At 41.3% G+C, this 576716-nt stretch overlaps 3 protein-coding genes, 1 long non-coding RNA gene and 1 pseudogene across 10 annotated transcripts; 2 read left to right on the forward strand and 3 right to left on the reverse strand.

Annotated features, from left to right (window-relative positions):
- Positions 1-1433: 1433 nt before the first annotated feature.
- LOC126323250 (ubiquitin-protein ligase E3B) lies at positions 1434-282112 on the reverse strand. Its single transcript, XM_049994667.1, has 17 exons — positions 281494-282112; positions 281187-281324; positions 237543-237870; positions 219183-219371; positions 208724-208915; positions 200269-200686; positions 173307-173478; positions 144762-144880; positions 135623-135795; positions 135395-135540; positions 120874-121010; positions 102094-102257; positions 82338-82600; positions 70285-70414; positions 48550-48714; positions 25797-25908; positions 1434-9867 (listed from the first exon to the last, which is right to left on the reverse strand). Exons 1-17 carry the CDS (start codon positions 281652-281654, stop codon positions 9695-9697), a joined length of 3180 nt encoding a protein of 1059 aa, XP_049850624.1. The 5' UTR covers positions 281655-282112; the 3' UTR covers positions 1434-9694.
- A 103237-nt stretch (positions 282113-385349) lies between these two features.
- On the reverse strand, positions 385350-415128 carry LOC126323807 (40S ribosomal protein S24). 4 transcript variants are annotated; one of them, XM_049994855.1, is made up of 6 exons: positions 414819-414908; positions 414491-414559; positions 414087-414296; positions 391416-391532; positions 385575-385649; positions 385350-385460 (listed from the first exon to the last, which is right to left on the reverse strand). In XM_049994855.1, the coding sequence occupies exons 1-5, from the start codon at positions 414819-414821 to the stop codon at positions 385638-385640; spliced, it is 411 nt and encodes a 136-aa protein (XP_049850812.1). In that variant the 5' UTR covers positions 414822-414908; the 3' UTR covers positions 385350-385460; positions 385575-385637. The 4 variants fall into 4 exon arrangements, with proteins under 4 accessions (XP_049850812.1, XP_049850755.1, XP_049850838.1 ...); XM_049994798.1 differs by having other exon boundaries at positions 414665-414855; XM_049994881.1 differs by lacking the exon at positions 385575-385649 and having other exon boundaries at positions 414665-415128.
- LOC126323387 (NAD-dependent protein deacetylase sirtuin-1) lies at positions 414905-475035 on the forward strand. 4 transcript variants are annotated; one of them, XM_049994682.1, is made up of 11 exons: positions 414905-415059; positions 421286-421448; positions 429583-429743; positions 433962-434206; positions 437539-437732; positions 437897-438003; positions 438104-438262; positions 438383-438541; positions 449399-449516; positions 451763-452685; positions 471083-475035. In XM_049994682.1, the coding sequence occupies exons 1-11, from the start codon at positions 414912-414914 to the stop codon at positions 471313-471315; spliced, it is 2610 nt and encodes an 869-aa protein (XP_049850639.1). In that variant the 5' UTR covers positions 414905-414911; the 3' UTR covers positions 471316-475035. The 4 variants fall into 4 exon arrangements, with proteins under 4 accessions (XP_049850639.1, XP_049850647.1, XP_049850657.1 ...); XM_049994690.1 differs by having other exon boundaries at positions 414908-415059; positions 421289-421448; XM_049994700.1 differs by lacking the exon at positions 414905-415059 and adding an exon at positions 415524-415933.
- A 13237-nt stretch (positions 475036-488272) lies between these two features.
- On the forward strand, positions 488273-493646 carry LOC126324212 (uncharacterized). The gene is made up of 3 exons (XR_007559842.1): positions 488273-490012; positions 490110-490794; positions 490894-493646. It is a non-coding gene; the product is annotated as an uncharacterized LOC126324212 (long non-coding RNA).
- Positions 493647-541452: 47806 nt separating this feature from the next.
- On the reverse strand, positions 541453-544831 carry LOC126284859 (RNA-binding protein Pasilla-like; annotated as a pseudogene).
- Positions 544832-576716: the final 31885 nt, after the last annotated feature.

The following is a 576716-nucleotide window of genomic DNA, read 5'->3' on the forward strand; positions in this document are numbered from 1 at the left end:
CTCCAGTACACGTTATTTGCTGAGAATGTTGTTTGTACATGACACTTTTGAGCAGCACCACCAAATCTGATGTTAAGGGCAAGACTGGAGGCTTAAAATCAGTAGAAGAAAAATAGGGTATTTATGCCCGTGGAAAAAGAGGAAGATGAATGCAGTCATAATGAATGCAGAGAGCCAAAAGAGAGTAGATCACTTCAAATACCTCGAATCAACTACGGCAAGTACTGGAAATCTGGATTCTGAGAATGCGAGGTGAATGGAAGTAGGAACTGGAAAAGGATACCTGAAGTCCTTTGTGACAAAAATAAAAATGTCAGAGTCATGAGAGGTATACGGAAGTCTGTTGTGTAGTGGAGATGAACGAAGAGCATAAAACTTGTATACTTTACACTGCAATTATTTTACAATTACTTGATCAAAACACAGGTAACAGTTTGAAAATGAATGGAATCATTCAAAATGTGTGAGGGGATATGTATGAACCTAAATAATCAGCAAATCATAGTTCCTGGTCCTTCACGATGGGATTATGCAAATCAGCAAGTACACGTTTAATGAATAATAAGTTCAAAGGTCGGATGTTCGACTCCTTGTGAGTCTTGAGATATTTTTCTCTGGCTCTTGTCATTTCTTTCATGTTTAGCAATGGGTGTTAACATTTGCACCATGCTTCAGAGCATAAGTGAGTACCACATATAACTGGCTGGGTAAGTCTGGTTAAAGAAACAAACACACGAGCATGCGCCCCCCCCCCCCCCCCCCCACCCACATAAAGTAAAGTTTTTCGTCTGGTCTTAACAGACCTACTATTCAGTGAGGTGTTATCTTTATTAACTTTTTTTTCATTTACTTTTTACTCTATATGCAGCTGACTGTTTCAATGTCAGTAACGAGAAAAGCAATGAGTTCACCAAATTTTCTGCAGGAGGGGGAGGGAGGGAGTGAGAGGGGAAGGAGGGGGAAGGAGGGGGAAGGGAGGGAGGGGGGAGGGAGAATAAATACGTAGCTTCATGCTTTACCTAATTTAACTTGAAGACAGACAACCTTAGCTAGTTGTAATTGCAATAAATTAGTTTAAAAGATGCTTCCTATTTTTGCTCACAGGTATTTGAACATTTACAGTAGTACCTTCTACTTTTGTTTTACTATTATATGGTTTTATAAATCTGGATTCTTGCTTACTTTCAGACCATACGTAATTAAATGCACTTCCAGTGTTGTTAATGTTTATGATTGTCAGTGAACTTTATATTTTCTTCCACATGACTAGCTACAGTACCTGATGTTATGCATATTGTATATGACTTGGAAAACGTGTTAAATAACCTCCCTCCACCACACACACACACACACACACACACACACACACACACACACACACACAGGTCCACTACCTCTGAAGGAGTACGTTGATAAAAAAAGCAGAAACAACATACATGCATCAATTGCATAATTATTCCAAAATACAATCAACATACAACCTACAAAAGTCTTTGGAACAATTATCCATTTGTAATTATATACAATCATTATGGTAACAACACATTTAGGAAAATAATTTTGAAAGTCTGCACAGACATTATTTTGCGCATTTAGGGTATTTCAAACTTTCCCTCGAACTTAAACTAGGCACATTGCATGATGGTGAAAAGGGCATTTTGTCCATTGTCTCAATTGCTTCACACATTTCTGTGTACATTGCTACCAAACCTTGGAACAGTTGGGACAACAAAACAACCTGATATATCTTTCAAAGATTATATCAGCTGCATATTTTGTGGTATCAATGTAATAAATTCCATTCCACATTTTAAAATACCTGTCCCTGTCTATCAGGAATACATATAAAAACAAACTCAAAATTTACTGAAAAACATGTCAGAGTGACATGTAAAATTCCAAAGCAGTCTTACATATCATGTACAAAGGTTTTTTCTTACACATTGTCCTCTCTTGACAAAACTACATTTTATTTTAGAATCTAGTTTAAAATACCATATCACAGCTAGTTTCACATTTTATAGAACATTTCAAAATATATCTTTTACATTGCAGAAAAAAAGATCACTGATAAAACATTTTTTTATCACAATTCGAAGATAAGTTTACAGTAATATTTGATAGTTACAATATGCAGCAGTCATATCTAACAACTAAATTAATTTGAAAACACTTAAATGATAAGACTGATCGTTACAAAATGCCTGTCTTATAAAATATGCTAAAAATGTGTGTTTTGAAAATATTGATTTGTAAGCGATAAAATTTATTTTTCCTCTGAATTGATAACAGTTCACAGCAAAGTAAATTATTTTGAAGATTTCATGTTTATATTTCCTAAAATTGATGTCTACACACAAGGTCCTCTGTGGCTTCTGCAAGCTTAAGAACTGCTCATTTACAAAATTCTTCCATGTATAGTTTCAGGACTTCATTGCAAAACAACACAACAAGTAAAATGAATTACACACTAGAGAAACAATGTTTTGGTCCTCAAATATTTCATGTCAAATACCTTTTAAAATCTAAAAATACGAGTAAAAAACCAAAGATAAAAATTCAAGCAACTTTTAATGTGGTTATTTGTTAAATGATTAACTTATGTTATGCAAATACTGATACAAATTATCAGTCATATAGCTGTGGATGTGACTAACTGCTTCAGGTAGGAAACAGTGAGACCTCTCAAAACTACAAAATATGCTTATGTGACTAAAACTTTTAACCTGCAGTGCCTCATTCCATCATCTTTCAAATCGTATTCTGCACTACATAATAGACTTAAGCAATGGAAAATCCAAGAAGGAATGTAACAGTATAATGAAAAGGACAGTTGCTACTCACCATAAAGCAGGGATGCTGAGTCACAGAAAGGCACAACAAAAAGACTGTCGGAAAGTTAGCTTTTGGCTACGAGGCCTTTGTCAAAAATAGACAGCTGGAGCCAGATACCAGAGACTGTGGTCACATGTGTGAGAGTTGCATTTGCACAAGTGTGTGTGTGTGTGTGTGTGTGTGTGTGTGTGTGTGTGTGTGTGTGTGTTGTCTATTTCTGACAAAGGCCTCGTTGGCCGAATGTTAACATTCCAACAGTCTTTTTGTTGTGCCTTTCTGCAATTTGGCATTTCCACTTTATGGAGAATAGCAACTACCCTTTCCATTATATTATTATATAATAGACTTACGATTTTGTAATTACTCTTCATGACTTGGAGAATAGAAGATTTTTTCCCCTGTAGAGAAAGAATAGTGTAAACAGAAAGTACAACTAGTAAGGGTAAAGACTTCTCTGGATTTTCACCCTGTTTCAAATAAGTTCACAACACAAAACAATTCTGCAGCTATTCATAAACACTGTGCATCACAATAAATGAGTAATAGACCTGTTGAAAATGATCTTGTGAGAAAGGTACAGGGGAGAAAAACTCCAAGAGAAATTCTTAACAGACAAGGCTGCCAAATGCATCCAAGATCTATGAATTTCAGACCAAGAATCTAACTAGAAGAAAGTGCATATATTTTCTGGAGTTCTGAATGAATATCATCAAGAAACAAAGGTCCAACCTTTAGTTATATATCAGAGGTACAATTGTGTGAGTCAAGCTAGTGGCCAGTAGTTCCAGCAGTTGAGAACAGAACGGCTGGGTAAGTTATATACTGAATGACATGACTACTCTTAAGCCTGTAGTGAACATCTGAACAGACTGTCTTCACAATCACCATCAATAAAAATTTCTGCACAAAAAGCAGTCAAGCTGCACAAAACAATACATATTACCGGGTATTCTCCATTTCATCCCATTCTGCCACACTATAGGTCACCAGAAGATACTTCAGCAGTCGCTGCATACTCCGAAGATACAAATGGAAAAAAAAAGAGGTTTTAGTTTTGTCGTTAAGAGCTGTTAATAAAAAAAATTCTGTATTATGACTGGTTTCAACCCTCAGTTCATCATCAGGTATCACAAAGGGATTTACAACAGCTTACAAGGGAATATTAAGCCTACAATATCAAACAGCATAAAGTGCATTGTAAGTCATAGCTGTCAAGTAGTAAAATACATTTTGTTGTCAATAATAAAGTTTTTTTCAGGAAAAAATATGTCATATAGCAAACAAATCCAGAATCTAAAAATTATTCTGCAAATGAGATGAGAAACAAAGATACAACAGTTACATTTGATAGGTTTTAAGAAAGCATATAGTTTCATTGACAGAAAATCACTCGTCAATATTATGAAAGAGTTTGGTTTAGATCTAAGAACAACAAAAATTATCTGAGGCATATTAACAAATACTTCATTGTAAGTGAGGTTCTGTGGAGAATTCTCCAAAAACTTTGTGATAAAAACAGTCAGGCAGGGTAATGGACTGTCATTTTTGCTTTTCAACTGCACCCCCGAGAAGATATTTGGAGTGTGGAGAAAATCCAAATTGGGAAACTAAAGTCTTTTTACACTGCCTGGCATTCACAGATGATATTGCCTTGATAACAGACAGACCAAAAAATGCCAAAATCCAGGCAGAAAATCTAATTATGCAAGTAGAAAATTACAAATTCTCTTCCAAAGACAGAAAGGCAACACAAACACAAACGTTAAAAATTTTCCACAGAAATTACTCATAAATCAAAACAAAACCAGCTCATACAAATGTTTAGTTGAGTAGCTACGCATAAACAATGATTAGGACAATCTAGAGATAAGAGCAAATACGACGAACATTAAATTTAAGAACACAAGAAACATATAAAAGAAGAAAGCTTCATTATGAGACTCCAAAATAACACAGTACATTACAGTAGTGAGACTTAATGCTCCATATTGTGGTAAAACACTAAAACTAGGGTGGGAAGGTGGCATAAACAAAATTACGAAGATAGAAAGAAGACTGGTCAGAAGCATACTTGGCCCAAGGACAACAAAAATAGACTACAAAAGGTCACAACTGAACAAAAAGTATTTGAACACGTAAAGGGAATAGTACACATAATGCGCAAATCACGGATATTGTTCTTTGGACATTTGGCTAGAATGGGCAATGATGGACTGATAAAGCAAATCTTTAGGAAAATAATGAAGCTGCAAGGACAACCAGCATGGTTCACATAGTCACTAAATGACCTCAAATGAGCAATCATCAACATACTGGACATATGTAATTTATTTAGGAACAAAATTCGAAGAGTCGTCTTCAGGGATGAACAACAAAGAAAATGAAGACAGCCTCATAACACACAACAGCTCTATAAACAGGGATAAGAACATATGAAACAAATTTGGGCAATGAGGTAGAAGAATGAATACAGCAAAAACTGAAATATTGATTAAAAGATCTGAGTAAAAAATAATAGTGTTATTTACTAGTTGACAGTAGTAACTTATGAAGGATTTTATGTTTGTAGATAATAATTATCAAACTTAATAAGTCAACAGCGATCTCCTCTGAAAAAGTAATGCTTTCCAGCATCAAATCTGTGACAACTCAATGTGCCCAAGGGGTCTACAGAAAGAATACAGTTTGATCTGTGATGAAGCTAGTGAAAGACACTTATGAAATTAAAAGCCTCTGCAGGAAACGAAGACTACTCAACAATGTTCATTCTATAAATTTGGACAATATGGTCAGTGATTTGGTAATACAGCTGGGTTAAAACAGCTGTCTCCATCATAATACTGCACATGACAGTGACCTAGACTGTTGTTTTAATGCAAAGTCCAGTCTGGTGAGGAAGAGTTAGGGACTAGCCAGAATACTGGAAATCAGATGAAACACGATCAGATCCAAAATGAAAAACCTACATGGATGAAAATGTGAAGAAAAGCATAGAAAAGAAAAATATATTATAATTACCACCGGGAAAAGTCATAATTTTCAACTGTGCAAGTAACCTTTAAATTATACAATCCGTTCCCACCACAAAAGATTGCAGCCATAATCAATATATTAAAGCTTGGCAAGACAGCAGCATTGGCAGCATTCATCCAGGTCAATTTGCACTGTCAGAAATCTCAATTTTCCTCTCAAAGATCTTAGAGAGAAATAATCTACAGCACCAACACTGAGGTGATAGCAGTACCTGTGCCAAACAGAGATCTTGCACACACAAGTGACACACAAAAGGACTTCCCCTGCTTTGGAAAAGCTATATTTACAACTGGAAGAAATTGCATTAGTAACTCAGATCAAAATAGCTTTGTGAAGATGGCGATGAAATTGAACTATTCTCATACCTCAGGGCTGCCAGTGACGCCATCTGCCAAGGCTCGATAATGTTAGTCGTAGTTTCCTATTTGAAATCGACCGTCTTAATTAACATATCTGGGGAACAGACTCCTCCTAGGGTTTGCACAGACACCGAGACTTGTCATCTTAAAATCACACGACCGGGGAATTCGTACATATAGATGAAATCACTCCAATTCGCTATGTCCACAGCTTCTTGGAAACTGGGGTATCAGTAACATCAGATGGGGAAAAGAAATGAATAAATATTGGACATAAAATTCATTACAACCAAATTCTTAAAGACCAATTGTATATAATAACTTGCTACACAGTGGGTGAATTCTTCATGGACAAAGCACAGTCCAAAATATCTGGAAGTAAGAATAATCTTCAAAACAACACAGCAAAAAACAAAACCTGAGACAATATACATCCAAAATTAAGAAGCAGCTTTTTAGCAGTAACGCCTAAACATTCATGCCTTATTAATGTATTGCAACACCAATAGTGACAGTGCTGAACTTCCTACCCACTCCAAACATTCTGAAACTGATTAAAATTCAATATGGCGACAGTGGATACAGCCATCACCTTCAGCATTCCAGAGGCACAGAAATGACAGTGATGAGACCAGCCTTTCATCACTCTTCACTTTAATATACTCAACTCTTTGAGATACCTGCTGGATTGGATCTGGCCAACAGGGGCGGAGGAATGTGCATTAGATTTGATTCAGTGTTGACAAAGTAGGAAAACGCTACAGGAATTAAGATGTGGGCTGCTACCTAAGAGATTTTAAAGACACATATAAGATCCTCAAGTCATGTCCAACAAAGTTGTGAACTAAATCTTAAAATTGAACATAGCATTTTAATTGACTATAACTTGGAGCAAACTGCATTTACATATCAGTTTTATTTGCAATAAAAGTTTACCCAATAGGTTCTACTTGTGTAATTCTTCCCATCCACTGCACACATTGTAACAAATAACAAGAACAAAATAGGTAACAAAATAAGCAGCAGCAGTAGAGTGAAAACTATTGATGAAGAATTAGATTCACAATCTGTTGCAGCATTCTGTAATAACTTCCCCATCATTAATCTACTGCAGCTGTCCTCTTTTTTAATGGATGGATACAAAAGAAGCACAGTGTTCCAAAAATCGCTGATTTATTAAAAGTGTGATAATTCATAATTTATGACAACACTTCCCGTGGAGAAACAGCAGTCTGCCTAAAAGTACTTTGAAAATGGAAAAAAACATTTGCGGAAGCATAGCATCTGCTTCGATCACCACTACCAACTACCATTGCAGCATGAAGGTCTGAAGATGGTCAGAGAGTGATCGAAACTGGTTACCATCAAAATAAATATTTCTGAGGTTGAGATTGTTTGTTTTCCATTTTTAAGGATTGATCACTGCAATGATGATAGTGCTATTTAATGAAATCAAGTAGTATTTTCTAAATATAGACATTTTCATTAATTAACTGTTATCTGAACAGTTTAAATTTCATGTTTACTGATACACTGAACTGAGGAATGATAAATTCAAAAGGAAAACTTAATGAAAAATACATGGAAGTGTTGAGAGGAAGTTATGACTTACTACCACAGAAAGAACTGTGTTTTCGGAATGTGCAAGCACTTAATCATTGCTGCTGCATGCATTCACTCCTAACATCTCATAATTATGTTGTTCCTCTTGAGAATCCTCTACTTAATGAAATTAAAATGTTTCCAGCAAGCAATCACAACATCCTGGGGAGCTCACAGATGAACGGATCTACCGCACAACCAAGTGAAATGTATGTGCCCTGTGAGGAATGTGATGAAATTTTGTAGTACTTAAGCCAAGTGAAATATGGAACACTCAGCATAACCTTTTACATTCTGTATTATTCTTCTTTCCAGTATTAAGTATAAGAGAATAAGGAAAAAGAGCATTTCAGCTATTCTGCCACTAAAGAGGTTACCAACTGCATCACTGTCATTTAGAGAAGCACAGTTTGCTTGATCTAATGCAGCCTCGCCTACATGTGCACACAAGCAGTGTACGTGATCTTGTTTTTTTGTGTTAGTGATTTATCCTTGAAATTCTTAAGGTAGCAGGGATAAAATACATGGAATAAAATGTTATTTACAACTTGTACACAAACCATACAGCAGTTATGAGAGTCAAGAGCCATAAAAGGGAAACAGTGACTAAGAAGGGAGTGAAACAGGTTTGTAGCCTATCCCTGACATTGAATCTGTACATTGAGCAAGGAGTAAGGGGGAAACCAAAGAAACATTCGGGGAAGGCATTAAATTTCAGGGAGAAGAAATAACAACTTTGAGGTTTGCTGTTGACATTGTAATTCTGTCAGGGAAAACAAAGGCCTAGGAAGTGCAGTTGAGTGGGATGGGCAGTGTTTTGAAAGATGATATAAGATGAACATCAACAAAAGCAAACAAAGAGTAATGGCATGCAGTCACATTAAATCAGGTGATGCTGGGGAATCAGATTAGGAAATAGGACACTAAAAGTAGTAGATGAGTTTTTCTATTTGGGGACTTAAATAACTGATGTGGTCAAAGTGTAGAGCATACAACATGTAGACTGGCAAAGTGTTTCTGAAGAAGAGAAATTTGGTAACAGTGAATATAAATTTAAGTGTTGCAAAATCTTATATGAAGGAATTTGTCCGGAGTGTAGTCTTGTGTGAAAGTCAAATGTGGATGATAAACAGCTCATACAAGAAGACAATACAAGCTTTAGAAATGGGACGCTACAGAAGAATGCTCACGATATGATCGGTAGTACATGTAAATAATAAGGAGGTACTGAACTGGGAAGAAAAGAAATTTCTGGCACAACTTAACTAAAAAAAGGGATGGCTGATAAGACAAATTCTGAGATATTGAGGGATCTTGGATTTAGGATTTGAGGGAAGTATGAGTAAGAATTTTAGAGAGAGACCAACAAATGAATACAGTGGGGTGGTTCAACAAGACATACATTGCAGTAGTTATTCAGAAAGATAAAGGCTTGCACAGGACAGAGTAGAATGGAGAGCTGCATCAAAGTAGTCTTTGGACTGAAGATCCAACAACAACAGTAACAACAATGACAACAACAACATTATTTACTTAGTTCTACCTTGCATTAGCATACTGAAACAATATGCAGTAATCCAGCAATTTACAAATGAGCAAATCTTTGGAAGAAAGAAGAGTAACAAATACAACAATAAAAATGCTGGCCACGTAACACTGACTGCAAAACTAAAATTATCTTATGGATGGTAATTCACATTTAAGCTAAATATAAACAGAATATCTACAAACATATTTACAGTGTTAAATTGCTTAAGTTTTCATCTATTTGATGTTTTCACAAATATTTACATTTTAAATTAAAATAGTAGCCTCTGGAGGAAGTCTCTGTAGTATCTCATGCCTGTAGTCTGATTCAGTCTAATTTAAGACAGTTCAAATCCTGTATTACTAGAAACTGCATATCTCAGTTTCTCTCGCAATGTACTTTTCTTCTGATAGTTTGGTAACTTCAAGAGATTGAAGCATGTAGATGAAGTCGGGAGGCGATTTTGTGGATCCTTCTTCCTTATGGTGAAAAAGCCCCGAATAACACTACCTGTAAAAACATACAAATAAATGTACATATTGTAAACAACATAGCCAATTTTGTGGATCCTTTTTCATTATGGTGTAAAAGCCCTGAATAATACTATCTGTAAAAATAAACAAAAAATGTACGTAATGCAAACAACAGAGCGAAACGTGCATGTCTGAGATGTGTCTAATAGTAACATTACAGATATGCACTGAATTTGGTTAATACATGAGACAGATGGCTCAGATGACAAAGACACATTAAAAGTATAAGGTGTCGAAAAATTAACGTTAAGTAAGAAAGTGGCACATCATCAGTGGTTTGTTACAGTGAGAGCAAAATCGTGAAGTGTCACCGATAAGCAGAAAATTTTAGTCCATTTAAATTCTAGTCTAGTTAAAATTAGCTCCTCACTATTAGACAGATGAGTTGCCAAAGCTACATGAAGGAGTTTAATCTCCCCGAGCTTGTACCAATGGAGGGATGACAAGTGTTTGCGCCAGAGTGATATATGTAGTAACGCTCATATTGTCTGTGTGCACAGAATAGCTAAAGGGCTCAGGTAGTAGGGCGGCCGTCAGCAGCCTAATTCCCACACATGCCACGATGTCCAGGAACCCGTACAAAAGACACAGAGGCACAAGCATCGCAGAGCATACGAAGATATTCCTGGAGCCGCTGTAGTGAAGGTGGTATGTGTAAATTGCACAGAGACTCCGGAGAGCACTGAGAAAATCAATGCACGATAAAGGGCAAACAGCTCTGTGACAGAAATCAAGCACTGGTCTAACAGTCGACATCTAAAAACCTTTTTGCTGACAACGAGGGTGCACCCTGCACTGTGATCATTCCTAGTGCCACTGATGTAAATGTGTTCTTCCCCTAAACTGTGTACGCAGCTCCAGAAATGTAAAGCTAGTTACTGAAACCACAACAATGTTCTTTGAAAGTAAAGTAAGTTCAAGAAGGGCACAGAACTCTGCCAGCATGGAATGCTGCACTTAATGTAGGATGAAACAATATAAAAGTGAACTCTGGAAGTGGTAACTCAGCAGTCCCACTAAAGGCTTATAACTGGGCTCGTTGGGAATGCACCAGTAGTCAAACAGAAATCAAGTGGTACATCACATTAAGGCAATGTAAGATGGACAGCTGTGCATCCATAGCCCAAATTTGATGGGACTAAGGATCGATACAAACAAACAGTGACAGTACAGCCCACATCCCCTGAGGTGTCACAAAATTCAGATAATACTCGCCCAAGTTGCTAAATATGACATTAAGCAGAACCAACATAATTTTTGATCAATTGTTCTGTAGGGATGGTAGGAGAAATTCCTCTCATTGTCAGAAACTCATGTAAATGGTTTTATCAGTGGAAAAGTGAAAGGCTTTATTTATGCTTCACAAGTAGAGATGCTTGAAATGCTGTCAGAGTTGCCGTATGAGTAAAGCGGCCTGCTGAGAGCTGCTATAGACCAATAAACTGTTGACAAAGAAAGACCACGCGAGATTCAGTGGGAGGCAGCCAATAATGGGTGCGACCACTATAGCAAATAAGGTTTTGCTCAGCACTGAATCTGGAGATATAGTCAACTGCAGTGTGATGCCTAAAAAAGCAGCTCTATCAGGAAAAAAAAAAAAAAAAAAATGATCGTTTGGCATTGTTGGCTGGGAGGTCCCATTCGGGTTCGGCCACCTTGTTGCAAGTCTTATTTCATGTGACACCACTCTGGCCGACTTGTGTGCTGAGGACAACCCAACACCCGGTCCACAGGTGGAGAAAATCTCCAACCTGGCTGGGAATTGAAACCGGGCCTGCTGCAAGGGAGACAAGCACGTTACCACTCAGCGAAGCATGTGGACACTATCAGGAATTTACATGGCTGAAGCCACCATAACCTCTGCCCATTGATCACTTGTTTCATCACTTTGCACACACTAATGGTGACTGATATGGGGTGGTAGATGGATGGAAGGTGTCTGCCTTTATAAGGCTTAGGTATAGGTATCACAGTAGCTTTACACCAGCTGTAGAAAATGTGCCATCCTTCCAGATACAATTGTACATACAGAGAAGAAAGCACTTGCTACTGGGAGTTAGCTGTTGCGACTTCCGAAGGTGAATGTCGTCAGGTCTCAGAGTGGAGGAACGTGACGATATAAGAACATGCTCTCATTCCTTTGTGGTAAAAACATTATTGTGACATTTATGATTATGAGACGTATCTGCCACTTGCTTCTGAAGTAGGAAGGGCGACAGTAGTAGGGCAGAGCTCGAGGTCTCTGCAAAATGCTGAGATGGGCTGAGGTGTGGGAGATATTGCAGCATCCACTACAGTATTGTTTGCAATGGTCAGATCGGGTAGTGGAAGAAGACCTTTTCCCCAGTATAGTGACAATGTTTATCCCAAGGAACAGTAGATGGAGTAAAATAGTCGAGAGAGCTCCATAAGTCTCTTTTGCTATCTATAACTATTCAACTACTCTTTGCACTCATCTATTTAAACTAGACACAGTTCCCCAACACGGGGTGGTGCTCGAAGACACGGACAACACATCTCGTGAACCTAACATTTCCCTGTACAACAGGGAACTGGGGTTCATTGTGGGAGAGAAGGTATTCACGGTACGGAACGATCAGCGGCAAAGAGGATGACGTACATAAGGTACTCTACCTGGTCATCACCATTGTGAAACGGTTTGTGTAAGGGCGCCAATAAGGAATTCAGCTTCCAGTGGTTTTAGATGGGTGACAAGCCATCTTAACATGGATCATACACAGTTCAGCAAGCAACTTATGCACAAGAAATGGTTGCTCGAGTGTGTGTCTGAAATGATGGGCCACTTTAGATGCTCAGTGAGCTTTGTGCTGTAGAAGGAGAGATCCAGGTGCAAAAATGAATGTGCAGAATTTGAAGGAAACACTGGTCCATCTGGGTTGAGGGAAACAATATTAAGCTGGTCCAAACTGTTTGTCAGGAATGTACCTTTTACACAGGCTCTGGGAGAGCCCAAATGGGATGGTGGCTACTGCACTCAACAAGTGGCTAGAAAGGTGCTGGGAGTTGAGGAACCAGCTGTATTATTTCTGTCACGATAAGACCGAGTGACAGAGGTATGATACAGCAAAGAGAAATCTTAATTCCAGGAAGTGTAGTACAGACAGCAACATCTTACAACAGGGTGTTCAACAGAATGATTGAGCTATGGCCACCAACTCAGATGAGTGTTATTACATCCCCGTGAGCTGCTCTTTTTGCCTCAAGAGGAAGGCTGTAATGTTCCTGGGTTTATGTGAAAGGTCTAAGTGGTCTCAAAGCTGTATTTACATTTATAACAATTATAAACTGTTCAGTAGCAGCTGCAATTCTGCCCTACATGATCTTATACCTCATACATTCTATTGAAGAAGAGCCATTTCACGATAAGAGGTCCTCAGAATGTGGTCTAGTGGTTAGCGTTTCTGGCTCTTAGATTGTGGGGCCAGGGTTCAATTTCCAGCTGTGTTGAATTTTGGCCTCTCAGGGTCTGGGTATTGTGTCATTCTCATCATCGTTTCACCACCATCAATGTGCAAGTTACCAAAGCGGTGTCAAATAAATAAAGACTTGGATCAGACAGCTGAGCTATATCAGACAGGTTCTCCCGGTCAACAATGTTATACAGTTGTTTCACTTATTTATTTCAAGGGTGAGAGATGGCAACTGGGGAGGTTTCTATTTCACTCAAGATTTATTACTGCAATGGTGGATATGGAGTACACAAAATGATTACATTTATAGATCAATACTACAAGTGGTTCGGAGGTACCAGGTGCTGAAACACCCATATTAGTATGTGGTGGAGCCTTCACGGGTGGCAATGCAGGCCCTGACTCCGGCATCCAGTTGATCATACAGATAGTGAATACTGTACTGAGATATGTTATACCATGCCTGCTTGATCTGTTCAGTTAGAAGTAAGAGTTGTCGATTGACGAGTCACACCAATCACTCCCCATCCCATCATATCCCACAGGAGCTCGAGTGGAGAAAAGTCTGGAGCTCGTGCTGGCTAGGGAAGTTGCTACTCATCTTGTATCTATCTCATACACACAAACGACCGTCACTTGCCGCTGGCTGAATCTATTTTCATTGCTGAAGACCACAGTGTGTCATTCCATGTTGCGAGTGATCTCCCAATGGCATCAGTCGCTCTGTGCACACTGATGTTGTGGCACAGGTGGAAGAAGGGCTAGAGGTGTGGGCACCAATAGTCCCACTGCTAACAGCCAGTTCGCAATGATTCATATTGCCACATCTGGGCTCACAAGTCCTATTATCTGCCGAGTCGTGCCTCTAGCAGCTCGGTACCGCGAGAGTAGCCCTCTGTTGCTGCAATATGGGAGGGTCGGCGGCAGCAACTCAGTCCACTTGCGTTCAGACCCACATCACTACGTGAAGCTATGCCGACGCTACCTAGTCGCAGCTCGATCACCGTCATTGTTGCTGTCCTAATGGCTGGACTCTATTTTTTACTGTATTAGATGTATTTAGTTTCCATTCATTTGGTGAAATACAAGTTAAGTAAATCTTCTGTTTGTCGTGTTAACTTTGTTCACTAGTTATTTCTGCTTCTGTCCATCTTTCCTAGGACAACAGTTGCAGCACTACTCTCTAGCCCACCTCTCCTTACTGTAGTATACAAAGCCGTACATGTCTGGTGTTGAGATGTGGTACCCACATGTAGCAGTCAAGGCTAGTTGGTTTCTCTGTGTTCTGTCATATTTTTAGTTGCCTTCTTTCAATTAACTGTTTTCTGGGCACCTAGTGTTAGCCTTGTTTGTACTTTTTATGTTCTAGGTTCCAAGTTTGATGCTTTCGTACCTCTTTTCACTTTCTTCTTGCTTATTTTTCACTGTTTGTATTTGTTATTTTGTGCACTTCTCATTCACTACAGCTGCTGTGCCACGACTACCTGCCACACTTCCTGCAGTCGTTCTGACGCAGTTTTTTTAGTTTCAGAGTCAACACGAGGCGCAACTGCTTGACGTGACGAATCCTTTCGTGACAGTGTAGGTGACTTCACACAAGATGCCGCCTGTATATGTACTGCCATTTCACGAGTTGGATGAGGGGAAGGAAGACCAGACAGAGTACCTCACACATTTCGACGCACGTGCAGCAGCACATCGTACATAGAGTACTGACAGACATTCCTATTTCTTGCCCACGGTAGGAGTGACTCTGTACTGCTTGTGTACCAAACTTTTTACCACATCGCCATCTGAGTTGACAGACTACGAATATTTACTACAGGTGTTTACAAAGTGTTATGAGAGCAGGTTTCAAGTGGTGGCTGCCTGTTACAAATTCTTTGTGTTGTGTAAGTAACAAACACAGACATACCGTCAGTGGTGGCTGACTTGCAAGGCCTTTTTAAACAGTGTAGATTCAAATGCGATTGAGGCAGATATTACAGTGATAAAATGATTCATGGTGCCATGACACACAGTGTAGCTGAACCTACAATTTGGGAACAGATTCTAAAATACCCGTACCTTTCACTGCAACAGGTTCTGAAGATTCTAGACTATCGGTATTCCTGTGAAAGTGCAGCAAATAGTTTTGAGATAGTGCCTGTTTGTTTTTTTGGTAGCTGCTGCAAACAGGCCTCGCAGGTAGCTCGTGAAAAGTGGACTGGCCAGCCACAGTAACAGTGCATGCGTAAACCAGTGTCGTGTCTGACAAGTGTGAGGCTGTGCCCTCACTGTAATATGGCACACACACATTGATCTTGCCCCTCACGTGAAGCAACTTTTTCTGGCAAACGGGGATGTGTACAGTCTGTATGCTCACAGAAGCCTAAGGCACCTCTTTCTGCTACTCATTCGTGCCAGTTTAAGTCACAAACAGTGTGCAGTGCGTTTCAAAGTCCTCAGTGCCATAAGTGCAAAACTACAGTGTAACAGTCATTCAGTAATGGCTCCCACCTCATCTGCAGAGGCACATGAAGACTAAAACCTTTTTGTGTCACTTACCACTGCTGGGCAATCAGTCCATCTGCAACTTTACACTGGTGCTTCAGTAACTTTCCTCAACAGTAGCACTTACATACTGATTGGCAAACTAAAGTTGTGCACATTGCACCATATGCTGACGGTGTGTACTGGCCGAGACAATTGTGTCTTAGGCACTTGTAGCCTTCCCACATCTTTCCAGAATGTGGCATGGACAGTGACAATCTCAGTGCTTTCCTCATAAACAGTGCTAATATTTTTGGTCTAGACCATCTTGATTTTTTTGGGTCAAGCAATCAGGACAAACATACTTTCAGATACTTCCTTTGATCCTCGGGAGAGTGTTGTAAGTTATGTGAAAAACTTCAGGACTTGTTTTCTACGGGTTTAAGCAAAGCCAATAATTTTGTTGCCCATGTCACAATGGTGGACAATGCACAGCCACTTTTACCGAATTTGTTCCGTTGTTCAGGCTCTTCATGAACAAGTGGCTCATATCTTTTTTGCTTGGTCACTGACCACAAAACCCTACAATCTTTGTACAGTCATTATCAGTCAGCGCCAACTCGTACAATGCAGAAAATGGAACGGAGAGGGGAGGGGGGCTCTTCTTTTGACAAATTACCAATATGAGATCGTGCATCAGCCCACTTCTAAGTATGCCAATGGAGATGCTCTTTCTTGCCTCCCTATTCGTCCAGATTCGGCATCTGATGAGCCCTCTGCTTCTTGTTGCTATACTGTTGCACAAGACACAGATGCTTATGGACTGGCCATTAGACGAACTGCACCTCTGAATGATGTTACAGCAATAAGAAAAGCTGTGTGGGCCACCTACTTTCATAAGTTGTCCACAGATGACCACCCTGTTCACGGACTTTGCCCTAAAGGAGCAGATTCTTGGTGTGGTTACCAAAAAGCAAAACAAAGTGGTCAAATATACCATCATAAGCATTCTCTTCCTTTGTAAATGTCTTCATGGGCACACTCAGAATACAAATGAAAGTTTCAACCATTGCATATGGGAAAGATTACCGTAGAATGTTTTTGTAGGACTGAATACATTGAAAGTTGGTGTACTAGATGGAGTGACAGGAAGACTGGAAGTCCTGAGAAATTTAGGCATAAAATGTGGCTCTAATCTGGAAGACCAATTGCTTGTGTGTGGCAGACAACGGGTGCATGAAGCTGAAAGATTCACTCTTCAAGTTACCAAAGAAGCAAGAAGTGCTAAAAGGAATGTCAAGAGTTAGCTTGAATAAAAAGAAATGCTGCTGGACGAATACTATGCTTCATGAATGTTCTGAGGCACAGTTAAATTGGATTCATATCTTTATTTGCAATTTCCCGCAAGCTGAATTTTACAGTTTATAAAGCATTGCTCTAATTTTTTTTCTTTAACTTCAAATAGTTCATATTTATGTAGTAGACCAAAGCATTATTGCAGAATCAACTAAATTATAGAAAAAATAGCATTTTTATAAGGAAAAAAATTATAAAATTAAAATGTAAGAGTTAATTTTTTATCCTTGTAATATACATAATAGGTAGAATTAAATAGGTCTGCTCCCTCAGCCATCATGTCATGCACATCTGGTAAAAATTTGGTCTCCTTCAAATGTATAACATTGGGTTAAATGGTACCTCAATTTGAGGAAGCATTTTGGAAAAAGAAAATTGCAGCAATTTCTTTGCAATTTTTTTAATAACCCTAACCAGGTTCAAAAATATTCAAAATACTTCTAATTTGTTTAGAAAGTGTGCTGCATTACCTGATATCAACAAAAAATCTCTAAAACATATACATTATAAACAGTGTCTGAAAGATATAGCTGTTGATTTTTACATAATATCGATTCGGAAAAGTACCCTGCATCAAGGGATTACCTGAAGTGATTGTAACTGACAACGGACATCAATTTATTGCTACCGAATTTGAATTGTGTTACATCACCTCCAGCGTCAAACACCGTTCCACCTGCAGTCCAATGGTGAAGCTGAACACTTTGTACAGACAAGCTTCGTGCCTCCCAGATGTGGGATAAAGCTCTGTTGCTCTTCTGTCTTCCTGCCACTCCCAGCCACACAATGGACCATTGCCAGCAGAGATGTTGCATAGATGGAGCCACTGCATCTTTGCTTCAGTTGCTGCACCACCACAGTGTGCAGTACCCACTCTGCCCAGACAGCAAAGTGTAAAATTAACAATTTGGTCTTTTACAGATTGTATGGCAGATAGAGACACTGGGAGTGAGGCACCACTGTGCGAAGTATTGGACATTCTATATTTCTTCTGCAGGGACCAAGAGGTCTGCTGAGATGCACCAGAATCAAATTTGTCCATGCGAATTAAATGATCCTGCCACAGGCTTCGTGCTTTCAGATTCCATGCTCGACTGGATGCAGCAGCCCTCACTGCAACTGTCCCGCGCGGACCCCGCCCTGTCGGAAAAAGTCCCACGGACGATGGAAGTTGACACTCTTTCACGGTCGTACGGTCGTCGCTGTCCTGACAGCCACTGTCGCTTAGAGATGAGCCACTCTTTCACGGTCGTCGCTGTCCTGACAGCCACTGTCGCTTAGAGACGAGACACTCTTTCTAGCAGCTGCACCATGTGCTGCCTCACTTCATCCTGCAGTCATCAAGATGGTCTCAGTTTGCTGCTCTGGCTCTGTATATAGGTGCACACTATCTGCCCAGTTTTCTGCTCGATGTTCCCAGGCAGGCTCGAGGCACGTGCCAGGGTAGGGGCAGGAGCTCAGCACCGGCCTCAGTTGCGGCCACCTGCACGAAGCCCTTCTCCTGTCGTCATTTGCTCACCTGCATATGATGATTATTTTTTTTTTTTTTTTTTTTTTTTTTTTTTTTTTTTTGTGGTTTTTGGGCGCACAACTACAATGGTCATTAGCGCCCACACTAAGTTAAGAATGCACTGCGAGGCACAAGGTTAAAACAGCAACGAAAAGGGTCAACACTACAAAAGACATAGACAGACAAAGAATTAAAAAAAGCATAATCAAATGTCCTTAGACAGGTTTGTCAAGTCGACAAAACGAAGAACGCGAGCAGCTGCTCCTGGGTCATCCGCTAAAATGGCATCCAGAGTACATGGCAGGCCAAGATCAAGACGCAGTGTATTAAAATCCGGACAGTACGTTAAAATGTGGTGGACCATCAGCAATTGCCCACATGGGCAGAACGGCGCCGGCGCAGCCATCAGCAGATGGCGACGGCTGAACCGGCAGTGTCCAATTCGTAACCGGGCCAAAACGACCTCCTCCCACCAAGAAGGGTGTGAGAAGGATGTCCGAGCCGCAGGAAGAGGTTTCGAGGCCCGAAGCTTGTTGTCCGTAAGTGCAGCCCAATCGGCATGCCACAGCGATAAAATGCGCCAACAAATGAACCTGCTACAATCTGATGAAGGGACACAACAAGAAGCTGTCCGAGGCTGGAGGACCGCAGCCTTGGCAGAGGCATCTGCAGCTTCATTCCCAGGGATACCGACATGGCCAGGAACCCACATAAAGCTAACTGGAGAACCATCGTCCACCAGCTGATGAAGAGAGCGTTGGATCCGGTGCATGTAAGAGTGAACCGGATACGGATCACTGAGGCTCTGGATGGCGCTCAGGGAATCGAAGCAGATGACATAAGCAGAATGTCTGTGGCGGCAGATGTAAAGGACAGCCTGGTAGAGGGCAAAGAGTTCAGCTGTGAAGACCGAACAATGGCCATGGAGCCGGTATTTGAAACTTCGTGCCCTGACAATAAAAGAACACCCGACCCCGTCATTGGGCTTAGAGCCATCTGTATAAATGAAAGTTGGGAGCGAGCTGAGGTCAAGGTGAACGCGAACCTGAGCCTGAAGCCAAGGTGGCATGTGGCTCTCGCCCACTCTAAAGGTTGCAGTGAGTGAAAAATCAAGGTGTTGAAGGAGGCGACAAAAGGGGTAGCAGGGCAGAGAAATACAACCCGTATTGACGGCCGAGAGAGTCGTCAAAAAAGGAACGATAAGACGGGTGGTCGGGCATTGACAGTAGCCGACAGGCATACCGATAAAGCAGTATTCGTGCCGGTAGGTTAGTGGCAATTCACCGGCTTCAGCATGAAGACTCTCGATGGGACTAGTATAAAGCGCTCCGATCGCAAGACGTAAACCCCAATGTTGTATGGAGTTGCGGCGGCGTAAGATGGACGACCATGCAGAGGAGTATACGAAACTCCCATGATTCAGCTTGGAGCAGACAATCGACCGATATAGGCGAAGTAGGACGGTTCAATCCGCTCCCCACGACATACCACTGAGAACACGGAGGACGGGTACAACGGGCAGCCAAATATGACACATGTGGAGACCAGCTAAGTTTCCTGTCAAATGTAAGACCTAAAAATTTTGTTGTCTCCATTAATGGGAGAGCAACGGGACCGAATCATAAGGACAGTGGGAGAAACTCTTTGTAGTGCCAGAAGTTAATACAGACCGTCTTCTCGGCAGAAAAACGGAAGCCATTGGCGACACTCCAGGAGTAAAGACGGTCAAGAGAACGCTGAAGACAGCGCTTCAGGAAACATGTACGCTGCGCGCTGCAGTAGATGGTAAAATCGTCCACGAAAAGGGAGCCTGATACATCAGCTGGGAGGCAATCCATTATTGGATTGATCACTATGGCGAAGAGAGCGATGCTCAAATCTGAGTCCTGTGGCACCCCATTCTCTTGGCGAAAGGTGTCTGACAGGACAGAACCCACATGTACCCTGAACTGTCAATCCATTAATAATGAACGAATAAAAAGAGGGAGGCGACCGCCAAGGCCCCATGTATGCATGGTGCGGAGAATGCCCACCCTCCAACAGGTGTCGTAAGCCTTCTCCAAATCAAAGAACACAGCTGCAGTCGGGCACTTCTGCAAGAAGTTATTCATAATGAAGGTCGACAAGGTAACCAGATGGTCAACAGCAGAGCGGCGCCTACGAAATCCACATTGTACATTGGTAAGTAGGCGCCAGGATTCAAGCAGCCAAACCAAACGAGAGTTAACCATTCGCTCCATCACCTTACAGACACAGCTGGTAAGCGAGATGGGTTGATAACTGGAAGGCAAGTGCTTGTTCTTCCCCGGCTTAGGAATTGGTACAACAATAGACTCGCACCAGCATGCGGGAACATGTCCCTCAATCCAGATGCGATTATACGTACGAAGAAGGAAACCTTTACCCACAGGAGAAAGGTTCTTCAGCATCTGAATATGAATAGAATCAGGTCCTGGAGCGGAGGACCGTGACCGGGCAAGTGCATTTTTGAGTTCCTGCATGGTGAATGGGGCATTATAACTTTCACGATTCGATGAGCAGAAGTTAGGTGGCCTAGCCTCCTCTGCCTGTTTTCGGGGGAGGAAGGCAGGGTGGCAATGAGCGGAGCTCGAAACCTCTGCAAAAAAGTGGCCGCAGGCATTGGAGACATCCTCAGGGGCCACAAGGACGTCATTCGCGACCGTCAAGGCAGAAACTGGTGAGTGGACCTTAGTGCCAGATAGCCGGTGCAGGCTACCCCAGACAACAGAAGAAGGAGTAAAACTGTTGAAGGCGCTTGTGAAAGCATCCCAGCTGGCTTTCTTTAATAATACAATGACACTGCGCATGTAACCATTTATAACTGATACAATTCGTCACTGTAGGGTGGCGTTTACAGGTGCGTAAAGCATGCCGACGAGCAGGTAAAGCATCTCTACATGCTGCGGTCCACCAGGGGACTGGTACACGACGTGGAGAAGAAGGAGTATGAGGGATGGAATATTCAGCAGCAGTGAGAATGACTTCCGTGAGGTGTGCGACCTGACTATTGCAGCTTGTGAAGGTTTGATCCTGAAAGGTCGCCCTGGAAGAGAAGTGCCCCCAGTCTGCTTTGGAGATGTTCCAACTAGTTGAGCATGGAGAGGGGGTATGATGCAGGAGATGGATAACACACGGGAAGTGGTCACTCGAATATGTATCAGAAAGTGCATACCACTCAAACCGGCGTGCAAGTTGGGTAGTACATATTGAGAGGTCTAAATGGGAATAGGTGTGAGTTGTGTCCAAAAGAAAAGTGGGGGCAGACAAGATTGAGCTGGTTGAAAAGGTCTGCTAACAGGGAGCCCCTCAGGCAGGATGCTGGAGAGCCCCAAAGGGGATGGTGGGCACTGAAGTCTCCAGTTAACAAAAATGGTGCAGGTAGCTGAGCAATAATTTGCATCATGTCTGCCCTGGTAACGGCAGACGACGATGGAGTGTAAACGGTACCAATGGAAAATGTAAAAGTGGGGAGAGTAATTCGGGTGGCAACTGCCTGCAGGCCGGTGTGCAATGTGATGGGATCGTAGCAAATATCATCCCCGACCAGCAACATAACCCCTCCACGAGCCGGAATACCTGCCACAGGGGGTAGGTCAAAACGCACAGAGGTATAGTGTGCCAAGGCAATGTGATCGCATGGGCGTAGCTTCGTTTCCTGGAGGGCTACGACTGGACGGTGCAAGTGGAGCAGCAGCTTTAAGTCCTCTCGTTTGGAACGAATGCTGCAAATATTCCAGTGAGTAAGTGCCATCGTGAGAATGAAAAGAAAAATAAGATGCAAGAAGGGGTCACCTCGAAGGCCGCTGAGGGCCTGGCTTCGAGCGAGCACTGCTGCCGCTATCAGTAGGCGGACAGTCATCGTCCATTGGTTCTATAGGTTCATCGACCATCTTGTTAAGATGGCTGAGAGGGGGAGCTTCCTCCACCAGTGAACAGCGAGATGTTCGGCTACCAGCAGTGCGGCCAGGCTAAACGGATGACGGCCTGGGGCAGCAACCACTGGGTGGCGCAGGAGAAGAAATGCGCCATGGCGGGGTAGGAGATCTGTGCTTCCTATGAGCCTTCTTGGAAGGTCGTTTTGTGGAAGTACTGGTCGATGGCTGGGAGTTCGAGGTACATAGGAAGTCTGCACAGGACGGTTCCTTATTGAAGGCCCATGCATCTGACTTCTGGGTCTTCATCTTGGCAGAAGCTTTTGAAGGCGCTTGTGTCTGAGGGGTGACAGGAGGAAGAGGAGACGTCGACCGGGCGATCTTAGCACTGGCCGAACGGACAACTGTAGTGCTGAAGGTCAGATCGCATGTCTGCGTCGCCACCTCCCTGATAGTCCAAGGAGAGGAGAGGACAGGACTGTATTTCCCTGCTGGGAGCAGTATGGGCTTCCTACTTGCAAATAGCTTGCGAGCAGCCGAGGTGGACACTTTCTCTTTGACCCGAATTTCCTGTATACAGCGTTCTTCCTTGTAGATGGGACAGTCGCGGCAGGACGCTGCATGGTCACCCTGACAGTGCACACAACGAGGAGACGGAGGTGGACAGTCACCCTCATGGGCAGCCCTGCCACAAGTGACACATTTAGCCACATTGGAACAAGACTGGCAAGTGTGATTAAAACGCTGACACTAGTAGCAGCGCATAGGTGTCGGGACATAGGGGCAAACAGAAATAACTTCGTAGCCCGCTTTGATGTGTGATGGCAGCTGAACACTATCAAAGGTCAAGAAAAGTGTCCGGGTCGGTACAAGGTCATTGTTGACCTTTTTCATGACCCTATGGACAGCCTTCACACCCTGCTCAGCGAGGGAAGACTGAATCTCCTCATCAGTCAATCCGTAGAGTGATCTAGTATATACCTCATCACGAGACGAATTCAAAGTGCGGCGAGCCTCCACCCGGACAGGGAACGTGTACAGGAGTGTGGCCCGAAGCAGTTTTTGTACCTGGAAGGCGCTCTCAGTTTCTAGTAACAAGGTACCATTACGCAACCTGGTACAAGACTTGACAGATCCGGCTATGGCATCTACACCCTTCTGGATAACGAAAGGGTTGACAGAGGAAAAATCCTTTCTGTCCTCAGATCGAGAAATTACGAGGAACTGTGGGGCAGGCGGTAGTACTTTTGTCACTGGTGCCTGGTCAAGTTTCCGTTTTTGGGCAGAAGTCGAGAAAGAAGAAGAGAAATCCATTGCGGAGGAAACCCCACGATTGCCAGCGCCTCCGATGGCGCGCTCCTTCCTTGTGGGGATCCTCTCAGAGGGCACTCCTGCCTTAGGTGAATGTTTACACCTCAGGTCACACCTCCCAAGAAACAGACGGAGGGACCAATCGGCATGGTCTGAAGGTGTCAGCGCAGGCAATCACTCCTCCCTGGGTCTGGCCTTTACTAGGGGTTACGTGTGTGCCTTACTTGTCTACCCAGGGCGGGGAATTACGCGTTACCCCGTCACTGGCTACGCGTGTGAACGTGTGGGTTGGCCTTCAGGCACGCACAGGGAGGAAGGAAGAAGAGGAAAAAGAAGGGAGAGAGGGAGAGAAAGGACAGACTGTCTCAAACGCCGAGGCGGAGACCAGAGAAGGCAAGGAGAAGAAGGTATGGAGAAGAAGGCAGGGAGAAGAAGGCAAGGAGAAGAAGGCAAGGGAAAGAGTAAGTAAGACAGTGAGATGGAGAAGAACAAAGAAAGGAACCAATCAAAGGAAGGAAGAAACCAGAAGAAGTGAAAAACCAAAATGACCGCAAATATAGGTTGTGGAACCATCCGTCTCGGGACACAGGTGCTAACTATCCCCTTGAGGGGGAGGGATTCCTTTTAGTCACCTCTTACGACAGGCAGGAATACCTCGGGCCTATTCTAACCCCCGGACATGCAGGGGGAATGCACATGATGAGAGGGAGGAGCATGTTGAGCTGGAGAGACATGGTCTCACATACCAATACCACTCTGTGGGCAACAGTAGCAACAGAACTGTTAGTTTCTATGAGACAGTGATAATGGTTGTGGGGGATCCGGTGAACTCAGTGGAGCATGCCCGCTGAGGCACACCTTTAGTGGCTCGAGACCACGAGAACACACTGTCACCACAATGTACTAGGGCCAGGAGCAGTGACTCAGCCCTCTCGTGCTCAGAGCCACATCGCTACACGAAGTTGTGCCGACGCTGCCTAGTCGTGGCTCTGTCTTTTTTGTTTGGAGAAATACAAGTTAACAAATCTTCTGTTTGTTGCATTAGCTTTTCTGCTCCTGTCCAGCTTTCCTATGAAGACAGTTGCCGCATTACTCCGTAGTCCACCTCCCCTTACCGTTGTGTATGAAGTCTTACATAAAATATGTAACTTATTAAGAATATTATTAACTGTCAACATTTCACCAAAATAAAGGGATAGTAACAGTCGCATTGCAAACATTATGTAGAAAGTGCTTGAGCCACAGCAGTATGGAATTCTGCTGAATTTTTTGTCGATAGCAGTGCACTGAAGTTTCCCACAAAATGAAGCGTTATAACATAAATGGATAGGTAATAAAAATCTACTCACCAAGGCTAGGCAGGAGAACACACACACACACACACACACACACACACACACACACACACACACCAAACAGTTTAACTTTCACAAGCTTTTGGAGTGAGTGGCTCCTTTTTCTGGCAGATGATTTAAAGGGCCAGAAATAGAGGCGAAGGAAAAGGACTGGAGAGGTTTAGGAATAGGGGTACAATCCTTCCTTCTCATCCTGTCCTGTAAGTCTCCCCTGGTTCAGGGTTCTGGGTGCCTTATTCTGAACTGTCCATTTTCCTGAACATCTCCAGTCCTCTTCCTTCACCCTTCTTCCTTCCCCTTCAATTCTTCTGCCAGAAGGAGCCACTGGCTCCGAAAGCTTGTAAAAGTTGAACCTTAAAGTTAATTCAAAAGCATGATGCAAGGAATGAAAACAGCGCAGACTAATTCTAGAGTTATACTGCCTTCTTGTTAAAAGACAACGAAATATTTTGTCAAGTCACTATATGCAGGTGATGCAAGCAAATGGATGATCTAGGTTTAAGAGTTACTCAGTCTGTTGACTGATATAATTTTTATTCCACAAAATAAATTAGGTTAAAAAATTACTGTTAGCTTACCAATAGTATCGCCAGTGTCCTCATCGTCGCCAACCTCGACACAACGTATTGAGAATGGAGGTTCCAAATGAGCAAACCCAAGTAGAGGAGGCTTTGAGCAACTTGTTACAAACTGCAACACAACGAGGTCCTTCATAGAGTATAGCTACAATACCAAGAAGTTCAGTCTAACTGTACGTTATACCTTACAAATCAATGTTGTTGAAAATATGCCTAAAATCGAGGGGATGTTCTCTGAATCAGAGTCCATAATGGCCAAAGTTTGCATCACCTGTGACCTGGCAGAAAAGAAGGAAAGGAGGTAAAGTTCAAATACAAAGCATTTATTTGGGAAAGTATATAAAATTTGTAGAATATTTTAAATTAGTTTCATTGCAATTACTTTAGGTGTGTAGAATGCAAACCTTTGAAAAAAATCTATGTTACTGTCCTGCAGCCCTATTTTTTCCATACCAAAAAGATGTATAATTTTACTACTGGTATATGTTAGTTAATGAAATATTTCAAATATTAAATTTGAATTTTTAGAAAATTCTTACTAGGCTTTGGTAGAGCACACAGAGATAAGTACTTTCCAAAAAATTGCTCATAAAAATAAGTTGTAGCACAAAAGCCATTGAGTATATTGTTATGGGTTAATCAAAACAACCCTGTGATCTAATGCTCAGAAGAAATGATTACAGCTCCTCTATTTTATGTTTCACTGAATGTGTAACAGCTCTGTATTTTATGAACCTGCCAATGTCCCAATGTCAATCTCCCAACGGGTGCTGCAGACAATGCCACAGTCAGTCAACAGTGAGCTACAGCCATATGTAAGGAGCTAGTTGCCCATTAGAAGATGTCATTATTTAAACAATGGAAAATCAGGGATGAGGTAACAACAATATAAAAAGGTTAGATTGTCACTCATCAGAAAGAGGAGGCACTGAGTGGTAAAAAGGCATATAGAAAAAAAAGGCTGCTAGATATTATTCAGTACAGGGGTAAGTCCTTCATATGTTTTGTTTTGTCTATGCATGACGAATGGCTTGGTCCAATGGCTAAAAGTATTTACGTGCTTGTTTGGCACTCAATGCCTCCTCTTTGTGTTAAGTAGCAATCTATCCTTTTCATACTGTTGTCATTTCACTCATTTATTTAAATTTGACTTGTTGAAGGTTTTGCATATTGCTGAACTACAGTATTTTATGCTGAAGGAGATCATCATAAAAGTGTTCCAATTCAATAAAACTGCATTACTGAAATTTAATTTCAACAGTGTAATTTTAATTATTTAAATTGTTAAAGGACCTTTCAGTTCTACTGGACAAGGGTTAAAACAATGACTTTACATTTCTTCCTACTAAGGTTTAGGTTGATTCTAATTTCTTACTCGATGTTTCGCTTGACTTCATCCTGTTTTCTTGCTATTGACATTTTATGTGACTGAATAAGTTATACGAGGCTCAAAAGACAGATTGTTCGGTTGGTGGAATTAAGGGAATATTTTAAGCTGTTGTGGAGATGTGAGAGAGGAAACACTGACATAATCCACGATCAGTTTTGCCAACCCAACTTGCAAAATTTAGCTTCCCCATGCAATTATGATACAACTTCTGCTAGGTTGCAGCAGTAATGGAAAAACAAGACAGTTGAAATGAAGTGTTCTGGACCAAGAAAATAGGTAACAAAGGGGCCCAGGCACCACCTTTTCTTGTGCCACTCATCTTTTTGCATGTACTTCTGATGTACTGTATACTGTAACAATATCAATCAGCAACTATATCAATCATCAACCTTTTAAATTCAAACACTGAGTCTCGAAGAATACGCTCGGTCATAATCCAGAAAACATCGCCGATATCTGACTGGTGAAATCTTGCTGGCTTGTGACTTGTTAAGTCACCCAACAATCAACACAGCCACCATACCACATTAGCACATGTAAAATGAGCTCACCTACTGGATGTGTGGAGAGGGGGAGCGGCCCTTCAATGACGGGAGTGCAAAAATATGCCTAATGTACCTGTATTGGGTTGTTTGTTACTGTTGCAGTTGTTGCCACAGTAACGAACTAATTATTGAATTCAACAATTTTATTAGGAGGAAGTAGCCACTCACCATATAGTGAAGATGCTGAGCTGCTGATAGGCAGATTTTTGTTGTCCTTATCTGCGACTCAGCATCTCCGCTATATGGTGAGTGGCAACTTTCCTTCTCCTGGATATTCCATTGTTTAATTATTGAATTTGGTGGACAATAATTTGAAAGCACCTGCTACAGTTACTTTCTGAAAATCCAGTCAATGACTAAATAAACATCCATTTTAGTTGCAACTCTGGCTGTCTCTTTTCATCAAAACACCATTTCTGGTTGCTGTATGAGGCTTAAGACACTTCCACTAGTGCCCTGCAAGCTTTCAATACTCTTTTGAGTTTCCTAACTCATTATTATGCTGAATCATTCAAAAATTTGTTCAACACAATATTCATTAATCCCAGTATTCACCTAGTTGGATGTCCATATCAGAAACTGCCGAAACACCACATCCGAGCTGGACAACAGATCTACCCTTCTCATGAAGTTGACAAGTGGATTTGATCCGGGGCCAGTGCACCAAACTCAATACTGAAAGCAAAAGCTAACACACACCTCTATCTGGATGGGTCTGCAATTGGGGAATAAATATATGTTCCTGTCCTCAACAAAGCAGTATCATGTCACCGAGCTCACACTCCCTGTGTTGACACATTCTTATGGCTAACTATACAGCTGTCTCTTGATCGTGTGATAATTCTGATTAATTAGAATTCCATTTAAATCTAAATGTAGCAATTAAATGAAGATGAACCTTCAGCCGCATTTTGTTTTGTCATAATCTATTCAACAAACTGTTTTCTTTCAGTGTGGTGCACCACACACACACACACACACACACACACACACACACACACACACACACACACACACAGCTTCCTGGCTTCGGCATAATGTAATCCATTCAGTTCCATAGTTTTAAATATCAGCATCATTACTTATTTTTCCAATCATATATTTAGAAATGTATTAACCACTCTCTTGCACAACATGTCTCGGCTGCCGAGATATTTGCACATGTGGCCAACACAGGATGAAAATAAAGGAAAAGGAACTCTCCTTCTTATTCTACCGCAGTCCTATTGAGGGGAAACGTATTGTGAAGCGATACACACACACACACACGCACACACACGCACGCGCGCACGCGCGCACGCACGCACGCACGCACACACAAACTGTGCTTCTCCACAATACACCTCAGTTAATACACTTAACACAATGCTGAATCAGTGGAAAAGTGTCAGACATTGATATCTCACTATAATGGTAGTACAAGAAAGGCTTCTGGCAGGGCATTTATTGGGCAAATAACCACATTATCTGCAGATTAAATAATAGGTGCTGGAATCATTATGAATTGCTTAGGAGACACTAAGTGATTACTGCATGAAATTTTCAACAGCAGCAACTATTTTTCAACTTTAAATGTGCACATTAAAAATAGATGATGAAATTGACATAAGATAAATAACAGGGAAAATAAATATGATACCTGTTGGACATTAGAATGCCAAAGAATATTGTGGCAAATTATGGACCACAGAGAAAAAAATCACTAAAAGTGAGGTGGAAGCTACAGCCATTATTTGTTTTTATGAGGGCATGCAGCTCCACTGTACAGTTAAATAACTATAGCACCCTCCTAGGTAAAAAATTCCAGATGTAAAATGGTCCCCCATTAGAATCTATGGGGCAGGGGCTAGCCACAAGGATGTAGTCATCAGGAAAACCAAAACTGGCATTCTATGGGTCAGAGAGTGGAATCTTAGATCTCTTTATCACATAGGTAGATTAGAGAATCTGAAAAGGGAAATGAATAAGATGAAGCTAGATACATTTGGAATTAGTGAAGTGAGATGCAGATCGGTAAAGGATTATTAAGACAAAATCAGTGGTAATGCAGGAGTAGGACTAATTTTAAAGAAATTAAGATGTTGATAAACTACTGTGAACAGCTTTATGAACACATTGTAGTAACCATGACAGATACAATGCCAATACCCACAACAGCAGTAAACATTTGATAGCCTACTAGCTCCGCACATAATGTACAGATTGAAAGAATGTGTGATGAGGTAAAGGAAATTAGCCAGATAGTTATGGGAGACGAAAATTTAATTCTTGTGGGTGACTGGAGTTCAGAAGTAGTAAAAAGAAGAGAAGGAAATATTGTAGTAACTGAATGCTACTATTAATTCAGCTGAAACAGCCACAGTAGGAGAAAAATGTTTCCCTGCAACAGCTCCTTACAGGTAACCATAGCACACTATGTTTGTTAAAAACTTGGCTGACAGGGTGCCCTACAACAGAATTGTGGCAACACAATAAGAAATAAGAAAGAAATAACAAATAACATTTATTTAGAATATATACATGGGATATATACATATAGTGGTACAGTTTGATGCATGGCACTTGAAGTCCTAAACTTAATACAATGATATATAAATAACTTTGCTGTCTCTCTGTAGTCTATGATATTGTAAATATCACTGATATTAATGTTTGGAGACACACTGTTACTGGTCCTAGTTTTTCAAAAAAAGTGACTACTAAATCTGAAGGTAGTTTCCAGAGCACTGTACTGAGCTGGCTGCAGGCTCTGAAGTGAACTTGTAGCCACAGTATACGTGGTGTACCATATCTTGGTGCCCGTCAGCAGACAAATTCACAAGCCTGCCAGTGCAAAGTGGAAGCAATGTAATCTGCAGTTCACAGCACTTGCCGTGGCAGCTGTCCACACTATTGGTGGAAGCAGATGACGTGCTGTAGGAAGTGGCAGTAACAGTGAAAGTTTGCGATTGTGAGTGCCACCTGGCACCTGCTGCTCAGAACTGAGAGACGGCAGGCAAGCAGTTGTGCTCTCACAGTATTTGTTGTGTTGTACCTCTTGTTTGATGCACCAAAAATAAAAGGAGGACATGGAACAGGGGACGGGAATGGAAGAGTAGGCTGCCTCATAGAATTTTGCAAAGAGCTAACTTTAAACATCACTAATGCTCAGTTTGCGAATTTTGAATAAAGGTTGTATACATGGAAGAGACCTGGAGACACTGCAAGATTTCAGACTAATTACATAGCAGTAAGACAGATATTTCAACACCACATTTTGAACTATGATATTTCCAGTGCAGGCATGAACTTTGACCATAATTTATTCGTTATGAACTGCACAGTAAACCTGAAGAAATCACAAACAAGTATGAAATTATAAGGATGGAATACGGATAAACTGAAAGAACCATATGTTGCTGAGAGGATCATCAGGATAATTGGGCAATGACAGACTGAAACAGGGCAAAGAATACAGTAGGGGATGAATGAGTTGCTTTGAGAGATGAAATAGTGAATGCAGCACAGGATCATGTAGGTTGGAAGACGAGGCCTTGTAGAAATCCTTGGAAAACATAGGAGATACTGAATTGATGGGACGAAAGGACAAAATACAAAAATGATGTAAAAAGAATAGGCAAAGTGAAATGAGACTGAAAAAATGAGAGTGATAGAAGATGCAAAATGACTACGCAGGGATGGCTCTAGGACAAAGGCAGGGCTGTAGAGGCATGCGTGACTAATGAACAGATAGATGTTTCCTGTAGAAAAATTTAAGAGACCTTTCTAAATAAAGAGGAAGCAACTATACGAGTTTCAAGGGATCAGATGAGATCAGATGACTAGCCACTATTAAGCAAAAGAGAGAAAACTAAAAGACAAGAGGAATAAATGGAGAGTCTATATTGGGGAAACACACTTGACGACAATATTATAGACGCAGAATAGGAAGTAGGTGAAGATGAGATGGGAGATATGATACTGACAGAAGAATTTGATAGAGCACTGAAAGACCTAAGTAGAAGCAAGGTTTCTGGAGAAGATGACATGACCCAACTGTGACATAACTATTCCACCTGGTTTTCAAGATATTTGATACAGGGGAAACACCTTCAGATTTTTTAAAAAAAAAAAAAAAAAAAAAAAAAAAAAAGTAATAATTCCAATTCAAAGGTAGCAGGTGCTGACAGGTGTATATACTTCTGAACCATCAGCTTTAATAAGTCACGGTTGCAAAATTCTGACATGAATTATTTACACAAGAATGAAAAACTAGTGGCTAGCTACCTTGGGGAAGATCTGTTTGGCTTCTGGAAAAATACAGGATAATTTGAGGCAACACTGACCCTACAAAATGGCTCTGAGCACTAAGGGACTTAACATCTGAGGTCATCAGTCCCCTAGAACTTAGAACTACTTAAACCTCACTAACCTAAGGACATCACACACATCCATACCTGAGGCAGGATTCGAAGCTGCGACCGCAGTGGTCGCGTGGTTCCACACTGAAGCGCCTAGAACTGCTCGGCCACACCAGCCGGCGTGACCCTACACACCTTACCTTAGAAAATGGGCTTAAAAAAAACTACATCTTTAGCATTTGTAGATGTATAGAAAGCTTCAGACAATGTTGACTCTACTACTCTCTCTGAAATTTTGAAGGCATCACAGATAAAGTACAGGAAGTGAAAAGTTATTTAAAACTTGCAGAGAAACTGGACTCCAGCTATAAGAGTTGAAGGCCAAAAATGGAGAAGTGAGTGATACAGGGTGGTGTCCTATCCCTGATGTTACTCAAACTTTATGCTGAGCAAGCTACGAAGGAAACAAAGGAGAGAAATTTGGTAGGGGAAATAAAGTTCAGGGTGAAGAAATAATGAGGTCTGCCGATGACACGATATTCTGTCAGAGCCAGCTGAGGACTCACGATGAGCAGTTGAACAGAACGGACAGTGTCTTGAAAAGGAATTATAAAGATACACAGCAACAAAAGTGAAATGTGGGTACTAGAAATAGTCAAATTAAATGAGTGATGCTTAAGCAATTAGATTAGGAAATGAGAAACTAAACGTAGCAGATAAGTTTTGCTGTTTGGCAACCAAATAATTGATGATGGTTGAAATAGAGAGGGTATAAACTGCACACTCTCAGTCATACAAAACACATTTATGAAAAAGAGAAATTTGTTAACATTTAATATAAACTTAAGCTAGGCCATTCCAGCTGAAGTGCCCCCCAGTGAGCAGCCAGGCACCTGCAAGCAGCATTAGGCAGGAGTGGGCAAACGACTGAGGTGGGGGCAATAAGGCAACCGAAATGAAGTATATGGGACCATACTACTGTGGTCTCACACCTGCAAGTGGGGTCAGCCGAGTGGTTTGCCTGTGTGTAGAACACACATAATAGGGCCACCTGACGGGTAGCCTATACTAGGTGCAACAGCCAGAGAGTGAGCAGATGGGTGCTACCTGGCACCTACGTTTTGAGGGTCAGTAGTGGAATGGACTAAATTAAGTGCTGAGAAGTCTTTTCCGAAGGTATTATTTGTCTGGAGTGCAACCGTGTGTGGAAATGAAATGTGGAAGATGAGCAGTTCAGACAAGAAGAGAACAGAAGAATGCTAAATATTATATGGGTAGATTGAATAAATAGTGAGGAGGTACACAACTGAATTGAGGATAAAAGAAATTTATGGCAAAATGTAACGAAGTTGGAGCGTATGGCACATTCTGTGGCATTGAGGAATAGTCAACTGGACACTGGAGAGACTTGTCAGGAGTAAAAGTTGCAGAGGGAGACCTAGGTACAAATACTGCACGCTGGTTCAAATATATGTAGTGTGCACTGGCTATACAGAGATGAAGGAGTCTGCACAGGATAGACCAGCATGGAGAGCTGTGGCTAACCATTCTTTGGATGAAGACCATCACCACTATTACCACAACAACAACAATAGTGAAGAAATAAGAGAGAGGAAAGGTTTCAATAACTTGTAAATAGCTTGTTTATAAAAATATATTGAGGGGGAGGGGGAGAAGAGCTGTTCTTCAGACAGGCTGAGAAAGAGGAATGTACAATAAAATGCAGAATTGCATTGGTGGTCTTCATATTCTTGGTGATTTTAGTGTGGCGTATTCTAAGACATGTTTCTATGCCTAACAGTCCTCATGGGTTATTAATACTCAGATTTTGGTTTCAAACTCAAACAAGTTCAGCAAGTTAAATCCTTTATACATTACTGCACAACAGTCGGACAGTTGTGTCGCTATGGAGTTTGTACTGCAGAAGTATTTGTGCTGTTTGCTTTGTTTAGTGCTAAGGGCCATAAATTGTCTAATTTCAATCTCTCTCATTTTCAGTTGAAGATGTTTTTGTGATTTAGAATTTCTATGGCTTCTCTGTACAACAGTGATGGTCAGAAGCCGGGAACACTGTAGCGACAGTTCCCTCCTGCCAGTCCACAGTCTGGTACTGCCGACTTATTGGTCTCCGCCATGCGACAATTGTTTTTGTGGTCTTAAACTGGGTGTTTAAGTAGTTACTGTGCACACATGGTCAGACATAAAGGAATTTTGCACACTCCTGCCGTGGCACACGGCGGTCACAGATCCACGGCAACTGTTCAAATATTTGTGAACGTTGGTGGTCCGGGCTAAAGGAATCTTTCAGCCACATTAGTTGGAGGAAGAGCTTATTTAAGAATTAGTTTCAGGAGGAACGGTTGCACTGAGAGAGAGATAAATGGGGGTACTGTGTCATAAAACATTTGAAGCTTCCAGCAAAAAAGGATCAGATTAATTGAAAGTTCTCCTCCCATTCATAAGGACAGTCAATCTATCACATCAGCAGAGTGCTAAGAATATGTGCTACTGATAGAAAGCTTAAACTGCAGAGAAACGTGCACAAATATTTCAACACTGTCAAAGCTTTACAGTCATCGCCTGCCAGGGTAGGAGTAGAGAAAAGTCCTTGCACATCTGATGAAGTTACATTTCAACTAATAAAAGAAGCATTAACACCTTTGCTTAAAGAACACTCGTCTGGGTAATGCAGATAAATCGGCACTGGGAACAGAGAACAATCAAATTTGATTATCTTGTACACTACTTTTACCAAGTTCCAGTCATTACTGTGCTAGGATGTACGGAGAAACTGTAGAAAATAAAAATCAAAAACAGGATGAAGAGAAAAGGAGGAAGATTCAAATTAGGCAAGTTGTGTGACTCATTGATAAATAAAGCAAACAGCACCAACTTTTCCCCACAACGAGCTATAGTAGACCTCTTTATAGGGGGATTCATTGTCCACATTTTCACAATTTTAACTTTAACTCCAGTGCTGCCATCTGTTAACAATATGTGCAAGCATTTATGCGTCAGCGCATCCACTATTGTGTTTGTTGAAATTTGATTTGTCAGTTCAGGTCAGCAGAGCTGTGAAGTAGCACTCAACAGAATCTGTACTTAAAATATAGCGTTAAAGAAAAGAAACTGTGGCTGCCGAGGGAAGTCAGGGCGTACGAAAGAGGTATTCATTAGGAACAAAGAGAAAACTTTAGATTGCTATGAGAAAGGTTAGCAGATTGTTGACACAGAGTGTGACAACCCAGAATCATTTCGAAAAACTGCTTCCCATTCAACTGGCTTAAGTACGGTAAGAGGGACCAAATCTCACTTGGAGGTGATGGAAAGAATGGCAAAAATGCAAAGCCACTGGATTGAGCACAACAACCAACAGCACATGCCTCACTCTGGAGTTACTGTTCAAGCTACAGCCAATAGCTGATATGCAGCATAATGAAAGAAAAGGACGATCCAGAACCTTTCTCGGCCAGCTCAAGTTGGTCTGATCACAACATTAAGATGACAGGAGAGGCAGCTGCAGCAGATGAAGTTGGAGCCAAGGAATTTGGAAAGAAGTTTAAAGAAACTGTAACAGAAAAATCTATATCGCAAAGCAGGTTTTTGACCTTGATGAAATGAGCTTGTTTTAGAAACAAATGTCTTCTACCAAAGACAAAACAGCACCAGGATTTAAGGCTGCAAAGGACTGACGCAGCCTCCTTTTCAGAGGAAATGCTCTAGGGGATTGCAAAGTAAAACTCCTTATTATCTACAATTTTCAAAATACTAGTGTTTTAACAAGAGCTAGCTGGGAGTTCACTGGACACGGAATAATGATTTTAGTGTACCTTTGTGTTTCAGTGTTAAATTTTTAAGCGTTTGCATTACATATTAAAATGGGTTTCACTAAGATGATAATGGTTTCTCATTAAGATGATAATGTTTTCTCTAGCAAAAATACTAAGAAACTCTACTGTTTAGAGCTTAATACAAGAGTAAACATGCACCTAACCCCATATTTTAGATATAAAATGACTCTCAATTTACGCAAATTCAATATGCACGCTAGCTCAGTGGAACATAGCTATTGTGCATAATGAGAACTCATTGACCTGACTCCATAATGTTAGACAGCAGTCTGATGATGCACAACCCAACTTTTATGTGGATACACACAAACTATTTGGCATGCTCAGCCAGTTTAAGTTTGAGACTGCTATCTGAGCTTTATAGCCTCTCAGGATGTCTCCAGCCTTAGCAGATGAAATGTTATGCACAGAAACATGCGTTACGTCCACACAATACAATTGCAAAGTATGTCAGATGTAGTTGGGTTAAACACCAATGTAGATGACATTTGTTTCTGTTTCCTGAGGTCCTGTTATCACTGCTTCCTGTCTCTAAAACAAGTGCTGCAACCCTTGTGTTGACAGGTTGTACTTTTATCACGCTCTTTCTTCCCTTACTGCTCTTCAGTTATTGCTTTCAGCAAGCTTGGATGTCTCAGTACATATCCAATCTTCTTATTTCGTCTTTTCTGCATGGTAGTCATAAATCTATAGTTGGTTCTAAACAAGTCTGTTGTTCCTCAATCACTATGTTGTCTTCCAACTGTGACTTAAGGTTGGTTGGTTGTTTCGGGGAAGGAGACCAGACAGCGAGGTCATTGGTCTCATCGGATTAGGGAAGTACGGGGAAGGAAGTCAGCCGTGCCCTTTGAAAGGAACCATCCCGGCATTTGCCTGGAGCGATTTAGGGAAATCACAGAAAACCTAAATCAGGGTGGGCGCACACGGGATTAAACCATCGTCCTCCCGAATGTGACTCCAGTGTCTAACCTCTGCGCCACCTCGCTCGGTGTCACTTAAGGAGTTTGCCCTATTCGGTACATGAATTTACAAACACACAGCTCACATTTGTTTAATTTGAATTTCTGTCAAGCAATCTCACTAAACGTTTGCAACTGATAATGACTGTTACGTGTCTCAAAGCATCATCACCACCTTCATCATCATCTTCAGTAGCAGCAATACGACAACAACTGCTACATTCTTCCATGCATTACATATGGTGTTCATCTACACACATCCACGTTTGCCTGTATGTTTCCTAATGCCAATCATCAATCCTTCATTAGGTCATCCTCGTCATCTTTTCCTATCTCCAAAAGCACAGCAATTAATTTTCTTGTTTATTTAACATCCATTACCGAAGCTATACGACCCACCTATCTCCCATTTATGCCAGTCTGTTACCGTCTTTCAGCTCTCCTCATAATGCCCAACAAGTATGTCTCCAGTTTGCGGTACTCTGCACATCTAAAGTCCACATCTCAATGCCAAGTCAAAACTGATAACAAATGCAGTGACTGTAAACTTCACTCTTCAGACACGCTATAAGCTTACTTTTAAAAATCCTAAATACTTTCACTCTTCTGTTCATCTCTTTTTCTGTGCATGCAGTCACTGTTTTCAACTGCACCAACTACAAAAAATGACCTTATCAACTGGTTCTTTAACTTAATTCTTAAACCGAACAACTGTCATTTTGATGTTCTGATTACATACTATTTTAGTCCCATAATAATTTATTTTTAGCCGTACTTTCAGATTTGGAGCCAAAACGTGAACACTTCCACCACAAGATCAATTACTGGGTGGTGGCATTGTGTGGGGACTTTACACAATAAGGAAAGTATATATACAGAGAAGAGACATCTATACTTATCTCTACCACATGTGCCCCACTGTACAACTTATTACATTTTTTTCCCCCATTCCAGTCACGCGCAGAGTGCAGGAAGAATGAGTGTTTAGCTGCCTCTGTGCATGCTGTAATCAGTCAGATCTCATCTTCATTATCCTGTAGGAGCTATACAAAGAGAGTTGTCGTATATTCCTAGATACATCAATTAAAGGTTGTTCTAGAAACTTCCTATGTAGGCTTTTGTGGGAATGGTTGCGAATTTGCTTCTTTTGCATCTTCGTGTTAATCTCCTGGGCATCACAAAAACTTTTTAACTATTCATGCTGCTCTCATTTGTATCCATTCGCTATCTCCCGTTAGTCGTATCTGGTATAATGATACAGACTGCAAATGGAGAAATCCAGTAGCATAAGCAACTTTGACAACAGGGCAGACTGCTTTGGCTTAATGCTTAGGAACGAGTATCTCAGAGTGAAGCTGGCCAGTTGTTCTGTGATTACATTACAGGATAATATTTGTGAAGCATCACAATAACTGGAAATTATTCTAGCAAAGGACACCTCACATTTTTAATGGTCATATACTCTGAAGAAATCAATATGGCTAACATTAAAGAAGCACTGGAATAATGTTTACAGAATTTTCTCACTGTTATCAGTTACTGTGTCATCTTCCATCTTACCAGATGAAATTTTGTGGCTTCCCAACATAATTTTCCACTGTGTTTTATTCTCGCTCCAATTGTTTTCAGCTGTTTCTTGTGTCATGTCTTAACTGTATCTTTTTACTGACTCTCGAAGAATTTTTCATATAGTGTAGTAATATTTTATATTTTCTTCCCCTTTGTTCTTTCTGGTCAAGCAATACCCTTTTGTGTTTGCATAAGTAACTATGTTTCAAAACCAGTACTTTCATATGTATGGGCTGCTGGGCTTATTACTTAGTTTAATCTGGTATATCCCCATAGATCAGTAAATAATACAATAAAAGTAGTGGATGAGTTTAGCTCATTTGGCAGGAACATAACTAATAATGGATGAAGTAGAGAGAGTAAAAAAATGCAAACTGTCAATAACAAGAAAGGTATTTCTGAAAAAGATAAATTTTTCAAAATTGTATATAAATTTAATGTTGGCAATCCTTTTCAGATAGTATTTGTGCGGAGAGTGGCATTTTACAAATGTCTGTCTGTCATAGAATCCCAGAACATATTCTGAGCTCAAACATAATGAAATATAAGTTATGCTGCAGCTCTCATTAAATAGTGAACTATCTCTCCGATACCAGGCATCGCAGAAGTTGAATGACAACCAGAAGACGTGGACCTCAATAGCCTACAGGGGGTACCATGACCGCAGAGTAATCATACTGCGATCACGCCACTACTTCATGCCATTAATTCACCACACGAGTGCGCCAGCCAATACCGTTCCACACAGCCGGTATCCAGGCAGCCGCACAGCCAGTCAGTTCAGTGTTTGTGCTCGATACTTATGGACTGATCTTGACTGTATCAAAGCTGTTGGATAACTACCTTGTGTGTCGCGTGGTTACTCTCTCTGGTCGTTTCTTGGATTTAACTCCCGCTACTTGTGACCTTGTCACTGTTGCGGCAACTGCTTTGCATTGCACCTCATTGTTCCAAGGTCATTTGTCCTTGTCCCGGTTTGTTCTGTTGTCTTGTCAACAGTCTGTGTGTCACATTTCGTTCTCCATACTGTTAGTTTGACTTACTCTTTTGCAGGCAGATCCCCCATTGGGCGACTTCATCCATTTCTGCATTCACCAATGTGCACATTGATATCCGGCTACCACGGATATAGCATTGGTGGTGAGGAAAAAGAGTTAGAAGTACAGATGCTCAATTGGTTCACTTGGTGGAGCAACATCAGCAATTAACACAGCAGCAGCAGTAGCTCCAGTTGGACTTGCTACAAACATCGCTTCAGCTTCAGACAGACAAACTCAGAGCACATGAGGCCCATTTGCACTGAACCTCAGCATCTCCCACTTCTGACGCCTCTGTACGTCTTCTGTCGTTCCGACCTTCTGACAATGCTGAGGGGGGCTGGAACCCATACTTGCTTCATCTGAAACGGCATTTCTCAAACGTTCAAGTCACAGACGATTTGTGGCAGTGATCGTCGTTTTTGTTTCGGGCTTTGCAATAACGTTTTTTTCTGCTGGACCCTGTCGTGCTCTTGCTTCAGAGAGTCTGCATTGTGTTGACTAATTACTATTCTCAGTGATATCATGTGGTCACTTCCAAGCTCGTGTTTTACCAGTACTGTAAACTGCCGGAACAGTCGTACTGCTCTGGAGTCACTGACTTGCTAGATCCAAGCCACAAATGCAGTTTCACTTCTACCAGTCATGGCTGCAAGGCTTCATATGCCGACTCCACGATTTGTGATGTGGTGGTCCAGCTTGCAGTGTGGCATTGAAACTATATAACTCCTTGTCAGAGGGCATTTTGTGCATCGCTCACTTGTTCGAGATCACAGAAGCGGCTTATGAATGACTAAAGGCAAGGCCAGAACCTCCATGCACTCCAGTCTCACACCTGTGGTGCAGGACAGCTCCCAGAAAGCTCTGTCACAATTCGTCCATGTCTAAGGTCTCAGTGACATCTGAGCCTCCAAGCTTTTGTATGTCTATCCTTTTGACTGGAGGTCTCGGACACTAAAGCTGTTCACTATTATAAAAAAATAAAATGCCTACAGCTGCCCTTATGATCTTATTTACTGTGTAGCTATCAGTTTCAGCGCTTCAATGCACCATCTCCAGGCCTCAGTTAATGCTGAAAGGGTTATCACAGTCCACATATATGCTGCATCAATGGCCAATGTAACTGGTTTATTCAGACTATCTGTGACTTTGATGTCAGCACTCCAAGTGGAGATCGTAAGGATGGATGCGGCATTTCATTTTCTTACAAATCCGAGCCTCCAATCGTGCCTTGTCATAGATCGCCAGATTTGCTACCTTCATGCCCACAGAGCTTTTCCACTCACTCACAGGTGAATGGTCTAGATTTCTGAGGGTCTCATGTTTTGTGGCAAAGAAGGGCTTCTCAAATTGGTGTGTCGCAGCAGTACAATCCACTACCACCCTACCACAGGGGAACATCAGGACACTTTGCAAGCCCTGAAGTCTACGGTTGCACTGGATGACCCTTTTGTGTACAAGTAACTCTGTATTTATGATGAGGACATTCGTTATAAGGCCGATATGAGGGCTATTGTCTCTCTGATCAATCTGGCAATGTAAACCCACCGAGGCTCACTCAAGTGGTCTCGTCCCTCATGGTGTTTGTTTGTGTACGAGGATAGTTCTATACCTCTTTGCGAGCAGCTCTTGGTCACAGCAGCCTACAAATGTGGATCATTCATGCTGGATTTGGGGTGCAAGTCGGGTTTTCAGGGATACGTCACTCTCCGGCCGGGCACCGTGCCTCGTTTTTACCGTGCCAGCCCCATTTCAGTGGCCTATATACTGTGGCAAAGCAGGTGGTGGATCATTTCCAGGGCAACAAATCTGTGGGTCATGCCCTTTGTCACACTCAAGAAGCCCAATGGTTCTGTTCAATTATGTGGGGAGTTCGAGGCCACCGACAGTGCTCAATCACTGGTTGGAACTTAACCTATGATCCAGACAGAAGATCTTACCAATCTGTTGGTGGGGAATATTACGAAGATTGACTGTATGATACTTACCTCGAGTTGCCTTTAGATGAGTGATCTCAGAACACTGTCATCGTCAAAATTCCCTTTGGATTATATAAGTACAAGTGACTCTTGTTTGGCCTTGCCTCAGCCCCAGGAATTTTCCAAAGTTATCTGGAACAACTGATGCAGTGCATTCCAGCTTATGTGAATTATCTAGATAATCTCAATGTTACAGGACCCTCCCATCAGGACCATTTGCAAAATCTCTGCACCCTATGTACCATCCTTCAGGATGCAGATCTGTGTTGTCATCTGGAGAAGCATCAATTTTTCAACCAGAAGTAATTTGGGTACTGGCTCACTAAAGACAGAATCAGTCCTACTGACCGAAATGTCACTGCCATCAACACTCTTCCTCACCTGAAGAACCTAATGAAACTGCAGGTGTGTTTGGACAAAGTCAACTATTACACCAATTCCCTCCCCCAGGAACACCATATTTCACAACTCTCAATCATTTTTCTCCTGGACGTTCATTGGTTGTGGCAGCCGACGCATCTGCCTATGGCATCGGGTGGTACTGGCACAAAGGAATGAGGATAGCTCCAAATACCAAACTGCTTATGCATCCTAGATGTTGGCTCTGTCACAATGCAGCTACACACAGATAGAAAAGGAGGCATCGGCTATAATGTATGCTGTTAAAAAATGCCATATCTACCTTTTTTGGCAAAGTTCTCTCTCATTACAGATCACAGGCCCATTGCTACCTTGTTCAGCCCTCCTGGAGCAAACGGCTCAATGCTTACAGTGCTGGATACTGTTCCTAAGTGCTTTCAATTATATCATCTGGTTTAAGCCCACGGCACAACATTCTAATGCCAGTGTTTTGTAGCGTCTACCTGCTGGACTGGACCCCAATTTCAAAAAACAGGAGATCCTCTGATTATACACTGATACTATAGATAAATATATATTTGACAGTTTCCCCATTACGGAAGCATGTCGCCACAGCCAAATGCTGCGATCCCACCCCATGGCAGGTCCTCCAATACATGACCCACAGCTGGCTGACCGAACTAACTCACTGTTTGGGACTGAGCTCAAACCCTGGAAACTAATTTCCTACAGGGTCTCGAATGTTGATGCCATTCTTCTACAGAAATATGTATTGGATGGTTTCGCCATTACGGCGGCACATCACCGCAGCCAGATGCTGCGATCCCACCCTGTGGCAGGCCCTCCGATATGTGACCCACAGCTGGCTGACCAAACTCACTCGCTGTTTGGCGACCGAGCTCAAACCCTGGAAACTAATTGTTCACAGGCTCTCGGGGGTTGATGCCATTCATCTCTCAGATACTGAGACTCCCATGAATTTGGTGGTCATTCCTGCTGAATTGCAGCAACGTCTTCTATGCTTGCTCCACCAGGATCATTGGGGGATGTCACGCACGAAGGCTTTGGCTTACTGACACATATATTGGCTGGGTATCAACAGTGTGCCCAGGACCAAGAGGCACAACCACAGTCATCTGCACCCTGGTCTACACCCCGACATCCCTGGGCTGCAACCACCTCGATTTTGTGGGGACATTTTTGGGGTGGATTAGGCTGCTCATTATGTGCGTCTATTCCAAATAACCAAAGGTGGTACGAATGGCGTCCACCACAAATGGTGCCACCCTCTCTGCCTTGGCCCAGGTTTTGGCCACACCTTGGTTTCTGGTAAAGACACCCAAACTCACAGCATCTTCTTCCAAACAGTTCTGCGTGGGCAATAACATAAAACACATTCTCAGTCTTCCATTCCATCCTCCCTCAAATGGTGTGGCAGAACATTTAGTTTGTATCGTGCAGCATTAGCCAGTGGCCTGCTCTGAGCAGTGGGTCTTTTGCCATATATGTTGACAAGAAAAAGTCACATAGCAGCAGTATGTCAATCTCTGCTCCCCCTCTAAGCTAAGACAAACAGCAGATTCCAATTCTCAGCCAATTCACACCCAACACAGTTTACAAGTCAGTTGTCCATTCATTACGTACTGGGTCTGCCTGCTTAGTTGAATGGTAACGCGTTTTCCTACCATGCACCAGGCCCAGGTTTGATTCCTGCCGGCTTGAAGATTTTCTCCGCTTGTGGCCTGGATGCTGTGATGTCCTCATCATCACTGATGAGCATGTTGCCCAATGTGGAGTCACTTGAAATAAGGTCTGCAACCCGGTGGCTGAACTTCCCTGCATGGAGCCTCCCAACCAACAATGCCACACAATCATTTAATTTCATTTATGTACTTTGTGGTTAATGACGTGACACTGAAAATCTGTTTGGGTTAGATGCCTTTACTACATTTGGTTTCTCTATTGTGGATGCAGTGCATCTGGTGTAAGTCCAAGTACGTTATCAAGAACTGGATTCCATGTGGTCTGATTCTCAGATGTGATCGCCGGAGGGTTAGGTTGTGTAAACAATTTCGTGGCACACATCACCCTCAAATCCTCCACCTGCCTTCACTTGTTTTGGTTGCAGCTGGTGCCAGTAGCTTTACCCGGCCAGGTTAGGACGGAGCTGGAATGTTTAATGTCACTGCGAGTGTGTAAATCAATTTCTTCAACTGAAGGGATATGCTCTTAGCAATCGTAAAGAAGTAATGTGGTCAGCTTTGACTGTGGCAATTTCAAGGTCACTATTAAAGTACAGGGAACTGTAGACACTTGCGTCTTACCTCATCCAGACGAGTTAGCTGGGGTCAATAAATCTTCAGATTCCGCTGGATGAGGCACGAAATCAGTTGCTTGTGGTTAATACACCTTTCGGCCTCTATCAGTAACAACGGCTAATGTTTGGGGTTGCTAGTTCACCAGCCATCTTTCAACTTAACAGATTACAGTGGTTGCCCCTCACTGCATTAAAAATGACATGTACTATCACAGGATCACCTATGTGACCTGCGTTGTTTGTTTGCTGTCCTACAGGCGATAGGTCTCAAATATGTAGGTTGGAACTTAAATAGTGGCAACACTGCTGTGGAAACACTATGTCATGGAATCTACTATTGTTGCTGATGGCACACATTACTGTCATACCTACCTTACCTCCGAGCAAATGGACTCGCCCGTCCCACGTCAACGGCGTGCGCACAAGCAGGGGAAACACAGTCACTTGTGAACGAGCAGTCTAACGTAACGTTATCACTATGTTTTTGAAATGGGAACAACGGAGTTGATCTAGATTGAATATGCCAGAGGTTGTACAGCACGGTAGTGTCATCAAGGTCTTCAACAGTTGTGCGGGGAATCAGCATTGCCATATAGAACAGTGGCACATCGGGTAAGAGCCTTTAACGATGGTCGGCAAACTGTGGTAGACATGCACCAGGCAGGTTGTCCTATTATCTCTGAAGAAGTCATGCATGCTGTTGCCACATTAGTGGACAGTGATTGACATCATAAAATTCGTGAGATCACCCACGAAACCAGATTAGCGCATGCGACTGTGCTTCGCAACCTGAAGGAACGCACGGGCATGCGAAAAATTGCATCATGATGGATTCCACATGACTTGATGGAAATGCAAAAACGGATGTGTTACGATGCTGCTCAGGTGCAGCTGGAGCACTATGAGCGACACTGGACGAGTCACGGGCCACATCGTACGAGCCAAAACTGAAGTGCCAGTCCAACAAGTGGCATCATTACGGGTCGCTAAGAAAGTCGAAAGTGCGTCAGAGCCCCAGTATGGTGAAAGTTATGGCGATTCTCGTGTAGGACTCTGATGGTGTTATTCTAATGCATTATGTTCCTCTATGGCAGGCTGTCAGTGCACAGTATTACTGTTTGTTTTTGGAGCATTACCTGTGACCAGCTTTGCGAAAAAAACGGCGATGCTTTCTGCACAACCCAGCTATCATTTCGCATGACAATGTGCAAGCGCTTACAGTGCAAGCTGTGGCTGCTCTGTTCAGTCGATGGGACTGGGAAGTACTGTACCGTCCACCATACTCCCTGGACTTAAGTCCTTGTGACTTTGATTTGATTCTGAAGATGAAGGAACCACTTTGTGGCAATTGTTTCAGAACTGTTCCAGAGATTCGACAGGCAGTAGACCGTTCCATTCGCACCATCAACAGAACAGGCTCTGCTAACGGTATACTACGCCTCCCACATCGCTGGTAATGGGTTCTATACAACACTGGTGACTACTTTGAAGGACAGTAACAGATGAATAAATAGTTGCCACTATTTAAGTTCCAACCCTCATATAATCTCACTGAGTCTGACTTTTTCTGACCTTATTTGGTTCACAGAATTTCCTGGGCGAGTATGTGACCCATGGAACAACACGTCACCACCGTTATGGCTTTGCCTGTCCATTTAAACTAGAACTACTTCAGGCATAGTGGCGTATTGTCACAATTTTATTTTCAGAAAGACTATTATCATCAATCCCTAGCAGGTGTTGCTTCAGAAAAGTGGTCCTTTCATCTCCCGCTCTGCAGCCTATGAGCATGCTCTTGTGCAGTTCGAAGACAGTCATTGGTCCATGCTGTGTATTGCAATATTTCAACCAATCGAGCATCTGCTCCCAGCAGTGCACACACCTCAATATGGGGTGGGGGCTGTCGTGGCCATTCGATATATTGATAGCTCCAAACAGCATATTGCCTTTGCATCTAAATCATTCGACTCATCTCAGCAACATTATTCTTAGGGAGGAAAAGCTCTTGCTATTGCCTACACCTTGAAAAAATTTTCACGTGTTTCTCTATGGTCCAAAATTTTATTTAATTACTGACCATAAGACATCAGTTTTCCTGTTTAACCCATCAGGATCCTTACCAGACAAAGATACTCATTGTCATCAGCCATTAGGCTGTGTTCTCGTCTCAGTGCAATTATCAAATCTATTTTCAATCCACATTGCAACAAATCGAATGCATATGCTGTGTCCTGGCTTCCCGTAGGCCCTGAACCCTCATTCGACCTCTGTTTTCAACTAGATATGGAGGCTGGGCAAATGGTGAATGTCACCAGTTCCCATACTGCCAATGCTGTGGCAGCTGATCCAGTGCTCCGCCAGGTTGAACACAAGATAGAGCACGGGTGATCCAAATGTCTGCCAGGCATCAGACTCACATCAGAATTTTTATGCACTGCACCATCGACTCTCCCTCGCGGATGGCAGAATTCTACTGTTGATAGAAGAGTTTACTCCCAACATCGCTGTTCCAGCTATGCAGTGGGATGTCATGCACTTATTACATCAAGGTCACTGGGGGATCTCCAGCAAAAAACTGTTAACAAGTCACCACATCACAGCACCTCCATTCTGTCCACAGCTGAATGGCACAACAGATCACCTTTACAGAAGTTTTAAGATGTAAACTCCTTTACAGAACTTTATGGTGGACATGCACAAGTATGTGGAAGATTTCCTGGCTGAGGAGGCGCTCGTGTTCTTTCGAGCTCTTTCAAAATTAAATCCACTGGGGCCAAGTGTTCCGCCGAGTATCTGCACAGCTGTCAGCCAGACTGCTCAAACTCTCATTGTCAGGCAGGCATCCCACTGCAGCACCTGTTTTGTCGACGTTCACACCAGCCGAACCAGTTGGGCCGGGGCATTTCGACAGTGCCTTCACCGGATTCTGTCCATCGTCCACAGACGGCATGGTCATTGTTCTTGATGGTTTGCACTAAAGATCAACTCTTCTCATGCCACTAGAACCAGTGGCTCCCTCCTCGGGCCGTCGGCCCGACACCTCGTCCTTCGTTGGCCCCGACCACTCCACAGGTCGAGCAGGCCCTGTCGTGCTTCCTACCCCTGCAGTTGGGCTCTGTAAGCACCGAAGGGAATTTGGTTACTGCAGCCTGTGCTGGCACCTCTCACTATGCCATCAGTGAGGACGTAAGCCAGGTCTCTGTCACTAGAGCCTCTCCCCTCCGGGCTGCCATCATCACTGGCCGTTACAGTACTCCTCATCACGAACTCCAACGGGTACTACAATTACTGCCCACAGCAGATGTAAATTGGGCCACTACAGTAAGTGTAGTGGGAAACTGCAACTATCCGAGGCGGCCACCGCGCGGCCTAGTTACCAACTGCCGTCACCAGATCCTCCAGGCACGCACAGCAGTACACATGTGGCATATATTGTCCCGAGGAGGCAATGCGACGGCCTTCACAGCCCCTCATTTGTTAAATGTATTTGGGATGTGTAAACTACTTTCATTGTTTTGTTGTTAATGTAACTCCATGACCTAGTAATTGTTTCTCTTTTAAAGGGGTGTGTTTCATTCTGTTTCCAGTTATAAGAGATATAACAATTAGTAAGGATATGAAACAGAATGAACACACTGGCTAAGTAACAGGTGATGCAGGTGACAAGAACTCAAGGAAATCTTATGTGTAACTTGTGTGACCCAATTAGAATAGTGGTCAAGTCTTTGAAACCCATAAGAAATAAGATTAATTGGCTGTACTGTACATACACAAATTGTATCGCACTGAAGATATTTTGTGTACGTTTTCCACTTTTATTGTCATTTGGAGCTGTATTTTGTCTCGAATTTTGATTTCATCAGTTCCTTATTTTTTTTCCAACCATTTTTTAACCTATGTCAGCAATGCAATGCCACATGAATAATATGTTCTCCCTGTAGTTGTTTATTTGTCCTGTCTCCCATAAGTACTCCTCATTTCATCCATTATCCTTTGAATATAGATACTGAATCCCATGACCATCACTTTTTTCTATACAGTTCCTCGTAAATTATCCTGTAGTGCAGCTCTGAAAATTGTGAGCAAATGTTTCCATCTTAGAAACTCAAATGGTTTTACGAACCAAGAAATGATGAATATGAGACTGCAAAGTCTATTCAGAAGCAGCCATGAACTCAGATTACGACACTGTAAAATACAAAATTACACCATACCAGACTGTGATACTGAATTTCAGATTTTTAATCTCTCAATCTTTTTCACTTGTATGAAAAAGAAACATATAATTTAAAACTACTAACACATTTGAGCGTGCGCATGCACAGGTCAATGTTCCAGTTCTTAAAGAAATATTCGACTGTTTAAAAGTAATGATCCCAGAGGCAAAAAATAAAGCTAAATATTACCTTCAAAAACAGCTTCCTTTCTTCATTTGTAAAGTCTTTTTCCAAAATATCCCACAACCAGCAGACAACTCTGTGGGAATCATGGAAGCCCCCATAATACTGTGTATGTTTCCGAAGATCTTTAAGATCTAACGGTACATTGTCACCTGAGATCAACCTTTGTAGCTGAAAGGAAATCAGAACACCTCATATTATAATTAGTTGCAACTCAGATCAATAAGCTACAATCTGCAAACCATCATTTTGCACCCATCATATCATATATAGTAGACTGTTGAATATCCAGCTTGAAACTATCTGGTCTCCTTAATATCCTGCTCACTTACTCTGGTTTACATAATTAATGTCACAATAATTCCTATTCATAATAAAATGAGGATTAATTTATTGCACATATGGCACTTCTCCAAAGCTTTAGCAAACAGATATGGCTGCAAAGCTGTGTGGCCTTTAGACATATTTTATGCATCTTTTGTGCTTCAAGCACATCTGCAGACACAACTATAAGGCACATACTGTTTTTTTTAATATTGAATAAATTATTGGAACCACTCTTCAACAAACAATACTTAGAAGCCCTCTCCCAGCACTCACAAAGAGTAACGGACACACACAGATGAGCTCTGTCGGCAATCGTGTTCGTTTCTTCAGTTGTATATCAGACATCCGAAGTGTGTGTGTCATTAAATTGTTCTTTGTTTGGTCTTTTATGTTTTAATGAAAGAGTCCAAAACAGGTGATAAATAAAATAAATAAATAAAAACTTTTCGTGACTAGTGACTGGATTCTGGAATAGCAGCAAAAACTATTGCTTTGGAGTTAGGGATAGGAAAAATACTGCCGGGGACTGGAAAAAATACTCTTGGGGACTGCAAGAAAAATTAAAGAGAAACTGAAAAGTGATGTGCTTCCTTCTGCACCTGGAGTAACAGAAGCAAAACATAAAAGATCTTCCTCAATCTATTTTTATTGGGAAAAAAAATAAACAAGAATATTGCTGATGTTGACAAACTAATCGAAACAAAACACAAGTTAAGCAAGAAACAATGCAGGGATCCCACTTCGGATCTTCTAAATAGAAGAATAACAAAATAAAATGTTTTCCAAAGAAGTCCTCCACTCGAGAAAGTCCACCAAACAAAAGATAGAAACAAACCTACTCGAGAGTGGTCAGCACAGCATTACCGCAAAACTGTCCAGGGAGGCCAGACCACTATTACCTGACACTCTTCAGTCACTGCCATTACTTGACACTCTTGAGTCACAGTACAAAGCTACCACTCCTGACGATCTGGAACCACTAGAAGATGAGGCGTGCAGATGTTGCAGCCAGCATGGCAGATCCCTACAAGTCCGGTGGCATGTCAAACTGTCTTCTGCCAGCAATGGCCATTAACTGAGACACGAGGCTGTCTTTTCATCTCCGGCAGTGGTCTCAGTCGTACTGCAAACATCTGCTTCGGTTTCACTCACAGGATGAAGGCATCCCGCATCTCTGATCTGTCAGGCGGGATGCCAATGCTGCAGGTGGATAGGATGGATGTTGCACTTCCCAAACTAGTGGAAGTTGAATAAAAGTAAGGAAAAAAACGTTGAAAGGTAAGCGCAAGGAAGTTTTATTCTTGTTGCATGAATATTTAACAGAAAAATATTTGCACATTACTCTGCCAATATTTCAATTTCAGCAGCAAATAGAAACAGTATATTCAGAGTTTACTGCCAAAGATGGTAGGTTGGATCAGTGGTAAAATGGTAAAAATGATTCATTATTCACCAGATTCCCATTAGTAGAATCTGCTTCGGTTTCACTGTGCCATTGTTCAAAGACTATCTTTCAAAGTTAACTGATGAGGAGGGAATTTCTGTTGAACAGGTGTACAGTTGTGATGAGAGTGATTTACATTACAAGATGCTCCCTACAAATACACTTGCTTTGAAAAAGGAAGCTGCAGCACTATGTATGAGAGGAGTAAAGATGAGCTACCATGTTAGCTTGCTGTAATGCAACTGGCAGTGAGAAGCTTAGGCTTCCAACAGTGGAGAAATCACGAAAACCTAGAGCTTGCGAAAACATGACAAATTGGGAACCACTGCCCCTACATTACAATCGACAAAAGAAAGCCTGGATGAATTCATAAATTTTTAAAACCTGGTTCCTAAACGAATCTGTACAAGTTGTAAACAAATACTTGAAAGACGATAATTTACCAATGAAAGCTCTGCCAGTTCCTGATAAATTGTGCCTCCACATCCTGTCAGTTATGAATTCACAGATGAAGATATCAAAGCATTGTTTTTACCGCCAAATGTAACCGATGGACCGGGCCACCACTGATATGTCTTTGTCGATACCAGCAATTGATGATAATGAAGACTGCGTAACCATTCTGAAGAGGACTGGCTGGCTTGTTACATGTCAGAAGGGGGTTGGCTGAAGCGTGGGAAGAGATTCGGAACATATCACTTGAAAGGTCTTGGAAAATACTATGGATATTTTCACTTTGAATCAATGTGTAATAGTGAAGTTAACTACGGAAACAATGATATAGTTTCATTGCTCAAAAATATGTCGGGCTGTGAAGATGTCAATGCAGAGAATGTCACAGAATGGGCGCAAATGATGAAGTTGATGAACTAACTGACAACAATATTGTGGAAATGGTGATGGAGAAGTAAAATGAGAGGAGAGGGAGAAATCCCATCCCTCATTCAGAAGGGTTCAAGACGATTAAGGCAGCACTGCAGTACACTGGTGAGCAGGAGAAAGCAACACTAGTTGATATCATCTATATGTGTAAGTGGACGGATACTGCAGCACAAGAGAGGGCTAAAGGAGGGGAACAGTCATCTATAAAAGACCCCAGACCTAGAAGTTCCATCTTTTTGTTAGATCTGGCTTTTCACAAGTGTGTAATCATACAATCAAACTTCACAATGCAGAACGTTTTTTGTGCCCTGTAATAACTTTTGAAGGGTGCAGTATGTACGTAACGAACACTTATTAAATAAATGTTATGAAATTGGGTTTTGGTATAAAAAAGGGTTATTTAAATGGTATGGCTGAGGTCAGAAGAGAGAATTTTTTGAACTCTGGACTGCCTGGATTTTTTGTTATCTGGCTTGACCTTACACCACATTAGACTGAATAGTCAAGAGTCTGCTGTACATTGCACTGTTCTACTTGTGTACTGTTGTTGTGAATGACTGACTACTGAGCACTAGTACTTTCATACCACATCAGTTTATAATCCATGGTATTTACATAATTTAAAATGACAGTGTTACGGTAAAATCAAATAATGAAAAGTCTACAATGCAATAACAACAACATGCCAATGCCTCATTATCTTCAAACTTACAACCTCATTCCTGGTTGTTAAGGTTTTCTCTTACTAAAGCTCTTTATTCCATACTCAGTGTATAAACAAATGGTGAACAAGAAGTCCAAGTATAGTACGGACAATACATTAAATGTGTATGTAGAGTGTACTAAGAAAACTAAATCTGGCCAGCACATGGGTGTTTGTCTTTTCTTTTCTTTTCCTTTCTTTCTTTTTTTTCTTTTCTTTTTTGGGTGTCCATTGTGAAATAAAATTATTATACAGTTTAGTTTTAATTTTTTCAAACCTCTAAAGGCTAGAATCGATGCACAAACTGCAGTATTTGAAACTTTTGTGGGATATTATAAAGTCCACTGTCGAGACCTCATAGTTCACTTATTTTTATGCTAATCTTCATATCAGTAGATTCTAATCACAAATCATTTGACCCTATTTTTCTCACATCAACGACAATTATTACGGAAATTTATGTTATTCTGCATTGTTTTGTGATTTGACATTTGTAATGATCAGCCAAACAGCACCTCAGTTGTTAAGTGATTATTTGAACACAGTATTTAGACAGGTCAGCATGGCTGGTGGTCTTGAAGGTGAAATACATTTACAGCAACAGGGAGTGGTATCATCAGTTGTTTGAAGATAGTATATATCATGAGTGGCTCTCAGCATCAAGAAGAATGTAAAAACCTATAATAATCAGAACACAGGTGACCCTTATCATGTTGTTGTGGCTGTTTCTTTATGGGGATGCTAAAAAAGATTACAGAAGTTTAAGGCACTTATTACCAAACAGGGTAGTACACTTTTGGTACTAATGAACTGGAATTTAGTAGCTGGTGTTTGCTTGTTGAAACATTGCTTTTATTCAGTTCATGGAGGGCTCACTGTATGGCTCCAAATTGTGGTTGAATACCATCGATGTCTGCTTAAATTGACTTATTTATTTACCCTCCACCATGTACTGTGCGGTGGCTTGTGGAGTATCTATGTAGATGCAGATGTAACCCTATAAATGGTGCATGCAGTTTTCCAAACATACTCACAAGTAGCTCAGTATCAGAGCAATGCTAATTTGTTAGAAGTGATTGTGAAACATTGGGATCATAAGTTTTGAGTTTGTAGTTTTTTCTGTGAAAGTGGAGACTTAATGGGTCATCTTTCAAAAGAAGTCATGATGATGAATATCAATTTTGACCAGCCAATATTAAACATATTGAGAAAATTTTGACAGAATTCTGTTTCTAAATTTTGCAGTGTGATATCCTTTGACTGCAAATATCCTAAAAAAGACTACTCTCTCGTATGGTATTGCTATTCAAAGACTCTGATAAATGCATCAGTGCAAGAAAGTCCTCTTCTATCAGTTTCTGAATGTGAAATGTATTTTCCTCTGGTAACAGCTACTGTTGGCTGCCATCTCAGTCCTGCTTCTTCAAAATAATTTCCTTTGTAACTAAATTTATAAAAGAAATGAAAAACTGTGTGTATGGAATTACAAAATCCTCATAATACTTTTAAAAAGGGTCTGATATTTATTATACAAAATACTCCTGTTTCAATGTCTGTGGCTGAAACAACTGAATACGACACAGATTGCTCTCATCAACTCCAAAATCAGCATTTAATTCAGTGAGACTTGCTTATCCTTCCAAAATGTTAGGCGAGTTGTCTAATGATTACAGTCATTCCTGAACAAGAAGTGAGCTTCTAGTGGGGCACTATCTTATCTTGCAAGTGGCTGAGGAATTTTATCAGTCAAGTATGTGTCCCAAATGTGAGGGCCTCTCATAGTAATATGGAGCAATAATTGTACTGCCCTTTTGCCAATCTTCGCTTTCTAAATCCATTGAAGATGTTGAGGCATAACACTTCTTTTGCTCCAGTCTCAGGACTGCAACCACAGTGTTAGCCAGCTGAAGGAGTGCTCTGGGCACACCCTAAACAAAATCCAGCACGGAGTACGGATTTCCTTCAGCAAACACTACAGAAAAACACAGCCTTCAAAAGAACAAATCATCATTCATAATTTTTACCACAGTCATTGAGTTCTTTGGTGACATATTACACAGCAATCTTTCCGTCCTTTTCGGAAGCTGTTCTCTCTGATGATAGGCTATAAGCAATGGGGAATGGAAACCTCTTCATAAGCTAGTTACTTAGTGAATTGTCAAACTGCCAAATATCATTTCAGCCATTTCCACGAATGTTTTCCCACACCTTGGTTTATGTGTTAGCTGCCAATCTTATTATAATAATTTACACTATATGACCTCCACCGGATCACTTTAGTCAATTTTATACAAATAGTTTTTCAGTTACCTGTTGGCCCTGTAGCTCTTTATTCCCTCGTCGACTTGTCTCCCCACAACTTCTCTCCTTCTTTAAGTACATCAACTGGTTTTCTTCACCTCTTCTGTACGGAGTCCCTCAATGTGCCTGCCTATTTCTTTTCTGTATCTTCCTCATGGTCTCTTTCTAATTAGCCTTTGATGAAAACGCTTTTTTTCCTTTTCCTTTTATCTCCTATTCTCATCATACGTCTACATCAACTCAACTTTGTCGCTTATATCTTATCCCAAAGTTGTGAGACTCCTGCCCCTTATGTGTTCTCTTCTTTTCTGATTCTATCCTTTCTTGTCTTTCCTTCAGTACGTCTTAAAAATTTCATCTTTGCTCCCTTCATTCTGCTCTCTTTCCTTTTTGGTTGCATTACATCTACCAGGTTCATATGCTAGAATGGATTCATAATAAGTGGAATGTTGAGCTTTTTTGCATTCATTTGAGACATCTATGTTCCACAGAATATCCCTTACGCTCTGGTGAAAGCTGTCTGCATGCTGTAATCATTTCCCAATTTCGGGGGGTATCTTGCAATAATTTCTAATCATCTTTCATCAAAGTACTTGCTATTTTGACCACTTTCAAAAGTTGTCCATTCAATTTTATCTTTCTCTTGCATTTTTGCCTCTTGTCATCACTACTCTTTTGCTCTCCTTTGTCATTACTATCTTCCCAATTCTTCTATCTCTTGGTTCCACAAATCTACTAGAATTTGCACCTGCATTTTCTCCTCACCCCATATTGTTATGTATCTGCAAACAAGTTGGCTTTTGTAGCATCTCTTCCATTTTTTAAAAAAATATTAATACACACTGTTTGTGACCTCAAAATTAGAGAAAGGAACACAATTGAGCTTACAAAAACAATACTAGGTGAGGTATATTATTTCTAACCATAATTACAGGAATGGCTGTCAGGAATGTAAGATATTCTGTTTGTCCAACTGCTTTGTTCATCTGCCATTGTTCTTTACTGTGGGGTTTTATTAATGAATGACTGTTAAATGAGATTTGTTAACAATGTAAAATAAATTACCTATGTCCACAGTAATCAAACAATAGAAAATCTAGAATGGGGTGTAACAATATTATGAAAAGGAAAGTTGCTACTCACCATAAAGTGGAGATGCTGAGTCGCAAACAAATCTTTCACCCATTAAGGCCTTCATCAACAATAGACGACACACACACACACACACACACACACACACAACACAACTCACTCACACGATCGCAGCCTAAGGCAACTGAAAACACACTGCAAGCAGCGGCACCACTGCATGATGGGTGTGGCTAAAGATAGGGCTGGTGCAGAGATGGGGAGGTATAGTACAGTGGGGTGGCATACAGTGAAGCAATGCAGAAGGGGGGGGGGGGGGGGAAGTAGTGGGAAAGGAGACAACTAGACAAATAAAAAGACTAGGTGTGATGGTGGAATGACGACTGTGATGTGCTGACATTGGAACAGAGAAGGGGCTGGATGGGTGAGGACAGTGACTAATGAAGGTTGAGGCAAAGAGTGTTATGGAAATGTAGGATGTACTGCAAAGTTCTCACTTGCGCAATTCAGAAAAGCTGGTGTTGGTGGAAAGATCCATATAGCACAGGCTGTGAAGCATTGATTGAACTGAAGGATGTTATGTTTGGCAGTGTGTTCAGAAACAGTGTGGTCCACTTGTTTCTTGGACACAGTTTGTCGGTGGCCATTAATGCGGACAGACAGCTTGTTGTTTGTCATGCCCACATAGAATGCAGCACAGTCAAAGGTAGCCCTGCCTTTGATGGGATAGGTGATGTTTGTGACTGGACTGGAGTAGATGGTGGTGGGAGGATGTATGGGACAGGTCTTGCATCTAGGTCTGTTACAGCGGTATGACCTGTAACAATACATGAGTATGTCCAATATAGTCGGATCTACTTTCCGTCATGTGAGTGTAAAGGAGTCGAAACCAGTAGTGACCCATGACATCATATCAACTTCAATTCTTTTTTTTATACATGCCTAGGATAAGTCTTTCCGCTCCCAGGATTGGAATGACTCCTTACCCTCTCCCTTAAAACCCACATCCTTCCCTCTTTCCTGATGAAGCAATCTTGGGTTGCAAAAGCTTGAAATTTGTGTGTGTGTTTGTGTGTTTTTTATTGTCTCTATCAACATACCAACACTTTCGTTTGGTAAGTTACAGCATCTTTGTTTTTATATATAATTCATTTCTAAATTTTATTGCTGATTTACAGAGTAAAGAATTTAATTTGTATAACATTTAATAGATAATGAGTTTTAATGAGATAGATATAATTATATTTTGACGTAGCAAATCACCTTGTTGCATTATGCATGTTATGTTTTCGCTTTGTAAGAACAAAAAACTTCTGTGTTGCTTGAGTGCACGATCAAGTAATCTTTGAGTGTGGATCTGCTGTAACTTTCATGAATGAGCATAGAACTGTTAATTTACAACCCGGAGTTGACTTAAAAATTATTCTAGGGAACCATGGCCCGACTTTGGTGCAAACAAATCGCGCGCGAATTCTCAAATATCAGTGCGGAGTTTAAAGGCCCGTCCCCAAGCAACGATCTGTCTGCACAAATGTCTGCGCACATCACATCACATCACACAGACAGATCGTTGCGTGTGGACAGAAGATTTGCACCAACCTGAGGTGTGTGGAAACCTGGAAGTTGGAGTTGGAGGTTTGAGGGAAACCTCTCAAATCTGTGGGTTCAAAGACAAGTTGGAGCGTATGGACATGAGATTGCCGCAAATCTGGCGCGAAACAGCTGTTTGCTCAGTCTAGTGTTTGTATTTGTACACGCAGGGCATTATAATGGCTCATACTCGTCAGTGTTCTCGAGAGTTTGTAAGTGAATTCAATGAAATATATAGAAACCACCCATGTTTGTGGAAGATTAAAGTAAAGAATACAGTGACCAAGACAAAAGACAGCAGCATACAATGCTCTAATTGAAACTCTTGTTTCAATGTTGCAGTTGAAAATTCCAAATCCTTGTAGCTCCTTTCTGTTGCTAGGAATCTTAATGTTACCACCAGCCGTTCCTGAGGAGAAATTGCCCTTCTCTATACAAGTATTTTTTCTCATAATATGAGGGGTTACAAGCTTTAAGAGATAATTATAAGTTTCGACATCCATCCACAAATAATTTTGCCAATCGTTAGGTTCGCCCTGCAACTCTCGCACTAAATTTATGTGAGAAAACAGCTTTCGCTTTAGCAGCCACTGTCTACAACATTTTGACTGCTTTCTCTGTTTCCTGCGGTTGGTCTGAATGTTTTTTGCAACACAAGTTGCGAACACAGACCACAACAGAACTTCCTCCATTTCTATATTTCAAAATAACTGAATTAAATTTTTGATGTTTACGGGGAGTGTAGTTGCTTGCCACAGATATTTCTTTTCTACACCGACAGATGGCGGGCGAGTAGAAGATTGGGGTTTGTGTCGCATGAACACACCACATTTGCAGCGATCTTTTGCATGTACAGAGATCTGCGCTGATGTCCGCGCAGACAGATCGTTGCGTGTGGACCGGGCTTAAGATACGCGGCTGGATACGGGGCGATATCGTCACGTGTTCGATTCAGTATTATTAACTATAATTTATGGACATTAGCTTGTTAATAACTATCAAAGACTTATATGAGCAGCATAGTAATCGTCTTGATGCTTAAAGCTAACGAGAAGCAAGTTACTGCCGGGATACGACAAATATTAATCACTGCATAGTCAGCTTGTTGATATGTTGCTTAGCAACTCATAAACGGACAGTGATAGAATTACTGAAACAATCTTTTTTAGTATCAATGGCCACTACACACACATCAGAAACTAATTACTCTAACTGTGAGTGACTTCTGGATTGGACACGTTTTTTTAAATTTCAGCTAATTGGTATTAACAAACTTCTTTCGAAGTTGAAACTTCATCAATGGTGTCGTGCTCATTCAGTTTAGTACAATGATAGATAGTACTACCTATGCTACTATTTATAGTTTTAAACAGAAAGAGAACACATACCTGTTTTTCTTTTGAGAAATGTTCGTACTTCAGTCATCGGTCTTCTCAAACCAGAGGCACAAGTGACTCTCCCTCACAGCACTACAATATCATGAACCACCACACACGTGTGCCCTCTTCTCACTACATTTCTGTATTGAAAACCCTGAGATATAGCCATGGTACGAAGAAAGAAGAGGAGAGGAGAGATCCGTGAAAGAAACGGAGCAGTGAGAGAAAGGGAGGAAACAGAGAAATGAGGTAATGGTTTGGGAGCAGAGTGTGTGTAAGGATGTACGAATATTCGAATATTGTGTAGGTTTGGTGGACGGCGGAATACCACTGTGTGTGTGTGGGGGGGGGGGGGGGGGGGGGGGGGATTAGGGGGGGGGGGGAGGGTTGTAGGATAGTGGGCAAGTCATTTCTCATTTCAGAACACAATGAGAGGTAGTCAAAACCCTGTCGGAGAATGTAATTTAGTTGCTCCAGTCCTGGGTGGTACTGAGTTATGAGGGGAATGCTCCTCTGTGGCTGAACCATAACTTCCCGAAGTCTCACCTTCTGGCTACAGAGGAGCATTCCACTTGTAACTCAGTACCACCCAGGATTGGAGCAACTGAATTACATTCTTTGGCACAGTTTCAAATACTTCTCATCGTGCCCTGAAATGAGAAATGTCCTGCCCACTATCCCTCCCACACCTCCCACAGTGGCACTCCTCTCTCCTCAGAACCTACACAATATACTCGTCCATCCTTACACATCCCCTGCTCCCAAACCCATCATACCTCATGGCTCATACCCCTGTAATAGACCTAGATGCAAGACCTGTCTTATACATTCTCCCACCACCGCCATCACATATCCCATCAAAGGCAGGGCTACCTGTGAAACCAGTCATGTGGTCTACAAACTGAGCTGCAATCACTGTGCTGCATTCTATGTGGGCAGGACAACCAACAAGCTGTCTGTTCACGTGAATGGCCATAGGCAAACTGTGGCCAAGAAACAAGTGGACCATCCTGTTGCTGAACACACTGCCAAACAGTACATCCCTCATTTCCGTTACTGCTTCGCAGCCTGTGCCATATGGATCCTTCCACCATCACCAGTTTTTCTGAATTGTGCAGATGGTAACTTTCCTTGCAATACATCCAACATTCCTGTAACCCTCCTGACCTCAACTTTCGTTAGACACTGTCCTCACCCATCCAGCCCCTTTTACTCCCCCCCCCCCCCCCCTCTCCTGCCCTCCTCCTAACCTGCAGCGCTTCACTGTCTGCCACCCCCACCATACTATACCTCCTCCTCCTCGCTCCAGCCTCCTCCTTACCCCCACCCAGTCGCCAATCACATCATGCAATGGTGCTGCTGCTTGCAGTGTGGTTTCAGTTGCCTAAGGTTGCGGTCGTGTGTGAGTTGCATTTGCATGAGAGCGTGTGTGTGTGTCTGTCGTCTACTTTTGACGAAGTCTGTTATGGCCGAAACCTTTATTTTGTGACAGTCTTTTTGTTATGCCTATCTGTGACTCAGCATCTCCGCTATATGGTGAGCGGCAACTTTCTTTTTCATAATACTGTTACTATGTCCACAAAACAGCCCCATCAATTTGTAACGGTAAGGGAACAGGGGATGGAGATCAAGCACTTGTGTATATTTGTAAATTGTACACTGTGGTTAAAAAAAATACATTGAAGGTATTCTTCAAATATTTTTATGTGAGTGATCTATTATAATCAATGCTTTAAAAATATTGCACAATCCTGCATACATAATCCTAAACAGTATTATGAGAAGGAAAGTTGCTGCTTACCATGTAGTGGAGATGCTGAGTCACAGATAGGCACAACAAAAAGAGTTTCACACTTAAAGCTCTCTTTCTGATGTGCCTATCTGTGACTAAGCATCTCCGCTATATGATGAGTAGCAACTTTCCCTTTGATAATATTGTTACATGCCATCCTGGATTTTCCATTGTTTGATTTTAACCCTAAACATTATTACTTTCCATTCAAAACTGCTAATGATTAATTTTTCCCTACAAAACTGGTTATTATTGTTTACATCTCGACTATTCTGTCTATTTCTGCAATGTTAATGGTTCTGAAAATGGTTTCACTTGTATATTTTGTTTTTGGTATGGTAATACCCACCACTCCAGAGGAATGAGGCATACCCCTTCATCTTCTTACCAACAAATGATACAGACACCATATTAAGAAGATAGTAACTTAAAGAAATATAGCTAATATACAGATATCTACATATTGGATGTTTTATGTTATTATGCATATGGAGAGCCACGCTGATGGATGATGTTTGTTTTCAGCACAGCGTGGCTGTCACAGTGATTTAGTTAGATGCTACAATAAGTATTCCACAGATTATCAATCTGATCTGGAGATGTGAAGACTTCTTAAGAAAATACATTGTAAGAATACAGGTGTACTGTAATTACATGTTAGAGTAATTTTCGCACAAGAGAAATCTGTTGAAATTTGAAGTAACAGTACAGTATTTCAGATTAGTACAAGTTGTTAATATACTCACAGTATGGACAAGTATCCAATGTGGGGCTATAATTGGCATGAATTCATTAATTTTTAATTTTTAGTCTAAATGAATAAATACAGCAATGGTGACAGAGTCTGGAGGCTTGATATGGGAAGCACTTGGTTAAACTATTGTTATATAAAGGATGTGTCATGTCAGATGTAACACCCCTTTTATTTCATGAACAGTTCCAGATAACAAAACAAAGTTTTTGGCACATGATAGTATGCTGATGGGCAAATACTTTTGGCATTTGATAAAGTGCCTTATCTATAGTATAGATCGAGGTATTGAAGCAAGTATCTTTTTTTGACAAAATTATATACTACACTTTTTTAACAGGACCGGAAAGCACTTGAAAAGGTGATTACAGTGACATAATGCTTGCTAATATTGAGACTAAAACTCTTTGCAAATAAATCTGACAAATAAACTAAAACTGGATAGCAATGCAACCAGAATCAGCCATGGTGGTGCGAACACCGCAAATCAGAGGTCTCATGCGAGACTCCATTGTTATAGGCACCGAGACAGGCCTATGCTACTGAGATGAAACCTCATTTCATATGCCATGGCATACGCTAGCTTCTCACCGAGCAGTGGCAGGAGAATACACACACCAGAAAAGACTTCAAAACCTGAGAGCTTAAAGGCGGAGGATGGGATAATACTCATGACAAATATTACTGCCAAACATTGTGAACGGGTTAATAATAGCGGCCTGCATACTGTAACAGGACATTCTAGGTCAAGTTCTGTTCCACTATATGAAGAATTGTTGCATCAGCTAAAGATGTTCGCAGTGATTAAGTAAGTTCAAATAGCAACACAACTACCGTATCTGTACCTGCAAAGAGGGCATACGAGGAATAGGTGGCCACAGTGAGCGGAAGCCAGACGAATGCTGACTAATTCCTGGGCATCTGGTATGCAGTCCAAGGACCAGAAGACATGCACATAATATATGGAATTATGGAATCTCTTAGGAGAAAAAAATGATGTTTTGACTGTAGTGTAAGAAAGATTTTGTATCACTGTTTGATCAGCAGCACTCTTGTTTGAGTTCTCATAGAGAAAGAATGTACTAGTGCCATGTTAATGGATTTAATTGTAAAGACAGTTATGCAATAAACATCTGCGAACGGGTGGTTGAAAGCGAAAATGTGTGTTATTGTCATTTGATAAATTGGCATAATTCCTTTATCGGAAAGCTTTACCAATTTTCTACAGCATAGAAGATGCTTCGGAAAAGTCGGTACAGGCATGGCACAAGTCTATGAGTGTTCATTTCCAATTTAAACACTAAATTTGAAAAATTTTTGAAACACTGTCTTTGAACTTACAGAGCTCAGAGGAAGGTATTGTAGCTGGTAAGTTTAATGAAAAACTGGATATCATAGAAGCAACTATTACCAGTAAAGTAACTAAAGCAATAAAAGAGGACTTCAGGGCTCAAATAAATTAGCAGGCAAAGAAGTTAACAGATATCGACACAAAGGTTAACAGTCTCACAGGAAACTTACCCAATAAAGTACATGAAGTAGCAGGTAGCGAGTGTAAGCAGTATTTTCGTAATGTTAGACGTACGTTCGACACAGTACAACTCAAAATTTCCAATAAGAATATATGGGGTGGCATCAATGGTGACAAGCAAGATGTGTCAGGGAGTGGGACGGGCACAAATTTCAGACGATCTAGGAAATGTTTGGCGTGTTTAATACAGAAAGGCGATGATGACCGATTAAGGGACTGCAGATCAGTTTGATACGCAGGAATGGGGTCTTGATGGCAGTAGTTGTATGCAGAGGTGTCAGACAGCTGATGTAGACCCACACTTACTTACTCCCAAAGATCAAGTACCACAATGGTAGATCTCTTTTCCGCTGGGAGGATAGTGATGGAGGCATTAGTTTTTAGGGAACAAAGAGCCTTTAGTTCTGCAGAGGACAGGTCAGGGCCATATTGTACGGACCTGAGGAAAGTTTGTGAAGCAATGTTGGATGTGAGAAATTCTTGTAAGGCTTGTAAGGGGTGATTCTGAGATAGTGGTGGTAGATCAAGTTGGGATCACGGTCAGAACTGTTCAACGCAAAATTCGATATCGGGTTTATAGTTGGAAAGGTTTTAGGAATGGGTTGCAAAATGGTATTTCCAGTTGACATTACATGTGAAGGAAAGTAGGTCCTTCACCAAAGCAGCATGATTAAATGCAGGTTTACGGCTGAAAGAGAGACCCTTGGGTCCTTGAGATCATGAATTATCATTAGAGTAGGAGGCAACAGTGAAGGCTGGGGGCTGCTAAGAAGGTTGGCCAAGATTAGTTTGTAGGAGAGGAGTGGTGGTTGATAGTGTAGCTGCTTAGGGAGTGCAAAGGGACAGGAAGGGAAACATGACTGAGATAGCTAAGAAGAAGGTGGGAGAGTGTTTTGACATGAAGTCTATCATCTTCTTGTACTTTTAAGTTGGCTTGGTGGGTGATACCAACCAAGGAAAGTTGAGCAGATATGTGCATGTACAACGAAAAACTATAATATTTCCGTTTGGGTTCTGGTCGTTTTAGTTGATTCAGTTTAGTATGGTATCACCCGGTACTATCCCTTGCATTCTGTACCGTGCATCACAATGTTCTGTTGAAGGATTACCTCTCTTTTGATGAATTTGGTTTGTATGTAATTCCGGTTGCCATGGAGAATTTTGTGAACCAGCTGTGCTGCACCTCACCTGTGTGGACTTTTTCAAAATGCCTTTTCTGCTGCAGCAAATTGCTAAAGCTTTCTGACTAACAACTTATATGAAATTATCAAATAATGAGTGAACACTTATTTTTACTTTCAATCATTCATTTTCAGATGTTTATAGCATAACTGCATTTACAAATTCAGTCCATTAACATGATGATAATACATTCCTTCTCTATGAGATCTCAGACAAGAGCACCATCGATCTAACAGTAATACAGTATTGTTTTTTCCCTAAGAGATTTCATTATCCTGCTCATTCTGTGTGCGTCTTCTGGGTCCATGGACTGCATCCCAGATGCCCAGCAAGTAGTTGGTTGGCATTCTCTTGGATTCTGCACACTGTGGCTCCATCTTCCTTGTACGCCCCCTCTGCAGGAACTGTAGGTCTGTTGATATTTGACCAAACCATCCCCCCCCCCCCCCCCCCCCTACGCACACACTTTACTTCAACATCTTGAACTGATACAACAATTCTTCCTATAGAGGAACAGAACTTAACCCACATCATCCTGTTGCACTACATATCCCTGCCAGACTCTCTCCAGTAGAGAGCCATAGGAAGATCGGAAGCAAGGTAGTAGCAAATTGATGTGGCCCGATGGCTTAATGTGAATCGTTCTGTTGTTTCTTGGATGTGGCAACAGTTTATAGGGACCGAAGCTGTATCCCAAAGACCAGAGCAAGGCTGATCATGTGTGACATCAAAAAGAGAAGCCTGTTACTTGGCTGTAAAGGTACAATGGTACTGCCTTAGTACTGCACAGCAGCCTCACAGCATCCACTGGACATGTTATATAGAGGCAAATGGTGTATAGAAGGCTTCAGCAAAGTGGCCTTTATTGTCAGAGACTTGCTGTAGGTGTACCTCTGATACATCTTCACAAAAGGGAACATCCGGAGTGGAGTCGTCAACATGCCACCTGGATGGTCGAACAGGGGGAGCTAATGTTCTCACAGACGAATACCGATTTGGCCCGGAGAGTGAGTCACAACGGATTCTCCTCTGGAGGGAATGTGGAACACAATTTCAGGACCCAAACATGGAAAGACACCAATATCAAGGAGGATCTCTAATGGATTGGGCAAGGATTATGTTGACCCCTTGCACAGCTCTTCATGAAATTGTATGGATGAATAGGCAAGTTTTACCTGCCATCAGGTATCACAACAAGATCTTGAGACCTCATGTGTGGATGTTGCAATCTGCTGTAAGCCCAGACTTCGTGTTGATGGACAGTATTGCTCAAACTCATAGAGCAGGGATGGTTGAAGTCTTCTTGGAAACAGAAGATACAGCATACATGACATGGCCTGATCACTCTTCTGATTTGAATTCCATGGAGCATGTCAGGGATGCACCACAGAGGCAGGCTGCATCGCACCAGCATCCACCACCCACTCCTCAAAACTTGCGAGAATCTCTGCAGGAACAATGGCTGTTATTGCCTCAACATGAGATTGATGACATCATCACAGCATGCCCTGTCGTTGCCAGGCCTGTATTGCTGCCAGAGGTGGTCACACCGCATACTGAGCACAGTAATCAGTTGCCGAATCGTGCTTGCAAATCCGTTAAGTCAGAAATAATGAAGAAAATTTTTCTCTTATCATTATGCATGTTGCAGTTGTTTACACTCTATATTATATATATTATATCTCATTTACTATCACCTGTTTATATTGTTTTGTAGCTAAATAAACACAATCTTGCAAACTTTCCATTTCTTGCTTTAATTTAGGACACCAGTGTGTTTATCCTTCTTGAAATTTATTTTTGAAAATGATTTCATGACAAATATTAAAATTATATCCCCCCATGAACCATGGACCTGGCCGCTGGTGGGGAGGCTTGCGTGCCTCAGCGATACAGATGGTCGTACCGTAGGTGCAACCACAACGGAGGGGTATCAGTTGAGAGGTCAGACAAGCATGTGGTTCCTGAAGAGGGGCAGCAGCCTTTTCAGTAGTTGCAGGGGAAACAGTCTGGATGATTGAGTGATCTGGCCTTGCGACATTAACCAAAACGGCCTTGCTGTGCTGGTACTGTGAACGGCTGAAAGCAAGGCGAAACTACAGCCGTAATTTTTCTCCGAGGACAGGCAGCTTTACTGTATGATTAAATGATGATGGCATCCTCTTGGGTAAAATATTCCGGAGGTAAAATAGTCCCCCATTCGGATCTCCGGGCGGGGACTACTCAGGAGGACGTCATTATCAGGAGAAAGAAAACTGGCGTTCTACGGATCGGAGCGTGGAATGTCAGATCCCTTTATCGGATAGGTAGGTTAGAAAATTTAAAAAGGGAAATGGATAGGTTAAAGTTAGGTGTAGTGGGAATTAGTGAAGTTCGGTGGCAGGAGGAACAAGACTTTTGGTCAGGTGAATACAGGGTTATAAATACAAAATCAAATAGGGGTAATGCAGGAGTAGGTTTAATAATGAATAAAAAAATAGGAGTGCAGGTAAGCTACTACAAACAGCATAGTGAACGCATTATTGTGGCCAAGATAGATACGAAGCCCATGCCTACTACAGTAGTACAAGTTTATATGCCAACTAGCTCTGCAGATGATGAAGAAATTGATGAAATGTATGATGAGATAAAAGAAATTATTCAGGTAGTGAAGGGAGACGAAAATTTAATAGTCATGGGTGACTGGAATTCGTCAGTAGGAAAAGGGAGAGAAGGAAACATAGTGGGTGAATATGGATTGGGGCTAAGAAATGAAAGAGGAAGCCGTCTGGTAGAATTTTGCACAGAGCATAACTTAATCATAGCTAACACTTGGTTCAAGAATCATAAAAGAAGGTTGTATACATGGAAGAATCCTGGAGATACTAATAGGTATCAGATAGATCATATAATGGTAAGACAGAGATTTAGGAATCAGATTTTAAATTGTAGGATATTTCCAGGGGCAGATGTGGACTCTGACCACAATCTATTGGTTATGACCTGTGGATTAAAACTAAAGAAACTGCAAAAAGGTGGGAATTTAAGGACATGGGATCTGGATAAGCTGAAAGAACCAGAGGTTGTACAGAGTTTCAATGAGAGCATAAGAGAACAATTGACAGGAATGGGGTGAAAAAACACAGTAGAAGAAGAATGGGTAGCTCTGAAGGATGAAGTAGTGAAGACAGCAGAGGATAAAGTAGGTAAAAAGACGAGGGCTATTATAAATCCTTGGGTAACAGAAGAGATACTGAATTTAATTGATGAAAGGAGAAAATATAAAAATGCAGTAAATGAAGCAGTCAAAAAGGAATACAAACGTCTCAAAAATGAGATCGACAGGAAGTGCAAAATGCCTAAGCAGGAATGCCTAGAGGACAAATGTAAGGATGTAGAAGCTTTTCTCACTAGGGGTAAGATAGATACTGATTACAGGAAAATTAAAGAGACCTTTGCAGATAAGAAAACCACTTGTATGAATATCAAGAGCTCAGATGGCAACCCAGTTCTAAGCAAAGAAGGGAAGGCAGAAAGGTGGAAGGAATATATAGAGGGTTTATACAAGGGCGATATACTTGAGGACAATGTTATGGAAATGGAAGAGGATGTAGATGAAGATGAAATGGGAGATAAGATACTGTGTGAAGAGTTTGACAGATCACTGAAAGACCTGAGTCGAAACAAGGACCCGGAAGTAGACAACATTCCATTAGAACTACTGACGGCCTTGGGAGAGCCAGTCATGACAAAACTCTACCATCTGGTGAGCAAGATGTATGAGACAGTCGAAATGCCCTGACTTTAAGAAGAATATAATAATTCCAATCCCAAAGAAAGCAGGTGCTGACAGATGTGAAAATTGCCGAACTATCAGTTTAATAAGTCACAGCTGCAAAATACCAATGCGAATTCGAGCTCGGGGAAGATCAGCTTGGATTCCGTAGAAATGTTGGAACACGTGAGGCAATACTAACCTTATGACTTATCTTAGAAGAAAGATTAAGAAAAGGCAAACCTATGTTTCTAGCATTTGTAGACTTAGAGAAAGCTTTTGTCAATGTTAACTGGAATACTCTCTTTCAAATTCTCAAGGAGGCAGGGGTAAAATACAGGGAGCGAAAGACTATTTACAATTTGTACAGAAACCAGATGGCAGTTATAAGAGTCGAGGGACATGAAAGGGAAGCAGTGGTTGGGAAGGGAATGAGACAGGGTTGTAGCCTCTCCCCAATGTTATTCAATCTGTATATTGAGCAAGCAGTAAAGAAAACAAAAGAAAAATTCGGAGTAGGTATTGAAATTCATAGAGAAGAAGTAAAAACTTTGAGGTTCGCCGATGACATTGTAATTCTGTCAGCGACAACAAAGGACCTGGAAGAGCAGTTGAACGGAATGGACAGTGTCTTGAAAGGAGGATATAAGATGAACATCAACAAAAGCAAAACGAGGATAATGGAATGTAGTCAAATTAAATCGGGTGATGCTGAGGGAATTAGATTAGGAAATGAGACACTTAAAGTAGTAAAGGAGTTTTGCTATTTAGGAAGTAAAATAACTGATGATGGTCGAAGTAGAGAGGATATAAAATGTAGACTGGCAATGGCAAGGAAAGCGTTTCTGAAGAAGAGAAATTTGTTAACATCGAATATAGATTCACGTATCAGGAAGTCGTTTCTGAAAGTATTTATTTGGAGTGTAGCCATGTATGGAAGTGAACCATGGACGATAACTAGTTTGGACAAGAAGAGAATAGAAGCTTTCGAAATGTGGTGCTGCAGAAGAATGCTGAAGATGAGGTGGATAGATCACGTAACTAATGAGGAGGTATTGAATAGGATTGGGGAGAAGAGAAGTTTGTGGCACAACTTGACTAGAAGAAGGGATCGGTTGGTAGGACATGTTTTGAGGCATCAAGGGATCACAAATTTAGCATTGGAGGGCAGCGTGGGGGGTAAAAATCGTAGAGGGAGACCAAGAGATGAATACATTAAGCAGATTCAGAAGGATGTAGGTTGCAGTAGGTACTGGGAGATGAAGAAGCTTGCACAGGACAGAGTAGCATGGAGAGCTGCATCAAACCAGTCTCAGGACTGAAGACCACAACAACAACAACATCACAAGGAGTGTTTTCCAGATTATTATTATTCAAACAGTAATTTATGTTTAGCTGATTACCATAATGCAGTTTCTCCTTCTGCAGAATTTGGGGATTTAAAGTATTATGTTCCCTGTCATAAGAAACATGTTTGATTTTATTTAATATGAAATAACTTGGAAGCTTTGTTTGTATAAAAATGTGGCCATGAAGAGTGATTACATGTCACTCAAAAAACTATGTCCTGGTTAAGTTTAACAAAACAGATATGAATTTCCCAACAGCTATGAAGAAATGAGTGTCAATTATATTATGCTAATGAAAAATTAAGTCATTATAAAATGTATGAAAGGAGTCTATCCACATTATTGGTGACATTGTGGAATAGAAGTTGTGTCTGTCCTTTTGGGCAGTACCGAAAAAACAGATACCATATATTATTTGTGAAGTATTGGTACAAATACTCTAAAACTTAAACCATTGTAAACACAGATACACAAAACAAGATGTAGAAAAGCTTGTTAATGAATTGTTATGATTTAATTCAGGTTGTGAGTTGAAATTTTTTCTTTTTTAAGGCTTTTTTTGAGCCTTGAAGTCTTCCTGATGTTTCTAATGAGAAATCAACATAAAATATGTAAGGGAGCAAGTTATAATTTTGTATGTATTATGGCAATTTCAATATGTTTACATTTAGGACAAATATTCACTAATGTTATTTACATTGAATAAAAAGTAAAGTTTGTTGAACAATAACTTTGTTGTTGTCAGGCCACTCTCTGCATTAGTCTAATCTGTGCAGGTTATATCATCTCAGCATAACTGCAACCTACGTCCCTCTGAAACTGTTTGCCACTGTCAAGCATAGGTCTCCCTGTACACTTTGCTTCACTGCAGAAAAGATGACTTCTTGATGCCTCAGAATGTGTCCCACCAAGTAATCCCTTATTTTATTTAAGTTGTGCCATCAATTCGTTTTCTCCCCATTTTAATTCAGTACCTCTCATTTACTATGTAATCTTTAGCATGTTTAAAGAGCATCTATTATATTCTTATCTGAATCGTTTATTATTCACATTTCACTCCAGACAAATACATTCAGAAATCCGTGTCTGATGTTAGAAAATTTCTATTTTAGAAGCGTTTTTCTTGTTATTCCCATATCAATTCTACTTTGGCCACTGTCAGTTATTTTACTTTCCTCATAGCAAACTTCATCTACTACTCATGGCATCTCATTTCCTAATCTAATTCCCTCAGCATCAACTGATGCCTTTGGAATAATATCATAGGCTCCCATTTTGAACACAACACAAATTTCTTAACTGTAAGGACAGGGCCACTTATAAAAAGTGACAACTTCATGAAAGCTGGACAAGTTCAAACAACAAAGATAAGCAACAGCAGAATTATTGCAAGTAAGTGTATATAGCTTCCATGCAAATGCTGCCTACAGATAGTTCTTTCACTTCTGTGTGTCTTTATTAGCATTAATAATTGACAATTAATTTCACTACTGTGTTCTGATAACTCATTTTGAATCATGTAATACTGTAACATGTGTCACAACATTAAAAAAAATGTGGAGTTATTGTTACATCTTTATCTTCATGTTTGGGTCTATCGCTCATGTAAGAGAAGTTCCAGCATTTGTAAGTGTGAGCATATATAATCAAATCTGATTGATACATACCTCAGGAGTCGAAAACAGTGAGAGCCACTCTGGATTGATAATTGACCGAAATCCACGAATAAATGCAGCTGTCTGGTCCTTAATTTGTGTGTGCATACGAAAGTGTGCCATCAAGTGTATGTAATTTATTCTGGAAAACCATACATAGATACATGCATACATACATATGCCACAACAGAGAAAAACAATATATTATGCACAAGATGAAAAACTGAAAACATTCAAAATAAAACCAATGATCCTTCTAAGGAAAACAAATTATATACAGCAGTGGACTTTTGAAAACAAATATCCAATGCTACAAATGTTCAACACAATTCTCAGAAAAAGATCATTCTTTGGTGAAGTCAAATATGCAATAAGCCATAAGGAACACGTATTTAGTCATTTTTTTGCATATTACAATAGGCATAAAATGTATTAATCCACTAAAATCTGTAGCTGACTAACAGGACAGAGTCGATAGTTTTATCAACATGCACTTCCATCTGTGTCGTGAATGTCATGTGATGATACACAATATTGGAGCACGTACACAACAATATCAGAAATACTACTCCCTACTTATAATTAATCGTTAATATTGAAAATTTTATACAGTTGTCATTATCTGGGTACTATTTAACACAAAAATCAGAAAGATTTTTATGTTACTTTCAAAACTGATTAATATACAGGATTCCATTCTGGAACATCTAACTCCATTATTAGACAACTTGGTCATTGGATAAATAAGACTGCCCTGATGAAACTTCAAGAAAGACAGCTAAAAAGCATAGTTCCAAGTAAAAAATAGAATGCTACTTCACGTTTTGTGGCCTTTGACTGACAGATGACCAACTCAATTGTGTACTCAAAAATAATTAGATAGCAGAGTTGGGGATTAAGATGACCTCATACACTTGATCAACAATATTTACACAAACTAGGACTTTCTACGTGTACACATCAGAAATCATTTTAGTGTGGTTGAAAGTAGAATTCTGTGCACATACATTATTGCAAGCAATGCAACAGTAATGAGGAACCTGGACAAAATGGCAGATAGTAAGAACTACTGATGTTAGTCGCTAAAATATTTTTAAGTCTTATGCATTACAGGAAAACAAATATAAACTCAGCAAGTGACATTGATAGCAAACATAAAAGTCCTGTGATCATCCAAACATTAATGAAAAATTTGAATTTTTCCAGGATGTGTCACGTCATTTCAACGTGTAGCAAATGTGAAGGTTAATTGAATGATAATGGATGCCACTAGGAAGAAAGATGATCTACACACCCTGCCCCACCACACACTGTTTAAGTCCCAACTCGAGGAAAGGACAGCAGCATCGAGGATGTTCGAGAGAGTCCTTCTCACCGGTTCTTACGCTGGTAGTTTGAAATTGAAACCTATATTGAGCTAAATGTGAAATCTACTGCACTAAACACTGTTAAATGATAAACATCAAAGGTATATTTTCACACAGAAGAGCTAAAGCCCTAATTTTTGGGGCAATAATACTGAATTGTCACGCAGTTCACCGAACAAATGCACTGGCGCCAACACTTGCCACCATTTCACAATTTTGTATACGAAAATTAATAAGCACCGGCAATAAAAATATACGCCAAAGAAGGAAAATATTGCTGAACCTGAACATATTCTAAAACATCTCGAATTAGGAGTGACCACTACAGTTCTCCCCACATGTATAATTGCTCAGCTCTTTGAGGGCCTTTCCATTTTTCCAGAGGGCTCAGTTCGGGACGAAGGAGACGAGTACACTTGTCGAGCAAGATTTTGGTTTACAGCTGTTAAGTTTTCACGGCCAGTGTACCCTTGAATTCTATATTAAATTAAGTATATTTTTGTTTGGCATGATGTCTGTGTGCAAATAATGAGTCTGAAAATGAAGCAGATACATTCCACAATAACAAAAGTTTACATCAGAAAAAAACTTATGGTCATTAATTGTCATGCCATAGTATACTCTAAGAAATTAAATGTAATTTTTAAAAGGACTGGTGCATGGCACACCGAAAAATGTAACAGAAAACAGTTAGGACTAGCTTTCAAGGTCTCGGTCCTTTTTCTACAAAACAGCACACACATTCACATACACAACTACACACGCACCCAAACGTGCACACCCACTATAGTGAAGCAGCTGTGTCATTGTGCGGAGCACGTACAGCAACTGTACGGTCAAGTTTGGGATTTCCTACTATTCGGCAGTTACCATTCATTCGTGCAGGTGGGCAATTGATTACTTGTGATGCCCACATAGAATGGTGCAGTATACAGTTTGTTTTTGTGTAGCACACTTTTTTGCAGCCTGCAGTGCCATTGTAGAGCAGCCAGTTAGTACTCTCAGCACATTCTTTGTCACTGTGATGTGCACTTATGTTCTGTGAGCTAATGTTCATATAGCAGCTTTAACTTTTCAGTGACTTCATTTACTAATACTGCCTTCAGAGCCTATTAAAAGACACCAGAGCTTGTTTCCGGTACCTCGTTTGCCGACTAAAGGTAGACAAGGACTGCGACTGCCGTGTACGAGAGCAGGGAGAACCGGTCACCGTCTGTCGGCCACAGTCGACGGGCTTCGAGCTGTCGCTTGGGACCACTGTGGTGTCGGGGCACCTGAAGCAATCGATGCGGCACCTCCGGAGCCTACGGCACCCTCTAGGATCCTCGGCACTGCCGATTCGCAAGTCCTGGCCAGTCGACAGTTCACTTATGGTGATCAGCAGACGGCGGTAGGGTCGTGACTCTCTGGGCGGAAGGCAAAAGTGGGTACTGACCACACAGCTGTATCCTTATATCTTAAATAATAAGTCTGACATACTGCCTCGAGCTCGAAGTACATTTTTACCAGCACGGGACAGGATGCCATGCTCATTAGGAATGGGGCCGATCTTCCCGAGAGATCTGGAAAGATGCAGTGGGTAAGACTGCTCATCACTGGGAGCTCCGATGTTACACAGGTGACGGAGCCCCTGAGGAAAAGACTCGACAGGTCGGGAAAGGAGGCCGGTGCCCACTCTGCCTGCCGAGTAGGCTCATTCCAGCTCTGCCACCGGTGACTGAGCACACTGGGTGCACCGGGCTGCAAACTGTGACTCGTTTAGGCATAAATGATGCCCAATGCTCAAGTCCGGAGCCCATCCTCAGTTCCTGCAGGTGGCCGAGTGATTTGGTGAAGACAGCAAGCCACACCTGCAATGCTATGATGCCTGATGCTCAAGCCCGGAGCCCATCCTCAGTTCCTACAGGTGGCAGAGTGATTTGATGAAGACAGCTAGCCACACTTGCAGTGCTACGGTTTTGCAGACCTGTTCCTAGAAACGACTGCGGTCCTCTGGTTTGGGGCAGAGTGGAAGGGTCTAAACCGGAGGCAATGGTTTTGGATGTAAATTTTTTGACCTCCGCTATTGAGTAGATAATTGTAGGGTACCTCTTAATAGCTGCAGGAAGCAGCTACTAGTGTAGTATAGTATGTGTGACAGGTGCGTGTGGTATATAGGTTAGAGAAACCCCTCCACAGGCCTGATAAGATGGGTTCTCAGTCCCGAGTAGCATTTGTCGTGAAAATTCTGAGAAAAAAAGGTTAATATATGTTATTAGTCAACTGCAGGAGTGTGTGTGGACAGCTGGCTGAAACCAGAGGCTAATAGCAATGAAATTCTAAATTCTTATTGGAATGTTTATTGGGATGATAGGTCAGATGCTGCTGGTGGTGGTGTGTTTAAAGTAATGAAAAGTACAACAACATGTGGTGAAATTAGTTCAGACTGTGAATGTGAAATGTTGTTGCGGAACAGTTGAGGGGAAACTTGGAGAGCATTTCACACGAATTTCCTGGTTGTTTTATAGAGTTAGGTGGAGATTTTAACTTACCACCTATACACTCAGAGACTAGAGTGATGAGGATGGGTAGTCGAGACAGAGAATTGTGTGAAATTATTCTAAGTGCCTTATCCGAAAATTGTCTTCAGCAGTTAATCAGAGAGCAGACACATGAAGACAACAACTTAGACCTGTTGATGACAAACAGACCTGAACTTTTCAACTCAGCTAACACAGAACAGGAAATCGGTGATGGTAAGGTCGTTACGATGTCACTAAATATGGCTGTAAATTGAAATACAAAAACAGTCGGGGAGATCTTTCTGTTTAGCAAGAGCGATAAGAGACAGATTTCAGGTTACCTTACAGTCATCATCAAAATTTCATCTACAGCAGTGATTATATTGAGCATACATGGAGAAAGTTGGGGGGCATCATTTAGTATGTCTCAGACAAACACATCAATAGCAAAATTGTGAGGGATGGAAAACACCCGCTGTGATTCAACAACCATGTCGGTAAGCTGCTACGAATGCAAAGAGAGCTTCACTGCAAATTGAAATGTAACCAAAACATCACAGATAAACAAATATTAAAGTTACCTGAAATTAACATAAAGAGCTGTGCATGAAGTGTTCGAGAAATACAAAAGCAAAATTCTAGCTACCTACTTAACAGAAAATGCTAAAAACTTCCGTTAAGTTAGTTAGCAGATTGAAGCCACCTGTTTATACACTCTTTGATCATAACGGCACTGAAACAGAGAATGACAAAGAAAAGGTCGAAATACTATTTTTATTTTTTATTTATTTTTTCCAAAACTGTTTCACAGAACAAGATCACACTCTACCTCCTCCTTCAAATCGTCACATGAATGACAAAATGACAGATATCAAATAAGTGACCGAAGGATAGAAAAGCAATTGAAATCACTCAGCAGAGGACAGGCCACTGGATCTGACAGGATACTAGTTTGATTCTACAGAGAGTATGCAAAACAAATTGCTCCTCTTCTAGCAGCTGTGTACCATAGGTTTCTCAATGAGCAGATCAGCCCTGTCGACTGGCAAAAAGCACAGGTCATTCCCACTGTCAAGAAGGGTCGTCGAACAGCGTACAAAATTAACCTGTGTCTCTAAAGCCAATCTGTTCTAGAATTTTGAAACGTGTTTTATGCTCACACATTATGGCATTTCTGGAGACCAAAAACCTCCTCCGTAGGAACCAACATGAGTTCCAAAAGCAGCAATCATTCGAAAGACATCTTGCTCTGTTCATCCGTGAGACACAGAGAGCAGCAAATACAGGAACCAAGACAGATACTGTGTTTCTTAACTTTCAAAATGTATTTGATAGTTCCGCACTGCTGCCTAATGAACAAAATACAAGTGTATGTAGTATCAGACCAACACTATGGCTAGAATGAAGAGTTTCAAGCAAACTGTGTGTCATTCTGAATGGAGAGAAGTCTTTAGATATAAAAGTAACTTCGGGCATGCCCCTGGGGAATAATATAAAACTACTAATTTTCACTTTTAAGTGACCTGGTAGATAATGTCGGAAAATTCCTGAGCCTTTTCGTGGATGACGCTGTCGTACACACATGTTGAAATGAAACGCAGGCATGCAGGCAGAGGCATTCAGGCAGAGGATTGATCCTTGGTGCAACAGGGTGTATATGCGGACAAGGAAAAAAAAAAATCCTAGATTTTTCTCAGTTTTTCTGGTTAAAAATACACTTTCTCCCAGATGAGAACACACTTTTTCCATGTTATTAAGTGATCGTATATATTCCCTCGGAACTGTAAAACTTATGAATCCTTTGAATGGTTACGTTTTATACATGGGTGTAGAATTTCCAAGTGCTTTAGAAAATGAAACTCAGGGAAGGAAACTCCCTTTGGAAAGATTTTTGATGTGCAGCAACATGTGTGCTGCATATTTTCGTATTATGAAAGTATAAATTTGAATTCCACCAAAAACCGCAGGTTACCTTCCGAACCACTGTAATAGACATTGTGATGTGCTTTTGTAAGCCAGTTATAGCTCATGTCACGTGATCCCACCAGCCGATGACAGCAGATATTCAGACCACAGGACATGTGATGTAATCAACTAATAGCAACATCACTGTTAAGTAGGGTGGATACACAAACAGGAAAAGTTAATGTTTTACCTTACTATACATAGTGTTGCTACAAGAAAAGCAAAGCTTTCACATATAATATTGGTCTCTAAGGTTAATAAGCTGCAAGAGAAGCTAAGCTTTCACATATAATGTTGATCTTTTTTGCGCGTGTTACACTTAATGATTATCGCACAAATGGGGCAGTAAAATTTTTAGTCCTGTGACTTGTCCTCAAAGTTTTCCACAAATAAATTAGCTACTGCACAGGAGAGAGAGCTTCCCTTAGCACTACATCAATTTGCTCATAATAACGACATGAATATCTGATCTTCTGGGCTCGAAATACTTCTAAATGGCTCGTCATCAAACGCTCTGTGATTTAAGAAAGTCATTGAACATTCTCGCACATATTTCAACTTGCATAAAAGGAGATTTATTTTGAAAGTAACACTTTTCAAACTACTATTCACAATGAAACTTCCTGGAAGATTAAAACTGTGTGCCGGACCGAGACTCGAACTCGGGACCTTTGCCTTTCATGGGAAAGTGATAGTCTCCTTTCGCAGGCAAGTGATAGAGCACTTGCCCGCGAAAGGCAATGGTCCCGAGTTCGAGTCTCGGTCCAGCACACAGCTTTAATCTGCCAGGAAGTTTCATATCAGCGCACACTCCGCTGCAAAGTGAAAATCTCATTCTGGAAACATCCCCCAGGCTGTGGCTAAGCCATGTCTCCGCAATATCATTTCTTTCTGGAGTGCTAATTCTGCAGGTTCACAGGACAGCTTCTGTAAAGTTTGGAAGGTAGGAGACAAGGTACTGGCAGAAGTAAAGCTGTGGAGACAGGGCGTGAGTCGTGATTGGGTAGCTCAGTTGGTAGAGCACTTGCCCGTGTAAGGCAAAGGTCCCGAGTTCGAGTCTCAGTCCAGCACACAGTTTTAATCTGCCAGGAAGTTTCATATCAGCGCACACTCTGCTGCAGAGTGAAAATCTCATTCTGGTACCATTCACAATATTTTCCCACGACCTGTTAGAAATAGGTTCGTTTCAGTAGTCGTCAGATAACAAGTGCCCCCGCGCTTTGCCAACTGTTATGACGCAGGAAGTCAGTACGTCCATATGTGTAAACCATTAAAAGATCTTACATTATGTTATAAAAGATAAAAGGCAACAGAGGATACTCCAAGAGCATCAGAATTTCGTGAACCATACTAAAATGACACATTTAAAGTGCATACTTATAGATCACATTTGTATGCCCCGGTTCCCAATGAAGTAGGTCTCAACCTGATATTAAGATTTTCAGTGTGGGTTTTGGAATGTAAATTTTCTTGGAGTACTAATACTGTATTAACTCATTTTTGGTTCTTTATTATGGGATACTGCCATATGTGCTAGAAGATGAAAATGTGCTCAAATGGTTCAAATGGCTCTGAGCACTATGGGACTCAACTGCTGTGGTCATCAGTCCCCTAGAACTTAGAACTACTTAAACCTAACTAACCTAAGGACATCACACACATCCATGCCCGAGGCAGGATTCGAACCTGCGACCGTAGCAGTCGCACGGTTCCGGACTGCGCGCCTAGAACCGCGAGACCACCGCGGCCGGCGATGAAAATGTGCACTTGAAATGCAGTGAGCAGTTGAAATTACCCAATAGTGTGGAAGTAAACACTTTGTTTCAAACACGATGCCTCAGAGTAAAAGATTAAAGCCAAATTTCTTTAGCAAACCGACAAAAATAACTTCATTGTCTGAAAGGCGATTAAAGCATAGCTGTCAGAAAAGTGGAAATCCCTCCCCCCTCCCAGCCCCAACCCGCTCCCTCAAGTGTTTGAGATATGTAAAAAATATAAAATAACTAGTTTTCAAAAATATGTTCATTTTGTAGCACACATCTTTCTGAAGAGTCTGATACATAAAACATATATGTTTGAGGAAATGAAAGACATGTTATTTGGTCTTAAGTGTGACAGAGTGCAATGCCATCCCTCTTTACACAGCATTCTTCTATTGCACGTCATTGTATTTCGCTCCATGGGATTGAAAGGTGTATATTTTTTACTGGATACCATCAAACTATATTCAGGACAATGGAAATTAAAATGACCTGTGGTGCCTCTCCCGCTCCCAGTCGCCCGGTTTGACATACTGGCCCTCGTTTTGCTTTTTTTGAGGAGACTGGCAATTAATACTGGATGAGATTATTTGCAATCGGGAGAACAAGAAATCTTCAGAAAATTTCCACTCTTTATTGCTTGTTAGCTAATAACTTTCTGTTTTGGGTGACATAAAATTAAATACAGGACACACAAAACCATTAAAGACAAGAGACAAGCAATATAGTACACATTTATTGAATCCTTAGGTGCTAGCATTGTTTTCTATGTAATCTTGCTACAGCTTTACACAGTGCACTTTCCTTTCTGCGACAGAGTCTATTGCCTCATCGAAGTTTGTCAAACGATTTGCTACATGAAAAATCTAAATATCGTCTAATACTGTGTAAGCTGTTAATACAAATAATACCCAAGACTGGTGTGGTTTCTCAAACTGATTATGTCTATTTTGTCACTGTCTGCTAAATAAAACAAAATAGGCCTTTCTAACACTGCAGAAATTGTAACACACACCAAATAAATGGCGCCAATGGTCATTTTTATAACACATCAGAATATAATTCATGAAGATCAACATAAAATGCCTATTAGGCCTACTACAAGCAAAAAGCTTTATGTTAGAAAATAGTTTCACATTTCATTCATACGTTCTAGTTTCTCAAGCACGAGATCGAAAAGTAGTAGTACGAGATTTTAATATACATTTGGAATCGTCATATACTTCCCTACTTTGTGTGATATCCCTGTTTTCTCTCCTTCCTCGTTCTAACAAACAATCTTGTCATGACTAATTCTGGAAATATTTCTGCCTTTGTCAAAACTTACTCGCCAGTTAACTTCACTAACCCTGCCACAATCACCGGTTTAGTTATCCCTGTTTATTCTCCGGTTAGGCATTGCTATGTTCCTACAAACCATTTTCCGCACTACTTCCAGAATAGAACTTCCAGAATAGACGGGGACTGTACAACTGGCCCTTACTAGTGTAGCGATCTAGCCGAAGATTTTCTGACAAAATTTTATTTTCCTTGATACACCGAGAAGATAATACGTAATCTTTCTTACTTGTTATTCCTGTTAGTCGATTATTTCCACTCTGGTAGTCTGAATCTATGGATTTCCCTAGTAATTATAACAACGCTGATCATTCGCAAACCCAGTCAATCACATAATCAAGACAGCGATTGGCGTTCACTCGTTCGGCTTTACTCCGCTCAGCTTGTATAGCCCCGGTCCCCTTTTGCCTGTAGGGAAGTTTATTTCTAGATGCGACGAAGATTCCCCTGACAGCGACATCACGTACACAATGCATGCATTCAAAAATCAACTTATTTTTTTCTTTTTTTTTTTAAACCATGGAATCAAACTGCAGATGTCATCGGTCCCTAGGCTTACACACTACTTAATCTAACTTTAACTTAGGCCAAGGACAACACATACACCCATTCCAGAGGGAGGATTCGAACCTCCGACGGGGGGAGCCGCACGAACCGTGACAAGTAGCATCAGACCGCACAACTACCCCGCGCAGCTTATGATTAATTCAGAAATCAACTTACAGAGTGTGTTCAAAAACAAGTAGGACTGCGCATCAAAATAATATGAGTAATTGATAGACCAATGTGCACTGGATGCTAGGCACTTTGTGAAACTACATTTTTACTCCTCTCTCCCAGATCCGCACCTGTTGCGCATGCATGAATCTTGCGGCTTGGGCATGGCAGTAATATTTTTCCCGGTTGCATCTAGCTGCTTGCTGTGACTGCTTACACAGCAGCAGCCACATTCTGTAGCCAGAAATGGAAGAAGGTACTACTCATGCGCCACTCAACTGTGCATGCGCATGAGCCCGCTCGTAACTGCTCAAATGAATCTAATGTAAACAGTTGTGACATCACGCTCATCGGAGGCAAATTGTTGTTATGAAGCATTGCATGGTCTTCCTAAAGCCTTTGACACATTTTGCTGTTGGCAAACGCTTGTATGAGCACTGTGCTTTGTTGTTGTATATGGCACATTTCCTTTGCAATTTATGTTTTATTTTCGGCCCACGTGGAGGTTTATTAGGTATCATTCTTCCCACAAACCATATGCAACTGGAACAGAAAAATGGGGAAATGACACTGGTACACAAAGTACCCTCCACCACACACCCTAAGGTGGCCTGCAGAGCATAGATCCAGACGTAGATGTATAACATGGCTGCTTTGACACAGGGCCCTGATTCCTATTGGTGAGGAGATGGCTGCAGCTGAACTGTGGTAGGAGTTGGTGGGTGAATGTACGGTACAGGTCCTGCACACAAGTTGACCACTTGAGAAGTGTGATTTAGTGGTTGGTTAACAGGATTATTGGTGTCAGAGGAGGTGATGATATGGGAGATCCGTTTATGGATGACCTGGATAGTATATTCTCTGTCAATAAAGGCTCAGCTGTACACTGATAACATTACCAGGGTCTTCACTGACAGAGAATATCCTACCCAGCTCTTCCGTAAACATATTTCCTATGCCATCCCCCCCTCTGACACCAAAATAACACTGTTAACTAGCGACTTATCAGCATTCCTCTGATCATCCACTACCACCTTGGCTTTGACAAACTCAACTACATCCTTTTCCAGGGCACTTAGTACTTCTCGTTGTCCCACGAGATGATGGATATTGTACCAAAACATATACACCATCACCCAATGTAGTGTTCTACCACCCACCCAACACACAGAATATTCTTCTCCATCCCTATTCCTATTATGCTCCCAGTCCTGTAGTCCATGATCATTCCCTTGTTGTTGACCTGTCCCATACATCCACTCACCACTTCCCACCACAGTCCAGTCACAGGCATCACCTACCCAATACAAGGCCACATGTGAGAGCAGCCATGTTATAAATCAGCTATACTGCAATTATTGTACAGCATTCTATGTAGGCATGACAAGTAACCAAATGACCACTTGCACGAATGGCCACTGGCAAACTGCAAACTTGACTGTGCAGCTGCCATACTGCAATTATTGTACAGCATTCTATGTAGGCATGACAAGTAACCAAATGACCACTTGCACGAATGACCACTGGCAAACTGCAAACTTGACTGTGCAGCTGCCAAACGAGCTTCACACCGCAACACAATTTACAGCATGGGCCATTTGGATAGTCTCTTCTGGCATAAGTTCTCTGAAATACACAGGAGCTCTCTCTCCACCATACCCTGCACGCTCGCAAACCCCTGGCCTAAACCATCACCAACTTGTTTCTTACTGTCTCACCTTATCTTTCCCTTCTCTCTCCTGTCCACACCACTCCTTCCCCATCCACATCATGTACTGCCTTCTCCCATCAGTCTTTTATTCACCCCCCCCCCCCCCCCCGTCCCAAGCAGGCTCGCTCTTTCTCCCCCACTTTTTTCAAACCATCTCTCTTTCTGTCTTCTCTCTTTCTCTCCCTCTTCGTCAATACCTTCCCCTTCTTCCTGCCAGCCTTCCCCCCCCCCCCCCCCCCACCTCCTCCCTTCTCTGGCTCTCTATCCCTAACAAGTTCAGACTCCTTTTATTTTGTTGTGCAGTCACTGAGTCATATGGTATAAGATCTACCTTACACAAACCTGCTACCCCTTCGTTTCCTCGTGTGTCCTTCCCACCCTCTTTCCATCTCCATCTATCCTGACAACTGCTTTCAATAATCAATTTTCAATAACCAATCTAGCCTCTACTGTGGGCATCTACATTTGGATGCCTGTGTGGTTGGGTGTGAGAATGTGTGTACTCTTAAAAGAAAAAGAGCAAGAACTCAAAAGCTAGAGTATCTGTTTTCTATTAGATGTTTTCGTGTGCTGTGCATCGGTCCCCTATCCCCTTTCTCTCCCTTGATGTGATTTTCCACCCAGGAATTTCCATTGTTATATTTCTTGCATATTGTGTGGCTTTTACACACACACACACACACACACACACACACACACAACTTACTTGTTCTCATTAGTCACAGGTACAGCTTTTCCTCCAGGAATTAATTCGTGGGTCACCAGCCTCCCAAGGCAGTCTTCATCTACTGAGAATGTTAAATCTAGCTCCTGGACATCACCCTGGTGATGTTTGATAAATGTCAAGCTTCTGTACAATTCACGATCAAGTGACGGCAACTCATCCATTGAGCTATAAAGAACTTGATTCTGCTGCCCCAGTAACTGGCTCAGGAAGAAAGATGCAAATGGGACATCTACAACAATTCCCTGAAAAATAAATAAATATATTGCTGTAAGTCCATATTCAATCAAACAAAAAGTTACATAAATTAAAAATGTGTACACAAATACACTCCTGGAAACTGAAATAAGAACACCGTGAATTCATTGTCCCAGGAAGGGGAAACTTTATTGACACATTCCTGGGGTCAGATACATCACATGATCACACTGACAGAACCACAGGCACATAGACACAGGCAACAGAGCATGCACAATGTCGGCACTAGTACAGTGTATATCCACCTTTCGCAGCAATGCAGGCTGCTATTCTCCCATGGAGACGATCGTAGAGATGCTGGATGTAGTCCTGTGGAACGGCTTGCCATGCCATTTCCACCTGGCGCCTCAGTTGGACCAGCGTTCGTGCTGGACGTGCAGACCGTGTGAGACGACGCTTCATCCAGTCCCAAACATGCTCAATGTGGGACAGATACAGAGATCTTGCTGCCAGGGTAGTTGACTTACACCTTCTAGAGCACGGTTGGGTGGCACGGGATACATGCGGACGTGCATTGTCCTGTTGGAACAGCAAGTTCACTTGCCGGTCTAGGAATGGTAGAACGATGGATGTACCGTGCACTATTCAGTGTCCCCTCGACCATCACCAGAGGTGTACGGCCAGTGTAGGAGATCGCTCCCCACACCATGACGCTGGGTGTTGGCCCTGTGTGCCTCGGTCGTATGCAGTCCTGATTGTGGCGCTCACCTGCACGGCACCAAACACGCATACGACCATCATTGGCACCAAGGCAGAAGCGACTCTCATCGCTGAAGACGACACGTCTCCATTCGTTCCTCCATTCACGCCTGTCGCGACACCACTGGAGGCGGGCTGCACGAAGTTGGGGCATGAGCGGAAGACGGCCTAACGGTGTGCGGGACCGTAGCCCAGCTTCATGGAGACGGTTGCGAATGGTCCTCGCCGATACCCCAGGAGCAACAGTGTCCCTTATTTGCTGGGAAGTGGTGGTGCGGTTCCCTACGGCACTGCGTAGGATCCTACGGTCTTGGCGTGCATCCGTGCGTCGCTGCGGTCCGGTCCCAGGTCGACGGGCACGTGCACCTTCCGCCGACCACTGGCGACAACATCGATGTACTGTGGAGACCTCACGCCCCACGTGTTGAGCAATTCGGCGGTACGTCCACCCGGCCTACCGCATGCCCACTATACGCCCTCGCTCAAAGTCCGTCAACTGCACATACGGTTCACGTCCACGCTGTCGCAGCATGCTACCGGAGTTAAAGACTGCGATGGAGCTCCGTATGCCACGGCAAACTGGCTGACACTGACGGAGGCGGTGCTCAAATGCTGCGCAGCTAGCGCTATTCGACAGCCAACACCACGGTTCCTGGTGTGTCCGCTGTGCCGTGCGTGTGATCATTGCTTGTACAGCCCTCTCGCAGTGTCCGGAGCAAGTATGGTGGGTCTGACACACCGGTGTCAATGTGTTCTTTTTTCCATTTCCAGGAGTGTACAAAGACATATGCTATGTACTAAAGAAGAAAAGCATCTTCTCACCAAATACGGAAGAGAGAGCAGTCAGGAGCCATACGTCCCACCACATTTACCCACCCAAGCTTGCTTGTGGCCAACTGCTCTGTTCCGTTGCCCACATTGTGGGTAGTCAAGCTCATCCACTCTGGAAACAGAGTGCACGCCCCGTGATATGTGAGGCCTATAGCTCGTTCAGGTGTCCGGCCGATGTATCGAATTATATATAAAAAACAGAAAGAAACTTCCACATGGGAAAAATATATATTAAAAACAAAGAATCCAAGACTTACCAAGCGGGGAATCGCTGGTAGACAGGCACAATAAAATAACACACAAACACACACACAAAATTTCTAGCTTTCGCAACCAATGGCTGCTTCTTGAGGAAAGAGGGAAGGAGAGGGAAAGACGAAAGGATGTGGGTTTTAAGGGAGAGGGTAAGGAGTCATTCCAATCCCGGGAGCGGAAAGACTTACCTTGGGGGGAAAAAGGACAGGTGTACACTCGCACACACACACATATCCATCCGCACATACACAGACACAAGCAGACATTTCATATATATGTATGTTACTGACTGACCAAAATTGGAGTATGTTGACTTTCACCTGTGAATGTCAACAGACACCAAATACGTCGGTGGAAGATAAAATATTTCAGTACATTGTTGTACATTCAGACTCTCTCCGGTGTGTGTCGACAATCACAGATATGCTCTGTCGGAGGCCAAAAACAGAAGAGTCAAAAAACAATAGAAGCTCTCTCCTGCCAAATCCTTTGTTCTGCTCAGAGTCAATCAGCTTTGTCAGTCTTATGCAAGATTTGATAACGTGAGCAACGTTTTCTTAATTTTTTTTTCCGATACCCTAATTTATACTAAATAGATACTGCAGTAAATCGTGATCTTTTTCATGAAAAGTTAAATGAATTAATTGCGGGTGAACGAGAAGACTATTGTTTTTATTTTTCTCAAGAAAAGTATTCTAAAATACTTTCTGTAGTGGTTTCTGCTAAAATTAAATGCAACACACCTTTGAATTACAGATGATTAAAATGTTTTGATGTTTTAAAAATTAATGATGAAGAGGAGTTAATTGTACCATTAAAACCAGGGAAACGAACATACAGTATTATGTTACCAATGAAGAATTGTACAGTATACTATATGAAACATACATCAGAATAGGCCACGAAGGAAGAACACGTATGCTTAAAGAGTTGCAAGTTAAATACAAAAATATTACATATGAAGTTGTAATGTTGTATTTAAATTTATGCAAGCAGTGTTAAATGAAACACAGTGCTCCTAAGAAAGGTATTGTTGTGAAGCCAATGGTTAGTTCTGAATTAAACTCAAGATGTCAAGTTGATCTAATAGATCCACAGTCAAACAGAGATGGTGAATATAAGTTCATAATGGCGTATCAAAACCATTTAACTAAGTTTGTCCAGCTACGACCTTTGAAAACTAAAAGAGCTGAAGAAGTAGCGCATCACGTTCTTTCAATATTTTTAACATTCGGTGGACCAGCAATATTGCAATCAGATAATGGTAGAGAATTTAGTAATCAAGTCATATCCGAAACATGTGCTATGTGGAAAGATGTTAAAATAGCTCATGGAAAGCCTCGTCACAGTCAAACACAAGGCTCAGTTGAAAGGGCCAATCAGGATATACAGAATATGCTAACTTCATGGAAGAAAGATAATGATACAAATAAACGGTCAGATGGTTTACCTTTGTTCAATTTACCAAGAACTCTACATACCACGAAGGAATACACCAAAGTCCTTACGAAGCCGTGTTGGCGTTAAAGCAAAAAGAGGCATTTTTTGCCTGGAGAACAAATCGCAAATGTTGAAACTGAAGAACAACTCAAAGAAATTGCCAATACTTCTGAAACCGAAGAACACCTTGATGAAACTGTGAATACTTATAAAAAAATTGAGCGGTGGTCATACCGAAAACCATATTCCAAAGAAAAATATTGAAGAGGCCCTACAACCTACATCATCTTGACATCAAATTCTGTCTTAAAAACACGGGTTGATTTCTACAGAAAGAGCGGCTGTGAAAGAAAATCTTCTACTGCAAGCAACAAAGATGTTACGAACCCCACAAAAATAATTTCCTCCTGCTCAAATGGGTGATCATGTACTAATACAAGTCCCTGATGTCGAATGTGATCGTACAGATAGCCGAAATGTGTTAGCAGTTGTTGTTGGAATAGAAGACTCTGACTTCTATAAACTGGCAAATAAAAATCAAGCAGCTTTACACACATAATCAGTTGGTAATTTGTAAAGCAAAGTTACTTTCCATAGATGAGATTTATTTTCAAGAAATATCGCTGAGAGAAGCGGCTGCAGCTAATTCGGGAAGCGGGGGACAAAGCTAAACACACTGTCATTGAAAAAGGAAGTGTTCCACAAATAAATGCAGGTGTAAAAGCAAGGGCTCTTGTGCAATTCAAAGTGTCATAATAGTTTGAGTTGTTGCAATAAATAAAATTTGAATCACATAAGTAAGTAATTTTTTATAACTATTATTTTCTTTTCTCATGTAGAATGTTGTGTATTTTAAATTCTTGGTCATTCCTTTCAGAAAGAGAGGCGAAAATGTTATGTCACACTTGTGACATTTTATAGCGACTGAATTATGTAGAAGAAAATACAAATCTCCAACATGTTCAACATTCACCATTAGTGCATGGTGAATGTCAACATTTACCGCTGTAAGTCAGAAATAAGGGTATTTAGCAAATATTCTGGACATACACTAAACGACTATGTGAATGTTGACATTCACAGGTGAAAGTAGACATTCTCCAGATTTCGATGTTTCACTGTAACATATATAAGACTAGAATGGGTTATATATCCCGCCAAAGATAAATTAACGAGTTACTTTGTTGCAAGGATAATGTTTTGACACATCATTAAACACCTGTAGGAAATAAAATATGAAATACGCTCTTCAATTTGTCAATTCCTGTATCTTCATGGTTTTGTTTCGATAAGTGGTAGTGTACGGACGTAAGCTCTGATCTGTCGTACCACCGTTGTTAAAAAAATGTGTATTTCAACCGTACATTAAAAGTGTTATAAAAAGTTATTAGCAAGAGCAAAATTAATTTGCACATTTAAGACATCCACACCTATAAGACATCGACACCTATCTGTTCATAATTTCATTTGCTGCCGAGATCCTGCATCAAGAGTTTTAGAGCAGACAAGAAGAACTTAACGCAATATCCGGAGGAGCAATCCTGCATCATTATTGTCACAATCAAGACTAAGCACAACAGAATCAATGTGAAGCACTACATAATGCTAATTATAAATATTGACCTTGAATGTATTGATACTGATACTCAAGGTCTGTTGACACTGGTATCAGTTAAGGTTCACACAGGATTGTGTATAGATTCATAAATTACCTTCAAATTTCATTCAACTACTCTTTCCAATCAATTTTTCCAATTATTCATGCAATTATTAATCAATTTCCATCATTAAGCCACATCACTATTCATCGAGCCTCTGATACAACATACTTTGGTGTAACAGGGAAACAGAAAGCACAGGGAATGGGGGAATGCAGCCGTACGCAGAAGTTCAGTGCAAGACAATGTGTTAATCTGATCATAAGCACTCCACAATTTCTTTGGATTTCTTGATAGTGAATTTGGGTTGTTGTACATTATTATGTCCGAAATATGTATCGAACAGCAAAGATCTTCCCAATGTCTGAGGATCAGATAATGTGAGGAAGAAAAAAAACAAGCTTCTTAGCTTGTATTTATCACAAATTTCTCACCCATTCAAATTTCCAAGCGACTGAAAACCAGTGCCGGTGACTGCTGCAAATACAGAGGGTAAGAGAACGGACCCACTGTATTACAGCGCAATACTCATAACATCAGTTTTTCTCGCTTCAAATACAACGTATTTCCTCGGCGCCGTGATGTATATGTCAACAAATCAGCACGGTTTTAGAAAGCATCGCTCATGTGAATCTCAGTTTGCCCTTTTATATAATCGAAGGAAGCATTCCACGTAGGAAAAATATATCTAAAAACAAAGAAGCTGTAACTTACTATACGAAAGGGTTGGTATGTTGTTAGAGACGATATAAACAATGAGAAATACACAAAAACACACACAAATTTCAAGCTTTCGCAACCCAAGGTTGCTTCATCAGGAAAGAGGGAAGGAGTGGGAAAGACGAAAGGATGTGGGTTTTAAGGGAGAGGGTAAGGAGTCATTCCAATCCCGGGAGCAGAAAGTCTTACCTTAGGGGGAAAAAGGACAGGTATACACTTGCACACACACACATATCCATCCGCACAGACACACACAGGCAGACACATGTAAATGCAAAGAGGTTGGGCAGAGATGTCAGTCGAGGTGGAAGTACCGAGGCAAAGATAATGTTGAATGACAGGTGAGGTACAAGTGGCGGCACCTTGAAATTAGCGGAGGTTGGGGCCTGGTGGGGTAAAGGGAAGAGAGAATATATTGAAGGGCAAGGTCCCATCTCCGGAGTTCTGATAGGTTGGTGTCAGTGGGAAGTATCCAGATAACCCGGACGGTGTAACACTGTGCCAAGATGTACTGGCCGTGCACCAAGGCATGTTTAGCCACAGGGTGAGCCTCATTACCAACAAACACTGTCTGCCTGTGTCCGTTCATGCGAATGGAGAGTTTGTTGCTGGTCATTCCCACATAGAACGCTTTAAGCAGCTGATCGTAATAACATCTGTTACCATTCAGTCTCCTCCTAACGGCAATTGCACTACCAGAAAGCATTTACAATGCGCGTGCGTGCACATGCATGTGCATCTGTTCACATTTGTGCATTGTATGAATAGATTTAAAAGACAAGCAACAATAGAAACTGCATTAAATATCACTGTGAAATGTCTATATGCAATTGTAAGTTACAAAATCCATTTTCACTCAACCTGTGTCCTGCACGTTGGATTAACTAAAGTTTTGGTGGATGAATTACTTCTAAAATACATTTAAACAATGGAAACCTGAGTTAGCAACGTCAACAAACAGGAAAAGACAGAGTGCTACTTTCTGTACAGAAGACACGTCAAGTTGCAGACAAGCATAAATAAAGCTATCGGTCACAGCCTTCATCAGTGGAAAATAAAGGACACACACACACACACACACACACACAAAAGCAAGCACATCTCATGCACACTACTGCCAACTCCAGTATCTCAGAGCAGAATGCAACTATAATGTGGGATGCAAGAAGCAGTCTGGAGGGGGTGGGGAAGGGATAGTAGTGCACGGTTAGGGAGAGAGACGAATGCTGTCTGGTACAGAAACTAGACTGACAACAGCCGCAGCGTCAGGAGGTTGTGGAAGGCTCCAGATGGCTAAGGTAGTAAAGCAACCATTGGAATCAAGTGTGTTATGTTCAGCTGCTGATTGTGCCACAGGGTGATCTATGTTGCTGGTGGCCACAGTCTGGCGGTGGCTGTTCATCCTGGTGGACAGCTGATGGGTGGTCATACAAATTGTAGTACAGCTAGTAAATGACATGGCTACTTTCACAGGTGGCCCAGCTCTCGACGGTGTAGGATAAACCTGTGACAGGAGTGGGAGAGGAAGTGCAGGATGGGTGGATTGGGCAGGTTTTGCACCTGGGTCTCCCACAGGGATGTGATCCTTGTGGCAAGGTATTTAGATTGGCACAGGGATGGACTAGGATGTTAGGGAGATTGGGTGGGTGTCAGAACACCACTTTAGTAGGGGTGGGAAGTATCTCAGGTAGGGTGACCCTCATTTCAGGGCATGATGATTGGTAATCAAAGCCCTGGTGAAGGATGTGGTTCACTTGTTCCAGTCCAGGGTGGTACTGGATGATGAAGGGGACACTCCTTTATGGCTGTTGCTTGGGGATGATGGAGGGATTGGGGGTACGAGGGGAAACGACATGGAAGATCTGTTTGCTGACAGGTCTGGGGGATACTGCCTTTCTCGGAAGGTACCCTCATCCTGACATACCTTTGCATTTTGTTTTTCGTATTTGCCCTTGTCACACAAACTTTTGATCTTCGGCCTAACCCCCCTCCCCCCCTCGCATATTTTTTATGTATCTGTGCATATGTTTGCATTTCTGTGTGTCTTTACATATTTTTTTATGCCTCTTTACATGTCTATTTTCTTATCCAGCTCCTCTCACAACTATCAACACCTATTTTGCTCATTTCTGCATCATTCTCATTTCCTTTGCACCATTCCTGCCACAATGGACCCTTGCTCCATCTTTCTGTGCCAGTTCAGAAAAGTACCCCTTTCCCTGGCTAAAATCCAGTCCACATCCTGTTTCTCAAATTCTGCCTAAACCACTGAATCCCCCCCACCCGCAAATGGCTTAACTAAAGATTCCTTCCTCTGGATCTCACACCTCCCTTTGCAATAACCTACACCTTTTCAGATTCCACCAATCTCTGTCTCTCACAAAACTGGTACTGCAAAAACACATCTCCATGGCACAGGCATCCCAGAACCACCTCTGCTCCTTCCACGAGATACTACAACTTTGCAGTCATCACACCTCCAAAATTGAATCCCTTGGTCTCCAGCACCTGGAGGTGCATTCATTCCAGATGCCACCTGCCTGCTAGCTTCCTACTGCCACCTCCGGCCACCACTACCCAGCCACTGTCGTATCAACAGTGCTCCTCCTCGTCCACCACTCACAGTGCTAAACCCTCTCTGGCTGGCCTTTTCAATTTGCCACATCCACGAAAACTCCCTAGCAACCTCCACCAAATTCAGACTCAAAACATTCCTTTAATACTGTTGTTAACCTTTCCACCAAAACCCCCAGCTCTGCAGTTGTTTCAGTCCTACGCAATGGCCTCACTTTTAGCCCTATACCAAAATTCAGCTGCCATCTCTTTCACACCAAGAAATCCCTGCCATTCACCCTGACCAGCCACCAGGGATGGGATACCTGCAGTAACAAAAACTTCCTTGTTCAGTATATTGTGTGTCTCATCAGGGCATTCAGAGACAGGCACTATCCTCCAAACCTAGTCTGCAAAGAGATCTCCTGTGCCATTTCCCGTCAAACCCCCAATCCTCACACCATCCCCCAACAAACATCCTAGACTGGAACAACTGAACTACATCCTTCACCAGGGCTTTGATTACCAATTGTCGTGCTCTGAAATGAGGGTCACCCAACCCGAGATACTTCCCACCCCTCCTAAAGCAATGTTCTGTCACACACCCAACCTCCACGACTTCCTGCTCCATCCCTATGCCACTCCCAATCCCAAACCCTTGCCACAAGGATCATGTCCCTGTGGAAGGCCCAGGTGCAAAACTTGCCCAATCCACCAACTCAGCATTTGCTATTCCAATCCTGTCACAGATTTACCATATCCCTTCAGGAGCCAGGCCACTGTGAAAATAGCCATGTCGTTTACCAGCTCTGCTGCAATCACTGTACAGCTTTTTTATATCAGTATGAATACCAAACAACTGACCACCAGAATGAACAGTCACCACCAAACTGTGGCCAAAAGAAAAGTAGACTACCCTGTGGCACAACACGCAGCTGTACATAACACACTTGATTCCAATGGCTGCTTCACTTGCCGAGCCATCTGGATCCTTCCCTTCATCAACAACTTTTCTGAACTGTGCAGATGGGTGTTATCCTTGGAACACATTCTCTGTTCCCGTAACCGTCCCGGCTTCAACCTATGGTAACATACTCTCCCAACACCCTCCACCCCACAGTTTCCACCCCTTATGCCCTTTCATCTCCTCCCACTTTTGTCTTCCACTCTGTTTATTTGCAGCCCTCTGCCAATGCATTCTTCCCCACTCATCTCCTTTCTTTTTTTCCTTCCTTGCTTCTTCCCCCCCACCCCCTCATTGGCTCACAATCTCCTAACGCTGCACCTGCAGACTAGTCCCTGCAGACTCCACCTGATGGCATTCATCTCTCTCCCCACCTGTTCACTACTATCCTTTCCCCTTCCCTGCCCCCTCCAGATCACTGCTTGTATCCCAAGTGATAGTTGCATTCTGGCCCAAGATGCTGGCATTGGCAGTCGTGTGTGCCTGAAGTGTGATTGCTCCAGTGTGTGTGTGTGTGTGTGTGTGTGTGTGTGTTTTACTGATGAAGGCTGTGGCCAAAAGCTTTATGTAAGTGTTTTTCAAATGTGCCTGTCTGCAGCTTTGTGTGTCTTCTTTACGGTAAGCAGCAATCTGTGGTGCCCTACATTGTTAAAATATATTTAATATAGAAAGCACACTCTTGAAGTCGTGACTTGTGACATGTGCAGCAATAAACAGTGCTGATTTGTTTATGGCAGTTGACCGACCGACACTGTAGTAGATGCTATGATATACACAGAAAGACATCATCTCGGCTCTGAATGCAGTGTGTAGAGATCACAATCTGCACATCTGTCGAGTGACCAACATGGATTCAATGGAGCAAGTGGAACAGATGTCACATTATTAGTCATTAGAATATTAACCAATAATAAAATGTCCATTCACTTTCCATCCCAAGAAAAAGTAACATGAGGTGACACCAAAATTTACACTTCACACAAAAAATAACAACAAAACTATTCTGATCCTGGTACCACCACATAAGCAAATAATTTTTCTCAGACTCACATAGTTATTTTCCTCCTATTATCTCATAGCACTTGTTTTAGTATGAAGTGAGAAAATAAATTTTTTTGGGATCTGAAGCATTATATGATACAATATAATTGGATATATAATAAAACTACTAACCAGCCGGTGGCAGAAGAACACACATATAAAAAAGGTCTTCTGGCAGAATAGTTGAAGGGAAGGAAGAAAGGTGAAGGATAAGAAACTGGAGAGGTGTAGGAAAAGGGGTACTGTCTGAAAAAGCCACCCAGAACCCCATGTCACGGGAGACTTACCTGATGGGTAAGTCCAGTAAGTCTCCCCTGACTTAGAGTTTTGGGTGACTTTTCCAAACTCTGCCCCATATCCTAAACCTCTCCAGTTTATTTCCCTTCATCCCTCTTTCTTCTCCTTCAACCTATCTGCCAGAAGAAGGACCCATTGGCTCCAAAAGCTTGCAAAGTAAAACCTTTTTTATATGTGTGTTCTCCTGCTGCCACTTGGTGAATAGATTTTTTATCTACCCAATTTCATTATATTGCCAAAAATTGATTATTTTTGTTGTTATAACACAATATGAGATTCTTATCATAGTTGAATGCAAAAACCAGGGATTTCTCCATTCTTTCGTTCAACAGGCTGTTTCGTTTTAGTATTACTACTGCTTGCAGCTACTTATTTGACAACTGATCGTGTCCTTAGCTGAGTGGTCAGTGTGTCTGACTAGTATGGAATGGGCCCAGGTTCAGTTCTGAGCTGGGTCAGATATCTTCTCCACCCGGGGACTGAGAGTTGTATTGTCATCATCACCAAATATGGAGCCAACTGAAAAGATCTGCAACTCGGCAGCTAAACTGCCAGCCATCAATGCCATATGAATGTTTAATTTAAGGACTTGCGCACACTGGGTATTTCAGCAGAATGAACTTTATGTCATTTTATAACTACGGTATGGAAGCAGGCAGCAAAGGAGAGTATCCCTTATTACAGTGGATATATTTGTGCATATCTGCATTCAGTACTGACTGCCAGATGCCACAACGCCTTCCAGAGTAAGGCAACACAGCTGTCAAAACAGTTCAGACATCATTCTGTAACTCGTCGAAGATGGACTGAAACTCAAATTAATCATATTCAACTCAAAACAGAAAATTCCTTAACATAATCAAGTGTTAAAGCAATTAAACTACAACAATACCCATATGAATTTTTTGATAACTGTAATGATGTATTAATGCACAACTGTCAAGAATTATTTAAAATCAAACTGCAAGAACTCCAGAAACTAAATACAGGCCCTGCCCTTCACTCTATTTTGTTATCATGTTACTGGTATTTTTTTCCCCCCTCAGTCGGGGCGTGCTACAAATAGAAATTCTCATTCATAAGGCTATTGCTTTTCTAGGCAAAGCATCAGTAGCAATTATGTTGTAATTGTTGTGAGTAGATGATATTAACAACTGTCTGAACAGAATGGTATGGGTGCTCGGTGAATGTCGTGGTGTTACACTGTCCACTTGGTTTGGATGACATTAGTGGTGATGCACTTACTCTAGCACTGACTACCTACGTAAAAGATGGCATGGGAGCATCGACACTTCTTATGGGCGGATGGATATGTGTGTGTGTGTGTGTGTGTGTGTGTGTGTGTGTGTGTGTGTGTGTGTGTGTGTGTGCGCGAGTGTACACCTGTCCTTTTTTTCCCCTAAGGGAAGTCTTTCCGCTCCCGGGATTGGAATGACTCCTTACCCTCTCCCTTAAAACCCACATCCTTTCATTTTTCCCTCTCCTTCCCTCTTTCCTGACGAAGCAACTGCCAGTTGCGAAAGCTCGTAATTCTGTGTGTGTGTTTGTGTGTTTTGTTCATGTGCCTGTCTGCCGGCACTTTCCCGTTTGGTAAGTCTTGGAATCTTCGTTTTTAATATATTTTTCCCATGTGGAAGTTTCTTTCTATTATATAGAAGGCTGTGGATTATTGTGTCATAAAGGTTAAATTATGTGTTTCTATTGGTAGCACTGTTAGAAACAGTATTGTATTGTTTCATAGTATAAACACGTGTTGTATGTCGAACTGCTAACATTTTTCTGAGGAAAAGTGATGAATGGATTGGTAAATCTCTCAAAAAGTAAAGTATGATACCAAAACAAAGTGTTTTTAAGAAACATAGGTTTCATGTCAAGTTACAGACACAAAAATGCAGGCAAACTTGTCAGTATCTAGAGAAACACACATTGGTGATTTGAAGATTAAAATAAAATGTTGCGTTACACAGTTTTATCAAAACGAAAGTGATGTAAATGGTAGGTTAGCTTATATTCCACAGATTTACACATCCTAAAAATGGTGTCAGGTGAATGTGTGTGTTGTAAAATATGTGGAGGGCCAGTTAGTTTACATGAAGACAGTGAGGTATCAAATGGACTAGGCAGGAAACTTGTCATTAATTCTGCCAGTTGTAAATATACTCATTCAGTTTGGAATTCTGATAAGTGTAAAGATAATTGTTTTGAAGAAAATGTTAGGTGATTTCATGGATTGAGAGCTACTGGCAAAGGGCACACTGCCACGGCGAATATGCCATGCCCACCTTGTAAACTCAACAAGTATGTGGGATTTATTGGAGCTGCTGTGGAATCTGTTGCATGTGAGTCAATGAAGGGTGCTGCAGATGAAGCTGTTGAAATAAATGATGGTATGACTGACATACCAGTAGCTTTTGATGGCACTCGGCACAAGCGTGGCTGCAGTTCTAAGAATTCTGTTGCTATGGTGACCAGTGTGGATACTGGAAAGGTAACATATTTCCAGATTTTAACCAAACATTGTTATAAGTGTAGATCAGGGAATGAAGAATGGCATATCTGTGACAGAAATTATGAAGGAACAAGTGGTGGTATGTAGGCCTCTGCAGCTATTAATAGTTTTTGTCGATCTGTGAATGAAAGGGGAGTGATTTACACTAAGTTCTTACGTGATGGAGACTCAAAAGCACATAACAGTGCAGTAGCCACTCAGCTTTATAGTGAGAAGATTATCACAAAACTGGAATGTATTGGTCATGTCCAGAAGAGGTTGGGAACCAAGTTGAGGAAGTTGAAACAAAGTTTGAGAGACAAGAAACTTTCTGATGGTAAAACCATAAGAGGCAGGCTGACAGACAAAATGATTGATGAATTACAGTAGTATTATGGGATGGCCATTAGAAATAATACTGAAGATTTGTTGAAAATTAAGCAGGCAGTATGGGCTACCTTCTTCCACAGACAGCTAACTGATGAAAAACCTTTACACCGCCTTTGCCCTTCTGGTGGAATTACTGCAATGCCCAGTACTCAATCAGTTCATACAGCCATAAACATTCCATACCAACAATAGTCATGGATATCATAAAACCTATTTACAGAGACCTGGGAAATCCGTAATTACTGAAGAAGTGTCTGCATCGTCACACCTGAAATCCCAATGAGTCGTTCAATAATCTTTTACCAAAAAATGTTTTTGTTGGAATGAAGACATTATAGTGGGGGGGTTAGTGGTGCTGTTATTGCTTTTAATTATGGCAACATTGGTAGGACGAAAGTGCTACAGCATATGGAAATTAATCCTGGAGCAAAATGCAACAGAGAACTTGAATGGATGGACAAGGTTTGCATTGATAAAACAGAGAATGCAGCACAGTTGGCCACTAAGGAGTCCAGAAAGAAGAAAAAACTTGGAAAAGGATCAAGAGGATGATATACAGTATGGTGCAGGGTGCCTCTGAGTGACTAAAAATAAAAGAATGCGAGTTACTGTCTTTTGAAACTTTTGAAGCTGTTCCTAAAAATTTACATTTTCTGTTGCATGTTTCCCTAAAGGTCAGAAACCACTTTGAGTAGAGTATTCAAATTTTCAGGGAGTAATAACATACATATCCTGAGTCTACTGAACTAAAACAAGAACATAATGTTATATATAATTAAAATTATTTAGGATAACATACAAAAAAAGTACACAAAATGTTCACCTTGCAATTAAAAAATTGTATTTACGAAAGCAGAGGTTGAAATGCAATTATTGTAGTTCAGTAGATTCAGAACATACAGTTTAATGTCCTGTAAAAGTTTCATGTCAGTGGCTACAGTGCTTCCTGAAATCCAGGCCTGGAGCTGAATTATCCTACTATATTCACTAGATAATTACAGTAGTTACATTTAACTTGGATGAACTATTTGGACAATCCATGTGTAATAAGCAACAGAAAGTTGGAAATTATATTTTCATATTGAACAAGGCAATTTTACAAGTGAATTACAAGTTCTACCTTTGCCTCTACTACAACAATGAGAGAATATTGAAATTTGAGATGCCTCACGAACTGTGAAAGTTTAATTTTAAGTGGCTTTTTGAGTACACATTTTCTGCCACAGCATGTGGTATCCACAGTAGCCTTTCTTGATTAGGACTTTGTTATTTGTAACTTACGAAGGCTCCCTGCTGATCCTCACATTTTGCAATCAATGCTCTAGTGTTGTCCCTTCATTTATCTGTTTTGCCGATAGTGACAATGAGATCAATCTAAATAAAAATATTTTCTAAGTTTATAATTATGAAAAAGATATGTTGTCTACTTGTAATGCTGACAGTATAAACTCTGGAGATGCTCCAGAAATGTGAATCATATCTTGTGACAAGCTTATTAGTTTGCAGTATGCTTCAGACAAAAAAAAAATTGCAAATAACTGTGGCAGTTCTTGATGTGTAACCTTTAATTTGCAGTCAGTATGTCTGAATATTATTAGTAACTATGCTTTAGCCCCTAAACCTAGATACTCAGTGAGATATGCTTTCGTTATTCTGACCCTAGGCAGCTGCATTGAGACAGAATGTGTAGTCACTTCGCAGCTGATTCAAGGAATACGATGGCTAGCATTTTTTCTGCTAGCAGTATAAAGGAATCTTGCAACAATGCCGTATATGTTTGGCAATGCTGCAAATGAACATTTACTTTCTGGATGGCACAGAATCATATTACTAAATTCACTTGATCTTCTTGTATCACCTTCATTGAATAGCCTGAGTAATTTGCACATAATGTGTGAAACAATGTTATTAATTTCTGGTTAAAAGACCAGGAAAGTCATTCTATGTGGAACTTGCATCTAATCTCATATTCTACATTGAAATTTAGCTATCATAGTCCCAACTGGTGCAATAAAGGAGAAACTAATACTATAGCTCTTCACCAGCTGAGAGGTAATGTGATTGCCAATGAAGCACACACAGGCTGCGTAGGCTTGCGTTTCCAATCTCACGAACGGCAATATTTTTATGGCATTTGTGACAGAACTTTACGCAGCCAAATCCAAAATCAACACTGAAATCTTACTTATTTGCTTATGGACTGCCATGTTTCTATACAACATGACAGCAACGTGGGATAGCAAGTAAACATTGACTGTTTCAAAGACCATGGTCTTCATCAGTCAAGCCGATATAGACTCATTCACGTTGCAGACTCCTTGAGTTGTATTACAGTAGACTTTTGGTATATGGTTTTCATGATAAGAAGCATAACATTTTTATTTGTGCAGTGCATAATCTAATAGCATTTTCCAGCAGACTGTTCTTCAACATTATCATTATCTAAAACAGACTGACAATGCTGAGGTAATTTATTGATTCCAAACCTGTAGAATTGTGCAGGATCATCATTAGAAATGTCATCAATCCAGGTTTGAAGTGCATTTTTGTCCAGAAAGATATTTTCTAGGTGGTGTTTTGATAAGGAATGAGACTTTTAAACATTTGAGAGTATAAGATAGTAGAAAAAGTGTGTGAAGAACGACTTTTCAGAAAATACCTGGACAGCTTTCTTTGTGATATCAGCAGAATACATTATCTTGTAGTAGCAACACATGATGCAGTTTTGTATGCAGTTTTTATTTCACTGTAACAAAATTATGTTTAGTTGTTGGCAACAAATACCAGCTACAATAGGCACACTCCTGAGGAGAGGTTCGAAATGCACAACACTCTTTTTCAGCCAGTGGATGCCAAAAATTAAGTTCAGACTGACGTTTGCATGAGTGTATGCGATTTGTTAGGGTTCGGCCATTGATTTATTCTTAAAAAGTTAACATAAGGGGTTTATAACACATCACCAGTAAAAATACTGCATAGGGATTTTCACTGAGCGAATTGATGATGTTCAAGTAAACATGCAGCAATAGTCATCATGTTGAATTTTGTTGCTTTAAGTTGGAGCATCCAGTACCCCTACTCCAGACTTCTCAACTTCGGCTATTGAATGCAAGTATTGCATAATGTTTAAACTGCGACAGTTCACCACATATGTCTGTCATCAAGACTTCCTGAATGTTGAAAGTCATTCATGTCAGAATGATATCTCTTGAAATAAGAAAACCCTTTTCTGAAGTTTATTTTCCCAAAGCACTAACCCCAAACACAATAGAAAGATTTCAAGCTGCCTCTGCTGCCTTCACCCATCTGTTAAAAGCATAGGAAATAGTATGTCTCAAATGTTAGCTCTTTTCCCACTTGTAACTCTACTTACAATTGCTGAACAACATTCATAGGTTTCAAGCATGCAAAAACCCATACTGACTGTAAGCTAAATACTAGAACTGCAGAAAATGAGAGTTGATAACACACTCGAAGCGCCACACCACGCTTGGCTGATCAGTTGGTGCCTGGCGTTAAGCAGTGGTCAGTGTATGGCACAGGGCTGTTGGCTGCTGCAGGGTGAGGAAACTCTTGAAGCTAGAACTGTTCTGATCTTGATGCAACCATGAGCTGTTTGGCACAAAAGTTTCTTGAAATGTTTGCTATTGCTTATGTATTAGAGAGTGAAGTGAGTTATCTTTGAGTTTCCATCTGACTGAACTTAAGCAGACATACAAAATAAGACTTAAAAAATTAGGCACTGAGAGAGATCGAACTCACAATTTCGTATCTACATTGTAGGACGTTTAGCACTAGACAGTGAGCAGATACAGCTCTGCAGTGGCTCATGAATAATGACAGCATTTCCTCCATACACTTCCGCATCCTGGAGGGTTGCCAGATAGCGTGAACGGCCAGACTCAGGGTGCCGGTTATATTGGCCACCTCGTACAAATTATACTGACAGTCTCTGCGGCAGTGGCCGACGGCCAGGTTTTATGTCTAAGTCTGTACATTAAAGCACAGGAAGTCAGAGGAAGATGCTGCTATCACATAAAAAAGTAAACCTTTGGCAAAATTAATTTATTTGCTTCCCCTTTCCTTCAATATCCTTCTTGTTAGACTTTATAATAAAATGCAGATGATCAGTTGTGTTGATCATTTATGTCCAAAATGCAGTAAGATAACATAATATAAAATGGGCACTGAGCTGCTCAATCTAGATTTCCTTATGTGTGCTCAATGTGACTTAAAAGTGCTAACTGTAAATAGCTGCAGAGTGTGCACATCTGACAGTGAGAAAATGTTCCGTAACTGACACGAAATAATTGTTGGAGGTCAAAATCGAGAACAAAGAAAGAAAATGTATGCAAACCCACTTCAGCCATACCCTCTAGGTCTGAACAAACAGATTATATGATCAATATATTAAAAACAAAGATTCCAAGACTTAGCGCCGGGAAAGCGCCGGCAGACAGGCACAATGAACAAAACACACAAACACACACACAGAATTACTAGCTTTCGCAACCAATGGTTGCTTCTTCAGGAAGGAGAGGGAAAGACGAAAGGAAGTGGGTTTTAAGGGAGAGGGTAAGGAGTCAAGGAGTCATTCCAATCCCGGGAGCGGAAAGACTTCCCTTAGGGGGAACAAAAGGACAGGTGTACACTCGCACACACACACACACACACACACACACACACACACACACACACACACACACACACACACACACATATCCATCCGCACATACACAGACACAAGCAGACATATTTAAAGGCAAAGAGTAAGGGCAGAGATGTCAGTTGAGGCGGAAGTACAGAGGCAAAGAAGTTGTTGAAAGACAGGTGAGGTATGAGCGGCGGCAACTTGAAATTAGCGGAGTTTGAGGACTGGCGGATATCGAGAAGAGAGGATATACTGAAGGGCGAGTTCCCATCTCCCTTCGTAACCTCTTGGTTCATTCCTATGAAATCCCCAAACCACCTTCCCTACCCTCTGGCTCCTACCCTTGCAACCGCCCCCGGTGTAAAACCTGTCCTATGCACCCTCCCACCACCACCTACTCCAGTCCTGTAACCCGGAAGGTGTACACGATCAAAGGGAGAGCCACGTGTGAAAGCACCCACATGATTTACCAACTGACCTGCCTGCACTGTGACGCTTTCTATGTGGGAATGACCAGCAACAAACTGTCCATTCGCATGAATGGACACAGGCAGACAGTGTTTGTTGGTAATGAGGATCACCCTGTGGCTAGACATGTCTTGGTGCACGGCCAGCACATCTTGGCACAGTGTTACACCGTCCGAGTTATCTGGATACTTCCCACCAACACCAACCTATCCGAACTCCGGAGATGGGAACTCGCCCTTCAGTATATCCTCTCTTCTCGATATCCGCCAGTCCTCAACCTCCGCTAATTTCAAGTTGCCGCCGCTCATATCTCACCTGTCTTTCAACAACTTCTTTGCCTCTGTACTTCCGCCTCGACTGACATCTCTGCCCTTACTCTTTGCCTTTAAATATGTCTGCTTGTGTCTGTGTATGTGCGGATGGATATGTGTGTGTGTGTGTGTGTGTGTGTGTGTGTGTGTGTGTGTGTGTGTGTGTGTGTGTGTGTGTGTGTGTGTGTGTGCGCGCGCTCGCGCGAGTGTACACCTGTCCTTTTTTTTCCCCCTAAGGGAAGTCTTTCCGCTCCCGGGATTTGAATGACTCCTTGACTCCTTACCCTCTCCCTTAAAACCCACTTCCTTTCGTCTTTCCCTCTCCTTCCTGAAGAAGCAACCATCGGTTGCGAAAGCTAGTAATTCTGTTTGTGTGTTTTGTTCATTGTGCCTGTCTGCCGGCACTTTCCCACTTGGTAAGTCTTGGAATCTTTGTTTTTAATATATTTTTCCCATGTGGAAGTTTCTTTCTATTTTATTTACATCATCACAGATTATATGATCATATTTTCAGAGGAAGTTTATTGCTGGCCATGCTGTAAAAATATAATTTTAATTTTGACATCAAAACAACGTCTTTTGTAATTTGAAATAATTGCAAAAAACACCATAACATGAGAGTTTTCTATGTGCTATTGATATCCAATGGTCTTATGATTAGATTGGGCTCAAATTATGATATTACAGTGAACTGGTCTGTAAAGTGGTTCTTACCTCATACACTGCCTTGCCAAGCATTCTCCCCACAAACTCAAACAGTTGGAGGTGATTATCCTGCATATAAGACGTAGGAGATGGATAGAGACGCTCCTCACTCGTAACACGAAAAAGGTTGAGAGAGGGATCAAAGACGCGTTTAATGGTTTCCTCGAGAAATTCTGAAACAGAAATAAAATAAATGCACCCAAATTATAATGTTATTGTAAATGTCAGGATGGAAACAAGTGGAGCTATTTTACTCTGATGAGTGGCCTACATAACAAATAAGATATTAAAATACCACATCATAGCTCTCTCTGTACCAGAATATTGTCACAGCTGTTCAGTAATGGCACAGAAATCTAAATCATTATTACCACTTTTAAAAAATTGCTGTGACAGAGTAATTGCATACAGCATGCAAACTGTACCGTCTGCTATGTGTTTTATAGTGACTTGCATAGTCTGTACATAGATGTACTGCACTGGCCCAGAAATATGCCATACTTTTTATCCAAATTTCACCATCAAAAAATTAGGGTCTGGTCCACATCTGCTACACTCTTTTTACAAACAATTGCACAACATAAATTAAGCTCATGTGTAACAATACAACTAATATCTGTATGACAAGGCATTTTATTACAAAACAATGTAAACTTTTATTGGTTTTAATTGTGTGTATGTCTAGCTCACAATTCAGTTTCAGTTGGATACTGATTTGTGATGATACAAACTATTTAGAGAGAAAAGCATCATCAAACCAAGGAATTCAGAATAGTTGTGATGTATGCTTCGAATGTACACTTGTGTATTATACTAAAACCACAACCGACAGAGAGGTTAGAAGGTAATGTAGACTGGGTTAATCTAATGTGTGATGGTTGCTTCAGAAGAAAAACATGCAGAGGCAATTTCAATACGAAAATCCATCAGGAAACTGAAATATGGCAAGTACCTGGAACCTGAGGCTAAGGTTTGTTCCTATGTGCAAGATAAAAGAAAAGATGGGATGCCTATCTCACAAGAAATTCTTCAACGGAAGATCTCAGAAACTTCAAAATTTTTAAACGAACAACAACAAGAATTTCATGTGAGTATTGGTCGGTGTTGTGGATTTATGCAGAGAAACTGCCTTACTCTCTGATGAAGTACAATACTAGCACAGTGAACGTCAGCGGATTTTGAGGAGAAGCTGGTCAACTTCCAGCGTTACATCGTCCACGTATGAAAGAATCACGCATACCCTTTTTATCATATTGGCAACACTGACGAAATGGCAGTAAATTTTGACATGCCAAGCAATACAACAGTAGAGATGAAACCGGCAAAAAGTATCTCATTGTGCGGATTCGGGAATGAAAAAAGTTGAGTAACTGTGGTATTAGCTGCTAAAGCTGATGGGAGAAGGATGCCCCATTAATCATTCTAAAATGAAACACCATGCCCAAAAAATACTTTCCTACAGGTGTAGCGATTCGTTGGCAGGGAAAGGGCTGCTTGACAACACAGATACGGAGCACTGCCTGGTACGAGAGCCACGGCAGTTTCTGTTGCTTTTAAGGGACATCTAACTGCTGAAGTAAAAGATAAATTATGTGCACAAAATACAGATCTTGTCATAAAACCTGGAGGAATGACTTCAAAATTACAAGCACAAGATGTGGCCATAAACAAACTGTTCAAGGACAAGTTCTGAAAAATGTATTCAGATTGTCTCCTGGGAGAAGACTGTGTCCTTACACTGTCCGGTAAGATTAAGAAGCTACCATTCACCCTTTTGTGCACATGGATTCTTGTTTCATTGTCCTGAATATCGTGAGGGTCCATCATCAAGGGGTTCAACAAATGATATATATTGAACGTGCTGGATGCCAGTGAGGATGATGTACTGTGGGAAGAGAATGAAGAAAATGATAAGAGTGAGAGTGATAAAGTGAATACCAGTACTTTTAGTGATGAGAGCAAATAAGACAAAATATGTTGCCAATGCATTGCATCAGTTGTTAGAACAAATGTTTATGGTACATAATAATGTCTTACAAGTAAATATGAAATACATTTTTGGTAATTTTTCTCCTCTCAGTCAGTGTGTGATATATTTTCATGCAAACTCTCTCTCTCTCTCTCTCTCTCTCTCTCTCTCTCTCTCTCTCTCTCTCTCCTTTTATTCTGAATAATCCCTGAAATTTAGGAGTATGTCTCATTTCCAGTAGTGGCTTATTTTTGGGCCAACACAGTGGATGTAAACTGGGATCACATCAAGATCTTATGGGAGGTGGGTTACCTCTGTATTCCTCCAATTTGAATGTTAAGCCTCCAACCTGAATGTTATGGGGCAGTCAAATGAAAATGACACAGACAGGAAAAAATTAAAGTAAGCTTTTTATTACTTAAAAAATAATTGTCATAATTGTTAATACATTTGTTCCACTGTGATATAAGATTGTCAACACCTTCATGGAAAAATATTTGCAGTTGTCTTTGGAACCAAGATTGAACCCAAGTGTGCTGCACCTCTTTCTAAACAGCAAATCAATGACCAAGAATTTCTTTCTTCAGAGCTTCAAAATATGGAAATCAAATATAGAGAGATTGGGACTTAATAGAAGATGTGCAAGGGCTTCCCAGCAAAACTTACGCAGTTTACTCGAAACAACCCTGGTAACATATGGGTGCGCACTTCACAGACGGAGATGCATCCCATATCACTGTGATCCACAGAGCCAACTGTGTAAATGACTCTGCTTTCCCCAAGCTACATGCGAAGCATAGGAAATGCCGAGTGAATGATCAAAGCTGGAGAACTGCTATTCAGAAGTGAAGTAAGTCCAAGATGGGTAATGTGAGATGAAATTTTTTAGTATGTAACAGGTAAGTCGAGATGATGCTTTCATAGTAGAATATGAAAGAAGATTCCCAGAGGCAATTAGAAAGCAGATATAGGCTTGTATTAGTAGTCAAGGAATTTATCAGAAAATGAAGCATAAAATAAGTGCCTGGACAGAGAGAACAGTCGGCAAATTATTTGCAGAGGAGAACTTCTTGCCAGAATGACAGTAGTATTTGGCAGCTTTCATGTAACGACTCTTATCTGGATTCGTGGGAAACACACTAGAGGCCAAATGGATTCTGTCAGGTTGAACTGTGTGTGAAGGCTATGTAAGATAGACAGGTTACACATAGAAACAGCGAAAGTTGTAGGATTCAGTCCCCCCCCCCCAGGCATGCTAGAAATCCATGAGATGGATGGCTATGTAGACAAATATACTATAGCCTACAATCAAACTATGATCGGACAAAGGGCTGATACAAATGAAGGGGGAGTGTTCCTCTGGCCTCAACAAGGTGCCACTTAGAGTGTTAACATCATTCAGAGATTTGACACAATGGGCTGTCAGATAAGATATATGGGAGGAGCAACATAGTTTTCTATCAAGTGTTAACATCGAAGTTTTTCTGATTTATGCACACAGGAGAGCAGTGACCGAGATGCAAGGATGGTGGATGGAATTCTTCCCGTGCCAGATAACCATACACGCCATCTTTTAGCTGAAATGTGGAAGCCATTGTTTATGTTCCACGAGCAGATGTGATTGAGACAGCACTGAAATTAACAGATCCACCAAGAGCTGCAATAGGAAATCATCAATGGTGAGAGAGCACGAGAGGGTTCATAATGGCGCTGGCTGATATAGCTAATAAGTTTATGCTCTGTACTGAGCATAAAAGTATCCTGTGCTCCTGAATAAAAAAGTTTGATATAGGTGAAGCCACAAGTATATTACAAACATGGCCTTTTAAAAACACCCTTGTAACGTGTGGCAGGCACGCTCTGAAACTCCATCTGCGCACTGTATGGAGAATTCTTGTCTCCAAGCAAATGTCGTTGACCGTTTCCAGGTGGGAAGTGGGAAGTGGGAAGTGGGAAGTGGGAAGTGGGAAGGGGAAGGGGGGGGGGGGGGGAGGGCCAACAGTGTGGTGTTTCCATAGAAAGTTATCTACAATGTGGGTTAACAATTAACAAGGTAACAAAATGGGCAAATGTACGGCAATGCCTACGAAGGCCACACTGGACATTTCTCAGCAATTTCTGAGACAAGGGCCACCATAACAGCTGCCCAGTGATAATTTATTCCATCACCTCAGAGACACTACTTGTGAAAGAAGTGTAGCAGGAGCTGGAAGGAAGGTGTCTGTCTTTATCAGGCTGAGGTACATGCATTACAGTGGCTTTGCGCCTATATGTGGCAAGTGAGCCACCCTTCCAGATACAAGTGTAGTAACGGGGGAGAAAGAACTAATCACTAGGAAATTGGGGCTGCAACAAATAAATGTGAGTATTGTCAGATTTTGGGGGGAGACCGGGGAGGGGGGGGGGGGTCACAATAAAAGAGGATGCTCTACCTCCCTCTCAGTAAAAACAATCGCTGCTACTTCAGAGATTGGGTATTTTATGATAGTGTTGGTAAACTGGAGGTTGTGGTCTGTGTAGTCACATTTTGGCCGTGGTATAGCAACAGTAACTGCCATGTAGTGGCATGGAAGGCTTCTGGATGGCAAATATTTTCCAAGCAACAGTTAGAGAAAACTTCTTCCTCAATCACATCTCCAGTACAAGGTGTGTTAAAACAAATAAAGGAAACTTTGTAATTCTAGTGTGTTTTATCAGTCTGATGAGTATTATTTTTTCATAGTGAAGTTGGTAAACATGACTGAAAAGTCCATTAAATTTCGGACATGCAGCCGTGCAAATAAAATTTCTTCCACTGATATTTAGTCCGTGTATCGTCCGGCCATCTTCAGAGTAAGTCACAAGACTGACGACATGGTGCCAAGTGCAACCTTATATGCTCCACCATGGCTGGAGATCTGCATCTTTATTGACTTCATCTAGTGACTCCCAAAAACTTTTATTTGTGCACATTTTTGTTAGAAATACAACAATTTTGGAACACATTTTATACCCAAAACATGTGAAAAAATTTCTTAGCACCTGTTCTGATTGTGATATAATGAACATTCTGAATAATTTCTTTCACTCTTTCCAAAATTTAATTTGTTGATAATCTGCTGGGTACTCCAGGTCATACACCATCTTAACAGCCTTCCTTAAAATGATCAAACCATTTGTAAATCCTTGTTTTACTCACAGAAGAATCACCAAAAGCAATACTTGATCTTTGTAAGAGTTCACTATGCTTTATTCCATTCTTATAGTAAAATACAATACAAAATCTCTTACCCGTTTCTATACAAAATACTGCTGACAAAAGACTAAATACCCAATATGGCTAATAATGTACAAATACTTTTTAGTCGTGTGCATTTTCAACTGTTTGTGGTGTAATGAATAGTCCATTAAATTTTAGGCATGCAGCTGCGCAAATAAAATTTCCTGCAGTGATATTTCAGCCGCGTATCATCTGGCCATCTTCAGAGTAAGTTGTAACACTGACAACACGGTGCCAAGCGCAGCCTTATATGCTCCACTGTGGCAGTACAAACCTGTGAGTTACAGACGCTGGTCAACAGCAAAGAGATTGCATATAGATGCATCTGCCTCATGAAGCAGTAAACTGTGCATGTTGGTTGGCCTATGTATAACATTTCACAATTTCCGCAAGGAATCTGATACACGCCCACCTTACAAAGCAATAAATCGTCCTTTACAGAACCAAGTAAAGCTGCAATCTTTGTGGGAGACCAGAAGATCACCTTAACAGTGTTTCTCAAGAATATGGCCTTTCTTCAAGGAAAGACCACCCATGTAGGGCAAAAATGCACTTTATCTGAAGGAATTACAACCTTCTTCCCTATCACAAGCCTGCATACCTGTAACTATGTTATCTGTCCTAAGTAAAGGGCTAAATTTTGCTATTACTCCAAAGACTTTGCTGATATCATCTTTCGTCAGTAGCATTGAAGAAGCTGTCCGACCCCTATCGAAGAATTCAACTGAAGAAATCAGACATGAAAGTTGCCGAGCAATTACAAAACATCGTCCACATAAGAAGTAATGTCCCCAAGGAATAGAGATTTGCGATACAGAAGCTGCTAGAGGATGCTGACACAGTTGCCCTGGGTGTTGGCAAAGGTAATGCTACCATCCTTTTGCCTTAGGAAGTCTACAAGGAAAAGATATTTGGTTTACCTAGTTCTGGTACATAACAGAAGACCAACAAAGATCCTACCAACAAGGTGACAACAAGTACTGCTGCCTTGCTGAACGCTTCATCACTACCAAAGGAAGTCACAAGAAGTTTAAAAGTGCAAGATGCAGTGCCACCGAGATTTTATGTGCTTCCTAAAGTTCACAAGATAGATAAGGGTGAGTGCCTAGAGGATCTGTCTATGAGCCCTACAATGAGCACTATTGGTGAACCAACGCATCTTTCTGCCAAATATTTATCTTCCTTATTAAAGCCATTAGTAGGAAAATGTAGACACCACATTCGTAATTCTATGGATCATATTTTCAGTTTAATGGTGAATGTTATGAGCAGATTGATGGAGTTGCAACGGAAAGCCCTCTCTCCCCCTTGGTAGCTAATTTATTCATGGAAGACTTCGAGGAAAAGGCACTGTACTCAGCAATATTTAAACCAACAGTCTTCTGGAGGTATGTAGACGACACATTTGTAGTGCCCCACAGCATGGATAAATTACATCAGATCAAGTCTGTTTTTGTCCCATGTGGTGACCTATATTTGCAGTAAGATTTTGGAGCATATACTGTATTCGAACATTATGAATCATCTTGAAGAAAAAGACTTATTGATACATAACCAACATGGATTCAGAAAATATCATTCTTATGCAACACAGTTAGCTCTTTATTCCCATGAAGTAATGAGTGCTGTCAATAAGAGATCTCAGATTGATTCCATATTCATAGATTTCCAGAAGGCTTTTGATATCGTTCCTCACAAGCCACTATTAATCAAATTGCGTACATATGGAGTATCATCTCAGTTGTGTGACTGGATTCGTGATTTTCTCTCATAGAAGTCACAGTTTGTAGTGACAGAAGGTAAACCATTGAGCAGAATGGAAGGGATATCTGGCGTTCCGCAGGGTAGTGTCGTAGGCCCTCTGCTGTTCCTGATTTACATAAATGATCTAGGTGATAATCTAAGCAGCCCCCTTAGATTGTTTGCAGATGATGTTGTAATTTACCACCCAGTAAAATCATTAGATGATCAATTCCAATTACAAAATGATCTAAAGAGAATTTCTGTATGGTGCGAAAAGTGGCAATTGACACTAAACAAAGAAAAGTGCAAGGTCAACCACATGGGTAATAAGAGAAATCCGATAAAGTTTGTTTATATGATAAATCGCACAAATATAAGGGCTCTCAATTCGACTAAATACCTGGGAATTAACTTAATTTGGAAGGGCCACATAGATAATATTGTGGGGAAGGCGAACTAAGACTGCACTTTGTTGGCAGAACACTTAAACAAGATGTGACAAACCCACTAAAGAGACAGCCTACATTACACTTGTCCACCCTGTTGGAATATTGCTGCGCATTGTGGGATCCTTACCAGGTAGGATTGACAGAGGACATCGAAAAAGTGCAAAGAAAGGCAGCTCGTTTTGTGTTATTGTGCAATAGGGGTGAGAGAGTCACTGATATGATATGCAAGTTGGGGTGGCAGTCACTGAAACAAAGGCGGTTTGCTTTGCGGTGAGATCTGTTTACGAAATTGCAATCGCCATCTTGCTCTTCTGAATGCGAAAATATTTTTTTGACACCCACCTACGTAGGGAGAAATGACCATCATAATAAAATAAGAGAAATCAGAGCTCGAATGGAAAGATTTACATGTTCCTTTTTCCCATGCACCATTCGAGTGGAATGGTAGAGAAGTAGTATCACAATGGTTAGATGAACCCTCTGCTAGGCACTTAAGTGTGAATTGCAGAATAAGTATATAAATGCAGATGTAGATGTAGATGGGTGCTCTTTCCTCGAAGATAGGCCATATTCTCAAGAACCACTGTGTTGACGTGATTTTCCAGCCTCCCATGAAGATTGCAGCTTTACTTTGTTCTGTAAAGGATGATTTATTGCTTTGTAAGGTGGGCGTGTATCAGATTCCTTGCGGAAATTGTGAAATGTTATACATAGGCCAACCAACATGCACAGTTTATGAGAGATGTGTCGAACACTTAATATATACATGCTTATCACAGGCAGACAAGTCAGCTGTGGCTAAATATTCTATTGATACAGAGCATTCCATGAGCTACAGTGATGTGAAGATTCTAATGTTGGAACCACGACAGTTCCTGTCATGGGGTTGCCGCTGGAAATGTGGCAGGAATAACGTGAACGGCCCGCGAACAAACAAGATGGACGAACGGGAATGGTAGGGAAAGCACGACGACAGACAACCGAGCAAGACACCAAGAGAAACAACAAAGTACTAAGCAACGGGGTCACAAGAGACAAACTCATGAATTCAAAACAACGCCCACTTGTAAATGGGAAGTAAGCGCACGCAACGTAAACAATGTCTGTAAGCGAGATGTCAACTACATCAAGGCGAATACCAGACTGCCTCGCTGAGTGAGATGCAGCCACCTAAATACACGACAGGGTATATTGTTACTAACCACCAGGACCACGTGCTCCACAGTGGTGCCCTCATGTTAGACTCGGGCCCAGGAGCACGCGTAGCCACGGCTTACGGCGCGACTGCTGCAGCGACCTCTAGTGGTCATCGAGTTCCATGCCGTCTGTTGCAGATTAGAAACCTGCAGTGCTCGGTACCAGATCCCTTCCCGCTGCAACTTGCACGTAGAGGCAAAAACACCTCAGACGGTGCCGCAGTCAGCGGCAGAAGGGAGAAGACCCAGGCTCGTCAACTGCCGTTGTTGGGGAGGAAGGGACATCCGAGGTGCCTGTGATGGCTGACCCAGAGGCCAGGGCATCAGAGGGAGCATCCATTCACCTGAAAAGGAGGGGGGGGGGGGGGGGGGGGCAGCGGCAAGCATGTAGGGAGACAGCAACCAGAGGCAGTGGCAGGAGACTCGAGAACCACGTCTATACCCGAAGGAGGTAGTAGAAGAGGAGGCGGCGGCGGTGGGAGTCCCGCCGGGGTACGCGGGTGGGGGGGGGCTGGTTATGATGGCAGCGCTCATACTCTTTTGACGTCGGCACTGCCGTCACAAGCTGCGCATGGGCTGCGACAACCGTGGCGGGCTTGCCTGGTGATGCACACACACAGTGCACCCATGGTAGTGATCAATATCGCCATCGTGCCGTCGACCCAAAACCTTCATGGCGGGACATACCTCGATGCCCGTGGTGTATCAAACTGAGCACATGATGTAGAAAATCTGGAGGGATGACTACCTGATGGGCATCCGACTCTGTGGCCAACAGAAGGACATCATGAACAACGAAGAGCCTGTGGGACAGGTGGTGCCAGGGGCTGAAGTCAGTCTCCACCCGACAAGTAATATAGGAGGGCCAACTGTGGACCACACAGCAGAGAACTTGCTGCAAGATAGGGTCTCGGCATGTAGCCGTGGCAGTGTGAGCAGACATAAGAGCAGACCGTCCAGCGCATCCCATAGGAATCAATGTGAAAGCAGAGGACCACCTGTTGGTCAAATGCAGGATCGGGGCCTACTGAGATACGTGACAAATTGTCCGCATTAGCATGGTGGGTGGTGAGCTTACACTGGATGGTGTAAGTGTTAATTCCACAAAAATAACGCACAGTGCTGGAGATGCTGAGCCGTCCGCTTTGGAAAGTGACAGTAGGGTCCGAAAAGCGTAACTAAGGGTTTATGGTCCATCATGAGGGTGAACGTAGACGCAAGGAGATAGATGTGAAATTTTTCGTCAGCCAACACTATCACCAGGGCCTCCTTTTCAATCTGGGAGTAGTTCCGTTGCGCTGGGATTAATATCTTAGATGCATGGGCGATGTGCTGTTATGGGCCATGGGTATTCCGATGTGTGAGGACTGCCCCAATGCCGTATGCCGGCCCATCAGCTGCCTAAACCAAGGGGCGGTCCGGGGAGAAAGTAGGAAAGCAAGGGGGCTGACTTCAGCATCATCTTTAAATGGAGAAAAGCCTGGTCACAGGCAGGAATCCAAGCAAAAATACCCCTTTGTGACGCAAATGATTGAGGGGTTGAGCAACAGAGGTAACTTGGGGTAAGAACTTTAGGTGTTTTCGGGCAAGATTACCTATTACTTAGAGTTAGGACAAGGAATGGCCCCAATGGACGCGACATTGCGATCTGAAGGGCGAATGCCATCTTTGCAAAGCCAGTGACCTAAGTATTCCACTTCTAGTTGACAACAACAACACTTGTCCAGTTGACAGCGTAAAGCTGTAAATTGCAGAGCGTGAACTAAGGTGCTGAGGTTGCACAAATGTTCTGGTGGGAACGCCTGGTGACCAAGATGTCATCCAGATAATTCACGCAGGCTGTGTAAGCTGCTCCACAAACCGCTGGAAAATTGCCGATGCCAAAGAGACACCAAATGGAAGGCACTTGTACTTGCATAAAGTGAAAGGTGTGTTGATAACCAAGAATTCCTGGGAATCGGCATCCAAGGGCAAGTGGTGGTATGCCTCAGCCAGGTCGATCTTAGAAACGTACTCACCCTCCCCCACCCCAGCACCCAAGCTTCGCAAGAAGGTCTTCCTGTCGGAGAATGGAGTAAGTGTCTACTAAGGACAGAGCATTGACAGTAGCGCCGAAGTACCCACACAGTCAAAGGGATCCATTGGGATTCCGTATGACCACCAATGCCCAAGCACTGTATGTCACAGGCTTGAGGACGCCAGCAGCCTGGAGCCAATCAAGTTCCTGTTTGACTGCTGGCCTTAAGGCCACCGAAATGGGTCTGGCCTGGATAAAGTGAGGCTGTGCATCCAGCCAAAGTGTGATGTGTGCCTGAAAATGTGAAACAGACCCGAGATCCGTTGCAAACAATGATGCAAAAGCCGAGCACAGATCGCCCAAGTCCTGAAAAGGAACAGCCATAGAAACGACCTTACCTTCATCGGAAATGGAAAAGTCAAACATTTGAAACACATCCACGCCAAAAATATTCGAAGCCAATGGATACTCGACGACAAATAGGTTAAGGAGCCGGGAAACATGTTTGTACATTGCCTGGATGGCGAACTGCCCACTAAGGAGAATGGAACCGTCACCGTAGGTGACCAAATGCCGAGAGGGAGGTGACAATGCAGGGAGCCCACACAGGTATGTTGTTGTTGTTGTTGTTGTTGTTGTTGTTGTGGTCTTCAGTCCTGAGGCTGGTTTGATGCTGCTCTCCATGCTACTCTATCCTGTGCATGCTTCTTCATCTCCCAGTACCTACTGCAACCAACATCTTTCTCAATCTGCTTGGTGTATTCATCTCTTGGTCTCCCTCTACGATTTTTACCCTCCACACTGCTCTCCAATACTAAATTAGTGATCCCTTGATGCCTCAGAACAAGTCCTACCAATCAATCCCTTCTTCTAGTCAAGTTGTGCCACAAACTCCTCTTCTCCCCAATCCTATTCAATACCTCCTCATTAGTTATGTGATCTACCGATCAAATCTTAAGCATTCTTCTGTAGCACCACATTTTGAAAGCTTCTATTCTCTTCTTGTACAAACTAAACTCCTGGAAATTGAAATAAGAACATCGTGAATTCATTGTCCCAGGAAGGGGAAACTTTATTGACACATTCCTGGGGTCAGATACATCACATGATCACACTGACAGAACCACAGGCACATAGACACAGGCAACAGAGAATGCACAATGCTGGCACTAGTACAATGTATATCCACCTTTCACAGCAATGCAGGCTGCTATTCTCCCATGGAGACGATCGTAGAGATGCTGGATGTAGTCCTGTGGAACAGCTTGCCATGCCATTTCCACCTGGCGCCTCAGTTGGACCAGCGTTCGTGCTGGACGTGCAGACCGCGTGAGACGACGCTTCATCCAGTCCCAAACATGCTCAATGGTGGACACATCCGGAGATCTTGCTGGCCAGGGTAGTTGACTTACACCTCCTAGAGCACGTTGGGTGGCACGGAACACATACGGACGTGCATTGTCCTGTTGGAACAGCAAGTTCACTTGACGGTCTAGGAATGGTAGAACGATGGGTTCGATGACGGTTTGGATGTACCGTGCACTATTCAGTATCCCCTCGACGATCACCAGAGGTGTACGGCCAGTGTAGGAGATCGCTCCCCACACCATGATGCCGGGTGTTGGCCCTGTGTGCCTCGGTCGTATGCAGTCCTGATTGTGGCGCTCACCTGCACGGCACCAAACACGCATACGACCATTATTGGCACCAAGGCAGAAGCGACTCTCATCGCTGAAGACGACACGTCTCCATTCGTCCCTCCATTCACGCCTGTCGTGACACCACTGGAGGCGGGCTGCACGATGTTGGGAAGACGGCCTAACGGTGTGCGGGACCGTAGCCCAGCTTCATGGAGACGGTTGCGAATGGTCCTCGCCGATACCCCAGGAGCAACAGTGTCCCTAATTTGCTGGGAAGTGGTGGTGTGGTCCCCTACGGCACTGCGTAGGATCCTACGGTCTTGGCGTGCATCCGTGCGTCGCTGCGGTCCGGTCCCAGGTCGACGGGCACATGCACCTTCCGCCGACCACTGGCGACAACATCGATGTACTGTGGAGACCTCACACCCCAAGTGTTGAGCAATTCGGCGGTACGTCCACCCGGCCTCCTGCATGCCCACTATACGCCCTCGCTCAAAGTCCGTCAACTGCACATACGGTTCACATCCACGCTGTTGCAGCATGCTACCAGTGTTAAAGACTGCGATGGAGTTCCGTATGCCACGGCAAACTGGCTGACACTGACGGCGGCGGTGCACAAATGCTGCGCAGCTAGCGCCATTCGACGGCCAACACCGCGGTTCCTGGTGTGTCCGCTGTGCCGTGCGTGTGATCATTGCTTGTACAGCCCACTCGCAGTGTCCGGAGCAAGTATGGTGGGTCTGACACACCGGTGTCAATGTGTTCTTTTTTCCATTTCCAGGAATGTATTTATTGTCCATGTTTCACTTCCAAACATAGCTACACTCCATACAAATACTTTCAGAAATGATTTCCTGACACTTAAATCCATACTCAATGTTAATAAATTTCTCTTCTTCAGAAACGCTTTCCTTGCCATTGCCAGTCTACATTTTATACCCTCTATACTTCGACCATCATCAGTTATTTTGCTCCCCAAATACTTTAAGTGTCTCATTTCCTAATCTAATTCTCACAGCATCACCCAACTTAATTCGACTACATTCCATTATCCTAATTTTGCTTTTGTTGATGTTCATCTTATATCCTCCTTTCAAGACACTGTCCATTCCATTCAACTGCTCTTCCAAGTCCTTTGCTGTCTCTGACAAAATTACAATGTCATCGGCAAACCTCCAAATTTTTTATTTCTTCTCCATGGATTTTAACACCTGCTCTGAATTTTTCTTTTGTTTCCTTTACTGCTTGCTCAATATACAGATTGAATACACGGGTATATGTCGCAATATTATTCCGGGAGATGGTGGCCCCAGTGTCAACCTGAAAACTGATATCCTCAGTGAAAAGGCAGAGTGTGAGGAATGGCTTCCACGCTGATGGGTCCTCCAGCAAGATGACCGATTGCAGAGCATGTACTGTATCCTGAGTTCCAGTATGGGCAGCATTGGAGCGAGTCAAGTGACTACTACAAACAGATAGGATGTCGCCCCCCTCCTCACACAGTGTGCACGTTTTCCAGCGGTGGGGGCAATCAGCATGAGAGAGTGTGGTAAAGCACTGTGGGCAAGATGGAAGGGAGCCACGTGACTGTGGTGAGGGTCAACCGGAGGCTCTGATACCACAGAGACGTCAGACAATGAGTAGTCGCGACGGCGCTGGTCTCTGTCGGCCGGGCCATGTCTACGTCGCAAGGGCGGAACGCGCCAAGACGCATCGATCAGCCCCACTTGCGGCCGCGCCACAAGACGCTCGTCAGCCTCCTCAGCAATTTAAAATGAGTGGACAATGTGGAGAATCTCTTCCAGCAAGGGCGATGTCTAACTGGCGCAGCTGCTGCTGTTGTTCCAGAAGACAGACCAAATTAGCCTCCATGCTAACAAATACTACAGTTTACCTCATGTTGTAACCCTGACAGGAACTAGTGCGGGGTTGCCGCTATGCCGCTAACGGAAACACGGTGGGGCCGATGGGAGTGGCCCGCAAACAAACAAGACAGACAAACGGGAATGGCAGGACAAGCACGACGACAAACAACCGAGCAAGACACCACGATCAACAACAAAGTATTATGCAATGGGGTCACAAGATACAACCTCACGAAATCATAACAATGCCCACTCATAAACAGGAAGTAAGCACACACTATGTAAACATAATGTCTAAGCGAGATGTCAACTGAATCAACACGAATACCAGACTGACTTGCTGAATGAGATGCAGCCAACTAAATACAAGACAGGGTATGTCGCTATTGGCCGCCGGGACCATGTGCTGCACAGTGGCGCCCTCACGTTAAGACTCGGGCCCAGCAGCACGCACAGGTGCGGCTTACAGCGTGACTACTGCAGTGAACTCTAGTGGTTATCGAGTTCCACGCCATCTGGTGCGGATTGGAAACCCACGGCACTCGGTACCAAATCTAACATCCATCTTTTCCTTTTGTGATTCTGTCTTCAAGAAAGCTATAGTGATTAGATTAGATAATAATTTAATAAATAGAGATAATGGTTTTAATTCAGACAAAGCATGGAATATGGCTCTTGGGATAATTAAACAGCACGGAAGTCGTCATGGTGCCATCCCCGCCACACATACATTGATAGGCGAATCGAATGTCTGATACCTTTGCCACAGGGGACACATCTGTATCTCTTTGTTGCTGACTAATGTCTGTAACTCACAGGCGCATACCACCGCAGTGGAGCATATAAGGCCAAGCTTGGCACCATGTCATCAGTCTTACAACTTACTCTGAAGATGGTCGGATGATATGCAGATGAAATATATGTGCAAGAAATTTTATTTGCACACCTGCATGCACAAAATTCAAAGGACTATTCATTACGCCACAAAAAGTTTACAATGCACATGACTGAAAAGTACCTGTACAGTATGAGACATATTAGGTATTAAGTCTTTTTTCAGCAGAATTTTGTATAGAAATGGATAAGAGAATTTGTATTGTATTTTACTATAAGAACAGAATACAGCATAGTGGACTTTTACAACATCAAGTACTGCTCTTGGTGATTCTTCTACAAGTGAAAAAGGATTTACAAATGCTATTATTATTTCAAAGAAGGCTGTTAAGATGTTGAAGATGGTGTATGTCCTGGAGGACCCAGCACATCATTGACAAATGAAATTGTGGAAAGAAGGAAAGAAATTATTAGGAATGGTCACTATATCACAATCAGAACAGACGCTAAGAAATTTTTGGGTAAAATGTGTTCCGAAATTGTTGAATTTCTAACAAAAACATAGACAAATAAAAGTTCCTTGGGAGTCACTAGACGAAGTCAATAAAGATGCAGAGCTAATGAAATAATAATGCCAGAGAAGGAAAGTTGCTACTCACCATCTACCGGAGATGCTAGGTCGCGATAGGCACAATAAAAAGATTCAAACAATGGCATGACAACCAAAAAGCTGTCTGTCCGCATGAACGGCCACCGACAAACTGTGGCCAAAAAACAAGTTGACCACCCTCTTGCTGAACACGCTGCCAAACATGATACCCCTCATCTCAATGACTGCTTCACAGCTTGTGCCATATGGATCCTTCCCACCAACACCAGCTTTTCTGAATTGTGCAGGTGGGAACTTTACCTGCAACACATCCTACGTTCCCGTAACCCTCCTGGCCTCAACCTTCATTAAGTCACTGTCCTCACCCATCCAGCCTCTTCCCTGTTCCCATTCGAGCACTACACAGCCGTCATTTCGCCACCACACCCAGTCTTTTACTCTCCTTTCCGCTACTTACCCCCTCCCCTTTCCACACCTTCTCTCCTGCCCTCCATCTAAACTGCAACATTTCACTGCCCGCCACTCCCACCATACTATCCCTCCCACTCCCTGCCGCAGCTTCCTCCTTACCCTCACCCAGTCACCACTCCCATCATGCACTGGTGCTGTTGCTCACAGTGTAGTTTCAGCTCTCTGAGACTGCACATGTGTGTGCGCATTGGGTTTGCGTGACTGTGTGTGTGCATGTGTTTATGTGTGTCTACTGCTGACAAAGGCCTTAATGGCCGAAAGCTATAATCGTGTGAATTTTTTATTGTGCCTATCGCGACTCAGCATCTCCGCTATATGGTGAGTAGCAACTTTCCTTCTCTGGTATTATTACATTCCATCCTGGATTTTCCATTGTTTGATTTTTGCCTGAGAGCTAATGAAATGTGTCATAACAATGAATGTCCAGATGTCATTTAAACTAAGGCTCAACTATCCTAGTGGAAACATTCTTGATTGCAAAGACCAAAAAGTTTAGTGAAACGACTAAATGACTGTATTTTTTTTATTTTTATTTTAATGGCATAAAGTACCACAAATCCTTGCCACAAAGTTGAATGCTATCCATCATAGACCCACAGCTGTAGAAGGAACAATATGGCTTCAGAAGTAACAGATAAAAAATTAGATCTAATTTTTAGCCCCTGCAAGTTGATAGAAAAGTATTGGGAGCAAGGTAAGAACCTGGTTATTGTATTCCTGGATATAGAAAGAGCCTATGATAGTGTTTTAAGAGATAAGATCTAGGAATGACTGAGGAAAAAGAACGTGCCTGAAGGACTAATAAGAAAAATTCAGATGTTGTACAAAGAGTGTACTAACTGTACAAATTGGGGAAGGACGATCATCATGGTTTGAGAACAAGAGTGGAGTTAAGCAAGGAAGTGCACTGTCTCCACTACTATTCATCACTGTTATGGATACTATAATGAAGAACGTCAAGGAGAAGTCAGGTGATTTGGGTATAAAATGTGTTCCAAAATTGCTGAATTTCTAACAAAAACATAGACAAATAAAAGTTCCTTAGGAGTCACTGAAATATTATGGCTGTACTATGGAAAAGTGTACTTAGGGAAATTGTACACTAATTTCCCTAAGTAGTACAAAACAGCATTTGAAAAGCAGATCAATTAAGGTTTAAAGTAAGACATGAAAATGTAAAGAATGACAAAAGTAGTCAGCATCTGGTGTATCTGACGTGTACAGAATACATGTGGAACATGCGATTGTTTCTATACAAGTCAAACTGGTCAGAATTTTATACGTAGATACAAGAAAGACATCAGCCAAACAACAAGACTGCTTTCGGGCCATCATTTCTGAAGCACAAAAGATACTGCATGTGATACTGAAAATACTATGAAAAATTTACACACAGCACCCACAGGAATGAAGTTAGAGATATCCAAAGCGTGGGAAATATATAATATGGAAGATAAAGGAAGCAGACAAACTGGTTAACAAACAGTCTGAATTTCGAATTTAAATATTAATTATTCACGATTCAGTACATCAGTTAACTGACGGCATATCAGCAAATTGTGAAATAGTGGAACAATGTCTGAGACCTTTATTGAAGCTGTATTTAGTTATAACATTATGATCTCTGGAGAGACAGAGTATATGAACACATAATAAACAAATGAAGATGACTGTGAAATTTTTGTGCATAAACAACTAAAGATGCAAATCAAATTTTAAATGTACCAAAACAATTGTAATACAATCAAACATCGTTTGTTATTTCTATCTGCTGTAAAACAAATGTATTATGTACAGTGAAACATTACAAATGCAGGTACACCATAAATGAAAGATTACACTACTGTAATCCGTGCCCACAAAATGTTTGAAAATTTTGAATTTCACATTCTGTTAACACTCTTGTGCCTTCTAATGTATGTAATGGTTTGAGATTGAATGAAAATGTTCGAAGCCAGTCACTAATAAAAATTTTACATGCAACTCTGACAGAAACATTAACTAATAAATTACGAATATACTGGGTTGTTGATCCTTATACCAATGCAATACAGGAATTACTTAAATTCCATGGGTGGTTGTTTCAATTCTGTCTACCATATTTTGTGATCAGCAACAATTTAGCTCAGAAATTCATTATGTCTGCTACAGTATCACTCAAGGAAATTCAAAACACTGGTCACTAGACTGCTTTTGAGGTAGTTTCAGTATTCTCTAAGTATTTCACAAACACCACTTCCTGGAACTTGAGGAACAGTAACATCTGTTTTTGTGTACCTTTGCGTCAAATAACTACACCAAGTAGTTAGTGATGATGGAGGGTTGCCCTTTTGCACTCCATCTTTAAGATTAGCACAGTCATCTTCAAGTCATCTAACCCATTTCTTTACCATTCCCTTCATCAGAGAAAACTTCATAACGTTCACAAACCTGCTTGTGAATTTTGCTGCCTTTCATGTCTTCTACACACAGAAAACGAATCACTGTAGATTTCATAATCAATAGGATTTTCAATTAATGAGGGCATTTGAAATAAGCACAAACAAATGTAAATACAAAGAAAAGATTCTCTTATGATGTTTGTGGGTAACCAATAGATGCAGGTACATAGCACCACCAGCAACATCTAGAGATGGTATTCACTTGAAAAAAGATGCCTATTACCTTATTCACCATTCTCAGAGTTGCAAAACAACAAAATTAAATTAGACACATGAGTATTTATGAGTTTTTCACCTTTGAACACTCCATCTTGGTCAATTCCAGCCTCATCTAAACCCTGTGCATTGATAAAACGTACTCTTATAACTCCTTTCAGTGCTTGCGATGGAAGCATAGCTAACTGCCTGTATCCATCCTCAACAATTCGAGATCTGTGAAAAGTAAAATGATTCCCATATTAGTTAAATAAATTATCACATTTAGAAAATAAAATACATCAAAACAAAATATTCATAAAACTATTGGAACACACCGAATTATGCCACCTTTTTGACCAACAACTGAACTGTCATCCATATGATCTTCTTCTTATTTTCTTATTCTCTGGCTCTATAGGTTCATTCTATATCACTCATCCGTGCCAAATGGCTCATCCATCTAGATTTGGCTGATTTCTCATGACTGTACTTCCTCCACCTTCCTCTTTCAGAGGTCGTTCCAGTAATTCTTCGGACCATCTTTCCCTCAAAGACATTTAACATACTATCTTTTGAGTTTAATGACAAAGTTTCCGAGGCATATGTAAGCACTGGTCTCGTAAGTGTTTTGTAAGCAGTTAATTTGGTAATACAAGTTCTCTGACGTAAACAGTTTTTAAGGCAAAATAGGCTATGCTACTGTTATTAATGTCTATTTAATTTTGTAAGAGGTGTCATTCGAGTAGGTGGGGGTCAATTGCGGATATTTAAACTCCTTCACTCTCTCAAAGTGTAGTTGCCCAAAGTATTGAGTGTAACATGTTGTCCTTACATGCTTTCCCAGGAGGCATACACTGAGGTGACAATGTCTACAGTTACCGCAAACAACAGATTGGCAGACGGCCTTCACTTAACGACCACAAGTAGGGGCATTTGTGAAGAATTGTCAGCGCTTTCAGATGAGCAATACTGCATGAAGTAACTGCAGAAATCAACACGGGACATATCTGTCAGGATAGCGGAGCAAAATTTGCCATTAATAGGTTGTGGCAGCAGATGACCAACACAAGTGACTTTACTAACAGCACGACACTGCTCGCAGTACCTCTCCTGGGTTCACGACCATATGGGTCCAACCCTAGATGACTGGAAAACCATGGCCCTGTGAAATAAGTCTCGATTTCAATCGGTAAGAGATGATGGTAGGGTTTGAGTATGGTGCAGACCCCACTAAGCCGTGGACCCGAGTGGTGGTGGGGTCAGTCATGGAAAGATTTCTGTAGTAGTTGGTGTTAGAGATGCAACTTTTTTTAGATTGAGTCAGCTGATAGGTATACGTGCTTAAAGGAAGACCCTGTAACTAAGGGATCACCTTCCGAGGATGTAATGTTTCCAAGTAGAGAAGGAATTAGCATATTTCATCAAAATATAAGAGGTATTAGAGATGAAGTTAGTGAACTGCTTATGGATGTTAACTCTGAAATTATTGGTTATATCAGAGCACCACTAAAATTTAATCTGCCAGGAAGTTTCATATCAGCACACACACTACTGCAGAGTGAAAATCTCATTCTGGAAACATCCTCCAGGCTGTGGCTAAACCATGTCTCCGCAATATCCTTTCTTCCAGGAGAGCTACTTCTGCAAGGTTCACAGAAGAGCTTCTGCAAAGTTCGGAAGATAGGAGATGAGGTACTGGCAGAACTGAAGCTGTGTGGATGGGACGTGAGTCGTGCTTGGGTAGCTCAGTTGGTACAACAATTGCCTGCGAAAGGCAAAGGTCTCAAGTTAAAGTCTCAGTCCGGCACACAGTTTTAATGTGCCAGGAAATTTCATATCACTACTTAAATAATTTGACAATTCAGAGGCTTCTTTTACCAGGATACAGATTAGCTGGCTGTTTCTCAAGGAGTTCCTTGTGTGTTGGGGGAGTGGCTATGTATGTAAAAAACAGTATTCCATTTGAGCCCGTGTGTACCACGACACTGCACTGAGCAGATATTTGAATGTTGTGCAGGGGCAGTTGAATTTAGTGAAACTAAACTTCTAATTGTTGTTGTTTATAGGTCCCCTAACTCCGACTTCAGAGCATCTTTGCTCAAGCTAGAGAGGGTTCTTGAGTCCCCTTCCAGGAAGGACCAGAAACTAGTTATATGTGGTGACTTCAATATTAATTTTGTATTTTGGTGCAAGCAAAAGGATGTTGGTAGATCTCCTAAATTCATATGATCTGATACAGACTGTTCTTTCCAACTAGGGTGCAGGGGAACAGCAGCACAGCCATAGACAATATTTTTATTCATTCTTCATTACTAGATGGGCACTCTGTTAGTAAAAGCAAGAATGGCCTTTCAGTAAAGGCAAGAATGGCCTTTCAGACTATGATGCACAAATTTTAATACTAAAAGGCTTTTGTACTCAAACAAATGTCATATTTAATTACAAACTATTTAGGAAAGTTAATCCAACAGCAATAGAGAATTATTTAAACCTTGTCAAGGAACAAGAGTGGCAGGATATTTATAGTGCCAATAACATAGATGAGAGATACAATGCTTTCCTTAACACATTTCTCATGCTCTTTGAGAGTTGCTATCAATTAGAACATTCTAAACGGGGTACTAGCCATAATAGGCAGCCCGGGTGGCTGACTAGTGGTATAAGGATATCTTGTAGAACAAAGAGGGAATTATATCAAAATATTAGAAGTAGTCACAATCAAGCTACAGTTGCCCATTACAAACAGTATTGTAAGGTATTTAAAAATGTTATTAGGAAGGCAAATAGAATAGCTAACTCACAGAATTAAATTAAAACCATATGGTCAGTTTTGAAGGAAGTGTCTGATCAGCAACACAAGGTCAACGATATAAAGTCAGTTCGTAGTAAAAATATGTCTGTTACTGATAAATCACATATATGTACAGTATTTAATAATTATTTTCTGAACATTGGTGGTGAATTAAAATAAAAATTTAGTTTCTACATGGAATTATATAACTCCATTGGAAAAAGCATTTTAATCATACAGTAATTTTTTCCGAGAGTATGCAGCTTTAGTGTATGATTAAATGATGATGGCGTCCTCTTGGGTAAAATATTCCGGAGGTAAAATAGTCCCCCATTCGGATCTCCTGGCGGGAACTACTCAAAAGGACATCGTTATCAGGAGAAAGAAAACTGGCATTCTATGGATCGGAGTGTGGAATGTCAGATCCCTTAATTGGGCAGGTAGGTTAGAAAATTCAAAATGGGAAATTGATAGGTTAAAGTTAGATGTAGTGGGAATTAGAGAAGAATCAAATAGGGTAATGAAGGAGTAGCTTTAATAATGAATAAGAAATAGGAGTGGGGGTAAGCTACTAAAACAGCATAGTGAATGCATTATTGTGGCTAAGGTAGACACGAAGCCCACGCCTACTACAGTAGTACAAGTTCATATGCCAACTAGCTCAGCAGATGATGAAGAAGTTGAAGAAATGTATGATGAGATAAAAGAAATTAATCAGGTAGTGAAGGGAGATGAAATTTTAATAGTCATGGATGACTGGAATTCGACACTAGGAAAAGGAAGAGAAGGAAACATAGCAGGTGAATATGGACTGGGGCTAAGAAATGAAAGAGGAAGTCGCCTGATAGAATTTTGCACAGAGCATAACATAATCATAGCTAACACTTGGTTAAAGAATCATGAAAGAAGGTTGTATACATGGAAGAACCCTGGAAATACTAAAAGGTTTCAGATAGATTATATAATGGTAAGACAGAGATTTAGGAACCAGTTTTAAATTGTAAGACATTTCCGGGTGCAGATGTGGACCCTGACCACAATATATTGGTTATGACCTGTAGATTCAAACTGAAGAAACTGCAAAAAGGTGGGAATTTAAGGAGATGGAACCTGGATAAACTGAAAGAGCCATAGGTTGTACAGAGTTTCAGGGAGAGCATAAAGGAACAATTGATAGGAGTGGGGGAAAGAAATGTAGTAGAATGGGTAGCTTTGAGGAATGAAATAGTGAAGGCACCAGCAGATCAAGTAGGTAAAAAGACGAGGGCTGTTATAAATCCTTGGGTAACAGAAGAGATACTGAATTTAATTGATGAAAGGACAAAATACAAAAATGCAGCCAGTGAAGCAGGCAAAAAGGAATACAAACGTCTCAAAAATGAGATCGACAGGAAGTGTAAAATGTCTAAGCAGGGATGGCTAGAGGACAAATGTAATGATGTAGAGGCTTCTCTTATGAGGGGTAAGTTAGATACTGCCTACAGGAAAATTAAAGAGACCTTTGGAGAAAAGAGAACCACTTTCATGAATATCAAGAGCTCTGATAGAAACCCAGTTGTAAGCAAAGAAGGGAAAGCAGAAAGGTTTAAGGGTCTATACAAGGGAGTTGTTCTTGAGGACAATATTATGGAAATGGAAGAGGATGTAGATGAAGATGAAATGGGAGATATGATACTGCGTGAAGAGTTTGACAGAGCACTGAAAGACCTGAGTCGAAACAATGTCCCAGGAGTAGACAACATTCCATTGGAACTACTGACGGCCTTGGGAGAGCCAGCCCTGACAAAACTCTACCATCTGGTAGGCAAGATGTATGAGACACGTGAAATACCCTCAGACTTCAAGAAGAATATAATAATTCCAATCCCAAAGAAAGCAGGTGTTGACAGATGTGAAAATTACCGAACTATCAGTTTAATAAGCCACAGCTGCAAAATACTAACACGAATTCTTTACAGACGAATGGAAAAACTGATAGAAGCCGACCTCAGGGAAGGTCAGTTTGGATTCTGTAGAAATGTTGGAACACGTGAGGCAATACTGACCCTACGACTTATCTTAGAAGAAAGGTTAAGGAAAGGCAAACCTACACTTCTAGCATTTGTAGACTTAGAGAAAGCTTTTGACAATGTTGACTGGAATATTTTCTTTCAAATTCTGAAGGTGGCAGGGGTAAAATACAGGGAGCAAAAGGCTATTTACAATTTGTACAGAACCCGGGAGCAAAAGGCTATTTACAATTTGTGCAGAAACCAGATGGCAGTTGTGAGAGTCGAGGGACATGAAGGGGAAGCATTGGTTGAGAAGGGAGTGAGACATGGTTGTAGCCTCTCCTCAATGCTATTCAATCTGTATATTGAGCAAGCAGTAAACGAAATAAAATAAAAGTTCGGAGCAGGTATTAAAATCCATGGAGAAGAAATAAAAACTTTGAATTTCGCCGGTGACATTGTAATTCTGTCAGAGACAGCAAAGGACTTGGAAGAGCAGTTGAATGGAATGGACAGTGTCTTGAAAGGAGGATATAAGATGAACATCAATAAAAGCAAAATTAGGATAATGGAATGTAGTCTAATTAAGTCTGGTGATGCTGAGGGAATTAGAGCAGGAAATGAGACACTTAAAGTAGTTTTGCTATTTGGGAGCAAAATAACTGACGATGATCGAAGTAGAGAGGATATAAAATGTAGACTGGCAATGGCAAGGAAAGCGTTTCTGAAGAATTTGTTAACATCGAGTATAGATTTAAGTGTCAGGCAGTCATTTCTGAAAGTATTTGTATGGAGTGTAGCCATGTATGGAAGTGAAACGTGGACGATAAATGGTTTGGACAAGAAGAGAATAGAAGCTTTCGAAATGTGGTGCTACAGAAGAATGCCGAAGATTAGATGGGCAGATCACATAACTAATGAGGAGGTATTGAAAAGGATTGGGGAGAAGAAAAGTTTGTGGCACAACTTGACTAGAAGAAGGGATCGGTTAGTAGGACCTGTACTGAGGCATCAAGGGATCACCAATTTAGTATTGGAGGGCAGCGTGAAGGGTAAAAATCGTAGAGGGAGACCAAGAGATGAATACACTAAGCAGATTCAGAAGAAGGATGTAGGTTGCAGCAGGCACTGGGAGATGAGGCTGGTACAGGATAGAGTAGCATGGAGAGCTGCATCAAACCAGTCTCAGGACTGAAGACCACAACAACAACAACAACAACAACAACAACAACATTGGAAAATGCATTTCCGAGATTGATGTCTGACATACTCATCTGTGATACAGACAAGAGGGAGATTGAGTCAATAATTAAATCAGTGAAGACTAAGGACTCTCATGGTTATGATGGGAGTGTCTAGCAGAATATTAATGTACTGTGCTGTACATGTTAGACCTGTATTTAGCCATACTTGTAATTTTTCCTATAGGAATGGTCAATTTCCTGAGCGATTAAGGTACTCAGTAGTAAAGCCGCTTTATAAAAATGGAGAAAGTGATAATGTAGATACTGTTAGACCTATTTCTATGCCATCAGTGTTTGCAAAATTTATTGAAAAGGATGTGTATGTAAGAATAACTGATTATTTTATATCACATGATTTTCTATCAAATGTACAGTTTAAATACTGAAAATGCTATATTCTCTTTTCTCTGTGAGGTAGTGGATGGGCTAAACAAAAGGTGTCAAATGCTTGGCATATTTTTTTTTATTTAACTAAGGCATTTGATTGTGTTAATCACAAAATATTGCTTCAGAAGTTGGATCATTAGGGAATACGGGGAGTAGCTCACAATTGGTTCACCTCTTACTTTAGCAACAAACAGCAAAAGGTCATTATTCACAATGTTGATAATGGCTGTGATGTGGGGTCTGAGTGGGGTACTGTCAAGTGTGGAGTGCCCCAGAGATCAGTGTTGGGTCCACTCCTGTTTCTTATTTATATAAATGTTGGCTGATGACATTAGCTTGGTAGTAAAGGATGTTGTGGGCAACATTGGCTCGCTTTGAAATAGTGCAGTATATGACCTAAGTTCATGGCTTGTAGAAAATAAACTAAGACTAAATCACAGTAAGACTCAGTTTTTTCAGTTTCTAACACACAATTCAACAAAACCTGATGTTTTAATTTCACAGAATTGGCATATGATTATTGAAACTGAACAGTTCAAATTTCTAGGTGTTCAGATACATGGTAAGCTGTCGTGGAAAGCCCACGTTCAGAATCTTGTTCAAAGACTTAACGCTGCCATTTTTACTATTCGAACAGTATCAGAAGTGAGTGATCATTCGACACAAAAATTAGTCTACTTTGCTTATTTCCATTCACTTATGTCATTTGGTATTTTATTTTGGGATAACTCTTCCCATTCTAAAAGGATATTTTTGGCTCAGAAATGGGTGTTCGGGCAATAAGTGGTGTAAGTTCACCAACCTCTTGTCGACCCCTGTTCATGAGTCTGGGTAGTTTGACATTGGCCTTTCAATGTATATATTCCTCACTGTCATTTCTTGTTAACAATATTAGCTTATTCCCAAGAATAAGCAACTTTCACTCAATTAATACGTGACAGAAATCAAACCTGCATTTGGATCGGACTTCCGTAACTATTGTGCAAAAAGGAGTGCAGTATACTGCTGCATCCATTATCAATAAGCTACCACTCGAATGTAAAAATCTTGGCAGTAATTCACACGCTTTCAAATCGAAACAGAAGAGTTTCCTCATGGGTCAGTCCTTGTATTCTGTCGAGGAGTTCCTTGAAAAATTAAGCTGGTTCTTATTGTATTGGTGATTTCGTTTACTTAAAACTTATGGATTGACTTTTTTGGGTACATAAACATTTATTTTTATCTGTTATTTCTTTTATGTTGTAATTTCATGTACTGACATGTTGCATGACCTTGGAGATTTGCTCCTCAGTTTGGTCCTACGGAACTTGATGGGTAAATTAATAAATAAATATATGTTACCACCCTTTACTCAGTAATTGGGCAAGAAACCAGCAATCTTTAGTTATTATCGAGTATGACTTAAACATCATCGCTTGATTGTTGTCTTTCATCTTTTGGCAAGTTTCACTCATATGGAGGACAGACAGTCCTTTTTAAATTAAGTTCTTAAACTAGTAAAATTTTACCATATGCTGAACATTTTCATACCTTAAAGTATCCATGCCCTTGATGAATAAACATAATAAATCAAATTCTACAGATTTTGGTATATACAGTCTCTATTTGAAATCCAATTTTCTTTACTCTTCAAAACTAAATATGATTTACCATAATCCATTCTACAATACTGTTATGAATTGTCCGTCCTTGGTCTATGGTTTTCCCCTTATCTCCAAATTATGGATCATCAGTAATGTCCTTCTTTATTCTTAAGGTTGGATTTCTTACTTCATTATTGGTATCACTTAATGATAAAAAAATTAATGTTGAAGGTAATTCCAGAACCTTCCATTCTTACCAAACCATTCATGCCCAATGGTAAGAGAGATAATACGCCAGGAACTACATCTTGCAAAGAGAGATAATACGCCAGGAACTACATCTTGCAAACCCTTTATATAGTTAATTTCAATTTGACATAACTGCAGAAATACTACCTGATGTATTCCACTATGTAATAGTCAACTTTCTGTAAGGAATGCTAGAGCTTGGTGATCTGTATACACTATTATTTTAGATCCCCAAATTAGATTTTGTATATTTTTTCATCCTCCACACTAGAGCAAGTAATTCCTTACCTGTTGCTGTGTAATTCAACTAATGTTTGGTTAGAGCTCAGCTCACAAAAGCTAGAGTATTACGTTGTGTTTTCCCATGCTAATTAATATCTGACTCTCCCTGAAACAATTCACACACTATTCCATACTCAGATGCACCAGTACTTAATAGGTTAGTCCATCTATGGGTGTTTTAAAATGGGTGACTGCTAGAGCTACTTTAATCTCGTTAAAGACATTAGACCCTTCATTACTCCCAACCCATTTACTTTCTTACTTCAGTAAGATTAATAACTTAGGATTATTCATAGATTGACCTCAAATGTATTTCATAGAATCCTGCTAGTCCCAGAAATGCTTTCAATTGTTTCATACTTTCTGTTTCTGTGCATTATTTTATAGCTCTTATCTTGTCTGAATCTGCTTTTATTCCACTTACGCTTACCAAGTGACCAAGAAACTTAAGTTCTTTTCTCCCCAAAACTGACTTTGACAGTCTTATAGTGATTTCTTTAATGCAAAACCTTTATAATATTCTAACTAGTAAATCACAATGTTCTCCCAACGTCTTCGACACTACAAGTATGTCACCTACACAGATTATTAGTTCTGTCAATAAATCCTTACCATCGATGGCTCTTGTGAATACCACGACTGAGGTACTTGATACAAAGTGTAATACTTTAAATTGGTATGACGTACCCTCATACCAAAAAGCAATAAATTTCTCTAAAGTCTCATCAAGTCTGATGTGCCAGTACCCAGGCACGACATCCATCAAGCTAAAATACTTTACTTCCTCGTTCATCATCAATATTTCATCTATACTGACCGGACGGTCTCTTTCAGGTTCTAAATAATTATTTACAGTATGTGCGTCCAACACTAGATGTACTCCCCCCATTGCTTCATGGACTACTAATAATGGGTTATTGAATACAATGGAATTCCTTTCTATTATTTCTCCTCCTAACATTTTATTAATCTCCTCTTAAAGAGCTGGTCTTATGCTCAATGATACCAGACAGGGTTTACAGAAAAAAAGGTGATCCATCTTTGATCTTAAAGCTACATATGAATTTACCAAGCCGATATCAAAACCAAGTAGCACCACCATACAGCCAAAGCTGGAACTATGAAAACTGTTATTGGGTTTATTGGCAAGAAATAAAAAAATATACTTATTTTGGCATTTTTGGAAATTCAAGCCCTGAGGGGTGAAATAGGGGGTGAAAGAGTTTTTGAAACATGTTGCTCTTGCAATTTTGAAGCTAGAATTATAAAAATTGGGGCAATTGGCCTTTCTACCAAATAAAAACACGTGCTTCAGAATTTTTGGAAATTCGACCTCTACAGGGGTTCAATAATGAATGGCAAGTTTCATGAAAATCACTCATTAGGAAAGAATTTTTAAAGCTAAATCTACGGAAATTTGTTGGGATCTCAGTTAGAAATAGTATTTTTGGAAATTCAACCCCAAAGGGGAGGTGAAAGAGGGGTGAAAGTTTAAACCACTAAGTACAGAAACTTGAAATTTTGATGTTATAAAGTTGGTATCATTTAACAGATTTTCTGAAATCCTACCCCTAAGGTGGAGCAATAGGGGATGAAAAGTTTTTGAAAAATGTTGCTATTATGGCAATTTTGAAAACTGCGCTACGAAAATTGGTATTTCACATCTCTGTCAGAAACAAAAAAATATGTGCTTTAGTGTTTCCGGTAATTCATGGCCCTAGTGGGGTGAAATAAGGAATGAAAAGTTTTATAAAAAACCATGAAATTTTGTATTTGGCTTTTTAGTTAGAAACAATAATATACATAATATACATATTTCGACATTCAACAGCTAAGGGGATAAAATTGGGGTGAAACCTTTTACAGAATTTTGAAAGCATTTATTTCACCACCTTAGTCGTGGAAGTTCCTAAAACACTGACACACATTTTGTTTTTTTATATCCAATCACGAAGCTAAATACAAATTTTTACAAATTTATCTTCAAAAATGCTTTTGTAATGGATCAGTGCAATAAAAACTTTCATCCCCTATTTCACCTATTTCAGCAGCACCAGAACTACTCAAATCCTTAGGCCCATCCCAGAGCCTCTCACCAGAGTCCATCTCTCTACTTACCCCTACCACTCCCCACACTCCCACCTTCTAAGTGCTACCTGAAGTCCATATACCCAACCAAGCCGGACGCCCCATTGTGGCCGGTTACTGTGCTCTCACTGAGAGAATCTCTGCTCTCATAGACCAACACCTTCAACCTATTACCTGGAACCTATCCTCCTATACAAAAGATACCAACCATTTCCTCAACCAACTCTCCACAGTTCCTTCCCCTTTACCACACGGTGCCCTGCTCATCACTATTGATGCCACCTCCCTGTACACTAACATTCCTAATACCCACGGCCTTACTGCTATCGAACACTACCTTTCCAGATGCCCTATGGATTCCGAACCAACAACCTCCTTCCTAGTCTCCATGACCAACTATATCCTCACCCACAATTACTTCTCCTTTGAAGGCATTACCTACAAACAAATGTGCGGTACGGCTACGGGCAAGTGCATGGCACCATCCTCTGCTAACCTACGCATGGGCCATCTAGAGGAATCCTTCCTAAAAACCCAGAATCCTAAACCCTTCATCTGGTTCCGATTCATTGATGACATCTTTGCTATCTGGATTGAAGTTGACAACACCTTATTCACATTCCTCCAGAACCTCAACGACTTCTCCCCCATTTGCTTCACCTGGTCCTACTCAGCCCAACAAGCCACCTTCTTAGATGTTGACCTTCACCTCAGAGATGGCTACATCAGTACATATCAAACCTACTAACCACCAGCAATACCTCCACTTCGACAGCTGCCACCCGTTTCATACCGAGAAGTCCCTTCTGTACAGCCTATCCACCCGTGGTCGTTGCATCTGCAGTGACGAGCAGTCCCTCTCTAAATATACCGAGGGTCTCACTGAAGTCTTTACTGACCATAATTATCCTCCCATCCTTGTACAAAATAAATCTCCTGTGTCTTATCTTTCCAGTCTCCCACCACCTCCCAAACTCCCACAGTCAGGCCACAGAGGAACATTCCCATCGTAACTCAGTACCATCCGGGACTGGACCACCTGAATTACATTCTCTGCCAGGGTTCGGTTACCCCTCGTCGTGCCCCGAAATGAGAAATGTCCTACCCACTATACTTCCCACCCCTCCTACTGTGGTATTCTGCCGTCCACCAAACCTGCACAACATACTTATCCATCCTTACACAACCCCTGCTCCCAATCCTTTACCTCATGGCTCGTACCCCTGTAATAGACCTAGATGCAAGACCTGTCCCATACATCCTCCTACCACCACCTACTCCAGTCCGGTCACTAACTTTATCTATCACATCAAAGGCAGGCCTAACTGTGAAACCAGTCATGTGATTTACAAGCTAAGCTGCAACCACTGTGCTGCATTCTATGTAGGCATCACAACCAACAAGCTGTCTGACCACATGAACGGCCACCGAGAAACTGTGGCCAAAAAACAAGTTGACCACCCTCTTGCTGAACACGCTGCCAAACGTGATACCTCTCATCTCAATGACTGCTTCACAGCTTGTGCCATATGGATCCTTGCCACCAACACCAGCTTTTCTGAATTGTGCAGGTGGGAACTTTACCTGCAACACATCCTACGTTCCCTTCATTAAGTCACTGTCCTCACCCATCCAGCCTCTTCCCTGTTCCCATTCGAGCACTACACAGCCGTCATTTCGCCACCACACCCAGTCTTTTACTCTCCTTTATGCTACTTACCCCCTCCCCCCTCTGAAACACTTCACTGTCCACCACGCCCACCATACTACCCCTTCCCCCCCCCCACCCCGGCCTCCTCCTTACCGCCACCCAGTCACCACTCCCATCATGCACTGGTGATGCTGCTCGCAGTGTAGTTTCAGCTCTCTGAGACTGCAGACGTGTGTGCAAGTTGCACTTGCGTCTGTGTGTGTGGGCGCGCGCACGTGTATGTGTGTCTACTGCTGACAGAGGCCTTAATGGACGAAAGCTATGATTGTGTGAATCTTTTTACTGTGCCTATCACAACTCAGCATCTCCACTATACGATGAGTAGCCTCTTTCCTTCTCTCAAATAACAATTTTCGTAGTTCTAGCTACTACAATCCCTTTTTACACATGAACAATGGATGTAACAAATTCCAAACGTTATTACAAGAAAAAGAATCTGTGCAGACCATATACATTCTACATGAGTGAAGCAGCACGCATTAAGCCAGTTTTGTATAAATTAAAAAAAAAATTTTTTTTGCTCTAATATATGGGTTGATAAATGCATGAAGCAAAAGCAGTGTACACTGTAGAAGTAATTATAAAATAGCAATATTTTTACTGAACTAATACATATGATATTTAGACTCTGAAAATGACCAAATGTACAAATAACAATTAAATTAACTTTAAAATTATTTTGTCTTATTTTATGAGTGGAAAAATGCCTCGAGAAACTGAGAAATTTACTCTTCAATTTTTATGAAGCATTTAATTGTCTTTTGAAGTCACAAATAAGGAACTTTAGGTACTAGAATAAATTAATTTCTTCTACCTTTAAGTGTATACTATGCAGAGTTTTCAGCCATTCTAAATTCCACCTATGATGAGGGCTGTTCCAAATGTACAAATAGCAACAAATATTTTGTTGTAGTTTTTAACACAAATACTTTGATGAATTCAAGGTATCTGATTCTAAATTTTCTATTAGTTCAGCACTGTCAAGAGAGCAAATAATTTTATGTATACAGGCATAATTTTACTCAGCAGATTTGTTGTACTATTTATACTTTTGAGTTAGAAATGTAATTCTTATATTATAAAGACTAAAAACAATAACAGTGTCCCATGACAGCCAGCAGACATATCATGTGTTTATACCGATTGGAAAGCAGCTTGTCTCTACACATATTAAGACCACTAGTATGCTGTATTCAGTGCTTTTTTTTCTATAAAAAAAAAAAAAATAATAATAAAAAAAAAGTTTGTGGGTACTCCGACATTCGATATAATGCAGTGAAAATTACTCATAACTGAAGCATGGGATACCGTCTGTGTGCTTTTAGCCATGACATCATCAACATCATCACGGTAGCGGGACCGTAGAGACACCTATCAGTGGCTCGGCGTTCGAGTGTACGCACATCCGTTTAGCACTACCATCGGCCACTATTAGCGAGGGAGGGCTCTACACGCTTGTCGGACTGGCTGCCAGCAATTCAGTTGTCGAGAACAGTTGCTGCAGCTTCAAAATGCTTGAAACAGTCAACGACATCCCTTTTCCCACCAAAAACTGCACTGGTATCATTCGTATTGCAATTACCAGCACAGAAAAATGAAATAAAACATAATCCGATACTCCCAAACTTTCTACATCACTCTCTTTTTTTACTTTCACTCACACAAACATTTTTTCAAAGTTAAAGGAAATGTGAGAGAAAATAATCAACATAAACAATATATTCAAAGTTTTATTTGTTGCACGACAAAAACATTTCTCAGGGTAATAGAAATTTAATTTAGGAACATTAGGAATTATCAACATGACTGAAAAATGAAGAGTTATGGTTGCTGGACTTTTAGTACTTAGATGATGGTAAGCAGAGAAAAGGCTAAGCACAGAAAAGGGCAAGCACATTCACGGCACCTACAGGCTGGGTCCATTGCCACAGACAGTCTTATAAACAAAACTCTTATTTATTTTTCAGTCTCAGTCCACACAAATGGTACCACCACACAATTCTAGAAACTTCTTATACGACACCCACCTACAGAGCCAATCTGCGAGTGGTAAACCAACTGAGTGTAGCCGCAATGTTCGATTTACCTCTTGTAGATGATGTCTATAGGTGGCTGTTATTAAACAACTTTCTCGTATCACCTGCTGTTGATTTGTTACCAAGTTTCAACTGGTTACAATATCATAAGTGTAACATCACATGACTGACATATATAATGAATAATTCCATCCATAACTTGAGTTTCACTTATAGCTATCACAATTCATAGTCTCTTTTATTTTTGGTTACATACCGATGAATTGTAATTAATGTAGCCTGTGGTGATGCACAAGCAGATTCTGTAAGACCTAACACAGCCTTTTCATTTGCCACATATTTGCGGAACAACTGTACTCTCTCATCATGTGGGATAATGTGTGGCATCTTCTGGAGAAGGACCTGAAATAAGCAAACATAAAAACTGCACAGATTCGACTTAGGACATTGCAAACAATTATATCTGTGGCAGTAAAATCAGTACCTGAGTAGTTTTCTTTCCTTTTTCCAAATCGTTCACAAATGAACCGACCCGCAGTTCTTTAATCAGCCAGTGATTGTCAGGAGTATAGTTCCGTCTGCAGTCTCTCCGGTACAGCACCATTAACAAGGTATGAGCCATTTGGAAAAGCTGGTTGCCATTTAGATTTTTTACATCTAAAACACATGATTATAAGTTGCTATTTATAGTATAAAGAGCATTAAAATAAATAACCTAACATCTACATTTACTCGACAAATATGCTTATCTCAATCTTACAAAATTACAGTTCCGCTCTGCAGTACAACCACCAACATAATTATTCAGGAAAAATAATGAAAAATGACTCTCTCACTAGCACTTCTTGTGAGTCTAATGATATTAAGATAACCACTTTGTGACAGTATAATGTAACTGCATATTTATAATATGAAGACTAATTTGAAATCAACCTCCAGTAAAAATGTAGCTTCTGAATGAAATATTAGTGTTCTGATACCAGCCTGGAGATACGTGGTTGCATTCCTGTTCCTCTTACTTCTCACAGTCTGAGTTTCAGGTCAGTATGTCATGAACAGTATGAGTAGAAAGACAGCTGACATTGTCAATCTGCCCACAGAATGTGCTGCACACTGGTTAATAAATACGCATCTAGCACTATTTAGTGCAAACAAGAGTCATATAGACGAAAAAGTTAATGTGCACTAGGGAAATAATTACAACAACATTACTGAAATTAAGCTCTTCTGTATTAAGTGAATGTATAATTAAAACATACCACAATATGTTGCAATAAAATTACACTAGTAAACAAAACTATGCAGCACGTTACCTGCCCTAATTAAAAAATTAAAATTGAAGTATTATGAGCTCTCTATAACATAGTGATAGTGACTTTTAGTTATCACAGGATCTTCACAGAGAGTAATAAAATGGAGTGAGTGAGACAGACACTCTTATTTTTACCAGGCTTACAAAGAAGGGGATTACCCCACTTCAGGACACCATTATCACACCTGAAGGCAAATGGCTTCACTTTCAGAATGTGATCAGAAAAAATCAGAAAAAAAAGCCGACCTCAGGGAAGATCAGTCTGGATTCCGTAGAAATGTTGGAACACATGAGGCATTACTGACCCTACGACTTATCTTAGAAAAAAGGTTAAGGAAAGGCAAACCTACGTTTCTAGCATTTGTAGACTTACAGAAAGCTTTTGACAATTTTGACTGGAATACTCTCTTTCAAATTCTGAAGGGTTCAGGGGTAAAATACAGGGAAAGAAATGCTATTTACAATTTGTACAGAAACCAGATGGCAGTTGTAAGAGTCGAGGAACATGAAAGGGAAGCAGTGGTTGGGAAGGGAGTGAGACAAGGTAGTAGCCACTCCCCGATGCTATTCAATATGTATATTGAGCAAGCAGTAAAGGAAACAAAAGAAAAGATCGGAGTAGGTATTAAAATCCATGGAGAAGACATAAAAACTTTGAGGTTCGCCGATGACACTGTAATTCTGTAAGAGACAGCAAAGGACTTGGAATGGACAGTGTCTTGAAAGGAGGATATAAGATGAACATCAACAAAAGCAAAATTAGGATAATTAAGTCTGGTGATGCTGAGGGAATTAGAGTAGGAAATGAGACACTTAAAGTAGTAAAGGAGTTTTGCTATTTGGGGAGCAAAATAACAGATGATGGTCAAAGTAGAGAGGATATAAAATGTAGACTGGCAATGACAAGGAAAGCGTTTCTGAAGAAGAGGAATTTGTTAACATCGAGTATAGATTTAAGTCTCAGGAAGTCGTTTCTGAAAGTATTTGTATGGAATGTAGCCATGTATGGAAGTGAAACATGGACGATAAATAGTTTGGACAAGAAGAGAATAGAAGCTTTCGAAATGTGGTGCTACAGAAGAATACTGAAGTTTAGATGGGTAGATCACATAACTAATGAGGAGGTATTGAATAGGACAGGGGAGAAGAGAAGTTTGTGGCACAACTTGACTAGGAGAAGGGATCGGTTGGTAGGACATGTTCTGAGGCATCAAGGGATCACCAATTTAATATTGGAGGGCAGTGTGGATGGTAAAAATCGTAGAGGGAGACCAAGAGATGAATACACTAAGCAGTTTCATACGGATGTAGGCTGCAGTAGGTACTGGGAGATGATGCAGCTTGCACAGGATAGAGTAGCATGGAGAGCTGCATGAAACCAGTCTCAGGACTGAAGACAACAACAACAAAAGGTATAATATTGTGTGAAAAGTTTAACACAATTACACAAGTATTACAGATAGAAACTGTGTGTTTGTCTAAAGACAGCATAAATGATGGCGTGCTAATATCTGAACTTTATTTATCCTATATTTGAGAACAAGAGCACTTTGCAACTACAATCAAACTTGGTGCATAATTTCAAATGTTTCCTAAACTTTTTCTGGTTTACAAGCCTCAAGTTGAATATTTGAAACATTGTCTCATTTATAAAATAATCATATGTTGGAAGCTCTTTTATACACTGGAATTTGATTCTTTAAAGAATCAAGGGTTTACTGGTAAACTTAAAACCGATTCCTTTTACTGAATGCTGAAAGGTTAAAATTGTAGCTGGTGGTGACTTTGATTCATTATAGATATTTAGGCAAAAATACCATCTAAGGGGTGGTGGGATGGGGGGAGGGAATGGGGGGGGGGGGGGGGAGAATACAATGCACCACAAACAAATTGTATGAGGTGCACATGTACAGACAAACATATAATTACAGTTTCAGAAAAATTGGACGATTTATTCAAGAAAAAATATATTGAAGTCTATAACGTATTGGTTCACCACTGGCTCCTATGCAAGCAAAGCAGCTATTCGGATCGGCATTGATTGATAAGAGTTGTTGGATGTTGTTCTGAGAGATACTGCACCAAATTCTTCCCTGTTTGCACATTAGATCATCAAAACCCCTTAATTACTGGACGATCCTGCCCATAATGCTTCAAACGTTCTCAAATGGAGAGAGATTCAGTGACCTTGTTGGCGAAAATAGAGTTTGGCAAGCTTTGTACAGGTGGGCATTATCTCGCTGCAATTAAGCGTGGACAGCTTGCCCTGCAGAGCACCAAAACGGGACGCATCATATCGTTGGCGTACCATTGTGCTGTAAGGGTGTCACGGATGACAACCAAAGGGGCCTGCTACAGAAAGAAACACATCCCAGATCATCACTCACGGTTGTTGGGCTGTACGGTGGGTGACAGTCACGTCAGTACCCCACTGCTGTCTGCTGTGTCTCACGATGCGCCTTTATCCTGGAATCTCGCTGGTTGAGGTAGAATTGTCTTCAGTAAAGAGTCCAACTTTAAACTGAGCCTGATGACCAGGATCCAGGAGTTGATGGTCTGGGGTGCCATTTTTTTCATAGTGTGATACCTACAGTTGTCCTCTGAGGTGTCCTTACAGCACAGTGGTACATTGACGCGATAGTCTGTAACCCATTTTATTGCCCTTTACAGCGAGACAGCCTGGGCTTACCTTTCGACAAGATAGAGCCCGCCTGCATACGTGAAGATTTTTGCTACTCGTTTTCGTGCTTGCCAAACCTTACCTCGACCAGCTAGGTTGACAGATCTCTCCCTGACTGAGAACACTTGGATCATTATAGGCAGGGGCCTCAACCGTCTCAGGATGTCGACGACTTAATGCACCAATAGTATAGTATTTAGCATGACATTCCTCGCGAGGACAACTCTACTGACACCAAGCCCTATAACTGCTTTGCTTGCATAAGGGCCACTGGTTGACCAATGTGTTATTGACTAGCTCAATTTGTGTAGCTCTTCTTCTTGAATGAATCATCCAGTTTTTTCCTGAAATTGCAACTGTCTGTCTGTCTGCACATGTACACCACATCTAGGTGTTCACAGGGGTTGTACGCATAACAAAGAACACAAATTGCACTAAGTGCTTTTTTTCAAAAATTATTTTTGAGCAATTTGTTCATAAGCCCACTCAGAGTGGAAATTGTTGTGATAACTTGCTAGACCTCGCGCCAGCATATAATCCTAAAAAAATAGATACCGCCATGACATATACAAGGATTAGTGACCACAAGGTCACTGCAGTGAGACTGAACACATCCAGTTCAACCAATAACAAATGTTAAATGCGTCTACTGAAAAAAAGAGCAGCTAAAAATTTGCATGATGCCATCCTAAGGGACAGTTCCCACTCTTTCAAACAGACTATTAAGCACAGACCAGATGAGGCTTAAGTTTCAAGATCTAGAACTAACAGTAATTGAAGAGTTTTACACCAAGTAAATTAATAAGAGATGGGACAGACCCCCCATGGTACAAAACAGGTAAGGACACTGGAAGAAGCAACGAAAAAAGCATGCCATATTTAAAAGAATGCCAAATCTCAATATGAGGTATTTATACAGGGTTTCCACAGCAAAATTCTATCGTGAAATCTGCCAAAAAAAAAAAAAAAAAAAAAAAAAAAAAAAAAAAAAAAATAATCAGGTTGCATCTACAGTACTCAGGAGACAAGACACAATCAATATGTACACTATGCAAAAGCAATGGTAGTGCTACTGTTGACAGCACCACTAAAGTGGAGTTACTAAACACGGTTTTTCAAATTTCCTTCACCACAGAAGATGCAGCAACCAACACGAGATGTGCTAACCAACATGAGATGCAGTAAGCAACATGAGACAACCTTGACGTGATAAAACAATTATCTGAATAAAGGAAAGTTTTCTGGTCCAGACTATATACCAATTAGATTCCCTTTGTAGGATGCTGATGTAATGGCTCCACATTTAGCAATCATCCACAGCCATGCAATCTACAAAAGATCTGTACCTAAAGACTGGAAAGTTGTTCAGATCACAGTAATACTCAAAACAGGAAACAGAAGTAATGCACTGATTTATAGATCCATATCAAAGACATCAATCTGCCGCAGGACTAAGGAACGTACACTGTGTTCGAACATTATGAAATACCTTGCGGGAAGTGGTCTGTTGACCCACAGTGAAAATAATTTCAGAAAATATTGTTTTTGAGAAACACAATGGCCTCTTTATTCAAAGCAATGAGTGCTGCAAACAGAGGATCTCAAACTGATTTCATATTCCAAGTCTTCCAGAAGGTGGCGCAGTGGTCAGCACACTGGACTTGCATTCGGCAGGACAACGGTTCAAACCCACATCTGGCCATCCTGATTTAGGATCTCTATGATTTCCCTAAATTGTTTCCAACAAATGCTGGTACGGTTCCTCTGAATGGGCATGGCCGACTTTCTTCCCCATCCTTCCATAATCAGATGACCTCGCTGTTTGGCCCCCTCCCCCCAAATAAATCAACCGACCAATCAACCAGAAGGATTTTGATATAGCGTTCCTCACAAGAGGGTTCTAATCAAACAACATGCCTATGGAGTATCATCTCAGCTGTTGGACTGGATTTGCTATTTTCTGACAGAAAGCTCAGAGTTCTCAGTACGTGATGGACTGACATTGAGTAAAATATAACTGGTATGTTGCATTACCCAAGGAAATGTTATAGGCCCTTGCTGTTCCTAATCTACGTAAACGATTTAGCAGCCAATGTATGTATCCCTCTTAGATTGTTTGCAGATGATGATGATGTTTGCCATCTCATAAAGTCATCAGAAGATCCAAAAATAAATATATAAATAAATAAATAAATAAAAAATTTAAAAAAAATTGCAAAATAATTTATACAAGATATCTGTATGGTGCAAAAAGTGGCAACTGACTCTAAACAACAAAAATTGTGAAGCCCTCCTCACAAGTTCTAAAACAAATACATAAAAAATTTTGTTTACACAATAAATCACTCAAATTTAAAAACTGATTCAACTAAATACTTAGGGATTGCAATTACGAGTAAATTGCTATTGTAACATAGAAAGTATTGTGGGGAAGGCGAACCAAAAATTTCATTTTACTGGTGGAACACTTAGAAGATGCACCAGATCTACTAAAGAGGCTGTATGCTTATTTGTCCTCTTCTGGAGCACTGCTGCCAAGGTAAAGGATTCTTACCTGATAGGATTGGCAGAAGAGGAATTCAGACAGAAGGAGAGTTCAAAGAATGCAGCTGACTTCTCTATTATCATGAAGTAGAGGACACAGTGTCACATGTAAGATACACTGTTTTGTACAGCTATCATTAAAACAAAGGTGTTTTTGCTGCGGTGAAATTTTTTCACAAAATTACAATCACGAAATTTCTCTTCTGACTACAAAAATGTTTTGATGACTCACACCTACACAGGCAGAAAACAGCATTGCAATAAAACAAGAGAAATCAGATCTCGTATGGGAAGATTTATGCCTTCATTTTTTCCATGTGTTTTTCAAGAAACAGCCCGAGAGTGGTTCATTGAATCCTCCACCGAGTACTTGAGTTTCAGTTGCAGAATAGTGATGTTGATGCAAACAGGTAGATGTAGGCATAGCAATACATGGTGAAGGAATAGTCATGCAGATGGCATAGCTCTTTAAGCTAAATGTGAAGAAGACCTTAAAACCATATTAAATACGGTGGATATTAACTGAATTTTCCATCAGTGGTTGGCAGAACATGATAATAATATAAAATAGAAAAATGTTTTGTAATGATCTGCAAAATTATGTTTATTTCATCACGAACCAGCTTTCAGATTCCTAGACTATCTTTTAGTGACAAGTGAACATAGAAAACAGAGATAAAAATGATTGACGACTTATACAGGTGTTACTTGTACAGAAGTAAAGGGAAATAAAATTTAAAAAAAAAAAAAAAAAGAAAAAAAAAGAAAAGGAAAGAAAAGGAAGAGATATGTTGTTTACAAAAGAACACATTGCATTTTTTCGTTGATGGTTAGAATGTCTGTGTTTATACAGTGTCTGTATCTTCACAAGACAATGTCCTTCAGACGTGCATACATGTCTGAAGGAAAATACATTGCCACTGATGTTTACAGCTGCAGTAAACATTACAAAATGGATCCATACTCTGTAACTATACATTCTGACAACAGATGTTTGTGACACATGGACATTTGTGCTGGACTGAGACAAAAACCTGGGTTTCCCGCCTTGCCTTAACCACTTCAGCTATCGGAGCAAGATACAGACGCCATAAAAACACAAACATCGTAACCGTCAATGATATAGCCGTGCCTTGGCAGGCTAAAATGGTGATATAATGTCCCCCTATGTGGGAATTGCTAACTATATGAGTGTAAGGATTGTGACTATGTGACACATGGAAGTCTGAAACAGTTACGGAGGCATGTTCCACAGCTGAAGTGTTTAACGTGATCACTTGCGAAAAGCTGAAAATCCAGGTTTCAGTCATGGTCTGGCAAAAATTTTCAAGTATCACAAACAGCTGACATCAACAAATAATCACAGAATGGGAATATATTTCGTAATTACATTTTTTTTGTCACATAGAAATAATTACACTAACCAAAATGGGGAGGGGGGGGGGACAAATCTTTTATGTGGAGGTATATTAAACAACTTATGAGAAATAAGATGAATTTAATACTATGCTGGTATTCCGTGTCACATGTGCCAAAAGCCAAAAGCCTGTTCATAACAAAGTAAATATAATTTTGCAGAACATTAGGAAGTTTTTTCCCATTTTACATTAGAATTGATATAGTTATAGCAAGAGAATAACACATGAAAATTAGTGTGTCTAAAACAATGGTGATAAAATTTAACTCAACTAGTTATTTTGTAAGAAAATTCACTAAACATGGAAGAAGCAGTATGCCACAGTAAAATGTGCCTTCAATAAAGTAAAGGAGATATTAACCTCAAAAAAACAACAGCCTACAAGTCAGAAAAAGATGTTTGAAAGTGAGTGAGTGGAGTGTGGCACTGTATGGCTGTGAGGCATTGACTCTGACTACAGAGTGAGCTGATAAGATTACAAATGATAAAGTCTGTACACTGTGGGAGACGGGACGCGATACTATTAAATGGTTCAAATGGCTCTGAGCACTATGGGACATAACATCTGAGGTCAGCAGTCCCCTAGAACTTAGAACTACTTAAACCTAACTAACCTAAGGACATCACACACATGCATGTCCTAGATAGGGTTCGAACCTGCGACCGTAGCGGTTGTGCAGTTCCAGATTGAAGCGCCTACAACTGCTCGGCCACTGCGGCCGGCGATATTATTAACAAAAAAGAAGTGTTCAAGTTATTGGCCATCTACTGAGAGACAGCTTGCTCCTAAAACCAATACCATGAGGGTATGTCAATAGAAAAGGAACTAAAGGAAGGCTGTGACTGAGGTACACAGAAATAAAACAATGAATACTCCAGGTAGGAATGTCAACAATATAGGAAAAGACAGATTGCTACTTACCATAAAGAAGACATGTCAAGTTGCAGACAAGCACAGTTAAAAGAGAAAAGTCTTCTTTGCGGTAAGTAACAATCTGTCTCGCCCTACATTGTACTTAGAAATAAGGAAAGAGGTAGAGGAAGAAGAAGAAGAAGAAGAAGAAGAAGAGGAAGAAGAAGAGAGAAGGACGTGAACACTGTAAATCAATTGATACTGATGCTGTTAACTAGACTCCTGCCAACAAATTCTGACACTGAACACTAATAGGGAAGATTTCCTTGTATCTTTTGTTGCAGAATGTTGGAAATGTTGCCTCAATAAAATTTTTGTAGCACTAAATTATTAAATTCTTTTGACTTCTGCAGAAATAAATTATTTTTATGTAATTTAAACTGTACAAACTTTACTGCCTTTCTGATTATACTTCCATAATAATATTTTTTATTTAAAAAAGAAATAGGTGTAATGGTATTACCAAACTGTAAGTCATAAAGTATGAAACAGTATTACATTCTACAAAGATATTTTTAGAACTCTTCATTCATTATTTACTTCTTCTTGATGTCTATTGAATAAAAGTACACATATGTTTGACACACACACACACACACACACACACACACACACACACAGAGAGAGAGAGAGAGAGAGAGAGAGAGAGAGAGAGAGAGAGAGAGAGAGAGGGAGGGGGGGGGAGGGGTTTTTGCTACAAGCTATTTAATACTACACTAACATATACTAAAGTACACAATGGACTAAGACAACTTACCAAATAGATTTCCAAGAATAGCTTTGTACAAAAAGTTGTTAAGAAAGCTGCACATAACAACAAAATCTGTCAGCCGAAAAGGTTTCTGTTGCTCATACATTTCCAGGTCATCAAGAATTCTGCAATCCAAGAGAAAAAGCTGATAACAATTACTAGATAAAGGGAGTTAAATTATTTGTGTTCATATTAAATGAGTAAAGGAAACAACTGAGCAAGTAGTAGACACACTTCGTCCTTGGAAGCCACATATACAATGTTGTTGACTTTGCTAGTTTTTGAAAAATCCACTGCCACTCTGGAGGCAGACTGGGTGAGAGGCAATAGAAATGTGGTGCCCGCACCAGTCAAGCTCATTCTCGCTGTAGGCAGCGGGAATTGCAGGAAGCACACAATGACATGGAGGATTTGATTGAGAATGGGAAATAGAACCAAAGAAGGGGAGACAGCAAGAAACTGGGTGTGCTTGATGGATGGGAAAAGTTGGAATCCTGGGTTACACACAAGTGGAGGTGTGTAAGGAGCAGGTTTCTAGCAGAGATCGAGATCAGGATGATTATGGAATTGAAGCCTTGCTGCAAAGACAACTCCCATCCGTGTAAATAAAAAAAGCTAATGTCAGATGGTGGTGGTGGGGGTGGTGGTGGTGGTGGTGGTGGTGGTGGTGTTGGGGAGGGGGGGGGGGGGACAGCCAAGGATCCAGTTGGCAGGGGTTACGCAGCAGTGACCAAAAATAAGCACACTGTGCTCAGCAGCGTGTTCTGCCACTGGGCAGTCAACTTTGCTCCTGGCAACACTTTTGTGGTGGCCATTTGTTCAAGTGAACAGCCAGTTGGTGGTGGTGCCCACATAAAAACTGTGAAGAAATTGCAGGTTTCACACGTGGCCCTTCAACAGGACAGGATAAGTCTGAGAGGGACTGGAGCATGATGTGCCAGGCAGGTGTATTGGACTAGTCTTGCACCTGGTTGTTCCACAGTGATACGGTCCACATGGCAAGGGCATGTGGGTGTGGCACATGAATGGACCAGGCTGTTGTGTAGGTAGGGTGGGTGGTAAAATACCAGTATGGGTTACAGCGGTGGGAAGCATTGGGGGTAGGATCTTCCTCATTTCCGATCATGACGATCGTTAGTCAATGTACGTGATGAAAAGAAAAAAAAAAATCTGGTATCGGCCACAACTGGGCATTGAGACGAATTCAGTGGCATCAAGTGAACATTTGTCTCAGTCTGGGACCCAAACGCAGATCTCTCGCTTTACATAGGTGGTCATGTTACCCACTCTGGGTATCTGAGTATGCTTTATGTGTGACCCAAACGAGTCCAAAACAACAGACACAACACATATATGTAAATAATATATGGCTTGATGGCCATTAAGATGATTTCACTGCAGATGCGGTCTCTCTCTTGAACTCTTGCAGGAATCTAGTGTGGCTCGCTGAGCAATGGTGGATGTGGGGCGCTACGCAAGTAGTGTGAAATAAGATGGGATTTGGGTTGGACAGAAAGCGTGCTCAGACAGCCAAAGCAATTGAGACAACTGCTCACTTAAAGCAGGAAATCCAGGTTTGAGTTCCTGTCTGCCATAAATTTTCATTTAAATGCCCAATTGTGGAAGATGTCAGAATTTATTTCCTGCATGACCAAGAGAAATGTCAGAAAGAACAGACACCACACATATATAAATACAAGGTGGGATAAAATATAATGGGATTTTTGTTCCTGAACATCAACAGTTGGTAGGACTGGCCCCACATTTCTGCTACGCTTAGGCGGGACCATTAGAAGTGAGGAGAGTGAGCTGTTAGATATTTCCCTCCGTCTCCTCAGTAACGCTCACGATGTCTGAGCAACTTGTGCACCCCTCCATTGCACAACAGATGATTATCAAATTTCTTGCTCGTGAAGAAGTTACAATGGCGAAAATTTGCCAAAGACTGACTACACAGTTCGGTGATAAAACATTGTCCAGGATGCACATGTTTGTCTGGCACGAAAAGTTCGAGTAAAGAAAAGAACACGTAGAAAATCAGCAACACAATCACCATCCTGCACAAGTCTCAGCTGTGTGTGGCTGGCTGGCATGTGAGAGATAGGTTCGCAGGACCTCAGTGTGATAGTGACAGATACCTTGGTCAACGACTCACTGTGCTTTTGGTCACTGCCGGGTCTCTGTAGACGAGGAGGAGGAGGAGGAGGAGGAGGAGGAGGAGGCGAAGGAGATTAGTGTTTAACGACTGATCGACAATGAGGTCATTAGAGATGGGGTGGAAGTTCAAACCAGGGAAGGATGGGGAAGGAAACTGGCTGTGTCCTTTCAAAGGAAATATTTGCTGAAGTGATTTAGGGAAATTATGGAAAACCTAAACCAGGACAGTCGGTTGCACGTTTGATCCATCATCCTCCTGAATGCGAGTCCAGTGTGCAAACCACTGCGCCACATCACTCGGTGTCTCTGCAGATATTCTGCACGGACCTATGAACATCTGCAATACTCTGCTATTCCGCCAAAAGAAACTCGGTGACAGCTCTCTATTTGGAACTCACCAGATGCCATTTTGAAGGCTATCATAGCACTGCCACCCACTGGAACTTCAGGAAACTATAGGGGCTGAAGCAGGAATATTCTATAATGTCTTACAACAAATTCTGCATTTTTTCAACCAAAATTGGCCGAGAAAAACAAAATGTGTTATGTTACTTTTTGAATGTCAATCGTATATCAGGTATTTATTTGCTTGGTACCACTGTAAAAGAGCACGTATTGTCCATAAATGTCAGAACTTCAAATAGTAATCACTGTAGAAACACTGTTCCAAGAAGGGATACAAATGCTGACTAAACTGAAATAGACATGAAGAGTTTCTAAAGAACAACTCAACAATACATGATAGGGCTCAAAGCTCAGTGACTGGTAGCTGTACTAACACTTCTGAAGATGCATTATAAAAAGAGCTTCAATCAACACATTAGTGTTGGCATTATACCTCCACTATGTGACTCAGTGTTGGAATCAATTCCATCAGATCATGTTCACACATGATTTCCTTGGAAGGTGTTGCATGTTCATGAGATATATCATCATAAGCCACATGTAGATTAGCTCCCCATATGAAAAATAGTAGAATGGCATAAAATAGCACTTTCTTTTCATCTCAATAAATGTTCACAAGCACCATTTTAGCAAAAAATTTTATTACTTTCATCTTTATTATCAATACTGTATTGCTGCATTAAATTTAATGATATAGCCTGTAAACCTACTACTTACTAAGTCTGTGAAGCAAATACGATGAGAAAATCACATTTTCTTCTAAACATACATATTCTTTAATGAAGTCTTTTTGTGCTTTGAAACCTTAAGGAGATACTCAGACACAAACTGAAGTATGTGTAGCTTCTATTCCCTCTTCTTCTTCTTCTTGTAAGTGTTCCATGAATTTGACGCCTGTCTTTATCAGGTACAGGTGATTTATAAGGTTTAGTTTGGTGACCAGGAGTAGAGTGGTGACATCTTCATTTACATGTCACTAGAATCTGCCTTAAGTAACTTGTCACACGAATCTGACTGTTTAAATATGCTCTTATTTTATTAAAACCAAGCAATTCAATCCCGTTAGTCATAATTTTTGGGATCTCATTGATTCCTTCTTGAATCCGTATGTATCTTCACCTGTTGGTTCTGCTTCATGATTCACTGCTGTTACAGTTTTTATTTTTTATTCAGATGATTAAGGTGACGGAACAAGGGACAGGAACAATTAATGATTTTTCATGTTCAGTAAAGCCACAAACAGAATATCCGACAATCTGATAAATACATGTGAAGTTTTGAAATAATTAAGTTCAAATACAGAGTTTTGGCTTCTGAAGTAGCAAAGGATCACACTTTGATACACATAGTGATTAGGAAAATACAAACAAAGCAAAGTGCAGTCTATTCTTGTGCTCATAATCCAGTTCATCATGGAACAGAAAGTTTTTTAGTACACAAATTGTTTTCATCGTCCACCTTGCAAGGTGGGCTCCTTTCGAGCACAGAAAGGTACTCCATGAGCTGGTCTTTCAAGAACAGAATTCACAGTTAATTCAAAAAGTATCAATACAGGGTGTTTCACAATGATCATTCGAACCAAGAAAGTCAAGTAAACACAGTCTCTAAAACACATACTTTAAGAGCTATGAGCAATTCTTCATCTTCAATACTGTGAAACACATCTTTTCTACTCCAAGCTCTTTGCTTTCCATATTTTGGGAGCTGGTAGTATGGACCAAAAAAAGAAAAAAAAGTCCAGTAAACACAGGCTCTAAAATGGATACCTTAACAGCTATGAGCACTTGTTCATCTTCACTACTTTGAAACACAACTCTTTTACCAAAATGTTTTCAATCAAAACACATGTATCTCTAAAAAGAGTTGTATTTTATGCCACTGTGACAGAGACAAATGATTTCAAAGGAAAGTCATTCAGTGCGAGTTTCATGGAACACTTTTTCCTGTCCTTTTCCAAAGTTAAACAACCGAAATATGCATAAAAATCAGCAGCACTAAATGGGCTTTGGATTATTCTTTTCTTTTCAAATACATTTGTACATAAAATGTATCTTCCAAGTACATAAATACATAATTTACTGATTTGTTGCTTTTCATATCTGTTTGATTCTCATCTGTTAATGGCTGCCAGTACTTGCTCAGAAGTTCTCTTTCTTAAATAACTGATAGGTCATTCCACACATAAACTGATAAAAAATTCGTTATCTTTTTTGATTGTTAAGATCTCCAAAGCAATGACGTGTGCTAATTTGTCAAAGATTTTTTTTAAATCTTGTCTCTTTTCACTTATTAAGTTTTGACAATCTCCAGGCACATTTACGTTGTTCCTGCCATTGCTGATACAAACTTGCTCATTTTGCAGTTTCTCAGCTCCTGTGTCGGAAGGTGTTAATTTTCCATATAAATCTTCATTTGTCACACAGTATGACACTTTGATGCATAGTTGCTTTTCACATCCACAAACTGCAAAACAAAACTACACTGGTGTCCAAAACTGAAGTAAGAAACCACTATTCCCCCTTCCTGTGTCTAATTCACGATATAATCGTAGAAACTGTCAATAGCTGTCCGTACAATCGTGCCCAGCATGGAAGATGGCATTCCGGTCAACAGACAACCACGCCAATCGTAACATCAGGGAAACTATGAAACGGGATAGTGTTTGCCAGGCAGTCTCACATCCACAATTGCAGTGTACACAGTCACAGATGGTGGTGTATGGCACAGAGAAGATGCCCACCAGACTCTCTCTGGTGAAGGGCAGTGGGAAAGAATGGAAGCAGGACAGTTGCAAACTGATGTGGCACAATGGCTTTATGTGAATTGTTCTGTTGTTTTTTGGATTTAGCAACAGTTTTTAGAGATTAAAACTGTACCCCAAAGACCAGGGCAGTGCTGCCCATGAGTACCATCAGAAAGAGAGAACCATTATTTGGCTGTACGAGCACAATGGTACTGCCTCAGTACTGCGCAGCAACTGGCGTCTGACATCGTGCATCTACTGGACATGTTGTATCAAGCCAAATGGTGCACAGAAGGCTTCAGAAGAGTGGCCTTAACTGTCAGAGACGTGTCCTGTGTGTACCTCAGACGGGTCTTCACAGAAGGAAAAGTGTGGAGTGGAGCCGTCAACATGCCACCTGGACAGTCAACAGTTGGCCAAGGTTCTTTGCACAGATGAGTCCCAATTTGATCCACACAGTGATTCTCAATGGATTCGTGTTTGGAGTGAATTTGGAATATGATTTTGGGACCCAACCATTGTGGAAAGAGACCGGTATTGAGGAGGATCCCTAATGGTGTGAGCACGGATTATACTGACCACTCGAACACCTCTTTGTGAAACTGTATGGTTAAATCGGAAATCGGCATAGCTTAACTGCTGCAAGGTATCGTGAAGAGATCTTGGGGTCTCATGTGCAGTTGTTGCAAGGTGCTATGGGCTCAGACTTCATATTACTTGACAACAATGCTCAACCTCATAGAGCATGCATGGTTAATGTTTCCTTGGAAACAGAAGATATTGCATGCAAGATGTAGCCTGTCTGCTCTTCCGATTTGAATTCCATGGAGAATGTCTGGAAATCACAACAGAGGTATGTTTCATCACATCAGCATCCATCAACCACTCCTCGAGACTTGTGAACAGCTCCGGAGGAAGACTGGCTGTTATTGCCCCAACATGAGATTGATGACATCATTCATAGCATGCACCACCGTTGACAGGTCTGCATTTCTGCCACAGATGGTCTCACCCCATACTGAGCCCATTAACAACTTGTTGGAATATGTGCGTAAATCCGTTAAGTTGGAAAAAATGAAGAACATTTTTGTCTACCTTTATTCATGTAGAAGTTGTTGTTCTTTATATTGTTTCTAGTTTCCTATCACCTAATTATATTGTTTTATGCCAAAATAAATGCAACCTTGCAAAATTTTGGTTTGTTGCTTTAATTTTGGAAACAAGTGTATTAATGTTGGCATGACAGACAATAGTTTACTTCCAGTTACTTCAAGTTGGTAATGCCAACACAAATTCATAATTTTATGTAAATGAACTGAAAACCAAAACATTGTACTTGCTATGATTACAAGCTTCCTTCGAAACTGGATTAAGATTGGGATGTCCTCACTGGGTCGCAAACGCGTTCTGTAGTTCACATTTCCATTCAGCTTGTTCCATGCCCTCTCTGACTGGTTTATGGTCATGGGCCCATTACATCACCCAACTAATGAGATGCGTGCCGAGAACCCATTCAGCTAAGGAAATCTAAGTACACAACTTTTCTACATTAGATAATCTATGAATTTATCATGCAGAGGAAATACTTGTGCATACTTAATTTTTTTTCAGGAAATTTATCTAAAACCCCCATACACACAATTATTGAAAAAAGGAATGGTTCCCAGTAAGAAACAATCAACAGTGAGCTACCGGGTGAGGCAATAGTGTCGATATGCTGTTATAAAAGTTGAACAGTGTGGGGAGTCGTAACGGCATCTGTTATGGGTTGTCTACAGGTAGGGACACAACTTACAGGAGCTATTGCGACAGTGGTGGCAATCTTAAAATCTGCCATTCTGGATTTGGGTTACGTGTTTCAAATGGGAAGGGTGTCATGTGGCACATAATTTTGATCTGATTCTTTCTCAGGAATACATATGTGAAATCTGTTATAAAATATATTTATTTTTGTAGGGTCTGTTAAAGTTTGAAACTGCAAGGTGATCAATTGTGTTTACTGTTGTGGGTTATTGACAATGACACTTACACAGCAGGAACATAGTAGTGGATGAAGTACCAGAGGGATTACTGCTGACTTCAATGCCCAGCATCCTGAGAGAAATGAAATTTCACATATGACAGTACCCAAGTTATTAGATCAATTTCATGTAACAGGTTCTGTGGTGAACAAGCCACTCAGCGGATGTCCAAGAACAGCCACCAATGAGTAGAGTGCAAGGGCAATCATGGCATCATTTGTGAAAAGTCTACACTGCTCCCACACGTGTTCCACACACACCAATGGCATCCATGCAAGTTAAAGTTGCAACATCATCTTTCAGAGAATGAAACTGATTGGTGGGTGCACTTTGCACAATGGGCTTTGCCTCAGTGTATCAAGAATCCAAACTTCATTTACAGGTATTGTTCAGTGACGAAGGTAATTTTTTGTGCAAGGAGAAGTAGGCAAACAGAATCATCATCACTGGTCAGATGCAAATCTCTCATGGGTGGATCCCTGTAGAGATGCTGGTGGTGAAAAAATGATGGTTTGGTGTGGGATTTGGGACACAAGAATTGTGGGTCCAGTGTTTAGTAATGGAACTTCAAATGGGGTATTTATCACGCTCCGTAATTATGGGGTACTAACGCTGTTGAATGCGTAGAGTGATTTGCACACCTCCTTCCAACAGTACGGTGCACCTACACGCTACACTACTGAAGTCGGACAGTTTCTGGGTGAACAGTTTACAGGTCACTGAATACGTAGGAAGAGTCTTATCAAATGGAGACCACAGTTCCCTGATCTTACACCTCTTGGCTTTTATCTGTGGGGACATTTGAAATTAACTGTGTATGAGGTACAAATCAACAATGTAGCCCACCCTTGCGGGCATACTGAGTAGATATTTGCCTCTATTGACCCATATATTCTGCAATGTGTGCAGCAGGACTGGTAAAAAGGACTCCGTTTGTATGTGCAGCACCGAGGAGGTCATTTTGAGCATATGCTGTAATGCTAGTTCTGACAAGTGACCTACACTTTAACAAGTCTCAATTCATATACAAATAAACATATCTTAAAACAGATTTGATATATATATTCTTGAGAAAGAGGCAGTTCAAAATGATATGCCACACGATCCCCCCCTTACCATTTGAAACACATAACTCAAATCCAATACGGTGAATTTCAAGATGGCCACCACTGTCGCCACAGCTACCAACACACAATACCACACACACATAATGTGCGAATCTGAGGTTATACTTGCAATGAGTCTCCCCTAAACAGAATTTTTTTTGTGCTCTATCCCAGCTGAACATACACGGCATTTTCTTTTTCAGTGAAGCAATTGTAACTGGTGTTTCGTATCGTGATGGACTAGAACTGTGGCTGCTTATTCAATTGGAAGAAGCAGAACGACAGGATTCTATTTGGTACCACCTCACTGGCAAAAGTCAGTACACAACACTTTGCCTGAGTGCTGAATTGACTGCAATGGTAAGGATGACAGTATTTGTTTTGCACAACCTCCACATTCACACAATCTGATGCCACACGATTTTTACCTTTGGGGATTCATGTATGTATGTGCCTCTGCTACCAGCTGATCGACCCAACTTAAGAAACAGTTGCAATAATTTCTCCAGATGCACAGATCAAGGTTTCGGAAGAATTCGCTTATCGGCTCATGGTGTGACGTGTTATAAATGGTGCTCACATTGAACACTTGTATGAAAAACAGAGTTGCTCTTTCATTTGATGTATTACATATAATTGTAAGCTGAATTTAACAAATACTACAAAACCTTAAAATCCCAACATTCAGTTTGAAACACTCAGTATTTAAATACACTCAGCCCAATGTACTATACTACTCATGTACAGAATCAACATAACAGTGAAAACTGTGTGGCACTGTTCTAAATGCGCTCTTCCCTTTTTGTGGCCATTATGTGTAATTTTCAAATGTTACAGCATAAAATGTTATGCATATCTCTGATAATTACATTTTTATTTTCACACGTGGCATGAATTATTTTCAGTTAATATCACTGCTTGATCTTTGTAGCATTGAAAATTTGCTGTAATAGTAACTCTTTTTAACATTCTCACTTAACCTCAACAAATTATCAGTAATCATCTTTTCTTGCTTCACTGTCTCCTCTTTTCTCTCACTATCTGTACTTTCCATTATCCATACAGTCACCATCTTGAAGGTTTCTAGCATGCGTAACGCCGTAAATACCTTTCTTCTACCTCGTTTCAGGTCTTCTAGGTATCCTCCTTCCTTTGGGATACCAATTCCATATCTGTTTTGGTCACTTACTTTCAAGTATTTTTCCAAAGTGCTCAAACTACAGAAGATGTTTTGTTTCATTTTTAACAATTATCGTCCCTTCTACGGCGATTATTTCTCTGATCCTAGAATACTTTACATGTTCAAGCCTCCAGATACCACTACTACTTTGCAATAAATCCATTTCAAAAACAAGGAAATTGGCTTTACTTAGCTCTGCTCTACTCAGTTCCCACATTTCATCACCGTACATCCACAACACAGTTTAGTAGCCTTATTGTTTGTTTCCCTTTGCCAGTTATGTTATTTACTTTCAACATCTTCAGAAAATATCTCCACTAGAAATCTGAAAGCTTTGCAATTATTTATTTACTTATTTACTTTAATCTGGTCTTTAAATCTTTGAGTTTTCCTTCATAAATCCGTAGGTATTCAGTATCTGCTACACTATCAGGCATTAAAATGTTTATTACTTCCACTGGCCCCAATTTTTCCTTTTCTTTTCTCTTTATGTTTTTGTTTCGGCTATGTTTTATACTGCAAACATTACCCTGTTGTTTTTTTACAATATAAACATTCTGTTACTACATGAACGATGGACCTTGCCGTTGGTGGGGAGGCTTGCGTGCCTCAGCGATACAGATGGCCGTACCGTAGGAGCAACCACAATGGAGGGGTATCTCTTGAGAGGCCAGACAAACGTGTGGTTCCTGAAGAGGAGCAGCAGCCTTTTCAGTAGTTGCAAGGGCAACAGTCTGGATGATTGACTAATCTGGCCTTGTAACATTAACCATAACGGCCTTGTTGTGCTGGTACTGCGAACGGCTGAAAGCAAGGGGAAACTACAGCCGTAATTTTTCCCGAGGGCATGCAGCTTTACTGTATGATTAATGTGATGATGGCGTCCTCTTGGGTAAAATATTCCGGAGGTAAAATAGTCCCCCATTCGGATCTCCGGGAGGTGACTACTCAAGAGGACGTCGTTATCAGGAGAAAGAAAACTGGTGTTCTACGGATCGCAGCGTGGAATGTCAGATCCCTTAATTGGGCAGGTAGGTGAGAAAATTTAAAAAGGGAAATGGATAGGTTAAAGTTAGATATAGTAGGAATTAATAAAGTTCGGTGGCAGGAGGAACTAAACTTCTGGTCAGGTGACTACAGGGTTATAAACACAAAATCAAATAGGGGCAATGCAGTAGTACATTTAATAATGAATAGGAAAATTGGAATGCGGATAAGCTACTACAAACAACATAGTGAACGCATTATTGTGGCCAAGATAGATACGAAGCCCACACCGACTACAGTAGTACAAGTTTATATGCCAACTATCTCTGCAGATGTTGAAGAAATTGATGAAAAGTATGATAAGATAAAAGAAATTATTCAGGTAGTGAAGGGAGACGAAAATTTAATAGTCATGGGTGACTGGAATTTGTCAGTAGGAAAAGGGAGAGAAGGAAACATAGTAGGTGAATTTGGATTGGGGGGAAGAAATGAAAGAGGAAGCTGTCTGGTAGAATTTTGCACAGAGCCTAACTTAATCATAGCTAATACTTGGTTCAAGAATCATAAAAGAAGGTTGTATACATGGAAGAATCCTGGAGACACTAATAGGTATCAGATAGATTACATAATGGTAAGACAGAGATTTAGGAATCAAATTTTAAATTGTAAGACATTTCCAGGGACAGATGTGGACTCTGACCACAATCTATTGGTTACGAACTGTAGATTAAAACTGAAGAAACTACAAAAAGGTGCTCAATAAAGGAGATGGGACCTGGATAGACTGAAAGAACCAGAGGTTGTAGAGTGTTTCAGGGAGAGCATAAGGGAACAATTGACAGGAATAGGGGAAAGAAACACAGTAGAAGAAGAATGGGTAGCTTTGAGGGATAAAGTAGTGAAGGCAGCAGAGGATCAAGTAGGTAAAAAGACGAGGGCTAATAGAAATCCTTTGGTAACAGAAGAAATATTGAATTTAATTGATGAAAGGAGAAAATATAAAAACGCAGTAAACGAAGCAGGCAAAAATGAATACAAACGTCTCAAAAATGAGATCAACAGGAAGTGCAAAATGGCTAAGCAGGGATGGCTAGAGGACAGATGTAAGAACGTAGAGGCTTATCTCACTAGGGGTAAGATAGATACTGCCTACAGGAAAATTAAAGAGACCTTTGGAGAGAAGAGAACCACTTGTATGAATATCAAGAGCTCAGATGGAAACCCAGTTCTAAGCAAAGAAGGGAAGGCGGAAAGGTGGAAGGAGTATATAGAGGGTTTATACATGGGCAATGTACTTGAGGACAATATTATGGAAATGGAAGAGGATGTAGATGAAGACGAAATGGGAGATAAGATACTGCGTGAAGAGTTTCACAGAGCACTGAAAGACCTAAGTCGAAACAAGGCCCCCGGAGTAGACAACATTCCATTAGAACTACTGACGGCCTTGGGAGAGCCAGTCATGACAAAACTCTACCATCTGGTGAGTAAGATGTATGAGACAGGCGAAATACCCTCAGACTTCAGGAAGAATATAATAATTCCAATCCCAAAAAAACAGGTGTTGACAGATGTGAAAATTACCGAACTATCAGTTTAATAAGTCACAGCTGCAAAATACTAATGCGAATTCTTTACAGAGGAATGGAAAAACTAGTAGAAGGCGACCTCGGGGAAGATCAGTTTGGATTCCGTAGAAATGTTGGAACACATGAGGCAGTACTGACCTTACGACTTATCTTAGAAGAAAGATTAAGAAAAGGCAAACCCACGTTTCTAGCATTTGTAGACTTAGAGAAAGCTTTTGACAATGTTAACTGGAATACTCTCTTTCAAATTCTGAAGGTGGCAGGGGTAAAATACAGGGAGCATAAGGCTATTTACAATTTGTACAGAAACCAGATGGCAGTTATAAGAGTCGAGTGGCATGAAAGGGAAGCAGTGGGGTTGGGAAGGGAGTGAGACAGGGTTGTAGCCTCTCCCCGATGTTATTCAATCTGTATATTGAACAAGCAGTAAAGGAAACAAAAGAAAAATTCGGAGTAGGTATTAAAATTCATGGAGAAGAAATAAAAACTTTGAGGTTCGCCGATGACAATGTAATTCTGTCAGAGACAGCAAAGGACTTGGAAGAGCAGTTGAACGGAATGGACAGTGTCTTGAAAGGAGGATATAAGATGAACATCAACAAAAGCAAAACGAGGATAATGGAATGTAGTCAAGTTAAATCGGGTGATGCTGAGAGAATTAGATTAGGAAATGAGACACTTAAAGTAGTAAAGGAGTTTTGCTATTTAGGGAGTAAAATAACTGATGATGGTCGAAGTAGAGAGGATATAAAATGTAGACTGGCAATGGCAAGGAAATTGTTTCTGAAAAAGAGAAATTTGTTTACATCGAGTATAAATTTAAGTGTCAGGAAGTCGTTTGTGAAAGTATTTGTATGGAGTGTAGCCTTGTATGGAAGTGAAACATGGATGATAACTAGTTTGGACAAGAAGAGAATATAAGCTTTCGAAATGTGGTGCTACAGAAGAATGCTGAAGATTAGATGGGTAGATCACATAACTAATGAGGAGGTATTGAATAGAATTGGGGAGAAGAGGAGTTTGTGGCACAACTTGACCAGAAGAAGGGACCGGTTGGTAGGGCATGTTCTGAGGCACCAAGAGATCACAAATTTAGTATTGGAGGGCAGTGTGGAGGGTAAGAATCATAGAGGGAGACCAAGAGATGAATACACTAAGCAGATTCAGAAAGATGTAGGTTGCAGTAAGTACTGGGAGATGAAGAAGCTTGCACAGGATAGAGTAGAATGGAGAGCTGCATCAAACCAGTCTCAGGACTGAAGACCACAACAACAACAACAACAACTACATTATCGTCCAGATGTAAATTCATATTGCTTTTTTGGTATCTCAATCTATTTTCTCTATTATCAGTAATATTATGAAAAGGATAGACTGTTACTCACCATAAAGATGACATACCGAGTTGCAGACAAGCAAGATAAAAAGACTGTTACATATAAGCTTTCAGTCATAGCTTTCTTCAGAAAAGAAAAATGCACAAATATTCACAAAAGCAAGTGCACCTCGCATACACACACAACCACTACCTTCGACAAGACTGAAACAGAAATGCATCAAACGGGAATAACAATCCCAAAATGGAGTGGGAAAGAGGGAAGCATTATAGGGTACGGGTGGTGGGTGAGGTGGGGTTGAGGAAGTAGAGGTGCCAGGCACAGCATGAAGGGACTAGAGCGATAACAGGCGGCAGGGGAGGAGACACAGGTGAGCAGAAAGGAGAGGAGAACAGAAAGGGAAAAGACTTGGGAGGGGGGGAAGCGGGCATGGGGTGCCGGCAGAGAAACGGCACACAATGAGGGTAGCTGGACAAAAGGGGACAGAAACAGTTATTGGAGGTTGAAGGGGCAGCAGGTAGCAAGTTACCTCAGGCTGAGGCCTGGATGATTCCGGGAACGAAGAATTAGTTATAAGAATAACTCCCATCTGTGCAGTTCAGAAAAACTGATGGTGCTGGAGGGGAGGATCCAGATGGCCCAGGTTGTGAAACAGCTATTGAAATTGAGCCTGTTATGTTCAATTGCATGTTGTGCCACAGGGCAGTCCCATTGCTCACAGCCACAATTTGGTAGTGGCCATTTATCCTTGTGGACAGTTGGCTGGTAGTCATATTAATATAAAAAGCTGAATAATGACTGCAGCAGAGCTGGTATATAACATGGCTGCTTTCACAGGTGGCCCGGCTTCCGATGGGCTATGATGAGCCTTTGAAAGGACAGGAAAAGGAAGTGCTGAGTGGGTGGATTTGACAGACTGGATAGGTCTTGCATCTGCGTCTTCCACAGAGATATGATCCCTGTAACAACAGGTTGGAACTGGAAGTGGCATAGGGACTGACTAGGATGTTGTGGAGGTTGGGTGGGTGACAAAACACCACTTTAGGAGTGGTAGGCTTGGTCTTGCGTAGGAAGGCAGTAATTTCGGGGCATGGTGATAGATAATCAAAGCCCTGACAAAGGATGTGATTCAGCTGTTCCAGTCTGGGGTGGTATTGGGTGACAGAGGGGGTACTCCTATTTAGCTGGATCTTTGGGAGGGTGGGGGGTTGGCATGCGTCTGTTTGCAGACTACGTCAGGGAGATAGGTCTGTCTGTGAGAGGAATTTTTGGTGCGGAAGGGATGGCAGCTTTCGAAATGCAGGTACTGTTGGTGGTTGGTGGATTTAAAGTGTGCAAAGGCGGAACCATCAGAGAGGATGTGGTCAATGTCCCAGAAAGTGGCATGCTGGCCTGAGGAGGACCAGCTGAAGTTGCAATGGAACTGAGCAATAGAGCCCATTTTGTTATATTATACACTAATTAAAGTTGTTCTGAAAAGCATTTACATAGTATGATATTAGGACAGGAGTTGCCGTCAATGCAAATTTAAAAACGAGTATCAATAATTGATACAGAAACTGTAAGTTATTTGTCAATATAACTGTGATCTTTGGCCAGTAACATGATTTCGGCCACATGTATTTTGGCCATGGTTGAGAGCAGTCATTTTTAAGTTCTGGTAATAAATACTTGTTTTTTTCTAAACAAAAAACCGTGGTATCCTGCTTCATGAATTCAGTTGACTTGTGATAGTCAAACTTGCACCTTTTTCATCCAGAGCAGTACAGGAATCAATCATCACCTACACAATGAAGCCACGTGGGCAACTGATGCTAAGCAGCATCAAGATAAGTAGCTTTATGATCATCTCCACAAAGTACTTTACATCCATTAACCACACCGTAACAGTGTCTTTATGGAAATAACTTTGCAGTGTAGTAGAGAGGGCCAATGATAACAGGGGGGGGGGGGGGGGGGGCTCTGTGCCGGGATTAAGACATTTATGCATACACGGATTGACGAAATCTATGTTTTGCAAGAGCCTAAAAGAAAACCAAAATGATTTTCTTGTGTCTAATAACCACGTGGTGAAAAGAAGTGCAATACATGGAAGTCAAGGGAGATGAAACAAAATGCTAAAGTGGCTGACCATACGAGTAAAGACGCACTGAAAAGATAAGTACATTTGTGTCGTGCTTTTTATTCCTTTTATTATTTTGTTTGTGAAATTTTATGAAAACGACCTTCGTAAAAGACGAAAGTGACGCTGAATCTAAGCAGGACTGTGAAAATTTTTTTACTCTCTGGGGACTTAAGACATGCCGATAAAAACGGAACATGAGTCATTCAAAGAAGTGGATGAAAATCTTACTGCACCATAATGGGAGATGTCGGATATAAAATCAATGCTACAAATGATAGCAATCTTTAGCTTTAAAGCAAACAGTTGCAGCACACTTACAAGCTAATGAAGAGCAGTTACAAAACATGAATCAGACCGTCGTGTACAGTTTTCGGGTCATACACCAGGAAGTATCGCATCTCAAGGGAGTGATAAACAAAAAAATTGACAGTGTCTTACTTTGGAGCAACAAACTTCAAAACAATGTATTAAAGATAGACAAGAAACTTAGCATGGCAGAAACAAAGATTTTGGTGGTAGAATCTATAAGTGGGAGAAGTAAAATCTAGTCTGAATAACAAAATTCAATGTGTAAAAAATGAAGTGGTCACAAACAGGGAGAAAAATGAGAAGTGTTTTGTTAATGTTAACAGACAAATAGATACAGTTTGTGTAAATGTAAAAGCTGTGGCTGTAGATCTTGAAGGTAGAGTAGATTCGAAACTAGCTGTTGTGAATGATAAAGTGGAAACAGACAGGAACACTGTAAAACTCCACGAGGTTGAAACTAGGACAAACATTAGTGAACTAAAAAGCACAAGATCAGAGTTAAACCATAAGTTTGAAATACTTAGCAATGATGTACCTAACAAAGATTTTTCTATGAACTTATGTACCTTATATCCAATATTCCAGTTAAAAACTTTTCTAATGAGTGTAGTTTGCATCCTGTCAACTTTCTGCGGAGTTGTAGGGACAACTTTTTGCCTAATTATGAGTGAAAGTTTGAAAATTAAGTTTGTGAAAAAATTTTTGGAGGGGGCATCTTTGTCATGGGTCAATCAGAATTTTTCTATGGACATGTCTTATGAAGAATTTGAAATAGAGTTCTTAAAACGGTTCTAGTCTGAAACGGAACAAGCCAGGACAAAGAGCAGTTCCTGAATGGACCAAATTATAGGGAAACACAGGGGACTATGAAACAGTTTTGTAAAAATCAATTGAAGAAACCTGCACATTTGAGTAAACCCTTTGATGAGCTCACACAGATTGATGCTTTAAAAAGAAGATTGCCAACTGGTGTGCAATGGGACCTAGTTTATGGATCATATGACAACATTGAACAATTTCTAAACTAAGTGGACAAACTAGACAGAATTATAGACAAAGTGGGGAAACCTCAAAACTATTTCTATCACACACAGAGAAGTGGGGATAATAGTTGGAGAAACACTAATTTTAACAAAAGGGAAAACAGTAGGTCTAACAACCACAGTTTTCATCAGTGGGAACAAAATGGTCACAATAATAATAATAATAATAATAATAATAATAATAGTAATTTCCATTCAAGGGAAAACTATAATTTCCATTCATAAAGACAAACTGGGAACAATTGGAACAGAAGTAATAACAGGGAGTTTGAAAACAGGAACATGAATTGGCATGAACATAGTAACACCAGGAGTCAAAATGCTATGGGAAGTCACGAAGTAAAAAACTAGCATGCACTCCATTGTCGGTCCACAAGGTAGGGACGAAAAGCATAGATAATAAATGGACCAATAACACTGACTACACTGTACCAAAAGATACATCTGAAGTATTGAGTAGTTATCTTTTGAATGTTTACTACCTGTAAAAACAGTATCTGTTAAGAATGACACTTGTTCCTCATCTAACACTAAAAATGCAGGTAAGAGGAATGAACACACTGGTTGTAATAAAGAGCCAGAGGAGGTGATTGACTTAGTTGAATTTTATGAGTGGGCAGAAACTTGTAGTTTGTCCGAGGACCTGCAGGTTAACAATTTAAATAATTTACAAATTGAAGCACTGATGAAAGAACCAAGTGAGAAAATTGTTGACATTGATGTAGTGAGCAAGGAAATAAAGTTGGGTGTGAAAGAAACGCTATAAGTTTTCAGGGAGAGAAGTTGATGATGATTGTAGTATTTGGGAAAATAAAGATTTAATGGTACATGATGATGGTGAGAAATATTTTGTTTGTTTGAAAGAGGAAATGGGAGCATTAGGTTTTGTGGGAGAAACTGATATTATGTAATGAAGAAATGTATAGATGATAAATATTCTCTGAAGAGTAAACCTGACTGTGCAATATGCTATCATTTGTGATGAACAAAAGTTAATTATTTCTTTATAATATGTGGTTAAATAGTGATGCAATTAGAAATGATAGTAATTTTATAAAAATGATTCTTAATGTGTGTCAAATTTCATATCCTGATTGGTGGCAAAATACTAAACATATTATTGCTGAACACTTGAAGGATAAGTACTGTAGTGACAAACAATGTCATACTGATAAAAATGTTTGGATTAATGAAATTAGCAATGCAGGTGACAGTCTAAATGGTATGTATGTTAATGTAATGACAGTAGGTAATCAAGGTGACAGTAATATAGGTAATTGTAATTCAGGAAGTTGTTGTTTCAGTGAAATTGAAATGATTTGTTGTACAAAAATGTTCTGTCTGAAAAAGATAAGTGCCTTATAGACACAGGGGGTCAAATGTCGGAAATACTAAGGAGAAAGCTGAAGTGCGAGAAAGCCTACGTTGAAATGCCAGTCATTGGGGTGAAAATAAGAGGTGCCACAGGAAAACATAGTACAACAGTTTAACTGTTTTAACTTCATTCTCTTTAAAAATTGAGGGAGTCACCTTTACACACGGATGCCTAATTATACCAGGACTCAGTGAGGGCTGTAATCTCTGAGATGTCATGGATTAGAAGCATAGATGCAAGATTTGACTGGGGGAGGACAAAAACTTAGCATAACAACCCAAATAGGGGGTGTATCTCCACCAAGTTTGTCAGATCAAATACAGTTATGTGTAACAACAAATTTAATTCTATAAATCTTGCAAAGGAAAAAAGATATGTTGACAAAGACATACCAGAGCCAGACTTAAGTGAGATAGTTTTCAAGACACTTGTAAACACTAAGATTTAAGAAACTAGCGGTTGTGAAAGAATTAGATAAGATTGAAGCATGCGGTATTATTGAAAGGAGTATCAGCACTTACAATAACCCACTGGTAGTTGTGTCAAAGACAGATGGGGTAATGATAATAGTTCTTGACTCCAGGCCTTTAAACAAGATCTTATACAGGGATACAGACCACACTGAAACCATCAATGAGCTGTTGCACCAGTTCAACGATATAAAATTAATGTCAAGTATAGACTTAAGCTCAGGCTTTCACCAAGTACCCATGGCACCATACACTGCTTTTCTATACAATGGTCATTGGTATCAGTATTGTGTAGTCCTATCAGATTGAACTCATCGGTAGCGGAATTTATTAGACCTTTGGACCATGTGCTTGGGCAGGAACTTGTATCCAAATTAGTGATTTACGTAGATGACATTTTAGTAACTGGACAGGATTGAAATGAGCATGTTGAGCTTTTAAGACAGGTCTGTCAGAAACTTAGAAGAGGAGGAATGACAATAAAACTAGAAAAGTACAAATTTGCAGTACATGAGTTAAAATTTTTAGGACATGTCATAATAGATAAAGGAATTTTGGCAGATCCAGACAAAATTAAAGCTATTGCTGAGTTTCGTATACCCCGTAAGAGAAAACAACTGAAATCATTTTATGTGTTATGGGGATTCTACAGAAAATTTGTATGTAAACAAAGCTTAAATGCACCCTGTCTAAGCAACTTATTAAAGAAGGGCACTGTTTGGATGTGGAATAAAGATTGTCAAGAGGCTTTCAACAAAATAAAAAAAGAACTGAATAACCAGAACCTGCTACACAGACCAGATTTCAATTTACTTTTCTGTTTACATATTGACAGAAGTGATTATGGGTTAGGTGCTGAATTATTTTAAGAAAAAGAAGTCAATGGGGAGACAGTTCATTCTACACTTTTGTTTGCAAGCAGAATGTTATTGAAGCATGAAAAAAACTACACAGTCACAGAAAAAGAGTTATTAGCCATACAGTAGTCATTTTCAAAATTCAGGACCTATATACTTGGACATAAGGTAATAGTGTACTGCGATCATAAAGCCTTAAGCTAATTACAGAAATGCATTCTCTATCATGATAGGCTTACAAAATGGGCATTGCATTGACAACAATTCAACTTTAAAATTAAGTATATTAAAGGCACTGACAACATAGTTGCAGATGCTCTATCAAGGCTACAAATAGGAAGGGAAAAAGAAATTTTTGCACAATGAGATTTTCACTCTGCAGCGGAGTGTGCGCTGTTATGAAACTTCCTGGCAGATTAAAACTGTGTGCCAGATCGAGACTCGAACTCGGGACCCTTGCCTTTTGCAGACAAGTGCTCTACCAACTGAGCTACCCAAGCACATCTCACAACCCATCCTCACAGCTTCAATTCTGCCAGTACCTCACCTCCTACCTTCCAAACTTCACAGAAGCTCTTCTACGAACCTTTTCAAAAGAGCTTCTGTGAAGTTTGGAAGTTAGGAGGCGAGGTACTGGCAGAATTGAAGCTGTGAGGATGGGTTGTGAGACGTGCTTGGGTAGCTCAGTTGGTAGAGCACTTGTCTGCGAAAGGCAAAAGTCCCGAGTTCGAGTCTCGGTCTGGCACAAAGGTTTAATCTACCAGGAAGTTTCAAGAAATTTTTGGTCAGAATGAGAACAAACAGTTCAAAATTAGGTATATTAAAGGGGTCACAGATGAAAAACTTATTAGATCATTATGTCATAAAATCAGGAGGAACCAGAACTGTGATACAAATTGGAAATTAATAAAGAGCTGTTTAGGGAAAAAGAACTACGAAAAATTAGACAACTACTATTAGGTGTTTGAGGATACTCTATTTAGGAGAACTGATGAAGACTCACACAATTGGAAACTATACTGGCCTGAAGATGAAGCTGAGAGTTTAATTAGGTACACACATGACAGCTATGGTCATTGTGGCATTCAGAAATGTATGCAGAAATTACAAGAAAATATATACATCTACAATATGACCAACAAAGTTACAAAAGAATTGTTAACTTATGATAAGTGCCAATGAATCAAAGTAAGTAACAGAAAATGTCAAGGTGAAATGCAGAACATTACTTCTGCACAACCTCCAGACATAGTCGCTGTTGATTTCCATGGGGCCTCTTCCGAGGAGTAGGAGTGGCCACTGCTACATTTTTGTCACGGTGGATGTATTTTCAAAACTAATCAAGTTGTACCCTGTCAGAAAAGCCACAGCTAAAGAGATAGTTACAAAAGTTGAAAAAGATTATTTTTCAAACGTCAGGAAACCAAAAACAATCTTGTCAGATAACGGTTCACAGTTTTTGTCAGCTGAGAGGTATATGCGCAAGATTTCTCGCTTACGTCATACATATTGCAGTCATAAACATCCTACACTGTAAGACCCGGTACTAGACTTTGAAGGTGTCATGAACAGCTTGCAACATACTTCCACAGTATTTTCACCTTAGGAAATTATGTTTCATCTAAAACCAGACAACATTATCACTGAACTCGTAGAATTTCCACCGTGCACAAGGATGACTATGCTTGAACATGAAGCCATAGTCAAAGAGACCATGATAAAACATGGGGAGATGATAGCAAGATCAAAGCAACCAGGTTTAAAGTTGGAGATTATGTTTTATGAGAAATCAAAAATGTTAACTTCTGAAATAAAGAAATTCTTTGATGTCTACATGGGTCCATTCGAGATTGTGGAGAATCCATATCCTAATGCATACCGGTTGGTGCATCCTAAATCCAAAGTTCTCGGGCTAAGGAATATGGTTTCATTGAAATTTTATATACAAAATGGGAAAGACTATTCTGAGAAAGTTAATAGGTGACTCAACAAAAGTTTTTCAGTGGAAATCATGAAATGTGTATAAAGAATTGACTGATTTTATGGTACAGTTTTGTATCTCTGAAAATGTCTATTATTTCTTTTAAATGTATTTGCTGTATGAAGTGTTTGCAATGAATTTTCTTTGTGTAATATGCTCACCATGTTAGTTCTTGATATTTCTACATGTTTATGCAATTTGAATAATATTTGATAATGTGTGTAATTTTAACTTGTGCAACATTCTCACACCACACTCGTTGAGACATCATTTAAAATGTAAACCACTAATCAGCACTAAATCTGCCTCACAATAAGTAACAGTTTAAAAAAAAAAATATTTTAAAGGCAGAGTCTTAATTACTACACACCTAAGTTTTTGAAATGTCCAATTAAACAAGGGGGAGAATCGTTTTAAGTAAACAACTCAAATTACTGTATATTTATTTCTCAAACACATAGGCAGTAATATTTTTATAATTTTGATATATACATATCATCCTAATACTTTCATACAATCATGACTCCACCCTTGCACTTTTACTGTGAATATGAACACTTGTAAGAGACTGACTGTGGCTTTATATTTGAAAACAATTTAATTTTTTTGTTTTCCTTGGTGTTAGTGTTATAGTTTGCAATAAGACATTTTACACCCAGTATGTTAATGCACTTGTACTACAAGTTTACTGAATTAATTTTTTGTTATAGGATCCTTTTTGGGCCAGTCCAAATCTGTGTACTATTACTCAGACAGATCCTGTAAACTTCTTCCACCAGATAAACATTACCAGAAGGATAAATATGTATCCTAACCATGTACTTACGTACAAACATTATGTAACCAAAAGGCGATCTCTGTATTTTATTTTTAGATAACATGGCATTATTACCAATGAAGCAATATAAACAGCTAAGCTGTGGAAATGGAGTTGCTTCAGTACATACAGAAATCAAACCTATTAAGGGAGGTCAGCAAAGTGCAGATGCACAATGTGGGACATTACTGTGAGTAGTGAGTAAAGTGGTCAACAAAAGAAAGCAAAACAAACCAATAGTCAAAACTTACAGCTTTTTAATGGTTTAATGTGAAGTGCAATGGCATTTTGGACTCATCTAAGTGAAAATTGTAAATCATCTTTTGTGTTTCATTACCTTAAAATTAACAATTGTATGTTTTCCTTTAATTTGTGTAACACGATTTCGATGTTAAACCTAATGCCATGCCAACTTCTATGGAAAAAAGTTAGCAAAATTTAAAGAAAACAGCCCTAGTAAGAATTTTAATTTATTTAAAATGGATATTATTTGCAGTTCCATTATTCTGGTTTCAGAATTTTGTTCACATGTTCACAATTACAAAATTCTTGGGGCTCTATTGCAAACGAACTGACCAGTAGAGCCCATTTTGTTATATTATACACTAATTAAAGTTGTCTTGAAAAGCATTTACTTAGTATAATAGTAAGGTAGGTGTTGCGATCAATGCAAATTTAAAAATTTAGTATCAATGATTGATACAGAAATTGTAAGTTCTTTGTCAATATGACTGTGATCTTTAGTCAGCAACATAATTTCGGCCACTTGCGTTTAGGCCACGGTCGAGAGTAGTCTTTTTAAGTTCTGGCAATAAATGTGTGTTTCCTCTAAATGAAAAAACTGTGGAATCCTGCTACATGATTATGGTAGTCTGGTGTTAGTGAAACCCACACCTTTTTCATTCAGAGCAGCAAAGGAATCAATCATCGCCTAGACAACAAAGCCACATGGACAACAGATACTAACCAGCATCAAGATAAGTGACATCATGATCATCTCTGCAAAGAACTTTATATCCATTAGCCACACCTAACGGTGTCTTTATTGAAATAACTTTGCAGTTTAGTGGGGAGGGTCAATGACAAAATGGATGGAAGAGAAGGTGTTGGGGTTGTGAAGGACTAAGGACAGGGTGCACTGGGCCCACATCCAGGTCATAAAAATGAACGCGAACCAGACTAGAAGTCTGATGTTTTGGGAGGCTACAAAGGTCTCCCCTACACAGTCCATAAACAGGTTGGTATCGGAGGGTGCTAGACGAGTGCCCATGGCTGTGCCATGGATTTCTTTGTGTACCTTCCCTTCAATGGAGAAGTAATTTTGAGTTAGGATGAAGTTAGTCAGGTGTACAAGGAATGAGGTAGTGTGTTTGGAGTCTGAAGGACATTGGAAAATGCAGGGTCCGATAGCGGTAAGACAACGGGCATGAAGGGTGTTGGTGTACAGGGTAGTGGCATCAACTGTAACTAGTAGGCATCTAGTACATAAAGGGGTGGTGATGGTGGAGAATTAGTGAAAGAAGGGGTTGCTATCTTTGTTACGGGAGGCTACATTTCAAGCAATGAATTGGAGGTATTGGTCAATGCGGGCTGAAATTTTTTCAGTGGGAGCACAATAACCAGCTACAATGAGGCATCCAGGATTGTTGAGTGTGTTGATTTTGGGGAGGAGTGAGGAGAGAAATGGGTTGAGGGGAGAGGTTACGGGGAATGGCATAAGGATTTACGCCAGGACTGGGGGTTATGTTGGACTTCTGGGATAGGAGCTCTCTGGCAGAGTTTATAGGTGGGGGTGTTAGACACTGGCAGAGGCCTTCCACCAGGTAGTCACTACGATTCATAATGACAGTGGTGGAACCTTTATCTGTAGGTACAATGATAAGATCAGGATCTGTTTTGAGGCTGTGTATGACTGTCCTTCCTTCTCCTGTAAGGTTGGTGTTTTAAGGAAGAGTCCTGGGGAAGGATGGTAATGCCAAGTTGGAGATAAGGAATCCTTGGAAGGTGACCAGGAAGAAGTTAGTTGGGAGGGGGGGAGGATTGTGGTTGAATTGTGGTGTGAACTGGGTGAGGCATAGTTTAGTGTTGGGATTAGGTTGGCTTTAGTTGGAAGAATTGGTGGCAAAAAAGTGTTTGTACTGCAGGGATCAGGAGAAAAAGAGTAGGTACTAAGCATGGTTTCGGTGCTATGAGGGGTTGACGAGGAAGAACACTGTGGATGGGATACGGATTGGATAGTGGTGCCTCAAGGTGGTGATAGGATGTCGGCAGGCTGGATAACTCACGGAAGTGGTGCCTACTATTCTTGTATTCTATTATTCCCTTCAAGACTCTGATGTTCGATCTCCTCACTGCAAATATAACATTTACCTCATGATAATTCTTGCAGCCTATATGGTTTCCTACTTGGCTCATTTTTACATCTTTTAAATTTTTTTAGTCTGGTAAACTATCCACTCCCAAGCACTTTGGTGAGGATCTCAAATACTGATTTCATTAATTCAGTGTTAAGTTTGCTATTCAGGAAGATTTCCAACATTTCATACACAACACTGCTGTTTTAACTTCTTTTTGGTTTGTCACTGTAACTTAGGCTTCAATACTGCTTTCTTGGCTAATTGGTTGCATGGATTTTTCTCTTTTGTCAGTAGGCAATACCCAGTAATAAGTTTTCCACTCACAAACGGATGTTATTTCAAAGTTGAACTGTAGATTAATTCCACCTTTATACCATTATTCTAAAAATTTTAAACCTTCTCAAGCTTTGCTGACTATTTCTTCAGACAATTTTTGTCAAAGTATGTTCTCTGCTTCGATAACAAGTTTTGGGCTTGCCTTCTCCTCACAGTCATTCAGTCATTCTGCTGTTTACCACTTAGCATACACATACTTCTCTTCTCTGTGGAATTTTCAGTCTACTCATTCCACTACTGTGCCTTTCATAATTTCACAATTAGCTTTTTATACAGGTCTTCACAAGCAATCCATAGACATATCATCTACAAGACTAAGGCTTTTTCCTGCACTTGCTTATTTCAGTGAAACCTCGTCTGAAACAGAAATTGTTCTGAGTCATGTCCAGAGCTTTTCAGATTGTATGGGAATGTTCTAAATTTTTGACTGGTTGTTTCTCTCTGAGACAGAGGAGTGTCTTTATTTTGAAGGACGATGAATAAGGACAAAAACAACAATGTGCCCTTTGTACATTCTCGCAATATGGATACAAAGGTTTGTAATTTGTCCAATTATCACATGGTCTATTACTGATTTTGGATGACCAGGAGATTGTACTCATGTGTATTTGTGGATTGATTTATGTTCCTTCTATCCATTTTTGCTACTTTAAAAGGTTTTGTTGTCAGAGCTTATGTTTTGGGCTATCCTCTCTATAACACATAAAAGTTCAATATTTATTCATTGCACAGGCAATATTACAAACAGGATAAATTGCTACTCACCATATAGAGGAGATGTTGAGACTCATACAGGAGCAATAAAAATGATGCTATACGTTTGAACCTTCGGGCAAAAGGTCTCCTTCTAAAGCAAAACACACACACACACACACACACACACGACCAATGTCTCTGGTCACAGAGGCCTGACTCCGAGCAATTGTGCCTGATGGGAGAAGCAATCTGTGCATTGTAGGAATAAGGAGGAAGCTGGGGTGGGGAGGAAGACAGATAACAGGGTAGAGGTGGGGGAGCATGCTGGGATGTGGTGAGGACAGGATAAGGCTGCTACACATAGATGGGAGCTACGGGGAGGGGGCACGGGAGGGGGCAGGGGGAGAGAAGTAGAGGAAGGGAGAAGAGACTGGTGGGCGAGTTGGTCGAACAGAGGCCTGTGAAGTGCTGAAGTGGGAGCGAAGACCTACCTATCGAGGTAGGTGAAGGGCAGGGGCTAATAAAGGCTGAGGTAAGAGGGGGAGGGGTTATGGGAACCCGAGAGGAGGGAGAGTTCTCATCTGCACAGTTTAGAAAAGCCAGTGTTGGTAGAAAGGATTGAGATGGTGCAAGCTGTGAAACTGTTACTGATCTGAAGTACACTGTGTTGGGAAGCCTGTTTAGCAACTAGGTGGGCCAGCCGTCTTTCGGCCACCATTTGTCAGTGGCCATTTGTGCAGACAGACATCTTGTTCATTGTCATGCCCACAGAGAAAGCAGAATTGTTGCAAGTTAGTTTGTAGAGCACGTGACTGCTTTCACAGGTAGCACTGCCTTTGATGGGATAGGTGATGCTTGTGGCTGGACGGGAAAAGATGGTGGTGGGAGATGTATGGGACAGGTTTTGCAACTAGGCCTATTGTAGGAACATGAGCCATGAGGCAAGGGGTTCGTGGCAGGTGTGAACAAGGTTATTGTGTAGGTTTGGAGGGTAAGACTGTGGGAGGGAAACGATAGTGGGTAGGATATTTATCATTTCAGTGCACAATGAGAGGTAGTCAACATCCTGATGGAAAATGTGACTCATTTGCTTCGTTCCTGGGTGGTACCGAGTCTCAAGTGGGGTGCTCCTTTGTGGCCAAACAGTGGGAATGTGGGAGATGGTAAGTGACGTGTGAGAAGTCACACCACATCTGTCTCTGTACAAGCTTGAGAGGGAAATTTCAGTCTGTGAAGGCCTCAGAGAGACCCTCGGTATATTTTGAGACGGACTGTTCATCACTACAGATGAGATGGCCACAGCTGTCTACACTGTATGGAAAGGACTTCTGGATATGGAATTGAAGGCAGCTGTCGAAGTGGAGGTATTGATGGTGGTTAGTAGGCTGATATGAATGGAGATACTGAAGCAGCCATATCTGGGGTGGAGGTCAACATCAAAGAAGGTGGTGTGTCAAGTTGACGAGGACCAGGTTTGCATTGTGCCTGTCTGCAGCTCAACATTTCATCTATATGGTGAGTAGCAATCTATCCATTTCATAATACTGTCACTAGTCCATCCTGGATTTTCCACTGTTTTATTCTTTGTCAGTACATTCATTAGGTCTTTCAGTAATCTTTGTTCTGTCAATTTTTTTTTCTTAACACTGTCATACTTATTCTTTTTCTTCAGCCTTCTGGCATCGTCATTTGCAGCATCCCACATTGAAAATTATAGCTTGGCAGCTTTCAACTATCTTTGTACCTCTTCTGTAGTCATTTCTAATCAAACCAAACTTCACTTTGGCCGTGTGCTCCCTGTTTACACCAGAGTACATATGCACATACCCTTGCTTGTCTCCTGTTTGTTTACTCACTGACAAAGTCACACTATAACGTATTACGGTATCAGTGCTTGTTGCACTGGGGTTGGAATAATATAATTTTCAATTATATTCAACAGGAGCCTTGGGTGATACTTTATTGAAAATGACATTCTTCCAAACTACAATAACCACACATGATTACCAGTTTGAGTTGTCAATAGCAATCATATTCAGATCATATTACTGTCATCGCAATACACTAACAGATTACTATAAAGACGTGCATATCAAAAGTGAACTGACACTGTGAGCCAAAACCGGTAACTAAGTGAGAATAATTTTTTTTTTTTAAACATTAAAGTGATTCATCTTCATAATTACATAAATTATTGTTCTATGCCAATTATACTTGTAATAAGCCAAATCACACAAAAATTATCATTCAGATACAGACTTTTTCACAGAGCACAAATGCTACTCCCCTTTTCACATTGTCTCAGTTCATTATAGGCCAATGTGCTTAGATATCAGTCACGCTTTTTATGTGGAGGTCTGCACATGAAGAGAACATTGAAACCGAAGTTAAAAATTCTTGTCAAATCTCAGTTTACTACGAAAAGAGCACCGACATATGCGTGCTGCGAGTTTTACCCAGTAGTTCACTTTTTACATGTAGATTAAAATTAATTAGTCACTTAAGTGCATTCCACTTATTCCAATATGTTTTCAACAGAAACTAGAACTATTTTCTTTTATGGTGGAACACTTCCCACTTTTGCATCACCACTCCTTTCAACAAGAAGTCCATAAACTATGGCAAATGCAGAACGTAATCTTATGAAGAAAAATACTTACGTCACATAATGTGTCATGCAATCGCAGAAGAGAATCAACATCTGAAACTCTGGAGCATTACACTTTGTATTAACTGTGAGGAGGTCCAGGAAAGACTTCAAGCCACAGTTAGGACCTAAACTGCAAATGAACTGCCAAAGGCTGAATAAAATCTTATCCTGATAGCACAAACCTGAAATAATAAGAAAATTTATTAAGTTACATTAGTTAAATACAACTCAATATGAAGAACTATGGAAACTACAGGGTAAGGTGGCCAAACCTTTATGGCTGATGGGGGTATGAGAAGGAGTGGATAAAAAAATTATGACAAAAATAAGCCCAATAAATGAGACAGTAATAATTGCTTACATTTAATGCTAAATCCCTTAACCATACAGTAAAGTTAGTGTGACTCACTCAGCACAATTAGTCATACCATCCTGCGCCTTTCAGAACAAGATTGAAAGTGTCACATATGTCTACTAATCCAAAGGCAGAGAGATCATATTGTGTTGTGATTTTAACAAATTTTGCAAATATTTCAAGCACAGTGAGTGATTTCATAAGACACTTGGCAACTTTCACCATTCTTAACATAGTAAGGGATCGAACTAGAACAACCTGCAACTGAAGCAGTTCTACTCCTTGACCCAGAGTATCACCCACTTGTTAATGTGCAGAACTGGTTCAGTGGACATACTGACTATCAGAATATCCTATCATGGCTTAGAGGACAAACAAAGGGCTAGTCGTCATTTTCTTCCACCAACAGAAAGCGAATCGAAGACCCTAGTAGTATCAACATGTATAAAAATATACTGCTTGCAATGAGGATGGTGTTATTAATAAAACTTAACTATTCATAAACACATTGTATGCCAATATTGCCTTCCCAGCAAAGTTAGTCAAAATACAGGTTGTACATAAAGTCCAGGAACACTTAACTGTTTACTGCACAAGAACCAAACATTGTACAGATATTATACAAATGTCATTTTGAAGAGAAACCCTGAAAGTTTTTTTTCACGTATACCACGACAGCATAGTTTGGCAATCTGCTGATACGTTAGTCACAAGCGTGGCAAGTTCAGGTGCGGAGCGAGCTTTCTGTGTGTTGGAGTTCAACAAAAACAAGTGTGCTACAACTGTTCAATGGACGTTTAGAACAAAGTATGGTAAGAAGCCATCAACAAGGAACACTGATTACCACTGGCACAACAAATTTGTTACGACGGGTTGCTTGTGCCCAGCAAAGGCCTCAGTGTGAGTGAAGTGAATGTGGAGCACATACAAGAGACATTCATAAGGAGACCAAAGAAATGGATGCGGCGTGCATTCCATGAACTCAAAATTGCTCCAATGACAGTGTGGAAAGTCCTGCAACAGAAGCTGTCTATTATACCACGACGTCATTGAGTTGATTTGTAAGGTGCCACATATACTGTCTGTATATGTATTTGTGTATGTCATCATTGTCGTCTCTTCTTTCCCTTGTCGATATCAGAGCATGAGAAATCTTTATGTTTGTGTTCACCTATGTTTGTGTTTGTTGACAACGCACAACTACATGGCCACAGTACCACCTGATTCCAGGATTGCTAACTTAATATAGAATAAAGATATAGTATAAAGATAGTGGGTTTCGATGCAACGTTATTTGAGTGTGATTTTATTCTTCACTTAATCTTTGAGACTATAAGAACCAGCTACTCTTAATCAGGCCCAAAACTCGGCTTGTAATGAGAGCACTTATGACCAATCTGTCACAATATTAATAATACGTAAGGCTCTACACCACTTTAAGAAAATATCACTGTTCATGAAATAACAAAATATACAAATAAACTTCTTTATGTCTTTCCTTCATTCAATCAAATGCTTTCAAATATTTAATTCGCATCCACAAATCATTCACACCTCGATGTAGTGTGTAAAAGTGTGCATGAAAGATAGTTTCTGCTGATAAACACGTATCAGCTAGGCTACTTCGATCAACAGGATTTGTATTGGATTTTGAAATTGATCTTTCTATCCAAACTTGCGTCCTCCACAATGACCCATCAACAGTGGGATAACCATCAAATACTCTACCCTTTCGCAATAATTAAGAATTCGTGTAAATTGTATTCTCACAAGTTTAAAGCAAACCGTCAGCCTCACGAAATCAGTCTCGATACCGCGACACACTCGCAATGCTTACTAGCCTGTCACGAAATTGACCTGCATACATCTACAATCAATTCCAAGTTTGCCTCTCGCGATTGTGGGCAATTGAACTAAGTCACATTAATTATTTCTTGAATCGTAATCACTGATCCTGACACAGGCCATTCATAAAGGCACAATTAACACTTTCTCCCCCCCCCCCCCCCCCATGAGTAAAAGAATGACGTCACGTCATCTACACAGTTATTAAAATATTATTCCAAATGGCCTCAAGCATTTATCGTCATTATATTTTAATGGTAATCACAAAAAATATGATTTATTATCGGAAAATAAAACATAACAGATCACAAATCGCACGTAATTAAATGACAGCTATGCAGACCGTCGGGACTTAATCACGGAAAACTACATAAAGAAATGACTGAAATCTAATTTTTCCCTACCAACTGACAGATACAAATAAGATATTCAAGACCTCATAGATCAATCCCGGTCTGTAATGTTATACGGCCCCCTGGACTGTGATGTCTTGAAGAGGGTTCCAGACAGAACAGACCTATCTGTTGTGTATTTTGATAGGATGGTGTACTTGTCCTTGTGATTTCCCTCACACGCTGATTCAGACAATAAGTAAGTGCACATATGTTACAACAATTTTATGATTAACGAGTGGGCCTATACAAAACACCCTTAAATAAATTCCAAATCTGTCTATTGGGTTGTATCAGAAACATTTCCAAATATCATCACACAATACATTCTCTTGTACAAAGTTCTCCAACCTAGACATCGTCTTCCTCTCCCAGTGCCAATTTCAAATCAGTCACTCTTGCCGTCCGGTTACATGACAATTTGGATCTCAATATTGTCTTTGCTGTTGTACAGTGTATTGCAAATTCATCTCTGATGAAAGCAGTTATGTTGCTCACATTGCAGCTGGATTAGCAATATTAAAGTACACAAACTTCCTTGTATTAATTGTGAGAATCAATGACATTTATGACAAAACAATGCCTTCATTAAATTTTGAAGTAGTGTACACGTAATGGTTGACTTATGACATTATATTGTTTGTCACAAGTTGGTATGCATGAACTTTATCTGTTTCGTCGTGCGAAGAGTGTGCTTTGAAGGACCGATCAGCTGTCGATTATCTGTTTCGTCGTGCGAAGAGTGTGGTTTGAAGGACCGATCAGCTGTCGATTGTTTACTGTTGCTGACTATTCCCCACGAAACTACTGGATGGAAATCTTCTGTGCTTCATGATGTAATCAACTCTTGGCGTTAATGTGAGTACCTTTCGAACTATCACTGACTTCCATTATGTTTTCGTTCAGTTAGCTCCGGTACTTTAGTTAATTTGAATTTCTCTCAATACAGTACATTGCTAAAACTTCTATGACTTCTGCAATACGGTTAGGTTATTCATTTTCTGTTACAATGGTTTAATTGCATTAACTGTTCACTAACAGTTGATAGGTAGATAGTGGATGTAATACACTTCGATTAAACCCCTTTTCAGACCTGTAACACTCTTCAATTTATCTCATTTGGCGAGGTCTATAATTTCTTACATGAAGATAACAATTTCTTTCAATATTTCCTTGTGTCTTCATTTCACATCATTCTTCAATTATTTCTGGTCATTAACCAACATAAAATTATAGTAAAATGCTTTTTAATACAATACCGTAGGCTTTCTTGCTAAGTTTCAGTATTTACATTTTTACATATTTCATTGTTTCTTGCTTTTCAAATTAGTACAAACAGGTATTTATTAACAAGTATTTTTACTTTGTTTTTGCGTAATATTATGTAAAAAGTTCATTTATTCTCATTAGATATTTTGTTAGTACATAGAGTAGTAATTGTCTTTAGACGGTTGTCTTGGTCTGCTTCCTGTTATTATTCCAGTACTTTATACATGCTATTCCACTTCTATTCCATGTTACTACATCATTTGATTGGGGTGCATCAATTTCCTTTTGTGATTACTTTTCAGCTCAAGTGGTAACAGTGTACTTTCTGTTTTGCTTTACATACTTATCTATAACACTACAAAATTAATAATTCTTCAAACAATTACTAAATAAAATCTTCTTACAGCTAACATAACCTTTCTTGGTATAACATATATACACGGAAGTCCAATAAATCTTCTTCTTACATCTTAACACTACTTTTGAATCATTTTGTTTAAGACTATTTACATACATACATACATGAGGATATGCAGTATTGTCTTTTTGCCATTAATTAGGAACCATATATATATATATATAAAATAGAAAGAAACTTCCACATGGGAAAAATATATTAAAAACAAAGATTCCAAGACTTACCAAGCGGGAAAGCTCCAGCAGACAGGCACAATGAACAAAACACACACACAGAATTACTAGCTTTCGCAACCGATGGTTGCTTCTTCAGGAAGGAGAGGGAAAGATGAAAGGATGTGGGTTTTAAGGGAGAGGGTAAGGAGTCATTCCAATCCCGGGAGCGGAAAGACTTCCCTTAGGGGAAAAAAAAGACAGGTGTACACTCGCGCACACACACACACACACACACACACACACACACACATATCCATCTGCACATACACAGACACAAGCAGACATATTTAAAGGCAAAGAGTAAGGGCAGAGATGTCAGTCGAGGCGGAAGTACAGAGGCAAAGAAGTTGTTGAAAGACAGGTGAGGTATGAGCGGCGGCATCTTGCAATTAGCGGAGGTTGAGGCCTGGCGGATATCGAGAAGAGAGGATATACTGAAGGGCGAGTTCCCATCTCCGGAGTTCGGATAGGTTGGTGTTGGTGGGAAGTATCCAGATAACTCGGACGGTGTAACACTATGCCTAGATGTGCTGGCCGTGCATCAAGGCATGTTTAGCCACAGGGTGATCCTCATTACCAATAAACACTGTCTGCCTGTGTCCATTCATGCGAATAGACAGTTTGTTGCTGGTCATTCCCACATAGAAAGCGTCACAGTGCAGGCAGGTCAGTTGGTAAATCACGTGGGTGCTTTCACACGTGGCTCTCCCTTTGATCGTGTACACCTTCCGGGTTACAGGACTGGAGTAGGAGGTGGTGGGAGGGTGCATAGGACAGGTTTTACACCGGGGGCGGTTGCAAGGGTAGAAGCCAGAGGGTAGGGAAGGTGCTTTGGGGACTTCATAGGGATGAACCAAGAGGTTACGAAGGTTAAGTGGACGGCGGAAAGACACTCTTGGTGGAGTGGGGAGGATTTCATGAAGGATGGATTTCATTTCGGGGCAGGATTTTAGGAAGTCGTATCCCTGCTGGAGAGCCACATTAAAGGTCTGATCCAGTCCCGAGAAGTATTCTGTCACAAGTGGGGCACATTTGGGGTTCTTCTGTGAGAGGTTCTGGGTTTGAGGGGATGAGGAAGTGGCTCTGGTTATCTGCTTCTGTACCAGGTTGGGAGGGTAGTTGCGGGATGCGAAAGCTGTTTCCAGGTATCAAACGGTCCCTTCCCTAGAGCCTAGGCCTTCGTGGCAAACGAATCTGCTCCAGTCCTGAATCCCTCGACCATTACACCAACAACCTGAAAACAGCTTTCGCGTCCCGCAACTACCCTCCCAACCTGGTACAGAAGCAGATAACCAGAGCCACTTCCTCATCCCCTCAAACCCAGAACCTCTCACAGAAGAACCCCAAAAGTGCCCCACTTGTGACAGAATACTTCTCGGGACTGGATCAGACCTTTAATGTGGCTCTCCAGCAGGGATACGACTTCCTAAAATCCTGCCCCGATATGAAATCCATCCTTCATGAAATCCTCCCCACTCCACCAAGAGTGTCTTTCCGCCGTCCACTTAAACTTCGTAACCTCTTGGTTCATCCCTATTAAGTCCCCAAAGCACCTTCCCTACCCTCTGGCTCCTACCCTTGCAACCGCCCCCGGTGTAAAACCTGTCCTATGCACCCTCCCACCACCACCTACTCCAGTCCTGTAACCCGGAAGGTGTACACGATCAAAGGGAGAGCCACGTGTGAAAGCACCCACGTGATTTACCAACTGACCTGCCTGCACTGTGACGCTTTCTATGTGGGAATGACCAGCAACAAACTGTCTATTCGCATGAATGGACACAGGCAGACAGTGTTTGTTGGTAATGAGGATCACCCTGTGGCTAAACATGCCTTGATGCACGGCCAGCACATCTAGGCACAGTGTTACACCGTCCGAGTTATCTGGATACTTCCCACCAACACCAACCTATCCGAACTCCGGAGATAGGAACTCGCCCTTCAGTATATCCTCTCTTCTCGATATCCGCCAGGCCTCAACCTCCGCTAATTGCAAGATGCCGCCGCTCATACCTCACCTGTCTTTCAACAACTTCTTTGCCTCTGTACTTCCGCCTCGACTGACATCTCTGCCCTTACTCTTTGCCTTTAAATATGTCTGCTTGTGTCTGTGTATGTGCAGATGGATATGTGTGTGTGTGTGTGTGTGTGTGTGTGTGTGTGTGTGTGTGTGTGTGTGTGTGTGCGCGCGAGTGTACACCGGTCTTTTTTTCCCCCTAAGGGAAGTCTTTCCGCTCCCGGGATTGGAATGACTCCTTACCCTCTCCCTTAAAACCCACATCCTTTCGTCTTTCCCTCTCCTTCCTGAAGAAGCAACCATCGGTTGCAAAAGCTAGTAATTCTGTGTGTGTGTTTTGTTCACTGTGCCTGTCTGCCGGCACTTTCCCGCTTGGTAAGTCTTGGAATCTTTGTTTTTAATATATTTTTCCCATGTGGAAGTTTCTTTCTATTTTATTTACATCATCATTAATTTGAACCCAACAATTACGTTTGTTATTGTCTCTGTTGCATTTCGAAATCTTCTCTATCGTCTTACTTTCTCTTTTCGTTTCTACAAGTAGTTTCACTTTGTATTCATCTTCCCTTTTTCCGTAATCTACCATACATTTTATCCTGCCTAATTATACTCAATAATACGTAATACAACAAGGAAGTTTGTGTACTTTAATATTGCTAATCCAGCTGCAATGTGAGCAACATAACTGCTTTCATCAGAGATGAATTTGCAATACACTGTACAACAGCAAAATTTTCAACGCTTTCAACCTAACCGCTGCTATAAAATCCACTGTTCCAAGTTTACAAACATTTCGTGTAAACTCGTGAATACTATTTCACAGCTTCAGTTCCTTTCATCCATTACACAACCATCTCAGTTATTTCCAACAACTTTCGTTTTATTTCCATTCCCGTTTTTCCCACATAACCGATCATTTCTTAGCAGCTTCCCACAGGTTTACATGTTATTATTTCTTCATCAAACAATTGTTAGCCTCATTCTCATAACCTGCCAGTACATAACCAGTCCTTTGAATACATTTACATACACATTTTTCGAGATTTTATTCGAAAAAATTTTACGAATTTTATTTTTTCGGAAATTATTCTTTCGAAACTTTTTTCGAAAATTTTTTTTCGCAATTTTCTTGAATTTCCCCACCCTTTAACGTGATCTGGAGACAACATAACTACCCAACCTTTGCACCCATTGTTGTTCACCAACCTAAGTTCAGCACAGGATCAACATAGCTCATCTCAAACCAACACTTTTTCGACTTTTTTCACACCTTTATCTCTCCCTATATAAATTTCTATTTACTTTCACTTTAACCTCATATTACCCTTTCCACCTTCTAATACCATGTCAACCTCAAAACATCCCTACAACGACCGCATTAAATTTTATTTACATTCCCTCCGCAAACATGCCTTCACCCTAGCCAGATTACGCTCCCATATGTTATTTACTCAGGCTTGTCTGACATTTGGCATTACTCCCAAAGGCCTCACACTTAAAGTTCCCATCTCTGGCTGCAATCCTTCTTTCCATCAGTCCTTATACCAGTTCCAAACAGCACAATTCATAGCCCTCACCTGCCTAATCCTTCACCTATACATCGACTCGGCCAATGAACACACCCGTCAACTCCTATCCCAAATCAAAGTCCTCAATCTTTCCTCTCCCACATCCACACCGGCTGTACATAGCATCCTCCTACAAGCCAACCGCAAATTAGAACAACATGCCACCCTCCACCTCAAAAAACTATCCAATCTCCTGGTTTCCCACCTCCGGAAAGGCAACTCACTCACCCTCCACAACCTTTCCAACAAACTTCAACCTCCTCTCATTGCACACAGACCCAGTCTCTCCCATCTACTCAATCTCCCACTTCCAGCTCCACTCCCCCCAACACCTCAAAATTCTAGTCAACACAATCTGGAACCACAACACCCCAATTCAGTAGTTAACCTTTCCTCCAAACCCCTCTCCCAATCCGAAACCTCTGTCCTATCCAAAGGCCTCACCTTCAGCCCCACTCCCAGGTTCAACCAAACTGCCCTTGTCAGAGATTTACTGTCCTACACTCGTAGTCTCTGCTGGAAATATCACTTTGCCACGAAGAAAAATAATCCTGATCCCACTCCTAATGATCCAACTCCCCAGGACACTATCCAAATTGAACCCTGCCTGCAACAGTTCCGTCCTCCATCACAGCGGGACCCACCTCCCCTTCCTCAAAATCACCCTCTCCAAACCTTCCAGGAATTTCTCACTTTCAGCCTTGCCTCTCAATCTTTCTTGAAAAACCTTAATCCTACTCCAAACATCACCACAGCCGAAGCCCAGGCTATCCGTGATCTGAAAGCTGACCGATCCATCATCATTCTTCCGGCTGACAAGGGTTCCACGACCGTGGTACTTGATCGTCGGGAGTATGTGGCTGACGGACTGCGTCAGCTTTCAGACAACTCAACATACGAAGTTTGCCAAGGTAATCAAATTCCTGATGTCCAGGCGGAGCTTCAAGGAATCCTCAGAACCTTAGGCCCCCTACAAAACCTTTCACCTGACTCCATCAAACTCCTGACCCCACCGACACCTCGCACTCCTACCTTTTACCTACTTCCTAAAATTCACAAACCCAAACATCCTGGCCGCCCCATTGTAGCTGGTTACCAAGCCCCCACAGAACGTATCTCTGCCTACGTAGATCAACACCTTCATCCCATTACATGCAGTCTCCTATCCTTCATCAAAGACACCAACCACTTTCTCGAACGCCTGGAATCCTAACCCAGTCTGTTACCCCCGGAAACCATCCTTGTAACCATTGATACCACTTCCCTATACACGAATATCCCGCAAGTCCAGGGCCTCCCTGCAATGGAGCACTTCCTTTCATGCCGATCACCTGCCACCCTACCTAAAACCTCTTTCCTCGTCACCTTAGCCAGCTTCATCCTGACCCACAACTTATTCACTTTTGAAGGCCAGACATACCAACAATTAAAGGGAACAGCCATGGGTACCAGGATGGCCCCCTCGTATGCCAACCTATTTATGGGTCGCTTAGAGGAAGCCTTCTTGGTTACCCAAGCCTGCCAACCCAAAGTTTGGTACAGATTTATTGATGACATCTTCATGATCTGGACTCACAGTGAAGAACAACTCCAGAATTTTCTCTCCAACTTCAACTCCTTTGGTTCCATCAGATTCACCTGGTCCTACTCCAAATCCCATGCCACTTTCCTAGACGTTGACCTCCATCTGCCCAATGGCCAGCTTCACACATCCGTCCACATCAAACCCACCAACAAGCAACAGTACCTCCATTATGACAGTTGCCACCCATTCCATATCAAACGGTCCCTTCCCTACAGCCTAGGCCTTCATGGCAAACGAATCTGCTCCAGTCCTGAATCCCTCGACCATTACACCAACAACCTGAAAACAGCTTTCGCGTCCCGCAACTACCCTCCCAACCTGGTACAGAAGCAGATAACCAGAGCCACTTCCTCATCCCCTCAAACCCAGAACCTCTCACAGAAGAACCCCAAAAGTGCCCCACTTGTGACTGGATACTTCCCGGGACTGGATCAGACCTTTAATGTGGCTCTCCAGCAGGGATACGACTTCCTAAAATCCTGCCCCGAAATGAGATCCATCCTTCATGAAATCCTCCCCACTCCACCAAGAGTGTCTTTCCGCCGTCCACCTAACCTTCGTAACCTCTTGGTTCATCCCTATGAAGTCCCCAAAGCACCTTCCCTACCCTCTGGCTCCTACCCTTGCAACCGCCCCCGGTGTAAAACCTGTCCTATGCACCTTCCCACACCACCTACTCCAGTCCTGTAACCCGGAAGGTGTACACGATCAAAGGGAGAGCCACGTGTGAAAGCACCCACGTGATTTACCAACTGACCTGCCTGCACTGTGACGCTTTCTATGTGAGAATGACCAGCAACAAACTGTCCATTCACATGAATGGACACAGGCAGACAGTGTTTGTTGGTAATGAGGATCACCCTGTGGCTAAACATGCCTTGATGCACGGCCAGCACATCTTGGCACAGTGTTACACCGTCCGAGTTAGTGTTTCACCGTCCAAGTTATCTGGATACTTCCCACCAACACCAACCTATCCGAACTCCGGAGATGGGACCTCGCCCTTCAGTATATCCTCTCTTCTCGATATCCGCCAGGCCTCAACCTCCGCTAATTTCAAGTTGCCGCCGCTCATACCTCACCTGTCTTTCAACAACTTCTTTGCCTCTGTACTTCCGCCTCGACTGACATCTCTGCCCTTACTCTTTGCCTTTAAATATGTCTGCTTGTGTCTGTGTATGTGCGGATGGATGTGTGTGTGTGTGTGTGTGTGTGTGTGTGTGTGTGTGTGTGTGTGTGTGTGTGTGTGTGTGTGTGTGTGTGCGCGCGCGCGCGCGCGCGCGCGCGAGTGTACACCTGTCTTTTTTCCCCCTAAGGGAAGTCTTTCCGCTCCCGGGATTGGAATGACTCCTTACCCTCTCCCTTAAAACCCACATCCTTTTGTCTTTCCCTTTCCTTCCTGAAGAAGCAACCATCGGTTGCGAAAGCTAGTAATTCTGTGTGTGTGTTTTGTTCATTGTGCCTGTCTGCCGGCGCTTTCCCGCTTGGTAAGTCTTGGAATCTTTGTTTTATATATATATATGCTACGTACTAATCATCTCATTTACACATATACATAAAATAGATTCTTTTTTCATAATTTCTTCTCTTACAAAATTGAACAGTCATTCTGTTTCATTGTCCATTTATTTCATAGTTCATAAAATCATAATAATCTTTTATTCAGCATCTTCCTTTCTTCTTCCACTGATATTGTACTTGCATATTACAGTTGACATGTGGTCCAATTCTACTAACAGTGGCCTATTGGTTTACTCTGTATTTCTCAAATCTATATCTCTTTCATCATTGATAATATTTCTTAATGTCTATGTGCGGGAGCAAGCCCGTAATCATGTCAGTGTCGCAATCTGCTAGGATGTAGCTCCCTTCATGTGGTAATATAATTATCCTATAGCGACCTGTTTACAAATATTGCCACTTTCTATTCAATCTCTTTCTAGTTGATGCTTTCGGGTGATTTCTCAATAAAACTTCTTCTCCTACATCATATGTGACTACTTTCTTCACAGTTTTATCAAATGTAGCCTTTCTCAATTATGCTTGGTACTTCAGGTTTTCATAAAACTTTTTCAAAATTTCTTCTCTCTTGATATTCTTTCCTTCCACTTGAGGTAATACTTTCAACCATTCCAGCAAGCTACTTTCACCAAATACTATTTGGTTGTGTGAATAGCCTGTCGACAAGTGAGGTAAGTCATTATACACCTTTTCAAATTCGTAAATCCAGTTGCTCCACTCATAATGTTGATTCGGTATGTATGTACGTAGGAATCAATTTAGCTTTCGCAATATTCTTTCAACAGGATTCCCATAGGGGTAAAATCGTGAGATGTAAATATGTTTGATTCCTTGTTTTTTTCATAGTACCTCTCCATACTTTACTTGTATAATATGCAGTGTTACCTGTCAAAATCATCGTAGGTTTACCAAGCCCGGTTATATAATTGTTAATAAATTTGTGTAACATTGGTGGCACACAGAGATTTCTCAAAAACATATCTGAACCGTCCACGTGTCGTAGGACACTGTCCGCAGACGTTACAGGACACCGACATCAAAGGCTGCTGAGGAATAATCGGGTGTAGTTCCATCTTGCAACAATAATTTATGGGTTTTCCATTCTGACATATCTAGCACTTCTTGAGAATATCTGTAGCTAAACGTCCCAAATTTGGATAACAGTACTGCGCTAATTTGACTGTACATTTCACAGAACCAAAATGACCCCATTTTGAGTATACCATATTAGTGATTCCAAGTATTCACTAGGAATACAATCTTTCCAAACGTCATCTTCATCTTTTCTTCTGTATAACAGTCCAGATTTTAACTGATACTGTTCTTTGAAGTGACTTATCGTTTTGCTTTCAATTGCATCCTTAATGGACTTCCACAACGTATCAACATCTTGTAGCTGTTATAGCTTTCTACATAGCTGCGAAATCCGCTTCTCACAATATCGCATTGATAAATTCATGACTTTAAAGTCAATAGTTTGTTCTTCGCATTTGTCGTCATTCTTCCTTTTCGGCTGCCTTGAAAGAGCATCAGCTATGATGTTGTCTTTTCCTCTGATGTACTGTAGTGCAATATCACATTCTTGCAGTAGCAAAGCCCACCGGGTTAAACATCAATGAAACATCCTTCTCGTTAGAATAAAAGACAAAGCTTTGCAGTCACAGTATATGATAACCTTCTTTCCGTAAACAAAATTGAGAAACTTTCTAAGGGACCAGACTATACCCAGTGCTTCCAGTTCAATAGTACAATTCACACGTTCACAGCTAGAAAGTGTTCTGTTGGCAAAACCCAATTATTTTGACTGTATTGACTTCTTTTGGATTTTCCATCTGGACAAGAGGTGTCTGCAGCAATACAAAAATCTTGATCAAGTCTTGGTGATGCAACAGTGGAGCATTGACCAACGAATTGTGAATGTTATGAAAAGCTTGCGTGCATTTGGTCATCCACTTCCACGTGACATTTTTTCTTAACAGCTGTAACAAACAGTCTTGGCTGACTAGCTGATTGGGTAAAAAACGTTGGAAAAAAAAAAAAAAAAAAAAAAAAAAAAAAAAAAAACGAGCCGATAAAAGACTTTAATTCTTTTCTATTCTTCAGATATGGATATCTGTAAATCACATCCATCATTTTAGGACTTGGTTTTATCTCTTCGGGAGTAATTAAATGTCCAAGGAATTTCAGTTGGTTATGAGCAAACTTGGATATGCTCAAATTTACGGTACCTCCGTACTCTAAAAATCTTGTAAAAACTCTTCTTAATAAATCCAGGTGTTCCTCCCAGATTTCAGAAGCAATTAACAAATCATCCACATATAACGTAACTTTATCCAAAAGGTCTCTGCCAAGTACAGTGTCCAATGCAGATATAAAAGCACCACCACTTATATTCAATCCAAATAAAATAACTGTGAACTGGTAACACTGGCCTGGAAAAATACATGCAGTATATTTTCTAGATTCTTTTGATATTCTCATTTACCAATATGAGCTACGCATGTCCAAGGAAGTTAAGAAACAGGCACCATAAAATTTTTGTATCAATTCCTCTACGTTTTTGAGTCTGGTTTATACAGGTATAATGATCTTGTTTATCTGGTGTCTAACACCAATCTGGTGTCACCGTTAGGTTTAATTACTGCCAAGAGGGGATTACTAAATTCAGAATCTGAGGGCTCAATAATACCCCATTCAAACATTTTAATGATTTCTTTTCTTACTACCTCCTTCCTTGTCCAAGGTGTAGAATAGAATGTATGACAAAATGGTTTATGCGGACATGTCTTTGTAGTGTATTCAAAATGTTTAATCACACCAGGACGTTTACTGAAAAGTGGCAAATATTGGTCCAACAAGTAGTATAGTTCATCCTTTTGGATCACAGATGAACATTCTGATTCCAAAACCTTTTCCTGAAGTGACACTTTACTTATCATCTCTTTGGAACATTCTATAAGGTAAATGTCATCTACTATTTCATGATTGATACCAACATAAGAAATTGAATAAATGTGTGATGAAATTCAAGAAATTATTCAGATAGTGAAGGGCGACGACAATTTAATAGTCATGGGTGACTGGAATTCAGGAGTAGGAAAAAGGAGAGAAGGAACCGTAGTAGGTGAATAATGATTGAGGCTAAGAAATGAAAGAGTAAGCCGCCTGGTAGAATTTTGCACAGAGCATAACTTAATCATAGCTAACACTTCGTTCAAGAATCATAAAAGAAGGTAGTATACATGGAAGAATCCTGGAGATACTGACAGGTTTCAGATAGCTTATATAATGATAAGACAGAGATTTGGGAACCAGGTTTTAAATTGTAACACATTTCCAGGGGCAGATGTGGACTCTGACCACAATTTATTGGTTATGAACAGTAGATTAAAACTGAAGAAACTGCAAAAAGGTGGGAATTTAAGGATATGGGACATGGATAAATTAAAAGAACCAGGGGTTGTACAGAGTTTCAGGAAGAGCATAAGGGAGCAATTGACAGAAATGAGGGAAAGAAATACAGTAGAAGAAGAATGGGTAGCTCTGAGGGATGAAGTAGTGAAGGCAGCAGAGGATCAAGTAGGTAAAAAGACGAGGGCTAGTAGAACTCCTTGGGTAACAGAAGAAATATTGATTCAAGAAATATTGAATCTAATTGATGAAAGGAGAAAATATAAAAATGCAGTAACTGAAGCAGGCAAAAAGGAATATAAACGTCTCAATAATGAGATCGACAGGAAGTGCAAAATGGCTAAGCAGGGATGGCTAGAAGACAAATGTAAGGATGTAGAGGCCGACCTCGGAGAAGATCAGTTTGGATTCCGTAGAAATATTGGAACACATGAGGCAGTACTGCCCTACGACTTATCTTAGAAGCTAGATTAAGGAATGGCAAACCCACTTTTCTACCATTTGTAGACTTAGAGAAAGCTTTGGACAATGTTGACTGGAATACTCTCTTACAAATTCTAAAGGTGGCAGGGATAAAATACAGGGAGGGAAAGGCTCTTTATAACTTGTACAGAAACCAGATGGCAGTTATAAGAGTCAAGGGGCATGAAAGGGAAGCAGTGGTTGGGAAGGGAGTGGGACAGGGTTGTAGCCTCTCCCCGATGTTATTCAATCTGTATATTGAGCAAGCAGTGAAGGAAACAAAAGGAAAATGTGGAGTAGGTATTAAAATCCATGGAGAAGAAATAAAAACTTTGAGGTTTGCTGATGACATTGTAATTCTGTCAGAGACTGCAAAGGACTTGGAAGAGCAGTTGAACGGAAGGGATTGTGTCTTGAAAGGAGGAATATAAGATGAACATTGACAAAAGCAAAACAAGGATAATGGATTGTAGTCGAATTAAGTCGGGTGATGCTGAGGGAATTAGATTAGGAAATGAGACACTTAAAGTAGTAAAGGAGTTTTGCTATTTGAGGAGCAAAATAACTGATGATGGTCGAAGTGGAGAAGATATAAAATGTAGACTGGCGATGGCAAGGAAAACTTTTCTGAAGAAAAGAAATTTGTTAACATCGAGTATAGATTTAAGTGTCAGGAAGTCATTTCTGAAAGTGTTTATATGGAGTGAGCCATGTATGGAAGTGAAACATGGACGATAAATAGTTTGGACAAGAAGAGAATAGAAGCATTCGAAATGTGCTACAGAAGAAAGCCAAAGATTAGATGGGTGGATCTCATAACTACTGAGGAGGTATTGAATAGGATTGGGGAGAAGAGAAGTTTGTGGCACGACTTGACTAGAAGAAGGGATCGATTGGTAGGACATGTTCTGAGGCATCAAAGGATCACCAATTTAGTATTGGAGGACAGCGTGGAGGGTAAAATTCGTAGAGGGAGACTTAGAGATGAATACACTGAACAGATTCAAAAGGATGTAGGTTGCAGTAGGTATCGGAAGATGAAGGAGCTTGCACAGTATAGAGTAGCATGGAGAGCTGCATCAAACCAGTCTCAGGAATGAAGACCACAACAACAACCAACTTAATTCACCATTAAGTTCAGACAAAATTGATTTGGAACTACTCTGCCCTTTATCATTGTGGCTGTCAAAACATCACGATTGTAATTAAATACACATTCGCCTTCCTTCAAATTAATGAATGCACCGGTCTCACATAAAAAGTCCAAACCCCAAATACATGGTTCTGTCATTTTAGGAACAACCAGGAATGTGCTTGCTGTTTGGGCCTGTGTGGCCAAATCGAAATGTCTGCAATGTTCTTCAAACCGATTGCGAACATTTTTGGCCTGGTGACACAGTGCATTGTCATTTGTAATAATTCCACCATTGTTTGGGAACACAAAGTCAATAAGTAGCTGCAAATGGTCTCCAAGTAGGTCTCCAGCAGACAGTCAGTTCAGTTGGAGCAGAGGTCCCAGTCCATTCAGTGTAAATACAACTCACACCATTACGGAGCCACCACCAGCTCGCACAGTGCCTTGTCGACAATTCAGGTCCACAGTTTCATGGGGTCCATTCCACACATAAGCCCTATCGGTAGCTGTTACTAACTGAATTCGGGACTCACCTCGGGTTCAACCGATACTACCACGAGCCCGGGAGAGGCTCTGCAGGCGACTTCGTGCTGTTAGAAAAGGAACTCGTGTCAGTCGTCTCCTGCCGTAGCCCAGTAACATCAAATTTTTATGCACTGTCCTAACGCATACATCTGTCGTACATCCCACATCGATTTCTGCAGTTATTTCACATGATCCTGCTCACCTGTTAATACTGTCAACTCTACGAAAATGCTTCTCAGTCATTAATGAAAGCCATCAGCCACTGTGTTGTCCACAGTGATTGGTAATGGCCGAAATTTCGTACTCTTAGCACACTCTCGACACTGAGGGTCTCGGAATATTGAATTCCCTAACGATTTCCAAAATGGAATGTCCCGTACGTGTGGCTCCAGCTACTATTTCACATTCAGAGTCTGTTAATTCCTGGCAATTGGCCATAATCGTGTTGGAAAAATTTTCGTCTGAATCAGCTGAGTACAAATGATAGCTCTGCCAATGCACTGCTCTGTTATACTTTGCATATGCGATACTACTGCCACCTGTATATGTGCGTATCACTATCCTGTAACTTTTACCATCTCAGTGTATGATGAAAATGATGGAAGAGTGGAGAATGCAGAGAACAGAGAAGGAGAATCGATGTATAAGAAATAGAATAATACCTCAAGAAAAGAAACACAACATGCAAGAAAAGATTGGTAGAAGGGAAACAGAGAAAATAGAGAAATGGGGACAGCATGAAATGATGTACAGATTTGAAAGTAAGAACAGAAAGATTAGTACAGAAATCGAAAGAATGGATGGCACGATAAGGGATATTAAATACATTTAGGAACATACAGTATCTGTATAAGAAGGATCAACCATCGAGCAAAATAAAGAATGAAGAAGAGGGGAATGTACCAGATGATGAAACAGAATGGTATTTTGGGTTAGGAAGTGCAATCAGATGGAAAATAATGATGTATGTGGAACTGACGATTTGCCAGCAGAAGTGGTGATTAATTTCTCAGGCAGCTAAAACATTATTGACAGTGTCACACTGAAGATTATGCAGAAAGCTAGATTGGCTCAATGCAAAGTGTCAGGTGGAATGTTCCCTGCTGTATTTGATGGATGTTCACATGGGGAGGAACTACATATAATAATTATGATTCTGTGGTGTACAGATTTGCAAATTACTAACTTGATTATTTGGAATACAATTCGCCTTTGTGAATCTTCTTTGTTTTTTCCTTGGACCTCACCTTTCTACACAGTATGGCATGTACTGGAGATGTAAACCATGCTTATCGAGATTCAACAAGCTACCAAATAACGAGGCCTGTTTTTGAAGACACACATTTCTTCTTCCAACTTATACAGCTTTGGGAACTCTCATATACAACTGTCTGCAATTTAGCTTTAACAATTACATTTCTTCTTCCAACTTACACAGCTTTGGGAACTCTCATATACAACTGTCTGCAATTTAGCTTTAACAATTACATCAAAAGTTGACAAATTCATCAACAGTTCAACATCTGCTCTTTAACAGGCTTTACTGCAGATTGTCCACTGGAACTCAATGTAGGCCATGGTCAAGGCCCACACTAGTCTACGGAGTGCAGCATGTCTGAGAGGAAGGGACACAGCTGTGCAGAATAAACACCAAATAAGTAGGTGCTGGAAAGCTTGATCAAACTGGAGAACTGCCCCATTCTGGCAGAAACACACCTCATGGAAGTGATATGTTACATCACATGGTTTTGATTTTAAAAAGGCAAAGAAATAAAAAGATGTGATTGGATGACAGAAATAAAGGAGAGAGATATCTTGAGAGAGAGAGAGAGAGAGAGAGAGAGAGAGAGAGAGAGAGAGAGAGAGAGAGAGAGAGAGACAAAATTATACTGTATTTGTTGACTTCAAAAAGAATTCTGAAAAGTACAATGGAGCAAGTTTTTGAGTATTTTTAAGATGATGGCACTAAAGATGAACTTTAAGAACTCCTCACATCATTCAACTCGCTCCACAATAAAATAAAGATCACAACAGAACATGAAACAAATCAATCCATAAATTTCTTAGACCTCACAATTGTGAATGAACAACAAGAACTTAACTTGTTCATTTACCGAAAACCAACCTACACTGACATCACAATACATGAATCTACATACCACCCGAACACATATAAGTATGCTGCATTTAGATCAATGTTGAACAGGGCGCATACATTACCTTTAAAACCCAAAGCACTAACACAAGAAATAGGTACTGTACAAAATAATTGCAGTAAATAATGGTTACTCTGTAAAATCAATTGATAAACTGTATAGAAAAATTCAGACCAACATCACTCACAAAAACACCGAAAGGAAAACTACCGAAACACAACAAATCTTCACAGGCAATCCATACTTAGGCACAGTATCACAAAAATAGCAAACTTATTCAAAAAACCCAATATTAAAATATCTTTCTCCACAAACAGCAAACTTCGATACCACTTACCTCACTCAGTAACACAAACAAGCCAATAACAAAACACAGTGGAACATATAAATTACAATGTAACAATTGCCCTGCAAGAACCTTGCACACACAGTATAAAGAACACACCGACACCTTTTGAGTAAACTACTTTGAATTATCTACAATACCTAACCATATGCATATTAATAAACACAGACTTGATGACATCCACAACAGCGTAACTGTGCTTCACACAGAACCCAACAGTAAAAAACTTAATCTACTAGAACATATTAGAAACAAAGATTCCAAGACTTACCAAGCGGGAAAGCACCGGTAGACAGGCACAATAAATAAAACACACAAACACACACACAGAATTTCTAGCTTTCGCAACCGACGGTTGCTTCTTCAGGAAAGAGGGAAAGACAAAAGGATGTGGGTTTTAAGGGAGAGGCCCCCTACAAAACCTTTCACCTGACTCCATCAAACTCCTGACCCCACCGACACCTCGCACTCCTTCCTTATACCTACTTCCTAAAATTCACAAATCCAAACATCCCGGCCGCCCCATTGTAGCTGGTTACCAAGCCCCCACAGAACGTATCTCTGCCTACGTAGATCAACACCTTCATCCCATTACATGCAGGCTCCTATCCTTCATCAAAGACACCAACCACTTTCTCGAACGCCTGGAATCCTAACCCAGTCTGTTACCCCCGGAAACCATCCTTGTAACCATTGATGCCACTTCCCTATACACAAACATCCCGCAAGTCCAGGGCCTCGCTGCAATGGAGCACTTCCTTTCTCGCCGATCACCTGCCACCCTACCTAAAACCTCTTTCCTCGTCACCTTAGCCAGCTTCATCCTGACCCACAACTTATTCACTTTTGAAGGCCAGACATACCAACAATTAAAGGGAACAGCCATGGGTACCAGGATGGCCCCCTCGTATGCCAACCTATTTATGGGTCGCTTAGAGGAAGCCTTCTTGGTTACCCAAGCCTGCCAACCCAAAGTTTGGTACAGATTTATTGATGACATCTTCATGATCTGGACTCACAGTGAAGAACAACTCCAGAATTTCCTCTCCAACCTCAACTCCTTTGGTTCCATCAGATTCACCTGGTCCTACTCCAAATCCCATGCCACTTTCCTAGACGTTGACCTCCATCTGTCCAATGGCCAGCTTCACACATCCGTCCACATCAAACCCACCAACAAGCAACAGTACCTCCATTATGACAGCTGCCACCCATTCCATATCAAACGGTCCCTTCCCTACAGCCTAGGCCTTCATGGCAAACGAATCTACAACAGTCCTGAATCACTGAACCATTATACCAACAACCTGAAAACAGTTTTCGCATTCCACAACTACCCTCCCAACCTGGTACAGAAGCAAATAACCAGAGCCACTTCCTCATCCCCTCAAACCCAGAACCTCTCACAGAAGAACCCCAAAAGTGCCCAACTTGTGACAGGATACTTCCCGGGACTGGATCAGACCTTTAATGTGGCTCTCCAGCAGGGATACGACTTCCTAAAATCCTGCCCTGAAATGTGATCCATCCTTTATGAAATCCTCCCCACTCCACCATGAGTGTCTTTCTGCCGTCCACCTAACCTTCGTAACCTCTTGGTTCATCCCTATGAAATCCCCAAAGCACTTTCCCTACCCTCTGGATCCTACCCTTGCAACTGCCCCCGGTGTAAAACTTCTCCTATGCACCCTCCCACCACCACCTACTCCAGTCCTGTAACCCGGAAGGTGTACACGATCAAAGGCAGAACCAAGTTTGAAAGCACCCACATGATTTACCAACTGACTTGCCTACACTAATGAGGATCATCCTGTGGCTGAACATGCCTTGGTGCACGGCCAGTACATCTTGGCACAGTGTTACCAACACCAACCTATCCGAACTCCGGAGATGGGAACTTGCCCTTCAGTATATCCTCTCTTCTCGATATCTGCCAGGCCTCAACCTCCGCTAATTTCAAGTTGCCGCCGCTCATACCTCACTTGTCTTTCAACAAGTTCTTTGCCTCTGTACTTCTGCCTCGACTGAGATCTCAGCCCGAACTATTTGCCTTTACAAATGTCTGCTTGTGTCTGTGTATGTGCGGATGGATATGTGTGTGTGTGCGCGCGAGTGTACACCTGTCCTTTTTTCCCCCTAAGGTAAGTCTTTCCGCTCCCGGGATTGGAATGACTCCTTACCCTCTCCCTTAAAACCCACATCCTTTCGTCTTTCCCTCTCCTTCCCTCTTTCCTGAAAAAGCAACCACTGGTTGCAAAAGCTAGAAATTTTGTGTGTGTGTTTGTGTGTTATTTATTGTGCCTGTCTACCGGCACTTTCCAGCTTGGTAAGTCTTGGAATCTTTGTTTTTAATGTATTTTTCCCATGTGGAAGTTTCTTTCTATTTAATGTACTAGAACAGTTAGAAATAATGCTACACAAAGAAAAATATTCCGAAAACTTTTTGAATTAACAAACAGATTTTAACAGCCACAATTTTTTCTACACCTTAACTATTAAAAGTTAAACTTTTAAAAGTTTATTTTTTTCTGAGGAATCAAATCTATAATATTACAAACAGCTGACAACCTACCACATGGCGCCAAATAATTATTTTAATAATACCTGTGTACTAGTAATACTATATCATATTATCTTCTGTGAAAAAAAAAAATCGATTATATTTAGAAGTAGAACAACTGTATGAGTGAGAATCTTTGGCATGTTTATGTTCTGATACTACAATGTACGAAAACGTGTGTGACAATGTATATAGCCCAGTATGTACTGCAAAATTAAAGATGTGTATTGTGTATACCAACTGCACAACAGAAGCAGACATCATACAATGTTAAACTGTAAGTTAGTTTCATATCACTAACACTGTTAAACTTATATCTACAATATACCATGTTGTAACACAAAAATGTAATATCAGCAGGCAAACAACTAAAAAAACCAGATGTAAATCACTAAAAAGCACCTGATGATGAGCCTCCAGGGCTCGAAATGCATAGTGCAGTAAATAAACGCAACTTGTGACTGAAGGCGGTTTGTTCTTCATTTTCCGAAAGTAAAACAGTCGCAGACGAAACACTGAAAAACAATGGATAAAATTAAGAATGGAATTGATTGGGAGGAAGGAAATTAGTACAAAATTTATATTTACAAGAGTAGAAGCCAGAAATGAAATGACTGAGGGAAAGAACAATTAGAAGGAGATTGAGACGAGTAATGAGGTGCTGGAAAGAATAGAGGAGAGACAAAGACTGCTGGAAGCCATAAGAAAAGGAAAGGAAAGAAGAACTGACTCAGCCACGTGTTGTGACAGGACTGTTTGATGGTAAATGCATTGGAAGGGTTGGTGTATGGGAGAAGAATGAAAGAAAGGAGAAGATGTAAGATGGTTGGTGACATTAAAGAAAATGGAAGATCTTTGAAAATGAAGAGAACAGCAGAGGATAGGAGAACATCAAAATCAACCACATAAAGACCTGCCTTGGGCAGAACACATAATAGTCAAGTCAAATAAACTGTTAAGAGGTAAAAGAATAAAGTGATGAAATCTATCTGATCTGTTCCTGTATACTGAGTATTACAAGCAGATCTTCCATAAGGATGTTAAGCATGTGAAGGTTTGTGGGTAGATGTTCATTTCCGGGCACGGTGATAATTCAGTACAAAGTAAGATGCAACAGTTGTCCAGATGTGTAACTTATTTAAACACACCAAGTTTTGAGATGACAAAATCCCAGTATCAGGTTCCTAAAATTAATATGCCATTAGGCACAGTCAAAAATAATAAGCAAGCAGTAAACATGTATTGTCATACATACAAGATTCTCCTTAATGATATGAATATAATAGAGGGAAAAAAGGATAGGTATATACTAGCGAGCGCGTAAACACACGCGCGCGCGCACACACACACACACACACACACACACACACACACACACACACACACGCATATCCATCCATACATATACAGACACAAGCAGACATATTTAAAGGCAAAGAGTCTGGGCAGAGACGTCAGTCGAGGCGGAAGTGCAGAGGCAAAGATGATGTGGAATGACAGGTGAGGTATGAGTGGCGGCAACTTGAAATTAGCGGAGATTGAGGCCTGGTGGATAACGAGAAGAGAGGATATATCGAAGGGCAAGTTCCCATCTCCGGAGTTCGGATAGGTTGGTGTTGGTGGGAAGTATCCAGATAACCCGGACGGTGTAACACTGTGCCAAGATGTGCTGGCCGTACACCAAGGCATGTTTAGCCCACAGGGTGATCCTCATTACCAACAAACACTGTCTGCCTGTGTCCATTCATGCGAATGGGCAGTTTGTTGCTGGTCATTCCCACATAGAAAGCGTCACAGTGCGAGCAGGTCAGTTGGTAAATCACTTGGGTGCCTTCACACGTGGCTCTGCCTTTGATCGTGTACACCTTCCGGGTTACAGGACTGGAGCAAGTCGTGGTGGGAGGGTGCATAGGAGAGGTTTTACACCGGGGGGCGGTTACAAGGGTAGGAGCCAGAGGGTGGGGAAGGTGGTTTGGAGATTTCATAGGGATGAACCAAAAGGTTACGAATGTTAGGTGGACGGCAGAAAGACACTCTTGGTGGAGTGGGGAGGATTTCATGAAGGATGGATCACATTTCAGGGCAGGATTGTAGGAAGTCGTATCGCTGCTGGAGAGCCACATTCAGAGTCTGATCCAGTCCCGGGAAGTATCCGGTCACAAGTGGGGCACTTTTGGGGTTCTTCTGTGAGAGGTTCTGGGTTTGAGAGGATGAGGAAGTGGCTCTGGTTATTTGCTTCTGTACCAGGTCGGGAGGGTAGTTGTGGAATGCGAAAACTGTTTTCAGGTTGTTGGTGTAATGGTTCAGGGATTCAGGACTGTTGCAGATTCGTTTGCCATGAAGGACTACGCCTTAGGGAAGAGACCGTTTGATATGGAATGGGTGGCAGCTGTCATAATGGAGGTACTGTTGCTTGTTGGTGAGTTTGATGTGGACGGATGTATGAAGCTGACCATTGGACAGATGGACGTCAACGTCAAGTAAAGTGGCATAGGATTTGGAGTAGGACCAGGTGAATCTGATGGAACCAAAGGAGTTGAGGTAGGAGAGGAAATTCTGGAATTGTTCTTCACTGTGAGTCCAGATCATGAAGATTTCATCAATAAATCTGTATCAAACTTTGGGTTGGCAGGATTGGGTAACCAAGAAGGCTTCCTCTAAGCGACCCATAAATAGGTTGGCATACGAGGGGGCCATCCTGGTACCCATGGGCTGTTCTCTTTAATTGTTGATATGTCTGGCCTTCAAAAGTGAAGAAGTTGTGGGTCAGGATGAAGCTGGCTAAGGCGATGAGGAAAGAGGTTTTAAGGTAGGGTGGTGGGTGATCGGCGTGAAAGGAAGTGCTCCACTGCAGTGAGGTCCTAGACGTGCGGGATATTTGTGTATAGGGAAGTGGCATCAATGGTTACAAGGATGGTTTCCGGGGGTAACAGACTGGGTAAGGATTCCAGGCGTTCGAGAAAGTGGTTGGTGTCTTTGATGAAGCATAGGAGACTGCATGTAAACGGGTTGAAGGTGTTGATCTACGTAGGCAGAGATACATTCTGTGGGGGCTTGGTAACCAGCTACAATGGGGCGGCCGGGATGTTTGGGTTTGCGAAATTTAGGAAGTAGGTAGAAGGTAGGAGTGCGAGGTGTCGGTGGGGTCAGGAGTTTGATGGAGTCAGGCGAAAAGTTTTGTAGGGGGCCTAAGGTTCTGAGGATTCCTTGAAGCTCTGCCTGGACATCAGAAATGGGATTACATTGGCAAACTTTGTATGTAGAGTTGTACAGATTTATTGATGACATCTTCATGATCTGGACTCACAGTGAAGAACAACTCCTGAATTTCCTCTCCAACCTCAACTCCTTTGGTTCCGCCAGATTCACCTGGTGCTACTCCAAATCCCATGCCACTTTCCTTGACGTTGACCTCCATCTGTCCAATGGCCAGCTTCACACATCCGTCCACATCAAACCCACCAACAAGCAACAGTACCTCCATTATGACAGCTGCCACCCGTTCCATATCAAACGGTCCCTTCCCTACAGCCTAGGCCTTCGTGGTAAACGAATCTGCTCCAGTCCTGAATCCCTGAACCATTACACCAACAACCTGAAAACAGCTTTCGCATCTCACAACTACCCTCCAGACCTGGTACAGAAGCAAATAACCAGAGCCACTTCCTCATCCCCTCAAACCCAGAACCTCTCACAGAAGAACCCCAAAAGTGCCCAACTTGTGACAGGATACTTCCCGGGACTGGATCAGACTCTGAATGTGGCTCTCCAGCAGGGATACGACTTCCTAAAATCCTGCCCCGAAATGAGATCCATCCTTCATGAAATCCTCCCCACTCCACCAAGAGTGTCTTTCTGCCGTCCACCTAACCTTCGGAACCTCTTGGTTCATCCCTATGAAATCCCCAAACCATCTTCCCTACCATCTGGCTCCTACCCTTGTAACCGGTGTATAACCTGTCCTATGCACCCTCCCACCACCACCTACTCCAGTCCTGTAACCCAGAAGGTGTACACGATCAAAGGCAGAGCCACGTGATTTACCAACTGACCTGCCTACACTGTGACGCTTTCTATGTGGGAATGACCAGCAACAAACTGTCCATTCGCATGAATGGACACAGGCAGACAGTGTTTGTTGGTAATGAGGATCACCCTGTGGCTAAACATGCCTTGGAGCACGGCCAGCACATCTTAGCACAGTGTTACACGTCCGGGTTATCTGGATACTTCCCACCAACACCAACCTATCCGAACTCGGGAGATGGGAACTTGCCCTTCAATATATCCTCTCTTCTCGTTATCCACCAGGCCTCAACCTCTGCTAATTTCAAGTTGCCGCCACTCATACCTCACCTGTCATTCCACATCATCTTTGCCTCTGCACTTCCGCCTCAACTGACGTCTCTGCCCAAACTCTTTGCCTTTAAATATGTCTGCTTGTGTCTGTATATGTATGGATGGATGTGTGTGTGTGTGTGTGTGTGTGTGTGTGTGTGTGTGTGTGTGTGTGAGCGCGCGCGCGTGCGTGCGTGCGTGAGTATATACCTATCCTTTTTTCCCCCTAAGGTAAGTCTTTCCGCTCCCGGGATTGGAATGACTCCTTACCCTCTCCCTTAAAACCCACATCCTTTCGTCTTTCCCTCTCTTTCCCGCTTTCCTGAAGAAGCAACCGTTGGTTGCGAAAGCTAGAAATTTTGTGTGTGTGTTATTTATTGTGCCTGTCTACTGGTGCTTTCCCTCTTGGTAAGTCTTGGAATCTTTGTTTTTAACATCTTTGTTTTTAGATATACAAGATTCTCCATTATACATAAAATTGTATAACATTTGTATGCGCCTAGGGCCTGCTTGCTACATATTCTGTGAGTCTTAACAACAGAATGAAAGGTATTAAAATCCTATATTTGCGAATGAGTAACACTGAGGTTTGAATTTACTTAGGATAGTTCTTCAGTAGTTCTGAAGTAGGAGAGTACTAGCACAAACCATTGCTACTATGTTCCACGTTGGCAATACTTACTTACCTAACACAGTTAACATGCTTGCATTTATTGACATGCCAATCTCTGTATTTGTACTGTTCACATAAATAGAAAAGATTAAATTCACCGTGACAGTTGAGTATTATTAACTGACACGACACATAGCATAATCAGACATTGCCTGCTAAAGCAGGGCCACTAATGACTCACCTGTAAGAACTTCCAGTCTCAGCTGGGTAAGGGTCGCGAGAGCAGTCTGGTAGAGGGAGCAGACGAGTGCAACTTTGGAGCATTCTGCACTGCCGAGGCGGTTTCGGCCGGCAGAGTGGCAGGCCCCACGGTGCTCAAGCAGCGCCCGCCTCAGTAGTCCAGTCCCACCGACTGCCTGTGGTACACCATCAGAGGTTTCTGGTGGCTCTGCTTCTTCTAGAACATGCCCCAGCAGTGCAGACACCATCGGACTCGACCACAACAGTTGCAACTGTGACCTTACATGAGGTATCGACTCCATTAGTGCACTGTCCGTCTCCTGTGCGAACCAGCCTAGTACTGGATGCCAGTGAGTTAAATTTGACTGCTTGCTCGTGACATAATGTTGGCAACTCTCTAAAAGTCGAGTCACCACAAACTGAAAATTAATAGAGAAACAAGGAAGTAAGTGCAAATCGCTATACCTTACAAAAACTGCTTACGTAATGTGACATTTTCTATTCTCCTTGCATTATAGTTATTAAGGTTAAATGGAATTTTCCTCTAGATCACATATCGATGGCAAATTTCTCTACAATTGAAACAAAAAAGAAAGAAAGAAAGAAAGAAAGAAAGAAAGAAAGAAAGAAAGATAGAAATAATTGCTTTGACACTATAGGTCATTAGAGGCTGGATGCAATTTCAGCTGGAAAAAGGGTAGGTAAGGAAACTTGCCACTTCATTTTCTTGGTAAGAATTCTCATATTTACATTGAGCGAAAGGGGAGCTTGCGTCAAGATGGTTGGGTAGGGATCAGGGCATTGCACATTATAAGTACAATTCAATGGTTTTAACAACTGTGCATTTTCACACATTATAATTCATCAGATTTTTTTATTTTCATTATTTATTGCTACAGTTGTAATAAGAATAGTTTTCAAATTGGAAACTTGCAAGATTTAAGTTATTAAATTGTCAAACTGAAAAACATAGAAAAACCAAAACACAAGACTAAATTTAAAACTATGCATTCATGTACAGAATGCAAGCAATCTGTTCCAACTCACCAATAATCCTATTCATAAATAAAAAATTGCCTATATCAGTTCTTTAAGGCTTAGTTCTAATTTTCTACTTGTGCTGTGATACACCAGTGTAAATAGATAGTTCAGTTTTCTTTAACTTTCTACCCCTGTTTTTTGTATACAGCAGAACTTGTATTAGATATGTTTCTCCTTTTGTGCTGTAATATTTTTTGACAAAATTCACTGATCATTTTAAGAGGAATCACAGAAGTTACAGGAGAAGGTGCACTGTCGAACCACTTCAGATTTGTTCCGATCGTAAATCCAATATCGATCTCGACAGAAAGTTTTATATTAATGTGTCATCAGACGAGAAGTATATACTTTAAAGATTCACCAATGACACTGTAATTATATCAGAGTGAGCAGAGGACTTGGAAGATCAGCTGAACAGCACGAATAATGCCTCGAAAAGAAGGTTATACAATGAACATCAACAAGGACAAAACAAGGGTGGGCCATAATAGAAATCTGGTGATGCTGAGAGAATCATATTGAGAAATAAGACACTAAAAGTAGGGGGATCAGTTTTTTCTATTTCATTAACAAAATAACTGGCAATGGCTGAAGTAAAAGAGGGATAAAATACACAATGGAAAAATCAAGAAAATCTAAAAGCATCTGAAGTTGATTGTAGAGAATAACAGTACAGAGAAGAGAAGATTAGAAACTTCTAAATGTGGTGCTACAGGAGGGTGCTCAGGAACTGACTGCTAGATCAAGTGCTAATGCATCGAGGATAGATTTGTTAGCTAATACGCTCAGGTATTAATGAATAACGGAAGGAAGTGTGGTGGGTAAAAATTGTGGGGAAGGCAAAAGCTTGACTATGGTATGCAGACTCAAGTGGATGTAGATTACAGTACTTATAAAAGTTTGAATAAACTTGTACAGGATTTCAAACCTGGAGAGCTACATCAAACCAATGAAGGTAACACAAAACTACTGAGCCAACAGTGGTAAGACTAGTGTTACATGTGCTAATTCTTTTGCTGTTTGATATATTAAATCTATGCTAATGTTAATGTTGTTGTTGTTGTTGTTGTTGTTGTTGTTGTCTTCAGTTCTGAGACTGATTTGATGCAGCTCTCCATGCTACTCTATCCTGTGCAAGCTGCTTCATCTCCCAGTACCTACTGCAACCTACATCCTTCTGAATCTGCTTAGTGTATTTATCTCTTGGTCTCCCACTACGATTTTTTACCCTCCACGCTGCATTCCAATGCTAAATTTGTGATCCCTTGATGCCTCAAAACATGTCCTACCAACTGATCACTTCTTCTAGTCAAGTTGTGCCACAAACTTCTCTTCTCCCCAATCCTATTCAATACCTCCACATTAGTTACGTGATCTATCAACCTTATCTTCAGCATTCTTCTGTAGCACCACATTTCGAAAGCTTCTATTCTCTTCTTGTCCGAACTAGTTATCATCCATGTTTCACTTCTATACATGGCTAAACACCAAACAAATACTTTCAGAAACGACTTCCTGATACATAAATCTATATTCAATGTTAACAAATTTCTCTTCTTCAGAAACGCTTTCCTTGCCATTGCCAGTCTATATTTTATATCCTCTCTAATTCGACCTTCATCAGTTATTTTACTTCCTAAATAGCAAAACTCCTTTACTACTTTAAGTGTCTCATTTCCTAATCTAATTCCCTCAGCATCACCCGATTTAATTTGACTACATTCCATTATCCTCGTTTTGCTTTTGTTGATGTTCATCTTATATCCTCCTTTCAAGACACTGTCCATTCCATTCAACTGCTCTTCCAGGTCCTTTGTTGTCGCTGACAGAATTACAATGTCATTGGCGAACCTCAAAGTTTTTACTTCTTCTCTATGAATTTCAATACCTACTCCGAATTTTTCTTTTGTTTCCTTTACTGCTTGCTCAATATAAGATTGAATAACATCGGGGAGAGGTTACAACCCTGTCTCACTCCTTTCCCAACCACTGCTTCCCTTTCATGCCCCTCGACTCTTATGACTGCCATCTGGTTTCTGCACAAATTGCAAATAGCCTTTCGCTCCCTGTATTTTACCCCTGCCACCTTCAGAATTTGAAAGAGAGTATTCCAGTCAACATTGTCAAAAGCTTTCTCTAAGTCTACAAATGCTAGAAACGTAGGTTTGCCTTTTCTTAATCTCTCTTCTAAAATAAGTCGTGAGGTCAGTGTTGCCTCACGTGTTCCAACATTTCTACGGAATCCAAACTGATCCTCCCCAAGGTCCGCATCTACCAGTTTTTCCATTCGTCTGTAAAGAATTCGAGTTAATATTTTGCAGCTATGACTTATTAATCTGATAGTTCGGTAATTTTCACATCTGTCAGCACCTGCTTTCTTTGGGACTGGAATTATTATATTCTTCTTGAAGTCTGAGGGTATTTCGCCTGTCTTGTACATCTTGCTCACCAGCTGGTAGAGTTTTGTTATGACTGGTTCTCCCAAGGCCGTCAATAGTTCTAATGGAATGTTGTCTACTCCGGGGGCCTTGTTTCGACTCAGGTCTTTCAGTGCTCTGTCAAACTCTTCACGCAGTATCTTATCTCCCATTTCGTCTTCATCTACATCCTCTTCCATTTCCATAATACTGTCCTCAAGTACATCGCCCTTGTATAAACCTTTTATATACTCCTTCCACCTTTCTGCCTTCCCTTCTTTGCTTAGAACTGGGTCGCCATCTAAGCTCTTGATATTCATACACGTGGTTCTATTCTCTCCAAAGGTCTATCTAATTTTCCTGTAGGCAGTATCTATCTTACCCCTAGTGAGATAAGCTTCTACATCCTTACATTTGTCCTCTAGCCATCCCTGCTTAGCCATTTTGCACTTCCTGTAGATCTTATTTTTGAGACGTTTGTATTCCTTTTTGCCTGCTTCATTTACTGCGTTTTTGTGTTTTCTCTTTTCATCAATTAAATTCAATATTTCTTCTGTTACCCAAGTATTTCTAGCAGCCCTCGTCTTTTTACCTACTTGATCCTCTGCTGCCTTCACTACTTCATCCCTCAGAGCTACCCATTCTTCTTCTACTGCGTTTCTTTCCCCCATTCCTGTCAATTGTTCAGTTATGCTCTCCTTGAATCTCTGTGCAACCTCTGGTTTCAGATCCCATCTCCTTAATTGAGCACCTTTTTGCAGTTTCTTCAGTTTTAATCTACAGGTCATTACCAATAGATTGTGGTCAGAGTCAACATCTGCCCCTGGATATGTCTTACAACTTAAAACCTGGTTCCTAAATCTGTCTTACCATTATATAATCTATCTGAAACCTGTCAGTATCTCCAGGATTCTTCCATGTATACAACCTTCTTTTATGATTCTTGAACGAAGTGTTAGCTATGATTAAGTTAGGCTCTGTGCAAAATTCTACCAGACGGCTTCCTCTTTCATTTCTTAGCCCCAATCCATAATCACCTACTATGTTTCCTTCTCTCCCTTTACCTACTGACGAATTCCAGTCACCCATGACTATTAAATTTTCGTGTCCCTTCACTACCTGAATAATTTCTTTTATCTCATCATACATTTCTTCATTTGTTCGTCATCTGCAGAGCTAGTTGGCATATAAACTTGTACTACTGTAGTAGGCGTGGGCTTTGTGTCTATCTTGGCCACAATAATGCGTTCACTATGCTGTTTGTAGTAGCTTACCCGCACTCCTATTTTTTTTTATTCATTATTAAACCTACTCCTGCATTACCCCTATTTGATTTTGTATTTATAACCCTGTATTCACCTGACCAAAAGTCTTGTTCCTCCTGCCACCGAACTTCACTAATTCCCACTATATCTAACTTTAACCTATTCATTTCCCTTTTTAAATTTTCTAACCTACCTGCCCGATTAAGGGATCTGACATTCCACGCTCCGATCCGTAGAGCGCCAGTTTTCTTTCTGCTTATAACGACATCCTCTTGAGTAGTCCCCGCCCGGAGATCCGAATGGGGGACTATTTTACCTTCGGAATACTTTACCCAAGAGGACGCCATCATCATTTAATCATACAGTAAAGCTGCATGTCCTCGGAAAAAATTACGGCTGTAGTTTCCCCTTGCTTTCAGCCATTCGCAGTACCAGCACAGCAAGGCCGTTTTGGTTAATGTTGCAAGGCCAAATCAGTCAATCATCCAGACTGTTGCCCCTGCAACTACTGAAAAGGCGCTGCCCCTCTTTAGGAACCACATGTTTGTCTGGTCTCTCAACAGATACCCCTCCATTGTGGTTGCACCTACGGCACGGCCATCTGTATCGCTGAGGCACGCAAGCCTCAACCACCAACGGCAAGGTCCAGGGGGCAAGGGGGGGGGGGGGGGGGGGGCTGATGCTAATGTTTCTGCAAAATACTCACAAGTTGTTAACAAGTAACTGGCAAATGAGTATACTACATCAAAATTGTGTTCGTTGTCATAAATGTAAGATTTACTATGAAGGCTTTCAGTAGCTTGCAAACAATGAACGTATGACTAATTATTTACTTTGGTCTTTTGAAAATCTTTAAAAAATTGAGAGAAATTTCTGTGGACCATGAGGATACAATTAATAATGAGGATACATTTGACACTCAAGTGTGTCACAGACAGACATCCACACCAGCGCACTATTGGATCAATGTCTATCCTAAGTTCCGTATATTTCCAGAAATTTCACACTTATCTGATCATCTTTTAAAGTGTCTTGGAATCATAGTGATCTTTCCATAATGGTTATCTGTGTTAATGTTCTCTTAAATGTCTTCCATGAACAAATACTGCACATCAGGAATAACTTATTACTGGACAGCTGACAGCTGTCCTGATTACATAAATCAATAGTTTACATGCTGCTCTTTGCAACTTCATAGTTACAAAATTTTAATTTTAGTGCATTTACAGCTACAGAAATATCATCATATCTGTACCTAGAAGATATCACATGTTACAGGAGGGAAGTACGTCAAAATAGTTGAGCAAACTGAAGATTTACTTATTAGTTTTTTTATAATTATGCAACTACTAATTTTGTGACACTCCAAGGTTCACAAAACTATTAGTGGAACACAATCTGATCAGTTTTATTACCCTAAATGTCAACTGCATAAAGGGTTTAAACTACACTAACGTCAGATTTGTGTCCGTAAACATTTTCTTCTTTCATATAATTGTTGTTAAACAATACTTTACAGAAAAACGGCTGTTATCCAAACATGTTTTGTAAACAATTTTTACTTTTTTTCAAAATAAAATTAGCTTATGTGAATAATTTTCATTTCCTCTTGTAAATAAATTTCATTATGCAAGTGGTTCAAATGGCTCTAAACACTATGGGACTTAACATCTGAGGTCATCAGTCGCCTAGGCTTGGAGCTACTTAAACCTAACTAATCTAAGGATATCACACATATCCATACCCGGGGCAGGATTCGAACCTGCAACTGCAGCAGCAGTGCGGTTCCGGGTTGAAGCGCCTAGAACCACTCAGCCACAGCGGCCGGCAAATTTTATTATGCCACATGTTTAGCTTAAAATCTACATTTAAATTATGTAACACAATTTTACTAAATAATACTGACTTAAAAACAATTTTATCAAGAAATCAGATATTCGCTGATGAGCCAAAACATTATAACCACTGACCACTGTAAAGCCGAATGTCACTTGCTGGAGTTAAGGGAACACGACATAGTGAGAGAAGTACACAAGTAGAGCAGGCAACGACACAAGCAGCAAATGAGGGATTCCACCGACATAATCAACTTTGGCAAGGGGCACGTCATTATGGATTGGCACCTGGGAAAGAGTTTTTCAGAAATGGCGAAACAGGTCAGCTGTTTGCACACTACTGTGATGAGCATCTAAGGAAAGTGGTCGTAGAACTGAGAAATCAAGTGTAGGTGGCCACGGTTCAGGTGTACACACCTCGACACAGAAGCCCCAGGTTGAAGGCTCATCCATTCTGATAAAGCGCAACAGACAGTGATTTGTGATACATCTGATGACAAAGAACAATGCTGATGTAGGCAAGATGATTTGGTGCACATTATTAAACACGCATATCCATAATAGGTGACCCCTGCCCTCTCACAGCGTCGACCCGACAACATTTTCAACAGTGAGAGCTGCAGGCTTGGGACCGATGAGACTGGACCGTAAATTGACAGAAACATTACTTCGGGTCGGACGCATCACATTTGTCGTTACAGCTAGTCACGTGCAAATATCCTGTAATCTGGGCAACCGGCTACTCCAAACATGCACCACGCCAAGGATGTGGGCCGGCGGGGAATGTATCACCCTACAGGGAGGAGGGGGTATTCGTCTGGGCTCTGGGTTTCCACAGGACCCGAGATAGTAATCGAAGGCAGCATGACGGCTGTAGACCACCCACATTCCTTCCAGCTCAATATTTTCCCTGAAAGCAGCAATGGGATAACTGTCTGTGCCACTAGGCCAAAAGTGTGCCACAGTGGTTTCACGAGGACAATAATTAAATCGGGTTGACGTTCCGATCTGAACCCGAAGGAACACGGCTGGAACTCTTACTACGTGGGGCCATACACGCACCCACAAATCACTGGCCCGTAATTTACAGGACTCACACGACCTGGGCGTACACACTCGGTGCCACGTACCTCCAGGAACCTACCGAGAACTTGACAAACCTGTGCCACACACAATCTTTGTAGCACTGCATTCCGTAGGTGGGACAACGCACTGTCAAGTAGCTGGTCAAAATGTTTTAGCTCATTAGTGTGGAAATCCGTTAGGTGTGTTATCCTTCACTAAACAAAGAATTCCAACCAAATACCTTAAGCAAAACTTGACTGTCAAAAAGCTCAAGTGTACAAACTGCCTCAAAATCATCAAGAATGATAATCGACACGAGGAATACATGTACTATTTTCTTGTGGGATGTCGTGGCGCGATCTGCACCAGGAACAAGCGGTCCTAACACTGCCCATCATTTCTCTCTACTCTGCAGATATTTTCACACGTGTCCATAGTAATGATTCTTTAAGTCTAGACACATTATTTAGTAATTATGTGAATTTTTACTGTTTGATTTCAAATCAAAAATGACTGACTTATGATACATATTTTACAACAAGAAACTCTTGCAATATTAACAATATTTAATTTGCTAAATGACAAGAGTCAGTGAAAGGTGATGTTTCCTGTAGTATGTGATTCAGTTACCAGTTAAAAGGTAATGGGAAAATCTGTCTGCATTGACCTCGTTGTCATAGTTACGGTTTCCCTCTCTTCTACTACTACTACTACTACTACTACCACCATCATTATTATTATTATTATTATTATTATTATCCCACTAGCACTGTTATTTACAATTACAAAATGTTCCTTACACTTACTATTCACTGCTTTGAAATAATACTCACAGTAAAACTTGGGAAATAAAGTTCTCGTAAGGCATCTTCACGCTGAATGTAGGCAAGGTGTATCAGATTTGCTAGTAGACAAAGGGCATAGTTGCCTTCCAGAACATTAAATACTATCCTAGTATTCTGTTCCAAATTCAGAAGGTCCAAACTTCTGCCAAATATTTCATGGCTGATGATGGCAGAAACACACTAAAATAGCGACAAAGTAATAGAGACAGATGTAAAATGATATATAACAGGTAACAAAGAGCACTACAGCTGACATTATGTTAAACGACTCACCTTCAGGCCTTTACTACTTATAATATTCACAAAGTGCCAACTAGTGGCACATGAAATTTGTTATAGGACAGTAATTTCTTTTTTATTTAATATTATAAATAGTTGACCTGTCAGCTCTAAAATGCGTCTGTTAAGAAGTCAATTTCTGCTAAATAATGAATGTAGTAAAGATCTGAAGATGAATCCTCATTTAACAGAAATACATTACAATACTACAGTATGTTGATAATTTTTATTTTGGGATCTAATTGCAACTGAACAAAACACAATTTTTTGTGTTTCCTCTCAGCAAGTCATCTTCAGTGGCCTGAAATATGTACATATATTTGTTTGTATATTTAGTTTACATTCAGAACATTGAATATCATAAACATACCGTGATATTACAAGCAAAACAGGATGACATGACTACAAGAGCTGAAAACATTATAACAATGTTACATAGCACAGCTCAACTTGACTAGAAGAAGGGATCGGTTGGTAGGACATGTTCTGAGGCATCAAGGGATCACCAATTATTGGAGAGCAGTGTGTGGGGGGGGGGGTAAAAATCATAGAGGGAGACCAAGAGATGAATACACTAAGCAGATTCCAAAGGATGTAGGTTGCAGTAGGTACTGGGAGATGAAGAAGCTTGCACAGGACAGAGTAGCGTGGACAGGTGCATCAAACCAGTCTCAGGAACAACAACAGCACAGCTAACCAAAAATTATGTAATGTATGTATCAGGCTGTTGCTCACAACACAGAGCAGATGCTGAGTCGCAAACAGGCACAAAAAAAAGACTGTCACAAATAAAGTTTTCAGCCATTAAGGCCTGTGTTGGCAATAGAAGACACACACACACACACACACACACACACACATACACACACACACACAAAACTGGAACCACATGGCCTGAGCCTGAGCCTGCAGTTGAATTTGTGTGTGTGATTTATTGTCAATGAAGGCCTTAATGGCCAGAAGCTTTATTTGTGACAGAGTTTTTGTTGTGCCTATCAGCAACTCAGCATCTCCAATATGTGTTGAGTAGCAAATTTCCTTTTCATAATATTGTTACAATCCATCCTGGATTTTCCATTGTTTGATTTTTGTAGGTATCAGGCTCATATACCACAATTTAGTTATACTGCATCATTTCACATCATAAGAATTATAAGGCTAATAGTATGTATAATAAAAGTTTTAGTAGAGTTAAACACAAATATTCTTCGGCTAATTAAGATGAGTATAAGTAAACTGTTCTTAGCTTCAATCCTACTTATACTGCTGTTTTTACGAATTGATAAGGCTGTAGAGCAAACTGCTCATATTTCTTACCCCATGTAGACTCTTGTTCAGTATTTGTCTCATAAGATGAACGTCTGCACTTGACTGTGTATCATAATAATGACACAACTTCTTAGTTATTGTTAATTCAGGTTCCTGTCACAGTTGCATACAGTTTCTTGATGGTGACTAATTCTAAATGTTAACATTTGCGCTCAAAACCATTACCTGCATTTTGAAAGTTTGTTAGAGCATAATTCCACTCATACACTTGCATGGTATCAACATAATACAGACCCATATGACAAATGTGGTATGATTATAGTTACAGTAAGCTAGACTAGTCTGTCAAAAGTACCATTTCTGAATTATAGTGATACTATATTTATTGTATGGATCTACATTACGTAGATGCCATTCATCTGTCTCAGTGGAATTACTCTCTAATGAACACTTGAAATGCATGCAATCGTTTGAGAATGATGTTAACATTTAAACCTAAGCATCACCAAGAAACTGTATGTACATATGACAGAAACCCGAACAAATAATAATCAGATTTAAGTTTCTGGTACTTTCACCAACAAAATATTGGAATTAAATACACTTACTCATCTCAAACAAGTCTAGCTCCTTGTTTAGAAGGGTCCCATTTTTATATACAAGTCTAGTGAACAGGCAATATTTTTAATTCCCTAGAGTACTAGCTTAATGGGTATTTGATGAGACACCTGTTGCATCATCTTTAAGAGCCTCTTTCGCATCACAAACATTTTCGTATGTATTGAGCCCAATAACCTGGTTGCCATAAGAGATAGTTGAAAGCACTAATGCAAAATAAATTGTCTTTAGGGCTGTGACATCACAGAAATGTCAAAGGATTTGAAAAGCCTAGCACAAACTACTTGATCTTTTGAACAGCTTTCCTGTGGTACAACAAATTATAAGCACCCACAGCATAAGAAATTTTATATCCTTCACTTGTTCTATTGTTGCATCACTTTTTATTATGGGATCTGTAGAGGTAGGGTCCTTTTTGGAGCACTGAGTAGTGTATGTGCAGCTTTGCTTTCATTTAACAGTAGGGTATTATTGTACACCAAGGAAATTAGTTTGTTAATGGAGTCAGTTAACTCACTGCTCATTCTTTGAACCTACAGAATTTGGAAAAGGAGATTTGTTACATCTACAAAAAAATTAAGTAATGCTTTAGATATATTCAGAGGCAGATCATTGATCAGTTGGGCCTAAAGCACACTATAAGAACATGGCAACTTCAATTTCAATAAGCTCTTGGTGGTCTGGCGACCCATTTGATATATTTTGAACATTCAGTAGTGTAGTGAAATTATTATAAACCAGTGCATCAATAGAGCTGTTGCAGGTGGTCGCTATTCTAGTGGGCTCTCTGCCAATGTTTTACATGTTATGTGTAGCAGTAAGGTTGCTTGTGTTGTAAAGCCATCATCAGAGCCATTAGGAAGGAAGATTAAGGTTATCATCCTGCAACTGAAGAGGTCATTAGAGAAAGAGCAGCTCAGATGGGAAAAAGAGACAAAAGAAATTAGCTGTGTCCTATACAATTTTAATCTCAGACATTGCAAAAGTGAGCTCATTTTATGAGTAGCTGTACCACCCAGCACATTCTTCTGATCCATAAGATGTACAGATAGTGCAGCATGGTCTGACAGCTGTGAATCTGTTCTCTATCTTTAAACACCGTTTTATGTTGTATACTTAGTTTTACTTGAACATGATGGCCTAGTTTCAAACTATTTTCTCTTTTCCTGTACACTCTAATCAAGTAGCCATTAACATAACCTGTCCCTCTACAGGCACTGGAGACGCAGGAAAACAACATCACTGACCTTGTACCGAACTGGACTTGTAACAACACTAACAGATGCAGCAGTCATTCCAGCATCACAAGCCTCTATTTTTATCATGGTGATAACATTCTTTATGAGTTTTCTGGCAATCACAAAATAAATTGAAAAGTAATGTTGCAGTAACATTTTAAGTATTTTGCATTTTTGAATATAGAATACATATCGGCACCTACAGTGAGCGGCTAACAGATGTGGGGACCGAACGTCGCCCAGGATAAGCAGACACCTTGCACTTAGTACTAACGGCATCCATGTATCTTCGTAGGAGGTGGTGGTGGTGGTGGTGGTGGTGGTGGTAAGAGTGCGGGTGGGGGTGGGGGAGGGGGTGGGGGTGGGGGTGGGGGTGGGGCAGAAGAGTGGGTATACAGCAAGACATGCTCTGTGGCAGTGATGGTGGGCTTTGTAGCTAAATAATCTGGAGATAAAACAGAACCCAATTCTGAACCGGCTGTTGTAAGGAACAAAGTGTGCAAGAAGTGAAAGAAGTAACAGGCATTATTTCGAAAGCAACAAAAGATCCCTGGAAAGCTAGACAATGTAAAAGAGGAGAGGGCTAAACATGACATACACATGCTAGGAGTAATTGAAATAAAATGGCCTGAGAAAGGGGATTTATTAAGCAATAACTTTAGAATTTTACACTTGGAAGAAGAAGGAAGTTATCCAGGTGTAGAGATAGTACAAAGTAAAAGCGTAGCCATATGAGTTTAGTCGCTCACCACAGATCCGCATGTCACTTTGTAAGACATAGGTTAGCACTAGACATTCCTAGTACTGCCACGAGAGGCAGGTACACAGCAATCATGGCTGCTGACTGACAGCCACCCTATAGACACACCCACTTCAGTGTGCCACTATCTAAGTAGATAAGAGGCCACCACAAGCCAGCATCACCCCTCTTCAGTAGTGTGATCTATGTCTGCGAGCATTCTGCCTTTCTCTCAGTGGCTACAGTGTATTAATACTTGGCTACAGACCAGGACACACTAGATTTTGTGACTGGATCCACCAGGACTTGTGTTCTTGCACCTCTCTGAGTTAAGTAAACAATTTTTACCTAACAGTTGTTGTGTCTCTCATTCTCTGCCTTCTGCCTTTAACCCAAGCATCACTACACAATAAAAAAAATGGCGCTGATGAGATGTTTGCAAGTTGCTGGATTTGTGCCTTGCTGACAAAGTAACACAACAACAACAGTGTGTGTTTCTTATCTGTTTCATTGCTTGTGTACTGACCTTTTTGTGCTTCACAACATCCTGACCTGCAACTTGCTATTTTCATTGTTTTCTTTTACAGATGCAGATTTATTATTATTATTATTATTCTTTTCAGTGACTTCTAATTTGCACATTCTTTACAGCTCCAGTGTTTACATTTTATTTTTATTCAGTTGCTATTGTATACTACACCATTTCCAATGTACTGCAGGAAATGTCTCTAAGTCAAGATCTTCAGTTGCAGGCCCTGCAAATTCAACAACTTGTTGGATGAATAATGCAAGTGTGCCATTCCAAAAAAATCTACATCATTTGCTGCATCTCAAGTGGCACCACAACAGGCACCTCCTGTCTGGGCACCAAAGCTTCAGACATTCGAGACACAGCAGGAACACTGGCTGGAATTCCGTGCTCAGCTCAACACTCATTTCACTGCACATCATATCCGATTATGGACAGAAAACCTCAATTTTTTGGCAACACTAGACATCAAAATACACAAATTTGCGTGTAAATTCTTTCGCACCACCCAACCTGAAAGTGTATACTACAATGAATTGACTGCTGCGTTAGACAAATACTTTGATGAACAAGTGAACGTATGAATTTGGTAGATATAGCAGAATATGACAATTCAAGATGCTAATACCCACAATGAGTCTGATTCTAGATTCAGAGGGCAAATACCAAACTATCTGGACCCAAGTTTGAAGCAAGTGTTGAAATTAATAGAGTCTCAGAGCTCTTAGAAGAGTGTTCGACTAAGACTGTCTTCACATTTCCCTGTTTGTGGACCATATTGTCACTACAATTCATCTCTGCTCAACTGACTTTCCTTGCTATGCCACGTGCCTGCAAACAGGGATGAAAGCATACAGGTTGCGCGACCAGTTTGCGCACCGTGTGACGCCAAGTCATAGCTAGTGCTAGACTACACTGGTGTGCTGGCGAGTTAGCATGAGGAGTTAAATCTTGTCCTCCGTGCTTTATATCACAGAAGCAGCAGTCGTACCTCTCCTGTGACACAAAGTGTTTTCGCTGAGGCAAGCACCGACATGTACAATTAGTATTCTGCTGAGGCAAGCACTGACATGTACAATCAGTATGTCTGCAAAACTGAAAGTCAAACAAGCAATCTGTTCCTTATCTTAAGAGCGAGTGTAGGAATGTCAATGTCGTACTTTCAAAGCCATTTAGTATTAATCATTTTGTGAAGTCAGTGTCGTAATCAACGTCAAAGAAATCACCGAACTCTTCTCATATTTGGCAACCAAAAAACTTAAGTTTTTGACATTTTGTAGATTGCTAATTGCAAAATGCACACATGCAATTAAACATGGGAGCTTAAGTGACAGTTTTGAACAGACACATGTGTGAACTGTTAGGAAAGCATTAATTGAACAAGTCACAGACAACCCTCTCAGTTTACAATGATCACAAAATCCCAATTCTTATGATCTTACAGTATGCTGGAGTAATTGCAGGGTAGCAAATTGCATTAATCACTACAATGGAAAAATGACGAAAGTTGCAAATTTAACTTTCATTTACTTGATGACTACTTTTGGGTCATGGCCCATTTTCAAATCATCCAGATATATGACTTTATACGATACTGACTATATGGATGATTCCAAAATGGGCCCCGATCCAAAATTAGTCAAGTAAATTAAAGTAAAATTGGCAACTTTGGCTGCTTTTCTCTTGTATTGATTTGCCATTTTTCACAATGTTACAAAGATAGTTTCATTCAAAGTATTGCATTCAAAGGACAGTCGAGACATTTGTGATACTGATTTGTTCAATATTTTTGGGGGATGCAATACAGGACAACGCACTTTCTGCGAATTTTTCTGTACTTTAGGACAGTGTTTCAAAACTCTGTGCTGAATTCAGTGAACTTTTTCAGAACAGCCTATGTAAATCAACCAATTTTGAAGTGTAAATTATACTGAAGGCAACTACACAACCTCGGTTTTGTTGGGAACAGCCAACCTCTCAGGTAGGTAGAGAATAAGTGGTGCAACAATTGTTAACCTGACAGGACAAAGGCAATCACTCCAGTGCATTATGAAACTGTCTGACAAATTAAGACCGTGTGCTGATTTCAAATCAATAGTGAATCCTCAAAGAGTGAATTACTCATTTCCATTACCATGGCCTGATGAACTCAGGCAATGGTCGGGAATTAGATCAGCAAATAAGATACTAAAAGTAATAGAAGAGTATTGCTATTTGGGTAGAAAAATAACTGAAGATGCCTGTAGAGAGAACATAAAATGTAGTCTGGCAACAGTAGGACAAATATTTCTGAAACTGTGGAATATGCTAACGTCTAACATAAATTTAAGTGTTAGAAAGTCTTTCCCAAAGGTATTTGTCTACAGTGTAACCGTGTACAAAAGCGAAATGAGGACAATAATCAGTTGACACAGGTAAAAATAGAAGCTTTTGAAATGTGGTGCTATAGAAGAATGCTGAAGATAAGATGGGGGTACACTGAATAACTAATGAGGAAAATGAAATTTATGCTAGAATTGGACTAAAGGGGATCAGTTTTGATAGGATATATCTTGTGGCATCAAGGAACAGTCAGTATAGTAATGGATGAAAATGTGGGGAGTAAAACTTGTAGAGGGGGCCATAGGCTTGTGCACAGTAAGCTTGTTGAAATGGATGTAGGTAGCAGTAAATAAGCTGAGATAAAGAAGATTGTACAGGATCGACTAGTGTGGTAAGATGCATCAAACCAATGTTTGGATTGATGCCCATCCCACAGCCCTCCCCACCACCACCACAAACAGCAGCAGTAACCACTGTAACTGTACCTGATGATATCACTGGATCAGCACATTCAACACTGAGCACTGAAACTCTCGTACCTACAGCATCACTGCCTATCCCACTTTACCGAACAGGTAGGCCTCCAAACTCTATGAGTGGTGAAAAGGCACAAAATTTCCAACAACTTGGCACCTACTCCCAGTTTCACTGTCTTTCAATCACTTTCCACAGATGTACATACCAGTAGCACGTGAACTGCTGACCAGCCTCGTCATGAGTTTGGATTTAGACAGCACAGAGACACGAGGAAAGCTATCACAGTGTTACGACAGATTATGGACAAATTGCTAGATGTAAGAAAGCCATTATTTATTGCATTTGTAGACCTGCAAAAACCCTCTGACAATGGTTTAGTGAAGATTATGTCTAGCACTGATCTACAGTTTGGAGACAGCTGAATTGTATATAAATTGTATAAAAAGCAGAGAGGCATCATACAGTCAAAAGGCAAGGAGAAAAGAGTACTTCTAACACACAAATTGTCACTAATTTGTTCAACACATATACTGACAGAGGCGTTGAGGAAAATGTAAAAAGGATATGGAAGGGGTTGAAAACTAAGAGAATGGAAACCAAAATAATAAGATTTGCTGATGACATAGCTATTATTAAGTATAACGATGGGCAACTGAAAGAAAAGGAAATTTGAAGAATGAACATGATCTTCTAGGAAAAATATGACAGGAAAATTAGTACAAAGAAATCCAAATTAATGATATGTAACCAACAACATATCACAGCTGGCATTATAATTAATGATATACCATTCAGACAAGTACCTTTAACTACTTTGATGTTCAGCTTACGTAAATAGCTCAATTACACGGGCTAAAGCAGCCTATTAAAAGAAAAAGGTACCACTTACAGCAAAGAATCTAGTTGTATAGATCAAAAACTGATTTATTAATGGTTTTGTCTCGAGTGTGGCCTTGCACGACTCCGAAATGTGGGCTATTGGTGCATGTGACAAGGCATTTCTGGAGGCATTTGAAAGGCGGTGCTGGAGAAGAATTTGAAAGATCTGCTCACTACAGAAAATAAGATATTGATTAACTGGCCACCTCCAGTGTCAACAGTTTTCTTGTTAACACAGTGGATGGAACCACCTGAGGAAAGAAAGGAAGAGACCTAAAATCCAAAACTCCTAATGGATTGGATGTGATAAGAGCATGCTCAAGTGAAGAAGTGAAAAGAGTAACAGGGAACAGAGAGGACTGGAGAAGAAGAATCTTCAGACTGAAACCTAAGAAGACTCCAGAATAAGTAACACAGGGTCCTCAGGATGAACACTATGTTCTCATGCTGCTTTTCCATATATGCCAGTGTAGTAAGACTACAGTGCCACCATCCAACATATATGAGTGGATTCAATAGCTAAGAATATACCTTGCAGTGCAATGAATTATGGAAGCAATAATTTGTTAAATGTCAAAATAAATGACACTGCTTTAAAATGTTTCCACTGGTTTTCTTATGGTACTTTGGGCAGACTAAGCAGCTGGGCTTGTTTGCTGGGGCATGTGTTCATACTTTTTAGAAGAATTAGTAGCAGAGGTTTCTGTCATCCTCAGAATGTTGACAACCGAGACAAGAGATCTGAGCCCTGAGACACACGAAAGTCCACTGCCAGACACAGTAAAAGTCACTACACAGCGGCAAGTCTCACAGCACCAGGCACCAATGCACACTACTGGGTTTCCCAAATATGATGCAAGCTATTGATGAGTGAGTGTCATTCACTCACTCTACTGCACTGCCTGTAATTTACATAATGTGGCACATTCATTATACAAACACCACAGGATTATGGGTGGCTGAACCCCTTTTTTCCCCCTTAAACCTGGCCAACAACAGGTCAGAGGTACAGTAGTAATTAATTTAATAATGACTACACAAGAATTGTGAAAAAAGACAGGTTTTAGTTTTAAGATCTCAACATGTCTACAAGAATAATATTACTTAACTGTAAAATATGTATTCACTCCATCCCCCTTCAAAAAAGAACATACTCACCACACACATTACAAAAAGTAACGAATACAGAGGAGATGCTGAGTCATGACAGGCACAACAAGAAGACATTCACAATTAAAGCTTTCGACCATTGGCCTTCAACAACTTCAACAACAACAACACACACACACACACACACACCAACACACACACACACACACACACACACACACACACACACACAGCACATGCAAACACAACTCACACACGACTGCAATCTCAGGCAGCTGAAATCACACTGTGAGCAGCAGCACCACCAGTGCATGACGGGAGTGACGAATGGGTGGGGGTGAGGAGGAGGCTGGGGTGGGGAGGGGGAGGGATAGTATGGTGGGGCTTGTGGAATGACGGCTGATGGCTGTGTAGTGCTGGAATGGGAACAGAGCAGGGGCTGGATGGGTGACGACAGTGACTAACGAAGGTTGAGGCGAGGAGGGTTACGGGAACGTAGGTTGTACTGCAGGTAAAGTTCCCACCTGCACAATTCAGAAAAGCTGGTGTCGGTGGGAAGGATCCATATGGCATTCCATCCTGAATTTTCCATTGTTTTGTTAAAAATTAAACAATGGAAGATCTATGGCTGAGCAAAAGTAATTGTATGAGGAAATATCATTACTCACTGAAAGCAAGAGGCACTTAGAAAAGGACAATAACTTTTTTTTTTTTTTTTTGCAAATCATGATTATGTTACTATTAATTTTTAAGTGCTACCTGCTGTCTGCTAGCAGGTACTGATAACAGTACAAAACATACTGCTACAAACAGTTAGTTTCAAGCCAGGTTTAAATTAGAGTATAGGTGCCTCAGTTACACATTCACTGCCACACAAAATCAAGAGGTCATAATCCCAAGCACTGTCTTCTGCACACTAAGTCAATGACAAGGGCCCCGTACATTCGACAAATGTGAAAATAAGTACATAGCAAAATTAGTTATTACCTCAGGAGCTAGGTTCTGCAAATGTAGAATTAGACCTGGCACACACAAAATATGTATTAAAAACATTGTCATCAGTTTCTCTGAAAAATTTGCAGATACTAGTGGCCGCAGTGCTAATGTTATAATTGCTGATAGTGACACATGTTTCAGTGTCACTTTTGAACGTCCAAGACCTCGTATCAACAGTGTCTGAAAAAAAAAAAAGAGGAGTCAATAACTGCAAAACTAGAACAAGAACATAAAAAATGAAAATCTATTTTCGTCAAAAGTCACATAAACAAGAATGACAACTTTGTAGTCCTTTTTTGAACTAAATTGCTCATACTCATGCTTGCGCGTGCACACTCGGTTCTGCAGCTTGTCTAGAGGGGTTATGGCATGTGGATTAAATATCACTTTGTGTTATTCAGGGTCTTGCACAAGGTCTTTCCTTCTTTACTTATCTGATCCTCTGCTGTCATCCCTATTTCATCTCTGAACTCTGAAACTCTCAACAGCCTCCAGTGCGTTCAATTTATGTAGGTCTTATCTCGTTAATTTCCCACTTTTCTGCAATTTCTTCACCTTTAATCTGCAGTTTGATAACTAGTAAATCGTTGTAAGAGACTACTGCTGTCCCTGGAAATGTATCAATGTTTAAAATTTGGTTTTGTTATCTCTGTCTTACCATTATATTGTCACATCAAAACTAGAATCAAGTCCAAATCCGACAGCAGGGTTGTCGATGAGGTATATCATTTATCAGTGAAATTAAGTTTATTACAAGCATCAGTGTGTAACATCGAAAATGCAGGATGCATGGTACCTGCTACCGATACATAAATTGTTTTGCTGAATTTTATGAAAATATTTGTAATTTATATGCTTTCTTTTAATAAGTAAGGACATTGGTTCACTGTATGTGTAAACTTAGGTAGAAGTGTGTTGACATTTCATTGTATTTATCTGTGTCTTACTGTGAAACTTAAAAGCTCCGGGGAAAAGCCAAAGGAATTATTATTTGCATCGATTAGCAATGATAATAGCAGTGCTCGTGCATTGTAAAATCTTCAGGTAGGGAGTTGCGCAGAGCACAGGGAGAGGAGGAGACAGGTTCCTGCGCTTCCAGCATGCGGAAGAAGTATGGTGTTAACACTCTCGCAGTAGGGAGTACCGTTTCGGCGGCACCGTGTACGCGTGCCGGACAGATGTCTAGTAGCAGGAGTAAGGACAGTGGATGGGCGGAAGAGGTTGTATTAATTACGTTTGCACGTTCCTGTAAGTTAGCCGTGCTCCCCAAGATGCTACCGTCTTCAACAGCAGCAGCAGCAGTTCCAGCAACACAGATTCGTCGGCGGCTCAGAGTTTCGCAGTATGCACAGCATTGAAGTAAGACTGTTCATTGGTAGAAAGTATTAACGGCTAACCCAGCAGCACAACTGAATGTGATTTGATTGATAAAATTTATTTAAATAATAATCAGTTAAACTTAGGGTGATTGTGTCCTCATCGACTTCAGACATTGTTACCAAGCAGGGTCCTTGTTCCTTTTTTCTTCCCTTATATGCTAACCGAGTGTCATGAGAAACTAATTGAATAGTTACAGCCAGTTTATTAATGAATAATTTCACTTTTAAGAATTTTAGCCTCAGTCTACTTTCAAATACTGTTGTAGAACAGACGTATCAGTATATGAGTAAAGTAAAGCAATTTCGTTTTTTAAGTTTGAGACTCAATCACTGGAAAAAAACCAAATCAAAAGAAATGCACAAATTAAGAGTGGGGAAATTTTATTTATTTTACATATAGCTTGGAGCACATGGCTGTTTGGTTCGGTACATAGTCTATTATTTATTTCTGTTCAAGTCAGCAAAAACAGGCTCAGTTGTTCAGACAATAATAGGAAATCCAACTTGCAAAATAAGTACCTGCAAAGTAAAAAGTGCTTGCTTTTTTCTAAATTTCTTTGATGATGTTATGTTGAGGTCACTGAAAGTCATTGTTCATATAACGAAGTTCAATACTAACATACAGTTTATTGCATTCGTCCCCCCCCCCCCCCCCCCCCCAAAAAAAATTTAGTGACAAACATATCGTAGGAGTGACAACCTTCAGTTGCCACATTAGTGTTTAAAATACACGTTTTTCTTTCCCATCATCTTATACAGGATTTTGGAAGTAAATTGCACTAGTAGGTTGGCGACAGTTAATTATGTCCTTTTTGTTCATTAGTGTAACTTTTGGATTCAATCAGTGGTACCCCTTTTCAGTCCAGTGTTGTTCGTGAGTGAATTCACAAAATAACATTCATTTTTCCAGTTTATAACCCTGTTTGGTTTAATTACTTTTAATTTCTGTAGACTTTTCCATCAGAAGGGTCTGTTGTACACTTTCCTCCTACTTATGGGTATTATTTCTTCAGGAAAGATAGCCTTACCAGTTTAGTGAAAATCCTACAGGCACACACACACAATCTGCGGTCATATTTTATATCGCTAGCACGATATGCCGATTAGTAAGGGGCAGGTTACAAGTGTACATCCAGATCAGAATTGAGATCCTGGATGGAGAGTGCAGCAATTTACACGTACACTGAATATTCTGGAGTGTCCAAACAATACACACGTAAAAAATGTCACGAACCTTCTAGAAAAGAAAACTAAATGACAAATAATTGTGCCTGGTTGTGTTTCAACTGGTGACCAAGTAGCACATCAGTCGATGACACTAACTGCTTCACTATGCTGCACCCAGCACAGCTTCTCCACGAGAAACAGCAACGCCATTCTAACTGGAACTGACTGTACCTCCCTGGATTTCAATCTCGTCTATCACGTACTTGGGGTTTCAACTCTCTCAGGAGGGTATTCGTCCACTTCAGCAAACTGTCGCTGTGATCGATGTCCTTCCTCAGCCTACATCTGTAAAGGGACTGCAGGCCTCCTTGGGGAAAATAGCATACTATCACAAGTTTTTACCATCTGATGCTTCAGTGGCTCAGCCGTTGCATAGCCTTTTCACTGGTCCGCGTCATGCGATGCGGCTTTCCAGAAATTGAAGACTATCCTGAAACAGGCCCCGTGTCTGGCTACTTATCAACCTAGCCAACACCTTGTTCTTGCCAAGGATGCCTCTCAATACAGGATCGGTGCAGTCCTTGCGCGCCGTTTTTCTGATGGTTCTGAACAACCCATTGCTTATGCCTCCAAAACGCTCACAGATGCCGAACAAAAGTATTCTCAAATTGAAAAAGAAGCTTTGGCCATTATATACGCTCTTCATAAGTTTGGTGTTTTTCTCTATGGATCCAAATGTCATCTTGTTATGGATCACAAACCACTTTTTTTCTTGTTTCATCCATCGACGTCACTTCCCGACAAGGCTGCACACTGCCTCCAGCGTTGGGCTCTTTACTTGTCTCGTTTCAATTATGAGATTCATTTCTGGCGGACGGCTCAACATGCAAATGCCGATACACTATCTCGCCTTCCCATGGGTCCTTATCTGGCATTCGATAGGGACGAACTTTTGTGTTTCCACCTGGATGTTGCCGAGCAGCGGATTGTGGACGAATTCCCCATCACCGGGGGCCGGCTGGTGGCTGCTACAGGTTCTGACCCTACCCTCTCCCAGGTTTTACACTGTATTCAGAAGGGTTGGCCAGATCGTCCGTCCACTAAGGCTTCTGATCCGCTGCTGAACTACTATGCTTTGCGTTACCGCCTCACGGCTAGGGATGCTGTTATCCTCCTTTCCACCGAAAATGCTTTGCCGCGTGTTGTGGTACCTGCGTCTTTGCGTGCTTCGGTCTTGCGACTCCTTCACCAAGGGCACTAGGGTGTCTCTTGCACAAAATCTCTGGCGCGCCGTCATGTGTACTGGCCCGGCATCGACTCTGAAATCGCACACATGGTCGCTGCCTGCGGCCCTTGTGCGTCACCGGCCGCTGCCCCAAACTCATCTTTGTCACCGTGGCCTTTGCCTGAGAAGCCCTGGGAGCGTATTCATGCTGACTTCGCGGGACCTTTTTTAGGTACTTATTGGCTTCTCATTATTGACAGTTACTCTAACTTTCCTTTCATTGTCCATTGCACGTTGCCTACCACCGCGGCAACCACCAATGCTCTAGCTCGCATTTTCTCTTTGGAAGGCCTTCCCTCTACTCTTGTTACTGATAATGGTCCACAATTTGCCTCTTCCGATTTTGCGGATTTTTGTGCCCATCACGGCGGCCTGCGTGTCACGGCCCCTCCCATCCACAGTCAAATACATCGCTGGCCGCACTTCTCCGGGCGGCTCGCGGCTACCATCACTGGCCGCCTTCGTGCGCGCGTTTGTCAGCACACAGCAACTGGCTACGCCAGGAAACATTGCGACTGGTTTTTCCCTGGAAAACAGCAACCCCAGCCGACGGCACCATTAACTAGCAAGCCTTATATAAACCCACCTGCCGTCGCAAACGACAGTTCTCATCGGGAAGTGCAGTACACCATGTTCCAGCTGCTTGTGGATCACTCACCGCACCACTCGAGTTTACCTGGCTGCTCGGCGGAAATCTTGCGACTTCACTTGGAGAGACTGAACTTCACTGGACTTCGGAATAATTCCGGAACGTGCACCCCACCATGCACGTTTGGACATTGGTATAACCAAACTTTAATTATGCTTTACTTCTGAGTGTGAGCCTGGGTAGACGGTTGGCTAACATAATTGTTAAAAAGTAATTTGTGATTTAATAAACCAGACTGAAGAGGTTATTGTGTTATTCCTGGTTATAACATTCGAGATACTGGAATCTCTCATTACTCACAACGCAGTCCTCTCAGCACAAGAACTGATGCCACCAGGAGATGTGCCCATGCACGAACCAGATGACCATCATCTGTCGGAGGAACTCTACTGGCCTTCTCCTCCTACAGACGTGGACACATCACCCATGTTATAACAACAGGACTTGCTGCAACGGGCAGATTGGTGCATGGGGCCGCAGCAGATTTGACCCCCACATCTCCTGTCATCTTGACCCGTTATCATCGGGGACACTTCCGTCCGTACGGGAAGCCTCCTCCTCAAGACTTTATGGCCTGTCAAACAACACCTATGGACATCAGCAATCTACAGGCCACCTCCATCAAGACCTGTGCAAAAACTTCAAAGGGGAGAAAAGTGTTGTGACTCGCCGATCTTTCAAAGTTACACGCGTCCTCTACATGTGACGCTGGCTGCCAGCCATGCAGCAGCAGCGCCACCTAAGCGGCCAGCCAACCAGCGGCTGCCAGACTCGGGCTCAGCTTATGACTTGACTGTTAAAGTGACACACGTCTTACTCTGTTTACTTGATCTGTGACTTTCATGTATTGCTTCATCTTTGAAATACATTTGTTCAACTTGAAGTTGTAGCACATACCTTCAAGGATAAGTAGTTGCTGCTGATGAAAATTAGTGTTTTAAGTTCTCACAGTGTATCTACAATGCTTATGACTGTCACTGGCATATATTTTACTTCTGGGAAAATGAGTGGCAGTTTGCAGTCAAAAAAGCTTCACAGTATAACGGATTGTCCAAACTGACGACTGTAACTCATCTTTTCAATGGTGGGATATCAATGTCTCCAACGGCAAACTACTGCCCACAGAAATCTTTGTTATGTGTGCTTTTTGATAGAGTTTAGTCAAGATGAAGCTCTAATATTCCAGTCTGTGACCATCTATAATGCCTGTAAGAAGTCCAATCTGAACAGAAAATTATGACTATGCTCTAACAAAACAATGAAGTGAAAGAACTGTGTTCTGTCACTGATAGTCATTTTTTAATTACATGTTACTGTCAGTCAGTTATATTTTCATTTCTGACTTTTAACATAATCGCTTTAATAACACAAAGCATAAGTCTTCTTTAGTTGCAAGTGATAGCATCCCACATCACAAAAACAGAAGTCCCTGAGTTGACTGAGGCTGAAGAGGCTGGTCACCGTTGATTACACCAAAGAGACTTCCTGACATCGAGGTGACTGTCATCCATGCAAGATTTTCACCTGTGGCAGTCTCAACTCCACAGACAATCAACTTGCTTAATCTTCTCGAACTCGGCAGCTAGACAAGTAGCTAGTGCTTCTTTACAATGACATTAAATAGGTGGGGGGGGGGGGGGGGGGGGGGGCCTCATCCAGGGTATGGCGATGAGCTTTCTCCCTCAGATCTATTACAATCATATGCAGTTGACTAGTGCAAATGGAACCACTGTGATGGTTAACATCATTGAAAACTTGTCTTCTTTTTCTGTTTTAGCATAAAATGTGTCAAGAGCTCCCACAGTGGAAACATAACAATGTGTTGTTCTCTGTCCTCCAAAGGTCTGTTCCTCTGTTAGATATTATATTTAGCGGAAGAGTTGGTTGTACCTGCACTGGTTAGGTGCTCGTTTGTCATTTAACAGTTGCAGCGTAAATCTGAGAGGCCGTGTCCATTCTTTTTGGCACAGCTGCTTGGTGGCAGAGATACATACATAAGTTCTATACATTACTTTGTCAACATTTTCTATTATCTCCTGTTATATGGGCTGGATAGTTAAGGCTGCTCCCTCTTTCTTATTCAGTCTGACATTTATGGCTACCATAAAATGCTATCTCTCTTCTCTTACAACCTGGTATATGAGAGAGGCGAGCTCATGGGGGTCATCCGCAACTGCCATAGAGGCCACATTCAGGAGTCAGCCATATGGTTTTTTATCCAACTCTTTTCTGTTGCATTTCCTCAATGCACTGGCACCATTTGATGAATTCTTCTGTTGCTGTGACATCCTTTACCAGACGAACTTGGTACCCATCCTCTGTGACTCCCTTTTATCACGTGTGTGGTTTTGTAAGCATCTGCCTTATTCAAATCCGTAATTTGGCATTGAGCTAAAACAAACTGCCTCATTTTCCATGACATTGGGCCTGTTTAATTTTTCTTCTGCAAAGTGGACTTACCACTGATTGTCGCCAAACATTTTCTTGGATCTGGTCTAAAATGTATCCCAAGAACTGAGCTCTCCTTCACTCTTCTCGAACCAATCTCAGCGCTTCCATCCAAATAAAGTACGCCTTTATTAAACACATCATATCATCCGACATGTTGTATCTGGTGACTCGGTCAAATCCTTTGAGCCATTTCATTGGGTACTAACCAGCTTCTCCAGAAAACACTAATAGATGCCTGATGTGCAGCTAACTAAATGCTGTTTTTGAATCCAATGGTCTCTTGAGTATATGGACTGTGGGAACAACATACTGTTAGTATTTTGGTTCCAGTCTGTGTCGGCAATGGCTCTTATGTTGCACTATTGGGGCCACGGTGATGTAGATGTTTTGAAGTATCTCGTGTGTCAACCAAACAATGCCATGTTGCAACCACAACAAAGCCCACATACAAAAGCAGTGTCCTCAATTAAGTAAAAAACTTAGCAGTGAATGCACATTGATTATGAACACCAACATACAGCCAGAACACAACAGAACTTCTGGACAAAGAGTGTAGCTTTTATACAAACATCAAATGTTCCAGGATATATTTTGAGAATCTTCCAGAAATGATAAAAACAAAAAGACAAATAACTGCAGCTGGTCGTGTTTGAACTGGCAACCCACCGCACACAAGCCAGTGACAGTAACGACTACACCACAATGCAACCACCAACGCTATTGGGGATATACCGGTACCCACAATCGACCCGAAACATTCCAGTGTTTACTGACCTCCTATTTATACAACTTTCTTCCACAATTCTTAACTCAAATCTTAGCGATGATTAAATTATGCTCTATGCAAAATTTTGCCAGGCAGCTTCCTCTTTCATTTCATTGCCCCAGTCCTTGTTCTACTATTTTTCCTCTTCCTTTTCCTACTACTGAACTCCAGTTACTCATCACAATTAAATGTTTGTCTTATGTAACTATCTGAATTTTGATTTATGTTATTATACATTCTTCCTGACTCTTCACTTGTGGAGCTTGTTGGAATATAAACTTGTAGTAATGTGTTGCGTGTTGGCTTCATGTCTTGTCTTGGCTACAATAATGCGTTCACTACGCTGTTCGTAGTAGCTTACACACATTTCTATTTTCTTATTCATTATTAGCCCCTTTCTCTATTATCCCCATTTAATTCTGTGTTTATAACTCTATTTTTCCTGATGATAATATTCTCTCGAGCACTTCTTGCTCAGAGATCAGAATGGTGGTTTATTTTACCACTGGAATATTTTACTGACAAGAATGCCATCATCAGTAAGCTGTACAGTACAGCTGCAAGCAGTCAAGAAAAAAGTAGTGGCTATAGTATACCCTTTCTTTTAGCCTTTCACAGTACCAGCATGGAAATGCCATGTTGGCTAATGACCTAGTAGATAGTGTAGGAAGTTCCATGTGACTTTTCGGAGATGATGCTGTAGTATACAGAAAAGTTGTAGCATTAGAAAATCGCAGCAAATTGCAGGAAGATCTGCAGAAGTTAGGAACTTGGTGCAGGGAGCGGCAACTGATCCTTAGCATAGATAAATGTAATGCATTGTGAATACATAGAAAGAAGAATCCTTTATTGTATGATTATAAGATAGCTGAACAAACACTGGTAGCAGTTACTTCTGTAAAATATCTGGGAGTATGCATGCGAAACGATTTGAAGTGGAATGAACATATAAAATTAATTGTTTGTAAGATGGGGGCCAGGTTGAGATTCATTGGGAGAGTCCTTAGAAAAAGTAGTCAATCAACAAAGGAGGTGGCTTACAAAACACTCGTTCGACCTATACTTGAGTATTGCTTATCAGTGTGGGTTCCATACCAGGTTGGGTTGATGGAGGACATAGAGAAGATCCAAAGTAGAGTGGCACATTTCGTCACAGGGTTATTTGATAAGCGTGATAGCGTTACGGAGATGTTTAGCAAACTCAAGTTGCAGACTCTGCAAGAGAGGTGCTCTGCATCGTGGTGTAGCTTGCTGTCCAGGTTACGAGACGGTGTGTTTCTGGATGAGGTATCGAATACATTGCTTCCCGCTACTTATACCTCCCGAGGAGATCACAAATGTAAAATCAGAGAGATTCGAGCGTGCATGGAGGCTTTCAGGCAGTCGTTCTTCCCGCGAACCATATGTGACTGGAAAAGGAAAGGGAGGTAATGACAGTGGCACGTAAAGTGCCCTCCACCACACACCGTTGGGCGGCTTGCGGAGTATACATGTAGATGTAGATGTAGGCTAACATTACAAAGCCATAAAAGTCAACCATCCTAACTGTTGCCTCTGCAACTACTGAAAAGGCTGTTGCCCTTCTTCAGAAACATGTCTGTATGGCCTCTCCAGAGATACCACTCTAGAATGGTTGCATCTATGGAACAACATTCTGTATCTGAAAAAGATTATTTCTGTCACCAATTTAGCATTGACTGATGATGCTGTGCTATTATCAGAGGACACGGAAACACACAAGTTAAAACCTTGGAGGAGAGATTGCCATCTGAGAAGTTAACATGTTGTTGTTGTTGTTGTCTTCAGTCCTGAGACTGGTTTGATGCAGCTCTCCATGCTACTCTATCCTGTGCAAGCTTTTTCATATCCCAGTACTTACTGCAACCTACATCCTTCTTAATCTGCTTAGTGTATTCATATCTTGATCTCCCTCTACGATTTCTATCCTCCACGCTGCCCCCCAATGCTAAATTTGTGATCCCTTGATGCCTCAGAACATGTCCTACCAACTGGTCCCTTCTTCTTGTCACGTTGTGCCACAAACTCCTCTTCTCCCCAATTCTATTCAATACCTCCTCATTAGTTATGTGATCTACCCATCTAATCACCAGCATTATTCTGTAGCACCACATTTCGAAAGCTTCTATTCTCTTCTTGTCACATGGCTACACTCCATACAAATACTTCCAGAAACGACTTCCTGACACTTAAATATATACTCAATGTTAACAAATTTCTCTTCTTCAGAAACGCTTTCCTTGCCATTGCCAGTCTACATTTTATATCTTCTCTACTTCCACCATCATCAGTTATTTTGCTCCCCAAATAGGAAAACTCCTTTATTACTTTAAGTGTCTCATTTCCTAATCTAATTCCCTCATCATCACCCGACTTAATTCAACTACATTCCATTATCCTCATTTTGTTTTTGTTGATGTTCATCTTATATCCTGCTTTCAAGACACTGTCCATTCCATTCAACTGCTCTTCCAAGTCCTTTGCTGTCTCTGATAGAATTACAATGTCATCGGCGAACCTCAAAGTTTTTATTTCTTCTCCATGGATTTTAATACCTACTCCGAATTTTTCTTTCATTTCCTTTACTGCTTGTTCAATATACATATTGAATAACGTCGGGGAGAGGCTACAACCCTGTCTCACTCTGTTCCCAACCACTGCTTCCCTTTCGTACCCCTCAACTCTTATAACTGCCATCTGCTTTCTGTACAAATTGTAAATAGCCTTTCGCTCCCTTTATTTTACCCCTGCCACCTTTAGAATTTGAAAGAGAGTATTCCAATCAACATTGTCCTAAGCTTTCTCTCAGTTTACAAATGCTAGAAATTTAGGGTTGCCTTTCCTTAATCTATTTTCTAAGATAAGTCATAGGGTCAGTATTGCCTCACGTGTTCCAACATTTCTGTGGAATCCAAACTGATCTTCGCCGAGGATGGCTTCTACCAGTTTTTCCTTTCGTCTGTAAAGAATTCGCATTAGTATTTTGCAGCTGTGACTTATTAAACTGATAGTTCAGTAATTTTCACATCTGTCAACACCTTTTTTTTGGGATCGGAATTATTATATTCTTCTTGAAATCTGAGGGTATTTTGCCTGTCTCATAGATTTTGTTCACCAGATGGTAGAGTTTTGTCAGGACTGGCTCTCACAAGGCTGTCAGTAGTTCTATTGGAATGTTGTCTACTGCCGGGGCCTTGTTTCGACTCAGGTCTTTCAGTGTTCTTTCAAACTCTTCACGCAGTATCGTATCTCCCATTTCATCTTCATCTACATCCTCTTCCATTTTCATAATATTGTCCTCAAGTACATCGCCCTTGTACAGACCCTCTATATACTCCTTCCACCTTTCTGCTTTCCCTTCTTTGCTTAGAACTGAGTTTCCATCTGAGCTCTTGATATTCATACAAGTGGCTCTCTTTTCTCCAAAGGTCTCTTTAATTTTCCTGTAGGCAGTATCTATGTTACCCCTAGTGAGATAAGCCGCTACATCGTTACATTTGTCCTCTAGCCATCCCTGCTTAGCCATTTTGCACTTCCTGTCGATCTCATTTTTGAGACGTTTGTATTCCTTTTTGCCTGCTTCATTTACTGCATTTTTATATTTTCTCCTTTCATCAATTAAATTCAAGTTAACATGTTGTTGTTGTTGTCTTCAGTCCTGAGACTGGTTTGATGCAGCTCTCCATGCTACTCTATCCTGTGCAAGCTGCTTCATCTCCCAGTACCTACTGCAACCTACATCCTTCTGAATCTGCTTAGTGTACTCATCTCTCGGTCTCCCTCTACGATTTTTACCCTCCACGCTGCCCTCCAATGCTAAATTTGTGATCCCTTGATGCCTCAAAACATGTCCTACCAACCGATCCCTTCTTCTAGTCAAGTTGTGCCACAAACTTCTCTTCTCCCCAATCCTATTCAATACCTCCTCATTAGTTACGTGATCTATCCACCTTATCTTCAGTATTCTTCTGTAGCACCACATTTCGAAAGCTTCTATTCTCTTCTTGTCCAAACTAGTTATCCTCCATGTTTCACTTCCATACATGGCTACACTCCAAACAAATACTTTCAGAAACGACTTCCTGACACTTAAATCTATATTCGATGTTAACAAATTTCTCTTCTTCAGAAACGCTTTCCTTGCCATTGCCAGTCTACATTTTATATCCTCCCTACTTCGACCATCATCAGTTATTTTACTTCCTAAATAGCAAAAGTCCTTTACTACTTTAAGTGTCGCATTTCCTAATCTAATTCCCTCAGCATCACCCGATTTAATTTGACTACATTCCATTATCCTCGTTTTGCTTTTGTTAATGTTCATCTTATATCCTCCTTTCAAGACACAATCCCTTCCGTTCAACTGCTCTTCCAAGTCCTTTGCTGTCTCTGACAGAATTACAATGTCATCGGCGAACCTCAAAGTTTTTACTTCGTCTCCATGAATTTTAATACCTACTCCAAATTTTTCTTTTGTTTCCTTTACTGCTTGCTCAATATACAGATTGAATAACATCGGGGAGAGGCTACAACCCTGTCTCACTCCTTTCCCAACCACTGCTTCCCTTTCATGCCCCTCGACTCTTATTACTGCCATCTGGTTTCTGTACAAATTATAAATAGCCTTTCGCTCCCTGTATTTTACCCCTGCCACCTTTAGAATTTGAAAAAGAGTATTCCAGTCAACATTGTCAAAAGCTTTCTCTAAGTCTACAAATGCTAGAAACGTAGGTTTGCCTTTTCTTAATCTTTCTTCTAAGATAAGTCGTAAGGTCAGTATTGCCTCACGTGTTCCAACATTTCGACGGAATCCAAACTGATCCTCCCCGAGGTCTGCATCTACCAGTTTTTCCATTCGTCTGTAAAGAATTCGCGTTAGTATTTTGCAGCCGTGGCTTATTAAACTGATAGTTCGGTAATTTTCACATCTGTCAGCACCTGCTTTCTTTGGGATTGGAATTATTATATTCTTCTTGAAGTCTGAGGGTATTTTGCCTGTCTCATACATCTTGCTCACCAGCTGGTAGAGTTTTGTCATGACTGGCTCTCCCAAGGCCGTCAGTAGTTCTAATGGAATGTTGTCTACTCCGGGGGCCTTGTTTCGACTCAGGTCTTTCAGTGCTCTGTCGAACTCTTCACGCAGTATCGTATCTCCCATTTCGTCTTCATCTACATCCTCTTCTATTTCCATAATATTGTCCTCAAGTACATCGCCCTTGTATAAACCTTCTATATACTCCTTCCACCTTTCTGCCTTCCCTTCTTTGCTTAGAACTGGGCTGCCATCTGAGCTCTTGATATTCATACACGTGGTTCTCTTCTCTCCAAAGGTCTCTTTAATTTTCCTGTAGGCCGTATCTATCTTACCCCTAGTGAGATAAGCTTCTACATCCTTACATTTGTCCTCTAGCCATCCCTGTTTAGCCATTTTGCACTTCCTGTCGATCTCATTTTTGAGACGTTTGTATTCCTTTTTGCCTGCTTCATTTACTGCATTTTTATATTTTCTCCTTTCATCAATTAAATTCAATATTTCTTCTGTTACCCAAGGATTTCTAGCAGCCCTCGTCTTTGTACCTACTTTATCCTCTGCTGCCTTCACTACTACATCCCTCAGAGCTACCCATTCTTCTTCTACTGTATTTCTTTCCCCTATTCCTGTCAATTGTTCCCTTATGCTCTCTTTGAAACTCTGTACAACCTCTGGTTCTTTCAGTTTATCCAGGTCCCATCTCCTTAATTTCCCACATTTTTGCAGTTTCTTCAGTTTTAATCTACAGGTCATAACCAATAGATTGTGGTCAGAGTCCACATCTGCCCCTGGAAATGTCTTACAACTTAAAACCTGGTTCCTAAATCTCTGTCTTACCATTATATAATCTATCTGATACCTTTTAGTATCTCCAGGGTTCTTCCACGTATACAACCTTCTTTCATGATTCTTAAACCAAGTGTTAGCTATGATTAAGTTGTGCTCTGTGCAAAATTCTACTAGGCGGCTTCCTCTTTCATTTTTTAGCCCCAATCCATATTCACCTACTATGTTTCCTTCTCTCCCTTTTCCTACACTCGAATTCCAGTCACCCATTACTATTAAATTTTCGTCTCCCTTCACTATCTGAATAATTTCTTTTATTTCATCGTACATTTCTTCAATTTCTTCATCATCTGCAGAGCTAGTTGGCATATAAACTTGTACTACTGTAGTAGGTGTGGGCTTCGTATCTATCTTGGCCACAATAATGCGTTCACTATGCTGTTTGTAGTAGCTTACCCGCATTCCTATTTTCCTATTCATTATTAAACCTACTCCTGCATTACCCCTATTTGATTTTGTGTTTATAACCCTGTAGTCACCTGACCAGAAGTCTTGTTCCTCCTGCCACCGAACTTCACTAATTCCCACTATATCTAACTTTAACCTATCCATTTCCCTTTTTAAATTTTCTAACCTACCTGCCCGATTAAGGGATCTGACATTCCACGCTCCGATCCGTAGAACGCCAGTTTTCTTTCTCCTGATAACGACATCCTCCTGAGTAGTCCCCGCCCGGAGATCCGAATGGGGGACTATTTTACCTCCGGAATATTTTACCCAAGAGGATGCCATCATCATTTAATCATACAGTAAAGCTGCATGTCCTCGGGAAAAATTACGGCTGTAGTTTCCCCTTGCTTTCAGCCGTTCGCAGTACCAGCACAGCAAGGCCGTTTTGGTTAATGTTGCAAGGCCAGATCAGTCAATCTTCCAGACTGTTGCCCCTGCAACTACTGAAAAGGCTGCTGCCCCTCTTCAGGAACCACACGTTTGTCTGGCCTCTCAACAGATACCCCTCCTTTGTGGTTGCACCTACGGTACGGCCATCTGTATCGCTGAGGCACGCAAGCCTCCCCACCAACGGCAAGGTCCATGGTTCATGGGGGGAGGCAAGTTAACATACATCACCAGAAACAACAAAAGCCCAAAATTATCTTCACACAGAATAGAAGAACAGTCAAGGTTCATAATATCAAGTATGTCCATGAAATAAATCAGACAACCAAATGGACAAGACTGTATTGTGAACTGTAACAGTGTCAGGAAAGTGCAGCAGACATTCCATGTAACCAAAAATATTCACAAAAAGAAGGTACGCTCAACTGAGCTTGAGCTAAGAAATTAACTGTCAGTGACACAGCTTTACAAAAACCTAGCATTATCATCAAGAAAAGGTATTGAAGAAATGGAGAAAAAGTTATAGTCCCAAGGAAAACCTCAAGCCAAGAAAAACCTACTGTGCAGGACACAAAAACATACAAAACAAGAAAAACCTACAATGCAGAACACAAAAACATACTAAACATGTAGAAGAATGTGAGATGTTATATGAAGGTGAAGGGTCAAAATTCTTAGTACACAACTTAAACTGTCAACACAGCATACTCAAAGAGAACATTTACTCACTTTAAAAGCCCAGTAGAAAAGGTAACTTATGCAGAAAATAGTTTACTAAGAACACTAAGCTACAGGCGATCATTACACTGGTCAACAACAACAACAACAATCTTTCTTTCAGTTACAATAACAATACACACTGTTTCTGGAACGTAATTTGCCCTTAAATCCAGATCTAATTTCAAAATTTCTGTGCCAGCCTCAGTTTTCATGTAATAAGTGGTTCAGTAAAAGCTTCCAGCAGTCTACGTATTATAAGTATCTGCCAAAATGATAAATTCTCACAATAAGACTTCCAGGAAAAAAACAACCTGCAGCATGCAAAAGAATCAAAGAAATGACTAACATAAGAGTAAAGAAAGGAGTGGAATCATTTCTAAAAACATTTCCTTCTGGTTTCTGCAATACTTTGGATATTCTGCCTCAGGAACATTGTTTCATAAGGACCAGCAATTGTCAGACAATGTTGTGGTACTCAATTTGTCTTGCTAACATTTGAGAAATGTCCTGCTGAAATAATTCTCCATATTCATCACTAAAGGTGTCAAGGTTATACGGGAACGAGTCCAAATGATCATTAAAGAAATGTAGTTCATGTGACACATTACATCCAGTAAGCCGGTATGATATTAAAAGTTCTGTTACAACATTGTGACATTTCCCAACCTCATGGTTGCCTAAAAAGTTCTTGTAGACACTTTGAAAGGCAGCTATGCTACTATTCCAACATGACTCAACAAATCACGGAAACATTCCTCAGACATTAATTCCATAATTTGCATTCTTGTAAATACTCTTCCTTGTATTTTTGCTTCGTCAATCCTTGGAAACTCTTCTCACAGGTACATGAATCCATAAGTTTTGTCTAAAGCTTTAGAGAAGTTTTTAATGAGATCTCTCTCTCTTTTTCACTCTCTGTCTCTGCTGTCACCCACTTTCATAGGAAGCAGCAGTGCTTTGTTAACCCAAGCTCCATGCCAAGAAGGAATGCAGTTAACTTCAGACTGCCACATGTATGCCACTTTCTCAAACTGGGTAAGTGTGAGTAGCAGGTTAAAGTTCCCAAATATCTCCTTCAGATTAGCAGTGTGATCAAACAGAACAGAAGGAAAGTTATTCCTACAGCAGATATGCATTGTTTTTCAGATTGACTTTTCTGAAATCTTTGGACGAGTGCCACTCATTTTCACTGAAATTTTGGCCAACAGTCTCCATAAGGAACTCAATATTCACGAAAACAAATGGTGGACACAATAAAAAGCCTCTTTCATAGTATAAAGAATAAGATTACATCCTTTTAATGTCGAAGCTAAATCTTAGCCTATTGCTTTGACAAATTTAAATCATCAACAAGATCACCAAGGTAAAAATTGCAGCATATCTGATTCACAGAGATCTTAAAATGCTGGGTCAGCATACATATCTCCTTGACTGTCTTCTGGATGTTGACCATTGTATTTGTTGCACTCATAGTTGCATTGTCAGGAGGCACAGCTATCAAAAATTCTTCACTGTGACATACAGGTCTTTTAAAAGATGGTAAATTAGAATATTACACCATTATTCTTGATTTCAAGCGGATTCCAACTATTCTTCTCCAACAAGAATTACAGTCCATTGTGTCATCCAAGAATTACAGTCCATTGTGTAATCCATTATCACCCCCCCCCCCCCCAAAAAAAATCATAGGAACAGCAAGGGAGATGTGATGCGAACCTTCTAACCAGCCTGTAAGGGGTTTAGATTATGTGGAGGAGCCCAATTCTATTTCTGTTCACCAACTTAAAAATGTTTGTAGCTCTTATTTACAGGATAATTAAGTTTGCATTTTTGCAATTTTGGAGTTCATTCTCCACAGATATAACAAAAAGAATTTGTGTTGTTTATATAAGTACAATGCCTTTCTTCATCTGAATTATTACAAAACACAATGCACAGGCTTTCACAACCTTTGAAAGACAAGAAGTCCCTTCCTACAACTATCAAAACTCCTCAATGCAGAAACACAAGTGCCAAAAAACAGAATGTGATTCTGTGTGTTCAAGCACAACTCATCACTTTGAATGCAGCCAAACTCCTTTCATTTCCCAGACCTAGATTTCTGAAATGAACTGTGGCCACTTGTAATAACGCCTCTTACATTTTCAATTATTTTTCAACAATTAAATCTGCAGAATATTTAAGTTAACCCACAAAAGGATATGCAATACATGGTATTTTCAAGGATTTTGACAGATAGATGGCAGTGTGTGACAGGAAAACTGAGGCTCATGGCCTAAAGCTGAGTTCATTTTTTAATTAGGAAAGAACATATTTCTTCACATTCTTTGTAATAAAAATGTTGCTGACCGGTGGTATTAGAGAGGAAGACACAAAAGACAGAAACACTGTAAAAAGCAAGATGTGCATGTCTCAGGGGCAGCAGCACTCTTGTGGAGAAAAATTTTGGATAGAACAGAAGAAGTAAGCAACCGGAGTCAAAGAACATCATGAGTGGACCAAAACAGTCCAAAGTTGACTCCAGGAGAAGTGCATCCAACCAGTGTTCCCCCCCACTGTGAATTTATGTTAATCTTGTAGATAATTCCTAATTTGTTCAACTTTTTTAGACTTGATATTAATTTTCTTTTGCCTCAATTTCTCTCCAATGTGTATCAGTTGATACTGTGTTCAAAGCAACTTTTGATCACTCCATCACTTTTCCACACATTTTACTTATCTCCCTAGCAAATACAGGACTGTATTCACTTTTACCAAATTATGTTAAGTTACACTTAGATAATTTTTTGAGGCTATTCTGTTTCTATAATTACACCTTCCTATTTTCTAACCATACATTTGTTGTTTGTGTAAACCATGTTATGCATTTAGCACATTCCCCTTACACTGCCCATCCAAACAGATCTAGGTTTGTGATAAATATGTGCCAACAAGCTACACAGTTAATTATAACTGCATATTTACATCACACATTTTAAGTGACAAGCTATACAATTAGGTTCACACACCCCACAAAAACAAAAAAAGTTTACAAAGTGTGAATTGTGTATATGCAAACAAATGGTGCAACAGCACAATAAAAATGTGAGTAGCATATACCTATCTGTTGTCAGTTACTGTACGTTCTTAAAAATCTAGTACATTACCTTATCAAGAATAACTAAGTTATATAATTTGACATACAATATTTCCAAAATGTACCTTTAATGTTAAATAAAAGCCCTTGTTGAACAAATGTCCCATAATATTGGCACAAAGTTGATTCATTCCAGATTTCAGCACTTCCATATGCTTTGCTTTTAGTATGAACCACGTATTAGTTGATGTAAAGGCCACTAATGTATGCAGATACAACAGCATTGTGCACATATCTGCTGGGTATTCTGGATGCAGATCATCCAAGTAAATGCAGCATTTCCACAAGATGGTCTTCATATGAGAGATCCAGGCCAACGCATATTCTTTATTTAAGGCTACACCAACATAGCTCAGCTTCACCGAGTCACTTTCAAGACTAGAAACTAAATACCTGAAATAAATTATGTAAAAAAAGTTATTCATTTCAAACACAAGCAACAGGTATATTAAATGAGACTTCTGTCTGTAGCCGTATAAGAACTTACTACTAAACATTTAGTGTTTCAGAACAGACACAGATACAACAGAAATACAGGTGCACAAACGTAACGTTCCAAACATGGAACTCATATAACTGCATGCTATAAAAAATAAAATTACGGAAACTGTGATGATGCAAATGGTATCAATGTTTTTTACTTAAAATGGGTCATATGTGAGATACCGAAAATTTAAATGTATGCAATGTCTCCAAGTCTAAGCTGAAAGTGTAAATATAAGGGTAAGTTAAATGAGAGCAACATAGGTGGAGAAAAAGTAAGTAAACTGTTTATTATTTCTAAAGGTATTGTCATAACTGTTAATACATTTATTCCTCTCTGATACAAGACAGACAGTGCCTTCATGGCAAAATGTTTGTGGTCGCCTATGAAACCATGATTATACCCAGGCGTGCACCTCTTCATCCAAAGCAAATCAACAGCCACAAGTGCCTTTTTCACAACTCCAAAAATATGGAAATGACATGGGGAGGGATTCGGACAGTATGCAGGGCGTGTAAGGGCATCCCAGCAAAACTTTGGCAGCATAGTCTAAACAACCTGTGGGCCTCCCCTGAAGGAGGATACATTTGTTTAAAACTTATGGTGATTACTTAAAATAATAAACAGTTGCCGAACAGAGTGGCCGAGCGGTTCTAGGCGCTATATTCTGGAACCGCTACAGTCCCAGGTTCGAATCCTGCCTCGGGCATGGATGTGTGTGATGTCCTTAGGTTAGCTAGGTTTAAGTAGTTCTAAGTTCTAGGGGACTGATGACCTCCGCTGTTAAGTCCCATAGTGCTCAGAGCCATTTGAACCCCAATAAACAGTTTATTTTCTTTTTCTTCCAACTATTTCTTTTTCATTTGACTGCCCCCTATAGCAAGCAACCAAGAACATTATCCCAGAAGGGCAGAGACAAGAATATGCCACGTTGCCATGCTACAACGACAGTACACTGAGTCTTGTAAAACCTTGCTGCTAACTGAGGCTGAAAATGGCATATATAAGACACACACACATACATTGGTCGTATTAAGCAACGATGAGACTACGTTCCTTACGAGGAATATGGCTGTACCACAGAAATCACAAAGTTATAGCCAAGTGGTCATTGTAACTGATATCATTATAAGAAGATGGAGAAGTAAGCAACAAAAATAATTAACAAACTATGAAAGTGAGAAAAGCAAAGTTCTTGAGGTTGGACTTTCACCTAATACTACAGTTCCATTTATACAAGGGATATGTTTTGAAAAAAGTAATATTGCTTATTGATGATGCAATTTTAAGACATTAAAATTTTACAACATTTATCTTTAGTAATAAAAAAGGCAAATAAGAGAGGTGTTGTCACAATAAAATAGGTAGGCTACATCAGACTTGCCTCTCAGTTTCCTGTTCTATTTTTAAAAAAATTATTTTCTGGAAGGAGCACAGAAAACTGGTATGGCCAGTTTAAGGGCTAAAGCAATAGAATATGGTGGAACCTGGCAATAACAACTTCCAAAGGATCCTGAAAGTTACGTTGTTATAAATGAGTGTTGTTGCAACCGAGATTCATATTTTCAGCATATTGTGGTGACAAATAGAAAAAAACACATTTATTCAGCCTTCATTTATTTTACATTCAGTATTCACTCTTAAGCTTACTTGAAAATAGTATGTAGAGCAATATGTAGAGTACTCGCCAAACATCTTTACTTAGGAGTGAAGTCCACTAGACACTTTCTAAATTATGCCCTACGTTCGTTATTTCTTTTGCAATTTTTCTGCTCCCCGCCCTAGCTTTGTAGAACATGTTCACAATTCTAATGGCTTCTAAAGTGTCACTCACAGTAGGGCTAGGCACTATTTCTTTCTTCTTCTTCTTTTTTTTTTCTTTTTTTTTCACCTCTCTTCTCTAGCTCACTTCATGGTCACTGTGGCCCTAATTCTTCACTTCATTTACAATTTCCTCTGCAATTGTACTTCGGTTGTAACAACATCATCATCTATAGTTGCATACATTTCAGTTGCACTGACTGAGAATATCACAGTTTATTTCAGGCAGCAATTCCGATAGTGGCAGGTCATCAATGTCATCGAATGTGTCTTCAGTTTCGGCAGCATTTATTCCTTCAGCTGTGATTCCCACATGAAGGAAATAGTTCTCGATTGTTTGAACTGACTTAGCTCCGATCTTTGGTACTCCATCTGGTGGCACCCAACAGTGTAATACATGAATACTGCTTTTTCTCATTGTATTGTATAATTTTCAGTAATGTGAGCTTACAATAGTGGCTTTTCAGACTCTTAATTACTGCCTGGCCCATGGGCTTCAATAAGCCTGTTGTATTTGCAGGAGAAAAATGAGTTTAATATTCTCCAGACCGGAGAGTACAGGATGTGCTGGACAGTTGTCAACAAGATCCAGTATCTTCCTTTTCTGAGTTCTCATCTCCCAATCCCTCTTTCAGCTTACATGCTTAAAACACCTAGAATTTTTTGATTTACCTATTTATTGATTTACCTACGATGAGTATTTTTTTCTTCTCAATTCCATCTGTGTTAGCAGAAACCAGAACTGCTATTCGTTCTTTAGATAACTTGCCACCAACACTTTTTTCGCCCTTGAATTTCAGTGTTTTGTCATGTGTCAGTTTAAAGAAAATGCCTATCTCATCTGCATATCATTCATGAATTGTACGCCACATGATAGTGAACCACTGTTGGATTGTTTCAGTATTCACACTGTTAGCTTCACCACTCGCTTTGCCAAAAGTATTGTTGTGCTATTGCTTGAACCGAACCTGTCAGTCCAGCCACTGCTGCACACAAATTCCTCACCTTTTAATATCTTGGCAAATTCTTCTGCTTTCACCATAAGGAGAAGTCCACTAATGGGTACATTGATGCCTCTCTGTTGCTTAAACCACGTAAGCAGCACTTCATCCATGTTGCTCCTTTCAGCTTTCCGTAATTGTTTAATTTTATGTCCATTTTGTTCAAACACAGTAGCAATTTTATCCTTGTTCTTCCAAATCATTTGGACTATGAAATTTATGAGGCCAAACTGATATACACATCAACTTTTTAGCTGCATTCTCGACTTAACGAATCACTTTCTCTTTTTCTTCCACCATTAAAACTTTTCTATCACTGGCCATGCTGTTCTAAAATGCATGCACTGCATAATGAATTGTTATGGAAACTGACATCACAGAGTGTTAACCACTACTACAGCATGAATGGGCTAGGATAACGGTGAGGTGAGGAACCTATGCCACTCGTATTGTTGACAGAAGGGCAGAGAGTATGATACGCCAGGTTGCCATGTTGCAACAACAGTACACTAAGTCATGGAAACTACTGCTGCTAACTGAGGCTCAAAATGACGTATATGACGTACACGCGTATATATTTGTCATATTAAGCAAGGATGAGACATATCTTCCTTACGAGGAATATGGCCGAACCACAGAAATCACCAAATTATAGGCAAGTTGTCACTGAACCGAAGTCGTTATAAGAAAGTTCAACTGTATATGCAAGAAGCAATGACTCATATATACCGCCAAATAAAATTATTCCAAGCTCTCCCACAGAAATTAAGAATGTAATTAATTCCCTCTAAACCAAAAACTCTCAGTTAGTTGACAATATGTCAAGCAGAGTTCTGCATATATAAATAATGTATTCAGCCACAGATGCAACACATCACTATCAAACAGGATATTTCTACATGGCCTGAAATACACTACTGTCAGCCAGACCCCTTTACAAGACACATTAATAAGTTAGATATGAATAGTTAACAAAAAGATCCATTACTTACTTCCTCTTGACAGCACTGACAAAAATTATGTATGCAAGAACTGTCACGCCCCTCTCTCAAAATAAGACACTTAGACTCAATTGGGATTATAAGACTAGCTCTCCATGAAACACATTATTTTTCAATTTACACATCAGATTATAGAAACCTTAAATGACAAAAATACAGCCAATTAGTATTTTATTGTAAAAAGCATTCACTCTGCAGTTCACAATTTTCTCCTACAGAAGTTGCAATATTATAACACACCATCAGAGATCCTGTTGGTAACTGGCCTTCATCCAATCTAATTTTAAAAATGCAGAGGGTTGCATTAAAAAACTAAGACAGTGTGCACAATGGAAAAGCTTTTTCAGAATACAGAATAATCATTGCAGGTGTGCCACAGGGATCAATATTGAGTCCTCTCTTGTTCTCGTTTATTTTGTCTTGTTTTAGGGCGGGGGAAAAAAAAAATGGGTCATAACCGTGCCCATGTCATATCTGTAGAACACAAAGAAAAAAATTTGTTAAAAACAACTACACATTAAGCCCAATCGATAGAACGAAAGACAGCTAAAAACAAGGACTTGGAGAAAGGTTAGTAAAATATGCCATAGAGAAATGAGGTCCCAAATTAAAGATTAAATGTCCTTACCCATATTGCTATGATGGATAAACAAGTAATACTTGGTTGACAGCCCACGCGTTGTTCACTAAAACAGCCAGTAACTCAGAGAGCAAACATAAACGAGAAGGAAGGTGGTTAAAAAAAAGGGCATAGGCTGTCGCACGAAGTCAAGTTGGTGACAGGTTCACACCCATCAGGGAAGTGGGAAGTAGCATGAAGTTAAGCTTCCGGAGCAGGAGATAACACAGAAGAAAGACATACCCCGTACTGGTGATCAAAGAAGTCATCAAAGAAGGAGGCGTAGGATGGGTGGCCAGGCATGGAAGACAAATGACATGTGTATCTGCTGAGGAGAAAGTCATGGCAGTATGACAACAGTAGTTCAGCTGCATCGGCAAACAGAATCTCAACCGGGCTAGTGTAAAAGGCACACATGCCATGATGGTGGATAGTAGGGAAATGGAGCGAGAAGGACGGATGTGCAGATAAACAAAACACCCTGTCTAGTTTCAAACGGACAAGGGACTGATACAAACGGAGGAGGGAGGTCTGATCCGCTCCCCAGGAAATACAACTGAGGACACATAGGAGATTGAGAGACTGCATACATCAGGCTGCCAGATGACACAGGTAGGAGGACTAAGAAAGTTTCCTATAGAACATGAGCCCCACGAATTTCATAGTTTCAACGAACAGAAGAATAACGTGCCCAAGATGTAAAGATCATGGGAGAAACCAATTGTGCCACCATCATTTCATACAAATGGTTTTGTCAGTTCCGGAGATGCCTTGTGGGAGACAGGCCATAATAGGGTTCATGGCGATAGCAAAGAGGACAACACTCAGGACGGAACCATGAGGCACACTGTTCTCCTGGATAAAGGTGTCCGACAAGCCGCGACCCATACATTTACCTTGAAAATTCTTGTCTTTTAAAAATTTCTGCAGGAAACAGAGCACGCGGTCACCAAGCCCCGTGTGTAGAGAGTACGGAGGATACCAGTCTTCCAGCAGACGCCATACGCTTTCTCCAAATCGAAAAACATGACCACAGTCTGGTATTTCTGCAGAAAAGCATTCATGATTTGGGTTAACAAAGAAAGGAGATAGTCAACCACAAAATGGCACACTTGAAATCTGCAATGTGCTGCAGTTTAGTAAATTTTGAGACTCGAGCCACTATACCACCCGGGCATGAATCATACTTTCCATCACCTTGCAAACACATCTGGCGAGAGAAATGAGGTGATAACTAGTAGGAATGTGTTTGTCTTTGCCGGGCTTAGGTATGAGTATGACAGTGAGTTCAAGCCAGTGTCTGGGTAACATGACCTCTGCCCAGGTGTGATTGTACAAATGAAAGAGAAAGTGCTTGCCTTCAAGAGGAAGGTTCTGTAGCATCTGAATCTGAACATTGTCCGGTCCTAGGGTGAGGTTCGGGATGAAGAACATGGTCTAGCTCCATCACAGTAGAGGCAGTATTGCAGCACTCACGAGAGCCTGAGCTTCCTTCACTCGTTTCCACTGGAGAAAGGCATGGTGATAGTGGGTGGAGCTCAAGATCTCCGCAATATGGCAGCCCAAGCTGTTTGAGACAGCAGTAGGGTCCACTATGACATCATCTACTACAGTCAGGATGGTAATTGGGGAATGGCCCTTGGTCCCAGACAGCAATTGCAGGTTGACCCACATGATGGAAGATGGTGCGGAACTGTTAAAAGAACTAGTAAAGAAAATCCAGCTAGCTTTTCTGCTATCCCAAAGAATGCGACAACACTGTCCACACAACTGTTCGTAACAAATGCAGCTGGACATTGTAGGATTATGGTTTAAAGTGCAGACAGCATGTAACCACATGCGAATTGCGTCACAGCACATCTCAGTCCAGCAAGGGACCAGGACATTGTGCGGTAAGGAGGAAGTGCGAGGAATGGAATGTTCTGAGGTGGTAAGGATAACATTTGTAAGATATTTTACCTGGTCATCACAACTGGGGAAATGCTGTTCATCAAAGGTCGCCACAGAGGAGTAAGGTATCCAGTCAGCCTTACAAAGCTGCTATTTGGGCGTGCACAAAGGTGGGGTAGGAGCCAGCAATCACACAGCACATGGGAAATGGCTGCTCGAGTATGTGTCAGAGAGAACGGACCACTCGAGATGATGGGCAAGCTGGGCAGTATCAAAGGATAGGTCCAAATGGGAATAAGTATGAGTGGAATCTGGAAGGAACATGGTCACTCCCATGTTAAGGCAGATGAGGTTAAAATGACTGAAAAGGTCAGCCACGAGGGTATCTCTCTGACAGGTTCTAGGCAAGCCCCAAAGGGGATGGTGCACATTAAAGTCACCGAGGCTGGAGGAAGTCTGCCCTGATGACATCAAATGACAAACGGATGCAAATGGTACAAAGGGAAAAGATCAAGAGTGGAAGGAAAATACAGACTGCAACAGATTGAAGCCAGGTAGTCAGGGAGATGGGTTGACAATGAACGTCATCCCAGATGAGCAGATTGACTCTCCCATGAGATGGAATGCCATACTTGGGAAGAAGGTCAAAGTGGACCGGGAAGAAATGTGAGAGCAGAAAGCAGTCACAAGAACGCAATTTTGTTGCCTGGAGGCAGAGAACAAGTGTACGCTGCGATTCTAAGAGCATCCACAAATCCTTTTTGCTGGATCGAAGGCTGTGAACATTCCACCGAAGGAGAGTCATGATGAGGAAAGGAGAGAAGGGAAAAAGATGAAGGGGTGTCGCCTTGGTGGCTGCCGGGTACCAGCCTTCGAAGACTCGCTGCTACAGGGTGCAGGGGCTGGAAGATCTTGCTCCATGAGATCTACAGAGGCATCAGCATTCTCCCTTTGTTGATCTGCAGAGTCCATGGCAGAAAAATGGTTGATGATGCACATCGGCTACATGTAGGTCGTCCGGATGAGAGTATCATGTGGTGACACCTTTGAAGAAGATCTCTGGGTCGGCAAAAGAGAAGCCCTTTTGCTTTTGTTTGACTTCTTGGAGCCTTTCTGGTTTTCAGAAGAAGACTCAAATGTTTGTTGGCTGGAGGTACATCGGAAGTCTCTGTGGGAGTATTCTGTATGTCCTTCCCAGCCTGCTGGTTGTGTAGCAGGTGACTTTGCCCCATGAGGCGAAAGTTTGGTGGCTTGTTGCATAGCTGGAAGTGGAGACAGCAATGCTATCATGACATTGGGTGATTTCACAACTGCAGTGTGGAATTCGAGGTACCACGTCTGCGTGGACATGTCCTTTGTGGAGCGAGATGCAGCAAGAACAGTACTGTAAATGCCAGATGGTAGAACGCACGGTTTCCGTAGTCGGGTAAGGCACTTTCTCTTTCACCTGATCTCCTGAGCAGTCTGCTCATCAAGATATATGGGACAATCTTGGGAGGAGGTAGCATGGTCACCACTGCAGTTGATACAGCGGGGAAACGGAATTGGGCAATTGCCCTCATGAACATTTCTACCACAGGTTGGAAGCACAATTCTATCAAAAGTGACAAAAGGAGTGTGAGTAGGGCACTACGGAAGGATCTACCTTTTTATCGCCTGATGCACTGCAATGACATCCTGTGATGAGGGGTGACTCCATTCTCCTGGATATGGATGGAACTATGGGAGGCACCAACTTGGACATGGGAAAGTATGGAGCAACAGGAAGTTTTGGATAAAAATCGGGAGTGGGCCCTGGAAACCCCACTCATACAATGTGGCAAGGATATGATGTCACCAACTCATGTCGTATGCTTTACACAAGTCAAAAAATATAGCAACCAGGTATTGTCCTCTGGAAAAGGCTGTTCGGGTAGAAGACTCGAGGTACACAAGATTATCAGTGGTAGAGCGACCCTGGTGGAAGCCACCCTGACATGGAAAGAGTAGGCCACATGACTCCTGGACCCAACCCAACCGCTAACATACCGTATGTTCCAGCAGCTTACAAAGAACGTTGGTGAGGCTGACGGGCCGATAGTTATCCACATCAAGCGGGTTTTTACCAGGTTTAAGCACCAGAATGATGTTGCACTCCAGCCACTGCGATGGAAAGACACCATCGCACCAGATCTGGTCGAACAGAGTGAGGAGATAACGCTTGTAGTCAGATGACAGATGTATAATCATCTGGCTGTGGATCCGTTCAGGCCCAGGAGCTGTGTCGGGACAATGTGCAAGGGCACTGAGAAGCTCACACTCTGTAAATGGGCTGTTACAGGATTCACTGTGGCATATAGTGAATGATAGGACGTTCCCTTCCAGCTGCTGTTTGAGAGTGAGAAAGTCTGGGGAGTAATTCTCCGAAGCAGAGGCTCAAGCAAAGTGCTCAGAAATCGCGTTTGCATCGGTAGATAACACATCATTTATGGTAACACTAGGAACACCTGTTAGGGTCTGGTACCCAAAAAGAGGTATGATCTATGCCAGACTTGGGAAGGTGGCTCATAGCACCCAATGGTCGAGATGTATCTCTACCAACACTCCTGCTTCCATCATTTGATTAGTTGGTGAACGCGGGCATGGAGCCGATTAAAGGCTATGAGGTGCTCCAGGGGAGGGTGACGCTTATGTCACTGCAGAGCTCGTCTTTAATTGCATCAGAGACTTCTGGCGACCACCAAGGAACTGCCTTATGCCTCGGGCACTCTAAAAAGCAAGGCATCGCATTTTCTGCCTCAGAAATAATTGTTGTAGTCACCTGCTCAACCATAGCATCGATGTTACTGTGTCGGGGAGATTAAACCGTGACAAGAGAGGTGAAAGTTTCCCAGTCCGCTTTGTTTAAAGCCCATCTGGGTATACGTCCATGGGCCTGATGCTGGGGCAGAGACAGGAAGATGGGGAAGTGGTCACTACCACACAGGTCGTTATGTGCTCTCCGGTGGATAGATGGGAGAGATCCTGGACTGTGAGTTGATAAATCAATGGCCGAGTAACTAGCATTAAGCACAGTGAAGTGTGTGGCTTCCCCAGTATTTAAGAGGCAGAGGTTGAACTGAGACAGTAAAGTTTTGATGTCTCTGTCTCGGCCTATAAGCAGGGTGCCATCCCACAAGGAGTTATGGGCGTTAGATCTCCCAAAAGTAGGAAAGGATTAGGGAGTTGATCAATCAGTGCAGCTAATGCATTCAGGGGTACTGCACCATCTGGAGGAAGATATATATTGCAAACCATTATTTCCTGTGTCGTCCTTATTCTGACGGCCACAGCTTCAAGAGGGGTTTGAAGGAGCACAGGTTTACTACAGACCGAGTTTGTGACAAACACAAACTCCACCTGACACTTCATTATAATCACTACGGTTTCTGTAATATCCCGTATAGGTGCAGAGGGCAGGGGTCCGCATTGCCGGGAACCAGGTTTCTTGGATGGCAATGCAAATAGCAGGTGTAAAGCTTAACAGTTGCCGTAGCTCAGCTAGGAGTTGGAAAAAACTACCACAATTCCACTGGAGGATGACATCATCGTGAGCCTGGAAGGGCATGGGACATTCAATGAGGTAACTTACACCTCAGAGTCACTTGCTGCCATCGACTTATTGCCTGAGCAGTCTATATCCATTGTGTCTAAGGGTCTGGTGAGATCTAGGTCCCCAGCATATGCCAAAATCTTCACCCTTTCCTCAGACGCAGAGCTTCTAGGTAGTGGTGGTGGTGTGGGTGCCACCGCACTTTCCTTGGTCTTAGGGGTTTTCTTTTTAGATTTCTCTCGCTCCTCCTTGGGTTTCCTTGGCTGGGAGGGCTTCACTGGCACAGTCTCTGACACCAGCTGCTTTTGGGCTCTTCGGCCACTGGCAGGTGTCATCTTTCCCACTAGCAGGGAAGGGAGTACGCAAGGGACCCCTTCCTAGTGAGAGAAGCTGAAGAAGATTTATGCTTCTCCATCTTAGAAGTGGGGACGGACGTCAATGGTTGGGGGGTGTTGCTCTCGAAGTAGATGGTGCAGGAGCAACAGGGGGGGTGGGGGGGGGGGGGGGATGTCCCCCACCATGAAGGTGGCAGGTGTAGTCTTCCAGCTCTGAGAGGTGACCTGGTTTGGTGGAGCTGACGGTGCCAGAACTGTTGTAGCGGCGGCGTAAGACAATGTCGTACGCACAGGATGCACGTGTTCAAATTTTCTCTTAGCCTCAGTGTAGGTCAATTGGTCCAGGGTCTTGTACTCCATTATTTTCCTTTCTTTCTGGAGAATCCTGCAGTCTGGCGAGCAAGGCAAATGGCGCTCTCTGTAGTTGACACAGATGGGATGTGATGGGAGTCCGCAATCTCGACATGTGACGCTGAATATACAGCGGGAAGACATGTGGCCGAATGTCCAGCACAAAGCACCGTGTCGAGTCGGGGAAGGGATATAGGGTTTCACATCACAGTGGTAGACCATCACCTTGACCTTCTCAGGCAATGTAGCACCCTCGAAGGCCAAGATCAAGGCTCCAGTGGCAACCTCATTATCCCTCGGACCCCAGTGGACATGCCGGACGAAATGTACACCTCGCCGCTCTAAATTGGTGTGCAGCTCATCGTCAGACTGCAAAAGAATGTCCTTGTGAAATATGATACCCTGGACCATATTTAAGCTCCTATGGGGCATGATGGTTACAGAAACATCCCCCAGCTTGTTACAAGCGAGTAACTCCCGTGACTGAGAATGGGATTCTGTTCTGATCCAGACTAACCCGCATCTCATTTTGGACAAGCCCTCCACCTCCCCAAACTTCTCCTCTAAATGGTCAACAAAAAACTGAAGCCTCATTGTCATGAAAGATTCCCCATCACCTCTCGAACATACAAGGTACCGGGGCAAATAAGATCCACTGCCATCCTTAGCCTGACGTTCCTCCCATGGTGTGGCCAGGGAGGGGAATGATTTGAAGTCATACTTCTGTGCGTTGAACTGAGGTCGTGAACGCTTAGAGACTGCTGGTGTTTCACCACCAGCAAGAGATGATGGACTACGCTTCATCCCGTGTCATCCATCCTGATACCACCCACTCCGACCTGGGGCTCTCCCCACGGGCGCCACCCAGCCGAAGCAACGGCCACCTGGCAGGGTGACAGTGCCGGGAGTCCCGATGCCCCAGGGGGGATGGGGATCTACCCCTTGGTGTTCAGTTAATGGCGCAGGCATCAGCAGAGCATTCCCTGTGGGGTCAGGGGGTTACAACCAACAGTGTACATAGTGGCCCCACCACAACGGACTGGCTACTTTGTCGGATATCAGGTGCAAAGAAGTCCATGGTCATTGTTGATGCAGAAAGTGACACTGCATAGTGCATGGTGGGAAATTCATCCAGGAAGGTGTCCTCGCCCAAGAGATGGAGAATGCGGGACTGCAATGCGACAATGAGAAAGTGGGTTAAAGATCTCAATGCACAATGGACATAATGCACCATGTAAGGTGCCCTTCCCCAATTGGCTCACTCTTCGGGAAAATTTTGAAGAATGGAGGTCAAACCCTACAGGGTACCATCACATTAAGTCCAAAATGTGTGAAACTCCTTTTAGTCACCTCTTACGACAGGTAGGAATAGCTCGGGCCTATTCTAACCCTCAGACCCGCAGGGGGGAAATACTACTGAATATGCAGAACACTTTTCCAAAAACATTCCAGTCGTTTTGCCCAAGGGAGGGGAAATAGAATAGCAAGGTACAGCATGGAAGGGAAAAGGTGTTGCAAAGGCTGGGGACCCATAATAGCTAAAGAGCGACGAGACCCTGGAGGGACTCGTTATACATAAATGGGTGCAGATAATATACTCAAGAAATATAAAAAGTTTGCTTTGCTAACATTGAAAGAATTATAACTGAACTTACAGGGAACATCAACACTTGAAAATGTGAATAAAATTGTCATGAAACTGCTTCTCTGCAAATGGACTGTCGTTGAATTAAGATAAAGTACTACAGGTTCAATTCACTGCGGCACAGGGCCTGACTAAACAATTACAAATAATGCTAGAGGAAAAAAAAAACAACAAAGAGAAAGGAATATTCTAAATTCTTAGGTATTTATATTGATTAAAGATCTGAAATGGTAGTCATTATGCTACAGATTGTGCCCAACGTGTAAGCTCTGCAACTTCTGCATTACAGATAGTATCAGATTTTAGAGAAGAAAGAGTCAAAATGTTGATTTACTTTGCCTAGTTTCACTCTCCGGCATCATATTCTGTAATAAAACATCACTGAGGAAAAAAGTTTTTGTCATAGAGAAGCGTGTAAGGATAGTATATGGTGTCCAGTCTAGAACCTCATGTAGATAGCTCATTAAGGAGATGGGAATACTGACAATGGCACACTTACTCACTTTTGTAGTTTGTTGTCAACAAACAGCCACAGTTGGGAAACAACAGTAAAATTCATACATTTAACACAACAAGGAGAAATGATTTATGCTGTCCATCACTCAACACTAGTGTGGCACAGAAAGAAGTGACGTATTCAGCCACAAAAATCTTCAGGCACCTATCCACTGATGTAAAAAATTTTATGAGTTATAAAATTAACTTCGGGCACCTACCTGCTGACATGAAGAAATTAATGGATTATAAAATTAATTTCAAGCACAAACTGAAATCATGTCACAACTCAATCTACTTCACAGAGGAATTTCTGTATGTTTAGTGGTTGTAGACCATAGATAAGTATAAAACACTGTATGCAGGATGTTTACTAAAAAAAGTAAATGGTCAGCACACTGCTATAATTTCTGCAAGAAGGTGTACAGTACAATCTACAGTATCTATAAAATATGTGTATTCCATATTTGTGAGTGCCTGCAGTTATGGTCCATGAAACATAACTTTCAATCAGCTGCAAATACAATGACTTTTCAGGATGAGATAGAAACTTATAAATCATGAAGTAAGGTATCTTTAAAAAAATCTAATGTATACACGAAAATGTCATTATAGTATTGCAACATAAAGAATTAGTCTCAGTATTAGAAACACGACTCAACTTGAGATGCAGAACAATCGCTTACCATCCCAGGAACAAAAGCCCAGAGAAAGATACTTAATATGAATCGTATAAAAGTAAGTAAAAAATCAGACCAGGGCAATAACTGTAAAGACGTGAAAAAGTCAAATTCAGTATATTCTGTGTTTTGTACTATCTCATACAAGTCAAACATGTAATTACGTATCACACTTTATTATATAAACAAGAAAAATTCTGTTTCATGTAGCTGTTTGTTAGTTTTGTTTTAGGGTGCAAAAACAACTGTGGTCATATGCACCCAAGTCAAAACTACAGAACACGAAGACAGAGAGGGGTTAAAAAAAAGACTATACAATAGTCCCAATTGACATCAGAAAAGACATCTAAAAACAAGGATGTGGAGAATGGACTACAAAGGACATCATATAAAAACAGAGGTCCAAAACTAAAAATTAAATGGCCTTCGCCATATTGCTTTGACGGATAAAAAGTAAAATGCATTCAGCAGCCCACATGTCATTAGCTAAAATGGCTGATAACTCAGACGGCAAACAAAAGCAAGAACGTAAACGGTTAAAAAATGAGCTTTCCATCAGGAAGTGGCAGACAGCTAAAACTTGGGTGCAATGTGTACAAAGTGGTGGGGTAGCGACACTTTTCAAATGACGATGGCTAAAAAGGCAGTGCCCAATACTCAGCCTAGTTAAAATGACCTCCTCCCGGTGGGAGAGCTGAGAGGAGGTCGTCCAAGCCACTGGGAGAGGCTTAACAGGCTGGAGCTAATTCCCGTGAAGAGAGGACCAATGGTAATGCCAAAGAGACACCACCCACTGACAGATGGCAACACAGAGATCATAGGAGGGAATATAAGAACTAGTGGGCTGAGATATGAGGACTGCACCCTTGGCAGCAGCATCAGCAACCTTTTTTCCTGGTAGGATAACATGACCAGAAATCCACATAAACATCACAGTGACAGTTTTCCTGGATCCGTTGCACTACAGGATGGGTGATGTACAGTGCACATAGACATTGAAAGGTCCTGAGAGTGACTGAGCAATGAAACAATTGAGAAGTCTGTGTCTCTAGATGTACTCTGTGGCCTAATACAGGGCAAAGAGCTCGGCTGTAAATACTGAGCAGTGTGCCAGAAGCCGATAATGAAAGACATGGGCACCAACACCACAATCAGTCCGTGAGCCGTCAGTGTACACAGAGGTACTACTGTAAAGTTCCATGCAAAGATTCTGAAACTGAAGACGATAGAGAGAGGCTGGAGTACGTCCTTAGAAAGCAAATGAAGGGTAAGGTTAACACGGGCCGCTTCACGAAGCAAAGGTGGTGAAGGGTTCACACCAATCGGGTAAGTTGCACATACTGTGAAGTGAAGCTGCCATAGCAAGTGCCGAAAGCGGACTCCAGAAGGGAACAGAGAAGAAGGATGCACCCTGGCGATCAAAGGAATCATCGAAGAAGGACGCATAGGATGAATGGCCACACATGGCAGACAAATGGCATGCATACCTGCTGAGGAGAAAGGCACAGCAGTAGGATAGTGGTAGTTCAGCAGCTTCGGCATACAGACTCTCAACTAGGCTAGTGTAAAAGGTGCCAGTGGCCAAACGGATTCCATGATGGTGGATAGTGTTGAGATGGTGCAAGAGGGACAGATGGGCAGACAAATAAACAAAGCACCCATAGTCGAGTAACGAACGAACAAGGGACCGGTACAAACAGAGGAGGGAGGTTTGATCTGCACCCCAGGAAGTACCTCTGAGGACATGTAGGACACTGAGGGACCACGTACAACGGGCTGCCAGGTAAGACAGAAAGGAGGACCAAGAGAGTTTCCTATCAAGATGAGCCCCAGGAATTTTGTAGTTTCAATGAATGGGAGAGCAACAGCCCCAAGATGTAAAGATGGTGGGAGAAACCAATTGTGGTGCCACAAATTCATACAGACGGTTTTGTCAATGGAAAAACAAAAGCCACTGTCAATGCTCCAGGATTAAAGAAGATCAAGACATCACTGAAGACGCCACTTAGTGAGGCAGATCCATGGTGAACTGCAGTAGATGGCAAAATTGTCAACAAAAAGGGAGCCGGAGATGCCTGGCAGGAGACAGGCCATAGTAAGGTTAATGGCGATAGCAAAGAGGATGACACTCAGGACGGAACCCTGAGGCATGCCAGGTTCCTAGATAAAGGTGTCCAACAAGGCAGAGCCCACACACACCATGAGAACTCAGTCTTAAATACAACAATTCCTGAAGGAAACAGATCAGGCAGCCACAGAAGTCCCACATGTAAAGAGTACAGAGGATAACAGTTTTCCAGCAGGTGTCGTAGGCCTTCTCCAAATCGAAAAACATGACCACAGTCTGGGACATCCACAGACATGACACAAGTGAAAAAAGGAATGAGATGGTCAACTGCAGAACACCATGCTCGAAATCCACACTGCGCAGTTGTTAGTAAATTGCGAGGTTCGAGCCACCATACCACCCGGGCATGAATCATACGTTCCATCACCTTGCAAACACAGCTGATGAGAGAGACAGGGTGGTAGCTAGAAGAAAGGGTTTGGTCCTTACCAGGCTTAGGTATGGGTATGACAGTGGCTTCACGCCAACATACGGGATACGTGCCCTCCGCCCAGAGGTGGCTGTACGTATTAACCACAAATTGCTCGCCCACAAAGTAACGGTGCTGCAACATCTGTTGCCAGACAGTGTCTGGCCCTGGGGAAAAGGATCAGGATAAACTGAGAGCACGATCTAGCTCCCTCATAGTAAAGGCAGCATAGTAGCACCCACAATTCTGAGAAAAGAAGGATATCGCTCGAGCCTCCTCCATTAGTTTCTGATGGAGAAAGGCAGCCCAAGATGTTAGAGATAGCAGTAGGGTCCACGATGACATCGTCTGCTACTGTCAGGCAGAAAATTGGCTTTAGGATCTTGGTCCCAGAAAGCCACTGGAGGTCAGCCCACACGACAGTGGAACAGGTACGAGTGTTAAAAGAGCTAGTGAATGCAATCCAGCTAGCTTTTTTGCTATTCTAAAGAATGAGAAGACACATTGCATGCATCTGTTTACACTGAATGAAGTTTGCCATCGTAGGACGATGGTTAAAACACGGAGAGCACATCTCTGCACGTGCCCCAGTCCACCAAGTGAGTGGGACATGACACGGTAAAAAGGAAATGTAAAGAATGAAATGTTCTGCAGCAGTAAGGATAACGTTTGTGAGATGTTCCACCTGGTCATCACAACTGGGGAAATCTTGTTCTTGGAAGGTTGACAAAGAGGATTAGAGCCACCAGTCAGCCTTAGTATTCTGCCATTTGGGTGTGCATGCACGTGGGGTAGGGGTCAGCAAACAGAAAGCATATGGGAAATGGTTACTCGAGTAGGTGTCAGAATAAATGGACCGTTCAAGAGAATGAGCAAGCTAGGCAGTGCAGAAGGATAGGTCCAAATGGGAATAGGTGTGCGAGGAGCCAGGAAGGAATGTGGGTGCTCCAGTGTTAGGGCAGGAGAGGTTGAGTTGATTAAGGTCAGCCAAGACGGCACCTATCTGACAGGTTCTGGGAGAACCCCAAAGGGGATGATGCACATTAAAGTCAGTGAGTAGCAGAAATGGGTGAGGTAGCTGCCATATAAGCTGAAGGAAGTGTGCCCTGGTGACATCAAATGACGGAGGGATATAAATGATACAAAAGGAAAATGTCAGGTGAGGAAGGAAAAGGCAAACTGCAACAGCTTGAAGATGGGTAGTCACGGAGATGGGTTGACTATGAATGTCATCCCGTATAAGCGGCATTATACCCCCATGAGATGGAATGCCAGCCTCAGGGGGAAAGTCAAAATGTACTGGGAAGAAATGTGAAAGCTCAAAGCAGTTGTGAGGATGCAATGATAAAATCACTATAAATCCTCTTTGTGGGACCGAAGGACACAAACGTTCCATTGGAGGCGAATCATGATGAGGAAGAAATGAAGTAGAGTAACCTCGGTGGCTGCCGAGGGACAGTCTGCAAAGACTTGCTGCTACAGGGCACAGAAGCAGGATCATCCTGCTCCACAAGGTCCACAGAAGCATCAGCTTAGTTGTGCTGTCTGTCTGTAGAGTCCAATGCAGAAAAACAGTTGGCAACATGGAAGACGACTGGGCTAAGGTATCACTTGGCAACACCATCAAGGAGACTCTTCGAGGTGTCGAGGGAGAAGATAGTTAGCCTTTGTTGGACTTCTGTGAGCCTTTCCAGTTAGCAGAAGAAGACTAGGGTGTCGTTTGGCTAGAGGAACGAAGGAAGTCTTCACAGGAGTACTCCTTCTGTCCTTTCCAGCCTACTGGTTGTGGAGCTGGTGGTTTCACCACTTGAGGCAAGTGGCTTGTTGTACAGCTGGACGAGGGGACGGTGACACTAACTTGACACGAGTGATTTCACAACCTCAGAGATGAATTTGAGGTAGCACGTCTGCATGGCCATGTCCTTCATGGTGCGAGAGGTAGCAAGAACAGAACTGTAAGTGCCAGATGAGAGTACGCTGGGTTTGCCACTAGCCAATAACTAGTGGGTGACTGGGTAAGGCACTCTTTCCTTTACTCGGGTCTCCTGGACAGCCCGCTCAACAAAATACACGAGACAATCCCGAGAGGCAGTGGCATGGCCTCCATTGCAGTTGATACGGCGGGGAGGAGGAAGCGGACAATCGCCCTCGTGCACATCCCTACACAGGTTACACATTTGGCTGGGTGTCGACAGAACATTCTAGTGTAGTTGAAACGATGACACTGGTAACAGCGCATTGGGTTCGAGATGTACATTCGGACTGTAATAATTTCATTGCCTGCTTTGATCTTGGATAGTAGCACCACTCTATCAAAGGTCATAAAAAAAGTGCGGGTGGGCACTATGGAGGAATTCACCATTTTCATCACCCGATGGACGGTAATGACACCCTCATCAGGCAGGTAAGATTGGATTTCAGCCTCAGTCAGACTGTTGAGCAGCCTAGGGAAAATAACACCACGGGAAGAATTCAGAGTTCTATGGGCTGTAACACAGAGAGGGCAGCCGTGAAGAAGCGAGGTGGCAAACCGTTTTTGCGCTTGAGAATCAGAAGTAGTGTCCAAAGTGCCATTCTGTAAATGAGAGCAGGATTTCACAGGACCAGCAATGGTATCAACACCTTTCTAAAAAATAAAGGGATTTACCGTTGCGAAGGACTGACCGTCTTCAGTATGTGAAACCACGAGGAACCTTGGTGCAACTGGAAGGGCTTTTAAACCACTAGCCTCATTCTGTTTACGTTCTGTAGACATAGATTCCCAATTGGCAGTTTGGCAAGTTAGCAATTCAGGCAATCACCCCTCCCTGGGCCTGCGAACCCCTCCTGTCAACCTGGGGCTGGGAATTACGAATTACCCAGTCACCTGTTACGCATCAGACGTGTCATATGACCTTCAAGAACGTACAGTGAGGAAGAAGAAAAGGAGGAGGGAAATAAAGAAAGGAAAAGGGAATGGAAGATAGAGGTGAGAATGACCTTATATCAGCGACAGACAACGTGGAACATTCCAATAACACCCCAGACACGTTCTCCAAGTGAGGGGAAAAAGAATATCAAGAGGATATACATGCAGTATGAAAGGGAAACAATGCTGCAAAGGCTGGGACCCCACTGTAGCCGAGCATGAACCTGCCAAAGAGCGGCGAGCCCCCTGGGGGTTTTGTGTAATTAACATGAATAGGCAAAACATGTTTGGTACACATGAATAACAACAAAGCAGAAGTTTTCTTATCATTATGATAAAGCATAACTTAAGTAACCACTGAGGAAAATGGCTGAAAATAAAAATAATGTAATTATCTACATCGCTGCCACATGCCATAATAGTGTCACTAAGAGCAATTAATTACTAACTTCTGATGGGCAATGGATATTTTATGTGAAAAACTTGAGTTCTTTGTCAGTGATTGCTGCAGTCTAAACATATAAACTGCAAGTAGGCAACAATACATTATGCAGGGGGGGGGGGAGGGGGGGGGGGGCAGAAGAACTTGCAGCTTTTTCCGGGAAACAGGAGAAGTAATCCTAAAGTGAACGCAGAGAGAAAACAACAAACAACATTCACCGATGAGGCGTCTGTAATGATATAAGACAGAGATTTAGCATAGGATGCATTTGATAAGCTCTCAAAGGTCTCGGAGGTACGTGGCATCCAACGTCTACATACAGTGCACACAATTCCTGTAATATATGGGCCAGCAGTCTGTGAGTACAGAGCTGTCACCCCAGAACTGGTCTATAGGGTTCAGAGTGGGCAAATTTGGTGGTCAAACATCAATGTGAGTTCACTATTGTCCTCCTCAAATTACAGTAGAACAATTCTGCGATTGAGACACGGGCAGTTGCCCTTTCTTGAGAGGCCATCACCAGCAGGGAAGATATTAAGTGCAAAAGGAAGCACACTGTCCATAATAATATTCACATGGTTCACAACTGTCAGGGTTGCTGCAATTGCCACCACAGGTCCCACGGAATCCCAAGCGAATGTCCTACACGGCACAACGTTGACCCCACCAGGCTGTGACGGTGACATTGGGCAAGTTTCCAGCAGCCATTTGCTCAGACGACAGCTTATCCGACACGGCCTCTGACTCGTCAGAACGAGAAACTGATTCGTCTGACCACATTACACATTCCCACTGATCAATAGCCCAATCTTGATGATCGTGCGTACACTGCCATTGTATGTGACAATGTCATTGGGTAAATGTGGCAAAATGTAGGGGTAACCTGCTCTGGAGCCCCACGTTCAATAATATTCATCGAACAGCGTGCTCCAAGACTCCGGTGCCTGCCCACAGTCGTCAGATCGGCCACAAATCACCACCTGTCCTGCTTCACTGAGCAGGCAGGCCTCTGACCTACACACTTTGTGATGAGGCACAGATAGCTCACACAATATAACTTACTTGCAGTTTCACTGTGCTTCGATCACTTTCCACAGATGCTCGTGACATAAGCACGCATGATCGTAACGATCTGTTCTTTGTTGGTGTCGTTTCAGTAGTGGACTTCTTCACTTGTAGCATGTACTATCACAACAATGTTTCTCCATTCATTTCAATTCTGCTCCCTTACTTCCCTTACTGCAACCAGTGCCTCCGACATCACCAGGAGGCATCCGGCCAAACAGTCGCCCACAGTCGTGATGACTTGGCTTATCACACAAATCAAATTAAATTATAGTTTCATCTCAGGTTACAAGAGAAGATAATTTATGTTTTTTTTTTGTGGCATTGCTTTTTTTTTCCTTCCACCATCTTGTTAATTTACCTATCCATTGTGTAAACTCTCATTGGGTGCTACCTGTTTTTAGTCATACTGTATACATCTCTTCAATTTTCTTGTGTTGCTGAGAATTGGTTTCAGCCCTCACTGCTTTAGATCCATGTAATTTTGAATAATGCTACTCCACAGAGAGAAACAAACAAGACAATCTCCTGTTGACTGATGAATGTGCATGTATGTCTTCCATAGCAGCATATTAGATGGAAATCTGTGCTTTTCCATCACCTCTTTCAGAGTCTGCTGTTTACCTACTGAAGTACTGGATGATATTATTTTAAACTTTAAATTTTACACAAGTTTGTTGCAACAAATTCAGTGAGAACATTATATACAACAAATCTCCACAAAGAGAATTCTTGATTGAAATATGAAATTTCAATACTTTTTGGATTCAGAATCTTCCTGCTGCTTATATAATATACTGTCTTGGTTCTGTCTAAATGTTGGAGAACGTAACAAACAAACAAATCATATTGTGTAGAATCAATTTCTTTCTATGTATAAAGCATCTTGTGACAGACAATAGACAAATGCAGGAAATACATTAATTTCTTTCTATGTATAAAGCATCTTGTGACAGACAATAGACAAATGCAGGAAATACATTATGATGACACAGTATACAGTCATGGAAACACACACACACACACACACACACACACACACACACACACAGGGAGGGAGGGAGGGAAACATCAAAGCCATTCAAAACCTCAGCGCCGCTCAATAAGCAATAGACAGGTGCTTCTTGGAAACAGCTGGGAGAGACAGGTGAATAAATGAATGCATCAGAGAACAAGATGGAGTGGCAGTGAAAGGGGACGTGTAACCAGTCAGATTCAAAGACATTCAAAGACATAGAAAGGGACTGGAAGGAGGGGGGAGGGGGGGGGGGGGAGATTGGCTACAGCAGTATGGATGCACAATGATAAAGATCATAACGCATAAAAAAAAGTCTAGAAAAGATCTTTATTCAGCAGAGTCAATTTCCAATGAGCTGTAATATAGGGAATCGAACACCTAGAGGCTGGGGACGTACAGCCTATTAGTTAACCCCCGTGGACAGTTAGGCCAAGTTAACTACCATATATTGTGCACACTGTCTGAGGTGTAGTACAGAGCGAAGTGTTTTATTAAATATTTCAGTCTAAGGTCAGACAAACAGGTATTATTTTAATATGTTATGTACTAAATTGCCAACTGAAGAGACTCAGAGAGGCTTCTCAGGTTGAAAAATAATTGTGTAAGGTATTCAATTAACTTGTTGATGACAATGATTATAACTGGTAGGAAGTCAGAACCATTTTGTGTTACCTGAGGCTGAAAGATATAACAACAATAAATTAAATTTCATCCGCAGAAAAACACTGCAGCATAATCTTAATTTTAAGACAATGGGGAAAAGCATGCAGCTGCCACTTGTAGGTTTCAGATGAAGTGAAACCAGTCTGAAAACCGGTTCTGCGCCATAGTCTATCCTGTGATTTTTCTTTGACTCTGCGTAGCTACTGCGACTGGCATCCATTTACCGATTGATCCTGCTTACCGCAGTCGAGCACTGGTTTCCCTCTCGCATTCCCTCTTGAGTTTCACATATACACAATGCTACTTTCAGAAAATACTTCCCAACCCTTAAATTTATAAGTAGCATGCTCCCAATAACACACATTAAAACAGGTCCAAGAAGCAGCAATAACTGAGAAACACACTTAATCCAAAATTAGCACGTATTTCAGTCTGGGAAGCTAAAGCTTGAGTGGGTGAGCCCTTCTGCCACAGTATAGTTCCATCAGTGTTGTAAACCTGCTCAGGGAGAAAACTGTTCTATTCAATGCAAGGAGAAGTAGAAGAAGAAAAGAGTAGTTTTTAAGGCACTTATAAATATAAGGAGTCGCTGCTTACATGAATACACAATGTACTTAAACATGTTAAACAAGTAAGACAACAGCTATTTAATAAACAGTATGAATCATCAAATTATTTTTCACATCAAGGACATAAACTCAAAAATACGAGAATATCTTACTCCACTATAAAAATCTTTCTTCAACGAATCTGTAGTTTCTCGCATAAACATCCCCAAGTGCAACGATATTGATTTTTAGATCACAGTATGAAAACATACCATTCACTCTGGGCACAAATTACATTTAACACTTTACAACCTTATTGAGAAAAATATACGGAAGTTTAATTGTGTAGTCATATAATACTTCACACTGCTTCAAAAGACTAGCCAGCCTACATCCTTCTGAATCTGTTTAGTGTATTCATCTCTTGGTCTCCCTCTACAATGTTTACCATCCATGCTGCCCTCCAATACTAAATTGGTGATCCTACCAACAGATCCCTTCTTCTTGTCAAGTTGTGCCACAAACTCCTCTTCTCCCCAACCCTGTTCAATACCTCCTCATTAGTTACGTGATCTACCCATCAAAGCAGGCCAAGTGGCCGAGCGGTTCTGGGCGCTACAGTCTGGAACCGTGAGACCGCTACGGTCGCAGGTTCGAATCCTGCCTCGGGCATGGATGTGTGTGATGTCCTTATGTTAGTTAGGTTTAAGTAGTTCTAAGTTCTAGGGGATTGATGACCTCAGAAGTTAAGTCCCATAGTGCGCAGAGCCATTTGAACCGTTTTTTTACCCATCTAATCTTCAGCATTTTTCTGTAGCACCACATTTCGAAAGCTTCTATTCTCTTCTTGTACAAACTATTTATCATCCATGTTTCACTTCCACACATGGCTACACTCCATACAAATACTTTGTTGATGTTCATCTTATATCCTCCTTTCAAGAAACTGTCCATTCCATTCAACTGCTCTTCCAAGTCCTTTGCTGTCTCTGATAGAATTACAATGTCATCGGCGAACCTCAAAGTTTTTATTTCTTCTCCATGGATTTTAATACCTACTCCGAATTTTTCTTTCATTTCCTTTACTGCTTGTTCAATATACATATTGAATAACGTCGGGGAGAGGCTACAACCCTGTCTCACTCTGTTCCCAACCACTGCTTCCCTTTCATACCCCTCAACTCTTATAACTGCCATCTGCTTTCTGTACAAATTGTAAATAGCCTTTCGCTCCCTTTATTTTACCCCTGCCACCTTTAGAATTTGAAAGGGAGTATTCCAATCAACATTGTCCTAAGCTTTCTCTAAGTTTACAAATGCTAGGAATTTAGGGTTGCCTTTCCTTAATCTATTTTCTAAGATAAGTCATAGGGTCAGTATTGCCTCACGTGTTCCAACATTTCTGTGGAATCCAAACTGATCTTCGCCGAGGTCGGCTTCTACCTGTTTTTCCTTTCGTCTCTAAAGAATTCACTTTAGTATTTTGCAGCTGTGACTTATTAAACTGACAGTTCAGTAATTTTCACATCTGTCAACACCTTTTTTTGGGATTGGAATTATTATATTCTTCTTGAAGTCTGAGGGTATTTTGCCTGTCTCATAGATTTTGTTCACCAGATGGTAGAGTTTTGTCAGGACTGGCTCTCACAAGCCTGTCAGTAGTTCTACTGGAATGTTGTCTACTCCCTGGGCCTTGTTTTGACTTAGGTCATTCAGTGCTGTGTCAAACTTTTAACGCACTATCATATCTCCCATTTCATCTTCATTTACATCCTCTTCCATTTCCATAATATTGCCCTCAAGTACATCGCCCTTGTATAGACCCTCTATATACTCCTTCCACCTTTCTGCTTTCCCTTCTTTGCTTATAACTGGGTTTCCATATGAGCTCTTGATATTCATACAAGCAGTTCTCTTTTCTCCAAACCTCTCTTTAATTTTCCTGTAGGCAGTATCTATCTTACCACTAGTGAGATAAGCCTCTACATTCTTACATTTGTCCTCTAGCCATCCCTGCTTAGCCATTTTGCACTTCCTGTCGATCTCATTTTTGATACGTTTGTATTCCCTTTTGCCTGCTTCATTTACTGCATTTTTATATTTTCTCCTTTCATCAATTAAATTTAATATTTCTTCTGTCACCCACAGATTTCTACTAGCCCTCTACTAGCCCTCTACTAACCCTACTTGATCCTCTGCTGCCATCACTACTTCATCCCTAAAAGCTACCCATTCTTCTTCTACTGTATTTCTTTCCCCCATTCCTGTCAATAGTTCCCTTATGCCCTCCCTGAAACTCTGTACAATCTCTGGTTTAGTCATTTTATCCAATTGCCGCCTATTTCAGTTTCTTCAGTTTAAATCTACAGTTCAGAACCAATAGCTTGTGGTCAGAGTTTACATCTGCCCCTGGAAATGTCTTACAATTTAAAACCTGGTTCCTAAATATCTGTCTTACCATTATATAATCAATCTGAAACCTGTCAGTATCTCCAGGCTTCTTCCATGTATACAACCTTCTTTTATGGTTCTTGAACCAAGCGTTTGCTATGATTAGGTTATGCTCTGTGCAAAATTCTACCAGGTGGCTTCCTCTTTCATTTCTTACCCCCAATCCATATTCACCTACTACGTTTCCTTCTCTTCCTTTGCCTACTGTCATATTCCAGTCACCAATGACTATTATATATTTGTCTCCCTTTACTATCTGAATAATTTCTTTTATCTCATCATACATTTCTTCAATTTCTGCTTCATCTGCAGAGTTAGTTGGCATATAAACTTGTACTACTGTAGTAGGAATGGGCTTCATGTCTATCTTGGCCACAATAATGCATTCACTATGCTGTTTGTGGTAGCTTACTCACACTCCTATTTTTTTATTCATTATTGCTGTTGTTGTTGTTGGGATGTTTAAGGGGGACTAAACAGCTAAGGTCATCAGTCCCCCATTCCAAAAACAGGCGAAACAAAATTTACGGAACAAGTAAAACCCCAAGGGGGGAGGAGACGCCCCTCCCCCCAGTCACTGAAAGAACACCATGTGGCAGTGAACACTAGAGACAAGAAGAGTACAGACGAACACCGGACAGAAAGAAACAGAAGAAAAGAAGAGGGCCAGAGACTGGTTGACTGACCATGGGAACAAAAATTGGGAAAGAGTCAACCATCCAAATACACACATTAAAATTTGCAACCAATGAGACACTCGAGGACAAGATACACAGAAAGGAAAAGGGACAGGTCCCCCCTAAATGGAACCATAAAAAGGACTACCACGGATAAAATTTAAAACGTCGTCAGCCATGGAGGCATCGTCGCAAAAAACCAAAGGCAACGTGCCCGGGAGATTAAAAGTCTGCCGGAGGGTGCGCAGGCGGGGACACTCCAACAAAATGTGGGCGACTGTCAACCGGGACCCACACTGACACAGGGGGGGATCCTCCTGACGCAAAAGATGTCCATGCGTCAGGTAGGTATAGCCGATGCGAGAAGCCCGCATGGAGGACCGCCACACATCGGTCGTCTCCTTAACAGCCCGCAGTTTATTCGGAGAAGTCAGGCTACGCCACTCGTCACACCATATCTGAAGCACCTTACGGCGCAACGCCAGCTGCAAATCACGAGCCGGGAGGCCGATCGCCAAAGTGGGGGCGTCGACCGCTCCTTTGGCCAGCCTGTCGACACGTTCATTCCCCGGGATGCCAACGTGACCTGGCGTCCAAACAGAGACCACCGAATGACCAGAGCGGGTAATTACAAAAACAGACTCCTGAATAAAGGATACCAGAGGAGAAGAGGTATAGCAATGGTCGATAGCCTGGAGGCTGCTCAGGGAGTCACTGCAGATGACGATGGACGTACCTGAGCAGTAACGCATATGCTCAAGAGCGCGCAATATGGCCACCAGCTCTGCAGTAAAAATACTGCAGCCAGCCGGCAAGGAGCGCTGTTCAACATGGGCAGCGTGAGCAAAAGCGTAGGCAGGACGACCATCCACCACGGAACCATCAGTGTAGAAAGGCTCACAGCCTGAAAATGAGGCGACGAGCGCAGGAAAACGGTGACGGAGGGCCACATGCGGAACCGAGTCCTTGGGTTCCCGTGCCAAGTCCAGGCGGACGGACGGACGAGTCATACACCAGGGAGGCGTGGGTGCACAGGCCCGGAAGGGCGGCAGAAGAGGGAAGGGAACAACCCCAGTTCCGACAGCAGGGACTGGACGTGGACAGCATTGGAAAGCCCAGACCCAGGTCGCCGGTCGGGCAGAGGGAGGACCCTGGCAGGGAAAAGCAGGCGATGATTGGGATGGCCCGGTGAGCAATGCACGTGGACAGCATAGTCGGCGAGCAGTCGGTGGCGGCGAATCCGCAGCAGGGTAACCCCGGCCTCCACCAGCAGACTATCCACGGGGCTCGTACGGAAAGCGCCAGTTGCAAGCCGAACCCCACAGTGGTGTATGGGGTCCAACAACGTCAACACTGAGGGCGATGCAGACCCATAGGCCAGGCTCCCATAATCAAGCCTGGACTGCACAAGGGCTCTGTACAATCGCAACAGCGTGCTGCGATCTGCACCCCAAGACGCATGGCTCAGGCAGCGGAGGGCGTTGAGGTGCCGCCAGCACTTTTGCTTCAGCTGAGTAATATGAGGAACCCACGTGAGCCAGGCATCAAAGACAGGTCCTAAGAAGCGGCTAGTGTCCACCACTTCAAGTAGGTGACCGTCGAGGTAAAGTTCCGGATGAGGGTGGACCGTCCAACACCTGCAGAAGTGCATAACTCGAGTCTTGGCCGCAGAGAACTGAAATCCATGAGTCAGAGCCCATGATGCCGCCTTGCGAATGGCTGCTTGCAGCCTGCGTTCGGCGACTCCTGTAGTCGTTGAATGAGATGCAGAAGTCGTCGGCATACAAATAAGGAGACACCGACGACCCCACGGCTGCAGCCAGACCATTAATGGCCACTAGAAATAAGGAAACGCTCAACACCGAGCCCTGCGGGACCCCATTTTCCTGTATATAAGATGAACTAGAGGCGGCATCGACTTGCACCTGGAAAGAGCGGCGCAATAAAAAGTTTTGATGAAAAGCTGGGAGCTGACCACGAAGACCCCACTCGCGCAACGTAGCAAGGATGTGATGCCTCCATGTTGTGTCATATGCCTTCCGCAGATCTAAAAATACAGCAACGAGATGCTGACGGCGGGAAAAGGCCGTACGGATAGCAGATTCCAGCCGCACCAAATTGTCCGCAGCAGACCGGCCCTGACGGAAGCCACCCTGGGATGGAGCGAGGAGACCGCGCGACTCAAGGACCCAACACAAACACCGCCCCACCATACGTTCGAGCAATTTGCACAAAACGTTGGTAAGGGTAATGGGAAGATAGCTGTCCACCGCCAGAGGGTCCGCACCGGGCTTCAAGATGGGGACGATAACACCCTCTCGCCATTGCGACGGGAACACGCCCTCGCTCCAAATGCGGTTAAAGATGGTGAGGATGTGTCTCGGGCAGTCCCCGGAGAGATGCTTCAGCATCTGTGCGTGGATGCAGTCCGGTCCTGGCGCTGTATCAGGGCAATCGGCGAGGGCAGCGAGGAATTCCCTCTCGCTGAAAGGAGCATTGTATTTTTCAGAACGGCGTGTGTGGAATGATAACGGCGTCCGCTCGGCGCACTCCTTTAGAGAGCGAAAGGCAGGAGGGTAAGTTGCAGTCGCAGAGCTCATAGCAAAGTGCGTGGCAAGGTGGTCAGCAATGGTGGCAGCGTCCATGCAGACAGCGCCGTCCAGGGAGATTCCAGAGACACCCATAGGGGTCTGGTATCCATAAATCCGCCGGATGCGGGACCACACGAGCGACGGGGAGACACGGGAGCCCAAGGATGAAATGTACCTCTCCCAGCACTCCTGCTTACGCCATGCAATAAGATGACGAGCCAAGGCACGGAGCGTCTTAAAGGCGATGAGGGTCTCCAGAGACGGGTGCCGCTTATGACGCTGGAGAGCCCGCCTACGGTCACAAATAGCCTCAGCAATCTCCGGCGACCACCAGGGGACAGCCTTCCTCCGAGGGAGTCCAGAAGAGCGGGGGATGGCAGTCTCGGCAGCAGAAATAATTGACGAGGTCAAGACACGGACCACCTCGTCAATGTCACCCTGTGGGGGAGAAGCAATGGTGGCAGCGGAAGTAAAAGCCGGCCAGTCAGCCCTGTTGAGAGCCCAGCGGGACAGGCGCCCAGAAGAATGACACTGGGGCAGTGACAAATAGATGGGAAAATGGTCACTACCACACAGGTCAGGATGCACTCTCCAGTGAAGGGATGGGACAAGTCCGGGGCTGCAAAGAGAGAGATCGATGGCCGAGAACGAGCCATGGGCCACACTGAAATGCGTGGGAGCACCGGTGTTCAAGAGGCTAAGGTCGAGCTGAGCCAACACATGCTCCACAGCGCGACCACGGTCATCGGAGACAGTCCCACCCCATAGAGGGTAGTGGGCATTGAAATCGCCCAGAAGCAGCAATGGCGGCGGGAGTTGAGCCAGCAGCGCAGCCAAGACATGTCGGGGGAGCTGCCCATACGGAGGAACGTAAACAGAGCAAACAATAATAGCCGGCGAGAGCTCAATCCTGACAGCGACTGCCTCTAAAGGCGTCAGAAGGGGCACTGGCGAGCTACAGACAGAGTGGTGAACAAAGAGGCAAACTCCACCTGAAGCTCATTGACAGTCAGCGCGGTTCTTATAGTATCCCCGATAACCGCGAAGGGCAGGGGTCCGCATTGCTGGAAACCAAGTTTCCTGAAGAGCAATGCAGAGAACAGGGGAAACACTCAGAAGCATCCGGAGCTCAGGCAGGTGGCGGAAATAACCGCCGCAATTCCACTGGAGAATGGAAGCAGGAAGGGACTGGGAGGGCGTGAAGGCGACTAAGAGGCAGACGGTGCCGCAGAGTCAACGGCCGCCACTGGGCGAGAGTCAGCTGTGTCCATAGGAGAGGCCCCCGAGGGTTCCGTGAGGGCGAGATCCATGGCAGAGGCGAGGATCTCCACCGCATCCAGAGAGCCAGAACTATTGACAGCAGGCGGTACTGAAACTGCCAGAGCGTCCTTCTTCTTGGACACGTTCCATACTTTCTTCTCGCGTCTGTCCTTTGGCTTAGAGGGCTGGGAGAGTTTCTCTGAAGGAGCATCGGAGGCTGACAACAACGCAGAAGCCATACGACCAGCAGGTGGAGGAACCTTCAGCCACTGGCTGACATCCAGCGGGGTAGCAGAAGAAACAGAAGAAGGGAGGGCCCCGAGGGACCCCTTCCGCGAGAGAGGAGCCGGCAGAGACGACGCCAGCGGAGAAGGAGGGGGAGGGATCGAGCCCCCTGGTTTTGGAGCAGATGTCACTCCCGAAGCATGTGCGGGGGGAGTGACAGAAGGGGGTTTGCCCCCAACTGCTAAGGGGGCAACAGAGGAACGCTTGCCCCCAGACACGAGGGGGGCAGACAGAGGTGTACGGCCCTGAGGGCCCACTGAAGGCGGCACAGAGGAGACGACAACTGCCGCCTGCGAGGGCGACAATAACGTGGCTGCAGCATAAGAAGTTTGAAGAGGGAGAGGATGCAACCTTTCAAATTTCAGTTTTGGCTCGCGATAAGTAAGCCGGTCCAGGGTCTTAAATTCCATAATTTTCCGCTCCTTATGAAGAACGGGGCAGTCCGGCGAGCATGGAGAGTGGTGTTCCCCACAGTTGACACAGACAGGCGGAGGCGCACATGGAGAATCGGGATGAGAGGGGCGTCCGCAATCTCGACATGTGGCGCTGGATGGGCAACGGGAGGACATATGCCCAAACTTCCAGCACTGGAAGCACCGCATCGGGGGAGGGACGTATGGCTTGACGTCACAACGGTAAACCATTACCTTGACCTTCTCAGGCAATACAGCACCCTCGAAGGCCAAGATAAAGGCACCGGATGGCCAGCCTGTTGGTCTTGGGTCCTCTGTGCACACGACGGACAAAATGCACACCACGTCGTTCCAAGTCAGCTCTCAGCTCGTCATCGGACTGTAACAAGAGGTCGCGATGGTAAATAATCCCCTGGACCATATTTAAGCTACTTTGGGGAGTGACGGTAACAGGGACGTCTCCCAGCTTATCACACAAGAGCAACGCCCGTGACTGGGCTAGGGAGGACGTCTTGAGGAGGATGGACCCATTCCTCATTTTAGACAACCCCGCCACTTCCCCAAACTTATCCACCAGGTGCTCCACAAAAAACATAGGCTTTGTCGAAAGAAAGGAGTCACCATTAGTCCTGCTGCAGACAAGGTATTGTGGTACATAAGGCTCCTGCTTGGCACTAGATCTGCGTCCCTCCCATGGCGCAGCCAACGAGGAGAACGACTGAGGATCATATTGTGCAGCATCGAATTCAATTCTGCCTCGCTTAAAGATGCTGGTGGCAGTGCGACCACCAGCTTGGTGAGATTTATTGCGCTTCATTGCGCCACATCCGCCCAGATGCCACCTACTCCGAATGAGGGCTCTCCCCAAGGGCGCCACCCAGCCAAAGCAACGGGTACCTGGCCGATATCCCATTGCCCGGAGTCCCCGTGCCCCAGACAAGATGGGCACATACTGCTTGGCATGCATGGGGAGGAAACAGCTCTGGCATCTGTAGTGCGATCCCTGCGTGGTCAGGGGGCTACCACCAAGAGGGTACCTGATGACCCCACCACAACGGACTGGCTACAGTGCTGGATTTTAGGTGTTGAAAGGGTCCACAGTTGTCGTGGGCGCTAAAAAGGGGATTGCGCACAAGACGAGGAGGCAACCCAGAAGACATGGGGAGTAAATCCCTCCACACGACAATAGATAGCATGCAAGATGGAGGTGCACGATGGACCAATAGAAAAACACCACGTAAGGCGTCCTTCCCCAAATGGCACGCACTAACAACGGAAATTTTGAAAATGGCAGGTCAAACCCTAGTGGGGACCATCACATAAGGCCGAAACTTGGGAGACTCCTTTTAGTCGCCTCTTACGACAGGCAGGAATACCGCGGGCCTATTCTTACCCCCTGCAATACCCCTATTTGATTTTGTATTTATAAACCTGTATTCATCTGACTAAAAGTCTTGTTCCTCTTGCCACCGAACTTCGCTAATTCTCACTATATCTAACTTTAACCAATCCATTTCCCTTCTTAAATTTCTAACCTACCTGATTGTTTAAGGTATCTGATGGAATATTTTACCCAAGAGGACGCCATCATCATTTAACCATACAACAAAGCTGCATATCCTCGGGAAAAATTATGGCTCTAGTTTCCCCTTGCTTTCAGCCGTTCTCAGTACCATCACAGCAAGGCCATTTTGGTTAGTGATACGAGGCCAGATCAGTTGCCCCTGCAACTACTGACGAGGCTGCTGCCCCTCTTCAGGAACCACATGTTTGTCTGGCCTCTCAAAAGATACCCCTTCCGTTGTGGTTGCACCTATGGTACGGCTATCTGTATTTCTGAGGCACGCAAGTCTACCCACCAACAGCAAGGTCTATGGTTCATGGGGGGATTTGACTGATAACAAATTTCAATATACCCATAGTGAATCTCACCACAAAAAGCTTCAGCTCCAATAAGTTTCTCAACCAGAATAACAATTTCTCCCGAGTCTTGTAGCATGAGTCAGCCATCCCTATCACATGTTAAATTTTCCTTCACTCTTCCGAGTTTCGTGGAAGTCTCCAGCTTCCTCTATTAGTGTCTGACATGATTTAGAAACTACTACTGCTCTCTTCTGTTGGAACCACAACTGAAGTGCTTCTTCTTCTTTTGTACAATTTGAAATTTTCAGGCACTTACACTGTACAGTCTAGCTTGGTCGTAAATTTTGGTTGCAAAATTTAACAGCTTTTCCTTATTTTTATTTTGGTCTCTCACTGTTTGTACTCATATTGTATAATCCTGAGGAAGTTTTGCTGCATGTTAGCACTTTTCTAACTTATCTACAATTTCTAATTTCTTTTACACCATTAGAATAACATGTTTCTATTTGTTTCCCATCTCCCTAGCACATACAAACCATCTACAACTTCAGCAACAACAAGAGATGTGATACAGGTTAACAGCCATTGTCAATCGTATGTTATCACCTACACAGTCCTCATAGTGATTTTTAACAGCACACTTTCATTTTTTGACACAGGTCAAGGATTCTGAAGGGTACTGCTCCAGAGAGAAACCTAAATCATTTTCTTTTATTACCAGTTTTAAGTGAGGTGGAAATCATTGACTCATGTGGAAATGGCTAAGCAAGCACACAGACAGAAAACTGCCATGTACAAGGGTAGCATGCTCACATTTACCAGAAGGTGAAATGGAAAACAATGGAAAAATATTTCCTGGGACGTTAAAATCGTGTGATCGACGGGCTGAGATTTCCGAGCACAACTCACAACCTGCCCTCACAGCTTTACTTTTGCCAATAACTCATCTTCTACCTTCCTCTTTCAGAGATGTCCAATGGATGGATTGGGGCCTACATCGTCTTCCTACAATAAGACATATCATACAACCAACAATGTATTCTAAACTAAAATATTCATTCTTATTATAACAGAATATTTCAAGCTCAATTTTTGACTTCTTCAATTACTGCCAAGCTATACATAGATAATTGGGAGTCTGTTGTACTTGTGCTGCACGCAGAAAATGTACTGACATCAGGGTACCACCCTGAATCTAGTCCATCCAAGAAGATGGCACTGATAGGGGCGGGGGGGGGGGGGGGGGGGGGGGGTCCTCTAGAACATACTGCAGTAAAAATATTACACAGTGGTTACTAAGTTACAGAATACACTTAATGAACTGCGACATAGGGGAAACAGGGAAGGAAGAATGATCACCTAATGTTAGAATTGGATATATGTAATATTTAAATAAGGAAGCTGAAAACCATGGGGAAAAGACACAAATAAGGAAATCCTATGATGTAGTGTGTCAAGGATTTGGTTTTGGCTAAAAGTTAAAAGTCACATGTTACGAGTGACAAGCTGATCAAGAAGTTCCTCTGTACAACTGACCCTATGTAACGGCCAGCCAGCTGCATCCAAAAGCAGCAGTGCTGGAAATCAAATGTCGAGGATCTGAATATTTTTGTAGGTGGTAAAGGAACTGAGGGTTAAAATATCAAAGTTTTGGTTGTCACGGAGTCTTTGAATATTAAAGATCCCACTAATGTTTGTTTAGCTAATAATCAGTTGCACATCAAATTGTCAAGAGCCCAAAATGACTGATGAAAATCAGCAAAGGCAATGTGAGTGTGACAGGTGGAATTAGTCGGGGCAACTCTTTTAGTCCAGAAAACCACAGATGGGATCCTGGTGTGAGCTTAGCCACCTGCCTTTCACTCTTTGATATCATCTCCCTCAGTTCTTAGTTCTCATTTCCTCTTATTCTCCTGACACGGAAATAATACCAATCTCTCATTCTTCTTTCCACTTGTACGTGTCCACTCGTATGACCCTCTCTAATTTTGCATTACTCTGACGCCCTGAATCTCAGCAAATCACAACAGCTTGTGACGTATAGAACCTTCTTAAAAAGACGACCTGGACCATGTGTGTCCAAATTAATTGCTGGTAAGACGTTCCTAGATATTGGTATTCTACCTTTATAATCAATTATTAACACACTAAAACCATTTACAAGTAACAGAAATGAAACATATACAGTACTAATCTTGGCATGAGTGGACAGTGGGGCTGAAGAATTGGGAGGCTGTGCCACACTGAAAATAGGGAAGAGGAGAGAACCAATGAAGGGGAAAGAGCTATGCAAGTGGGCTGGGGGGGGGGGGGGGGGGTAGTAGGTGTGAGTGAGGTTGGATTGGGAGCAGGGAAGGGGACTCTGAGGCACCCCATCTTTTGAATAAAAGTGTCTAACACAGCTGAGCCCACATGTACCTTAAAAACATAATCTTTTAAAAATTTGTGGATAAAAAGGGGCAGGCAACCCTGGAAGCGCCACTCACAGGAGATATGAAGGATATCCATCCTCCAGTGAGTGTCATACGCCTTCCCCAAATCAAAAAACATGGCCATAGTTTGGCAGTCCCACAAAAAGTTGAGCATTATATGAGTCGACAAGGTGGTGAGATGACCAGCTGTAGATGAGTGCCCATGGAATCCACATTGGACATTAGTAAAGAGATTCCAAGATTTGAGCCACCACACCAACCGACCATTAATCATACATTTTGTCACCTTGCAGATGCTATCGGTGAGGGAGATTTGGTGCTAGCTGGAAGGAAGGTGTCTGTCCTTACCAGGCTTAGATATGGGAATGACAATAGCCTCATGCAAGTAACTGAGAAATGTGCCATCTGTCCAAATGCTGTTATATGTAAGGAAGAGAAAGCGTAGGCCTTCAGGAGATTAGTGTCGCAACATAAGAATACGAATGCCGTTCAGTCGTGGAGCGGATGACCAGTACTAAGAGTGTGCACGTTAAAGCAGTATTGTAGCATTAAAGATTCTGGGAGGAGAAAGATATCATCCTTGTCTTTGCCACACATTTCAGAGGGAGGAAGGCAGGATGGTAGTGAGTGAAACTCAAAATTTCTGCAAAATATTGACCCAAGATATTGTAGATATCAAGGAGGTCGAGCCAAATAGCTTTCTTGGTATCCCTGAAAATGTGGCAACACTGCACACGTAGCTGTTTATAATGGATACAGTTCGTCATTGTGGGATGGTGTTAAAAAATATGGAGAGCTCGTCTCCGTGCCCAGATTGAATCACGACATGCCTCCATTCACCAGGGGGTGGGGGCACGTCACAGTGAGGAAGGAGTGTGAGGTACGGTACATTCTGTGGCAGTAAGGGTAACAGCTGTAAGATATTCTACATAGTCATCACTCAGGCGAAATGGTGTTCATCGGAAGTGGTCAGTGAGGAATAGAGCAGCCAGTCAGCTTCGGAAAGCTGCAGTTGGTTGGACAAACAGATGGGATAGGTGTTAGCAAATGGATGACACAGGAGAAATGGTCACTCGAGTGTGTTAGAGAGAACAGACCACTCGAGACAACGAGCAAGATGAGCAGTACAGATCGAAAGGTCCGAGAGGGAAAAGGAGTGTGTGGAATCAGAATGAACTGTTCAAAAGAATTAAACTGAGCTGGTTGAAGATATCTACTAAGAGAGAGCCTCTCAGACAGGGGTGTGGGGAGCCCCGAAGAAGTTGGTTGGCACTGAAGTCACTGAGCAGCAAAAAGGGAGGAGGAAATTGGGCAATAAATTGCAAAATTTCTGCCCTGGTGACAGCAGAAGATGAGAGTGAACACACATTGCAAAGAGAGAAGGTGAAATCAGGAAGGGAAAGACAGACAGCAACAGCTTGAAGCTGGGTGTGCAAGGTAATAATGCAACTATAGACATTGTCTAAAACAAACAACATGACTCATCAGTGAGCCAGAGTCCCAGCCTCAGGAGGCAGGTCAAAACAGACTGAAGTGAAGGTGAAGTGTAGGAGATGAAAGCAATTGTGAGGACATCATTTTGTTTTCTGGAGGCAGAAAAGAACTGGACAGTATGATCACAAGAAGAGCTGATATTCTGCCTTATTGGATCTGATGCCACAAATGTTCCACTGGAGAAAAACCATATCTGATGATAAACAGGAGATGGGGCAAATAAAGGGGCAGTCACCAAAATGGCTGCTGAGTGCCAGAATTCGAACATGCGCAATGATCAGGTACAGTGGCTGAAGAATCCTGATCCATTAGTCAGACAGAAGTGTTAGTATTCATCTTCACTTGTCCAGCAGACTGGCTGTTGGCAGTGCATCCCAATTAAATGGAGCTTGGCCAGGTGACACCATAGAAGAATAACAACGAGGTGGAGAGAGGGAAGATCATTTGCCTTTGTTTGACTGATTAGTAATCACGAAAGCATTACTAAGATGATAGATAAAACACCAGTGGAAGACTCTGCAGGAGAGACGCTCAGTAGCTCGGTACGGGCTTTTGCTAAAGTTTCGAGAACATACCTTCACCGAGGAGGCACACAGTATATTGCTCCCTCTTACGTATATCTTGCGAAGAAAGCATGAGAGTAAAATCTGAGAGATTGGAGTCCAGAGGCATACCAACAATCCTTCTTTCCACGAACAATACAAGACTGGAATAGAAGGGAGAACTGATAAGAGGTACTCAAGGTGTCCCTCCACCACACACTGTCTGGTGGCTTGTGGACTATGCATGTAGATCTTGGCATTCGTTAGGTGCAGACCCAGATGTTGACTGGCTAGATGTGCACAGAAAGTCATCGCAGGATTAGTCCGTTTTGGATTTCCGTGCATTTCTTTGCGATGCACACGATTTTGTTGGCATAGGTGAAGGTTCATTGGTGTGGTACACCCATAGCAGGCGAAGACGTGTGACCTTGGAGTTGGACAATTTCACAACCATAGCACTAAACTGGAAGTCTCAAGTATGTGTATCCATGGCCTACGTAGGTCGGGGTGTAGCGAAAACTGTACTATAACTGCCAGAGGGTGGTGTACAAGATTTGCAGCTAGCTTACATTTTCTGAGAAGTGTGAGTAGGAGCCTTTTCCTTCATCTGAATCTCCTTACCAGCTCTCTCATTGAGGTATATTGGACAGTCACTGGAGGAAGCAGCATGATTATCCTAGCAGTTGATACAGTGAAAGGAAGGAGTTGGACATACCCTCACAAGCGTCCCTGCCACAGGTTACGCATTTGGGTGCATTTTCACAAGATTCACAAGTGTGGATATAGTGCTGATATTTATAGAAATGCCTGGGATCCAAGATACATGGTCTGACAGTAAGAGTTTCATAGTCAATATCAGCCATTACAGAGATTGAAAATTGACACTTGAAGCTCCTGGCAAGACTGACTGGGCTACTTCTATATTCTTAGACTTGTCCAAGGCTTTTCAGAGTGCTGACCATAAAATACTATTTAACAAACTAAAAACAGTAGGGTTAAGCGTCACAGTAAATGAGGGTTTGAGCCTTAGCTGGTAAAAAGTGTGCAAATGGTCGAGAGAGTTCACATGCGTACTGATATTACATTTTCAGCACAACAACTATCATACAATAAATATATAAACAGGGTAGTGTACTGGGTCTAATTCTCTTCTTATGTATCTATCAATGACTTCCCAGACAGAATAAGACACAGAGAAAAAGTTCTCTTTACTAATCACAGCAATATCACAGTCATTGATAAAACACAACTACTCCTATTAGCCAGAGCATATGAAATCCTTAACGATGTTTAAAGAGGGCTGTCACATAAAGCATAAATGATTAAATTTATTGTGTGTGCAACAAACACAAAATTTTTAGAGATTAATCTTGACTGTCAATTAATGCGGAATGAACACACAATTTTGAAACTGAAGAAAAGTGCCATACAAATAATAGTTGGGCTCATGGTAAAAAATAAATAAACTAGGTATCATTACTTCATCAATCTGTTGTGTGTAGTTGGGAAATATTACTAAGTATTTAACTTATAGTTGTATACATAATTATGGGCAACTCAATCACTTGAGCAAAGAAAGAGATTTATATGTTCAGCAAACTAGATAAAGAAGCATTATGGCACAAGTTTAAAACAACAAACAACCATGTACTATTTGTACTTCGTAAAATAGTTCACGATGGGAACGGGCCTCCACAGCAAAAATGAGTAGAGGGGGACAATGCTGTGTGTGTGTGTGTGTGTGTGTGTGTGTGTGTGTGTGTGTGTGTGTGTGTGTGTGTGTGTGAGAGAGAGAGAGAGAGAGAGAGAGAGAGAGAGAGAGAGAGAGAGAGATATTCTGCCCCCTCCCCACCGCATGCACTGAGGATGGACTTGTGCAATCAGTTGGTCTACTTCTAAATGCTCCTGTCTGCCACTCAGTGCTGCCTCTATGCGGTGAGCAGCAGCCAACTCTGTTTCACAGTTGCTATGCATACAATTTAATTTAAGTACAGTATCTCACATATAAAATAATAAACTGCATTTTCTGTTGTTACTCTTTCCCTGGTGCCAAACTGCAAACATCACAACAAACTGCGTGTATCCATTCACCTTGATGGATTCAAACTACATTGTAGGAGAAATTTCAGGGATGTGGAATGAATCACGACACACACTAATAAACTCAGGAAGCCAATCGCAATTGCACAGGCTAAGTGTGGCTGACAGCAGCTCCCGTAATCCTCATGGCCTCAATTTCCACCAACCCGCAACTCCAGGACCATAAACTTCCCTCACCCTGCACCTTCTTACTCTTCCCCACACTCCTCTCCCTCTATTCTGTCACTCGCTCCTAATGCATTGCTCCAAGTCGTCGGCGGCGTGTACTACAAGAAAACACTGGTGGTCGGTACCGTGTGTTGTACTACTATCTTGTACACTCGCTGCACCCCTCCCAGCTCCCAGCCAGACTTCCCTGATCCTCCCTCCCCTTCCCCCCTCACCCTCTCCACGACACATCCCCTTACCACAGTCTACTCGTAGAACTGCAAAGAGGTTGTGAATTTCTTGCACAGTACAAAGAATTCAAAACAAGAAGTCAAGTCAACATGGAAATTATATGTCTTGACTGTCCATTGCAGTGGATTGGTGGGAACACAGCTGTTTTATTAATAACAGTAAATAAAACAGCCTCAACCCACAAGCACAGTTTTATAATTTTTTATTCCATAATCAATTTCATGACTGGGGTCTGGAATTCTCAATTAGTTACATATGTTTGTTTATTTATTTACTCATTTTGATCTGGCATTACACAGTGTGTTACAGATGTCTGATGCCACCCATTGGCTTTGACCCATGACATAAGGCTGTTGTGGTGTGTGACGTCATGACGGCACGGAATTTAGTTTGTGAGAGTGGCGTGTTTGTAGGTGTCATTTTGATGCGATCGGTGGAGCTCTCTGGTGGTGTGTTAGGTGATGTTTTTGGTTTAGTTTACGAGGGTGGCAATTTTGGTAAATTGCTTTTCTATGTCTTTGGTAGGTATGGATATGACTGACAGGATCAGCAGTTTTAGGTTGTCGGCTATGATGGGGGACAGTGCATTGTCACTAATAAAATTTCTTCAACTATTCGGATTTTTGGACGAAGTCATGAAGTGTTCAGTATGTGGTGAAGAAATGAGGCTTACTTAAAGTTCCGGCGTCTCGGACCAGGGACGGCTGTATGTGGACATGTCGTAAGGATAACAGGTCAAGGGAAGTGTTCGATTCCAATGTGTGGCTGTGAATGTTGGTATTGGTATCGGGAGATGTTTTTGAGCTATATAGGTCAAGGGAAGTGTTAGGTCCTAATTTATGGGATTGGGAGCTGCTGTTGAGCTATTTAGGTCAAGGGAAGTGTCTGATTCCAGATGATATTGTGTTTAGTGGTATTTGGGGAGTTTTGCGATGTCAGTTTTTTTTGTCATTTTGAGTGGTTTTGTATGGGAGTGGGTGTCTAAATTTGTTTATATTTAGTTTGTCCACACCCAAAAACCCCTTATTTCCCGCACTTAACCCATTAGTGTCATTAGGCTTTTTGTGTAGAGTGTGTGTGTGTGTGTTTTTCGATTTATTTTCGTCATCATAATGTGTACGTAACGACTTTATATGCGCCATATTGTAATCAAGGTTTCTAGTTGTTTCGGCCATATTTGCGACGTCATGGGTCAAAGCAGAGGGCAAGATCGGACGCTTCCGTATTTCCATATGAGATCTATTCACAAATCAATCTCGACTGGCTACTAAGAATAAACAAGTGTTTGTAGCTTCATGGCACTTGTGCAGTTGTTAAAGGAGACTTTGAAAGTCATGATCCATCAGTCAGCTCTCTTTTCATTTGTCAATGAGTAGTCGGAGCAACAACTGATTGAAATGGATGGTATTGCTGCATCTCCTCAGGTGTGATGTACATCTCATCAGTCGCTTGCTGCGCGCACTGTGTCCTTTATGTGGGGAGGATGCTGTTAGGTGTGATGGTGCTGTGAAGGAGTGGTGCAGAAAATTTGAGGCAGGTAACATTTATGTACACATTGCAAGTGACTGAGAAATATTTTCAGATGTGGCTGATAAACTTGTGTAAGATGTTGATGAAACTGCCTATCTGAGACACCTGTTCGCCATTTCCTAACTTTATGGATCTGTTCTCAGATTTCAAGGACAAGCCTCTTCAGCACTGCATTTGGAAGTTAAGTTATCATAAATTTTGTGCATAGTAGCCCCCAAACTGTCTAATCAATGTTCACAAAACTGAAAGAATGGGTTCAAGGTCTAGACACTCCAGCACTGCCATTAAGACGGAAAGCAATTTCTGAACAGAATCGTGACAGAACATGGCAAGGGTGTACTATATGACCTATGAAACTAAGGAACAGTCCAAATAGTGGATGAACACACTCTCTCCCAATAAACTGAAAAAATATTTGTACAGACACCATCAAACTGCAAAATTATGGTTAACTTTTTAGGGGCCATAAAGTATTTTTAACAACATATTTCATGAGGGTAATGTGTAAGAATAATGTGATATCATACTTTTTTGGGAGACACTTATGAAACTTCAAAGGGGAATCCGAAACAAATGGTGCACAATGATTACTGAAGGAGTCATTCTCCTTTATGACAACGGGTAACTCAATTCTGCGACTTGAATGAACAAAGAATTAAGATTCTTTGGTTCGCAATTAATGATAACCATCATGGCCCTATTCTAGGTATTCTTTTATAAAGTAAAAACAGTGACACAGCAAATAAGATCTCATGGTTTTCCAAAATTTGTGTTGTCTTCAATTGTTCTACATTCTGACACAATGTCTGTGAATTTTGATGGTTTTCTTTATTCTGTATTCAACTGTCACTCTGTGCTTTTTAAAGACTTTCATAGCTTCAAAAAGACAGTGTTGGGATCTTCAACTTTCGAAAACAGATTTCCAAACGTTGCTAGTTTTGCTTCAATCAGTGACTCTCATGATTCTATTCTGAATCCTAAAAGTGCCAAAGGCAGTTGTAAGATTACCTCAGAATATCACACTAATCATAGGTGAGGATATTTAGAAAACATAATACACACCTTTTACTGTTTTCTGACCAGAATATGCTTGCAACATTCTCAAGATAAAGTGTCTGTATTCATTTCAGAATTTACCTAATCAACATATCTGATCCATTTGAGATTATCATGTTACCACAGGCCCAGGTATTTGAATTTAATGCTAGTTTATATTGGTTGGTTGTTTAGTGTGGTGTGGAAGTTCACGGAAACAGTCTTTCAATATGGTGCTAATAGTTAGCCCACCGTTTATAGCACAGTGCCAAGATGTTCAAATTAACCAAATTCACAGCTTTCTGTGCTTCTGCTGTACTGTCCCCTTTGAGGATTACAGTTGTGTCACTTGCTAATATAACGGTTCTGTGAGCATCTGCATTCAGGCTGAAGTATTGAGTGTGCAGGACGAACAACAGAGATCCCATTACTTAGCCCTAAAGCTCACTTGTTTGACAGTTTGACTACCAAGTAGAACTTCTTCTAAACTGATCTGCTTCTCTGCGTACATCATACCAACTTACTGTAGGAGACTGGCTAGGAATAATGCAATCCACCTGTTTACAAGTCTTCTGATACAAATCTCTTCAATTTCTATAAGCATTATTTTGTGATTCACTGTGTCAGAAGCCTCCAACAGATTTAGAAATATGTATCTTGAATGTTACCTTGTACACAGAAGATCTAATGCCATATTAATGCAGTCATACTTAAAACGTTTCTGTGGATTTGTGTGTAAAAACCCATTCTGATATATATGCACTCAGTTAGTCTTCCTTTGTCAATGGACTGGATTTTAACTTCTAATCCAGTTCAAATCTAAGGACTGTCACACCCAGTGTTATGATATATTTATTTTTCTAATTCCCTAATCAAGCTCCAAACTGTTTTCCCTGTATTCCCCAAGGGTTTTATTATTTTAATTACACACTGGACGATCTACAATAGCCTACTTATGATATAGAATTTTAGCTCTTGATAACTTGTTTGTGCTCTAAGTTACATACACGTTTCTCTTGATGACAAAATATACTTTACTTCAACATGCTTTCACTCCATAGTCCCTATTGCTGTATTCAGTACCACCTTATTTTATTTATGGTTAAGCCAGGGCTCAAAGTGTACAAGCAATACAGTTAAGAAGATTTAAACTGTTCATCAACAATTTCACAAACCTCTACACAATGCTTTGCCCACAAGATATCATGATCAAGTTACTGTCTATATTTCTGAGTCACTATGTTTCTTTTGTGGTCTGATTCTGACAGCTCACCGTGTTGCATTGTGGAAAAAAAAGAAAGAAAAAGAAATTAAAAAAATTATAATAAAAAAAGTCTGAATGCCATGGTCGATTGACTATTACATTTTAATTGCTAAAGATACAAGGCTTTAAAACAAGATACCAGTAATTGTAATGCTCCGTCATTCAGTCCTGACTGAGGAATTTGCTAACCGATTAGCACTACCGGAAAGAAAATGTAATATCAAAGGCACCATGATTCTCTTCAAAACTTTATTTCCAGTGGGCATATTTCCTTTTCGATTTTTGTTGATAATCCTTACCTACATAACTTTTCAAAGCGTTCTTTATCTCGTTCTTTTTTCCATACAAACAAAAACCTGGATGCATTCTGATACACTTGTACTGATGGCCGCAGTTCTGCGCATCCCTCTGGAGGTAACAGCATGTCAAAGTCATCCCTAGAGCAAAATGCACATCAGTTTCCATCTATAGGCAGCATGTACATCGGATAAAAGTCATATTACGGCTAAAATTATTGGAACGATTATAGCAACGTAACATTTCTACTCTAACTCCGGATATGTAATTATATGAATACTATCGCAACATAGTCATCATGTCACTTACAGAATATTTTTCGTAAATCGTATTCTTGTAAGCCATCCTCTCACGTGCGACTGCAATAGAATAGCAGCAGCTTCCCTTTTCTTTTCTTGTGCTCGTTCTTCACGAGCCGCTTTCGTTTGTTCCAAAAAACTACATTTAGAAGATTCGCTTTTATTAAACATTGTCAGTGATCCTGATTATCAGGTTTAGGTTCGCGCTCAAATTAGTTCTTGTCATAAGCCACGGCAAAAACTCTTTCAAAATAACGCATTCTTCTCAAACTCACGTATCACTAAAAGACATCCCAAGAAATTATCATCGACATTTCGTGAGCCTTCGAATTCCGCATCTACTAGTGATAGTCATCATACTAATGCGAAATTAGCAAACATTCACAAATTTAATTGCAAAACATTTGACACAATACACTAGCCCTACGAGGCAAAACAAACATTGCTTTAGAACAACACAATACTTAGTAAAACATCTTTGAATTAAACTCCTTGTGACAAAAGAATGTTGGAACAGCCATCCATTAGCAAAATGATACACCAAAATTTCTTTGTGGGCTATCCACAGACTTTTTATACATATTTGCAAAAAATAAGACTATTACAACACTCAGTAAATTTATCTCATTGAGAAACAGGGATTCAACCACGAAACTTGTTAATAGTTACAATCAACATTTTTTTTTATTAATAAAATTTCTGAATCAGAGTATGAGATGGAATCTGCAGTCTGGATCAACATTTCGACACATGAAAATTGTAGTAGCGCAGTTTACATTTCTCTTTTTAATGACGCTCTGTTGATATCTGTTCACTGGTCATATAAAGATCGTGAACAGTTGGTAGTACTTAGGAGATTTAGTATATCGATTCGATGATTGTAATTGTGTACTGTAATAAATATTATCGCTAAATTTGTAGGGATAAGAGGCCGTGACTAATTTTGACGTGTTCCGCATGTGAACTATGGGTGGCAGCTATTGCATTCAACAGTTCGCTGCTCCGAGTTAACATACCTTCCTTCCAACTACTCTATGTAAAAAAAACTCGAATAGGAGAGGGAATATTAACATTTACTTCCTTCAACAATAATAGAAGAACTTGTTATTAGTCAACAACAGAATAATTAATTGCTAAATCACATAATTCACAGAGCATCCGCACCGCGGCGGCAAGGATTACGCGCGAGGGAGCGTTCCACGCAAAAGCTCTATATAGCAGCCTTACTCCAAGCGGCTGGCCGTAATCTTGACATTCGGTGGCGATCAGCTGATGCGCGTGCCAAGCGCGCCATCTCACGTAGTCGCCAGTTTTAGTTATTTATTTTCGTTTCCTGTAGATACTTCATGCGAGTCTATCGCTAGGATGTAGAACGTGTCAGATTATTACAGTAATAACCATATCTAAATGGTCATCAGGCTTACAAACTAAATCGTATAGAAAGAGATACATTTGGTTCAAATGTTTAAACAACAACACAGATTATAGTAGTAGTAGTAGTAGTAGTAGTAGTAATGATTACACTAACAAATTATAATTCTGATACATATAAAAAGCATTCTGTCATCAATTTATATGCCTGTGCTACTTAGCCAATTTTTATAGGAATGTTCAAAAATAAACACATTGTATTGTTACTCACTGTCAAAAAAAATCTTGTAAAGAACAAAGAAAAATTCAAAAGATAAGGTTTCAGCTGCCTTTTGAATTTACTAATATACCCAATGACTGATTTAACATGAAATGGAAGTTTATTTTATACTTTTATGCTTGAATAATGTACACTTCTCTGTAACATGCTGAGATTTTTTATATCTTTGTGAAGATCATATTTACTTCTTGTATCATGATCATGATATTCACTGTTTGTTTTATAAATTGTTCACAAAGCACACCAGTGAAGAAATGTACTGAGATGGCATGGTGAAGATCCCATGCTGTTTGAGTAAGTTTCTGCAAGAGCATTTTGGATACACTGTAGCGATAATTCTAATGACTCTTAGTTGTCCAATAAAGATTTTGTTTGCTCATGACTGCTTACCCCAAAATATGAAGCTGTATGTCATAGGTGAATGAAGAAATCCTAGGTATGCACCTTTAATTGTTTCCAAGTCACAAACAGATGAAACTGTGCAAATGGCAAATACTGCTGAATTCGGTCTTTTTACATAGGTCGTTGATGTGAAATGACCAGTTTAGATTGATGTTTATATGTAATCCCAGGGATTTGGAAGACTCAACCCTCAATATTTCTTTGCCACTACATTTTATCGCAATATTTTCCTGTTTGAAGCTGAATGAAGTCAAGTTAACATTGAGTGACAGACTATTTGAAGTGAACCAATCTAGAGCTTCTCTGAATACAGTGGTCACAGTGTTGTCTAGACTGCTGTTGGGTGTTTTGTCAGTCGCAATGGTTGTGTCATCAGTAAACAGAATGAAGTGTGCTTTTTGTGCCATACAGGATGGCAGATCATTGATAACAAGGAGGAAAAGTAAGGGACCAAGCACTGAGCCCTGTGATACTCCACATTTTACTTTGCATCAGTCAGAGCAGGCAGGTGCAATTGCAGAATTGTTCAATACTACCATCTGCCTTCTGTCGTTTAGATATCACTTGATCCACACCCATATTAAATCCATACTGCTCAACCTAAGTAGAATTTTGTGATCTACACAGGCAAATGCTTTAGACAAATCACAATCAGAAAGACAATATGGAAAATACGTCATATCAATGTATCGTACAAGGAGCGTTTGAAGCTTTTAAAAGTCCTGAATTTCAATACATTTCCGTCAATGATATTTTGCTCATGGGAGGTTTTCAAGTACCCAATGTTACTCCCTGTGAGCAGACAAACATGGGCTATTAAAACCTCTTTGCAGCTAGGAACACCTAGATTCATCATACTTGCATTTCAGACTGATAGAAGAGGGAATAAAGCAAATGATTCCACTATGTTCGACAACTGCAAGTTCTTTGACCACATGGATACTATCATCTACGTGAAAGGGAAGGAGAAGATCTCATGGATGCATCGAGTCTTTATGTTTACTGATGTTCAAGATCTGGAATTCTACGGTGTTCTTCTCTCCATCAACTCAAGAAGAAGAAGAAGAAGATGTGTGAAAATAGTGTTGCCATGTCCACTTATGAAAATGTAAAATTACTTAAAGAAATAAATGAATTTTTACCTCACAACCTGTGTGTTCTTGTTTTCAACCCTGTTCCCACTTTCACAGTGTACAGTTTTAACCACAAGCTATGTCTGTGGTTTTCTTCAAGCACTGGAGATATAATTTTAGACACGTATGCTATATATCTTTGGAAGCGGACATGGTCATGTGCCTCATGCTCCCATAATCCAATCCGCACTGCACGATAGGAATAATTCCATTCAGGTCCTCCTGGGGTGGGCTCTTGTCCACAGCCGGCTGGCGTGTCTCTGGCTGGCTGCGCTTCTGTGGCTGTGGTCATGGGCTGCATTTACGCCAGCAATTTTCTCCAATGGTGGTGCACTGTGGGCACAGTGAGTATGTGGGAGGGATGTACTTGACAACTTTTGCAGGATTTAACTGACAGTGCACTATGGTGATCTGACAAAATACTTTTGCCGCTGAAAATCTCGTCTGCAGAAAACAATGGCTGAGGGTTCTCCCACCCCGCCAGCAGCAGCAATTTGAGGGTTAAATTTAGTGACGGAGGGGTGGTCCCGTCAGGGTCGTGAGGAAGAATGCAATTGGTGTTATTCTGGGAAATTTTCGTGAACAGGTCATGTTAGGACCAGAATTTCCATGCAGACAAGCTGAGACATCATGAAAGGTCCTACAAAAGCGACCATTAATTATTTCAGCAGCACTTTACTATTTCCGAGAGGTAGAACTTGGCTCTTATGTACATAGACATGGCAGTATAACATTGCGTAGCTGCACCTGTGTGGGTGGGCCGTTATGCAGACACTGGCCACACAGATATGAAAGCTATGCGTCATCACGCCAGCAATGGTGCCTAGGTGAACACATATTTCAACAGGTAAATCTCAGGTGCCAAGTCTGAAAGGGATGCCACCACCTCATGCTTGCAGGACCCGATCTCGTACCTGCATGTGGCTCTGCAGCTGACGCTCACGTCACCATTTTGCAGGGGCCACCAGTGCATCCCGGCTCTTGAGAGCATGTATGGTGGTGTTCTGTGCGGCTGAGTGTACAGGGAGGCAGCGGGTAGCACGTGCTTAGCAGACAAAAGATTTGCCTGTGTAATTACGTGTTACAGTTGTTTCATGATGGTATACCTTGCACAATCAAAATAAAAAAAGGAAAGCAATCAATGTAATTACTTCTTACAAGATGTACATCTCTGCGAAAGTAGAGAATGCTGAGCAACAGAAATCCAATCCCCCCCCGACAAACTGAGTTTTTATAAATATACAATATGCCCTTGAAGTTCCTGTCATGAGATCCTTCCTCTCCATCACAGAGTGGCCAATTTTTGGGGGGGAGGGGGTTTACCTGAGGGGGAGAGGTTAATTAATTGATCAATTTAATTAAGTAGTCAATCTAATTGATAAGAGTGACAGGTGCTATTGCAATAAGTCAGACCTGAATGTGTATCTGTAGCAGCAAAGGGAGAGGTTTCCTGAGGGGGGAGGGGGAACAATAGGTTAACGAGCAGTAAATCAAAAGGAGGATCTTTTTAGCAGAACAATAGGTTAAGTACCTGTTAACCAAAGGAGAACAATAGGTTAAGTACCTGTCAGCCAAACAAGAACAATAGGTTAATGACCTGTCAATCAAAGGAGAACAATAGGTTCGCCCCTGAGTGCTTACCTGCCCCTGATGTAGGCAACTAGCACTAACAAAATGCAACAGCTCACTCTTTACCCTGCTACTATTGTCTCTCCTGACTGTATTGAAAATATTGATAACTTAGGTAAAATTTTCCCAATGCAGTCATTATTTCTGTAGCCACTGCTTGATCATCACACAGTTGATGTATTTTTGTCAATGTTATGTCTTTTTCTAGTACCACCTGATGATGACCTGATGTTATGATCTGTGCTGTGACTGGCATGTGGGGTAGACCTAATATCCAGTTTCTGGCATACGGCTCCTGTGTACATAGTACATGCAGGTCCATTTCCTTTTAACACTTTCACGAGTTCTTGCATCATCATGGCATTGTGCATCGTATTTATCTGCTCAATTTTAATCATTTGACTGTAAGTGAATGCTATAGGAACCTAGAAAGCACATACCTATGGTGCCAGTCTAACCTTAATCTTATCCAATTTGGCCATATATTATCACTAATTGCCCCTACAGATACCCAGTATCAAGTGTCTTCTGGCACCTCTTAAAGACAATGTCAAGGAGAGTCTACAATCCCATTGTGTTTGTAGGTGAGTTATTGACAATGAGCTGAATATGATCAACTTCCACCATAACATGAAAAATTTATGAGGGAGCCGGTGTGGGCTGTTGCACTGTGGTTCGATGTCACCTTGCCATGGGTTCTTCTGCCATATCATGCGTAGTGAGTTCAAAACTTTGGTCCTTCTCATTCTATTGAGTGTCATAATACTCCTGTTCTGATAAGACCCATGCTGGTTTTACCCTCTCTGTGAACACTCTAATAGTTTTGTCATTTTGTGAGATGTCCATAGTATGAGTGTTGCATTGTACTATTCGATAAAGTCCAGTATTTGGTGGTTGTAGTGGCACACTGATTGAATCTGTGTGGAGCGTGACATGTGTACAGACTGCCAAAATCTTATGCATGAAAACTGGTCACTCAACATGTCTAGATACCGTAGGCATTCTCATTGTTTCCACATGCTCACAGATTTCATGTATCAGTGTTGAGAGGTTTGTTGGCATTGGTGACATGGTGGCGGTTAGGTAATCTGCCAGGATTCTGAATGGTTCCCCATACACCAATTCCGCCATTGAGGCACTGATGACCATCTTGTATGCGGTCCATAATCCAAGTAAAATCAATGGTAAAGCTTCTGTCCAGCTTCTCTGATGACACATGAGAGCTGCCTTCAACATCCTGTGCCACCTCTCCACCATACCATTGTTCACCAGATGGTAGCTTGTTGTATGGTGGTGCTGGAACCCCTGTAAATTAGCTAGCTTGTTGAGCAGACTAGACTCAAACTGACAGCCTTGATATGTTGTGATATGAAGGGGACACCAAAAGTGAGCTAGATATTGAGCGACAAACACCATTGCAACCATTTCTGCCACTATGTCAGTGATCAGAATGGCCTCCTGTTAATAAGTATTTATAGCATCTGAAACTGGGAGTGGACCCACTAAATCCAGATGGACATGCATAAATCTTGCTGGTGATCCTGTGAAATTCCCAATTTCCGCATGCATGTGTCATCCTACTGTGCAGTGCTAACATTGTAGGCATGCACAAGTCCATTCTCTGGTGTCCCTTTTAATTGATGGCCAGACAAAACATGCTGTCAGAAACTTGATCGTGGCATTTGCCCGTGGATGTGCCAGGCCATGAACACTGTCAAATGCTGCCTTACAGAATTGCTGTGGAATGTATGGGCGCGGCTTCTGCCGTTATATATCACACCATGACTTAAGCCTTCTTCCTGGCATGAGTATTGGCTGTAAATGTATCCCTGTTGTGTGGTCCGTCAATAACTTCTGTAGATCTGGACCCGCTTCCTGCAATGCCATGAGTTCTCCATAGTTTATTGTGCTGGTCATGCTGCAAATATGAGATAAGTAATCTGCAGCCTGCTTCTCCACACCCCTGATGTGCCTTATATCTGTGGTGAATTGCCTGGCTGGCATCTACTACAATACTTAACGGTGCTGCAGGTATGGGGTGCACAAGTAACACTGCCTCCTCTAAGCTTCTTTGTAAGTCACCAAAAGATTTGGTCATTTCTGGTGTCCATTGTGGCTTTTGCTTTCCTGTGGTGTTCTTGCCAGCCAGTGCATACATAGGTGGTGCCTGTTTTTTGGTGGTAATTGGTAAATGACACCGGTAAAATTTTACCATACCAAGGTAAAGCCTACATTGTTTGTAGTCTGTAGGTTTGGGTAGGTTGCACAACATGTCGATCTTCTCTGGTACTGGATGTATACCGTTGGCTGAGACTATATAGCTGAGAAAAGTTACTTGACTCTTGCCCATGATGCATTTGTGTTCATGTAACACTGTTCCACATATATTGAGCCTCTGTCATACCTCCTGAATATGTATATCATGTGATTGCATATCCTCTGAAGATACCAAAATATCATCCAGATATGCATAACAGAATGGTAATCCCTGGAGCACTTCATAAATGAATCTTTGCCAGGATTGGGCCACATTTTTGAGTCCAAATGCCATAAACAGAAATCTGAATAGCCCAAAGGATGTGATCGTTGTCTTTGCCATTGTCAGCTGGAGCCACAGGAATCTGGTTGTATGCCTTATGACAATCCAGAACTGAGAATACTTTCGCACCCAATAGAGCATAAATAAACTCTAGAATGTTTTGTATGAGGTAATTGTCTGGGATTGGTCTCGTGTTTAACCGGCGGTAGTCATCACAGGGACGCCATGTGCCATCTTTCTTGCATACTAGGTGAAGAGGGGATGCCCAAGAGCTATCAGACCTTCTAATTACTCCAGCCTGGAGCATCTCCCCAAATATTGCTTTTGTCTCCACTAATCCCTCTGTGGCTATTCTTCGGATGCGTCCTGATACTGGTGCACCTGGGATGTTTTGGAGACTGTATAGCTGACTACTCCTGGAACAGCCTCTGCCACACTGCACCACAAACCTTTTATCGTGGCCCTTTTTGATCCAGTAGTAAGAGAGTTATTTGCCAAGTCCACGGTGCGTGCAAACTGAGCCAAGAAATCTGCACCTAAGATCGGCTGTAAAATATCTGCCACTGCAAAATTCCACTTGTAATGGGGAGATAAACTAATATCTATCATGAGCTCTTTATAACCGTATGTGTTTATACTTGAATTGTTCACTGCTATCAATTTCAAAGGCTCCCACGTGTTCTTCTTAATGAAGCTTGGGTGGGGCCAGCAAGGTACTCACTTCCTAGCCAGTGTCTATCAGGAAGTTGAGACCTGAGCGTCTATCAACCACTTGTAATCTATGCGGTGTTGGCTTATACTCCCAGAGTGACATAAAGATATAGCATTCCAGAAGCCTTCAAGTGCCCTACTTTGACTTTACGTGTTGTTGCCTGCAACTGTCGCGTTGTTCCTCATTTGTATACGGCACCATTCGTGAGTGCTGCAGCCTGTGACAACTAGAGCGGGCTGCCTCTCACCATTTGGGTATCCACAAGGTTTTGTGCATCTTGTAGCTTGTGGCCTAAATCAACTGTGATAGCAGCAAAAATTGTGGGTGTGAGCTTGATCCTGTTTGGAGTGTGACATCACCTTGTTACTGGTAGACCTAGTGGATGTCTGCAGGTCCAAGTTATGTAGCTGAGTAGCCACATTTTCCATTGCATCTTGCAGTTTCCTGATGCTGTCTGTAACCTGTGCCTGCACAGCTTAACTTTGATTCTTCTAACCATTCTCATGAGTCATCATTGGTTTCCATTGCAGAGGTGGCAGATGGCATTGCTACGGGTGCTATGAGTGTTGACTGTAGAGTAGTGAAAGCTCTATCAGCTATATGGTTGTCGAGAGACTGTCCTTCATACACAATCAACGTCAGTTGAACTTGATGAGAAAGTTGTTGTCACTGGACGTGCAGTAACAATTCATTGTATATCATGCTTGCGTCGACTATAGTGCGTAAATTTCTCCAAAATTCAGATGGACTTCTGCCCTGCATTTCTCCTGATACACCACCTGGGAAAGTTTCTGTTCAGGTAATTTCATTTAGCAAGTGATCAACATCATTTTAAGTGAGGTGTATGATTATTGGAGTGGCAAATGTATGATCATATCAGAGACTACCGCTGTTGCCCTCTGATCCAGGTTGCTAATTGCAAGAGTGAAGTTTTCGCGATCTTCAGTCATGCATTGTAGCTCAAAAATATTCTCTATTATTGCAAACCGTATGTCTGGTTGTGTAGATGTGAATGGAGTCGCTCTTAACTGCAACTGTGATTCAGTTGATAACAGCGCATTCATGCATGAAAAATCTTCAGCATGTGAGCATGCTCATGGTGTGGCTGCTACTACCGGAGTCTGCAAATTCTTGAATTCCGTTCTGCTATTATTCTTCAGTGTTACAAGCTCCAAAAAGTCCAATCTCTTTTTTAGGTGTCGTATCTCACCATTTGTTGCTTGCAGAATTTTGTTAGTTTTCCCCATCATTGGCGAAATTACTGCACAATATTATGTTGCAAGAGCTTTGCTTATCTTTCCCCAGCATCACCAATTATGTAGGCAACAGATTAAACTCACATACAGCTTTGCACAAAAGACTTTATTTTGTCAACTCAGAATAGTAAACTCAGTGAACTAACAGTCAAAGGATAAACTTACATCTAATGTCCGCTGCACTTGAATGGAGTAAACAAAGCACACATCACTGGCTACTCCCACATTCATACAGAGATTTCTGTTTCTTACCAAAGTGACATGTAATTTTATAATCTGTTTAATCAGTAGCCTCAGGTTTAATAGTTTACTTCCTGAACAATGCAGGATCTCGTCTGATACTTAGCGGAATCATAAACAGAAGGTCAGTGAGTGAAAAATATATCGACAAAATGAACTGTGCTCTTAAAGAGCAATGTGATCGTCTTGGAGCAATTTTTATAGACCCAAACAAATTCCTATGTGAAAACTCACTAGCGAAGGATGGCTTGCATTTAAATAGACTGGGGTCTGTAACATTCAGCAGAATGTTTGCAGATGTCTGCAAAATCATTAGATGAAAGGGAAACTAATATGGCCTGAAGGGGGTGAAAATCATACACTCCAGCTGGAAAAGAAAAATATAAGCACCATACAAAAAAAGACGATACTAAAGAATTTGCCTCAGAATACAGCTCACAACATGTAAACCAACAAAAGAAAAATTACATAAAAGTACTTCATCAAAATATTCAATATTTTGATAACAAAAAATTAGAAGCAGAAGTACTCCTGAGTGGAGTAAGGGCAGATATATTATGCATAAGTGAACATGGACTAACTGAAAGTAAAATACATAATGGTGCAATAAATGACTACAAACTAGCTAGTTACTTCTGCAGATCTAAATACAAGGGTGGTGGCGTTTGTATATATATTAAAACAGGTACTCTATCAAAGAATGTAAACAGTGAAGCTGCTACATTTCCCATAGCTAGAGAAAAAGACTTTGAAGTTACTGGTATAGTGGCAGAGGATTTTAGAGTGTTTTGTGTGTACAGGTCACCAAGTGGCAATATCAGCATCTTTCTAAAAAAAAAATTGCTAGCTTATTGAGAATGAACAAGAAAAGAAATATTATTATATGTGGAGACTTCAACATTGACATGGGAAAAGACACAAAAATAAGACAAGATTTTGAAGAATTATTAATACAGCATAACATGAAAGTGACAATAACAGCACCAACAAGAGTGACTTCACAAAGTGAGACAATTATTGACAACATAATTACTAATATGTGTAACTATGAGTCACATGTAGTTCAGACAGAAATATCTGATCATCATGGACAACTAATCAGCTTTTGCAGAAGTAATGACTCAGTATCAGAACCAAAACAAAAAACTAAATAAATTAGGATAATCAGTGAACAAAATATCAAAATCTTTAGAACAATGTTAAGTAAGGAAACCTGGAGTGAAACCCTACAGGCCCAGAGTGTAAATGAAAAATATGTTGCATTTATTTCAACAATTAAGTACCATTTTAATGTAGCATTTCCCAAAGTAAAGAGACAAGAAAGGCAGCAAGATCAAACACAGTGGATTACCAGTGAAATACTAGAACAGCAAAGGAAGCTTCAGGACGTGAGACGGATGGGCGAAGCTGAAAACTATAAAATGTTAAAAAAGAAGTATAGAAAAACAATAAGAGAAGCGAAAGCAAGAGCAATTGACACCACTATAGCGAACTCAAAAAACAAGGCAAAGGCAACTTGGAATGCAATCAATGCTGAAAGAAAGAAAAAAGATGGGTCAAACAAAGAAGAAGGTATTAGGTCAATTAAAATAGACAACACTGTGGTCACAGATGGTATGGAAATAGCAAACATACTGAATAATTATATCAGTGTAGTAGAAAACCTAAAATTGGAAAGAAATAGTCAAAAACAGAAGAATATTAAGGTACCAAAAAGATCATGCAGTACTATGTTCTTAAGACCAGTCACAGAAGATGAATTACAGAAAACTATACAGAAACTGAAGTCCAAGAAATCAGCTGGTGGTGATGAAATATCAAATCATGTAATAAAGCTGGTATGTGAGGAGATAATAACACCACTGAAGAACATAGCAAACTGTTCTTTCAGATATGCAATTTTTCCTGAAAAACTGAAGATAACGAAGGTAGTGCCAGTGTACAAGAAAGGGTGTAAGGATGATCCCAACAACTACAGACCAGTTTCACTGATATCAGGTTTCTCAAAAATCCTAGAAATGCTTATGTATACCAGATTAGTTAACTATTTGGACAAACATAACATTCTCATGCCCACACAACATGGTTTCAGAAAGGGTAAATCTACAGAATCAGCAATTGTCAGTCTAACAGAATACATTTTACAGTCCTTGGATGAGAAAAAGGTTGTCTCTGCAATGTTTCTGGATCTTTCAAAGGCATTTGACACCATTGACCATGAAATGCTGATACAAAAATTAAGCAACTATGGCATTCGGGGGCAACCAGGTGAATGGATAAAATCATACTTGTGCAACCACAAGCAGTATGTATCATTAGGAAACTCGTACCAATCAGAAACCAAATCCATCGAATATGGAGTGCCGCAGGGTTCGGTAATAGGGCCATTGTTATTTAATGTATTTGTTAATGATATAGGTGTTGAGGAGGAAGAAAAGAAAATATTGTATGCTGATGACATGACAATACTAAATAGTGACCAAAATATGGAACAGCTTGAGAGAAGAGCATACATATCTGCAAATGTCACAGCTCAATGGCTGTTGGAAAATGAACTGGTTATAAATCTAAAAAAGACTATGTATGCAGTATTTAAAAACAAGGAAAAGTCTGTAGATATGGATTTAGAGGTTGATGGAACAAGGCTGGAAGAAGTAGCATCTGCTAGATTCTTAGGTATTCTTGTGGATAATGAACTGAAATGGAAAAAAACATATTAATAATGTCTGTAAGAAATTGAGCTCTGTCATATTCTTAATGATGCAGCTATCACAGTATTCAGACAAGAACCTTCTGTGTACAGTGTATCATGGACTTTTCGAACTATACTTACAATATGGAGTGACTGTGTGGGGAAACTCAAACAAACAAGAGGCAAAACGAGTGTTCACATTACAAAAAAAAAAAGAAGGACCATTTTAAGAAGAAAGATCTCTGAAACATGCAGAAACTGTTTCAAGAATTTAAATATCTTAACTTTTTCATCGTTGTATATATACAAAACAATAATGTACATCACAAAAGGTAGTGAGGGCTGGACTACAAATGCTAGTGTACACACCCACAATACAAGAAAGAAGAATGAAGTACGGAGCATACCCCACTGACTGGCAATGCTAGAAAAAGGACCCCAGTACTTTGGTATCTGACTACTAAGAAGTCTGCCCAAAACCCTGAAAGATAGTGTACTGCACAATGACTTTCCAAAGAAACTTAAAGACTATCTCATTGAAAAAGAGTTTTACAGTGTTGCAGAATACTTACGTCATTAAATTTGTATATATTGTTACTCATTATCAGTAATGTAAAAATGTAAGCTAAAGGTGTAGAAAAATAAGTGATAAGAAATGTTAACACTTTGACATGTACATTTACTGTACTCAATGTAATCTTACAGGATCAAATAAAATTCAATTCAATTCAATCTTCTTCGACTATACACCAGATATTTGCTGCATTTGTATTTACTATGTGGTTTCCTGCAATGCTTGCCAGCAGATTACACAATTGTTCAGAATCCATATTTGGGTCTCTAAATTTCCCACTGCCAGAACATTTGGTACAGTGCACAGTCTTTACCTTGTTGGTTGCATGTTTTCTTCCTTTTCGCACGTGGAGTGCACACTGCAGCTCACTTGGTATTTTTAGTTCTTTTTTTAGATGGTCACATACTCCACAGTGAATCATGTTGGTTTGTTTTAATTATAGTACTTTGCAATGTGCCCATAGTCATGACATTTACAGTATTTGGTGATTGCAACATACTCCTTCACAGTGCTTGATGGAAATCCAATGCACATTCTCTTCTGTGTAACCAACATTGTGCACTGAGTTTTGAATTTACCCCCAGCACATAATTTATTGTCAGCTTCTGCTATGAGTGTTTATTAAACATGACTTTTGTTTCTTCCAAGAACTGCTTTCTGTTATTCCTTCCAGGTTCTGTTCATATAGCAATTCAATTAATTCACCTTCTGGCATGGTAACTGGGACATCATACACCATCACCATTGGCCTATGCTTTGTAGGTGGCTCATATCATTTGTTTATTTAGTTTCAGCTTCCTCATTTCCTCTTCTTTTACTTTTTTCGTTATGACTACATTGTTTGCTGTGTTTATGTTCTTTCTTCAGATCAGTTAGCTCTGTCAGACATACCTATATTTCCTTTGTGTCTTACCTGTCTTTGATATGATGAATAATGTGCCATCTTGCTTGGTTTGTGTCGTGTCAATCTGTGATTTTGTGGCGACCATCTGAATCAGTGAAGCAGTGGCTGCTACACTACTGAATGAATTTTGTTTTCTTCCCTATGTCAGACATTTCATTTTCTAATTGTTCTATATACCCAGTAAGTTTTGCGTGTGATATTGTCACTTAAGTGAGTTCATATTTCAGCTCTAGCAATTTTGTCGATTAAGTGAGTTCATATTTCAGCTCTAGCAGTTTTGCGGCAATAACCTTTATGGTTAAGCAGAATTCCTCATCAATGTATTGTGTTACAACCTCAAGTTGGTCTGACTCTACTTACTTTTGAGTGCACAGAAGTTTTGTGGAGGGCTTCGTACCAATTTCTGTGTCACATTTTGACTCATCCATGTTTGATAATGTGTGGATGGGATACCTAGACGTTCCTGTACTGGTACTCACATATATGTACAGACGCCATTGTTACTGACACATTTATTGCCTCTGCAGTCGCTGGCATCACATACCTCCACTGCCCCCGGCCAGGTGACAGCTGGTGCCGACGTAAACTGTACTCCACTTGGTGTGAACGCTGTGTTCACAATTATGATATGGCACAATGTGGCTTGAGCTGGGAAGAATGACTATTACAAACAGGCAAATTTGCAAAGAGTGTTTATATGTCTCTTATTTCACGCACTCACTAACCGAAACCGAACGTTAGTGGATTCCATTTTCCACTGCATCTACTTAATAAGAATAAACAAACATTAACCCAGTACTGACACAGTGACCATATTGCTTTGCACAGGCATTTCTCAATAATGACAGAAGTTATGCTTTTCGCCTCGAATGTACAATTAAATGAGAAACATCTGATGACAACGAGCACTACAATTTTATACCTAGCTCACTCCCATGAAGTTCCTTGGCATGCCAATATTTGAGAGTCAGAACCCTGATGATTCAATTAATTTATATACTCTGGCTGTTGATAAGCCAGAAGAAGAACATGAGCACACAACGCACAATGAAGAAGTTAAACATGAAGTAGTGGGATCCATCTACTTTCAAAATTAGGCTGTCAGTGCCCCAAAAAATAATGATTTATTGCTATTTGTTGCTATTCACTGAGGGCATGAATCAACACTAAGTGTGAATCAAAAGTTTGTCTCACTTATTTTCCACTCAAATATTAAAAAATAGAGGGACTAGGTGCTTTTGCTATAGATACTTCAACTCTTTTATCAAGAGTAATTGTCTTCATAGCCAACTCATTGACTGCTTGAGCCAGAAACCATTATGTTTGGAAATGCCTTCCAAGAATAAAAAGTTCTTACAGTTTAAGGATGCTCAACAGCAGGAGTGATGCCTCTTTTGTCATGAACTATGCCTTCAAATGTCTCCTAGCTCCTCCGGCACATTTTGGAGATGATCCCATTACCTTCCATGCTACCTTCACAGAAAAGCACATGTCAATATGCAGAATTGTATCAACGCATATTCTCATGTGACTCCAGTTACAAAAAAATTCGAATCACACTCTATGTGATCAAAAGTATCCGGACACCAGACTAAACATGACTTACAATTTCGTGATGCCCTCCATGGGTAATTCTGAAATACAATATGGTGTTGGCCCACCCTTAATCTTGATGACAGCTTCCACTCTAGCAGGCATACATTCAATCAGGTGATGGAAGGTTTCTTGGGGAATGGCAGCCCATTCTTCATGGAGTGCTGCACTAAAGAGTGGTATTGATGTCAGTCACTGAGGCTTGGCACGAAGTTGATGTTCCAAAATATACAAAAGGTGTTGTATAGGATTCAGGTCAGGACTCTGTGAAGGTCAGTCCATTACAGGGACGTTATTGTCATGTAACCACTCACCACAGGCCGTGCATTATGAACAGGTGCTTGATCATGTTGAATGGTGCAATCGCCATCCCCGAATTGCTCTTCAACTGAGGGAAGCAAGAAGGTGCTTAAAATGTCAATGTAGACCTGTGCTGTGATAGTGCCACACAAAACAAGGGGGTGCCAGCCCCTTCCATGAAAAACATGACCACACCATAACACCCCCACCTCCAAATTTTACTGTTGATACTACATACACAGGCAGATGACCACACCCTGCCGTCAGATCACCACATTGTGTACCGTGACTAGTCAATCCACACAATGTTTTTCCACTGTTCAGTTATCCCACATTTACGCTCCTTACACCAAGCAAGGTGTCATTTTCCATTTACCAGTGTGATGTGTGGCTTCACAGAATGGCACATGTTAGTATGCAGCATTGTATCAAAGCGTATGCTCGTGTGACTCCAGTTACAAAAAAATTCGAATCACACACTATGTGATCAAAACACAATGTGGTGCCCCACAGCTCACAGCTTTCATGGGGTACAATGTAAAGGAAGACTCGTTTTGCTATCCAACTATTGGCTGATATTGAAACAATGTTCTTCCTCGAATGTGGAATTTGCATGGGACTTGACTGAGTGTGAGGCTGTGCATTTGTTTGTAAATAGATCATGAGTATGTGCAAGTGTGTGTAGAATAGCTGGATGAAATGCTTGTCATAGTTTGTGCATGTGTACAATGCTTAAAAGTTAAAATGTAAATATATAAAAATTTAACATGTAAATAAATAGATCATGTGAAACATAGTATTTAAGTGGTTGTTCTTGTACCAGATATTCATATGTCTTCAAAATCACTTTGTAAATAAGCCCTGTGTGTGTGTGTGTGTGTGTGTGTGTGTGTGTGTGTGTGTGTGTGTGTAAACACACTGAAAAAACTACTGTACATAAGAAAATATCATACAGATAGCAAATGATCACAAATAAAAATTCTTAATAAACAACAAATTATTGTAAATGAGAAGTATGCTGTTTATAACAAATAGCATTGTAAAAAGAAATTCTAAACACATTGTAAAAAATTGTTTAATATAAACTATTAGTAAGTTCATTATATCATTGTTATTATTTCCTAATTCTGCCATGATAGATTTTTTGTTAACTTGTTTATTACAAATCTGAACCTCACCCCCATGATGTTCAGACCTTGAGTGGAGAGGCCTAAACAGTTGAGCTTATTGTAAAGGATAGTAAGAGAGAGAAGTGGGAACTCAAATCTTACTGGTCCATTTGGTTTCCCACCATTTTATTGTGCTCACACTGGTCCAGAAGTTTCCCACCAACTTTATATCATGTGACCAGTATAAAGTTAATTAAATATGAGTAGTGCACTTGCCTAAGGCATGCTGTACATCCCTCTGGATGACCCTGAATGCAACACAGTACGTGCCACTGATTTGAAAGTTGGAGGGGAGTGTATGTGTGTGTGTGGGGGAGGGGGGGTTAATTCTTACGAAGTGTAACACTTTGTAAGGGCATGAGATGGAATGATCACATAGGCACAGTCATGGCTGAAGCTGGTGTCAGACTTCGGTTCATTGGTAAAATGCTGGGGAAATGTAATCAATCCACAAATGAGACTGATTACAAACCATTCATGCAATCCATCTTAGAATACTGCTCATATCTGTGGGACTTGCACCAAGTAGGAATAACAGGCAGTATGCAGAGAAGAGTGCACGAGTGGTCACAGGTTTATTTGATCAATGGGAGAGTGTCACAGATATCCTAAACAAACTAACCTGTCACACTCTTGAAGGTAGACACTATCTATTCCGAGAAAATGTACCAAGTTTCAAGAACCAGTTTTAACTGATGACTCTAGGAATATACTACAATCCCCTATACATCACTCTCATAAGGATATTGAGGACAATATTAGAATAATTAATGCATATACACAGACATTCAGAAAATCATTCTACCTGCATTTCATACGTGAATGGAACGGAAGAGAATCCTATTAACTGTTCCAATGTAACTTGTCCTGTGCCATGTACTTCACCGCATTTTGCAGGTCACAGATATAGTCTTTGATTTAGAAAAGATTGATATTATTTGAGACAGGTGACAGGAACATGGTTTATTTCCTTCTTATATGAAATTGCAGTTTAATTTTTTAATATATTTTCTATGTATCTTAAAAGCAGCTGGCCATTTTAATGAATATGGTTTATAATAAATTCTCTCTCTCTCTCTCTCTCTCTCTCTCTCTCTCTCTCTCTCTCTGATGCTGTAAGCCTGTGGATGGTGAGGGAGCAAGAGAGGACCTATCACAGTGGTTCAGCACTATGCAGAAGTTATTACCCAAATAATATGCAAGAGTATTAATATATGGCTATCTTCCAAATGTTTCACTTTATTAATCTTAAAGGAGAAATATGACAGCATACAACAGGAAGGTGCTCATTACCATCTGAAAACATCCATTCTTTTTAAGAGATTACTCAGTATTTCATGATATGCAAAAGCCTTACAAGGTTTAATCCACTACAACTGTGACAAAGAGAAAACTTTTATTTTAAGTAACTGTAGCCAAACCAATACAAAATAGAGAAGACAATTAATGTAACTGAGTTTTTCAACTGCACTGATGGGCTTCTTCAACTGGCTACATGTTCTTTTCTCAAACCTACACAAACTGACTACATTTAGTCTAAAATAAAGTGTAAATTTTGTGTTGTGGTTTACAAGGTACCTGTTAATCGAAATATTTTAACAGTCTTCCCCGTCAGGTTTCATAAAAATGCTATTAATCTTCCACTTACACCTGCTGAGGAGCCACAAATACAATACCATGTCATCCTTGTGTTCTGGCTATAGTAAAATACTCAAGTAGTTCCAAGTTAAATCCAATTTGGCCAAGCTTCTCTCCATCCTGTTGCCAACAGCCCCTTTGTTTTGTTTTAGATTCAATCTTAGATCATCAAGAGGTAACAGAACTTAAAAGCAACTATACATTAAGTCTAATTGGCAGAAGGAAAGAGAGCTAAGAAGAAGCACCTCTTCTTGGAGAAAGGTCCACAAAATACACTGTGGGGACAGTGGAGGTCCTGACCGAAAGATTAAATGTCCTTCATCATATTGCTACAATGGATAAAATGTAAAACATCGACAGGCCACGAGTCATTCGATGAAATGGCCAATAACTCAGACTGCAAACATACACTAGAACAGAAGTGGTTAAAAAGGAGCATTCAGTCAGAAAATGATGAACCATCAAAGGTTGATGGCAATGATCACAAAGTGGTGGGGGATCACCTCTTAAGAAATTGTGATGGCTAAAATGACAGTGCCCAATATGCGACCTAGCTAAAATGACCTCCTCACCGTGAGAGGGCACAGAGGAGGTCAGCCAAGTTGCTGTGAGAGTATTATATCCCTGGGGTTTTTTCCCATGAAGAGAAGACCAATGGTGATGCAAAAGCGATACCACCTGCCGATGGAGCTACTTGGAGATAATCCGATGGGGCGGAAGAGCTAGCGAACCGAGGTAGGGCAACTGCAACTTTGGCAGCAACGTAAGGAGCTTCTTTTCCCATCGTACCAATGTGATCAGGAACCCACATGAACATCACAGTGGCTCTCACAAAAGCGACCACATGACAGCCTTCTTGGACCTGCTGCACTGTGGTATGGAGCCTGTACAGCACGCACAAGTTCTGAAGGCACTGAGAGAATCTGAGCACATGAAGCAATTAAAAAACCTGTGTCGCCGGATGTACTGGGTGGCCAGATAGAGGGTGAAGAGCTCTGTTGCAAATATTGAGCAGAGTTCTGGAAGCCAATACCAAAAATGGTGGTGCCAGTGGCAAAGGCACAACCGACATCACAGTCTGTCTTAAAGCCATCGGTGTAAACGAAGGTGCTATCGCTAAGTTTTGTCAGATGATTAAGAAACTTACTGTGATACACTGAATCTGGAGTAGTGTAGTAGTGTCCTTAGAAAGTGTATGAATTCCAAGATGATCACAGGCCACTGCACGTAACCAGTGTGGGTAATGGTTCACATGTACTGGGAACATAGGAGATATCGTGAATTTAAGCTGCCATTGTAGGAGCCGAAAGTAAACTCCAGGAGGTAACAGAAAAATAATACATGCCCCACACTGGTGGTCAAGGGAGTCATCAAAAAGGAGGTGCAGGATGGGTGGCCAGGCATGGTAGTCAAACAGCATATGTGTCTGCTGATGAGAAAGTTATGTTGGTATGATAGCAATAGTTTGGCTGCTTCTGCATTAAGACTCTCAAGGGGCTAGTATAAAAGGTGTCAGTGGCCAAACCAATTCTACAATAGTGAGCTGTATTACGACAGTGTAAGATGGATGGAGGTGCAGAGGTATAAATGAAACTCCGATAGTCTAGTTTTGAATAGACAAGGTCTCAGTACAAATGGAGTAGGGTAGTTTGATCTGCTCCCTAGGAAGTACCACTTAGAGCACGTGGGATCTTGAGAGACCAGGTACAGTGTTCAGCCATGTGAGACACATGGGAGGACCAAGAAAGTTTTCTGTCAAGCACGAGTCCCAGGAATTTCACAGTTTCAGTGAATTGAAGAGCAACAGGCCCGAGATGTAATGACAGTGGAAAAATCCCATTGCTCCGTCAGAAATTCATACAATCGGTTTTCAGTGGAAAAGTGAAAGACATTGCCAAAGCTCCACAAGCAACAACAATTGAGACATCGCCGAAGATGTCACTCGAGAACAAAAATCCATAGAGAACTGCAATAGACTGTGAAGTGGTTGACGGAATGGGAGTCAGTGGCGTCTTGCGGGAGACGGGTTAATTTCTACAGCGAAGAGCACGACGCTCAGGACAGAGCCTCGAGGCACCCCATTCTCCCAGATACAGGTGTCTAATAAGGTACACCCCACATATACCTTGATAACTCTGTCTTTTAAAAATTTCTGAAGGGAACAGGCCATGCGGCCTCTGAAGACCTACGTGTATAGAATACTAGTTCTCCAGCAGATGTCATACACTTTCTCCAAATTATAAAACACGGCCACAGTCTACTATTTTCACAGAAAACTGTTCATGATGTGAGTTGTAAAAGTGATGAGATGGTCAACTGAAGAACAGCGTGCTCAAAATACACATTGTGCAATGGTTAGTAGACTGCAAGACTCGAGCCACCATACCTGCTGGCCATGAATCATATGTTCCATCATCTTGCAAACACAGATGGTGAGGCAAATGAAGTGTTATCTAGAAGGAAGGTGTTTTTTCCTTAGTGGGCTTAGGTATTGATATGACAGTCGCTTCATGCTGGAAAATGTGCAATCTGTCCAAATGTGATTGTACATATGCCTGCAAGAGAAAGGTTCTGCAACATCTGAACATAATCATTGTCCAGCTCTGGGATGGAAGTTTAGAATGACCTCACTCCATCATAGTAAATGCAGAACTGTAGCATTCACAATTCTGAGGCAAGAGGGGTACCACCCGAGCCTCTTCCACTTGTTTCCAAGGGAGGAAGGCCCTATGTGTGGTGCTCAAAATCTCAACAAATAGCAGCCTAATATGTTGGAGACAGCAGTAAGGTCCACAATCCCATCATCTGTTATGGTCAGACCACAAACTGTGAAATGGACTGTGTTCCCAAGAGCCATCAGAGGTTGTCCATATGATGGAAGATGGAATGGAACTGATAAAAGAACTAGTAAATGAAAGCCAGCAAACTTTTTTGCTATCCCAAAGAATGTGATGACACTGCATACACAAGTGTTTATAATGAATCCTGATTGCCATCTTAGGATGACGGTTTAACATGCAGATAGCAAGTTTCTGTGCACGAATTGCACCGTAGCGTGCCTAAGTCCACCGGGGACAGAGTCGCATTGCGTTACAGGTGAAATGTGGAATGTTCTGCAGCGGTAAGGATAATGTATGTAAGATACTGTATCTGGTCATCATAACTAGGGAAATTATGTTCATCTAAGGTCATTAGGATGGGGTAAAGCATTCAGTTAACCTTAGAAAGCTGCCAGTTTGGTTTACACATAGGTGGGGGTGGGACACAGGATAGCACACGGGAAATGGTTGCTCGAGTATGTGTTACAGAAAATGGGCCAATTGAGATGATGGGCAAGCTGGGCAGTGCAGAAAAAGAGGTCCAAATGAGAATGGGCATGCGTAGCATCTGAAAGGAATGTGGGTGCTCCAGTGTTAAGGCAGATGAAGTTGAACTGAATGAGGTCAGCCAAGAGGGCACTTCTCTGATTGTTTCTGGAAGAGCAAAAAAGGGGATGGTGTGCATTAAAGTCACTGATCAGCAAAAAGGAGTGATGGATTTGACCAATAAGCTGGAGGAAGTCTGCCCTGGTGACACAAAATGACAGAAGGATGTGGACATTGCAAAGAGAAAGGGTGGGGCGAGGAAGGATAATGTGGACTGCAACAGCTTGCTGCCAAGTGTTCAGTAAAATGATTTGGCTATGAATGTCATCCCAGATGAGCAGTGACTCCCACGTGAGATGAGATGCCATCCTCAGAGGGGGAGGCAGGGAGAAGGAGAGGGGAGGTCAAAGTAGTCCATAAGGAAATGTGGGAGGTCATAGCAGTTGCGAGGATGCAATTTTGTTTCTTAGAGGTAGAAAACAAGTGGTCACTGCAATTCCAAGAGTACCCATTAACTCCTCCTTTTTGGCTCTAATGCCATGAATGTTCCACTGGAGAAGAGTCATAATGGGGAATGAGGAGGAGGGAACAAACACAGGACAGTCACCTTGGCGACTGCCAAGTAGCAGCTGTTGAAGACTCATTGTACAGGGGACAGAGACTGGAAGACGCCATTTCATGAGATCTACAGGTGTGTTGACATTCTCACTGAGCCAGCCTGCTGGTTCTAGGGCAGAAAAATAGTAGGCAGTGCACACCACTGAAATGGATATCAGCTGAGTGAGGGTATCGCGTGGCGACAATGTTGAAGAGGATTTCCAAGTCGGGGAAGGAGAAGACCATTTGTTTGATTTCTTCAATCATTTGAGGTTGGCAGATGAAGGTTGGTTGATATGGGGAAGGGGAACAAACAGTGAGGTTATCAGACCCATGGGATTAGGGAAGGATGGGGAAGGAAATCGGCCATGCCCTTTCAAAGGAACCATCATAGCGTTTGCCTGAAGCAATTTAGGGAAATCACTGAAAACATAAATCAGGATGGCCGAATGTGGGTTTGAACCATCTTCCTCCTGAATGAGAGACCAGCATGCTAACCAATGTGCCACCTCGCTCGGTTAGCAGGTAGAGAATCAGATGTTTGTTGGCTGGAGGGACATAAAAAGTCTTTGTGGGAGTACTCCTTTTGTCCTTTCCAGCCTGTTGGCTGTGTAGTGGGTGATTCCACCACTGGAGCCTAAGATTTAGTGGCTTGTTGGATGGCTGGAAGAAGAGAAGATGGTGACACTACTGTGATAGTTGGCAATTTTGCAACTGCAGTGCTGAATTGGTGGTTGAAAGTCTGTGTGGCCATGTCCTTCATGAAGTAGGCATATCAGGAACAGTACTGTAAGTGATGGATGGTAAAATGCAGGTCTTTTGATTAGCCAGCAACTTGCAGGGTAAGGCACTTTTTCCTTCACCTGGTTGCCGTACTCATTAAGGTACGTGGACACTCATGGAGTGAGGGAGCATGGTCACCTCGATACAATGGGGAGAAAAGCTGGGCAGTCACCCTTGTGAGCATCCCTACCGCATGTTTTTACAGGACATGCGAGTGCGGCTCCATAAACTTTCCCAGTGTAGTAATTAATGACATTCATATCAGATCTCCAGCCAGAACATAACATCATCTTGACACAATATTTCAGCGGTCCACCTGGCCGCCATCTTCAGGTGAGGGAGTTCATTATCAGATGACGTTCTAAAAAAACTTTGACCTGGTGCTGCAGTTCCACAAGATTCTATGGTTTGCCTAAGGTACACAGGCCAGGAGTTCCTCTTTTGCCTATTGGTAGCAATTTGGGTGCTCCTACTTTCAACTTGCCCAAGTATTTAGCATCTATTCTCAGTCTCCATGCCAGAAAGTGTGAACATCACTTATCCAATTCTCTCATTTTTATTCAGTGTTTGAAGTCTTTGTGTCTCAGTCCCATGGATTTGCTCATTAGTTTTGATGTTGTGTCACTTTTTATCAGAGTTCCTCTTGAATATTTTTTGCAGTTAATCAGTTAAAAATTGGATGAAGAAACAACTAAGCTTTTTAACCATTTGTTGATGTCATCATATTTTTTTGTTTAATGACATATACTTTGAACAAACTGATGGAGTGGGTTTGGAGAGCCTAGTATCCCCCATAGTCACCAGTTTGTTTATGGAAGATTTTGAGGTCACAGCAATGAAGATGGCAATCTTGAAACGAACTTCTTTTTTGAGATTTGTTGACGATGTGTTTATGGTATAGCTAAGTGGGAGGGATGCTGCCGATCATTTCCTACATCATTCTATTTGTCTGCATCCCAGTATTAAGTTCACAATGGAAGCTGAAAAGGATGGAAACTTCTGTTTTTAGATGTCTTAGTCTACATCTACATCCATACTCTGCAAGCCACCTGACGGTGTGTGGCGGAGGGTACCTTGAGTACCTCTATTGGTTCTCCCTTCTATTCCAGTCTCGTATTGTTCATGGAAAGAAGGATTGTCAGTATGCCTCTGTGTTGGCTCTAATCTCTCTGATTTTATCCTCATGGTCTCTTCACGAGATATACATAGGAGGGAGCAATACACTGCTTGTCTCCTCGGTGAAGGTATGTACTCGAAACTTCAACAAAGTCCTGTACCAAGCTACTGAGCATCTCTCCTGCACAGTCTTCCACTGGATTTTATCTATTATCTCCGTAATGCTTTCGCAATTACTAAATGATCCTGTAAAAAAGTGCGCTGTGCTCCGTTGGATCTTCTCTATCTCTTCTATCAACCCTATTTGGTACAGATCCCACACTGCTGAGCAGAATTCAAGCAGTGGGTGAACAAGCATATTGTAACCTACTTCCTTTGTTTTCAGATTGCATTTCCTTAGGATTCTTCCAATGAATATCAGTCTGGCATCTGCTTTACCGATGATCAACTTTATATGATCATTCCATTTTAAATCACTCCCAATGCATACTCCCAGATAATTTATGGAATTAACTGCTTCCAGTTGCTGACCTGCTGTATTGTAGCTAAATGATAAGGTATCTTTCTTTCTATGTATTCACAGTGCATTACACTTTTCTACATTGAGATTCAATTGCCATTCCCTGCACCATGTGTCAATTCGCTGCAGATCCTCCTGCGTTTCAGTACAATTTTCCATCGTTACAACATCTTGATATACCACAGCATCATCCACAAAAAGCCTCAGTGAACTTCTGACGTCATCCACAAGGTCATTTATGTATTTTGTGAATAGCAATGGCCCTACGACACTTCCCTGTGGCACACCTGAAATCACTCTTACTTCGGAAGACTTCTCTCCATTGAGAATGGCATGCTGTGTTCTGTATCTAGGAACTCTTCAATCCAATCCCACAATTGGTCCGATAATCCATATGCTCTTACTTTGTTCATTAAACGATTGTGGGGAACTGTATGCCTTGCGAAAGTCAAGAAACAAGGCATCTACCTGGAAACCCGTGTCTTTTTTGAGATTTGTCGATGATATGTTTATGGTATAGCCAAGTGGGAGGGATGATGGACCATTAGGACACACTGTTTATTGTAAGCTCACACATACAAACCAATATCTTCATGCATCAAGTTACCATCCATCGTGCCAATGCATACATTGATAAAAAGAGCTTATGCCACCTCAGACACAGATAGCTTGACACAAGAACTGGATCATATAAAAGCAGTGTTCAAGCAGATGGTTATACAGACAAACAAATCTGTCATGGTCTACAGATTGGACCTTCACAGAAACAAACAGAAGATACAAGCAAATCAGAGACATTCCTACATTTTGCGGGAAGTATATCTTCAAAAATAGAAAGAATTTTAAAGAGATCTGATATTGAAAGTGTATTCCATCTGCCAGATAAGACTAGAGCACTGCTGGGTCAGTGAAGGATGATTTGGTTTTGAGGAAGCCCAGTTATCTACAAAACATCCTGCTATTGTGGGAAGGCCCATACTGGACAGATGATTTGTACAGCCCAGAGTCGAGGTGTTTATTTCGGCCAGAAAAATCTGTGATCCAAGAACATTTTCTTATTGAAGTTCACAAAATGCTGTACAATGTGTCATGTCATTGGGACTGTTTTGTGAAAGAAGCTATTGAAATCTGGCTAACTATCAATATTATAAACAGTGACAAGGGGTATCCTTTAAGTAAGAGCTGGAACCCTGTTTCGTTTAACATTAAAAAACAACAGTCTTTTCTTCAGTCATCAAAAGGTGTCAACAGTGTTTGACATCGATATTGTTTCCACAAGTTTTCACCAATGGTGCACTGTTGTGCTTTGCACTAGAGGGCAGTTATATTTGCACATGTGCAGTGGACCTACATGTAGTGTATAAAGGAGCTTCCACTGCAGGTTCATTTTAGTTCCAGCAAGTTAGTAGGATGGCTTACTCACCTGAAGATGGTGGCTAGGTGGACCACTGAAATATTGTGCCAAGATGATGATATGTTACGGCTGGAGACCTGATAAGAATATCATGCAAATGTGGTTGTAACATTGACCATGGGGTTTTGAATGTAGAGTTGGACTGTGATGACTTCATAGCCTGCTTTGATCTTTGATGGAAGCACTATTTATCAAATGTGAGAGAAATAGTGCATGTAGGCACTAAGGTTGCATCAACTTTTTTCATTACCCGATGGACTACAGTGATGCCTTGATCAAAGAGGTAAGTTTGCATTTCTCCCTCGGTCAGACAATAAAACAGACGAGTGGAAATAACACCGTGTGAAAAGAATTGAGCATTTGATGGGCCTCGAGATGAATAGGATAGCCTTGGAGAAGTGAAGCCGTAACGAGTTGTTGGGCTCAAAAAAACATAATTGGTCTCCAGAAGGAAAGTCCCATTATGTTAACGGAAGCAGGGTTTCACAGGGCCTGAAATTGCCTGCACACCTTTCTGAACAGTAAACAGTTTAACGATGGTAAAGGTGATTAGCTCACTGTGAAAAAATCCTAAATGGTTGCCAGCATCTCTGATGGCACACTCCTTCCAACCGGGGGCCACCCTCAGAGGGGAGCACTCCTGCCTTAGGTACTGTTCACACCTCAGGTCACACATTCCAAATTCCTGACAGAGGGACCAAATGGTGAGTTGGGAAGGTCACAGCTCAGGCAATCACCTCTCCCTGGGTGTGGCCTGTACCAGGGCATATATGTAAACCCTACCTGTCAACCTGGAGCTGGGAACTACGCATTACCCAGTCACCTGTTAGGTGTCAATTGCATGGGTCAGCCTTCTGAAGTGCACAGGGAGGAAGAAGAAACATAGAGGAACTCAGATGCTGAAGAAGTGGAAGGCTATGAGGTGGGGAATGAAGAAAGAAAGAAACACCAGATGAGAGGCTGTTCTGATGTCAGACTAGTAAAAACAACCCAGACATGTTCCCCAAGAGACAGAAAAAATAGCAGGAGGATAGACATGCAGCACAGAAAGGGAAGAGTTGCTACAGTGGCTGGGACCCTGTGGTAACTAAGCAGGAACTCACCAGGGAGTGGCGAGTCCCATGGGGGTCAGCTGCATCATCATATACAGTCTTGTTGGTGAACTCATGAGTGTGTCCCCAGTCTACAAACACAACTAGTCACTTTAAGTCGCACTTTAAATCTGAGACAATGCAGTGTTGTGTGGTAAGCCATATTATTGAGAGGATAAATGGTTTTTCAAATTTTCCGTTTTGATCATCATTCATATGACATATGGTACTACCTCTTTGGTACAACAGATGAGCCTTGGCCATCATAGTACCAGATGTTTTGCACACACACTCATTCCAGGTGAACATCATTGCATGATAGTTCTGCTGACTAGGGGCACTATGTTTGAGCATCGCAGATGGAGAGAGATACACCATTAGGAAAAGTGGAAGCAGTCATGTGGTGCATGTTGGATGGTTTGGTGAGACTGTGTCAGTATATGGGACACTCTCTTGCCTGCCAGCTTGGTCCGTGACCAGGCATGTCCACTAGTTCCTCCCTCTGGGGGCACAATGCTTCCCAACTTAATTGTGGCAGCCTCCTGTTGCCATAGTGAGCTTAAGTTTAGTGTACCCCTTAGGCATACATTTTTGGAGAAATAAGACCTCAACTGGTGACTGGAATCAGTTTTTTTTTTCTTTTGATGGTTTTCTCCTAACTCCACCGGACTGTGGGGTTCAGCTTAGTTAGCCACTCGGTCTGGATCCAGCTGTCACCACTGGCACAGTTCCAGGGCAGCAAGTTATTTATTTAGCTTTTCCTATGTTTTCTTAGCAGTATATACTGCTTAAATTTCGTGCTTGTTTAAGAAGTTTAATCTCACATTTTGTAAGTGAATTCAGTAAGTCTGTAACTCAGTTTCATTTCTTCTGAACAGCCAGTTACACAGTTCATTACGGTATCAGCATCTGTCAGTTATGAGGGTAACAACAAGTTGCAATATCTAGATATTTGTCAGTTTTTATAGTTCACCTTTCCAGTTGGCCTAGCTACGATGGGTAGAATGTGTGTATGCTGTGTCCAGATGCAAGAGAAGATGGCTCCAGTTTGGGAACAGTTGAACGTGGTTTTGGTTATGATCAGCACCATTCAGGTTGCTGCCTCAGAGTGCAGTGATGCTGTAAAATGTGGCACCACAGGTGTTGCTTTTTTCACCCACAGACTCTGCTGCCAATCTGCCTCCTAGTGTACCCAACATGTTGAGCAGGGCTAGTGGCGGGTGGTAAAATGTTCACGGAACTTCAGACGGAAGGCCTGTGTGGTGGCGGGAATCTGACCTTGGCTATTCACCCTGTAAGTGAACAGGTGACCGTTCCTTCAGCAAAGTCTGAGCAGGCACATGGGGGAAGGGATTTGGTAGTTACTGGGAGCTCCAACATTACACGCATTACGGAGCACCTTAGGAAGATAGCATTCGGGGTTGCACTTGGTACGTCAGCCAGGGGCCTCATTCCAGATGCAGAGGTGACATGACTGCAGCTATCAAGCATGCAAGTTGCAGTCTACAAAATGCAGCCCATTTTGGCACCGCAGAAGCCTGTTGCGTGCATTCTGAGGCCATATTCAGTTCATACAGACGGCTGGTGGCGGTGGTGAATGCTGCTGGCCTCATGCAAGGGTGGAAGCAGGGCTTGAAATTTGCAGTACTGTTTCCAAAGCTGATCACAGTCCTTTGGTTAGGACTACAGTGGAAAGCCTCAGCCAAAGGTTTTGTCAACTCTGTGACAATTTTGGCTGGATATTTCAAGACCTGTGTTATTGTGTGTGAATTTGTAGGACTCCCCTTGATAGGTCATACATGCACTTCAAAAACAAAGCAGCTACTTGGGTAGCAGAGGACTTGTGTACTGCCCATGGGTTTCTTTTAGGCCAGGTGGTATTTTGAGGTACTCCAATGAACACTCGCCAGTCAATTTGCAGATAGGGGAATCAGACCGCATTTTGAGTAAAGATACTTTGATAATAAAAATTTTATTTGTAAATTGCTGAAGTATTTGTAATGAAGTTACCAAATTTACTGCCCTGCAGGCAAGTTCTCAAGCTCAAATTATTCTTGGGACCGAGAACTGGCTAAAACCTGAAGTAGAAAGCTAAGAGATATTTAGCGACTCATGGAATATTTATTGAAAGAACAGAATAAATACCATAGGAGGGGAGGTGTTCATTGCAGTTGATAAAATATTGTGTTTACTTTAGTTGAAATTGAAAGTGACAATGAATTTATCTGGTTGCGTGTAACAGATCTAGGTGACGCCATATTAATTTTGGATGCTTTTAGTAGCCACTTAATTCTGCTGTGGTAGTCCTAGAGTCATTCAAACAAAGTCTACGCTCACTATCATGTGAAGGGCTTATTTCAATAGTGGAACAAGTCCATTACCTCCACTTTTCTGTCTATAATGCTTCTGAAATTAATGAGCCAACAAACAGAAAGAAAGCTTCATCTCTAGTAAGAAGCTATATGCTTGAATATTTCTGGTATCCCAACTGCAGATTTTTCAGCACTTATTTAATTTTAGGACTCTGTACCTCAATATGAACAAAAATGGACTTGTACCACTATTGAAATAAGCCCTTCATGTAAATACATCATGCTGTACTAGTTGAAAACGACTTTCGTCTACCAAGTATAGACTGGGACATCTATGGATTCATTGTAGGTGGTGCAGACACACAGTCTTGCAAAGCAGCTTTCAACTTGTATTCCGAAAATAGTCTTCAGCGGCTAGTTTGGTATCCCACACACAATGGAAATGTCTTACACTTTGTAGCTATAAACAGGCCACACCTGATCAATGGTGTCAGTATAGAGATGGGGATTAGTGTCAGTGTCATCACAGTGACTATGGTTATGAAAATTAATAAATCAGTCAAGAAGGCTAGGAGAGTGTTTCTGCTAGAAAGAGCAGAGAAGTAACTGTCAGCATCTAACTCAGACAATGAACTGCAATCACTTAGTTCCAGTATGATAGACACAGATGAATTATTGACAAAGTTCAAATAGGTTATAAATCATACTCTGGGCAAATAAATGCCTAGTAAGTGGGCTAAGGAAGGAAAACACCCACTGTTTGATGGTTGGTTGGATGGATGATTAAAGGGTCTAAAATACTAGATCATCACTCTCTTTTTCTTCAAACAGACAGATCTAAATAACTGTACATCAAAGTGCAAAACCCAAGGGAAGAAAACCCAAAGGTCTACCAAAGGTGCCGGATGGGGTGCCCGAGTGGTTCTAGGCGCTACAGTCTGGAAGCGAGCGACTCCTACGGTTGCAGGTTCGAATCCTGCCTTGAGCATGGGTATGTATGATGTCCTTAGGTTAGTTAGGTATGTGATATGTGGTTTATTCATCTCATTACATACAATTTTCACATCATTTGATTTGATGTACAGGAGACATGTCAAGGTTTACAAAAGCAACTTTTTTCACTTTTTTAAGAGAAATACAAAAGTTTACATTATATTTTACATTTCTAAGTTAGATGTACATAAACTAATAAGTGTAATACAATCCCTGTGTTCAGATTGTGAAGCCGTCCTCAATGAATTCATCGACAGAATAATAACATTTTTCCACCAGAAGAATAAAGAGCAATCTTTTCAGCGAACCCATTTCCATTTTAAATATATTACTGCCTATTATTTTATTGAAAATGTTTAATCCCATATACTCTGGCATTTGGGCATAAAGTTTTAAATGATGTGTTGGAAGTTTAAAGTTATCTCTGTGGCGAGTGCTGTAGTTGTGGTCAAAACGGAAAGTGTCTAGTGTATGTTGATTTCTATATAGGAACACCACCATCTCATATATGTAAAGTGAGGGGATAGATAGTATTTCTAAATTTTTTCATAGTGGTCGACAGGATTCCCGTTTTTTTTGCAACACACATGTTTCTAATAACTTTCTTTTGTAATACTAGGAGCCTAGTGACATTTGCTGAATTTCCTAAGAAGATTATGCCATAACGAATAACTGACTCAAAGTAGCAGTGATAAACTATCTTTCTGGTATCCATGTTTGTGGCACCTGACAAAATACACATTGCAAATGCTAAGTTGTTCAATTTATTTGCTAAGTAATCCATGTGTACCTTCCAATTTAAATTTTTGTCAAGATTTAGGCCCAAGAACTTCATGTGGTTTGCTTCTGTGATATCCTGTTCATTGCAAGTTATCTTTATTTCACTCCTTTCTACTAATTTAGCTTCAAATTGCATCATTTTGGTTTTAGTTACATTTAGTTTTAGTCCATTTTGATAGAACCAAGATTCAAGTTTTTCTAAAGTATTTTTGGCTCTTTCTGGAATATTTTGAGATAACTCATTTTCAATTAGAACTGATGTATCATCAGCAAATAAGACTGAATGAACATCAATAGCAAGTGGTAGGTCATTTACGTAAAAAGGAAACAGATAGGGGCCCAATATCGAACCTTGTGGGACTCCTTGGGGGAAATGTTTTCCAGTCTGATGAATAATTGGTTCCATTTGAAGTTAAAATTACTCTTTGTCTCCTACCTGACAGGTAAGAGCAGTGTCTCTGATTCCATACATCTTTAATTTGTGGAGGAGTAATGCATGGTTCACTGAATCAAAAGCTTTAGCCAGATCACAGAATATACATGTAACCTCTCTACTTTTATCTAACGTGGAGCATGTTTTTTGTATAAACTCATTTATAGCATTCACAGAGCTTTTACCCTGTTGGAATCCGAACTGGTTTTTCAAAATGATATCATTTACAGTAAGAAAGTTATTAATTTGTTTTGCTGCAATCTTTTCAAACACTTTAGAGAAGACCGGCAAGAGAGAGATAGGGCGGTAATTCCCCATATCTTCGGTCGATCCTTTCTTGAATAGAGGTTTGATCTCACCATATTTCAATACCTCTGGAAAGCATCCCTGTTCAAAAGATTGATTTATAATAGTTGACAGTGGTTGGGAAATAATATCGTACACATACTTGATTACAGATGTTGTTAGGTTTAAGTAGTTCTAAGTTCTAGGGGACTGATGACCTCAGAAGTTAAGTCCCATACTGCTCAGAGCCATTTGAACCATTTTAATCTACCAAATGTCAACAAACAGTAGATAAGAGACAAAAAGAAGAAAGGGAAACATAGAAAGAAAGGCAGGTGAGGCAGCCAGAAGCCCCTGAAAGCAGAGTGCAGTAATGGGGCACAAAACCCCAAGCCCCTGTTACTTACAGTAGGTACCCCACTCAGAAACTGCCTAGGAAAGACTACTAATATGGAGAGGGCAAGAGAAGCACCGAGAAACAAAAGATGAACACATAAAACAGATCAAGCGAGATGGGGGAGGAGGAGTACTCTAACAGGTAGAGTGAGGGCCAGGGTGTACCACCAAGCCCAGAGAGTGGCAGCCCGGTCAGGCAATGGAATGTTCTGCCAACACCTTAATGAGCTGATAAGGTTAAGTGGCCCCCTCTTAAAGAGTCAGCTGCTGAGGCATTGTCTCCTAATACCAGGGGCAGCGCGTTAGAGAGATTATAGAGTCTACTGCTGAGGCATCGTCTACTAACACCAGGGGTAGCGAGCCAGGGAGATTAAAGAGTCTGCTCCAGGGTGGCTAGGTGGGAAAGTCCAGCAAAATGTGGACCACTGGCAGATGGGAACCACACCAACAGTAAGGAGATAACCATGAGTCAGCCAAGTATGGTTGATGCAGAGCTGGCAAAGGACAGTAGAGTCTTTGCAAGAGGCCTGCATAGTGGATCTCCACAGACACTTAGTCTCCTGCAGTCACCTGTAGTTAATTTGGTGAAACTAGAATGAGCCGCTCCATTTTCCAGATTCCTAGTTGACCATGTAATATGGATTAGAGTTCTGTTTCCACAATAGTGATCTCAAGAGTCAGTTTAATGGAAACCAGTTTGGCCAGACTGTCAGTGAGCTCATCTCAAGGAGTTGCCACAGATGAGAAAGGACTCACCAGTGGAGGAGCAGATATGTTCAAGAGTATGAAAGAGGGACTCCAACTCCACAATGAGAATATTACAGCCATCTGGCAAGGAGCACAGTTCAGTATGTCCTGCACAAGTATAAGCAAAGCCTATGGGACAAGCAACCATCGAGCTATCAATATAGATTACATCTGAATCCTGGAATGCACCAAGGATAGAGAAAAGTTGGTGACAAAGGGCTTTAGAATAAACTGAGCCTTTTGGACCTAGTGATAGATGAAGACAAAGCTTTGGCTGAGGTATACACTGTGGAGGTGTATGTGAGTGGATCCAGAGGAAAGGTGATAGAAAAAACAATGGGCGTTCGGACAGGAGGGACCAGATGTCGATTGTGATTGCAATTCCTGATTTGGGCCGCTGTTGCAGGTGATGGAGTTCTGTGTTTGGAAAGAGATGGTAGTTCTGATGCTTAGGGCAGCTGCAAACGTGTGTAGCATAATTGAGAAGCTGCTGCTGGCATCTGATCGGCAACGGAGGAACCACAGTCTCCACGAGTAAGCTGTTCACAGGGCTAGTTTCAAAGGCTCCTGTTGCAATTTGAATCTTTAGTGGTGTATCAGATCCAGTATCCAGAATGCTCAGGATGATGCCAAACTGTATGCCGGACACCCATAAGAAAAGCAGGATTGTATCAGGGCCTTGTAAAGCTGCAGAAGGGTACTGCAATCTGCAGCCCAGTTGCTGTTACTCAGGCAGCTAAGTGAGTTCATCTGCAGCCACACTTTCATTTAACTTTGAGAAGATGGGAAATCCACATGAACTGAGCATGGAATAACAATCCTAAAAAGCGATAAGTTGCACCACATTGATTAGTTGGTCATTGAGCAAAGTACTGGTTGTGAGTGAACTGTACAACATGGCACAGGTCTTGACAGCTGAAAACCAGAAGGCATGGGTGAGGGTCAATGCCTGTGCCTTTTGTATGGCACCTTGCAGTTGATGTTCAATGACAGTCAATCTAGAGGAGGAATAGTAGAGGCAAAAGTCATCAGCATACAAGGAAGGTAATACTGAGGATCCCACAGTTGGTGTTAGACCATTGATGGCTACTAGAAAGAGAGGGAAACTCAGTACAGATCCCTGCAGGATCAAATTCTCTTGGTTATGGGAAGAAATGTGGGAGGCACCACCTGGAACCTGGAAAATATGATGAGACAAGAAGTTCTGGATAAAAGTCAGGAGCAGATCCTGAGACAACATTTACGTATGGTAGCATGGATGTGGTGTTGCCATTTGGTGCAAAGCCTTTTACAGGTCAAAGAAGATGGCTATAAGATGCTGATGTTGGGAAAAAGCTGTTCAGACGGAAGACTCCAGGTAAACCAGATTTTCAAATAGTGGAAATCCTTACCGGTAACCATCCTAGGACATAGCCAGTAATCACTTAAATTCAAGAAGACAACTCAGCTGCCAGCTCACAATGAATTCAAGCAACATACAAAGAACATAACCGTCAATTTCTAGAGGGTACTTACCCGGTTTGAGCACTGTGATGATGATTGTTTCTTGCCATTGTGATGGGAACTCACCCACACTCTGGATGCAGTTAAAGATGACAATGATATGACACTGACGATACACAAATAAGTGATTGAGCTTAGGTCGAGGATGTGGTTTGCCCCTGGGGCTGTATCAGGGCAGTGGACTAGGGCACTGATGAATTCCCAAATGCTGTATGGAGCATTATAGGGCTCCAGGTGGCTTGTAGTAAAAGACAACTGCTTTCACTCCACCTGAGGTTTTAATAAATCAAAGACAGCTTGATAATTCTCAGACACAGAGGCTCAAGCATAACGCAGAGCAAAGTGGTCGGTAATGGCACCCAGGTCAGTACAGACAGCCCCATTCAAGGTAATACCAGCTACACGTGCAAGTATCCAGTATCCCTCAAGATGAAACTTCCTGGCAGATTAAAACTGTGTGCCGGACTGAGACTCGAACTTGGGACCTTTGCCTTTTGCGAGCAAGTGCTCTACCAACTGAGCTACCCAAGTACAACTCACGCCCTGTCCTCACAGGTTTACTTTTGCCAGTACCTCGTCTCCTACCTTCCAAACTTTACAGTAGCTCTCCTTCTGTAAAGCTTGGAAGGTAGGAGACGAGGTACTGGCAGAAGTAAAGCTGTGAGGACGGGGCATGAGTCGTGCTTGGGTAGCTCAGTTGGTAGAGCACTTGCCCGCCAAAGGCAAAGGTCCCGTGTCCGAGTCTCAGTTCAACACACAGTTTTAATCTCCCAGGAAGTTTCATACCAGTGCACACTCTGCTGCAGAGTGAAAATCTCATTCTGGAAACATCCCTCAAGATGTCTGATCTATGCCCAAACCTGTGAAGGACAGGTATGGGGTCTGGTGGTTGAAACATTCTGTTCCCAGCATTCTCACTTATGTAATTTTATTAAGTGATGTATCCAGGCATGGAGCTGCTCAAAGTCATCTTGGTGGGAAATGAAGGCTTGAACCATATTCAGATTATTATGGAGAGTGACAGTCACCGGTATATCACCCAGCTTGTTACAAGCGAGCAGTGCCTGTGACTGGGCAGCGAATGTCGTTCTGATCAGACTCCTCAAAATAAGTTTTTGGTAAAGATGATGATTGCAAAGCCTTGCAACTAGCAGCCTATTGCTCCTTCAGCCACAGGCTGGGTCTGGTTGTAGACCAGCAGAAACCTTTGGAGGAAGTGTCTCGCAGGACCACCTTCCTGGTGAGAGAAGCCAGAAGGTGATTTGTCTCCAGCTGAGAGATGAGGATAAATGTGTGTGGAAAGCAACAAGAGGTGAGCCCCCAGCCATAAGGTAACCAGGCATTATTGAGCAGCTATGTGGGCCCAACTCTTGGAGATGTTGCAGACAGGAGTACCACAGACAAAGGGGACGATGTCATTGTAATGTAGGATATGGCACAGTTATACATGCTGGGTGCAACTGCTTGTATTACTTCTTGGCCTTTTGCTAAGTTAGTTTGTCCAGAGTCCTACATTCTTGTATTTCCTTCTCTCTCCAGAAAACAGTGCAATCTGGAGAGCTGGGAGAATGGTGCTTTCCACAGTTGACACAGATTGGGGGATGTGGACAAGGAGCTTTTGCATGCAGCAGTCACCCACAATTTCTACAGATGGGGCTTGCACTGGATCGCAAATACATGTGCCCAAATTTCAAACACTTGAAGCAACACATGGGGGAAGGGGGGTATCCAGATCACATTTCATTGGTATACTCTCACTTTGATCTCTTCAGGCAATGAATCACTCTCAAAGTCCACGATGAAGGCACCTGTAGCAACCCTTTCGTCCTTTCGCCCCCTACGGTCATGATGAACAAATTATACATCCCGTCACTCCTAGTTGGTGTGCAGCTCATCGTCATATTGTAAGAGCAGATCTTGGTGGGAAATGAAGGCTTGAACCATATTCAGATTATTATTGAGAGTGACAGTCACCGGTACGACACCCAGCTCGTTACAAGTGAGCAGTGCCTGTGACTGGACAGTGAATGTCGTTCTGATCAGAATTGATCCACTTTTCATTTTAGAGTTGGCTGCTAGTTCCCCTAACTTATCTTCTGATTCTTGATGAAGAACAAGGGCTTTGTGGCCAAGTTGAAATTGCCATCAATCCTTGTACAAACCGAGTATTGTGGGGAGTATTACTCTGCTTGCCACTTAAGCTCACATTCTTCCCACGGTGTGGACACGGAAGGAAACATTTTATGGTCATATTTTTCTGCATTAAATGAGAACTTTCCCTCCATAGAGAGTGCTGGAGCTGTATGGCCACCAGTAGGCGATAACTTCACGTGCTTCATTTGCCATGGTGCCACCCACTCCACACAGGTGCTCTCTTGATAGGAGCCACCCAGACTCAGCAATGGCTGCCTGCCCAGTAATCCACTGCTCAGAGACCCTTGCGCTAGTCATGACAGGCACATACTCTTTGGCATACATGGGGAGTTTTCAGCTCAGGCATTAACAGTGCGTTTCCTGAGTGGTCAAGGGGGTACCTCCATGCAGTTACTTGATGACCCCCTCCACTACAGGATGGCTATCGCTGGCTTTTGGGAGTACTACCTTCTGAGAGGAAAGGGTGCAAACATGAAATATGGAAACGCACAAAAGTGGAGCATACACTACATTGGGTGACCTTTCCTGCACAATCTGCACTTTTGGAGAATTTTTAAAATTGGTGACAGGTCAAGCCCTATGATGGGGACCATGTATTTATTTGACGAAAAGTTGTGGAAAATTCTATAAGTGGTAACTTGAGTCCCAAATCACAAACCAGATCCAAGCAGGGTCTACACCAAGAAAACCACCCAATTGAGAGGCAGAGGGAGAACAGCATAAGCTTGCAGCATGGAAAGGAAGTAACACTACAAAGGGTGGGGCCCCATGGTAGTCGAGCACAGACTCACAAAAGAATTGTAAGCCTCTGGGAGGGGAGGGGGGGGGGGGGGGGGGGGGGGAATTGCTGCTTAATAACATAATTCAGCAAGCAAAGGTTAGTCGACATTCGTGCATCTGTGAAAAGATCTGTGCATGATGCACACTACTACTACCATCGTTGTACCTTACCAAAGATCTAGCCAAGAACCAGAGAAAATTTTAGTCCTATGTAATATCACTAAACAGTTCTAAGGCTTCCATCCAGTCACTTGTCGACCAGTATGGTGTGGCAGTTGAAGGTAGCAAAATAAAAGCCAAAGTTTTAAATTCCACATCAATGAACCCATTCACGGAGGAGAATTACATAAACATACCATCATTTGATCATCACACAGAGTCCCTTATGGACGACATTATAATAAGCACCCATGACATCGAGAAACAACTGAAAGAGTTGCAAACAAATAATTCACCAGGTCTGAGTGGAATCGCAGCTCGGTTTTACAAAGAATACTCTGCAGCACTGGTCCCTTACTTAGATTGCAATTATCACGAATTTCTTACCCAATGCAAAGTCCCAAGCAACTGGAAAAAAGTGCAGGTGATTGTTGTACGTAAGAAAAGTAAAAGAATGGAGCTGCAAAATTACAGACCAATAACCTTAACATTAGTTTGCTGGAGAATTCTAGAATGTGTTCTGAGTTCAAATACAATAAATTTCAGAGAGATCAAAAATCTGATGTCCAAGAATCAACACTCATGCAAAACTCACTTTGCCCCTTTCTCATATAGTATACTGTGAACAAGGGATGAAAAGCAACAGGCACATTCCATATTCCCAGATTTCCAAAAAACCATTTGACATTGTAATCACTGCAGACTGTTAAGGAAGGTACAAGCATACAGGATATGTTCCCAGATGTCTAAGTGGCTCAAAGACTTATGAAGTAATAGCACCCAGTATGTTGTCCTCAGGAACAAGTGTTCATCAATGCTAAGGTTATAGTCAGGAGTGCCTCAGCAAAGTGTAAAAGGATGGCTATCATTTTCTGAATGCACAGATGATATGGTGGACAGAGTACGCTGCTATCTGCAGCTGTTTGCTGATGATGCTGTTTTACAGGAAGGTATTGAAGTTGAGAGACTAGGATGATACAGGATCACTTAGACAAAACTGAGATGGATGGTGGCTAAATGTAAAAATAGTTTAGTTAACACAGATGAGTAGGAAAACCAAACCCATAATGTTTGGATAATGTCCTGCTTGATGCAGTCAAGTCGTTTAATCATCTGGGAGCAACGATGCAAAGTGATATGAGATGGAATGAATATCTGAGAACTGTAGTAGATAAGGTGAATAGTCACCTTCAGTTTATTGGGAGAATTTTAGAAAAGTGTGGTCTACCTGCAAAAGGGATCACAAATGGGATACTAGGGTGCCCAATTATTGAGCACTGCTCAAGTGTTTGAAAATTGCACCAGTTCAGATTAAAGGAAGACAATGAAGCAATTCAGAGCCAGGTTGGTAGATTTGTTACCAGTAGGTTCGTACAACATGCAAGTTTTATGGATATGTTTTGGAACTCAAATTGGAATTCCTGGAGGGAAGGTGGCGTTCTTTTCAAGGAACACTACTGAAAAAATTCAGAGAACTAGACTTTGAAGATGACTGCAGATCAATCCTATTGCTGCCAATGTACGTTCTAGATAAGGACGACAAAGATAAGATACGAGGAATTTGGGCACATTTGGAGACATACAGACAGTCATTTTATCCTCGGTCTATCTGTGAAAGGAACAAGAAAGGAAATGGCTAGCAATTGTACAGCATACCCTCCACCACACACTGTATGGTGGCTTCCACAGTATGTATGTAGATCTATTGTAGATGTAGATGCCCCACTTTCCATTCTTTTCTCATCCTGACCAAGTCTATTAGGTACAAAGCGGTGTCACCTTAAGTGGAAAATGCTCGATCACGCATTCACCATGTGCCAGTGTGTAACTATTCATGTTGAATGTTACTTAACTTAAGTTTCTTCTGTCTGGTTCACTAATGAATGACTGGGAAATTTTCATGCTTCACAAAGTTTATTCACATTAATTGACATCTTAATTACACACTTGTCATGTTAACAAAACACTGATCTCTTTGACTTCCAAAAGTAACTTTAAAACTCACTCTCAAAACAACAACTCAACAACTAACTCACAGCCTTATTGCATCACTTTATATAGCATTTTAACAATAACTTCCAAAATAAAGCGTTATTGATTTTGAACATTTCTTTTTTTTTGTTACTATTAAAATTTACAACACATAAAGAAACTGATGTTACAGTTGAATAAGGTATAAAATAAAATATTGAATGACAATCTTTTACAGTGATATCTTTAGTTTTCCATAAGAAAATCATTCTGAACTTTAATTACAATAATGTGTCTCATATTATTTTAGTTACGTAATTAATTACAGTTTGGATTTGGTTACTAATATTTAATGCTAGTACAGAGCTCGTGCTTTATCCAATTACATACCTAGAATGTACAAATAAAACATCAAATTCTGGAAACTGGAAAACTGTGAGATGTAAACAACTGGATAGTTACTTAGAAATGTGATTACAAAGAATATTAATTACAGAGGAAGACATAAAAATAAAGAACAAATGAAAATACATTGCTTGGTAATAACTTTTAAGCTGTTTCTCAGGATAGTGAGGTCCAAGGTTACTGGATTTTAGATTACCATTTTGTTAATTAGAAGTATTGCTTTTTCATGCTAACATCTCTGCAGTCTCTAGTTATTTCTTGCTAAGGACTTATTACTTCAATTTCTTGATTAGTTACTTAATTTACTATATGTACATAATTTTATCAATGACAACAATCCACCGATAATTACAACAACACATGTCCTTCCAGAACATTCCACATGCCTTCGTGACGAATATAAAGTTTTTTATCAAATAGGACAGAAAAATATCTAAAAACAAAGAAGTTGTAGCTCACCAAACAAAAGTGTTGGTACGTTGATAGAGACAATAAAAACAATAAAAAACACACACAAAAATTGCAAGCTTTCGCAACCCAAGGTTGCTTCATCAGGAAAGAGGGAAAGACGAAAGGATGTGGGTTTTAAGGGAGAGGGCAAGGAGTCATTCTAATCCCGGGAGCGGAAAGACTTACCTTAGGGGGAAAAAGGACTGGTATACACTCGCGCGCGCACACACACACACATATCCATCCGCACATCTACACACACACACACACACACACACACACACACACACACACACACACACACACACACACCATCCGCACATATACACACACAAGCAGACATATGTAAATGCAAAGAGGTTGGGCAGAGATGTCAGTTGGGGCGGAAGTACAGAGGCAAAGAAGTTGTTGAAAGACAGGTGAGGTACGAGTGGCGGCAACTTGAAATTAGTGGAGGTTGAGGCCTGGTGGGTAACGGGAAGAGAGAATATAATGAAGGGCAAGTTCCCATCTCCTGAGTTCGGATAGATTGTTGTCAGTGGGAAGTATCCAGATAACCCGGACGGTGTAACACTGTGCCAAGATGTGCTGGCTGTGCACCAAGGCATGTTTAGCCACAGGGTGATCCTCATTACCAACAAACACTGTCTGCCTGTGTCCATTCATGCGAATGGACAGTTTGTTGCTGGTCATTCCCCCATAGAAAGCTTCACAGTGTAGACATATCAGTTAGTAAATCACGTGGGTGCTTTCATACGTGGCTCTGCCTTTGATCGTGTTCACCTTCCGGGTTACAGGACTGGAGTAGGTGGTGGTGGTGGTGGGAGGGTGCATGGGACAGGTCTTACACCAGGGGCAGTTAGAAGGGTAAGAGCCAAGGGGAGGGAAAGTGGTTTGGGGATTTCATAGGGATGAACCAAGAGGTTACGAAGGTTAGGTGGACGGCAGAAAGACACTCTTGGTGGGGTGGGGAGGATTTCATGAAGGATGGATCTCATTTCACAGCAGGATTTGTGGAAGAGAGCCACATTCAGAGTCTGATCCAGTCCCGGAAAATATCCTGTCACAAATGGCGCACTTTTGGGGTTCTTCTGTGGGAGGTTCTGGGTTTGAGGGAATGAGGGAGTGGCTATTAGCTTCTGTACCAGGCCGGTAGGGTAGTTGCAGGTTGTGAAAGCTGTTTTGAGGTTATTGGTGTAATGGTTCAGGGATTCAGGACTGGAGCAGATTCATTTGCCATGAAGACCTAAGCTGTAGGGAAGGGACCGTTTGATATGGAATAGGTGGCAGCTGTCAAATGGGGGTACTGTTGCTTGTTGGTGGGTTTGATGTGGACGGATGTGTGAAGCTGGCCATTGGACAGATGGAGGTCAATGTCGAGGAAAATGGCATGGGATTTGGAGTAGGACCAGGTGAATCTGATGGAACCAAATGAAGTGAGGTTGGAGAGGAAATTCTGGAGTTGTTCTTCACTGTGAGTCCAGATCATGAAGATGTCATCAATAAATCTGTACCAAACTTTGGGTTGGCAGGCTCGGGTAACCAAGAAGGCTTCCTCTAAGTGACCCACGTCCAGGGCCTCGCTGCGATGGAGCACTTCCTTTCACGCCAATCACTTGCTGCCCTACCTAAAACCTCTTTCCTCATTGCCTTAGCCAGCTTCATCCTGACCCACAAGTTCTTCACTTTTGAAGGCCAGACATACCAACAATTAAAGGGAACATCCACGGGTACCAGGATGGCCCCCTCACACACATACACACAGTTTGCCTTTACACATGTCTGCTTGTGCCTGTATATGTGCAGATGGATGTGTGGGTGTGCGGGTGTATATGTGCAGATGGATGTGTGGGTGTGTGCGGGTGTACACCTGGCCCTTTTCAGTCTGTCCGCTCCCGGTGGTGAAGGAAAGCTGGGAAAGCATCGCCACTCACAACAATATTTATAGCATGTACATGAGTTTTCAGAGCATCTTTCTTCACTATTTTAATGTAGCATTTCCAAAAGTAGTTAAAACGGCAAAACCTAACAATAATAAGCAATGGGTAACTAAAGGCATAACATGTCTAGTGAGAGAAACAGATTTCTGCAGTACTGTTGCAAGAAATATAGAGTAACCCAAGAATATGCAGATTATTCAAAAGCCTGCAAAAGAATCTGTGGTAGAGTAGTCAAAGAGGCAAAAATTATGTGGAATGACAATTTGGTAAGAAAATCATCTAACAAAATGAGATCCACTTGGAGAGTTATAAAGAAAGAAACTTGTAGTTCAGCTCCAAAGAAAAAGAATGTGGTCTTAACACTAGAAGGCTCAAAAGTCACAGACCCAAATTCAGTTGTGGAAAAATTCAATGAATACTTCACTAGCTGAAGACCTCATTTAAGTACACTGTCAAGGACTAGTCCCAAGTTTCTCCAGCAAGTCTGTGATCTCTACGTATGTTTATGAAACAAACCCCAATGAAATTATTAGTAAAATTAAATCAGTAAGCAATAAAATGTCAAGTGGTCTTGATGAAATACCTGATTTCATATAAAAAGCATGTGCTCACCACATAGCAAACGTCCTGGCAAAAATTTTCAACCTCTCTTTAAAAATTGGTGTATTTCCATATATTTTTAAAATAGCAAAAGTTTCACCACTGCTAAAAGAAGGTTCTTCTGAAAAAATGTCAAACTACCGACCCATGCCACAGTTAAGTTCCTTCTCAAAAATTCTAGAAAAACTCTTCTATGACAGGTTTTTAAGTTTCATAAATAAATGTGCACCTCTTACAGTACAACAACACGGTTTTAGAAAGTCTAAATCTACACAGATAGGAATTTTCGAATTCTTAGACTGCATTTTAAAATCCCTTGATCAACATAAATTAGCTGCAGATATTTTTCTATATCTATCAAAAGCCTTTGATGTCCTGGAAAAATTAGAAAGACGAGGAGTAAGAGGTGTAGCACATAGCTGGTTGTGTTAATACCTAAAAAACCGCAGGCAGAAAGTATCACTTCAGTATGAATTCAACAAAATGAATAAAACCAGAAACAACTCCTTTCTTTCTAGTGAATTACCAATAAAACATGGTGTACCACAGGGCTCCATCTTAGGTCGACTACTCTTCTTGATTTGTGTGGACGACTTAGTTGAACATATGAGACAAACAATCCTGTTTGCTGATGACACTAGCATATTGCTCACTGGATCCAGTCAAGAAACTTTGCAGTCCACAGCAGAAAGTTCTATGAAAAGACTTTCTGAGTGGTTCACAAAGAACAAACTCATTATAAATACTAAAAAAACTGTTTGTGTCGATTTTCATTTAATTCCTCCAACTACTCATATGTCTATTCCAGCACAATTAAAAAATGATCCCCTAGAAAATGTAAGTGTCACAAAATTTTTGTGTCTATGGGTTCAGCAAGACTTAACATGGGACACACGTATAAATAACTTGTCTAGAAAACTATCATCTGTGTGCTGTGGCCTAAGAATTTTAAAGGCTACAACAAGCAAAACAACAGGACTGCAGGCATACTATGCACAGTTCCACTCACTAGTCTGATATGGGATCATTTTCTGGGGATACTCAACTCACAGTGTTAAGGTTTTTAGAATGCAAAAAAGAACTCTAAGAATAATTTGTGGCCTTAAAAAGATGGAGTCCTTTAAATCCCATTTTACTGAGCTTGGTGTTTTAAATTTTCCAAGTTTATTCATTTATTCACCATCCTTGTTCACTAGGGACTACCTCCTGAAAACAGGCAAACTGCTACAGAGCAAAAATGTACACAACTATAGTACCAGAGGGAAATCAAATATGCATCAAAAATATCACAGAACAACCACCTATCAGAGGAGCATAATTAACATTGGTGTAATACTAGACAATAAGATACCAGAGGAAATAAAAAAATGCTACTCATCCAATATTTAAAGCTAAACTAAAGGCATTTCTATTAGAGCACTGTTTCTATTCTGTCAGAGAATTTCTGAATACATAACAAAATTAATAGTAATAGGCACCTATCTTTAATTTCCCTAATATTTTGCTAATACTATGTATTATTGGAACTTATGTTTTTACGTGTCCAATATCAATTGTACAATTTGTGCTGCACAATAAAACTGGACCAATAAAAACTCAAATCAAATCGAAAGACAACTGACATACTCAGAGAGAGATGGGGTGTTCTGTCTATATTGCAAAGTGCACACTTAAGTTTGCAGATAGAGAAGTGTTGCTAAGTCACAGGTCCAGTACCTGGGACATAGTGTTAGTGCAGATGGAGTTAAGCCAGAGCCCAGGCTGAAAGTAGCAGTAGAAAATTTTCCAGTACCTACTGACGTTAAAGAGTTGTAATGTTTTTGGGTCTAGCAAATTATTAATGCCATTTTGTGGACAATAACAAAGCCACAGATGAAGTCATTAAAGAAGGATGCTGAATTTGAGTGGACAGAGGAATGTGGGATACCTATGTAAAAAACTAAGGACATTTTAATGAGCTCACTTTTGCTAATCCAATAAGACTTTGAAAAACCATTTATTCTTCCCAAGGATGCATCTGATTATGCCATGTGTATGATTTTTTTCTCAGGAATACAATGCCAAGGAAAGGTCTAAAGGTTACACATCTAGGTAGATTAATGCAGCTGGGATTAACTATAGTACTACTGAGAAAGAGCATTTAGCTTTTATGTTTGGAATGAATTATTTGAAATGCTACCTATACGGACACAAGTTTATTGTGGTCACTGACCACACCACACTTGCACGGGTGTTAAGTTTAAAGACTCCAGTAGTTACTTAAGTCTGTGGGCACTGAAGTTAGCAGAATATGGCTACACAAGGCAGAAATCTCAATCAAAACACAGACACATTGAGTCACAAAGTCAGAATTTATCAGACAGGTGATGTTTCAATAGAGAAGCTAAAGGAAGCACAAGAGAGATACAGAATGTCACCAGTATGCGTCGCACCCAGAGTTTTTCAATGAAGACAGTATTCTATATCATATGACTCCCTTGGGTAACAGAGAGGCAATACCTGAAGAATTGCATGAGCTTGTTACAGCACCAGCCAGCCGGTGTAGCTGAACGGTTCTAGGCCCTTCAGTTTGGAACCACGTGACCACTACGGTCACAGGTTTGAAACCTGCCTTGGGCATGGATGTGTGTGATGTCCTTAGGTTAGTTAGGTTTAAGTAGTTCTAAGTTGTAGGTGACTGATGACCTCAGATGTTAAGTCCCATAGTGCTCAGAGCCATTTGAATCATTTGTTATAGCACTATGTCATAAAAGTTCACAGGCCTACTATAATGGGTGACATTGCACAAATGCTAGAATAGCCTTCTGCTAATGATGGAATTTCTGACAAACAGACATATAGAAATATATCCAAAATTGTTTACCTTGTGCACAGAGACCACCCCTCCAAGGAGCAAAATCCCTTTGCAGACAATAGTGTTCGACATTATCGGTCCTTTTTCACAAAGTACTCAAAACAATAAGTACACCATGTCTGTTATTGATCACTTTTCTTGGTATCTAACACTACTACCACTTATGGACATGACTGCTGAAATGGTCACTTGCAACTTGGTCAATCACTTGTTTCTCTCATTTTAAAGCCCCAGAACTACATCAACTGGCCAATGTTCCATCTTCACACCTTCCCTATTTGTACAAATATGTAAACTGTTAAGACTCAATAAACGGCACTCAGCATCCTTTCATATGCAGGCTAATGGCTACCTTGAAGTCGTTCATAAGACAGTCATTTGAATGTTTCATTGTTTCACTTTGCAGAAGTTAAGTTGTTATTTAACTTTGTAAAACAACAGCCAAGTTTTGTGTTTGGTTAAAATGGAAATTAAATATATGAAGATTGATACAAAACTGTTTTCTTGATGATGTGATGATTAAGAAGTATATGTGAATTTACAAGAAGTTTAATAAAATGTGGATTGTGAACACCAAGTCAAAAATTATTTCTACCATTATTGTTTGATCATTAAGAATTTCCTGAAAAACACATTTGTTAGGTCTTCAAATATTGCTAAAATACAGATCTGGACCTTCTAGCAATCAAAGTGGAATCACCCTAGAATCAACAAGATGAGCCATATCAACTTCAACAAAATCTACATGGAAATCCATTCAAGATAAGTACCAAAATTAATGACTTTTTTACAGTGACTTCATTATTTCCATTCTGACGATACCATCCACAGTCAATAACTTTATTGTTGCCCGATAAAGCGCACGTATGCTGTGTGAGCAACATTATTAATCTGATTTCTGACCTACTTTGCAAGTGGCGGTACTGTTACGAGTCACACTCACATGCACTACTAGCAGGATATGGCACACAGCCCCCTTGTGTGAAGGCGGTGCCCAGGCGATGGAGAGGAGATGTCGCCGGCCCGATAAGAGACACATCCGTCGCATGTGGAGTTGAGGGCCACACAGTTCCCTCTCTTTCCCTGATCTAAAAATTACGTCTTATGAATACCTGCATTCTAAAGAGAAAACTTAAAAAAAAGAAGTTGCAAATTTAAGATAAAATGAAGTATTTACTAGTTCTACAAAACATTTCTTTATTTAGTAAAACCAATTAAAAGGCATTACAAGACACTTTAAAATAAGGGTTACAATTATTGAACTACATGAAGTAAAATCATCATAACTTCTGAAAACAGTTCGCATTAGGACATTCAAACTACACGGTTGGCCATGAGGTGTGATGAGAATCAGTATGCATATGAGCACACACTTTACCATTTTCAGCCATTTGCACACAAAAATGTCACAATACAGTGCACCTCAGTGTACAGTGTTTGTGAAGGTCTTCTGCGCGAGCAATAACAACCCAGTTGCAGCTTGAAGTAAGTTTGTGACAGACTTAAAGCTAAAGACAACTGGTTCAAGAGTGCTAACAATTAAGAATTTGATTCGCAAGTTTGAGAGAATGAGTAGTGTTTGTGATGACAGTGTTGGCAATGTCTGTCATCCAAAAAGGGTGAAAACACTTGAAAACACTGAGAAGGCACATACTGTGTTTCAGACCAGCCCCAGGAAATATATCAGTTGAGCTGCACAACAGGGGTGGACCAACCGGCAGACTGTGACAAATTGTTGTCAAGGACCTGCATCTCCTCCCATACAAAATTCAAACATGTCAGCCATTAAGCCACAGGGCTATGAAAAGCGGTTGTGTTTTGCCAACACTATTGTCCACAGAATTGATAAATAGGACTTTGATGTGAATACGGTTCGGTTTAGCGACGAAGACCACTTTCATTTGGACAGGTTTGTCAATAAGCAAAAGTGGCGCAATTGGGGGACTGAGAATCCTCATTTCATGATCAAGAAGTCTCTTCACCATCAATGCTCAATGGGTGACTGTGTGGCATACAGTGTCCAATAATATAGTAATCGGTGCAACTTTCTTTGATGTCTCGGAGACTACCAAATGGTACATGAAGGATTCGGAAGATGATTTCATCCCCATTATCCAAAGTGAACACAGTTTTGACAAGATGTGGTTAACACAAGAAGGAGATCGAAGCAGGAAAGTGTCTGATGTCCTGGAGGAGCGCTTTAGTGACCACATTCTGGCTCTGGCGTACCCAAAGGCCACTGGCATGGGCCTCGATTGGCCACCATATTCTCCAGATCTGAACACGTGCGACACCTTTTTTGTGGGGCTATAGTAAGAAAGGTATACAGCAATAACCACAATACCATTGCTGAGCTGAAAACAGCCATTCAGGAGATTATGACAGCATCAACATTCTAACTCTTTAGCAGGTCATGGAGAATCTTGCTATCTGATCAGAGGCATTATCAGTGTATGTGTTGTTTCCAGGGCTCTTGGGTGTCCAGCTGGATGCAATCGTTGAAGTCCCATGATATTTCAACAAATAACCTTTCCACCAACATCAGGTGGTTCTGTCGGAATTGTCTGTGTGCTCTCTCTCTCTCACCTTTTACTTCCCCCTCCTTGGGGAAGTGTATGGAGAGGGGTGTGTATTCATCTCGGATATTTTTGGCTGTCTATGTATTGTGATGGTGTTCTGGTCGTGTCTTGTACCTGCATGAGATAGGCGAGGTGTTGGGTGTTTTAAGCATTAAGGACTGGTATTAGGACTTGGAGATTTTGGGATTTTTCTCTTCGGCTCAGTCGTCGAAGAAAGCCATGGGGCATTTGTGCTAATAACAGGACGTGTCATACTGACCTAGGGAGTGGATGAGGTTATTTGCAGATCCGGAAGAGCTCTTATAGACAGCCCTTGCCAGCTCCCGGAATCTTTCTTTGAGCAGGGGGATTTCAGCAGCGTCATGCAAGACATCTGTTGGAAACCCATGGGGTAGATGCAGAGTCCTCCTGAGGGCATAGTTCTGCAGCCTCTGGAGCTTGTTTTCAGTCGTTTTCATTGAGCCCAACAAATTACTAAGCACAAAGTGTCTTGCCAAATATGGTCTACCTCTGAATAGGTTGGGCTCAAAAATATTCAGTAAGATGTCCGTAGATACTTGCAATATCATAAAAAATAAGGGAAACTGGTAAGTAGTGAGGGGGGTGAAAAAACTTGTGTAGCATTAAGAAAGACAGAACCAAACCATTATCTGGCAGGAAATGTGCTAAATCCTGTAAGTGATAGTCAAGGTAGGTATATTATCCACTGGAATATAAATGGTTTAAACATTGAGGCTTCTAACAATAAAAGCTCCAAAATAGGTGAATTGGAAATCATTCTGTCAGAATGTGCAAATATTAAAGTTGTTTGTTTAAAGAGCACTGGTTTACTGAAGACACAAATAAAATTCTAAACAAAATAGGGAACATCAGGCTAGCAAGTAGATTTTGCAGAAGAAACAAGTCCAATAGAGGCTTATGTATACTTCTACATAGTGATATAAATTATGAGACCACAAACTGTTTTAATTATTTAAATGAAGACTGTGTGTTCGAGAGCTATTGTGTAGAAATAGTGGACTCACTAGCAAATGTTATAATAATCTCAATATACAGAATTCCAAGGACTCAACAACAGAACTATTCTTATCTAAGCTTCAAATTATGCTAGAAGACCCCTGCAGAGAAAAAAAATAAAGAAGTTGTAGTAGCTGCTGATATTAATATTGATGTCACATGTGATAGTAGCCACGCATCAAGTTTCACTGACTTAGTAAAGAAATATGGTTTCAAATTGAATTTCTTTGAATCTACCAGAGACAATGGGCAATCAGCAACATGGATTGACAATGTTCTAACTAATTATGTATATGAAGATGTGCATAAATTTTGTCTAGATCTAGGTATTTCAGATCATTGTGCACTGTTCACTGAGCTGCCACAGACAGACAGGAACATTTCACGTATGAGAACCCATATGAACAGGAACTTTAGCAAAGAAAACTTGCTAACATTTAGTGAGAAGCTAAGAGATAAAACATGGCCTTTTGATTATTGTAACTCAAGTGATGAAAACTTGGAGAAATTCGTAAGCCGTTTTCTTGGAGACTTTAATGGAACATTTCCACCTAGACTCTGAATCAGTAAAATAACAAATACAGTAAAGTGGATTACTCAGGGCATAAAAATTTGCAGTGTAAGGAAAAGGCAACTGAACAGAGAACTAAAATCTAATAAAGATATTGATTTCATTAAATATGTTAGACTCTATAAAACCACATTTAAAAGAGTTGTCAAGGCATCAAAACAACTGGCAAATAACAGGATAATTTAAATCATAAAAATAAGACAAAGGCTGTGTGGTCTGTCATTAAATCTGAGTTAGGTGTTAAAGCCTGTAATCAAGAAATTTCAAAAGTTGACATTGAAGGAAATACTATTGTAAATCCAACTCAAATACCAGAGTACTTTAATGAATTCTTTATAAATGAAGCAAAGTCTGATGTAGATGTAACAGATTATCACAACAAAGTAAATCCCTTTGCCCTAAGTGAAAACTCTGAAAACTTTACAAAATTCTCAAAACTTCCTGTGGAGAATGTATAAAATGCTATTCTAACATTAAGAAACAAAAAATCTCTAGGTTGGGATGGAATACCCACCAAAGTTATTAAAGTGGTACACAACAGAATTGCAAATCCACTAGCTCAGATAATAAATCAATGTTTTGAAGAGGCTTGTTTCCCAGAGGTACTGAAATATGCTGAAATCAAACCACTCTTCAAGAAGGGATCAAGAGAGATCATGGGAAATTATCATCCTATCTCAATTCTCCCAGTCCTATCTAAAATATTTGAAAAAGTTTCTGTTGCACAAATCCAAAACTTCATTGCAAAATATTCTGTTATTCCAAACAATCAATTTGGTTTCCAAGAGGGTAAAAAAAAAAATAAAAAAAAACCATTGATGCAGTTAATAGTTTCATTGAGAAAATAGACACATCATTAGACAAGAGTAATAGGGTGGCAGGAATTTTCTGTGACCTCACAAATGTATGTCATGAGATGAATAAAAACACAATTCACAACACAAATTCACGATTCTATGTGGGGGTTCCATGTTAGTCTCAAGTGCAAGGTTATGCTGAGATACTTGGAGGATCTGCGCCAGTAAGTTGGGTCCCATGTAGGTGCAGGTGAAAAGGGGGGGGGGGAGGGGGGGGGGGGGATGGAAGGGGTTCACATCTTCCAAGTGTCTGGGGGAACAGCATAGCCTGTATCTTTTAAGCGTTGATGGTGATGTGCCAGCGATGGGCCCATGTTTTTGTGTCATCTAAAACCCTTTGTAGCCTACGAATGACCAGGTCCTTATTCACATTAGAAGTGTAAAAGGCTGTGTCATCAGTGAACTGTGCGGTGTGCACCAGGGGGCTGTGGGGATGTCCGCAGTGTACAGACTGTACAAGATGGGCCGCAGAAGCGATCCTTGTGGCACCCCAGCATGAATACGCATTTTCGTGGCTGTTTCTACCTTAAAAGAGAAAGTTCTGTTCGTGAGGGAACTTTGGATTAACAAGACTATGCTCCAAGGGAACCCCTGTGTGTATAACTTGTATAATAGTCCTTTATGCCATACTGATTCAAAGACTTTGGCTACATCAAGTATCACTATCCCACAGTTTCCTCTGTGGTTAAAGCCCTCTATGGCTGCTTCCACCAATCTCATGATCTGTTGTGGGATGGAGTGCTTCTGTCAGAGTCTAATTTGGAAATCCAGCAGATGTTGATCATTAGTGATGTGATCTCGTATGGGTATTAGCAGGAGGCACTCATAGATCTTGCTGGGAGTTGGCAAGAGGCTAATCAGCCTATAGTACTGGAAGAATAAAGGGTCTTTCCCTGGTTTGTATATCACGACCACTTCTGCATGTTCCCAGTAATCTGAGAATTCACGGGTATGAGTAATCTTGTTGAAGAATTTCATGAGGTGTTCGATAACCAAGAGTGGAAGGTTTTTAAGCAGCTGGGTGTTTGTCCTCTGGGTCCTCCTCAGCATTGAGGAAGACAGACAGTTGACGACGGACTACCTCTTCATGTTCATCATCCTGGGGTTCTGCATCTTGAGACCGCTTCTCAAAGGTGTCAGCGACGGTGTTCGTCTTTTCAGCATGGCTCTTGGCCATACCCCGCTTGCTGTGCAGTGGTGGGGCATCCTAACCCTTTGTATCTTCTCTGCTCCAGCTAACAGTCTTATGTAAATATTTATCACTAAAAATGTAAAAAAATTGCTTTTAATGAGTTTTTATGAATTATTTACTCAAAAACCTCGATCCGAAAACTTTTTGAGATTTACACAAAATATTGTTTGGTTAATATGTTAGTAGTCAGTGCAAACACAGTGGGAAATATATTTCTGTGTAAAGTGTTAAAAAATTTTAAACATTCTGCATATTCCACATTACTGGATTTCTAGTGTAAAATATCCATGTTGGCAACACTGTTTTCAGTGCTCTTATGTTTATGAAAAACGAGTGAGAACTTGCACATAAACTATTCTGCATCGAGTTTTGTGGTTGGTTTGAACTTTTTGTTAGATACAGTATCAGTGAGGAAATACACTAAAGAAAAAGAGTGAGCTGTATGGATTATGAAAAAAGACACAAGGTGGTGGTGTTTAAGAAAAGTGTAAAACACTTCACAGTTGTTGGAAATCTGTCAGAGGTGTTGCAGAAATATCTTGGTCCTCAAGTAACAGTATTAGCATCACATCCATTGTGCTGGAATTGCTACACTCACTACTACCTGAACGGTCGCCATCATCCGAATGTGAATCCGAAGAAGACAGTGCCGATGTTTATGTTCCTGAGTGTGAAGTAGTTGATGCATTGAATGTTAACATTTCTGTTTAGCCCCTAATGTATGCCTCCTTATACATCAAGGAAAGGTAAGACACAAAAGAAGAAAACAGAATGTAAAAAGTGAAAGAAATTGAAATAAGTTTTATACAAACAACATCTTTAAAACTTTGAGAAGTGTATAATGTGGATGCACTTGGTGCAGAAGCTGAAGATGGTGATATGTGCACAAGATGTGATGTGTGGACTAAAAACCTAAATACTGCAATATCAGAAGCCACCAACACATCCCCATTTCCTCACATTATTTGATTTAAAAAGCTTATAAAATAAATAATGAGAAAGGTATTGGGGCATGGCCAGATTCTTACTGTGGGCATCCGTTGCAAGATGATATGCTTACTGTTGCTCTGGAACATTACCTAAGTAATGACAAAGATTGCAGCAGGTGAAGTACTGATCAGGCTTATGTTATCTCTGTTAGTGAAAAATGCTGAAAAGTTCAAAAAGTAAAAAGATATATGATAAGCCCAGTAAGAGAAATATATCTCCTAATGAAAAAGTGAGAACTCAAGTTTAACAACTAGTCTCACAAAATCCTACTCCTTACAACCAAAACGGGTAAAATGCTAGACAGTGAAGGAAGTATGTACATATATTTACTGCACTAATTTCAGTCTACTTCATTGGTTAACGGGCATCGCATTGGAACACTATCAGACATGATGAACCAATGAAGCAGTTACTACTTTGAGAAAGTCATAAACAGCAAAATTGAAACCTGTTTCTTTCACCATAAGTGTCACAGGAAACAAGTACACAGAAATGGACCTGATTCTTATATGGGTTTGTCAAGAGCTGCACGATAAATGTTGGTTGCGGGAGTGTGCATTGTGTCCTGGGACTGAAGTGATGACTTTTTGGAGCATTACGCCTTCAGCATACTGACAACGATGTAACCTATGCATTATGGGAGGGAGAAGAGTTTGTGAAGAAGACAGTAAAGCCAGAGAAGTTTGCTACACAGGTTAGGCATTATGCAATGAAAGAAACAGCTCACCATCATATCCAGTGGGCAGGGACGCATCATAACAGAAGTACAATTAGCCACATCCCAGAATACTGACACATTAGTTCTTCATTTCGACTTTGCTTGAGAACTGATCTGTTGCTTTGCAGAACGAATTTCAAAGTTACCACTGGCACACCTCAATGTATCAATATTTACATGTGTTGCTCACTTCCTTGGAACATTACACTGTTTTGCTATTGTCAGTGATGATAGTATTCATGATGGTGCACATGTATGTTTGCTGTCAGCATGATAATTGATGACATAGCATCTAGAGACCACGCATTTCCGAAGATGTGTATGTGACTGATAGTGCAATATCTCATTTTAAAAACTGATTTTAGCTTTATGACCTTAGTGAACAATGTAGTGCAGGAATTAAGACAAAAAATGGATATTTTCAGCAATAGATCATGGAAAAAGCGCATGCGATGTGGTACGAGGTCTCTGTAAACATCCTGCAAAAAGAGTTAATCTCCAGCATGAAGATGTTGATGCTATAAGAGATGTTACTGTTAATACATCAGGATTGGCCAGGAGAGAAAAGCAGTAGGTGCCCGTTGAGGTGAAGAATAAAACATAGTTTAAACTGTATGAAGTTTTAATGCCATAAAGAAAGGCAGGCCTGGAGAAGCCGCCGAGATTAAATGGGCACCCGATCAAGAGAGCAGGTGAGGAGGGTGTCTGATCAGTTTGGAAGCTGCCAGCAGATGAGAGCAAATGGCATGCCCGCTCCCGGCAGCCGGCTGCGGTTCCACCCCCACTTGATCACCTCCAAGCCTCCCTATTGGTTGGTCAGATCGTAAGACGTATAGTTCGGTAGCATTACCTTCTCAACAACATGTGAGTTTGCTGCTGATAGTTCAACATGTGAGTTTCAGGGTGGTTATATCCGGTTCTGGGCAACATGACTGAGATGCTGCAACTTACCACCACGCAGAAGGCACTGACAAACATCAAGAGAAAAAACAAAAATCAAAGTTTTTACTAACAAATCCATTCAGTATCGGCCCTCACTGTACAATTTGTAGACACTATATCAACATTAGTAACAAACATGAAACTTTAAATTCTAAATGAAAGGTAGGTAGGTTGGCTGGTTTAAAGGTGGGAGAAGAGACCAGACTACGAGGTTATCAGTCCCTTGTTCCGAATAAAACAATGCCGCAAGCGTCAGAATAAAACGGATGAAACATATAACACAAAACGGAAAGAAAGAAAAGCCAAAAGAACGAAGGAAAGGCAACAAACACTAAAAGGAACAAAAGAGGACAAGGAAACAACAGAGACGCTAGAAACACGAGACAGAAAAACATGAAAGCAGATTACAGAGATTACAGGGGCTGGCCAACCACGAGAATAAAAAGGGAAAGCCAGCCACTCTGCAACACATTAAAACCTCCACCCTAAAAGAACTAGGATGGAGGACACACAGGAACAAAGAAAATGCGCTAAAACCTACATAGAAGTCTAAAACCAACTCTCACGGATAAAACGTAAAACTAAAGCTTTTGTGGAGGCATTATCGCCCAACACCAAAGGCAGGGTGCTGCGAAAGTTGAAGTCCACCGCACAGCGGCTAAAAGTGGGCAGTGCAATAAGAGGTGGAGGACAGTCATTTGGGAGCCACAGCGACACCGAGGTGGGTCCTCACGACGGAGTAGGTAACCACGCGTTAGGCACGTATGACCAATACAGAGCAAGCAGAGGACAACTGATTCCCTGTGAGAGGCCTACATGGAAGACTTCCACACATTCATAGTCTTCTTAATGACACGCAGTTTGCTGAGCATGCTCTTATGCCATTCCATCTCCCAAAGCCTGAAAATCCTGTGGTGTACAACAACGCAGGTCAGCTTTGGAGATGCCTATCTCCAGAAGTGGTTTCAGCATCACCTGTTTGGCCAGCCTGTCGGCAAATTCGTTGCCGGGGATTCTGACATGGCCTGGGGTCCACACAAACACCATGGAACAGCAGGACTGTTCCAGGGCACAGATGGACTCCTGAATGGACGCTACAAGAGGGTGACGAGGGTAGCACTGGTCAATAGCTTGTAGGCTGCTCAATGAGTCAGTACACAGCAGAAATGACTCACCAGGGCAAGAGTGGATGTACTCAAGAGCATGAGATATGACCGCCTGCTCCGCAGTGAAAACAGTGCAGCCATCTGGCAAGGAGTGCTGCTCAATATGTCCTCCATGACCATATGAGAATACTACATGACCATCAGCCATTGAGACATCAGTATAAACAGCTTCAGAGCCCCAGAACACGTCAAGAATCAAGAGGAAGTGACAGCCGTGCAAAAGGTCCATATGAAGCTGCAGCCGAGGCATACACCATGGAGGCGTACTTGAACAGACTGCAAGTAGAGGTGGTAAAGGGAAGGACTCCAGTTTGGAGAGAAGGGACCGCATGCAAACCGCAATCGTTAGCCCCAATCTGGGCCACCAATGTGGGAGATGGACTGCCGCGGGTAGGAAAAGGATATTGTAATTCGGATGCTCAGGGAAACTACGAATGTGTGCTGCGTAACTGGGGAGCAGTTGCGCACATCTGATCTGCAGTGGAGGGACACCAGCCTCTACCAGTACACTGGTCACCAGACTCATCCTAAAAGTTCCTGTTGTTAATCAAACCCCACAGTGGTGCACGGGGACGAGTAAATGCAATGATGAAGGCACTGTTGAACCATAAACCACACTCCCATAGTCAATTTGGGATTGGACAAGGGCTCTGTATAGCTGCAGCAGCATACAGCGATCTGCACCCCAATTGGTGTTGTTCAGGCAATGGAGAGCATTGAGGTGCTGCCAGCACTTCTGCTTAAGCTGACGAAGATGTGGGAGCCAAGTCAATCGAGTGTTGAAAACCAGTCCTGGGAATCGATATGTCTCCACTACAGTGAATGGATCATCATTAAGGTAAAGTGCGGGTTCCGGATGAATGGTATGATGCCGACAGAAGTGCATGACACATGACTTTGTGTATGAAAACAGGAAGCCGTGGGTTAGAGCCCATGACTGCACCTTGTGGATGGCGCCCTGGAGGTGCCGCTCAGTAACAACAGTATTGGAGCAGCAGTACAAAATGCAGAAGTCGTCTGCATACAGAGAAGGTGCAACGGAGGGCTGACAGCTGCTGCTAGAACGTTGATGGGCACTAAAAATAGATGGATACTCAATACAGAGCCTTGTGGGACTCCATTCTCTTGGATATGGATGGAACTCTGGGAGTCATCAACTTGGACACGGAAAGTACGGAGCGACAGGAAGTTTTGGATAAAAATCGAGAGTGGTCCCCAGAGACCCCACTCATACGATGTGGCAAGGATATGATGTTTTGTCGTATGCTTTACGTAAGTCAAAAAAGACAGCAATAAGGTGTTGCCGTATGGAAAAGGCTGTTCGGATAGCAGACTTGACGGACGCAAGATTATCAGTGGTAGAGTGACCCTGGCAGCAGTAGCCCTGACATGGAGCCAGCAAGCCACGTGATTCCAGGACCCAACCCAACCGTCAACATACCATACGTTCCAGCAGCTTACAAAGAACGTTCGTGAGGCTGATAGCTATCCACATCAACCTGGTTTTTACCGGGTTTGAGCATCTGAATAATGGTGCCCTCCCACCTTTGCAATGGAAAGACACCATCATTCCAGAGCTGGTTGAAGATGACGAGAAGATGTCGCTAATAGTCAGATGAGAGATGTTTAATCATCTGGCTGTGGATGCGATCAGGCTCAAGAGCTGTGTCAGAGCAATGTGCTAGGGCTCTGAGGAGCTCCCACTCTGTAAATGGTGCGTTACAGGATTCACTGCAGCGTGTAGTGAATGAGGGGATGTTCCATTCCAGCCACTGTTTGAGTGTGCGAAAGGCTGGGGGGTAATTCTCTGATGCAGAGGCTCGAGCAAAGTGCCCGGCAAAGTGCTCGGCCATTGCATTTGCATTGGCCCATAACTTGCCATTTATGATAACACCGGGAACAGCTGTTGGGGCCTGGTGCACGAAAAGACGTTTGATCTTTGCCCAGACTTGGGAAGGTGATGTGTGGCACCCAATGGTGGAGATGTATCTCTCCAAACACTCCTGCTTCCATCATCTGATAAGGCAGCAAACACGGGCACAGAGCCATTTAAAGGCTATGAGGTGCTCCAGGAAAGTGTGCAGCTCTAGAGCTCACCGACACTCCTTAATTGCTTCAGCAACTTCCGGGAGCCACCAAGGGACTGCCTTATGCCTCTGTCACCCTAAAGAGTGAGGGATCGTGTTTTCTGTCGCAGAAACAATTGTGCTAGTCATCTGCTCAACCATCACATCAATGTTACCGTGTGGGGGAGATTCAGTAGTCACAGCAGAGGTGAAAGTTCTCCAGTCCGCCTTGTTCAAAGCCCATCTGGGGAGGTGTCCATGTGCCTGACACTGGGGCAGTGACAGGAAGATGGGGAAGTGGTCACTACCGCACAGGTCATCATGGGCTCGCCACTGGATACATGGGAGAAGTCCTGGGCTGCAAATTGATAAATCAATAGCTACGTAACTACCATGAGCCACAATGAAGTGTGTGGCAGCCCCAGTATTTAAGAGGCAGAGGTCGAATTGTGACAGTAAAGTATCAACATCTCTGCCTCGGCCAGTAAGCACGGTACCACACCACAAGGGGTTATGGGCATTAAAATCTCCCAGACGTAGGATAGGTTTAGGGAGTTGACCAATCAGTGCAGCTAATACATTCAGGGGTACAGCACTATCTAGAGGAAGATATACATTGCACACTGTTATTTCCTGCATCGTCCTTACTCTGACAGCCACAGCTTCAAAAGGGGTTTAAAGAAGCATATGTTCACTATTAACTGAGTTTAGGACATAAACGCAAACTCCACCTGACACTCCATTATAGTCGGTATGGTTACTGTAATGTTCCTTATTGCCACAGAGGGTTGAGGGGAGGGGGGGGGGGGGGGGGGTCCGCATTGCTGGGAACCAGGTATCCTAGAGGGCAATGCCCAGATAGCACACGTAAAGTTTAACAGTTGCCGTAGCTTAGCCAGGTGGTGGAAAAAACCACTGCAATTCCACTGGAGGATGACATCGTGAGACTGGGAAGACATGGAACATTCCATGAGGCAGTTTACGACTCAGTCACCTGCTACCACCGATTTATTGCCTGAACAGTCTATATCCATTGTGTCTGAGGGTCTGGTGAGATCTAGGTCTTCAGCGGACGCCAAACTCACCATCCCATCCTCAGCCGCAGATCTTTTAGGTAGCGGTGGTGTGGGTGCCACTGCAATTTCCTTGGTCTTAGGGGTTTTCCTTTTGGGTTTCTCTCGCTCCTTCTTGGACTTCCCTGGCTGGGAGGACTTCACTGGCTCAGTCTCTGGCACCAGCTGCTCTTGGGCTCTTCAGCCACTGGCGTGTATCATCTTTCCCACTAGCAGGGAAGGGAATGACCCAAGGGGTCCCTTCCTAGCGAGAGAAGCTGAAGAAGACTTACACTTCTCCGTCTTAGAAGTGGGGACAGACGTCAATGGTTGGGGGGTGTTGCTCCCGAAGTAGATGGTGCAGGAGAAACAGGGAGGGAAATGCCCCCCACCATGAAATGGGCAGGTGTAATCTTTCAGCTCTGAGAGGTGACCTGGTTTGTTGGAACTGATGGTGGCAGAACTTTTGTAGTGGCAGCGTAAGACGATGTCGTAAGCGCAGGTGCAGGTGTTCAAATTTTCTCTTAGCCTCAGTGTAGGTCGTTGGCCCAGGCTCTTGTGCTCCATGATTTTCCTTTCTTTCTGGAGAATCCTGCAGTTGGGCGAGCAAGGCGAATGGTGCTCTCTGCAGTTGACACAGATGGGAGGCAGGACACATGGAGTATTGGGATGTGGTGGGCGTCTGCAATCTTGGCATGTGATGCTGGAAGTACAGTGGGAAGACATACGGCTGAAGTTCCAGCACTTAAAGCACAGTGACCGGGGAGGGATATAGGGCTTTATATCACAGCAGTAGACCATCACCTTTGACCTTCTCGGGCAATGTATCACCCTCAAAGGCGAAGATGAAGGCACCGGTGGAAACCTGATTATTCGTCGGAACTCGATGGATGCACCACTCTAAATTTGCGCGCAGCTTCTCGTTGGACTGCAAAAGAAGGTCCCTGTGAAATATGATAACCTGGACCATATTTAAGCTCTTATGGGGCGTGATGATTAGAGAAACATCCCCCCACTTGTCACAAGGGAGTAACTCCTGTGACTGGGCAGAGGATGCTGTTTTCATCAAGGCTGACCCAGATTTCATTTTGGACAAGCACTTCACCTCCCCAAACTTGTTCTCTAAATGCTCAACAAAAAACTGAGGCTTCATTGTCATGAAAGATTTCACATCAGCTCTCAAACATACAAGGTACTGGAGTGAATAAGATCTGCTGCCATCCTTAGACTGATGTCCCTCCCATGGTGTGGCCAGGAAGGGGAACGATTTGGGGTCGTATTTCTATGCATTGAACTGAGCTCATAATCACTTAGAGACTGCTGGTGTTTCATCATCAGCAAGAAATGATGGATTTAGCTTCATCACATGTCATACACCCCAATGCCACCCTCTCCAACCAGGGGCCCTCCCCACACGCGCCACCCAGAAGCAGCAGTAGACCATTCTGGCAGGATGGCCATTGCCGGGAGTCCTGATGCCCCAGGGGGATGGGCATCTACCCCTTGATATATGTGGGGAGTTACCGGCGCAGACATCAGCAGAGCGATCCCTGGGTGGTCAGGGGGCTACAACCAACAGGGTACATGGCGGCCCCACCACAATGGACTGGCTACCGTGCTGGATATCAAGTGCAAAGAAGTACATGGTCATCATCGACGTAGAAATCGACACTGCATAGTGCATGGTGGAAAACGCACCCAGGAAGGTTACCTCGCCCAAGAGATGGAGAATGGGCAGGACTGCAATGCAATGACGAGAAAGTGGGCTGAATATCTCAATGCACAATGGACACGATGCACCTTGTAAAGCGCCCTTCCCCCAATTGGCTCGCTCTTCGGGAAAATTTTGAAGAATGGAGGTCAAACCCTACAGGGGACTCCTTTGAGTTGCCTCGTACGACAGGCAGGAATACCTCAAACCTATTCTGACCTCAGGACCCGCAGGGCGGGAGGTGCCTAAATGAAAGAACATTAGAGAATTCCATTTCAAAAGAAAGAGAAAAGAGTGACCTCTTATTAAGCCTATGGTAGGAATTTGACTAAGTCACTACTGGATTGTGTCCTTGAGTTGCACATACATTGCAAGAGCAGTTCTCCATGAAATGCCAAGACCACACTATACATTAGAAGACTTTGTAGTGAGCCACTTTGTTTCTTCTGCGTATGACCACTGGTGGTTGGTGCAAAAGATAATAAGTATATCCCATCCGATGTAAGATATAACCGTCTCCTTTGTGACACGTCATGGTCCTGCTGATGCTGCCACATAGCCATCACCGAAAGATTAGTGTGCAGATCCCACTTCCCAAGTACTGCTTTTGTTGGGTCATCCTTGTCCACGTGCAAATCCAGCTCGGCTACCCAAGTCCAACGAGAAGGAGATGAAAAAAATGAACTCTTTTCAACAGTACACTGTTGACTGTTCTGTTGTAGGCAATTTTAATGAATGGAAAGTCATGAAGTAAAATCAGGACAGAAGACAATAATAATTTGTGAATAACATCACAAAAAGAAAACTGGGTATAAATATTCTATATCTCATTTTTGTTATAAAATGCTTTTGTTAAATTATGAATTGTTTTCCCATTCACTTATAACATTGTAATTATTTTGATTAGAAATGCCAGTTTTGGATGATATTTGCTTAAAATCAGCGATCAATTTAAATATTTGAAGTGTCCATGATTTCTGACCTTGAGAGTAGAGGTAGGTCTACCTAAAAATTTTCTCACATTTTGTACAGACAAGTATTGCCCACTCTGATTGCATGTTAATGAAGTACAATGACCATCTAAAATACCATGAAATTTTTAGAACATTTAGTAGGGGTTTTGGAGAAGATTTCTCGATAACCAAAACATTTCAGATTATTTCGTGTTTATGTACAAATATTTTGACAGCTTAAAAATTTCACGAATTAATGTCATCGCTAACTGTTAGCAGTCCTTTCACTTCATCATTCCACAGGACAGTTATCATCATATGACTACTCATATTTTCAAAACATAATTTGGAAATTCATAAAAAGTTACACATTTTTATAGTTTATTTTTTTAAAAAATGAAAATAAGCTCATAAGTGTGTGTGTGTGTGTGTATTAATCATGGCTCATAGTACTGGGAACAAAGTATTTACTGAAAATAATTCAAGATCTCTATCACTTTCAGTTTCTTTATTAAAATTTTTTCAATTTTCGTTTTTGTTAAGACATTTTCACAAATACTCTAATTTAGAGAGGTCTGTAGTGTTTTAACAAATAATCAGAAAATCAAAATATTGTAGTTTTGGAGAAGAGGTACATGGAACTTCAACATATATCTTTTGCAGCAAACTTTGAAATGGTGATGTGACACATTCACTCTTGACCTGTATGCTTTGAGATGCAATTGCTCGGTAGTTTTTTTTTTGGGGTAACTGTGAAAGAAATTATGGTAAAATAGAACAAAATAAAATAAATTTACAATATACTAGACTCAACAAACCTCTGATTTTTCAGTACCATTTTTATGCAACACGTCAGGTAACTAATCAGAACATTAAAATTCTCGTGTTCCAAAATGAATGTAAAATGTTTTCTTCTTCCCTAAGTAGTTTGGTGTAGCACTTATTTGAACAAATACAGGGACTGGCTATAGAGCCTGCACGAAGTCTTATTGGTTTTTGAAGGCATATACTGCTGACCAACATTTCGTCGATGTCCTGTTTTTTCCACTAATTAATATTTCATAAATTTAGAACACATAGTCTATGGAGTGTGCAATGGCAAGGAACACATAGTCTATGGAGTGTGCAATGGCGAGGAACACATAGTCTATGGAGCCTCCCCCCATGAACCATGGACCATGCCATAGGTGGGGAGGCTTGCGTGCCTCAGTGATACAGATAGTTGTACCGCAGGTGCAACCCCAACGGAGGGGTATCTGTTGAGAGGCCAGACAAACGTGTGGTTCCTGAAGAGGGGCAGCAGCCTTTTCAGTAGTTGCAGGGGCAACGGTCTGGATGAGTGACTGATCTGGCCTTGTAACAATAACCAAAACGGCCTTGCTGTGCTGGTACTGTGAATGGCTGAAAGCAAGGGGAAACTACGGCCATAATTTTTCCGCGGGGCATGCAGCTTTACTGTATGATTAAATGATGATGGCGTCCTCTTGGGTAAAATATTCCAGGGGTAAAATAGTCCCCCATTCGGATCTCCAGGCGGGGACTACTCAAGAGGATGTCGTTATCAGGAGAAAGAAAACTGTCGTTCTACGGATTGGAGCGTGGAATGTCAGATCCCTTAATCGGGCAGGTAGGTTAGAAAATTTAAAAAGAGAAATGGATAGGTTAAAGTTAGATATAGTGGGAATTAGTGAAGTTCAGTGGCAGGAGGAACAAGACTTCTGGTCAGGTGACTAGGAATAGGTTTAATAATGAATAGGAAAATAGGAATGCGGGTAAGCTACTACATACAGCATAGTGAACGCATTATTGTGGCCAATATAGATACGAAGTCCAGACCTACTACTGTAGTGCAAGTTTATATGCCAACTAGCTCTGCACATGACGAAAAAATTGAAGAAATGTATGATGAAATAAAAGAAATTATTCACATAGTGAAGGGAGACAAAAATTTTATAGTCATGGGTGACTGGAATTCGGCCGTAGGAAAAGGGAGAGAAGGAAACATAGTAGGTGATTATGGATTGGGGCTGAGAAATGAAAGAGGATGCCGCCTGGTAGAATTTTGCACAGAGCACAACTTAATCATAGGTAACACTTGGTTCAAGAATCATAAACGAAGGCTGTATACATGGAACAAGCCTGGAGATACTGACAGGTTTCCGATAGATTATATAATGGTACGACAGAGATTTAGGAACTAGGTTTTAAATTGTAAGACATTTCCAGGGGCAGATGTGGACTCTGACCACAATCTATTGGTTATGACCTGTAGATTAAAACTCAAGAAACTGCAAAAAGGTGGGAATTTAAGGATATGGGGCATGGATAAACTAAAAGAACCAGAGGTTGTACAGAGTTTCAGGGAGAGCATAAGGGAGCAATTGACAGGAATGAGGGAAAGAAATACAGTAGAAGAAGAATGGCCAGCTTTGAGGGATGAAGTAGTGAAGGTAGCAGAGGATCAAGTAGGTAAAAAGACGAGGGCTAGTAGAAATCCTTGGGTAACAGAAGAAATATTGAATTTAATTGATGAAAGGAGAAAATATAAAAATGCAGTAAATGAAGCAGGCAAAAATGAATACAGACGTCTCAAAAATGAGATCGACAGGAAGTGCAAAATGGCTAAGCAGGGATGGCTAGAGGACAAATATAAGAACGTAGAGGCTTACCTCACTAGGGGTAAGATAGATACTGCCTACAGGAAATTTAAAGAGACCTTTGGAGATAAGAGAACCACTTGTATGAGCATCAAGAACTCAGATGGAAACTCAGTTCTAAGCAAAGAAGGGAAAGCAAAAAGGTGGAAGGAGTATATAGAGGGTCTATACAAGGGCGATGTACTTGAGGACAATATTATGGAAATGGAAGAGGATGTAGATGAAGATGAAATACTGCGTGAAGAGTTTGACAGAGCACTGAAAGACCTGAGTTGCAACAAGGCCCCAGGAGTAGGCAACATTCCATTAGAACTACTGACGGCCTTGGGAGAGCCAGTCCTGACGAAACTCTACCATCTGGTGAGCAAGATGTATGAAACAGGCGAAATACCCTCAGACTTCAAGAATATAGTAATTCCAATCCCAAAAAAAGGTGTTGTCAGATGTGAAAATTACCTAACTATCAGTTTAATAACTCACAGCTGCAAAATACTAACGCGAATTCTTTACAGACGAATGGAAAAACTAATAAAAGCCGACCTCAGGGAAGATCAGTTTGGATTCCATAGAAATGTTGGAACACGTGAGGCAATACTGACCCTACGACTTATCTTAGAAGCTAGATTAAGGAAGGGCAAACCTACGTTTCTAGCATTTGTAGACTTAGAGAAACCTTTTGACAATGTTGACTGGAATACTCTCTTTCAAATTCTGAAGGTGGCAGGGGTAAATTACAGGGAGTGAAAGGCTATTTACAATTTGCACAGAAACCAGATGGCAGTTATAAGAGTCGAGGGACATGAAAGGGAAGCAGTGGTTGGTAAGGGAGTGAGACAGGGTTGTAGCCTCTCCCCGATGTTATTCAATCTGTATATTAAGCAAGCAGTGAAGGAAACAAAAGAAAAATTCAGAGTAGGTATTAAAATCCATAGAGAAGAACTAAAAACTTTGAGGTTCGCCGATGACATTGTAATTCTGTCAGAGACAGCAAAGGACTTGGAAGAGCAGTTGAATGGAATGGACAGTATCTTGAAAGGAGGATATAAGATGAACATCAACAAAAGCAAAATGAGGATAATGGAATGTAGTCGAATTAAGTCGGGTGATGCTGAGGGAATTAGATTAAGAAATTAGACACTTAAATTAATAAAGGAGTTTTTCTATTTGGGGAGCAAAATAACTGATGATGGTCGAAGTAGAGAAGACATAAAATGTAGACTGGCAATGGCAAGGAAAGCGTTTCTGAAGAAAAGAAATTTGTTAACATCGAGTATAGAGTTAAGCATCAGTAAGACATTTCTGAAAGTATTTGTATGGAGTGTAGCCATGTATGGATGTGAAACATGGACAATAAATAGTTTGGACAAGAAGAGAATAGAAGCTTTCGAAATGTGGTGCTACAGAAGAATGCTGAAGATTAGATGGGTAGATCACATAACTAATCAGGAAGTATTGAATAGGATTGGGGAGAAGAGAAGTTTGTGGCACAATGTGACCAGAAGAAGGGATTGGTTGGTAGGACATGTTCTGAGGCATCAAGGGATCACAAATTTAGTATTCGGAGAACAGCGTGGAGGGTAAAAATCGTAGAGGGAGACCAAGAGATGACTACACAAAGCAGATTCAAAAGGATGTAGGTTGCAGTAGGTACTGGGAGATGAAGAAGCTTCCACAGGATGGAGTAGCATGGAGAGCTGCAGCAAACCGATCTCGGGACTGTAGACCACAACAACAACAACAGTCTATGGAGAGAAGCGACCTGATGCCATACTTAAGTTAAAATGAACAGTCAAGATCGCAACAATATTTGTGGTGTCACCGCCCGACACCACACTTGCAAGGTGGTAGTCTTTAAATCGGCCGCGGTCCAGTAGTATACGTCGGACCCGTGTGTCGCCACTATCAGTGATTGCAGACCCAGCACCGCCACACGGCAGGTCTACAGAGACTTCCTAGCACTCGCCCCAGTTGTACAGCCAACTTTGCTAGCGATGCTTCACTGACTTCTACGCTCTCATTTGCCGAGACCATAGTTAGCATAGCCTTCAGCTACGCCATTTGCTACGACCTAGCAAGGCGCCAGTATCAGTTATTATTGATATTGTGCATCATGTACCGTCCAGAGCGACATTCGTCATTAATGGATTACTGTTAAGTATTCCACCAGCTACGTCCATTTTTCTCAATTCTAATTCCCTTGTCATGTTCCAGACCTCACGCCAGCCTGCGTGAGCTGAAACGCGTGCATTTCGGCCTCCTTCAGTAACACGGTTGGCTCTCCTGCCAACCACAACAATATTTATTTACTAGTTTCTGCTTATGCAAAAACCAGCATCAGATTATTATTATTATTATTATTTCGTCCTGCAAGGGTAGGAACAGAAAGTTCCAGACAGTACAATTACATAGGGCCTTAAAATAAGATACAGAGAAACTGTAGTAAAATTTACAAAGAGTACTATTGTACATGGCGTTAAAAAATAGAAATGTTATAGCGTTTCCCCTTATGACTGGTGCTGGCAGTGCCTCTGTTTTCTCGTGATACCACAATCGTACACTGATGGCTGCTGTTACTCCATGACAGAGACAGATGCGTCCTTTTGTCCAGTGGAGTTCGAGCTTGCGAGCTATGCCTCCAAACTGACAATACAGGTGGATGAGCCTGCAATTTTGATGGTTCTAATGGTCAGCATGAACTGTTTTGTCCAGGGGTGCTTGTGACTTAGTGGCCACGAAACAGCCGAGTCCATCTGGTAGCGTTGAGACGCTGTGCCCTTTGGCCCAGAGTGCAGGTAAATCAATTTGTTGACCGGGCGGTCTTCTCGTAGATGAGCGGAGCAGCCTGCCAGAACCTATCTCTGATGGTAAGTACATTGGAGACCCAAATGAGGTTGGCTGATGGGTAGTCCCTGAGGCAGACGTAATGCCAGCCGCAGAGCACAGTTCTGGAGCCGTTGCAGGTGGCCAACGTAAGTCACCACTGCATTGCCCCAAACAACTGCAGTGTAATCGAAGATCAATTGGATGAGCATGTTGTAAAGCACCACATGTAGTTCTGGAGGGAGTGTCATCAATGAGCTGAGAGGTGGAAACATTTGCGTCAGTTGAGCTCTGGCCTATCGGACATCATCAGCAATGTGCTGTCTCCACGTTAGCATCCTGCCCACCATTACTCCCAGGTACTTCACTTTAGTGTCCCAAGGTACTGCGGTTCCCCTGATGGTAATCTGTGGGAGGTTGGCTGGGGCTCACCTCTTGGTGATGAGGAGCATTTGCGTCTTAGCTCCATTGAAGCTAAGTCGCCGTCTCCTCACCCACTGACTGAAGGTGTCAGCTGGTTCTTGCATTCGACGGTGTAGTAGTGCAGCGTTCATGCTTCTCATAAAGAGTGCCGTGTCATCAGCATAGGGGGCAGGGTGTACTCTGCCCATCAGAGATGTATAGACCATACAGTATGCGGCCAAGTACAGAGCCTTGGTGAACTCCGGCACTGACACGGCAGCATGTCGACAAGTCTTCAGTCCTAAAATGGAAGCTTCTGGCGCAAGTTACGATTTCAGTAGATGGACATGAGGCAGAGGCACATCGAGATCCAGGAGACTATAGAAGAGTCCTTCACGCCACACAGAGCCGAACCCCCGCAAAGCATACAGGAACACCGCCACAAAATACTCCCGACATTTGATGGCATCGAGGACTTCGTTGATGAGACAAAGGTGGTGGTGCATTGTCGCATGGGCTGGGTGAAAGCCACATAGCTCATCTAGCAGGAGATCATCTTCCCGGTTATGGCACAAGAGGCGTCAGAAATAAGAATCATTCAAAAACTTTGCCGACCGCCGGCAGCAAACTGATCAGCCTGTAGCTCCTAGGCAGACATAGGTCCTTCCCAGGTTTCTGTATAGGGACAACCCCAGCACGTTTCCAGTCCTGTGGACAGTGCCCAGTATGGAGGACTGCATTGAAGAGCTGAGCTAGAAGGGTGGTAGCTGTCTGTGGCATTCTTCGAAGCATTTCATTGGTAAGACGGCCTGGACCTCCAATCTTGCATTTCTGGAGTCGGCGAAGTTATTCTGAGACTGGCAGCGTCCACCTCTCAATTTGTTTGTCATCCACAGGGGCAATGAGAAACACCAGGAGACATTGTTCAACCAGGCAAACGTGATCTGGATCCATGACTGGTTGAAAATTGCAGTCAGACGTCAACAATGGAATTTGCCTTGGCCTTAGGGCTACTGGCAATGTGGCGATTGACCTGCTGGGCTGGTATTTTCCATCGCTGACGTATGAAGACCTGGATGGCTTTCCAGACAATAGCTTCACCGCCTTTATAGTCAGTTGGGCCATTCTTTATGGTGGTGGCCAGTGACAGCTACCTTCATCTCCATCCTGATCCTGTTCAGAGCCCTCTGTATTGCTGTGTTTTGTATCAGCTGCCATTTGTGTAACATGCAGTTTTTGGCCATTATCGCTTCCAAAAGATATGGTGGTAACTGCCGGGATCTGTCAAGTAGAGCAGACCACGCCTCAGTGTGGTCCAGCATATCGCCCGCAGAGCACAGTCCTGCAGGAACTGGGCACAGCCATCGATGCTGATATCATCAGCTGCAGGCGCATTGCTCTCCTTGAACAGCTCCTGATAAGAGTGGCCATTCGGTGTTTCGGGTTAGGATTCCTCAGCATCAATATCGATGTCAAAAGTAACCGGGACGTGGTCCAACGATAACGCATTGTGAGTGCTGGTTCAGATAACGTAGGGCAACCTCTTGACCAAAGCGATGCCAAGCCACCATTGTCAGCAAAGTGGACGGGTTCGTGGGGGCCAAGGGCAATTGCATTCCACCATTAAGCTGCTTATAAAAGTTTTCTCGGTTTGTGAGATGGTATTGCTACTCGGCATGCTCGGTGTTGAAATCGCCTCCAGCAAAGATGTTCCCAGGTAACGCTAACAGCACCTCAATCTCCTCCAGGAGCAACAGTCAGCTGGATTGGCAGGAGACTGTCACAGACACGATTCGCCCATGCAATGTTTCAATGGCGACAGTTGTGGCCTCCAGTGGATCCAGTGGCGGGAGTTGAACTTCATAGTGCACCAGCGAAGTTCAGACATAGACAGACAGACAGACAGCTATACCGCCACCGAGCATGTGTATGTTAGACTGATAATATACACAATTTGCAGCACAAACATGAACTCCAGGCTCAGATACCAGGCAAGCATCAATGGATTCATCCCTTAGCAGCTCCCAAATATCACCATCTCAGGTGCAGGTGCCCTCGGCATTCCACACACATACAATAACACATTGCTAACTACAGGTCATGCCGGGTGGTCAGATGTCTGGTCAAGAATGCCTAAACAGCTGCAGTGATGGCGGTGATGAGTTGCCAGGGGATGTCCTTAAGAAGCTCCCAAAGTTCCTGGAGGAGCAGCTTCATTTCATCCAGACTTGTAGTGGCCTCCTGTGAGGGTGCGGGTGCACCTCACAGGTGATGAGGCAGGGTGGCCACAATGCAGGCCTGACATCCCTGTCAGGTGCGGTCGTGGTGTCACCGGTCATGACCCTGCCGATCTGTGGCAAGTCATCCCAGCAGCGCTGCTCGGTTCAGTGTGTGGCAGTCCTACTCAGTGCCTGCAGCTGCAACAGTGGAGACAGGTGCTGCTGCACGTGTGTGTCTCTACAGTACGGAGCCAGAGGTAGCAGCAACAGAAAAACTCACTCCAGGTCTGACCAGTGTAGGTTGCTCGACAGCAAAATGCTGTCAGCCACAGCTCCTTGCCGATGCCGGACGGAAGCTGGGATATCTGCAGTAAGAAGTGACACATTCTCCGCACCACATTCAGCACGACTGGGTGGTCCATCTGTCTTCTCCTGAGTGCACTCGCAACTGGAATACTCCTCAGCAGAGTTAACACAGCATGCGGGTAGCGTGCAGGCTTGCTAAACGTCCAACAGCTCGGCAGCGGTAGCACTGGGGTTCACCTCTCTTGGATCTGACTTTTTCTGTGGTGACCGATGTCACTGCGATCTCCGTGTCTTGCCGGAGTCCACGATTGTAACGAACTGACGACGTCTCCTCGGTCTGCTGAGAGTAAACGGGTTACCAGTGTGAGGACAAATCAGTAGCTCGTATCATCTAATTGCTGCCTGATGTGTTCCAGACTGTAGTTCCACAGGAGCCCATGAAAAACGACCTTCGGGGTCTCATCTGTTGCAGACGGATATGTGTCGAAAGGCTTCTGTTGCTCCCCAAATGTGGCCGTGACCTTTTGGTAATTGTCCACTGTTTCCAGTCACCTTATACAAGTTTGACTCTGCTGGATTGATGACGACGTTGTCTCTTGGTTTTATGAAAATTAACTATAATCCTTTTTATTCACATCTCGCATGTATGTCAACGCCACTTTGTTATGAAAAAGCTTCTTATTTCACATAGTATTCATTTTGTGGTGTACTTTGGGACCATCTAAGTTAAAATGTATTGGCACATATCTACCTTTTTAATGTTTTAAATTTCCATTCCCATAAATTAACGTATCCTAATGCTATTAAGACCTGTATAGCCTTTTATCATCATATTACTAACGCATGATGTCGAATATGTATTCAAGTGTCTAGAGGCCCGTGCCATAAAAACGTCCACACAGACCTGTCACTATCACTATGGCACCTTGACAACAGCAACAGCTGCTCTCGTGGTTGATGTCACATTTGGTCTCAATGACACTGGAGAATACTAACTAACTTTCCAACAGTGTTTATTTATAAGTCATCTGCACAAATATCTTTGATGACCTCAACCTGAATAAATACCTCAATTGTAGTTGGCATCCACAGGTGTACTACTTTGGTTTCCCTCTCTATTACCACTTTGGCCATTACGTTACCACGTCAGGAGCGTCCTTTTCAGTATATACATCTGTGAGATCGTAGTGGCCATCTAAACTTTCATATTGTGTAGGTAATGGCATCATTTTGAATTGTTACCAGAGAGCACTCACTAGTAAATGTACACGGCGTGTATATATTTTATACTGTTTATTTTTAATGTAATTTTACCTCTTATTATCTCTTTATGTAATACCTATGTGCATATAATTACCACTCTTGTCTATTTGCTTATTGACAAAACATTAGTAAGAACAGTGTGTTTGTCTTTCCCATCAATGTCAATAGATTACACTGCTTCTTCTGTTGTTTTGTAAGTTGGTTTATTTTATTTTAACATAAATGACAACCTTCCTTATGCTTGATAATATATTAACATCTTATGTACTTGTATTTGGGATATGAGAACTTACTGTGTAAATTTCGTACAGCTCTTGTGAAGCATTTGCATTGGCTGATCATGACTTAAGCCATAGTTGGCACACGGATTGTACACTATTTAACCCATGGCTCCACAGACATCAGTCATTCGCTTGCATGCGCATTCCGAGTTTTGACGTCAGAGTGTGAGGACCTCAGTACCGCGAAGGGAGATCATCGCTCAGCAGAGCTCGCTTTGCCGTGGCCCCATTCATCCCCCCTCCCCCTTTCCCCACCTGAGATGAAACAGGTGAAGACAATGGTCACAGAAATTGATTGCAAAACAGATGTGTTACAAGTATTGCTGCCAGATTCAGATGACGAATTGGTGACTCTGAATGAAGCTTCTACTGCATCCACGAGAAACAAAAGGAGGGCAACCACCACCACAGAAACTACACACACCCCTCCTAAGGGGAAAAACAAGAAACACCAAAAGTGCCGGTCCCAAGCCCGGGGCCTCACCTTTTAAGAAGTGAGGAAGGAGGAGGAGTAACAACCTCATTACGAAACCTGGGTCTATCTGGCTCCAGATGGCAGTATTCTGTAAGAGCCCCTCGCCAGGGTAACAGGTGAAGACGACAACAGTTGGAAAGTGGAAGAGGATTTTACAAGTCCCAGGGGTGGAAAAGCAAAAGAACTGTCTTCATATCTTAATTCCCGTAGCATCTGTACTCTATGTAAGGAGCAGCCTAAACATAAGCTGGCAGCAGCTCTAAAAAGCCTTTCGGAGTGGCGACCCCATCGTAATAATAGTCTTTACATGAAATGGTACTTCAAAACCAGCCTTGGAAAAGGTTAGGGCATTCCCTGCAGGCGACGCGCAGTTCTTGGGGTGCTGGTAGAACTGTGAGAAGTGGGTGACTAGGCACCAACGCAATGAAGGTGGGTATGAATAATGTGACGACCCTTACTGGGAAGGCGGAAGAGTTGACAGACTTCATGGAAAACGAGAACATAGAACTGATGGGACTTAGTGAAGTTAGATGGAAGGGAAGAGGAAGGAGGAAAATAAGGAAAGGCCACACACTCAACTGGAGTGGTGGACAAGAAGCCAAAAATGGAGTAGTTATCATAGTAAGACCAAACCTATAGGAATATTTGGAAGCAGTAGAATACACAAGTGATAGGGTGATGAGGATTCAGCAGAGGACAAGGAATGTAGTTAATAACTTCATCCAACTACATGCACAACAAATAGGAAATAAAGAAGAGAACATAGAGGATTTTCTAGAGGTATTAGAGAGTATAATTACAGATGTGGAAGCAATAGTAATGGGTGACCTAAATGCACAGGTAGGCAAAGTAAGGCTAGGGAAGGAGGAGCTAATTGGCACATACAGGTATGGAAGGAAAAATGAGGAAGAGAGAAACTGGTTGATTTCTGTGAAAGATACGGGCTGATTGTGGCCAACACATGGTTCTGTAAAAAGAATAGCCAAAAAATAACGAGATCCAGATGGGGTGATAGACAGACAAAGACAGTCATCGATTACTTTCCGGTGAAAAAGAAAAATTGGAGACAGCTGACGGATGTAACTGCACTCCCAGGAGAGGCTTTTGATGAAGACCATCGAGTGGTGGTGGCAAAGATGAGATTCAATAAATTGAAAGACATAAAGGAAGAAAGGGAAAGGAAAATAAAAGTGTGGAAAGTAAAGGATGGCATGGTACACGAAAAGTTTAAGGAGTTACTTAAGTGTAAAATCCCTAACAAGTATGGCAATGTGGAAGAGGAATGGGGTAAGTTCAAAGAAGCGTTTGTAAGCTCTGCTGAGAAGATTTGTGGCAGAGTGACTGGAAGGGTAAAGGAAAAGGAGACACCATTGTGGAACGAGAAAAGAAGAAAGCCTGGAATGAATGGGGCAGAGACTGAACAGCTGAAAGTAAAAGGAAATAACAGGATAGTAAAAATAAGTTTAAGAAAATGGTAGCAGAAGAAAAGAGGATACGCTGGGAGAAATTCACCTGACATTTGGAAAAAGGATGGTACTAGTGGTAAGAGGATGAATACGGAATTACAAACAGTATGAGGAAGGAAAAACATACACAAAGCTAGTGAAAAAGGAAAGCGAAGTGCTATTGATGCATCCAGAGGAGATAAGGAAAAGATGGAAAGAGTACTTTGATAAATTACTAAATGTGAAGTACGGCAATGGAAAGGGAATAGAAGTACGGCAGGGGTCAAAAGAAGAGGAGGATATAACAATGTTAGGAAAAGGAATAATAATCCCAGTTTTCAAGAAGGGTGAAAGGCAAGTATGTGAGAACTACTGAGGGGTCACATTCATATCCCAAAGTGGAAGGGCAGTTAGAAGAGGAGCAGTATGTCTTTCGTCATGGTAGAGCTACAGTGGACCCAATCTTTTGTATGAGACAGTTGATGGAAAGACATTGGGAGTATTGGGAAGATCTGGTGATGACACTTCTTGACCTAGTGAAAGCATATGACAGTGTTCCCAGGGAAAGCAAACACTTGAAGTCATCCAGGCAATTTATGGAAAAAGCTCTAGTTGTGTGCAGCCACCAGTTGGAACAACTGAATGGTTTAAGAATGTTACGGGACTAATACAAGGAAGTGTAATATCACCACTATTATTTATATTGGTGACAGATGAAATAGTCAAAGAGACGAAAGAAGCCCGTAGAGGAAGGGGGATGAAGATGTTACTATTTGCTGCTGATATTGTGGTGTCGGGAACAAGCAGTGAGGAGGTACAAAATGAAGTAGACATCCTAAATTATAAGGTCGAGAAATATGGAATTAAATTTAGTGTGGAGAAAAGCAAGACCATGGTGGTAACCAGAGGGGATAGAGAAGGCAAGGGACAAATTCATATTAATGGATGGGATATTGAAATAGTAGACAACTTTAAATATTTGGGAAGTGTATGACAGAAATTAGAAAAAGAATACAACAGTAGTACATTTTACCAGTGTGTGAGGGGCTTGGTGTGGGGATGGGAAGTGCCAATGAGGTGCAAGTTGGTGCTATACATGACTTACTTCACACCCATACTAATTTACAGCCCAGAGTCTGCGACTAGAAGAGAGGAGAGTAGGATACAATCTGGTGAAATGAAGTTACTGAAGCCTGGTCCACACGCAACGATCTGTCTGTGCAGACATCGGCGCAGATGTCTGTACATGCAAAAGATCGCTGCAAATGTGGTGTGTTCACACGACACAAACCCCAATCTACTACTCGCCCGCCATCTGTCGGTGTAGAAAAGAAATATCAGTGGCAAGTGACTACACTCCCCGAAAAGGTCAAAATTTAATTCAGTTATTTTGAAAAATAGAAATGGAGGAAGTTCTGTTGTGGTCTGTGTTTGCAACTTGTGTTGCAAAAAACATTCAAACCAACCACAGGAAACAGAGAAAGCAGTCAAAATGGCTAAAGCAAAAGCAGTTTTCTCACGTAAATTTACTGCAAGAGTTGGAGGGCGAACCTGTTTTGGTTTACATTACCTCATGTTCCATTTCCTCGCACATTGGCACTCCAATTTCATCTTCAATTGTACTCCTGCTTGGTCTTGGCATTTCTTGATCACTAAGGAAGCCAAACAGATCAAAATACCATACCATTGGCTGGTAACTTGATCTACTCCTACACCAGATCATCTAGATTTCTGAACTTTGGATAACTCTTTTCGGTAAACAGTTCGCTGACAGACTAATTCACTTGACTTGCCTTCATGAACTCATCCTTCAGGAAAGCGTAAATAGCTTCACATGGGTTGTGTATTATTTCACTCAATGCTTGTTTCGATATTGCAGATGAAAATTCCAAATAATTGTAGCTCCTTCCTGTTGCTAGGAATCTTAATGTTACTGTCATGTGTTCACGAGGAGAAATTGCTCTTGTCATACAAGTATTTTTTTCTCATAATATGAGGGGTTATATGCTTTAAGAGATAATTATAAGTTTTGACATCCATCCGCAAATAATTTCGCCAGTTTGCAACGAAATTATTTTTTTTATTACCGTTTCTCGGTTTGCCGGGGCCAACTGACCGCAATTTTTCAATTAGAGCATTGTATGCTGATGTCTTTTTGTCTTGGTCACTATATTCTTTGCTTTTAATCTTCCACAAACATGGGTCGTTTCTGTATATTTCAATGAATTCACTTACAAACTCTCGAGAACACTGACTAGTATCAGCCATTCTAATGCCCCGTGCGTACAAATTGACGGCAAGAGGAAGACCGAGAACAAGATGGATTGATACAATAAAGATGAGTTTAAGAACGAGAAACTACTATGGAACCAAATTGTTGAAGAAGAATGGTGGAAAGACCGAGTAAAGTGGTGAAGTACCATTGATACGCCAACCCGACCAGATGTTGTATAGAGGGGAAATGAAGATGATGATGATGATGATGAAAACCAAGACAAGACAGAATTTACAGCATGAGTCGCAAATTAAAAGAGGGGAAGCAGCATCCTCGGGTTCAAATGCTATTTTGAAAAGTACAAAATATGCTTCATCCTGATATTCTGTGTTCCTTAAGAAGAAGGGATGGGTCGTTTCTTTGGTGGACAAAAATCTCAATTTCTTCCAAGGTATCTAACAGGAAGCCTTTTTGGACAGTATGTAGGATTCACATATCATGTTCTATATCACATTCTGAATGGTTAATATTCATCAGATGTTGTCCAAATGCACATTTTCTGCGGACTGTACCCTCGAAACGCTCTTTGAACCTTGTTTGAAAACTCCTACCAGTCTATCCAACATATCTATTATGGCAATCCTTGCAGGTTAATTTACAGACCCCAGATCTTGAGAATTGATGTTGTTTATCCTTATCAGACACAGTTCCCAAATAGACCATTTGCGAGAAATACTTTTTTGTAAGTGCCTGCCATTGTTGCAACTGTATCTTATGAAACAGAAAGAAAGTTAACTATTTTAATGTCATAACCATTAGCTTATGCATTTTGTTTAAGAACAGAAATTTCTCTTCGTTTTTGGTCTGGTGACAAAGGTAGCTTATTCAGTCTATTAAACATTGAACAGAAAAAAGGCCTTTTATATTCGTCTTTACATGGCTTAGCATGTATAATTGCAATCATTAAGTTCTTCATCAAAGCTATTAAATAAGAGTATAAACCACATAATGTTTATAACAGATGAAAATCAAACAATGGAAAATCCAGGATGGAATTTAACAATACGAGAGAAGGAAAGTTGCTACTCACCGTACAGTAGAGATGCTGAGTCGTGATAGGCACAATAAAAAGATTCAAACAATCATAAGTTTCGTCCATTAAAGCCTTTGACAGCAGTATATATACACACACACACACACACACACACACACACACACACACACACAGAGAGAGAGAGAGAGAGAGAGAGAGAGAGAGAGAGAGAGAGCTGAAACTACACTGCGAGCAGCAGTACCAGTGCATGATGGGAGTGGCGACTGGGTGGGGGTAAGGAGGAGGCTGGGGTGGGGTGGGGAGGGGGAGGGACGGTAGGGTGTGAGTGGCAGACAGTAAAGTGTTGTAGTTTAGATGGAAGGTGCAGAGGGGGGGGGGGGGGGGGGCAAGTAGTGGAAAGGAGAGAAATAAAAATAAAAAGAAATTAAAAGAATGGGTGTGGTGGAGAAATGACAGCAGGGTAGTGCTGGAATGCGAACAGGGTGGAGGCTGGATGAGTGAGGACAGTGACTAACAAAGGTTGAAGCCAGGAGGATTACGGGAACATAGAACGTATTGCAGGGAAAGGATCCATATGGCACAGGCTGTGAAGCAGTCATTGAGATGAGGGGTATCATGTTTGGCAGCGTGTTTGGCAGCGTGTTCAGAAACAGGGTGGTCCACTTGTTTCTTGGCCACAGTTTGTTGGTGGCCATTCATGAGGACAGACAGCATAGAATGCAACACAGAGGTTGCAGCTTAGCTTGTAATCATATGACTGGTTTCACAGGTAGCCCTGTCTTTGATGGGATAGGTGTTGGTGACCGGACTGGAGTAGGTGGTGTTAGGAGGATGTATGGGACAGGTCTTGCATCTAGGTCTGTTACAGGGGTATGAGCCATGAGGTAAGGGATTGGGAGAAGAGGTTGTGTAAGGATGGACGAGTATTGTGTAGGTTTGGTGGACGGTGGAATACCACAGTAGGAGGGGTGGGCAGGCTAGTGGGTAGGACATTTCTCATTTCAGGGCACGACGAGAGGTAACCGAAACCCTAGAGGAGAATGCAATTCAGTTGCTCCAGTCCCAGATGGTACTGAGTTACGAGGGGAATGCTCCTCTGTGGTCGGACTGTGGGACTTTGGGAGGTGGTGGGAGACTGGAAAGGTAAGGCATGGGAGATTTGTTTTTGTACAAGGATGGGAGGATAATTACGGTCAGTGAAGGCTGCAGTGACACCCTCGGTATATTTTGAGAGGGACTGCTTATCACTACAGATGCGATGACCACGGGTGGCTAGGCTCTACGGAAGGGACTTCTTGGTATGAAACAGGTGGCAGCTGTCGAAGTGGAGGTACTGCTGATGGCTAGTAGGTTTGATATGGATGGAGGTACTGATGTAGACATCTCTGAAGTGGAGGTCAACATCTAGGAAGGTGGCTTGTTGGATTGAGTAGGACCAGGTGAAGCAAATGGCGGAGAAGTCATTTAGGTTCTGGCGGAATGTGAATAAGGTGTCTTCACCTTCAATCCAGATAGCAAAGATGTCATCAATGAATCTGAAGCAGGTGAGGGGTTTAGGATTCTGGGTTTTTAGGAAGGATTCTTCTAGATGGCCCATGAATAGGTTAGCATAGGATGGTGCCATGCGCGTGGCCATAGCAGTACCACGGATTTGTTTGTAGGTAATGCCTTCAAAGGAGGAGTAATTGTGTGTGAGGATATAGTTGGCCATGGAGACTAGGAAGGAGGTGGTTGGTTTGGAATCCATAGGGCATCTGGAAAGGTAGTGTTCGATAGCAGTAATGCCATGGGCATTAGGAATGTTAGTGGCATCAATAGTGATGAGCAGGGCACCGTGTGATACTGGGAATGGAACTGTGGAGAGTTGGTCGAGGAAATGGTTGGTATCTTTTTATAGGAGGATAGGTTCTGGGTAATAGGTTCAAAGTGTTGGTCTACGAGAGCAGAGATTCTCTCAGTGGGGGCACAGTAACTGGCCACAATGGGGCGTCCTGGGTGGTTGGGTTTATGGACTTCAGGAAGCATGTAGAAGCTGAGAGAGCGGGGAGTGGTGCGGGTAAGTAGAGAGATGGATTCTGGGGAGAAGTTCTGGGATGGGCCTAAGGATTTGCATAGTGACTGCAGATCCTGCTGGATTGCTGGAATGGAATCAGTGTGGCATGGTTTGTAGGTGGAAGTATCTGGCAGCTGACAGAGTCCTTCTGCCACGTAATCCTTGTGGTTCAAAACTACAGTGGTGGAGCCTTTGTCTGCAGGTAGGATTATAAGATCATTATCAGTTTTTAGATGGTGGACTGTGGTTCTTTCTGCGGATGTAAGGTTAGTATGCATGTTGAGTAATTTGGGGAACGATGGTGAGGCAAGGTTCGAGGTTAATAAATTCTGGAAAGTTAACAAGGGGTGGTTGGGAGACAGTGGGGTGGATCACGGTTGGATGACTTTTTCAAAAATATACAGACTGTCCCTCAAAATAAAATTTCAATGTGATTGACAAAGATGTCAGCAATGGTACCAGCCACGGAGTTCCCCATAGCTAGGCCATCTTTCTGCAAAAATACTGTTGTTAAAAGAAAAGTAGTTAAAATCCAAGGATATCTCAAGAAGCTTATGATTTACAAAATTTTCTCTTATGATGATGATAGTTTTAGCTATGGGAATATTTGTATACAGATTTTTTTTTATATCAAGCAAAACATGCGTCTAGATCATTGGAACATTATATATACACTTGCTTCCAGTTCATAAGTGTTTTTAATGGAGAAATTCTGTTCGAAAATATATAACTTTTAAAACATCATCCAGTTTTCTATTGAGATTTATGAGGGACAACCAATATTATTTACTATTGGACGAATGGGCCAACCTTGTTTATGAAGCTTTATCTGCACCCTAAGTTTTGGCACCTGGATTTATTATTTATTGTTGTTGCTTTTCTTCTGGTGAAAGTGAGTTTTCATTTTCATCAATTAGTTTCTTAATATTTGCTTGAAAATTTGGAAATTGATCCTTACTTACATCATCAATATTAACTGTTGAGATGATGTATCTTTCGAGACATAGTCACCTTCAGTGACTGCTTTTGTTGTTATTGATTGATATGTGGTAAGATTGTCATTGCTATCTCCTGATTATTGAAAAATTTTTCTTAAATTTACTTTACTTTAAGAACAATCCTGTTGTTGTGGTCTTCAGTCCAGAAACTGGTTTGATGCAGCTCTCCATGCTACTATATACTGGACAAGCTGCTTCATCTTGCAAGTTAACTACTGCAACCTACATCCTTCTGAATCTGCTTATTGTATTCATCTCTTGGTCTCCCTCTATGGTTTTTACCCTCCAATACTAAACTTGTGATCCCTTGATGCCTCAGAACATGTCCTTCCAACCAATCCCTTCTAGTCAAGTTGTGCCAAAAATTCCTCTCCTTTCCAATTCTATTCAGTAACTCATCATTAGTTCCACGATCAGCATTCTTCTGTAGCTTACATTTCGAAAGCCTCTCTTCTCTACTCGGCTAAACTATTTATTGTCCTTGTTTCACTTCCATATATGGCTACGCTCCAGATACTTTCAGAAAGGACTTCCTGACACTTCAATCTATATTCAATGTTAACAAATTTCTCTTCTTCAGAAACACTTTCCTTGCCATTGTCAGTCTACATTTTATATCCTCTCTACTTCAACCATCATTAGTTATTTTGCTCCCCAAATAGCAAAACTCATTTACTACTTTAAGTATCTCATTTCCTAATCTCATTCCCTCAGCATCAACTGATTTAATTCGACTACATTTCATTATCCTTGTTTTGCTTTTGTTGATGTTCATCTCATATCCTCCTTCACATAGGCATAATATTTTTTAAGTTTAGCTCTTTTTGCTGCATCTCTAATATCAGCAACAATGCTTCTATTATTTGTACCCCTTAGTACAGGGGGAAGATTATACCTCTGTTGAGAAGTGACATTTCAGAGGCAGAGAATAAAATGTTGGTTAAATTAAAACACCATGGAAAAAAGTTATGGTGCTGTTGATATGATTTAATGAGTGAATCTAACTGTTCACTAATAAGAGCATTAATTTTCTTTTCACAAGTATTAGCAATGCATTTACAAATGTAATCTTTTTTCTGGTGTATTAAGCTGAGGACAGTAGAAAATAGAGGAGACAAAAATTTACTTAATGAGAAGTGTACTTTATACATCCTGAGATTCAAAAAATCCTCCTGTTTAAAGACATCCCTAATTTCATGTTGGATCTCAAGGATACTGCTTTTCCTTTGCACAATTTTATTGACATTAGATCTCATGTTAATTATCCTTTCTGCATAATTTGGAATGATTTTTAAATTTAAGAACTGGTTGTTAAAATGAATGTTGGCGTTTAATTTCATGATTTTCCTTCTGATGTTCCTGAACATCTTCAGGTTTCCAAATACCTGACTCAGTAGATTGCTCATAAATTTAGACTACATAGTCCATGGATAACAGCGACCTGATGCTACATTTAAGTTAAAATGAAGTCACGATCGCAGTATTATTTATTTATTTACTGGTTTCAGCTTTTGCATAAGCCAAAACCAGTAAATAAATAAATATTATTGCGATCTCAAATGTTCATTTTGACTTAGATTAATATTTCTTTTTCTTTTCTGTGAAGACTTTGGTTTTTCCGGTGATTCTTCATTTACTCTACTTTTTTCAAGTTGTAATTTCAAGAGCAAAATAGTCTCTCAATTTATGTTAGATATAGTCATAAGCCACACAAAAAATAATTTATCGCCAAAATGGCATTCACGAGACAAATATTTTTACACGTCTGTTGCCACTTAAACTACATTCTTGCAGCAGTAAGCAGTCACAGGAATGTGCCCATAAAGTTTCATCATTAACACAAAGGGCAACGATTAAATGTATTAGAATCATCGAGAGAGTCACAAGCCAAAGGATGTTAGTCACCAGAAATAAACCATTTTATATGCTTACCGAATCATCTCATCTGGAACTGTTGCTTGATGTATGGATGCCAAGATTCCTCACTGTCTGTATCCAAATAATAAAGCTCTTCAGTTTCACTGCTGTCTGCCACATATATCTGGTGAAGATGTGAAGACACTTCACATGTTCTGAGCCATCTGCCATTTTGGTGTGGCTTACGACTATATCTACTAAAAAAAGAAAATCACCAGATGGCAGAGCATAGAACTGCTTTCCGTTATAGGCTACCATCTGTTGCAGAAAGATGGAACTTTTTGAACAGAATATGAATAAGGCACTGTTAAGAATGCTGCAGCATGAAAAAATTTTGAAAAAGTTGTGACTTATGACTATCTCACCGAGCCCTTCAATAATCATAAACTTTTTGTAAACTATGGCCCTTTTTGAATAATTTGCTATATTTTTGAACCTCCCAATATTTCTAAGGTCCCTTAGTATCGTAAATGTCTGCAGAACTTCTCACAGGAGCCATTTAAATTTGCATGTGATTTTACAATATGTAAATTTTAGGATCCATAAAATGGCCTCCATAGAAGGAGGAGGAAATGTGTTTTGTGGTAAGTTTTATTGAGAGGAAAAACAGGTTTTCAAAACTTCTCAAATTTTCCATTTTGATTGTCACTTATATGACTGCCTCTTTGTAAGGCAGTGGCTGAGCCTCGGCTCACACAATACCTGCTGTTTCACATAACACTCCTATTCAGCCCATGTGAGCATCCTCCCACAATAGTACCTGATTAGGGATGCTACATTTGAGCACCACTGATGGAAGGGTATCCACTTAAGCAACTTCTGCCCCCACGAAAGGGAAGCCGGGGGAGTGGTGGTGTGAGGCACGCAGCTGTTGAGTTGGTACTCAGGACGCTCTCTTGCCTGCCAGATCAGTCCACGACCAGACATGTCCAATAGTTCCTCCCTTTGGGGCGCAGTGCCCCTCAATTGTTGGCATAGCGAGCGAATTTAGTACACCCCTTAGGTGCAGACTTTTGTAGACATAAAACCTCCACTAATGACTGCAATGTGTTTTCTCTTAACATCAGCCAATGCACCGCTTTCCACTTATCTCCCATGCTGACCGAATCCAGCACATACAGGGTGCAGATACATCCAGGCACAATTTATTTTTAGATAAATGTGTTATGGAATACAGAAGAGGAGTGCCTTTTTCCAAAATGCTGAAATACATAGTCAATTACATGAATGAAGGAATGGAAGTAGTAAATTAAAATTCATATATCTACTATAATTATAGAACCAACCATCTATTTATCTGGAGGCATGTTCGTCCACAATCTACTTCTAAAGTGATGGACATATTCTGAAAGGATTTTTAACACAATTATTCTGTAAAATTTAAGGCTTATTCTAGTGTTGTGTTTCCACTCAGGGGTAGAATTTTTTAAGGTTAGCATTGAAACTGAACAAATCGTCCTACATGAGGAGTGTTTAAAAAGTAATGGGGAATTTATAATATGCTGTTTATTAGTCTGATTTGCACGACTGTCATTTTGTTGGTAAATACATTGGAAATATATTACTACAGTGTTAGCCATGTCAGATGTTTGGTCCACTGAAAGATTACAGGTGTTTTGGTGGTATCAGCAATGATTTATTTTGTCTAACAATGACTCAAAGAATTTGTATCTGATTTTACTGCAGAAACAGGATCATGTGCATCAAAAATTCAGAAATGTTAATTATTGCTTTTGATGAGTCTGCTATGAGTAAAAAAAGGGTTTACAAGTGGTATAAGTGTTTTGCAGAAGGCTGTATAGACGTTTAAGATGAACAACTTTTATGCTTCAGCATATCAATTTACGAAATCGAAAAAAGTGAAAAATGACAAATTGTCCAATCACAATCAGAAAGTTCATTGATGCTGTAGGCGTGTCAATTGGCTCATCCTATAAAACTGTTCTGAGTAATTTTTTTCCAAAGTTGTTGAATTACATACTGCCCAGGCACATTAATGTGACCACCTGCCAAGATACTGAATAATCACATTTTGCAGGATGGACCACTACCAGATATGCAGGAAATGTGTCGATGAGGTTACGGAAGGTACTGATAGCTATGTTATGCTACAGCTAGTTATGCTAGGTTTCTTTCTTTAAGGTGTGGCATGTACAGCCCAATTGAGGTGGTCCCATTAAATTCTCAATTGGGTTAAATCCGCAATGTTTGGTGGCTAGGTAAGTAGAGTAAACTCATCCTGGTGCTCTTCAAACCTGCACATACACTGTGAGCTGTAACACAATATATTATCCTGCTTATGTCACCATGTAGGGGTGGATGTGGTAGAAGCATACTTGCATCCATGTATGATAGATGCAAGCTTGTGTTGATCCCTTGTGCCTTCCAGAATGATGGAACCACCCAGGGAATGACAAAAACATTTTCAGACCAGAAAGCTCCCTCCTCCAGGCTGGACCCTTCCAGTGACTGTTGCAGAGTGTTTGATTTCCGATTGACACCACTGTAGAATAATTCATCTGAGAAGGCCACACCGGCCACAGTGGCCGTGCGGTTCTAGGCGCATCAGTACGGAACCGCAAGACTGCTACGGTCGCAGGTTCGAATCGTGCCTCAGGCATGGATGTATGTGACGTCCTTTGGTTAGTTAGGTTTAAGTAGTTCTAAGTTCTAGGGGACTGATGACCTCAGATGTTAAGTCCCATAGTGCTCAGAGTCATTTGAACCATTTTTTGAGAAGGCCACTCATCATCACTCATTTGACAACCACTTGTGGTCATTGGTAAGGAACAGCAGTCGGCACAAACCTCGTGCCTGCTGCAGAGACTCAAACACAGAAACATTCAGTCAATGGACGTTGAGGAGACACTATTGGTAGCCCCTAGCACCATCTGGCCAGTCAGTTACTTAACAGCTGCACATCTATTCGCCCATACACATCTCTGTAGGCACTATGCACCCATCATTTGTGGCCTACTATGATCCATAGTTGCCTGCACGCTGGTTTTGGATAGCACAATTTTGTAATTTTCAGTAAACTTTATCTGTGGCAGCACGTATACAGTTTACAAACTTAGCCATTTCAGAAATGCTTCCACTCTTGACCTGAAAGCTAATGATCATACCTTTTGAACATCAGATAAATCATTCCCTTCCTGGATTGCAACAACTGCACTATTTTCCACATCCCACTCCCCCCCCCCCCCCCCACACACACACACACAACTGATATACCCTTCACTGCTAGTGCTCCACCAGCCATGTGTGTGGTTAACATCTGTTGATGCTGAACTTAGGTGGTGGTAACATTAATGTGACTGGACAATATAGAATTACCGAAACAGGTCATAATGTGACGAAACACGAGTTGAGAGATATGACATTGAAAGTATGTTTCAGTTGTCCCTGTGGAAGCATTCACGACTGCCGTGACTCAAGTATGGGCACATGTGTAAGCTACACTCTCAGTGCTCTTGATTTTAACAGTACAGCACACCTTGAGTTCTTGTCACAAGGTGAAAAGGCATCTATAGGGTAGTTGCAGGATTCTTCCAGAAAAGGCCACTTCCCCCACCAAGAGTGCTGTTTGCTCATGAGTTTACTGACAAACTACACTTGAATAACAAAAAAAGGGCAGGACTAGCTGCAGCCATAGGTAACAGCAACATCTTGGCCAAGTACCTTTAGTGTTCTTTGGAAGAGACCTAGGAAATGATGGCGAGGCCAAGTTGGAGGAAAGGAATTCTTGGATGGGACGAAGGGATGGTTATGTGGGAAGAGGGAGTGTCACAGTTGGACGGTGGTACAAACTTAGAGGCATGATTCAGTGATGGAATTTGCTTGGCTCTAATTGGATGGATTGGCGGCAAAAAAAGTGCTTACACTGAAACAACTGAACTATCCTTTGTCAAGGTTTTGACTGTTTATTACTGTGCCCTGGAATGAGGGTAATCCCACACAAATATTTCCCTCCCCTTTTAAAGTTCTGTTACTCAGCCAACCTATGCATCATCCTAGTCCATCCCTATCCCACTGCCAGCCCAAACACCTTGCCACATGGGTCATATCCCAGAGGAAGACCAAGCTGAAAGACCTGTCCAATTCAACATTTCTTACTCAAGTCCTGTCACATGTTTATCCTACCCCACCAGAGACTTTATCCTACCCCATCAGAGACACTCCCACTGTGAAAGCAGCCATGTCACGTCTCGGCAGTAAACACTGCACAGTTTATGTCCACATGACTAATATCCAGCTGTGCATCACAACAAATGGTCTCTGGCAAACTACTGCCAAAAACAAAGTTGACCACCCATGCAGCTATGCATAAGTGCTCAATTTCAACAGCTGCTTTACAACCCAGGCCCTCTGGCTCCTTTCCACCATCACCAGTTTCTCTCAACTAGCAGATGGATGTTAACTTTGCCATAAAAGTTACACTTCTGTAATCACCTTCGCCTCAATCTCCAGCAACCCACTGTTCCAAAACCCTTCCTTCTTAATGTCACCTCTCCCCTCCCCCAATTAACTTCCCAACATTACCTGCAGTGTGCATTACTCCCCACCATCTCCAACAACCATCCATCATATGCCTAGCCTGTGCACCCGCCACACTTTCCTCCCGCATTCCTAGCTGGCAAACCAGCTTCTCCCCTCTGAAATCGAAATGCTAGCCACCAATCAACCCCTCTTCCTCTAGCCACCACACGTGACAACCCCCACTGCAGCCTAGTCAACCTGCAAAAATGCAGCAGTTACATTGTATGTCCAGCCAGCCGTGTGTGTGTGTGTTGGGGGGGGGGGGGGGGGGGGATTACTCTGAAAGCTAGCAAGTTTGCTTTCTTTTTTGTGTGTGCCGTTGATCACAGCGTCACACACTGTTCCATATAACATCTACCCACAGTTAAAAACACTTTCCAGCAAGTACCTACTGCATTTTGTCTCTGTACCCACCCACCTCTCCTCATACAATGCTCTCATTTCCACCTACGTCAGTACTCCACAAGCCACCGTATGGTGAGTGAATTACTATTTGTCATTTCCTTTCCTGCCCCACTCCCAAATAGAGCAAGGAAAAAAATGATTGTATGCCTCTGTGAGAGCCCTAATATCTTCATGGTCCTTACATACAATGTAGGTTGGCAGAAGTTGAATAGTTCAGCAGCCAGCTTCAAATGACAGTTCTCGAAAGTTTCTCGAAAAGAATGTCGCCTTCCCTCCTGAGATTCCCATTTGAAATCCCGATGCATCTCTCTAACACTTAAATGCTGCTCGAACTGTATAGTAACAAATCTAGCAGCCCACCTCTGAACTGTTTGGAAGTCTTCCTTTAATTCGATCTAGTATAGACCCCAAACACTCTTGCAGTAGTCAAGAATAGATTTCATTAGTATCCTATATGAAGTCACCTTTACAGGTGCACCATCTTTCCTAAAATTCTCCCAATACACCAAAGTCTACCATTTGCCTTCCCTACCACAGTTCTCACGTACTCGTTCCACCTCATATCGCTTTGCAACATTATGCCCAGATATTTAAACGATTTGGCTGTGTCAAGCAGGACACTAATAATATGGTATCTAAACATTACAGGTTTGATCTTCCCTTTTTCTTTCCTTACTTGACATTAACTTACACGTCACCACATCACAAAACTATCCTACTGCTCTCAGCATCGTTTCCACTTCAAAAACTCGCACTATTATCCAGTTTCTCTTATAACCACCAAATCCTTTCACTTGTTTATTTCCTGTTTTCCTAACAGCATCCCTACACCAACAGACTCCTGCTCCATCTATCTGCACCAATTCAGAAAAAATATCCCTCTGCATGGCTGAAATCTAGTCCCACATCCTGTTCCTTAAATGCTGTCTAAGCCACAGAATGTCTCTCCTCTCCATCATGACCTAACCATGAAAATCCACTTCTCTGGAGCCCACATCTCCTTTCACAATTCTGCCAGTCACTACACTTATACCTGGTACTGCAGAAATGCCTCTCCATGGCAAAGGCAAGGGCATCATATACTGTATCTCTGAATCTTAAACCCTTGCACTCCAACACATGGAAGAGCATTCCAGACACCACCTCCACCAATTGTCCAACCTGTACAAACACTGCTCACACCTTAAGGCACAATTCTCTATCAACACCTCCCATACCCACTGTAAACAACCCCTTTGCCTAGCTGACTTTTCAATTTACATCCTCCAAAACTCCCAATACTCCACAAAATCTACAACCTAAGCAAACAAAAAACCTCTGTCCCACGGAAGTTTCAATCCTATCCAAACACCTTGCCTTTAGCCCCACACTCTAGTTTAACCGTACTGGACTTGTCAAAGACTACTCTCTTGCTCCCAATTCCTACAGTGGAAACACTTCTTTTTCATCAATCACTCCAAGTGAAGCCAACCTAAGCCCTAAACAGAACCTTGCCTCTCCCAAGATCATAGCATCATCCACCTGCAACCCACCTAACCACTAACTGGTCACCTTTCATGAATTCCTTATCTCCAACTCCGCCTCATCATCCTCCCCATGTCCTTTCCTATGAACACTAACCTTTCAGCAGAAGAAATATTAACCACACAAAACCTAATAGATCCTGACCAAATCATCCTGCCTGTACACAAATACTCTGCCACCACTGTGGTAAGTCACAGTGACTATCTGGTAGAAAGCCTCTGCCAACTGTCTAACATAACCTACAAGCTCTACCATAGTGATCCCATCCCAGAAGTCCAACATAATATACAATCCCCACCGAAATCCATAAGCCCTTCTGCACCCACAAGGCACTCTCCAACGCAGACCTGATTACCAGCTATCTAGAGGAAACCTTCCTAGCCTTCGCAAACTTCCAACGCCTACTCTGGTTCACGTTCATTGATGATATCTTCATGACCTGAAGTCAGGGCCAAGATGCGCTATCATTATTCCTCCATAACCTTCCCATCTGCTTCACCTTGTCCTCCATCCAACATGCCCCATTCCTGGGCATTTGAATACCTCTCCGACAGCTTCGTACACACATCTGTCAACATTAAACTCACTACGCACGAATAGTACCTGCATTTCAACACTACCACCCCTTCTACACCAAAAAAATCCCTCTCATGCCACCTGACCACCTATGGGAGACCATCTGCAGTGATGACAACTCCCTTGACCAGTACAGGTCTTCAAAGATATACTTTACCCTTTACACCCCCCCCCCCCCCCCCCCGCCCAAACCTAGTCCACAAACACATTTTCAATGTCATAGCCCCTCCCCTCAATCCTCCCACTACACTGAAGAATCAACTACAAAAAAGTGCAGCTCTCATCACCCATGCCGAACAACAGAACCATATCGTCTGTCAGGGCTTTGATTATTTCTCTCATCATTCACGATGAACAACTTAACCATATCCATCAAGGTTTTGGTTATCTCTCATGTCCTGAAAAGGGTATCTTACAAAAGATGCTTCCCATCCCTCCTAAAGTAATCTGTTGCCAATTCAACCTACACATCTCTGTCCATGCCCCACCCAAACCCATCTACATCTATATGACTACTATGCAATTCACATTTAAGTGCTTGGCAGAGGGTTCATCGAACCACAATCATACTATCTCTGCCGGCCGCGGTGGTCTCACGGTTCTAGGTGCGCAGTCCGGAACTGTGCGACTGCTACTGTCGCAGGTTCGAATCCTGCCTCAGGCATGGATGTGTGTGATGTCCTTAGGTTAGTTAGGTTTAAGTAGTTAAAAAGTTCTAGGGGACTGATAACCACAGCAGTTGAGTCCCATAGTGCTCAGAGCCATTTGAACCATACTATCTCTCTACCATTCCCCTCCCGAAAAGCGCGCGGGGAAAAACTAACATCTAAACCTTTCTGTTTGAGCTCTGATTTCTCTTATTTTATTTTGATGATCATTCCTACCTATGTAGGTTGGGCTCAAAGTATTTTTGCATTCGGAAGAGAAAGTTGGTGACTGAAATTACGTAAATAGATCTCGCTGCGACGAAAAACATCTTTGTTTTAATGACTTCCATCCCAACTCACGTATCATATCTGCCACACTCGCTCCTATATTACGTGATAATACAAAACGAGCTGCCCTTTTCTGCACCCTTTTGATGTCCTCCGTCAATCTCACCTGATAAGGATCCCAAACCGCGCAGCAATAATCTAACAGCACGAACAAGTGTAGTGTAAGCTGTGTCTTTAGTGGACTTTTTGCATCTTCTAAGTGTCCTGCCACTGAAACACAACCTTTGGCTCCCCTTCCCCACAATATTATCTATGTGGTCCTTCCAACTGAAGTTGTTCGTAATTTTAACGCCTAGGTACTTAGTTGAATTAACAACCTTGAGAATTGTACAATTTATCGAGTAATCGAATTCCAGCGGATTTCTTTTGGAACTCATGTGGATCACCTCACACTTCTCGTTATTTAGCGTCAACTGCCAGCTGCCACACCACACAGCAATCTATTCTAAATCGATTTGCAACTGATACTGGTCTTCGGATGACCTTACTAGACAGTAAATTACAGCATCATCTGCGAACGACTTAAGAGAACTGCTCAGATTGTCACCCAAGTCATTTATATAGATCAGGAACAGCAGAGGTCCCAGGACGCTTCCCTAAGGAACACCTGATATCACTTCAGTTTTACTTGATGATTTGCCGTCTATTACTACGAACTGCGACCTTCCTAACAGGAAATCACGAATCCGGTTGCACAACTGAGACGATACCCCATACACTCGCAGCTTGATTACAACTCGCTTCTGAGGAACGGTGTCAAAAGCTTTCCGGAAACCTAGAAATACAGAATCAACTTGAGATCCCCTGTCGACAGCGGCCATTACTTAGTGCGAAAAAAGAGCTAGCTGCGTTGCACAAGAACCATGTTTTCTGAAACCATGCTGATTACGTATCAATAAAACGTTCTCTTCGAGGTGATTCATAATGTTTGACGTCTGTTTGCAGTAGGGTTTTGGAGCATATGCTGTATTCAATGACATAGGTCTGTAGTTAAATGGATTACTCCTACTACCCTTCTTGAACACTGGTGCGACCTGCGCAATTTTCCAATCTGTAGGTACAGATCTATCGGTGAGCGAGCGGTTGTATATGAGTGCTAAGTAGGGAGCTATAGTATCAGCGTAATCTGAAAGGAATCTAATCGGTATACAATCTGGACCTGAAGACTTGCCCGTATCAAGCGATTTGAGTTGCTTCGCAACCCCTAAGGTATCTACTTCTAAGAAACTCATGCTAGCAGATGTTCGTGCTTCAAATTCTGGAATATTCCATTCGTTTTCCCTGGTGAAGGAATTTCGGAAAACTGCATTCAATAACTCCGCTTTAGCGGCACAGTCGTCGATAACAGTACCATCGGCACTGCGCAGCGAAGGTATTGACTGCGTCTTGCCGCTTGTGTACTTTACATACGACCAGAATTTCTTCGGATTTTCTACCAAATTTTGAGACAATGTTTCGTTGTGTAACCTATTAAAGGCATCTCGTATTGAAGTCCGTGCCAAATTTCGCGCGTCTAAATTTTAGCCAATCTTCGGGATTTCACGTTGTGAACTTCGCATGCTTTTCCCGTTGCCTCTGCAACAGCGTTCGGACCTGTTTTGTGTACCGCGGGGGATCTGTTCCATCTCTTATAAACTCAAGAGCGAGCAGCGCTTTTGGTGGGGGAAGTGGCCTTTCCCGGAAGAACCCTGCCACTGGCCTACAGGGCAACCCAAAATCAGTTGCCCGTTACCTATCTAGCAGTGTAGTTCGGCGTGCAGTGATATACGTCGTTTCTGTTTGTGAGATCTTAGTTGCCAATCTCAGTCAGTTGACTTTGTGTACTCACTGATATACTTCAGTATCCGGAAGGGATGGACAATCGCCCTGCATTTCAAGAAAATGTGCAGAATACGAAGGAGACATTTGCGCAGAACGAGCACTCGATCGTCTATCGTTATTACAGCTTGTGTTAAGGAGGCTAGACAAAAAGAACTGTTGGCTAATATTAGCAGTCCCAATGAAAGGGATGCAGTTTATGCAAACGTCAGCCTCGCCACAATATGACGCATGAGGAAGGAACGCGAAAACAAGGCGCATAGTTTACTGGAATTGCCGCGAAGGAAAACTAATAATTTGGGGTGGAAACCCATCGTTACAAACAGTTTCACAAAAGCGGTCATTCGACAAACGATGGAGGACTTTTACATAAACCAAAAAATAATGCCCACATTACGGAAATTACTCACTGGCGTTAAACAAAAAATACATTTTCGTTGAAGAAAGATATTTTACACAAGACATTGCGTGAAATGAGATTTACATGGAAATATTTTTCGGACATGTTTACGAAGACAATGACAAAAAAAGCAGCGCGAATCGAACTAATACAACACACGTAATTATAAATATCTGGTTACTTTTTAAACACTCTTCGTGTTGCAAGAATTGTTAAGTTTTAATGCAGCCCTTCAAAGAAAACTTCTACCTTTTAGTAGAAACACAAAGTAAGAACAAGCCTTAATTTCTTCAGACTGACTGCACTATATCTGGTTCGTCTTGCGAATAGAGGTACATACATTCATATGAATAGGCATTCGGTTCTATGTTTGTAGTAGATTCCTGATTTCCGTTCTTATGTTAATATTATTTACTCTATAATGTTTTGTTTCGAAGAAGCTGTCGTCTTTTGTTTTCCTTATACTCTTAACGCATTTGTCTAAAAATAAACACAGACAGGACGTATCTGTACACGGCGTCATCACAGATTTAAAGCGCGCGCCGCGGCAGGGACTGTACTGCGTTGTGGAACAGCCTGTAGAAACGCCCTGTGACGTAGCAGGGTAGGCAGAGTGGGGAATCGCTCGCTCGTTCTTCAGTTTACCGACAGACTATACCAGTTTATGAGGTATGAATCTCTCAATTGCTGTTGGTACTATATCTTTGAATTTGAGCCACATCTCGTCTACATTTGCATAGTCAGTTCGGAAGGAATGGAGATTGTCTCTTAGGAAGGCTTCTAGTGACACTTTACACACTTTTTTAAATAAAACTATTTTGCGTTTGTTTCTGGTGGATTTGGAAGAAATGGTATTGAGCATAGCTACAACGACCTTGTTATCACTAATCCCTGTATCAGTCATGATGCTCTCTAAGAGCTCTGGATTGTTTGAGGCTAAGAGGTCAAGTGTGTTTTCGCAACCATTTACAATTCGCGTGGGTTCATGGACTAACTGCTTGAAATAATTTTCTGAGATAGCATTTAGGACAATCTCGATACATGTTTTCTGCGTACCACTGGTTTTGAACAAGTATTTTTGCCAACATATCAATGGAAGGTTGAAGTGTCCACCAACTGTAACCATATGAGTGGGATATTTATTTGTTAGGAGACTCAAGTTTTCTCTGAACTGTTCAGCAACTATATCATTGGAGTCTGGGGATCGGTAGAAGGAACCAATTATTAACTTAGTTCGGCTGTTAAGTATAACCTCCACCATACCAATTCGCACGAAGTGTGTACTTCGACTTCACTACAAGATAAACCACTACTGACAGACACAAACACTCCACCACCAATTCTGCCTAATCTATCTTTCCTGACCACCGTCTGAGACTTCGTAAAAATTACTGCAGAACATATTTCAGGCTTTAGCCAGCTTTTTGTACCTATAACGATTTCAGCTTCTGTGCTTTCTATTAGCGCTTGAAGCTCAGGGACTTTCCCAGCACAACTACAACAATTTACAACTACCATTCCGACTGTTCCTTGATCCAAGCACGTCCTGTATTTGCCATGCACCCTTTGAGACTGCAGCCAACCCCGTACTTTCCCGAGGCCTTCTAACCTAAAAAACCGCCCAGTCCATGCCCCACAGCCTGCGCTACCCATGTAGCCGCCAGGTGAGTGCAGTGAACTCCTGACCTATTAAGCGGAACCCAAAACCCCACCACCCTATGGCGAAAGTCAAGGAATCTTGCAGCCAACACGGTCGCAAAACCGTCTGAGCCTCTGATTCAGATCCTCCACCCGGCTCTGCACCACAGGTCCGCAGTCGGTTCTGTCAACGATGCTGCAGATGGTGAGCTCTGCCTTCATCTCGAAAGCAAGACCGACAGCCTTCACCAAATCAGATAGCCGCTGGAATCCAGAGGGAATTTCCTCAGATCCAAAGCGACACGCGTCATTTAGTGCCACCATATCCCCAAGGGGCCCCATTACGCATCTAACATTGGAGCTCCCAACTACCAATAAGCCCACCCTCTGTGATTGCCCGGACCTTGAAGGCTGAGAATCATCCTCTGAAACAGGGCAGGCAGCTGCATCTGGCTCAGCCAGAGACAGTGCCTGAAACCTGTTTGTCAGACGCACCGGGGAGGCTTTCTGATCAGCCTCCGGGGACGTCTTGCTGCCTGCCACACCTTGGAACGACCTCCCAATCAACCACAGGCAAGGGTTCAGCCCCACTGCGGACAGCAACTGGGGCAACCACAGCGGCAGACCGATCTGGGGACAGATGGGAAGAGGTTGACATCCCCGTGATATGCAAGTCCGGCTCCCCACAGTGGTGCCCATTGGCAACAGCCTCAAGCTGTGCAACTTGCAGCTGTGAGTGCCAACTAAGCCCTCATCCGAACACAGCAATCACAGTCCCTGTCCACTCTAATCGATGTTGAACAACTACTGAAACACGAGTCCGTGCCTAGATAACGCAAGGGAAACACGCAAAGACGGTATGAACTAACCTGTACAAATGCTTAACGACTGCGCTACAATCTGTCTGAATTAACTATTACAGTAACTAAAAATCTAAATTACACCTCCTATACGAAACTCCCACGCAATTTAAGTAAGAATCTACGAAGTAAACACTAAAGCGTGATGCTACAACTCTCAAATACTATAATACACCCGAAATTTATGAATTAGACAATGCAAGTACCTAAAAACGCCCAAAGAAATTAAGAATTAAAACTATGTAACAAATAAGTAAGCTAGGGGTATACGACTTGCTGCTGGCAGCTGCTTATCCAGTGGCGGCAGGGAGCACACTCCCCCTTGCCAAAGGAATCATATCCTTGTGGAAGAGCAAGACACAAAACCTACCTAAACCAAATACCCAGCTCTACCTACTGCAGCCCTTTCACAGGACCATCCCACCTCATCAGAGAACGGACACCTATGAAAATCATCTTGTCACATAACCAACACTGCTGCACACTCCACAGCTTTTTTATGTTGGTATGACTCAACCACCTGTCTGCTAGTATGAGTGGCCACCAGCAAACTATTTCAAAGGACGAAGCTGACCACCCACCAGCACGACATGCAGTTAATGAGTGTAACAAGTTCAATTACAATGGCTGCTTCACAACCTAGGTCATCTGGATCCTTCCCTCAACCCACGAGCTTTTCTGAACTACACAGATGGGAGTTATCATTTTAAAGCACCCTCCACTTCCATTACCGTCCTGGTCTCAATCTCTAGTAACCCACTGCCTCCACACCCTAAAGTGAATGTTAATGAATACGACAGTGATACTACACAGTGCCAAGAGTAAGTTACAAATTAAAGAATGGAAACTCCAGATTGGAATACTAACAAGGCAAGCAAATCAATACATTCACCATAAAGATGGCACCAAGTTGCTTGTAGGCATAGTGGAAAGACTGTTAGGTCCAATCTGCCGGTCATGTGCAAGTAAAGTATTCTTGCTTGTCTGAATGAATGTGCATTTCATTTTCTGAAGAGAGATTTGACTAGAAGCTAAATGTGTAAAAGTCTTCATTGTCCCCATCAGCAACCCAACATGTCATCTTTATAATGAGTAACAATCTTTTTCCTTTTATTGTTAAGTTACAAAATTACAGCAAAGCAAGGAAGTTTTCCTGCATGCCACACTACACTTGAGAGTGACAGTATGTGGCACCATCTTTCAGTATAGTCATTGAGACTGTCAACAATGGTAAGATCATTCTACCTATTATTTAATTCCTTGATGAGACATCTGCTCCTTGGCCACTGCACTATTTGAGAATTGCTATGTGAATGTCCTCATCACTGGAAAATTCTTTTCCTCCAGATTTTCTTTCAGATAGCTGAAGACGGAAATCATGTGGTGCAAAATCTGGAGTTTATCTCAGATGCTTTTAAACCTCCAACTGAAAATGTTGCAGAAAAGTTTATTTTATGCTCTGTGCCATATGGGGTGTTGCATTGCTGTGCAGAACAATGTCTTTGCTTCATCCTTACACCTCTTGTTCTTTATGGCATTGCACAGCAATGCTATTGTCGCACAGTACAAACTGGCGTTAATGGTTGTATTCTGTGCAGACAACTCTTTCAGTTCAACGAAATGGTGGCCGTTGCCTTCCCTGCAGATGTCACAACTTTGCATTTTTTCTTCGGTAGCAAGAAAGTCTCTCTCCATTTCATGGACTCACTCTGTTGCAGGTGTGAAATGATGGACTCGCATTTCATTGCCTCTAATGACATGGCCTAGGAAACTCTTGCTTTCCACAACTCTTGTGCCCTTGTGTGCAGTAACAATGACTGCAGAACCTAGCCCGAGCACAATTTCCAACACCAAAGACTATATTAACCGATGGAACATTTGTGATTGCTGCAAATCACCTCAATTTCCCAGACAATGGTGTGACTGATAGCTTTCCTTTCCAATCACCATCACACACATCTGTGCAGCCTTGATCAAAATGTTGACAATTTCAACAACATGTAGTGCCCCCAGAACTTTAGCAAAGTCTGGAGACACTTGTGTTCCTGCCATTTCGAATGCGCGTTATTTTAAAGCAGGGCGTAAGGATGAGCATGGGATACTGCACCCATTTTTTGTTTGCGCAGACAAAACTGGAAGGGGGAGAATACGTCGGCGCTGGCAAGTGTTCAGTGCAACCTGACAAGAATAAATATCTATGGCCCGGGAGCTCCGAGGCCGGCTGCAAAAAGTAATGTAGCTTTGTATTGTTGAAAAACAAATGGAGTGACTCAATATAGGGACTGTGTAGTAGACATTGAACTGCTGTTGAGAATACGTGGACTGGATGTCGATAGTCAGCCACGATAACAACTCATTTTAATTGTGTTCAAAAATGTGTAATTAACTGATCTTGGGTGCCCAGTAATATGTGGACTTACGTCATGAAGTTTAGTTGTTTTTGTGTACAAAGTGGAAATAAATATGTTCAGGTGCATTGAATGATATTTTTATTATTTTTTAAATAACAAGAGAGCACGAGGGTGAAAATTTCCCCTTCCTAGCAGTGAAATCTTGGGAGAAGCGTCCGGTGCTAGCAGAAGACATCGGCGCTGCAAGAAACCAGAACCAGCATTCTTCAACAAGTAAGTCCACAAAAACGCTTAACATTACACCGGGCCACCGCAAACATTGCAGGTAGCTTTGTATTTGGTCCAGATACCCCAGAATTTTACGATTAAAGTGTGTGCAATTTAGATGTTTTGCCCAAAAGATTTTTACTGTCCTGCATATTTCAACTTGTGCACTCATTTCCAGTTGTTCCATTGCACCCACACCCTGCTGCACGTGTTCTCCACATTGCAGCAGAACTCTGTCTGAAGCAAACCCAAAACATATACACTCTACTAACAATGTACCATTAGTTGGGTCGACATGTGTAACTTACTTTCTGAAGGCTCTTTTACACTTTGATCATAGTGTACACTGCCTCCATCAGACATGGTACACAGCATTAGCACCAGGTAGTGCCACACTCCAAGCAGTTTAAGTGTTGTGCCACACACATTGTCAGATGCCTCCTGCACATAGCAGGAACTACTTAATGCCTCTGTGATACGGCAATCAACTAGTCCAACCTCAAAACTTTTTCAGTACAGCCCAAATAATCTGGAATTGCACATTAATGCACAGAGCACAATATTTAAACAGCTGCCTGCTGAGACAGACTGGTCTACAACAGCAGTTGCCAGCAGGTTACCTCAGTTGCTGCCCAGTTCCTGTCAACTGACTGTGCCGAGTGTCTAAGGTTAATCAAAGTGAGTCTTAATCTAGGGGGGGGAGGAGGGAGAGAGAGGGGGGGGGAAGAGGGGAAGAGTGGGAAGAGGGGGGGGGGGGAGAGAGAGAGAGAGAGAGAGAGAGAGAGAGAGAGAGAGAGAGAGAGAGAGAGAGAGAGAGAGAGAGAGAGTTAAGAAACAATAATAGCAGTCCAACCCTAACTTTAATTACATTAGTTACTCTGTTAGACTGGATCAGATTAGCTTCAGATCATTTATATCTGTGCCACACAAGTTCAACAAAGTGATATATGAGTATATTTTTTTGATATATATACATTACTTTACTAAATGATTGTTCTCATATCTCATTTGCTGCCCAAGTTACTCTGTTTCCGATACACTGCCTTGAGATGTGATACACCTCATTGAAATCAAATGCTGAAAGTAATATCGTTACAAGGAGCACATTGTTGTACCAATTTTCACCAGATTGCAGTTCTGATAACATGGTGTATGTTTCACACAGAAGCAAGATGAAATTACTCTACAGTGGATAAAGTCTAAGTCAACCACTAGGTGAGAGCTACACAAGTAATTTTGAAACTTTCTATTCCACCTACACCTTTAGACATTACGTAGTTTTAAAGCTGTTTTGTATTTAATGTCATCAATTTCTTGCAATTCTTCAGCCAGTCCCTATTTGTAACCATAATTCAAAATAAGGTTTGCCACGAAATTTTGTAATCTTATAAAAGTATTTACTTACATATCAGCTCAATAGGTACCATCATTAAGAGTATTTTCTGTGAAGAAACATTTCACTATTAGAATGTATGCACCCGGTAGCTGAGTGGTCAGTGCGACAGATGTCAATCATAAGGGCCTGGGTTCAATTCCTGGCTGGGGTGGAGATTTTCTCCACTCATGGACTGGGTGTTGTGTTGTCCTTATCATTTCATCCCCATTGGTGCGCAAGTTGCTGCAGCGGCGTCAAATTGAAAGACTTGCACCCAGCGAATGGTCTACCTGACCGGAGGCCCTAGTCACATGACACTATTAGAATGGGAAGAACAAAAATGAACGATCAGCTTGTGTCAGAGGTAACAAATGAGTCCAGCAAATGTTTGCCGGCTACTTGTATCCTTTTCCTGTCATCCTTTTATCCCTGGTAATACAGTATGAGATAGAATTGTTGACTAGCACCTATGTTTAGAAAGTGTAATCTGCAGTACTATCCACACACCCATAAAAGTAAAAATGACACTCTAGTGTTTGGAACTAATAGTGGATTCCTTGAGGAGGAGAGGACAATATGTGAAGGGTGAAAGGAAGGACATATCACTCAAACCACAAGATGAGGGGTACTTACCTGAAGAGAAGACCAGGACAGGCCCTCAATTTGTGTACTTGTTGACTTCACTACACACTGACCCAGTATGGCTTACAGAACCATGGGAAACAAATTGCCCCCAACTTATTAAAGTGGTCCATCCTCATCTAGTAGTTTCTCCAGTAATTCACTCTTCAGGGACTGATAATTGTAGTCAATTTTAGCATGTGTCTTGTAAGATCAAATTAACCACCCAGGCCTTTCAAATATAATTCAATATTTTGAAATTTATGGTATCTCAGTATTAAATACAGGGAAAAGGAAGTGGAAGACATGATGGGCGACAATGCTGCAAGAAGAATTTGACGCTGCACTTACATAGATGTCTTAAAGTGTTTTTCCACAATTTCCCAGTTGGAACAGGGTATATACACCCTGTAACTTAAATACAGAGTAATTTGTGTGTCAGCTAAGTGTGACATAAAAGCATATTGCACGAACTTCACCATTTAGTCAAATACAGGGTGTACATAAAGTCCGGCAACACTTTCAATTATTTATTGCATAAGAACTAAACACTGTACAGATGTCATACATAATGCATTTTGAAGAGAAACCCTGGAAGGTGTTTTTTTTTTTTTTACAAATATTTGGTAAGCAAACCATGAATGACCCAGGAGATGTCAATATGGTAATGTAATTCTTGCCACACCCATCCCAACATGCCATCGTCGACTGTGGCAGTCACTTCCTGTATTCTCTCCTGGAGTCCTGCTACATCATGTGGTAGAGGCAGTACATACACCAGATCTTTAATGTGCCCCACAGAAAAGTCACATGGAGCGAGCTCTGGTGATTGAGGAGGCTATTTCAGGAAACAGGTGTCCTCTTCCGTAGCACAGCCAATCCACTGATGCGGTAGCTCTGTGTTCAGGTACCCACAAACTTCACGATGAAGTTTCCTACTGAAAGATGAATGGAGAGTCCGATTGCATTTGAGGCATCAGCCATTACTGCAACATATCCAAGTAGGAATACCCAACAACTCCCTATGAATGTCTTACAAACTCCACATTCACTTCACTCACTCAGGGACGTCTGCTTCTCTTTGCCGGTCACAAGTCTTAATGAATTTGTTGTGCCAGTGGTAAATGACCTTCCCTGTTGGTGGTGTCGTACACAGGACGTTCGCTTCGCATCTGAACTCACCATGATTGCGACTAGCGCTGACTATTGGCAAATTATCGAACTACACTGTGGCAGTACACATGGGAGAAAAAACTTCAAAGGTTTGTCTTCAAAATGACTTGTGTATGACATCTGTACAACGTTTGGTTCTTGTGCAATAAATAATTGAAGATGTTCCCGGATTTTATGTACACCCTGTATTTAATTTCCCCTTCTTGTTCAGCACTTCACCAGCATTTGGCACTGATGTGTAAAAGGGCTTTGTACGTTAGTTCCAATTTCGAGTCTCTGTCCGGCAAACAGTTTTAATCTGCCCGGAAGTTTCAAGAACGACTTGTTTCTCACCGTTTTGATGGTGTTTCACTATAAGCAGGAAGCACAGTCAGTCTTTTAGCAGCATGTACTAACAACATGACAATCTGAGCACAACCAGCATTTACAGAGATTTTTAAATAAAAAACTACACAGCTGAGGTACGATCAAGAAAAGTGTTGTTGGCTGTTAATACACTAGAATACCTTAAGGTTTCTTGTACAGTAACATGGTACTGAAATATCTAATACATAAGTAGGACCAACTTCCTACGTGTAGTACGCATGTTGACCATCATTGTGTGTGTGTGTGTGTGTGTGTGTGTGTGTGTGTGTGTGTGTGTGTGTGTTTGCACTGGGTTTATTCTTATTATGAATCAAGTATAGAATTCATTCTTAAAAATTATGAGGATAGGATGAATAAAATACAGGACGCGAAAGTGTATCTACAACTGTAGTCCAGTTTCTTTTTAAACAAGTCAAAGGGCATGAAATGGATAGTACTTGAGATGGGGAAGTGAGACACAGTTGCAGCATCTCGCCGTAGTTATTCAATCTGTACACTGATCAAACAGTAAAATAAACCAAGAATGCAATTGGAAAGAGTACTTTAAGTTCAGGGAGATTTACAGATGGCATTTTAACTCAGCCAGATGCTACACGACTTTAAAACACAGTTTAGAGGAAATGATAAGAGTCTTGAAAAGAAGCTATGAGAGGATGGTATCGAATCAGGTTGTGGAAAGAAATTAGTAAGTTAGACACGTTTTGTAAGAGAAATTTACAGGAGCACATGAAGTTTCACTGCTGTTCACATTCTCACGAGTATAAATATTCAGACAGGTTGTGACTGGAGTCTCAGGAGTACCAATGTACCTAACTGTTTTGGTAAGTGCGCCCGCAATCTAAATGTAAACAACAGTTCTTCAGCCTCTCTTTCGTCCAACCTGTATGATCATTTAACAGAAGTGTTTACAATTTGAACTGCCCCCTGAAAGTGTAGAAAGTATAAGCTTATGTAATTGTGGGTAAAAGATGGTATGCCCTTGAGAATTAAGATAGTAAGAAAGCACAGACTCATTGAAAGCATTGATGATACTTTTAGAGAGTGTACTACACTTGAGGTATGCAGAACTAATTTTGTACTCGCTTCTCATTGTATACTTACACTCAGCACATGCCCAAGTCACAAAAAAATAATGAAATGGCCACACACTGCATCGTCTGCATTTATCAGACAGCAGCAGAAAAAAAATTTACATGACAATTACTCTTGTGTCAGGACTTGTGCTTAATTAAATAGTATACAAAACAGGTTGGCTGATAAGATGAACAGTACATGACATATTAATTTTACTCTTATTCATCTCTGAGCCTAAAATGTGAACTTCTGTGAAGAGAATATTGATTAGGATGGATCGAGGCAATGTGGAGCAGCAGACAGGCACATTTAATAGTCCAGATACTTCTAAATCAACTCTGATACCCTGTACTATTTTTAAACATGGTTGGTGTGTGCCACTCCACATCATCATTAGTCATGAATCACAATCAAAATTGCTAAACATCAAAGCTGCGGCATAGTTCCAGTAGCAGGTAGCCTTACAGGTTTCAGAAGGAATGGGGGTGGGGGCAAAAATTTGATTTTCAATATTTCATACAGTTATTTAATATATTAAAATTTCTTAATTTTTTCATTAAGAGGTATAATCTTACGTTAAGAGGGGTAGGACGTCAAACGGGCCGACTGAGCAGGAGAGGCACCACTGGACATTTTAATTTCCACTGTCTATTCTTTTACAAAAAAAATTCATAAAACTGTCAGCATGACCAGGAAGGATTCAGAATTCACACTCACAGCAGTGGAAGTTCAAAAACAAAGAAATAATTTTTTTACACATGTAATTTCATCAACTTTTTTCATGACTAAGAGAGATTCTTCGATGAATTGTGCACAGCATACAAACCATACTTAAAATGTGTATGAAACTAAAATTTTTGAAATCTATTAAAAACTGGTAAAAACTGAGGAAATTAACTATAAAATTTGTGATTTTCCTAAACATGAAGTTTAAAATATAACAGTCCATTCGTTTTTACACAAATTAAATAAATTCTAGAGTTTCATACACCTGTGAGTACGGTATGTATAATGTGCAAAATTCATCTAAGAATCTCTCTAACTTATGATGAAAAGTGTACCTATAGCAACAAATGTAGCCATTAGTAGGTGGAGAAATGATGAAATTTCACACGTAAAAAAATTTATTTTGTTATGTTTTCGAACTTCCACTGCAATGACTGTGAATCCTGAATCCTTACTGGTGATGCTGACAAAGTTTCATGAATTTATTTGTAAAAGTATAGACACTGGAAATTAAAATGTCCTGTGATGCCTCTCCTGCTCCAAGTCGGCCCATGCAAATTACTCAGGCTGTATTTGTCTATTATTTGAGAATGGGTGCATTTAGTGACTTTCAGTAAACTTTACATGTCTCCTCTCACAGACATACTCACCAAATGATGAATGGAGAAGTATACAGCTTACTACATTTTTACTTTTAACACGATAAAACTTCAGCATAAGGTGTGACATATTAATTTATCACCTATTTACTACTAACTAGTCACAGAATTTGTGCAAACGGTATCCACATATTGCAGTGAATGTACCTTCAAAATTACATCTTTTACAACACTATTTGGGAGATATCAAGAATATTATGAAAAGGAGATAGATTGCCCCCCCTCCACGCACCAGTCTGACCAGACAAAGTGTTGGCAGGTACTACCCAGTCTGACCATAGAGACACGCGCACATTGTGTGTGTGTGTGTGTGGGGGGGGGGGGGGGGGCAGCTCTTGTAATGTGACAGACTGTCTCCTCTACATGGTGAGTAGCAATCTATCATTTTACATCCTGGAATCTCCATTGGAGTTTAGGAGAATGACATTATCTGCATGGGACGACATAAGAACTCTCCTTTCCCCAACCAGAATATGGAAAAACAAAACATACCATGAATATTCACGAATTATAAAAACTCACAACTTTATTTCACAATTTTTTTTTTTTACATCCATACATCATTCTCATTCCAATTCTGATGACACGGAAGGACAGCACCATTTCAATTACTGGAAAAGAAAAGTTATATATCAGTAAGTACTTAGCATAGTTGTAATAGTATTATCCAAATAAATCCAAATTACTAAATTGAGCACACACCCTATACCATGTAAGTTTAATACCTTGTAATCAAATCAATAAAACGGCAATCTTCTGATACAGACACCTCAACAAAGATGAAACCTTTACTTTTTCCCCTGCAAAACAATATAGATATACAACAGTAGAAACATCTGAAAATGTGTTTGTTAGTCTTCAGCACACTCCAGTTTGGGTTTCTACTGCACACTTTTGCATGCATAACCATGCACATTATGGAAGAAACTTCTACTTCTTCGAACACAGAGGGAGGGGAGAATAGTTAGTACCGTTTCATTGCAATTAACAACAAACAAAGACATTCATTGCAATTAACAACGAACCAAGAGGAAGTCTTCTATGCAACAAAGGTTATCTGAGAAAGTTTGAAGTTGATTTAATTTTTAGGTGAGAGCACAATATCCTACAAAAATTAAGCATAACCTCTTTAAAAAAAATATATAAATAAATAAAATAAAAAAAGAACCTATATAGAATCGTATAACAAATGACATGTATTTGAGAACATTTTCACAGTATATCTTACTATCTACTTCCTGAACCTAACCAAATCTATACTGTATAGAGATGTTCTTGCTAAAGGTAAAGTCATCATCAATCTGAAGATCGCTCTGAATACTAGTGCTGTATTAAGCATGGTCTGACTGAAGATCTTGCTCCTGACTGCCCCCCCCCCCCCCCCCCCCAACCAATTAGAAGGAAACCTAGACTAACATGTTCCAACTTAGCACTGGAAGGAGATTTAAGCAGTTCCTGACTCAAACATTCACTGCTACACTAGAGCATGCAACATATGACAAACATTCACCAATGTTTCTACAGAAGATTTTCTGACATGGAGACTGTCACTAAATACTTCCACGAAGAGTACAGCTAACTAAGGCTGGTACTAAGTGTAAACAGGTAAATTTCTACCTTTTCCTCCACTCCAAGTAACACACCTCCCAAAAAACAAAAAATCAAATTTATTGCCTATGTATTACCGCTGACCTACATTAGAGAGTGAAAAGTGTAAAGACACCAGCAAGTTTTTGTAAATGTCTTCACTGAATTTTAAGAGCAACAGAATGTAAAATTGGAAATTAGCATTCTCCGGTATTAGTGAAATATTGCAGTTTTCTGCAGCATTGCAATCATCAAAACATGCCATGCCAATCCCTTAAGAATTCATTACTTATAGGTAACACACCATCAAAATCAAAGTTACATACTAATTTAACAAATGCCCATGTCTATCAAAAAGACTGGGCAAACGAACAGAAACTGAATACAGTTGTCTGAGAACAGGCAAGGGCACACTCCTACACAATGTGATATGAAGTGTAAATAACGTGGGCCCACAAGCAATTGTGTAACATACAGAAATAAAAAACAATACTGTGACATTCAACTTGTGAGAAAATTAACACCAGAAAATTAATAAGTCATAAATGTGATTGCACAAAGAAATGTTGACTTAATATTACTAATAACTGCAATACAATAATCTGATTGTGGGAAGGATTTCAATAGGTTTGTGTCAGGGAAATACATGAAGTGAAAATGAAGCAAGATAGTACCGCAGGAGGAAAGACAGGAAGTACACAGAATGTTGGTTGAAGAAATGTTTTAACTGAATGTGCTCTGACATAGATTCTGTGGAATAAGCCTACTCAATTTTTGATTTTGTGATATAAATATACTCAGACTTCCAGTGATGTTTCCAACCACAATTCTGTGTAATAACTGCAGGGCAACAAAGTAATGTCTTTCTTTAACTCCCTAAATGTGTTAAGGTTTCATGTAACGAAGAACTATGGTGCTTGTCATTTAATTAATTCCCAAAGTTTGTAGCATTGTTAATGGAAACAATCATCAGCAACACTGCACTTAAAATATTTCCAGAGTGACATCATAAGCTCAAAATTTGTGATAGATCGGAAGACAAGTTCAGTTGAAAAATGCAATAAAAACTAGCTTTTGTTTTAAATGTAGGCTGTGACAAGGATCTGTAGTGCAGCCATACCTACATCAGTTCCGAAACTAAAACCACTCTTTTTCCACTGCAGTCAGATATTTTTAGTTTTTAATGTGTTTGAAGGCATAAGAAAAGTCCCACTTAAAACCACATACCTCAGGATTTCCATGTACTTTGGCAGTTAAAATAGGGCATGAAACTATGTATGATACCATTAGCTTTAGTGGTGGTAGCCTGCCCTATGGTGAACACCAGTCAGCTCAGCAGACAAAACTTATAACTGGTTCTTGTGCACAGCTGACTTTACAGTACAGAGTACTACTATTTCAATGCCGATATACTGTCAGATAACAATATCAGTACCCAGAAATTACTGACCACACAGTACTAACACAATGATTAATGGTGTGCTTTCAGATGTTCAGTGCATAGTATTTTGACAACTGACCTAATAAGGTTGCTAGAAGTTTCCCAAGTGAAATTCCCTGATTCCCACAGTTTTAGCACTTTTCCCCAGAAAACATTTGATATCTGAAGGGTAAGTAAACAGGTAATTTATGTAAATTAGATAAAGGCTTTACATGTTTAGTAATAAGTTAACTCATTTAATTAACAGTAGGTTTTTTCTCCTTCTCCCACACTTTCTGCAACAGACCAGTTAAGAAAAAAAGGAATATGTTGTACAGCAAACCATTAAAATCTCATAAATTTGAACAGCAGCACTCGGGTATGTATGTTGACATTTTTTCAGCTAGTATTCAGTCTTTTGTCAAACAATTAAAATCAATCAACCAAAACCAGTCACAATTCCTTCATAACAGTAGTAATCTCAAAATTCCACACAGTTCAGTGGCCCACTTGGTGAGTAGCCATGACTTTTTGGTGTTCAGTTCATTAACTTGCTGGTCGATGGACCTCTTCCATCTAACTCTCTCGGTTCCTTCATATTCTTCACACTGTTTCTGTTTTGAGGCCTCACCTTAACAATTTTGTCATATACTTGACGTATAGCTAACCAATGACTTCCGTTTCTTGGTTGACTATCATACACTATTAATGGAAAAACCTTGCTCTACAATGGCTTGATCATGGTTCACACTGAGAATCTTTTACAGGAAGTTATACAAATGCCAACAGGTGGTATCACCATCAAAAAAGTCACTTCAAAAAGCAACTGATTCTAGTCTCACTTCTCTTGTAGCATGCACGGAGATCACAAAATCCCTGCTTAGCAAGAAGTTGCACATTCTTTCTCAACTTTGTCACAGTCCTTACCACTCATTCAATTCTGCAAAATGAATTTCTGCAAGGCACTTGAGATCCTACTCTTTCTAGTTCTTGAGCTGCTATTTATCACTCCTGAATCTGAAAAGCTTAGGTATCCACAAAAGCTATACGTAACGAGTGACTTTAGGTGGTGGTTTGGGCACATTTTGATCACAAAGTCCACGGGTTTGCAGATAATCAGGAAAGTTCAATGATGTACTCCACAAGTGATTAGATGTACCCTGCGAATGGATTGGAGGGGCTAGATCCGATGGGCAGAGCCTGCTTATTAGCAGGAAACAACTGGCCTCAGATTCGCAGCCTGATCAGTCAGAGACACCAGTGAGCTGAAGTGCTCAGAAATCCACTCGTGTAGCCCAGCTATTCACGTCCATAGTCTCAAGTCACCCTCTGCATGTTGGAGTGAGACCCAGTGATCAATCTGTGCAACAGGCAACTTGGGCAAATTCCCTGAGATCCAAAAAACCATTTCTCAAACTTTCCTGATACTGACTTCAAGCTGAAGCAAGTGGTGGGAAGGGAAGGAGCAACAGGAACGATTGAGTAGGGAAAAAGTGTATGATACCCAACAGCCACTCCACTCCGCCCAGACAGTGACAACACTTAATGCCTCTAAACAAACAGTTTCACCGTTGAGCCAAAAAACGAGATTTGCCAAAAGCCCCCCACCCCCTCAGTATTTCCCTGATATGTTTGAAATTCCGACTTCTAGGAATTGTGACAAACGTGCTTAACCTCCTCCAGTGGCTGCTGGCTGATGTTCATGTTTCCACAGACACAGCATTTCCAGCTCCAGCCACTCAGATGACAGGTGAGATCTTAATGAACTGAGTAAACCTCTGCCCTACTTTATAAGTTTTCCAACTTTTATTAATATAGTAAGCCAACACAGAGGTTTCAATTAAAACTACACTTATCTCCTCAGCTTTCTACATACTGTGCATAAAAATGGAATCTACAACCCTGCTGAAAACCCAAAACAACAACATTAGTCAAGCAGAACAAATAATCTGAAATATCAGTAACTTAATGCTCTACAGGGAATTACAAATGCGTAGAGTACTCTTGAGTTTAGTTAGTGAACATGCAGAATCCTCAATTTAAAGTGCACCTGCAGCTAACTCACTGACTAGTGTGGAGCAGTTTCAAATGAATTCTGAACATAATTTGTATAAATAACAATACTGTTGCAAATATTATCACCTAAGACACTTTAAAGCAATAATAAAGGGCCATCACTGAAACATCATGAAATCTGCTGCTTTTAGCAACATAATGCTAAATAGAAAGGTTTTAAGAAACATTGAAAAATTTAGCATTTCCCACATTCCTGTGAAAAGATGTACCAGTGTACTGATAATGGTAACCTATAAATACTGTATTTTGAAATTTCATTGTAACTCATGCTCATATATAATGTTAGAATGACAGTTTAGTTCCTGTGCAAACAACACAATTCTAGATGTGACAAAAAAAAAAAAAAAAAAAAAAAAAAAAAAAAAAAAAAAAAAAACCAGCCCTACTTCCAGTAGTGAAATTCCATTTTACTAAGCTTCAGTCACCCACATCACATTTCCCAACAATATTGCAGAACAAATCATATCAAACATGCCCCATTTTTAAGATATCTTTCTTGTGGTGCATTAATTAAACCACAAATATTCACAGTACACACGTATACGAAAACTGCAACCAAATTGCCCTTCAACCTAACCTAGACATTGAGTTACACATCTGGCTACCATTACAAACATGAAATAATGAAAATCAAACTCATTGTTCTGTTTTACTGGTAGAAACAAACTTACATGATGTCTTGGCTCCTGTACTGTAACTGGGTGTTGGAAGCAAACTGTTAGTTACATGTTTGTGGAGCTAAAGTGATGTATTTGGTGGTTTTCATATTTACCTGCATCCTACAAAATACAGTTTAGTCGATGCACCACATGAACGATCTCTTAAAATTGTGTCATTTTTGTACAATTTATTGGTGAAAAATGTTGTGCATTACATTCACCAAAAAAACTTCCACATGTATTCCAAGTTAAGTGTTTGAAGTCTCCAATATATGGTAAAAGGAATATTTGGTGATGACATCTGTAAGATTCTGAGAATATGAAGGGATACATACTTTAAGCAGAGTCAAAGGAAATATTGGAACGCACTGGGCTGCACCTTCAAACTAGGCTAACCACTCATATGGCCACAGATACATGCAAGTCTGTGTTCAGTCATAGGCTCTTGTTTCAACATAGGATTTTAATGATTAAGTCTTAGTACGACTTAAAGACCCTGTTCTGCTATGCATGTACTGGCATGAGTCAGCTGTCTACATATCCCAATTGTACTTTCCAACCCAGCAGAAAATGCAGACATTGTCAAATACCTGATATTTGAATGAAAACAGTTTGTTTCCATGTTCAAATATGGATGCCAGGTGGCTATTTTGCATTGATAGATTGGCAGCATATGCCTCAGATGAGAACTTCGAAGTTATCACAATGCTTTCTTTAGAAAAACTGATAACATTTTATGACTGCAAAGTACTTTTCTTTAATCAAATACATTTTAAGCATTTAATGTGAAAGCCTTAAAAATACAGTTTGGATGAGCTTCATACCTTCTTTCCTGCTGCTGCACCAACTTTGGATTTCTTTGTACCACGTACTTTCTTCATTCTGTTTTTCCTTTCCTTGCGCTGCTTCCTTGTTGCCTTTTGTTTCTCATACAAACCATGCTGCAAAATTAAATTCACACAGATTAGCCAATGTTGCAGTACTTTATAGCTTCACTGTACATCCAATTGTCTTGTGTTATCATTGGGGACATTCCATGCTTATGGGTATGACAAGCACACATTTTGCAGTAATATACATTGAAGTGCCAAAGAAACTGGTATAAGCATGTGATTCAAATATAGTGATATGTAAACAGGCACTGAGGTTGGCAACCAGGGTTGTCACAAGTCACCCCAACTGAAATTCCCTGATTCCCAAACAAGCTTTAGAATTTTTCCCTAACAAATTCTGAGGTCTCACCAGTGGGTTAAGACATAAGTTGATAAAAAAAAAAAAAAAAAGGTAGGGACTTTGTGTTTCTAAACGCAAGAGCAAAAATCTTAAGCAGTAACATCAACATCTTTCATAATGAAATGTATTTAGACAGAGAAAGCAAGCCAAATGGTATGTGTGTCATCGAGACCACTAACATTTTATTTCAATGAAACGAAACACATATAGTGACAAAAATAGCCATTCCTTGGAGTTGCAAGACAGATTTGAAATACGTTCACTCATTTCAGAAATAGCCACAGAGAAAAGTAGGCCTCCTGCAGGAAGTGTATAAGACGGGGAAGAGTTGTGTAAACCAACACTATAGGTGACAACCAATTCAATGTTGGCTTTACTATGATCATTATTGTCAGTTATTACACACTGTGTTATCTCAATATTTCAGTGGTATTGTGAGTCCACCTGCTTAGCTGAGTAGTAACATGTTTGTCTACCACACAGCAGGCACAGATTTGATACACAGCCAGGTTGGAGATTTTCTCTGCTTGTGGACTGGAAGTTATGTTGTCCTCATTATCATTTCATGACCACCGACACACAAGTCAGCCAATGTGGCACAACCTGAATGAAGACTTGCAACCCAGAATTTGAACTTCCTTGGATGGGGCATCTCGGCCATCAATGCCACACAATAATTTCATTTTACAGGCATTGCGTGATGTTTCTTTCGTGAAATATATGAGTACACAGCGTACAAACCACCAGTGACTGCCACAATTTTCTTCTTCTTACTGTCCATACTTTCTAATTTATGGACTCCTTTTAAAGTGCCACTATATACTACAATATATATAATCTCTATAAAACACCACACTGTACAATGTATTTGTTTGTTAATCCCTGAAAGTTTCCTTGCACACAGGAGTTAAATATGCACCTTAAGTGCTAACATTAACAGAATGTAAAATGAGTGTGTTAAGGTATTTGAGATTATTGTATATTACTGCTGGTGTAATGTATAATTTCCATTTGAATTTGTCTGTTATAACAAGTCTTACTGGTACAACTAGTTAACACACTTCTAAGTAGCTATTTTCCAAAGAAACCTTAACAGACTTCCATTTTAGTCTATGATGTGATGTTTTTCATGGCTTTAAATTAACATACAAGTAATTCCAAGTGGACAAATATACTCCATGTTACAAACAGTATTCACCATACCCCTAAATAATCATGTAAACTTTCTTCAGTTACTAAAGACACTGTCAGCTTTTATCTTAATTTTTCAGACAGGTGTGACAAGTTTTAGGCATTTGAACTTCACTTCTTAACAAAATAATTTAGTTTTAACAGGATACAGATGTGTGACAAACTCATTTCTTCAAAGAATATTCCCTCATAAAGAACTCATTCATTTGTAGGGTAGAATAATTAATGCAAAAAATACAGCGATAAAGTTTCCTAAAGTTGTGGAACAGAGACAATGGAATGCAGACAATCTAAATTGAGTGACTGAGACAATCACACTGAGAAATGAGAAAGCAGGTAACTTGTTATTTGGGAACAAAAATTACTTGACATATAATCAAAATGAAAAGGAAATACAAAGCAGATTCACAATAAGTAAAGCATTACCAATAAAACAAAAAATTATTAGCATCAAATATAAATTTAAGTTGTAGGCCATCTTTTGTGTGGTATTTCCTTGTATAGCAATGAAACATGGACAATAAATGATTCAGAGAAGGGAAGAGAAGCTATTGAAATGTGATGCTACAGAAGAATGCTGAACATTAAGTGGGTACACTGAATAACTACTGAAAAAGACATTGAATTTAATTGATCATAAATTAACTTTATGACAGAACCTAACTAAAACAACGAGTCTGGATTATGGAACACCTAAGGCATCAAGGAATTGCCAATTTACTACAAGAGGGAAGTGAGGAAGGTTTAAAAAGACAAAGGAATGACTAAATTAAGCAGATTCAAATGGATGCAGACATGAAGAGAAAACAGAGGATATACTACTCTGCAGAGTTGCATCAAAACAATAACAAGAAGTTGTTAAAGAAACCTTGGATCACTACAGGTATCAATAACTTCACAACAAAAATGAGGCAGGTACAAAACAGCCAGAACAAGTGATACAGAACCACCATATTACAAACAGCACTGTCACATATAACAAAAAGTTGTAAAAATCAATAAGAATCTTGTCTGAAACTCATAGAGCAGGGAGTTAAATGAACATGGGATATTAATAAGACAAGGAAAAGAGGCATGGATGGTGAAATTTAAGTTACACAGAATCTGAACACTGAAGGAAAATTCATATGTAGAAGACATTTTTTATAATAGTTGGATGTTACTTTTATTTATTTAAAAGCAAGCAATTTATTATGTATTTATTATTAAGCCTTTAAATTCTTTTTAAAAACAGGTGAGAAATTGGCACATATGATTTAGAAGAGAGCACAACTATAGACTGAAGCAAGATGACGCTCTCCATACTACTTTATCCTGTGCAAGACTTATCTTCTAACCACTGCAATCTACATCCTTTTGAACCTGATTCCTGTATTCATCTCTTGCACTTCGTAATTTTTAGCCCCACACTTTCCTCCAACATTAAAGTGAAGTGTTGACACGAATAATGCTGTATCACACATTTCGACGTTTCTACAAAACGAGTAATAATGTATACGGCAGCCTGCCTCTCCTGCTGTAATATTCAACCTGTTTACCATACGAGGGCAACACTAAACAGCAAAGAGCCACAGTTTTTGCACCTCTGTGCAAAAAAATACTGTATGTTACAAGAATAGTGTAGTGTAGCAAGGTGATGCTTACCAAGTGGTTCGAAAAATGCAAATAACAGGTGGAAAAAGGAAAATTAACTTCAGTAATTGTCAGGATATTAAGAGGAAAAGACTTCGGGGAAAATAAGACATGATTTTAAAAAATTTTAAATTTGGTACTTCTTGTATGTTGTTGGAAGAGATGGGACTTTTTATTGGCAATAATGGTTTGTTGCCCATTATTGCTTTCCCTCCACAATTTATAGCTATTTTTGGAAGGTCATGTGTTGTTCATGTGATTAGACTGAATAACTGGAGATTTTTGACATTCTTTTCAACTAACTGGCAACTAAGAATTATTATGTCATTATTTATATTATAGTTACATACCTTAATGTATTGCATAAACGGTATAAAATTGAAGTAGGTAAATTATAGGTTAAGATAAATAATATAATACAACAGCATGAATTTACATGTAACACAAATCACATTCATGTAAACAACTTTTATGTAAAGAATGTTAGAGCTAACTATCTTTTTCAGTAATTTATTTCTTTGTGAAAATGTGTAATAAATATCACCATCGAAAATTTCACAATTTTAACCAATATTGTACAAGCAGAAATTTAAATTTATCGTGAGTCACATAATATGATTCACAGTTTTATTTTCCTACGGTTAAAAGAGGAAACACAGCAGCAGAAAGAAAATGGGGAGAGAAAAGTGAAGGAAAATATGAAGAATTTAAAAAGCAGCATCTGGAAGAAGCTAGAAAAAGTCAACAGAAGAAGAAACTAAAGTTCGTATAGTTGAGTCAACATAAGCAACAACTGTTATTGAAAGAAAGAGCTGAAACAAGGTAGAGTGTTGGAAAAAATAGGTAATGTAAGATCAGTGACCTACTAAAAATGGGTTTCCACTGTACAAGTCATATAGTGCTCTGGGGAAAGCTACGGCTCGAGCCACTTGTTTCTTGTCACATTCACCACAACGTTAAGTCATAGTTGTTCACCAGTTTGTGTGGAAACTCATCAGATGGAAAGTCTGAAAGATCCCGTCATGCCAGTAGTCCACAAAATAGACGCCTTAGTTCTGAAACTAGATACTTGGTAACATGTCTACTGTTGTGACCATAAGTCACCAGTTACCAGGCACGAGGACACAAGTGTTTAGAGAAAACAATGAGAAAAAGACAGTTTGTATTCACCACTGAGTCATGTTCATCATGGAAACAAATGATGCATTCGAACACCAACACCCTGGTGTTAAAACTGGGAATTCCAAGTTTGCAGAAGTACAGCCACTACTTGTTCAATTGAACAGCAAACTATCTCACAACTATGTTTGTGTAAATATCATGAAATCTCTCAAATGCTGTCAGCAGCCTTCATAAGAAACATGATAATATTACAACTTACAGCAACACATTTGTATCAATCATAATACACCACTCAGTGGGCTTTGTTAGAAGAATGAATGTAACACATCAAAATGACAGACGTTTCAACAAAGCCAATACAACTGACAAATGGAAAATTGTGAATTCATCATGGTATGTTTGGAAAATGGAAGAAAACTACTCTAAAACAAAATTAAAGAAGTAGTCCCTACAGCTGATATAGTGAAATCCATAATTTCCATAATTCCTCAGCTTCTTCTTCACTGCTATACAAAAAGCTCCGTCTGCATCTTATCAGCAAAAGGAAGTGATTTTGAGCCAAGATTCTAAGGAATTTCCATTGCTACATACGGATTTTGCTGAAAATTGCACTTGTGTTTATCAAGGTGAGGTGCAAAGTGCACATTGAGCACAAGCACAAGTTAGTATTTTCACCGTGTCACAGCGGCATTCAGGTTCTTACCACACCGTCATCGTTTTAGACACCTCCAAAGCAAAGATACTGGATTGTGTACCTTAACAAGGTACTGTCAACTAAACCGGAATATGTGAAGGTAGTTTCAGCATGATCCGATGGACTTGCCTCACAATTTAAAAACCAAATATATTACTGCTGTTTAATCTCAACCTCAGCTGTTCAACAGTGTGGAATGCAGTACTCAAGTGAAAAATCATAGTAGGTGATGCATCAACTTCTGGTCAGGCAGCTGCAAGTACCACAACTATGCAGGTGTTTCATATATCTTCTGATGAAATTCAAGAAATCAATGTGAAAATTAATATAGCTCAAATATTTTCTTCGGCATCATCAGTACCCACCATTCAGGATAAAACTTTAGTCAGTTAATACACCTGATATCAATGCAAGAGTATATTTTCAGTTCTGGCTTCATTGAATTCACAGTTTATTTTCCCAGATGTCAAACACTTATAATTTTTCATAGTTTCTAAAACATGAAATGAGTTTTTATCTTATTTGGTAAATAATGTCATTTTCATTTCTCTGCTCACGGGGAAAAGTTTTTCCAACAATAAGCAGCAAATAGCACGAGTCCAGGACTTTAGTCAATACAGTATATTACAATATTTTATGTGGTGTATATATTTTTAGAAATTTGCAACTGTGTCATTTGAATGGGAACCTAATATGAGTTTTCTGTGATAAAAACCAGATCCGACTCCTAACAGTTTGACCAAAAATGTATGTTAGCAATAGGATGCCCAAAATTTTTCGAGTCACAACAAATTACATACTTATTCTTTAATTTTATTCCTTCCCTCCTTAAATATTAATTCAAGATCTTTGCCTGCCAAACAATATATAATGACAATTTACAAAAGAAACTATAGGTTTACAGATTGATAAAAGTCAACATAACAGAATACCAATTTTAAAATATGGGTCACCATGGGGTCTCCCTTCGTGATGCTGGATTGGGACTTAAAACGTGAAAAGTAAAGGTAGTTCCTGCAAAACAGCTTCCAATGCAGTGAGTGGAACAACCCTGTATTGGTTTTTTCAAAAAACTTAAGTCCATAGAGTAGCACATGTCCCGAACAGCGACTTATGTGCTCGTTGAGTACTCAGCTCTAACGACGTATGTTATATGAATCTTATGAAAACATTACAGAAAAAAATGTAACATGAATAAAACCAACTACAGTTCAGTCATCATCATCACTGATAAATAACTATATTACACACTCTGAGAATTGACATACTTTTAAAGCACAATGTATTAGATAGTAATATTGACTGCACAATTTGGGATCATGTATGCAATGCTAAATTCTGTTCAAAAGAACGATGCAAGGACATGAACTTTGAAATTAAAACTGTATGAAGATTATCATGTCTTGACACACAATGAGCAGTCCACTTACTTAAAACTTCGTGGAAATAGGTGTGCGAACCAGGCGAAAGGAAGGTAAAACAATACTTCAGAGACAAGCTACTTTCAAATATGAAGTACAGTTGAAAGAAGTGCGTCAAGAAACATTGCTTGGCATATTCTGAACCAGCAACAAATACAGACTCTTCAGTATAAACTGTTTTGAGGGGAACATTAAAACAGGCCACATGCCATACCAAATGACGACATGGCTCCGATTCAGGAACACATTTCGAGTTTCCCAAAGCAGGTGAGCCATTATAGCACAAATACATCATCAAAAGAATGTCTATACACAGACCTCAACCCTCTGCAGAATGTATCGATTGCTTATGACTGCAGCGTCAGACAAAACAGAAATACACAACATCGAACTTGAGACTATTCAGTTGTGTCATGCAAAAGCAGACCAAGCATACAGACTGCTAAAAAACAATTCAAAATTGGCTAAAATGAATGTCGTTATAATTTCAGGGTTCATGATGTTGCTACTGGAAACAACACAGTACATTTGTGGGATGAATCTGCTGCAAGCAGAGGTTCAGCCAAAATAAGTTTCCTGCCTGCTTAAATTTGTGACACTTGAAAAAGGTATGGAACAAACTAGTTGTATGGTCCGATTCACTGGTTTGGTCATAGTCCCTTGTTCTGAATACAACAATGCCACAAGGGTGAGAACAAAATAAACGAGACTGACAACTCAAAACAGAATGAAAGGTAAAATCACAGGAACGATGAAGGGCAACAAACATGTAAATGGACATAGGGGACAAGAAAAGCACAGAAATGTAAGAAACGGGACAAAGAGATTAAAACAACAAAGATTACCATGGCTGGCTGACCATTAGAATGAAAAAGGAGAAGCCAGCCACTCTGCAAGACATTAAAACCTCCACCCTAGAAGCACTAGTGTGGAGGACGAAAGAGGGAAAACTTAAAACTAAATCAGCCGATGAGGCGTTGTCATATAAAATTAGCGGCACCGAGCCCTGTAACCCAAGATTTCGTCGCTTGGCAGTCGAAGTGGGACAGTGCACCAGAATATGGGCCACTGTCAACTGCGTGCCGCACCGACACGCAGGTGAGACTTCACTGCGCAGGATGTAACTGTGGGTCGCCCAAGTGTGGCCAATGCAGAGCCGGGAGAGGACAACTGACTCCCTGCGAGAGGATCCGCATGGCAGTCTTCCACACATTTGTAGTCTCCTTAATGACACGCAGGTGGTTGTGTGTACTGTTATGCCATCCTGTCACCCAAAGCCGAAAAACCCTACGGCGAAAGTCAGAACACAGGTAAAGTTCAGAGAGTCCCATCTCCAGAAGCGGTTTCCACGTAGCCTTGTTTGGCCAGCCTGTCAGTAAGTTCATTAGTTCATTGCCTGGGATGCTGAGATGTCCTGGGGTCTACACAAACACCACTGAATGACGGGACCAGTCCCAAGGCATGTCCGGATATACTGAAGTGCACGAGAGACGGCCACCAGCTCTGCAGTGAATACAGTGGCGACATCGGGCAAGGAACGTTGTTCAAAATGGCCTCTGTGGATGTAGGTGAAGCAAACATGACCATCAGCCATCGAGCTGTCGGTGTGAACCACTTCAGAGACCCGGAACGTGTCAAAAATCGAGAGGAAGTAACAGTGGAGAGTGGCAGGACTAACCGAGTCCTTAGGGTCATGTGAAAAGTCCAGACAAATCTGCACCCTAGGAGTACACTATGGAGGTGTATGTGGATGGACCTGGCTGGGAAGTGGTAAAGGCAAGGACTCCAGTTCAGACAGAAGGGATCGCACACGAACTGCACTCGTTAAGCCTGACCTGGGCCGCCGATGCAGGAGATGAACTGTTTAGTGAATAAAGAATATCTGTGTAAATTCTAAAACCACTCAGCCCTCTACCACCTCGAACACATGATATTCTAGATACAAGTGTGGGATGGTAAAATCCTACCTACTGCGTGTCACATGTTTGTGCAGGTTTAAAAATAAGTCGCGGGAAGAAAGTAGACGCAGTGGTCGAATGACACTGACAAGTACCTGTTTGGAAATCCACAGATGTGTGAGTGAGTGTCTATGGAAGAACCATGGAATCTATATGCAGCTTTGTGCTTATTGTGTCACTGACTACTGTTATGTGAAACAGGAACAGTTGAATAAGTACTCATATAGACTTGACTCAGCCTTGTTAGAGGCAAGACTTTTTTCAATACCCTTTCTGAAAATCATAGTGTCAAAGCAGACTTTCTTTCAAATGTAAATCAATTTGTTTCTAACATACGACTGTACAAGAGACTTGCTGAAGTTACATATTATGTTGAAAATGAGAATTTTTATTGTGCTTGAAAGTCAAATACATCATTGATTGACGAAACAAAGTTTGTGTAGCTACTTATTTCCCTAGTAGAGGAAGACTTGAGAGTTCCAGTACCAAGCGTTATTTGACGAAGATGATGTCAAGACAGTTCAGAGCAGCTGGCTATCCAGTAAAGAAGAGTGGCTGCGAACCTCAAGCAAGTCATCTCGTCAAGAAATGGAATTTGGTTTGGGGAAATAAATTAGTATAACCCTGACCTACACTCACATTAAGTTGTCAAAATGATAGAACTATTACGGGTGGAAAAAGGAGACTAATTCGGATGCTCAGGAAAACTACTAATGTGTGTGATGTAAATGGCGAGCAGTTTTGCACGTCAGATCTGCAACGGAGAGACTCCAGCCACCACCAGGACACTGATCGCCGGACTCTTTCTGAAAGCTCCCATTGCTAGGCGAACACCACAGTGGTGCACTAGGTGGAGTACACGCAAAGCTGAGGGCACTGCCAAACCATAAACCAGACTCCCATAGTCGAGGCGTATTGAACAAGGGCTTTGTAGAGCTGCAGCAAGGTAGAGCGATTTGCACCCCAATTGGCATTGCTCAGGCAACAGAGGGCATTGAGGTGCTGCCAGCACTTCCACTTAAGCTCACGAAGGGGAGGTAGCCAGGTCAATCAGGTGTCGAAAACCAGTCCCAAAAATCAGTATGTCTCCGCTACAGCTGGTGGATCGTCATGAAGGCAAAGTTCTGGTTCCAGATGAACAGCATGACTGACAGAAGTGCATGACACACGACTTAGCAGCGGAAAACTGGAAGCCGTGGGCGAGAGCCCAGAACTGCACTTTGTGGATGGCTCCACGTAGGCACTGCTCTGTAGTGGTGGAGAGGTACAAAATGCAGAAGTCATCTGCATACAGAGAGTGAGACCGAAGGTCCTACAGCTGCTGCTAGACCGTTAATGACCACTAAAAATAGTGATACACTCAATACAGACCCCATTCTCCTGGATATGGGTGGAACTATGGGAAGCACCAACTTGGACACAGAAAGTACGCAGTGACAGTAAATTCTGGATAAAAACAAGGAGCAGGCCTCGGAGCCCCCACCAGTATAATGCGTCAAAGATATGATGTCGCCAGATGGTGTCATACGTTTTGCGTGGATGGAAAAAGACAGCATCAAGGTGTTAGTGTATGGAAAAGGCTGTTCGGATGGCAGACTTGAGGGACACAAGATTATCAGTGGTCGAACGCCCCTTGCGGAAACTGACCTGACATGGAGCCAATAGGCCATGTAACTCCAGGACCCAACCCAACCAGACACACCATACATTCCAGCTGCTTACAAACAACATTGGCGAGGCTGATGGCCCGATAGCCATCCATATCAAGCGGGTTTTTACCAAGTTTGAGCACCAGAATGATGATGCTCTCCCACCATTGCAATGGAAAGACACCATCGCACCATATCCGGTTGATGATGAGGAGATGGCACTCGTAGTCACACAAATGTTAAATCATCTGACTGTGGATCTGATCTGGCCCAGGAGCTGTGTCGAGGCAATGTGCAAGTGCACTGAGGAGCTCCCACTCCATAAATGCTGCGTTACAGGATTCACTGTGGGGCGTAGACTGAGGAGCTCCCACTCCATAAATGCTGCGTTACAGGATTCACTGTGGGGCGTAGGTAGCCAAAAAGACGTCTGATCTCTGTCCAAACTTGGGAAGATGATGTATGGCACCCAATGGTAGACAATTACCTCTCCCCAAACTCCTGTTTCCATCGTTGTATAAGCCGGTCTACACGGGCATGGAGCCGCTTAAACACTATCAGATGCTCTAGGGAAGGGTGCCACTTATGTCACTGTAGAGATCGCCAATGCTCTAATTACCTCAGTAACTTCCTACAACCACGAAGGGACTGTGTAGCCAGCATACCCTAAAGAGTGAGGAATCGCATTTTCTGCCACAGAAACAATTGTGGTAGTCACCTGCTCAACAAACACATTGATTTTACCATGTGGGGGAAAGTCAACAGTCACATCAAAGGTGAAAGTTTCCAGTCTGCCTTGTTTAAAGCCCATGTGGGCAGGCACCTGTGGGCCAGTGACAGGAAGATGCTCTCCAGTGGTGGATAGATGGGAGAAGTCCTGGGCTGCAAACTGATAAATCAATGGCCACACTGAAATGTGTGGCGGCCCCAGTACTTAAGAGGCAGAGGAACTGAGACAGTAAAGTTTCGACACCTCTGCCTCAGCCAGTCAGCACAGTGCCACCCCAAAGGGGTTATGGGTGTTAAAATCTCCCAAAAGTAGGAAGGGCTTAGGGAGTTGATCAATCAGTGCAGTTAACACATTCAGGGGTACTACACTATCTAGAGGGAGAAATACATTGCAGACAGTTATTTCCTGTCATCTTTGTTCTGACAGCCACAGGGGTTTGAAGGGGCACAGCTTCACTACAGACTGAGTTTAGGACATAAATGCAAACTCCACCTGACACTATTATAGTCACGACGGTTCCTGTAATGTCCCTTATAGCCGCAGAGGGGAGGGGTCCGCATTGCCGGGAATTAGGTTTCCTGAAAGGCAATGCAGATAGCAGCTGTAAAGATAAACAGTTGCCATACCTCAGCCAGGCAGTGGAAAAAACTGGCACAATTCCACTGGAGGATGACATCGTGAGTCTGGGAGGGCATGAACATTCAATGAGGTAGTTTACACCTCAGGGTCACCTACTGCCACCGACTTTTTGCCCGAGTAGTTTATATCCATTGTGACTGGGGGTCCGGCAAGATCCAGGTCATCAGTGGACACCAGAAGCTCCAACACATCCTCAGATGTGGAGCTTTTAGCTAGCAGACGTGTGGGTGCCACTTCAAGTTCCTTGTTCTTGGGGGCCTTCTTTTTTGATTTCTCGCACTATTCCTTGGGTTTCCCTGGCTGAGAGGACTTTGCTGAATCTGTATCTGTGACTAAGGATGAGCGTGAAGACCTACGACCAGCTGCTTTTTGGGCTCTTCAGCCATTGGCAGGTGTCATCTTTCCCACTAGCAGAAACCTGAGAAGGGAGTGACCTACGGGACCCCTTCCTAGCGAGAGAAGCTGAAGAAGCCTTACACTTTTCTGGCTCAGAAGTGGGGACTGAAATCCCTGATGGGAGGGGGTGGTTGCTCTCGAAGTAGGTGGTGCAGGATCAACTGCAAGCGAAGTGCCCGCCACCATCAATGGGGCAGGTGTAGTCTCCCAGTTCTGAGAGGTGACAGAAATTTGCAGAACTGATGGGGTGACAGCTGTTCTCATAGCGGCGGCATATGAGGTGGTCATAGCCACAATGTAGGTGCTCAAATTTCCTCTCAGCCTCAGTGTAGGTCTGTCAGTCCAGGGTCTTGAATTCCATGATTTTTCTCTCTTTCTGTAAAATCCTGCAGTCTGGTGAGCAAGGTGAATGATGCTCTCCGCAGTTGACACAGATGGCAGGCAGGCACATGGAGTATTGGGATCTACATCTACATCGGACACCCACAATCTAGACAGGTGGGGCTGGAAGTACAGCGGGAAGACATATGGCCGAACTTCCAGCACTTAAAGCACCTCGTCGGGTGAGGGATAAATGGCCTGACATCACAGTGGTAGACCATCACCTTGACCTTCTAGGGCAATGTTATCACCTTCGAAGGCCAAGATGAAGGCACCAGTGGCAACATTGTTATCCCTTGGACCCCGATGGACGAAATGAACACCTCGCCGCTCTAAAACTGACACGCAGCTCATCGTCAGACTGCAAAAGAAGGTCCCAGTGGAATATAATACCCTGGAACATTTTTAATGTTCTTAAGTGACGTGATCATAACAGAAACATCACCCAACTTGCCATAAGCGAGTAATGCCTGTGACTGGGCAGAGGATGCTGTTTTGATCAAGACTGACCCAGAGTGCATTTTGGACAAGCCCTCCACATCCACAAACTTGTCCTTCAAATGCTCCACAAAAAACTGAGGCCTCATGGACACGGAAAATTCCCCATCAACTCTCATACATATGAGGTATTGGGACAAATAAGCTTCCCTGCCTTCCTTAGCCTGGTGTTCCTCCCATGGTGTGGCCAGGGAGGGGAATGACTTTAGGTCATATTTCTTAACACTGTAGTTAGACTTTGCCCGTCTAGAAACTGCTGGCAGTGGGCCACCAGGAAGAGATGACATACTACGCTTCATGGTGTGTCATCCACCCTGATGCCACACACTCTGACCAGGAGACCCTCCCCACAGGCGCCACCAGGCCGCAGAGAAGGCCACCTGGCAGGATGGCCAACGTCGGCAGTCCCGAAGCCCCAGGCGCAGGCATCAGCAGAACTGTCAGGTGGCCTACAACCAACAGGGTACATGGCAGCCCCACCACAACGAACTGGCTACCATGCTGGATATGAGGTGCACAAGGTCCATGGCCATCGTTGGCACAGAAAGTGACACTGCATAGTGGCATGGTGGAAAACACAGTCAGGAAGGTGTCCTCGACCAAGAGATGGAGAATGAGCGGGACTGCAATGTGACGACGAGAAAGTGGGCCAACAATGGACACGATGCACCATGTAAGGCAACCTTCCCCAATTGGCTTGCTCTTTGGGAAGATTTTGAAGAATGGAGGTCAAACCCTACAGGGGACCATCACATAAAAGCCAAAACATGAGAGACTCCTTTTCGTCACCCCTTACGACAGGCACAAATACCTTGAGCCTATTGTAACACCCGAACCGGCAGGGGGTTTGTATGGTCTGACCACTGTGTTAGAACAATAACTGTAGAGTTTTTGGGCTTTATTACTACATGGTCAGCTGCATGTATACCAAAGTTTTTGTTTCCTACCTTGTGACGAACTTCTCAATGAAAAGAAAGAATGTATGAAAAGTTATGGTTCATTTAGAATGGAGGCATGTCATTGCTTAGGCCTTTGTCGATCCTTCAAAACTAATCATTCAGGAGATTATGATGGAAGACTTCAAGGGCATAGAACTCACTGAGTTGTTTTCAAAATGCCACACAGTTTGAAAATTACTGGTGTGCTCTGTTGAAACTACATAGTGACAATCCTTGAGGCATAAGCGTTTGCCATAATCACAATGTGCTTCATTCATGTGAAAGGAATTTTATTGTGGAACATAGCTGAGAAAACAAAGTAAAAAAGTTTCCGTTGCCTTCTGATTTTCAGTTGCTCTACAATGGGACACAAAATTTATAAGGAGAAGTAAAGTGTTTTATTGGACATGGCAAAATATATGCAGCCAAAATACAGGCATTTTTATAAAAACCTGCAGTGTGACAACTGAGTGATGTGCCAGACGTGTGTATCAACTTGTAAGACCAAAAATATGAGTTTACATTAAATATTAATCTTGTATCTTGTTTTAATTTTCTTTCTTAGAACTTTTAGATTCTAGGCAACCTATCATTATAGCAGAGTACAGAGTGATTTAGAATAATTCTGCATATCCATCGCTATAAAGCGTTTATCCATTTTAATTCTTATTTTCAGAAAACTGTGCTTAGCACAATTTTAAAAATCTCAACCAAGTATTTTCACCTACCAGTATGCACAACCAATACGTATCTCCTATTGCATTCTTATTTTGCAATAGTTCTCCGAAATGTACAATTTTTCTCGATTTCCTAAAGACTGCAAAATGTGCAATACAGCATTATCTGTGTATGCACTTTAATTGATGACACAGTGATTTCAGAGAATGTGCCTAGTCAGTCGAATCCTTTTCATCAGGTTGTGTCACAAATTTCGTCTCTCCCAAAATTCTACGCAGTGCCGACTTATCAGTTAAGTGATCCGTCCATTTAATTTTTACCATTCTCTTGTAGCAACACATTTCAAAAGCAAAATTATTTCTGTTCGCCTACAAGCATTGTTATCAAGTTGAGCAACGTATCCACAATAAAAATAACATTTCTGTAAAAGTTACTGACTTGTTTTAAGCAAATGGGCTAACTTTAAACTTTTGAGGGGGGAATAGTAATCTAATTTTGTGTTCAAATTGTCGTACCTCGTATATTAATGCAAGACTGAAAAGCATAGAACTGCTATAACGTTAGTTTCAGCTACTTATGCCCCAAGAATTATTGCTGATAAGTTAGTACTTTCACTGGTGTCATAATGCATAATGTTCTTGAGCAATTACTTAATTGGAAAAAGTATTCATTGCACAAAAGAAAGTAATTAGTATTGTGTGTGATGGTTCACATACATCTTCCGGCACCTTCTTAAGCAGCTGGGGATATTAACTATAGCTCATAATATGTTGATGTAGGAAGTTCTGGTAGAATGTAAATACCTTTGAATTAAAGAAGACCACTCACTGAAAAGCTGTAGTGTTGAGCTGTCAACAGGCAAACAGAAAACAGAGTAAACACACTCCCTCTCAATCTCTATACTCCCACATGGTGTGTGTGTGTTTTTTACTCTACCTCGTAAAAGGATTAGCCCAAAAGCTAGCAAGTTTTGTTCTTTTTGTGTGTGTGTGTGTGTGCGCCTATCAACAACTCACCATTTCTGCTCATAATTTATTCACTTATGGAATTTGTTAACAATTAATTCAAGATTGTCCGTACCCATAATAGTGAGTTACAACTACAGACTCACACCTAGGATGACACAGTTCTTTATGTAAGAGGAAATATATGTGGTGTGGTCTGGTTGGGCCCATAAATGATGAACAATACAGCACTGCAACATATTTCAGATTTCAGCTTGCTGATAACTTGCTTTATAATCAAGCCATAACATCAGATGTCAATTTTTGCTGTAGAGATTGTCAGCACCATGTAAGGTAGCATTCTTTTTCAGATAACATTTTATTTCCTTATTTTCCATATTTACATATTATATTATGTCTGTACATATCGGTAGTGTTCAATACGCTCAGCCAGCACTGTAGAACACCAGACCAGTGAATAAGATTTCACTTACCACACTGGCTCAAGTAGCCACTAGCATGAGATGCTGAGGCTAACAGAGAGAAAGACAGTTACACCAGTACACAATATGTTGGGAAAACTACAGGCATTCCGAAGTGAAGCAAGTAGTTTTGTTTAATAAATATTTACTAATAAAAGTAACTTTTTCCACTACAGCTATTACGAGAACCCTACTGGTGATAAACACTTTCTTTCTTTCATCATTTAGAAATTACAGGATATAAAACTGCACTGTCCAGGAAATTCTGTGTGACTACAAAATCCAAGGACGAGTTGTCCTAACCTCAAAGTTCCTGGTGGAAAAATACAGACAGCCATACTGTACGCCACTTACACCATCTTAACAGACTTCCCAACTACACTAAACAATTTACAAACCTCCACAAAACAGTTGGCCAAATTCACCAAACGAACGTGATTCACATCTGTGGTTATCAGGAAGAAGACAGCAATGTAGTTATTCTAAATGAATGGATGGACACATTCAATCTCCAGTCTGTGTACAAGACCAAAAATCCAGGAACTTTACAACCTGGTAGATAACTAAAGGACCATTCTGCTGATATGAGTATTTGGAAGTAACAGACAAAAAGCTCACACCTCTCCCACACAGAAAGCACAGGCCAATCATAACACATTATGATACTGAAATTCCACTAGTCACATTCATCCCTCATTCTCAATGGAGGGAAACTGTATATTGGGGAATGTGTTGTAAGGATAACTCCCATCTGTGCAGTTCAGGAAGTTGGTGATGGAGCGAAGGGTCCAGACCGCCACTTCCACTCCTTTAATTATCCCGGCCTCAACTTACAGTAACACACTGCCCCCAAAACTCTCCACCCTACAGTTTCCACCCCCTGTATTCTATCCTCTCCCCATTCTCATCTCCCACCCTGTTTCCTTGCAGCCTTCTGCCAACACATCTGCCTGTCTCTCCCCATTCCTTTCCTTTTCTGTTCGTCTTTCCCCTAGCTCTCTGCCCCACAACCTCCTGACACCACACCTGTTTGTGTCTAGTCCTTGCACACGTCACCAGACAGTGTTCACCTCTCTCCCCACCTGACCTGTACACTATTATCCCTTATCCTCCAGATTGTTGCTTGCATCCCATGTGATGTTACATTCTGGCCCAAGATACTGGAGTTGGCAGTATCTCTCCGTACTGATGAAGGCTGTGGCCGAAAGCTTGATGTGAGTGTTTACAACCCGACATGACAATACTTCAATACTTTCGTGTAATTGAAAACCATTTGATAAATAAAATAAACCAACAAGTACAACACTACTTGGGAAATGGGAAATACGGAAGCGTCCGATACCGCCCGTCTGCTTTGACGCATGACATCACAAATATGGCGGAAACGACCATAAACCACAATTCCAATATGGCCCGTATAAAGTCGGTATGTACACATTATGAGGACAAAAATACATCGAAAAACAAACAAACACACTTTCCACAAAAAGCCTAATGACACTAAAAGGACAAGTGCGGGAAATGGGGTGTTTTTGGATGGGGGCAACCTAAATATAAACAAATTTAGACACCCACCCCCGTACAAAACCACACAAAACAATGAGAAAAACTGACATCACAAAACTCCCCAAATGCCACTAAACACAGTATCTGGAGTCAGACACTTCCCTTGACCTATATAGCTCAACAGCAGCTCCCGTCCCATAAATTAGGATCAAACACTTCCCTTGGCCTATATAGCACAAAAACATCTCCAGATACCAGTATCAACATACACAGCCACATATTGGGATCAAACACTTCCCTTCACCTGCGCACTGTTACTTTTATCCGTCAAATCCATTCCTGAACAAAACACAACAACCGATTAATTTTACTAAAATTACCACATGATCTACAGCGAACAACACTAAATTAACCTTCACAGAAAATCATTAACTCACTCAAACGAATTTCACTACAAACACAGCTGACGCTCTAACAATTCTGGATAACTATCAAAAGCAAAATGAGCCCATTACAACACACAAACAAAAACCCTGAACATACCACCAGAGAGCACAACAAACCACAACACGACATCTACAAACACACCACACACGACAACACCCGTACGTCACAGGTCAAAGCCGACGTGTGGGATCGGACACTTCTATCAACCTGGGAAATGATATGCATCACGTTCCTCCCATGAACCATGGACCTTGCCATTGGTAGGGAGGCTTGTGTGCCTCAGCGATAGCTACCCGTACCTTAAGTGCAACCACAAAAGATGCGTGTCTATTGAGAGGCCAGAAACGTGTGGTTCCTGAAGAGGGCCAGCAGTGTTTTCAGTAGTTGCAGGGGCAACAGTCTGGATGGTTGACTGATCTGACCTTTTAACATGAACCACAACGGGGGAACTACAGACAATTTTTTGCCGAGGGCACGCAGCTTTGCCGTATGGTTAAATGATGATGACGGCGTCCTGGGTAAAATAGTCCACTATACGGATCTCCCGGTGGGGACTACTCAGGATGGCGTAATCGGGAGAAAAAAACTGGCATTCTACAGATCATAGCGTGGAATGTCAGATCCCTTAATTGGATAGGTAGGTTAGAAAATTTTAAAGTCAGATATAGTGGGAATTAGCAAATTTTGGTGGCAGGAGGAACAAGACTTCTGGTCAGATGAATACAGGGTTATAAATACAAAATCAAATAGGGGTAATGCAGGAGTAGGTCTAATAATGAATAAAAGAATAGGAACACTAAGCTATTACAAACACCATAGTGAATGCACTATTGTAGCCAAGATGGACACGAAGCCCACACCTATCACAGTAGTACAAGTTTACATGCCAACTAGCTCTGCAGATGCAGATGACTGAGGAAATGTCCAATGAGATAAGAAACATTATTCAGATAGTGAAGGGAGTCGAAAATTTGACAGTCATAGGGACTGGAATTCGATACCAGGAAAAGGAAGAGATGGGAAAGTAGTAGGTGAATATCGAACGGGTGAAAGGAATGAAAGAGGAAGCCGCCTAGTAGAATTTTGCACACTGTAACTTAATCATAGCTCTCACTTGATTTAAGAATCACGAAAGAAAGTTGTATACGTGGAAGAGGCTTGGATAAACTGGAAGGCTTCAGATAGATTATGTAATGGTGAGACAGATTTAAGAAGCAGTTTTTAAATTGAAAGAAATTTCCATGGGCAGATGTGGACTGACCACAATTTATTGATTATGAACTGTAGATTAAAACTTAAGAAACTGGAAAAGATGGGAATTTAAGGAGATGGGACATAAAGAACCAGAGGTTGCAGAGTGATTCAGAGAGAGCTTTGGAGAACAACTGACAAGAACGTGAGGAAGGAATACAGTAGAAGAAGACGGGTAGCTTTGAGAGATGAAATAGTGAAGGCAGCAGAGGATCAAGTAGGTACAAAGATGAAGGCTAGTAGAAATCATTGTGTAACTGAAGAGATACGGAATTTAACTGATGAAAGGAGAAAATATAAAAATGGAGTAAATGAAGCAGGCAAAAAGGAATATAGACATTTCAAAAATTAGAACAGGAAGTGCAAAATGGCTAAATAGGGATGGCCAAGAAGACGGGTTGCTTTGAGAGATGAAATAGTGAAGGCAGCAGAGGATCAAGTAGGTACAAAAATGAAGGCTAGTAGAAATCATTGTGTAACTGAAGAGATATGGAATTTAACTGATGAAAGGAGAATATATAAAAATGGAGTAAATGAAGCAGGCAAAAAGGAATACAGACATTTCAAAAATTAGAACAGGAAGTGCAAAACGGCTAAATAGGGATGGCCAGAGGAAAAATGTAAGAATGTAGGGGCATATCACACTTGGGGTAAGATAGATATTGCCTATAGGAAAATTAAAGAGACCTTTGGAGAAAAAGAGAACCACTTGTATGAATATCAAGAGCTCAGATGAAAACCCAGTTCTAAGATAGGCAGAAAGGTTGAAGGAGTATATAAGAGGATCTATAGAAGGGTGATGTACTAGAGGGCAATATTGTTGAAATAGAAGAGGATGCAGATGAAGATTTGATGGGACATACGATACTGCGTGAAGAATTTGATACAGCACTGGAAGACCTAAGTCTAAGCAAGGCCCCAAGAATAGACAACATTCCATTACAGCTAATAGCATTGGGAGAACCAGTCATGACAAAACCCTTCCAAGATGTATGGGACAGGCAAAATACCTTCAGGCTTCAAGAAGAATATATTAATTCAAACCCAAAAAAGCAAGTGTTTACAGGTGTGAACAATACCGAACTACCAGTTTAATAAGTCACGACTGCAACACACTAACGCCAATTCTTTACAGAGGACTGAAAAAACTAGTAGAAGCTGACCTCAGGGAAGATCAGTTTGGATTCTGTAAAAATGGTGGAGCACATGAGGCAATACTGACCCTACAACTTATCTTAGAAGAAAGATTAAGGAAAGGCAAACCTATGTTTATAGCATTTGTAGACTTAGAGAAACCTTTTGACAAGGTTGACTGGAATACTCTCTTCCAATTTCTGAAGGTGGCAGGGGCCAAATACAGGGAGCGAAAGGCTATTTACAATTTGTACACAAACCAGATGGCAGTTATAATAATAGAGGGACATGAAAGGGAAGCAGTGGCTGGGAATGGAGGGAGAAAGGGTTGTAGCGTATCCCTGATCTTATTCAATCTGTATATTGAGCAAGCAGTAAAGGAAACAAAAGAAAAATTTGGAGTAGGAATTTAAATCTGTGGAGAAGAAATAAAAACTTTTGATGTTTGCCAATGACATTGTAATTCTGTCAGACAGCAAAGTACCTGGAAGAGCAGTTGAATGGAATGGACAGTGTCTTGAGAGGAGGATATAAGATGAACATCAACAAAAGGAAAACAAGGATAATGGAATGTAGTCGAGTTACGTCAGGTGATGCTGAGGGAATTAGATTAGGAAATGAGACACAAAGTAGTGAAGGAGTTTTGCTCTTTGGGGAGCAAAATAACTGATGACGGTCAAAGTAGAGAGGGTATAAAATGTACACTGGCAATGGCAAGGAAGCGTTTCTGAAGAAGAGAAATTTTCTAACATCGAGTATGGATTGAAGTGTCAGGAAGTCATTTCTGAGAGTATTTATTTGGAATTTGGCCATGTACTGAAGTGAAACATGGATGATTAACACTTTAGACAAGAGAATAGAAGCTTTTGAAATATGGTGCCAAAGAAGAATGCTGAAGATTAGATGTGTAGATCATATAACTAATGAGGAGGTACTGAATAGAATTGTTGAGAAGAGGACTTGTGGCATAACTTGACTACGAGAAGGGATCAGTTGGTAGAACATGTCCTGAAGCATCAAGGGTTCATCAATTTAGTATTGAAGGGAAGTGAAGAGGGTAAAAATCATAAAGGGAGACCAAGACGTACATACACTGAACAGATTCAGAAGGATGTAGGTTGCAGTAGTCAATTCGAGATTAATAAGCTTGCACAGGACAGAGTAGCTGGGAGAGCTGCATCAAACCAATCTCTGGATTGAAGACCACAACAACTACATTTTAATGATTCTAGTTATGGCACAGAAAGAGGGTGAAACACACAGTTACTGAACTGAATCTACCTACAGAAATGAAAGGTTCGACAAATAGCGAATGTGGTTTCCAATGTAGATTAAAGACATTTCACCTTAGCTGCTACGTAACAGTAGTACATGAATATAAAGTATTTTCTATATTAACATTCTAAATGAGTGTTCTGTATTCGGCTGAAATGTTCACCATAATGTCTGTCACTTTTTTTTATGGAACGCTTAACTAGTTGAGTAATCTAAGACTGAATATCACAACAATACATCACAAACTTCACACCACAAAGTTCTCTATCAAACAAACTTTACCATTTCACTGAAATATCTATCCCTGATGCTCAGGTATAATATTCAATTCGAGAGAACTTACACATATATACTGTGTTATGTGCAGACCACAGAGCACAAAAAAGGGAAACAAAAATCATTCCTGCCTGCACACAAGTATCGACTACATGCTTTTCTGCTCTTTAGTGGTTTCCTTTATCCCTACATTTACTTACATTCTACCACAACTTTCCTTACGGCTATGTGTAAGCTTATCTATTACTCTGAGACACACACACAGTATATGCAATATCCACACATTTGTTCTAAATGCATAGTTTCATAGTGTTACAAAAGGATGACTGAATTAATTCCCTTGTGGCTAGATTCTGTCCCTATATCCTATATCCCTATAGCAGTATGCTTAGACAAGTTTCCTATGCTTCTCACCCCCCCCCCCCCCCCAGTCCACTCATAAGATTGGAAATGGAGATATTGCATGTTGAAATGGATGAGTTAGTCTCAACTTTACAGTATATGGCAATTCATGTGGTATGATGAGATCACCACTGTGTTCGCATCTTCTAATTGCTGGTGAAGTAACTGAATAATACACAGGCTACACATGCTGCCTCAGGGGAAAACAGTGACTTTCATAATATACACAGTACAATAAACTGCATATTTTGAAAACAAATGTTCAACATGCATTTTACTACTATTTACTAAGTGCTGCAAAGTGTTTTCCCAGCATTTGAATGCAAGGCATGATCTGTGGGTACTGAGCACCAGCCGAATTGTCAATGCCTACCACCTTCAGTGCAATTTTAATTCAAAAACCTCAGTATCATGCGTTCTAATGCAAATCTAAGATTTTTACGGTCGTTGTGTATTAGATTACTTCGATTATTCTAACAATTATTGATAAAGACATTGTACACTGCATAAAAATTGCTCCCAATTTTTCCGTATTACTATGTCAACAGAGCTCCGAACATACAAGAGCCTAGATAGATACTAACCAAACAGCTACACATACTAATAAGCAAGACTTACCCTCTGTAACCTATATTTCGGTTCAAACTTCTTGGCATAATCTAGGGTATCATAAATCAAGGCGAACCCAGTTGATTTTCCACCTCCAAATGCTGTACGAAATCCGAACACAAACACTGTATCTGGTGTAACTTTAAACATTTTACCGAGTTTTTCTCTTATGTCAGTTTTCTTCACAGACGGCTGCCCTGGATGCAAAACATCGACAACCTGCAAGCAATAAGTTAATGAAAAAAAGTTACTGCTACACTGTAGTCTGGGGGGCAAAACAAGAGAACAGATTCATGATTTTGAATGGCTATGCATAAAATAAACACGAGGGTATTTTATGAGCATTCGTTTCAACTTGCTAAATAAGTGAAAACTCTCCAAACATTTCCATAATGAAATTTTATTCTACTTACCATCTGCTTTCGGCATAAGAGCCTATTTGTCATGAACTTTCTTGTTCGAATAGTTGCTGTTCCCTCACTCTGCAAAAGAAAAGTACAAATATCGATGAATCCTCTGTTCAAATTTCACTCTTGATGGTTGAAATGTAATTGTTTCGCAAAATACTTAATTCACGAATATCCTACCATTATTGGTACAATGTAAATTTAACTGCAAGTAGAAACGGCACACTAAAAGTGCAATTCCGAATATATGTCAATAGAAAGGAACACAAAAAATATTAAACACACGAACGATGGAGTTTCCTACAACGGATATACAATTTCAACAAGCGCATACCATGCTGCCCTCATACACTAGCACGTTGTCTCCAGCAAAAGGATCAAAGCGCCCTCTACTTCCTAGAGGGAAACTACGTCATAGCTGCTGAAAATGGCGTTGGTTTCGGAAGGACAGGAATATTGTTCTCCTTCAAAACGAATAAAACTTGACCACGTTCAACAGCTATCGAATTACACTACTGATATTGACTTAGGGAGGTATTCTGCCTCTACGAAAGATATATGCAGTTCAATCTCAGGTAAGCAAATAATAAATATTTTCAATTAATCGTGTAAAACTTGTGCTCAAAGATGGCGGACTTTAGGCGTGAAGCTCTTCAGTAAAGTTATGTTATGTGGGCGGGGCTGCCATGACAGCAAAAATGGCGCAGGACAAAGTCGAATATACAACTTATTTTCATAAATAGTATTTACTTATCAATTTTTCATAGAATTGTGATTCTGGTATGCTGGATGTTAATGTTCGAAGTTCTAATGTTATGTTATCATGAAAGTTAAGACAGTGCAATCTCGGCTAATGTGATGTACTCGATATGGATTTGTGTATCGATTCTTAGCTTTTATGTCGCATAATTATATATGTCTATTTTCTGCCTCTCATACCAGTTTAACAAATTTAATTTTCTAAGGAGTCTTTATTTTGCAGAATTTATTGACAGAAGTACGACGATGACTTGTGATTTGAGCAACGTTAGTTGCAATTTCTAAGATGGAGTATAGCGACAGCAATGGCGTCTAGTACTACTATTTCACGGGAAAATGCTGTTGACGTTAGAAAGCACTTGTCATACATGATGTATGGATGATGTTGCAGTTATTACCGAGAGAAAAAATTACTTTTTTCGTTTGAAGCAAGTATATATTATGACACTCCATAGTCAACATCAGATTAATATTACCTGACTTGGCAAAGGTTTTTGGCCTTCCGGAAACTTAATCAGTAGTATGCTTCACAAAAATTAGCCCAAATACGTTGTAATTTATCCAATTTCAACCCATACAGTCCACTTTATGCCATTGAAATATCTAGAGGAACTTGATAGAATGTCCTGAGATTTCGAGAGAGATAGATGGTTGCGTAGTATTGTGGGATACTTGTAACTGTACGTCAAAGTAAGTGTCATGTTATATTGCACAAAAATGTAACCATTATTTTAACAGTAGTTGACTGCTTATGTATTATGTTAATGTCTTTTAGAGCTCATACCATTATTTACTCTTAAACATATTTTTGCAACTGTCATGTAAAGTATAAACAATAAAAAATGCTGATTAATAAATTTTACGTTGTTTGTTGAAACCCTTGTCGTTAGTCTGGTGTGCGTCAATTACAAATGTAAAGCATGAATGATAAATTCAAAGTGATTCAGAAGAATATAAATGTGTATTCATTAAAAGATTCTTAATGTATGCATGCGCCGTATCTTTTCTAATAATTCGAACGAGAGACAGCAAGCAACACCTTTAAGTACATACACTTTCGCGGGTATTTTGAGGGAGCAGCTGATGTGTGAATTGGATAAGAATTTTAAACGGTACGAAAAACTGCATATAAGGATAAAACTATTGTAACTAAGCAGGGTAAAGTAATAGTTGTTACAAATGAAAGTAGGACGACTAGACAAATTACGTGTTATTTGAATACCCAAGTTAACCTTACTTACATTTGTCTATGGCTTTTTAGAAGCCTCATGTAATTGTGTTTAAATCTGTCCGCATCCTGCTTTTCGACAGTCAAGCATGAAAACAAGGATGCAGCACCACAGGCTTAATCTCTGTGCTAATTTAGTACAGGGCTATGAAAAACGTATAGAGGCAAGTGTGGAGTAAGAGCTTTATGGTAAATCAATTCCTGCATTTTCAGTATGTATTTGTCAATGAGACTGTTAAACTCATCCCTGTCCTTAGCTCTGTATGTTTGTTTATTCGCCCTTCGACCATGTACCATAGGACATATCAAATGTATTTACACTTGTAAGCAACTTGTGTGTAATGGGATGGACCTGGGAAGGGTGGGCAGGAAGTCAGCTATTTACCAGGTCTAGTTGTAGAGTGGTAGACAGATGTCCCCATCCTACTTTTCCTTGATATCTGTTGATGTAGTGCCCAAGTGTGATATACAATTAAGACTTGACAAATTTTTGCTATCACATTAAACCCAATAAATTATTTAAGGTATGGCTCCTAGTTGGAAGTGACCATTCCATCTAGCATGTCTCAGAGAAGTAATCCAGAATGGCACCTGTTGACTATTCCTTAGGTGATTCTCAAGCCTCAGTCACTAAGATTCTTAAGAATGTGTTGCAGAGTGGGGAGGGGGTCTTTTAGGATTGTAGCAGCCTGACTCTAATCTGGTTGAGTTCTGTTTTGTAACAAAATGGAAATTTTTAAATCCTTAGTGCAAATGTGGAACATCTTTAATTGGTAAGCAAGTATTATAAATTGGTGTAGAAAGGTTAACACCCATGGTCAGCAAATTCTAATGGGTCTCTGAGGCTAAATGTGTTATCCATGAAAAGTGTTCGTAAAACCTGACATTTTATATGAATCAGTATGAGAAACAATTATGCCTTATCCCTAATTTTTTCTGATGATGTATGGACCAGCATAAGTTCGTGGGAAGAGGAATCAGCATTTGGGCAATTGAAAAGAAAGAACATAACAGAAAACTATATAGAAATCTGACTGTTTAGAGGTGAGCTAAGATTCAATGAACCATCAAGAACTGTGCGTTCTGTGGTTTCCTCAAATTATGAAATGTGAATGCTGGTATTGGTTCATTTGGAAATGACATGGCCAATTTTTCATTGTACTTTCTCCAGTGTGGATCAAGAGACAGACATGATTCAGTTAGAACTTTGGGAGTACTATCTTAACCATGAAGTTTGGCATATATGAGATCAGTGCTTGACAGTAACTGTTTGTGCACAAAATGATTTGTGTACTCTAGGGACACTGAAATTGTCAGATCGAAGCACATTTGATTTTTTTCCCATTGGCTTCCATACTTGTGTACATAGTTATGGAAAGTGAAAGTTCTGGGTGCATGCGTATGTGTGTGCACGCGCCACAGACACACATTTCACTAGGCCTATTTTATAATAAAAGTTAAAGAAAGAACCATTTCCCAGATGACTGGTCAAGTAATGCTTAGATTGGTATGTAGTGAGCCTACTTTGTATTGTACCAGTTACGTAAATCATGAGTACAGAATAACAAGAAACAGCCAGCATTAGTGGTAAGGTAGGTGCCATCAGTCAGTGGAGTTTGTTGCAGCTTTCCTTAATGCAGAGTAAAGGCTTGATATGGGATAATACATGGTAAAAAGTTGTCATAGCTAGAATTCCATTAATTGTTTCACTAGAACTGCAAAGTCATGAGCTCAGGTGGAAGACCAGGCTGAATGATGGATGAACACTTCAAATTTCTGTTGTGTGTTGTGATTTCACTCAAGTACTGGCAAAGTATTTGTTCCTGACTTTTCTAACTGATGACTAGGTTAGGATCAAGAGCCACACTTGTGGGAAGAAATCATCAGAATCTCCACCATAAAGGAAATGAAATAATTCTTCATTATCTGACAGTTGAAAATCGTTGTCCCCATGTATGAGGTCATAGTTTACTCGGAATGGGGAAAAGCCCTAATAAATGGTACAGTGGGATGTATCATCTGTCACATGCTTCTTAGTGGTTTCCAAAGTGTAGATGTAGAAGTATATCCATTGCATCTTTGAAGACAAGAGTCCCAGAATTCATTACCATAGCACAGCATCCTCTATTTTTGTCCAAAACAGAACAGCAGCGAAATGTTGTAGAGGCAAAATTATGACCTTGTCAATTGTTACACATATATTCAGTTGCCAGATAATAAAGAACTGTACAAAAATGTTTGCAAACTCTTCATTAAACAACTGTTGTGCCACCAACAAAACCTGACGCTTCCTTGGCAGAAAAAACAGTGGTCCAATATCTTTAAAACATCATATCCCGCAGGAACCCAACAATTTTGTAAGGAAGCTTGCCTTCTTAAATACTGATTTTTTTTTATTGGTAATTGTCTCGAGCAGTTTATGGAAAAATTTGATTCTGTGGTGAAAAATATGCTTATTTTTTTTCACTTTTTGTTCCCCAATGTATTCAGCATTGGCTCTTGTCCCATGTCATACAGCATCCTATTCTGTGTTAGCTTACTTCTTTTAAAAGATAATTTTCACTGCACAAAAGCAACCAATAAAATTATAAAGTGCAGCGTGCAGACTTCAACTTAACAGTAGGCCTACCTATATTCATGTATGGCTATTCATCTTTGTCAAATGATGAAGCAAATGCTCACTCATCTCACAAATGCACTTCTTTCATTTTTCAGTCAGTTACAGCATTTTAAATTTTTCTTGTCCTTTCAGTGCTTGTGTTATGCCACTGATGAAGGGTAGGTAGAATAAGCAAGACATCTTCATATACTATTTTTCGACATAGGTAAACCATTCAGCTATGTAAAATTGTGTAACACGTCGGAAATTCTCATTATAGTAAATAAAAGCTATAGGGAAAAATGGGTGCTGTAAAATATGAACAAGAATCGAGAGAGAGCAATAAGAATGGAAGGCCAAGAAAGAAGTGCTCAGAGGGAGTAAGGCAACTGTGCACCCATGCTCCCTTATAGTTCAGTCTACGCATTGAAGAAGCAGTTATAGAAAGGTACAGGAGTGAGATTAAAATTCAGGGTGAAAGAATGTTGATGATAAGATTTGAATTACATGACATCTCATAGGGAATGAGCAGCCTATTAAACACTGGGTATGGAGCGAGGGTAAAGCAAAGAAGATGAAAGTAATGAGGAATAGTAGTAATGAGATTAATGATAAATGTAACATTAAAATTAGGATAAATGAAAAGCAAACTGGTGCTTTTCATTTATTATAATGTTGTTCTACCAAGAACCGACGGAAGATTCTGTTAATTTGATCAAAATTGGGGATTTATAGTAGAAGGGAAGGTCTTCTGCTCCTTTGAAGCAAGGAGGATGTAAGAAATAGTTCAGCACAGACAAATAGGGCATTCCTAGTTCAAAGACAGCTGCTAGTATCAAACATAGGCCTTAACTGAAGGCCAAGATTTATGTCTGGAGCAGAGCATTTATGGGTGTATCATGGATTGTCAGAAAACTGGGAAAGAAGAAAATTTAAGTCTTTAAGAGATTTGATGTCGCTGAATGAAATTAGGTGGACTGATAAGAAATGAAAAGTCAAAACAAGTTCTGGTACCAAACCAGCAAGGACATTGTGATTTTTCATTGTCCACAAGCATATTGAGAAAACCACACTGACAATAATGTGTTTTTTTTTCCCAGTGTGCTTGTGAATGAATGACTCCTTCTTTTTATGCTCTGACAATATCCAGTGCGGCTGTAACAGCTAATTTCTATGTGAAATTTTGTGTGTGCACTTTGTAAAACAGTAGCAGAAGGAACACGAAAGGTGAATGTGCTGGTGCTATCCCAAAAAATAATGTATAGTGAAATGTATTGCAGAAAATGGACATTGAACTGTATTTGTTAGTATGTCAATATCAGATTAACAAGCAGCGTCTGGGGTAGCTTTGTGAAAGATGCTGTAGTACATGTTAATATGGGAGATAACATCTTCAGCAAATATAGTGGCTTGCAGATGAGTAAAGCTTGTGACCCATCTATCATAAGTAGACACAGTGGACATACAGTGAAAGAAAGGGGTGTGGGGAAGGCACTAGTGGTGCCACTATACGTATACAGAAATAAGTCGATAGCCGACACCTAATCGACAGCTGTGAGGATATGTTCAGATGAATACTTGTGGTGTTTGAGCCCTGTGGTGTAGCTGGAAGCGGAGACAAACACAATTCTATGGTCTTTACAGTATCATGACAGGAGAAATGATTCACAACAAATAGAAAAATTTAATGCACAGATGTGGCAAAGAAATCAAAATCACTTTGAATCCAGGACCAAGACCCATTCGAGCTGCAGTACATTAATCAGTTATAATTTCAGGATCGCTGATAATGATATAATTCAAATAAGCTTTTCTACAATTTGTTTTTGACATAAGTGTGGTGTTTTTATTGTCCTGAAGATATTGTTAGGTGATCCACTGTGTTCATTATAAAAATACTAATCTTTAGATTTATTGTGGCATGGACACGAAATAATTGGTTTGGATTGTCTCCTGTGTTGTTCTCAAACATTGTAGGGGACTTTCAGCTCTGGAAAATGTAACACCACTTGTAATGAGCTTGAATATGTTGTAAATTAAATAATTTTTGTAGCATTATTAGTGTGGTCAACATTAATGGGTATAAACATGTTAAGAGCTATGGGTCTCTTTAACTTTGTCAAAAAAGAAAGAGTAGGGTAAGAGGGGAACAGTGGACATAATTTCTTCATTTTGTTGCAATAATGATCTTATTCCCATCTGTTTGCATTTTCAGCAGAATTTCCAGTTTCCAGTTGTGCCCTTAGTTCAGAGAATAGCAAAAGTCATGTTGATGATGATGAAGACGAGGATGATGATCTTTTAAATGTCAATGGTATCCAGCAGTTGGACTCTTCTTCAGCAACAGAAATAGAATGTGATGTTACTGGAGAGGGCAGGTATGGTTTTGTTTTGTTCCTTATTTTAACAAATACTGGCTTATTAACCTTCTCAATCTACCTTTTCCACCTTCTCAAGAGAGGACTATTAGTTTGAAAAGCTATGATAAAGCTAAGTACTTCTATATTTTATGTGTCATTCTGCAGCATGAAATAGTTCAACCCTTGAAGGTAAGCTACTGGTAGACCATTTTGGATTTTGTGCTTTGAAGCAAACAGGTTTTTATTTACTTAATGAAAGACACCACCAGCTCTCTCCTTTCACTATCAGCAAGACTGTTTCTAATTTAACTACAGATAAGTCTAGTTATGAGGTTAGTTGCTTCTCAGATTACATCTTCAATAAGATTCCTTGCATGCATGAATTTATGAACTAGTTGTCTCAGAAGGAATACAAAATTACATGAAGTTGCTGTGTACCAGATTCACAATCGAGGCCACTTTACAACTGTGAAATATTACACTGTTCATTTTACAAAATGTAATGGAAAGAAAATGACCTAAACTTTGTTAATTTAGTGATACAGAATTCATGTTGCTGCTTCTGCTGTTATTGTAATGATCTTATGCCTGAAAACTCATTGGATCTCCCTCTACAGTTCTACCCACCACACTTCCATCAATTGCCAACCTCATAATTCCTTGATGCCTTGGGATATGTTCATTGAGGCAGGTTGTGCCATTAATTACTTACTTTCTTATTTTGATTCAGGACCTCCTAATTAGTTATATGGGCTATCTGTCTGGTCTTCAGTATCCTTCTGTAGTGTCACATTTCAAAAGCATCTGTTCTTTTCTCACCTCAATTCTTTATCACCTGTGGTCACTTCCATAGGAGGCTATAGTCCAGGTAAATGCGTAAAGAAAATACTTCCTAACACTTGTTTATAGTTAGTGTTAACAGATATCTCTTTTGGAAACAGTTTTCTTCATATTTGACTGCGTTTTATATTCTCTCTAATTTGCTCATCATGAAGCTATGTAGCTGTTCAAATAGGATACCTTCTTTACTGTTCTTAGTCTCTCATTTCCCGATCTAATTCTTCCAGCATCACACAATTTAATTCAACTACATATCGAAATCCTTGTTTTTTGCTTATTGATATTTGTTTTTTAAACTCTTTTTGGACAGTATCCCTTCCATTTACCTGCTGTTCCAAGTCTTTGGCCATACTTGCATTGACAAACATCCTTCATCTTGAACTTTAATTCCTTTTCCAAATTCCTCCTTGGTTTCCTTTGTTGGTCGCTCTATATGCAGAAAGATAACATGGGGGTAGGTTGAATAACCGTCTCATTCCCTTCTAAGCTACTGCTCTCTTGTGACGTCCTGTAACTCCTATAACTACACTTACCTTTCTGTGCAAGTAGTAGATAACTTTTTGATCTCTGTATCTTATACCTGTTACATTTAGAAAAAATGTAGAGTCGGTAATGCCTGCTGTGTTCCTAAATTTCCCCTTAACCCAAACTTCCATTCTTTTGTAAATATTTCTTGTTAGTATTTTGCACTCGTGACACCGACCTGGATTTATAATTGCTATTAAAAATCAGATATTAGCACTAAATATTGAATTGCTGCCATTAGCTGTAATTCGCACATTTTTACTTGATGCCAGACACTACATGTGAGCAGCTGGCAGCAGTGCTTGAGCATATCATAATTTTCACAGTTTGCTATGATGACATGAACACATACCAGGCATTCAGCTTGTGGTAACATGATAAGCTGAATGCCTTGTATGTGTTCATGTCATCAGTAGTGATGTGACCAGATGAAGAACTTCAGTTCTTAAGATTTGGTACAGTAATGTAGTTTTGTTTTGGTACTCCTCAAAATCCGTGCATTGTTTTTGTCTTGATACACTTCCATGCGAAAATCTGTTAACGGGCATGTATAATGTCTTGTAAATGTGTTATTAGTTCAGATAACTTTTGCTACATTTACGTTAAAATAATATTTTGTTTGAAGTACAGAGGAAGCAAGGGGTAGAGACAAGGAAGTAGATACAGGCAGTTGGAGGACAGGCACAGTGGAGGTTGAAGCCAAGAGGGAGGATATGTTGCAGGAGGAATCCTCACGCAATGATTCAGCTGTCTCTAACACAGTGTGGTGATGGGCATTTGTAAACACAGACAGCTTGCTAGTGGTCATTCACATGTAGAATGACACACATGGGTTACATCTCAGTTGACTGACCATATGGCTGTTTTCACAGATGGGGTAGGAAAAGCCTCAGACAGGACTGGAGTAAGGGGCAGTCGGAGGATGTGTAGAATAGGTCTTGCATCTAGGACTTTTATAGTGATTCATGAGTCTCTGGTCAAGGGGATGGTGGCATGTGTGGGATAGGGACGAATAAGGATATTGTGTATGTTGGGTGAGAGGGCAAATACCACTTTGAGATGAGCAGAGAGGATATTTTGAGCTAGATTAGATGTAGTTGAAAGCTTGGCAGTGTAGGTGATTTGATCCCGAGTGGTGGTTCTCCTTTGGAGGCATCACCTACAAACATATCTGTGGTACAGCTATGAGTAGCCACATGCCACCACCCCATGCCACCTATTTGTAGGTTATATAGTGGAACCCTTCCTAGCTGTGTGGAATCACAAACCCCTCACCTTGTTCAGATCTGTTGATGACATCTCCATTATCTAGGTTAAGGGTGAGGATACCCTATCCACATTTTTCCAGAACCACAACACCTTCTCATCCATTTACTTCATTTGGTCCTGCTCAACCTAACAAGCCACTTTCCTTTACATCAACCTCCACCTCACTGACGATTGACAGTAGCTGTGTTCACATCAGACCTACCGAACACTGATAGTACCTCCATTTGGATATCTACCTGATATTCCACACCGATAAGGCAGTTATGTAAAGTCTAGTCACTTGTGGTTGTTGAATCTGCAGTGATGAGCAGTTGCTTTCCAAATATGCCAAGGGTCTTGCTGTAGCCTTTAGCCTTGTCCAGAAACAGATGCTGTGCACCTCATATCCCTAGTTACCTCCTATCCCCCACATGCCCTCTACTAGCCCCCTCTCGTGACTCAGTGTCACCAAAAACTAGAGCTACTGAACCACATTCCCTGCCATTGTTTTAGCAATCTCTTGTCGTGTCGTGAAATGAGAAACGTCCTGTGTACTATCATTCCTGTCTCTTCCACAGTGGTATCCTGCTGCCCACCCAACCAGTACAGTATCTTCGTCTGTCCCTATTCACCCTGCTCCCAACCCCTTGTCCCTTTACTTATGTCATTACAATAGACCTTGATGCAAGACCTAAGCCATACATCCTCCCACTGCCACTACTCCAGTCCTTGTGGGGCCATTTGCGAGAGCAACTATGTGGTCTACCAACTTAGCTGCAACCATTGCATGGTATTCTACATGCATACAGCTGCTAACAAGCTTTCTGCCCCATGGTTTCTTCCACTAACACGAGCTTTTATGAATAGCACAGACGGCAGTATATGTATTTCCATAATACCCGTGGCCTCAGCCTTCGCTAGTTCCTGCCCCTCCACTTGCCTCTGTCTCCTGCCCTGCACTCGCTCCAGCCTCACACTTGCATGCTGCCCTCCAGCTGATGCTGTTGCTGGCAGCCCACCAACATATCCCCACCCCCTTCCTGCTCACTCCTAGAGGTAACAGTCCAGAATTTTTTTTTCCAATCCCTACCGTTCTGTACCCCTTTCTCCCCACCTGATGTAACTTCTGTACCCTCACTACTAAGAAAACTACTCACTGCAGTTGGGCTTCAGTGCGGCCATTCTCTGTGTGGTGAAAGGTCTCTTTTTTTTTTTTACGAGGTGGAGGACTGAACAAATAAATGGGTGCTGTGTATGCTGTTCTTAATGTTCATCCATCTTCAGTGTGTGAAGAGATGAAGAAGTGCTAATGGTTTGAAGGATGCCCACCAGCTGTACTAATGACTAGTTATTTCTGTCCACCCTATAAACAAAGGGGTCTCTGTGAAGAAGAAATCAAGAATTTTGTGCCCTAACATGTGATCTGCAATTCCCTCTGTACCTCATGGCAAGCAACTTCCTGTTCCTGAACCTCCAGAATAGGTTTGTGTTTGCTCTAATGCTCCTCATTTGAAGTTGAAAAACAACCTATTTTGAGAGATGTAGATCTATCTCCAAGACATTCTTCTTAGTTCACAAGATGGCAGAAGGGGAGTTCACTGACCTCATTACAAATCTAGAACTTCATAAAAACAACGCAGGCCCTTAAGTATCACATTTAAGGGAGTGTAAGTATCTACAGATCTCTGTGGAAATGTCCACTTTTCACTACAGAATTAAAGAATTAAATCAATTCCTTAAAAGTGAAGATGACTTCAGGTACTTGAAAAAACATAGATCACACTGGACTCGCATTTGGGAGGTCGACACTTCAATCCCGTGTCCGGCCATCCTGATTTAGGTTTTCTGTGATTTCCCTAAATCGCTCCAGGCAATTGCCGGGATGGTTTCTTCGAAAAGGGCATGGCTGACTTCCTTCCCCATCCTTTCCTAATCCGATGATACCAATGACTTCACTGTATTGTCTCCTTCCCCAAAAAACATAGATCGCTTCATAAAGACACTGAAAATGATGCACAGTTCTCATCATCAGTGACAGTTCATTGAAATTTTGAAGAGAAGTCTTAGAACAGCCCCTTTTCACAATGATAACAATCTTTCTTTTATTCTTGTAGCTTATGATACCTATGCAAAATAAACACATCTGATTGTGAGAATCATCCTGATAGGAATATCAGATAATACTGAAATGTTTGTGTGGAATTTTGCCTTTTATGAATGCAGTCGAGATACACGACCACTGTAGTTTTGTGTTCAAAAGGGACAAACACCACCAATAGAAAAGTTACTGAGGTCATTAATTGACAGAGAGAGATAAACAAAGTTATGCTTCTGGGAAATCATATAAAATTGGGACTTACAAAGAATTTTCTAAAAGCTATTAATTTAAATGACTCTGCACACCTTACTCACTCATTTGCTTTTATCAAAAGTTCCCCAGACTCAATTTCAAAACTGTGACAGCCGCATTCATCAGTCCACCGATCAGAGAACTTTTCGACACTTTCGCTGACCAAGTTTTAAAAGACAAAAAGAAAACACCATGGTAATTCCTGAAGAGCATTTTGAATGGTTTTGTGGGAAATTTCATAGGTGAAAATTTCAAAGAACTTGTGCAATGATCTGTACTTGTATTAACAATAGCAATGTAACATGTCATTAAAATTCACTTTTTGTAATTACACCTGCATTTCTTCCTGCCAAATTGTGATGACATGAACAGTGGACATGGTGAGCACTTAAAACATAACACTTCACTGGCAGGGCAAACGTACAAAGGGAAATTGAATTCTGACATTTTAGGTGGTCATTATTACACTCCTGGAAATGGAAAAAAGAACACATTGACACCGGTGTGTCAGACCCACCATACTTGCTCCGGACACTGCGAGAGGGCTGTACAAGCAATGATCAGACGCACGGCACAGCGGAGACACCAGGAACCGCGGTGTTGGCCGTCGAATGGCGCTAGCTGCGCAGCATTTGTGCACCGCCGCCGTCAGTGTCAGCCAGTTTGCCGTGGCATACGGAGCTCCATCGCAGTCTTTAACACTGGTAGCATGCCGTGACAGCGTGGACGTGAACCGCATGTGCAGTTGACGGACTTTGAGCGAGGGCGTATAATGGGCGTGCGGGAGGCCGGGTGGACGTACCGCCGAATTGCTCAACACGTGGGGCGTGAGGTCTCCAAAGTACATCGATGTTGTCGCCAGTGGTCGGCGGAAGGTGCACGTGCCCGTCGACCTGGGACCGGACCGCAGCGACACACGGATGCACGCCAAGACCGTAGGATCCTACGCAGTGCTGTAGGGGACCACACCGCCACTTCCCAGCAAATTAGGGACACTGTTGCTCCTGGGGTATCGGCGAGGACCATTCGCAACCGTCTCCATGAAGCTGGGCTACGGTCCCGCACACCGTTAGGCCGTCTTCCGCTCACGCCCCAACATCGTGCAGCCCGCTTCCAGTGGTGTCGCGACAGGCGTGAATGGAGGGACGAATGGAGACGTGTCGTCTTCAGCGATGAGAGTCGCTTCTGCCTTGGTGCCAATGATGGTCGTATGCGTGTTTGGCGCCGTGCAGGTGAGCGCCACAATCAGGACTGCATACGACCGAGGCACACAGGGCCAACACCCGGCATCATGGTGTGGGGAGCGATCTCCTACACTGGCCGTACACCTCTGGTGATCGTCGAGGGGACACATAATAGTGCACGGTACATCCAAACTGTCATCGAACCCATCGTTCTAACATTCGTAGACCTGCAAGGGAACTTGCTGTTCCAACAGGACAATGCACGTCCGCATGTATCCCGCCCAACGTGCTCTAGAAGGTGTAAGTCAACTACCCTGGCCAGCAAGATCTCCGGATCTGTCCCCCATTGAGCATGTTTGGGACTGGATGAAGCGTCGTCTCACGCGGTCTGCACGTCCAGCACGAACGCTGGTCCAACTGAGGCGCCAGGTGGAAATGGCATGGCAAGCCGTTCCACAGGACTACATCCAGCATCTCTACGATCGTCTCCATGGGAGAATAGCAGCCTGCATTGCTGCGAAAGGTGGATATACACTGTACTAGTGCCGACATTGTGCATGCTCTGTTGCCTGTGTCTATGTGCCTGTGGTTCTGTCAGTGTGATCATGTGATGTATCTGACCCCAGGAATGTGTCAATAAAGTTTCCCCTTCCTGGGACAATGAATTCACGGTGTTCTTATTTCAATTTCCAGGAGTGTAGATGGTAAAAATAGTTCCAGACATCAAATGCTTTAAGGCATATCTTTTCTTGTCAGATATGTCTATATCTGTACTTTATTTACTGGTGTGAGGAGCATAACACGGGATACTTTGTGTTGTGCCATGTATTAGGCTTTCTTCCCATTTCATTTGTGTACCAAATGAGGAAGAATGATTACTTAAATGTTTATCCACCCTGTTAAATCTAACATGTCCGTGTGACCCATATGAGTGCAATACATAGTGTGCTGTAAAATATCCTTAGATTCCACACTTAATTCCTGTGCCTGGAACGTTGTAAATTGGGTTTTGTGGTTGTAAACTTATGCATTCTCTCTATTATCTAACCAGTGAGCTGAAGCCAGCCAACTGTTTACCTATATTTATTGCAGTTTGCATCCATTTTGTTAGACCCACCCAGATATTTGTGTGAGTCAATTGTTTCCATTGATTATGTAGACATACCATACTACTCTTTTTTTTTGAAGTGCACTGTTTCATATCTTGGAATATTTAAGGCAAGCTGCTAACCTTGGCCCCATTTAAAAATTGTATTAAAATCTGATTGAAAATTTGTGTAACCTTTTTTTTTTTGCAGATAGTACTCCAGTATAGACAACTGTGTCATCTGAAAAAAGTATGAGGTTACTGTTAATATTGTCTGCCATGTCATTAACATAAAACAGCAAGCCTCCCTAAACATTTCCCTGGGGCACATCTGAAGTTACTTCCATGCACATTTATCACACTCTGTCCAAGAAAGTGTGGCACTTCTTCCTTGCCAAGAAATCCTCAGCCAGTCCCATAGTTCATTTCGTACTGCAGTTGACCGACGGCTGAAAGTTCCTGAATACCAGAACAGTAAGATAATGGAGGTCAACTCTTCCTCAGTTTCTCTATAGTTGTAAATTATTAAAATTTATTGTGACAGATTACAGTAGATCAAATGCTGCCATCATGTAAATATAATTTAGCAGTGGCTGTTAGTTCACCCAGTCCTACTGTTAAGTGGAGAGACTGCTGTCGTTCACCCAGTGTCCCAAGTGAAAACACATCTCACTTTGACACAGATTCTTGGAGGCAAAAAAACATTAAGTTCACTGCTTCCAAGGTGCCATGTATGTCCTGATTATTCTTGTTGCTTTACTTTCCTGCTGACTTGGTTTCCACAAAAAACCTGGCTAGATATTTCTTGCATAACTGGATTGTAATTAAGGCATATGTAAACTGGCACCTGATGATGTGTTAGATAGTATTACATGTTTCTGTAACTACTAAATTTTCCTTTTTACTTTATTTTTACAGGAGGAAGAGACAATTACCTGGACCAAGTGATGAAAATGAAGTAGAAGAAGAAGAGGAAGATGACTGTGATGATAAAGATGAAATCTCGTCTACTGTTAGCAATCTTTCAAACTTGAGTGGACTTTCTGATTTAAGTGGACAAGAGTGGAAACCAATAGCAGGTTGGTTTATACTATTACATTTGTAATCTCTTGTTCATTACCTACAATGTTAGAGACGACTCGCGCGCAATTCAGTGTGTACATTGCTGTTTACGTCCTGCTCTAGTAGGAATTGTATCTCGAAACCCAGTGACAAAAAGAAATTGACATCTCATCAACAATGAGGGAAGTGTCATGTCTCCACTTTAATGAATAGGTAAAGAACATACTTCAGAAAAGTTGTATTTTCTGATTTTTGAAGTAACACCTTTTTTTTTACATATACTAACCAGAAAGTACAAAAACCGCGTAAGGCAAAGGTCTTGAGTTCGAGTCTCGGTCCGGCACGCAATTTTAATCTGCCAGGAAGTTTCATATCAACACACACTCCACTGCAGAGTGAAAATATCATTCTGGAAACATCCTCCGGCTGTAGCTAAGCCATTCTGGAAACATGCCCTGGCTGTGGCTAAGCCACGTCTCCGCAATATCCTTTCTTTCAGGAGTGCTAGGTTCGCAGGAGAGCTTCTGTAAAGTTTGGAAGGTAGGAGATGAGGTACTCACAGAAGTAAAGCTGTGAGGATGGGGCGTGAGTCTTGCTTGGGTAGCTCAGTTGCTAAAGCACTTCCCTGCGAAAGGCAAAGGTCCCGAGATTGAGTCTTGGTCCGGCACGCAGTTTTAATCTGCCAGGAAGTTTCATATCAGTGCACACTCTGCAGAGTGAAAATATCATTCTAATATAAGGATCTCTTAATACTATACACATACAAACATACGGGCTTCTTGCATTATCGAAGCGCATGCGCAATAATGCCTGTTTTCTGGCACTCTCGGGCAACTACTGAAACAAACGTATTTCTAACAGGCTGCTGGAAAATAAATGTGAATGGTGGTTTTAAAAGCATTACTTTCAAAGTGAATTTCATTTTACGCAAGATGAATTACATTACATTTGTGAATGTGAAATCAATTTCTGGAATCACAGTGTGTTTGACTGTCACTTAAAACTTAACACTTCGAGGACCAGCTACTTGCAAGAACTTCATGCCCAGAAGACAAGACATTTCAGTTATTATTTAAAATTTTACTTGGAATGTTTGTGTGATGTATCTTAAAGTGAAACACATGCAAAAGAAAAAATATGTTATACATGAAAGATTAGCTTTTCTTGTAGTTACCCTTTGTATATTAATTTAAACCATCAACTTTTCCTGTTCGTGTGTTCATGCAACTTAACAGTGGTGCTGCTTTTTGCTGACTATATCTTATGTACTTATGCCCTGAATATCTGCTGTCATTGGCTGGCTGGCGAGATCACTTGACATGAGCTGTGCTTGGCTTACAAAATGCACCACAATCTTGATTTCAATGCTTCGGAAACTAATGTGCTGAGTGTGGTGGGATTCGACTTAATACATTCGTAATATGAAGATATGCAGCGTACTGGTTGCTGCACATAAAAGATCTTTCCAAAATGCCCTTTTTTTACGGGAGGAGGGGGAGTTTGTTTCTTAAAGTTTCAGGAAGCTCTATGCTGGTATACAAAACCTGAACCATTGAAAAGATTGAAAGATTGACAAGTTTTACAGTTCCAAGAGAATGTATACTGTCACTAGACATGGAAAAAGTGTATGTTAGCCCAGGAAATCTGGGCAATCCGGGGAAAATTGGGGAATATTTTTCCTTGTCTGTGTATACACTCTGTTGTAGCCTTGTGGGGCTTCTCTTTTACTTTCCAACTCTCACAGCTCCTGTGCTGCATACTTTTCTAGGCTAGCACTCGTAAAAGGAAGGATATAATGGAGAAAAATATAATGGAGAAAAGGCAGTTTTGAAAGTAGTACAGAGGCACTGGCAGAAGTAAAGTGTGAGGGCAGGTCAAAGTTGTGTCCAGCTAGCTCAGTTGATGAGAGCAAAGGACAAGGTTCCACGTTTAAGTCCCAATCCTTATCACAGTACAGTGATGGGTATGCCTGTCACAGCACCATAGATGTGATATGCAATTCTTCCGTATCTTGCCCCTTTCTACAATAGTTCTGCAGCAATACAGTTAGATGGCACTAGTTGTTAGCTTGTGAAATTGGAGCTAATGTACAACCACAAGAATTCAGTGCTTTTTGGAAGAAAGTGATTTTGGTGATTCGTGTAATTGTGCAGACTGTGAAATTGCGAGCAATAGTTCATTGAGTGGTGAAAAGGATAGTATTTTATGTGAACAGAAAACTGGAAGTATGCTACTGTGTGCGGTGACGAGAGAAACGTGTTGGTGCACTGAGGAAGTGTGCTGTAAACTGTTTGGAAGTGATTTGTCTAGACTGGGGCAATGTAGCTAATCATTCTAAAAGTACACTGTGATATCCAAAATAAAAGCAACAGTTCTAAGGTATTAGGGACAAAATTCTACAGTACTTAAAAACTTGTAAATGAATTTTTGATGACACCATTTTTTTGAGCCAGTTGCAAGAGTAACAAACTCTTATGCTGCAAAATTGTTGGCTATCAATTCAAGCACTGAAACATGCCGGTTTACTGTAACTATTGACAAATTAAAGGCACACATTTCTCTATGCATCTTTGTGTAACAGACACAAAAACCACCAACATGAGGCAAATGGTCAAAAAGAAATATTATTGTGACTGCAATATTTGCTGAAACTATGACACGGAGAATGTTTGAAGCTATCTCCTGGTATTTGCACTTTGCTGTCAATTCACAAAAAAAAGGAAGAAGAAGAAGAAACTGGAAAAGGTTAGACCATTCATTTCACGACTGTTACCCAAATTTGAAAAGGTATGTGTTCCTGCCAAATGCCTGATGAAGCATAGGGGCAAACTTTTGCGTGTTTAATATAATCCATCAAAGCCAGACTGGGCATAAGGATATATTTAAAGTATGTTATCCAGAGAATGGGTAATGTTATAATCTGAAGATAGGTACTGGAAAAGAGGAAGTAAGTAGTGATGTGGCTGTCAGAGATTTCCAGCAAGTGAAAAGATTCTGGAAGACTTTGTTTGGAATATCAAGTACTCTTTACATGGAGAAGTGCTACAGCTCTCCAACTTGTTCTGAGTTGCTAGAGAGCAGCACTCATGCACTCAGGACTGTAATACCGACAGGAAAAAGTGTGCCGCTCGTGTTCTGTGGAACTAACCTAAAGAAGGGGAAATGTTCACATCATCAAATCAATTACCGCTGAGGAATGTGTGAAGTTGACAATATGTGACCAGTTTCTGCCCTCACATCAACTTATGAGAAGAGGTTTTTAAGAGTGAAAGAAGGTACAGTTCTATCTCCTGGACATAGCAATTATAAATGAAATCGTAATTTATGGCATACTAAACCGAGCACCCAAGAGGATGATGTCAACAACATTCTGGCTCATTGTGGCAAAGCGAGTGTAACTCTCCATGTCTACACTTTTAAGAGATGACGGAGGAGAGCAGAAAATCCATTATGGCTTCAAGAGAGAAACTGGGAACATTTTCTATCGAAAATAGTTCCAGATCAGAAGAAAACTGTTCCCTCTAGAAGTTGCAAAGTTTGTTATGATTGAGAGCATCATGTGGTAACCTGTTTTTGATGTAACATGTCTAAAGTTGTCCATTTGAACTAGTGTTCTACATGTATCCTACACAACTACACTGTGTGAATATTTATGTCTGATGAGAAACCATTCTTGGTGTACCACAAACAATGGAGCTGTGTGTGAATGATTGTGGTGCCATAAGTCTTTAGAATGAGTGTATGCCTTCAGGTTTCCTAAATAATAAAGTGTATGTGAAAAACAAAAATATACAGTGAAAATAACTGTAATCACATGGGAAGACACAAAAGGCCATTGATCCTTTGGAAGTGAACTACCTGCTGGTATTACTATGTTGCTCAGGAAATTTGATTTCTGATGCAGATGACACGCTTTTTGCGACCTGATGAATCACACAATTTTACCTACACTGTGACTTACATGCTCTGTGATGTGGTTTATTTCAGCTCAGTACTATTGCCTGAGAGGCAAGACTTTGGATAGACACGCATTAGTATCTGCTGAGGGTGACCGACAATTGTGCTGTTTAGTGTCCTGAAACCTCCAGTGCCCAACAAAACAGTTTTTCCCTTCCTGCCTGTATTTTTTTTTAGTAGGAAGTTCAGTTGCAGCAGAACTAGAAGGTTTTTTTTTCTGTGTGATTCATCATTCTTTCTATTTTAGAACTTGCTTACACAGTTCTTTTGTGTTCTAGGTACGATGAGCTGGGTTCAGAAGCAGATGCTTACTGGAGTGAATCCACGTTGTATTCTTAACCAGATAGTAGGTGACGGAGTTCCTGTATCAGAGCAAATGGATGATTTGAGCCTTTGGAAGATTATAGTTAATTTTCTCAGTGAAATACCGAGGAGACAAAAATTACGCCATATAAATACTTTAACAGATGTCGTTCGCTTGTTGAGGGGTGCCAGGAAAGTCATTATTCTTACTGGAGCAGGGGTAAGTATTCTAATTCTGCTTATTAGCTGATTGATAAATATTACATATTGTTAATAACTTGTGTTTTGAAAGTCAGTGTGTAATTTACAATGATATAGAACACAAGAAGGCAAGGAAAAATTTTAGCAGCCCCGAGATGCCTTAAAAATGTGTTTTACGCTAATGGGTCATTCCATGTCAGTTCAACCAGGGGCTCCAGCTCATAGTCTCAGATTTGACTGAAATTCAGTACACTAATTCTACCACGTGTGGAACACTCATGTACAAAGTATTAGTTTCCCCTGCCAGTTAGTTCCAGAATTATGACTTGTGACAGAAGGTGGCGTAACCCGGAAATTGCAACCCGCATCTGGCAATCTATCTCCAGACCCAACTTCAGGTCTTAATAACTTTGGAACTATTCCACACAGTCCAGTGAAATTATTACAACCCAGTAACATCCATTTAGAGAAAACTCTCCACAAATCAAAACACCAACAAAATATTTCTTAAGGAAAATAAAAAATTCCAAAATGTGATTAAAAAATGTAATACGTTAAAAGGTACATAAGGAAAATAAAAAATTCCAAAATGTGATTAAAAAAATGTAATACGTTAAAAGGTACATATTGTAGGTGCCCTCTATGCCAAATATAATTCACTCAAAAAGGGTATAATTTTTTTTTGTGGTAAGCTTAATGTGGCCTAAACACACCCAGAACTCATCTTGCCCATATCAGTCACAAAAACTGAGTTACAAGCACATGCAAGTACACAAATTTGAAAAATTACCTGAAAATCATGGATTTTCTAAATGTGGTAGCACAAAAGGGACAAGTGGTATCCAAGCCAAATTTCACACATTGCATTAGTAGATCATAATGATACATATCTCAAAATTTCAGTATGTTATTGCAAGACATTTGTGTACAATGGAAGTAGGCAGATGTTTCTGGTGATGTGGCCATTGTTCCACAACACAATTTCGTAAAAACATATGTGCCTCTTCTTATCCTCTACCACAACTGTGTAATCACTAAATAACAACATACAGACAGATTAACACAACCTATCATTAATGTTTACTGCACCTTAACTGCTAAAAACCAATCGATTGTGTTTCGAACAGAAGTTCTCTCACACTTTAGCTACTGTACTCTGTACATTGAGTTACAAATTGTACTGTCTTCCTGACACTGTGGTAGGAACTGGAACTGACATAAGAATGTGTTCAAAAGGAATCCAACACCTGTCTGCCAAACGTGGCCAATGAAATGATCTTGCTGGTGCCATAAAGTTCACAAATACATCACCTTCTGCTTCACAGCATTCTGCAACACATCCTAAGTACCATTTGTCATCATAAACAGCAATAACATAGCAACCTAGTTGTATGTTGCTGCTTTTGCTTCTGAATCTGAGTCACACACACTGTGAACACACATGTGCATGAACCTATAGTTATAACCGGACAGTCTGCTCATCTGCACATTGTAAGAGTCCGCTGGAGAGAAGTGATGATGGCTCCTTGTGCCTGCAACAGTTTTAACGTGTTCTAGTCTGCTTTTTAGCAACTCTTCGACTGATTTCACCTCATCTTTCGAAACATAGAATGATTGTATGCCAGGATATTTTTCTGTACCCAGGTAAATAATTGAAGAGGTGTTAGAATGTGACCTTCTGTAGGGTGCTGAGACTAGCTTGTGATGCCATGCGCTTAATGGTAGCACCAATATCATCACATACATTTTTACTGTTACTTGTTGCGAAAAAATTCCATTCTGTGTGAATCTGAAATTCGTGATAATGCATGCATACATTTTTGAGATGTCAGTTTTTGTACTGACTAGCTGCCCCATCACTGAAGTATTTCACACAATGCATGTGAGGCAGTTTGTTTTTCACATATGCCATGACAGTGCGATTGTGGGCATGAACTGCAATGGCATCATGAATTAAACAGTCACTAAAAACGCACAGGTTTATAACACACACATCACCTGATTTACCTCAATAGTAAATCGCAAATGGGTGGAGAGTTGCTTGACTGTTGTCTCAGTGATATCCTTGGATGGCATCTTGAACCAAAAATGCATAATTTTCAGAAAAGTCTTAGTATTATTATAATTTCATCTTGTTTCAAATCATCCTTACAAAACTGGAGATCAGCCAATTGTGCTGTTGCTGTGAAGCTGTGTGTGGTCAGTTTGTGGGTTTTTTGACTAACACATTCAACAAAATCTTCCACTCACTGTACTTTGCTTTGTTTCAAGACTTATGTGCAATCCGTGTGTGTCCATCATTTATAAGAAACAAGTTCATCATCATCCTTAAGGCGTTCACCATACAGTTTGTTGCTCATGTGTTCTGCAAGATTTGCCTTACCAGGACACTTTTCACACTTGTGTATCATGCACTGGTAGGAACTGATGTTACACACTAGCAGCTTCATTTCATTGCGCCTTTGTAATCCAGACCAGAATCCTTTATAGCAGCAAACATCAGCTTAGCATTTTGATGGGTCTCACATACACAAACATTCTGTGTGCCCCTTGCACTTACAGGCACAACCCATTTTGGCCGAAGATTGAAAAAAAGGTGATAAACCTACTTTGGTATTGGGATGCTTTTCCTTTAATTCTATATATAGTTCTGATATGTTGCATAGCAACAGTCTTTTTTGCATCTGTACACATACATTTCCCATTTTCATCATTACATGTCTTTTTTTCCAGGCATTATTCGGCTGTAGTCATTATTTTCATAAAACTTCGACACTAACACCTTTATTTCTGAAATAAATTGCTTACCCTGAGCCTGCTGAAGTTGTAGAAGCCCCCCTTGGGTTGCTTTTATTTTCCTAGCTTGCTTAACCATATATGTAGAAACATTGAATTCCTTTGCAGTGTAGTCAATAGGCCAGCTGGAAGGTGCAAGGGTAAGAATAGCTACTTTTTTCTGGCATGTGGATATGGCACACTTTTCTTTCAAATCATGCACAATTTTGTCCAAATCAGAGCATTTCTGGCATGATTTCTGTTCCTTTGGAGCAGATAGTTCTTCCTCTGCCACCATTAGTGTGTCAGCTATTTTGTGTTTTAATCCCATTTGAGCTTCTTGTAGTTTTCTTCTATCATAGCTGGGCCTGTCTCTTTTTCCCAACTTTGTGGTGGTCATCAATCTGTCATAATGTTAATTTGTTTGCTTCATGGCAACTTTTTCATTGTTTTCCTTTAACTAGTGTATAACAAGTGTTTCATTGATTTTAATTGAAGTGTAAGAAACTCAGTAAATGAGAAATGTAACTTTTCATGTGTTTAATCTAGTAAAATATATATTCATGTTGTTTATAGGTTTCTGTATCATGTGGAATCCCAGATTTTAGAAGTCGTGATGGTATTTATGCAAGACTTTCAGTTGACTTTCCTGACCTGCCAGATCCCCAGGCAATGTTTGACATAGCATATTTCAGTCAAGACCCTCGCCCCTTTTACAAATTTGCTCGTGAAATATATCCAGGACAGTTCAAACCTTCTCCATGTCACAGGTAAGAAATGGCTAGACATTTACCTGTAGGAATTAACAGAGTCTCTCTCTCTGCATGTGCACTGTGCACACATTTCAGAGTCCTGCAGTTCTAAATTACGTGTTAGCATCTTTTATCAATTTGTTGGCTTACATAATCAGAGTTAAAAATGATATTTTTTGCAGGTTCATTAAAATGCTAGAAAAACACAATAAACTGCTTCGAAATTATTCGCAGAACATAGATACTTTGGAGCAGGTAGCTGGTATTCATAATGTCATAGAATGTCATGGTGAGTATTAGTCAAGTAGCGCCTTTTCAGATGTATCTTACAGTATTATGTTATTTCAGTGCTATAATCTGTTTTTCTCTTTCTTTTGTTTTACATTTAGGATCCTTTGCCACAGCATCTTGTACTCGCTGCAAATATAAAGTGACAGCTGACGCTATACGAGAAGATGTATTTGCTCAGAGAATACCACTGTGCCCAAAATGTTCGACTGATGCGTTGCCATCTTTGATCGATTCTGCTAATGGAGAACATTATAAAAGTGAGACATTTAATTATAAGACTCACTGCACAGAAACTTTTAATTGGAGAAGACCTGAAAACTTCATGAAATAAACATATATATTCAAGTATTGTACTTACAGGTAATTTTTATCCACAGGTTTGGTATCTCAGGGTATAATGAAACCAGACATTGTTTTCTTTGGAGAAGGTTTACCGGAGATATTCCATGAATCAATGGCTAAAGACAAAGATGAGTGTGACTTGCTAATTGTCATTGGATCATCCTTGAAAGTGCGGCCTGTAGCACTTATACCAAGTAAGTAATTTTCTGTTTCTGGTGGGAAGTTTATATGAACATATGATGATCCATGGTGAGATGTGCTGCCTGCATGTCAACTTTTGAGATCTTCTGTGGTACTGTTGTATTTGATATAACCATGTGGAGTTTCGGTAGTACTGTTATCATAGAAGTAAATGTAGAAGCTAGATACAAAGTGGTTTTTTACTTCTGCTAACCATTCAAAAAGAAGAACTTTCTCTCATAAAAATATTGTTCTGAATACTAATTCTCTTTATTGTATACAAATGACATAGGCAACCTCGCTGCTGCCAGATGGACATTACTCGCCACACATGCCCAAGAAAGGTGCTCAAAGACATATAGGGCCTAAAGTGGGCAGTTGGGTGCAGACAGTGTGTGACCAAACTGTTCAGAACCAGTTGTGTCCCAAAGTTTGGCCTCCACAGTCACTCAGTTGGTGTGTGGGTTTTATGAAAAATTACATATTTGCCAAACACACGTTGTCATCAGTAAACAAGCAAACAGCTGTAAAACCATGATTCCTGTAAATAATGATTGCTTTACTTTTTGTTTTGTTTTTAATCAGTGTTTCAGTTTACATTAATAATCAATTTGTTAGACTGCAAGTTCAATCCTATTTTCTTCTAGTTGGTTTTCCATCTGCTCCTTTCCTTGTCAGTTCTGTGGAAAATCTCCTCATTTATCATATCAGTTCACTGATTTTCAGCATCTATCTGTAACACCAGATCTGAGATTCTTTATTCTCTTCTTTTCTAGTTTCCTACACTGCACTGATTTCCATGCAGTGCTGTGTTCCAGATGTATATTCTCAGAATTTCTTCCTAAAATTAAAACCCATATTTGATGCTAGTAGACTTGTAAAAATGCAAACTATCACAGCCAGACAGGTTAAAATTCTCTGGGCTGTTATTTCATGGGCTTCTGAGATTTGTTAGGTAACCCAGTGTTTCATGCCTATCTTTGCAGCTCATCTCTTATCTGCAGCCCCCCCCCTCCCCCACCCCCCCCTCCCTCCAGGGGGCTCACACCTATTTTGTGAGTATGTGCTTGGATACCATGGGGCCTCAGCTTTTGCAGCATTACTTTCTTTTGTGCTGCGTGCTTATACGTCCACTATCCCTTTCTCCCTCTGCCTCTCCATCAGATCGTTTTATTGGTGCTGACCCTGCTTGGACCTGGTTTATGATTGGGCCTCAAGTTTCCACACCGGCAAATTCTACAACTTTTCGTTAAATAAACACATAGTTCCCGTTGTTGGATTTGACCTTCCACCAATTTTCAAAATTCTCCAAAAAATGCGGATCCTGCAGAGGTGGTCCAATGAGGTGTGCGCTCCATCTTCGTGCCTTTCCATCTGCGCACTCTTCCCTTTAATACAGTAATACACCCAAAACCAGCCTGGTAGCCATCCCATTTTGTGTGTGGGGGGGGGAGGGGGGGTCATCAAGTACCTGCACGGTGGTAGCCTCCTGACACGACACAGGGTGCCTGCCCACAGGGAGAGCCCCGGTTTGGAGTGGGTGGCACCACAGCGGATCAGCCACAAATGAAGTGGATGAAGTTATTTCCCTCTGGTGGCCATACAGTCCCAGCAGTCTCTATTATGAAAGGACAGTCCTCCTTCAGTGCAGAGAGAGATACGGCCCTAAAATGTTCCCTTCCCAGGCTACACCGTCGGAGGAACATAAGGCTAAATGGCAAGCAGAGCAATGCTCCCCACAATACTTGGTTTGTACAAGGATTGATGATTATTCTTTCATGGCCCAAAGCCGTTGTTCTGTGTGGAGAACTCAGTAGACAAGTTTGGTGAAGTGGCGGACATCTCTAAAATGAAAAGTGGATCAGTTCTGATCAAAACAGCATCCCTTGCCTGCTCACAGGCACTGCTCGATTGTACCAAGTTGGAGTGACATAACAGGTGACTGTCACTCCTCATTACAGTCTAAATTTAGTTCAGGGCATCATTTTCTACAAAAACCAGCTGTTACAATCTGACAATGAGCTATGGGCCAGCTTGGTGTGACGGGGTTTGCACTTTGTACATAGTGTGCAAAGGAGGCCAAAAGACAATAGGACTGAACGGGTGCCTTCATCTTGGCCTTTGAGGGTGATTCATTGCCTGCCCCCTCCCTCCCCTCTTGCTGCTTCCCCCACACAAGTTTTGAGATCAATGGTTTCCAGCCACAAGGGACATTGGTCCCCACCTCCCAGACAAATCAGCTTTCTTTCACAAGCAAGGGCTAATGGAGCTGTAGGATGCTGGTCCCAGGGCTTCGTGATCCCCATTTTTACCTGAAACTGGTTCAGAGAAGCCCTCGCAATTATCAAAATCCTCCAAGAAGAAGGGCATTCTGGTGGCCACGCATGCCCACAGATCCTGCCCGTTCCACTCCTGTGGCTGAAGTAGAGATTCCGGCAGCCACTGAAGCCCTGATTTGCACCACCAACAGATCCAGAAACCTGTGTATATTGATGCAGTAATCCTCAGCAAATGCCAGCAGGTGACCCTAAGGCATAACCTGCACTCCTTGTTCCATCCTGGCCTCTCTATACATAAACAACATTATTCTCCAGTGGAATTATAGTGTTTTTTTTCCCCTTCCACCACCTGGATAAGCTGTGACATCTTTTAAGCGCAACACCTGCCTTCTGCATTGCACTTCAGGAGATCTGGTTTCCAGTTACACAGACCGCAGCCCTTACCGGGTGTGTTTTAAGAATCGTGCTATGACAGGGTGTTGGGCAGAGCTTGCATGTATGTTCAAGGCACAGTACACCTATATAGCAAACTTGTCTCTCTTAATACCCCTTTAGAGGATATGGCTGTTCGGGTAAGGGCATTTCAGGATATTACCATTCTCATGATGGTGAAGTGTCTCAGAACGTACTTTTCATTGGTTTCCCAGTCCCCCACCCCCCCTCCTAATCTTGGCTTGGGTGATTTCAGTGTCCATAACCCTTTTGTGGGGTGGAACTGTAGACACTGGCTGCGGTAAAGATGTCAAAAATTTACTGGTACAACTTGACCTTTGCCACTTGAATACTGGTACACCTACACACTTCAGTGTGGCACACGGAACTTTCTCTGCCATTTGCATCTCTTGTCTTCTCCCATCCAACCACTGGAGGATCCACAATGACCTATGTGGCATTGTGACCACTTCCCTTTCTTCCTGTCCCTCCCTCAGTGTCACTCCCCTGGATGCCTGTCCAGATGGGCTGGGATGCTTTCACCTCTGCTGGTGACCTTGACACTCTGCCACCTGGAGATACTGATGAGGAGGTGATGCTGAATACAACTACAGACATTTTTTCGGCAGCTGATTTTGTGAACTACTGCTCCTCAGGCACGTCCTGACAGAAGACAGCACCTGGTTGGTCCTCAGAAATTGTAGAGGCCATCCGAGATCATAGGCGGACTCTCAAACATCACAAGCGACACCCATTGATCGAGCATTCCATTGCCTGAAAGAGGTTCCGTGCACGGGTGAGCCACCTAGTAGAAAGATGAAAGCGAGAATGCTGCGAACAGTATGTTTCAACTATTGGACCGTGTGCCTATCCTTTCCAGGTTTGACCCCAGATCAGACATCTCTATAGATACCAGACACCTGTAGGTGCACTTGATATTTATTACCTTGAATAAGACTGTCTGCATTGATCTAGACGCTGTCGTCGAACGTTTTGTCTGCACTATGCGCAAGCTTTAGCAACTGAGAAGTATAAACCTGCCTTTTGTGTTCTTAACAGCAGTTGGAGTGAAAGCAGTTTTCTTTTACTGCATGCCACCTGGAGCCGTATAGTGCTTTATTCAGTGAGTGGTAATTTGTCAATGTCCTTACCCACTACACTGATACAGCTCCAGGGCCAGACTGCATCCGCAATCAAATGATCAAACACCTACCAGTGGACTGTCATATACTTGCGATGTTTAACCACATCTGGAACGAGAACAAGTTCCCATTGCAATGGCGAAGAAGTATCATTGTCCCAATACTGAAATCGGGTAAGCACCCTCGAGAGATGGACAGTAATCGCCCAATGAGTCTCACCAATGTTCTCTTTAAGTTGCTTGAATGCATGAAGAGCCGGCGGCTGTGTTGGCCCTGTGACTCTTGGAGTCTTCTGGCTCTGTCCCAGGGTGATTCTTGCAAGGCCATTCCACTACTGATAATCCAGATTACCTGGAGTCTGCCAGCCATACAACTTTTGCCCAATCTCAGCATCTTATAGTCATCTTCTTCGACCTGTGAAAGATTACACCACACCCTTGCTACCTTACAGAATGGGGTCCCCAGTGTGTGTTCCCAGTTTTTATCCAGAACTTTTTGTCTCGTTGTATTATCCAGATTCAAGTTGGTGCGTCACACAGTTCTCCCCGTATATAAGGGAGTGGGTTCCTACAAGGCTTTGTACTATGTGTCTTGTAGCCATCAATAGTCTAGCAGTGTCTGTGGGGTCCTCAGTATCACACTCACTGTGTGCTTACAACTTTTGCCTCTACTGTTCCTCCTCTAGTGTGAGCATTTGCTAAACGTTGACTGCCAAGGTGCCATACCGAAGGAACAGGCGTGGGCCCTAACCCATGGCTTTCGGTTATCAGCTGCCGAGACTCATGTTGTGCGTTTTCATCAATGTTGCGCTGTTCACCCACAGCCAGAACTTTACCTGAATGACCAATTACTCGTTGTGGTCGAGACTTCACATTTTAGGACTGGTCTCCACTGCTTGGTTGGCACGGATTCCCAATCTTCGCCAGCTTAAGTGTAAATGCTGGCTGCACATTAATACACTTCGCTGCCTGTGTAACACCAGCTTGGGTGCAGGTTGCAGTGTCTTTCTGCAACCTTACAAACCCCTGATGCAATCCCACTTTCATTTTGGGGGCCTGGCATATGGTTCGGCATCACCCTCAGCATTGCGTATACTGGATCTGGAGGTTTGACTTGTGACAGGAGGCTATCAAACTAGCTCTGTGAACAGCTTACTCATGGAAGTTGAGGTTCCTCCACTGCAGGTCAGGCACCAACAGCAGCTTATGCTACCTAGGTTTTCAGCTTCCCTAGGCATCCAAACTATCATTTCCTGTTTCCAAACATGGTGATTCATCTCCTGCAATGGCAGCTCCATTCAGGGATTACAATCACAGTCCGCATCCAGTCTATCCCCTCTGAACTTTAGTTGTTTCCTCTTCCAACTCTCCTCTCTGTACCCATCACCATACACCTCCGTGGTGGATCCGTTGCTTCATCCTGAGGCCCCCACCACCAATTCTTCTCCATCCTTGGTGCATTTGAGACATACCGAACTGTTCTTCCTGCTGGACAGCTGTAGTGTTTTCACTGCAAAGTCGGTAGCTGTCTCTCGTGCTGTTGAGCATATGCATTCCTGCCGTGGTGGGTCCTTTCTCTTCTGCAGTGACTCCTTGAGCATTTTCAAGCTCTGAACCAGCGTTAGCCTCACCGTCCCTTGGTCATTGCCAACCAGGATTCCCTGTATGCTGTTGACTTGTGTGAACATTCAGTGACTGTGGGCCATGTCAGGATCCCAGTGAGTGAACTCGGTGATAGCCTGGCCAAACAGGTTACCAGTAAACTGACTCTTACAGTCAGTTTTCTGGAAACAGACCTCCTATTGATATTACACCATCAAATTTTAGTAGCCTGGAATACCGAATGGCTCACTCTTGACTTCACTCAAACAATGGGTTATAAAGGAGATTACAAATCTATAAAGGCCCTCCATGCAGGCATCTCACAAGGACTTTACCATCATTTGCTGTCTCCGCATCGGCCAAACTTGGCTGACTTGTGGTCATCTTCTCCATAGTCTCGATGACCCACTCCACTGTCATTGTGGTGCCTATTTGATGGTGGCCCACATTTTGGTCAACTGTCCCAACCCAGCCACCCTATAATGGACTCACTCACTACCCCCGGTGTTAGGAGACGATGCCCCAGTGGTTGACTTAGTTTTTCATTTTACTCACGAAGTGGACTTTTACCACACTCTTTAAGGGAGGGCCGCTTAACCTTATTGGCTTTTATTATATAGTTACACTTAGGCTTTACAGGATTTGCTTTTCACCTCTGTCCTTTGATGACTACTCCTGGTTTTCCACTTAATGGGTGAAGGAACTGATGACCTTGCAATTTATTCCCTTTCACTCAAAACCAGACAACCATCTGCAGGGGAGAGAATCAGCTTTGACCTCTCTGTGGAGCACACAGAGGTTTCCCACAGTGTACCATGCACTCCGGGCCAACATCAAAGTTACTATGACCCCTGCAGATCCCTGTAGCAGATGAGAACAAAATTTTGGGGCTTGTATAGATGCTAGAAGCTCCCGGCAGAATAACCTGGAGAATTTTGGTATTTTTAAATAGTATAGCCTTCTTTACCTGAGGAGTACAATCTTTGCTTGTGTTAGGTTGTTCCCAATGTCTTCCACACTTTTTGTGTCATTGTTAGTTTGCTTCTGAGGTAACGGAACTACCTTTGCTGTGTGTACTATGTGGCCTGCAGTTTTGACATTAAGTTTGTCACAAATCTGCTGCATTTCTCAGTACTTTCATCTTCCTTTGTTTTGCTCTTGATCTATGTTCTGTACTCAGTAGACTGTTCATCTGTGCAATCCTGTAATTATTTTTCACTGTAAGGAATGATGTTAATGTCATCGGTGAATCTTATCAGTGAAATCCTTTCACCCAGAATATAATATGTGATTACATTTCTGAAGCTGTCTCTTATTTCCTTCATTGCTTCTTGGATAATAGTGGAGAAACGCCGAGTCCCTGCCTTGTGCACTCCTCTCTTCCGCCTTTCACTTTTATTGTTCTTCCTTGATCTGTACACATGTTTTATATTACCTTTTTCTGTAGTGTTTATCTGTTTTTCTGAGTATTTCAAACCTCTTGTACTGCTTTATATTGTCAGTTGCTTTTCCTTTGTCAACAAGACCTGTGGAGATATCTCGATTTGTTTTAAGCCTTGCTTCCAGTATCAGTTGTAACATTAGAACTCCCTCTCAAAAGCTATTATGATTCCTCAAGTCAAACAGATCATTCTATAATATATTCTGAATTTTGTTCTTTATTCATTTGGCCAGAAACTCAGGCACTTGAGCTGTCAAGCAGATAGCACAATATTTCTTGTGTTTATCTGCCCCTGATGCCATAGGCACTATGTGTGTATTCTTGTGAAAGCTGAATGAAATGTCTCCAATCTCGTAATTTTACACTAATTCGAAGAACCTTTGATCGCTACCCAGTGGCACTAGAAATTCTAAGGAAATGTTGTCTATTCCTTCTGCTTTGTCTTCTGAATCTCTGTCAAACTGGATTCCCTATGTCCCTCATATTGACACACATTTCTTCTACCAAATTGGCAGACAGTCCCTTGCCTTTGTAGAAACTATAATGCACTTGTTCCACTTGTCCACTCACTCCTTTGAGTTTAACAGTGGAATTGTGTGTCCACTCTTAATCCTGGTTTTTGCTTTTAAATTCTCCTTAAATTATTTTTCACTTTTCAGCATTCTTTAGTTTCCTTACACTACCTAATGATTTCATTTCTAACCAATGTTACATTTCTTTGCGCCTGCCTTTTCCTGCACTTTTTCATATTTGCCATTTTTGTTGGATCAGTTGAAATGTTTCACAGGTTACCCACAATTTCTTCATATTCACATTTCTTATGCTTACATGTGTCTGTCCAACTTTTATGCCTACTCTTTTTAGAGATGTCTTTCCTACTATTCTGAACTACAAACTTCCAGTATGTGCTGCCTTGGATAAGTTCAAATGCGCGTCATAATTCCTCAGTAGTTCAGTATCACACTTCCTTGTATGTTATAATATTATGAAACGGATAGATTGCTACTCACCATGTAGTGGAGAAGTTGAATCACAGAAAGGCACACCGAGCGAGGTGGCGCAGTGGTTAGCACACTGGACTCGCATTCGGGAGGACGACGGTTCAATCCCGTCTCTGGCCATCCTGATTTAGGTTTTCCGTGATTTCCCTAAATCGTTTCAGGCAAATGCCGGGATGGTTCCTTTGAAAGGGCACGGCCGATTTCCTTCCCAATCCTTCCCTAACCCGAGCTTGCGCTCCGTCTCTAATGACCTCGTTGTCGACGGGACGTTAAACACTACCCACCACCACCACCACAGAAAGGCACAACAAAAAGACTCCCATCTTGTAACCCAGTGGTGTTTTTCTTTGTTACTACAGTATTTGCTAACACATTACTCTACTGTGTCCATCCTTTTCTCTCTCTTCTGTGTTTTACATGTCATCTTCCAAACCACCCCACACATACTGGCTTATGAGCCACACATGTGTCTGTCCAACATCTGTCTGGTCTGTGTGTGTGTGTGTGTGTGTGTGTGTGTGTGTGGGGGGGGGGGGGGGGGGGGGGGGGCGCGCGCGCGTGCATGAGACACGGAGTTGTCTAATTGAAAAGAAGTCCTTAGTGCTGATAGCTTATTTTTTCAGCAATCTTTTTGTTGCACCTTTCTGCGGCTCAATATCTCCACTGTATGGTGAGAAGCAATCAATCCTTTTTGTAATATTGTCATTATTTTATCCTGCATTTTCCTTGTATGTTAATTCTTCCTGATGGCTCTCTTGAACTTCAGCCTATTCAGTTTTATGCCACTCTATCTGGATGCTTGATTTATATATTCTGTGCCTGGATGTCATTGGTAGATGAACATTTTTTGTGTGTAATACAGGAGAACACACAAAGGCCACTGTTTGACTGCTACGCTATTACATTTCCTCTAAAGTCATACAAAATTGACTATTTTTGTATCATAAATACAGATACAAGGACGATGTACTTGCGGGCAGCGTTATGTAAATGGAAGAGGGCGTAGATGAAGATTAAATGGGAGATATTATATTGCGTGAAGAGTCTGACAGAGCACTGGAAGACCTAAGTCGAAACAAGGTCCAGTGAGTAGACAACATTCCATTAGAGCTACTGATAGCATTGGAAGAGCTAGCCATGACAAAACTCTTCCATCTGGTGATCGAGATGTATGAGACAGGTGAAATACCTTCAGACTTCAAAAAGAATATAATAATTCCAATCCCAAAGAAAGAAGGGTTGACAAGTGTGAAAATTACCAAACTATCAGTTTAATAAGTCATGGCTGCAAAATACAAACACTGATTCTTTACAGATGAATGGGAAAATTGGTAGAAGCCAACTCCGGGGAAGATCAGTTTGGATTTCGTAGAAATGTTGGAACACATGATGCAATACTGACCCTACGACTTATCTTAGAAGATAGATTAAGGAAAGGCAAACCTATGTTTCTAGCATTTCTAGGCTTAGAGAAAGCTTTTGGCAATGTTGACTGGAATACTCTCTTTCAAATTCTGAAGGTGGCAGGGGTGAAATATAGGGAGCAAAAGGCTATTTACAATTTCTACAAACAGTGTTTGTACGTAGGAGTCCCTATGTTTGATGCAGTTGGTTACCTGCACCATGGCTTTGCCAGTTACTCATTGCTTTGGATTTGTATTGTAGAATAACTGAGTCCAAAAGAATATTCCTCCCCCCCCCCCCCCCCCCCCCCCTCCCCCCGCCCAATACCATTTAGCAAGCTACAAAATGCACTGTGTTGCAGGTTGACGTTGAACTGTTTTCCTGTTCTATTTTTGGGCTGGAGATAGGCAACTAGCTAAATGTCTGGCTAGGTATAAGATGACTGACCGAAGTGAAACCTCATCAATCTATCGTATAAATTTGGTTTATATCCAGAAAGAAGGGATATTAAAATTTAATACAAATTTGATTTGGATAGTGAAAGAATGAATATTAAGGTACAATATCTCATCACTGGTGAAACACTGGGAGAAACACTGGGATACTGGAGACTGCGTGCAAGATGGGTCCCAAAACAATGGACGGAGCAGCACAAGAAAAGTTAAGTCAGTAGTGCCCACGTCTTGAACAGCTCTAATTGGAAGGTGGGGATTTTCAGAATTCTATTGTTACTGAAGAAGAAATATAGGTGGCTTATTACACACCTGAGACAAAAAGATGTTCATCACGGTGACATCACACCAATTCCCCATCAGCCCAAAAGTTTCTTAACCACTATTTCGGGCAAAAAAAAATCATGGCCTCAGTGTTTTTGGATCCAAGAGACATCATTTGAGTTAAATTTCTGCCTCATGGGAAGATCACCAGTGCACAACAATATTGTGAATCTTAAAAAAACTCAAAATGACCATTCAGTACAAAAGTAGGGGAATGCTGAAGAGTGTGTTTGTTGCATGACAACACACTAAGACACTCTCGGTCTCATAAGTAGGTATGTGTTGCACTGCCCCCATATTCCCCTGACTTGGTGCCTTACATTTTCACCTCATTGAAGGCACACATGTGTGGAGTTAAATTTTCAATCAACGGTGCAGATGCACAAAAAGGTTCTGAAGTGTGAGGGAAGGAACTGGCAGGAGAGTTCTTCGAGGGGGCTTAAAGAAGCTTGTGCCACAGTTCAGCACGCGCACTGAACATTATGGCAATTATTTGGAAAAATACTCTACAGGTTAATCAACAGCATCCTCTCTCTCTCTCTCTCCCAATTACACTTTTTTTAAAGAAAAATCTAAACATATAGTATACTTAACTTCCTTAATATACCTTGTACATTTGTGAGACCAGAGCAGTTGTAAGTGGGAACGTGTGTAGCTTTGGAATCTTGCATACCAAGGTTATTTTGTAGCAAGAGTTGTTGTTGCTCTGTAGTGAAATGTTATGTAATTTAATTGGTATATATAGCATTTTATACACAATATCATTACAATTAAAAACTTCTGTCTTTTTTCCAGGTTCTATACCACCACATGTTCCCCAGATTCTGATTAATCGAGAACCACTACCGAACTTCAACTTTGATGTTCAGCTGCTAGGGGACAGTGATGTGATTATCAGTCAGATATGTTATATGTAAGTCTATAAATGCTTCTTGTACATTTTCTGTATGGCTCTAAAGAGAAAAGGAGTCAAACGTGAATTTGTTTGTTGTATGGGTTTCTTTTTCTCTTTCTATAAGTCTACTTTCATAGAACCTCCAAAAGAATTATTGTTAAATTTTTTAATAGAGTGGAGGCTGAAAGGTGTACTACGTATTTCCAGTGCGATTCAACCTTGAGTCATGATGTAGTTTATGTTGTGAGAGTAGTTCTCTCTGCTTGTCACATTTGTGCTAGTCGTGCCAAGGGGGAGAGAAGATCTTTATTCAGTACCTTTGTTTTTCACACATCCCAGTATCACTTGAAGTGTACAATTGTTAACATAGATCGAGCAGATGGTCCTATTGACTAAACAAAAAATTTACTACAATATTATCCTTAGTATTGGATGTTCAATTCCTGTGTAATTGATTTGTGCTATGTGCATACATATTCTTAGACAAGAGAGACGGAAGTACAAGTCACTACAATTAATGACCTCTGCTGTGTGTATGGATCTGTCATCCGAGCTCAGTTCGACTCAGTACCCAGTAGGGTTAGAGTCACTGCCGCTGCAAAAGATGGCGGCTCTGTGTACTCAGTTTTTCATTTTGCAGACTCTTGAATCGCCTATTAATTTTATTGGGGTATTCTTCCTATTGTACTGTTTTACATACAGTAAGTAAAATTTTGTTATTTGCCATCGTTTCCAGTGTTTGAATTTTTATGGCACACATGTCGCGCCACCTCAAGTTTCAAGAGCTGAGTCACGTCAGAAATGTGTGATACACAATAGGAAATGTTGTAGACATACCAATAGCCAGCACACGCAAAGCCAGTGTGGCTGTATTCCAGCTACACTTGTGTACCTAAGTTGGATTACTTTTTACATTTTTTTAATGCTGTACAATGAATAAAACGATTAGAAGTTTAAAAAGAGAGAACATCAAGTGCATGTTGGTACAGTAAGAGATAACATTCTGTATTGAATAATATGATGGAAACACAGCACAATTTAAGAAGAATTATCAGTGCAATATATTGCACTATAAGTAAGAAGTAGTTGGCGGTTTGAAAGAGAATGAGGCTAAACTGGGAGTGTCAAACCCTGAAAAATTACAATAGTAGTTGCCTGAAGTAGGCAATGTTAAAGTATTTTTCATAGATTAAGAATGATATTTTGATTTGATATTTATTTTTCCGTCTAACATAACAAAAAATTGTTTCAGTGTGAAGTATCTTAATTTTGATGTGGAACTGCTGTGTACCATCAGTCCACTGTTTTCATGCTTTGTAAGTGGTGCCCTCAGTGTACTGGGTAGATTCAAAGAACTGCACTGTTTCCACCAGACTGTGACTGCTTTGTGATGTGCCTGTGACCAGTTTTGAGACCAAACTTATTTTTGAGTGCACCTGTGGCTGGCGACCGAACTGCCAGCAGATGTGTTCGCACAGTTTATTCCAAGATTATGTCCATTGACGGCACTGTCATGTACATTTGTGCATGGCACATGTTTCGGTGGGTGCTGTATTCCTGTCCACTCGCACACCTCAAAACTAGCACATGCTCACAAACAGCCTGTAGCACTTAATAGACTCTGACAACCTTGTGCCATCTTTGAATTTATTGAGGCCGCAGTGCCGACACCGTAAAAGTCAGTGGTGGGAGAGTGCAGTAAAATGTTGTAGAATAAAAGCTTCCATATTATTACAAGTTTGTTGTTGCGTTATATTTTTGTTTTCAAATTTTAATTTTATGTTTGTACATGAAATACAGGAGAGGTATATGTTTGTATCTAAAGAGGACTGGTGCGTGGAGCACAGAAACACATAATAGGAAACATTTGTGTAGCTTTTGAGCTCTTGCTATTGTTGTAGTAAAAGTACACACATTCATACACACAACCACCCAGGCACCGAAATGTACATAAGTTTGGCTGTCAGTGTAGTTGTGTGCATTCTTACTGCAAAAAGAGCAAGAGCTCAAAAGCTAGTATTAACTCTATTCTATTATGTTTTCCTGTGCACCATTTACCCGTCCTCTACAGGAAAGTGGTTACCTTTTCCTTATTTTATATATCTTTTCATCTGGAATTTCCGTTATTGTCATAATTTTGTACTCATTTTTATAGTTATCCATTTGGTCATAATATGTTTAGTAATAATAACTGCTTCATGTTATATCAGTGGTTTAGCTATTCTTTACCATAATATAATTTTTCTTTCAAATTTTCTTTTCAGGCTCGGCGGAGATTGGCTCGAAGTGTGTAGTACCCCTAAACCTCTTACAGAAGCAAAGCATCTTCTGACACGTGAGAAGTCTTGGAGGACAAATTTTGATGACACGTGGGAAGAGAGGAGCAGTGACCAGTGTCCTACAGATTACAGCCTCGACAGTGCCAAAGTTCATCTTTCTGGTCACAGCAGCCGAGACAGACTAAACTCAAAAACTGTCACTCGGGCCACGTCTTCAGTAAGCAGTCTCACTGTCAATCCAGCATCGAGCAGTGACAGTGGCCAGTATGCGGAAACATCTGAAACTGAGTCTTTGCATATGGTTGTAGACAGCAGTTTAGCAGTGACAGCTGATAGCACAAAATGTGTGGTCCATAAGGAACGACATATGTCTATTGACTCTTCAACAAGAGACAGTGGAGTGTGCTTATCTGTGGACAGTCCTGTAGATAACCTGGTAGCAGATTCGTCCAGAGATGTCAATGCCCAAGTTCTTGTAACAGACAGTCGTGAGAGACCTGCTGAAAATATAGGCATTAATAACAGTTGCGGGCGTAGTTTACATGCTCCGAGAATGTGTAACGAGCCTTCACTGTCACCCGACAGCACATCACTGAACAGTAGCCAGAACACAATTCTTGTCGATCCTTCAAGATTCTGTACTGAAGCTGCCGATTCTTCCGCACAGGTGGAGTGTAGCAGTGGCGGAAGGAGCAGTAGCATTAGTTGTCGTCACATGTCAGTCGACTCGACCAGGGACAGTGGCATAGGGGACGGTTGCAGCAGCATTGCAAGTGGTGTTATGAATAAGGAAAGACATATGTCTTTAGACTCTTGTGATGAACATCAGAAATCGGAAGACAATTTAGACATGCTGCGATCGTGCTGGGAGCCGAAGATCAGAGAGAGCTTGGCTACAAGGTTACCAGGTTAGTCTGTTTGATAAACATGGAACATTTAAATGTTCAGAGATTAATATAAAGTTTAGACTGAATTACACCAATGAATAAACACATTTTGTTGTTGTGCAGCCTACAGAGAAGTCTTTGTTTTTCACACAGTGTAAAAATAACGAGTTTCATAAAAGTTTAATTTCATTTATGCTCTACATGATTAACACAAACACACACATCAAAAAAAAGTTTTGTATCCCCTCGGTTCCAAGAGTTCTGGAACCTGTACAGAAAATTTGAATAGAGACCAACATAAACATAATTTCCACCCTTTTTATTAATCATGAAAATCACACGTTGCATGTCATACCACCATACAGTGAGCCCTTCAGAGATGGTGGTCCAGATTGCTGTACACACCAGTACCTCCAATACCGAGTAGCACATACTCTTGCATTGATACATGCCTGTATTCCTTGTGGCATACTATCCACAAGTTCATCTTGCACTGATGGTCCAGATTGTCCCACACCTCTACAGCGATTCAGCGTATATCCCTCAGAGTGGTGGGTGGGTCACTTCATCCATAAACAGCCCTTTTCCATGTATACCAGACATGTTCGATTGAGTTCATGCCTGGAGAACATGCTGGCCACTCTAGTCAAGAGATGTCATATCCTGGAGGAAGTAATTCACAAGATGTTTACAATGGGGCCGCTAAATGTCATCCATGAAGACGAATGCCTCACCAATTTGCTGCCGATATGGTTGCTCATCGGTCCGTAAAAGATGATCTTGGTTTGTGTAAGGCTGGGGTCTATCGTATTCCTTGTAGTTGTGGCATGTCATATATTGGTCAGACAATCAGGACTGTGGAAGACCGGTGTACTGAACATAAGTGTCACACACGCTTACAACAGCCGAGCAAATCCGCTATTGCAGAACATTGCCTTGACACCGGTCATCTTATGGAATACAACACGGAGATTCTGGCTTGCACGTCTAGCTTTTGGGATAGTGTTATTAAGGAAGCTGTTGAAATCAAACTATCAAGTAACCTTATTAACAGAGATGGTGGATTTTGTTCAAATGCTGCTTGGAATCCGGCTCTGTCTCTCATCAAAAAACAGAGGGAAAGAATTAGTGCTACCTCACCTGTTGATTAATAGTAACTATCGATATTTCTGATGTTGGTTATCTTTGTTTGTGTTGACACTTGTTCTGTGTGTGGTGTCTTCCTTGTTTCCCCTATGTGAACCGAGGTAGTAAATTTCCTTGCACATTTCTTCTTCCTTGCATTTGTGCCTTGAGAATGGCAGGGTGTGCTCCTGTCAAAATATTGGCGGTGTTCGACAATGTCACCCAGCAGCAAACCCGTAAGTTATTTGAACATTCAATTTGCCGGGTAAAGTTAAGGTCTGAGTGGTCCATTTGGTATTATTTTTCAGCCCATCTGTGCTGCACTGCATGGTGTCATGGTTGCAAAAATGGACCCCGCCAAGGATGTCGGGAGTGAAGTTGCGCATCATGCAGTCTGTTGCACACATTTTGAGTCCCTGTTGCACACATTTTGAGTTATAACACATCATCCTGTGGCTGCATGAAAGGCATTTGATGCTGTCATGGTTCCTGTGAGCCATAATCTGTAGGTAGCGGTCATCTACTGCAATAGCAGCCCTTGGGCAGCCTGAGCAAGGCGTGTCTTCGACAATTCCTGTCTCTCTCTATCTCCTCCATGTCGGAACAACTTTGCTTTGGTTCACTCAGAGACGCCTGGACGCTTCCCTTGTCAAGACCCCTTCCTGGCACAAAGTAACAATGCGGATGCGATTGAACCGTGGTATTGACCGTCTAGGCATGGTTGAACTACAGAAAAAACAAGCTGTGTACCTACTTCCTGGTGGAATGACTGGAACTGATCGGCTGTCGGAATCCCCCCTCCCCTGTCTAATGGGCTCTGCTCATGGTTGGTTGCTTACATATTTGGGCAGGTTTAGTGACATCTCTGAACTGTCTGTGATGCAATATCCACAAGTCAACGTCTATCTTCAGGAGTTCTGGGAACCGGGGTGATGCAAAAAATTTTTGATTTGTGTAAAATAAGTACATTTGCTGAAGTTGAATATGTATATTTTTTGTTTTTCAAGAGTATTTTAAGCTTTAAAGGAAATAAAGGCTGACCAGATTAACAAAAGTAGTTTGAATTTGTGACTTTTTGTGTGAAAGTTTATTAGGTTGGTTAGTGTAGTGGGCTACAATGTCCTAGCAATTAACTGATAGCAGTGATGTAATCTTTCAGACTTTCTCAGCAAAACTAATATTTCCCAACATTTTAAGTTTACCACCTAGATGATACCATTTTTCCCACGATTGTCACAGAAGGAGCTGAGTAGCAGCCACCGTGGTTATGATACTAGTCTGTTGCATGGAGGGTCGTAAGTGCAAAACTCACCTGAATTGTAACATTTTAATTTCTGTATTCAGTTCGAGTACATTCTAGAAGCATCCACAAATGTCAAGAATCATTGTACTGAAATGTTCTGTAGCTGTATATATACCGTATGTGTTCTGGCCAGAGGCAATTCGCTCCACACTCTTGTATGTGCAAGTGCTGAATAAACCTTCGATAAGTGAAGTTAGTGTTCGTCATTCATCTAATTGCACATCCTCTACGTGATGAGGAGGTGCTGGGTATTGGTACTTATGACAGCGCACATTATTGATGATACAGTAGCTCCCATCAAGCCACAACAGAACCGCTGTTTATATGGTGAGAAACCAGAGTTCGAGCCATATTCAACAGATCGCACTCTGTCGGAGACAGAAGAAGGAAGGGGTGTTAATGATTACAGCAACTGTGTGCCACCATATGAGACATCCTTCCGGGTTCTCTGGTGACGATAGCAAAGATCCAAACAAGTGGCTAAAGGTATATGAATGTATAGCCAAATTTAACAAATGGGATGACACCCGTGTGTTTGGCTAATGTATTTTTCTACTTGGAGGGCACTTCCAAGTAGTGGTATGAAAACAATGAGGTGAAGTTCACAAGCTGGGAAGTATCCCAGGCAGAACTGTGGAAGTATTTCGGGGACACACAATGACAATGCAAGGCTGAAGATAAATTAAAGTGCAGGGCACAGCATTCAGGAGAGACTACAGCATCCTACATTCAAGACGACTTGGAGCTGTGTAAAATCGTGGATCCTAGAATGGAGGAAGATACGATTGCACATCTCATGAAGAGTGTTGCTGAGGAAATGTACCAAGCTCTACTCCTGAAGGAGGTTTCGACAGCAGATGACTTCATAAAATGGTGTCAGTATTTCGAGACACTGCATCAAAAAAGAATTACACGCAAGAAGTTTGAACGGCTTCCAAACATTGTATTGATTTCTGTAATGGAGGAAGGAACTTATTCCACAAGTGTTCTTCTTCAGATAATGAGAGAGGAAGTTCAGAAGACACTTGGATTGCATGGTGAGCAAAAAAACAGAGACACTTCAAGAGGTCATAAGCGAGGAAGTGAAACAGACATTGAACCTAATCTCCCGTCCTGCATTTCCCTTTAAAACGGTGAAAAAGTAGAGACCCAGGCGAAGTTACGTTCCTACAATGTCGCATGAGGAACCTGTTTGGGCATCAAGGAAGACTGACGTCTGGAGGACCCAGGATAATCAACCAGTATGTTTCCACTGCGGACATCTGGGACATGTGGTGCTCTATTGCCAAAAAAGGCAGTGGATATTTGATGACTCCCACGCCAGAAGACAGCACACCAGTCTTAGCCAACGTAAACTCCGGGACGACGAAGATGAACAAGAAGATGTGGGTGCAGGATGACGTAGGTCACCATCGCTGCAAGCTAGCCGCTGGAGAGGACGCTCCCCAACACACCGGTCAAGGTCTCCATCGCCTTTTAGAAGCTCCAGCCGATCACTTAGCCGCCGCAAAGCTGGTAAACTACAGGGTGCGACCTACCTTGGCGGTGAGGCCGCCGAAGAGAAAAATCCTATGCCGTCGATCACTACAAAAATGATAGGAAACTACGTGATACCCTCATGGACGACCGGCAAGCCCAAGCTCTTGTGGACTCTGGAGCATCATATTCAGTCATTTTGGAGAAATACCATACGTGTCGGTATAAGCGGCCATACACACCCCTTATAATTCATCGTCTTGCAAGAGTGTATTCATCGCGTCATTCTCGGATGGGACTTTTTGAAAGCTTCTCAGGCAATTATAGATTGTGGTCACTCAAAGATTATGCTAAACGAGATGAGATACTGTGGACAGGAAGATGCGCATCCAAGTGTGTGGAGACTGTGTGTGCTGCATGAAGTGATCATTCTTGTAGTTAGCGGTACGAAGGTAACTGTCATGTGCCATGCCACGCATCAACCCATGGATCTTGTTGTGGAATGTAAGAGAAGCATACCGCTGAAGAATAACTTGGTCTTTCCAGCCTCTGTCGTCTCATTTAAGAATGGATTCAGTGAATTGTGTATGGTTAACTGTCGACGAGAACCGCAGATCCTTCCAAGGGGCGCATGTGTGTAGCAAACGCTGAGCTGTTAATTGCTGAACAGCTGGGCGTCATGGAAGCCTCCCATGCCGAGTCTGTGGGCGTAATTGGTGCTACCACTACAAGACAAGATCTTCTAGATCGACTATCCCAGATCTCACTAAGTAACAACAGAAGAAGCTACTTGCCATTCTTCAAGAGTTCTCTGAATGCTTCAATCCACAGGTGAAGAGCAAATTAGACAAATCGACAGTCAAGCAGCAGACTAGCACTGGAGACCATCAACCAATAAGCCGGAGAGCATACGCTGTGTCAGCAACGGAACGACGAGTAATTCGAGACGAGGTAAAGAAATGGATTAAAAATGACATCATTCAGCCCTCGCTGAGCCCATAGTCGTCACCAGTGGTTCTTGTCAGGAAGAATGATGGCAGTTGGTGCTTTTGTGTTGTGCTGCGAAAAGCTCTGACGGCTGACCCTGTACTTGTTCTGTATGATGAGAAAGCACCTACAGAAATACACAGTGATGCCAGTGGGTATGGGATCGGTGCAGTTCTGGTGCAAATTTCGCATGGAAAAGAGGTTGTAGCCTATGCTTATGGTTGTGGTTGGTTATGAACTGTAGATTAAAACTGAAGAAACTGCAAAAAGGTGGGAATTTAAGGAGATGGGACCTGGATAAACTGAAAGAACCAGACGTTGTACAGAGTTTTAGGGAGAGCATAAGGGAACAATTGACAAGAATGGGGGGAAAGAAATACAGTAGAAGAAGAATGGGTAGCTTTGAGAGATGAAGTAGTGAAGGCAGCAGAGGATCAAGTAGGTAAAAAGACGAGGGAGAGTAGAAATCCTTGGGTAACAGAAGAAATATTGAATTTAATTGATGAAAGGAGAAAATATAAAAATGCAGTAAGTGAAGCAGGCAAAAAGGAGTACAAACGTCTCAAAAATGAGATCGGTAGGAAGTGCAAAATGGCTGAGCAGGGATGGTTAGAGAACAAATGTAAAGATGTTGAGGCTTATCTCACTAGGGGTAAGATAGATACTGCCTACAGGAAAATTAGAGAGACCTTTGGAGAAAAGAGAACCACTTGTATGAATATCAAGAGCTCAGATGGAAACCCAGTTCTAAGCAAAGAAGGGAAAGCAGAAAGGCAGAGGGTCTATACAAGGGCGACGTACTTGAGGACAAGATTATGGAAATGGAAGAGGATGTAGATGAAGATGAAATTGGAGTTACGATACTGCGTGAAGAGTTTGACAGAGCACTGAGTCGAAACAAGGCCCCGGGAGTAGACAACATTCCATTAGAAGTACTGATTGCCTTGGGAGAGCCAGTCCTGACAAAACTGTACCATCTGGTGAGCAAGGTGTATGAGACAGGCGAAATACCCTCAGACTTCAGGAAGAATATAATAATTCCAATCCCAAAGAAAGCAGGTGCTGACAGATGTGAAAATTACCGAACAGTCAGTTTAATAAGTCACAGATGCAAAATACTAACACGAATTCGTTACAGACGAATGGAAAAACTGGTAGAAGCCTACCTCAGGGAACATCAGTTTGGATTCCGTAGAAATATTGGAACAGGTAAGGCACTACTGACCCTACGACTTACCTTAGAAGAAAGATACAGGGAGTGAAAGGCTATTTACCATCTGTACAGAAATCAGATGGCAGTTATAAGAGTCTAGAGATATGAAAGGGAAGCAGTGGTTGGGAAGGGAGGAGACAGGGTTGTAGCCTCTCCCCGATGTTATTTAATCTGTATATTGAGCAAGCAGTAAAGGAAACAAAAGAAAAATTAGGAGTAGGTATTAAAATCCATAGAGAAGAAGTAAAAACTTTGAGGTTCGCCGACGACATTGTAATTCTGTCAGAGACAGCAAAGGACTTAGAAGAGCAGTTGAACGGAATGGACAGTGTCTTGAAAGGAGGATATAAGATGAACATCAACAAAAGCGAAACGAGGATAATGGAATGTAGTTGAATTTAGTCGGGTGATGCTGAGGGAATTAGATTAAGAAATGAGACACTTAAAGTAGTAAAGGAGTTTTGCTATTTGTGGGGGGGGGGGGGGGGGGGGGAGGCAAAATAACTGATGATGGTCGAAGTAGAGAGGATATAAAATGTAGACTAGCAATGGCAAGGAAAGCGTTTCTGAAGACGAGAAATTTGTTAACATCGAGTATAGATTTAAGTGTCAGGAAGTCGTTTCTGAAAGTATTTGTATGGAGTGTAGCCATGTATGGAAGTGAAACGTGGACGATAAATAGTTTGGACAAAAAGAGAATAGAAGCTTTCGAAATGTGGTGCTACAGAAGAATGCTGAAGATTAGATGGGTAGATCACCTAAGTAATGAGGAGGTATTGAATACGAGTGGGGAGAAGAGGAGTTTGTGACACAACTTGACTAGAAGAAGGGATCGGTTGGTAGGACCTGTTCCGAGGCATCTAGGGATCACCAATTTAGTATTGGAGGGTAAAAATCGTAGAGGGAGACCAAGAGATGACTACACTACGCAGATTCAGAAGGATGTAGGTTGCAGTGGGTACTGGGAAATGAAGAAGCTTGCACAGGATAGAGTAGCCTGGAGAGCTGCATCAAACCAGTTTCAGGACTGAAGACCACAACAACAACAACAACAACAACAGCCTGTGCTTCTAGGACACTTACAGAAGCTTCTAGGACACTTACAGAAGCCGAGAGAAACTACTTAACTACATCAAGAGAATGTTTTGCTGTGGTCTGGGCCATGTGCAAATTTTAGCAGTATCACTATGGAAGGCCATTCACAGCTATTACAGACCACATACACTTTGTTGGTTGACAGGTCTTACGGATCCGACAGGACGACTCACCAAGTGGGCACTACGTCTTCAAGAGTGTGACACTACCATAGTGCACAAAAGTGGAAGAAAACACAAATATGCCGACTCTCTCTCAATAAACCCTGTGCAAGACCATCAAGACTTTGATGAAGATAGTGACTGTCTCGCTGCATTCCAGGATCTCTCAGCTGAGCAGAAGAAGGACGCCAAGATATCTCAAATTATTATTGCCTTAAATCGGTCAGAAGATGTAAAAGGACAATTTAAGGTAGTTAATGGATTACTTTGCAAGAAAAACTTCGATCCCTTTGGAAAGAGGTGGCTACTAGTGATTCCTTAAACACATGCTCTTAGATGTTCTACAGAAATTCCGTGACACACCAGAGGCCGGACATTTCGGATTTATTAAGACACACGATAGAATCTGCAAGAGATTTTTTCTGGCCAGATTTATTTAGGAGTGTCCGTCACTAAGAGTCACACTGTAGAGAGTGCCAAAGGAGAAAAGCAGTTCCTCAGAAACCACCCGGCTGAATCGTAACAGTTCCACTAGCCGAAACACCTTTCCAGCATGTCAGGATTGACCACCTCGGAGATTTACAACGTCTGCTAGTGGCAATAGATGGATGATTGTTTGCACTGATTATCTGTCATACTATGCCATTACAAAAGATGTGAAAACCGCTGAAGCATTTGAGGTAGCCAAATTCATCATGGAAGACATTGTATTGAAACACGGTGCCCCAAGGTCTTTCATTACTAATCAAGGGAAAGTTTTTCAATTGAATCTTGTGACAGGGATAAACTTCAGTGCAGCATTAGTCTTCACTTCATGACTGCCTACTGCCACAAATTAACAGGCTTACTGGACGCCTTAACAAGTCCTCGGCCAACATGCTGTCAATGTTCGTCAGTGTCGAGCAGAGAGGTGCTACCTTTCGTGACGTTTGCCTACAACACCGCCAAACAAGACGCCACAGGATTTATGCCATTTTTCCTATTGGATGGGCGTGAGGCAATTACGACAACGGACACTGTGTTTCCATTACATCCTGATGACGTGGACGACGACTACATCGACCAGGTGTTAACCAGAGCTGAGGAAGCTCGGCAGTTAGCTCAACTCTGCACACTGCAGTCTGAAGAAAACAATTGCCAAAGGTATGACGTGAGCCACCTCATCTGGATCTTCACTCCTGTTCGGGAAGTTTGTCTCTCTGAGAAGCTCCTCAGGTGCTACTTTGGACTTTACAAGGTTATAAAACAGTTGTCTTATGTTACTTATGAAGTTGAAGATTTCAACCCCGACACAAGACGATGAAAGATCAGAGATACGCGGTCCACGTCCTTCGAATGAAGCCCTATAAGGATCCTGCAGCCCAGGGTAAATTCGAAGCTTCAGCGACAGGCAACAAGCGGAAAGGTGACGAAGAGCATACTGGCAAAGGATGTTCTAAGAAGATCACTCCACCAGGGCGAACGTCAGTCATTGGGAGTCAGAGTATGCAGGACCGGTGACTCGTTCCCAGACTAGGAGGATGTAACACCGAGACGCTGTTCTCTTAAGGGAGGAGCAGTGTCACAAAAGAAGCTGAGTAACACAGACACTATGGTGTATGATACTAGATTGTTGCATGGAGGGTCACGAGTTCAGAACTCACCAGAACTGCAAAATTTTAATTTCTGTATTTGGTTTTAGTACATTCTAGAAATATTCACAAATGTCAAGAATCATTGTACTGTAATGTTCTGTAACTGTATATGTACCGTATGTCTTCTGGCCGGAGGCAGTTCACTCCACGCTCTTGTATGTGCAACTGCTGAATAAGCCTTTGTTAAGTGAAGTTAGTGTTCGTCATTCATCTAATTACACCTCCTTCTGCGTGATAAATATTTCAACTTTCTGATTTGTTCGTTCACAAGATTTGCAGTGATTCCAGGCACAAATGGAGGTGTAGTAAGACTGTTTTAGGGATTCCAGATTCCATCCCCCCCCCCCCCCACCCCCCCACCCCCCAGTGTAAATTCTCATCAATATGGACATCTAAGAATTTTGAAGTTTCTACCCCATATATTGTTTCTTCACCATGTTTAACATTTGTCATTGGTGTAATACCCAAATACTGGAATACCCATAGATGTGCAGAACTGAATCTATTGCATACTTTTAATATCGAGGGTGAGAGCATTTGCAGAATACCAATCAGTGATACTTTAAGAACATTGTTTACCATTTGTTCTGTTGCTGTACCTATGTTCAGATTGATCACAATACTATAGTCTGATTAAAATTACTCGACAGTTGGCGTCTGCTACTTGCCGCTACAATGTTGCCACATCAGTATTGCTCACTTATAGGCAGTTCACAAACACGGCGAGCCACATCACAAAATAATGTTGTTAGCGTATAACGTGTAACAATGTTGTTGGAAGCGGCCACCACAGTCTGTGACGAAAATGCAAGGCGCTTTGTTGGCAGCTGTTTTTAAGTGGCCCAGTAACTGAAATGCGGCAAGTGGCGCATTTTGTTTCCGTGAGTTTAAACTTCTGTCATAATCTAACTACAACTTCATGATGTCCAATGCATCTGAGAAAACTGCGGTCATCAATCTGCAACAAAACTAAAATCACAGTTGAACAATGAAATTCCAGGATGGAATGATAACAGTATTATGAAAGGAAGGATTGCTTTTTGGACTGTTGATATTTTTAAGATACCAAAGTCCTGTACATTGATATATTAAAAAAAATTAATCATTGCTTCTGGACATACTGATAAAAAGTATTAATATATCAGCGGAAAAAATATGGACATACTGGCCCATAAAAATATTGATTGCATATTGTAGATATATTGCCAGTTTTAGAGCTTCATATTTAAGGATTGGTTTATTATTAGATATTCTGTACATCAATAAGCTCCAGCCTTCTTATCCCCCTTAGAGCAAGAATTGAAAGATCAGTGATGCACATTCAGGCTAACTACATGTAAGTGAAATAATAAAAGGTGTCTCACATGTCTGTCATTCTGTTTCATCACATATTGGATTCATGTGAAACACTTCATATCGACTTGCTTGTTTTTTCATTTCTGCAAACGCCACCAACCTACCATTTTTAGTGTCGAAATTGTATGGTGAAGTTAAATGTTGCAGTTTGTATTAGTAATGCCTAGCACTGATCAGATCAGCATTTCCCCTCGCATGTCTCCGTCCCCTCGCATGTCTCCGTCCACCGCAAAGATCGATCTCGTCATTTAGAGTTTTGTTCATCATTTTCAGCAGCTGTTTTTGTAGATAGCCAATGTGAAGAAATAACACATTAGTTGCGTCAAAAATTATTCTGTAATGTAATTGGTGTGCTATTTCTTCACATCAGAAATCTTGTTATTCCACTCAAACCGCCATCCCCCCAGTGCAGTCTGACTTCTTCTTTGCACCACCTATACTTCACATAGTGATAGTAAAATTGTTGTACTGTAATTTTAAAAGAACAATTTCAAATATTTACCAAAAATTGCAGACAAAATATACAAAAAAATAAAAATACTGGTACTTGATACTGCCACATCAATATCAGTTTATCCATATTAAAAATAAATTTTTCGGAAAAGGTATTGTTATTTTGATGTTTTAGCAACAGTCGTAATTGCTACTCACCATGTAGTGGAGATTTTTGTGTCATAAACAGGTACAGCAAAAAGACTGCTAAGTGAAGTTTCAGCCAAAAGGCCCGTGTGTGTGTGTGTGTGTGTGTGTGTGTGTGTGTGTGTGTGTGTACTCCAGCAAAAGAGGCCTTTTGGCCAAAAGTTTAGTTGTTTAGCTGTCTTTTTGTTGTGCCTATCTGCGACTCAACAGCACCACTATATGGTAAGTAGCAGTCTATCCTTTTCATAATATTGCCATTAAAATCTTGACCGATTTGTCCATGGCAATTAAGGCTAACCTCTACGAGCAAAATTGAGACAGAAAATTTTCAGTATCAGTGATAAAAGCAAACTGTAACTTGTCATTGTCATTGGTTACATGAAACTACCCCCTCAGTGGCTACACGAGCTGCTGCATTACCAACCAATGAGATGTCCTAGTTGGCTCTTGGTTGTAGATTATGGGCAAGACGGACAGATTCCAAATGAAAACAGAATGATACAATGATTAAAATGACATGGCAAAGTATTAGTAATAAAAAATTACATTTCAGCTGGTTAATTGAATAAAAATAATAATCAAAATCTTTTTATTAGATTTAGAAATTTAAAAAAATGCTGCATTTGACAAGATTTGAACCTACCATCTTCTCCATGGCAGGCATATACGTTATTCATTCCATTATGCTACTCTACTGAGTTACATTATTATATTTATTACTCTAAAGCACCAGTCACAACAATGAATTGTAGCCTTCAAAAATTGAGCTTCATGCAGTGTCGTGCAAAGCTTATCTGATGTAAGCTTATCTCTGTGATTATAACTGTATATATGACGCTGGATAATGTCTTGTATGGAAGGTTCCAGTAGTGTGTGCTTAGTGCTGTGTACGAAAAGTGTGTATTTTGTATGCTTGGTTGGGTGTGCTTGTTTCTGGTATGTTAATCATGTGTGATGAAATATGAATTAAAAGGGTCAGATGCAGAATTCAGGACTGAACATAATAACTGACGAATTGCTGTGGCAGTATGGCAGTGGCGAACGGTTTATGCATGATGTTAAGCATTTTGGAAGAAGCCAGCTCCAACTCGTGAAGTGTCAACTATCACGTAATTGTAATAAGGCTACAGAGTCATCTGCTAAAGGAACTAATTCTGCTTGTATGTGAGAGTGAGGAACAACAGTGGCCCTAATATTGGCCCTTGGGAAGTGCATACATGATATCAGAATAATGCCCTGTGGCTATATTCAAGGTGGAATTACTAATTACAACTTTCTGTGTTCTTTTGGTTAGATGTGACATTATCCACTGATTGGCTATACAATCAATCCCATAAAACTTCATGGGAGGAGTTATGATTCACACAGTCAGGTGCTATAGATCGGTCAGAAAACACCAACTAGCACCATTTTGTTATTTAAAGCTTTCAAAATTTTCTGAGTGGATGAGTAATTGGCTGTCCCAGTAGAGCAATTCTTCTGAAATCCAGACTGTGGTTTACTGAGGACATTATTGTTGCTCAGGTGAGAAACTGCTCTACAATACATCATCATCTCAAAATTTTTGAAAATGATGTCAGTAGCAAAACAGGTCAGTAGTTATTGACATCTCTCGTATCACCTTTCTTATATAATGGCTTAACAATGGCATATTTCATTCGCTCTGGAAAATGCCTTGAGTTAGTGATGCATTACATACTTCAGATAAGATGGATCTTACTACGTGGAAACAAATCTGTAGTACTCTGTTGAGTTTGTCCTTATATTTTCTACTATATTCAAGAAATTATTACTAAACATATTTGCTACCTATGACTTATAATTTATAGCACTTCCACTTAATTCAATAGTGATGTTATCCTGTTTTGTGGCTGGTTGTCCTGTGTCTCATTTCACAACATTCCATACAACCATATGTCTGTTGTCTGCATTACTGATTTCTGACATAATGTGGATGTTCCTTGATTTTTAACAACTTTTCCTGGGAATTTAGAGTAGTTTTTGTAATGTGCAACTACTGCAGGATCTCTACTTGTTCTTGTCAAAAGATAAATATCCCTTTTCCTTTCATAAGACAGTATTACCAGTGTTAGTGCTTGGATTGAAATGGTTAGGATGGGTTGTTGCAACACAGGCTAGTTTTTCTCCACCAAGAAGTAGCAGCACTTTGTGTAGGTACTGGTGATTTAGCCATATGAATTCTGCACGGTTTTTGGTGGTCGGCGGCTATGCCAGCTGTGTTGTAGCTACTGCAGCTGAAAATGCCTCCAGGATTGCTTCATAATGAAATTGACAGAGTGCTCAGGATTGTCAAATATCAGTTCTTATTCTGATCACCTTCTTATAATATGAATGTCTATTTCTGTAGGCAGGTCTTTTATGTCTTCAGTCTAGTGGTGTTAAATTCTTCAAACATTCAGTGTATGCTGCATAGCTTTTCCTGTTTGACTCGGTTCTTGTTTTGAAAAAAATTTGTTCCTTTTTCTTTCCTAAATCTAAATTGATACCCTTCAGAATGCCGGTTAATCTTAACTTTTAAACACAGCGTAGTAACATCAAGTTCCCATAATTTGAGAACTATGTGACAATTCCTATTGTAATTACGGCAGTTGTTTGACTTGTATTCCAGTGGCAGTGTTCTGCAGTGACAGTATACAGACATAACTTTGAGCAGCTGTTCCTATCATTGAATTCTAACATAGTAATTCATGATAAATTCATTTTGAACTAAGTCTATCATATTTAGGTCTATTATATTTAGGTACTCTGAAAATGTCTTATGTCTTCTCCATCATATAACTCAGTATATCCCTTAGATGAATCTCTGTTGCTGTGAAATACATATGTGAATTATTGTGATTTAAGTACACTTTGCCATACGTCGCTCTAACTAGCTATTTATTAGCCTCATCCAGCTGTTTTCCTTTTTTGCCTATTGGCACTTACTTGTTATCTAGTCAAAAGTGTATTTTTGTGTCTGTATCTGACTCATGAAATCGTGTATTACTTGTATGTCTCTTTGTGTCATGTACCCTAGGCTCAAGTTTGTTTATCTTCGAACATTATTTGCTGGTCCATAGATAGTTCTTTTTTTTTTTTTTTTTTCCTTTTCATCTTACATGTTCCTGCCTTATCTTGTTTCAGCTCTAAAGTGTTCAGTTGCATCTTAATTTTTGTAGTTTATCTATGTACGTGTTAGTATCAATTGTATTTTGTTGTTATTTAAATCTAACATTGCACTTGGCTAAAATTATCAGTATCATTCTCAAAATTGGGATAGGTATGACTACAGATCCAGTTTGGTTTGATCAGGGAATCATCAATTTAGTGTCTTTTTATATTATCTCTTGGTACTGTCCAAGTATTCTGTCTTCAATCAGGGACCTTCAACCAGGGGCCAGGAAGACCATTTCACAGTAATTACAGTGTTCCAACAGCTTCGTATCTATGCTATTTATGAATGCGGCTACGAATAGTATACCGATATATGGTTGTGGTAGACTCACTGTAGAAAATATTCACTATTTATGTTTCCTAATCCAAGTTTGCTAGCCTGTCATATCTTTTGGTCGCTTCGGGAGGACGACGGTTCAAACCCGCGTCCTGCCACCCTGATTTATCTAAATTGTTTCAGGCAAATGCTGGGATGGTTCCTTTGAAAGAGCACGGCTGATTTCCTTCCCCATCCTTCCCTATTCCCAGCTTGTGCTTCGCCTCTGATGACCTCGTTGTTGATGGTCACTGATGACCTCATTGTTGATGGGGCAAAAAACACTAATCTCCTCCTCCTCGCTTCTTACAAAAGTGTTAAAGGTTCCCCTTATTATTTTTGTTTTGCTATTCGAACCAATTCCTCTTACAATGAGAAGTCCAGTATAGAGCAGCTGAAGATGGTGGTCATATGTGCTTGTGTGTGTGTGTGTGTGTGTGTGTGTGTGTGTGTGTGTGTGTGTGTTTGTTTTGTTATTTCCAAAGAAATATGCCTGAAAGCCTTCATTCCTTCATCTTTGCCAATTGTTGTTTAAACGTAAGCTCATATTAACTGTAGAGTCACAGGAGAAGACATTAGTTGTATCATCTACATCCATACTCCGCAAGTCACCTGACGGTGTGTGGCGGAGGGTACCCTGAGTACCTCTATCGGTTCTCCCTTCTATTCCAGTCTTGTATTGTTCGTGGAAAGAAGGATTGTCGGTATGCTTCTGTGTGGGCCCTAATCTCTCTGATTTTATCCTCATGGTCTCTTCGCGAGATATACGTAGGAAGGAGCAATATACTGCTTGACTCTTCGGTGAAGGTATGTTCTCGAAACTTCAACAAAAGCCCGTACCGAGCTACTGAGCGTCTCTCCTGCAGAGTCTCCCAATGGAGTCTATCTATCATCTCCGTAACGCTTTCGCGATTACTAAATGATCCTGTAACGAAGCGCACTGCTCTCCATTGGATCTTCTCTATCTCTTCTATCAACCCTATCTGGTACGGATCCCACATTGCTGAGAAGTATTCAGTGGGCGAACAGGCGTACTGTAACCTACTTCCTTTGTTTTCAGATTGCATTTCCTTATGTTTCTTCCAATGAATCTCAGTCTGGCATCTGCTTTACCGACGATCAACTTTATATGATCATTCCATTTTAAATCACTCCTAATGCGCACTCCCAGATAATTTATGGAATTAACTGCTTCCAGTTGCTGACCTCCTATTTTGTAGCTAAATGATAAGGGATCTATCTTTCTATGTATTCACAGCACATTACACTTGTCTACATTGAGATTGATTTGCCATTCCCAGCACCCCGTCAATTCATTGCAGATCCTCCTGCATTTCAGTACAATTTTCCATTGTTACAACCTCTCGATACACCACAGCATCATCTGCAAAAAGCCTCAGTGAACTTCCGATGTCATCTATCAGGTCATTTATGTATATTGTGAATAGCAACGGTCCTATGACACTCCCCTGCGGCACACGTGAAATCACTCTTACTTCGGAAGACTTCTCTTCATTGAGAATGACATGGTGCGTTCTATTATCTAGGAACTCCTCAATCCAATCACACAATTGATCTGATAGTCCATATGCTCTTACTTTGTTCATTAAACGACTGTGGGGAACTGTATTGAAGGCCTTGCGGAAGTCAAAAAACACGGCATCTACCTGTGAACCCATGTCTATAGCCCTCTTGAGTCTCATGGACGAATAACACGAGCTGAGTTTCACACGACCGTCTTTTTCGAAACCCATGCTGATTGCTACAGAGTAGATTTCTGGTCTCCAGAAAATTCATTATACTCGAACATATTCAGTAGACAGTCTAACCTACAGTTTGACTTTACTGTAAAGTTACTACATATATACTTTAAATTACATGATTTAATTTAAGAATTATTTTTACTGGAAAATAAAGTTTTTTTACTCCTCTGACCTACAGTACTTCAGTCAACAGCAATTGCATTACATTTGCTTGAATTCCCAAATCCTCAAAAAGGTATTCAGTGTGACACACACACACACACACACACACACACACACACACACACACACACACACACAGAGACAGACCTATCTGTACAGCTACACTGGGCCATCGGAATACACAGTGCTGAAATAGCTGCAGTTCTGCAGGTTGACTGAGGTGAGGGGTGTTGTATTGGGTAGTATGGACGAAGGTAGAAAGGAGGCGGGTAGCAAGGGGTAGGATGGCCGACAGCGTGCAGTGAGGCAAGATTTGCAGAGGATAGGGATGCGACTCACCAGCATTGATGATGATGAGGAGGAGGAGGAGGAGGAGTGGGTTGGCAGGGAATGACAAAACAGAGGAAGGGGAGCCTGATGAGTAGGGTGAGGGAGGTTAGGGTCCTGGGGCAGGCTGTGGGTGTGGGGCAGAGGCTTAGGAGAAGCTGGGATGGTTGATCACCAAACTTTGATCAGTTCTTAATCATGCTTATTTTTTATTGTATAGGTCATGTCTTCTGACTGTCGTAATATGAAAAATGCAGTTTTTAGTTGTTACGCCGCCGCAAGTGTCTTCTCTACACTTAGCCAGTCAGATTTCAGACCACGTTTTTGGCTGAGAACCACTTCATCATTTGACGAGATTTCGGGATTGCAGCTGGCCATCGTAAACTTTATTCTGTGGTATTTCAACTGGACACCTGCCATTCGTCTTTAGGTGAGCCATTGAAGACGTTCTCCACTCCACCTATATGGCACACTGACAGTATTGCCGCACATGCGACAGACTCACGATGACAGAAGGACTCCACCTTCCTCGCCGGTGGAACTGCAAGGATCGGCTGTCTTCGGCATTGTCACTCAGTGCAGTTATCGGAGTATTCTGGTGTCTCTGTCTGGAGCAAATCTCAGAGATGACGAGATTGCACGCATTATCCAACTGGCAGCTGCTGTCTCAATTCGATAGATTTTCCATGATGCGTATTTCAACGGATTCTTTTGTAACGGAGTCCCAAAAAGAAGTTGTTGTGGCCAGAATTAATGTTTTGTCTTGCTCGATTAAATATCCGTCGGAGATACAGTGTTCCGCAACTGCAGACTCGCTGGGTTGCAGAAGGCGAGTGTAGCGTTTCTGTTCTGTGGAACGTTCTTCCACTGTGTGCATTGTTGTACGCCATACCACACTGGCAAGGTATTTTGTAAATTCCCACCTTCTGCAATAACACATTATCCGTCACTGATCCCAGCAGGTCCGAAATCTTAGATCTCTGGCGGACATTCAATGGAGTAAGAGAAAACATTAATTTTGGCCAAAACAACATGTTTTTGGGAGTCCGTTATAAAAAAATACATTGAAATCATCACAAAAAATCTAATGAACCACAGCAGTGGCTACCGGTTGGGTAATGTGTGGAATCTCGTCACCTCCGAGATGTGCTCCACACGAAGACGCCAGAATACAGCGACGGGCGACAACACCAAAGACAGCTGGTTCTTGCAGTTCCACCAGTGAGGACGCTGCCGCCAAGTGGTGTGATTCTTCTGTCACCGTGACTCTGATGCATGTGCGCCAATACCATCTGCGCTCTATATAAGGCGGAGTGGAGAACATGTTTGTCAGCCTTCAACAGCTCACCTGAAGATGACTGGCATGCGTCAAGTTGAAATGTTGTCGAATGGAGTTTCTCATAATCAGCTGCAATCCCGAAATCTTTTCGAACATTTAATTTGCTGGAAAAATTTTAAATTTCATACCCCTTCATTTATTATGAAAGTTTTTAAAATAATGTAAGTGCTATAAAAAGTATGGTAATTTGTGCAGAAGACCCAAATTGCTGAATAAAGTAATGACTTACAATGAAATTACTATCGTGTCATCCACCGCAAATAAAACTTCTTGTTTTGTACTTCTTGTTAGATATTTCAGGCATTCAGAAAAAATTTAAACATAGGTTGTTCTTTCTCTTTTTTTCAGATAATTCTTACTATTTTGTACATCCCAACCGATACATTTTTCCGGGCGCCGAGGTGCTCTATGACCCAGACGACACCCAGCGGTCGTCGTGCAGCAGCAGTGGAAGCAGCACGAGCTCGAGCGATTCTGAAGGTTGCCTGTCGGAAGAAAGTGACAATGACGAGGGTGAGGTGGACGACTGGGAGCACCTCTCGGTGTCTAATGATAATCCTACCAATGGTCGGTGTCCTTGATGTAAATTGGGGAACTGTAGTAATCATTATTGTGGGACATGGTGCATTGTTAATTCTTACTGCAAAAATTGGTAATCTGTAGTTAAAGGTGTGGCTAACTTATACCTGGCAGTTTTAAATATGCAAAATCGCATAACCCAGATTCTTTACATAAACAAACATTGCTTGAATGTAAAGAACTGAAAACAAATTACAAGTTTTTCATTTATCTGGAACTGCTATATATTACCATCAAATACAGCTTTGGATTTTGAAATGTAAGTGTGACCTGTGTTCTAATATATGTGAATAATAATATATTGTAAAAAATTATTTATTATTGTTCAGGGTAGTTACATGTTACTTGTTATTTCAGTATTTTGTAGATACATATGTAGCATATTGGAGATATTTACTATTTAGAACAACAACCTGTTATTGGTAAAATTAAGTCCCTCTTCTGCCAGGTGTAATATTTTTCATTTAACTCAGAAAAATTTTGTTCTGCATATTAAAGATTCATCTTATAATACCTACATATTACAAGATCATCTTATAAAATAATGTGGCTCATTGAAAAAAGTTCAAATATTTTTGTAAATGGTTGCTGCTATTAATGATTGGCATTCCTTTAATGGAAAAAATTATTTTGAAGAGAGAATTGTGTATAATCATATTTTGCAATGTCGGTCAGGCACTGCTTCACTATTAAATCAGCAAATCTTTTTCATGACTTAGGTGTGGGTTTTTTTTCATCACCTGCAGCAATTTTTTGTTTTCCAAAAATATTGCTTCATTATTGAACACTGACATTGTAGAAGAGATTTGAAATTAATTTAAAGAAAACATTATGCAAACTAGTTTGACACTCACTGTAAACTCTAATTCATGTTAAGGAAGCAGATTATTTGTTGCAGATTTCCTCTAATCGAGGATGATGGGTATATAGCAAAACCCTTCCTACACAAAGTAATTAATTTATTTATTTTGACTTTTGCTTGTGTTGACGTGACTGTTACTGAGTTATAGCAGTTTAATAGAAAACAATTATCCTCTTCACTGTGGAAACCAGAGAAGTTTTAGTTTCCACTGACACACTAACAGTTGATTTAACAGAAATTGAGCCACACAGGGATGAGTACCAGATCCTGTGTTAGATGTTAAAATGTAAATAAACTTACAGTGTAATTATTAGATGTCTAAATTGGACATGTTATGTGATAGTACTTTAGGGATTAATGATTCCATATTTTTGAAAGCAAAATATGTGAATACATGTTGAAACACAACATTAAGAGTCTCTCTCTCTCTCTCTCTCTCTCTCTCTCTCTCTCTCTCTCTCTCTCTCTCTCTCTCTCTCTCTCTCTCTGTGTGTGTGTGTGTGTGTGTGTGTGTGTGTGTGTGTGTGTGTGTTTTGGGGGAGGGAAGGGGGGTAGAGAGAGAGAGAGAATATTCCTGTATGGGTGTTTTGTAAATAGAGACAGATTGTGTTTCAATACTGTTTGTAAAAAACTGTAAATGAAATCACTTTCATACTAGGTGTATCATCAGTGTGTACTTTAATAAGCTGCTAATTTTAATTAATGATCTCATAAATTTATAATTGTAATTTTAAAATATAGGTATTATATTTAATGCCACATCCAATATTTTAATGCAGGCTTGATGAAAAAAGTAGAATAATTCAGTGTATATAATTTGCTTTTGATCCTATAGGCTTAACAGCTATGAAAGATATATCGTCATATTTTTCTACAAACTGAAATAATTTCAGGTATTATGTTTGTATAAAATTAGCAATGTAAATGCATGACATGGAAGAAAAGGGAGAAACGAATGCAGTAAGAACTTCATTATTTGCATTTCTTTATCTGTCAAATGGCGTATAATACTATACAAGTGTATAGTTTTGTATACTCATTTAGTATCTGCAACATCTGTTGCAGAAGAATAAGTTCTAAAATCTTTATGAAGTTTGTTGCACTGTAAAGGAAGAATCTCTCATATATGACAGCAGGCATCTGTATAAATAAATTTAAGTATGCAGGTATGCTATGGCCTTAACTGTCAGATACACAATACAACCATTTATCTATTTTATATCACTTGTTGTGTATATAGTTTTGATAATGATGATTATTTATGTTTTTGTTAGATACCACAATGTACAGTGTTAATGTAATCTGTGCACATGTCTCAATTTTGCTCGTGTGAAGGCCATAGAACATAAAATTGTTAAGACTTCAATTTTCTTAGCTCTGCTATTGGGTATATTTGTAGGATTACAATAGTATTGTGGTTCCGTTATACACTGTAACGAAAGTTTCTACCATCATTCCATTGTACACTTTAAAAAAATTGGCTTTTGTGTAACTACGGTTTTAATTTTTGTATGAATAGATTGTGACTTGATGTTGCTAAAGGATAAATAGAGGAAGTGTCAATTTGTGTGATGTGTGAACTTACTTTCACCTCCTATTAACAATGTGAGTGACAAAATATTCTAGGAAAGAAACTGTTACCAACTGCTGGGCACTTTCTGAGGCAATTGCTGTTGAATGCATGTGACAGTTTTATAAACATATTTCTTGTTGATTAGCAGCTGCTGTTATAATTCATTGCGTTATACACGTCTGCTGTACCTTGTTTGTTCATCTGTCATCGAGTAATTGATGTGGGTGGAAACCAATATGGGATATGATAGTTTCTGAGAGCAATAAGTAGAGTGGTACCTCATTTCTTTACATCTCTAATGTTGTCTCTTGTCTGTTTTATAATGAAAATGTCTCCTGTCATTGTAGCAAAAAACTATTAATTTAATATTGTCTGTTTTGTGTACATAGAAAGTTTCATGTATACTGACTTTCTTAAAAATATGTTTACCTTTTGCATTCTCTTCCCTACATTGTTTACCCCTCTGTGTTTAAAATACACTTTTTTTTTACAAGCAGTCTGTAGTTTTGTGTATGAGCTATATTTTCCCTTTGTCATTCCCCTGAATGATATTAGCCAGTACTTTTATTCTGTATTCCAATTTTAGAAAAGGCTACTGCCTTTAAAACATAAACCAAAAGTTACACAAGCCTGTGTTTCTAAATTTTTTTCGGATTACATTTAAGAAATGAACTATCATGTCAGGGTTTTTCACAAAATAAGATCTCATAATTAATTGTATTGTCAGATTTAAGTCTTCATTATTTTGCAAATTTGAGGTAGTGACGGCAGTTACGACTGAAACAACTATTAATTCCAATAATAACTGTATGCATCAAAGATTGAAAAATTCTAAGACTTTTGTATTATATGTTTCCAGATACCTAGATCAAAATATCAAATAAAACAGGGAAGCAAAAGGAAACAGTACATATACTCTCTTGTTTTTCTCAAAAAGCAATAAGGGTTGAACTTGATAAAGTCATCAGTATTTTGCTATTGAGTCTAACCTTTTAAAACTCATCACAAAATCATGTTGTAATAGAAGGTCATACAACTATTTGGGCATTATGAATAGTCAGTGTTGAAGGATGAAAACAGAGATTGGAGAACTCTGTTTTTCATGTTATGTTGTTGTTTACAAGAGCTACAAAAGTTGATAAAGGTGTAGTATGTAGACACAGCCAGCAGATCTGCTACTGATTATTTTTATAATAAACAATTAATGAATTGTTTAGTTTTTAATTTCCTTTTTTTTCTATTATTTCATAGAAGTGGCTGACAGATATTAAATTTTTCTATAAAGTTTGTTTGTCTTTTTGTTTTGAATGAAAACCCTTCTTTTAACTCAAACATACACTGTTCAAAATAATTAGGGGAACACGTAGATCAATGTCTGGTATGTTAAATCCATTTGCAACAGGCAGTATGGCTTGATATCATTGCTTTCAGTGTATGCAACAATTAAAATCATTCACCATCTGTTGGCTACATCATGCATCATAGTGTCAGGTGACCCATTAGAAGAAATTGAGTACTGGTATCCCAGTGAGTTGACATGTTATTTGCGGGCATTTAATTCGACCAAGCACTTGCAATGCGACATCTTAATGCACTGCCATTTGCAAAGCCAGTCTGATCCAACAAGGATAGACTTTCTGTCATGTTGCTGCAGATGCCAGTGCCTCTCCGTCTGTCATTCTCGAGTTGTGGGCACGTTACAGGGAGACAGGTTAGTACACGAGGCGAGTCGGACAAATTCGACAACGCATTACGACCCCTTGTGGAGACTGATATCTGACCCGCTCCATGTTGCAGCATCGTACGGATACTGCCAAAGTACTGCTACACAATCTCAGAATGGCCACTGGGGCCTCCATTCCAATCAGACTAATGAACAGGCTACAAGAAAGAAGCGCATGACCCAAACATCCCGTTCGAGTGCTCCACGTGACACGACATGACATCTTGCAGCTTTCCTACAGTTCTGCCATACCCGTGTCAACCGACAACATCGTCAGGGGTGAAATGTGTTACAGACGAGTCTCGACATCCTCTGAAGTGAGGTGATGACTGTGTGTATGTGTAGAGACCCCTGGCGAGTGTTACCCCCCCCCCCCCCCCCCCCCCAAATTTTGTCCTGTCCGGGAAATTAATATATTTCCAAGGTTCTGTGATGATGTGGGGAGGCTTCAGTGTTGACAGCCACATGGATCTTGTCATTATCTATGGTCACCTTACTGCCAGACAGTACATCGAACAGATCCTGTCTGGCCATGTGGTGGACGATGCATATGATGGTGGCCCTGAATTTCTTCTAATGCCAAGGCTGATGCGGAAGGTGTCAGCAGAGATGTCTTGCAAAGCCTGCATGTTGAAGTAATCAAGTGGCCAGCAGTGAGTCCCAACCTAAACCCCATTGTGCATGTATGGGACATGCTCTTTGTTAGTATTTGTTTCACATCTTTATATGAGATTTTCCTTTAATTATTTAGATCACCTATATGGTCCACATTCTTCATTGTTTTGTCCCTTTTGTTAGCTATCACTTACATCTGTCATCTAAACAGTTTCTCTTCTTCAGTGTTTTATATATATTATTTGTTAGTATTTGTTTCATATGCTTTACAGACATGTTCATAGTTGTCCTGTTCTACCACAGACTCTCCGAGAACTCTCATTGAAGAATGGGGATGGATACGACAGGGTGACCTCTGTAGATGTTTGTCTAACATTTCATCTAGGTGTCAGGCAGTGATGAACACTCACAGAGTGCATACAGGTTACTGAAGCCCCCAAACTTCAATGGAAAGCATCCAGGGTGATGGTATGAATAATTGTTTCCACTTTTGTTTTTGACATCTGCCAGATATTGAGTTCCTTTCATGTAAGTGATGATTTATTGTGTCCTTAATTTGTGAAAGATAAAGGTATAATTTGATAACTTATCAGTCATTTCTCAGTGGAGTATGGCGGACACCCAAAGTCATATTCCCCTTGTTCTTTAGAGAAATATATTTATTTATTTTTAACAGGAATTTTAATACAATTATTGATTTATTGATGACAAAAAACAGACAATCCAAGGGGTGTTTATTTTCCACAAAACACCCTATCATTATGTGAAATGCAGATAGAAGTTACTAACAGCATTAACACAAGTAATGCATATGGAACGAGTCTACATAAATCTTTGCACACCCTTCTATACCACTAGAGGTGAAATCGAGTTTTAAATCCTATAGTGTCCCTCCAGGAAAGGCAACTTCCTCCACGAGTGCTGCTCGTTTTCCTGTTACAGACACTATCTCCCTCACATTTCCTGTCTAGTTCTCTTACGTGAGTAGCGGCTTGTGTTTATATAGTTGAGTTATTTTCAGATATTAGAGTACTTTTTACTGGTGTTAGGTGAGGTTTTGTGTAAAATACGTCACTGTAAACACTGGCTGAGAAGTGCTTAATTTGTAAGTGTGGTGATGTCCATGAAATTTGTAGTGTCAGTGGGCAAGGAACTGGATTGGGAAATGCACTGCCTCACTGTGACTGCACATTTTGAAGCAGTGTTGTAGTCAATTGGTGGTGAATTCGTGAATGACAGAAAGTTACTGGTAGGCTGTATACTAGTAAGTCTTTCCCATTCGGGAAAAGCTGGCACTTGTAGAGTGGTGGCACTCACCATGCATATACAGTTTACCTATCTTGCAAGGAGGGTGTCGATACGTGTGATGGAATAGGACTGGTCGTGTTTAAATCTGTAACAGTAATCTGCTGCAACACATTGTTTGACTTGTGTTGAAATATCTGAAGTTCTAATTAATGATGATGTAAATAAAATAGAAAGAAACTTCCACATGGGAAAAATATATTAAAAACAAAGATTCCAAGACTTACCAAGCGCGAAAGCGCCGGCAGACAGGCACAATGAACAAAACACACAAACATACACACACAGAATTACTAGCTTTCGCAACCGATGGTTGCTTCTTCAGGAAGGAGAGGGAAAGACGAAAGGATGTGGGTTTTAAGGGAGAGGGTAAGGAGTCATTCCAATCCCGGGAGCGGAAAGACTTCCCTTAGGGGAAAAAAAGGACAGGTGTACACACACACACACACACACACACACACACACACACACATATCCATCTGCACATACACACACACAAGCAGACAGGTCTGCTTGTGTGTGTGTATGTGCGGATGGATGTATGTGTGTGTGTGTGTGTGTGTGTGTGTGTGTGTGTGTGTGTGTGTGTGTGTGTGTGTGCGTGTGTGCGTGTGTGTACACCTGTCGTTTTTTTCACCTAAGGGAAGTCTTTCCGCTCCCGGGATTGGAATGACTCCTTACCCTCTCCCTTAAAACCCACATCCTTTCGTCTTTCCCTCTCCTTCCTGAAGAAGCAACCATCGGTTGCGAAAGCTAGTAATTCTGTGTGTGTGTTTGTGTGTTTTGTTCATTGTGCCTGTCTGCCGGCGCTTTCCCGCTTGGTAAGTCTTGGAATCTTTGTTTTTAATATCTGAAGTTCGTAACACATGGGTGACTGAATTCTGTTATAGAGGTATGCAATTTAAGCCTCTGGTTCTCTTCAGATGCTGGGAGGTGCGATGTTAGGGTGATGGGTTTGATAACCCTCACAATGTGTAAAGCATTCCAAACAGTAATAGTGGAGCCAGTGTAACTGACATTGTCGAATACATATTGAAAGCATGTTACAGTTCAGATAGGCTCTTCAGTGTGGTAGGCAGTAGACAGCTCCAGCTGTTTGAGTTTATTTACATAATAGCTCACATAAAAACTGAATAAGTACTGACTTAATAAACTGAAAATAACCGCCAGCCGGTGTGGCCGTGCGGTTCTAGGCGCTTCAGTCTGGAACCGCTACGGTCGCACGTTCGAATCCTCCCTCTGACATGGATGTGTGTGATGTCCTTAGGTTAGTTAGGTTTAATTAGTTCTAAGTTCTAGGTGACTGATGACCTCAGAAGTTAAGTCGCATAGTGGTCAGACCCATTTGAACCATTTTTGTAAATAACCCCACTATTTAAACACGAGCTCATCGAAGTTATTTTCTCTACTCGCATAACAGAACTGGACACGAAATGCAGGGGAGTGGGGAAGTTGACTTTCCCAGAACAACTGCTGTACAGGAAGATTAAAAATGAGCTCCTCTTCAGCACATTAATTTTGTACCATTACAACAATATTTTTAATAATCTGCAACTTCTCCATCGCCTGCAATGCTAAAACTATCAATCCAAGAGGAAAAAGAGGAAGACTTTTTTGTAGGAAATTTAATGTAGTTCTTTTGTACTGGGAAACATTTATGTTAGGAGCAGCAGTTTTTGATTAATATAACATAAAAAGCGATCTTTATACGATCACCGACACTAACACACACACCCCATTGGTCAGTATTTTTGGTATGTTGTTTGTGACACTAACTCCTGACACTGTGCAAAAATTACTACTACACAATTTTTTTTCCTGTAACTTACTGGTTTTGGTCTTCATTGACTGGAATTCATGTACTACTTCTAAGTGCCACATTTCCTAATCTGATCCTTCAGATTTGCCTGATTTAGTTCTGCCGTGTTCCAGTAGCCCTGCACTTGTTTTGCTTTTGTTGGTTTTCATCTAATATACTTTTTTCGAGATTCTGTCAGTTCTGTTCGGTTTCCACATATTTTGCTGTCTCTGACAGAATTACAATGTCATCTCCATGAACTTTAGTGCTTTCTCCAAATTTTTCTTGTTTCCTTTACTGCTTGTTCATTATACTGATTGAATGGCATAGAGATATGTTACAACGCTATCACACTCTCCTCTCAACCACTGCTCCTTTTTCATCCCCCTCTACTGTTTGTAAAGGAATTATATAATTTTTGTTTTATGAATGTATAGAGACTAGTTAAACTACCAGAGATTAATGCATAAAGCATTTGCTGAACAAAAGAAGCTTTACGCTCTTCGTTTATTAGTTTTATAATAAGTTACCTTTCGCTGTTTCCTGTCCTAGTGTTAAGACATGATGATTTGTAGATTGCTGTTAGTAAAATATACGTGAATGTGTCGCAAGATGGCGGATCATTTTTACTGATTGCATGCGTAAAAGTCATTTATGAGTCTACTGTTTTACCAGAGACATATTTTACTACATTGAATTACGCGAAAGAGCACGACGTCATCTGTGATTTGTTTACTTGTAGTACAAGCAGCAATAGTAGAGAAGTTCGGCTGCATGCTGGTTTACAATTACATACAGCTGTGATGAAATTAAGATCACAAACCAAAATACCTCCCGCCATGAACCATGGACCCTGCCGTTGGTGAGGAGGCTTGCGTGCCTCAGCGATACAGATGGCCGTACCGTAGGTGCAACCACAACGGAGGGGTATCTGTTGAGAGGCCAGACAAACGTGTGGTTCCTGAAGAGGGGCAGCAGCCTTTTCAGTAGTTGCAGGGGCAACAGTCTGGATGATTGACTGATCTGGCCTTGCAACATTAACCAAAACGGCCTTGCTGCGCTGGTACTGCGAACGGCTGAAAGCAAGGGGAAACTACAGTCGTAATTTTTCCCGAGGACATGAAGCTTTACTGTATGATTAAATGATGATGGCATCCTCTTGGGTAAAATATTCCGGAGGTAAAATAGTCCCCCATTCGGATCTCCGGGCGGGGACTACTCAGGAGGATGTCGTTATCAGGAGAAAGAAAACTGGCGTTCTACGGATCGGAGCGTGGAATGTCAGATCCCTTAATCGGGCAGGTAGATTAGAAAATTTAAAAAGAGAAATGGATAGGTTAAAGTTAGATATAGTGGGAATTAGTGAAGTTCGGTGGCAGGAGGAACAAGACTTCTGGTCAGGTGACTACAGGGTTATAAACACAAAATCAAATAGAGGTAATGCAGGAGTAGGTTTAATAATGAATAGGAAAATAGGAATGCGGGTAAGCTACTGCAAACAGCATAGTGAACGCATTAGTGTGGCCAAGATAGATACGAAGCCCACACCTACTACAGTAGTACAAGTTTATATGCCAACTAGCCCTGCAGATGATGAAGAAATTGAAGAAATGTACGATGAAATAAAAGAAATTATTCAGATAGTGAAGGGAGACGAAAATTTAATAGTAATGGGTGACTGGAATTCGAGTGTAGGAAAAGGGAGAGAAGGAAACATAGTAGGTGAATATGGATTGGGGCTAAGAAAAGAAAGAGGAAGCCGCCTAGTAGAATTTTGCACAGAGCACAGCTTAATCATAGCTAACACTTGGTTTAAGAATCATGAAAGAAGGTTGTATACGTGGAAGAACCCTGGAGATACTAAAAGGTATCAGATAGATTATATAATGGTAAGACAGAGATTTAGGAACCAGGTTTTAAGTTGTAAGACATTTCCAGGGGCAGATGTGGACTCTGACCACAATCTATTGGTTATGACCTGTAGATTAAAACTGAAGAAACTGCAAAAATGTGGGAAATTAAGGAGATGGGACCTGGATAAACTGAAAGAACCAGAGGTTGTACAGAGTTTCAGGGAGAGCATAAGGGAACAATTGACAGGAATAGGGGAAAGAAATACAGTAGAAGAAGAATGGGTAGCTCTGAGGGATGTAGTAGTGAAGGCAGCAGAGGATAAAGTAGGTACAAAGACGAGGGCTGCTAGAAATCCTTGGGTAACAGAAGAAATACTGAATTTAATTGATGAAAGGAGAAAATATAAAAATGCAGTAAATGAAGCAGGCAAAAAGGAATACAAACGTCTCAAAAATGAGATCGACAGGAAGTGCAAAATGGCTAAACAGGGATGGCTAGAGGACAAATGTAAGGATGTAGAAGCTTATCTCACTAGGGGTAAGATAGATACTGCCTACAGGAAAATTAAAGAGACCTTTGGAGAGAAGAGAACCAAATGTATGAATATCAAGAGCTCAGATGGCAGCCCAGTTCTAAGCAAAGAAGGGAAGGCAGAAAGGTGGAAGGAGTATATAGAAGGTTTATACAAGGGCGATGTACTTGAGGACAATATTATGGAAGTGGAAGAGGATGTAGATGAAGACGAAATGGGAGATACGATACTGCGTGAAGAGTTTGACAGAGCACTGAAAGACCTGAGTCGAAACAAGGCCCCCGGAGTAGACAACATTCCATTAGAACTACTGACGGCCTTGGGACAACCAGTCCTGACAAAACTCTACCAGCTGGTGAGCAAGATGTATGAGACAGGGGAAATACCCTCAGACTTCAAGAAGAATATAATAATTCCAATCCCAAAGAATGCAAGTGCTGACAGACGTGAAAATTACCGAACTATCAGTTTAATAAGCCACGGCTGCAAAACACTAACCCGAATTCTTTACAGACGCATGGAAAAACTGGTAGATGCAGACCTCGGGGAGGATCAGTTTGGATTCCGTCAAAATGTTGGAACAGGTGAGGCAATACTGACCTTACGACTTATCTTAGAAGAAAGATTAAGAAAAGGCAAACCTATGTTTCTAGCATTTGTAGACTTAGAGAAAGCTTTTGACAATGTTGACTGGAATACTCTTTTTCAAATTCTAAAGGTGGCAGGGGTAAAATACAGGGAGCGAAAGGCTATTTATAATTTTTAAAGAAACCAGATGGCAGTCATAAGAGTCGAGGGGCATGAAAGGGAAGCAGTGGTTGGGAAAGGAGTGAGACAGGGTTGTAGCCTCTCCCCGATGTTATTCAATCTGTATATTGAGCAAGCAGTAAAGGAAACAAAAGAAAAATTTGGAGTAGGTATTAAAATTCATGGAGACGAAGTAAAAACTTTGAGGTTCGCCGATGACATTGTAATTCTATCAGAGACGGCAAAGGACTTGGAAGAGCAGTTGAACGGAATGGACAGTGTCTTGAAAGGAGGATATAAGATGAACATTAACAAAAGCAAAACGAGGATAATGGAATGTAGTCAAATTAAATTGGGTAATGCTGAGGGAATTAGATTAGGAAATGAGACACTTAAGGTAGTAAAGGAGTTTTGCTATTTAGGAAGTAAAATAACTGATGACGGTCGAAGTAGAGAGGATATAAAATGTAGACTGGCAATGGCAAGGAAAACGTTTCTGAAGAAGAGAAATTTGTTAACATCAAATATAGATTTATGTATCAGGAAGTCGTTTCTGAAAGTATTTGTTTGGAGTGTAGCCGTGTATGGAAGTGAAACATGGACGATAACTAGTTTGGACAAGAAGAGAATAGAAGTTTTCGAAATGTGGTGCTACAGAAGAATACTAGAGATAAGGTGGATAGATCACGTAACTAATGAGGAGGTATTGAATAGGATTGGGGAGAAGAGAAGTTTGTGGCACAACTTGACTAGAAGAAGGGTTTGGTTGGTAGGACATGTTTTGAGGCATCAAGGGATCACAAATTTAGCATTGGAGGGCAGCGTGGAGGGTAAAAATCGTAGAGGGAGACCGAGAGATGAGTACACTAAGCAGATTCAGAAGGATGTAGGTTGCAGTAGGTACTGGGAGATGAAGCAGCTTGCACAGGATAGAGTAGCATGGAGAGCTGCATCAAACCAGTCTCAGGACTGAAGACAACAACAACAACCAAAATGATGGATAATTCGTCATATGAGGAATCAGAGAGAAAACATTGCAGATACCACAGTCGCAGCGACTAAGTCGCAAGCGACAGACGAAAATATGTCAACTGTAGAAATTGAATTCCGCAGGTGTACCAGGTCCAGCAGAGCCAGGCATTACGCAGATGTTAAGAATAATAAGAGTACAGATAGGGAATGTAGCAGTCCAAATGAATATGCAGATAGAAAATGTCACAGCACAGATAGGGAATGTAACAGCCCAAAAAATGCAGAAAATATCACAACACCGATAGAGAATGTAACAGCCCAAAAAATGCAGAAAATGTCACAACACCGATAGGGAATGTAACGGCCCAAATGAATGCACAAGCCGAAAATGGCAGAACGCAGATAGAAAATGTCACAGCACAGATAGGGAATGTAACAGACCAAATGAACAAGTTAGACAGTGATGTAAAAACCCTTACTGAAATGCACAATAAGCTGACGCCACTACTAAAAAGAGAGGTAGCAGAACAGGTAATAGAAGTGGTGCGCTAAGATCTAAACTGTATGAATCAGGATATTGACAATTTGAAAACAACAGTTAAGGATGTGCCAAATCGGAGCAGTAAGTTAACTGAAAATTTCAATGCCATGAATGTACAGCAAACCGAGCTCAATACAAAAATGGAGGAACGAGATTTTCACTCTGCAGCGGAGTGTGCGCTGATATGAAATTTCCTGGCAGATTAAAACTGTGTGCCGGACCGAGACTCAAACTCGGGACCTTTGCCTTTTGCGGACAAGTGCTCTACCATCTGAGGTACCCAAGCACGACTCACGCCCCATCCTCACAGCTTCCGCCAGTACCTCGTCTCCTACCTTCCAAACTTTACAGAAGCTCTCCTGCGAACCTAGCAGAACTACCACTCCTGAAAGAAAGGATATTGCGGAGACATGGCTTAGTCACAGTCTGGGGATGCTTCCAGACTGAGATTTTCACTCTGCAGCAGTGTGTGCGCTGATGGCTGTGGCTAAGCCATGTCTCCGCAATATCCTTTCTTTCAGGAGTGTAGTTCTCCATGGTTTGCAGGAGAGCTTCTGTAAAGTTTGGAAGGTGAGGACGGGACGTGAGTCGTGCTTGGGTAGCTCAGTTGGTAGAGCACTTGCCCGTGAAAGGCAAAGGTCCCGAGTCTGAGTCTCGGTCCGGCACACAGTTTTAACCTTCCAGGAAGTTTCAAAAATGGAGTAAGCTGTAAATGAAGTTGAGGACTTGACAAAACAGCAGAAACAGCAATTCCAGGACTTTTTAGAAGAGAAAGATGCACACATAAACTATACTCTAGAAACAGAGCTACAAAAAGCAATAAATAACACAATGGAACAAGTACACACTATACAAAACATATCTGTAGTTAAACTGCAATCTGACATAGGCCAGATACAGAAAACTTTGACACAGGACTTACCAGGTTGGCAGAATCAAATAGTCGAGCAACTAAACGGGGGAACTTGGTACAATGAAAGAACAAAACCAACATGCAGCAAAAGAACTTGACAACATACCCACAGGTAAGAGCGATAGTGCGATCAGTGAATATCCTACCCCGAATGTACAGTGTATTCACCAAACTGTGAGGTGTACGCTAACCAACGACCAAGAAGGGAACAGCAGATAGCTGAACCCACTTTGTCATAAGTTTTGTTAGAAGAGAGTCTTATAACACACCTCCAATTTCAAGTTTTTATCCCAGAAAAAAATCCGTGCATCCGGTAATTTTTATAAAGTCATTCAAATATGTATTGCCTAAAACGTGGCCGGAACAGCAAAAAATACAGTATGTTACGGGTTATATCCAAGGCGATGGAGCGTTATGGGCGATGGAAATGTCAGAAACTTGTCAGACATTAGAACAGTTTGAAAACGCATGTCTTTCAAAGTATTGGTCACATGGCGCGCAAGCGGGATACAGAAAAGCCTTATTCAACACTGAACAATGTAATCCTAAATATGGATCACTCCGAAAGTACTTTGAGAAATATTTAAATAAAGAAAGATTCTGGGATGAACCAGTGACACGCGGATGTCCTACGCATTCTGAAAGCTAAACTACCGCCAAATATTCGGGAAAAGCTAGTACAAGTACCCGAAAGCAATTTGGAATATTTTCTACCTGTCTTGGACTCTATTGACTTAATTAATGAAGACGCAAGACAAAGCCACACCAATAAAAATAATTTCTGTAGCAGCGGCGGCAACAAGCCTCCGCAGTACGGCGTCAACAGTGTAGCGTTCGCGGCCGGCTTTTGTCGAACCCGCACCAGCAGCGCATATGCCAGACCCAAATTCGGGAGGCAATTTCAATAACTATAATCAAAATTGTAATCCAGGATTTAAAAGAAAAAGGAAAAAATGGGAACATAAACTACTCTGGCTATTACGGTAACCGGAAGCGAAACTGGAATAGGAACGATAACGGAAATCAGTGGGGTAACGCTTACAGTAATTTTCATCCTCAGTTTAGCAACAACACGGCTAACCCACGAAATGTGCAGCGGCAGTACCCGATTAGCAATCGACACTATCATTCCCAAGCTCAAAGTAACATTACGCCTGTAAACTCAGGGTAAAATCATGAACACAACGTGCAATGGAGTAACAACACGTCGGGAGTGAATATTATAGAAGTGACGAATGAAACACCTACAAACACTAATAATGGGGCATTAAACTATACGTGACCTCATTATGCTCCCCAATGTTGACCATGAATAGTCGTTGGGGTGATCCATGCTACCACGGTAATGAAACGGACATGCGTGCTTTGTTAACCAATGAGGGAGAACCACAGTTGTATGAAGAGGATGGTATAGTGCAAGCTAGCACACAGGCTATAGTAGGAAAAATGCCCACTCATATCCTTGTGGATACTGGAGCAAAAATTAGTGTTATGTAGAAGGCATTGTTTAAAGAGATTGACAGCCACAAAGCTTTACTGACCTTTCCAGTGCAGAACTGCAGGATACTAGGAGCCACAGGTGGAAAATCTAAATTAATTAAGGTACAAACTATGATCGAAATACAAATTGAAGAAATTGTTTTTCAGGCAATTTTTGTAGTAGTGGAAGGACTGATTGAACGGTACATTTTTGGCATGGATTTCTTAACGGGAAAAATGTGCAAAAATTGACCTAAAAACTGAGAAGTGTTATCTGTTTATAAAGTTTATAAATGGAAAGAACTGTACTGTAGATACGATAAAAGTCAAAAGTAGCTATGCCAGGCCTTGTCAAGCTACACACATCCAAATTTTACAAGTCAACACCTTTCGACGCCATGACTCGAACGAAATATGACACGTTCCACATCATTACGAAGTGTCGTATTCATGATCATAGATACTGGTATAAAAGAGGGAGAAAGTGGAGAGGATAAGCGACTATAAGGAAGAATTTCTCCCACTTACTACTCCAGATACCCTTGCAGCCATACAGCCTGGATCGGTACAATAAAATATACGACATTCTTGTAAAACATTAGTGTTTTCAGCAAAAGTGTAACTGCAGAATCATAGAAAAGATTTGTGAAATGTAATGTTATTGTCAACGTGCGATTGAAGATGTTTCTTCTACGTAGGAAAAATGACATTGTGAATCATCATAAAGAACTGAGCCATAAGTTTGATCTAAAAGACGACGTAATGTAAAATCCAATGTATTTGATCTAAAAGACGATATAATGTAATATCCTTGTGTTTTATCTAAAAGGCGATGTAATGTAATATCCATGTATTTGATGTAAAAGATGATGTAACATAATATCCATGTATTTAATATAAAGGACGATGTAATAATTTTTGTATCTATTATGTAAGTATTTTGTGTGCTCTAGTATGTACGTCTTGTTTTCCTTGCTAAGTACCAGTGCCAGCACCAGAACTATATAAACTAAGTGATGGAGAGAACTCCATTAAAGAAATGAACAATGTCATCTAAGTCCTTGTGTAGAGGAGTGAAGAACTACCAGTGTGTAAAGTGGTTGGGCGCATTGCCCGGAATTTGACATTTCTTCGGACAATTCGCCCAAGGGGGAAATGTAAAGGAATTATGTAAACTTTTTTTATGAATATATAGACTCTAGTTCAAGTACCAGATATTAATACGTAAAGCATTTGCTGAACAAAAGAAGCTCTACGCTCTTCGTATGTTAGTTTAAGAATAAGTTGCCTTTCGCTGTTATCCTGTCCTAGTGTTAAGACATGTTGTGCCATTTCTTACTGATAAAATTGGGTTAAATAATGAAAGTGATTTTGAAGCTTAGCGATTTCATCTTTTGTGATACCACCGGTCCCAGCTCCTGAAGTTCTGGAAAATTATTACTCTTATTTTAATTGTATGCAGAGAATTTAGATGGAGGCGTCGATCTTCATGGCAACACTGCTCCACAATAGAGGTACGTGAGTGTGTTCATATTTTTCCTTTCGTGGCCGCTACCGTCAATTTCACTATATTTGCCACGGCATTCAGAACCTGCAGTCTTTCTTTTCATTTAATTTGGAAGTCCACACATTTACGTTGTTAAGATGAATAAATGCGTTTAACTGTAATTCTTTTTATCCAGACCAAGGGGGATGATTGCAATCAAAATAAACATGCTTCTATCCAGTTCGTATGTTTACTTACATTTGAGCGTGTACAAGCATAACCATATTTAAGACTACAATAAATAAATAAATAAAAATCATTTCCTACTCAGTATTAACACTTATTTCTTTCTTTCTTTTTTTTGACCACATTTAAGGCTACAATTAATAAATAAATAAAAATCATTTCCTATTCAGTATTAACACCTTTTTTTTTTTTTTTTACCACTCATTCGCGAATAGACGTGCCCTCTTATGTAGTAAGTCGGCCGTATTCTTGAGGCCGGTATTACACTATCAAATTTCTTTGTCAAATATCTTTGTCAAAGATATTTGATGGTGTAATAGGGAACTTTGTCAAATGTCGTCCAATATTTGATCAAATCTAGGGCCTCGCTGTAGATTTGATCAAAGAAGTCGCTTCTGTTCACTGCAATGTGACATGTTACCACATGGAGCGCTAGCGTCGCTGCATTCTGTCGTCTGTACTCTGTAGTGTTTTTATAAATATTTCGAATAAATGTAATTGGTGTCTGTCGACAACTACAAAATTAATAGAGATGTATGAAGCTGATGAGGCGCTTTACAACGTGAGGCATGCTTAATACAAAAATTGATTACGAAGGTTGGAGACCTGACCTGACCTAATCTAACCTAACCCTCTCCTGTAGCAAAGAATCGGAGTGTCACAGTGAGCCTGTCTTCTGCATATGTAGCAGTTCTTAAGTGAGGATTGTGCTGTGTGATATGAGGATACACTTCATTGAGCACATACAGAAATGTATGCTTATCCATTCTTAAGTAATTGACCTCCGACTAGACGTCTTTCACCATAAGCTCACGTAACAAGTTTTGTTGAATGCTTTTATCGTGTCGTCGTAAAGCGCACGGCTTCACCCAGCAATTTATTAAGTGGTTAATCTGGATTTGCAACAGCATACTACATGTTTCTAAATCTTGGTGTTGGTGACAGGCTGATCTATAGTGTAGCCCTAGGCTTAGTTTGGAATGTTGGCATAAAGCAGTCTGATATTGATTGTATGTACATACCACAACCAGTTTGTTTCTTATGACACATGAGTAGGAGAGGTCTCCATTACCATTATTTCTCGGGCACCCTGGTCATAATAATTATTAGAGAGCTGCTAATATGTTTTGACACTTACTCAGTGTTATCTTGTGTATTTCAACTAAATTATTTCCTCAGAATAACACACAAATGCTGTATTTAAGTTTCTATTTCTTATGCATTGTAATGTTATTTTCAGAGTTCTTTCTGTGGAAGGAACAGATGGAAGTTGAAGAGAAGGTTTCCTTCATAAGACCAAGGGGAAAACAGAAATGTGATTATTTTGTTTGCCACCGTTCTGGATATGCTGACAAAACAGCTTCAGGCAGAAGGTTAAGGGAACCTTCAATCAAAATTGGTGGCACCTGCCCTGCCTGTTTGGTAGTAAAAAATGTGTCATCTAACATGGTTAATGTCAAGTTCTACAGGACACAGTCTCTCTGTGGGTAGCCTACATCTTACCACAGCTGACAGGGCAATGGTTGCTGAATTAATTGCACAAGGTGTTCCTGATACTACAATTTTGAAGAAAGTGAGAGAGAGCATTCAAGTTGGACTCTTCAGAAGAGTTCATCTTTTAAGCAAACAAGATATTAGAAATATTAGGAAAGAATACAAGCTGGACGATAGTAGTGCACACCAAGATGACGCAACCAGTGTTGATCTGTGGGTGAGACAACAAGAGCGCCTAGGGAAAGATTCCCTGGTGATTTATTACAAAGCCCAAGGCACTGAGGATAATGGAAACAAATTATCAGAAAGTGACTTTATGATAGTCCTTATGACTGAGTATCAGCAGAAAATGGCAAAAAAATTCTGTGCAGAAAAAGTTTTGATAGACAGCACACATGGCACTAATAGGTATAAATTTTATCTGACCACACTGTTAACCGTGGATGAATTTGGTGCTGGATGTCCAGTTTCTTATTGCCTCAGTACACATACTGACACAAGGTCCATGCAAGTTTTCTTTGAGCAGATTAAAAAATGTATTGGAAACATCAAAACAAAGGTAAGAAGACAGTTAGTTTCATCAGAGAATGTTTGATCCGCGGTTTGCTGAAAATAACTATAGCATTAACATACGTGTTTGATTTTTATTTTTATAGGTATTCATGTCTGATGACTGTGACAGCTACTACAGTGCCTGGAGTGTAGTTATGGGCCATAGTGAACATAGGTTGTTATGTACCTGGCACACGTTGATCGGGCATGGAGACAGAATATATGTGCAAAAGTAAATGGGAATGCAATGCTGAAGAGTACTGTATACAAAGCTCTGAAAACTTTGCACTTACAGACAGAGAGAAATTCTCAGAGCTGCTGGATGGCTTTCTTACTTGGTGTGCAGAGGAGGAAGGAACTGAGGAGTTTGGCAAGTACTTTAAAGATAGATATTCATGGAGGGCACATATGTGGGCATACAGCTACAGAATTGGACTTGGCCTTAATACAAATATGTTCTTAGAAGCAAACCATAAAACTCTCAAATACTCATACTTACTGAAGAAAATAAATAACAGAGTAGATAAATGTATCCAGGCTCTATTGCACAGAACGAGGGACTCACTTTTTCAAAGATTAATAAGGCTTTGTAAGGGGACAGAGAGAACCACACGCAGTGCTGAAATAAGTAAGAGTCACAGAAGAGGTTGTGGTATTAATAAGGAACTGATACACTGTGTTGAAGATGGCACATGGCATGTATACACCATTTCTGGTCGGCCCCCATATACTGTCACCTATACAGAGAACTCTTGCAGTGCATGCCCATTGTCCTGTACTGAGTGCAAGGTATGTACACTTATTCCTAGGTGTAACAACCATTTGTGCCCATTTAAGAGATGTTAATCCACATGTGTGTTTAATGAATTATTTTGTATTTCTTTTCAGATCTGTGTGCACAGTTGTGTGTGTTCTTGCACAGACAATTTGATCAAGGGTAACCTCTGTGAACACGTTCATGCAGTGGAAATGAGCAAAGGAACTGTAAAGCTCCCTATGCAAGACAGGTTCTGCAGAGAGTCATCTGTGCAGGAGTTAACACAAATAGTTGCACAGCAGACTTCAGCTGCTGACAGCACTGTTGACTACCGAGCTGCTTTGGAAGACAGGGCTGACTATTGTGCAACAATTAGCAAGAAGTGCTAACAGCAAAACTGCTGGTTCTCTCCTTGTGTCATTTGATAAATTAATTAAAGAAATGAGGGCAGGCATTGCATCGCAAAAAGAACTCGTTGGTCGACATTTTCCAGTAACTTCAGCTCCACCAAATGAGACACGCAGGATTCGGAGACAGTTCCAATCAGTAAGGAGGACATGTGAAAAGAAGGAACATTCATTTGCAACACCATCCTGTGCCGAAATTGAGACCATTGTACAAGACCTCTTGGGAAGTGGAAACAGTAGCTGAGACCATGTATATGCAAAACACAAGTAGGGAAACCATCCAATAGCTCTGAGAATTTTTCTTTTTGTGCTTGTAAGTGTAGGGTTTTCAGCACAGTGCGCACAGTACTCTTCAGCATTGAATTGCCATTTATGTTTTGCACATGTCCTCTGTCAGCAATTCTAGCCAGCATGCGAGGCACACAACCTGTGGTCAGTATAACCCATAACTATACTCTCCTCACATTGTAGTAGCTGTCACAATCACCAAACTGTGTTGATACAAGCTTTGTTGATGAGACTGTCATCTTGTGTTTGGTGTTTCTAGTAAACTTTTGTACGTGATCTAAGAAAAACCTGCATAGGCCACACTTAGTGTGTGTAGTGAGGCAGTAAATAATAAGAGATCTTGCACCAGATTCACCCATAGTCAACAGTGGTGTTACACAGCACACTTGCACTAATAGGTGTAATTTCTTAAGATTGTATTATTAGAATACCATATGCAATTAACTTGGGAACATTTGCCCTTTCAGCTGTAGGCTACCAACAGAGAGATGCGTGCTGTATAGAACTTCACACTGTGAAAGAGGCACCACAGCTGTGACCATATTCTGAATGGGATTGCCTTTTACCTTTTGACTGAGCTGCTCATTACATTACATTAAATTAATACTTACTCCATAGTTCATGAATACTACATTTCATAGTGGAATGTTTTGTTAGTTTTTTTAGTTATTACTTCATATGCAAAAATCATATCTAAAAATTCAAATGTTGTTTGGCTATGTATCAGACTTTTAATGCTATTAGGTAAATGAACAGATTTTTGTGGCGGTATAATTCACCCCCTTTTCATCCCAAAGTCAAATATAACCCAGAATAGTGAAGATCATACTTTCTTTTACTATTATAGCTATGCACTTTGCTGTTATTTTTGAATTAGGATGAATTATTAACAACAAAAAAGTTCATAAGTGAATATTTGTTTAGTGAAGGTTCTGTGAATATCCTGAGTTCCTTGAATAAAGGACTGCAAGGTTATCTTAGATGGGCTGCAGGCATTATTCTGATTTGCACTTATGTGCAATGAATACTTTCTCTCTTAATGAGGAACTACCCCAAAATGTGACAGCATATGAAAGCAGTAAATGAAAATATTGCTATAACCCTAAGAGCATAAGTTCATATCCTAAAAACGAGTTACTCCCGCAAGTTTGTGCCTACTCCCCCCCCCCCCCCCTCCCCCTCCTCAAGATTTTGCTTTTCACCCCTTTGCTATTCAGATGCTGGCCATGCCCCGTAAAGTCCCACCTACCAGTGCATGAACAGGAACCAAACCTATGCCTGACAAAGTAGTTGCCCGAAGCAGCTGATCTAGCTGCATATTGGCCCTCCTGATGGAGCTGTTCAGTTGGGCCATCATACTGCATAAAAGCCGGAACCAAGTCAACATTAGTATGGTTCATTGCAGATGGTATTGGTATTGGTACCTGTCATCTAATTTTTCCACAAGATCTGGCCCATGCCTCTTCCATAGCTGCTAGTTAACAGGACTTTCCTCCTACGTTATACTATTTTTATTTATTTGTTTTTGGAACGGTTTCCTGGTGAAAGTCTGTTGATATCTCCTCTGTCCAGATTTAATTGTAAGGATTTCTGTTAACTATGTAATTTTATTATGAAATATAAAAAAAAGTTTCTTAACTGATCATTTTTGTTGGATTGGGATTAGCTGACAGTAAAACTTTTGTTTTTCATAATGAGTTACAGAGAAAGAATGATGTTGTATAGCATCTCATAAGATAAATCACTAAGTAATCCTGTCACATAAGTAGAATAGTGTTTAACTTAAGGAATGTAAATGTCACCTAGAAGCGTTGTCATATTCTTTCTTTCCAGTTGAGATTCTTTCTCTTGTTGTATGTACAAAGATAAATTACCCACTATTTCCAAATGTTACACGTCTTTTTGTTGAATTGTACATATGTCCTTGTCTTGTTGTATATGTCTGTTCAAGGTTTTTCCTTTTGCTGTTATCTGTCTATAATAATGTAGGTTCATGTACAACATGATGGCTGTCATATATTTATTCTCTTTTTGATTTTTTGGGAATGGCTGGTGTAATGTTTCCCTCTGTTTCTTAAGAAATGTTTTCTTATGTTTATGAATGATTTCAAGCATTTTTGTTACTTCTGTATGTAAAGGAAATGTGTCCTGAAGAGACTTAATAATCAAATAAAATATTTTTTATATCATTTAATGTTTTTTATTGATCCTTGGATGATAAGATTCGTGATAGCAGCATAGTTGCAGATCGGTGATGTGAACCAAGTAGACTATATCCTCAATGTTGGTATGGGCTATCTTTGGTGCCAGTTAGTGAATTCTTTCAGAATTTAATTTAATACAGGTGCTAAGTGTTCAACTTATACTCCTGTGTCAATGTTTTTCATTAAACTGCCACATGAAACACAACATGGAAGCATGGAAGATACTGTTAAAAACTGAGCAACTGAAATGTAACAGGGTTTTGTTAAGTTATGGCGGTGGTTTACAGCTATTCAGAACTTTCTGAACAACATTTCTTGCACACAGCTGTATCGATTTGTCACTACAGACCACCTTCAAGATTATGTACATCTGATGATGTTATTCAGACTGTATTCAAATGCAACTGTAATATTCACTGACAGGAAATGGAATCAGTAGTAATTAGTTATACGTGGAGATTAATTGGACATTACACTTGCTTTTGAATACATTTTGAATAACATGAGGTATATTTCATGTGTTATAACCTAAACAAAATTGGTTGTAATGAATAAACTGATATAGCTGTGGGCAAGAAATGTTGTTTCCAATGTAATGTAACAGTTGCTGTATGTCACAAACCCAGGCTAATGATACTGCAATTGTAAATGTCAAATGCATGTAGTAATAAAAATTTGATTTAGTTACATGGTTGAATTCTTGGGGTGGTGGTCCATAGTAATTTGCTGACACTGCAATTCTACTACAGAATGTTCAGAACAATGTCGGGAAGGTAATTTTTTTCCCGCAGAGCATTTGATAAATCTTGTCTTAATTCTTGTTATCTTCCTTATTATTGAAATCAAAATTTATTGTATTTTGAAAATAACAATTATAAAGGTCTGCAATGTTTGCGGCATAAATGACAATGAAAGTTAACAACATAGGTTGAATCATCATATTGTAAGAGTAGTTCACCAAAGTAGAGAATACGTTAGCTCAAAAAATGTCTTGATCATTACGTACTCTTTGAAAGAATCGACGACCTAGTTCTCTGAACATGTGCCCTCTTGCAGCTACTGCATGCACAATTCATTTCAAGAAGTGATTATCCACAGAAGCTAATTGCTTTGAAAAGTACTTTTTGTACAACCAAAACCAACTTGTGTGCCCTACTTTACAAATATTTGACCAAAATGTGACATGAGTGTTACTTAAAAAAAATTCCTGCACCTGTTTCATTACAGGTAAAAGCATTTTGTGAACTTCAAGGTTGTGTGTAACTCTGCCTGTCACTACCAATTCATCTTCACTCGCCCAAAGTTACAGAGAAAATGGAAAATTTATTTTTTTGTAGAAGCTCTACTGTTCCCTCCATGAATATCCAAGCTGTGCAGTTTCAACAAATGAGTTCATCAACAAACCAATAACTGTATATATCATGACTACAATCAAATTTCAAAAGCAATGCATTGTAGGTGTGCACTATAATGAAATGTCCCACAGGTTATAACAAACACTCGACCTGCAGCCTTCTTTTCATTTTGTAATATGAATGATGCCTATAAAACTATTAACTATGAATTTCCAGACTGTACTAATTGTAAGATCACAGTGAGCAGCAGGTAATTTTCCACGTTGTTTCCAAAAATTGTAAAAGTATGCTGCAATACTGATCTCACTGTTACTATATAGGGCATCCAACTTTGCTTTTAACAGCTTACTTTGTGCAGTAAGAAAAGCAGTTGGGTGCACTGTATACAGGTCTTACTTGTACGGACTGAAAACAATGTAACAACCGCCTTCCTTGTTCACACCCAAAAATTATTGTTTTTGCGACAAGAGAAAAGTGATTAATTCAAGGAGGAGAGCCTTTCAAAATATTTCTGCTGTCACCTAACTTGGTATGACAAGCACGAGTACACACTTTCGCACTGTGCACATAATGAATATCAGATCATTCTGCTCCACAATGGGTTACTTCGTTCTCAGATGCTGACATGTTGATTAGATTGAAAATTAATATCACATCTCTAGTATGTATTGTTACCGACTTGAGCAAGCAGTGGAAAATTTCAATACTGTCAAGAAATGTCCTATCACTTACTGCACTGCTCTTTACAATTACTTCCAGGGATCAGGTTGGCAGATGTAATGTATCCAAACTAGTTTGTTATGTATGCAGCAGTCTTAAAAATTTTCATTGAAATCAGCTTTTATCTTTTTTCCACATGGCAAAGTGTATTTGAGGACATTGCTGTTAACACTTTTTTTCACTATCAGTTGGAAGGGAATAGAAAGTGTCCACCTCTTGCACAAATTTCCATACCTCTATAAGCTAATGTGCTGATCATGAAACAGAGCTCTTGTTTCAGAACAGAGACTGAGCAAATGGTTATCACTCTAAATATTCAGTTTTGTTACAAAGTGGCAAAACCCGTTAGCAGCCATAGTTGAGAGAAAACATGTTTACAGATGTAATAAGTGATGTGAGCAACATACAAATATTTTCTAAACGTTCACAATTGTCATGTTAGCAGAAAGCAACTCTTTTCAGTTAATTTGAAAACTGTAGACACCAGCTGTGGCTCTGTCAGTGATGACAAAGTTATCACATCACTAATTTTTAGAGCTTTAGGTATCGGGAATACACAGTTCTGGAAATGTGAGTACTGTCAATACAAAATTTTCAACAAATTTCAGTTTGTTGACTCACTGTTCGGAAACTTCGAGACTTCTAATATGTAACACTGGCAAGCAGGTGAGATAACATGGTATCCTGAGACACTACTTCGGCGGAGTATATCACCTTTGTGTTTTGTGGGATTCACCTCAAAAGTGCAGTTTTTTGCCTAAAGTTTACAGTGGGCCACCCATGTGCAGATGTTGGCAACATCTGATCACTTATCTTCCTCAACTCGTGATTTAATTTGAAGAAAAAAAAATAAACCATATGAAACATTGATTCACAAATCAACTGTTCCGCAGACTTAACTTTCCCCAACAGCCCTTTGTAAAGTTTTACCTTTTTTTTTGTATCCTCTGCACACCATTAATGTCTCTAATTTTCAAATGACAGTCTCTCAGCAAAACAACACATATTGCTTTTAAATTTTGCACTTCTGGAGGAAGAGTGTCACCAGTTTCATGTCAAGTCCTAATTTATAAAACATATGTGGATCTGAATTTCATGGAGTATGAGGAACCCCTATGCAGAAAAAAGTCAAATTCCTGTAAGTATTTAAAGTTGTGGAGAAGTAAATATGCTACATTACTGTTGACAGTTTCAATGTAAAGCTTTTTGGATGGCAACACACACAATGCGTGTTCGCAAACAAATGATTGTTTGCCACTGAAGAAAGCAGTCTAAAGCTCATACAGCCTGCAAATTAATCATTATGCCTACCCTGATTAACTCTCAACGAACTGAAGTACCAAATTGCATCACCTACTTGACAATCACGCAATACATGCTAGCCTATATACTTTTCCACTCTTCACTGTTCAGGATAACAGCCTACTCTGCAGTTGGACAATAACACAAGACAACCACTTTCGATTGACCAATGCTGGCAATATTACCTACAGCAACTGCTGTTCTAGGAACTTCTATGATTCTACGAACCAATCACTGATAATTTAAAACAATGCTTATCTGTGATTCAAGCATGTAACGCTGCTTTTGAAGCGGTAAAACAGGTTGAGAGGGGCAGCTGCTTAGAGAAGAAAATGACTAACTACGTATTAAGTCTTCCGAAACAGCAACTGATAGTTCCCTGAACGCTGAAATACGTTTTATCAAGAATGTTGCCCCTGGTAAATTTAAACCACAAAATTAACCTAATCTTTCCTCAGGCACTAAAAAATATTCTTTAGCATTTCAAAATGAATGAATTAGTCTAAGGCATTAACAAAAACTGTACATCGGAAACAACTACTATAAACTTGAAAGGCCATGACATGACGCGTAGATCGGTTAGGAAATGACACGACGCTGAAATCAGATGATCCAAAATAAGTATACACATTTTTATTTCGTTCCACATGATAATATCGTAAAAAATGCAAAACACAAAATGTGACATTTTTCGACAGTAAAGATGGGATGGATATTAACTGACTCATGATTTCAAATCAAATGTCGCTTCACTTCGTAAGTTTTCGATATACGTCCACTTAATGCTCTCAATTACGAAAGGCACAACAAAAGAACAAATACACACTTCAAGATGGCTTCCCCCTACTCTCATAAATAAAGCAGATGTTCAAAGATCTACCTACAAGTAGCTATGTCTCATTGGCTCTTAACGCAAACCAATGAGATATCGGTGCCAGTTGCAATAGCTACGTATAATGCCTCGTACAAGTTGTTGTCAGCCGTCTTGAACTTTGACGAAAAATATGATGGCAGTGTAATATCCCTTCTCGCGCTTCGTCGACGATCTTTGTCAAATATTTTTGACGGAATATTTAATCACATCTTTGAAAAGAAATTTGATAGTGTTAATAACATTATTTGTAAGGTAATTTCCAAGTATGATTGCCTATCGAAGTAGCTGGGTCCAAACGATGTACATCGAACATGCGATCGGAAGTCGATCGTGCGACCCCGGTGGCGGGAGTTGTGTTCAATTATTTGTGATCGTCATTTTTATCTGTTTTCGGTCGTTCCCTTACTTGCTCTAAATTACGTACCTCCGAGAATTATTTGTGAGTTGCTAGGGAAAACCAGACGATTGATGTCGTTAGTGAGTGGGATATCTGGTGTTCTTGACGTTTCTTCGGCGAATCCTCTCACATGGAAGAATCTAGCCCAATGTATATCCAGCATAGAAAATTGTTCTTTTGTCGCAAATATGTAGTACTACCAGAGGAGGAAAGAAGAGACTGTGTACTCTGTGGTGGTGCGAAGTGTGTAAAACTTCGTAAGAACAGTTTCGATGCTGAAATACAATTTCATTGGGGACAGTGCGGAAAACGAACGAGTGTCAGGTAGAATACATGGTTCGACTCTTCCAAATTATGCTTCCAGACCACCGTAATGGACTTTCACATGACAACACCGACGACGAGTAAGGTAAGTCGTCTCCTTTGCAATTACAAACATTTTTGTAACTCCCTTCTTTTGTCGTTTTCGTAGTGACCAACGTAAACATACTCATAACACCCGCCACCAGAGTCGCATGATCGATTTACGATCGCACGTTCAATATGTATCGTTTATACCCAGAGACTTAAATAGGCATTCATTGCTGGAAATCATCATTTGGAATACTCAGTGGCTTAGTTTCCACAATTGATCTTTGCCTGTGTCGCAAGAGCGCTTCACGCGAAATATTTATTACGCGACATCCACAATAACTTTTATTTCAAAATTCGACAACCGACTGAATAAAGATTTTTTAACAATAACAATAGCGAAACATAATAATATAAGAGGACACATTACATAATGTAAGTGCAATCTGGTTTCTCTGCAAATTGTAATCAGCTTTTCACTCCCTGTGTTTTATCCCTGCCACCTTTAGAATTTGAAAGAGATAATTCCAGTCAACACTGTCAAAATCTTTTTTCAAGTCTACAAGAGCTATAAATATAGCTTTGCCTTTGCTTATCCTATCTTAAATTCGTAGGGTCTGTATTGCCTCATTAGTCCCATGTTCCTCTGGAATCCAAACTAATCTTCCTCAATGTCGGCTTCTGCTAGTTTTTCCATTCTTCTTTAAATATAATGTATGTTTCTATTTTGCAGTCATGAATTATTAACCTGATGGTTCGGTACCATTCACATCTATCAGCAACTTCTGACTTCGGAATTAAAATTATTAGATTCTTCTTGAAATATGAGAGTATTTCACCTGTCTCGTACATCTTAGTAAATTAGCTTACTATGCCTATTTTCACTCATTGCTTGCATATGGCATCATATTTTGGGGTAATTCATCACTGAGGAATAAAGTATTTATTGCACAAAAACGTCTAATCAGAATAATAGCTGGAGTCCACCCAAGATCATCCTGCAGGCATTTATTTAAGAATCTAGGTATATTCACAGTAGCTTCTCAGTATATATACTCTCTTATGAAATTTGTTATTAACAACCAAACCCAATTCAAAAGTAATAGCAGTGTGCATAAGTACAATACTAGGAGAAAGGATGATCTTCATTATTTAAGATTAAATCAAACTTTGGGACAGGAAGGGGTGAATTATACTGCCACTAAAGTCTTTGGTCACTTAGCAAATATTATCAAAAGTCTGACAGATAACCAACAAGTATTTATGAAGAAATTAAAAAGAATTTGTGAATGACAACTCCTCCTACTCCATAGAGGAATTTTTAGATATAAATTAAGAAAAAAAATTATTAAAAAAAAGTTGTTATATTAACTTAATTATGTCATGTATTGGAAAATTTGACTCATTCCACATCATTACGAAATATCGTATTCATGATCCATGGAACTAGTATTAATCTAATCTGGGTAGAACAGTTTTGTTACGGCTGACTCTCCCAAGGATATCAGTAGTTCTGATGGAATTCTGCCTTCTCCAAGGGCCTTGTTTCAGCTTAGGTCTTTCAGTGCACTCTCTTCTCACAGTACCGTGTCTTCCATCTCAACTTCATCTATGTCCTCTCCCTTGATATTCAGACAGCTGCTATTATTTTCTCCCACGGTCTCTTTAATTTTGCTGTAGGCAATATCCATCCCCTAAATGTATGTGCTTCTGTATCCTTATGGTTGCCTTCTATCCATTCCTGCTTAACCATTTTGCTCTTCCTGTCAGTCTCATTATTTAAACATTTGTCTTCTCTTTCACCTGCTTCATCTGTTACATTTTTGTACTGTCTCCTTTCATTGATTAAATTCAATATCCCCTGTGTTATCGAAGGATATCAACTAGGCTTTGTTTTTCACTTTTGCTCCTTTGCTACCTCCACTATTTCATCTCTCAAAACTATTTATTCATCTTCTGCCCCCGAAACTCTCTACAACCTCTGGTTCTTTCAACTTATCTAAGTCCATTCACCTAAATTACCTATCTTTTTGCTGTTAATTCCTTTTAAACCTACAGCTTATAACTTTTACATTGTGATCAGAGTCCAGCCCTGACTCTGGTTATGAAATCTCTGACTTCCCAATACAGTAAAACTTGGTCAAAGCAGAACATATATCACCCGGAAAACTGCCCAAACCATACAAGTATTTCAGTCACGACACATTCAATACGTATTTATGTGCTAATTTTTCGTATAAAGAGGAACATGACTATCTCAAACATGGAATGCAAATTTTAACTTGCACAATACTACTGTATTATAGTATACGAGGGCTATTCAGAAAGCAGGGGACGTTTTGGCATTTAAAAAAAAAAAAAAAAAAAAAAAAAAAAAAAAAAAAAAAAAAACTAAGTACAATAAATACATTTTATTATATACATCTGAAAGAGCGACTGACGTACAACTTTTCCACATAGTCACCAAACATATTGAGGTGCTTATCATAACGGTGGACAAGCTTTGAAAGACATTCGTCGTAAAATTCTGCCGTCTGAGACTTCAGCCAGTGAGTCACGCCCGCCTGGAGTTCTGTGTCATCAAAGCGCTGTGTTGCAAACCAGTTCTTCATCTTGGGAAACAAGTGGAAGTCGCTTGGTGCAAGATCGGGCCTGTATGGTGGATGAGGGAAAATTTCCTATTTGAATGAATTAAGGAGTTCTTTAGTGCGGTTTACCATGTGAGGTCGGGCATTGTCATGCAAAAACAAAATTTTTCCTCGGCGTTTGTTTTGAACTAATCTTCTAAGGCTGTGCCAAGTTTGACAGTTCCGGGCATAATTTATGGTTGCTCCACATTAAAAAAAATCAATAAGAGGCACACCTTGCAAATCCCAAAACACTGTCACCATCAACTTCCTTGTTGACAATGTTTGCAAACATTTTCTTGGTTTTTGGGGGACCTAGTGTGCCCCCACTGCATGGACTATAATTTTGTCTCACAATTGAAGTGATTCACTGAAGTCTCGTCACTGGTTACGATTCGATCCATAAATGACTCACCATGTTTGTGGTAGGCCTCCAGAAATGTCAACGTTGCCCTCATTCTCTGTTCTTTATCGTGATCTGTAAGCATTTTGGGCAGTCATTGTGCACAATATTTGTAGTAGCCTAGCTTTTGACAAACAATTTCAAACAAGAAAGTCTGTGAAACTTGAGGAACAGAAAACGAAAGCTCCGTTATTGTGAAGTGATGGTTTTCACGAATTGTGTCATCAACTTGAGTGACAAGATCGTCAGTCACAATGCTCGGGCGTCCACTCTTCTCTTCATCATGAACGTTGGTTAGGCCATTTTTAAACCGAATGCGCCATTTACGGATGGATCACGCACACATTACATTGTTTCCGTACACTTCGTACAGTTCATGATAAATTTCTGTAGGTCTTAGGTTTTTTACCAACAAAAACTGTATCGCAGACCGCACTTCACAATTGTCAGGATTTTTTATTGTAGCGCACATTTCAAATTTGAATATAAAAAAAACCAGACTTGCGGAGATGATCCTGCTGTAACGGATGGATGCCGACTGAGCTGCCAAGCACGCACAAAATATACGCGACCGGCACGTGCCTAGCAGTGTCAAACAGAAATGTTCCCTACTTTCTGAATAGCTCTTGTACATTAGTTATTCACAACTCTACCTTTAACACTAAAACTGTACAGCCCTAACAATGCTGTTCAGTGGAGCAAAACCGAGAAAACAGGTGCGGGCATCAAACTGCACCGCTCTGTGCAGTAACGACCAAGTTATGTGCAGTGTCAATACATTAAAAGGAAACTGTTGGTGCTGTTTGTCGACTTTTCTCGTTTTCCATTATTATTGACCCGCAGGGGTGCACACTAGAACATTATTGTGCACCTACAAACACTGTGCTGTAATCTGCTCAGTGAAAGAGGTAGATCTTCTGTCAAACAGTGGTTTTACCCTGCAAGATCAAGCATCCCGAAGAAATACACGCCTGCACTGTTTTCTGCCAGTTTCAGTTAACTGATAGCACTTTAAGTGATAACAACATGTCAAACAAAAATTATGTGGCACTGACACTGGAAAGATTAAGTTGACTGAGAAAGGCAGACACTCTGTGTGGGAAATAATGTTGTGTTTGAAATGTGGTAAAACACAAATATATGATACCTTAAGATACAACACTAAGATATAGGATGAATGGGTGAAATGGAATGGGCAAATCAAAAGAAAGCTGAAGAAGACAGGAAATTAAGAAATTAACAAGATAGTGTAGAAATGGTTTATAATTGTGTGGACAAAGAACTTACCTTTGTCTGGACCCATGTTGCAGAGTAAGGCTCTGAAAGTCACTAAAGAGTTTGGAAATACGGAGTTTAAGGCATCAACAGTATGTCTGGATACTTCCAAAGCTAGGCACAATGTCGTGTGGAATGCAGTGTGTGGGAAAGCTAGGAAAGTGTTACAAAAGAGTGGAAAACAATACCTAACAACCTAATTGTGAATTATGATCCAAAAGATGTGTTCACTGTCGATGGAACAGCACTCTTTTATTGTGCATTGCCTCCAAAATCTATAGCAATTAGACGTGAAAAGTGGACCATGGAAAAATGTCCAAGGAATGACTCACTGTACTGCTGTGTGGAAACATGATGGGTGAAATGGAGAATCTACTGGGGATTGAAAAGGCAGCAAAGGCACATTGTTTCAAAAACATAGCTGTCACTAAGCATACAGTCACATGACGAAGCAATAAAAAGCCATGGATGGTGAGTGACCTTATGGAAAATTGAAATCGCAAAGATCGCCTTTTGCTAGACCATGCAACCTGCCACGCAAAAGCCAAGTTACCAAACATGAAATTGGCTTGATCCCCATCAGGCTCAACCAGCCTCACCCAATCCCTTGGACCAAGGGGTTATTTAGACATTCAAGCCCCATTTAGGAAATTATTGTTACAATTTCTTATTGTTATTGTTATGAAGTCGATACAGCATTTTCTCTTGCACAGTCAGTTTCTGTCCTGGATGTAGTAAACTGGATTGGCATGGCAGTAAGGGAAATAAAATATGAAACTGTTACCAATTACATCAACAAAGTGGGTTTGGAGGTTAAGAAAATTCAGCAGCACTTTCTGTCAACTCACTTCATTTTTACTTCAGCAACATGTTTAATAGAAATCTGCAACACAGAAGATGATCAGGAAGACACAATTGAGGAAGAAGAGCAAAATTAATTTGCTTGAAGAAGCTACTGCATTTGTAAAGTATGTTATGCAATTTGCAACACACACACACACACACACATACACATTCTCCCAAGCTGTTGGAACTATTGTATAGTGCAAGAAAGAAAAAAACAGCTTTGAATGGGAGATTCAAACAGGTTCCCTCCTCGATATGTGGAGAAAAAAAGAAATGCAAAGCAATTAAACACGAGAATATTAATATGTATATACAACAATAACTCCGGAGATGGGTACTTGCCCTTCAGTATATCCTCTCTTCTCGATATCCGCCAGGCCTCAACCTCCGCTAATTTCAAGTTGCCGCCGCTCATACCTCACCTGTCTTTCAACAACTTCTTTGCCTCTGTACTTCCGCCTCGACTGACATCTCTGCCCTAACTCTTTGCCTTTACAAATGTCTGCTTGTGTCTGTGTATGTGCGGATGGATATGTGTGTGTGTGTGTGTGTGTGTGTGTGTGTGTGTGTGTGTGTGTGCGCGAGTGTACACCTGTCCTTTTTTCCCCCTAAGGTAAGTCTTTCCGCTCCCAGGATTGGAATGACTCCTTACCCTCTCCCTAAAACCCACATCCTTTCGTCTTTCCTTCACTCTTTCCTGAAGAAGCAACCGTCGGTTGCGAAAGCTAGAAATTCTGTGTGTGTGTTTGTGTGTTTTATTTACTGTGCCTGTCTACCGGCGCTTTCCCGCTTGGTAAGTCTTGGAATCTTTGTTTTTAATATATTTTTCCCATGTGGAAGTTTCTTTCTATTTTATTTACAACAATAAACAAATTTAGAGTAAAAATAAAGAAATACTCTATTATTTATCAATTATTGTAATAGTTGAGTGTTCAACTCTAAATATACAGTAAAGGAACATCTACTGTGCAGGAGTGAAACTACGTAAATATGTGCAGAATTACACATTTTTACTTTTGTGCATGACCTGAAAAATTTTATGTAGTGTAGTCTAGTGAGTTTTGTGTAATCCAGACACCTGTTCAATTTGGAAAACTATTTTAGTCCCATGTGATTCTATTTTGAGCAAGATGTATTGTATAATCCATCTGAAAATTTCCATTGGCTCCAGGTCTCTTCCACATATACATTGTTCTTTCATGATTGTTAAACCAAGCGTTAGCAATGATTAAATTATACTCTGTGCAAAATTCTACCAGCATTTGCTTTTGTACTTATAACCGTGTACTCACCTAATGAAAAGTCCAATTCCTCGTGCCACCAAGTTTCACTAATCCACACTATACCTAACTTCAGATTACCCACTTACCTTTTTAAATTTTCAAACCTACCTGCCTGATTAAGGTATCTTAACCTTCTACACACCAACCCCTAGAGAGCCAGTTTTGTTTTTCCTGATGAGAACATCCTCCTGAGTAGACCTCACTTGGAGATCCAAATGGGGAACTATTTTACCTCCAGAATATTTTACCCAAGCACATGCCATCATCATTTAACCATGCAGTAGAGCTGTAAGCCTTCAGGAAAAATAATGGCTATTGTTTCCACTTGCATTCAGCCATTCACAGTACCAGCATAGTAGGGCCATGTTGGTTAACATTACAAGGCCAGACGAGTCAATCATTCAGACTGCTGCCTCGGAAACTACCGGTCACTGTGTTCCTTGAAGCACTTGATCACACTCCTGCCCTTGTCATATGGTGCATTATGTTATAACCTTTAATCACCAATAATTGCATGGATATTCAAACACACTGACTTAGAAACAATAGCTGGTTACATGATAACAACTCAGTATCTCTTATTCGACTGCTGTGCCGTGACATGTGGCCGGTGCCGTTCGTAGCTAGGTGGTGCTCCCGCGCTCAGCCGAGTTGCGGAGCGCCTCTATCGCTGTTTGCGCGTACTGTCGTGGCGGCACTGTTAAATGTCGTGGCACTGTCACAACACATTATCTTGTTGAAACATGCAATTGCCGTCAGGAAATGTGATCATCATGAATGGGTATATGTGGTCTGCAACCAGTGTGCCACCAGTTGGCCATCACGGTGCCTTGCTTCACTGGACCCAAGGATGCCCACACAAATGTTCCTCAGAACATAATGGAGAAGCCACAAGCTCGTCTCCGTCCTGTTGTACAGGTGTCAAGGAGCTGTTCCCCTGGAAGACGATGGATTCACATTCTCCCATCAATATGATGAAGAAGGTATACAACTCTCTCTGCTACTGCGCCAAAGGTCACATGCCCATTTCACTTGTAGTTACCAATGTCATGCTCTTAACATTGGCACATGCATTACTCATTAGCTGTGGAGGCCCACTGGTAGAAAAGTTTGGTGAACTGTGTGTTCAGACACACTTGTGCTCTGCCCAGCATTAATGTCTGATGTTGGTTCTGTCACAGTTTTCCACTTGTCCTGTTCTACCAGTCTGCCCAGTCTACGATGTCAGACATCCGCAATGAGGGGTGGCACCCAACCCCATGATGTCTGGACATTGTTTCACCTTGTTTTGCCACATGCTGAAGGCCCTCACCAAAGCACTCCTCAAACTCCCAACAAGTTATGCAGTTTCTGAAATGTTCGTGCCGAGCCTCCGGGCCATCACAGTGTGCCCTCAGTCACTTAGCTAGCTCACACGCCTTCCCCCATTCTACACATGGACAGCACGCTCACTTGATGCTACATGAGAGATTCTACAGAGCGAAAGAGAGAGAGAGAGAGAGAGAGAGAGAGAGAGAGAGAGAGAGAGAGAGAGAGGGAGAGAGAGAGTCTGACTGGTAGTCAATCCTCACCAGTGGTGCTGCTATCACCTGGAAGTGTTTATAGCAATAGTAGATTGTTGGTCACATTGTCCCGGATGATCAGTGTGTGTTCAGAATGGAACTGATTAGTTAGACCATTTTATTCCAAAAACAGGTGACATGAATCACATTAGGACTGGCTGACACATGCTCCTCTGTGCCATACTGAGTGATTGAGGCAGTCAGGGCAAGAAACTCATAGGGTTATCTGGACCTTGCCTCAGTTACACGAGTTAGGTGGTACTGCGTACTGATATTTCAGAGCATTCACTTAGGAACTTGTCATTCCTGTCTGCAGACTGTTAAGCGATCTCCAGACTTCCCAATTTTTTGATCGTCAGGGGCTAACTCTTTTGATGGTTCCATCCAGTAATGGTCTTTTGAACTTGGCCACATCTTCACTTTAGGCTCTGTTCAGTGTTCACAGTCCTCGGTTGCTCTGAGGAAGTTGGATGTGTTGTTGAATATCGTATAATCAGTCCTGTTCAGATGTGGAGCACTTCACTCTCCCTTTGTAGGGAGTCGGCTCCTGTCAAATTGTGGGTAGAGCGATTCCAGCCAGTCGGTGAAACACACTTGCGGGACCAGGTTTCGTGCTGCACTCATCTCTGAGTGTGACAGCGTCTCGCTTAGCACGCTTGAATTATTACCAGACAGGAGGAGCGTACTTACTGATGGAACTTCGAACTGCTAGTATTGTTTTTACCACTTGTCATTTGCCACCCTAATTTAAGCCTAAATTTTGTGCAGGATATTGTTTCTGCCTGTGACTTACATATATGTATTGGCCTAGTACGAGTTGTACATGAAAGTTTTGTAGAGAGGAATACCAAACTCTTTGTAGTGACAATGCTCCGACAGGAATCCTCTCCACATAACCTTGAGCCATCACGCACGTGCCTGTCAGGAGGGATTGGTGTTTTTTAACATTTTCATTAAAGAAAAACTATTTGCTGTTGACTTATCTTTCTCTTCTCCCTGCATTATTTGATGACCATGTAGCACTGTTGGACTTATCCAAATCTCTGGCTTCAGGTTTATGCCAGTCATTTAAATCCAATAAAACACTGGTACCTGGCATTAGTGTTCCTCTGAAGGCATAAAATAAATACTTCTCCTTTACATACATATGTTGTGGAAAGTTGTGGCACAAAGTAAATAATTTAGAAACACGAGCAGCAACTCACTGAGCAGTGGAAGTATTGAGTTCTCAACATGCAAACCTGCATCCTTACTTGTCACTGCAGATGCCAGCTTCCTATACACCAATATTTCCTTCACCTGTCGCCTCGCTGTTATCAAAAACTTCCTCTTCTGATGTCCTTCAGACTCCAAACCCACTATCTCATTTCTCATACAGCTAACTGATTACACCCTCAGACATACATCTTTGTAGAGAAAGATTTATAAGCAAATCTGCAGCACGACTGTAGCCACCCAAATGGCACTTTCCTTTGGCAATCTGTTTAAAGGCCATCTAGAGCAGTGGTTCCAAACACTTCTGAAATCATTACACCTGAATGCAATCATATATTAGCTAGTATACCCTCCCTCCCCCACCACCACCACCAGGCCTGCCCCCCACCCCCACCCCCACCTCGTGTGCCTTCAGCCGTTGTCAAATTAGCTCCTAACAAAAGCTTAGATTGAAAAAGACTTTCCTTTCATATCGTCAGGCACAAGTGAAGTCTTCCTGTAGCTGCCACTGGGTGAAGGCTCTGCTGTGGCTGCCAGTGGCCTCAGGGCAGTCAGCCTCATGATGCCAAGTGAGGAGCAGCAGCACCTCTGGCACACTTACTGACTGCTCTCCACATCCCTCCAAGTAATTAATTTTTAATCAAATTATGGCCAGTGACGGGTTTTTGATGGAATCCTGACATTCACTAAGAGAATTGTGGAAATTAAGGGTCTCATACCCGTGGGACGAGTCACGATACTACCGCGCACCCCTGTTCCAGAGAATATGTTACTAAAAGCAATTACATTTTAATTACATCAATTTCCAAGTTCCTCACATAGTTTACAGAACATAAAGAGCATGAAAAGTTTAAAAAATCAGGGACTCTAGAAATTACGAGCTACGTTTAACACTGGCACCTTTTCCGTGGCCACCTCACCAGATGCATTTGCAGGCAAATTGTTTGGGGAGAGTGTCTGAGCTGGGTGAAGGCTTTGTGTCCATTCATTTACAGGCTGACACTGTTAGTGAGGCTACAGTGAGAAGACGGCTCCCAGGTCAATTGCAGCACGATGCAGCTCCACATTCGCACGTCATTCTCGTAGGTTTGATCCGTTTACTGACTGTCGGTATTTGTGTTAGTGGGTGATGGAAATATTTTGTGACCTGCTTCATTTCTCATGTAATTGACAGACAGTGTGAGTGATTAAAGTTTATTAGTGCCTTTGCCCGTGAGCACAGAGAGGTCGTCACTCTCCTTCGTGCCCAGTGCTCGTCAGTCCCGTCTGACAGCGTGGTATGTCAGTCTCTCCGGTTCTCTGGCCCACGTCATCTGCACTTGGAGCTTCACAGTGTGATGAGAGGACCTCTCTTACAAGTGACGGGACAGTAGAGCCACTGCTATTGTGGCACTGCTGTGTTGTAGTTACGGACACCGTTGACAGAACGAAGTACTGAAGTCCACTGCCTCGACACAGACCTCCGATTGGAATTCCCTCCTAAGGCATAGGTGAACTTTGTACACGAAATGGAGAATGAAATCACTGCAGAGATAAAAACTCGTGACGAGATATGAAATATCACGATCCCCGTCTGACAATAATTCATTCTGTAGACACAGTACCAGGTGAAATGGGACAGCAGTTCGAGGAACTAAGAGTGGATAATATAAGGCAGTGACATGAAGTCACCCAGTCTCATTGTCAGCAGCAAACATGTGAATTCAGTGGAGACAGAAAGAGCCACAGCAACCAGCTCCCTTGTATGCATCTGTGGCAGCAACTAATGCAAGAAACAAAATGGAAGCTCTCGCAGTCGTAAAGATGTAACAGGCAAAATTGTGGCAAGATGCGACACTCTTCGTGAGATCTGTGAATGAGCAGGACACTGGGCAAATCTGGGTAGCCCTCACCAAAGAGATATACCCCAATAAAGGCCACTTGAAGGTTAGATCAAGCAGCACCACTAATGCAGTCATCATTGAGATAACATCCCAAGAAGACACTCAAAAATTTATAGAAAAGTCAAATAAAATAAAAAATATTAAATGTGAGGGGCCAAAAAAAGAAAACAACTGATGATCTTTTGTCAGGTGCTGTACATCATAGCAGAGGAGGACTTTGTTACGAACTAAACTTAACTAAGATAATGAGTAAGGATATAAAAAAAATGAGGCCAAGGCTGAGGTATGCTTATCGCTTAAGTGAGGTAACCCCCATTTTGGAGATATCCTTTCGAAGCTGGGACACATATTGCACGTTTTCAAGCCCTAAACATCAATGATTTCATTAACATCTGAAAATATTTCAAATTTTGTGATCTAGGTCACCTAGCCAAATATTGAAAGAAAACATGAGACTGTGAGTAATGTGGAAACAAAGGCCACCAGAAAAAGGACTGCAAGAACCGAGAGAAGCAGGTAGGATGCATCCCACATGAGCAGCACGGGTGCCAGTGTAACGAGTGTTTGACATACCAACAGTTACCAGAGTGACAAACTGCACAGATGGAACACGAGTAGTAAGTAAGTAGCAATAAGTAAAAAGGAATAGCAAAAGATAATCTGACTTCTCCTGATAAATATGTGGCTAGTAAAAAATTTGAGATAAAAACAAAACTCAAATTCCCCTCCACCAGAGAACACTATTAGCAGTGTGCCACGGCTCTGTGTCAACAGCCAGTGTTTCTCCCACGAGGATGGACAACTGGCGAAAATTCCTTACCGTACCTGGTGACACGGGTCGAGCACCTCTTCCTAAGGGAGTGCACAGACAGAGGACCTGTGGTAGTGAGGAAACATTAAGCCTATAGCTGCCAGACACATTAAAAATCTAATCTATTCATGGGCTTATTTCTAGATGTAGCTCCTTTCACATGTGGAGGAGGTATAATATCAATTGTTTGAACAGGAAATGGGCACAGACATCTAGAAAGCAACTCTAACGACTACCTCTGGAGACAAGACAGTCATCGACAGCAGTGCCTACAACTGGGTGTGACTACTGCAACTATTAAATGTGAGAAAGAGGTGAAACAAGTTCACTGTGTTTCATTCGGAGAAAGCTAAGCAGATACTACTGGGAATAAAAGTTTAAGAGGCACTATTAATTCTAGCAAAACAAAGATGGAAGCAGGCTTTCAAACAATGGAACCTTCACTAGCATGTGTATTCCTGGGGAGGAAAACATATTACTTAAAAACTGGAAACATTTATTGTATGAGGAGCTAGACAGATGCTTAACACTTAGTAGATTAAAGAATGAGTACTCTTTCTGTTTCCCCACAACAGAATAAACTGATCGAATGGTCCTTGAAACTGATAATCTCACAATGTGTTCCAGAGAACATTATGAACTGCTTGGTACAACATGCACATGGTGATCTGAAGAAATGGATCTCAGCAAGATCTATAGAGATGTAGCTAGCCACAGAAGGGCATACTGTATCCCCTCTCAGTTAGCTCTGAAATGCTACATCTTCACAAAGAGGAACCCCTGTGTGAAGCCGCTGCAGCTAAATGCGACAAGGAGCACAGTATCAGCTGCAGAGCTCAGTAGAGTGGTAATAGGAGCAGAGTGTTTGCCCCACAAAGCCTTGCATCGATGTTGCTCCATTGAAATGTATTTTGTCTGATGCTGGGATCGTGGTGGCAGTCATAGTAATAAACCTGAAACTGACTCTCCTGAAGGTATCCGATTTTCATACTGAACAGATAGTCGCAGTGTAAGGAATAAGAGATCATGGTATGTTGATACTATCATTGATGTACACTTAATACTCACATCAAATAGGCAATTATCTACAGGATATTAGCAGAACTGCTGACTATGCAAGGAGGCACAGTTACTATCATGGCAGATATAAATGAACAATCAGAGCACTGGGACTTGATGACAGTGATGAAAGAGAAAGAGTCATACAAAATCTGCTAGAGGAAAATGACTATGCACTGAAGGAAGCCAATCAAAGAAGGGCAGGTGCACCAACTGGCATTGACATATCTGTGTCAAACAGGAATCCTCTGTGAGAAATCAGCAAATGGATCATATTACCAAGAGTCACTTCCAGTGATTGTAACGCCACATACATAAAAGTCAGGCAACACAATAAGGCACATTGTGTCACAGAGATGAAGTAATGCTGACTCCAGGAGGTTAGAATTAAAGGAAATGGCACTACCTATGCTGAGAACAGGCACTGATTGAAACCACATAGCAGTACATTTCGCCGTCTTGTTGTGACCAAACTAAGTATTTCTCCATTAAAACCTTGCATGAAACTTGCCCTTCAGTTCAGTGAAAAGGTGAAAGTCACTGGGTGCCAGGTTAGGACTGTACGGTGAATGATCAAAAATGTCCCATTGGAATTGTACAAGGAGCTGTTGGGTTGTGCCAGCAGTGTGTCAACAAGCATTATCATGGATCAAGTCAAATGCAAATTTGGTCATTCAAAACAAATGGAATGGCTCTGAGCACTATGGGACTTAACATCTATGGCCATCAGTCCCCTAGAACTTAGAACTACTTAAACCTAACGAACCTAAGGGCATCACACATGTCCATGCCCGAGGCAGGATTCGAACCTGCGAGCATAGCGGTCACGCAGTTCCAGACTGAAGCGCCTAGAACCGCATGGCCACACTGGCCGACTCAAAACAAATGAAGAGGAATGCTGACTGAAGACACAGCTAGGAGGACAGCGCTTTCAAACCAACAAAGATCTTCAAAACAATGTCAATGCTCATTTGCAGTCATTGGCAGCAACATTTTTTGAAGAGGGTATGGCAAAGCTTGTCCACTGGTATGATAAGTGTCTCAATCTTTTTGGTGATTATGTTGAAAAGTAACCATAAGTATACAAAACTTTTGGTAATAAAATAATGGTTTTCTATGAACTTATCTTTTATTTATAGCCCATTGGTGGTTGAAGAAAAAGACACTCATAACTTTTATTAATTTTTTTTAATCTCATTGTGACTTCACAACAATTTCAGTTGGTTTTCACCTTTCACTATTTCAGTGCTCTCTCAGCTTTTTTCTTGTTTCCCCTTATTTCAAACCATTTCATCCTTTTCATGATTTTTATTATGTAGTTGGATGGATTTTCTTATTTTTTTGGATTTAATTCTACGTTATTTACAAATTTTTTCACCTTGTTTTGGCACCACCATGGATCCTTACTCCTTCCATCTGCATCAATACAGGAAATTTTCCAGAACCCAATCCCACAAAATGTCCCTGCATTGTTCGTTGGCTCACGGAATCCCTCCAAACGGCCTTAATATCAAATTACCCATCGCCAGCTGCCACCCTTCCTTCCACAATGATCTCCATCTGTTCAGATTCCACAAATTCTTAGCCCTCACCGACATAGTCCTGCAAAACAACATCAATCAAGCTCAAATCTTCTTGCAATAACTCCTTTCCATCTGGTAAATACTCCTGCTATGCAATCCCAAATCCCTGGATCTCATAACAAACATTGAAGCTCTTGCCCTCCAGGAACTAGAGCAATGTGCACAATGCTACCTCTAAAACTCTCCACCTTGCTCTCTTTCTACTCCCACCTTGGACTACCACTGTCCACCACCACTCCCACATCCCCTCGTAGCTGACAAATCCATTCTTACAGACCTACTACAATTACCCCATTCTTGTGGTCTGTACAGTGGAAAAACTTTTTCGCCACCAACCCTGCCAATGTTGAACCCTGCCTAACACAGTTCACTCCTCCATCCAACTGTCGTCCACCCTCACTGCCTCTAAATCAATCCCAGTTAACTTTCCAGAATTTCATAAAATCGAACCTTGCCTCACCGCCATTCCCTGATCCCTCAATATGCAAACTGACCTTACCTGACAGGAGGACTCCACCAGTCGTCAGATTTGTCCAGCTACAAACCCTGTCACAGTGACCATGATCCAGAAATCCAGGAGGATTTCTAATCTCTCCTCAAATCCTTAGGACCATCCCAGAACCTCTCCCCAGAGTCCATATCTCTCCTCACCCCAACCACTCCCTGCATTCCTACCTTCTACATACTTCCTAAAGTCCAAAACCCAAGCACCCAGGACCCCCCATTGTGGCCAGTTACTGTGCTCCACTCAGAGAGAGAATCTCTACTCTCATAATCCTATACCTTTAGCCTATTAGCTGTTACCTGCTCTCCTATATAAAAGATACCAACCGTTTCCTTCTCCAACTCTCCACAGTTCCTGTTCCATTACCACAGGGTGCCCTGCTCATCACTATTGTTTCCACCTTCCTTTGCACTAAGATCCCTAATGCCTATGGCCTTACCATTATTGAACACTATCTTACTCAATGCCTTACAGATTCCAAACCAATCCTTCCTAGTCGCCATGACAAACTATACCAGCACCCACAATTACTTATCCTTTGAAGGCATTACCTGCAAACAAATTTGGAGTACGATTAGATGCACCCATGTGGCACCATCATATGCCAACCTATTCATGGGCCAGCTATAGGTATCCTTCCTAAACACCCTATCCACATTCCTCCAGAACCTGAATAGCTTATCCCCCATTCACTTCACCTGATCCTACTCAACACAACAACTACCTTCCTAGATGTTGATCCCTGCCTCGAAGATGACTACATCAGTACCTCTGTCCATATCACACCTACTAATCACCTGCAATACATCCACTTTGACAGCTGCCACCCATTCCATACCAAGGAGTCCCATAAAACCTAGCCACCCGTGGCTGTCGCATCTGCAGTGACAAGCGGTTCCTCTCAAAATACATTGATGGTCTCACTGAGGCCTTTACAGACTGTAATTACCCCCCCCCCCCCCCCCCCCCAAACTCAAACTTGTACAAAAGCAGATCTCTCTTCCCTTACCTTTCCAGTAACCCACCACCTCCCAAAGTCCCACTGTCTGGCCACAGAAGAGCATTCTCCTTCATGACTCAGTATTGACCCAACACTGGAGCAATTGAATTACATTCTCCGTCAGAGTTTCAACTACCTCTTGTTGTCCACTGAAATGAGAAATGTCCTACCCACTATCCCCTCCCCCCCTCCTCCCTGTGTTACTCCACCACCCACAGAACCTGCACAATACCTTCGTCCATCCCTACAAGGCCCCTGCTCCCAGGCCCTTGCCTCATGGCTCTTATCCCTCTCATAGACCTAGATGCAAGACCTGTCCAGTACATCCTCTCACCACCACCTACTCCAGTCCGGTCACAAGCATCAGCTATCCCATCAAAGGCAGGGCTACCTGTGAAACCAGCCATGTGATCTATAAGCTAAGTTGCAGCCACTGCGCTACAGTCTATGTGAGCATGGCAATCAACAAGCTGTCTGTCTACATGAATGGCCACTGTCAAGCTGTGCCCAAGAAACAACTGGACCATCCTGTTGCTGAGCACCTGCCCAACACAATATTCTTCATACAAATGTCTACTTCACAGCCTGTACCTTATGGATCCTTCCCACCAACAGCAGATTTTTCTGAATTATGTAGATGGGAACTCTCCCTGTGATAAATCCTATGTTCCTGTAACCCTCTTGGCAACAACCTTCATTAGTCATTTTCCTTACTCATCTAGCTCCTTCCCTGTTCCCATTCTATCACTACACAGCCCTCCACCAACGCACCCAGCCTTTTTACTTCTCTCCTTTTCTACCAACAACCCACCCCCTCCCCTCTCCCCCACCATCCGTCTAACCTCCCAACTGCACCTAGCTACTCTATCCTCTCTTCACCTCTTGCCTGTATGCTTTCCTATCAGAACTTTACCATTTCCTACCCTTACCCTGCTATCCCTCCCCCTCCATGTCCCAACTTCATCCTTACCCCCACCACATTGCCTCCACCATCATGCACTGCTGTTAGTCCCTATCTGATGACCATCAACTTTCCTTTTCGTAATATTGTTACTTTTTGGTTGTGTCCAGAGACTGGTTTGAAGCATTTCTCCATGCTGCCCTATTATGTGCAAGGTTCTTCATCTCTAATTAACTACTGCAACCTACATCCTTCTGAATCTGCTTAGTGTATTCATCCCTTGGTCTCCCTCTGCGATTTTTACCCTCCACATTTCCCTCCAGTACTAAATTGGTGATCCCTTGATGGCTCAGAACATGTCCTACCAATGGATCTGCTCTTCTAGTCAAGTTGTGCCACCAGTTTCTCTTCTCCCCAATTCTATTCAGTGCCTCCTTATCAGTTGCATGATCTACCCATCTAATCTTCAGCATTCTTCTGTAGCACCACATTTCGAAAGCTTATATTCTCTTCTTGTCTAAACTATTTATCATCCATGTTTCACTTACATACATGGCTACACTCCATACAAATACTTTCAGGAAGGGCTTCCTGACACTTAAATCTATCTTTCCTTGCCATAGCCAGTCTGCATTTTATATCCTCTCTACTTCGACCATCATCAGTTATTTTGACCATCAAATAGCAAAACTCATCTCCTATTTAAAGTGTCTCATTTCCTAATCTGATTCCCTCAGCATCACCTGATTTAATTTGACTACATTCCATTATCCTCGTTTTGCTTTTGTTGATGTTCATCTTATATCCTCCTTTCAAGGCACTGTCCACTCTGTTCATCTGCTCTTCCAGGTCCTTTGCTGTCTCTGACAGAATTACAATGTCATCGGCAAACCTCAAAGTTTTTATTTCTTCTCCATGGATATTAATTCCTACTCCAAATTTTTCTTTTGATTCCTTCACTGCTTGCTCAGTATACAGATTGAGTAACACTGGGTATAGGCTACAACCCTGTCTCACTTCCTTCCCAACCACTGCTTCCCTTTTGCCTCTTGGCTCTTATAACTGCCATCTGGTTTCTGTACAAATTGTAAATAGCCTTTCGCTCTCTGTATTTGACAGCTGCCTCCATCAGGATTTGAAAGAGAGTATTCCAATCAACATTGTCAAAAGCTTACTCTAAGTCTGCAAATGCTAGAAACATAGGTTTGCCTTCCCTTAATCTATCTTTTAAGATAAGACATAGGGTCAGTATTGCCTCATGTGTTCCAACATTTCAACGTAATCCAAACTGACCTTCTCCGAGGTTGGGTTCTACCAGTTTTTTCATTCGTCTGTAAAGAATTCATGTTAGTAATTTGCAGCCATGACTTATTAAACTGATAGTTCAGTAATTTTGACATCTGTCAACATCTGCTTTCTTTGGGATCGGAATTATTATATTCTTCTTGAAGTCTGATGGTATTTCGCCCGTCTCATACATCTTGCTCACCAGATAGTAGAGTTTTGTCAGGACTGGCTCTCTCAAGGCCGTCAGTAGTTCTAATGGAATGTTTTCTACTCCCGGGGCCTTGTTTCGACTTATTTCTTTCAGTGCTCTCTCAAATTCTTCACGCATTATCATATCTCCCATTTAATCTTCATCTACATCAACTTCCATTTCCATAATATTACCCTCTTGTACATCACCCTTTTATAGACTTTCTATATACTCCTTCTACCTTTCTGCTTTCCCCTCTTTGCTTAGAACTGGGTTTCCATCTGAGCTCTTGATATTCATACAAGTAGTTATCTTTTCTCCAATGGTCTCATTAATTTTCCTTTAGGCTGTATCTATCTTACCCCTAGCAATATATGCCCCTACATTCCTACATTTCTTCTTTAGCCATCTCTCCTTAGCCATTTTGCACTTCCTGTCGATCTGATTTTTGATATGTTTGTATTCCTTTCCACACACTGCATTTACTCCATTTTTATATTTTCTCCTTTCATCAGTTAAATTCAATATCTCCTCTGTTACCCAAGGATTTCTATTAGCCTTCGTCTTTTTACCTACTTGATCCTCTGTTGCCTTTATTATTTCACCTCTCAAAGCTACCCATTTGTCCTCTACTGCACTTCTTTACTCCATTCTTGTCAATGCAATATTGTATCAAATTATTTATTGAACTTAGGTGCATTTTGGCATTACCACTGAAATCAGAAACTTCTGCTATATTCCATGTAAAGTGTGTCATTGTCTCTCTCACATATATTTCTCCTTCTAAGAATGTGTAGATTATTCTACGTACTATCAGCTTAATCTGGCAGTTTCGCTCTATCAGGAATATATATATCAGTCATGATTTTAATTCACCATTACAGTCACTAGTGCATATTTATTCAGTTGTTATTGCTGTAAAAAAAGAGATATCAACAGCAAATGTGTTATACACTTAAACTATAATTATATTTGCAACAAAACAAAACTTGTTTTTTCCAAAGGTAAATCTTCATTTCACTTTCAAAAACAAAACAAACCTTCAAATAATTTAGCAGTGTACTTCAGCAAAAATATACTTCACTGACTTTCAGAAATAATTAGGTTGATGTATTTACACTTACTTTTGTTTCTGTGAGGAATGATTTTGAGCAGTCTCACTTCATGAACTATACTATACTGAAATACCAAGTGATTATCAAGCACGCATTGATGTCTCATTTGAGCTCTAATCCAGAAATAAAATCTTGTTTAAACACTTACTCGTAACTTCAGTAAGCATTAAATCAGTGGAATTCCATGGACATACTTATTGCATCACCTGTGAAATCAGGTGCCCCACTTTGCTACTACTTATTTTTCTATAAAGTCACAAGCAAATATTATATATAAACCTGACATAATCATAAGCTCTTGTAGTGTAAAAGTTAAGCATTGATGCAAAAGGCCTCAAAGCTGATCGACATTTTGTAAGAACAACTGAACATGTCTCAGCAAACTGATGTGACATACTTCATTCATTTATGCTGGATATACTGGTAACAACTCTAATACTACTCATCTGTGTAATTCTTCTTTTGCAAGGCCTTTATAATGTGTGATTTTAAGTTTTCCTAGAATAGGAAAATCTCGACTAGTTCTTGGGTGTTCAGCAAGGTGGCAACATCTAAAAGGCATGATATTTCAGCAAGATCACTTCTTGCTATCTTCAGGAATTGCTGACTGAGTGATATCTACTGGGATCCATCTTATTATGCTCCCCCTCCCTCCCTTTCTGCTCACCTCCAGCCAGCACCTCCAGGGACAGACACGGTGAGGTGGGCTAGGAGAGGGGGGGGGGGGGGGGGAAGGATGTCATCGGGCTTCAATCGAGGGCCTTCAGTAGTATTGCGACTGGTGTCGAATTCAGGTTTCTGATGGCGCAGTGATAATGCTTCTCTGTCCTCTCCAGTTGTCGTGACAGGAGCAGACATCAACATAGACTGCCACTGTGTTCTGACAGTGTTCGAGCCAGGGTCTCGGCCTCGCTTAATTGAAACCTGCTGTTCTTATTTATTAGTCCATCAAGCAATCAGATCTCTACAGCTTCTTTGAGAATACAATCTCAGAATTTGTCGGATTGTTGCAACAACTCAGTGTCGTCATAACTCACAGTACATCCAAGGAAGACGAAATGCTTTGCCCCAGCAGACTTTGTCGGCTGAACATTATCTGTGTGGTGTTTCCATTCAGTGCTGGTAGGCAGAACACACATTCGAGTGTGTGTGTGTGTGTTCCACACACCAACTGAAACAAAAACATTATTAGGATCAGTCGACAATAACCTAAGACTTTGGAAACCGTGAGTCTACTACATCTCTCGTGTGTGAAAAAATGTATGTAGGCCAGACTATCCAGACAGTACAGGAGAGATGCACTAAGCATAAATGCCACATGAACAACGTTCAACCAAAAAAGTCCACTGCGCAGAGCATTGCATCTCTCAGAGACATACCACGGATAGTGATACACTGAGCTGTTGCAAAAATCCGACACCTTCCGGGATTGTATTCTTGATGAAGCTGAAGAGAGAGATCCAACTGCATGATGGACTAATACATAAGGACAGCAGGTTTCAATTCAGCATGCCCTGGGACCCAGTCTTAAGCACAACCAGAGCATAGCAGCAGTCTATGTGGAGGTCTGCTGCCATCACAGTAACTGAAGAGAGCAAAGACGCATTGTCGCTACACTGGCAGTGACCCGCATCCGGCTCCAACCGCAGCACTACTGAAGGCCCTAGACTGATGCTCATGCCGTGCCTTACTTGCCTTCCCCCGCCCCCCCCCCCCCCCCCCCCAACCATAACACGACTGTACCAGGTCTGTGCCCAGAGGCGCTGACTGGTGGCAGCAAGAGGAGGAGGGGCAGGGGACCAGGGGGGGGGGGGGGGGGGAGCGAGTGCAGCAGTTATCACTGTCTTAGGAACGTCTGAAGATGGCAAGAAGCCGGCTTGCTAAAATATCACACCTTTTAGATGGTGCCACTCCGTTGTTTACCTGAGAACTGTTCAAGACCTTTATGACATAATTCAAATTACTATCTTGCTGCTCGAGGTGACAGTTTGGCTGCTGAAAAAGCTTGGTTTTCCACCTCCTGTGCATGTTCACACGCAGTGTGCAACTTTCTTATGACATGGACAACAGTTTCATGAAGTGCAGCATCAGGGCTGAAGGGCACGTCCCTTGGCAACACCAGAAAATAAACATATGCATAAAATTATCATTATGCTACATGTCATGGTTTTTGATGTGCATAAATTATTATTGCTTTCTGGAGCAGCTGTTCCAAAAATAAAGAAAACTCTTCCAATAATTAGCAAAGTACAGAATAATTGCATATGCACAAAAAAGAATTAATATATTGCACAATTTTAAAAGAATAACGGCTTGCCTTGGCACAAGTCACTTGTTGTGTTAATTCAAACGTAAACATTTAAGTATAACATACAGTACATACAGCTGTCAAAGGCAAAGGAAAACAACATTATTTCACCCATTTTGGTTAGAGAGCACTGCAACCATTTTTGTAAATTACACTGCAGGAAATACTGCATCCAGCCACTTGTGAGGGGCTGCAATATTTCCTACAGTGTAGCTAAAGGAAAATAAGTTTAACATCAAATTCTGAACTGAAACATTGTAATAATTTATGGAACCCTAGTGAAACTTAAATTCTGCACGGGCAAGGGAAACAATGATAAAAATTTGAGGCTTTGATGTGATCGCATGACGCTGAAATACAATCGCAGGAAGTTTCGTTGAAAAGTTCTGAACATGTAGTGTTGTAGTTCACTGATGTACTGTATTTTGTTACAAAGCCTCAATCCATGAGTTTTTCCTTGTGCCATCCTTGATTGATGAACGTACTGTAAACAAGGCAGTGAGTGAAAACATCAGAATGAACAGTCCACATTTAAATCAAAAGAATTAGTGTAGTTACAGTATTCACCTGTAAAAAGTAACATAGGCTTACGTATGTGTAGGTAACACAAGTACCGATGTTTACACAAATTTATGTTTGTATTTTGATGAATAACCCTACGATACATACATGCCATTCATAATGTTTCAGTCACAAAAATTTGGCAGTGTGTGTAAGTTGTTGGCTTCACATCTACACTGTTAGGTCATCTTTATAAATTCTAATCTCCTTGTGTTGAACCTAAAAAAACAGACTAGGCCTGCTTGCATTGTTTATAGCAGACCTCCCATTGGAGGCAATGTAAGGAAACATGGCCTATAACTCATATATTTTCACAGGTTGTACAGGAGGCAGGATTAAGGTTTATTTCTTGTGTTTGAATATACTGCTTGACAAAGAGTTACAGCTTCATGAACATTGGGCTTGCAACCAATCTGTTGAGTTACTGATAGGAAGTGTTTATTAAAAATCTCAGCCACACTTTTGGGGTTATCTACTGGGGTACCTTGATATCTGATTTTATTTACATCTTCTTTGCTTGTTGTATCTCTTCCTGTTTCCTTTTTTTTTTTACAATGTTCAAGTCTTACTTATTAACTACACTTAAAGCAGCAATTTTTTAAAATAGGGAATGGTTTAAGTCCCTTTTACACATTAGTTCTTTTTCCTAACACCTGTGCAAGAGCTTTGCTTGTGGGGACCAGTCATAATTCAGTAATGTCTGTACTTGATGGTACTGTGGAGAATAATGTCCTAAAGTGATGCCTACTGAAAACTCAACCAATTTGTGATGTTTTTGATGATTGCTATCTGTGATTAGATTCTGAGCAGTCAGATGCAAATGCATAAAGACAAACTTCCAGTCGTGGCAGGTGATTGCTAGAATCAGTGACAAACACTGTCAAAGGACGTCCATGAGAAATGTGGATTTTGAGGTTGTTAAGGATACTTGTTGTAGAAGACTCAACGAACACAAGGGTCTGAATAACAGTTGTTATTTGCATTGAGACTAACTACTACACTAAAGGTTATTTGTAAACAAAAGAAAAAGCAACAGAAGTGAATATCTGAGTCCATGGGATGAGAGCTAACAAAAGTAGCAATCACTGGCAATGTCATAAAGTCAAACATTTGAGCAGTACCCAAACTGAGAAAACAGACTTGTATCAGAAGGAACCTGAGGCCCGTTGTCGAGCAACATAGAGTGGATATCCCAACGAGCTGATTGAGAACTCTTTTGAGTTTGAAAATTGGGAGTTTTTTAAGGATTTTGGTGCCATATAATTTCATCCTATCCATAGATGCCCAACCAATCCATCAGCACTTTAAGGCATCGGCCAGTCTGACATGTCACTCTGAACTTCCCCTGTGCTACTGGTCATCGTGTTCATATTCTTTCCCCCCTTCTACTCTTTAGATAGGAATGTTCCTGGCCTTTACACAAACAAACTCCGTGTTTGGTAGTAACAGTGTTCAGCTGAAATCTAAATGTCAGTTCCCTTCCTAATACAGCTAGCAAGCACAGTGTTTCATGTTACTTTGCCAACCCTACAGGTAGTGGGGACCTCTGCTATACATCTACACCTACATCCACATCGCAACCCTGTGATTTACACTTCAGAGGATTCATCAAACACCACCTTTAAGCCATTTCTTTGCCATTTCACTTTTAAACAGTGTGCAGAAAAAACGGATACTTAAATCTTTCCATGTGAGCTCCGATTTCTCCTATTTTATTATGATGATCATTACTTTCTATGCATGTAAGCACCAACAAAATATTTTTGCATGTGGAGGAGAAAGTTTGACCGAAATTTCATGAGAAGATCCTGCTGCAATGAAGAATGCCTTTGTTTTAATGATTGTCACCTCAATATACATATAATATATGTGGCACTCTCTCCCCTATTTCATGATAATACAAAATATGCTGGCCTTATTTGAACTTTTTTGATGTCGTCCAACAATCCTGTCTGATGTTGATATCGCACTATGCAGCAATGTTCCGGAAGCAAGCAGTGTGTAGGCAGTCTCTTTAGAAGACCTGTTGCATTTTTTAAATGTTCTGCCAATAAATCACAATCTTTGGTTCGCTTTCCTGACAATATTTATCCACATGATCATTCTGAGTTAAGTTCTTCCTAATTACAATCCCTAAGTATTTAACTGAACTCACAGCCTTTATATTTTTGTGTGATTTGTCATGTAAGGTTTTACTCATTTCCCATCTCACTCAAACTATTGTGAATCCACCCACATTGCAGTTCTCAGGGTCAAGGGAGAAGCTTGCTGCATATGCTAACATGCACCTGTTTTCAATCACTATCTATTGTGACACCTTACAACAGCACCTAGATGGTGTATAAAGTTACCAGTTAATTCTCTGAACTGAAACTCCTACTGTGGGACAGCCACCTGGAGCACCTGCAATTTGCTGGCCTCTGCCATTACTATCTCTCGTAACTCAAATGCTACTGTATGCAGTGGCCAACCTGCATTATGTCTTTGATTTCATGTCTCAGATTTCTCTCATTGGCCTCTACCAGCCTCGAGCTTAATGACACAATAATAAATAAATCATCGGCACGTAGCATCTCACCCTGTGGGAAAGTTTGTTGACAATCACTTGGCAACAGATATGCAGCCTGGAGGATATATTTGGTCATGGTGACCAGTAATGGTGTTGGGGGGTTTAGATTTAGTTGGTCATTGGGAAAGGTAGTGTTGGATAGTGACAAGACCAAAAGTATTATGGGTATTACTGTGAAGGGAGATGGCATCAATAGTGATGAGCAGGGTGCTGTGTGGTAAAGGAACAGGAACTGTGGAGGGTCAGTGGAGTAAATGGTTGGTGTCCTAGGCTGAAGATGTTGCCCCACAATTGGGCCCCCTGGGTGATTGGGTTTGTGGACTTAGGAAGAATATAGAAGGTAGAAGTGTGGGGACTGGTAGCGATGAGGAGAGAGATAGATGCAGGCGAGAGGTTCTGTCATGGCCCTAAGGATTTGAAAAGAGACTGGAGATCATGTTGGATTTATGGAATTGAGTCACTGTGGCAGAGTTTGCAGATGGATGAATCTGACAGCTTGCAGAGTTCTTCTATCAGGTAATACCTGTGATTCAAATCACAGGGATCACTACACGCAGCAAGCGGCTACACGGGTAGCAGGGGTTGTGTGGCGTGGACTGTACGTTTTTTTTGGGTTAGATGGCCTCTGGCAAGTACAGAAAGGGCAACAGCCTCAAAGGGTGCGGGGCACAGTCAGGAAATGCGGGGACCAATCAGCAATTGGTATTGTAGTTGTACACTGTCGAAGCTGCACTGGTAAAGTACCGGAACTTGAAGCGCTGATAGAAAGCACCGAAGCTGAAATCGTTATAGGTACAGAAATCTGGCTGAAGCCAGAGATAAATTCTGCTTTAATTTTTACAAAGGCACAGACGGTGTTTAGAAAGGATAGATTACATGCAACCAGTGATGGTGTGTTTGTCGCTGTTAGTAGTAGTTTTCCTGTAGTGAAGTAGAAGTGGATAGTTCCTGTGAATTATTTTGGGTGGAGGTTACACTCAACAACCGAGCTAGGTTAATAGTTGGCTCCTTTTACCGACCTCCTGACTCAGCCGCATTAGTGGCAGAACAACTGAGAGAAAATTTGGAATACATTTCACATAAATTTTCTCAGCATGTTATAGTCTTAGGTGGAGATTTCAATTAACCAGATATAGACTGGGACACTCAGACGTTTAGGACAGGTGGTAGGGACAGAGCATCAAGTGACATTATACTGAGTGCACTATCCGAAAATTACCTCTAGTAATTAAACAGAGAACTGACTCATGAAAATAACATCTTGGACCTACTGATAACAAACAGACCCGAACTTTTCGACTCTGTAAGTGCAGAACAGGGAATCAGTGATCATAATGCCGTTGCAGCATCCCTGAATATGGAAGTTAATAGGAATATAAAAAAAACGGAGGAAGTTTTATCTGTTTAGCAAAAGTAATAGAAGGCAGATTTCAGACTACCTAACAGATCAAAACGAAAATTTCTGTTCCGACACTGACAATGTTGAGTGTTTATGGAAAAAGTTCAAGGCAATCGTAAAACTAGTTTTAGACAGGTACGTGCCGAGTAAAACTATGAGGGATGGGAAAACCCCACTGTGGTTCAACAACAAAATTAGGAAACTACTGCGAAAGCAAAGAGAGCTTCACTGCAAATTTAAATGCAGCCAAAGCCTCTCAGACAAACAGAAGCTAAACGATGTCAAAGTTAGCATAAGGTGGGTTATGCGTGAAGCGTTCAGTGAATTTGAAAGTAAAATTCTATGTACCGACTTGACAGAAATTCCTAGGAAGTTCTGGTCTTACGATGAATCAGTAAGTGGCTCGAAACAGCATATCCAAACACTCTGGGATGATGATGGCATTGAAACAGAGGATGACACGCGTAAAGCTGAAATACTAAACACCTTTTTCCAAAGTTGTTTCACAGAGGAAGAGCGCACTGCAGTTCCTTCTCTAAATCCTCGCACAAACGAAAAAATGGCTGACATCAAAATAAGTGTCCAAGGAATAGAAAAGCAACTGGAATCAAAAAATTCCACTGGACCTGACGGGATACCAATTCGATTCTACACAGAGTACGCGAAAGAACTTGCCCCCCTTCTAACAGCCGTGTACCGCAAGTCTCTAGAGGAACTCTCCCTTAAAACCCACATCCTTTCATCTTTCCTTTTCCTTCCCTCTTTCCTGACGAAGCAGCTGCCGGTTGCGAAAGCTCGAAATTCTGTGTGTGTGTTTGTGTGTTTTATTCATTGTGCCTATCTACCGGCGCTTTCCCGCTTGGTAAGTCTTGGAATCTTTGTTTTTAATATATAGAATATTTATTATTATTTTCTACACTGTGAACACCCTAAAAACTATCCTCCTCTAAAATGATCTACATGTGTATGTTGGATGGTGATTCTGAAAAGTAGTCAAAGGCAGATAGTTGGATAAACTTGATAAGTACATTGCTCGTCATTTATTATTTACATGAGATTTTTTCTTCCTCCCTTTCCCATTTCCCCAATAATATATGACAAAGACAGACACATTATTTGTCATAAGCAGAGATACATGAAATATACTGATGAGATGCAGCACTTTATTTTGGGATAAGCATTAGTGCATTGTTGCCAGATCTCCCACTCCCCTCCACCTCAACCCCACACCCTTATGACACCATGTGCTGTTGCCACATTTCCTCTTTTTTACCACCCCTTCTGACATATGCCAATTGTCCTATGCATCAAATGGCAGGAAATAAAAAATAGCTGGGAATTAAAAACAGTCCAGTAGTGCTAGAGGGTTTTCTCTGCACTCCTATGAAGTCAACATTTTTCTAAGTATAATTTGGTGAGAAATCCAAGATTTCGCATTTTCCTGTCAAAATACAGCATGTCGAGTCAAGATGACTGCCCTGGAATACTTGGACATCCTGCACTATTGGCAGATTTTCTAGGTTTCCCCAGCTATATGATGTCAGAACCCAAGAATGTGACCTTTGCATGCTGGAGTGAGGGTGGCAAACTGGCCACATGAAGACAACTGCACTGTTATCAGTTTTGCTGGATTTTTCCCAGCCCTCATGCCAGTCTGAACCTGCAAAGGAAGTTCACAGACAGGATACAAGATGTTTATTTCTCCTGAAGGTCCATGCCTGCCTGTTAGACAAAAGATGTTATCCTACTGTCAGCCTGAGCATGTTGGCTGTTACCAGGTCTTGTAACCATGTTTTTTCACACTGCAAGTAGCAACCATTGTGAAATTGCATGCTGACCTACTTTCAATGACAATAAAAACCACTTAGCATATTTTCCCCTTGCAGCAGAAGTGTGTGCCAGGCCATTTGTGTTAAGAATATAGCCCACTCCTCAGTTTAAAATGGTGGGAAATTCTAAAATTATTAGTTTTCCTTTGACATTACAGATCACTTGCTGTAAGTTTAAAAATAGTGCAGCCTGCATGTTTAAAAGTTTCCCTCACTTATCTGACATCATAATTTAAACAATTATCACCCTAAGTTTGGATCTGAGTTGCTTAAACTTCAGTCAAAACAGCATACCACTACCACCTCACAGCCTACAGCGGACATACAAGTCTGGCATATCACCACCATGTGTTGCGCCATCATCAGCCAATGACAAGTTAAAATGACAGTCAAAATCTGAACATTCACTCAAGTTTAAAAAGACCTCTATGCCACACATACACTGTGCAGAGAGAATCCAAAGAATAGGGTGATGCACACTTGGCCTCCCTAGAGAAGAGGACTTGTGCAGTGGCTCAGAGCTAAAATAAAGAAAATGTTTAGGTTCTTTGTTGGTAAATTTCACAATAAAAACAGTATGGATGGCAGCTATGAACACAAGCAATAACTTGTATGTGTTGACATGCAGTGGTGACCGACGGCAGCACGTACAACCCGGCTATGCCACGCATGTCAACATGTGACGCATGCGCTGTAGGATGCCAGTACATTTTGCATGCGCGAGATTCGACATAAATACCGCGACTGCACCTGGGCTCTTCAGTAGTTGTGTACTCACCTGATGATGGCCGGACATCTCTGGGCCAAAATATCGTGGCAGAATGTCGACGGGATCCGGCTGCATACCCGGAAATTATTAGAAGAACATCAATACTTATTTAAAAGTTGAACTTTAACCCTCAAAAACGTCTCACATATATACGATGAAATAAAGAATATCATTTTACAACAATAATGGTCGAAAACCTTTATGTACAGTTGGTAGAATTTGAGATACCCCTCACCTCATCATTAAGCTGAACTACAGTTTTACCATCTGTTAACACAGCATAACATGCAAGGACATGAAGTGCTACCGATCTATTGTCTGTAGAGGTGAAGTTGAAAAGCTATCGGAACATTGTCGGACGATTTTAGACACTGTGGAAGACTATACTGCTGCTGACTTATTTATCTCTTATTTTTATCTTCTCTGTTCAATAAATTAAAGAAAAAATTCTGTGTAGTATGCACTGTATTAATACAAATGAATTTCAGCTTATCATTCTGACATTACAGAAAAGTCTTTTTAATAAAAGAAAGTATCCCAAGTTGTCATGAAGAAGCAGGATAATATGCACTTTGAAATGGTATGACTCTATTTCATTTTACATTTGTACTGAAGTAGCATTACAGGCCTACCATGAAAATATGCAAACACAGCAGTAGGTCTAGATATGGAACAAAACCCACCAAAAAAACATTTGGTGTGACAATTCAGTTAACAGAAGCATAAAAAATAGGCACTGACAAGTGTTCAATTCAGCAAGTTTATACCTTTAGATCTACAGGGTACAGAATCAAGGTAGCAATAAATGTTACGGGGCAGTTGTTTTAGCATTTCTTTACTGTTTGTTGATCTGCCCACAAGTACCTCTTTCACAGAAGAGGTAAAAATTTTGTCTCCAGTGAGATCAGTACCATAAACTAACAAACTCTGCTACTTAAAGTGTAAACACCTCTGTCATGAAATTTATTTTTAGTGAACCAATGATTTACACATGAAAATGAGTTCTATTTCTATAAACATCGTTTTTACAGATATTAGATTTTTTGTAAAAAAATTTAACAGTTTTTATCAATTAGGGATATGTGAATTGCTGGAGTACTGAACAATTCAGTGTGCTTAATAAGACATCTCCAAAGGAACAAAACAATCCAATACTGAAAAGTTAGATAATATGAAAGCATGCCACTCTGTTTTTCACAACAACAGATAGTGAATGTAATGAAATTGACAAATCAATAACTATGTCAAATGGTATTACATAGTAAAAAAATATATACACACATATGTAACATAGCAATCATTTTGGCTTTTACTACTATGTAGCCCACACAGCCAGGCCTCTATGTATGGCACTTAAGTCTCAATAGAAGACAGACATAATAATAATAATAATAATAATAATAATAATAATAAAATGTTATTGTCTTTCGGCTGATTACAGCAATAGACAAAGTCAAGAGCATATATTTTAACATAAACTACTATATTGATGTAAAAGAATTTATATATTTAGGTGAATAGATTGCAGAAAATTGTAATGAAAAGAAATCTGTCAGATCAAGGGTCGAGAAAATAGAGATGGCATTTCAATTAACAAAAAACATTTACAACAAATAGAGTCCCTCGTGGAACTGCAAAATACGACACTACACAACAGTAATTAAACCCGAAGCTCTCTACACATCTGAGACACTAAACCTTCAACACAGAACACTAAAAGAGGAATTAGAAGTGATAGAACGTAAAATAATGAGGAAAATCCTAGGATCAAGAACTAAAGATGGTGTGCATTATCCAAAACCCAATGCAGAAATATATAAAAATATCTCCAGAATAACAGACACAGTGTGCATGAGAAGAATCCAATTCATGGAGCATTAAGAAAGAATTGATTCAAACAGGTTAACGCACAAAATCCATACATTTTTAAAGAACAAAACTACAAGACCAAACTGGTACAAACAGACGGAAAAAGACCTGAGAGAATTAGGGTCTCCAAATCTACATGATAGAAATGAAATGAGAAACACACGGGGTTTTGAGGAAGAAGAGAGAAAACCTAACTGACATACGTGGTCTACGCAACGAAAGCTAGCCCATTCGTTGTTTATGAAGGAATACTGGGCGAAAAGGAAGGCCAACAAATGTTGATTACGCATGGCCCTAAGTGATCCATCCATGAAGAAGAAGAAGATGTAAATTGGTTTACTTAAATTAGGTACACATTAGAAATCAGTATTTTCAACTTCAAAAAATTAATCAATGGTGTAAAACGGATTGTTCACTAGTAGCTAGTATAATTTAGCTTTAAAAATATTTACAGTCAGTTCTTTAAAGTCGGTACTTAGTCTATTAAACATCCTTAGTCCAAGAACCAGGTAGGAGTCCTGTGATTTTGGTAATCTGTGATATGGCACAGATATTCTGTTTCTAGTATTGTGGCTATGAATATCACTTCTCAACCAAACATTAGAGACATTGTTTCTAATGTACAATAAAAAATTGTAGATGAATAAGTTTTCTACTGTAAGACACTGCAATTTAATAAACAAAGGTTTACAATGTTCTGTTTTATCAGAATCCGTTATTATTCTTATTTCTTGCTTCTGTAAAAGTAAAATGTCATTTACATTACAGTTACTACCCCACAGTAAGATTCCATAAGAGATAATGCTTTGGAAGAAGACAAAATATGCTGATCTCACATAGTCATTGGGAACATGTCTTTTTAAATTTCTAATTAGATAAATAATTGTCAATAGTAACACCTAAACATTTGACAGTTTCTAGTTCTGGGTTGTTAGAAATCTCTTTGAGGCTAGAGTAAAGTGTCTGGTTTTTGTATTCATTTAGTAAAAAGCCATTAACTTTATGAGGACTAAACAAGGGTATTTTCGGTGAGTGTTTGCAGTGTACCCAGACCAGAGTTTTTATGTATAAAAGTAGTCATCAGCACACAATATTGTGTGAGAATTTATGATCAAGGACAGGTCATTAATCATTAGTATAAACAATATTGGTCCAAGCACTGACCCTTGAGGCACTCCATACCTAACATTAACCAAATTTGATTTCTACCAATGCACATAACTTGTTGACGGTTCTCTAGAAAAGACCTGAACATATTTATACTGTTGTCATTAAAACCACAGTAAACTAGCTTATTCAGCTCAGTGTCATGGTCTACAGCTCTACACAGCAACTAGGCTTTGCTCAGGTCATAAAATGTAGCCTGGGCATAGTCCCTAGCCTCGAACACATCTAGTACTAATTTTACGAGGGAGTCCATTGCATCCGTTGTGGATTTACCTTTCCTAAATCCAAACTGTTTATCACTGATTATATTTAGTTTACCCAAGTAAACACTAGATTGCTCATACAGACTTGTTTCTAAAATTTTGAAAAAAACTGGGTTATGGACATAGGTCTGTAGCTAGTGGGACAGTTCTTTTCCCCTTTTTTATATATGAGCACAACTCTAGAAATTTTTAATGTGTCGGGGAACTTACTTTCAACTAGGCATTTGTTAATACAAAAAGTTAAGGGATAAATCACACAATCGATAACATCTTTCAACAAATTACATGACATATCATAGTAATCAACACGAACTGAAGGTTTGAAATTTTTCTCTACTTTTAGGATATTATTTGGGCTCACTTCTGTGAAAGTAAAGGTGCTTGGAGGAAGCTTTCCAAAGCAGCTGTCCATAATACTAAGTGCATTTTCAGGGGGTTTGTTTATTGAGCTACTAATTTCTTTGAGGAGGATTACTGGGTAGGTTGCACCAATAATCACACCCATTTAGCAATAGTTCATCTATTAACCTTAACGGATACAAGCATTACAAAGAACTGACTGAACATGGTGGAACAGCCAAAGATAATACTTAGAGTCCCTAGATGAATGCATATTGATGGTATTGGTGTCGATTTCATTGGCATTTCCCCCCCCCCCCCCCCCCCCTCTCCCCCGCAGTATGGAGTACTCTTGAGAGGCCAGGGGGGAGGTGAAAATGCGTCGGCAGGGGTGGTCCATGGGAGCTGGACCATGGCCAGCTCTACAGCATCGTCGGGAAGCTGCATGTGGGTAGATGTCGTGAAGGAAGGTTCGGCCACCGAACCTGGAAGTCGATGAAGCAAGCCGGGCGTCGTACTGTGCGTGCAGCGACAGGTAGGCCAGCAGTTTGTGGGTGGAATGGAGCGACGACAATGATGTCTCTGGAGGGTGTGGGGAACACACGAACCATGTTCAGGTCGACATCGGGCAGGAGGGGAACACATTTCACCAGGTGGTAAGGAATGGCGGAGGTTGTGTCATTAGCACTGGATAATCACGCAGTATTATTAAGATGTTGTGGATTATGTCTGGGGGCCGGGGACAGGAACAAACAGCTCGAGTGAGGGCACGTTCAAGATGCGGGGGAGGGCATGAGAAACCTTGACAGGGCGAGGCAGGCGACGAGGGACAGATCGAAGGGACTGGAGATGGGTTCGGCGGCGAGGGCGTGATCGTAGGTAAGCTCGACGTGGGGAGCATGTGATCACTCGATGGAGTGCTTGAGACCAGAGTAGAGGCCGAGGTCAAAGGAGAGCTCGACGACTGGAGCTGGAAGTCACTTGATCGAGTAGTGTGTAAGTCCAATGTGGAGGGGATGGTCGGAGCGTTGTGAGCCACGACAGTGAGTGGCATGGTCGTGACCTGAAGGGGGGGTAGAAGGATGCTTAACATAAGCAGGCTTAAGTCTGTTGAGAGAGACTGTAACAGCTGAATCTTTCATCTGGATGTCATAGGTGTTGGCTGAGCGCCGGAGAACTCGGTACGGGCCAGTATATGGAGGTTGGAGGGGAGCACGGACAGTGTCATCTTGGACCATGACGTACTCGCAATTGTCCAGAGATTTCTGGATGTGAACCTTAGGGCAGGAATGGCTGGCGGGTGGAGGGATATGGAGATTGATGAAGTGGTGTCTGACGCGATCCATGAAGGAAGGTAAGTCAGACTGAGAGAGATAAGTGGAAGGGCTCACAAGTTCAGCAGGGAGAACAATGTTCTGGCTGTATACGAACTCAGCTATTGTGCATTTGAGGTCTTCCTTATAGATTGCACGAATGCCGAGAAGCACAAGGGGAAAGGCCTCCATCCATAGAGAGTCGTGGCATCGAAGAGCCGCCTTGAAAGTGCGGTGCGAGTGCTCAAGTAGCCCATTACTTTGCAGGTGATATGCTGTGGTATGGATGTGTTGGATGCTGCAAATGTTACAAATCCCTCTGAACAGGACCGACTCAAATTGCCTGCTCTGGTCAGTCGTGATGATAGCTGGACATCCGAAACACGATACCCATGACTCGACAAAAGCTCGAGCAGCAGTTTCTGCCGTAATATTGGGGAGAGGGACAGCCTCGACCCAGCGAGTTGTTTGGTCGATAGACGAGAGAACATAACAAAAGCCATTAGAGGGGGAGAGAGGACCGACAATGTCAATATGAATATGCTGGAAACGCCCAGGAGGGATCGAAAAGGCGCCAAGAGGGGGGGTGAAGTGTGCTTGTGTACTTTGCAGCATTGGTACGCGATGCAGGAGCATGCCCATTGTTGGCAGTTCTTGTTGACATTTCTCCACACAAAGCACTTCACTACGAGGTGGGCAGACGCACGAACACAGGGGTGGGCTAAATTATGCAATTTCATTGAAGACAGCTGGACGGAGCACGCCCGTACTGTCGTTGCACCAGATCTCACCAGACATGCCAGGGTAGGTGGTGCAGACGAAGTGTAGTGAAGAAGTAGAGTCTGAAATCAGGTTTTGTGTTTCCTCGTCAGCAGGTTGGAGGTTAGGCAGTTCAGAGAGGTCCAACAGTGAATGGATGGCGTCGACTTGTGAAAGGAAATCAGCAACTATATTGTCAGCACCCTTTATGTGTCTGGCATTGGTGGTGAACTGAGATATGAAGTCCATGTATCTGAAGCGGTGAGGGGGTGGGTCAGTTGGCGGGTTCATAATGACCGCAGCCAGGGGTTTGTGGTCCATTAAAACATAGAAAGGGCATTCCTCAATGTCAGTCTTAAAATGCTTAATCGCGTCATAGACTGCAAGCAACTCCCTGTCAAACGCAGAATATTTCCGTTGTGCGTTGGTGAGCTTGCGCGAGAAGAACTGCAGAGGCGAAGTTTATCCGTCGATTATCTAGCTAAGGACAGCGCCGACGGCAGTATCGCTTGTGTCTGTGGTGATGAAAAGTTGCACATTGGGATGAGGGTGCGCGATGGTGCAGGCCTCGACAAGAAGATTATTGAGGGCAGTGAAAGCGTCATCATAACAGGGGTCCATGGAACGGGCTGCGATCCAGAAGTGTTGGTGCCAGCCAAGGCGTCCGTCAGTGGAGCCTGAATCTCTGCAGCCCGAGGTAGATGTCAGCGATAATAATTAGCCGTCCCCAGAAAGCGCTGGAGCTCTTTGAATGACGAAGGTCTGAGTAGGTTTAGTATTGTTTGTACTTTCTCAGGGGGTGGTGAAATACTGTCAGCAGAGACCTGAAAACCAAGAAAAGTGACAGCGGGTTGATGTAGTTGTTATTTGTCCTGGTTGGTCTCTATGCCTGCTGCCGCGAGAGTGTTCGTACCAGTTTGCACATGTCAAATGCTGAACGCAAGAATGTCATCAAGATATGCAAAGCAGAATTTTATGTCGAATAGCACTTTGTTGATGAAACATTGCCAGGTCTGGGTTGCGTTTTTAAGACCGAAGGGCACGAATCGAAACTGAAATAACCTGATCAGGATGGTGATTGCTGTCTTCTCGATGTCTTCAGGTGGCACGGGATCTGGTGGTAGGCCCGTTTGCTATCAATCACAGAGAACGTAGTGAGGGAACTGGTAATGTCGGCAATGTTGGGTACGGGCGGGGTAGGTGTCCATAATTGTTCGTGCGTTTAGTCGACGGTAGTCTCCGGACGTGTGCCAGGACCCATCTTTCTTGGGTGTCATACGTATGGGCATAGACCAGCTACTAGCAGAGGGTTCAATGACGCCGGAGCTTAGTAGTTCAGAAATTGATTTTTTAAGGTCGGAGAGGTGCTCGGGACAAAGTCGACGTGGTTTACTGGAGATCGGGGGACCTGGCATGAGGTGAAGCTTGTGAACCGTGTCGTCGGTGACGGCAGAAATGTTGCCGGCGGCACTGGAGGCGGTTTGCTTACAGTGTGTGGCGGGCGGGGCAGGTGAGGCATGGTCATGGTGTTCTGAGCCACTCGGCAGATTTGACGGGAGTCTAGGTGGCAAAGTGTCTCAGGAGTCAACGCAACAAGATGGCCGCCAGCCCGAACCAGTGGCACCGTGGTCGGGTGAGCTCGGTATAGCTCGTGAACCGTTAGTGACTCCATTGTCTGAGGGCGCGGCCTGTGGCAGCACGGTCGCAGGTGAAACGCTTGGCACAAATGCACTGTTTGTGTTGTCAGTGGCGGCCGCACGGTGGCACACAAGAGCCGAAGTTGCACAGTTTGAGGTGCTGTTCGCGTGGGGCGGGGTAGGAGCCATCAGTTCAGGAAGACGTGACGCTCATCGCGCATGCGGACTTGTGTTCGGCCGAGTGTCAAACGCTGCCGTGTTAGGAGGGTGTGGCCCTGTGGAACTGTCAGTACACGTTATGGCAGTCTCGATAGCACAGTTGCGAGGGGTAGCGGGAGGTGAACACACGGAGGCTCGATTGCTGGGACTGCAAGCAGATTCGGCGCACTTAGTGACCTTGCTTTGTCCTTGCTGTAGTGTCTGTAATTCCTTCGCTGCATCGGAGAGCTGGAGCTGTGTTTCATGATGCCGAGGGAGAGCTCAAAGTTTTCCTTGCGTAGACAAGGCACTTGTGCACGGTTTCTTGTAATGTCGTCGACATAGATGAGCGTGTGCGGATGAGATAAGCTTGGACCAATGTGTCACTGGGGGGGGGGGGGGGGGGGTTGTTCGTTCGACAGAGCACAGGGAGGGGAAGTGAGTCTTGGACGGATGATGAAACACAGTGTTTGCACTAGGTCCGGTGAAAGTTTGTGGTGTCAATGCCTAGTATAGGTTTGTCAATTTCGCACACTAAAAAAGTCCACTCGAGTTTGCAGATTGTGGAGAGTGAGACGATGTGGGAAGTTGAACCCGAGCATTGTAGTTTAGGTGAATTCACGGCTTGCAGTGAAATATGATGAGGGCAGATGTTCGACGACGCTAAGGACGTAGGAAGCAGCGGAACATCGGCGCCTGTGTCCACTAGGAAAAGGTATCCCAACGAAATGTCTTTAATGTAAAGTCGTCCGCAATTATCCGGTTGTTCCCGGACAGAATGGAGCACTGGGGGGTGCCTGTCATGTTGTGCGCAGGAGGTGGCACCCGGACCTACCTGCGATTGTCATTTGGGTAGTAGCAGGGTGGTCTGCAGTTCTGTCGCCTCACCAAACCGTGTGTGGAAGTAACAGTACGGGTAGAGCAGTTGCATTTTCTGCAGAAAGTTCGTTGCCAGTGGCGGTGGCCGAGGTTCGGTGGCCACATCAGGTTCGGTTGCAGGAGTGGGCCGTGACCGTGGGCAGAGCCGGTGACATCCCAGTCGCTCGTTTATTGCTTCCCGGAACGTTCAGCACAGTATGGCCCTGGCCGCATCCTGACGCAGAAGCGATGAGCCTGAACCTGAGACTTGTCAGGTAGGTAGTGGCTGGCGAAATAGAGCAGTGATGCTTCGTGTAGCTTGTCAGCAATTGTTATTCTTTGCTTGACAGGTTGAGGAGACCTTTGGGCCAGAGCAAAGCGGATCTGACCAGATGGCGAGGAGAGATGGTCAGAGAATAGATCAGCGCTGACCAGAGCATGTAGCCGTCTCCAGAGCTGGGAAGGTTTGTAGTTGCCTAGTTGCTTGATGTGGAGCACTTGCCATATTGCTGTCTCAGTTGAGTGTGCAAGCTGACATAGAATTGTCTTCTTGGCTAGAGTGTACCGGGTCGATGAGTCCAGGGCGTCGACCAGGTCAGCAATCGAGTCGTCCTAGTCGTGCAGGTGGGTGATGAGGCACAGAAACCTGGTTGACTTGTCGAGTTTGTAATGGCCGAACACTTCATCTGTAACTTCACTTCATCTGAAATTTTGAACCAGGTTGTTGCTCTCTAGGGATTAAACAGTGGCAGCGTCGGTAAGCATTTTAGAATGTTCGGAAGAACAGGTTGAGTTGAGTTCTTTGGGACACTGCCTGAAACGAGCTGTTGTTGCTGTAGTAATCCAGGAGAGTGTGCCTCCAGGGGATGTGGCAACGACGCCTGTGCGGGTGGCAGTGTGAAGGTGACACATTGTGGTTGAGCACGATCCGTTGCGAAGCGGATTGCCGACGGGGGTGAGACACCGTAATGTGTCGATTGCGGTTGTGGAAGCTCAACATGTTGCAGGTGCATTCCGATTGACGCATCGCAGAAGAGGCGGATGAGGCACCGAGATGTGCTGAGAACGGTAGCGGAAGCTCGACTGGATGCGGCGCAGGGACGACACGTGTGAGTTTGCACAGTGTGGGAAATGATGTCGAACATGGGATGGAATGTGTGAATGTTCACTGTTCATAGTCACTCCACTCAAAACGGTGTGAGGATAAGGTGAATGTTGTGGCACAAAACACTGAGGTGTAGCAGTGGGACAGAGGTGGAGGTCAGGCACAATTAACAATTTATTGTTCCTGTTGCAGGCCGAGGTATCGAAGTAGGAAGGCATGTGCTGCTGCTGAACTGAGGCAGGTGCAGGCGTGGTCGGATGTTGAGGAGGTAGACTTGTGAACAAAGTGTGGGAGTTCTGGCCACGTGGCAGATATCTGCGTAGTATTGCACGATTGCGGTTTCGAAAATCATTGTCCTGGCAGTAGTAGGTTGTCCGACAAAGCATTTGCAGCAATCGGCATTGGTCCCGCACTGTACGGAGATCCGTAAGAGGGAGGGCACATGTGGTGGGAACAAAGGTGTCTGATAGCCGGAGTCATGTGCACTCCTAACCTCATTTATTGTTGCAGGCTCAAAAACGTCCGGCGGAATCATCGAGTGAGAGTGAGAGTGTTGCAGTCCTGGTGGGTGAACATTGCCTGCAACACGATGCATGTCGATCACAAAATCCAGCGTTAGGCACAGGGCTGAAGTCATTGTTCGAATGCTGTGCCGATGTAATACATGCAAAAATAACCGACGCAGACACAGTAAAATGGTGAAAACTGAAGACGTTACAACTCGGGGTCACCAGTGAGGAGGGGTACTGGGTAGGTTGCACCAATAATCACACCCATTTAGCAATAGTTCATTTATTAACCTTAACACATACAAGGATCTCAAAGAACTGACTGAATAAGGCGGCACAGCCAAAGATAATGCTTAGAGTCCCTAGATGAATGCATATCGATGTTGGTGTCAATTTCATCGGCATCACATCTTCAATGGACTGAATGCAATATTTATTAAATTCTTCTGGAGAAAAGGTGATTTCCTCTTTGTGTTTAGTGTGACAAATGGAGTTTATTACACTCCAGGCCTTTTTGCATTTATTGTTAGATTTTTCAATGTTTACTATGTTATGCAGTTTTTTTGCTCCATTTATTGCCTTCCTACACTTGTATTTGGCTTTAACATACAGTTCTTTATAGAGTTCTGATTTACTGGTTTTTTAAAGACTAGAATATAGCATACCAGTATTTTTCAGTTGCCCTAACTTTTCTTGTAATTACTACTAATATTCACTGTACATTTTTTCAGAGTCATGTTATTTTCAAATATATTTAAAAATATGGAGAGAAACACGATGAAAACAATATCAGCTGAATAGTGTTGAAGCCTAATAAAATGTGTGTCCCAACTGAAATAAATGAGGGCATGTCTAAACATATCCATCGTCTCTCTGCTCACTGGTCTAGTAATCACAATTTTAGATTCTGATTTGGCACAGTCTGAAGTTACATGATTAAGACTAAGATATACTGCATCACAGTCTGAGTAAGGGAAACTAATTACATCTGTGGCGTCGATCCACGGATCGATAGGCCAGAACATCATATGTGTATTATGTCTTCGAATTGATCTTTGTTTGTATACTTCCGGGACCTCAGATCCGGCCTAGTATTCGACCTGTATGTATGTCGCGTAATAAAAGTATTGATGATTAGAAGAGGGAACCATGGTCATTACTTTACCACCTTGAAATCTCCTTCACATCAGTGGACATACAAGTTATCTTAATATTTGTAAATATATTGTCTCGACAGGCTGAGCCTCTGGTAGGTTCGCAGTTAACGTAGTACAGGTTAAATTGTCGAAGCATATTTTTGAGCTCTGTCACAGTTTTTCTGTCCTTCAGGACATCAAAACTTGAATTGATATCTCCTCCAATGACAATATTGTATTTTTTCCATTTCGGTGTACATGTGTACATTAAGAGCTCCTCAGGTTTCTCTAGAAAGATATGGGGGTCACCACTAGGTGGCCTGTACACTACTACTATCATTCGATTAATGTTCTCAATTACTAGACCTGATATTTCAAAATACATTTCATCACAAAGGATATTGAGATCCATCCTGCCACAGTTTGGTGCAAGACGTGTTTTTGCATATATTGCTACCCCACCACGTAAGTGCTGTTTTCTGCAATAGCAGCTAAGTAGTGTGTAATCATCCAATACTTTGTAACCAAGCGCATCCTTTTTACAGCAATGTTCACTTAAACATAGAATATCTACCACATTTTCATTTGAAAATGTATGCACCATAATCTGTAAGAAAAAATTATATCATCCACAGTTCACTTACTTAAAGCAGTTTAATGAACAGCTATTAATGATATCTTAGGTCCTCAAATACATCCACCTTGAAATAAAATTTAAAAAATCAAGACATCAAGAATGGAAATTTTTCATAGGTCTTAGGAACATTTTAAAATTTACAAAACAGAAAAACAAAGATTAACAAGAGATTTCTTACTCACATACTGGTTTTCTCACAATTTGTTCATCCCAGGAAGCACTGTACAATATACATAAATAGTGTACAATTTTAGAGAAACTTTTCTGGAAAATTTGCATCAACTAAATTTCTCACAAAACAATCATGATCTTTGTGTCAGTAAGGGCAAGTTGTTCTCCTGTACACTATTTTTATCTTAAAGATAATAATAATAAAAAGGTTATGACAATAAAAATATAATGGAAACTTGACACTGAAGACTCTCATCTATACAGTAGTTATCACGTTTCACCTATGAATCTGTTAATGATAAAACCCTACAATTTGAAAAATGCGTACGGATGTCATACTCACAGCAAAGATGTGTGTTCCACTCATTTTTCATCATTGTGATTAACTTTATAAGAAAACACGACATGCTAATAAGCACAGAGAAAACAGAACCATTATCCCTTGCGGAAACTTCCTAGACAATTACTGCATCAATGCGGCTAACACAGACACTTTATAAAAGGATTGCTGCCAACAAGGGTGCAGGATGTTCATGTAACACTGAAGTATATTTATCACTGAACAAGGATTATTAGTGCGGCACCTACAAAAGGCAACTTTCCACAAACATTTCATCCACTGAACACATTCCACAAAACTTCACACACTCATCCAACTTGTAACAAATTTACTGGCATACGTCATCTAATTATAGAACAACAGACAATTTTCTGCAAATGTTTTGCTACCTATTCTGCCAAAATGACAGTACCAGCAACAGCTTTCAAGGAAATTAAGTAATAGCTCAACATTTTTGTTTTACACTCAAAATTATCCTTGTCAGTGTTACTGCAGAATGGGACCTAGACATGCATTTCCTTCAAAAGATTCTTTTTTTCTCGTTCGATTTTGTACTCTTACTGGTTTGGTCAGTTGACTGCAATTGTGCTATTGTTCAGCTTTGGGTGACTTTGTGCATTCCCAACTGTGAAAATATGATACGAATTTGGCCCCATTTACAATCTTTCTAAAATTGTGTAAACTCCTGAACTTTACTATTAATCTCTTTAATTAAACTAAGTGATCCCTGTGCATTAATAATCTTCCTAATAATGCTGTTCACGAAATGGTCCCCGTGTGCTGATAACTTTCATAGCAAACTGATCCCAGAACAAAAATATCTTACACCATAATTTAATTACTCGGAAACTCGGTGCTCGCTGCTCTCTGTGCGCGAGCAGCAAACTTCTAACTACAGTTGCTGAGAGTTCAGTGCAGTGTTCTGTACAATGAGTGAACTATTTTATACACATTGGTAAGTGAGACATCTTTAATAGAGACTGTCAATGCCACCTCCCTTTACACTAACATCCCCGATACCCACAGCCTTACTGTTCCTTTCTTCAGTATCCATATACTCACTCCTGACAGATGTCAGATTTCAACATGTGCACAGCCACCAGGTCCAGTATCACACCAACGTATTTCCACATTGACTCTCTTGTGATCTTCCTTGAGATCTATACTTGCTTCCTTCAGCAGTGGTGAGTCTGCACCACCTGTGCCTAAACAAAATGAATCGCTGTTGAGAGATGGAGGTGAGGATGCACCTGGAGAGCTCATTTGTTGCCTGAAAGTATTTAGCCACCCTTTGGGCAATCAAAATGGTCAGTCGGGCTGATAACTGCTGACACTGTGCCAAAATTGGCCCAAACATGCTAGAGCAGGCACATCCGCTCCTCAGTAGCCAGCTGAACCACTGCCCCCAGCCGCTGTCCCTGCAGTGTCCCTACTCCTGCCAGTCTGAGGCCCATGCTGATGATTCTGCAGGGAGCTGACGTGCTCGTTGCAACCATTATTTCTCCTGTCACTCATTCTGAGAAGCCACTTCCACATAATACAACTTGTATGTGTTCCAGTAACTGGGTTGTCAATGACGTACCTGCTGTTGGTGATCCTAAATTCAGGCTTAGGTTTAGTCCATTTAGTAGCTTGCAACTGACAGTAGTATTCAGACTCGTAGTCAAGCTACGTAGGTGCACGCTGTCCACTATTAGCATATGGAGAGCCTGTTGGGTTATAATTAACTACAGAATAAGAAACATCTGCATAACTCACATTAAGGCTGTGAGGGTCTTCAACAATTTTCACCAAAATTATTTTCCAGGCAGTCTCATTGTTTTCCATGTCACCAATAAGAATTACACATCTCTCCTGAAGAATCTGATCTTTTGCTTTTTGAGAAATCTTGACCCATGAACCACTCTCCTCTTTAATTTACTTAATGTAACTGCCTTGCCAACAACCGTGCCAGCAGTGCTGTCTGGTACCAGTGTTTCAACCCTCTTGTCAAGCTCAGCAGTTCTTTTCTGTCAAAATCTGTAGCCTGTTTAGCATTCAGATCTGGTTTCAACTGCCTTCAACTTGTTCTTTTTTCTTTTTTCCATGATGAAGATGAAAACAGAGATATGGCATCCACAGTCTTTCTCTTTTGGAGGGACAAAAGTCATTGGCCTGTGACACGTTAACTCTCGCACCCGTATCCTTCTGCAGCTGAGCTATTGTCTCTCCACCCTTTCCTAGCATAGCTCCAGCAGCAGTGCTCAGTACCAACAATCTGGAGTAGTAAGTGCTGACCCCACCTCCAGCATAGTGTCATTTCTTCGCAACCTCATTTTCGACATCACCGTCTAGCAGCCTTTTCCTCGAATCTGATATTTCTGTGGACGGACATGCATCCGTACCCGTGTGAACCGCCACACTGCACTGCGACCGCTAAGCTGACACACAAGTGCGTCAAACGACGCTACCTTGCTGTCACAATGATGGCCAATGCTTGTGGGAACAGCTTATGCTACGACAATTCAACTGCAGAGTGTGGGAGTGCAGTGTTTCTTTTAACACACAATACTTGCATCAACAATATTATGAAAAGGATAGTTGCTCGTCACCCTATAGAGCAGATGCCGAGTCCTATATAGGCACAACAAAAAGACAGTCACAAAATAACATTTCAGACAACAAGGCCTTTGTCAAAAATAGATCACACACACACACACACACACACACACACACACACACACACACACACAAACACACACACACTTGTGACAACAGTCTCTGGTAGCTGAAGCCAGACTATGAGCAGCAGTATTGCATGATGGGAGAGGCAACTGGGTGGGGGTAAGGACAATGCTGGGCTGGGGAGGGAGAGGTGGCATTAATAGTGACTATTGATGCCACATCTTTTGTTCTAACATCTCTAATACCCATGGTCTTACCCCTATTGAACACTTCCTTTCCAAATGCCTTACAAAAATATATTGAATTTCTAACTGAGGCCTTTACAGATTGTAAAGTAAATAAATTCAATTATAACTGATCTGTTTCTTCTGCAAGAATGATTAGATTTTTCCGATAACAGTTATGACTGTATTAGTGCTGGGCAAACTTACAGATGAACTGTTTTATTTGTTGGATGAAAAATATGGTTATGAAGTTTGGTTATACGACTCATTCAGAATGACCTGTTAATTTTCTTTCTCTCCCTATTCAGGCAGGGCTGATGGTCTTCTGCCATCCACTGAACTTACACAATATACTCGTCCACACCTACACAACCCTTGTTCCCAACCCCTTATCTCACGGCTCATGGCCTCGATGCAAGACCTGTCCCATACATCTTCCCACCACCACTGACTCCAGTCCGTTGCAAACCTTGCCAATCCCATCAAAGGAAGGACTGTCTGTGAAACCAGTCATGTGGTCTGCACGCTAAGCTGCAACGACTGTGGTGCAATCTATGTGGGCATGACAACCAACAAGCTGTCTGTCTACATGAAGGGCTACTGACAAATTGTGGCCAAGAAACAAGTGGACCACCCTGTTGCTGATCATGCTGCCCAACACCACATTCTTCATTTCAATGAATGGTTCATGGGTTGTACTATATGGATCCTTCCCACCAGCACCAGATTTTCTTAAATGTGCAGGTGGGAACTCTCCCTATGTTCCTGGAATCCTCCTGGCCTTCGTTAGTCATTTTCCTCACCCATTTGGCCTCTTGTTCCTCCCATTCGAGCACTAAAATCTGTAAAGTCCTCAGTGAGAAATTCAATATATTTTGAGAGGGACGACTCAAAAATGCAGATGTGATGGCCACAAGTGGCTAGACTGTTTGGAACGGACATCTTGGTATGGAACAAGAGGCAGCTGTCAAAGTAGATGTATTACAGTTGGTTAGTAGGTCTGATATGGACAGAGGTACTGGTGTAGCCATCCTGGAGGCAGAGGTCAACATCAAGGAAGGTGGTTGTTGTGTTTAGTAAGAGCAGGTGAAGCGAATGGAGGAAAAGCTCTTGAGGTTCTGGAGGAATGTGGATTGGGTGTCCTACTCGTTGAGTCTGCAGCTCATGGATTAGTGGCTAGCATTGCTGCCTCTGGATCACATGGTCCTGGGTTAAATTCCCAGCCAGGTTGGAGATTTTCTCTGCCTGGGGACTGAGTGTTTGTGTTGTCCTCACGATTTCATCATCATAATTCGTGACAGTGGCTAGGCTGGACTGCGTAAAAAATTGGTCTGTGAAAAAATTGGGATCTTGTATGGGTGCTGATGACTGCACAGTTGAGTGCCCCACAAACCAATAATCATCATCATCATCATCACCTCCCCCTTGATCCAGATCACAAAGATGTCATCAATGAATCTGAAGCAGGTGAGGGGTTTAGGATTCTAGGTGTTTAGGAAGGATTCCTCTAAATGGCTTATGAATAGGTTGGCATAGGATGGTACCATGTTGGTGCCCACAGCTAATGTTTGTAGGTAATGCCACGGAGAAATAATTGTGGGTGAGGATATACTTGGTCATGGCAACTGGAAGGAGGTTGTTGGTTTGGAATTTATGTTGAAGGGGGGGTGGGGGGGTGAGGAGGAGCATAGAGATATAGAGATGGTGAGATGAGAAGTACTGGAACACGTCAATGCTTAATATCGGTTAACAACTAAAATTTTATTTCACTCTCGGAAGTAACTAATTTATTATTTTATAAAATTACACAGGTACGTGATATATTATTATTATTATTTAGACGATCTTCAAGGCACTATAGTTAACTGTGTTTTTATCTGACTGGAATATATTCGCTTCTCATTGGGGGGGGGAAACTCCTCTTCGTTGCTTTAGCTAACGTTTGGTAATGCCGAAGTGTTTTTCGTTCCTGGTCTGCCATTAGATGTGCGACTTACGCCATGACACCGCCACAGATCACTCAACTGTGGCGCCATGTAACTTACATTTGCATACAACTATCACATTTTTTGTGGTATTTTGTAGTCTTAGTTCTGTCTCCAAATAAAACATCAGGTACATCCGCAGCCTTGCTGTCATCATTCTTATTTATGTTGCCATATAATTTTTCCCTACTCATACAGCTACATATGTCTTTTGTCAGTGCAAAATTGCCGCCATTTCCAGTATGTTTTGGTCCTTTTACGACCTATGCAGCACAAGTGTCCTGTTCACACTACCCACAGTTAGCCGGTTTCTCATGTCTGTTTTTATCAAATTAACCTTACTGAAAACTAACTCGCAGTCAGCATTTTACGAGGGTGGGACAGTGCAGTTAGAGCAAAAAGAGCCCGCTCAGAAAAAGCTTCAGTTTTCAGTAAAAGCTCCCAAAACTTATCTTTTTCTTTTTTATGATCATCTGGTGCAATTATAAGCGAAACCACTTCAGTAAGAGTCGTTAGTGTTGTAGTATTGGGAAACGGGTCCTAAAATTGTGAGAGTGCATTGACTCTTTTGAAAACTTGTAACTTTGACAACACAGGGTGCTCCATGTTGTATCGTTTCTTTATTTCTGTGCCAGCAACTTTGTAGAAATTTTTGCAACATGAGAAGAATTGTTCAATATCTGCAGGATGTCTGACCACATCTGAATGTTTTAAGAACTCGTACAGTTTGACTGCAAGATACAATTTAGTGTTATGGAGTTCATGTCGCTGACTTTCAGGGTCTATTTCACCTATGTTTGCCCTCCTGACATATTCGCGTTGTAAATAACGCAATAGAATATTCTGGTAGAATTCACGTATTTTCTCATGTAGATTGTGAATAACTACTTTCTCGCTTTGAAATTCCAGATTTAAATTATTAAATAAAGAGAGCGACCATTCAAGGAAACAAACTAAAGTTTGTAGAATGGGCTATTGAGTTTTTCAGAAATAAATACTGCCCGATTTCGAACATCGGCTTTGGCTTTATGTGCAAGACTTGTCATGAAACCGATAAAAAATAGAAGTAGGACTTCCCCCTACTCGAATGTCACTCCTGACAATGAACGCCATCGTGTCTGAGGTAGCTTAAGAATTTTGTGGGACTCACTTCAACAATTGACTGAAAGTTGCGAAAATCAAACTGGTGTTTATCACTGTGTTTAAAAAGTTATAAATATCACGGGCTCTACACTTTCAGGTATCCGTTTACATTCTTCCCTGGCACACAAATGGGCTGAGTAACACGCACATCTCTTTATTGTGATTACTTTAAAACCACTTTGTAATCTAGTTTTTTACGGAGTCGTTTTCAGCAAACATGACGCTATACCCATCTGAGAGCAAACATGACGCTATACCCATCTGAGCCAACGCCTATAACATTTTTCAGTGGGGCATTATAGCTGGTGAATCTATATAAATTCTTGGCACTGGCTGTGGGAATATCATCAGCATCGGTTCTTTCCTTAAAAGCTTTGTGCAACTCCCAAAATGTGATACATATTTTTTGAGCTCCTTGATCAAAATGCGTACCACAATGCAAGCAGTTTTGACCGTTGAAATGTCAATTGTCTCTTCCGTCATGACCGAAAATTTATATTTTTGTACTTTTTGGGCTAATTCTGCTCTATGACCTTCTCCAAGAACGTTTTTTAACACTGCTGTTACTTTAGCTCGTTTGAGCTGTTTCCTTAATTAATTTAGAATGCTTCACAACTTCTTTTAATAAAGGTATCAAATAGTCAACAAACCAAAATGTTATGCTCTGTTAAAAAATGGAGCAAGTTTAATTTCTGCACGTGCTTTATCTTTGGACTCCAAGCGATGTTAATGTTTGCGTCTTTGCACTAGAACTAGGATTGTTATTTATATGTTTTTTGGTAGTGATGTGAATTACAAATTAGATATTTCAGCTACCATCGATGTTCCCGGGCAAAATGCAACACTTAGCTTTAGTTGAATCAGTGGAGTCTGGCAAAAGCCAGTCCTTAAAAGCCGGGTTCTTTAACCACAGATGTTGTGAGGCGACTTTCTTGTCCAGTCGCCTTATGGTTATTTTTCTTGGTGGAGTAAGAGTACACGAACGGTCAATGTCTTCCACATAATCTCTCATAATTATAGGTAAGCCGGCAGGAGTGGTCGAGTGGTTCTAGGCGCTTCAGTCTGGAACCGCGCGACCGTTACGGTCGCAGGTTCGAATCCTGCCTCGGGCATGGATGTGTGTGATGTCCTTACGTTAGTTAGGTTTAAGTAGTTCTAAGTTCCAGGGGACTGATGACCTCAGCTGTTAAGTCCCATAGTGCTCAGAGCCATTTGAACGAATTATAGGTAAATAGGTAGCACAAACAACTGCACAAGAGACTCAATTCTACACAAATGGAACAGAGAAAAGTAGATACTACATAGGGCGAGGCGCATGTGCCGGAAATACACCTGCGCTTAACTACTGATGCACTATAAGCTTAGAGCGGAGTAACGATCGCCTGGTTTCGTTGAAGACCGTTGCATATGTGTTCATGTTCAACTGTGTGGCTACTTCATTAAAAATACCTACTGAAATAATACAGCACGACACATTTTTAGACAGACTGCATATGTTGGCAGCGCTACGATTTCAGTTCGGTAATAGTCGGTAAGCGTCGGAGGAAGGGGCCATCTATTCTTGGTTGAGTAATACTTTCGCTTTTGTGATAGTTACAGACGACAAATACGAAGAGCGAAAGTTTTTCCTCGCGGATTCCCGGCAATTAACCTTAGAATAGAGTGCCTTTTCTTTTAAATGATGACATCTTTATTCAGGGGTAGCTCAGACTACACTTACTATTGCAAGTGTTACGTCAATTTTTGTGTGACTGAAGGCCACTGAATCGAAAATGAATATCTATGAGAAAAAATTTATTTTATTTCCACTTTCTCGTGTTCATTGTCACGTACTCTAGTGTTCAAAATTCGAAACTTCGTTAAAATGAATTTCAGACATAGGCTTTATCAACTAATTATTTTTATGAATGGCAAGTAAAAAAACATTGATTAATGTCATCAATACAATGAAACATTTAATTTCTTTAGCGATGGGAAAGTCATAGGCATGTTGCATTGATGTGAAAATTTTAGAAATTTAAATTGTAACTGTAAAGTACAAAAATCTATTCTCCAGTTTTTTAATTGCAGAATCAGAATCTGTTACACATGTATGATTTCCATGCAAATTAGAAGTATAACTTATAATACACATGGGCATGGGCCACTATTCCTAGTTTGCTGGGATGAGAGGAACGCGAAGCAAGTATGAATGGAACTAAAAGCCAACAGCGGAAAGGCTGCTTCGCAGTATTGCCAATGGGCACGCAGTCCTCGGTAACAGCACAGTAAACACGTTTGCTGGTAGACTGTATTTCTGCAAGTTTATATTAAGTTAGGGGGGTACTTTATACACTTCTGGAAATTGAAATAAGAACACCGTGAATTCATTGTCCCAGGAAGGGGAAACTTTATTGACACATTCCTGGGGTCAGATACATCACATGATCACACTGACAGAACCACAGGCACATAGACACAGGCAACAGGGCATGCAAAATGTCGGCGCTAGTACAGTGTATATCCACCTTTCGCAGCAATGCAGGCTGCTATTCTCCCATGGAGACGATCGTAGAGATGCTGGATGTAGTCCTGTGGAACGGCTTGCCATGCCATTTCCACCTGGCGCCTCAGTTGGACCAGCGTTCGTGCTGGACGTGCAGACCGCGTGAGACGACGCTTCATCCAGTCCCAAACATGCTCAATGGGGGACAGATCCGGAGAACTTGCTGGCCAGGGTAGTTGACTTACACCTTCTAGAGCACGTTGGGTGGCACGGGATACATGCGGACGTGCATTGTCCTGTTGGAACAGCAAGTTCCCTTGCCGGTCTAGTAATGGTAGAACGATGGGTTCGATGACGGTTTGGATGTACCGTGCACTATTCAGTGTCCCCTCGACGATCACCAGAGGTGTACGACCAGTGTAGAAGATCGCTCCCCACACCATGATGCCGGGTGTTGGCCCTGTGTGCCTCGGTCGTATGCAGTCCTGATTGTGGCGCCTACCTGCACGGCACCAAACACGCATACGACCATCATTGTCACCAAGGCAGAAGCGACTCTCATCGCTGAAGACGACACGTCTCCATTCGTTCCTCCATTCACGCCTGTCGCGACACCACTGGAGGCGGGCTGCACGATGTTGGGTCGTGAGCGGAAGACGGCCTAACGGTGTGCGGGACCGTAGCCCAGCTTCATGGAGACGGTTGCGAATGGTCCTCGCCGATACCCCAGGAGCAACAGTGTCCCTAATTTGCTGGGAAGTGGTGGTGCGGTCCCCTACGGCACTGCGTAGGATCCTACGGTATTGGCGTGCATCCGTGCGTCGCTGCGGTCCGGTCCCAGGTCGACGGGCACGTGCACCTTCCGCCGACCACTGGCGACAACATCGATGTACTGTGGAGACCTCACGCCCCACGTGTTGAGCAATTCGGCGGTACGTCCAGCCGGCCTCCCGCATGCCCACTATACGCCCTCGCTCAAAGTCCGTCAACTGCAGATACGGTTCACGTCCACGCTGTCGCGGCATGCTACCAGTGTTAAAGACTGCGATGGAGCTTCGTATGCCACGGCAAACTGGCTGACACTGACGGTGGCGGTGCACTAATGCTGCGCAGCTAGCGCCATTCGACGGCCAACACCGCGGTTCCTGGTGTGTCCGCTGTGCCGTGCGCGTGATCGTTGCTTGTACAGCCCTCTCGCAGTGTCCGGAGCAAGTATGGTGGGTCTGACACACCGGTGTCAATGTGTTCTTTTTTTCATTTCCAGGAATGTACATCAGTGACTATGAATTATAGAAAAAAGTAAATCATGATGTGACACAGTTATTTAACGAGTGAGTCATGAATTACATTGAAAACCATGTAAAAATTTATTTTCGTACTCAGAACGGATATAATCATTAACAAGTCAGTCGCAGACACCGCATTCTTCTGGATTCTGTAGAGTTCAGCATCATCATCAACCTCACTATCATCGTCATTAACACTATCGCATCCATTGCACACTGAACTTCTGTTCATTGTAGTACCGCACATTGCAAATCGCATTTGTTGGCAGCAGTGAGTAAAACTACGGAAGTTCTGGACTCTGCTGACAAGCTCCGAGGAAAACTGAGGGAGTTAAGGGAACTAGGAAAACTTTGAAAGGTTCATTAAAATGAGATATATTCGCGAACATACCCAATGTGGCTACTTTTCATGTAGTTCAACCAATGTACCCAAAATGTAAAGACACATTTACTCTATGAATTGTTGCCCACAGTAAAAAATCGTGTTATAAAACTTCCTATGTTGGAATCTCGTACGTCTATTCGAGCTTGACCGTGTCCTCGTACCCCATACTGCAGACCACAAATCTCGTATTTGTAAGAGGAGCCTCGTATGTTTGGCAACCCCGGATTAGCGTGCGGGCTGAGTGGAGGGGCTGCGTGGGTGGCAGTGCGGGCGGCCCTCCAAGGGTGGAGCGCGCCCCCGTGCACCCACCGTGTGTGTGTATCCGCCACTGGGTGGCGCACTGGTTAGTACATTGGACTCCCATTCGGGAGGACGACGATTCAAACTTGCGTCTGCCCATCCCGATTAAGGTTTCCCGTGATTTCAGTGAACTGCTTCAGGCAAATGCCAGTATGCTTCTTCTGAAAGGGCACTGCCGACTACCTTCCCCATCCTTCCCTAATTTGATGGTAACCCCCCCCCCCCCGCCTCCCACCCAAACAATCAACCAAATATCCTCCGAAACGTTTTAACTGTTATTTGTTCTTAAAAGAATGAGGAATCTACATCGAAGAATCGGTGATTCTATAAGGGCAGATGTAGGGAAAAGAACTGTGAAAAATTCGATTTTTGTTGTTGCGTAATTTTTTAGATTGATTTGTTAAGAATAAGTCGCATAGTTTCATGATCAAACTCTTGCTAGAAATATATTAAAAAAAAGTTTATTTAGGCATCTGTCCATGCCACGGCCCCTCTTTCTATAGTGTGATCCACACCTTTTATATGCTAGAAACTTTTTGTGTGCTTAGTTTCCGTTCACACAACCGAAACAAACTGCAGATGAGTCTAGGAGGCAGTCAGAAAGATTATCTTTATTTGTTCCTTTGTTTGTTCCTTTGTATACAACTTTTTTTTTTGTAATAGTATGTGCTACACACTTATTTCCGTTTTTAGTTTTGTAGGCATCAACCTGTTTTGCTCTAAATGGGTCTTAACAGTGGACACATATTCAAAAATTGAAATGTCGAATTTCACGTGTGAAAGGTACAGGAAATGTAAATAACAGATGATAATCCTCAACATTACCATTGCAACACATCATGGTGCAAATATCTTCAGCAGGAGCCAGTGGAAAGCCATACACCCACAAACATGGTTTTCCACTTGCTGTTTTACATGCTATGAAATCAACTTTGAGGTACCCGATCCTGAACTGCAGAAAAAATGTATAGATGCGATAACACAGAATACAAATCAGAGCTACAGTCACCTTATATGAACGCATAGTCCAAAAACAGTATTTGTGTCCTCAATTGTTGTGAAGATAACTGCATGTGATGCCTGTCTAGTGTTCAATAGTGTAAATGTACGTAGGATTAAGTGCCTACAGAGACTAGGCTTCCATCCAGATACATCCACACTGCAGATACTCAGAAGCATTGATGAAGGGCGACTAGCCGAAACTCAGGTAACAGAAGGAAAAACCCAAAAGTTGGCAAGGCAAAAACGGCAGGGGAAGAAGACTAAGATGAGAAAGAGAATAAAGATTATGGGCAGCACCAGCCACTAGAAGTATAGCAATATTGTCAAAAACTGAAAACTTTGCCCAGGAACTATAAAAGCCAATATCCTGAAATTTGGCATAGTTCTTAAGAATTACTGAATAATCCTGGGCAGTACTTTTCCGTGATCTTTTCTCTGAGAAAAGTTCTCACTTAAAATTTGAAAAGAAATTAGAACAGTTCCGGATAGCGCAAAACTGAAAAATTAATTTCAGAGCAACTACGACCTTAAACAAAAATCTGTTCCACATGTTTTATTTGCCTTTGTGCAGCTGTAAACTGTAATTTCAGACCAGACCCAAAGAAAAGACAGAGAGAAAAAGTGGGGCAACAAGAATCAGTCGCCGACGTTCAGACTGAAGTGGATGACGGTGCCAGTTTCAAAGTTGCATAAAACTGTGACAAATGTCTGTCATTGGTGGTAAAGTGTAGAGCATTAGAGAAAACTGTATCGAGAGTGAAAGGAGTGATTTGTAATTGAGATCCGCGTTGCGTAATTTAAAACGCAAAGTAATGAAGTGCAACAGTGCCAAAAGAAATGTTTGTCATTATGTGGTGATCGGTGTGCTGCTGTAGAGGGCGTTGGCGAAAATTGTTTCCTCTTATTGACCAACTTCGTGGTGCTGATGAAAACATATGTGAATAAAATAAACACATCCCGATTATCAAAAGAGAATATCAACCTACAGAAAACTACGCATATGTGATCAAATAACTAGTGTAAGACGTCGAGTATAAATAGTTATACAGCTTACTGTACCCAGTTTTCTGACAAATAAAACTGTTTATTCCACAGCTAAAATACTTCCCTTATGCTAAAATTCACATTCTATGAGCAATATACACTCCTGGAAATTGAAATAAGAACACCGTGAATTCATTGCCCCAGGAAGGGGAAACTTTATTGACACATTCCTGGGGTCAGATACATCACATGATCACACTGACAGAACCACAGGCACATTGACACAGGCAACAGAGCATGCTCAATGTCGGCACTAGTACAGTGTATATCCACCTTTCGCAGCAATGCAGGCTGCTATTCTCCCATGGAGACGATCGTAGAGATGCTGGATGTAGTCCTGTGGAACGGCTTGCCATGCCATTTCCACCTGGCGCCTCAGTTGGACCAGCGTTCGTGCTGGACGTGCAGACCGCGTGAGACGACGCTTCATCCAGTCCCAAACATGCTCAATGGGGGACAGATCCGGAGAACTTGCTGGCCAGGGTAGTTGACTTACACCTTCTAGAGCACGTTGGGTGGCACGGGATACATGCGGACGTGCATTGTCCTGTTGGAACAGCAAGTTCCCTTGCCGGTCTAGGAATGGTAGAACGATGGGTTCGATGACGGTTTGGATGTACCGAGCACTATTCAGTGTCCCCTCGACGATCACCAGAGGTGTACGGCCAGTGTAGGAGATCGCTCCCCACACCATGATGCCGGGTGTTGGCCCTGTGTGCCTCGGTCGTATGCAGTCCTGATTGTGGCGCTCACCTGCACGGCGCCAAACACGCATACGACCATCATTGTCACCAAGGCAGAAGCGACTCTCATCGCTGAAGACGACACGTCTCCATTCGTCCCTCCATTCACGCCTGTCGCGATACCACTGGAGACGGGCTGCACGATGTTGGGGCGTGAGCGGAAGACGGCCTAACGGTGTGCGGGACCGTAGCCCAGCTTCATGGAGACAGTTGCGAATGGTCCTCGCCGATACCCCAGGAGCAACAGTGTGTCCCTAATTTGCTGGGAAGTGTCGGTGCGGTGCCCTACGGCACTGCGTAGGATCCTACGGTCTTGGCGTGCATCCGTGCGTCGCTGCGGTCCGGTCCCAGGTCGACGGGCACGTGCACCTTCCGCCAACCACTGGCGACAACATCGATGTACTGTGGAGACCTCACGCCCCACGTGTTGAGCAATTCGGCGGTACGTCCAGCCGGCCTCCCGCATGCCCACTATACGCCCTCGCTCAAAGTCCGTCAACTGCACATACGGTTCACGTCCACGCTGTCGCGGCATGCTACCAGTGTTAAAGACTGCGATGGAGCTCCGTATGCCACGGCAAACTGGCTGACACTGACGGCGGCGGTGCACAAATGCTGCGCAGCTAGCGCCATTCGACGGCCAACACCGCGGTTTCTGGTGTGTCCGCTGTGCCGTGCGTGTGATCATTGCTTGTACAGCCCTCTCGCAGTGTCCGGAGCAAGTATGGTGGGTCTGACACACCGGTGACAATGTGTTCTTTTTTCCATTTCCAGGAGTGTATTTTGTCGTAATAGTCATTACTGTACATATAAGAGCCAAATCCAAGGTATTACATGCTACCAAACGAAAAGAATAATGCTACCATCTCGAATCGCTAGATGTCATAGCTGTGCGCTGTATCATATGAACTAATGCATTCTTCGAAAGTTTTCGCTATCATCTTTGACCGCTATTTGCTTTAATGAAGACGTTCTCTTAGTGTTCACTGTAACAACATTTAGTATTTACATAAACGTTCACTAAAGGCAGTAAAGAAATACCCCTGTAGTGTCGTGGAATACTAAATTTTACACTAATCATACAACTTCTCACATTAGCACAGGGTAACAATTGACTGAGACAGAAGGCGTCCAGGGATTATCCACATTGCTGCATCCGCCTGGGGTTGGTACCATTGCATTTTCTGTTTTCGTATATTATGAGTGTTTGCTCACTGTCACATATCATTATGCGCATTGCTGCCCTATAACTTTGTGTGGTAGCTGTGCGTTAGCTTAGTACTTTATTCTAACCCTAAGTCATTCGTACTTATTTACACTCAGGAACAAACGGAGTTTCTATATCCTCGGAACGTAAATAGCTTCCTTACAATACAAAAGTGAAATTCCATATAGGAGGTATAGGACACTATGTCACATTTCCAAAATTTTACAGGAGAGCAGTTTGAAGTTCTCCTTTAAATATCTTGTCTATTAATAGCATCACCATAACGAAATTTGGTCAGTTTACCCTTTGAACATTCAGTATCGTGTTGCTTCACATGCAATAGCCTTTTTTTTTCTTTTTGTACCAGTTTTGCATTGTGTGGCATAGTGCTCTTGGCATTTAACGAATAATATTACTCAATCACATTAATTTCGTTGTAAGAATATATTACAGCAAGTTGTATCACATTGTGATACAACTTGCTTTACGAACATAAATGTCACATTTGGTCCTAAATCACATCTATGTTTTCTTCTGGATAGTCTGTTATGTTTGTATTACGTGTATGTTGTAGGTTCTTAAAAATGCCTGACAAACTGAAGGAATATTTGGCAACAGTGCCATTAAATCAGTATGTTTGTGCAGCGAAATAGGTCTTGGGACACCTGAGAGTTGGTTCAAATCGGCTGGAAGTGTAAGTCCATGTCTGAGTAACCTAACGAAGTCGGCCTATTTGTAGTCACCATCAAAAGATGTTTTGAATTACAGAATGCCCATTTTCCTGTTTCACACACTTTGATAGCAAACATGGCCGTTTCTCCATATCCACTCTCCTCTGAACAAAGGGAGGCCTTTCAGAGCCTTTTGTGGCATACAGTGAATTAAAACTTTTGATATCTTGATGTTCCATATTATGGACAATGTACTGCCTGGAAGTGTGTCTTACCAATTACTGCCAGTCCCAGGGTGTGAAAATGATCATATTATTCAATTTCTTCCGTTTCCTCTCGACCAACACATGAACGCTGTCAGCCTCCATATGGGCATGGCCTTTTAGTAGTAACTTCTGAGTTATGGTTTTAATTTGTGGATACTTATGCAGTAACCAGAAAAAAAACACATTATAATATTCACATTCTTATTTTGTCCATATAAGTTTTCCGTCCAAAGTGTGATTTCTTCCACCTCACTGTCAGGTATGACACTATCTGCCCACCTCAAAACTGCTGATGCAATTTCGTTTCCGCCTCGCCCTTCTTTTGACTCATCCCACATCACACAGTGAACTGAGGAATCTGATGCATCATACAAGGTAAAATTTAAGGCCCAACGTTTCCCCTCACAGAAACTAATACTGTTTGATATGAGTGAGGATGGCAAGCCTTTCTGAAGGTCTCTGGTTAACACTTTGTGTCTTGGTGTTCTCTTGCCTCGCTAGTGTCATTACTTTTTAGAGAATACCTGTTTTTTGATTCATTTGGATGAGCAGTACGCTCAGCTTCAACAGATTATTTTTCTTCTGAAGTCAGATTACTTTTCAGCCTTGTCTGAAACATATCACAGGTACCGTTTTCAGGTGGTGTGAATAACAAATTGAACTGTTTATTAAAAATATATGTAAAGGAGGTATTGAATATAATTGGGGAGGAGTTTGTGGCACAACTTGACAAGAAGAAGGGATCGCTTGGTAGGACATGTTCTGAGGCATCAAAGGTGGGCAGTGTAGAGGGTAAAAATCGTAGAGGGAGACCAAGGGATGAATACACTAAGCAGATTCAGAAGGACGTTGGTTGCTGTAGGTACGGGGAGATGAAGAAGCTTGCACAGGATAGAGTAACATGGAGAGCTGCATCGAACCAATCTCAGGACTGAAGACCACAACAACAACAACATTAAAGATCCAGATTGAGATTTTCACTCTGTAGCAGAGTGTGCGCTGATATGAAACTTCCAGGCAGATTAAAAGTGTGTGCCGGACCGAGACTCGAACTCGGGACCTTTGCCTTTCGCAGGCAAGTGCTCCACCCGTGAAAGGCAAAGGCCCCGAGTTCGAGCCTCGGTCTGGCACACAGTATTATCTGTAACATTAAAGATATCTGCGTAAAGCCATTTTTTACCCCTTATCTCTGGGTCAATATTGTTTTGAATACAGTCATCTATGTGTAGATTATAAATTTTTTGTATGTTCCGTTCTGGTCCTAAATATTTCCTGACCTCTATTCTCTACTGTAGTGACTTTTATGATGTGGGAAAGAAGAAATATGTCTTTTCAACGGTTTCATCAGGTGTTTTTCTGCTTGGAGTATGCCTACCCCTTCGATCTTTTCTTACTACACTCCTCTCTCCATGTTATTTAAAATGCTTACCACAAATGTATTTGAGATAGAAAGTGCGTTCAAAAACATAATCTTGCACACCACAACTCGTCCACCATTTGCATTAAAATAGTAGCTTAGAGTGTTTTCTTTACACTTATACTGGGTTAAGTTTCTTTTTCTTGAACGAGTTGTTCTACGCTGCTCAACACACGTGCCAAGAAATTGCCTTTTCATATCTGTAGACATTTCCTCATGCCAGTATGAATGAAAAACCTTCAGTCTTTCAGTTTCAGGCAGTTTTTCTGAGCATTTCATTCTACACATGTACGGAGGCAGCAGTACATTAGCAGAAACAGTCCTACCTTTCTTATTGACACATTCCTTCCCCCCCCCCCAGCTAATTGCATCTGCAGATGTTGAATTTCCATTCATCAGCATGAACTACATGCGTTTTACCATGCTGTGGAATATTATTGTTTATTTTCCTTCCAATACATTCATTCATTTCTAAAGCTGCACAACTTTTTACAGCACTTTCAATATCACTGCTGAAGTATAAATCTTCATCTAGTATATTCGGTATTTGTTGTTCATTTGCGACAGTTTGAACATTACTGTTGTTTTTTAACATATTATTTGATTGATTCCGTGTACTGTTATTGCCATCCGAATCAGAACTTGTCCCACTTGAAGGTTCATAGGTTTTGTCACAATCGGAGTCATCCTTTTCGTCATTACTCGACCGCTTCCCTACATCTTCTTCGCTGCTAATAGTATGATAGTTGGATTAGTATTTGATTCTGAAACAAAACAGACCACATAATGGTTCCTCATCTGGTGAAATACAAATACCTCATAAGTTAGGTTATGTTTACAACTACATTATTCATTAATACAACGACTGCAGAAACCATTATAACTTACCTATTGTGGCAGCACTATTACTGCCTTTAAGTAATGTCATAATTTTGTACCCACAAGAGTTTGAATTCATAATTATTAACTTGTACAAAACACACACTGGAGATAACGCTATCAAATCCCATGTAAAACTGACTGGACTGACCTTAGTTCACGCTAGCACCACCAAAGTGTGCAGAAGTATACAACATTAGAGAGCCTGTATAGGGAGAGAGTGGCCAACCAGACGATACGGCGGCCATTTTTCTGCAAAACTGCGGGCGGGACTTTTGAATGGCAATAGTGGAGTACTCACTCACCGAATCAAAAGCACAAGACAGTATGGCGAAATCATTCCTTAAAAGCCTTTGTTTATAAGAATAATGTATTATAATAATTTTCACACAGCCAATTTACAGGTCTGTTTTCAAATTTAACTATTTATCTTGCACGTTGTTTTATATGTAGTAAAAATCAAAAGCGAATTACTTCGAATAGACAAGAGTACTTGGTTGGTTTCCACAAGGCTTCTGTTTCATTTATGTCAGCCCTGTTCACTGCGTCTGCCCACTTCTTTCGTCTTTCTTCATTGCTAACATGCGAATCCACCTTCGCCTCTATTGGAACAACCAAATGCAGCACAACCTGGCATCGTTTACGAACGTCTGCAGAACGAATTACAGATGTCAAAAACAATACTGTACAATTACTAAGGTGTTTACTTCAAACATGTAGGGCTACCGACTTATCACAAAACGCTTCATTATTTCAACTCGTATTTAAGACCTCAAACGCTAATTACGTACTAAAAACGATATACAACTAAATCGAACATTCATTCACAACTCATAACAAGTCTCTCAATAATTCAAATACCTTTTAATCGTTTCCAAAAGTCCTCTGAACTTCAATTCATCTCAAAAGCATGGCGAGCATAGGAAGCACGGGAGACATTTGGAGGCATTTTTCTGCCAAAGCTAATCAACCAATCATGGGCAACCTCACCTATGGCCACTCTCTCTCTGTATACAGGCTCTCTATACAGCACTACGTCCAGATGGTGTTGTATACCTATAAGGTGAAGTGGACTTGGTGTTATTTCATTGCACCGTAACTCCGCCAGTGCCCTGATACAAATGAAATCATTTTGTATTCAGTGGCTTTATGTACATCATTGTCTTATCACTGCGAAGACGAAAAGTTAACATCCTGATACCTAACCACATATCAGAAAAAGAGAAAGAACAAATGGGGTCCAACAGAATCGCATGAACAGAAGGAAACGCGCCAAATAGCATTAATAAAACAGCTAAATCCTGTTCTATACTTAAGGCGCAACATGTTTTGAATAATCCATGCTTCATCGTTACATCTAGCACAGTGTCATTTACATGTAAAGTATTAGGTAGTACATTCAAAATTATAAGAATCAAACTAAATTTGCCAATTGTAAACTAAGTAGAAAATTATGAGGAAGTACATCATTTGGCATAACTTGCTCAAGAAGTAATTTTGTTTTGGCTTCAGCACAAATTATTACTAAAAATGTATACCTTATGTTATTTACATTAAGTAGACAGGCATGATATGATATTCAGTCATACTGTTTTTTTTTATTACCAGTACCTTATAGCCTCTACTCGGCTTACACATGTCACGTGAACGACTTCGCTGTCATTTCTGAATCACTCAGCATGAGTCGCTTCAAAATTCCATGTGCATGGGCTGTATTCTCCATTATAATTTTGTCATCTAGTCTGTTCCTTCGATGATGATGCAATTTGTTTGTACAGTTAGAGGAAACGTCTTCCTTCAATAAACATTAAGACAGCTATTTATATAGGAGGTGTGGTTACTCATTCACAAAGAACCTTTTTGCAATTTGCAACTAGTTATCTCTGCAGTCCTTCACCATATTTCAGCCATTCGTAAACAGCAGTGATTTATATCATGTCAGTGCAAACTGCTCGTTTTAAAGTAAATACAGTCAAACGATAATATTTGTACAAAGAGAGGTATTATTACATACGCTTAGTTTCCAAACAGCAATTAGTATTCCTTCTAGTCTAGGTCATGGGAAATCTCATTTTATGTCATATACACAAATATTCGATAAAACAAAGTATTTAAAAGTAAATACTTACACAGTTTCTTGGAATGTGTGAAGATTCCTACTGCACTTGGTTTTTTAAGTCCTTTTGATGATAAAGTCTTTAAATTTTTAGAGATTCAGGGTGTGCAGTTAGGTAACACACTTCGTGGTTTATCCTGACTATCTTGTCATCCGTTTACACAGGGCTCCCAAAACCGAATTTCGGAAACAGATTTCCCCTACACTGCCTTTAGGTGGTCATTTAAACACTTCAAAATATTGAAAAATATTCGGCTAATATGGACTGAGTGACTTTTCGTACAGTCGAGGATAAGTAGACATATTAGACAGAAGCTGTTTACATCTCGTCGAACTGAAGAGAGATAGCGATTGTAGGAAATCATAAACTGTAACAGCTATTTTCCAGCGATATATTTAACTGTGCTAGCCAATCCGCTTCAGACCTTTAAGCCGGTTTCACACACGCAACAAAAATGTCGCAACAGCTAGTGGCGTACTGTAGTTGCATGTGTGAACCCCCAGTTTTTAGTGGCGCAGCTTATGAGACAATACTTTTGTCACACCACAAAAAGTTCACTTTGGTTGTACTTTGTTGCGCCACTTGCCTACCATTGCTGCTCCCTGACAGCAGTTACGAGAAACACGAGCATTCTGTCGCATTTATCGTGCAGTAATTGCTGCTGTACTCCATTCGATTTCAGCGTGTTTTTATTTTATTTCTGAAAAAAGTGAAAACAATGGCTGGAAGATACACTTTCGCAGTTTCTAGGAGTACAAGAACAGCAACCTGTGTGTGATTTTCTGCAGCAGTGTGTGTGTGTGTGTGTGTGTGTGTGCCAATGTCATATTCCACGGAGGAATAAATAAATAAACTTAATAAATGTAACCAAAAACACGAGTTGTATAAACTTCGTAATTTTTGGGTTGTTAATTATACAATGCTTCATAGTATGAAGTGGCAACTGTTTAAGTGAATATTAGTTATTTGAAATGCCTAATCAACTAATACAAGAAGATTCTAAAATCTTGGAAGAGTGGCATGTCTGCAGCTGATATTTTCATGTCAGTTGTTGGGTAGTTTGCTGTTGTGGACAGCACTTTCGACTCAGAGTGTTATTTCTTTTACAAATGTGTTTGCTTCCCTTGACTTATCCCCGTGCGAAATCTCTTTTCGGATCCAGCATTTTGGTCTAATCTTCCTTGTATTTAACTCTTGTCACAGCTTAATGCTTTAATATTCATACTCACCCATGTTTATTAAGGATACTGGGTATTTTTACAACTCAATATTATGTAAAAATCAATACCTATTTTTTTGAGGCATACTTTATAATGTATATTTTTTACAGATTTTTGTTGATATGAGTTAATGCAGCACACTTTCTAAACAAATTATAAGTAGTTTGAATATTTTTGCTTAGGGCTATTAAAAAAATAAAAAAAATGGTGCAATTTTTTCCAAAATATTTTCTCAAATTGAGGTACCATTTAATCCAATGCTATGGATTTGAAGGAGACCATATTTTTACCAGGTATGCATGACATGATGGCTGGGGTACTAGACCTATTTAATTCCACCTATCATGTATATTACAAGCATTAAAAAATATCACATCTTACATTTTAATTTTTATGAATTTTTTCCAAATAAAAAACGTTATTTTTTCTATAATTTAGTTGATTCTGCAATAAAGCGTAGGTCTAATACATAAGTATGGAGTATTGCAAGTTACAGAAAAAAATTAGAGCAATGCTTTATAAACTTTAGGAAATATTTGTACCTGAATAACGAAAAATACAACTTGCGGGAAATTGCGAATGAAGATATGAGTCCAATTAAACTTTCCCTCAGCCATTCCTGAAGAATAGTCCTCATCCTGGAGCATATTTTCATCTTTAAACTTCTTCTTGCATTCCTTTTAGCACTTCTTGCTTCTTTGGCAACCTGAAGAGCGAACCTTTCAGCTTCATGCACCTGTTGTACGTCACGCACAAGCAATTGATCTTCCATATTAGAGCAACATTTTATGCCTAAATTTCTCAGGACTTCCAAGTTACCTATCCTTCTATCATTGAAACATATTACTGCACAACTTTTAATGTGTTTAATCATACCAAAACATTCTTGGGTATATTTTCCCATATGCAGTGGTTGAAATTTTTATTTGTATTATGAGTGCCCCCATGAAGACATTTATTAAGCAAAACAGGGTCACCCAGGTTTCTAAAAATTCGCTTTATTTCATTCAAAACAGACCCAGGAAGACAATGCTTGTGATGGCATATTTGTCCACTTTCTTTTGCTTTTTGATAACCATTACACGAATTTGCTCCTTCAGGGCAAAGTCCATGAACAGGGTGGTCATCTGTGGACAACTTGTGAAAGTAGGTGGCCCATACAGCTTTTCTCATTGCTGTATCATCATTCAGTGGTGCAGTTTGTCTAATGCCGAGTCCATAATAACTCTGAAGAAGGTCTATTTAAGTTTCTGTCAATCTCCCTCGGCCAGACAGAGATTTTCCATCAGACAGCAACTTTCCTTTCATTTCTTCGTAGCTTCCTCAATCTAGCATCCATCCTCTTTTGCACATGTCCATAACACTCCAGGTTTGTTACCAAGGTATCACCATAAACAGTGAACTCATTAATTTTAATGAAAGCTTTAGAGTCCCCATCGCCTAGGTCCTTCATATATCTAACATTATAAATGGATACTGACCTCTGAAATATTTATAGAGTTCCATCACACTCCATACCTCCACTGTAACTATCATAATACTTAGAACACTGATGTTCAATATTTCCTTCAGTGTCACCATGGCAGATGTTGCAGTACTTAGATAAATGGACAACAGTATTGGGGCAAGGGTGATACTACCCCACTCTTCATTGTTGCCAGATGTATCCAAGATGTCAGCAATGACGTTATCCAAGATGGCGTTATGTAGACTTGGCAACAGCGTATGACATCACCCAAGATGGTGGCCGTGACGTTATCTAAGATGGCGACTTTTGGCGGGGAGTTTGAATTTCAGTGGGAAGATAGGTCAATTGGGCTACCTTCACTAACCTAATCTCCCTCCCCTCCCACGGAAAAATTGTGAGAAGTTCAGATTCCAACAGGATAATGCATTACACTTCTACTGACCTAAGAAAGTCGTGGACTACCTCCACTAACCTAAGTCACCCGACTGCCACCTCATCCTAGGAACTGGCGCCAAGTTTAAATTTTGGCGGCAAAGAAAGGTCACTTGGGGTTTCTCTACCAACCTCAGAAAATTACGGGAAACAAAGCTCACCTTCTCTAACCTAAGTCACCTGATCGCCACCTCTTCCTAGGGATTGGTGGGAAAGGGACTCAGCCTGCACTGGGCTGCTGGAGAGAAGAAGGAGTGTACTTAATTTATTTTGGAACAATTTATTTAGGGATGGATCATATTTATCACAGTGGTGAAGAACACACACTCTGACATGCCACACAGCATACAGACCTGCAAACTACTCCTAAATAACTCATGTATAATGCTCTACACATGAGCTTGCTTATTGTAAACTGTCAAAATAACGCATTGCACAGCCTACAGACATGCAAACCACTCCTAAATAATGAAATACATTTACGTCCAGAGAGCCAAACAACTCATAAATTGTCAAAATAATAATTCATCTAAAAAACGCTGCAAACATGCTTGCTAATCATCAACTGTCGAAATCGTGCACCAGTCTTTATGTAAACAATTAAAGGTAGCACCACCATCCAGTGTGTTCACCACGAGGTCTGCACTCCAGCTGACCTAGTACACAGTACCACCACCAGAGGGTACTGTCATGTGTTCTATGACATAATCCAAGATGGCAGCCATGATGTCAGCTGATGGCGCAAGTACTGTTATCCGAGATGGCAGAGAACAGTGTGTACACCACGAGGCCTAGACCTATTACACAGTACCACTGTCGTCCATTTTATTACATAATCCAATATGGTGGGGGAAATGGTGAGGAAAGGACTCTGCCTGTGCTGGACATTAGTCTTTATTTTGCAGACAGCCTCTCCAACCACGAAATCTAGAGTGCAACTGACCTAGTACATAGTACTGCCCACCAGAGGGTATTGTCATCCCTCCTGTGATGTAATTCAAGATGATGGTATGGAGGGGGAAAATGGTGCAAAAATGACTCAGCCTGCGCTGGGCTGCTGGGGAGAGTAAGCAAGGAGTGTACTCTATTTATTTTGGGACATTTTATTTAGGGATGGAGTATATTTATCACACTGACGCAAAACACTCGCCCTGATGTGCTTGGGGTCACAATACACAGTCTGCATACCTGTAAGTTACGTCTAAATAACGCTCTCCAGCCAGCAAACAACTCCTAATTTACCCAAATAATTTCAAACAGACATATGCAAACTCCTCCTAAATAGTGCAGTACACTAATGTGCAGACACGAAATCAACTCGTAAACTGCCCAAATAACGGATAGCACAGCCTACAAACCGACTTGCAAACTAATGCACAGACACGCAATCAACACATACAAGCATCCTCTGCCACCACCTGTCCACTAGACCGCACAGGGGGGCTAGAGGCAGCCCCAGCAAAGTGATGCGCCCATCAGCTGTCAAACTATGCACAGCTGCCCTCAAGCATGAGGTGTGGACATCCCTTTCATACTTGATGCCTCTCGAAATACGTGTTCACCGGGGCACCATTGCTGACGTGACCCGGCCCCCGCCGCAGACGCTCCAGGGGCCCGTGAGCCGCCACCAGACACAGTCATCTATTGGTCTCCCTCTACGATTTTTTACCCTCCACGCTGCCCTACAATACTAAATTGGTGATCCCTTGATACCTCAGAACATGTCCTACCAACTGATCCCTTCTTCAGGTCAAGTTGTGCCACGTACTTCTCTTCTCCACAATCCTGTTCAATACTTCCTCACTAGTTATGTGATCTACCCATCTAATCTTCAGCATTCTTCTGTAGCACCACATTTCAAAAGCTTCTATTCTCTTCTTGTCCAAACTATTTATCGCCCATGTTTCACTTCCATACATGGCTACACTCCATACAAATACTTTCAGAGACGACTTCCTGACACTTAATCCTACACTCGATGTTAACAAATTTCTCTTCTTCAGAAATGCTTTCCTTGCCATTGCCAGTCTACATTTTATATCCTCTCTACTTCGACCATCATCAGTTATTTTGCTTCCCAAATAGCTAAACTCCTTTACTACTTTAAGACTCTCATTTCCTAATCTAATTCTCTCAGCATCAGCCGATTTAATTCGACTACATTCCATTATCCTCGTTTTGCCTTTGTTGATGTTCATCTTATACCCTCCTTTCAAGACACTGTCCATTCCGTTCAACTGCTCTTCCAAGTCCTTTGCTGTCTCTGACAGAATTACAATGTCATCGCAGAACCTCAAAGTTTTTATTTCTCCTCCATGGATTTTAATACCTACTCCTAATTTTTCTTTTGTTTCCTTTACTGCTTGCTCAATATACAGATTGAATAACATCGGGGAGAGGCTACAACCCTGTCCCACTCCCTTCCCAACCACTGCTTCCCTTTCATGCCCATCGACTCTTATAACTGCCATCTGGTTTCTGTACAAATTGTAAATAGCCTTTCTCTCCCTGTATTTTACCCCTTCAGAATTTGAAAGAGAGTATTTCAGTCAACATTGTCAAAAGCTTTCTGTAAGTCTACAAATGCTAGAAACGTAGGTTTGCCCTTCCTTAATCTAGCTTCTAAAATAAGTCGTAGGGTCAGTATTGCCTCACGTGTCCCCATATTTCTACGGGATCCAAACTGATCTTCCCCAAGATCGGCTTCTACCAGTTTTTCCATTCGTCTGTAAAGAATTCGCGTTAGTATTTTGCAGCTGTGACTTATTAAACTGATAGTTCGGTAATTTTCACATCTGTCAACACTTGCTTTCTTTGGGATGGGAATTATGATATTCTTCTTGAAGTCTGAGGGTAATTAGCCTGTCTCATACATTTTTCTCACCAGATGGTTGAGTTTTGTCAGGACTGGCTCTGCCAAGGCCGTCAGTAGTTTCAATGGAATGTTGTCTACTCCGGGGGCCTTGTTTCGACTCAGGTCTTTCAGTGCTCTTCACCCAGTATCATATCGCCCATTTCATCTTCATCTACATCCTCTTCCATTTCCATAATCTTGTCCTCAAGTACGTCGCCCTTGTACGTCGCCCTTGTGTAGACCCTCTATATACTTCTTCCACCTTTCTGCTTTCCCTTCTTTGCTTAGAACTGGGTTTCCATCTGAGCTCTTGATGTTCATACAAGTGGTTCTCTTTTCTGCAAAGGTCTCTTTAATTTTCCTGTAGGCAGTATCTATCTTACCTCTAGCGAGATAAGCCTCAACATCTTTACATTTGTTCTCTAACCATCCCTGCTTAGCCATTTTGCACTTCCTATCGACTTCATTTTTGAGACGTTTGTACTCCTTTTTGCCTGCTTCACTTACTGCAGTTTTATATTATCTCCTTTCGTCAATTAAATTCAATATTTCTTCTGTCACCCACGGATTTCTATTAGCCCTCGTCTTTTTACCTACTTGATCCTCTGCTGCCTTCACTACTTCATCCCTCAAAGCTACCCATTCTTCTTCTATTGTATTTATTTCCCCCATTCTTGTCAATTGTTTCCTTATGTTCTCCCTGAAACTCTGTACAACCTCTGGTTTAGTCAGTTTATCCAGGTCCCATCTCCTTAAATTCCCACCTATTTGCAGTTTCTTCAGTTTTAATCTACAGATCATAATCAATAGATTGTGGTCAGAGTCTACATCTGCCCCTGGAAATGTCTTACAATTTAAAACCTGGTTCCTAAATCTCTGTCTAACCGTTATATAATCTATCTGATACCTTTTAGTATCTCCAGGTTTCTTCCATGTATACAACCTTCTTTTATGATTCTTGAACCAAGTGTTAGCTGTGATTAAGTTATGCTCTGCGCAAAATTCTATCAGGCGGCTTCCTCTTTCATTTCTTACCCTCAATCCATATTCACCTACTACGTTTCCTTCTCTCCCTTTTCGTACTACCGAATTCCAGACACCCATGACTAGTAAATTTTCGTTTCCCTTCACTATCTGAGTAATTTCTTTTATTTCACCATACATTTCTTCAATTTCTTCATCATCTGCAGAGCTAGTTGGCATATAGACTTGTACTGTCGTAGGCGTGGGCTTCGTGTCTATCTTGCTCACAACAATGCGTTCGCTGTGCTGTTTGTAGTAGCTTACCCGCATTCCTATTGTTTTATTCATTATTAAACCTACTCCAGCATTACCCCTATTTGATTTTGTATTTATAACCCTATATTCATCTGACCAAAAGTTATGTGACTGGATTTGCAATTTCCTGCCAGAGAGGTCACAGTTCGTAGTAATTGACGGAAAGTCATCGACTAAAACATAAGTGATTTCAGGCGTTCCCCAAGCTAGTGTTATAGGCCCTTTGCTGTTCCTTATCTATATAAACTATTTGGGAGACAATCTGAGCAGCCGTCTTCGGTCGTTTGCAGATGACACTGTCATTTATTTACTAATAAAGTCATCAAAAGAACAAAACAAGCTGCAAAACGATTTATAAAAAATATCTGAAAGGTGCGAAAAGTGGCAGTTGACCCTAAATAACGAAAAGTGTCAGGTCATCCACATGAGTGCTGAAAGGAACTCGTTAAACTTCGATTACACGATAAATCAGTCTAACCTAAAAGGCGTAAATACAACTAAATACCTAGGTAATACAATTACGAACAACTTAAATTGGAAAGAACACATAAATATGTTGTGGGGAAGGCTAACCAAAGGCTGCGTTTTATTGGCAGGACACTTAGAAAATGTGACAGACCTACTAAGGAGACTGCCTACACTACATTCGTACGTCCTCTTTTAGAATACTGCTGCGCGGTGTGGGATCCTTACCGGGAAGGACTGATGGAGGACATTGAAAAAGTTCAAAGAAAGGCAGCAGGTTTTGTATTATCGCGAAATATGAGAGAGGGTGTCACAGAAATGATACAGGATTTGGGCTGGAAATCATTAAAAGAAAGGCGTTTTTCGTTGTGACGGAATCTTCTCACGAAACTCCAATCACCAACTTTCTCCTCTGAATGCGAAAGTATTTTGTTGACACCTACCTACATAGGGTGAAAGCATCACTATGATAAAATAAGGGAAATCGGAGCTCGTGCAGAAAGATATAGGTGTTCATTCTTTCCGCACGCCATACGAGATTGGAATAATACATAATTGTGAAGGTGGTTCGATGAACCCTCTGCCAACGACTTAAATGTGTTTTGCAGAGTATCCATGTAGATGTAGATGTAGATGTGGAATTCAATCTCCCCGTGCACCTAACGTGCTACCCAGTCCATCACGTGTTGCCCTTCCTGCTTTCAACACACACAAACGTTCCCTCCGCTACGTAGAGCTCCTATGTCCCAGCACAAAGGATGTGAATGAATCGAGTATTATGATTGGCTGCTATCGAATTATTGTTTCTGCCGGTATCGAAGCACCGTCTGACTTTTTCCTTCTGCAGATGAGACTTTCAGCGGTTATTTTACACAGATCGCCATGTTGTACTGGCAATTAAATCTTACAGACTACCATACATATCGTCAAATATTACACTGCTTTCCCACCGAGCACAGGATCTTGGATATTATTGTGCAAAACCGATCTCCAACCCAGCAATATATCACCGTGTACCATTTCGATGTAGTAAACATACAATTCATATCCTGTGCCAAACAAAATCATCCCTTTTATATCATTCATACGTATACCACAAAGACGGACAGTACCGTATATCCTCCTCACAGCGCTAGATATTTTCCCGCAGCCGACGATCACAAGTCATCCCCCCCCTCCCCCCCCCCCCCTCCCCCCCCCCCCCCCACCTACAACGCGTGAACAGAACACCCTCAGTGGATCAAAGTCGCTCTCAGAACTGTTCTACAAATTCGGGCTCGTTTCCTCTCGGCACTAACACGTTACTGTTTCTGCTCCGAACCTGCTTCCCTGCTTGCTCTCTTTTCTACACTCATCAATTGGGGATAACAAGAACACATGTATTTTTGCATGGTTCGCAATAATATTAGACCATTTTAGCGGTACTTCTCGATATCAAGCACAAGGCAGCATCCTACCGATCGCTAGCACAACATACTTCCCAAGATATAGATTGCGAATTATTTCGCTACAAACGCGAAACTTTAGCTAGCTGGGGCGTGCTGTAAACCACTGACTAACTAGAAACTTGTCACGTCTACCAAGACATTTACTCAGCAAATCGAAACAAATTGAGGAAACTGATATTTCCACTCTCGAATACCGATGTCAGTGATGTAGTAGATTCCAAATAATCCCTATAATTTACAAGGTCAACCAAAGTGCTTCTCATGTCTAGAGAACTGGCAAACGTGTCTTCCACACGCTAGGTGCACACACCACTATCGATCTTCCCTCAAGTTAATAAAGGCGTGAAATGTGCAGAAGCAGTGAACCAAACAATTTACGTGGGAGGGAATATTGATCGAGCACAAACGCACCTCCATATTCAAGCTTCTCAAGTTTCCACGCAACCACGAAAGCTATCCAACACATACTAAGTATTAGTTCGCTATTCTGACGTCTAGAGGACAACACAGTTAATTCATCTACATTCCTACACTCCAACAGGCATCTCCAGTCTGACAGCTTCTACCTTTATTGGGAAACATGAATCACCCCCACACAAGTCACCGGCGCTGCAGGCCGAGCACGCTCAGGTAGAATGTTTATCTTAAGAAATCGGTCACATATATATTTTATCCCTGTACTTAACAACTAAATGTTACGACCCTGGTTTCAGTTGAGCTACATTTGACAATGAGTGAAGTATCGGAAACACACTCTGTTGACGGCTGTGGCTCTGGAAATACAAATATTAGTACCACTCTTATGACCTGACATACTCTTCCCACAGTGGTCCACGTTAAATCCATACATTCCTTACAACTGGACGTAGTCATTTCCTTTGCACATGTCGGAACACAAACACATACTTTATAAGCCTGATTCTCAACACGAACATATGACTCAGTCCCTACTACTAAGTATAATACTTCGTCAATAACTGATTGCTGGCAATACGAAATAAAACTGAGAGAAAATCACCCATGGGTGGACATGTCTCATAAGTTTTTCCTGTGTGTCTTAGAAAGAGAGATATAATTGGCCAGATGTTAAAAGAACTCGATCCAAACAATACTGTATGTTACTGTCATAAGCGGTTATGGGTCTACAGGTGCACAAAAGTATCCATGTTAAAAGCTATACTGGCTTTATAAATTGAGGTACGACATTACATCTGAATGAGGTGGTTTTTCTATCCTGACAAATACCGAGACGGTGATCGTTGGAGTGTGTATTATCAGACTAGCAGCGCACTTACATGCGGCCCACAACACGACCTCGTGATAAAATCGCTGAATTTTGAAAGTTGTTCGGTTAAGGAACATGGTATGAAATATGTATTTGCGACGCCCTCTCGCCACTAGATATTTATCCAGTATGTGTAACGTATTCTGCCTTGATACCATGTCAGAGGTTCTGCTATATATCCACTGAGTTAGAGGCAATGATTGATTGAGAAGGATCACAAACAGTAGTACATCGTATGCTTATTGAGGTAGTAAGAAATGTACACTAGCTTTTCAGATCTCTAGTGTTACGCTATCCACTAGAAATGCTGTCTGCGATTTTGAATCAAGTCCTCCCATCCAGCCACATTCCTGCACTGGATCACAGCCACAAGTGAATCATATTTCTGGCACTCTCATATCTCGCAACGAGTCACTTCCTCGAACCTGTCTGCTACAGTAAAATTTCAACCTGATTTTAGTCAGTCCCTACGCATCTTGCAAAGGCTCCCATTTCTACAGCTTTGCACACATGAGATCGTTCCATTTTAAGTCGGAGAAAACCATGTCCACCACCTTCTGCATCCCGTGTAGAAACAGAGCGACCTGAGTCAGTGCAACAGGAACATGTTTTGATCATTCGGTGGAAATGCGCGAATTGTGGTGCATCCCCAAACTACATACAAGTACTACAGATCCGTGTCCATTCAAATCTATGAGCCCAACATGCTATTATCGTTATTCTCTACCCCCAAACAGAGAAAAATTAAGAACTATAGAAGGTCCACTATCATCATCCAATATAGGACTCACCTAGACACCATTGCTTGCACGAGACGCAGTGGGGCTCCAGCATGGAGAGGGAGATTTCGCAATGCTTCCCAGAAGAGCGCAGCGTGCAGCCCTCCAAGCATTCGTAACGATATACCCCATCCCTCGCCGAATTTACATCTCAAACTGCTGCTGCTACTGCTGCCTGTATGGCACAATCCTATTAAATATACAGGCACTGCAGACGCCACTTTGAAGTTTGATCACCTACACTCTAGGCGAATGATCGTATCCTACAGACTATACTAAGTCGCAAAAGACGCTCTCTCTGGTCCTGTTTAGTTGTTTGAAACCCTGGTTTCTAACACGCTTTTGTACAAAGCCAAACATTTCGTTTTTCTGCCATGACTTCGAGCCCTGTGCCAGGTTCTAAACTGACATTAAGATGCTCTGATCCACGGCCTCTCACAGAAAGCTAGACATTGCACAGTGTAAATCATTTTGTTACTGCAGCTATTGTCACGCGACACATGGTGTTTGATTTTAAATAAAAGACAGTTACAACATAAGGAAACTGGAATACTTTGGCTGCGTTGTCGAGAGATTCCAAACTGATGTCTGAAAGTGATTGACAACCCCTACATTTAAAGTCATCTGTCTCAGCGACGGAATAGATGATGGCTTTACATTCCATTTCGACTGATTTCTCATATTGCACTCATGTACGTGATCACTGTATCGCTGCTAGCAGTCATTATGTGGTAACCAAGAGCACACCAATGCACAGCTGTGGTGGAAAAGACACCGCCCTTGTACTGTAATAATAAGCATCACAGCTGATAGCTCGAACAATTTTACAGTAACTTCAACACTGGCCAATGATGCGACAGCATGTTTCCCCAATTTCAGTATCATAGCTAAACCACCCCTCCTCCACTTTGTGAGAATCGCTGCGAACGTGGATAGATGACTGTGCAGCACGTCCATTCAGTGTTAATTTTTGAACACAAAAATAATCAAAGTATAGCAGACAGCGTTCGAAATATTTCTAACACCCCAAGCATAGTACATAATGTATGCTGATGAGAGTCACAGAGGATTCTCGCTGTTCAAAAAATGGTTCAAATGGCTCTGAGCACTATGGGACTCAACTACTGTGGTTATCAGTCCCCTAGAACTTAGAACTACTTAAACCTAACTAACCTAAGGACATCACACACATCCATGCCCGAGGCAGGATTCGAACCTGCGACCGTAGCAGTCGCACGGTTCCGGACTGCGCGCCTAGAACCGCGAGACCACCGCGGCCGGCGCTTCTCGCTGTCTTAGGGTTAAATCAGATGGTGAAAGACCCTCTCCCACTGACATTGCCCAGCCCACCCTGCAGCATCTGCATCCAACATTACATAAATCAAAGTTCATTTAGAGGAATGTGTCATTTTTCATCAGACATGAGATGGAAGTCATCTGATAACCGACAGGTTTACCGTTAACAATCGCAAGTAGACAGTGCTTTAAACCACATACAGAACACATGGCTGTATACGAGTAGAACGCCAGCTATGTCACAGAACTGATGCATCCAGCCAGAACAGTGGAACAACTGACCTGCAGCAACTTCTCCTTCTCTAGAAAGCATTGGTCAACCATTAAATGACTTAGTAGAGGTGTGATGCACTATCCTGTTGGAATTTGAACTTCCCGCCATTTTTCTGGGGGAGGGGAAGGAGACTAGGTTAGTGGAGGTAGCCCAATTGACCTATCTTCCCGCCAAAATTCAAACTTCCCACCGAAAGTCGTAAACTTGGACGACGTCACGGTCGCCATCATCGATGACGTCATGCACTGTTGCCAAATCTAGATGCCGCCATCTTGGATGGCGTCATCGCCAATACCTTGGATACATATGGCAACAATGGAGAGTACTCTCAACATTCAACAACTTTTCCATTCTGCAGTGAAGTAGCACTTACAACACCATTCAAGGAACGATGTCCTTAATGTTCCCATGTCCTATCAAGTGCAACAGAAATGTCCCTGGTTCCACTGATATTTACTGCTTCTTCTACAGCACGTTTCATAGGCGCTTTAGACACAACCGTCAAGGCACCTATTAGGATGAGGAGGAAGGTCCATCAAACCACAAAACATTTGAGCACCTTTTTTTCTTTTCCTGTTGCACTCATTGGATACACTAACTTCAAATTCACATCATATGAATTGTGCACAAAATTTTGACACTTATATCGTCCTGCTACTTTGTTGTTCAGTTATTTCCAGACAGCCTACACCATCACATTGTTTACATTTCGCCACTTACTTTAGCAAAGAAGATAGGATACCAACAACAACAACAACAGATCCACTATAAACAGCATCATTGTTAACACAAAAATTTGAACCACCAGGAGGTGTGGTGCCATGTGAGAGTTTCTTCCTTCAAGAACTGATACACAGGTTACTTTCAACAGTGTGGCTTGCTTTGTTTGTGATCTGGTTACCGCGGAATTTCCTTTTATTGAATTTCTTGATGTGTGGCATAGCTCGTATTTATTGCACTCTAAAGGATATATACTTCCACAAATATATGTAGCACTTGGGCAACAAACATTCAGTAACACGTGTAAAAAACTGCTTCAGCGAAATAAAAGTAAATACTAGAAAAGATAATCATTTACAGACTCTAGAAACCTGCACTGTTACCAACATATACAATGTATCAAACGTATAATGGCTGAATACAGAAAGTTTCCAGCTCTTTTTGAAATAACACTGGTTTCTGTGACAGAAATAAAGGGAGCGTGGCGGATACATGACCGTAACTTTAAAAATTGAGATATATATATATATATATATGCCTTTTTCATTTGAGAATGTATATATCAACATAATCAAGAAAGACTATAGAATTTAATAAAGTCATAAAAAATTCGATTTTTTTCACCATTTATAAGTGCCCTGTATCCTTAACCTTCAGTGACGGCATTTAACATACATGCAAAATGTAAACGACGTTTAGAATAAGATACTCTGAACAGATGAAGCACTAAAAAGTGGATGCATGTAGCATCACATTTGCAAACCACTTCATGTAACGGAATCACCTCCCCAGCCCCTACTGGCATAAAACGTCAGTGAGCATTAATAATAATTTGTAGACAACCAATATACCTACCACAACACAAAGAAAGATCCATTATAGTAACTTTACGCCATCCTTGTCATTTGAGCAAATTATTTTTTTGAGGTTATAATTCACACCTAAAATTCTGATAAATATTTCGCCAACTTGTGGTTTCTAATAAACCAGAGATTTGAGTAGACTCCAAACTGTATCCCGATTATGATATTTTTACGCTCAAGATTCCAAAAACTGATTTCTTCTTGGACTAAACATCGGTTTCTCACAGCTCATATCTGAAAACATCGGTCGATTTGGCCGAAGAAAACAAACTGATTTGAAATCCATCGATTGTCGTCTTACATCTTTACGTTCGGGCGAGGAAATTGGCCACAGTGTGTCTGCGCTGATAGTGTCGTACTTATTTGAAAGAGATCGGCCGTCTTACGCCGATGTTGGACGTCGGCGTAATTCACCGATATCGGTGCCACTATGACCGCCGACTAACATGTAAATATGACAGCGAAAAACGATTTTCGAAATTCGGTTTTCGTCTCTCGGAAGATGTGTAGCATGCAAACGTAGTGAGTATGCTCCAGTATGTAACACTTGCCATTTTTTGTTTCTTTTCTGTGAGAGTGAGGGCTTTTGGGTGCGTTTTCAATATACTTTTCTCGCCAACATGAAATTCCTGTATCCGACAAGCCCATTGCCATGGTCAGACTTCGGAAGGTGTGCACGTGCGTCCAGAGGGATGAATGCTTGCATTATTTACAAACACTGCATGACGTGGCAGCTGTCATTTGTCTCGCTGCTTCGTGCACGACAAAAGTCTCGCAGAACCACACCATTGTTGTTTATAAACGTATCTCTACAGTGGCTCTGACATTTGTTATTATTACTAATATTTCACACTCGCACTCGCTACAACTACGACTTTTTCTTATTCATTCTTCAGTCTTAATATTTCTGCTTCTGAATGTAAACTAGCTTCATACTCGGGAATAGTCCGTACTTATAACACTACGTGTTGAAGGTTCTCTGTACAGGAAAACAGTAGAATATTCCCGACTTTTCTCGAACAAATGCCAGACAGAATAACGCATCGAGACCACTAGAATGTAAGTGTCAGCTATGTACGTGCGAGACAGAAACGTATAAAATACGATGACGCGGACGCGCGTGCTACTTGGGAAGGTACAACTGGTCGGTAACTCGATTCAGTCGAGTTGAAAAGAACGACCAGCTTGCGGGCTGATTGGCGCGGCACGCCATATCAATCCGCCTCTCATCTGACAGGCTGTTATTCATTTGCATGGCCAAGTCTTCGTCTCACGTTTCAAGTGTGATATTTACCTGTGCAGAAATTTGCTTATCTCTTTCAGCGAGAGTGACATTAGTAGCAGAGCAGGGTTTGTTCTGGCCAAAAATGCTAACTCGTTAACTAGGAGCACTTTTTTACAGCTGAGAGAATTGCACTGGCCATATTTCACTGACATCAGAATCAGTGCTTCCTTATCTGTAAGATGATTCCAGGAATCATGAAGTCCTGCTACACGCCAAGGTCGATGAGGGGAACGAAGGGGAGGGGAGGGACGGGCCTGCGCTTCTGAAAATTCTGCATGGGACACCCCTGTTGACGACCAGGCTTGTAACAGTAGAAAAATTCGTGTTAGCTGCGAGACAATAGACAGAACGAATGCAACCAATCATCTCCTGTCGAATATAACAATTCTTTAAGCGATAACATGAAATTTGTTGAAGTATATGCCCTGACGTTTCCGTGAGTCCAACATGTGATGTTATATACTTCTTTATTATCATTAAATCATTTTTGACGGTATTCTGTGAAATACAGATCGTACGTTGGCAAGAAGGTTGTGAGTATGTGTCTCGAACATTCATATTAAGAGGCTGAGAGTATCCAGTCAATAACAATATGACGTTTGTGACGCCTCTAGGGGAGGAAATAACAGACCTCATAAGAAAAAGCGTTTATGGCGCCTCTGCTGCAGCAAGCATGAACTTGACTAGGTTGTTGAAGCTGCAGCGCCGTTCAGTGGAATATTTATTTATTTACATGTGACCAAATTGACGAGCAATCTCCAAGGTCATGGAACGTGTCAGTACATGAAATTACAACATACAAGTAAGAACAAATAAAGATAAAATGTTTAAGAACCCGAAAAAAGTCATCCATAAATTTAAATAAATGCAATCAACAATACAAGAAGAATCAGCTTAATTTTTGAAGGAACTCCTTGACAGGATAGAAGGGGTGACCCATGAGGAAACACAAGTTTCGATTTGAAAGCGCGTGGATTACTGCTAAGATTTTTACATTCGAGTGGTAGCTTATTGAAAGTGGATGCAGCAGTATACTGTACCCCTTTTTGCACAAGAGGTAAGGAAGTCCGATACAAATGCAGGTATTAACCAAGTGAAAGTTGCTTGTTCTTGGGAATAAGCTAATATTGTTAACAAGAATTGACAGTAAGGAATATATACACTCCTGGAAATTGAAATAAGAACACCGTGAATTCATTGTCCCAGGAAGGGGAAACTTTATTGACACATTCCTGGGGTCAGATACATCACATGATCACACTGACAGAACCACAGGCACATAGACACAGG

The sequence above is a fragment of the Schistocerca gregaria genome, chromosome 1 (genome assembly GCF_023897955.1).
Source record: "Schistocerca gregaria isolate iqSchGreg1 chromosome 1, iqSchGreg1.2, whole genome shotgun sequence".
Taxonomy (NCBI): domain Eukaryota; kingdom Metazoa; phylum Arthropoda; class Insecta; order Orthoptera; family Acrididae; genus Schistocerca; species Schistocerca gregaria.

Bases quoted from the DNA above. Each gene is read 5' to 3' on its own strand.
- LOC126323250 (XM_049994667.1), bottom strand. From the start codon at position 281,654: ATGTTTAATAAAAGCGAATCTTCTAAATGTAGTTTTTTGGAACAAACG. The intron at 70,415-82,337 runs GTAAGTTGTGTG...ATGGTTTTCCAG, and splicing joins CCTGTGACTAATGAGAACAA to AATAAATTACATACACTTGA. The intron at 9,868-25,796 runs GTAAGCTAACAG...ATGTTTTTACAG, and splicing joins GGACACTGGCGATACTATTG to GTAGTGTTATTCGGGGCTTT.
- LOC126323807 (XM_049994855.1), bottom strand. The intron at 414,297-414,490 runs GTAAGTAGAATA...TATTGCTTGCAG, and splicing joins TCTTATGCCGAAAGCAGATG to GTTGTCGATGTTTTGCATCC. The intron at 391,533-414,086 runs GTAAGTCTTGCT...TTAATTTTGCAG, and splicing joins CGAAATATAGGTTACAGAGG to CATGGTTTGTATGAGAAACA.
- LOC126323387 (XM_049994682.1), top strand. From the start codon at position 414,912: ATGGCGTTGGTTTCGGAAGGACAGGAATATTGTTCTCCTTCAAAACGA. The intron at 438,004-438,103 runs GTGAGTATTAGT...TTTTACATTTAG, and splicing joins TAATGTCATAGAATGTCATG to GATCCTTTGCCACAGCATCT. The intron at 449,517-451,762 runs GTAAGTCTATAA...TTTTCTTTTCAG, and splicing joins ATCAGTCAGATATGTTATAT to GCTCGGCGGAGATTGGCTCG.